General features: G+C 39.4%; 1 protein-coding gene across 1 annotated transcript; it reads right to left on the bottom strand.

Annotated features, from left to right (window-relative positions):
* Window positions 1–178,431: 178,431 nt before the first annotated feature.
* Window positions 178,432–520,172, bottom strand: LOC136872268 (phospholipid-transporting ATPase ABCA3). The gene is made up of 27 exons (XM_067146089.2): window positions 520,018–520,172; window positions 496,368–496,721; window positions 491,718–491,924; window positions 477,864–477,955; window positions 467,709–467,864; window positions 459,508–459,745; window positions 442,920–443,084; window positions 422,691–422,878; window positions 416,400–416,664; window positions 404,403–404,557; window positions 386,658–386,813; window positions 386,487–386,558; window positions 385,227–385,365; window positions 348,749–349,001; window positions 334,046–334,113; window positions 319,472–319,537; window positions 314,173–314,297; window positions 296,186–296,626; window positions 289,392–289,665; window positions 283,769–283,894; window positions 268,637–268,864; window positions 253,887–254,135; window positions 239,105–239,358; window positions 219,908–220,055; window positions 204,482–204,692; window positions 190,315–190,537; window positions 178,432–183,116 (listed from the first exon to the last, which is right to left on the bottom strand). The coding sequence occupies exons 2-27, from the start codon at window positions 496,681–496,683 to the stop codon at window positions 182,955–182,957; spliced, it is 4,977 nt and encodes a 1,658-aa protein (XP_067002190.2). The 5' UTR covers window positions 496,684–496,721; window positions 520,018–520,172; the 3' UTR covers window positions 178,432–182,954.
* Window positions 520,173–541,486: the final 21,314 nt, after the last annotated feature.

Genomic DNA, 541,486 nt, shown 5'->3' with positions numbered 1-541,486 from the left:
TGTGCTGAACCAGCTCCATTATTTGCCCTACTAGACTTGATCAGTGGACACTTATTGCGCAGATGGTCAGGCGACCCACAAGCATAACATTTACGGGGTGTGACTGGTCGGCGAGGTGGAGGCCGAGTATTACTAAACGAAGGAGGGGGTTCTTTCGCGACACGCAAAGAATCGGCGTATCTAACTCCTTCCGCTGAGACGGCCAATGCTTCAAGTTCAGAAAAAGTTTGCGGGCACGCCGCGAAACACAAATATGACCTGTAGGGTGGTGAAATCCCTTCCACAATAGCTTGTACAATTTGATCCTCAGGGAAGTGAAGAGCAAACACCCTGGTATAAAACTTAATGTCTTGTATGAAATCAGCCAAGTTTTCATCCAAGCGCTGTACCCGATAATAGTACTTCTGAATAAGGGAGGACCTAGCCCTAGCAGGGATGAAGTTAGCTAGCAAATGGGCATGGAAATCCTCAATAGATGATTGCTCGGCAATGGCTCTTACGATTTTATCAGAAAGAATACCAATAGCATACGGATAGATAATCTGCAAAATTTGACATGGAGAAAGAGAAAACACAAGAGCATGATCCTGAAATTCAACTAGAAATCTTAAAAAGGAAATTACATCACTGGTGGTATTAACGGAAAACTTAGAGATCCCTCTGAGCAACATTGCCAATGGATGAGGCAAGCTGCTAAACCCGGGTGACATAGTCGGTAAAGGTTTCAATGGCAAGGAAGTTAATTCAGAACGGATGTTACTCAACGATGCACGGCGTTCAGGCTCGTTGTCCAATGGGGCAGAGATAGTTTGAGCAGCAACGGTTATCCTATTAACGTCTCCCTTGGGAGGCGCTTCCTTACTACCTGCATTCACAATGGTGGGTTGATCAGATTTGTGAGGAACTTCCCCAGTCAACAATAAAGTGACCTTACTAGATAATTCGGAAATATTTTCCAGGAGCGTACTAGCTTCCTTCCTCTGAACGTCATTCAGTTTTAGAGACAACAGATCGTTAACCCTATTCGAAAAATGATATAGCCTGCCTTGCACACGCTTAATTTGATTAGGAGACGGATCATTTTCATCAAAAAAACTAACTACAGAAGCTAGCCCAGTAATATTCTCGACGATCGTGGAAAGAGAGTCATCAATTTCTTTCTCTCCCAAATTGGGGATGGAAATGGGCAAATCTAGGGACTCTCTAAGCTTGTTAGTGTCTACTGCAACCGTGCCTCCAGATTGTACATTTCTAATAGTCAATTCATATATCAACTCCTCCTTGCGCAAATAATTAAGATGGGGAACATCGCGAGGGCCTGGCATGATGACAAAACAATTTTGAAAAAGTCAAAAAATTCCAGCAACTGAGAAAATGGTTAGAGTTCGGATCAAAACAATGTGTAGCCGTCAAAAGGGGCTAAATTGAGACCCATTCAACCACGCTCTGCTACCACTTGTTACCGTGTTTTGGTGGTAGGTAGAGGTGAAAGAAGGTGCGGGCGTGAATGAGTCTCAAACTACGGAATCAAAGTTACTGTAAAATTTAACAAGGTTATATTTTCTTTTCAAAATTAAGTAATAACAAGAACAGGTACTTAGTAGCCGAAACACAATTTGAAAAGTACAATTACAGAGATTACAGAATTTGGGCTTCGAGCCCTGAGTTCACAATTCTTGAGCAACTAGCCCAACTTTCCGATATACAAATTTTAACAAAGGGGCAGAAGACCCCAATCAAACCCTGGAGCACTTGCTCCAAATTACACAGTAAAGCCTCCTCGAGGCATACAAAAATTGAATTCCAAAAGCGCAATCTGCTCTCAAAGTGTAAGCCACTCACAGGCCACACCAAACTTCACCTTCAAGCTGTCCTCTAAGGACATATACACAGGGGTAAAATACCCAACCTACTGAGGTCTATTAAATGAAAAAGAAGGTTAATTAAATGACCTCTAAAATAACAATTTGGGAGGAGGCAAACTTGCACTCCTAGTACCCTTTGATTAAGACCTACTTGGCACTAGGCCGTTAACACAAGGGCTAATCCCATACTAAAGAGGTGACTTAAGAAGAGAACACTTTGTTTTACGTTATCGAAGAATAGGTTGAGAAAACTAAGTTCACCTCACAACAATATGAGTGGGAGCTCGAGAGGGTTAGCACTCTCTATCCCAATATGAAGCTTTAAAAGAGAATATATAAAAGAGTAGTTATATTTAGGAAAAGGTTACATGGTAGAACGCTTAGAACCCGCCCCGAAAGTTAAACTGCTGAGCTAGCAAGGAAAGAAGTTATTAATCGGCCATTACCTTGTTGTTGACCGCTGCCGAAGAAAGAGGCGCTTCCCGCCCCCTGCTATGTACTTAACACACTGAAAGATGGAACAGAAGAGGCCCGGAGACCCAAAAATCAGCAGTTTATAACCTCTCGTGGAAGGTTCTAGGCGTTAGGGGAAAGAAAACACCCGCCCACAACGTTTTTATTGGATAGGACCCCGCAACAGATTCAAGTTGGGGGAAGATACCCCTGATTGGTCAGAAATTAATTAAAGAAATTCGGGATTGGTTACATTCATAACAAGGGGAAGAAAGGGGGAAATATTGCCAACTTAAACAATGATAGAAAAAAATTTAACAAGGAACAAACTCTTGAAATTAAATTTTCTCCAAAAAATAGTTCTTTGACTCCGCACTAGGTTGCACTATTGTAGATCTTCAGTAGTGTCCTCTAGAAGAGAAAGTTCACACTTCTTACTTCAAGCGAAACAAAAACACATCAAAAGTGACACAGTTCTAAAACTCAAAATTTTCCACATGGTGACATCTTCTGAGAAGGTAGAGAATTAATAGAGTAGATAAAGTTCAGAGTTCCTCCAGCAGAGGAGTTTCAAAAGGCGCACATTTTAAATTAGCGGCGTGGAGGTGTACCACCCGGTACAATAATAATAATAATAATAATAATAATAATAATAATAATAATAATAATAATAATAATAATAATAATAATAATAATAATAATAATCTTATTGGCTTTATGTCCCTCTAACTAATCTAACGGCGTTCGAAGACGCCAAAGTGCCGGAATTTAGACTTGCAGGATGGTGGTAGTAGTGGGCAACCTTCCTCTATGAACACTAATCAGACAGAGAAAAAATGGAAGGGATCCAACACTTCGAAAAACGAAGATATGAGCCAAGAAAGACAAGGGCTACGAAGAGCGAACCTAATACCGTCGGGGTCGGAGGAAAAGAAGAGTTGACCAAGAGAGGTCGGATAGGATAAATGAAAATTAGGAGCCTGATACAAGTAAGTGGAAGCAATGTCAGGACTCAGCTAAGGTTCCCGATATCACTAACACACGCTACTAAGTTAAGAGGCCCTGGAGCTGCTCTTAGTCGCTTCTAACGACAGGCAGGGGATACCGTGTATATTATTCTACCACTCCCATCCACAGAGAGTATAATGATTACGTGTAGGGGGCCTGTCGTTTTCCCCTGGCCTTCCTTAGATACTGTAAGTTTATGGTAAATAAATAAATAAATAAATAATGAATGAATGAATGAATGAATGAATGAATGAATGAATGAATGAATGAGCCTCTAGTACTATGTGCAGGCCTTTTGATTTGACGCCATTCTTGTTGCCCGCGTGTCAATTTCGACATTTCTATTTTACTCTACAAGATGACTGAGACACGAAGGGGAGAGATATTTTACTTGCCGACGTCGTACAACATGCCGTGCCAAACGGACCTTTTCCGCCCTTCAAAAATCCGACCACATCTGACAGGTTTGAATCCGAAATCTTCCGACAATCTACCACTGACCTGACGAGGAATCTGATGTCCTGGTGCTAGTGAGCGATGTTTTAAGTGTTAATGAATCCCAGTCTTACCAACCGTACGATCTGGATCGTACATGCACGATAATTCAATGCTGTGTACTATCGTACGGTCCAACTCGCGGATCGTACGCCTATTGTGCGATCCTATGACGTATTGTAAATTTTGTCTTGTTTTCCCTTAAAATGCGTAGATTTTTGTTCCTTCTTTTATTCGTGCAAGTTATTATAGATGACAAGTTGAAAAGAGAGAGAGAGGTTTTTCGAATAATGAGATTCCCATAGGGATCTTTCATTTCTGAGTTACTTCACGGTCTCGCGCCTGTACTATAATCAGTGTATCATAGGATTCGCCTTCAGCAGATTGACGATGACTGGAGAAATTTACTCATTATCAACGTCAATGATGATATTGAAGCCTGTTCTGATGTAGATTAATTTTGGGCTGGCTATGTTACAGGAGGTGGGAAACACGTTTGATGAATGTGAGTTTCCCGCACTTCCAGAACATGGACTCTCCGTTTTGTCACTCCCTGCCTCGAAAGCTGATTGTGAAAGAATATTCAGCAAAATTAATCTCATTAAAGTCAAAAACAGGCTAATTACTTCTACAGTGAATGGATGCTTGCTGGCTAGACAGTGTGTTCGAGTCAGTGGTACGTGTAAAGATTTCAAACTGTCCGAGAACATGCTCAGAAGGACGACTAAAACACTGCAAGCTCAAATACCGGTACTTCGGAATCTTTTGTTGTGAATGTGTCTAGACGTTCCATAGAAGAAGGTGATCATTATAACGATTTACAGCTATGATGTGTGTCACTTCATTGACTTAATATTTCATGTTGACTACTTCTTTAAAATTTACCCACCGGGCGAGTTGGCCGTGCGGTTAGGGGCGCTTGGCTGTGAGCTTGCATCCGGGAGATAGTGGGTTCGAACCCCACTGTCGGCAGCCCTGAAGATGGTTTTCCGTGGTTTCCCATTTCCACACCAGGCAAATGCTGGGGCTGTACCTTAATTAAGGCCACGGCCGCTTCCTACCTACTCCTAGCCCTTTCCTATCCCATCGTCGCCATAAGACCTATCTGCGTCGGTGCAACGTAAAGCAAATAGCAAAAAAAGAAAAAATACCCTATTCTTGAGTAATCTAAATAAAAATTATTTTCGTATCCTTGATACTGTATCTCACATATTGGCACTACCCATGGTTAAATAGATAGCGTGCTGACTTTGGTCACAGGGGTTCGGGTTCGATTCCCGGTAGGGTCGGAAAATTTAACCATGATTGGTTAATTCCCTGGCACGGGGACTGGGTGTATGTGCCGTCTTCATCATAATTTCATCCTCATCACGACGCGCAGGTCGCCTACGGGAGTCAAATCAAAAGACCTGCACCAGGCTTTTCCGGAGGCCACATGGCATTATTCTTATTATTACTATGACTTATATTTATTTTCCGTCCTAATCTGTTTAAACGAGGAGTTGCGGCAGTGGGACACCTAGCTGTGGTGTGATAGATAATTCGCGGAACGTACAGTTTTATGTGCAGCCCGAACAATAGATACTCGACTTTTCGGAAATTTCATATTATTAACCAAGAATCGAACCAGTCAGCTTCTTGAGAAGCAAGCTGCTGCGCAAGTGAGCTATAGCGTCTGTAAATAGACTTACAAGCGAATATTTTAATGCTCATTTTAAGCCGTACGATCCTCTCTGGATACGATCCTTTTGGGTTTTATTCTACAATCTTGACCATCTCAAAGATTGGTAACGCTGATGAATCCCTCCGAATATTAAGGAAGCTGTAAGCTCACGTTTGAAAATAGTAGACTAATAATAATGTCCGCCTCCGTGGTGTAGTGGTTAGTGTGATTAGCTGCCAGCCTCGGAGGCTCAGATTCGATTCCCGGCTCTGCCACGAAATTTGAAAAGTAATACAAGAGCTGAAACGGAGTCCACTTAGCCTCGGGAGGTTAACTGAGTAGAGGGGATTCGATTCCCACCTCAGCCATCCTCGAAGTGGTTTTCCATGAGTCAATGCACAGTTTCATTTAAGCACCACTACAAGCGCTAATGTGAGTCAATGCAGAGTATCATTTAAGCACCATTACGCGCGTTAACGTAAGTCAAAGCACAGTTTCATTTAAGCACCATTACGAGCGTTAACGTGAGTCAATGCAGAGTTTCATTTAAGCACCATTACGAGCGTTAACGTGAGTCAAAGCACAGTTTCATTTAAGCACCACTACGAGCGTTAACGTGAGTCAAAGCACAGTTTCATTTAAGCACCACTACGAGCGTTAACGTGAGTCAAAGCACAGTTTCATTTAAGCACCACTACGAGCGTTAACGTGAGTCAATGCACAGTTTCATTTAAACCCTTATAACTATATTCGGTGTGGAAATTTTCAAAAATAAAAAACACCTGAGGGTATTCAATCAAGGAACACATTACAGAAAGAATTATGTAAATAAGTTCATTTGGCTAGGATTTGAATAAAAAAGAAGTAAAGAAAAGCGATTTTAGCCTGTTTTCTGGAACTGCATTTAGCCCGGAAGTTATTTTCGAAATTTGCTTTTATAATTTCGATAGACCTGTCCAAGACTCGCAGTCTGAAACCTTCCCTGGCCCTTTAGCCCTTCAACTTTCTGCACTATTGAGGAAATTGCTTAATTTTACGTTTTTCGTTGTTGGGGCCCCTACTTTGTCTACTAAGAAAAGTTTTCAACATTAAAAATGGAAGGGATCCGATACTTCGAAAAATGAAGATATTGGCCAAAGAAAGACAAGGGCCACGAAGGACGTGAAAATTAAAGACTCCCTAGCCCTCGAATGCTCTAATATCATTGGGGTCGGAAAGAAGAAGAATTGAACTAAGGGAGGCCGGACAGGACAAATGAAAGTGAGGAGCCTGGCACAAGTAAGTGGAAGCAATGCCAGGACTCAGAGCTCCTTTGGCACCTTTCAGGCGCAGGTGATACTGTGAATGTATTCTACCGCCCTTACCACAGGGGGAAATGACTGTTTAGACATTCCATTAATATCACGTAATATAGTTTGAGACATAAGGACAAAGAACTCTGAACGTGCTGACAGAAAGACAATTCTATTTATAAAAAGGATACTTATACCCGTTCTTCGCCCGGGTACGTAATTCTTTATTTACAATCAGCTCGAAAACATTTTGTAGTTTTCAAGATAATACAATGACATAAGTCTTAGTGTGAGCATAGAAACACCAAGGAGAATTGAGCATCGTTACTCCTAAGTCTTGTATATATGCTCCCCTTGTGTGTAAGACTAACAGTTTACCCGTATTTTTCCTCTCCATAGAATAAGACATGCGCTAAAACATAGAAAAGCATTTCTCCCACCCAGAGTTAGGAATGAATTTCATATAAGTAACATTTTTTATAAAAAGTTGGATTCTTAGCACACTTGATAGGCTCCAAATTTTAGTAAGATTAACCATATGGACAGCACATTCACTTTTAAGGGTTCAAAGTGCATATTTTCGTCTTTCTTCATATTTGATTTCCCTGTCTAGCCTTCTTAAGAGGCTGTATGTCAAGCTAAGGTACCAGTTGTAAGTCTGCCAAATTTGAGCTTGAACGGTTAAGTTTTATTTTACGTGAACGAAAGGAAGTCAGACAAGTACCGTAGACCGTCATTCAGATTTTATAACTTTAGTAAAGTTGGGTGATAAGCTTAACAAGAACATAAGGTTTTAGTTAATCTTGCAAGAAGATTAATCATCAATACCGATATAAATTCCCTTTTATTTCCTGATAATGACATACGTATTCAAGAAACTGAGCTTAATCTTCAAACAGCTGTGTGTAAACCCTCTGGTTTTACTCAAGATAGCGACCAAGAATTCAAGACTATGACAACGGTAAATAGCCTATCTGAATGAAAATAGTTATCAGTGAGGAAGCACCTGTCCCGCTTCACGTACCTGAGTTGCGATGTCACATGTGATAAAAGTAAGGATGTCAGTATAAAAGACAACAAATTAAGATGTCTGTGCGGCACACTGAAGAGAACAGAAACTTAGATCAAATTCTATAAGCTGATGGAATTTCCCACCCTATTGTGTAGTATGAAACTTGGGTATTCAAGCCCGAAAACTACACATCACTTAGAGCTGCAAATGATGATGGTGTACCTATATTTTTATGCGGAAGCGGTCTGATCCTTCGAAAAATAAAGTTAATAATAATAATAATAATAATAATAATAATAATAATAATAATAATATGCATCCTTGAATTTTCCAGTATGTTCTAGAACATTTTGTAATAATGAGCAGTATACCATACGCTAAACTTTCTAGAGAACATTGTGTAATAATGAAAATAATTATATCAAAACACTGAACTTTCCAGTGTATCCCGGAGTACCTATATATATATATAAAATAAGAGTTTTGTCTGTACATTCTCAGAATTTGAAAATAATGGTATTTCTGTATCGGTCATGTCCATAGTAACAAGAAAATGCACTTTTTACTTTTCCGTAATTTCTGTCTGTCTGTCTGTACACGCATCACGAGAAAACGGTTGAAGATAATTTAATGAAAATCGGTATGTGAAGTCGGGGGATGAGCCTCTACAATCTAGGCTATAAATCATTTTACTCACGCTGAGTGAAATGGTAGTTTAGGGGAAGGCCTAAAATTGAATTCATAACTATTTATGTTATTAGTGGTCTAATGAAAATCGGTATGTGAAGTCGGGGGATAAGCTTCTACAATCTAGGCTATAAATCATTTTACTCACGCTGAGTGAAATGGTAGTTTAGGGGAAGGCCTAAAATTGAATTCTCAACTATTTATGTTATTAGTGGTCGTATTTTAAAGAAAATGGGTATGCAAAGTTGGGGAACAAGTTGCTACAATCTATGCTATCAATAATGGTATTCACGCTGAGAAAATGGTAGTTTAGGGAAGGCCTAAAATTTAATTCTCAAATATTGTTGTTATTAGTAGTCCTATCTTGATGAAAGTCAGGAAATAAGTCGCTATAGTCTAGGCTATAAATTATTTTATTCACGCTGAGTGAAATGGTAGTTTAGGGGAAGGCCTAAAATGTAATTCTCAAATATTTCTTATTAGAGGTGTAATCGATGAATGCTACATAACTAAGGTTATATAGAATTAAATTTCCTATTATTAATGTCTTATACATTGTTACCGTACTGGCTATGATCACAAAGATATTCATGAATTTGGATTTTTGTTACTAAGTCCATATCAGCGCCGAGTAACGAGAAAATGGGTAAAAAGTATTTAATGAAAATCGGTATGTAAAGTCGGAGAATAAGAAACTACAGTTTATGGTATAAAATATTTTACAAATCACAGAGTCGAAAGAAAACTAAATGTGCAGGCCTACACTATAGAAAGCTCATAACATTGATCAACAATAACATTACATTGACCATTGTTTGTCGTGATGTGCTTTGTGTCTTCTGTTGCCCTTCATCTCCGGTAGATAGGATTACTACTTCGTACAGAGTATTTTTTATTTGATTAACGTCGCACAGACATAGATAGGTTTTATGGCGACGATGGGAAAGGAAAGGGCTAGGAGTGACTTAGGCCTTAATTAAGGTACAGGCCCAGCATTTGACTGGCGTGAAAGTGGGGAAACCACGGAATAGCATATTCAGTGCTGCCGACAATGGGGTTCGAATCCACTATCTCTCGGATGGAAGCTCACAGCTGCGCACCGCTAACCACACGGTCAACTCGCTCAGTCGTACAGAGTGTAACAGCCTGCCTGAATATTGATGGGAAGTAGCTGGGGAGTTAGATAACTTTCTTCTTTAGCATGCCATTCCCCTGGTTTATAAATTTTCTGATACTACTGGTACGTAACACACTGGATCATCATAGCATTCAAGCTATTCAATCCCTACTCTGAGGCACTGATTGGAATGAACAGTGTGCATATTTAGCGGAATAATGGCAGATTAGTGTTCATGGCAATCTGCGGCCTGGTCATCCCAGCTCTGGAACTTTGGACCATTAGATTGGCACCGCAATCTAAACGCAGCACTGTTCGTTAAAAGTGATAAAACGTGCGGCTTTCCATTTGATCGAGTATTTTATATGATAGCGTTGCTTTTAATCGCTACATTCATACTTACGTTTTTGTAATGACCTATGTTGATTTTATGTTAGGAAAACCATAACGTCAGTCTTTCTGAGAATCCCGTAGAGAAGCACGGGTACATCAGCTAGTACTGTAATAAAGAGGAACATATTTCAACGCTGAATTATCCGGTTTATTTTAGAATATTTTGTAATAGTGAGGAAAACCAAAAAAAAAAAATAATGCTGAACTTCCCGGTATATTCTAGAATATTTAGTGATAAGCAGCGTATGCTTTCCAGTATATTATAAAATATTTTTATAAGGTAAAATATAATAAAACACTGTAATTATAATATATTCTAAAATATTTTCTAATAAGGAAGAACATGATAAAACTCTGAACTCTCCATTATGTCCTAAATATTTCGTAATAATGATGAATATACCAAAAGCTGAACTTTGATATTCTACAATATTTTATAATAAAGAGAAACATACTAAAACACTGATCTTTCCAGTATATGGTAGTGGTGATTATTTTTTAATAGGAAGTCCAACTGTGCAATATCCTCTGTTAACATTAAATAGAGAGAAAAAAATGAAAGGGGTTCTACACTTCGAAGGAAATGAAGGCATCGGTCAAAGAAAGACAAAAGCAACGAAGAGCGCGAAAATGAAATACTCCATAGGCCTCGTGACCTAATACCATCGGGGTCGGAAATGAACAAGAGTTGACCAAAAATGAAGGTATCGGCCGGAGAAAGACAAGAACTACAAAGGGCATGAAAATGAAAGACTCCCTAGGCCTCGTGACCTAATACCGTCGGGGTCGGAAACGAATAAGAGTTGACCAAGGGAGGTAGGATTGGATAGATGAAATTGAGGAGCCTGGCACAAGTGGAAGCAATTAGAGGACTCAGCGAAGGGCCCCGTGGTCGCCAACCCACGCTGCCAAGTTAAGAGCCCATGGGCCCCCTGTAGTTGCCTTTTACGGCAGGCAGGAGATACCGTGGCAGTTATTCTACCACCCCCACCCACAGGTCGAGCAAAACAGTTAAATTTCCAGTACCTTCTAGCATGTTTTGTAATAATGTGTACACGACAACACTGAACTTTCCAGTATGTTCTGGAATATTTTTAATAGTCAAGAACCTTCCTTTGCCGGGCTGAGTGGCTCAGACGGTAGAGGAGCTGGCCTTCTGGCCCCAACGTGGCAGGTTCGATCCTGGCTCAGTCCAGTGGCATTTGAAGGTGCTCAAATTGATCAGCCTCGTGTCGATAGATTTACTGGCATGTAGAAGATCTCCTGCGGGACTAAATTCCGGCACCTCGGCGTCTCCGAAAACCGTAAAAGTAGTTAGTGGGACGTAAAGCAAATAACATTATTATTATTAGAACCTACCAAATATTTTTTGTACCTTCCATACTAACCTACGGCCTATGTTGTTGTTGCTTGAGTCATCAGTCTATAAACTGGTATGATGCAGCTCTCCAGGCCACTCTATCCTGTGCTAACCTTTTCATTTCTACGTAACTATTGCATACTACATCTGCTCTAATCTGCTTGTCATATTCATACCTTGGTCTACCCCTACCGTTCTTACCGCCTACACTTTCTTCAAAAACCAACTGAACAAGTCCTGGGTGTCTTAAGGTGTGACCTAGCATTCTATCTCTTCTTCTTGTCAAATTTAGCCAAATCGATCTCTTCTCACCAATTCGATTAAGTATCTCTTCATTCGTGATTCGATCTATCCATCTCACCTTCAGCATACTTCTGTAACACCACATTTCAAAAAATTCTGTTCTCTTTCTTTCTGAGCTAGTTATCGTCCATGTTTCACTTCCATACAATGCCACGCTCCAGATGAAAGTTTTCAGAAACATCTTTCTAATTCTTATATCAATGTTTGAAGAGAGCAAATTTATTTTCTTAAGAAAGCTCTTCCTTGCTTGTGGTAGTCTGCATTTTATGTCCTTCTTACTTCTGCCATCGTTAGTTATTTTACTACCCAAGTAACAATATTCATCTACTTCCATTAAGACTTCATTTCCTAATCTAATATTTCCTGCATCACCTGCCTTCGTTCGACTGCACTCCATTACTTTTGTTTTGGACTTATTTATTTTCATCTTGTACTCCTTACCCAAGACTTTGTCCATACTGTTCAGCAGTTTCTCAAGATCTTCTGCAGTTTCAGATAAAATAACAATATCATCGGCAAATCTCAAGGTTTTGATTTCCTCTCCTTGGATTGTGATTCCCTTTCCAAATTCCTCTTTGATTTCCTTTACTGCCTGTTCTATGTAAACACTGAAAAGGAGAGGGGACAAACTGCAGCCTTGCCTCACTCCTTTCTGGATTGCTGCTTCTTTTTCAAAGCCCTCGATTCTTATCACTGCAGACTGATTTTTATACATATTGTAGATAATTCTTCGTTCTCGGTATCTGATCCCTATCATCTTCAGAATCATAAATAGCTTGGTCCAATTAACATTATCGAATGCCTTTTCTAGATCTACGAATGCCATGTACGTGGGCTTGTCCTTTTTGATTCGATCCTCTAAGATCAGACGTAAAGTCAGGATTGCTTCACGTGTTCCTACATTTCTTCTGAAGCCAAATTGATCTTCTCCCAACTCAGCTTCAACTTGTTTTTGCATTCTTCTGTAAATAATACGTGTTAAAATTTTGCAGTCATGAGATACTAAACTAATGGTGCGGTAGTTTTCACATCTGTCAGCACCGGCTTTCTTGGGAATAGGTATAACAACATTCTGCCGAAAATCGGATGGGACTTCTCCTGTCTCATACATTTTAATAAGCTTGCCATGCTGCTTTCTCCTAAGACAGTCAGTAATTCAGAGGGAATATCATCAATTCCAGGTGCCTTGTTTTTATTTAGGTCTCTCAGGGCTCTGTCAAACTCTGACCTCAAAATTGGATATCCCATTTCATCAGCATCAGCAGCCTCTTCTTGTTCCAGAACCAAATTATCTACATCTTTACCTTGATACAACTGTTGGATATGTTCTTGCCATCTTTCTGCTTTGTCTTCTTTCCCTAGAAGTGGCTTTCCATCTGAGCTCTTAATATTGATACACCTAGATTTCCTTTCTCCAAAAGATTCCTTGATTTTCCTGTATGCAGCATCTACCTTTCCCATCCATACAACCTTCGACATCCTTGCACTTCTCCTTCAGCCATTCTTTCTTGGCTACCTTGCACTTTCTATCCACTTGATTCTTTAATCGCCTGTATTCTTTTCTGCCCTCTTCATTTCTAGCATTCTTGTATTTTCGTCGCTCATCAATCAGGTTTAGTATCTCCTGAGTTATCCACTGATTCTTAGTTGATCTTTTCTTCCTTCCTAACATTTCTTCAGCAGCCCTACCTATTTCATTTTTCATGACTATCCACTCTTCCTCTATTGTGTTTCCTTCAGCCTTTTGATTTAGTCCTTGTGCAACATGTTCCTTAAAACAATCCCTCATATTTTCTTTCAACGTGTATACATCCCATCTCCTTGCATCCCTTCCTTTTTTCAATTTCTTCAACTTCAGATGGCATTTTATGACCAACAAGTTCTGGTCAGAGTCCACGTCTTCTCCTGGGAAAGGTTTGCAATCCAACACCTGGTTTCTGAATCTCTAACCAAAACCAAACCCCACGGCACTTAACGCCCTTGAAAGGGCCTTGGCCTGCCCAGTGACCGCTGCTCAGCCCGAAGGCCTGCAGATTACGAGGGATCGTGTGGTCAGCACGACGCATCCCCTGGGCCGTTATTCTGGGCTTTCGAGACCGGGGCCGCCATCTCTCCGTCAGATAGCTCCTCACTTCTAATCACGTAGGCTGAGTGGACTCGAACCAGCCTTCAGGTCGAGAGAAAAATCTCTGGCCTGCCCGGGAATGGAACCCGGGGCCTCCGGGCGAGAGACAGGCACGCTATCGCCACGCCACGGGGCCGGCTTTCTGAATCTCTGCCTAATCATAATGAAGTCTATTTGATACCTTCATGTGTCTCCAGTTCTCGTCCACGTATACAACTGTCGTTTGTAGTGTTTGAACTAAGTATTGGCAAGGGCTAAATTATGATCAGTGCAGAATTCAACCAGTCGACTTCCTCTTTCGTTCCTTTGTCCCAATCCGAATTCTCCTACTGTAATACCTTTTCTTCCTTGGCCTACCAATTCAATTCTCGTCACCATTTACATATTGTATTAAATCTTCTATCTCTTCATATATTCTTTCGATTTCTGCATCATCCGCTGAACTAGTAGGCATATAGACCTGCACTATTGTGGTGGGCATTGGTTTGGTGTCTAAATTGACAACAACAATTCTTTCACTATCCTGGTCATAGTAGCTTACCTGCGGCCCTATTTTCTTATTCATTATTAAACCAACTCCTGCATTTCCCCTGTTTGATTTTGTGTTGATAATTCTGCAGTCGCCTGACCGAAAATCATGTTCTTCCTGCCAACGTACTTCACTTATACCAACTACATCTAACTTTGGTCTATCCATCTACCTTTTCAGATTCTCTAACCTACTACAACGATTCAAACTTCTAACATTCCACGCTCCGACTCTCAGAATGTACTGACATTCAGTTCAGATTATCTTGGATGAAAATGTGCTGTGTTGCTGTCGTATAGCAAATATGACTCCGCCTAAGGGATTATTCAATGAAGGAAAATTTCGGGGTAAAAAATACCAGATTAGCGTGATTAGATGCCACCCCCGGAGGCCCGGTTTGATTCCTGGCCCTGCCACGAAATTTCAAAAGTGGTACGAGGGCTGGAACGGGGTCCACTCAGCCTTGGTAGGTCAACTGAGTAGACGGGGGATCGATTCCCACTTCAACAATCCTCGAAGTGTTTTTCCATAGTTTCCCACTTCTCCTCCAGGCAAATGCGGGTATGGTGCCTAACTTAAGGCCACGGCCGCTTCCTTGCCTCTTCCTTGTCTACCTCTTCCAATCTTCCCATCCCCAACATAAGGTCCCTGTTCAGCATAGCAGTTGCGGCCACCTGGGCGAGGTACTAGTCATCCTTCCCAGTTGTATCCCCGACCCGAAGTCTCACGCTCCAGGACACTACCCTTGAGGTGGTAGAGGTGGGATCCCTTGCTGAGTCCGAGGGAAAAGCCAACCCTGGAGGGTAGGGTTGGGCATTGGAATTAAAAATATAACTGGATGAAAACATTGATGTACTTTCGTGCTGTTATGCTCTCTGCACTTAGAATTCCTTCCCTCTCAACTTCCATTTACTTTCTCCAATATCTCGAAAAATTTCCCTCAACACTTTCTCGGGGATTGACGTTAAACATTAATTTTGACTTTAAGAAAACTTTTAAGCTCAAGAAAAATATGGGTCGTCACTTTGGAATTAAAAATATAACTGGATGAAAACATTGATGTACTTTCGTGCTGTTATGCTCTCTGCACTTCGAATTCCTTCCCTCTCAACTTCCATTTACTTTCTTCAATATCTCGAAAATTTCCCTCAACACTTTCTCAGGGATTTACGTTAGAAATTAATTTGGACTTTAAGGAAACTTTTAAGCCCAAGAAAAATATGGGTCGTCGCTTTGGAATTAAAGATATAACTGGATGAAAAAATGTTGACACTCCAGCACAGGGCGGCACACAGCCGGTATCGACAGGCAGACACAGCCAAGGCCAACTAATCTATCTAGTCCGGCCTTGACTCGGTTCAGGCACATTCCAGCTGAAGCGGAGCATGTCCTGTTGCCTCTCGAAGTTCTCTCTAGGACGCAGTTACAGTCCTGTGTCCCGTGTCCTGGCACTCTGTACCGAAACACTCCGCCTCAAGCTCCTAATGTTGCGGAACAAGTGAATGTTCCGGTCTGCCCAACCCTACTGGAGGGGCAAACAGATTAAGAAAGGAAGAAAGAAAGAGGATAAATACCCGAAATAGAAACGGAAAACCAAGATGAAAATGCTAACTGCTTTGAGCCACTCCGTAGTTTTGTCCTGGTCTACAGAGAATTCTGAAATGATAGTGTCCCTTTGCTCTTTTTTTTTTTCCTGTTCGAAATACAAAAAGGCACACAGCATACATATTCGAATATTTCCAAACACAGTTAAAGGAAAGCAAATCGCCACACCATTAAAAAACGAATTAGCGCATAAATTAAAATTCTTGTTTAGAACGAAGTTACTGCGAGAAATCACTTTGAGCCACTCATTACATTTGTTCTTGTTTGCAAAAAATTTCTGCTCGAAGTACAGAAAGGCGCACAATAATGTCACAAATTCTAAGATTTGTGAACACGATTTCAAAAATATAATCACCACACTACACAATAAAAATTAAACTCACTAGCGCATAACTTTCAGCTCAAATTATCAAGCCAACAAGCACCTCATTGCGAACACATTGTCAACATTTACGACAGCAAAACAATATAGCCTAAATAAAACTGGAAATGCTGAAATTTGCGGTATACAGCTTCCTGTCTGTGACTAGGCCAGCGCTCCAGCGGCGTTATGGTGAAACTTTCGAATTACAGCTTTATGCTGGGCTTCACAAGCGACTGTCAAGGTCGGTATAAGGGGCGCAGCAAGGGATCCAGTCGGCCGTGTATAGACTAACAGCAAAGCATTCTTTAAATTAAAACCTTCATTATTAGAGAAGTTTTCCTCGTGAACAGTCGAGATTTTATTCTGAAGACGCGGAGTAAGTTCTCTGCGACTGTTACTGCTACTGCTAAATGATTTTATTCCTCCCCTGAAGGGGAGAGGCGGGCCTCCTAGACGGTGACGCCGTCTCTCAGGCCGGAAAATTTGTATCGGAGGAGGAGATGTGCTTAGAAGGTGAGAGGGTTGGCGGCCGTGGCCTATACTAGGAACTGTCTGGCATTTGCCTTAGTGTAGGAGAATGGAAAACCACGGAAAACCATTCTCAAGACAGCCGACAGTGGCGATCAGCCCCTCTCCGTCTCTCAAGTACAGAGACGTAGAGCCTCGGCAGAGCTCGATTGGCCGGTCGGAGTGTAGGGCTGTCAGACCATGGATCAGCCGTAGCCACTTGTGGGCCGAGATCCACTCTGCATACGTCGAACTTCTCTGCGAAACGTAAAGAATTTCACTTTGTTTTTGTAACACGGAAAAGCCCAAAACTTATTATCACGTTTACAATTACGGGCCGTGAAAGCATCAATTAAAAAATTATAACGCGATTTTTTAAAACATTATATTTTCAGGTCAATATCTTGAAACAAGTCAGTATAATTACCCGTCGTTTGTTCCACACCTCTTATAATAAAATAATTAAAAATCGAGTCTAACCATCGTCGCCTTGGCCTCGGAAAACCACGGAAAACCATCTCGAGGGTTGCTGATAGTGGGTTTCGAACCTACTATCTCCCGGATACAAGCTCACAGCTGCGCGCCCCTAACCGCACGGCCAAGTCCCGGTATTTTAAATTCTAGTGCAAGGTATGAATTAAATGTAATCTGAAACTATATATATTGAAAATACAATTTAAACATGTTTGAGTCAAAATATTTATGTTATCCATACAACGAATATAGAAAAAAATAAGACTTGTATGTTTTGTTCAGCTCCCTTCCTGAGAGCAGCACTTGAAGAATTTTAAAACTCTAATTGAACAATGACTCTTGATCTCAAGATCAACATCAGAAGACAAAAGTATTCTGGTAAGTTTTGTTACGTATCTAAATGCCATCATAATAAAAGCGATTACTATTGTTCCTCGCAGTTAAGGAACGTCAGTGGGACTACTCCATCTCTCCTCAGTTTCATTTCACGACGTTATTTTGGCACATATTAATGAAAGTAGCCCTTAGGATTAATCATTTTAACAGCATTAGTCAAAGTAACATACTCCTTTAATCCCTAAATTAAGATAAATTGGCAATCAGAGTCTATATCAGAACGTCAGCTGGACTACTCCATCTCTCCACAGTCTCATTTCACGACATTATTTTGGCAAATATCAACGAAAGTAACCTTTAGAATTAATCATTTTAACAGTATTAACCTACGTAATATTCTCCATAACTCTAAATTATGATAAATCGGCAATCGAAGTCAATATATTTTCCATAAGGAAGTATGCATTTCTACCGCAAATAGTTAGGCCACCAGCGCCACGTGTCGAGCTGTGTAACTACTCCGATCACAGTGCGTGGACCCGATTGTCAAGGCCGGTAAGGAGACGCATCAAGTCGGCCGTGGTTCTATAGTAAGTGGTACTCTGGCCAGGAGATGCGGTAAACGAGTTCCACTTTAACTTGGACTACAATGATGGCTGTACAGTATACGCATTAGAGTATTAGACGAAATCAGGGAGAATACTTTCACACATTGTGCATTAACCACCGTCATACTGGCCGAACACCAGGCATGATGGTGTGGGGCGCCATTAGATATCATTTACAATCTCGGCTGCTGAGCACTGAAGATAATCTCACCAGTTACCGGTACATCGGGGAAGATGTAGAGGCAGAAGTCAAACCCTTCTTCAGTGCACTCCCAGGCATATGTTGTCAGGAACTAACTCGTCATAGTATTCCAGCAGCCTATATCAATGAACTGTGGGCTCACACACAAGCAGCTTGGCAGATAATTGCCCAGGAAGACATCCAAGGTCTCGTGATTCAATGCCAAGACCTGCAGCAGCTCTCATTGCAGCTCGTAGAAGTTTCACAAAATGCTGGTGTTTTCTTGTGTATTATGCAGTCAGAAAATTTATTCATTCATTTTATATCGTATTAGTAATATGTAGAATTAATTTAATTTCTGTTCACATGACCCCTTAATGGTGTTGTAATTTTCATACGCATGACAGTGTTTAAATTTTATCATGTTTACGCTATCCTCAATAGCTCATTTCAGGTTTAACGGTGGGGAGGTCTACTGTCACAACTCGATTCCCAAATATTCCCTCGCAACTTAATTTGTTTTAAATTTTACTGTATTCTTATGCAATTTCATTTCAGACTTTGTATTTAATTTACTGTATGGAAGTTTGCCTTCCTAACGGACAAATTTTATTTAATCTTTTGTACGGTGACAATTATTTCTTGCAGCCAATATATATTTCAACTTTTTTGTTTTGCGGCCACATTATCAAACGAAGAGTAGACAAAGGTGTCTTGAAGTTCACCTAATAATCAAGTGAGGAAGAATCACAGAGAATTTCATCCCTTTCACCTTGAACTGATCGATTATCAAGATAGCTTTCAAGATTATAGGAAAATGGCCAGGACATAATTAAATGTGACATTTAATTACTTTACTCATATCAAGAACTTCAGTAAAGCCCACCGTATCTCTTGCCTATCGTTAGAGGCGATAAAAGGGACCTATGGGCTCTTAAGCCTGGGGGGGGGGGGAGAGAGAGAGCGCGCGCGCGCGCGCGCGCGCGCGCGCATGGGTTGGCGACCACGGGGTCCTTAGCTGAGTCCTGGCATTCCTTACACTTACTTATGCCAGGCTCCTCACTTTCATTTATCCTATCCGACCTCCTTTGGTCAATCCTCGTTCTTTTCCAAGCCCGAAGGTATTAAGTTGCGAAGCCTAGGGAGTCTTTCATTTCCGGCTAAGTTCGTACATGGCCCGATATTTAGCCACATCCTCCCTGTGCTTGAGCGTTTCAAGACTTTCCTCGAGTTGGGCGTATTGTGAACAGAATTACAGGCTCAGTGATATAATTGAACGCTCACAGTGTGGTCTTGTGGCCCATATCCTCACAGAGTGCGCCGATCTCTCTGGCTTAAGACGGAACCTCGGCCTTCAGGAGACATTCGAACTCACACTAGCCGATGGTGAGATGCTCATTTCGTCATTCGCTTTATGTGTGAGAAGTGATAAATCAGGGTCAAACATTTCAAGTGTTCTGTTACTCAGGGAACTTGCATTTCCTGTTGATGAATGTGTGTCCTTTTTGGCTTAATAACATCATTTTTGTTTTATGTTTTAATTAATTTTAAAATTCCTCCGTTGAATTTTTAGTTTTCCATTTAACTTGTTCAGAGAGGATGATTACCTAGTTGTACTTCCTCTTAAAACAAAAATCGTCACCACCATCTGCTATAGGAATGTCGTTGACTGAATATTCCACATCATGTTTCTTCTTCATCTTATTTTTACCTTTCAAGTCAATTCCCGAATTGGCAAGGCTTATTCGCTGTACATTTTCCTCCTCAAACTGTAAACATTTCATCAGTTAGTTCAGATCAATCTGAAAATTATCACCGGATGAAATAGTCGCACTAGGGTCCCAGTTTTTCGGGTAGGTACGACTCAACAAACGGATATAACATGGGAACGCATTTTTCTCTTGTAATACTCAGTTATTCTAGCGATCTCTTTTTTTTTTTTTTTTTGCTAGGGGCTTTACGTCGCACCGACACAGATAGGTCTTATGGCGACGATAGGATAGGAAAGGCCTAGGAGTTGGAAGGAAGCGGCCGTGGCCTTAATTAAGGTTCAGCCCCAGCATTTGCCTGGTGTGAAAATGGGAAACCACGGAAAACCATCTTCAGGGCTGCCGATAATGGGATTCGAACCTACTATCTCCCGGATGCAAGCTCACAGCCGCGCGCCTCTACGCGCACGGCCAACTCGCCCGGTCTAGCGATCTCAGCCGGGTTTCTAATTTATCATACAACTGAGCTAACACAACCTGATCTTTACTTTGTGAAGCATTGGTGCAGAACTAATCTCAATAATTCTCGAACATATACTTGGACGAGTGAATCATCACCACCGTTCCAGTGTATGGGAGCATCACCAGGATTACTTGATTCGAGAACTGGAAAAAAAATCCAAAGAAAATCAGCTCGATTTGTTCTGGGTGATGTCCAACAGAAGAGTAGTGTTACGACAATGTTCCAAACTTTTGGACTGGGAAGACTTGGGAGATAAGAAACGAGCTGCTCGACAAAGTGGTATGTTCCGAGCTGTCAGTGGTGAGGTGGCGTGGAATAACATTAGTACATTGGTGTTTCTAAAAGTAGAAAGGATCACAAATTGGAATTCAAAAGGACAAATTCTGACATATATTCGTTTATAGGAAGGGGAGTTAGGGATTGGAATAATTTACCACGGGAAATGTTCAATAAATTTCCAAATTCTTTGCAATTATTTAAGAAAAGACTAGGTAAACAACAGATAGGGAATCTGTCACCTGAGCATCTGCCGTAAATGCAGATCAGTGATGACTGACTGAATCTCTTCGACCAAAGCGAACTCTCAGACAGTCCCCGCTGCTTTTGCATAATTTACCCTTGTCGGCGGAAAACTTTGTTTTACTTGTCTGGCACGTGGTCCCTTTGATGTAGCTTGTATGAGATACTGAAAGGTATCTTCTAAAGCTGTGCCTGGTTCTTTGTAGATTTTATAGAATTGACCCTAAAACGGCAGGCTGATATCTTCACAAAAATCGCGAAATTCCAGATTTGGTAAATTGAACGGTCGGTGGATGCAGAGCGGGTCTCGGTCCACAAGTGGCCACGGCTGGTCCGTGGTTGAACAGCTATGCACTCTGACCGGCCAACCGAGCAGACGAAGGGTGGCCACGGCTCTACCGTGGCTCTACGCCTCTGCATTCGGGAGACGGGACAGGGCTGAACCTCACACGGCTGGCCCCAACCGTCGGCTGTCCTGAGAATGGTTTTCCGTGGTTTTCCATTCTCCTGCAATAAAGCGAATGCCGGGAAGATCCTAGTATAGGGCACGGCCGCCAACCCACTCACCTTATCCGAGCATTTCCTTCACCGTCACAAACCTCCTGGCCTGAGAGGCGGAGTCAAAGTCTAAGAGTCTAAGAGGCCCGCCTCCCCCTTCAGGGGAGGAATCAAAACATTTTAGTCGTAGTAGTAATTTGAACTTTTTGGTGCGAGTTTGATTAGCTCTTAAGCTACTTACACTATCGGTGTCATTGAAAATTGTTAGTCTCTCTGAAACAGTAAACTTAACCTCCAAAATTCGTTCCTGGTAATTGCCAGCCACTTCAATGTTGTTGTCAATATCGCAGTCATCACCGTTCACTATAAAAGCAAACCGTACAGAATCAAATTCTTTAAGAGGAAAAATGTTGCTTGAACTTCTGCATTTATCGCATCCTCTCGTCAATGCAGCTCTAGTTGGGCTCATATTCTTTATCATTAGTTCAAGCTCCATATCAACCGCTAAATAATTTCACATTTATCACGCAAAGAACGCTGTTACGGCCGCCACAGTGTCAAATTTAGTGATAGGACTAACCATATGTCCATTACTCCGCTTTGTGCGATAAATCATGCGCATGTTTAATAAATGCCTAGACATAAATGGCCACCATTTAGAATAACAGGTTAACTACTGAACAGTTAGAGAATATGCTTGTATTTGAACTTAAATCTAAGGTATATCCATACAAAATTCTAGCTCACTTGGTCCAGTAGTTTAGGCGTAATTGAGCGAGACATGGAGAGACACCATCTTGTTTTAAACTATACCGCGATTGCAGACATGATAATAAGGCGAAATGCTTTACGTTTCGCCTGACACGACTCACACTCACTATCCTCTGTTATTTCTAAACACTTTCTTTCCCTTCTTCTCTCTTGTGAGTTTTTCGTTTCACGTATTTTATTTTATTACTTTTATTTCTATGTTATGGTTCATGGTGTGGGTTACTGTAGTCACGCCCTAGTTCGTGAACCATGGGCAACGGCTGAGTGGCCTAGTAAGTGGTCCTGAGAGTCGGGATACCAGTTGCTATGGAATGGGAGTGGGCATCTCAGACATATTCTGAGTTGTGGCCTTCCTTGTGCTCAGGCGGCTAGGACTATACAATTCACCGGTGGCCCATAACCCGTTAGAGGAGAGATCCTCACTTAGACTACGTGCAAGTAGGGTAGCATCCTGCTTCATGAATTTACCGAGCTCAGAACATTTTAAGCAAGCCTCGGACCTATGGGAGTAATGGAGTCCCACTCCATTTGACAGGCGAGGGACTCCTTGGAAACAACTTGGCGAACGAAATGGAATTCGATGGGGAGCTATCAATATTAATGGGGCTTATGGAAAAAAGAAAGTAGAACTGGCTGAGTCTGCAAAGAGGATGCATCTGTATGTGCTAGGAGTAAGTGATATTCGGGTAAGGGGAGATAACGAGGAAGAGATAGGAGATTATAAAGTGTAGTTGACGGGTGTTAGAAAGGGAAGGGCAGAGTCTGGGGTAGGGCTCTTTATCAGGAATACCATTGCACGCAACGTAGTTTCTGTTAGGCACGTAAATGAGCGAATGATGTAGGTAGATTTGTCAGTTGGAGGAATTAGGACTAGAATTGTCTCCGTGTATTCACCATGTGAGGGTGCAGATGAGGATGAAGTTGACAAGTTTAATAAAGCATTGAGTGACATCGTGGTCAGGGTCAACAGCAAGGATAGAATAGTGCTAATGGGCGATTTCAATGCGAGAGTTGGGAATAGAACTGAAGGATACGAAAGGGTGATTGGTAAATGTGGGGAAGATATGGAAGCTAATGAGAATGGGAAGCGTTTGCTGGACTTCTGTGCTAGTATGGGCTTAGCAGTTACGAATGCACTCTTCAAGTATAAGGCTATTCACCGCTACACATGGGAGGCTAGGGGTACCAGATCCATAATAGACTATATCTTAACAGACTTTGAATTCAGGAAATCTGTTAGGAACGTACGAGTTTTCTAGGGATTTTTCAATGATACAGACCACTATCTGATCTGTAGTGAACTAAGTATCTCTAGGCCTAGGGTAGAGAAAGTGAAATCTGTCTGCAAACGAATAAGGGTAGGAAATCTCCAGGACAAGGAAATTAGACAGAAGTACATGGATATGATTAGAAGTTTCAAACAGTAGACAGTAAGCAGGTTCAGGATATGGAAAGTAAATGGGTGGCATACAGGGATGCTGTAGTAGAAACAGCAAGGGAATGCCTAGGAACAACTGTGTGTAAAGATGGAAAAAGGCGAACATTTTGGTGGAATGATGAAGTGAGAGCAGCCTGTAAACGTAAAAAAAGGCTTATCAGAAATGGCTCCAAACAAGGTCGGAGGCAGACACGGATTTGTACGTAAATGAAAGAAACAGAGCGAAACAAATAGTTGTTACATCCAAAAAGAAGTCGTGGGAAGATTTTGGTAATAACCTGGAAAGGCTAGGTCAAGCAGCAGGGAAACCTTTCTGGACAGTAATAAAGAATCTTAGGAAGGGAGGGAAAAAGGAAATGAACAGTGTTTTGAGTAATTCAGGTGAACTCATAATAGATCCCAGGGAATCACTGGAGAGGTGGAGGGAATATTTTGAACATCTTCTCAGTGAAAAAGGAAATCATCCTGGTGGTGTTGCGAACAGCCAAGCTCATGAGGAGGAGGAAAATGATGTTGGTGAAATTACGCTTGAGGAAGTAGAAAGAATGGTAAATAAACTCCGTTGTCATAAAGCAGCAGCAATAGATGAAATTAGACCTGAAATGGTGAAGTATAGTGGGAAGGCAGGGATGAAATGGCTTCATAGAGTAGTAAAATTAGCATGGAGTGTTGGTAAGGTACCTTCAGATTGGGCGAAAGCAGTAATTGTACCTATCTATAAGCAAGTGAACAGGAAGGATTGCAACAAATATCGAGGTATCTCATTGATTAGTATACCAGGCAAAGCATTCACTGGCATCTTGGAAGGGAGGGTGCGATCAGTCGTTGAGAGGAAGTTGGATGAAAACCAGTGTGGTTTCAGACCATAGAAAGGCTGTCAGGATCAGATTTTCAGTATGCGCCAGATAACTGAAAAATGCTACGAGAGGAATGGGCAGTTGTGTTTATGTTTCGTAGATCTAGAGAAAGCATATAACAGGGTACCGAGGGAAAAGATGTTCGCTATACAGGGGGACTATGGAATTAAAGGTAGATTATTAAAATCAATCAAAGGCATTTATGTTGACAATTGCGCTTCGGTGAGAATTGATGGTAGAATGAGTTCTTGGTTCAGGGTACTTACAGGGGTTAGACAAGGCTGTAATCTTTCACCTTTGCTGTTCGTAGTTTACATGGATCATCTGCTGAAAGGTATAAAATGGCAGGGAGGGATTCAGTTAGGTGGAAATGTAGTAAGCAGTCTGGCCTATGCTGACGACTTGGTCTTAATGGCAGATTGTGCCGAAAGCCTGCAGTCTAATATCATGGAACTTGAAAATAGGTGCAATGAGTATGGTATGAAAATTAGCTTCTCGAAGACTAAATTGATGTCAGTAGGTAAGAAATTCAACAGAATTGAATGTCAGATTGGTGATACAAAGCTAGAACAGGTCGATAATTTCGAGTATTTAGGTTGTGTGTTCTCCCAGGATGATAATATAGTAAGTGAGATTGAATCAAGGTGTCGTAAAGTTAATGCAGTGAGCTCGCAGTTGCGATCAACAGTATTCTGTAAGAAGGAAGTCAGCTCCCAGACGAAACTATCTTTACATCGGTCTGTTTTCAGACCAACTTTGCTTTACGGGAGCGAAAGGTGGGTGGACTCAGGATATCTTATTCATAAGTTAGAAGTAACAGACATGAAAGTAGCAAGAATGATTGCTGGTACAAACAGGTGGGAACAATTGCAGGAGGGCACTCGGAATGAGGAGATAAAGGCTAATTTAGGAATAAACTCGATGGATGAAGTTGTACGCATAAACCGGCTTCGGTGATGGGGTCATGTGAGGAGAATGGAGGAGGATAGGTTACCTAGGAGAACAATGGACTCTGCTATGGAGGGTAAGAGAAGTAGAGGTAGACCAAGGCGACGATGGTTAGACTCAGTTTTTAACGATTTAAATATAAGAGGTATAGAACTAAATGAGGCCACAACACTAGTTGCAAATGGAGGATTGTGGCGACGTTTAGTAAATTCACAGAGGCTTGCAGTTGAACGCTGAAAGGCAAAACAGTCTATAATGATAATGTATGTATGTATGTATGTATGTATGTATGTATGTATGTATGTATGTATGTATGTATGTATGTATGTATTTCTATGTTCTCTACCAAATTCGTTCCTGATTCGTCTGTTGACCTTGCTGTTACTTCGAATCGTACACATGGTGTATCAAGAAACATCTTAGTTTGAGTTTAGATAGTGTCATCAGCTCCCACTTGGAATGCCAGCTTACAGTGAGCCATCTTGTGACGAAAACATTTGAGCAAGCAAGCAAGCAAGAACTCGTTCGAAAACACGTGCTACTAAACTGCACGCCACAGTGTGCCTCCCAAGCGGTATGTTCCGAGCTGTCAGTGGAGAGATGGCATGAGATGTCATTGGTAGACGAATAACCTTAAGTGGCGTATTTGCTAATTTTTTGCTATTTGCTTTACGTCGCACCGACACGGATATGTCTTATGGCGACGATGGGATAGGAAAGTCCTAGGAATGGGAAGGAAGCGGCCGCGGCCTTAATTAAGGCACAGCCCCAGCATTGTGGAGTATTTGAAAGTAGGATGGTGGCGGTATGGTGGTGATTGATTTTTTTTTTTTTTTTTTGCAAGTTGCTTTACGTTGCACCGACAGAGATAGGTCTTATGGTAACGTTGGGACAGGAAAGGGCTAGGAGTGGCAAGGAAGCGGCCATGGCCTTAAGTAAGGTACAGCCACAGCATTTGCTTGGTGTGAAAATGGGAAACCACGGAAAACCATTTTCAGGGCTGCCGACATTGGGGCTCGAACCCACAATCTCCCGAATACTAGATACTGGCCGCACTTCAGCTACTGCAGCTATCGAGCTCGGTGATTATTGTTTTAAGAGGAGGTACAACTGCGTAACCCTCCTTTATTAACAGTAATAAGAGGGAAAACTGGAAGAGCTCTTACACTTCGAAGAATGAAGGTTTCGGCAAAAGAAAGTGAAAGGCCACGAAGGGCGTAAAAAATTAAAGTCTCCTTAGGCCTTGGGGTTGGAAAAACCAAAAATTGACCAAGGGAGCTCGATAAGAAAGGTGAAGGCAAGGAGCCTGACACACGTAAGTGGAAGCAATACCAGACCCAGCTAGGGAACCGTGGTCGCCAGCCTCCCAAGATGAAAGCCCCTGGGCCCCCTTTTAGTTGCTTTTTTGCGACAGGGTGGGGATATCGCCCTCACCCACGAGGGACCATGGAGGACATATGAATGAGATGAGGTGAGGGGAAACAAGTAATTGACGAGACCTATGATCACCATAACACGTCCTACAAGTTGTGAGTTGCGGAGGAAAGAGATGAAAATATAGCAACAAACTCTCAAATACTAGCTAATTTCAGCACAGATCAAAGGAAACTCTCACTGAGTTCAAAGATCGAGTTTCAATACAGGCTTATGAGTAATAAATGTATCCAACTTAATTTGCATGCAGTTCTTCATAATTATTTCCCCTCATGAAGAGTCGCTGGGATAAGAAGGGATTAGGACTAGGAAGGAAGCCGTCATGGCATTAATTAACGTAGAGCCTCCAGCATTTACCTGGTATGAAAATGGAAAATCACGGAACCAATCATTTCCCGAATGCAAGCTTACAGTCACACGACTTTTACCACGCAGCCAGCTTGTTCGGTCCCTCATGAACAGTTGTAAGTTACACGACATTTTAACACTATTATTCATAAATTCACTATAATCGCCTGTAGCTATTTCTTGATGTATGCACTATCTTTTTCATCTGTATCGTACCGTAGGGCGTAGGCTAGAGCAAAGTTAAGCTTCCATCGGTCTGTCTCATTTGCGGCTGTGGTGGTGTGGGTGGTACTGGGTAATGACATTCAGAGCACTACTATTGCGCCTCAGTGTTGTGAAAGGGACTAATCATAGTCAGTAGTTCTGCAAAACATTCCCTGTTCCTGTGAAAAAAAAAGCAAAAGCAAAATACGTCAATTCTCATCATGCCTTGTACGATTCATTATGGCGCTGCCATCTGATTTTACGGTTTTCCAGTTATTGCATAATTTTTGGTAGTGTTCTTTGAGGATCTAACTATCCTCCGGCTGAAGACTTAATAGAAATTCGTTGTAATTATCACAATTTACTCATTGCCAATTTATTATATATCCTAGGATTGCATATAAGCAAATTAATAATACATAAACGTATCATAAAGTGTGCTTAATAATCATACATATACAGTATAACATTATAAAAAACCGTTAGTACAAATATCTTACTATGTTTAGCCTATATGTATCGTGAAAAATGAAAAGGGACCATCTGTCGACTTTTTTAAAATCGACTTTTTGTGATAGTTTATTCTAATAAAGCACAACATTTCTAACAATTTTGTACCAAATTTTGTTTTCCGACAAGTGGTCCCTTTCCATTTTCCGCATAGCATATATTATTTGTCGTGCTTTTCCTTTCTTAGCATTTCTGCTTTTTTCAGTGCCTCTGCAAGCTAACATTATCCCTATAATATAATAATATGATATATTGTATATAGTTTGCATTACTTAATTTTATCCGAAGCCAATTTATAGGAAATAGGCCTAGTTAATCTATTTCTGTAACAAAAGGCATGAGTTAAATACCGTATGATGGCAGTCTTATAGCCTACATACGATGATTTCAGTAGACATACATTTAAATTGGGAACTAACTAACCGGATTTCCATGCGGGATAATATTGTTACTGTTGTAACAGATCATCTCATTTAAAATATAATATGACAATATAAAATACTCCTAATCAGTTCCATCATTGGAGCGTGAAGACTGTCATGGTTAATTTTCGGAAAACCTGATAGTTAAATGATATTTTTCCGATCTTATTCCATCCTTCCACTTCAAGAAAACTGCCCTTCCGATTTAGCCCAATTCTGTCGTCTTCATGTACGTCTTCCTTTCGCCCTTTTAACGTATCGGTATTTCGTTTCATGAACACCTTGTTTACAATGTGGTATTCCTCTGACTCAGCTGGCATATTATAAATCCTGAATACATATAGCGTTATAATCTGACTCACTTTCTGAACTTGTTGATGACTCGAACCATATATCAGCATCGTTTAAATACGAAGTTTCCTGTATTTGGAATCGATTCGTATTTGTAAACCTGGGTCCATATTTCTCTTCCAAGACTGTGGGATAATATTCTTCCCCTCGTAGGTGAGCAAGCCTCGCGGCAACGTTTCCTTTCTTGGTTGATGATATGTGGAATTTCTTCAGTTGTCGCTCTGCAGAGGAGTTCCTTGATATCAGTTTGCACTCGGAAACGTAATTAGCATTACTGGCAGTTCCCTTGACGGTTGTTTGACGTTTCCTTGGCTGTTCTTTAGTTGAAATACGCTTCATTCGACCCTTACGTAAATCCTCGGGATTATTAGTGAACATGTCATGGTCCATATCAACATACTCCAAATGCTTAAATTTGGATTCAGTTTTGTCCATCATAGTAGGAAAAATTGCTGTATTATTTGATTTATGTAATCCTTTAACGAAATAACGTGCTTGATTATCTGTAGCCATGGGTGGTACACCCATGAAACAAGACTTGCAGACAGTTGTAAAATGTTTACCGGATTTAGATATGGCTTTCTTGTATCTCATACACTTATTGCAGAAAGAAAGTTCACAGTAAGGGCATATATTCTCTTGCACAAGCATACCAAATCTCGTTGGACATTCATGGCACGACATTGTATGGCAATTAATAACAAACGACCAATTATCAATTCACTGCCACAATTGCTGACGAGCTACTCAACAGAACTCCAACCAGCTGTTTATTGTGAGAAAATATTGAAGAGAACTTCTATCACACATGCAGGGAAAAGACACTCTACCATCTGGGATTGTCTATCAAATTCCAAGAAGAAGACTTGCGAGCCATTATCACGGAAGAATACGCTACTTAAATATACCAAGACCGACTTCAATCCTCAGACCATAATATTTAAAAAACATGGCGGCCGAAGTAGCCGGATTGCTGGTATTAGCTAACACGAAAATATCACGTACATATTATATAAACGGCGGTAATTTTACATGATAAATGTAACATCATAGGAAAAGTCACTTTTACACGTATTTAAACGCTTCGCCAACAAGTACGCACCGTATATAGTCAAACTAGACTCACATATATTCTACTAGAAAAGAGACCAACAAGCTGATTATTTAGAAATTTCAATTAGTCAAATAACGTTTTCTCTTAGATTTCGCTTCGCTGGATAGATGAACATACATGATAAAACTGTTAAAATGATATTTATAACATCATTTTGAATGTTTCAAAATAAATTAAGGCGCGAAACTTCTCAATGTATTCGCTCTCATGAAAACTATGAAACATAATCTGTTGCCTTAGTTTTGAAGTGTTGGACAATTTATTAAATTCAGCACCCAATGAAAGGGAAGTACACCAGAAATAATACTGTTATTGGCTTTACGTCCCACTATCTACATTTTTTACGGTTTTCGGAGACGTCGAAGTCCCGGAATTTAGTCCTGCAATAGTTCTTTTACGTGCCAATAATTCTACCGACACGAGGTAGACGTTTTTGAGCACCTTCAAATACCACCGGACTCAGCCAGGATCGAATCTGCCAACTTGGGGTCAGAAGGCCAGCGCCTTAACCGTCTGAGCCACTCAGCCCAAGTACACACGAAATGAATATATTAACCCATTGAACGGCCCTGGTAATGTAAATCTAATGTTGAAACTACAGCATAACCGCACTTCACACAATGATGGTCACATTAGTAATGAAACGTTCAGACACTAAAGATATAATAGGTTTATAGAACATGAGTGGAAAAATTCTATTTACTAAATATTGATATTTAACCACATGGACGAGCTTCAGTTCGGCGTAGTCTGCTTGATAACACATAACCACAGGGAATTGGAAGGTGTTGATAGTGTAAAACCCTACGTTACAAACCCAGCTAATCCCTCCAAGTCACTATTTCTTCTGTGTAACAGTGTACAGATTGCTCCATCTGTCACACTTATAAGTTTTGTTATACTTCAATACCCAGCCAAACATTTCCGCAGACAAAGCACAGATTATTGTAAAATATACTTGCATATAAATCACTCGACACTTTGAAGCACATAGATACTGACGGAATATCACAATATCAATTATATTCTCTCTAAATTAATATTTTTCGAGCAACACGAATAGTTTGAAATTAGAGAAATATCTTTCCTAACCTCATGCTTATTCTCAAAATGATGTATGCACACTACTGTTTTGTCATCGACTTCAAAATAATCACGATGTATATTCCTAATCCATTTCTCTCTTAATGTTTTATTCCGTAGGAAACTTAAGGATAGTTGTATGAGAGGCATTGCCATATTTAGACTAAAATCTGGTCCACCTGGTGCACTCATGTTATTTAATGGGTAAACCACGATATATAAGCACATTCTCACATTACTGCCTATAATTACAGATCCTAAGTGTCCACTGACTCATATAAATACACTTGCACACTTATATTCTACAACGAAACTAACATTTGTCTTCAACTTTCATGAAATTACACCGACTACATACGATAATAATGTTATTTGCTTTACGTCTCAATAACTACTCTTACGGTTTTCGGAGACGCCGAGGTGTCGGAATTTTGTCTCGCAGGAGTTCTTTTACGTGCCAGTAAATCTATCGACACGAGGCTGTCGTATTTGAGCACCTTCAAATACCACCGGACTGAGCCAGGATCGAACCTGCCAAGTTGGAGTCAGAAGGCCAGCGCCTCAACCGTCTGAGCCACTCAGCCCGGCCGACTACATACAATAACAACAAACCAAAACAAACCCACATTTCCAACATTTCCGGCTACTCGATTCGCCATCTTTGAACGATCGAGAGTAGCATTAAGGTCTGAGGATTGGAGTCGGTCGGTCGGTTGACATCTATATATCGTATTTGCTGACCGGAGATTCATATGTGAAATATTTTTATACTCTGTGTCTGTTTCAACCTGACTTTGATACAATAATTCTCCCTTCGTTATTTTCTCCTCTGAAATTTCATTTAGACTTACAATACGCGACAATGCTACTTTTGGTCTTTAATTATTCATATTTTGAGTTAATGAGTTGCATTTCATGACGTTCGACTTAAGATATTTTCTTTAGGTGACTCGGAATAAACATGCATAAACTTTCCCTCAACCTCTCATATCACCCACCGATGTCCGCCATGTTTTATTCTGGATTACGGTCTGATGTAATTGTAGTTGGTCTTGGGCGGGTGCGGAAGGATGTCTCATCCAAGCGATTTCAAGGTGTCTTTCACTGGTTTTGCTGTGTGAGACGACGCATTGTCATGTCATCTGGCCCATTCCGGTCGTCTTTTGATCAATATGTGATTTAAATTAATCATGTTTTGGCGATCGCGCTGAGTTTGAGTTGGGTCATCATCCAGTAACGTCTGCAATTGCTCGTCTTTGCACTTCTGTGGTCTACCAGAGCGCACTGTCTTTCACATTGAAATCACCACGTTTAAATGGTCGAAGCGAAGCGAAAACAAGTTATTTCATTCCTCTCCTCAAACGAGGAGGGGCGGGCCATCAGCTCAACTAAGGAGCTCTTAGGCCTTATAGAGGAAAGAAGTGGTGGAAAAGTTATAAGCTAGGGGGTGTGTGTCGTACACACCAGAGAGGAAAAAGAGTGAATGAATCTGGCGTAAGGGCACCATCACAACAAACCGAGACCCAGGGCGAAGCCCCCAAAGCACCCCGCGCGGGCAAACCCCCACGGACAGCAGGGGTGGAGGGGAGAACTGACTTTATTTAAGACAGATGTAGCTCGGGCGCGCATTACAGAAATTGACATATATTGACAGAGTTGTACATAAGTGTATTACATAAATATTGCTGGCAGAAATGGGGTGAATGGTGGGGGGTAGTATTGTGAGAGAAGGTAGGAAAGGGTGGGGATAATGTTGGTAATGGAAGTGGCAAGAAGGCGGAGAAGGTCTAGGGTCGGGAGGGGCGGTATGAAGAAGTTAGGTTGTGGTGCGGGTAGGGGAACCGCTTGTGGTGGTGCCGCGGGTGGCGGGGCGGGCGGTGGAGTACGAGAAGAGGTAAGAGGAGGGGAACGTTCAGAGCGGGGTGGGGAGCGAGAAGGCTCCACTCGATATGTTCGTCCGCGAAAACAGACTCCGGTGGTGAGGAGATGGGCGACGTCGGCTGCAGAAGAGAGTTGGAGACGGACCATGAAGGTTGAGCCGCTGGAGTTGAAGATACGGAGCGCTCGTCGGGCGGGGACGCCGGCGGAGTTCAGTTCAGCCAGGATGTCTCGCTCGGTGAAGGCGGGGTCCAGGCCACGGACGACACAGCTCGGCGACGAAAGTCGGTGGTGTTCTGATACGGAGGTCTTCAGTGTTGGGGGAGAGCGGCGGAGCTGCGACGGTGGCAGCGGTGAAGTGAGCAGGAGGCGGTTGTGAATAAGCAGGTAGGGAGATAACGGGTGCAGACATGATAGAAGAGGGGTGACTGGACGTAACAGTGCAGGTGGAAGTAGACGGAGCAGTATGTACAGAAGTGGTGATGGTGATGGTGGTGGTAGTAGTAGTAGTAGTAGTAGTAGTAGTAGTAGTAAACGTGGGGCTGGAGTGAGTAACGATGGGAGGTATGCTAGGAGAGATAGGAAAGTCAGGAAGGGAAATCATTTGCTGTAGTAGATGCTCCGGAGTAGGGACTGCAGCATAGTCAGCATCATACAGACGTATACCATTTTCAATGATGCCGAGTGGTGGGCCTGGAAAGCGGAAGAAGGCGACGACATCTGGAGAAGGTTGTCCTGAGAGGCCATCCTGGAGGCGAAGAACCGCTTCAACAAAGGTTCCGTTGCGGCGAATTTCATCACGGATGGAGGTTGGAGAATAAGAAGTGTCCACGCCCTTGATTAGGCACGAGTACATGGTGGAGAGGGGAGGCGACAGCCAACTATGCGTCTGCCCGTTTGATTTTCCTTGGGCCGACTGGGTAACAGTAGAGATGAGCGCCACCCAGCCGAAAAAAGCGTGGACATGCGATATTCGAAGAATGGTCGAAACCATGTCTCACATGTTCTAATCTATGGAGCGTGTTCACCATATGACTTTCCACACCCTTTTTCTTTTGATTAAATGTTATTTTTCAGGCACAAACTTTGACACGATCACCGAAAGATACAACACAGACGCTAGTGTTTGGAGGACTCAACTTGTGTGTTTTGGTAGGTTAATGTCAGGCTAAAAACTGACGTATGTGTCAAATTCATATGCTGCGTACTGTTCGCTTGCGCCATCTCTTAGTGAAACCGGAAAAGACTTATGCATACACCTGGAATTTCTCAAAATATGAAATTGATTTAGATAGCTGAAAATTTATGGTAATGTTCCATCAGTGTCTATTTGCTTCAGAGTGTCGAGTGATTTAGATGCAAGTGTACTTTACAACCATTTGTGCTTGCCTGCGGAAAAGACTTGCCAATCATACTGTAGTAATATAAAACTGTATCTCTCTGAAAGAATAACTTAATTGATAAATGTATACTGTTACACAGAAGAAACAGTGACTCGAAAGGATTAGCTGGGTTTGTAATGCATGGTTTTTACAGTACAAATATTTTCCGTTTCATGCTGTGATTATCTGCTGATTGAAGATTGTCCATGTGGGTTGAAAATATCAAAGGTTAGAGGCAATAGAATTTTTGCATTCATGTTCCACAGTGTCTGAACGTTTCATTACTAAATTTCCCATCATTGTGTGAGGTGCTGCTCTGCCATATGCAGTGGCGTTTAGTAGGATCAAGACGTGGCTACCACTAGACTTAAGTTGCCTCTTTTCGATGGTTGGTTTACTACAGCCAATAGCACCGGAGTATCCTGCTGTGTTGTCAAGGCTGTTCCACCAGCTACTGCCCTGGCCTCTGCTACTGTCAATACTCCAACACCTGATCAGTGGAGATGGTAGCCTAGGGTTTATCAAATAAAAGTCCTTAGCAAATTAAAGTCCGGATTTGTGGCTAAACGGATAGAACGTTTGGCTTTGGTTCGATGGCCTCAGTCTTTGCCATTCATTTTATCCTCATTAGGTCACCACCAAGCCTATACAGATGAAATGAAAATCCACAGCTTGTTTCCAGTCATTCGAACGGGCCAGGAATGGAACGAATGAAGCCCCCATCTAGCGGCGAGGATAGGAATTGTGCCGGCTGTCGAAGCCTGTCGCACTTCTCTGGGGCAATGATAAATGAATGAAAGATGAAACGAAATGACATTCGAGAGTGTTTATTGAATGAAAGATGACAGGAAAAACCGGAGTATCCGGAGAAAAACCTGTCACGCCTCCACTTTGTCCAGCACAAATCTCACATGGAGTGACCGGGATTTGAATCGCGGAACCCAGCGGTGAGAGGCCGGTGCGCTGCCATCTGAGCCACGGAGGCTCTTCCTATACAGATGCCATGCACCATTATTATTACCGATTAATAATAATAATAATAATAATAATAATAATAATAATAATAATAATAATAATAATAATAACTACTGATCTGCATTTAGGGTAGTCGCCCAGGTGGCAAAATTCCCTATCTGTTGTTTTCCTAGCCTTTCTTAAATGATTGCAAAGAAATTGGAAATGTATTGAACACCTCCTTTAGTAAGTTATTCCAATCCTTAATTCCCCTTCCTATAACCGATTATTATTATTATTATTATTATTTTTTTTTTTTGCTACGGGCTTTAAGTCGCACCGACACAGATAGGTCTTATGGCGACGATGGGATAGGAAAGGCCTAGGAGTTGGAAGGAAGCGGCCGTGGCCTTAATTAAGGTACAGCCCCAGCATTTGCCTGGTGTGAAAATGGGAAACCACGGAAAACCATCTTCAGGGCTGCCGATAGTGGGATTCGAACCTACTATCTCCCGGATGCAAGCTCACAGCCGCGCGCCTCTACGCGCACGGCCAACTCGCCCGGTATTATTATTATTATTATTATTATTATTATTATTATTATTATTATTATTATTATTATTATTATTATTATTATTATTATTATTATTATTATTATTATTATTAAATAAAAAATCAATTTTACAGTATTAACAGCGGTCGTACCCATCGTTCACTGGTTTATTAGCTTCCTCGGGAGATCAGTGGCGGTGTCCATCCCATGATCATTGGTTCGATTCCAACCAACAAAAGAGAACACTAAACCTGAAAGATTACAATTCATTTTAGCAGATCTACCTATAAAAATAAAACTATATTACTCCTATAACAGCAGTACTGCATTGTCTTCCAACAAGGGTGTAGAAGTAAACGGGAGTGGAATACCAGCCCTCTTTTATCTATATAATTGCCGGGCTGAGTGGTTCAGACGGTTGAGGCGCTGACCTTCTGACCTCAAATTGGCAGGTTCGATCCTGGCTCAGTCCGGTGGTATTTGAAGGTACTCAAATACGCCAGTCTCGTGTCGGTATCTTTACCGGCACGTAAAATAACTCCTGCGGGACTAAATTCCGGCATCTCGGCGTCTCCGAAAACCGTAAAAGTAGTTAGTGGGACGTAAAGCAAATAACATTATTATTAATATCTATATAATTAAATCGAAAGTATGAGGTGAGGAAGTATATTCGATGAGGAACGCAGGTTGATAGCAGTGGCGATCTGACGGAACGAAGCCTAGCACACCTATCCCCACTGTCTCCGCACCTGTAGTATACAGTATGTGGCTCTGTTATTCGCACAGGCTTCGATTTCTTATCAAGTCTCGTATATTCACGTTAACGATTCAAAAACTGAAATAAAACGTACATTACGGGTAAAAACAAGGTTTGTCAATGATAATTCGTTAGTCAAAACCATACTTATTTACATACAGGCAGGAAGATTTAATATGAATGTGCCGGCATCCACAAACGGGTGTGCCAGTTGTATTCGTGCACATGGACAGGATGATGCGCACCGTTTGTTTCCGATGCATGGAAAAGTCTCAGTGACAACACGCGACTGGTTAAGTGCATTGGTCTTCTTCGTAGTGTATCTGTGGTGGGCATGGGTAGGAGTGCAGAGGTAAGTACGAAGCTTAAGAACTCTATACTTAAACTGGCACTTAAAGGATTTACATTACGAAAGATTGGGCAGCAGGTCAATAGAACATAATATAACAATGCAATATGTGGTTGATAAATGTAAATACAAAGACACTATTAAGAACACGCCATGGGAACCCAGGAGAACGTGTTTAACTGAAAGGGAAGAACGGTTTGTTGGTCGGCTGATAAAGTCAGATTCCAAATTGAATGCACCAGTATTGAGGCAACTCACGGAGAAACGAACTGGAAAGAAGATCAGCAACTCCACCATCCGTCGGATCCTGTATCGGCGTGGGTACTATGGAAGAATCCTTCGGAAAAGGCCATACGTAAGTAGAGAAAACAGACGGCTTAGACTGACATTCGCTAAAGAGCATATACATAAGGAGAACGAATTCTGGAATTATGTTATCTGGTCTTATGAGACAAAAACACACCTTTTCGTGTCAGATGACATCCACAGAATATGGAAAAAAATGGCACGGACAGTGATGTTGAAAGTACACACCCAACTGTAAAATACGATGGTGGGTCTGTGATGCTTTTGGGCTGTATGCCAGCCAGAGGTGTGGGTAACATACATTTCATTGACGGAATAATGAACAAGGAGGGCAAAGTGAAGCAGAGTGCCGAAAAAATGGGGATACTACCTGTTTATATGTTCCAGCATAATAATGACCCAAAACACACTGCTGACATTAATAAGACATGGCTGATCTGGAACATTCCTAAGCAGCTTAGAACACCTCCCCAGTCTCCGGATTTAAATCCCATCGAACATCTTTGGGCTACGTAGGCAACGTAACCTGGGCTTACGTATGAGCCACCTATCTCCGGAGAGATAGATGGTGAGTGAGTTACCGATACCGGTGCGCTTTAGCGCTCCTCTGTCGGTCATTATTTAAGATAGTTAATTTTGCGAGTTTAATTGTAATAATGAAGAGTTAATAGTTAATTTTGCGAGGTTAATTGTAATAATGAAGAGTTAATTGATAAAGTGATGATTAATTTTGCGATGAGATGCGTATGAAAGATATTTTAGTGTATGAATAATTGCCTGGGTGCTTGTACTTTATTCTACCGGCTTGGTGACACAGGTATTGTAAATGTATCGGTAAGTGGCAGTGATGGGTGGTCACCCATCCAAGTACTGACCACGCCCAATGTTGCTGTACTGTGCACAGTGAGGCAGTTATCGATATAGTTCGCAGTGACGACCACAATTTGTAAAGATGGGTTTACAGTTTTGTGGGTGTGCAGATGTTGAGTTTGTTGGCATCGCTAATATGCAGCATTTGTGTGCGCACCGCCTCGTCTCCGGGGCCAGTGCTTCATCTTGTACTAAGAAGGTTATGTGAAGTTTTGACCAGTATGGGTGCAAAGTCCGCCTCTGTGCTGTAGTGGTTAGCGTGATTAGCTGCCACCCCCGGAGGCCCGGGTTCGATTCCCGGCTCTGCCACGAAATTTGAAAAATGGTACGAGGGCTGGAACGGGGTCCACTCAGACTCGGGAGGTCAACTGGGTAGAGGTGGGTTCGATTCCCACCTCAGCCATCCTGGAAGTGGTTTTCCGTGGTTTCCCACTTCTCCTCCAGGCGAATGCCGGGATGGTACCTAACTTAAGGCCACGGCCGCTTCCTTCCCTCTTCCTTGCCTATCCCTTCCAATCTTCCCATCCCTCCACAAGGCCCCTGTTCAGCATAGCAGGTGAGGCCGCCTGGGCGAGGTACTGGTCATACTCCCCAGTTGTATCCCCCGACCAAGAGTCTGAAGCTCCAGGACACTGCCCTTGAGGCGGTAGAGGTGGGATCCCTCGCTAAGTCCGAGGGAAAAAGGAAGTGAGAATTAGGTATCTCTTGGTGGGTAGGGGGTTGTAACTTGGTGGTGTGGGGGAGTTGTTACTTGGTTGGGGGTTTCAGGGGCCTCAGCTACTCAATCCACCGAGGGAGCCCTGTAGTGGATTTGCTTGGCTATTGAGGAGGGTAATGAGTAGGTGTAGCAGGGAGTATTGAGCTTGGTTATTTAAGGGTGGTGTGGGTGTAGGAAGTTGTGGCTGGGGGTTTGAGTTGGGATTTTTCCTGTGCAGGATGTTTTGTTGTGCTTTTGTTTTTGCTATAACTGCCTTTTTAAAATATGGGCATCCAGGGAACGAGACCGCATATCCGCCCTGGCAGTTGGCGCACCTCGCCTGGGCTCGTGATACCTTGCATTCGGTATGACGGTGGGGGCCGCCGCACCTATTACAGCGGGTAGCATTACGGCATCTTGCAGCATGATGGTTTAGTTTTAGGCAGTTATAGCAGATAATTGTAAGGGAAGGGTGCGGGGCTGGTTGAGTTCTTCTTGTAGTAGATGGTTGGGTGCTGGTGTGGGTTGAAGTTTCTTGCTTTTCAGACGAAGTCTCTTCTTGTGATGGTCGTTCTGTTTGAGTGGGGGTGGTATTGGATTGGTATGCTGCTTGAGTTGATTTGTGGATATGTGGTACGGGAGGTAGTGGTGGTGGAGTGGGTACGGTTTGCGACTGTGCATCCTGGTTATTGGGAAGGGTTTGGAGTGATATGTCAGATGTAGGGGGGGGGGGTAGTTTGCATGGAAAAGCTGGTAGTTTTAGGGGTTACTTGAATTTCCTTTGATCTTTTTGGCTTCGGTGGTAGAAAGTTTACTTGCTGCAGGAAGTCGACTACTGGAGGGGTGGCTTGGATGGCTTTGTGATTATTAGGTGAGATGGTTTGCGCGTGGGCATCATTTGTGGGAGCTGTTGGTTTGATGGGCGGAGGGGGGTGGGTGGGTTTGGGTTTGCTGGTCGGTGGTCCCTGGTTCGATGATGACTTGCTGATTGGTTATGCTATGTACAGGGTTGATAATGATAGGGGTGGGAATGTTGGTTTTTTCCAGCCGGTTGAGGATGGTTCTAACAGAGGTATTTCTGACAGGAGTAATAAGCATTAGGTTATTATGGGTCTCTTCTATGATAGCGATGTAGTCATCGAAGACGGGCAGTAATGTAGAGAGAATGGTGCGGCGGGTCATGGGAACTGGATCCGGGTCATTGAGATTGAATATTAATACTTGACATTTAGCAGAGGTTGGAAATGGAGAATTATTGCGGACGGAGAAGTAGGGTACTGTGAAGTCGATGTTGTCTTCTTGTTCTTCTTCTGGGGTTCGATCTTCTTCTGATGCATCATCATCTTACCGTATGTAGGGTTGGGGGGTGAGGGGTTGGTTACTAGGATTATAGGTTGACTGGAGTAGTTGCTGGGTTATAGCTTGGAAGTGAGCCATGGTGGCATGAAGCTGGTTGCATTGCTCGGGGAGGTCCATGGTTGGGGTTGGGTAAGATGAAGCACTGGTTGGTCAAACTCGAAAGGAGGACCGGCGTATCTTGGTTGTGCTCATTTAGTGGGTATGGTCGAGCCAGGTGTAGTTTGGTCGGATCTCACCGAGACAAGGCTCGAACCAGTACTGCACTAAGGGCCTGACAAATTGCTCGTGTGCCCGCACAAGGCAGGCTGGTTATCTTCTCTGGTTGAAGATGGCCGGGTGACTGCGTAGGCAACGTGTTCGTACGGAGGAACTTAAAAGTGTGATTCTTCAGGAATGGCAGAAAATCAGCTCGGGCATGTGCAAGAAATCAGTGTACAGTATTCTATGCGGTGACGATGTCACGCAGTTATAAAGGTTAGGGGACATTCCACTAGATACTAACATGTTCCAGGAACCCTTTAGTTTTTGTTTACTTCAAGTGTTCAATTTGCTTGTACGATTAGGAAAGATACAAGATTATGGGCGCTCTTTCCTTTATTAGAAGCTGCATGTTTTGTAAGCATGGTTGTAAACAGATATAGTAGATATAAATGTTTTCTGAAGGTTTTGTTGAATATACGGTATGTTCAGTGAATAAAATCCTTTTCAGTTTATTATTTTCTGGCAGTGCGTTGAGGTACTAACGCAAACAGTCCGTACGAATAGGTACATACTGTATAAGCGTATACAGCAGCAAGCCGTGCGAGGTGGGTCGAGGGGAGAGGGACGCTGAGCCAGGGCTGCAATATCAGTCTCGGATACCTTGCGCTCAGAAATACGTGCGACATTTTTTCTCATTACTTTCAAGTTTTGTAAATGGAACAGTGTTTCAGATGCTTACACTATAATGTGCGTTAGATTTCCATTGTCTCATTTGAGGTTTGGGCTTCACCGATAGCCTTGGGAGCCTTCAGTATACGTCACTGGTCACGTGTCAACGTAAGTTTCCTTTCATAGGAATGATGATAACCCAGTAAACGGTCCTGGTGATGCTAAGCTTTCGTATCAAGAGACACGGAGGAAGTTCAAATCTATAGTTACTCTGGAGTTATCCTCCTTCTCCGAAAAGATTGCGAAAGTACAGATCACGCCACAGAGCTTTGTCCCTGCAGTAACATCTATATCTCCAAGTAGCCACGAACAAAGAATGATAGAAATGAAGCAAAATTTAGGTCCCCAGAATATATCCGTACCTCCTCGGAAACCTGTAAGTGCGTCATTGTCGACGTCCTCCGGAAAAGAGCTCTTTCCAGGCACGTTCGCCTGGGAAGTCCTCCTCTACCAGGGAGGGGCAAGACTTCCGCAATCAGGACCTACCAGTGCCCTCAGTAAAAGGGAGAAGGGGAAGCCCAAGCACTCCTCTCAAATGTTGGGGACGAAGCCTTCTGCAGCCCGATTGGAGGTCACCGCATCCATGAAGAAACCCGGAAAACTATCTGCCGGTACTCCTCCAAAGGAAAAGCAAACTGCGGGAAAGAGCGTGAAGGCCCGACGTCTTCTTGCTCGATCCCTTTCTGGGGAACCTAGTTCTCCCAGGAAGAGGACCCACCGTTCCCGATCACATGGCTCACCATCCACGGAGTGTTCAGTTGCCAAGTCACCCTTTACTGGGGAGACAATGGAAAGTGAATCACTCGTTATCGTGGATGATGACGACGACACTGACGGCGGAAAATGGCAGATAGATGGATGATAGAATGATTGTCCTCATTCCGTCGCGCTGCTCATCCAAACAATCACTATTGCAGAGGAACTGTAATAGTTATATTTATTGCCAGCTGTGTTACGTCACTTGATATCCGTCAGTGTGGTCACTATAGTCTGTCTACAGGAATCTCGTCTGAGATCTGTACACGACAAGACTACTAGAGGATTGCACAATTACTCCAGGGACAGAGTAGCTGCGGATGACGGGGCGACTGGGGGGGCGTTAGTTCCCTAGTCCGTTCCGACATCTTCAGTGAAGAAGTGCCGCTAACTGAGCTGAACGCAGTCGCAGTCATGAACTCCAAGATCTGATCGCTCAATTATTTCCTTCTTTCCTTTTGCTGGGAGACGTGAACGCCTGTAACTCGCTCTGGGGTTATCCGTCTTCTTGCGTTAGGAGGAGGATTCTTGAGCGATTGATCCCGCAGTTTGATTTTCGTGTGCTCAACACAAAGACTGCACACTTCAGCAACCTACATGGAAAATTCTCCCACCTAGATGTCACCTTGTGCAGCCGTGCGCCAGTCCCGCTGTTACTCTGACGAGTACACGATGGCCTTGGTCAAATCTTGTTTTCCGACCACGACGGTATTAGATTTTCGAGGCCCAGGGGATCTTTCATTTTCCCACCCTTGGTGTCCCTTGTCTTTGTTTGGCCGATACCTTCATTTTTCGAAGTGTCGGACCCTTTCCCATTGTTCCTCTGATTAGTGTTAATAGAGGATGATTATCTAATTGTACTTCCTCTTAAAACAATAATCACCACCACCACCATCATGAAAACTACTGTATGCATTATATAACCTTATAAGTAAGTCCTTATAATTATTGTGCCAACTGGTAGACAACAACTTAAACCAAATACAGTAGAGACAATACGCGACACTCAGTGAGATATCGAGGGACAGCTATTAGAGCTCTTTCTAGCGGGTAGACCTGAGAACTACTGATTCTGTCATAAGAGCACGTGTATTTGTGTGTGAAGTTTTTGGTGTTTTTTATGCGTTTTTAGTGAGTTGACATAATTAAATAGCAGCGTGTGTCATTCCTTGATATCTCCTCTCAACATGAGGGGAAAGGTATGTGCTGTGTTTGGCTGCAGTAACTATGAAGTAGAGAAGAATGCACGGTCTTTCTTTCGCTTCCCTTGTGACGAGAAAATGTAAGTAATATTGTGTTTTCATATATATTCTTCCAGTGACAAAGGTCTTTTTATAGTACTTCATAATCTTCTGACCTACTTGACCCATATTTTAACTGCCTTAAAATATAATGCGCATATTTTATTGTATAGTGCAGCAGTTAACCTTCAATACCGATGTGTTGTTGTAGGTGTGATCTGTGGGTTTTGAAATGTCATAGAAGTGATTTGAATAAGGTGTACAAGAAAGAAGGGACGTTACGCTTATACACTGACTGACAGAGCAAATGCAACACCAAGAAGGAGTGGTCAGAACTGTATGCCAATTGCAGGGTAGACTGACGTCACTGAGGTATGCTCATGATGTGAAATGCGCCGCTGTGCTGCGCACGTAGCGAACGATAAATGGGACACGGCGTTGGCGAATGGCCCACTTCGTACCGTGATTTCTCAGCCGACAGTCATTGTAGAACGTGTTGTCGTGTGCCACAGGACGCGTGTATAGCTAAGAATGACAGGCCGCCGTCAACGGAGGCATTTCCAGCAGACAGACGACTTTACGAGGGGTATGGTGATCGGGCTGAGAAGGGCAGGTTGGTCGCTTCGTCAAATCGCAGCCGATACCCATAGGGATGTGTCCACGGTGCAGCGCCTGTGGCGAAGATGGTTGGCGCAGGGACATGTGGCACGTGCGAGGGGTCCAGGCGCAGCCCGAGTGACGTCAGCACGTGAGGATCGGCGCATCCGCCGCCAAGCGGTGGCAGCCCCGCACGCCACGTCAAACGTCAACCGCCATTCTTCAGCATGTGCAAGACACCCTGGCTGTTCCAATATCGACCAGAACAATTTCCCGTCGATTGGTTGAAGGAGGCCTGCACTCCCGGCGTCCGCTCAGAAGACTACCATTGACTCCACAGCATAGACGTGCACGCCTGGCATGGTGCCGGGCTAGAGCGACTTGGATGAGGGAATGGCGGAACTTCGTGTTCTCCGATGAGTCACGCTTCTGTTCTGTCAGTGATAGTCACCGCAGACGAGTGTGGCGTCGGCGTGGAGAAAGTTCAAATCCGGCAGTAACTGTGGAGCGCCCTACCGCTAGACAACGCGGCATCATGGTTTGGGGCGCTATTGCGTATGATTCCACGTCACCTCTAGTGCGTATTCAAGGCACGTTAAATGCCCACCGCTACGTGCAGCATGTGCTGCGGCCGGTGGCACTCCCGTACCTTCAGGGGCTGCCCAATGCTCTGTTTCAGCAGGATAATGCCCGCCCACACACTGCTCGCATCTCCCAACAGGCTCTACGAGGTGTACAGATGCTTCCGTGGCCAGCGTACACTCCGGATCTCTCACCAATCGAACACGTGTGGGATCTCATTGGACGCCGTTTCCCAACTCTGCCCCTAGCCTCGTACGGACGACCAAGTGTGGCAAATGGTTGACAGAGAATGGAGAACCATCCCTCAGGACACCATCCGCACTCTTATTGACTCTGTACCTCGACGTGTTTCTGCGTGCATCGCCGCTCGCGGTGGTCCTACATCCTACTGAGTCGATGCCGTGCGCATTGTGTAACCTGCATATCGGTTTGAAATAAACATCAATTATTCGTCCGTGCCGTCTCTGTTTTTCCCCAACTTTCATCCCTTTCGAACCACTCCTCCTTGGTGTTGCATTTGCTCTGTCAGTCAGTGTATAAGAATTATAAGATTTGTTCATATCATTTCCAGGCCAGCGACTTTAAAAATCCTCGACTATACAGCCAAGGGTATGTTACATTTTTAACCTAATTGTACGTAAATATTCCTCAAAGCATCACTATCGACAACATTTTCATACTTTTCTTTCTTTGTTCTCAGATTAAAGCCGGGATTTTATAGATTTTCTTTCTGTTAGTAGGCTTTATGTTAAGAGGAAAATTGTCCAGTTTTTAAATGTTAATTCATTGCATCATGTGTGAAAGGAATGTGCCGATATTTTTATTGACAAGTGTCTTAATGATGATATAGATGTTGATTCCCATAGGGAATCTGAAATATTTGCTCATTCAGGACAAATATTTCAGATTCCCTATGGGAATCAACATCTATATCATCTGATGGCCAAGCAGGCATCATTTTTTGATAATGAGACAAAGTCTCTTAGTGCATTGGCACTGCCGGTGGCTCCAGTTAGCCTACGCAGTGGCCTCCACGGTATGCACTAGCCAGCGTATTGGTAGGTGTGCTAGGTACCAACTGATGAGCCCACCCTAACACACGAGGGCGAAACGCTGGCAACCAAGAATGAGTTAGCTGGAAAATTTATAATGTCCAATAACGGACCATTTATATTGGTATTATAGTGTCTTAATGTGATGATCCAATGTTTTTTAAATGAGAAAAAAGACAAATCCAACTGTAAAAGTTCAGGCAGGAATGCTAAAGCAGAAAAAGTAATGCATAACTGAAAGATCAAGCCATTTCACAGCAGTCCATTTCACATCTTGTTTATATGTCTAATTTCAGTCTTTAAATAATAACCTTTTAAATAATTCTTCATTCATTTATCCATAATTGCTGAATAAAATCACTTTCTTTCTAGACGTAATTTATTTATGCATTTTCGTTTATGCATTTCCATTGATATTTTAATTTAGCGCGACTTTTCAGGTCAAGTCACTAGGAGCGCCACCGTCGAATTGTCTCCTATTTTAACAAGGCTAAATCCGTAAGTGTCGCGTATTGTCTCTACTGCATTTGCTTAAACGTCTTAGTATGGTGAAGTCTTGCGGAGACAAGCTGAGCGTCCGGAAAACTACACAGTTTTGGTGATTGTTAGCAGATGTCACTACTTTGGTGTGGGGTGCCACCTAGCGATTTCGAATGAACTCTCACTTTAATTAAGTACTGTAATAATTAGGGGTTTGCACTCTTCTTCAGTTCTTGAATTGGCCTTACCGTAATTTCAAATTTAAATCAACCAATCATAGCCCAGCTTGTTATTATAAATAAGACTCTCTATAATGATTGGTCTTGACTGGTATATCGACTCCTGAGGGTCTCAGCAGGCGAGCTGGGGAAACATCTAATGTAGGCGGCTAAAACTTGTGAACTTACTTGCCTATGGTGACGAGGAGATACCAGTGTTAACCTCTAGCATGTAACGGTTAGGGTTGTGCCACGGATACTTTATTTTCATGTAGGGTTTTCTAACTTAACTTAGTTTCGTAAAATATAGGTTTCTGGGTTTTCTTGCTACGAGTGTAATCACCCGACCGGCTGTCATGTTATAAGGATGTACGAATGTAGATCCTCTTTTTCCTTGTTCATTTTGTATTACTACGACTAAGCTTTTCTACATTTTTATATTTTCCTGCTTGCTTTCCGATCAAATTTCGGACCTTAGTAACAATGTGGTATGGCTTATCATCTGTGTCACGGGGCCTTCTTCCCCATTTGGTTTCATTGGGATCATGTCATGAGATTGCTTGAGCGGGTTCAGCATCCCCTTCCTTTGTGTCTGGCCTATTTTCTATTGAAGTTTACATTTCATTTACTCTAGGCCAGGGATGGTAAACCTTTTCACACTTGCGTGTCAGTTAAGGTCTTGTTTATTACCGTTTAAAATCACCAGGAAACACCTCATTTGACTTCGTTTAATTATTAGATTACATTTCATATACATCAATTCGACTGAATGTTTCATGGTTTTATTTTGCGAACATCACTGCAAATTACATTTTAAAAACAAGCAAATTTTAAGAATCAGGTATATTTTTCCTTTAACCTAATAAAATTTGTTAAAAATATGGCCATATAATTAATTGGGTATAATTCCTTATTTAAGCGTAATGCTGAATGTTGCAAGATTTTCGACCTATTTATCCTATCTATATATTTAAAAAATGATGAAAACTAAAGTCAGTCAGTCCAGCCATTCTATCCGGTCGATTACCTTCATGATTTTTTAACTGAAAGATATTCATGCACAATCCGCAATCCTCAAATTATTTGATTTTCAATTTTTTTCTCTCTTTGAAGCAATCATATATTTGGTTCTAATTGAGGTACTGAGTTCGTTTTGACCTAAGAACACTCAGTGGATCAAGCTCTTTCATTTCAGCTCTTAACTATTCAAATTGGTTGACTCTGAGAAAAGTTGAGTGCACATTCAATTTGACGTCTCATTTCTTCAACATTTTTTCTCATTGAAGCAATCATATCTTTCGTTCTAACTGAGGTACGCATTTCGTTTTGCTCTACAACACCCAGTGGATTAAGCGCTTTCTTTTGAGGTAAAAACTACTTAAATTGGTAGATTCTGAGAAAAGTTATGAGTACATTTGTCTCCGTGACGAAGATCTTTGAAGGACTTTTTAACAGTTCGGCGCGTAGTGTTGTTCCAAGGAGCGTTTAATTCAATTTCTTCGTGTGATGTATTCTCAAGTGTTTTGTTGACATAATATTACATTTTATTACCACAGCAGATCATGTTCTTTATTTCATTAACTCGAAACATTGCAAATACATCCGTGAGGATAGTAACGAACAACACCATACTTTGTACATTGCGGGCGGAGCCAGCGGGAAACTGCTAGTTACATGTTAAAAAACATTAAAATATGTTAGTATGATGCGAGGCGTGCCACAGAAGTCGTGTTTGTGAGTCACCTAATGGCACGCGCGTCACAGGTTCGCCATCCCTGTTCTAGGCCTTGTAGTATGAGTTTCTGCTCTTTCTCTTTCTGGATCCTTCTGATCCAAGTTTTGATTTTGTTTGCTTCCATGTGAGGTAAGGGCAGCGGGCGTCAATAGTGTAAACCCTTGTAAGGTTTTAAGGTTCATCTTTTACCTCGGGGAATGTATTAAGTTGTCTTGTTGTTTATACTAGACCCGTGTGGTCTTGAAAGTCGAGAGCCGGATTTCCCTGAGGAATGTAAATGAAGCTTTATCTATCATTTGGAAGCTAACTCTTCCTGGTTGAGCCACATACTAAAGATTTGTCTTACCATGTTAAAGACTAATAAGTCTTAGAAATTGGGAAGCTATTCTCCCCGGTTATTAATGAAGTTCTAAAGCTAGCATTGTAAAATTGTTACTTATCGTTGTTAAAGCCCTTCATACATTTTTATTCCTGTTATATATTATTAGTTATTGTTGTTATTGTTGATTAATTAATCGAATAAAGAAATTTAAAGAAGAAAAAATACATTTAGGATACACAGTTTTGTTTTTTTGGTCGCTCCGTAGCACCACTCAGAGCACGGCACGGCTGGGGCAATGACACTACGCCGCTAGCCGGTATAATGCGCTTTTTTTTTTCCCCTACCACTCACGGCAATTCACACTTATAGAAATCCATTTCTAGTGAAACTATTAGTCTAAAAGCTACATGGCATTACATTTGATGTTCAAAATGTTGTTCGTCAGCTGTCAAACACGCCTGACACCTCGTAAATAGGTTGGTTTGCAGATACTCGGCGAATCTCAGCCCGTGTGATGTTCGAAATAACTTGTGTAATGTTCTCTTGTGTGAGGGCTGTTCACATACACTTTTCTCCTCAGCATCCCCCACAGGTAATAATCACAGAGATTTAAATCAGGAGAGCTAGGGAGATAATTAACCACACGCTCTTCGAAAACTTCCCGTATTACCTTCATAGACCGATTAGCAGTGTGTGCCGTCGCATTATCTTGCATGAAGTAACCATTATGCCTTTCTTCTTCCGTCAGCTCTTGAAAGAATGGTCTAGGAATGAGGTCTATATATTGATTAGCATATATTGTTTTACGGAAAAATATGGGCCCTATAATTATGCGAACACTTATTGCGCATCAATCTCCTATCTCTACATCATGAAGTGGACGGACATTCAGCTGGTGGGGATTTTCTGCACACCAGTAGCGATTGTTGTGACTATTTACATAGCCACTTAAGTGTAGCCATGCTTCATCACTATAAAATAAAAGTTCTGGGCCAACATACCCATCGTGAACTGACTGAAGCAACCTTTTACAATACCAAACCCTAGCGAAACTGTCAGGTCCTCTAAAATATTGGGCAGGGATGGGTTTGTACGGTTTTGCTTTTAACAGTTTTGTAGCTTTGTGGGCAGGAGATAATGACACATTAGCTTGTACGGCGGGACGCGACAGGGATTTTTTTGGAGCTCTTTCCAAGAGAGCTCCTATCTCGTCGAGCTTTTCCTCTGTTAAAACGGTTCGTCTCCTGCGTGATTTCTTGTTAAGAATGGGCCTGGTGGTGCGGAACTTCTTTACTAATTTACGTACGGTACTCCTATGGTGAGAGAGGATGCCAGGAAATTTGCGAATGAATCGAAAGCGGCACTTTGTATGAGAAGAATGCTTCGCGTATCACAACACAGTGAATACACGCTGTTCTACTGTATACACCACTCGTTAAACACACGATTACTTTAATATTCCTACAGAAAGAACACTGTTTTAAAGCGAACACATTGAACACGCTACCGGTACGACAGATGTTAAACTAAACCATTGCTGTGAAGCAATGTTTGTCGCTAGCGTACTGCAAGGTAACTAGAATATAAGGTAGGCTACTCCGGCGGTTGAAGCTTCCATTGGCTGGAGCGCTCTGACGTCACGCGGTATGAACGATAGCGAGGAAGGAACACAGTCGCAGTACAGCAAGCCTGTGAATTCTCGTGCCTGTGAAACATCTTCTCAATATTTCATCAAATAATAGTCTGGTTTAGTCCGATTCGATAAGTAACGGCACTTCCAATAGATTTAAAAACGTGAAAATGCGTTAAATTTCGTCACATGCTGAGCAGGTAGAACATCAACTATCAAATACCTGACATATAATACGATAAGAAATAAAATATTGACATGCAACTCAAAATAATTAATTTATTTCCTGATGAAGTAAATATTTAGATTAAATGGCATAGGAAAATATGCATCATATCGACATCTTTATGGAATTATATTAAATTATTAAAACGTACGTGTCAGGAGACTTAATTACTTGATGAACCAGCCCAAAGCTTAGCCTTCTTATTGGCGTATTTTCTCAGTGCTAGCTCCTTACTCTTTGCATTAAAATGCCATATCCTAATAAATGTCGTGGTCCTTACGTAGAGACAAATTATTTTGTCATGGAATACTGGAAATTTTGACTTAATAATAGAAGTAAGAGTTTTCACTTTTTTTTTTGCATCTGGATACAGTCTTACCGTGAAACACACCAAGTGAAATTTCGAACTGGGCTATATTTTTTAACCACTCATGACTGGGATGTGTGAGGCTCCCTTTTGAAATAACCGAGATCCAGTAACAGGTCTCTTCTCGCACGACATTTTTGTCTCTTTCTTCGTATTTACTGTATATCGGATCACGGATACTGTATTATTTCACGAGCTTCGAAATATATTCAGAAATATAAGTTATTAGCACATAATAATGTTAATGTTATTGGATTTTACGTCCCACTAACTATGTTTTTGAGCACCTTCACCACCGGACTGAGACAGGATCGAACCTGCCAAGTTGGGCTAAGAAGGCCAGCGATCTACCATTTGAGTTGCTACTCAACCCGGCTATTAGCACATAACAATAATTATAGAAAATATGATTTTCATTCAGTCGTTTATATCTGACACCTTTTTACCGTACGAGCTGTAATAATGGAGATATTCAAGAGTTTATTACAAAGTGTTTCAATAACCAAGCATTGCTGACGAGGAAGTATTGTTATGCCATCACAGTAGCAAACTAACTGGCTATGATGGTTGTTGTCGTTATTGTCTTTATAATATGCGAAATAATAATAATGTTATTTGTGTTACGTCTCACTAACATTTACGGTTTTCTGAGACTCGAGGTGCCGTAATTTTGTCCCACGGGAGATCTTTTACGTGCCGACAATTTATAGCGCCACACACGTTTCCACAATATGTTGACTGCATTTTAATCAGTACAATGGTTCTACTTCAGATACTGACAACACGAACACTGTTCACGTAGTGAACCACTATAAAATTATTGTGTACCCATGATCCGATATACAGTAAATACGTAGAAAGAGATAAAAATGTCGGTCGGTCGGTCGGTCACTTGCTTTCTTGGCTTACGCTGCGTGAACCATCAACGATAGACCCCAAGTGTAAGCGTACGAAATGTAGAGCATAGAATCCTCTACAAAAAAGTCCGTGATGGCACATACCTATTTCCAACCGGCTGCCCTCTAGAAGCGATTTTATGCTACAGTCCGCGGTAAAAAATGTAACTCCTTAAAATTAAATAAATATTTCGATATTATCCTCGAGTTTCTCATCAAAATAAATTGTTTGACCTCTAGTATTTTATAAAGATTACAATAACCTTGTCAGGACATTATTTGCATGAATGGTTCAGAAGTTATGACCATTTTAGTCTGTAGTGGTAATACGTGTCAGCAGGACGGGCGATCGCTGTCTCATACCACATGACGTCACGCAGAAGGCGGACAGGGAGAGAAACAAGTGACCGCAATGCGGGAGCAATATATCTCTCGGCAAATGAGTCACCCGGCCGCGCTATCGCCTTCCGTGAATATTCGGAGTCGTCGCGATTGCGAACAGTCTTGATTGCGGACAGTCGCGATTGCGGACACATATTTGGGAGATAAGCTTTCGTGAAATAAAGTTGCGGACAGTCGCGATTGCGGACACATATTTGGGAGATAAGTTTTCGTGAAATAAAGTATCTACGTATATTGTACTTTTATTACTTTTTCTTTGCTATTTTGCTTTACGTCGCACCGACACAGATAGGTCTTGTGGCGACGATGGGACAGGAAAGACCTAGGAATGGGAAGCAAGGTACAGCCCCAGCATTTGCCTGGTGTGAAAATGAAACCACAGAAAACCATTTTCAGGCCTGCCGACAGTGGGATCCGAACCCACTATCTCCCGGATGCGAGCTCACAGCTGCGCGCCCCTAACCGCACGGCCAACTCGCCCGGTGTTTTTATTACTTGTGCAAGTGCGTAAAGGTTCATAGTTAGCGCTACCCGGGTCTGCATAACCTTTTTTTTTTTTTTTTTTTTTTAGAGCACCTCGCTTATTTTCGAGGTAGGCCTGCCGTGTAGCTCCGCACATGAAGTAAACAGCAGGGGTTCGGAAGACCCACGGACGCCATGAACCCGCACGGTTAACCGTACTCGGCCTTAAAAATAATTAAGACCTAGTCCCTTAATTAGCTGCTATTTTTTGCTTTGTCAGAATAACTGTTTGCACTTTTTAATAAGTTTGTCGTTTTTACTATTAATTATTTACATATTAATTTAGGCATATAATTATTTCTCATGTATAAGGTCGTCATAATTTTACATACATCTTGTTAATAATACACTCTTATTTACAACATACGTTTTTTTGAACGAACGTCACTTACGCTTACTCCATTCTGAGGACAAATTACATTACGTCCAAAAACTTTTTTCCAAGTTGCCATCCTCATTGTACTTCCTCGTGCTTCGAGCAATTCTTTTGTCCAGTTTACAGTACTTTCTTTTCCTTTTAGTTCCTTCCAAATTTAAATCTATCCGCATAAATGAATGATCTGAATTCTCTGCTTCCAGCTTTAGACAGGTGATGAGATCTCTTATTCTTGGGCGAGGCCTTCCAATTTTACTATTGATTTTGTAATTCCACCCTTCAGTTGTATTGTTTGTTCTGTTTCTAACGTTAAAACAGTTCCACATCTCCAGCGGGATAGACTCATTCAGCAGCCATTGCTCAACAAAATAGTCGAAGAATTCTGTTAATTTCACATCCGGCGGAGCTTGACTATGAATTAGAATCCATCCACTCTCTACATCTTCAGGCTTCAGGAAAGCAAGTGCAGCACATTTCCTTACATTTCGTCTGATTTCTTCGTTTTCCTTGTAAAGAGTCGTCATTCCTATTTCCTGAACCTTCCTCCACAGACACTGCGTGAAATGGAAATAACAACCGTGAATCTCAGATTGAGGAAATGTTCTCTTAGAGCAAAAATAGCACCAGTCTCAAAGTCTACTGTGAATTTCTCTTGTTTCCATTCTGGGACAACTTGCACAATGTTTTCGAGCATCCGAATATAAGTTCCCTTTTTCTTGTCAGGAAGAAGTGCAAACACAATAGGAGTGATGTTAGTTTCATTTTCACTACCTCCCAGGTCCACGTGTATCGTGTATAGTTGGGCGAACTGGCTGCTTACACTCTTAAATGTACCGTCAACGAAAAACAACGTTTTTTCTCGCAACATTTCCTTAGCTAAAGAACTGGCGAAAATTATCATTCTGCCATCTGTGCAGTCATCTGAAAGGAGAAAGCTCTTTCCGTCAAACATTTTCAACAATTCTTCACTGAGGATGATTTCTGACGCTAACTTCGGTTCTTTCTGGACTCCGTGATACTTATTCCTTCCATAGTACATTGAATGTTTAATATTTGCAAACTGAGGAATGTGTGTAACAAGTTCATATCCTTTATTATGCAAATTTTGAAATTCTTCAGAATAAATCTGAGGTATAGAAGAACTAGGCTCTTCTCTAGCCCGTTTCTTTGCACGAAATATTGTTTGTTTTACATCCAGTTGAGCGTCATCAGGTATGCAGTCATGATTTACAATTCTCACGACTTAATTACCTAAAATAAGTAAGCAAACAAATAATAATTAGTAATTAAATATTAATAACAATAAGAATAAAAAATATTTAATAATAAAAACAATTACTTTGGTTGCTAATAAATACAACCAAATTAAGTTAAAAACTTTTCTACACGCTTCATGACACGAGCAGAGACTTCAAGTTTGTCAATCTGGAAAAAAAAATATTTTTATTTTTTTTGCTAGTTGCTTTACGTCGCACCGACACAGACAGGTCTTAAGGCGACGATTGGACAGGAAAGGGCTAGGAGTGGGAAGGAAGCGGCCGTGGTCTTCATTAAGGTACAGCCCCCCATTTTCACACCAGGCAAATGCTGGGGCTGTACTTTAATGAAGGCCACGGCCGCTTCCTTCCCACTCCTAGCCCTTTCCTGTCCCATCGTTGCTTTAAGACCTGTCTGTGTCGGTGCGACGTAAATCAACTTGCAAAAAAATGGGAAACCACAGAAAACCATCTTCAGAGCTGCCGACAGTGGGGTTCGAACCCACTATCTCCCGGATGCAAGGTCACAGCTGCGCGCCCCTAACCGCACGGCCAACTCGCCCGGTAAAAATTACATTGGATCACAAATAGTAAATATAATGTATTTTAATATAATTTAATACAAATAAAGTTTAAATGAATCAGAGTTGAAACTCAATCGAGAGGTATATATATTAAAATTATTAAAATCTGTTAAGAGTAAGTTCTGTTACATACCTTTAGTAAATAATTTTCCTTTGCACTTCTTCGTTTTCTCCTTCGAACAAATCCATGTGGTAACACCATTTTTACTAAATCTCAACTGTCTGTAACTATAACCATGCAATAGGGCACATGGCTTACCTTTCTCGGTCTCAATGAATTCCATATTAGCACAACGATTAATGAGCAGAAACAAGCAAACGAACTAAAACCTCAACACAGTGGTAAAGCTAACACAGTGGTAGAGCTAACGTTCTGTATGACATCTAGAGCAGAACTGGATTGGTATTTTGTGTCTGCAATCGCGACTGATAATGAGGTGTCCGCAATCGACACTGTCCGCAATCAACACAGCTCCGAATGTTTCCCTGACACACGAAGCCAGCCAAAAAGAAAAAGACCCAGTACATTCGAAATTTAAAATTTTCTCTTATGGTCATTTGTGCAGGATCCTAGGCCCTGCCGCTTCTTCCCCTCTACTGCCCTCGTTGGGTACCATTTATGAAAGAGAAAATGGGGATAGGTATACAAATTACATGAGACACTAGGGCATGTATTACTGTAGAAGGTCAATAGGAATATCATACAATAATTAAAATGATACGATAATTCTACGCTTTTTGTTTTGCCTTTACAACCATTCGATCTGTTGTAGGTAAAATATCACATTTGCCTCCAGGAATTAACCCGGTACACGTTATTAGTGTGCCGATTTCGGGATCTAAAGGGTAAGTAGCCTAACTTTTATCCAGAGGCTTTGGGTTCGATTCCTGATCAGGTCAGGATCTGAGGGCTGGTTAGAGGTTCACTTAGCCTACGTAAGAACAATCGAGAATCTGTCAGCCGATGAGGTAGCGGCCCCGGTCTAGGAAGTCAAGAATAATAGCCGAAATGATTCGTCTCGCTGACTACAGGCCTTCGGACTGAGCAGCATCGCTTGGTAGGCCAAGGCTCATGAGGGCTGTAATATCATGTTCTTTTAAAAAATGTTAGTGTAGTTTGAGTGAACGCTGAAAAGTCAGCGTAGTGGCCTTTGATTCTGAGGGTACAGGGTTCGATTCCCGACCGGGTCTGCGATTTTAACTGCGTGTGATTAATTCCTGTGGCTCGCAGATTGGATATTTGTGTTCTTCTCGACACACTCCACTTCATATTCACACATCGCAGCACACCACACCACCAGCCAGCACAGAAACACGCAATAGGGAATACATCTCACAACATAGGCTTGGCGTCAGGGAAGGCACCTGGCCGTAAAACTTGGACAGATACACTGAAAATGCTGACCTGAAGACACTGGAAAAAAGCCAAGAAGAAAATAAAACTAAGTGACCCTCGAAATAATAACCTGGCTTTTATGAGGAAAATGATTACAAGTTTGCAGTGAACGAATCTATTCCCCCTGTGGGTGGGGGAAGTAGAATAACACCCACGGTATCCTCTGCCTGTCGTAAGAGGCGACTAAAAGGGGCCTCAGGGGCTCTGAACTTTGGAGCGTGTTTTGGCGATCTCGGGGCCTTCAGCTGAGTCCTGGCATTTCTTCCACTTACTTGTGCCAGGCTCCTCACTTTCATCTATCCTATCCGACCTCCCTCGGTCAACTCTTGTTCTTTTCCGACCCCGACGCTATTAGGTTTGCGAGGGCTAGGGAGTCTTTAATTTTCACGCCCTTCGTGACCCTTGTCTTCCTTTGGCCGATACCTTCATTTTTCGAAGTGTCCGACCCCTTCCATTTTTTCTCTCTGATTAGTGTTATATAGAGGATGGTTGCCTAGTTGTACTTCCTCTTAAAACAATAATCACCACCACCTGAACGAATCTATGGATATTTATTATCATCATCATCATCATCATCTGTTTACCCTCCAGGTTCGGTTTCTCCCTCGAACTTAGCGAGGGATCCCACCTCTACCGTCTCAAGGGCAGTGTCCTGGAGCTTCAGACTCTTGGTCGAGGGATACAACTGGGGAGTATGACCAGTACCTCGCCCAGGCGGCCTCACCTGCTATGCTGAACAGGGGCCTTGTGGAGGGATGGGAAGATTGGAAGGGATAGGCAAGGAAGAGAGAAGGAAGCGGCCGTGGCCTTAAGTTAGGTACCATCCCGGCATTCGCCTGGAGGAGAAGTGGGAAACCACGGAAAACCACTTCCAGGATGGCTGAGGTGGGAATCGAACCCACCTCTACTCAGTTGACCTCCCGAGGCTGAGTGGACCCCGTTCCAGCCCTCGTACCACTTTTCAAATTTCGTGGCAGAGCCGGGAATCGAACCCGGGCCTCCGGGGGTGGCAGCTAGGATATTTATTATACCGTCGTTTATTCGCAATTAAGGAACAGATACTTACCCCCATCCGGCGGTTCAGAACACGTGAGATACTGTGTGGGGACCACCAGATACTGGTTCACTCTGGCATGGCAGGGTCCTCTCATCTTCCCTATCCTACGGTACCTGTACAAGGTATAGGGAGATTTTCACTTTTCCGGCATACTCACCTCGGTATTCAAAAGGGAATTCAATTTTCAATTTTGGAAGCATAGTAGTCGGCTTTCCATCAGAACGGCCGAGGCTCAAATCCTGTTAGATTTTTTGGTAGGAATGTTCACAGGAATAAGGGACTGCTACTGGTTAATAGAACACTAGTGTTTAAATTCTCATAGATATATTTAATTTTTTAATGTTTTATATAACTATATAAACAAGCAACAATTTCATTATAATCTAAATAACTGCTTATTTTACAATTATATGACTTTTCTAGGAATAAACATGTTAAGAATCGGTAACGCCGTCATCAGGTGAATCTTCTATTATATTTTGAATATGGATTTTCAGAAAATTGAATACCAGATTGTTGAAGATGGAATAACTTTTTTCAATCATTTTTCAATTCTATATTATTATATGGTAAAAACATGAATGTACAGTAGGTACCATTTGGTACGTTACCATACGAGGTACTACTATATTTCTTAATTTGGGGTTAGTTCTTCTAAAGAGGACAGTCTTTCCCTTTGGTAAATAAATGCGATTGGTAAGGATTTAATAAGAAATATGTGGGTTAAATGCGTAGATTCTGATGGCATTACATAGATATCCGTTGGTGTGTGCGTTTCAGTGGGCTTGGCAGGCTGTTATGTAATAGCAACGGCTGACTCGGCGAGGAAAGGAACGGGAAATAACCTCACTTACGTTTGTCTATTAAAGCTCTTTAGTTATGCCTACGCCATCTATGTTAATTGATGGCGAAGCTGTTGAGGTTCAAACCAGCGTTTGGGATGAATACTCATCGTACATACATATATTTTATAATCGAACAGGTCAGTGTCTCTCTTGGTATAAATAAGGGGCACTCGGTGTGGTTGGTAAGAATTTAATAATGACAACAATTTGTGTTTATTTTTAAATTTCAAGGTATGGCGAAGGTAAACTTAAAACGTTTAGAAATTCTAATGACATTACACTTTTTAATTTTTAAAAATAAAAATAAAATGGTCATTATGTCCTAAATATGAAACAGCTTTAAATAAAAATGTTTTGATTCCGTTATACACTGAATGTTATGCGCTCTGGTTTAGGCTGAAATTTATACAGCACTTTTGATACCAAATGAAACTCATATTCATTTCAGGGAACAGCTAAATGGCACATGGTCGGCATAGTAAATACCATCGCGGCGCCGTTGATGTTAGTTTTAGCAACCGCAGTCATTAGCATTCTTGATAGATCCACAATATTGCACTCTTACAGGGAACATGTGCGAAGTGCTTGGCAGTTATTGTAAGGCGGCAATTGAACCAGTCATTGTTGAAAGGGAATTTACTACAAAACCAGTATTTTGAGACACACGCATAAAATGTATCTCAGTTGTTCATTTGCCTATCTTAGTTATTTGGATACGTAAAAGAAAAATATTTGGAAATATCTGTAACTTCAGCTAAATATATCATTTTTTTAAACGAAAACTTGCATAAAACTTTGTCCTTTCTGCTATTATGTGTTTAATGTTAAACATAATAGTTACGTTCTAACTTAGTTCTGTCGTAGCCCCCTTAGGTGGTTCCTGGAAGGGTTGAGTAAGCCAGACCGGACACCTCCAGCCGACCTGAGGGCATGCCGCGGCCACTCCTTTATTGTTCTCTTCGTCTGGTATCCGCATGCACCTTCAAGAAGGTGCAGCGAGTGTGTTATGACTCTATCCGAGCCTCGAAGATTCTAGTACACCAGTATCAGAATATTAAAATAGACTAGCCGTGAACAATCAGTCAGTAATGAGAATAGGTCGGCAACAGTGCTGGCTGTCGTCAGTGTCCCACCGGAGTCAGAGTATTGTCTGTGTACTGCCTTGGAGTACTGTATGTGTACTGCCTTGGAGTACTGTATGTGTACTGCCGTGGACTAGCTGCCTCTGTGGATCAGTGGTAGAGTGTCGGCCTCCGGATCCCAAGATAGTGGGTTCAACCCCGGCAGAGGTAGTTGGATTATTGAAGCGCGGAAAAATGTCCATTCGACACTCCATGTCGTACGATGTCGGCATGTATAAGATCTCTGGTGACACATTTGGTCTTTACCCGACAAAATTCATTAAATCTCAGCCATAGACGCCCAAGAGAGTTTCGGATTACTCGGTTTGCCATCTAGTAGGCCTAGAGTAAAACGGAACGTCGAAATTGACGAGCAGACAGCCAGATGGCGTCAAATTGAAAATTCTGCACACGGTAGCTGAGGCCATACGATTATTATTATTATTATTATTATTATTATTATTATTATTATTATTATTATTATTATTATTATTATTATTACCGTGGACTGTTGACCGACATGGAGGCTGTGTGTGGAACTGTTAATTGACAGTGTTGAGTAGTTCATTGTGTGGCGCAGCCACGTGAATTTACTGTATTGAGTATGTAAGTAGCGGACTTTCTCTGGGGTTGATCCAAGGAACGGTCGTTGTGTGTCGTGATTCCTAACAAAGTGTGTATTCGGACCTGTCCGCTTGCACCCGTTGTGTGAAGCGAATGAGCGTGCGAAGCGAAGTGAAAGGGGAGCTGTCAATCAAGCTTACGGAGGAAAGGATAGTCGTTCCAGGTAAATACTACAGCTGGCGGCCTGCTGTGAGAAGGATAATGACTTTGTTAATAGCCACTAATTAGGGAAATCTTGTCATCAATTCTTATATGCAGTTGTGTGTGTACTAAATGAGTTATCATTAAATGAGATAGTGTTTTATTCGGAACAATATAATGTATTTTTGGAAAAGTTTACTTAGTGAATAAGTGATTGTGTTGTGAAATGAAAAATACAACTGTTTTTCTTTGCAGTTGGCTTTACGTCGCACCGACACAGATAGGTGACTTATGTTGACGATGGGATAGGTAAGGACTAGGGGTTCGAACCCACTGTCTCCTGAATCCAAGCTCACAGCTGCTCGCCCCTAACCGCACGGCCAATACGCTCGGTAAAACAACTGTTCGACCTTGAACTGGATCTAATTCCTACTACGTACACAGCAGGCAATCATATTGGTATGTACAGTACATACTTCACATACGTATTATTATTATTATTATTATTATTTAAATTTTGAAATGTAATACTGTAGATAACTTAGTAAACAAGCTTCATAAGCCTAGCATGTTTCAAATGATGCTTAAAACATGCTCAATATTTTTAATTAAAGTATAGTTCTATAAAATTGGTGGATAAGCCCTTTATTTTAATATTATAGGTTTAAATGGATATTTCGTTATCCTTATCCGACTAAGGGTCCGGTCCCGAGTACGCTAGTTAACAGGGCGGCCCCTTTATTTATACCGTCTTGTAAATCAGATAAATCACCCCTTTAACCCTGACAGCAACGAGTGTAGACGGCCTATCACACACCTCACAGTTACGGGTTGTATGCTGCCGATGTCAAATGTAGGAATAAGTGACTCGACTATGTGTTGATACCTCAGAACTGAAGAGGTTGAGTGGTAATGTGAATGGTCAGACAAATGCCCACTTAAAAGACAAAACTCGTTGAGTATGGTTCATCATATGTAAAAAAAAATTAAATAATAATAATAATAATAATAATAATAATAATAATAATAATAATAATAATAATAAAGGACCGTGTGCGAATTGGCCCGAAGCACTGCATCAACATTTTCCTTCCTAGTTTAATCCGCTTATGGCCGAGAGAACCAGACTCTATCAGAAAACCAGATGACCGAGGATTCTGTGAACGTGGTAAAAAAGATCAAATTATGTCTGCGGCGCACCAGCATTAACTGCTGGTCAGTAAAACACTATTAGTTAACTGTGTATTTGACCAAGGTTTTAACTCTCTGTATTACAAATGAAAGCACCCGTAAAGACGCAAATATAATAGAGCTTTGGGCATGTAAATTCGCTTGATATAATCGCTGGTGAATGACGTTCCCAATTGCCACGTGCTCAATCTCTGTTTTCGTTTACATGCATAACATCCATTTCATGATCTTAAAGACTGTATAAAAGAAAGCAAAATAAGGACACCTAATTTTCCCAAGAACGAAGTAGATGTTCTTCTAGAATGGGTCGACTCTTACCCATCAATCACAGAGCGTAGTTCTACACTTGAAGGAAACTCTATATAGCGAGAAAACAACGATGCTAAGACCTCTGATACATCACAAATGATACGCTGCGCTGTTTGATGATGTAGTTAGTGATATCCCCAGTTACTTTGTTGAATGCACCAGTTGCATATGCCTTTAAAATCTGTTTATGGGCGGTACAGGGTCATTTCGACCAGTAGAATATTTTAACATGTCACGTAATTGGTCTTAAAAAAAACCACTGCACTGTTTCTCTAGATAGAGAGAAATCTATCTTCAAACTTTCTGTCAACATAATCTCCAAAATAATTTCCCCTTTCCACAGTTACTCCAATACGATTTCGGTCACGATTCAGATGGTCAAGATAGACATTTGTCTTCGACGCCATACAAAACATCGAAACTTGTCGCCATACATGTATGAACATACTCAACGAGTTCTGTCTCGTAAGTGGACATTCACATCACCCTTTGTGACAGTGCAATACATTTTTGGTTTATGCTGAACCCTGTATGTATGTATGTTTAGTCCTCAGCCCGGAGGCTGGTTGGATCCTCAACAGCTCCACCATCAGCTGTCATAGATGGCCTAGGCATCACTGAAGAGGCGTACTAGGGAAATGAGGAGTGAGATAGTTTCCCGTTGCTTTCCTCACCGAGCCAGAAGTTGCTACCCTAAACGACATAATTTCTCCCCATACCCTTTCCCGCGGACTTCTTTGGAGTGAGAAATACCAGAAATTTTCGAGGGCTGAAGAGAGTCAAATGCGAACTTGACCGTGGTAAACTTTTGATCAAGAATGGTGCACTCTGCCATTAAACTGTCTACATTATAAAAATGTTATTAGCTTACAGTTGCGCAGTACTGCAGCCATTAGCTTTATCTTGTTTAGTCCATTGTTTGTGTATTGGTACCTGGACATGGGCAGACCTATCATTTTGCCCATGTATCGACAGGAAGCAATACAGAAACAAACAACTAAACAAATAAAAAAGACGAAGCTAATGGCGGAAATGCTGCACAACTGTATTGGCATTTTTAGCCAAATCTACGCACCAGTGACGTAGACAGTTAGTCTGGAGTCTGTTAAACTGACAAGGGGAATAATTGTTGATGCAGTGGAGGTCGAATCAGTGCTTCGAAGCCAATTTGGAAACACTGGGAAGAAGTGGCAACAGAGAAAATCAATTACCGATTCTTAACACTTCATATTTGAACAAACACGATGTAATATTGAAAGCACAATTATACTTTTACATTTTCTGCTCTAAATAACATTACAACCAAATATAGGAACTTCTTCACCAATTATACAAAAGCTAAGGTACCACAGCTCACCACCACATTTCTTTAATGCATATAAGTCTTTTCCCATTCCAAAACCTCATTACAAACGACAGTGGCGTGTATGGTGAGCTCATATTTAAAATTCTTCTACTAAAAAGCAGTATTCAAGTAACTGATATGTACTGTTACACATAATTTAAATAAAATATGTTTCTCGCTAGTGAGTTCTGAGAAGAACTGTTTCTATTATTTCGTCGAAAATATGTCATTGCCAGGAGATCCTGTGGATAGTCTGGCTGCCTGTTTTCACTGTTGCTCAGTTAGCACCACCCAGGAGGCACGTGTAGGGCAATTAGAGGTTAAACCTACGGACGTGTTCCAGTTCATTGGCTTCCACTGCTAACTGGTATAATGCCACCTGATCTACGCCGATCTAATGCCCTTATGAAGGAATTTCACAAGATCTCAAGAAATCCTAGTCTACCCGTGAATAGTGACCTGCCACTTCTGAATCTTAACAGACTAAAATCACGCCATCCAACTCTGCGTGATGCCTCTAACATGGATGCTAAAGATTTTAAATCTCTTGATGAGTGGAAAAGTAGATGGGAAGCAGCAACGGATGTGCGCCTTCATACCTTCTTCTCAGGTCCCAGACTTCCAAGTGGATCCCACCTACCACGCAAGACCTGGACTGCCCTGAATAGAATCAGAACAGGACATGGTCGGTGCAGAGCCGCTCTCCATAAGTGGAAAAAGCTACCTAACCCAGACTGTGACTGCGGAGCTCCACACCAGACTGTTCGTCATATCGTCAGGGAATGTAGGATTCGAGCCTATCACGGTGATGAGGATGACTTCCTGCTGCTAACTCCGGATGCTGCACGCTGGATCGAAGAATTAGACATTCAATTGTGAAGCACAAGTTGCTTTGTTTCTCAGCTGTAAATATGTATATATGTATATTACTGATTATGTCTGTATAAGCCATACGCTAAATAATAATAAAATAAATAAATAAATAAAATATATATGAACGAAGCGTAAACTTAAAGCTGCAGATTGCCAAAAAAAAAAAAAAAAAAAATGAAAATGAAAATAGCAAACACATAAATCTGACCATCTTTAGATTACCAGAGTAATGGCTTAACATTTGTATACCTTTAATTTTCTTCTTTTTCGTATTATTATTATTATTATTATTATTAGATGTTATTAAACATCTTTATTTATCTAAAATAAGCTATATATGATGATATATTTTGAATTATGATGCCTATTTCGTGTTTATCTCAGATTACTTAATGGCTAATGAGAACTATGGTTTTATTTGTTACGAGAATGTTCATTAAATTTATTATTTATATATATGCCATGAGGACTAACTTGTAAGAGAGAATAGAAGAGGGATACAATCTGTAAGTCTTCACTCTTTAATTTAAAAGTGGGTGATCGAGTTTTATTTTTAAAATTTACGGAGAAATTTTTTGATTCCTCCTCCAGACTTGATAAACCCTTACAGTGTTGGTACACCACGTTAATAGTGATCGAATCAGTGATTTAAATGTGTTTAAAATGGATATAAACGGCAAGAATAAAATAAATGAATCGATGTGTCGATGTGGAAATTGCGTTAACATATTGTAACCACTTTGATTGCTGAAAAAAAAAGTCTTTTTAATCCAGATATGTGGCACATTAACGTGATGAGACTTCACTTAGCACCAGAAGGTAGTGGTGAAAGTGATTAGTGTTTAAAGTTACGTATCAGAAGAGTTAACAATCAAAAGTCGCTGTAACACTCATGAAATAATGGATATCCTCGTGTAATAGAAAGGAGTCAACAGTCGCTGCCACACTTGCATGCGAAAATGAATAGTCGCTGTCGTATTTTCACAGTAATATGGGGAAATAAATACAAAGGAATATGAAGGACAGGAGACTGTAACTGGCGATTAATGAGCAGACACAGCTGATGATCATTGGCACAACCTCATTAAAAAAAAATTAAAATGAAATTTGAGAGAATTGAGATTGGATGGTCCCAGATGGCGACAGCTTATGGCCTTCAGTATCTTATAATCTCTGTAGGATGCAAACATCGATTATGTACGTGGAAACAACATAGATATTCGCTAGGCCTACATCTTTCGGTAACTACTCCCTTGACAGCGTAAGACTATCAGTGGCTGACTTGGCTAAGAAAATACAGTTGCTCAAAGCGAAACTCGTACAGTGATATGGTAAGGTAAGGGTTATTCTGCCCGAAGGCAGGTCCGAACCTCCGGAGAGGTGTTCCTGAGCCGGAGTTTACGTGCGATAGGGTGGCCAGTTCCTTTCCGCTCCTCCATTCCCTTACCCCCCACCAACAGCGCGTGGCAACCCATCCAACTCCTGATCACGCCCAATGTTGCTTAACTTCGGAGATCTCACGGGATCTGGTGTTTCAACACGGCTACGGCCGTTGGTTTACAGTCATATAATGACATGTATAATAGTAAATAAAGAAAAACTGCATGCAGTACATCAACGAAATGAATACTGATAATACTAGAGAGTATAACCTTCATCCAATCCATACTTGGCAATTCATAATTTACAACAATGCAACAGAAAATTACATTTTGTCACAATAGAACAATTTTTGTCTCAAAATAAAACTCGTACACTTTCTAACTAAAACACAACAATTGTCTTTTTCTACAGTAGATGTTGGAAATAGAATACGAATCGAAATAATTAATACTTTGTAAGAAACCCTTTATTGTTTATAACGTCCCTCACCAGCTTTTCACAGTAAGACACAGGAATCTTGTTCCATTATTCTACAATTGCTTTCTTCAAGTCATTCTTATTTTAGTAGAGTGCTGCTGTACTCTAACTTTGAGGTGAGACCATAGATGTTCTATTAAAACCAAACCCCATGGCACTACAGCCCTCGAAGGGCCTTGGCCTACCAAGCGACCACTGCTCAGCCCGGAGACCTGCAGATTACGAGGTGTCGTGTGGTGAGCACGACGAATCCTCTCGGCCGTTATTCTTGGCTTTCGAGACCGAGATGTTCTATTATATTTTAATAATAACAATGTTATTGGCTTTACGACCCACTAATACTTTTTTTACTGTTTTCGGAAACGCCGAGGTGCCGGAATTTAGTCCTGCAGGAGTTCTTTTACGTGCCAGTAAATCTACCGACACGAGGCTAAAAGTATTTGATTACCTTCAAATACCACCGGCCTGAGCCAGAATCGAACCTGCCAAGTTTGGTTCCATTACATTAATATCCGGTGTTTAGGGTGCTCTTGTAAATAAACCAGGTACGAACTCTCATAGCCTGGTGTTTCGGATCATTGCCCTAATAAACTTTGAATGTACTACCATCCCCAGGCTTTGAGCACTGGGTTGCACATTCTTCTGTAAGATGTTTAAATATACATGTTGCTCCATAATGTCCTCTATGAACTTTAAAGTACCCCCCCCCCCCCCCCCAGCAGCCAGACCCACCGCCATGTTTCATAGATGGTCGTAGATTCTTCTTTTAAAGTTCGATATTTGGCTTACGGCACACATAAGCACTCCCTTCGGATCCAAAGAGGTTAAACTTACATTCGTCGGTGAAGAGAACTGTTTTCCAAATTCAAAATCTTTATTCTGGTGTTCCTTAGCAAATGCGACTTTCTTCGTTCTGTTGATTTCACTAATGAAAGGTTTCTTCCTAGCAACTCGGTCGTTATAATTATGTTTTCGTAACACATGTCTCACTCTTTCAGAATTACATGTATTTCCTAACCACGTATCAGCCTCTAAAGTCAACTTGGGAGCAGATTGCTTTGGATTCTTTTTCACCTCATTAAGCGTTCATCCCTTTGACTAAAGATTTTTCTGGAGCTCTCTCTTGCCATGTTAATTAACACTTTTCCTTCCTTGAAACGTTTTATGAGGTCCTGTACAGGGGAATGCGATCTATTTACGACTTTGTCTATTTCTCTTAGAGATTTACGTTGTCTATGATGGTGGATGATAAGTTGACGTTCCTTCAGAGAAGTTTGTCCATCTGACGTCCCATTGCATTTGTACCGTACCAAACGTACTGTAAGCAGATCTAGGAATGAAGCACGTCTAACTTGGGCACAAATCTGAGTAAGAATGAGGGAGTGAATAGGCTGTGTACTGTCTACAGTGACATCAGCAATGCACTGTACTGTTATGCACACAACTCACACAAACTATTTATTTTATATTTAATGTACCCTTCCACGTGATCGATATTTTCAGTACATAATCTGTACTGTCTATGGCATTAGATAATCCAGACTTCGTTTCACTTTTCATAATAGTTACCTTATTGCCATGACCAATAAAAGGTTATACTTCAGTGTACGAGTTTCACTTTGAGCCACTGTATATGATATTCACCCACCTCCACTCTCTAATGACTAGAGCTTGGACTTTGAGCGAATGCTCATTTAATTTCTTTGAGGGGCAGCGAAAATTATAACACGTTCACAATTCATGTCAAGTAAGGGTTATTGGGAATACCTTACAATGCCTAAAGGGTAGCGCCTATATTTACCATTTTTGACTAAAAACGCCAAATGCTTACTGTTTTAAACATTGCTTGTACTCAGAAGAGTTATAGTTCGTTTTTAACGTCTTCTTAAAACTGTATTTTTTTATTACTATAGTATTACCTAAATGTAATTTTACTCACACTTGCTAAGCACCAAACAAATGCCATTGTATAGAACTGTCGAATAGGACAACTTTTGCACATAATGAAAAATAAACCTGGACAATACATTATTTCAAGGTACATTTTTTCAATGAAATGTTATTAACTATTAACGTAAAAATATTACAGGTACGGTACTTGTTTGAAATATTCTTTATATTGATTAATTTCTGTAATACGGGATTGACTTGTGCTGGAAACATTTGACCCGTCTATACGGAAATGCTGATAGGTCTCTTGTTAATATTGTTACCGTGGAAACCACTAAAACTTACTTCATAAACAAACACTGGTAAAAGTGAATCGAGAAGCGATCGTCACGCCGCACATATGCCTCAACACCACGAATTTTCTCTCTCCAATCAACTTCACTCGTGAATCTTTACAATTTAACTTGTCGACTGCTCAATGGAGATTGTAACCTAGTTCGTTACGAATTGTTTGACACCACTGCGAACGTTCTACAGCTTCGCATTTTCCAGTCAGTCCTACACTGCCTCTATCGCTGCGCGATTTACTAATTCGTAGCCCAACTTACTATATTAGAGCTTTGCAATGAACGAGTCTGAGCTCATAGCGTCAGATTAAACCTCCTCACTCCTACTACACAGATTGTATGGTCAGAGAACGAGAAGAGCGAGACTCACCAATGAACGATTCTGAGCTCATAGCGTCAGATTATACCTCTTTACTGGTCAGAGAACGAGAAGAGCGAGACTCACCAATGAACGATTCTGAGCTCATAGCGTCAGATTATACCTCCTCACTCCTACTACACAGATCGTATGGTCAGAGAACGAGAAGAGCGAGACTCACCAATGAACGAGTTTGAGCTCATAGCGTCAGATTATACCTCCTCACTCCTACTACACAGATCGTACGGTCAGAGAACGAGAAGAGCGAGACTCACCAATGAACGAGTTTGAGCTCATAGCGTCAGATTATACCTCCTCACTCCTATTACACAGATTGTACGGCCAGAGAACGAGAAGAGCGAGACTCACCAATGAACGAGTTTGAGCTCATAGCGTCAGATTATACCTCCTCACTCCTACTACACAGATTGTACGGCCAGAGAACGAGAAGAGCGAGACTCACCAATGAACGAGTTTGAGCTCATAGCGTCAGATTATACCTCCTCACTCCTACTACACAGATTGTATGGTCAGAGAACGAGAAGAGCGAGACTCACCAATGAACGAGTTTGAGCTCATAGCGTCAGATTATACCTCCTCACTCCTACTACACAGATTGTACGGCCAGAGAACGAGAAGAGCGAGACTCACCAATGAACGAGTTTGAGCTCATAGCGTCAGATTATACCTCCTCACTCCTACTACACAGATCGTACGGTCAGAGAACGAGAAGAGCGAGACTCACCAATGAACGATTCTGAGCTCATAGCGTCAGATTATACCTCCTCACTCCTACTACACAGATCGTATGGTCAGAGAACGAGAAGAGCGGGACTCACCAATGAACGATTCTGAACTCATAGCGTCAGATAATACCTATTCACTCCTACTACACAGATCGTATGGTCAGAGAACGAGAAGAGCGGGACTCACCAATGAACGATTCTGGACAGACCCGAACCAAACTCGTTGTTGTTCGATCAAACTGGGCGATATTTGGACAGTGAGTTTTGTGAGTCAACTTACACTCGAAACTCGATCACAAGCTCGGAATACTACTACTACTGTGTGTTTTCATCCCTCCTCTGAAGGCGGGCCTCCTAGATAGTGAAGCCGTGTCTCAGGCCAGGAGATTTGTATCGGATAACGAGTTATGCGGAGAAGGTGAGGGGGTTGGCGGCGTGTTACTTAGTTGAGTTGATGCAAATACTGGACAAAAATGAGATTTATAATTTTTAATCCTAGACCTGTAGTGTTTAGTGTGGCATTCTTAAATTCAAACCCTCATTATTGTTGAAGTCTTCCTCGTGAACAGTGGAGATTTCCTTCTGAAGACGCAGACCAAAGTTCTCTGCGCAACGTAAAGAGTTAGTAGGTCGTCCCCTAGTGGACTTTGACTGAACTAAAACCGAAGATAACCGACCTTGCCGAGCGGGAAAGGCGACAGGGGAAGCAAAGATGGAGTGAGCTGTTTTTGTATATTTGTGTATAACGATAATTGTGGTGCAAAATTAAAGTATAGCTAAGGTGGATTCAGTGTGTTCTGTACTTCACTATGTAATTTGTGTACTTCACTACATGTTTCAACTTCTTTTCTTGACACGGCATAAACCCAAAAGCCCACATCATGTCTACAAGTACGGGCCGAGAAAGCATCAGTGTTAACATATTTTATATGTAGCTGATTTTACGTTCCTTTGCTCAGCTCAAAATATACCCACTTAAGTTTGTATTTAGATTTATAGTTATTTATTCAATATTATATATGTTCTTGTATTAAGTTAGTAAATACTGTATTTAAGATTTTTGTTTTTTCTTTCACTTTGTTCTCAAATAAATGTATATACATTCTTCTATTTCATTCAATGTAAACACTACATAAAGGGGCTCACTAGCCTCAGTGGCAAATTGTAACTGATAGATTCAAGTTCAAATCATTGTTCTTATCGGATACATTTCTTGATGTTGTAACTTAATGACCGGTAGTGTAGATGGCAACTGTGGTAGCGACTGCAAGTGAATATGAACAAACGGACGCTCTTTAATAATGTCATGTCATTGCGAGTTTAGGTATTTAAGAGAGAACGCAAGTTAAACAGCAACTTTCATAGCAAAGTAAATGGGGAAAGATGTGTCTTGACGAAAATATTCTGCCACACAAAGATTTATTTGTAATATACATTATTTTGTGTGCTGAAGTGATCTTTTATTACTTTTGAGAGTTGATTGAGCGTTGATAATGGGTTATTTGATTTGAATTTGAGGCTTTTATCCAGCTTCGTTTTCCTCAAGTCAAAATCTACGAGTTTCTTCATATTTAAAAATGTTTTAGGGTGGAGAAATACAAAATTGTTGCCCATAAGATTTATTCTCTCGAGCTTCCCAAGGCCTTCGAAAGATCTCTCTTCTATCTTGTTAATCCCATTTTCGGCTAACTGAAGATCTTTGAGTCCCCTCAGGTTCATAAACGCACCTTTTTCGATGGTATTAATATAATTCTTCGACAGATCCAGCCTGTACAAATGACTGACGTTCTTCAAGAAACCTAGTTCAGTTATCTTGTTGTTCCTAAGATGTAGGATTGTGAGTCGCGGAGTGTAAGTGAACACATTATTTAAAGTTCTTAGCTTATTGTTAGAGAGATTTATTTCTGTCAAGCGTTCAGCCCCATAAAATGCTTCACTGTCGATGAACGTTATACCATTGTTACTTAGATCGATTTTCTTCAGCTGCGATGAATGTGAAGACGCGAATACGTACTTGGGCAACTTTACAATATTATTAAAGGAAATCATTAAATGTTCTAAACTCAAGGGCATGTGAAATACTATATTAGTAATGTGATTGAACTGCAGATTGAGGTTAATTAAATTGGGATTGCGTCGGAAGATATACTTATCCAAGCTACTAATGTGGTTATGCGACAAATCTAAGTTCCGTACATAGCGTAAAGATTCAAAGGCACCATTCTGAATCTGCTTTATAGAATTATAAGATAAATCAATTTTGAATAGGAAATTTGGGGTTGAAAATGTGTTATTTCTCAGCACAGTTATTTTATTATGCGACACAGTTAGATGATGAAGACATGGAAGATTGCTGAATGTATTTAATTGTGAAATCTTATTGTAACTTAGATCTAGAGTTTTCAGTCGCGGCACGGAGCTGAAGACCTTAGGGGAAAAGTGTTTAATGTTATTGTATCTGAGAGAGATGTACTGCAACTTTTTTATTCCGCGAAGAAAAGAAGGCTCGATTATTTCAATGCGATTGTGGTCCAGATATAGTTTTTTGAGATGCGATTCTTCCGATGATGTATAATTACCGAGAGATTCTATCAGATTATGAGTCACGTCGAGCTCTTTAATCCACGGAGCGTTACGTATCACATCAATATTTGATAATATGTTCCAAGAAAGATCGAGTTTAATTAGACCTTTATTGAATTTAAAAGTATCTAAATCGAGATACTTGATGCGGTTGTGGGACATGCTCAATTCTTTGAGTTCCAGTAACGACTGAAATGCATTTTCATCCACAGAGTTAATTGAGTTATGATTCAAGTTGAGTTTCCTCAAATTTGATTGAATAATGCTAGAAAAAGTGTTGTTTAGGATTTCCTTCAGTTCATTGTTGGACAAAAGCAGGGAACGAACAAAGCCTAAGTAAAGGAAAGCAGTAAAGTTTTCGATGTTGTTATGACGTAAATCAAGAAAGTTTAGGACTGGGGTGTCTTCAAATGTTTTAGGATGAATGAAGGATATATTATTACGATTTAAATGTAATGTTTTAAGTGACATGCAGCCACTAAACGCTTGCTCTTCTATTTTTGATATACGGTTGTCAGTCAAGGAAAGAGTTATTAATTTTGTATCGTTCGACCTTAACGAACCTATGCTCGATGAATTAGGAGATATATTGCCACCCAATTCAAGTCCCCGAACGTGAGTTGCACAAGGCAGCCATTTAGTATCTTGAAAATGGTTTTCTGTCACAATTATAGTATTGAGGTTTATATTCTTTCGAAATATTCTCGAATCCAGAGAAAACAATTCATTCAATTGAAGATCCAAAAAAGTCAAATTGAGCAGTTGATCGAACGATCCAATTTCAATCATTTTTATCTTATTATTATCAAGTTCGAGCCTTAATAAATTAGGAGTGTGCTTTAAGAATCCATCATTTCTAACTAATGTTATTTCGTTGTAAGAAAGCCTAAGAGTACGTACATTGGGGTTCTTCTGAAATAACTCCTGGTCTAACTCCTCTATTGCATTGTGGCTTAGTGATACGTGTATTAATTGATCTAATCCAACAAATGCTCGTCGCTCTATCTTTTTAATATGGTTGCGAGATAGATGGAGGTTCGTCACGTTTCTGAAGTAGCTGCCCAGGAACTCGTCATCAGGAAGTACTGGCAGATCGCTGTTGCTGACATGGATGGTTCTGATGCTGGACTGAGGTAGTGAGTCCTTGAGATGCCGTAGGTCATATGCATCCGTATGTTTACACTTGAGGCGCGCTGATTGAAGTACACAGGAATCTTGCCGAGGAAGTGCTTCTATAATGCCAGGAAGTGCAAGTAGCAGTCCAAGTAACATCTGGAAAAATTGAAGTTAAATGTTAAAGGTTAAGAAACAACAGCAACAACAGATGCAAAGACAGTTACACAAAACCAAAATACAATATTACAAGAAATTATATATATATATAAAAAGAAATCTCATGGCTTCAGATTTTAGACCACAATACAAAAATACCGTTAGCAATACGAAAATACGTCGGCAGCAATGAAGATGGTTTTTCGTGGTTCCCATTTTCACACCAGGCTGTGCGTTAATTAAGGCCACGGCGATAACTTCACATTCCTAGGACTTTCCCCATTCTTTCATCGCCGAAAACCTTCGGCGTGTTAGTGAGACGTTAAAACACTAGCAAAAAAATAAATACGAAAATATTAGTAAAGAAATCCGGTAATAAGGTGGTGGTTGTTGTTTTAAGAGGAAGTACAACTGAGTCCTAGTGATACATTTACGTTACCGTACTCGTTTCGAAATTCCGTCCTAGCCGTACACATCTCAGCAGTAGCATAAAACATCACTTTCTATGGCTGTTGCCGATACCCTCATTCTTAGAGGTGGTAGTGATTATTATTTTAAGAGGAAGCACTACTAGGCAACCATCCTCTATATAACAGTAAGCAGAGATGAAAAATGGAAGGGATCCGACAACTTCGATAAATGAAGGTATCGGCCAAAGAAAGACAAGGACCACGAAGGGCGTGAAAATGAAAGACTCCCTAGGCCTCGCCACCTAATAACGTCTGGGTTGGAAAAGTAAAAGAGTCGACCAAGGAAGGTCAGATAAGTAAGGAGCACAAGTAAGTGGAAGCAATGGCAGGACTCAGCTAAGAGCTCATTGCTAACCCGCGCTCCCAAGTTAAGAGCTCCGGAGCTAAGATCATTTTTACGAAAAAAATATCAAATGGTTTTCATCTGGAAATTTTGTAAGGAATAGGATGTGGCAGATATAATTATACCGTATTTATGTTAACGACATTGGGGAGATTTTCTTGCGCCATGTTTTGAAGTGATACAGTAATTATATTTCATTCTGCCATGAGATGTCATTTGAGTTGTCATATGTCAGGAGACAGCCATGAATAACATACAGCGCAACTGTGAGCTTGCATTTGGGAGGTAGTGGGTTCGAATCCCACTGTCGGCTGCCCTAAAGCTGGTTTTTCGTGGTTTCCCATTTTCACACCAGGCCAATTCTAGGGTTGTATCTTAATTAAGGCCGCTTCCTTCCCACTCCTAGCCCTTTCCTATCCCTTCGTCGCCATAAGACCTAACAGATATATTTTTAAGTATTATATATATATATATGTTTGTCCGCCTCTGTGGTGTAGTGGTTAGTGTGATTAGCTGCCACCCCTGGAGGTCCGGGTTCGATTCCAGGCTCTGCCACGAAATTTGAAAAGTGGTATGAGGGCTGGAACGGGTTCCACTCAGCCTCGGGAGGTCAACTGAGTAGAGGTGGGTTCGATTCCCACCTCAGCCATCCTGGAAGTGGTTTTCCGTGGTTTCCCACTTCTCCTCCAGGCAAATGCCGGAATGGTACATAACTTAAGGCCCCGGCCGCTTCCTTCCCTCTTCCTTGTCTATCCCTTCCAATCTTCCCATCCCCCGCATGGCTCCTGTTCAGCATAGCATGTGAGACCGCCTGGGCGAGGTACTGGTCATCCTCCCCAGTTGTATCCCCGACCCAGAGTCTGAAGCTCCAGGACACTGCCCTTGAGGCGGTAGAGGTGGGATCCCTCGCTGAGTCCGAGGGAAAAGCCAACTCTGGAGGGTAAGCAGATTAAGAAAGAGTTTGAGTATATACTGTATATATATTTCACAAGAACATCAGCACACGTACTATGACCACAAGGATTCTGAATATTACAAAAACGCTAGTAGACGTAATATTACAAGTTGGAAAATCATAAACTACTCGTATGAACAAATAAAAATACTCTGTTTGGACTTTACGGAACACATTCATAGGGGATTATCACACAAAGTTGCCTATATTAACAATTATGAGCAGTGAATCCCAAAGGTTATTGAATGTTCTGAGTCGCATATAATTGCACGTATGAACCCTACTATGGTTAAGTGGTAAAGAATAATGCTGATTTTTAATTACCCAGTTTCAGTCAAATGACATACGTTCAATATTTATGGTAATGAATAGTCATTCAACTGAATTAACAGAGGATATTTTAGAGTGTCATTGTTGTATGCCGTCCCCCTGGTGTAGGAGTAGCGTGCCTGACTCACGCCCGGAGGCCCCGGGTTTGCTTTCCGGCCAGGTCAGGGATTTTTCTGTCGACCTGAGGGCTGGTTCTAGGTCACTCAGCCTACGTGATTAGAACTGAGGAGCTATGTGACGGTGAGATGGCGGCCCTGGTCTCGAAAGCCCAGAATAACGGCCGAGAGGATTCGTCGTACTGACCACACGACACCTCGTGATCTGCAGGCCTTCGGGCTGAACAGCGGTCGCTTGGTAGGCCAAGGCCCTTCATGGGTTGTAGTGCCATGGGGTTTGGTTTGGTAACACATCGAAGGTTTTCGGCGACTCAAGGGTGGCGAAAGGGCTAGGATTGGCCTTAATTAAGGTACCTGGCATGAAAATGGGAAAAGGACGGAAAACCATCTTCAAAGCTGCCGACAGTCGAATTCGAAGGCATCATCTCCCGAATGGAAGGTCACAGCCACGTAATACTAACCGCGCGGCGAAGTCGATTATTATTATTATTATTATTATTATTATTATTATTATTATTATTATTATTATTATTATTATTATTATTATCAGTGGCGGCGCGTGGATAAAACGTCTGGGGGTTCACTGCTGTGGAAAAGAACGTGTTCAGATTGTTATTGTTACCTGATGTTTACATAGCTGTAAAACAGTGACCGAGTGTTGATGTAAAAAAATACCGCTACGCGCGCTGATATACAGAGCAAATTTAAGGAATAGGCTCTGATAAACCATTTTACCTAGACTTATCTATTTCTAGGGGGTTCACTGAACCACTGAACATATAGAACGCGCCGCCACTGATTATTATTATTATTATTATTATTATTATTATTATTATTATTATTATTATTATTATACTTGTTTGGGCGATTGTATTTCTCCTGTGTCAAACAATTAATCAGATGCAATGCATGTATATATACCGGTATGTATCATATAGAAGTTTAAGTTGATTTCATTTTAGGATTTATTATAGTAGGGTTTGTTTTATTATTTATTTACATATTTTACGCCCACATTGGAGCACTTAAATCAAACCATCTAAGTCTTCAAAGAATTAACTGGGAATGCAGCTTTCATCATCTTCCTCCTCTCCCAAAAACTCCCGACCTAGCTACCCTTGCTTCATCAGTTATGACATATTGTTTTCGTTGCAAATTTTTTAGTTTAAGTCTTATGATATATTATGTTTGTTCTTCAGAATCCTTTTCTCTTCTCTATTTGCAATTTGTTGCATTTAATATTCAACTCTTCTAAATCATCTTGAACTTCTTTGAGCCAATTATTTTTTGTTGAACTTTTCCAACGGTAGTTAAATGGTTGTTTCAATAGCCTGGTTTCACCTACTCTTGATATATGACAGAAAAAGGCAATTTTCCCTTTTCTCATTCTGTCCATTATTGACTCACTTTGCCGGTATACCAGTACATTAGGCAACAATCTCCATGTAAATTATAAACAGGAGAGGTTTCCACCTATTCAATACATAGTTATATTTACAATGTTATTTACATTACATGGGACTAGTTTCAACCCTACACGGGGTCGTCATCAACCATATTTAAACATACACAATATATGACGAAATCCTAAAACATGGTTCTAATCAGTTATACGCGTCTTTACTGTACTTGTATGATATATTGCTCACCTATATCACTCGCAATATTTACTTTGCAACACTTTGAGCGCCATAGCACCTTGCCTATTTCAACCACACATCGTATTGTAAAGTATCTATATATATAAAATAAGAGTTTTGTCTGTACATTGCTCAGAATTTGAAAATAATGGTATTTCTGTATCGGTCATGTCCATAGTAACAAGAAAATGCACTTTTTACTTTTCTGTAATTTCTGTCTGTCTGTCTGTCTGTCTGTCTGTCTGTCTGTCTGTCTGTCTGTCTGTCTGTCTGTCTGTCTGTCTGTCTGTCTGTCTGTCTGTCTGTCTGTCTGTCTGTATGTATGTATGTATGTATGTATGTATGTATGTATGTACACGCATCACGAGAAAACGGTTGAAGAGAATTTAATGAAAATCGGTATGTGAAGTCGGGGGATGAGCCTCTACAATCTAGGCTACAAATCATTTTACTCGCGCTGAGTGAAATGGTAGTTTGGGGGAAGGCCAAAAATTTATTTCTCAACTATTTATGTTATTAGTGGTCTAATGAAATCGGTATGTGAAGTCGGGGGATGAGCCTCTACAATCTCTAGGCTATAAATCATTTTACTCGCGCTGAGTGAAATGGTAGTTTAGGGGAAGGCCTAAAATTTAATTCTCAACTATTTATGTTATTAGTGGTCTAATGAAAATCGGTATGTGAAGTCGAGGGATGAGTCGCTACAATCTAGGCTATAAATCATTTTACTCACGCTGAGTGAGATGGTAATTTAGGGGAAAGCCTAAAATTGAATTCTCAACTATTTATGTTATTAGTGGTCGTATTTTAAAGAAAATGGGTATGTAAAGTTGGGGAATACATTGCTACAATCTAGGCTATCAATAATTGTATTCACGCTGAGAAAAATGGTAGTTTAGGGGAAGGTCTAAAATTTAATTCTCAAATATTGTTGTTGTTGTTGTCCTATCTTGATGAAAATCTGTATGCAAAGTCAGGAAATAAGTTGCTATAGTGTAGGCTGTACATTATTTTATTCACGCTGAGTGAAATGGTAGTTTAGGGGAAGGCCTAAAATGTAATTCTCAAATATTTCTTATTAGAAATGTAATCAATGAATGCTACATAACTAAGGTTATATTGTATTAAATTTCCTATTATTCATGTCGTATATATTGTTACCGTACTGGCTATGATCACACAGATTTTAATGAATTTGGATTTTTGTTACAAAGTTCACATCAGCGCCGAGTAACGAGAAAATGGGTAAACAGTATTTAATGAAAATCGGTATGTAAAGTCGGAGAAAAAGAAACTACAGTTTACGGTATAAAATATTTTACAAATCACAGAGTCGAAAGAAAACTAAATGTGTTGGCCTACAATATAGAAAGCTCATAACATTGATCAACAATAACATTACATTGACCATTGTTTGTCGTGATGTGCTTTGTGTCTTCTGTTGTCCCTCATCTCCGGTAGATAGGATTACTGCTGCGTACAGAGTAATTTTTATTTGATATCCGTCGCACCGACATAGATATGTTTTATGGCGACGATGGGATAAGAAAGGGCTAGGAGTGACTTAGGCCTTAATTAAGGTACAGGCCCAACATTTGACTGGTGTGAAAGTGGGAAATCACGGAATACCATCTTCAGCGCTGCCGACAATGGGGTTCGAATCCACTATCTCTCGGATGCAAGCTCACAGCTGCGCACCGCTAACCACACGGTCAACTTGCCCAGTCGTACAGAGTGTAACAGCCTGCCTGAATACTGATGGGAAGTAGCTGGGGAGTTAGATAACTTTCTTCTTTAGCATGCCATTCCTCTGGTTTATAAATTTTCTTATACTACTGGTACGTAACACACTGGATCATCATAGCATTCGAGCTGTTCAATCCTTACTCTGAGGCACTGATTGGAATGAACAGTGTGCATATTTAGCGGAATAACGACAGATGAGTGTTCATGACAATCTGCGGCCTGGTCATCCCAGCTCTGGAACTTTGGACTGTTAGTTTGGCATCGCAATCTAACCGCAGCACTGTTCGTTAAAAGTGATAAAAGTGCGGCTTTCCATTTGATCGAGTATTTTATATGATAGCATTGCTTTTAATCGCTACATTCATAATTACGTTTTTGTAATGACCTATGTTGATTTCAGTTAGGAAAACCACAAAGTCAGCCTTTCTGAGAATCCCGTAGCGAAGCACGGGTACATCAGCTAGTATATTCATAAGGATCTCCGTGAATTATGTCATGTTAGAATATAACTAGCTTATACCAAGTTATTTTGGAGGTTTCATTTGAGGTAGTTAACCTTGGTGCAGTTCCCACCCTTTTCATCGTTTTCAAAAGGTTAGGTTAGACCCATAGCTGATGTACCAGTACACAGCCTCATGTACAGGCCTTGGGAGAGAAGATAACATTTATCATACGCTATCTAAATTCGAGGGATCCATTTTGGCGAACTCTGGTGTACAAAATATGAACATTTCAGATTATTATTATTATTATTATTATTATTATTATTATTATTATTATTACAATTACTGTATTTTATTTACTCATTTATTTATTTATTTATTTATTTATTTATTTATTTATTTATTTATTTATTTATTTATTTATTTATTTATTTATTTATTTATTTATTTATTTATTTATTTATTTATTTATTTATTTATTTATTTATTTATTTATTTATTTATTTATTTCAAGTAAATTTAAGTCAAGTAGAATCAGTTAGGCTGGTTAAGGCAGTTTGGGTTTAGGAAAGGTTATTCCACTGAAGCTCAACTTGTAGGATTCCAGCAAGATATAGCAGATATCCTGGATTCAGGAGGTCAAATGGACTGTGTCACGATTGACCTGTCTAAGGCTTTTGATAGGGTAGATCATGGGAGACTACTGGCAAAAACGAGTGCAATTGAACTTGACAAAAGAGTGACTGAATGGGTGACTATGTTTCTAGAAAATAGATCTCAGAGAATTAGAGTAGGCGAAGCTTTATCTGTCCTGTCACTGTAATAATTATGAGGGGAATTCCTCAAGGCAGTATTATTGGACCTTTATGTTTTCTTATATATATCAATGATATGTATAAAGAAGTGGAATCAGAGATAAGGCTTTTTTTTCAGATGATGTTATTCTGTACTGAGTAATAAATAAGTTACAAGATTGTGAGCAACTGCAAAATGACCTCGATAATGTTGTGAGATGGAGAGTAGGCAATGGTGTGATGATAAACGGGGTTAAAAGTCAGGTTGTGAGTTTCACAAGTAGGAAAAGTCCTCTCAGTTTTTATTACTGCATTGATGGGGTGAAACTTCCTTTCGGCGATCATTGTAAGTACCTAGGTGTTAATATAAAGAAAGATCTTCATTGGGGTAATCACATAAATACGATTGTAAATAAAGGGTACAGATATCTGCACATGGTTATGAGGGTATTTAGGGGTTGTATTGAGGATGTAAAGGAGAGGGCATATACTGTAAATCTCTGGTAAGACCACAACTAGAGTATGGTTCCAGTGTACGGGACCCTCACCAGGATTACTTGATTCAAGAACTGGAAAATATCCAAAGAAAAGCAGATCGATTGGTTCTGGGTGATTTCCGACAAAAGAGTAGCGTTACAAAAATGTTGCAAAGTTTGGGCTGGTGACGAGCTGGTCGACTAAGTGGTATGTTCCGAGCTGTCAGTGGAGAGATGGCGTGGAATAACATCAGTAGACGAATGAGTTTGAGTGGTGTCTTTAAAAGTAGGAAAGATCACAATATGAAGGTAAAGTTGTAATTCAAGAGGACAAATTAGGGCAAAATATTCGTTCATAGGAAGGGGAGTTAGGGATTGGAATAACTTACCAAGGGAGATGTTCAATAAATTTCCAATTTCTTTGCAATCATTTAGAAAATGCTAGGAAAACAACAGATAGGGAATCTGCCACCTGGGCGACTGCCCTAAATGCAGATCAGTAGCGATTGATTGATAGGCTACATGACGACTAAAGTGGTTGCAGTTACATCGTATGCTGGAATGTCAGCCTTCAGCACAGCTACTTCAAAGTTTATTTTAATATTGTTAATGAATAACAGACCTTTCTTCTTTGAATCAGAGACTTGTCGAGATAAGCGCCATCTGATGAGGTGTGGTGGCTGCTACTTCCTTCACTTCGAGATATTTGATCCCAGCAAGCAAAGAACCTCTCACAGCCCAGTTAGACTTCGTAGTCTTTTATTGAAGACTGCAGATGATCTGTAACTCAGCGTAGAATTCTGAAATATAGAAATTATTCGCATTGACACTGTACTTTACAGATATTTTTGAACGCTGAGACATGAGAGCCAAGCAACCAAGCTCGTAACTACTGTGGTATATTGCCAATAAGGACTACCACGCTCTTAGCTGGTTCATTGAGCTTTTATGCTACAATTTCATTAAGATACATATTCGTGATTTATACATTAGCCTCCTGTCATAAGGAAACGCAGTGTTTGACACTATATTAAGAGTTGTAACAGTGAAAAATATCTTAAAGACGATGTAACACTAAAGATAAAGTGAATACACTGAGAAATCTCAATACGTTATATGAAAGCTGTAAATCACTTAAGAAAGACAACATATGATACAATACATCCATCGGAAAGCAATAACAAGACAGCCTTTAACCCTACTTATCACTTTTCACCCGTGTAAATGAATGCAGATTGTGGACAGAGGTGGTTTTAGGCAGCACCTTCAATTGTACAGTCGATCAAATAAATATGCCAGTGATAGTTTTTTAATATATACTAGCAAATGTACCCGTGCTTCGCTACGGTACTCTACATTGTATACGGATTCCTCCGTAAATTGCTGTAAAGGCAGTGAGTAGGCCCGTAACTTGGCAGGGTGGGCTCGCGACCACGGACCCTTAGGTGAGTCTCCAAAGCGACTTCAATTTATTAATATATATATTATATTTCACCCCCCTACCGAGGGGTTCTAGGGGCGTCTTGCTCCCACAGTACTTTTTCCACATAGTAGGTTATATTTGTACGCCCCCACCGCAAAGGGGGCTGAAGTTGAACTTTAAAAAATCCGAAGTGTCAGTATTCATGTCAGCGACCCCGAAATCTATGGATTCGACACTATTTTCGATTATTTGTATATATCACTCCCCCCCTCGCCACAAAGGGCGTGAAAATGAAAGGCCTCCACACGTAATACCGTGCGAGTTGAAATAGAACGAAAGTTGACCAAGGGAGGTCGAAAAGGATAGATGAAAGTGAGAAGCCTAGCACAAGGAAACAGAAGCAATGTCAGGACTCAGCTAAGGCCCCGCGATCGCCAACCCATACTCCCTACTTAACAGCCCCTGAGGTTGCTTGTAGTCGCCTCTTATGACACGGCATCATGATAGCACTCGAATTCGACTGCGACTGACAGTAGTAAAGGGAACGTGCCATTATAATGAAAATACCTTCCCTATTTCCAGTCATAGTGTAGTTGGGGAAGTATCATGAAATCGCAGGTGGCCTTGGGTGTTAGCAATCAAAAACGTGATGGAGTTTTTCCGTTTTAATGCCAGGCCACCGTGTGTACTTCCAGTCGCTGTCGAGTTGGAGAGTTCCCATTACAATGGGATATCTTGTTTCCTTTTTCCAATGATAATCAGTTGGGGAGTTTTAACTATAATGGCAAGCGGACTTGTCTACCGACAGTATTAGTCCAATTGGGGAGTTCGAGTAGAAGTCAGAGTCGAGTTGGGAGTTTTAATTATAATGACAGTTCTGCTTACTTATTTTTTTGCTATTTGCTTTAGGTCGCACCGACACAGATATGTCTTATGGCGATGAAGGGATAGGAAAGGCCTAGGAAGTGAAAGGAAGCGGCCGTGGCCTTAATTAAGGTACAGCCCCGGCTTTTGCCTGGTGTGAAAATGGGAAACCACGGAAAACCATCTTCAGGGCTGCCGACAGTGAGGCTCGAACCCACTATCCCCCGATTACTGGATACTGGCCGCACCTAAGCGACTGCAGCTATCGAGCTCGGTTGCTTACTTAGTGCCGGTCACAGTCGAGGTGGAGGGTTTCCGTTATTACGGTAGATCATTTTTCCTATTCCCAGTCAGATGAGTTGGAAAGTTTCGGTTAGAAAAGAAGGCCCATTTGTCTACTGTTAGCGAAATGTATTTAGGGTTCTTCAATATAATGGCAGGCCCACTGGTGGGCAGGCGGTCACAATCGAATTTCAAGGTTCCCATTATCATTATAGGTCGTCTTTGCTATCCCCAGTCACTGTTGATTTGCGAAGTTTTCATTGAAATGGCATTTCCGCTTGCCTATGGCCAGTTAGTATCAAGTTGGCGACTTTTCATGACAATGTCAAGCCTTCTTGCCTATTACCAATCAAAAATGTGTTCGGGCGTGTGGGTTATAAAAGTAGGTCCCCTTGCTACTGCCAAACCCAGTCAATTTGGGGGTTCCCATGATAACGGCAGATCTTCTTTCCTATTTCCGGTTATCGTGTTTTGATTATATTGCCAGGCCCCCTTGCGTATTGGTAGTCACAACGAAGTTGGACAGTTTTCATTGTACTATTATTCCAGTTTGTCTACTGCGAAAAACATTGAGTTGAGGAGTTAAAATTATATTGGCAGGCCCCCTTACCTTCTGCCAGTCACAACCGACGTGGGGTATTTTCATTACAGTGGCAGATCCTCTTGCCTATTGCCAGTCACAGTCGAGGTGGAAGGTTCCCTACCGCTACAGACAGTAGATTTGAGCAGCTTTGGTTATGATGACAGCCAACGGCCGTAGCCGTGTTGAAGCACCGGATCCTGTGAGATCTCCGAAGTTAAGCAACACTGGACGTGGTCAAGATTTGGATGGGTTGCCACGCGCTGTTGGGTGGGGTTAAGGGAATGGAGGAGCGGAAAGGGACTGGCCACCCTACCGTACGTAAACTCCGGCTCAGGCACACCTCTACGGAGGTTCGGACCTGCCTTCGGGCAGAATACACCCTTTAGTTATGATGTCAGGCATACTTTCTCTTATTGCCTGTCACAATGGACTTGCGCAGGTTTCATTATAATGGCCGGCCCACTTGCCTATCGATAGCCACAGCCCTCTTTCCTATATTCAGTCATAGTGTAATTGGCGAGGTTTGGTTATAATGGTAGTCCCGCTTGCCTACTGCGAGTCACAATCGAGTTGAGGAGTTTTAATTATAGTAGCAGTTCCCCTTGCCTACTACCAGTCACATTCAAAATGGGGAGTTTTCATCATCAATGCTGGTAGAGTTTACCAGTGCTAGTCACAGTCGAGTTTGAAGTTGCTATTATAACGGCCGATCTCCTTTCCTATTTCCAGTCATAGTCGAATTGGGAAGGATTTTTATAATAGCAAGCCCCTTACCTACTGCAATTCACAATCGAGTTGAGGAGTTTTAATTATAATAGCACTCGCCCTTGCCTACCACCAGTGTCAATCAAGCTCGAGAGTTTTCATTTTAAGGGCAGACCCCCTTACCTAGGGCCAATCGCAGTCAATTCGGAGAATTCCCATTTTAACGTAGGTCTTCTTCCCTATTCCCAGTCAGTGTCGATTTGGCCAGTTTTCATTATGTTGGCATGCCCCCATTTCTACTTCCAGATAATCAACAGTGTGCTTGGAAAAATTAAGTAACACTGATGATCTTCCCATAATTAGGAGTCTATTCGTTTATGGGATCAATTTCATTTAATTTGTCACCAGTACACGTACTGAAGCGAAGGAAGAACAGAGTCATTGAAGAACCTCTTGATACACAATGTTTCGTGTTTTATTTTCTGGTGCACATATAAACAGGGACTTGCTGCTGCTGACTCGGGAACATGCGACGTACAGTTGCCCGTGGGAAAAGCAGGGTGATCTGAGGTCAAGTCCAGCAATACTCAACGTCTGGCCTTGGGATTTATTAATAGTCATCGCAAAGCAGAGGCTGACTGGAAACTGCAGACGCTTGAACTCAAACGGGTAGTTGGTTGGGATTAGTGGTATCCGCGGGATAAGAACTGACTCTCCTTCACCGCATCCAGTCATGATAGTTGCCTCTATCACATGTTTGTGGAGGGCGTTTACCTGAAGTCTTGTCCCATTGCACAAATTAGGTGGGCTGAGATTGCGCATGAGTATGATTGGTGCGCCGATCTTTAAGGTAATTTTGTGCGATGGAAGCCCCGGAGCCGTTATAGAATTCAGGAACTCAGGAGGATAGTGAACTGCGTCGTCAGAGTTGATTACTTCATTGACAGACGTATAAACTGTCTCCTCGCCGTGGAACATTGTGAGGATAGTCGAATTAATGTACGCCGCTTGTTCATTAGTTGGAGTTAAGATCGCTCTGCAGCAGAGCCATGAGATGGGTTTGCTCCTAATATTTTCTACGTCCGGGTACACCGATGAAATGAGAGCTTCAAGGTTAGAAAGCGACAAACAAAATTCATCAGAAAGAGTAATGATCCCGTTACTGTCTCCCAGTGAGCCGTTCCCAATCGACAACAATATTTCAGTGAATGTATGTATGTTTTCATCACCACCTAGATGTACCCTCATATTCTGTGTCAGAGACAGTTTTTTGATATTTGGCCAAAGTGATGATCTCCTTAATGAAGCGTTCACTTCATCTGCTCTGCTCCCTCTTGGAACAACCGGTAACGTTTGACGAAAATCACCAGAAAAGAGGATAGGGACACCTCCAAAGAAGTTATCACTGTTTCGGATGTCCCGCAGCGTTCGGTCAACTGCTTCAATCGCCTTTCTGTGAGCCATAGTGCATTCATCCCAAATCATAAGACTGCAGTCTTGCAGAACCTTGGATATGTTACTTTGTTTTGTGATGTTACATATTGGTGACTCTGTGCAGTCAAGATCTATAGGCACTTTAAACATCGAGTGAGCAGTTTTGCCACCGGGTAAAAGAGTGGCTGCGATCCCCGAAGAGGCTACTGCTACAGCAATCTTACTATCCTGTCTGATCTTAGACAACAGTAAGTTAATCAGGAATGTTTTTCCAGTTCCGCCCGGAGCGTCTAAGAAAAACATTCTACTTTCCTTATTTCTAACACAGTTTAATATTTCCCGATATACTACAGTCTGTTCATCTGTAAGTTTTGGTTCATTTAATAGAACAAAAGACCTTAACGCTTCTTTATTGTAATTTGTTTCCCTGAGATAGTCAGCATTTAACGTTTGTAAGATCTGAGGGGAAGGAAGGCCGTAAATGTTCAAAGGCTGACCGCCAATCGATAGAACGTATTCTTCGAGGTCTTGAAGACATCTGTCTTCCACATGGGCGATCATTTCATGAGCAGTACCGTCGTTACAGGGGGAAAGTTGTCGTAAGAAATCTTCTGCTAGGCTCTCCTTATATTTGTTCCACAGATCCAACGGATCAGAGAGACTGCAAAAGACTAACAATATGCCAAAAAGCCGGCGAAGTTTTTCTGGGCTTTGTGAAACTATCGCCTCCTTCAGTGTCTCTTCCCATTGAGAGTCATCCAGGAGTAATCCATGGGCTTTGCATGCACTCCGATATGTAGGGTGAAGTATGCCATTGACGGTGCGAAGGTCAGTGAAGGATGTTGGTCCCCTGACAGTGAACAGAAGCATGCGTAAATAGAAGCACTCGGAATTATTAGGATGGACTGCATACACTCGGCTAATTACGTGCTGCTTTCTAACGCCCGAAAATGCTACCACAGGTACTCCTTTCTTTCTTCTTACAAATGTACCTTGCTGTTTGTTATACGTATAGTAAGAGGGAACGTCTTCATACAACAGTGTCTTAGCAAAATCATCTGTCTGACATAAGTTAAAGAATGCCATTAAGGTGGTGTTACGTGGATTTTCTACTATGTCATGAGCCGTTTCTGCAGTAAAGACAATTCTTTGAAAATTTTGTAGATGAACATCTAAATGCATTACTGGAGGATACCTTTCATGGATAGGAAATGAAAGAATTCGCCAAACTGCTTCTGAGCTGGATATGTACCTTCCGCTCTGATACTGGCACACTTCATCATTTTTGTCTTGCAAACCTAAGACTGCCTGATCGCTTCCTTTGTTGATGTACTTACAGATGTATTTGATGGACTTAACACTGCTACAGTATTCAACATTGATGTGTGTTTTGAATACCCTAGACAAAACAGGACAGTATGGCACTATCCATCTATTATCCACTTCCATATCCTGTCCATTTATCATAAGGCGTGCAGTGAAGCCACCCATAGAAGGAATCCTGCGCTTGTAGGATGGGTACCCATCGTTCCCTGTGACAGTTTCATTGACGAATGCTCGTGGGTATCGTTTTGAGCATCGTCCACCTTTCATACATGGTGAGCCTACGTTGAAAGATCCGCATGGTCCATGGACCATGTGACATTTAACTATGTTAAAAAGCTGTGGATCTTTATCAGGATCTGGAAATTCAGCACTAATAACCTTATCAATATCGACGGGTCGTATCTTGTCCTCAAGCCATAATAATATGTGGGCGTGAGGCAAGCCACGCTTTTGCCATTCAACAGAGTACATAAAACAAAGAGTTGGCCCAAATATTTGTTCTCTGGTTAGTAAGTCCATGAGAGATTTTAATTTCATGTGAAATACACGTGTAATAATGTCGTGACGATCATTCGCTGACTGACCATTATATACGGCATTACCAATTTCTTCCCATTTTGGATTAGTTGTAGCTGTAATAAAAAGATCTGGACATGAGTATTTTCGCACATAACAGAGTGCATCTTGAGATCGCTCGTGCATATATCGGGGTCCTCCAGTGAAAGTGGACGGTAAAATGACTAACCGTCCCAAATCTGCCATGTTACCCTCGTCCTTCCTCAGGGCGTCTTTAAGGTGAATGTAGCTCTCAGCCCTTAATTCCCTTTGGTGTGTTCTGATATAGACTAACCTTTCAGTCTCTATTTTAGCATACATGTCTACCCAGAACTGATTGGACAGTTGACGGTAACAATGTAAGTAGTTTACCTCGCCTTGTCTTATCATTATACGATAAGAATAAAACTGAAGAGGAGATGTTTTCTTGAGAGGGGTCTTTAGTTCTCCGGTTCGTGGGTCTACGTGGTACAGTAGGAAGTGGTAGCCATCATCTCCACGAGGGAACATCAGGGGATATTGAAGAGCGTCGTATGATCGGTGGGTTTCAGATATTCGTCTCAGGCCCTGGTCTCTTGTCCGAAGCACGATGTCTCGCTTATCACATTCGTGTCCAACCAATATGACAGCTATCTCGTTTGTTGTCGGCTGATTATAACAGCCTCTGTGCTCACCAGCAGGAACTCGGTCGGCGTGGATCACAATCTTGTGGGTGTCACCGTCCGGCATTGTCTCTAGAGTTGTCTTCAGTTCCTTGACATATGGGTTCACATCATGTAACATGCCCTGCAAATCATTAACTAAATGGGTTTTTAAATTTGGTATTATTGCTGTTCTTTGATCTACCTGTGCTTTGTGGTCTGCAATGAAATATATTTGAAGATATTTAGAATTTTCATTGTTTGCAGGGAGAAGTGAACCTATTAAGTGGTATACTTGTCCTTGAATTTTGAATGTTGGCATAAAATTTCCTTCCACTACTTTAGTAGCTCCGAAGCTTGTCATTTGGAATGCGCTGTTGTAGGCTCGCACAAATTGAAGAAAATGGCGAGAGTCAGTATGCGTCCCATTTAACAGAGAAATAAGAAGTTCCGGTAGAGGAGTTAGATGATTTAATTTAATTTTTCCGGAAGAGCAGCACATTCCCTCTGGCTCTTGCTTCCATTTGAGAGCCCTACAGAAAGGGCACACTTTACTCAAAGACCCTATATGGGCTCTTGGATGGTAGTCGATAAGAGGGTTATAAGCAAATGCACTTCGCTGCTTTTCATGCCATGGAATCATATTAGGACACCTAGATTCAATTGACGTTGAATGTAATTCTCTAACATTGGCATGTCTCACTCTATCTTCATCTAACCGTCTGAGATATTCATCAGTGGTCTCTGATGAACGTCTTTCTGCTGCACGTAGTCTTTTCTCTTCCTGCTGGACATTTTGCATTTCGTTTAACGATGCGTAGGTACTTCGTCGTTGTGTTAACGCCTGAGAATATTCCTCCGCAGCTAGGTTTTCGCGTGTGAGGGAATGGTGCTCTCTGTCATGCTCCATTCGAGCCATCCGCTGATCCTCTGATTCTGTTTCTCTTAAACGCATCTGTCTAAATCTTTGCGATCTGAGTATTGCCTCGCGGTCTGAAGCAGTCTCAGAAGCCCTAGATGTGGACTGGCGTGCTCTCTGTGAGCGAAGCCTGGCCTCGCGCTCAGAAGCAGTCTCCGAATCACGGTCAGTGCTCTTCCTCAGTCTGTCTGCATTGAGTCTGGCTTCGCGGTCTGAAGCAGTCTCAGACGCCCTAGATGTGGATTGGCGTGTTCTCTGTGAGCTAAGCCTGGCCTCGCGCTCAGAAGCACTCTCCGAATCACGGTGAGTGCTCTTCCTCAGTCTGTCTGCACTGAGTCTGGCCTCGCGGTCTGAAGCACTCTCAGACGCCCTAGATGTGGACTGGCGTGTTCTCTGTGAGCTAAGCCTGGCCTCGCGCTCAGAAGCAGTCTCCGAATCACGGTGAGTGCTCTTCCTCAGTCTGTCTGCACTGAGTCTGGCCTCGCGGTCTGAAGCACTCTCAGACGCCCTAGATGTGGACTGGCGTGTTCTCTGTGAGCTAAGCCTGGCCTCGCGCTCAGAAGCAGTCTCCGAATCACGGTGAGTGATCTTCCTCAGTCTGTCTGCATTGAGTCTGGCCTCGCGCTCAGAAGCACTCTCCGAATCACGGTGAGTGCTCTTCCTCAGTCTGTCTGCACTGAGTCTGGCCTCGCGGTCTGAAGCAGTCTCAGACGCCCTAGATGTGGACTGGCGTGCTCTCTGTGAGCTAAGCCTGGCCTCGCGCTCAGAAGCACTCTCCGAATCACGGTGAGTGCTCTTCCTCAGTCTGTCTGCATTGAGTCTGGCCTCGCGGTCTGAAGCAGTCTCGGAAGCCCTCAATATCTTAACTTTTTTAGCTTTTGATATGGACCGTCCAATGTTAATTCGCTTCCTAGCAGGCATGGTCAAAGGAACAGTCACAAAAGTGTCGAAACCCAATCAGTAACTCTGTAATGGGCAGCAAAGTGCATGTGGTGGTGATTATTTTCTGTTGGTGACGGTGGTGTTGGTGATTATTGTTTTAACAGGACGTACAACGGGGCAACTATCCTCTATTAACACTAATCAGAAGAAAACTGAAAGAGATCCGATACTTCGAAGAATGAAGTTATCGGCAAAATAAAGGGAAGGGCCGCAATGAGCTCGAAAATATCAAAAACAGAAACCCCTCCCAGAGCAGAAACTGGGAAGGCAGGAAGTACTAAGGGGTAATAGTCAACAAAATAGAGGTAGTTGTGATTATTGTTTCGAGAGGTAGTACAAATGCGCAACAATCTTCTGTTAACACTAATCAGAACGAAATATGAAGAGATGCGATACTTCGAAGAATGAAGATATCGGAAAAGGAAGATAAAGTCCACAAAGGGGTTAAAAATCGCAATCAGCAACAGAATTGAAATGGCCGTATTGGTGATTGTTTCAAAAGGAAGGACAACTCCTCAACAATCCTGCCTTATCACTAATCAGAACGAAATTGAAAGAGATCCGATACTTCGAAGAATGAAGATATCGGCAAAAGAAAGGGAAAGGCCGCAAAATGCTTCCAAATAACAACCACAAACCCCGCCCAGAAAAGAATTTCAGATGCAGTGGTTCCCAATGAAATTAGAGTATCCGAAAATTTCTAAAGTGGAAATAAATTAACGTACCGTCGCAACACTTCTGAAACAGGAAACAATATTTCAGATATTTTTAAACGCAATAACTGACATGAACACTCACATAGATATGTTAACAATCTCAGTTAGAAAGTAACAATGTAATACAGAGAAGAACTAAGCGCCACCAGTGTGAATACCATTAAGCAGTCAAGTTCCTTTTGCTCAGAGCAATATTGATTTCGGTTACGCTTATCGACATGGATGATATAGACTGCTGAAGCTGACCGAAGTAGCTGTTGCCTGTGACTCACGGGTGGCCCAGATTGGTTGCGCAGTAGTGTCGTAGGACAGGTATCCTAATTAGGATAAAACCTTCAATACTGGTATTTTGAAGGTTTATGATGAGCCGAAATTATTATGTTATTATATTTATGTTTCGTGTCCATGGACGTATAACGTGCGGACGTACGGCACACAGATTTCCAATATGGCGTCAAGGAACAGCACCATTAGATCTCTGATGTAAAACATGTATAAATTCTATGTAGATTGTTTTAGAGAGCGATTGTTTTCTTTTTTGTATTCCGAGAGAGGCACTGAATGTTTTCTTCTATCTGACAGGATAAGTTCGTAGCGATAATAAAGTTGCTTTTACAATACGTAAAAGTGTTCTCGTGTGATATTTTTATTGCGTAAAATAGAAAATCGCATATAGAGAACGACAGTAGATGTTGGTTTTCCCCACAGGAGCACCGTGACTGTGTAGCACACAACCGCACGTGTATCTTATTTCTTTGTTTATAGCTGTCTCTCTTATAAAGGAAAGATTTCCATGTAACATCTGTACGTAATTTCTTTCCTTATATTGCTGTTGGTGTATATAGTGACCTACTGTATTTTGCGTAGCGTGTGCATCGTAGTTCGTTTCTGTGAACCGCCTGTTGCGTGGTGAAGGTGGGAGGGGGGGGGGAGGAATACATCCGGGTTATTCCCTGCCTGTCGTAACAGGTGACTGAAATCGCCCCAGGGGTCCTTAACTTGGCAGGGTGGGCTCGCGACCACGGACCCTTTTAGGTGCACTTACTTATGCCACGCTCCTCACTTTAGCTATATTATCCGAACTTCCGTGGTCTATTCTTGTTCTTTGCAGACTCCGACGGCATAAGAACATTCGAGGCCTCATTTCCACGCCCTTCGCGGATAACTTAATTTCGGAAGAGTCGGATTCCTCCATTTTTGTCACTGATTACTGTTAATATAGGATGGTTGCCCCGTTGTAGTTCCTCTTGAAACAAAAATCAGCACCATCACCACTCTCTTCTCTCATCCGACTTGTGTTGTTATGTTTGAGAGATCTCGGGAGTTGGCCCAATTTTAAGATCGTATGCCGTTCCTGAGGCCAACCGAATGTGGAGGATTGTATTGAACAATTACGCCTTTCTGCTGGGATTCAATCAATCAATCAATCAATCAATCAATCAATCAATCAATCAATCAATCGATCAATCAATCAATCAATCAATCAATCAATCAATCAATCAACATACATACGGAGTAATTAAGGAAGAAAATAATAGTTAAGAAATCTGACATTAATGGAAAATAGATTATAATAACTGAGGAGAGCCGGATGACGACAAATATGTAAATACCAAGTGAATGTATTGCTCTTACTTATGCCCCTCAATAAATTATGCTGGTGTGAGTTATGGATATAACAAAGCCGTAACAGAGGAGCAAATTAGGCGCAGGGATTCTTAGGTAAACATATAAGATGACTAATGGTGTTATTACTGAAGCTGTTCGAGAACGGTTATAGGCCTAACCTCCAACGATATTCCGCCATTATCCCGCAGAATGGCCGATTGACACCTCTCTTGTTATTCTACCGCCCCCACCCACAGGGGGACGTTGTCGGTCTGTCGGTCACTCAATGCAGAGCATGGTACCAGCAGAAAATTGTAAATTTCTCCGTCATGTGAAGAGTAAGGTAAATTATGAACATAACGAAAGTTGTTTATAATGAAGAGACGTTTCACGTACGGTAAACGAAATTTACAGAAAATCAATAGTATAAGAGAAAAAGGAGGAAAACCATTCTGGTTTTCCTATAAACCCCCCATCTATTGTAATATTTTAAAATGATATGCACATAGAAACCTTCCCCGGGATGAGCATACTCTAAATATGAAGTTTGGTTGAGATCTATTTAGCCGTTTCGACGTGATGGCTTTCGTATAAACACCCCGTGTATTGAAAGATTTTAAAATGATATGCATATCGAAACCTTCCCCGGGATAAGTATACTGTAAATATGAAGTTTGGTTGAACAGACACACAGACAGACAAACAAACAGACAAACAGACAAACAGACAAACAGACAAACAAACAAACAGACACGAAACGTAAAAACCACCGATTCGGTCTTGAGTTGACCTAAAACGGATAAATATCTGAAAAATTGGCAAAACAAAAGAAATTACAGACAGCGGACCCCCTACAATTTTATTTATATAGATAATTTCGCTGCTGTAGAATCCTGGAGCTGACGTTGCCATGGTACGGTATTCTACATTGTATTCGAATATCGAAGTAAATAGTGTACATGCAGTAAATAAGATAGTTTTAAAATTGCATGTCTCTTAGCGTTATCCGTGAAAGAGCATGGGGAGGTCCCCGTACGTTTCCAATGTAAAGTGTTTGTTACGGATTTGTGATATAACGGCAGGCTCACTTGCCTACTGGCATTCACAATCAGGTTGGGAAGTTTACATTATAATTGCAGGCCCCATTGCCTACTATGCGGACAGAATCGATTTGGGGAGTTTTCGTTAAAATGGCAGCCCCCCTTTCCTACCTCCAGACAGATTACAGTTTTTATTATAATGGCAGGCAATTACCCTACTATCACTCGAAATTGAGTTGTGCAGTTATCATTATAATGACAGGCCCCTTTTCCTACTGCCAGCCAGCGTACTGCCAGTCACACCAAGTTGGTGAGTTTCCATCAAAATAGCAGGCCACTATGCCTAATGCCAGTCACATTTTAGATGAGTACATTTCTTTATAATGGCGGGCACCCTTGCCTACTGCCAAACACAATCGGGTAGGGGAGTTTTAAACAAAACTGCATGCTCACTTACCTTCTGCAAGTCAAATCGAGAAGGGAACTATTCATTACAATTGTAGGCCTTCCTTACTAATGACAGTTACACAGGAGTTGGAGAAGGAACCCTTTCCTACTGCCAGTCAAAGTCGGTGTGGGGAGTACTGATTACAATAGCAGACCGACCCTTTCTCGATCGCTAAATCGACATCAGTGAATATATATAGATCGACATACGAAAGTATATGCGTGTTTACAATATTGAAGACCTTCATTTACAGATTAACTGCTACTAAACGTACGTCATATCGACAAAGGATTATACCATAAGACACGCCGGATTTAGTGGCCTAAATGGCTGGTCCAATGATATGTCATCTATTCTTGGGTCAGATTTAGAAACGTGGAACAGGGTAAAGGTTTTGTAAGATCATCTCACATTACATTACTTTTCGGATAATAATGTGACAGCTACATACGTAGCATTTGGCTCACATATGGCTACTGAGTGGGCCAATTTTCGTGAAGAGTTTGATGATTCTGTATTTCATATAAGTAATTGAAAGTATGAATAATGCATGTGAAAATTCCAAATTGACTTAACATCGATTAATAGAGAAAAATCAAACGTAAAAGGGATACAGATACGGCATAAAGTCATAAGACCAAGGTTGTAGATCATTCCAAATTGAACGGAGATTGTGCAATCCGTTACGTGATAGGAATTTCCGAAGGTCTGCACCATCATTAAAATTGCCTGCATATTTCGATATTCTTCGGGGATAAAAAATGAAAAATTTAATGATATAGGATTTTTCATTCGTTACAGGCTAAAACGTATAATTTTGTCAAATTTCAATTATCTTCTTATTCTTCTGGCAGATTATGCCACAATGTGGATTTTGGGCGAGGCGGGTAAAAATTAGGACTTTCAGGAAATCAAAAATTATGGAGATTGTTATTATTACCCCTTAAACGGAAAGCTGTACGAAAATTTCGCCAAAATAGTCAGTGTAGAGGTACACAGTCGTTACGATTTGATTTATATAGATAAGGAATCTGCTCCATGTAAAACACCTTTTGGGCTATGTCCGCTGGACTTAACCTGCAAAAGTGACCATTCATGATATCTCCCTTATTAATCCTCCTGACGAAAAAATGCACATGAAAAAAAAGGTTTAGAGGTGGAATTCCATCAGGTTTGGTCGATTTCCAGTCAGGTTGGTCTTGTTCTGTATATATTGTGGAAGAGTAAAATCACCATTTCGGTTCCTTATAAACCGCCAGTCCATTCCGGAACATGAAATGTTATTTACGTTTAAAACCTACCTTTGGACAGGTGGATGCTAAATATAAATTTTGTTTCGAATGTCTTCAGTAGTTTTCAAGTTGTAAGGAATACGCTTTACACGCACCCGCTCGTGAGTTAAGTCCGATGGGACTTGTACAGAAAAACGGTCCTTTAATGATATCTCCCTTATTGATCCTCGTATCGAAATGATGCACATGAGAAAAAAAGGTTTAGACATTAATTTCTACCAAGGTAGGTAGACTTCCATAAACTTTTGTTGTGTATATTTTTTGGAAGTGCAAAATCACTGTTTCGGTTTCGTATAAACCCCCAGTTAGTTCAGGGATTTAGAAACAATATTTGCCCTGAAACCTATCAAGGACAGGTGTATTCTAAATACGAATCTTGGTGGAAATGCATCCAGTAGTTTCTAGCATTCACGTACATACGGCGTAATTAAGGAAGAAAATAATACAGTTAAGAATGTTGAAACTAATAGAAAATGGATTATAACTGAGGACAGCCGGATAACGACAAATAAATAAATGCCGTGAGTTATGGATATAATAAAGCGCTAACAGAGGAGAAATTTAGGTTCAGTGATTCTTAGGTAAACAAATATGAAGATGACTAATGGTGTTATTACTTAATCTATTCGAGGGCGGTTATAACCTCCAACGATATTCCGCCAATATCCCGCAGATGAGCCGATTGATGCCTCTCTTTCCATCTACCCAAGGAACAACCACGAATTTAAAAGCATGATGAGGAAAATGGCAATACGTTACTTCCCTACTGGCATGCAGTCAGAGACGTTGCCATGGTAACCTGTAGGTTCGTTGTCGGTCTGTCGGTCACTAAATGCAGAGCATGATACCAGCAGAAAATTGTAAATTTCTCCGTCATGTGAAGAGTAAGGTAAATTATGAACATAACGAAAGTTGTTTATAATGAAGAGACGTTTCACGTACGGTAAACGAAGTTTACAGAAAATCAATAGTATAAGAGAAAATAGAGGAAAACCACTGTGGTTTTCCTATAAACACCCCGTCTATTCAAAGATTTTAAAATTATATGCATATCGGAACCTTTCCTGGGATGAGTATACTCTAAATATGAAGTTTGGCTGAGATCTATCCAGCCGTTTCGACGTGATGGTGGGAAAACCACTCTGGTTTTCCTATAAACCCCCCGTCTATTCAAGGATTTTAAAATGATATGCATATCTAAACCTTCCCCGGGATTAGTATACTCTAAATACAATGTTTGGTTGAGATCCATCCAGCCGTTTCGACGTGATGGTGGAAAAACCATTCTGATTTTCCTATAAACCCCCCATATATTCAAATATTTTAAAATGATATGCATATGGAAAACTTCCCCGCGATGAGTATCCTCTAAATATGAAGTTTGGTTGAGATCTATCCAGCCGTTTCGACGTGATGGTGGAAAAACCATTCTGGTTTTCCTATAAACCCCCTGTCTATTCAAGGATTTTAAAATGATATGCATATCAAAACCTTCTCCGGGATGAGTATACCCTAAATATGAAGTTTGGTTGAGATCTATCCAGCCGTTTCGACGTGATGGTGGAACAGACAAACAGACAGACAAACAGAAACAATTTTATTTATATAGATTTTTACACTCGTTCTTCACCCCCTTTCCATCCCCGCCCAAAGGAGTCCTGTGAGTGCCTTACACAACAGTATATTTTTTTCCCAGATATTAAGTCTTATTTGTACCTATTTTGGTTGACAGCTATGCCCAAACGTACATGCATAATCTCACTGCTCTAGAATCCTGGAGCTGACGTTGCCATGGTTACGGCAGTTCATTTCTTTATCCGATTCCTAGAGCAGGGGTAGTGTGGTGCCAATATCTCCGTAACGGTTGGTTTTAGGGCCTTAAAACATGGTTTTCGGGCCCGTAGGGCTTACCGAGTTTTGTTCTTTGCGTCAAGAGGATTAAATTGAGCTTTGTCTCGTCCTTATACGACAAATTCGATATTTTGCCTATAATAGTATAAGAGAAAATGGAGGAAAACCGTTTTTCCTATAAAACCCCCGTCTTTTCAAAGATTTTAAAATGATATGCATATCGAAACCTTCCCCGGGGTCAGTATACTCTAAATATGAAGTTTGGTTGAGATCTATCCAGCCGTTTCGACGTGATGGTGGAACAGACAAACAGACAGACAAACAGACAAACAGAAACAATTTTATTTATATAGATATAAAACAGGCGACAAAACAGCCCTGCAACCAAAGGTACTCCTTCCACCCCGTCAACATCCACGCGTACCAACCACCGTTTATTTTCCGTGTGTTAAGTGTTAAGGTATTAGACCCAGTAAAGCATTGTTGGTAAATCTAAGACACTGATTGCCAGCTTAAGTCTAAAGCTTGACATTTTTGTCATCAAACGCAAACGAAAAATAATTCATGCTGTAGAGGGTTAGTAACAAATATAACTGCCACAGACACTATTTCATGGAGTTCTAATGAGAAATGAGGCAAATATATTTCTATAGGGGTATCTGAAATGCCTTTAACGAAAGCCAGAAAAGGTATCCCTGAAGTATCTTATCTTGTACCAGTGCGAGATATCTTGCTACCCTAGATAATGCTTCAAATCTGTAGAGATGTGTTCTACGAATGAACACGAAATACTGTATCACACGTGTATACTAAACGCGCCTGTTTTGTGATAATGTAATTTGTAACTCTATCAAGGGCTTCTAAATTGTGAAAGTATTGAGAATATACTGTGGCAGCACGTGACATGACAGGTTCTCTGCATGAGGACTGTCTGGAAGCAATGAGTCAGAAGTTACGAACTACTGTAAACAGTGTGGGTAACTGTAGACTGCAGTAAGGCATACGTGCTGCACTTTGCCATGAAGTATTCTGTCTGTGAAACGAACGGTGTATGCTGTGATAGTAACGTCGTGAAAACACGCATAACTTCGCCCTGAAAGTCGGACCATGGAATCGATATGTTGGATAATTTGTTAATATATAGTCGTGCAGATAGCAGTATAAGGGCTTAGGTGCCTGTATCATGATGCATTCCCACATCATTGCCTTACAAGAAACCCATAATTTTAAGCCATTCAACGACACCTGAGAGAAATAGGATCACTGATTATTCGTGTATTCGAAAGGGATCGAGAAAGAAGTATCTGAACACTCGACGGCGACGGACGTATTTTGGCCTGTATTAATGACAAGCCAGGTACCAGCACGAGAAGAATTGCAGCAGAACTTCAGTTGTACCCCACGACTGTTTGGATAGAGTTGAACTGAAAAGGTGATGCACATATTATTTTCAGGAGGTAGAGGGGTCTCCAATAGCAACACTATCCACAAAGAGAAGTATTCGGCTAATCGCTCCTCGGCCGATGCATGAATCTTCAACTTAGTTCCTGAGTATTATTCACGGACGAAGCAGCATTTAGCCTGGGTGGGTGGAAGTAAACCCTCTCAGTGCAGTGCTGTCACGACAACATTTGGGCGGGTGTGGTGGTTAATTGTTTAATAAGCTCATATGTTCTTCCATTCCGGCTCAATGGAACGAATTACAGAGGGGTTTCTTCTACAAACTGTACCTGTTTTATTAGAAGACATTCTGTTGACCGTTAGGCGGCGTATGAGGTTCATACGATGGTGCTTCAGCACATTACAGCCATGAGGTGTGGGCGGTCTTGAATGGCACCTTCAGTAATAGTTAGATAGTGAGAGGAAGACCCATTTCCTGGCCTCCACGTTCATCCGACCTACATCTGATGGATTATTATCTCTGGGACACCTAACGTCAGTTATTTACTCCAGCCCTGTGGAGAATATAAAAGACTTTCAGTAGCGTATTATGAATGATTATGTTACGATTTACCGTGGACTTGCAGTTTTCGAGTGGTTTAGACAGTCAGTATGCGATGCCTTGCAGCATGTATTGAAGCCCATGGAGGCCATTTCCAACTCCTCCTGTAGATATTTGTCACGTTCAGCATGCCGTAGACTGTGTACAATTATATTACGAACTCAAGTCTTATCCACTACATGTGTTTGCAGATATTCGTGAGGGGAGTGTATAGGTTCCACTGTTCAAGAGTATCTAGTCTGACCAATCCTAATTTCCATACCTGAAAATCTGGACTTGAAGGTGCGCAAATCTTGAATGGCATCTTAGGCAATTGTTGGATAGGCAGAAAGGGGGGGGGGGTATTTCGTGGCCTCCGCGTTCTTCCGACCTAAATCAGATGGATTACTATCTCTGGGGACACCTAAAATTTGTGATTTACTCGAGTCTTGTGGATTAGTGTCACGATTAGTGTGTGTAATATTGTAATTGTAGGCGTTCGCACACGTAGTTACAACGAAATATGTCCCGGTAGGGGAATCTATGCAAAAGGGTTTCGTATGTCTGTTCATGTTCGTGTAGGCCTATTTGTAAATAAAGCTTACCGCCACGTACTCTGTTGCTGGTATTGTGTTTGCATTTGCTTAGTTGTCCGGTACAAATTTGTTTAATTAAAAAATCTGTACGTATGTTTGATAGAATTGGCAGGAAGCTTTGGTATTTGAGGTAGTATCAGAGTCATTTGCTGACTTGCCCATCGACTGGTGGATTTTTCGACGACACCGTGGACGCAGTATAATGCGTGAAGGTAGTGAAGCTGACAGTGGACACAACAGAGCCAAAACGAGCATCTACCGCATCCATCTGTTGTACGGATCCTCTACTCCGCTCTCACTGCCGATCATGCGCTCACTGACTTGGCGACTAAGGTCACACGCACAGTAATTCTAACCATCTCTTTTAGAAGTTTTGTGACACTTTTACAACTATATATTTCTTCGAAATGAAGAACTTCCTAGACATTCTGCTTGCGCAATCTGTCTACCACGGTAACAAGAAGAGAGAAGGTGTCAAGCGCAGCCGGCTAGAAGCACGTGACGTCAGCGGACTCAAGCCTGCCAGGCGCTGTAACACTGCAGCTCAGTGTGCCGAGCGCCCCGCTTATCTTCCTTATCGCAAATACGTTTACGTTGTAATCTAATATTTTCACACGAAAACCACTAAAATATTGCATTAAACTATTCTTTTCATTATTTTGTTTGTGTGCTATTGTAAATATTGCAGGCCTTCTTTGGAGGCCAGAATAGTGAGAACTTTCGCTAATATGTTTAAAAATTATTTTTAAATTAAATGTTCCAATATACCGGAAATTTTAGTATTTACAGTTGCCACCTACTTGAAAGAATTTAAAATAAGAACCCTACACACGTACAGGTTAAATAAATCAAAGTTGAACAATCAAGAGATAATATTAACCGATGAAGTGAAGAAAGCGTGGGGATGTTTTTGTAAGGAAATTGTACCTATTTTCAATAAGTTCCTATGGGCGGAGGGGGGTCAGGCCGAACAGTTCAGGTTGTAAATCTCTTTGAAAATCAGAGGACAGAAAATGTTCGGAGTATATACGTGTGATTTTAGAGTTAAAAACATATTTTCTTTTACAAAAATATACCCATTGTTTGTGCAGAGTTGGGTCTTTTGGAAACCTATAGGCTACTGTACGTTTGTTTGCCTTGTTGGGATGGTTTGTACAACCTGCAACTTCACAGCACGGCATTTTAACAGCACAAACACGACATATTCACTTGAGTTTACTTCACGCACGAATGATACGCACGAGTTCACGACTTTTGAAACATTCTCTAACCTCGAAAGTAATTAAATAATTACAGAAATAATGAGCAGCAATGCACCAAATTTCACTACTTAGAATGAAAACACTGACACCAAAGAGTATATACTCTGACCCTTCACTGACCCTGTCCCTTCACTGTTGTTATTTCGTTTCGGAGTTTTCCAAATTTGTACGTTCCTCATCGCCAGATGTTTCATTCCAGGCTTGTGTCTATGTCGTACTTTCATGCGTGTGTACTCCTGTTATGATTCTGATGGTTCCGTCAGCTTCCGCTTGGAACGCTAGCGCTGTACTGCGTCCGGTGAGCCATCCGATGACGAATGAACGTACCTCTTCCACTTCTGTTATAGCGTCTAAATTCAAACATCATTCCTTGAGAAGCCTTTCCCGTATGCAGTCGAAATTTTATTCTGAAGACGCAGAGGAATGTTCTCTGCGAATCGTAAAGAATCTCACCTTATTTTCTTGACACGGCATAAGCCCAAAAGCTTATATCATGTCGAGTCCACATTTAAACTGACAGTTTTCAGCGCGGTACAGCACGGGCTACAATGATGGTAGGAGACTGAAATGTCGTAGATATGCTAATTATGCAATGCGCTCGCGAATGACGCCGCAAAAATTATGAGTTCCAAGTCTTGCCACCAGGCGAAAATGTGGCGCTGTAACCAGTCAGAACGTGCAATTGTCCGTAACTCTGACGTCAGAATGTTCTTCCAGACTGGAACTGCGTTGTGTCTATTCCTTGGTTGTTGCAGGAACAACCATTGCATTCAGCTTACGTGACTGTTTGGTGTGGTTTTACAAGCTTCTTCATTCTTGGTCCGTTGAGGAAATGATCCCTCGTGGGCCTGTTAGGTGTATAGTGACATCTACACGTTATAGGGACCTCTTTGTGCAACACGTGATTCCAGCTTTCATGAAAACAACTGTGACCACGCCGTTATTTTCACGCAATATGGGGCAACACCACATATCGCACGCCAGGTGAAGGATTTACTGCGAGAAGCCTTCAGTAACGACCGCATCATCTCTAGGCATTTTCCAGATGTGTGACCTTCAAGATCCCCCAACCTAAATGCTTGTGACTACTGGTTGTCAGGATATTTGAATGATCGTGTCTGTACCGCAGGTACACCCGCCCCGTGCATTTAAAACTAGCGCCCTGTATAAGACCATCTGTAACGTAAACTTTGAAACTACTAGTACAAGAAGTTTGGACATTTTTTGACAGGTGTCTCTACTATCAAATTATGTTGTGCCCTCTGGGGTGAAGATGAACTATTAATTTTTAAAGTAATTTTGTATGTCAAGGTTTCCTAAACTGGAATGTTTAGTGTTTGTTTTTGATGTTCGAAAGTTATCAACACTTCTGTCTCTTTCCGCCAACTTAAGGCGTTGGCCAATAAGAAATTTTGTACATTTATTTATCTACCAATCAAAATTTTCTGATATTTATTAAATTAACCAATAAGAATTGGGGGTGAGTCAGGGGCTTGGCCCAGAGTTTTGTGGAATTTTCCTCTCCGCTATAAAAGCCCAGGGTTGGTGAACCAGGTTGGCTTAGTGATCGCTCCAGTCTACAGTGTGTACTGTACGTAACGGATGCAGGGGGAAAGGCTCCCTCGTCCATCTTCGGGAGGTCCACCAGCTCAAGGTAATGGCAGTTTCGGCTTAACTATGTGATAGTCTTTGAAAGCTAGCTCGAGAAGAAGGTTTCAAATGTTTAGTAATGTAACGTTTATTTTCCCAAATGTAAATTTCAAACTTCAAAAGTAAATTTCAAACTAGTCGAAAGAACTTAAATGAAACCAGGAAATAGAGAGTGAGGTACCCTCTTATATTCCCTCTCAACTTGATCTTGAGGTGACTATCATTTTGTAACCTTTAAAATCCATCTTGTAATTTCTGTAACTTAAATATTTTTCGCCATCTAGTCATTTCCGTAGTATAGGCTTAGCCTCTGTAACGTCCGGCCATAGGCTCACATAGGGTTTTTAAGCAGTTCATGTAAAGTTCAAGGAGTGCAAGTGTTCGCCTCCTCACCCTTTTGATTTTCGGCCAGAAAGTTTAAACATTTGTTTTTACCAAAGGCCAGGTACATAGAATAGGTACTTGTTACCCCTGTTACAGTTAACCTTACTCATTTCATTTTAAACCAAATTAGACTGTTGAGCAGTTAAGACAGTGAAAACTGTTTAATTTTGTTATATGTAGGATGTGCCTGGATAGGCCCGGAACTTGAAAATTTCGAGAATAATATACTAAAATGTGAATCTGTAGAGCAAAGAAGCTCTTCCACTGATGTAAAAAATTGGGAGATCTGTCTCCTTGACTATGGATTAAAAGGAGCAGCAGTGCTCAGGTAAAATATGTAATTAGGGAGCTTCAAGCTGATATTGTTAATTTGTTGTTATCTGATTACTCTTGACCTATCTAAATTGTTCCTCAAGCTTACGAGCTAAATTTTTGTACTTGATTTGTTACCTACTTAGCAAGTGTAAAATTTAAAATTTGAAAAGAAAAAATCAGAGAAACAAATATAGCTCCAATTTTAAAGTTTTAAATTAATCTTCTGACTGTTTTATATCCACCCATTCATGACTGAACCTTCTTTTACCTCTGCGTTTCATAGAATCGCCGGAACAAGCGGTAGCACAGCGTGGTTGAATGGGTCTGGATAAAGCCCCTTTTGACGGCAACTCATAGAAATCAACACCGAACTCTAAAAAATTTTTTGGTTGCTGTAATTTTCCAAATTTTGTCAGCATTTCTATCACTATGCCTGGTTCTCACAAAGTCCTGGGTACCTGCGCAAGGAGGAATTAATATATGAACTCTTAATTGGGAAGGCTCAGTCTGGTGGCACGGTTGGAGAGATATTGCCAAACTTAACGAATCTCTAGAATTTCCCATTTGTATCCCGGTATTTGGGAGAGAAGGATACTGATGAGGCTCTGTCCACTATCGCTGACAATACCACCGAGCTAGCGTCTGTTGTTAGTTTCTTTGAAGTAAGTGGTCCTTCTACTAATCAACTTAAACGCGTTCAAGCTAGATTGTTACATTTTTAAAATAGGGCTAAGGGCCTACTGTCTCTGAAATTGAAGGATGAGCATGCTAAGGATGTTAGGAATTTATTGGAACACCTTTCTGACATGTCTAATAGGGTTAGTCAATTGTTGTCAGGGGCCACTAGTGCTAAAAGTGACCAAGTTCCAACTGTAAACTTGACTGCGGAAGAGGACTCTAGTAGATCTGCTGAGAGTAGGAAGTCGGCAGTTACTCAACAAACGTCTGCCCCATCGGAACATGTGTCTGATCATTTAAAACAGCTTCCAACCTCCTTTATCAGTACTGCAGTGTTTGAACCCTTTCAACCTCCAATGCCGTTCCCTATTATTTCGCCAAGTTTTAGCAGCTTGCCCCACCCCTTAGCCATGTCGCTTAAGGGAATATCCAAATTTTCGATTAATTAAACTAATGGTGTAATTTCATTTCAAAGATTCCTAGTTGAATTTCAAGATTATATTTTGGTATTTGCTCTCTCTCACTCGCAAATTCTCCAATAATTTACCCCTATTCTGTAGGTGTCCTCTCGGACAAAATTGTGAAAGCAATACCTGATAGATCTTCTATAGAAAACTTCCACGCCCACCTCTTGGCTAACTTCATTCCGGCTAAGGCCATGTCATATTTAATACAGAAGTACTAATTGCGAGTACAGAGGTTGGACAAGAATTTGGCCGATTTCATTCAAGACATAAAGTTTATACCAGGGTATTCGCTCTCCATTTTCCCGAGATCAAATTGTGCAAACCATTGTCGAAGGAATTTCTCCATCTTACAGGTCGTACTTATGTTTTGCTTCTCGACCTCAAACCTTCTCTGAACTTCAGGCAATGGCAGTGTTAGCCGAGGGAGTGAGGTACGCTGGCACCTTACGAGTCGCCAGGGAGCCCCCTTCGTCATCTAACAGTTCTCGGCCACCACCTCGCCGAACCTTCCCCACATGCAAGTGTTATACGTGCGGATCGATAGATAACCTTCCGAATAAGTGTCCCTTGGTAAAAACCTGGTGGAACTAGGAACGGAGCAGGTCCGTCCCGACGTTGTTTTAAAATCGGGTCATTTTCCCATCTAGCCAAAAATTGTGCTTCAGCACCTTCCTGTTCAACTTCTGATGCTGCCTACACTAACTTACGCGATAGGAAGTGACTAGCGTCATCGGCTGATTCACCATGTTCAACTTCCCGAGGCTCACCCCACGTTATATTAGGCATCACATCCTTCAAGGAAGAAATATCGTCTAATTTATCATTCGAAGGCCCTAGGGAATGCCTTAGAATTGCTTCTGAGACTCCAGGTTTCGTGCCATATCTTAAAATTGAGGTAAATAATGAACCTGTCACTGCCCTATAGATTTAAGAAGCGTTAGCTCCATTATTTCCGAGGAGCGCTACTCTAAACTGAAACCCTGCTGTACATGTTCAGACTATTGTTTGTCTTCTATTAAATGCGTTTCGGCAAATTCTTCAGCTTTAGAAATTTTAGGCTTAATTTTTGCTAAAATCCGTATTTCAAAATTCACTTGGAAAATTAAGTTGTTCGTTGCTAAACAGTTGTCTTGCCCCGTAATAATGGGAGCCGATTTCACGTCACATTCTGCTCTTGTGCTCGATCTCCAGAGCAAATCCTGCACTTTCAGATGTAATAGTAACGTTAATATCCCTCCTTTGAAATGTAATTCTGCTTCATATTCATCTATTTCGCCTGCCCAGAGTGAGATTTCATTAGTTCTTAATGATCTACCTGAGGACCAAGCTGAGAGTATTCAAAGATTGCGTCAGTCTTTTCTGGATGTGTTTTCGGAAACCCTTGGTGACACTGACCTGATTGAGTTTAGGTAACGGATTCAATTCCCGTAAGATTTCCATATAGGCTACCTCCACCAAAATTAATGGCCCTTTAGGAGATCATCGATCAATTGTTAAAGGATGACATTATTCGACCTTCAAAGTCTGCGTATTGATCGCACATTTTTCTTGTAACGAAACCCCAAGGTGGTTTCAGGCCGGACATCGATTACAGAGCTTTAATACGTATGTTCGTATTACAATTCGTGCCCCTTCCTGATCTTTATTCATGTTTTTCATGGTTTCGTAAGGCTAAGTTTTTCACCATCTTAGATCTTAACCAAGCGTATAATCGGATTCCTCTGCCGGAGGAACCCAAACATCTGACGGCTTTCGCCACTGATTGGAATTTGTATGAATATAACCGCGTGCCTTTCGGGCTCCCCACGAGCGCGGCTGGCCTTGCTAGACTGCTGGATTGAGTTATCTCCAACATCAAATTTGAATATCTTTATCATTATCTCGATGATGTCGTGGTGTTTTCTGAGACCTTTGAAGAACAGTTAGATCATCTTAACCCGAAACTTACACGGTTGGGTCCCTGGGACCCACGAGTATTTTCTTATGTAACTGTTCACATTTTGCCCGCACTGTGCTTACCCTTCCTGTACTCTCCTTTCCGTTCGTCCTCTACATGATCTTGGCAGGTGCAGACGTGCCGAGGTTTTCTTTTGTCAGTAATTACAACATTTGTGTCTCTGGGACCCATGCGTGTAAGGAAAGTAACTAATTTGTGTGTGCCCTAAAACGTATATTTTTTAATAATATGTCACTAAGTAGTGATGTTGTGAGAGCTTTTTAGAAGAAAATTTAAGTGATAAATCGGACACAGAAAGTGAGTTTGAAATTAGCGAACATAATTCAACTACTAGTGAAAGTGAGGAGGAGGAAGGCTTGTCAAGCATGTCGTGCATGTGCTAAGTGTCAATTTCCACTGTGCGGGTCTTATAGAACGATCATTTGCTTGAAGTGTGCTGAATTATAAAGGCTTAAAGCTTCCTTTTGGTAATTATAATTTTCTCCTTCTTTAAAGGTTTGATCCCATAACTGTTTGCTTGAACTTTATTAGAATAGACTGATAGAGATTTTTCCCCATTGCCAATCTGTGCAAATGTGACAATTTTGAGAAAAACCTTATGTAAATATGCAAATTTTATTATTTATGACAGAACCATATAACTTAATAATTTAAAGCAAAATTTGAGTATGGTTATATGATATTAAAAATAAGTGTTTTTGGAATTGTGTATTTTTAATAGATTTGAAGAATAATATAGAAGAGGAACTGACAATTAAGTGTATATTTTCGTTGAAAATGATCAGTTATAGCACATGCAATTTCAGAAAATTTTCAAAACCTGATACAATACGTGGCAGAAAAACTTATTTACACTTGGGTCCCTGGGACCCATGGGTGTAAGCAACGTAATATTTTTTCACCATTCAAGCTACGGGTTAAGGAAGTTCTAAATCGCCTTCGTAAGGCTAGGTTGACAGTTAAGTTATTTAAGGTAGTTTTTGCTAAGCTTTCTATGTCATTCTTAGCGTATGGTGTTTCTATCGACCTTCGTAGGAAAGGTGTCAAGTTCGAACGGGGGTCATCGCAGCAAGCTGCGTTTGAAATCTTAAATTAACTCTTTGTAACGCCCCAGTATTAGCCATGCCAGATTTATCTAAGGAATGCATAGTTCAAACCGATGCCTCTTCATCTGCTGTTGCTGCTCAACTTCTTCAAGAAACTAAACTCTGAAAGCGGCCTATTGCCTATGCGTCTAGGACCTTGTCGGCTCAAGAAGCCAAGTACTCCATATATGAGTTAGAAGGACTTGCAGTCCTGTTTGCCTTGGCGAAGTTCCGCCTTTATCAGGAGCATGTTAAATTTGAGTTAGAAACTGACAATCAGGTTTTAAGTTGGGTTTTAGTTAGGCCTCGTCGCACAGGACGTATCGCCCGTTGGTCCATCCGTATTTCTGCTTTACAATTCGACGTGAGACACATTAAAGGATCAGAGAATGTGGTCGCAGATGGTTTAAGCCGCATGTTTTCTGGTGACGTTCAGTCCATTGAAGAGGAGGAAAGGTCTTCTCCTTCCATGTCCATACCTCCTTGTGTTAGTGATATTTTGACTGATGCCCCTATGTTATTTCGTGACATCGAGAAATATCAACGGGAAGACCCAGTGCTGGAAACTCTTTCTTCTGGAGAACATGTTGTCCCTTATGTACTGAGGAATGGGGTTCTATGCTGCCCTTCGAGGCACGATCAGAAAATTTGTTCCAGCTTTTCTTGTGCGCATGATCTTTAAGTACTATCATGAGACCCATTAGTGGGGAATTTAGGCATCTTTAAAACCAGAGAGAAAATCAGAGAAATGTTCATCTGGAAGAGTATGGACGGCGAAATCAGGGGAATGGTTAAAGCTTGTAAATCTTGCGTGCTTAGTAAGCCCACCTTGTCTACTAAGCTAGGGCTATTTTCATCACATCAAGCCTCTCGCCCTATGGAACGTTGGTATATAGATTATGTCGGACCCTTCCCACAATCTAAGGGGAACGGGAATAAATTCATCCTTGTATGTATAGATGGCTTCACTAGATTTTCATGTTTATTTCCGACTAAGCAGGCCATCGCTCAGTCTGCCATTTCTTCCCTTAATACTACGGTATATTGTCTTCTTTTGGTCCTTGCCAATATATAGTTGCCGTTAATGCAAAGGCTTTCACATCTAGCTTATTCCGAAAATTCTGTTTTGATTTATCCATATCCCATGTCACCACTTCTGCTTATTATCCGCAACCATCTATGGCTGAGCGTGTTAACCGTAATCTCCGATTTGCTTTAATAGCCTTTCATCATGAAGATTATTCTAGGCGGGATACTTCTCTGCATTGGTTATCTTTTGCTCTAAATTCGGCTGTTCACGAGTCACACACGTTTACTCCTGCCTCTCTCATGTTTAAGTTAGTTTCCAACACGCCGTTGTCTAACCTACGGTCCATCAATGAGATATTGCCAGAGACAATAAATCCCGATAACATTAGGGACCTGTGGAAGAAGGCTGAAAGTAACCTTAAGGCCTCTCATGAGAAAGTTAAAGGAGATATATATGATCGTGGACGGAGAACCACCAATTTAAATGTCTGAGATCAGGTCATGGTTAAGAATTTTGTACCGGCAAGCAAGCTTTCCCCCAGATTTCATGGACCGTGTATTATTTTGGATTTTTTAACACCGGTCACTCTTTTTGTGGACAATTCACCCACTTAAGGAATATTTAGAGTGCATTTGTCACAAGTAAAACCCGCATGAAGTCCCTTGTTTTGCTGTATAGGCCACTAGGTTTTGGCAGTGAGGAAGTAGCTATATTTATTTCCTTAACAGCTTAGAATCCTAAAGTTCATTATGTAAATTGAACATTGAAAAGTGGAGGCCTTCTGCCCCGCTAAAACACATCTAGAGTATTTTCTATTCATGTACCACGTGTATAAAAACCTTCTCCACTAGAGAAAGATTGCTTTTCCTATGTTGCCATTACATTTCCCCCACTTCCAAAACCGAGCCGTATTACACACACTTCTTATCTGCACCACCAATTCAAAAATAAATAAGCTCTCTCTCCATAAAAAACAGTCACTGTCGCCTAGTAAATTATTGTTTCAGTGTCCTAACTGCTATCTGCGGCCGAGTTACAACATCTGGCAAATGATGCTGCCGTGGGTAAGACCCCACCCCGCTCTGGTCCAGTCTCCTTCATAACGGCGTACTAGAGCACCATCTTCACCGGCAAGGGCTGAGGTGCGGTGCCACAACCGCCTACTTCATCATTGGGCAGTGCTTCAATATCTGGTCCATGGCGACCATCACCATGGCTACCCCTCTCAAGGTAGTGGGAGAGACGTATCTGATGGCACTTGGGGGGTCCGGGGGACCACACCTGCGTATAGGCAGTGGCGGCCGCTCTTGCCGTCAAACTTGAACTGTACCTTCCGGACTTCTACGGCTTCACGAATACTTCAAGACTTATTTACGGCTTAATTACTTACAAATGAACTTTCATCAATACATTTTCTGACTTTAAACAATATTAAACAATGTACTTACAGTTTCATCCGGTGAGGCTTCGTGCTAGTAGAGTCACGGTTTTCACAAAAATACACTGGCACTATTAATTTGTTTTTTGCTTAAAAAGCCTAATCTAAACTAATCAGCAAAATTTAACTGTTTTTTTCCGTCGTTGAAGTTTTATAGTTTCACTCGCATACTGTCCGACTCGTTGGCTGAATGATCAGCGTACTGGCCTTCGGTTTAGACGGTCCTGGGTTCGATTCCTGGCCGGGTTGGTGATTTCAACCTTCATTGGTTACTTCCAGTGGCTCGGGGCTGGGTGTTTGTGCTGTCCCCAACATCCCTGCAACTCACACACCACACAATAACACTATCCTCCATCACAATCACACGCAGTTACCTACACATTCCGGATGCCGCCCACCCTCATCGGAGGGTCTGCCTTACAAGGGATGCACCCGGCTAGAAATAGCCACACGAAATTTTTATTATTATTATTACTCGCATACTGCGTGTACGTGCATCAACGACAAACGAGGGAAAATATTTGTCAGGACGTATAACACACGTTATATTCACGAAGAATGCCACAGAACTAGCGAAACCTTCACCTATAATCCAAGAGGAACACTACAAAAATTCACTATATAGCACCATCACAGACAACCATTTGCGCTTTACTCTGTGTTCATGCTGGGAAACCTAAACATTTCCCTGCCGCTATCGGAACATATACTCTACACGTGTCATCAATGAATTGCTCGAAATAACTTTATACATGCCGAAACCCAAGACTAAAATATATTCTTCTATATTACAATTGATTTCATGTACTGGCCCTACTGTATTTTTATCAGCAACGCGATATGCAAGTGGCTATACTGTTAAGTTGTCGATATTTTTCTTGCAGCCTCTAGTGTGTGGCACTGACGACTTCGAGTTCTTCTTCTTCTTTTCCTGCCGCTTTTCCCACACTTGTGGGGTCGCGGGTGTGAACTGCGTCGCACATGTGGATTTGGCCCTGTTTTACGGCCGGATGCCCTTCCTGACGCCAACCCTCTATGGAGGGATGTAAGCACTATTGCGTGTTTCTGTGGTGGTTGGTAGTGTAGTATGTTGTGTGAATATGATGAGGAGAGTGTTGGGACGGACATATACACCCAGTCCCCGAGCCAGAAGAATTAATCAGAAGAGATTAAAATCCCCGACCCGGCCGGGAATCGAACTCGTGACCCTCTGAACCGAAGGCCAGTACGCTGACCATTCAGCCAACGAGTCGGACCAGTGAAGACTTCGAGTGTCAAGTATTAAAACTAACACCCCTTACCTAAGCTAGCTGGCCTGTCATCGTAAATTGCTGTCGGGGGAGGGGGCACAACTCCACCTCGAGGAAGCTTCAAGTGCATGCGTCACCCAAGCGACCTTAAATTTCGCTGGGGTTAGCTCTCTATCACGCCGGCAAGGAAACCCAGCTTGCTGGAGCTGAACTGCGGTAGTGCGAGCGGATTGTCGAGACAGGTGTACTTGGCTTGACTAAGATGTTCGCAATTTTTTAAATATTATAAAAGGCGTTCTAGGGAATAATTAGAAAATGTTAATACAAAGTTCTTTACCCCAGCAGCGCTGAGTAGATGGGGTTCAATGCACGCCACTTAGAATAGTCTACTAAAATGTGAATCTGTAGAGCAAAGAAGCTCTTCCACTGATTTCAAAAATTGATAGATCCGTCTCCTTGACTATTGATTGAAAGGAGCAGCAGTGCTCAGATAAAAATTGTAATTAGGGAACTTCAAGCTCATATTGTTAATTTATTGTTATCTGATTACTCTTGACCTCTCTAAATTATTCCTCAAGCTTACGAGCTAAATTGTTGCACCTGATTTGTTACCTGCTTAGCAAAGTGTAAGATTTAAAATTTGAAAAGACAAAAATGCAGAGAAAGAAACATAGCTCCAGTTTCAAAGTTTTAAATTAATCTTCTGACTGTTTTATATCCACCCATTCATGCCTGCACCTTCTTTCACGTCTGCGTTCCACAGAATCCCCGGAACAGTTTCTATTAGAGAAATGTCCGGACCCTGCCTAATCTAAAGACAAGCATACAACGACATGTCGCTCTGATTTCACCCGATATGCTGCGGACAACTGTCGACCATGCCGTGTTACGAAAGCAGCATGTTGCTAAGTTGGGAATCCATATTGAACAGTGTTTTTTTTTTTTTTTTTTTTTTTTTTGCTTTACGTCGCACCAAATACAGTAGAGACAATACACGACACTGAGCGAGATATCGAGGGACAGCCATTGGAGCTCACTCTAGCGGATAGACCTGAACGGTACTGATTCTGTCATAAGAGCACGTGTATTTTTGTGTGAAGTTTTTGGTGTTATTTATGCGTTCTCAGTGAGTTGACATAATTAAATAGTAGCGTGTGTCATTCCTTGATATCTCCTCTCAACATGAGGGGAAAGGTATGTGCTGTGTATGGCTGCAGTAATTACGAAGTAGAGAAAAATGCGCGGTCGTTCTTCAGGTTCCCTCGTGACAAGAACATGTAAGTAATATTGTGTTTGCATATATATTCTTCCAGTGACAGAGATTTTTATAGTACTTCATAATCTTCTGACCTGCTCGACCCATGTTTTAACGGGCTTAAAATATAATACGCATATTTTATTGTATAGTGCAGCAGTTAACCTTCAATACCGATGTGTTGTTGTAGGTGTGATCTGTGGGTTTTGAAATGTCACAGGAGCGATTTGGATAAAGTGAACAAGAAAGAAGGGACGTTACGCTTGTATAAGAATTCTAAGATCTGTTCAGATCATTTCCAGGCCAGCGACTTTAAAAATCCTCGACTATACAGCCAAGGGTATGTTACATTTTAACTCTAATTTTACGTAAATATTCCTCAAAGCATCACTATCGACAACATTTTCAAACTTTTCTTTCTTTTATCCCTCTTCTCAGATTAAAGCCGGGATTTTATAGATTTTCTTTCTGTTAGTAGGCTTCGTGTTAAGAGGAAAATTGTCCAGCTATTAAATGTTAATTCATTGCATCATATGTGTAAGGAATGTGCCGATATTTTCAATGACAAATGTCTTAATGTGATGATACATTGTTTTTAAATGAGGAAAAAAGACAAATCCAACCGTAAGATTTCAGGCAGGTATGCTAAAGCTAAAAAAGTAATGCATAAATGAAAGATCAAGCCATTTCACAGCAGTCCATTTCACACCTTGTTTATATGTCTAATTTCAGTCTTTGAATAATAACCTTTTAAAAAATTCTTCATTCATTTATCCAGAATTGCTTTAGCAACTTCGAAGTTAATATCTCAATACCACTGTCTCTCTAGACGTAATTTATTTATCCATTTCCGTGTATACATTTCCATTGATATTTGAATTTAGCGCGATTTGTTCAGGTCAAGTCACTAGGAGCGCCACCGTCGAATTGTCTCCCATTTTAGCAAGGCGAAATCCGTAAGTGTCGTGTATTGTCTCTACTGTATTTGGTCGCACCGACACAGATACGTGTTATGGCGACAATGGGACAGGGAAGGGCTAGGAGTGGGAAGGAAGTGGTCGTGGCCTTAATTAAGGTACAGCCCCAGCATTTGCCTGGTGTGAAAATGGGAAACCACGGAAAACCATTTTCAGGGCTGTCGACAGTGGGGTTCGAACCTACTATCTCCCTAATACTGGATACTGGCTATTGAACAGTGTTTGCAACCATAAATCCTAGGAAACGGGCCTGAATCACCCTTATCGGGTGTTTGATCTTTCCTGTCTTTTTCTGCGACCCTACCAACGCGTACAGCGCCATATTTTCGCCTGGTGGCAAAACTCGAAACTAATAATTTTTGTGCCATAATTTGCGAGTGTTTTGCTTCGTTAGGATATCTACGAAATGTCAGATTCCTTCGATCATTACAGTCCGTGCTGTGCCACGCTGAACACCGTCAGTTTAATTGTGGACAGCTGATACTTTCTCTTCGGGACGAATATCAATTATACAGAATGACTTAATAGAAGCGTGTGCCGAAGCTGCAGAAAAACTAAACAGAAAATCTTGGCAATTCAATTTTTTGCAGTGGATGAAACTACAGATATTCCTAAGAAATCTCAGAAATCTTAGCAAAATGCTGCATTCGTAACACGGCGTGGTCGACAGTTGCCCGCAGCATATCGGGCGAAATCAGAGTGGCATATCGTTGTATCCTTATCTTTAGATTAGGCAGGGTTCGGACATGTCCCTAATAGAAATGAATATTCAAATATACCAACAATCAGAAGTCACAAGGATTTAGGTCGGGGGATCTTGAAGGTCACACATCTGACATCAGAATGTTCTTCTAGTGGAACTGCGTTGTGTCAATTCCTTGGTCGTTGCAGGAACGACCATTGCATTGAGATTAATCATTTTTGTGGCATAATTCGCAAGCTACGTTGTGAAATCCATGTTTAGGTATGTTAACTAAGGAGAAATCCAAGGAAGGTTCATTCGATTCATAGGCATGAGTGATGATCATACAGCCGAGCAGGTTTAACAGATAGTGTTTCAGCATTTAGAACAATTCGATTCAAGAGATAAATTAATTGCTCAAACGTATGATGGTGCAGCCGTCGATACTCGACAGTACAATGACCTGGCACCCAAAGTTAAATCAAAGTACCCGCAAGCATTATTTACACTTTGTTACGCCCATAAATTAAAGACAGTTTTGAAGGACTCTGTGAGGAACATAAAAAACTTGTAAAGTATGTTTCCTGATCATGACAGTTTATGGATTTGCATTTTTTTTTAATTCCTCCAAACGAAATTACGCTCTTAATGAAATAGTAAAAGCACGCTTTACTTTTCTTGCGTCAACAAGATGATTATGAAACAACCGGCTTATAGAAATGATTTACGATCACAAAGAAAAATTAATCCAGTTGTTCGATGATGTCGTTCAGACCTCGGTGGGACACTAGCGACAACCAACGCCCCTGTCGCCCTCAGCCCAGCCACCGAACCCCAACACACTGAGTCTCACACTGATTTCACTATGGAGTCCAACACTGACCCCGAATCCAGCACCAACTCTGACTCCACCACGGAGCCCAACATTGACTATAGCTCTACTACGGAGTCCAGTTCTGACCCCAAATCCAGCACCATGGAGCCTAACACTAATTCTAGCTCCACCACGGAGCCCAATTGTGACTGACTGTCCGCGGCTAGCCTCCCTTTTTTTTTAATAGCACGGGTGATTTGATCATGTTGAGAGGGGTTTAGAAATAAAACATTCCCGTTGAATCTCCCAGAAAATCTCTTCCTGGAAGTACTGAAAGGGGCTAGCAAGGGGTTGGCACGTAACATTCTTATTCAGAGTGTTAATATTAAAGTGACTGTAATATTTAGTTCTTCTCATAAAGTAATTTATTTTTCATTCAATATTTCAAAAGTGAAATCGTATGTATAATGAAATGAAATGTCGTATGGCTTTTATTGCCGGGATATCCCAGGACGGGTTCGGCTCGCCAGGTGCAGGTCTTTCTATTTGACGCCCGTAGGCGATCTGCGCGTCGTGATGAGGATGAAATGATGATGAAGACAACACATACAACCAGCCCCCCTGCCATTGGAATTAACCAATTAAGGTTAAAATTCCCGACCCGGCCGGGAATCGAACCCGGAACCCTCTGAACCGAAGGCCAGTACGCTGACTGTTCAGCCAACGAGTCGGACGTATGTGTAATATTGTGTCTTGAAAACATCATATTCGTCCATTAATATAAATTATTATTTTTTATTTTGTTTTAGCCGCTTTGGGGTACGATAGATCAATCAATGGTTAATGATTCGTATTTTCCTGTCCTCCCAGTACTTTTTCATCCTTTCAGATCTTGCCTTCCTCTCTTCTTCAGAAATTCTGTATAGTCGTTTGGGCTTCACCCTGTCCTGAAATCACTTTATTTTATCTTTGGTTATTTTCTTCGCGGATACATCTACAAGCATCTCTTCTGTAATTTTAATCTCTTGCAGGTCCTTCTCAGTTTCCCCTTAAGCCAGTTCGGTTTGGTTTTCTTTTCACGGAAATAGTAGAAGATTCTTTCAGTTATACTTTTCGGATCCATTCTTAGGATGTGGCCATAGAAGTCAATTCTCCTTTTCCTTATTGTGTCGGCAATCCTTTCTGTTTTCCTATACATGCTTTCATTGCTGGTGTGTGAAAGTTCGTCATTATCGAATTTGGGGCCTAGAAATGTTCGTAGTATTTTCCTTTCCTTGATCTCCAACTTTTCCATTGGACCATATGTAGTTATAGACAGTGTTTCTACAGCATAAAGGGCTCCAGGCTTGACTACTGTATTATAGAGTCTGATCTTGGAATTCCAGGAGAGAGATTTTTTGTTATAGGTGACTTTCGTAGGCTGGAAGGCTCTTTCTATTTTGGTTCGTCGTGATTCCATTGCTTTCCTCTCAAGACCATTCGAGCTGATCCATTCGCCAAGGTTTTTGAAATCGCTACCAATCTCTATTTTTTGTTCCACCACTTTCAAATATTTTGGAGGATTCTTGATGTCGGTTATTATATTGTTCTTTCCAAAGGCGATTTTGAGACCTATCTTCTGTGCTTGCTTCAGCAGCTCTGGACTGCTCTTTGGCTTCCTCCCACGTCTCAGCTAGTAAGGCCATGTCGTCTGCGAAAGCTAAACATTTGATCTTGATACCCATGTTTACCGATCCCAATCGAATTCCACCACTGGTTGTCTTATCCCATTCTCTGACTACCTTCTCCAAGGCACACTTTAACAGTATGGGGGATAGCCCGTCACCCTGTCGGACACCAGTTTTGATCTTAAAAGGAGCCGACAATTCTCCCATGAATTTGACGTTGGAAATGTATTAGTGGGTGTTTCCCTAATGAGTTTTTTTTTTTTTTTTTTTGTCCAGACCGAATTCTTTGAGTACAGAAAGGAGATTTTCCCGGTCTAGTGAGTCATACGCCTTTGGGAAGTCAATAAAGGTGATGACGTATGTTTTTGCCAGTAGATTTCTGGTATGCTGTTAAGATTTTTAAGGTTTATTATATTATTAGTACATTAATGTACAGTGCCAAAATTTAACATGTGACCCGATAATTAATGCGAGTAAATGTATATTTCATCATCATTCAAATTACAGCCAGTCTCGGAATTGAATGATTACTTTGGTGAAACTTCCCCACAACTGTTAACACTCATCAAATTCTTTATGACGATGCCAGCTTCAAGTGCTACCGCAGAAAGAGATTTATTTCTCTACTCTGAAGCACATCAAGACCTACTGCCAGAATTCAACAGCTCAAGATCGCCGCAACGGATTGTCGTTAATATCCATAGAAAAGACTTTATATAGGGAACAAAAAGCCGCCACAATTTTCATGACGTCTGGATTTTGTGAAGGGTGCTACTCATAGAGCCGGCTATGCTGCTGGCTGGCCCAGTGAGGAAAGCAATGGCAAAATACCTCACTCCTCATCCTACCTAGTACATCTCATTTCCGTGCCGCCATTGGATTTTGCGGTTTCCCCATAACCACATAACCTCTGCTGGTGCTGTTTGAGGATGTAACCAGCCTCAGGGCTGAAGACATAACAGACTGACAGATGGCCTATTCACAAATTGTCTACATAAATCATGTTTGATGTTTTTCTACAGCTAAACGTGAACATCATTACAACACTAATGTCTAATAATTTTCAGTGGCTATGTCTGTGGATATAGGAATTAGATGTTTCTGGAGCGCGGCATTATATAGAAGTGAAACATTGACGATAACTAGCTCAGAAAGAAAGAGAAAAGAAGCTTTTGAAATGTGATGTTTCAGAAGAATGTCGAAGGTGAGTTGGATAGGTAGCATCACAAATGAAGAGATACTGAAACGAACTGGAGAGAGGAGAATGATTTGGCTAAATTTAAGAAGAAGAGAATGATAGGGCATATCTTAAGACACCCAGGACTTGCGCAGTTGGTTTTTCTTTTTTTACAAGTTGCTTTACGTCTCACCGACTCAGACAGGTCTTATGGCGACGACGGGACAGGAAAGGACTAGGAGTGGGAAGGAAGCGGCCGTGGCCTTAATTAAGGTACAGCCCCAGCATTTGCCTCATGTGAAAATGGGAAACCACGGAAAACCATCTTCAGGTGTGCCGACAGTGGGGTTCGAACCCGCTATCTCCCGAATACTGGATACTGGCCGCATTAAAGCGACTGCAGCTATCGAGCTCGGTGCAGTTGGTTTTTGAGGGAAGTGTAAGCGGTAAGAACGGTAGGGTTGGACCAAGATATAAATATGACAAGCAGATTAGAGTAGATGTAGGATGCAGTACTTACGTAGAAATGAAAAAAAGTTAGCACAGGATAGGGTGGCATGGAGCGCTGCATCAAACCAATCTACAGACTGCTGACTTAAACAACAAGCATGTCTATTTATGACGGGCCGAACCCGCGGTGTAGAGGTAGCTTACGAAGCACATGTCTCTTACCCGGAGGTCTGGAATTTGATTCCCGGCCAAGTCAGAAATTTTTACCTGATTCTAAGGGCTGGTTCGAGGTCACTCAGCCTACGGTCTAGAAAGGCAAGAAAACGGCAGATGACCTCGTAATCTGCAGGCCTTCGGGTTGAGCACCAGTCGCTTGGTACGCCAAGGCCCTTCGGGACTGTTGTGCCATGGGGTTTGGCTTGGTTGTGTCCATTCATGATAAAGTCCAACAAAATGAGATCAACTAAACAATCTATATTACGATCATGATCCTCTAAAGAAAAAATGTGCATTGCAAATGTGACACTGTTGAACATTGGTCTTAATTATCACTGACATTTACAATTATTAGACAGCAATTCATAATCTTTGTCTCCACAAATAAGTTATTTAAGCTTTAATTATTATCTTAATTTCCGATTTCGATTTCTTATGGTGGTTGTGCAAAGAGCACTTTCTCGTTCTTATTCGACGTTATGGTATAGGTCGTCATGATAACTTTCACATGGAAGTTTTTACAAAACCAAAAATCAGTATCTTTACCTAGGAAAGTAATGTCATTATTGCCAGTATCAATACCTAAGAAGCTATTTCTATTATTGCCTATGTGTTTGTTTGTTTCTTTACCTTTAAAACGGTCTTTTTTACTTGGTGGCGGTAATTATTGATTTAAGTGGAAGTACAACCAAGTAACCATCCTCTATAGGTTATCTTATAACACTAATCAGAGAGAAAAAGTGGAGGGGATCCGACACTACTAAAAATGCAGGTATCGGCCAAAGAAAGACGATGGTTACGAAGGGCGTGAAAGTGAAAAACTCCCTACGCCTCGAATGCTTAATACCGTCCGGGTAGGAAAAGAACAAGAAATGAGCAAGGGAGGTGGGATAGGATAGATGAAAGGATAGATGGCACAAGTAAGTGGAAGCAATACCAGGACTCAGCTAAGGGCTCAGCGGTTACCAGTCCATCCTCCCAAGTTAAGATCCCCTGGAGCCCCATTTACTCGCCTCTTACGACAAGCAGGGGACACCGTGAATGTTATTCCACCGTCCTCGCCCAGACAGGGTAATTTTTTCTACTTAAGCGGTTTTCCTTCAGGCCGGAAGTTACTTTAGACTTGATTTTTGTTTTACATTATTGCCTTAGACGCTTTAATACATTCTATTACCATTTCTTTCATTAGGCATTTGTCTTACTAGACTTTTAAACATAAGAGACCTCTCTGAGTACTGACCTACTGACCTAGAAACCTCAGCACAGTCCATTGTAATCTTCTGAGTGTTCCACTGGTTAAGAGCGGCTTTTCGTTCAGTGACTCCTCGTCTTGACAGAACAAATTTAGTCCAAAGACCTTGAACGATTTTTTTATAGAAGATCGTTTTACAAAGAGTTGCTTAAAGATTAAATGATGTCTTAAAAAGCGCTGTTCTTAGAATAAATGTAAGTCATCCAATCATCTTGGAACCGGAGTGGCGGCTGGGAGTGACTAAGCCGACATCTGTGCGGGAGGGAGGGAAGCCTGTAGGGACTAGCGGTTCTGGCTTTGTCTCGCAACGCAGTTTATTTTGTGTTTCGGTGAGAGCAACACCTATGCACAAAGTGAAGCTCGAATAATAATAATAATAATAATAATAATAATAATAATAATAATAATAATAATAATAATAATGTGTTGTATGTTCAGTCTTCAGCCCTAAGGCCGGTTGGATCTTCAACAGCTCAGCCATCAGCTGTCATAGATGGCCTAGGCATCACCGCAGAGGCGTACTAGGGAAATGAGTATTGAGCTAGTTTCCCGTTGCTTTCCTCACTGAGCCAGAAGTTGCTATTACATGTCAGTCTGCCAAGCCCACCGAAATGCATGCACCAACCGACCCTATGAGCAACGTTTTCACACCATTCATAACAGGGACTGGCTGCACAAGGGATGGCATTACCAGCATCGCTCATACCTCAGTCACTTTCATATTGTCAAAGCCAAGGATAAGACAGAGACAGATCAATGAAAGTAACAAAATTGCTCTAGCCCATACCAGAAGACATAGTGCACTGTAAACACTAGCTCCCGGCAGCAAATAATAATAATAATAATAATAATAATAATAATAATAATAATAATAATAATAATAATAATAATAGGCCTAATTACTTTATCCGACATCGAATATTTACTTACGATTGGTATGTCCACACAGAAACCGCTCGTACTGTTAGGTTATTTCAAGAGTAATTCTGAGCAGCGGCGGCTCGTGACCAAAATTTCAGGGGGTTCAGAACAAAATTTGTGCTCACGTCTGAAATATAGCCTACCAAAGTAGAATGCAAAATAAATCATTTCACTAAAAGTTCCTTGTACGGTTGCTTCTCTACTCATAATATGGTAGAACCCGTATAACCGAGGATACATTTTCCCGAGACTAATCTGTGAGTGTACAAGAAAAGTAAAATTACGACTGCCGGGCTGAGTCGCTCAGGCTTTGGCTGAGGCTCTGGCTTTCTGATCCCGTGATTACGAAAGCCTGTTGAGAATCAGCTACTAGAGAAATCTTCCGGCGATGTAATGCAATAGTATCTTCTGGGAGCTGTGGCCAACAGTAACTGGGAAAGTGGCGCACCCTGGTGGTCAACTGCAATACTATCTCTGGTTTGAGGGTGGTTGTAGACGGAAAGGCACATTCCTTACCGTGCTCCTCGCTTATGGACATATCTGTGCATAAACCATGACGTCATCTCCATACGCATGCGGATAGTCTTAAGGTTCGTAGCAAAATCTCCAGTGTGCTCCCTGGCATTGTCAGTCGAAATGAACAGCTGTCAGTGTAACGGAGCTTCGATATAAATCGAATGCTTTCGATCGATTGACGAAATCAGATCGTAAAAAAGGAACAATTTTGAATTGCCGGTATCCATGAATGCGTGAATATGCGTTACAACTGGGTGTTCACGTGCTCATGTGCTCCTGAGAGCCCACCGCCACTGATTCTGAGGTGTTCGAGTTCCATGTCGTGGGGCGGTTTTTGGTTTAGTTAATAAATTTCATGAAACGGGGACTATTATTAAGAAGCGAAGATGGCGACGTACAGTGCTAACAGAAAAAAAATATCTTGAAGACAGTGGGTAACACCTGAAAAATTCTCCTAAGAAATTGCTTAGCAGTCTTTCTCAGCAAACAGAATTTGCTTAAGATTCCGTAGAAAGGGCTACGAAGTTACTTTAGTAACTCACATAGGTGCGTGTTATAGTGCGTTAGAATTTATTAGGCAGTCACTCTAGCTTGCTCTGATATTGCCCAGCCGGCGGGAAACTGGAGCTTGCCAGCCGAGGCATCAACCTCGTCTCAGCTGCAGTTCAGCGTTAATAGATAATAGATGATCATGATCGTGATGGAACATATTCATCGTATGAGCCTATTAAAGTGTTAAAAACCAAAAACTGAAGTTAGTGGCTCGCATTATAGCTTTTTTGAAGTCATACTTCTTGGTTGAAGGGTCGCATAATGGCCTTTGCATTCGCGAGATAGTGGGTTCGATCTCCATTGTCGGCAGCCCTGAAGGTGGTTTTCCGTGGTTGCCCATTTTCACACCAGGCAATAGTCAATAGTATGAACATTCACTAAGACTGAAGTGTGCCAGTAGCCTCTGCAACGAACTGCATATTCAAAACTAATCATAGTTTGACTTTAAAATGACAATTATTTTTCGGATGATAATGCATTCTTTCGGAATAAAAAAATAATAATATTTGAAACAAAATACTAAATTGCACACTTAAGTATTAACTTCCCTTCTCAATTGTGTTAGCCTGCAGTTCCTCGAAATTTGAGAAAACAGTAGGTAAATAAGTGATAGGTAATCTGCCACCTGGGCCACCTGAATGAATCAATGAATGAATGAATGAATAAAATTTATATTATTATATTATATTTGCCTTTATTTGTAGTGGCGAAGTTAGGACTCATGGTCCTCTCTTACACTTAACCACACTTCATTAACATTGTACATCTGAGAGCAATATTCATAATATTATCTTAAAACTACCATTACAAACTAGAAATAAAATATGAAACAAAATAACATAAACTCTATAAATATTCTTAGTCATGTCTTAAACTATCGTTACAAATTAAAAGTTGATTGACACTAAATACCCTAAGCACAGTAAACGTACATTCATACACACATTCACTCTACCAGATTCATTCGGCCTGGCGGCACACATCGAGGAGATGCTCACGGCAAGACAACTTGTAGGAATTTAAGGATTGTATGGCTCTAATGTTGTGGGGGAGAGAATTCCATATTCTAGCTCCATTTGCAACAAAGGAACGGCTGAATGCTGCTGACCTGCTGAGAGGGATAGCAAGTGTACTGCCAGAGCGTGTGTTATGCTGGTGGAAAGAGAACAACGCCAGACTGGAACGTAAGTTAACTTCTAGACCAAGGTGGTAGCTCAGACAATGAAGGAGCACACGATCATTTATGCACCAGAACATGGACCGTGTGCATTTGATGTTATAGTAATTAGAAAAGGCTTCAGCCGGTAACTTCAGGCATGATGAAGTAGGAATCCTCGGGCCTCGAATCGAAGCTTACCGAGCGAACTGGCGGTGCGGTTAGGGCCGCACAGCTGTGAGCTTGTATTCAGGAGATAGTGGGTTCGAACCCCACTTTCGGCAGCCCTGAATGTTGTTTTCCGTGGTTTCCCATTTTAACACCAAGCAAATACTGGGGCTGTACTTTACTTACGGAAACGGCCGCTTCCCCCACCCCATTCCTAGCCCTTTCCTATCCCTTCGTTGCCATAAGACCTATCTGTGTCCATTGGATGTAAAGCAATTTGAGAAAACAAAAAGGAATCGACTCTTCCGATTCCCTAGACTTGGGAAGCTGCGCCTTTCTGAAATCTGAGGTGACATTTCTTCCCGATATTTGCCACAGTTACAGCAGGAACATACTGGATAACACTACAACAAATTCCGACGAGATAGACAAAAGGAACGGAAAATTTTAAAGAAAATCTGTTGATCATTGAAAATGGAGAAAAAGAATTTAGGCACGGTGGGAATAGAGGACGAAGGAAGTTAAAAGATGACAGACTCCTCAGAAATGATTGCCTAGTTGTAGCCTACTTCTTATTAAAACAATAATCCAGTCAAACAGAAAGTGAATATAGTTATTTGGAGATAGTAGCAGTCTTACAAAACAAATTAGCAGCCACGTTTACAGGAGCAAGAATGGAAACTAGTGAATTCAAGTAACAAAGAAAAAATGGGAGAGATAGGGACAGCAGAGGACATAATACAAGACAGCCAAAACATTGATATAAAACTTCAAGAGTTCTCAGAAGAAATAGAAGAGGGACACTGCACTTTCTGAAATCTGAGGTGACATTTCTTCCCGATATTTGCCACAGTTACAGCAGGAAAAGACTGGATAACACTACAACAAATTCCGATGAGATAGAGAAAAAAGAACGGAAAATTCTGAAGAACGGAAGAGAGGAGGAAAATAAGCACGACTCTAAAAGTACAGGGTTACTTCACGCGGTCCCATAATGGCAAAATTCGATAACATAAGAACTGCGAGGATAAAATATTAATAATCAAATGTTATATAGTGAAAAAAGCAAATTATCCTCGCCGGAGCGCACGATCTGATGAACAAATGTTCGTGACCTCTAAAGATATCAACAACAGGTAGTTACTTCAAATATACTGTAAGTTTTACAAGCACATTCGGTTGCATTTAAGCGGGCTTAAAGGTGAGATCTCGTGTCAATTAAATTAAATAACGTCTTCTTAAGAGACCTTTCTGGTACCTCAACTCCTTCTAAGACCTACAGCAGCTGAGGTGTTAAACAGACAGCTGAAGCGGGAAGTGTTACATTTCACTTCTATGTTTCGGAATCCGAAGAGAAAGTAGCACATGCTCTGTTTGTTACATGTTGGATGCCCTGCTCTTAGCTCCTTCTAGAACGAACAATAATACATGCAGTTCAAAGACCTGAGCGTTAATCGGATAGATAGATACCGTAGTTGATTAAAAATACTGAGTGTTAGTGCGATGTTAAACCAATAGTTTAAAACCTGACAAATTAAGACTATTAAACCCTTTCCTTGGCCTTTACTAGCCATCTATATAGAGTAAATGATTTTTTTCTGTCTACTTTTATCTCTATTATGTAAACGGAAGTCGCAAGTAGGTGCAATTCAATTTATTTCTTCAGTTGTTTTTTTATAACATAGACTTATGTTCCTCGGCAACGTTTAAAGGGAAAGAAAACTTGAAGACGCTTTTAGTGTTTAGATAGAACGCGTATATCACCGAGAGTATTTGACGATTGTGTTAAATATCTCAATTACCAGGGGAGTTGGCCGTGAGGTTAGGGGCGCGCAGCTGTGAGCTTGCATCCGGGAGATATTGAGTTCAACCCCGACTGTCGGCAGCCCTGAAGATGGTTTTCCATGGTTTCCCATTTTCACACCAGGCTAATGCTGGGGCTATACTTTAATTAAGTCCACGGACGTAGTTTTAATGAAATAGCGCTTCAAAGGAAGGCAAAATTTGTCCTAAATATGTGACGTCACACGCATGCTCTGTTATAAGATGGCGCTTGCTCTGTTATAAGATGGCGCTGTGTTGACTCGCGCATTCATTTCTCATATCACAGACCCATACTACACCGAGTTATTACCCACATTCCAAGTGTACGACGTGCTATTGAATAAAATGAATTAGATTCCACATAATATTCGTCTTTTATTTCTAATAAGTAAGTCTTTGAAACCCTCGAGACCCTGCGGCCGTCACAGTGGTGATAACCTGCCGCCAATTTGTTTGTTCGTTTGTTTGTTTGTTTGTTTGTTTGTTTGTGTGTTTGTTTGTTTGTTTGTTTGTTTGTTACGACATCATAAGAAACCGACCGAATTAAATTTCTCGAAACTCTGCATTTAAGTTCGAGGATATCTGGGTTGTGCACTAGGCTAAATATTATTTGATTAGTACACAGTGGTGCACCAATATTAAGGGGACCAAGAGAGGAAATGTCTAATTTCTCCCTTAATATTAGCCGCATCGAAAAACTGTACATAATAAAAGTTATGCAAAAATAATTTCCAAACTTTCTTTTATAGTTCTTTACTGTACGAGGAATAATAACGGAGATATTCGCGTTCTTTACGTTTTTCACAACTTTTCAAATATCTCTAGAAAGATAGTTCTATTTAAAGTCTCCATAACAAAAGTAGTTTTAAAATACTGTTTCTAAGCTAAGATTACGCAGTTATTCACGAGTTTAGATTTTTATTTCATAGTCCAACAAGGGGGAGTTCGCCGACAGAGGAATGTTGGTCATTCGTCTTGGTAACGAGTTAACAGACAATCGTGGTGGTTATTGTCGCGTGGTCATCAGCCCCTGGTGATGGTGATTGTTGTTATCATTATTTTTTACAATTTGCATTACGTCGCACCTACACAGATAGTTCTTACGGCGACGATGGGATAGGAATGACCTAGGGGTAGTAAGGAAGCGGCCGTGGCTTTAATTAAGATACAACCCCAGAATTTGCCCGGTGTGAAAATGGGAAACCACGGAAAACCATCTTCAGGTCTGCCGACAGTGGGATTCGAATCCACTATCTCCCGAATGCAAGCTCACAGCTGCGCGCCCCTAACCGCACGGCCAACTTGCCCGGTGATTATAGTTTTAAGAGGAAGTACAACTGGGCAACCTACATTCTCTACTTCAGCCGCTACTGATGAGGGGCTACACAAGTGGTATCTAACTACTTTAGCTTCTGCTAAACCTATGGTTTTTAAGTTATTCAATAATCCGCCAGCAGCGGTTGTACGGCACAGCTAGTAAACATATACAATTAGAGACATCAAAAGAGTAAGAATAAGCCAGTTCATACATCATTGGAAATAAGACAGAAATAAGTCAGTGTAAAATTTAAGTTCGCTGCTTAGATATTAAAAATAGTCCAAAAAATGTTCCCAGAGTAGAAAAAGCGAAATATACAAGGTCCTGCGCTGAGTTGCTCAACCGTAATTTGCTTTATGGCCTAAACCTTGAACGCCCTCCAACCGAGAGTTTCTATGATATTGCTTCTCCTGTCGACTTGAAGACGCTATTGAAGCTCCTGAAGAAGTATAAATGCCCTGCGGTGGGATGTGAGTTGTAGCGAATTATATCATAATGAGATTTAGTGCCATTGTTTTGATGAGAACATTTGTGGTGTATACGTTGTCAAGTTAAGTTACTGGAGATAATTTATTTACGTTATCTTTGAATTTGAAAGATTTTAATTTACATATTGTGAATTTTGAATGTATTTCTGAGTGGCTGCGGTGTAATTATGTTACTCTATTCTACATTTAATGGAATATTTTAAGTTATTTTCAGTAAATTTCAAATTAATTTTTATGCGATTGATTTTATCTAACACTATTCGTAAGTAAATTTCAATTGTCGCGTTTGTATTATTTGTATCTTATTTTAATTACTTCCTTTTTTACTTCTTTCCTTATTACGAAATTTGTTTTAATATCATTTCTTGTAAGATCGAGAGTACTTGACATCTTGAGGAAGAAGGGTTGGGCAGAATATGCGAAAATGTCATGCCTTGCTGTGAATGGATTAACTCGTAGTGTTGGCATGATAACGTTACTAATAAAAGTGAGGTGTAATTAATTGTGGATCTCGCAATAAGATTTGAGTTGGAGAATGAAGAGGATACAGAGGTACAGCAAGAAAAGAATAGTATTTATAGATACACAGTAAATTTCATCAAAGATAAATATCACTTGGAGTCAATCTAGGTTTATGACCACCTTCTGGGAGCTAGAGGAGCCATGCGAGGTTTTTAAAGATTTTATGAAGAGATTTGTCTTACCATCCTGTCTTAGAGAGATAAGATTGTAGTGACAGTACTGAAGAAATCCTGCCAAATTTTATCAACATTTCAATCCGAATAGTTGATTACGATTTGTTTAGCTGATATATAAACTTTCTCTTGGTGAGTGTACTAAGTCCCGTTAGGGCTAACTTTGTTGGAAGTCAGTTTTTTTCAAAATAAAATAATTTGTCATTGTGTAATTATTTGTTGTATTTTTGTTTTCATATGATTCATATTTTCAATTTTTTAATTTTTATCTATTTTTATTTTACTTATTAATAATGTTAAAATAATAATAATAATAATAATAATAATAATAATAATAATAATAATAATAATAATAATAATAATAATACCGAGCTCGATAGCTGCAGTCGCTTAAGTGCGGCCAGTATCCGAAATTCGGGAAATAGTAGATTCGAATCCCACTGTCGGCAGCCCTGAAAATGGTTTTCCGTGGTTTCCCATTTTGACACCAGGCAAATGCTGGGGCTGTACCTTAATCAAGGCCACGGCCGCTTCCTTCCCACTCCTAGCCCTTTCCTGTCCCATCGTCTCCATAAAACCTACCGTGTCGGTGCGACGTAAAGCAACTAGCAAAATAATAATAATAATAGTAATTTTATTGGCTTTACGTCCCACTAACTACTTTTACGGTTTTCGGAGACCCCGAGGTGCCGGAATTTAGTCCCGCAGGAGAACTTTTACGTGTCAGTAAATCTACCGACACGAGGCTAGCTTATTAGAGCACCTTCAAATACCACCGGATTGAGCCAGGATCGAACCTGTCAAGTTGGGGTCAGAAGGCCAGTGCCTCAACCGTCTGAGCCATTCAGCCCGGCTGCTATACCATTATAAGCAGTAATTGCCACCGGAATATTTCCGAATTGTAGTGAATTTGGTAATAGTACTAATGACAGGGAAAGAGAGGATGGAAAATTGGGAGAGAGTTCTGAAGTATTGCCGACAGGGTTCTTACACTTTAAAAAATAGATATAAAGTCTCCTTTCTAGTTTTAAAATAATAAAATGTAGCTATCTACTTACAGTGTCCAGTGTTCGTGCTCCACTACTGAGACTGTGGCTCCCAGCTGCTCCAAGAACCAGTTGTAGTGACCGACCCGGAAGGTTCCCGTTAACCGAGTGTATTGACTTTCCAGGGCAGGCGTGATACAAGCATATTTAGTTACTTATTCACTTATTCACTCGTCTCGTTTTGTCGCATTGTTGCTTACTCAACACCTCCTATTTGTTTACACACATTCTTTCTCCGCCCTCCGACACTTCCGTGTTCTCTGGCTCTACTCCGTTTATTTCTTACCACGTGTTCCAAGTACACTTTTCTCCTTCAATCTGCTCCTTATCACGTTAATAAGGAAATTGTATGCCACGAACGAGTGCGATTAATTGATATTAGATACCGCCACTGGTAGTCGTGTGGTAAATATGGTTAATTTGATTCCGGTCAAGGTTAGTTGAGTTAGACAACTTTATTGCTCGTGGAGAAATTAGGGGTCCTGGCTCTGTCTTACATTTAACCACATAAGGTTAAAAAAATCCACTTAATTTTACAGCGTTTAGGAGAGAAACAGCAAACAATAAACAGTATAAACTTACAAGGAAACGACATTAACACTACTGATAATACACTCAAGATAAACTAGAGTTACAGTTTTAAGCAATTTGTAATTGTTGTAAGTTTAATGGTAAGGTCAAAGATCTAGGGCCTGAAATAGTAAGATGTGAAATAAAGCTTCTAAATGTAAATTTCTTTTCTTTTTTTTAAAATTCGCTTTACATCACATCGATACAGATAGGTCTTAATAGGAAAGGTCTAGGAGTGGCAAAGAATCGACCGTTACCTTAATTGGTACAGCCCCAGCATTCACCTGGTGTGAAAATGGGAAACCACGGAAAACCATCTTCAAGACTGCCGACATTTCCCACAATCTCCCGAATGCAAGCTGGTAGCTACGTGACCCAAACCACGCGGCCACTTGCTCGATCTAAATGTATATAAAATCTAAATGATCTAACCTAAACTTATTTCAACTTTTTGGAACCTACGTTATAAATGACCATACCCCAAGAATACATCAACTCTTGTTCCGTTCCGACCCAGACGATATTATGTTTGCGAGGCCTATGGAGTGTTTCATTTTCACTCCCTTTGTCTAACACCTACATCCAACTGTTTCTTGGATTTCCATACATGCTTGTAAGGGACACCAAGTGACAATGAGTTGTATTCGTTCATATTTGTTGCCACCATTGCATGTTGTTATTTTGAGGCAACATACCTATTTTAATATTTTTTTTTCTCAGTTTTAGATCTCATTTTTAAGAAAACGACAACATTCCAAAGCAATTAACTAATGTATATAACCATGTATAATTTTTATATTCATTTCCATATAAATACATTAATTCATGCAATAAAGGGTTAAGTGCTCAGGACGGAGGCTGGTTTGATCCTGAACAGTTCCAGCATCAGCTGTCATAGGTGGCCTAGGTGTCACTGAAGAAGCATACTAGGGAAATGAGAAGTGAGATAGTTTCCCGTTGCTTTCTTCACCGAGTCAAAAGTTGCTATTGCATATCAGTTGTCTTTGCAGTATATCACAATAGTCGTCTCCAGGTTCTTAGGTATAAATGATAATCGGTTTTCAGACAGCACGTTGCAAAACGTTGAGAAACTTATCTCCACATCAACGGATTTGAATCGAGTGAGATCTTCCTCTTCAAAAACACTCGCATTAAAATTTCTCCTTTCAATATTTCACTTATCCTGGACATAATCTGATACCCTTCATTTTTCAAGCACTAATTTCATTTCTTCATTTCATTTCACATTCCCAATTTGCTAGAGAAAAGATGTTTAAGGGGTGATGCATGAACTAATGATGATTCGAATTGAGTAAAAATATAGTCGAAAGTAGGTGAAGTTGCTAAGAGGTGATGCATGGACTAATGATGATTCGAATTGAGAATAGATATAGTCGAAAGTAGGTGAAGTTGCTATGAGGTGATGCATGAACTAATGATGATTCGAATTGAGTAAATATATAGTCGAAAGTAGGTGAAGTTGCTAAGAGGTGATGCATGAACTAATGATGATTCGAACTGAGTAAAAATATAGTCGACAGTAGGTGAAGTTGCTAAGAGGTGATGCATGAACTAATGATGATTTGAACTGAGAAAAAATATAGTCGAAAGTAGGTGAAGTTGCTAAGAGGTGATGCATGAACTAATGATGATTCGAACTGAGTAAAAATATAGTCGAAAGTAGGTGAAGTTGCTAAGAGGTGATGCATGAACTAATGATAATTCGAACTGAGTAAAAATATAGTCGAAAGTAGGTGAAGTTGTTAAGAGATGATGCATGAACTAATGATGATTCGAACTGTGTAAAATTATAGTCGAAAGTAGGTGAAGTTGCTAAGAGGTGATGCATGAACTAATGATGATTCGAACTGAGTAAAAATATAGTCGGAAGGTGATGCTGAGAGGTGATGCATGAACTAATAACGATGCGCACTGAGTAAAAATATAGTCGAAAGTAGGTGAAGTTGCAAGGTAAGACCTAAAAGAGCTAAAAAGGATCAATAAGCCAAAAAACGCCGAAAATGAAAAAAGGACAAATAAAACCCACCATTTTCTGGTCTACAGCGACCCAGAATGAACATTTAGTATGTTGGGGATCGTCTTCGGACACTCGAGAAAAAAATACTTTTCCTTGAACTTCCCAGCCCTAATAATAACCATTTCACTCGTATTCACGCATCCCATTCCATAGTAAGTCAGGTCATTCATGACCCGCATATAAGAAAACTGGTGAACTGATTCTGAAATCAAAATATCTCGTAGGTGACCTCCGATTAGAAACTTGCTGGCGTGTCGTGAAATGTTAAGTGTTGCTTTACGGTGTCGAAGGCTAGACACTAAAGAGGAGGTACAGTGGGTTCTACATTTACATGGAAAAGAGAAATCAAATAATGACGAACATTTGTGACAATTAGTATTCTTCATAAAATGTCGTGATATATGAACTATAAATGGCTTCAAAACTATCGAAAACTCATTCGAGAGAATAGAGCGGCATGTCAGAATTCCCAAACGCCATAAATAACCAATATTGAGCGTTTCAAAGTTAAGGCGGCCGAGCGTCGTAATGCTGGAACGCCAGCTGAGCATACCTACTGTCACAGTGGAAGAATTATTTGGAACTCATGCTCTTGAAGAAGCGTAAATTTGTTTAAAATTAAGAAATAAAATGAATTCATGAATTCCAAAACTGCACTAATCCACATTTTGACGTCGTATGAGTTATGGGTATCGTTGGAATCGTCTCGTCGTAGGCTTTAACTTGGCAATCAGAACAACACAAAATGTCCGTTTTGTGCACATGCATTTCGAGTAATGATAATCAAAATATCACAAGTGCATGAACAAATGCTGTTCTGACTCTAAACCATATACTTTTACTGCGCGCGGCTGACTTCCAGAACAGCACACGTCCGTATCACCTCTCACTCACGCTAGGCGGAGCTGCCTTCGCATCAGCTGTTACATTGCTTTCCCGCGTGAATTGTGGAGTGTTAATACCGACAATATCAGTGGATTTTGTGTAGTATTTTATGAAATAGAATTGGACATTGAGTGACGAGTGTGGTTCAGATGGTATACCAGTTCCTAAACGGAAATGTAATCCCCAAAACTCGAAGAAAAACATTCAGAAAAAGAAGAGAATATCTGGCACAAAAACAGGAGAGCATTGCAGGTAAGTAAAGAGCATGGTTTCAAAGCTACAGTGGCAAAATTATAACACATAACACAGACATGTTAATATTTTCGGTATGTGTTGTAGATGTAGAAGACAATTCATGTCAGACTTGTCACTGACTGCAAAGGACAATATAATAACACAGTTCAATAACATGGAGTCTAATATTCCACAAGACAGGTATCTGGTTAGACTAGTAAGTGTACCCTACCAAGAAGAAAACGGTCTCGTCTTCATGTACCTGCAAAGCCTCATTCAGCTGTTTTTCACTACATGTAACATAATAGCCTACTCTAAGGTGAATAATTCGATATTACCTACCATTGATCGTTCATTAGCACTATTTTCGCCTTCAGCCATTTTCGAAATGTGTTTCCAAGTAAGGTAAGGGTGTATTCTGCCCGAAGGCAGGTCCGAACCTCCGCAGACGTGTACCTGAGCCGGAATTTACGTACAGTAGGGTGGCCAGTTCCTTTCCGCTCCTCTATTCCCTTACCCCCACCAACAGCACTTGGCAACCCATCCAAATCTTGACCACGCCCAATGTTGCTTAACTTCGGAGATCTAACGAGATCCGGTGTTTCAACACGGCTACGGCCGTTGGCTAATTCCATGTAGTAATATAATACTATCTCTTCTCTTTAGGTGAAAATAGGAGATTTCTGGACGATAATGTGCAAACAAGCCTTTATGTCATTACACGGGATCACTGCGTCACATTTAAGACGAATCACGTCCCTGGTGTGTGAAGGGGTACTGTCTCCTGTTGATCAACGTGGAGGACGTCGTGAAACATGGTGTAAACCTGAAAGTTGCAAAGACCAAATGAAGACACCTTCCGAGTGGCACATTATAGCAAGAAAACTAGGTACTTAGTTTCAGACCAGAATGTTAAAACAATCTGGAAGATATACCTATAGAAATATGAACCTGAGGTATATCTATATTTGGATACAAGAGAATTCAAGCCCCTATTCCGCTACTATAGAGTGACTTTTAACTATCCTTTTGGACGTCCAAGAACAGACATCTGTGCACAATGTGAACAGTTAAAACTCCAAATAAAGTGTGAAGATATTGCTGCAGTGAGGGAGGGTTTAAAAACACAGCTTGAATTACATAAGCATGCAGCTAAAAGTTTTTAAACTGAAATGAAACAATGTGAAATCTTAGTCAAAGAGGGAGGAGAGGAATTTGGCAAGTCAGAATGTGTGGTGTTTGATTACATGCAGAATATTCCCTTCCCATTCATGCCTATAACTGAAATGTTCTATGCAAGGAAGCTTTGGCTATATGTAATATGATCCCATCGTATGTCTGACAATCAAACTTTCATGTTTCCGTACACAGAACTAACAGGTAGGAAAACGCGTTGTGAAACTGTTGCGTTGATCAATCAATCAATCAATCAATCAATCAATCAATCAATCAATCAATCAATCAATCAATCAATCAATCAATCAATCAATCAATCAATCAATCAATCAATCAATACTGATCTGCATTTAGGGCAGTCGCCCAGGTGGCAGATTCCCTATCTGTTGCTTTCCTAGCCCTTTCCGAAATGATTTCAAAGAAATTGGAAATTTATTGACATCTCCCTTGGTAAGTTATTCCAATCCCTAACTCCCCTTCCTATAAATTAATATTTGCCCCAGTTTGTCCTCTTGAATTCCAACTTTATCTTCATATTGTGATCATTCCTACTTTTATAAACGCCATTCAAACCTATTCGTCTACTAATGTCATTCCACGCCATCTCTCCGCTGACAGCTCGGAACATACCACTTAGTCGAGCAGCTCTTCTTCTTTCTCTCAATTCTTCCCAACCCAAACATTGCAACATTTTTGTAACGCTACTCTTTTGTCGGAAATCACCCAGAACAAATCGAGCTGCTTTTCTTTGGATTTTTTTCCAGTTCTTGAATCAGGTAATCCTGGTGAGGGTCCCATACACTGGATGGATCATTTCATCAAACTTTGCGTTGGCCCGAGTGTGAAACGGCTGTATATTTTCACAGATACTTGTACAGCTCAAAACCGAAACGACACTGTTGTCAAATATTTACATCACTTAGTGAAATGTGTACGTTTCGACTACATAAGACACGTTTATCCAACAAAAGACCACTCCTACCTTCCCTGCGACAGAGATTTTGCTCGCATAGAGTTGAAGAAGAGGAAGCAGGACACTGCGTACACTCCTCAACAACGGCTAGACATCATGGAGAAGTGCTAGGAATATAGACATTGTTCACGTTGATCAATCCATGATTACAGAACCTCCTTTGCAAAAGTAAAAGACCCTGTGCCACTGTCTAAATATCAAGGACAGTGGAAAGTCACATCCTACAAGATTATTCAGTATCGCAGCAATGGTATGACTGTTAGCACATCAGCTAGTGAACTAGTGACACAGACATTTCAATTTAAAGAAAAGCGTGTTTGTAATTTGGCAGCTTTAACGAACAGTGAACTGAAGTTGAAACAAGCCAAAGCAAGAGACATTTCGAAGTATATACTACCCACTGACGCACAGAACCGGCCATACTTTGAGTGTCTACTACAGTATGGAAAATCTGACAATGATAATGCTGCCTCATAAAGTGACGCCTGGGATTCAGACTGAACATTTCTTAGGGTCATGTATGTACTGATATCTTTGTGAATATGTTTTCACCAACTCTTACCATGTATTTGTAGGCAATTAAACAGACGTTAATAAAAGTAATATTAAAAAGAAGTCCGGTGATTTCCAAAACAGCAAGAAACGCCGTTTATATATATATATATATATACTTTGATTCTGAAACCGTTCATAGTTTTGATGTAATATTTTGTAAGACACATACACTTTGTAATAGCTGTGCATAGAAAAAAAAACAGTAATAGCTTTAGTAGGTTTAAAGATATACAAAAAACATGTTTATCTCAAAAATTCGATGAGTGGACTTGTGCTGTTATGGAATTCAAGGCTTGATAATGTCAACGATAACATTTTAAAACCATACTGATTAGATACAGTGAAGCCCCTCACTTTGGACACCCCCTATAGCTGGACACCCCTTTTGATTGGACATACATTGAATGCACCGTTTAATTCTATATACTTTTCTTCTTCTTCTTTTTCCACCGCGTGTCTCACACCTGTGGGGTCGCGCGTGCGAACTATGTCACACACGTGTTTTACGGCCGGATGCCCTTCCTGATGCCAATCCTATATGGAGGGATGGAATCACTATTGCGTGTTTCTGTCGCGGTTGGTAGTGTAGTGTGTTGGCTGAATATGAAGAGGAAAGTGTTGGGACAAATACAAACACCCAGTCCCCTGGCCAGAAGAATTAATCAGAGGCAATTAAAATCCCCGACCCGGCCGGGAATCGAACCCGGGACCCTATGAATCGAAGGCCTCAATGCTGACTATTCAGCCAATGAGTCGGACTTTAATTACCTATATTTTTACATGTAAAAATCCTCTGTGCATTGAACACCCCTCAGCTCTGGACTGGACAGCCCTCAGCTCTGGACATTGGACATCTGGACATTGGACAGCCCATAATTGACGGTTTTGGGCAAGTTGAAAACTTTACTTTGTTTGCTGTTTTGTAATGGTCATGGGAAATGATGCCTGTCCAAGAACACTTAAAACCAATAATGTAAAGGCCGCTACACACGTTCAATTCGGCTTGTCAGTTCGGCTTGTCAGTTAGAATTGACAAATCTAACTGAAGCAGCAATCACATACACACGTTCAGTTTGGTGTGTCAATTCGATGTGGTTGTAACTCCAAAATTTGGTCGTGCTTGTGTTTCTGAAATTCCAACTTAATAATGTTTTCGGACGATGAGTTATTACTGATGTATGGTGCAGTGGCTTGCGTAATTGTGAAAAGAAGAAGGCGTCAATTCAAGCGAGATGTGTAGGTTAAAGACTGGCTTTTAAAACGAGCCCAGTACTCCCATGTTAACCTTTTAAAAGAGCTTCGTTTCACCCCAGAGATTGGCATAATTATTTGAGGATGAACGAAGAAACATATCTAGATCTGCTGTCCCGTGTTTCTCCGTTGATAAAGAAGGAGGACACTGTTATGCGAGCAGCAATAACTCCACACGAAATACTTACAGCCACTCTACGGTATCTAGCAACAGGCAGGTCACTGGAAGACCTAAAATATTCAACAATCGTTTCCCCACAGGCACTTGGTAACATTATAGAGGAAACCTGCAAAGCAATTTTAAAAGTATTGAAGAATGACTTCTGTAAGGTAAGTAATTACATTTTGTGTTGTTTAACCTACAAGTTTTGTTGAAATATGAATAACTACAGGCACCTCAAATATTGTTGAAAAATAAAAATACGCGGGACACTTGTTGCTAGACAGACGCCAATCACTGGTGCGCATGCGCAGAACAGCTGATTTGAGGAACTGAACTGCGCTTCCACACACACGCTCAATTCGGCTTGACGGCAAGCCGATGTGTCAAGCAGAATTGATCGAATTTCCATCATGCCATCAGTTCAAATTTCTGGCTTGAGCTCACATCGTTTGAACAAACTTTTCCATACACACGGAAATTCGGCTTGTCAGTTCGGCTTGTTCACATCGAATTGACAAGCCGAATTGAGCGTGTGTAGCGGCCTTTAAGACAGACAGTCTTCCTGTATGTTGGCGTCACAACAGAAAATATTGCTAGACAGGTGATATTTTCGGTGACTGGTTAAGATAAATCAATCTAAAAATGAAGAAGGCTAAGCGTAAACTACTGTTGTTCGTCGATAATGCTACAAACTCCGTGGGCCTAAATCTATCAAATGTCACTAGCAAAGTGCAAGCACTCAGGGATAATTCAAACTGTACAATTACCATACAAGAAACAGTTAACGCGGGCCCTTATAAACGTAGCAAGTGAGTGTAACAATGCAATCGAATTCACACGGAGTGTGACGGTCGTCGACGCAATTTTCTGGAACCATGGTGCTTGGATGGACGTATCTAAAGAAATATAATCGTGAAATGTTTCCAGCATGCAGAATTTATGCCACAATCAACTGAAAAGGAAGAACCAACATCTCGTTAACTGAGGAACTGAGATGTCTCCCTGAAGACCTTCACAGTGAATTGTCAGACTTTGGTGTTTTTAGTGATTTCTATAGTGTGTTGGAAGTTCACGATGATGTTCCTGGAACAATTGATGGAGTATTACAAAAAGTGATTTCCTCAGAAGAAAATCGTCTTTAGAAGAAGAAGAAACACTTGCTGTCTCCAAGGAGACACCTATTCATCAAAAAGCTATGCAGTGTATTAATAAGTTGGAACATTCTGTGTGTGTATAACCAGCCAGAAATGATTGAAATTCAGTTTGAATTACGTCGGAAAATTGAATCGGAATACGCACGTTCAAAAATCGAAAAATCAAAACAAAGTCGTGTGACTGACTTTTTTTTCACTAAACAGTAAAGTGCGAGTACAGCACAGCACAATATGAAAATAAAACATACGACACTGTAAAAAGCAAAACAAAGTCACCTCCGTACAGGCCATGAAGGCCCTTGGAGGAGTGGAAGGTAAAGGATTCCACCATTATTAACCTCAGCACGTGATGGGGTAGAGTGGTTAGCTCTACGCCCGGCCGCCTTTGCCCCCAGGAATTAACCTGGTACTCATTTTTGGTGTAGGCTAAGTGAACCTCAGGGCCTCCGGAAATGGAAATCTCGTTTCTTAAATTTTACGACATCCTGACGGGGATTCGATCCAATCTTCCCATCCCCCACTAGGTTCCTGTTTAGCATAACAGGTGAGGCCGCCTGGGCGAGGCACTGGTCCTCTTCCCCAGTTGTATCCCCTAGACCCAATGTCTCACGCTCCAGGACGAGATTCCTCGCTGAGTCCGACGGAAAAACCAACCCTGGAGGGTAAACAGATTAAGAAAGAAAGAAAGAAAGAAAGAAAGAAAGAAAGAAATTGCTCTTTTGCCGTTACGTCCAATTTGTACTGAGGGGTTGTGATAATTAACCGAATTCTTAAGAACAATAATGCAATACTTACATGTTTCTGGAAGGTGGTAAAATTTAACCCCTGCCAACCCATTGTCATAAAATCTTGTTCAAACTTACAAAGAATTTCGCGGAACTCACGAAGGACCACACACTCTCTACTGGAGAACACTACTGGAAGCAAAGAACCTCTTTTACAGTAAAGAAATCGATAAGAAGACTCTTCTCTTGGCCTTGACCATATGAGATATCAAAGTGAGTGAAGACTCTTTGCGAGGAGAATGTCAACGACCGTTCCTACTATAACTCTTCACATTAAAAGAGTTTCTTTATTCTCTCTCCGTCAACAGTTAACTTCTTTCAAAACCCTCGATACAGACGTGTTGAAATGTTTAGGGTTTTAGAAATGTCACTTTAGGTCTCTTATTACTGAATTGCTACGCCAAATCAAATAATACAGAAACCGGATTTCCCTTAACCCTGTAATGCCCTTACCAACTGTATGATGATATAAAACTTATGTTTCCAGTAAAACTACATCTTATAGCCTCAACTTACTCCATTTTATGCATTTTGTACCATTTCAATTTGTTGACTCTTTTATTTTTAATGTAACATATTTGTCACACTGGGCATTTACTAGGTACACGATAGATTTCATTCAAAATATTCTCTTCCTAAAGAGTGGCTTGATATGAATTATTTACATTTTAACAGAAAAAGGCTTTAAAATTAGAATAATCGAGCATATAAAAATAAAAAAATCATATAAAAATGAGCATAAAACAGGAGCATTTTCAATTTCAGTTCAATTTTCACGGTGGTTATAATTTTCTAGCGCTATCTACACATGGAACCTTCTGAAGCAATTCCGGTCTTTGTTCAAACAGTGAAATACACTACACTTTTCACACCAAATGTGGGAGGCCATCTTGATGCATATCTTACAGCGTCCTCTTGTGTCCTTCCTTATTGGCCAGTGCTTGTATTTGCCATTCTGGCAATTAGTAACTGGAAGAATTGTTGTAGCTGCTTTATTCCTAGATTTTGACACATCGTCTCTGCTAGATCGTCCTCGCTTTGATTTGCCTTTGCCAGCTGAAACAAGGGCACATGCAATTTCAGTTTGAATCTTTCTCAATGGCATGTGTTGCACTTGTAGACTTTTGTACTTGATCCAACTCTTGACAGCTCCAATGGATATCAAATCCAAAAGATGTACAGATACCATCTTCAACTCGTTCCAGGGAAACCTGAAAATAATATGAAATTATTATTATTATTATTATTATTATTATTATTATTATTATTATTATTATTATTATTATTATTATTATTACCCCATATTTCACTCTATATGGTATACGTGATGGTCAATAATCACCCAATTTCAACAGGACAGACAACAAACAACATCAATACATAACACACGCCCTTCATGGTAAACACCCTCAATGCCCAGTGTTACATGTTTGTAACATGAGATTCTGAAATGGCCCTACAGCTACACATATTGAGCTAGTGCATTCCCAAAGTACATTTTCTCTTTAATGAACATTACACTTTCATAATACAACTTTATATGTATGGAAAACACTAAATTATAAAAACAGTAAGAATAACAAACTTACCTTGCGTGTCATGTTCCTTCACAGCAGCGACCGGTTGAGTTCAATAAAATGGCGTGAAATTCCCGGACCACAGTTGAAGAAAATAACCACCAGAGTGTGTTCACGACTGAGTGACAAATGTGCTACACTGGGCATTAAGAATAAAAGAGATGTATTATAGCTTCTGATAGCATCTGAAAGTCGTGTGACAAATTTGTCACGCCGGGCATTATAGGGTTAACATAAATACTAAAACAAACAAACAAACAAACAAACAAACAAGCAAGCAAGCGGACATTGAACTGAACCTACTTTCGATATTTGTGTACCTAATCCGTGGGATGTAAGGATAACTTAGTGTGAGATTTCACTTCTATGTTACCCCACTGTCAGCAACCCTGAAGATGGGTTTTCTGTGGTTTCCCATTTTCACACCAGGCAAATGTGGGGCTCTACCTTAATTAAGGCCACGGCCGCTTCATTCCCACCCCTATTCCATCGTCGCTATAAGACCTGTCTGTGTCGGTGTGACGTAAGACAAATTGTATTCGATTCACTCCTATCTTACAGAATACCGTCGATCGCAACTGACAGCTCACTGCATTACCTTTGAGGGACAGTATCAACTAATAATGTTATTTTGCTGTACATCCCACTAACTACTTTTAAGGTTTTCGAAGACGCCTAGGTGCCGGAATTAAGTCCCGCAGGAGTTCTTTTACATGCCAGCAAATCTACCGACAAGAAGCATTCAATAAACTTACATCATGGGCTACACACAATGGATTGCAACTAAATGAGAAGAAAACAGTGACAATGACTTTCAGGAAAGGTGGCAAGCCAGTGATATAATATACTACAGACGAGAACCACTAACAGTTGTCTCACAGTTTATCTTGGATTAACAGTACAGACAAACGGAAACACGTTCAGCTACCACATCAAGGAAAAAGTGGCAATTGCCATATCTGCCATGAACAGCATTCAGAATATACAGAACATTTCATTGGAAACTGCGTTGAAAGTGTTTAAGCGAAAGATCTCACCGATATTAACCTACGGCCTGACACCAATCTGGGAACAACTGCAAAAGAAAGACATCAAAGAAATTGAAAAGGTAAAAGCTAGATTTCTGAAAAAAAAGCTATGGGAGTCTCCAAGTTTACCCCATCACGCTTGGTCTACCTGCTTGCCAGAGAAGCCTTCTATATTGAAGATCTAAGGCTTGAATTATCATTGCCCACGTCAGGAGCATACTAGAGCCTATTAAAGGAACTTCAGGACAAAAGGGAAGATATATGGCTAGATTTCTTCTCCACAGACGCGATGATCAACGGCTAACTATGAACTGAGGCACACCATGACTCACTTTGCAGTCCATGGTTTCCACTACAAAATCTGCAAGAGAGATACCTACCATGCTCCAAGTGAACTGTGCCAGTGTAAACTCTGTGGCGACCAATGTGATAGATACCATGTGATAAAATGCAAAAGCAGACAAATCTCGCTGACAAAATTCTCTAATAGTTAAGTGCTATATAAACTATAGAACTATGTATTGACCACTATGGCTATAACTGTATTATTGTATGGCCGTTGGCTGCATTAAATATTATTATTATTAAATCTACCGACACGAGGCTGACGTATTTGAGCACCTTCAAATACCACCGGACTGAGCCAGGTTCGAACCTGCCAAGTTGGCAGCGCCTCAACAGTCTGGGCCACTCAACCAGGCGGACAGTATCATACATTTAGCCCTTTTGAGGCTAAATCTAGCCTTTATGAAACTCCCTCTGTGTGAATCAGTGGCACTGTCAGCCTCTGGATTCCAAAATCACGGATTCAAATCTGTCAGAGGTTGTCGGATTTTTGAAGACCGGAAAAATGTCGGCATGTAAAAGATTTCTGGTGACACATTTGGTGTTTACGCGGTGAAACTAACTAAAACTCAGCCATAGGTCGCCCAAGAGCGATTCCATTCACTTTGCCATGTGGTAGTGTAAAATGGAATGTCGAAATTGTCATTTGGCGATCTCTAATTATTAATAAAACTGAAATTAATTACACAATTATTTAATTTGATAAGCAACTCAAATATTGAAAACATCCTAGGGATATGAGCTACGAATTTTAGGTAAATAAAGTATAATCAAGTATGAGAATATATTCTTTATTTATTCCTAAAAATTACAATCCTTTTCTAAATCACCGTTATCTGGTCGATTAGATGAGCAGTTTGCCTTTTTCTACCACTACGAGCACTAATGTGACTCAATGCATTGTTTCACTTAAGTACTACTACGAGCACTAATGTGAGTCCATACATTGTTTCACTTAAGTACTACTACGAGCGCTAATGTGAGTCAATACATTGTTTCACTTAAGTACTACTACGAGCGCTAATGTGAGACAATACACTGTTTCACTTAAAGTACTACTGAGCGCTAATGTTGAGTCATTACTGGAACCTTTCCCATTAACCCCCATAGCTCATGGGACCATGTGACGACACAAATTTACCCCGACCGGATCATGAACAAATGAGACCACACGCCGCAGAAATCAACAGTCAAGGGACATTTTCTGTCTATTGACAAATGCCGCCACATTTGAATTGAAATGACTAATCCGAACACATGAAATGACAAATGCCCTTACGACATAGTGAGGTCCACCGCTACCCTTCCGTTCCGAGATATGAGCACAAGCCTCTCATGGCCATGGTGCGTCTGCGACTACGAATTACAACCAACTTAAATCTAACTTACAGCCATAAAATGAACGGAAGAGATAAGGATGCGATTATCGGCAAAGATAAGTAAAAATAAAGTTTTCTAAAGGTTTAATTAACTCTCGTTGCAACATATAATTAACACTCTACAACCTTGATAATTAAATTCATTAATTTATATAAATATATATTTGACACTCAATAAGTGAGCGGGAAACCAATTCCACGCTGTCATTTAAGTAGTAAAAAAATCAGTCCACATCTTCACAAATGTCTCTACTTGGACTACTGAAATTACGGTGTCGAATTTCACTTAATGATAGAACAATCCATAATATATTAATTAAGCACTTGAGTGTTACTTCTTTTCGATTCAAGCAAACTGAAGAAGGTTGAGTTACCTTTCTAAACTTTAACTTTTTATAACTGGTTTTGTTGTTGATCGAAGCAAACTGAAGAAGGTTGAGTTACCTTTCTAAACTTTAACTTTTTATAACTGGTTTTGTTGTTGATCGACCCTACGTTTCATTTCAGCTGTTGAATACGACAAAAAATTTACCTTTCACAATATCATAATAAAACATATGACTATTTACAGTGATTATTATTAATATCAAACCAAATAAATTCACTTAATTAAAAATAAAAGTACAAAAAGTTACACAGGGACCTAGCTAATTTTAGGAGGGTGGATTTTCGAACCTGGGCACGACCAACTCTTCACACACAGGTCATACACCCACTTCTTAACCTATCATGCAATAAACTCTACAACTTTGCATTATAGAGAGAGTGCTTTTACTATCCCCACATTTAAAATACTGTTCACAGGCAATAGTGAAGATCCTACCGTCGTATTATCCTGTTTCATATAGAATAATTAATTCAGAGGAAAGTTACTACATTAATTCACCAAAATTAAAAGGCTCTCCCCCCTTTCCTATCAGCACTCCTGATCACAAATAACCCCAGTACATGCTCGTGCAATTACGTGAAATGGGCTATAATACATGGAATTATCCTTACTTGTTTCTTTCCCAAATTCGTAACCTCAAGAAGTTAAATTGAAAGGGATCCTACTGACCACTCTAAGCAAACTAATCTGAAAATTGAACATTTATAAAATTATATTACCCCTATTCTTACATTCTCTATCTATTTACAAAGGAAATATTAGCATTACAAAGTCAAAACTTGGTACTCAACAACTGTTTGGTCCTCCGTTGTTCGAGTCCCGAGGGACCCGCAGGATGCGTTTATTCCATGTCACCGCGGTGGGAGGTCACGGGTTCCAGATGTCTCTCGATGACTCTTGAAGAATGCATGGTCTTGGTGTCGTGAACACTGGAAAGATACTACTCACACCGGTTTTTACAAAGACTCCTTCACACGTCACAGTTAAAATTCCCCTTATATTGTTATGATTGCGATCTTCCGCAGAATGAAAGTTACAGATTTGTTAATCTGATCCGGTCACAGCTAGGCTACCTCAATCAGACCAAGCTAGTACAGAAATTGCGGTTTCGTCACTGCGATCGTTTAATAATCTGAACTAACATGACATTGGGTTCCTATGTTTTTAAAACCCTGTCTCGTATGTCGGTTTCTCTGAACTTAACTACAATTACGCCGTCGTTTAGCACGATAACTTAGTCCTGATCACAAATAACTCCAGTACATGCTACTTTCTCGCGCGTCTATCCTCACAATTTTTCAGATTACTCACGCACACACCACGGACTCTCTCTCAACCACGAGAGAGTAATTAAAGGACAATTTTCTCCGTCCGACATTCGGCATATCACAGCGTCACAATTTCGCGATGCGAACATACGACATTGTTCACGTAATTACGTGGCGCGTCGCGACCGATCCGTAATTCATACAGCACTATCGCTCAATTACAGTTTTCTACTGACAATTCGTATGCGAAATTACACAATTTTTGCACTCCCGTTTATATCCACATTTTCTACACAAAGACAAAAGTAAGTCCGACCAAAGAACGGCCGTGCGGTTGCCTCATAGACTCTCTGTCGACTACCTCGCCACCCTCAGAAGTACAAGCATATATGGTCTCACATGCGGTGGGGGTGAACAGAGATGCTGTCCCCACTCCAAATTTGAGATCTCAAGATCCATTAAGTCTATGGAAATCAGCGATGCGTCAGATTGTGTGGCCCGCCAATCTCTAATACTTGATGTAGCGCGGAACGCAAAACGATCTGTAGTATAATTAATTCGGCCGTATAAATCAAGGGTCCAACGGGGAATCCCTATTGGCTGCCTGCTTCGTAGCTAGCGTTATGACGCTCCGGCAGCTTACGTAATTCCTTTGAGGCGTAATTTCATAAATAATATTATATTATTTTGTTTTATAATTTTGTCAATGACCAAATATTCTTACTGTTACATCGACGTATGCTTCATGTTTAATTTAAGCGTTATTTTGCCAAAAGTACTTCCAAAATCACCTTCTCACGTTGCCTTTACTGTGAGTCAGCATTTGTTTTAGGGGCGGAGTCAGGTAAATATATTTTTCCTCCTTGTCTTCCCTCATCATGCACTCTCACTTTGGAGGTTTTATCAGCTACAATCCGTGTGAGTTTGGCGTCTTGCTGGCGAGGCTGTTGTGCAATATGATGAAACTGAGCTACCGTCCTGACAAAGAAGCTCCAAGCATATACACTCCCCACATATTAATTTCGTAATAAATATACATAGTGACGATATGGTTGAACCAAGGAACACATTAAAGAAAGAATTGTGTAAATAAGTTCATTTGACTAGTATGTGAATAAAAAGGAAACAAACAAAGAAACAGGTGATTTTAGGCTGTTTTAGTGAACTGCATTTAAGCCTGAAGGGATTTTCGAAATTTGTCTTTTTAGTTTGATAGATCTATCCAAGACTCGCAATTTTAAACCTTTCCTGGCCCTTTAACCCTCAAATTTCGACACAATTGAGGAAATTGCTTAATGTTACGTTTTTCGTAGTATGGGGCCCTTACTTTGGCTGCTGAGAAATGTTTTCAACGTTAAAATTCTTTATCAAACTCGAGACGAGGATTATTCAAATGAAATCATAAAACAAATTATGTGGGTGCCAATTTAACCATGTTACGCAATAAACTGAATTATTATTTTCAGCATGAGCTTTGCTTTATCTCTTGGAGGTGGGGGGGATACCATGGGCTAACGATATTTAAACTTATGATCGTACCTTAGTATCTGCTGAAATAACTTAAATAAGGTGAGAATATAATATGAAGGTTAATAATACCATTAAAAGAACAAATTAACTTGAATGATGAAAATTCTCATGCTGTTTCTAGTCATTCGGCCGGGCCAGGAATGGAATGAATGGAGACTCCATATAGCGGCGAGGACAAGAATTGTGCCGGCTGCCGAAGCCTGTCACACTCCGCCATCTAGCACCATGCTTGATGTCACGCACAGCCGAACGTAGCCGACTCCTTTCCGACCCGAAACGGTATCTTACTCTAGCACCCGATATATAGAGCCCAGCGCGGATGTACAAAACAATATCCGCATCCCCTCCGCATTCGCACTTCCTTCATCCGCACTCGCATTCGCATCCGCAAAATGGTTAGTCGCGGATAATTTAAATATTTACCTACAGTATATTACACCCAAGGTATTGAGACGGATAGATCTGTTAACATAATACAATAGGCCTGACACCTTGCACCAGAACCGCTACAGTCGCAGCTTTATGAGAGATATTCTCTTGCGACAACTAACGACGTATTGAACTTTGTTCCTTCCTTCCTTCCTCCCTTCCTTCCTTCCTTCCTTCCTTCCTTCCTTCCTTCCGTCCATTAATTGCGGGCAGGCGCCAGTTCGGCTTAGTCAGATTTGCGGCTTTGTGGTCTCATGGCTCTTTATATATCACTGTTCTTCCATACCAACGTCAGGGGTCGCCTAACCAAAAAAAAAAAAAAAAAAAAAAAACCCAAGAGTATACCTAAGTGAAAACCAATAAACGTCATTATATATAAATTATCAGCAAAATTATCCACACTGCCATACAGTCTGTATCCGCCAAGACACTAACTTCGCGGATATCCGTGTGTAAATGTATAGTATTAATTTTATAAATAATGATATGAGATCATCCCCAATGGTAATCATTCTTGAAAATAACTGGAAGTGTATTTTAACATTCGATTTTTTTTAGAAATGTAAATACAAATACATAATCTACATATATCATCATTATAGACCGTTTTGCATTTTAGCGTTCAGTCTGCAAGCGTCTGTGAATTTACTAAATGTCACCACAATACTCTATTTGCAACAGCTGTCGGCGCAGAAAGTATGTGCGGTCGAGTTTAAACGCTAATAACATTTGAACCAGTCCACCAATCTAAACTATAATCACACCATCGTAAAACTTGTCTTATTATGCGTTCTTTGGTGGTATTTGTATATTTTTATTATGTTACTTGTGAAAGTTATATTAGGTGGAATGCAAAAAGTACCTATTATATTGCCCTTTTCTGTAAACATCAAATTTGTAGTACCATTACATGAAAACGCGCTGTCCGATTTTCATGAAATTTAGGTGGACTACAGAATGCACTATTATAAATATATTTCTGAAGTTTAATTACTTTACACACTTTGTAAAAAGTTGTTATTGTTTTAGTAAAAAGCTGTCCGTTTGATACTGGGTGATCTTCCGAAATCGAGATTGAGTTCATCAGAAAGGTCTGAAGTTTTTTGTTTCAAATCATTGTGTACCGAAAACGTACAGTGATTTCTGTATTTTATATGGCCTCATTTAGTTCTATACCTCTTATCTTTAAATCGTTAGAAACCGAGTCTAACCATCGTCGTCTTGGTCTCCCTCTACTTCTCTTACCCTCCATAACAGAGTCCATTATTCACCTAGGTAACCTATCCTCCTCCATTCTCCTCACATTACCCTACGACCAAAGCTGGTTTATGCGTATAGCTTCATCCATCGAGTTCGTTCCTAACTTAGCCTTTTTATCTCCTCATTCCGAGTACCCTCCTGCCGTCCGCCTCCGTAGTGTAACGATTAGTTTTATTAGCTGCCGTCCTCGGGGGCCCGGGTTCGATTCCGGTTACTGCCGGAAATTTAAGAATGGCAGCAGGGCTGGTATGTGGTTAAAATGGTACATGCAGCTCACCTCCATTGGGTGTGTGCCTGGAAAGAACTGCACCACCTCAGAATGAGGACATGAGTTTACTTTACCCTCCTGCCATTGTCCCCACCTGCTTATACCAGCAATAATTCTTGCTACTTTCATGTCTGTTACTTCTAACTTACGAATAAGATATCCTGAGTCCAGCCAGCTTTAGCTCCCGTAAGCAAAGTTGGTCTGAAAACAGATCGATGTAAAGATAGTTTCGTCTGGGAGCTGACTTCCTTCTTGCAGAATACTGTTGTTCGCAACTGTGAGCTCACTGCATTACCTTTACTGCACCTTGACTCAATTCTACTTGCTATATTACCATCCTGGAAGAACACACAACCCAAATATTTGAAATTATCTACTTGTTCCAGCTTTGTATCACCAATCTGACATTCAGTTCTGTTGGATTTCTTACCTACTGACATCAATTTAGTCTTCGAAAGGCTAATTTTCATACCATACTCATTGCACCTATTTTCAAGTTGAAAGATACTAGACTTCAGGCTTTCGACACAATCTGCCATTAAGACCAAGTCATCAGCTTAGGCCAGGATGCTTAGAACATTTCCACCTAACTGAATCACTCCCTGCCACTTTATACCTTTCAGCAGAAGATCCATGTAAACTACGAGCAACAAAGGTGAATGATGACATCCTTGTCTAACCGCTGTAAGTGCCCTGAACCAAGAACTCATTCTATCATCAATTCTCACTGCAGCCCAATTGTCAACATAAAAGCCTTTGATTGATTTTAATAATCTACCCTTGATCCCATAGTCCCCCAGTATGGTGAACATCTTTACCCTCGGTTTTCTGTGATATGCTTTCTCTAAATCTACGAAACGCAAAAACTACTGTCTCTTCCTCTCGTAGCATTTTTCAATTACCTGGCGCATACTGAAAATCTGATCCTGACAGCCCCTCTGTGTTCTGAAACCACACTGGTTTTCATCGAACTTCCTCTCAACCACTGATCGCACCCTCCCTTCCAAGATGCCAGTGATTACTTTGCCTGGTATACTAATCAATGGGCTAACTTGATAATTCTTGCAATCCTTCCTGTTCCCTTGCTTATAGACAGGTGCAATTACTGCTTTTGTCCAATCTGAAGGTACCATACCAACACTCCATGCTAATCTTATTACTCTATGAAACCATTTCATCCCTGCCTTCCCACTATACTTCACCATTTCATATATCCCTGCTGCTTTATGACAATGGAGTTCATTTACCATCCTTTCCACTTCCTCACACGTAATTTCACCAACATCATTTTTCTCCTCGCCATGTACTCCGTTGTTCACGACACCACCATGAAGATTTCCTTTTACGTTGAGAAGATTTTCCCCACCACCTTGTAACTGTTCTACCCCTCATCAAAACACTTGGGAAGATGAAATTTATTATCTTGGGACACATGAATATCAAATAAACTATTTGTGGCTTGACCGCAAATTGCCACGCAAATAGAAACAATTAACATTCCATGGTTCCCCATTTCTCTATGTGATGTTTGGGCGCCAGGGTTACAGTTTTAAACAAAACTGTAAACCAAAATTTATATTTACTAGCATAGAGACTTATACTTAAATCACAGGGGTAGGATTTTAAATAATTAACCATTAAGTATCGCTTAAGAAAGAAAATTAACGCAATATAAAATACAAATGAATTTATTATACAAAAAAAATGAGATGAATCGGAAAAGTTTCCTTAAAGCGTGGAGGAATTTAGAATTTACTTTTACTGAATTTACTATTGCTTGCTTTATCTAATTGAAGCTCACCAATTGCAGCTTCCGTTGAAGTCATCTGGTTTCCGTGGTTACTCGTTCTCTTCTTCTCGATGTAGAATTTGCTCCATGGGCATCCTTCCTTCCTTCTCTGATGTAGTATGGGCTATCTGGACTAACACTCCCTAATTGCCTAGTCTTTAAATTAGACATTGGCCCTATACTTGTAATAACTGATCAGCGTTGATCGTATGAGGATAAACATCAGAGATATGAATTTTTCCATATTAGTAGAAATCTCACTCCAACTGAGCTATACTATTTATACGGTACAGACTTGTACCAAAATCCGTAGACTTGAACTAAACATAGTTCTTCGTCCAGAATATGTACTGAAAATAACACAAGCCATAAGCTTGTTTCGTCTCACGCAGATCCGATAACATTACCGCACCTAAGTACTGTATCGAAGCGACTACACATTGTACAAAAAATAACTATGTCGCGGAGCGACCACACACTGTTTCAAAAATCAAATCACGTCTTTCAAAGTAGATGTTCACAGTAGAAGTAGTAGTGATGGAGTATCCGTAAGTATCTCGCTCCGCACTTGATAATATCACCGGGCTCCCCCACTCTTGGTAACAGTTTAATCACAGATCTCGATATAATGAAACATCTGATTCGTAGATCGCATTATCATCTCCCCTTCTCTTCTTCCTTGTCGAGTCCAGCAGGCGTGGCGATGATGTACTCTGCTGGTATGCAAACCTCGCGCGCGGGTCGCTGTTTACTGCCTTCACCAAACCCATGAGTCACGCAAAATCCCCAGCTTCAATAATAACCCTCCATATACACAAATATGGGATGAAATGAAAACAACTATGTCTCAACATATTGACCGTATTTACAACATAATGAATTCCTATCCTACATAATATAATAATTTAAATAATAAAACGATGTTATCATATATACAATATGATTCCAAAAGGCCTTGATTACAAATGATTGACGTTGAATAAATATGTTATTACGAATAATTGCCGATGGCGGATAAACTTGATATCAAATGATATCGCGTAAAATGATATTATATTAAATTAGTAGGGCTGGAGAAGCCTGGACGGTTACATACGCCCTCCTGTTATTTACAGATATAACATATATGAAAATGACACACTACAACAAAACGGCTGATATATACATCATTACATCTTACGAACACTTAATAAAAACATACATAATCAAATCTTGTATCTCACTGTAGAGTGTCTGTTTCAACGATACCAGATAACATTAGTAATAATTCCTGCCGATTTTCTTGCGAAAGTTTGTCAGCAATACTCATAATATTTACAACATAACAACAGGTAAATAATACTATCTTAGCACTTCACCATCAAAGTGTTCGGCAGTTCCAGGTTATCATAATATATACACCACACACACACGTAATCACACGTGGCTTACCTCTCTTAGATGGCCGCAAGCAATTTCTTGTTTTCATTGCAAAAATATTAGTACTTAGAAATTTATTGCATTAATTTCCTTCTGCAGTTTCAAAAAAATCCCAAGTTACTCATGGCTTCTACAATGGTGTCAGGTCTAGGTTCACAACCTATACATGAATTCACGTTTTCTACCACAAGTACATTTAATGTTGTCAAAACAACATCGGGGAGACATTACACTTAATTCGCAGAAATATATCGTCTCAGAGACCGAATATTATAAGTGCCCAACATGACACGATTACCATCTTTCAATCTGTATGCACAAGGACCAACCCGACAATGAATCTGGAATGGACCCTGATACAACAAAAAGAATTTCTTCGTCACCTTCTCTTCACTGGACGAGAGCATGGGAACACGTAACAGAACAGAATCTCCTACCTGAAATTCATCTAACACCTGACGTTTCTGCTGTCTGCTACGCTTCTCAGCCGCTTTAATCAAATTCTCTCTCGCTAATCTGACATATATCTGAGAGTCCCGCTGAGGTTCCTGTGTAATACCTAGTACTTTTGTCAGCTCATTCCTTGGATTGCTGCCAAAATGAACCTCTAATGGGGTGAATTTCGTACTATCATGCTGAACCATGTTAATCCATTTCTCAATCAACGCTAAAGAACCAACCCACGCAGTGTGCTTGTCATGAACTAAAGATCGAAACATCCTACCTAATTCCTTCATCGTGCGTTCACACATATTCCCTTGTGGGTTCCTAATTAAAAAAAACATGTGTGATACCTAACTCTGTCATCACAGCCTCCCACTTCTTCGATGTAAATTGAGATCCGCTACCAGATAATAACCTACTAGGCGTACCTAATTCCTGAACATACTTGTCACTAATAATCTTACTGCAACTAAGACATGTCGCTTTACTCACGATCAATAAAAGATTGACACACTGACTAGTCGAAACTTCAATAATACCATCCTCTAACATAGCTTCAATTTGATTGTCTACTGCTTTAGCATACTTATGTGGTATCGAATATCTCGGTCCATCGAATATACTTTTATCCAGCACTGAAAATGAGTGTTCACACACATGTGTTTTGCCAGGTTTCGATTAAAATACTTCCCTGTGTTCTCTCAACACATACAACAATCGGTCCCTCTGACCTTCTTCCAAATTGCTACTATCTACCGCTTCTCTCAAAGCATCATCGTGGTTCTCCTCTAACCACACTTCACATAACTTAAAATCCTCTCTCTCTTCTTCATCTTTTGAAACCTCATTAACACACCACATGTTACAAACCTCCACTTTCGTCTGAACTTCGGCATCCCACGTGACTTTAACATCCACATTATCCCACCTTAAATATACTATCGCCTCATTGTAATTTAACCGAGCTGAGTATAAACTTAGCCAGTCAGATCCCAAGATAACATCAAATATAAGATTCGGAATAACAAGACAGATCTGAATTTTCGACTTCCCGTTAATACAAATAGGTATGGCAACTTGTTTACATATTTGCTTGGATCCTTTACCTACATCAGTGACGATATATGTGGATTTCACAGGCATTTCTTCAATCTCAATATTCTCCTTCTTTCTGTCCTCATACCACTTCGAACTTACACATGATCTTTGACTGCCTGAATCCAATAAAGCCTGATACTGCGCCCTCCATATAACGATCGTAACAACGGGGTTATCACTTTTACTACCAACTTCGACTTGATTCACTTCCACCTCCCTTAATAACTCATCTCTAACATCGAGATCATAATCCATGTGCGTCATTACACAATTTCTCGCAACATGTACTGAAGACTGATAATCTGATCTCTCATTACCGTCTACTATCAGTTTAAATTACTTTGTCTCCTTGTATCCTGATTTCGGCTTGTACCTTCCTATACATTACGTTTCCTCTGAACATTCCTATTTTGCTGGTGTGACTGATTACCTACAGGTTGTTGTCTCGGTTGAAACTGACCACGGTGATTGTGTTCTTGTCTTCTGGGTGGTGGTTGATAGTTTGTATGCTCTCGTGTACTACTACTATTTCCTAACGCATCGAAACTTGCTAGCAATCTTTCCATTCCCTGAATAGACTCTATCTGTTGCATACAGCTAGCTTCACGGATTTTGTTGGGAAAATGTCTGAGTAATAACTTCACAATATCTCTCTCCGCTGACATCCCATCTACGTTTTTACAAATCATAACCTGGGCCAGAAAATATTCGGTCATAGAAACTCCTTCATGTGGCCTAAATTTCCCAAAGACAATGCGTTCTCTTTCCCTGCTTTGTATAGCTTCACGCGAACATTTTTCCGTGAAATATTTCTGGAATTCCACCATACTGGTCATGCTGCTCTTATACACCGCAAACCATGATTTCGTTTCCCCAATACAAGCTTTATCAATTATTTTTAACGCTTCTTCCCATTCAATGATTCCTTCTTCTATTCGCCTTTCAAACCGTTTCTTAACAGTGTTTAAAAAATCTAAAGGGTTTGTCTGCCTCCCATTAAATTTAGGTAGTTCTGTTCATATATGAAATTTGTACCATGGCACTGGCTTCCTATATTACCTTGCTTTTCTCTGATTTCTTTACGTATTTGTGCCTCCGACCTATCAATACGTTCATTAATTCTTTTCACGTCATTCGCAATGTGTTCCTGTCTTTCCTTCGTGGCTTTAATTTCAACCGCATATTCCTCTGCTTTCTTAAACTTTTCATTACATATTTTAGCATTAATCTCTACCTTACCACACAGATCATCGTATTGTTGTTGTACTTCTTCTCTAACTTTACTAACTTCTCCTACTTGTTCCTGCATTTTACAATTAATTGCTGTGATCTGCTGGTCTACTTCGCTCCTATGTTCAGTTAACTTTCTTTCTACCACTTTCTCATGCTGGCTACGTCTCATCTCCTGTTCCGCTAACTGATTCTCAAAAAGTTTCTGCTGTTCTAGTGCTTCATCTAATCTATGATCTAAAGCATCCATCCTAGCATTCACTTCTCTGCTAATTTCGGTTTTCGCCTGTTCTATCTCCTTCCTATTTTCTTTAATCTCTGTCTGTGTTTTCTCTACTTCTTTGCTAATTTCGGTTTTCGTTCTCTCTACTTCCTTCCTGATTTCATTCGTTTCCTTCCTAATTTCATTAGTTTCTTTACTAATTTTTTCTATCCCTCTCGTTTGCTCTAATATCCCTTGCATCATCACAAACAGTTGTTGAATATTCTTATCACTATTCGTATTACTTTCTTTCTCGCCCTCCATCCTAGCTACATCAGATTCTATGCTATTTTCCATGCTCCCACCACTCTCTACCGATTTATCTACTTCAATGCTTTCATCAACAACATTCCTAGAATTCAGCGTCTCGCCTCCCTTTACTAAGTTTCCGCTACGTAATTTCATGTCCTTTTCACCTTGTGCAGCCACGATTCCCCAAAATCACACATACAAATTATATGGACACTCACTTAACCCCCACAAACACAGACTCTACTTTACTGCTTTCCTTCCACGAATACTGAATGGTTTTCGAGCCCCACGTTGGGCTCCAAATGTAACTGTTCTACCCCTCATCAAAACACTTGGGGAGATGAAAGTTATTATCTTGGGACACATGAATATCAAATAAACTATTTGTGGCTTGACCGCAAATTGCCACGCAAATAGAAACAATTAACATTCCATGGTTCCCCATTTCTCTATGTGATGTTTGGGCGCCAGGGTTACAGTTTTAAACAAAACTGTAAACCAAAATTTATATTTACTAGCATAGAGACTTATACTTAAATCACAGGGGTAGGATTTTAAATAATTAACCATTAAGTATCGCTTAAGAAAGAAAATTAACGCAATATAAAATACAAATGAATTTATTATACAAAAAAATGAGATGAATCGGAAAAGTTTCCTTAAAGCGTGGAGGAATTTAGAATTTATTTTTACTGAATTTACTATTGCTTGCTTTATCTAATTGAAGCTCACCAATTGCAGCTTCCGTTGAAGTCATCTGGTTTCCGTGGTTACTCGTTCTCTTCTTCTCGATGTAGAATTTGCTCCATGGGCATCCTTCCTTCCTTCTCTGATGTAGTATGGGCTATCTGGACTAACACTCCCTAATTGCCTAGTCTTTAAATTAGACATTGGCCCTATACTTGTAATAACTGATCAGCGTTGATCGTATGAAGATAAAATTCAGAGATATGAATTTTTCCATATTAGTAGAAATCTCACTCCAACTGAGCTATACTATTTATACGGTACAGACTTGTACCAAAATCCGTAGACTTGAACTAAACATAGTTCTTCGTCCAGAATATGTACTGAAAATAACACAAGCCATAAGCTTGTTTCGTCTCACGCAGATCCGATAACATTACCGCACCTAAGTACTGTATCGAAACGACTACACATTGTACAAAAAATAACTATGTCGCGGAGCGACCACACACTGTTTCAAAAATCAAATCACGTCTTTCAAAGTAGATGTTCACAGTAGAAGTAGTAGTGATGGAGTATCCGTAAGTATCTCGCTCCGCACTTGATAATATCACCGGGCTCCCCCACTCTTGGTAACAGTTTAATCACAGATCTCGATATAATGAAACATCTGATTCGTAGATCGCATTATCATCTCCCCTTCTCTTCTTCCTTGTCGAGTCCAGCAGGCGTGGCGATGATGTACTCTGCTGGTATGCAAGCCTCGCGCGCGGGTCGCTGTTTACTGCCTTCACCAAACCCATGAGTCACGCAAAATCCCCAGCTTCAAGAATAACCCTCCGTATACACAAATATGAGATGAAATGAAAACAACTATGTCTCAACATATTGACCGTATTTACGACATAATGAATTCCTATCCTACATAATATAATAATTTAAATAATAAAACGATGTTATCATATATACAATATGATTCCAAAAGGCCTTGATTACAAATGATTGACGTTGAATAAATATGTTATTACGAATAATTGCCGATGGCGGATAAACTTGATATCAAATGATATCGCGTAAAATGATATTATATTAAATTAGTAGGGTTGGAGAAGCCTGGACGGTTACAACCTCTCCAGTGTTTCCCTGGGATCTATTATGAGTTCACCTGAATTACTGAAAACACTGTTCATTTCTTTTTTTCTCCCTTCCTAGGATTCTTTATTACTGTCCAGAAAGGTTTCCCTGCTGCTTGACCTAGCCTTTCCAGGTTATTACCGAAATCTTCCCACGACTTCTCTTTGGATTCAACTGCTATTTGTTTCGCCCTGTTTCTTTCATCTACGTACATTTCCCTGTCTGCATCAGCCCTTGTTTAAAGCCATTTTTGATACGCCTTCTTTTAACGTTTATAAGCTGCTCTCACTTTATCATTCCACCAAGATGTTCGCTTTTCCCATCTTTACACACAGTTGTTCCTAGACATTCCCTTGCTGTTGCTTCAACAGCATCCCTGTATGCCACCCATTCTCTTTCTGCGTCCTGAACCTGCTTACTGTCCACTGTTCGGAACTTCTGACTAATAAATTCTCACAATAAATTTGATATTAAGTATCACTTTGCCTGAAAGATAAGGAATATACCATCAAATATGTTTATTCAGAACAGTGTTGTGTTTACTGTGTCTTTAATCAGAATCCTTATAAAATTCTCTGCAAATAAAGAATATTTATTCACTGTCACAATATATATCTATATATATAAAGTAGCTTGTCCTGACTGACTGACTGACTGACTGACTGATTCATCATCGCCGAGCCAAAACTACTGGACATAAAGAAATGAAATTTTGGGCATAGATTCATGTTAAGATGTAGGTGCTCGCTAAGAGAGGATTTTTGGATATTCCGTCGCTAAGGGGGTGAAAAGGGGGGTGAAATTTTAAAATGAGTGTGCCTATATCTCAAAACTTTAAAAGTTTACAGATGTGAAAAATTGGTATTTAGAATCTTCTTTAAAAATAAGGAAACACGTATTTTTTTGTTTTCAGACAATCCCAATAGGAGGGGTGAAAAAGGGTGAAAATGGGGAAAAATGGGTTGAATGCCTTGAATCAGGATACCGGTACCTATATCTCAGAAGCTGACGATATTACAGACCTGAAAATTGGTACTTTTGATCTCTATTAAAAATAAAGAAACACGTATTTTTTTGTTTTTGGAAAATCCAATTAATGGGAGGGTGAAAAGGGGGTGAATTTTTAAAATGAGTGAATCTATATCTCCAAACTTTTAAAGTTTGCAGATGTAAAAATTGGTGTTTAGAACCTTCATTAAAAATAAAGGAACACGTATTTTTTTTGTTTTCGGAAAATCGCAATAGGAGGAGTGAAAAGGGGCTAAAAAGTGGTTGAATGCCTTTAATGAGGCTACTTATATATCAGAAACTGAAGATATTACAGACCTGAAAATTGGTGTTTGGGATCTCCGTTAAAAATAAAGAAACACGTATTTTTTTTGTTTCTGGAAAATCCAATTTAGGGGGGGGGGGGTGAAAAGGGAGTAATATTTTAAAATGAGTGTATCTATCTCAAAATTTTTAAAGGTTATATATGTGAAAATTGGTATTTAGAATCTCCTTTAAAAATAAACAAGCACACGTGTTTTTTCGTTTTTGGAAAATCCAAATATTGGGGGGTAAAAAGGAGGGAGGGTAAATTTTTTAAAATGAGTGTGTATACATCTTAAAACTTTAAAATTTACATATGTAAAAATTGGTAGTTAGAATCACCTCTAAAAATAAAGGAAAACGTATTTTTTGTTTCCTGTAAATCCCAATAGGAGGGGTGTAAAAGGGTGAAAAATGGGTTGAATGCCTTTAATGAGGATACATATATCTCAGAAACGAAAGATATTACAGAACTGAAAATTTGTATATGGGATCTCTTTTAAAAATAAAGAAACACGTATTTTTTTAGTTTTGGAAAATCCAATTAATGGAGGTTAAACAGGAGTGACAAATTGGGTGAATTTTTGAAAGACTATATCTACAGAATATCTTGGAAAAGTAAAATGTTACAGACGTAAAAAGTGGGTGTTTGTAATCTCCTGTAAATCTAAAGAAACATAGGTGATTTGTGTTTGGAAACTCCACTTAAGGGAAACTCAAAAGGGGTGAAATTTTAAAATGAGAATGTTTACAATTTATCTCAAAAAACTTAACATGTTACAGAAGTGAAAAATGGTATTTTTTTATCTCTATTAAACATAAAGAAACGTGTATTTTTAGCTTTCGGAAATACCACTTTGGTGGAGGGGGGGGGTAAAAGTGACTGAAAAAGGTGTTGAATTCTTTTAATTAGGCTACTGATATCTCAAAAATGAAGATGTTACAGACGTGAAATTTGATATTTGCAATCTGCTTTAAAAATAAAGAAACACGTATTCTCGGAAAATCCAATGAAGGAGGGGGGGGGGGGGTGAAAGAATTGAAAAATTAATTGAATTAATTGAATGAGAATACATACATCTAATAAAAACTAAAGTTGTTACAGACGTCAAAATTCGTATTTGGATCTCCTTTAAAAACAAAGAAAAACGCGTTTTGGGCGGAAACCATCTTGGAGGGCGGGGGTGTAAAGGAGTTGAATTCCTTTCATGAGGACACATAAATCAAAAACTGAAGAAGTTAGAGTCGTGATAATTGGTATTTAGAAGATCCTTTACTATTAAAGAAACAAGTACTTTTTGCGGGAAAATTCACTTAGGGGGGGGGGGAGTAGTGTGAAATGAAGTGAAAAAAGAAAATTATTTTTATGGGGATACTTATATCTCAAAACTGAAGGTAATAGACGTGAACATTGATGTTTGAAATCTTCTTTAAACATAAGAAACAAGCCTTCTTTTAATTTATTTTTTTTTGGGGGGGGGGGGGGTGAGCCGGTAAATAAACTTAACGGCGGTGGGGTGTAGAAGGAGGTGAGACCAATTGATTTTACTGTTCTTAATGTACTTATAAGGATCCTCGGCAGCGCGCCGGTCTCTCACAGCTGGGTTCCGCGGTTCAAATCCCGTTCACTGCATGTGACATTCGTGCTGGACAAAACGGAGGTGGGACAGGTTTTTCTCCGGATACTCCGGTTTTCCTGTTATCATCCATTCCAGCAACACATAATAATAATAATAATAATAATAATAATAATAATAATAATAATAATAATAATGTTCCGGACCGTCGTCAAATGTGCGGACCGCGCTGGTAACGGCTCCTGGACGGGTAATGACTAAGAATGCAGTCCGGCCGCGGGTTCAGTGCCTTCTAGGCACCCAATATGACACCACGCCGGATCTCCTGAAGGATTTTATCCATATTAAAAATGATTATAGGAAAAGATGGCAAAGATTTACGGACCCAACTGACCGGGAGGAATACCTGAGCCTAGCCCGGGAAGTACGAAATCGATTGCTGGAAACGATGGGAGGAAACGTGCCGTAATCTAATAGAAAACGAGTCAGATCGGGAATTTTGGTGGGTTCTCGCAGAAAACGAGTCAGACCGCGAATTTCGGCGGATTATATATCTAAAACAATAAGCATTCAATTATAAATTTCAGTATAATACCGTAGCGAAGCACGGGTATCTTGCTAGTCTATATATATAAAGTAGCTTGTCCTGACTGACTGACTGACTGACTGACTGATTCATCATCGCCGAGCCAAAACTACTGGACATAAAGAAATGAAATTTTGGGCATAGATTCATGTTAAGATGTAGGTGCTCGCTAAGAGAGGATTTTTGGATATTCCGTCGCTAAGGGGGTGAAAAGGGGGGTGAAATTTTAAAATGAGTGTGCCTATATCTCAAAACTTTAAAAGTTTACAGATGTGAAAATTGGTATTTAGAATCTTCTTTAAAAATAAGGAAACACGTATTTTTTTGTTTTCAGACAATCCCAATAGGAGGGGTGAAAAAGGGTGAAAATGGGGAAAAATGGGTTGAATGCCTTGAATCAGGATACCGGTACCTATATCTCAGAAGCTGACGATATTACAGACCTGAAAATTGGTACTTTTGATCTCTATTAAAAATAAAGAAACACGTATTTTTTTGTTTTTGGAAAATCCAATTAATGGGAGGGTGAAAAGGGGGTGAATTTTTAAAATGAGTGAATCTATATCTCCAAACTTTTAAAGTTTGCAGATGTAAAAATTGGTGTTTAGAACCTTCATTAAAAATAAAGGAACACGTATTTTTTTTGTTTTCGGAAAATCGCAATAGGAGGAGTGAAAAGGGGCTAAAAAGTGGTTGAATGCCTTTAATGAGGCTACTTATATATCAGAAACTGAAGATATTACAGACCTGAAAATTGGTGTTTGGGATCTCCGTTAAAAATAAAGAAACACGTATTTTTTTTGTTTCTGGAAAATCCAATTTAGGGGGGGGGGTGAAAAGGGAGTAATATTTTAAAATGAGTGTATCTATCTCAAAATTTTTAAAGGTTATATATGTGAAAATTGGTATTTAGAATCTCCTTTAAAAATAAACAAGCACACGTGTTTTTTCGTTTTTGGAAAATCCAAATATTGGGGGGTAAAAAGGAGGGAGGGTAAATTTTTTAAAATGAGTGTGTATACATCTTAAAACTTTAAAATTTACATATGTAAAAATTGGTAGTTAGAATCACCTCTAAAAATAAAGGAAAACGTATTTTTTGTTTCCTGTAAATCCCAATAGGAGGGGTGTAAAAGGGTGAAAAATGGGTTGAATGCCTTTAATGAGGATACATATATCTCAGAAACGAAAGATATTACAGAACTGAAAATTTGTATATGGGATCTCTTTTAAAAATAAAGAAACACGTATTTTTTTAGTTTTGGAAAATCCAATTAATGGAGGTTAAACAGGAGTGACAAATTGGGTGAATTTTTGAAAGACTATATCTACAGAATATCTTGGAAAAGTAAAATGTTACAGACGTAAAAAGTGGGTGTTTGTAATCTCCTGTAAATCTAAAGAAACATAGGTGATTTGTGTTTGGAAACTCCACTTAAGGGAAACTCAAAAGGGGTGAAATTTTAAAATGAGAATGTTTACAATTTATCTCAAAAAACTTAACATGTTACAGAAGTGAAAAATGGTATTTTTTTATCTCTATTAAACATAAAGAAACGTGTATTTTTAGCTTTCGGAAATACCACTTTGGTGGAGGGGGGGGGGTAAAAGTGACTGAAAAAGGTGTTGAATTCTTTTAATTAGGCTACTGATATCTCAAAAATGAAGATGTTACAGACGTGAAATTTGATATTTGCAATCTGCTTTAAAAATAAAGAAACACGTATTCTCGGAAAATCCAATGAAGGGGGGGGGGGGTGAAAGAATTGAAAAATTAATTGAATTAATTGAATGAGAATACATACATCTAATAAAAACTAAAGTTGTTACAGACGTCAAAATTCGTATTTGGATCTCCTTTAAAAACAAAGAAAAACGCGTTTTGGGCGGAAACCATCTTGGAGGGCGGGAGTGTAAAGGAGTTGAATTCCTTTCATGAGGACACATAAATCAAAAACTGAAGAAGTTAGAGTCGTGATAATTGGTATTTAGAAGATCCTTTACTATTAAAGAAACAAGTACTTTTTGCGGGAAAATTCACTTAGGGGGGGGGGGGGGGAGTAGTGTGAAATGAAGTGAAAAAAGAAAATTATTTTTATGGGGATACTTATATCTCAAAACTGAAGGTAATAGACGTGAACATTGATGTTTGAAATCTTCTTTAAACATAAGAAACAAGCCTTCTTTTAATTTTTTTTTTTTTTTTGGGGGGGGGGGGGTGAGCCGGTAAATAAACTTAACGGCGGTGGGGTGTAGAAGGAGGTGAGACCAATTGATTTTACTGTTCTTAATGTACTTATAAGGATCCTCGGCAGCGCGCCGGTCTCTCACAGCTGGGTTCCGCGGTTCAAATCCCGTTCACTGCATGTGACATTCGTGCTGGACAAAACGGAGGTGGGACAGGTTTTTCTCCGGATACTCCGGTTTTCCTGTTATCATCCATTCCAGCAACACATAATAATAATAATAATAATAATAATAATAATAATAATAATAATAATAATAATAATAATGTTCCGGACCGTCGTCAAATGTGCGGACCGCGCTGGTAACGGCTCCTGGACGGGTAATGACTAAGAATGCAGTCCGGCCGCGGGTTCAGTGCCTTCTAGGCACCCAATATGACACCACGCCGGATCTCCTGAAGGATTTTATCCATATTAAAAATGATTATAGGAAAAGATGGCAAAGATTTACGGACCCAACTGACCGGGAGGAATACCTGAGCCTAGCCCGGGAAGTACGAAATCGATTGCTGGAAACGATGGGAGGAAACGTGCCGTAATCTAATAGAAAACGAGTCAGATCGGGAATTTTGGTGGGTTCTCGCAGAAAACGAGTCAGACCGCGAATTTCGGCGGATTATATATCTAAAACAATAAGCATTCAATTAAAAATTTCAGTATAATACCGTAGCAAAGCACGGGTATCTTGCTAGTATATATATATATATATATATATTGTACCGGGAAATGATTGTGGGGTTTGAGCATGGGAAGGGTCTCAGGTAGTGTTCGGTAAATTTTGATGCAGGTACAGAGACGGATAGTATCGCAGGGCGAATAATAGATGGTACTTTTTTTTGGGTAAAATTTATTAACAATATCCACAGATATATCACCCTGCAATCTGAATTGAAAGCTCAAATTTGTATTTAATATTTGCTAAAATGTAAAATAAAATATTTAAGTTGTGATCTTGACGTCTGTTTGCTTGAGAATATCAAAATAATTATTATTGCTCTTCCATAAATCATGAACAACCTACAGTCTTTCTAATTTAAATGTAAACACAAAATATCACTTTGCACCAGGGATCAGTTCATTATTTATGGTGCTGACCTACAATCTTTCTAATTTTTAAACCACAAAATGAACACACACTTGTCATGGAAAGTTTGGTAAATTAATAAAATATTTAATCTCTTGCTGAATGTCTTTCAGTTCGTTTGAATTGGAAAAATGAAATTAATAAAGCACTTGAAAATCCTAAAGTTCATCTAGGTAATGTGAATTCAATTAATTAATAACTTTGAAAATGAATTTATAGCAAAATGTGAACTTCTTTTAAATGACGATAAAATTATGAATTAATATCAACACGAAGCACTTGTAATAGCACTGTACTGGACTAAGTGCTTTGTAAAAAGTCTGTCAGTTGTGATTACTCACTCAGAATACGAGAAGATCTGCTTACGAGTGTTGGAGTTGGAGACTTGGTGTCTGGAACATTCCGCGGAGTGCGGGCGAAGACTCGAACTCAGCACCTCGCCCAGGCGGCCTCACCTGCTATGCTGAACAGGGGCTTTGCGAGGGGATGGGAAGATTGGAAGGAATAGACAAGGAAGAGGGAAGGAAGCGGCCGTGGCCTTAAGTTAGGTATCATCCCGGCATTTGCCGGGAGGAGAAGTGGGAAACCACGGAAAACCACTTCCAGGATGGCTGAGGTGGAAATAGAACCCACCACTATTCAGTTGACTTCCCGAGGCTGAGTGGACCCCGTTCCAGCCCTCGTACCACTTTTCGAATTTCGTGGCAGAGCCGGGAATCGAACCCGGGCCTCCGGGGGTGGCAGCTAATCATGGTAACCACTACACCACAGAGGCGGACGGCTTCCCTTTTTCACACTGGGCAAATGCTGAGGCTGTACCTTAATTAAGGCCACGGCTGCTTCCTTCACACCCTTATCCCTTTCCTATTCCATCGTCGCCATTAGACATATAAACAAAATGTGAAATGGACTGCTGTGCAGTGGATTGATCTTTCATTTATGCATTACTTTTTTTTTTTTTTTGCTTTAGCATTCCTGCCTGAACTTTTACGGTTAGATTTGTCTTTTTTCTCGTTTAAAAAACATTGCATCATCACATTAAGACACTTGTCAATAAAAATATCGGCACATTCCTTACACACATGATGCAATGAATTAACATTTAAAAGCTGGACAATTTTCCTCTTAACATGAAGCCTACTAACAGAAAGAAAATCTATAAAATCCCGGCTTTAATTTGAGAAGAGGGGATAAAAGAAACGTATGAAAATGTTGTCGATGGCGATGCTTTGGGGAATATTTACGTACAATTAGAGTAAAACTGTAACATACTCTTGGCTGTATAGTCGAGGATTTTTAAAGTCGCTGGCCTGGAAATGATCTGAACAGATCTTATAATTCTTATATAAGCGTAACGTCCTTCCTTTCTTGTACACCTTATCCAAATCACTTCTGTGACATTTCAAAACCCACAGATCACACCTACAACACATCGGTATTGAAGGTTAAGTGCTGCACTATACATTAAAATATGCGTATTATATTTTAAGCCAGTTAAGATATGGGTCGAGCCGGTCAGAAGATTATGAAGTACCGGTACTATAAAAATCTTTTTGTCACTGGAAGAATATATATATGCAAACCCAATATTACTTACATTTTCTTGTCACGAGGGTAGCGAAAGAACGACCGCGCATTCTTCTCTACTTCGTAGTTACTGCAGCCAAACACACCACATACCTTTCCGTCATGTTGAGAGGAGATATCAAGGAATGACACACGCTACTATTTAATTATGTCAACTCACTGAAAACGCATAAATAACACCAAAAACTTCACACACAAATACACGTGCTCTCATGACAGAATCAGCAGTTCTCAGGTCTACCCGCTAGAGAGCTCTAGCTGTCCCTCGATATCTCGCCGAGTGTCGCTTATTGTCTCTACTGTATTTGGTTATACAGTAGTTACAAAATGTTGATAGAACATAATGAATGTGCTTGGGCGTGTGTGGTGTGCGCATGCATGGGTGTGCTTATAAGGACACTGATACAAGTGAATTATGTTGATATCCATATTGCAGTACACTACAAACTCTGTTATTAATTATTTCAAGGTACACCTTGTCAATACAATTCAATATCTAGTATATTTACTAATAAATCAAATACATAAATATATAAAAGTACTGTACATGTTTCGAGAATTAATATTCTCTTCTTCAGCTTGCAGATTGAAATCACATGCATGTAAAAGACCGCATTTACAAGTTTATATGTCCTAACAAAAAACTGGTTTAGAACAACAGTACAATAAAAACATTAAAAGTTCAAATATGAATATCATTGAAGTTATTGTCGAATGTCCTGTAAAAAGTTCATTTTAAACCCTTGAACTCACCGTTCCATCGTGGTAGACGTTTTTCACGGGTTCGGCGGCCACCGCCACCACACGCTCTCGGGAGAGGCCTACAGCGCATTGACCTCTGGCAAGATCATTGCTATGCTGGCTAAGACTGCATGCTTAACCTCACAGACGCTCTCTTGGAGGGGCTTAACCTTACTTCGTTCGTTTTGATGTCAAATTTTAACCTTGCTCTCAATATATACTTGTGGTAGTTTGAAAGGTCATTGACAGCAGAGAGTAGAACACGTTAAAATTTGACATCAAGACGAACTGAATTTGTTTATTTAAGGAATTTGACGGTTAGAAACAACAAGCAGATCATCGCGCAACCAATAGCAAAGTAGCAACAAGGAGGGAAGGAGGACATATTGTTTGGGTTCAGACAAACATCACATCATTTCAATTTGCGGATAAATTAAAGGAATGAAGAATTGGAAGAGAGTAAGGGGAGCAAATTCTGATTCATAAGAAGTCTAGAAAATTAAAGCAGACGTTAAGAAAGAAGAGAGAAGAAATATTTTTTTAAAAAAAATGACTAACTTCATAAATGTAGTTTATTAATTTAATTTACAAAGTGGCTATTTATTATTTGTTATTTTATAATTCAGGATAGAGACTAATTTTATAGATTTTATAGAAGATGAAGAAAGAGTTACTATTTTCAGATATTAATAACGACATAAATTAACATAGAGAGAATAATTTAATTAGATTTTATCATTTATGATTGGTAAATTTCTGGTAAAATATGTGACAAATGACAATGTAAATGGGCAAAAGAAAAACTTAGAGTAATATTGTAACTAATTTAAAATTCATATATTTTAATATATAATTGAAATATGATACCAATGAACCAAAGTCCTAAGATAATTAGTATTTGGCACCGCTGAGGCTCTCAAAACATGTACATGTACGGTAATTAAATAGAATAAAGTGTATAAAGTATTGACAAGGCGGAAAATTATTTTATAGAAATTTGTATATAAGTCAATACGGACCAAAATGGTGAAAATAGTCAATTCTAATCCTCTAGCCCGTTATTCTTGGTTTTCTAGACCAGGGTCGCCATCTCACTGTCAGATAGCTCCTCAATTGTAATCACTAGAGCTTGGAAGTTTTTATCTGACTGGATATATTGAAGATTCAAATAGAGATAAATATGTTTTCGTGCATTTAGGAAGTGTAGAGACAATTTTTATTTTGCTTTTTTTTTATCGTTACGCAATTTTTTTCTGCGATTTACACATTTTAAAAAGCACATAATGAATTTCCATACATTGAAGAAAAAAAATGTTGCACAAATTAAATTACATATTGCCGTCACAAATATCTATTTAAAATATTGTTTCCTGTAAATCATTTATTTGTTTTCAGGCATTCGAAAGCCTATTTTCTCAACCCATTCATTTAACCTCTGTAAATAGCAGAACCTTCATTAGTGAAAGGAATGCACAAACATAATGAATACCAGGAAAGAGAGAGGATGAGGGAAGTATGTCTCTTCTCCTTCCTCACACCCCTTTTGCTATGACAATGCGTAATTACCTGGTATTCCCGATTTTGAAATGATAAAATAATGCAGAGGAAGGGAGGAAATCACTTCTGTGTAACAGGCCAAACATAAAAGAAGTTGTTAGTCTACTGTTGAACTTGTTAAAGACAACTTGGGTGTTCGCCCTGACTTATTTATCATGCCGAAATTTTCATCGTTGCATGGTAAATTACATGGCTATGTTCGCGAATTCGGTTCGGATACACTTTCTACTGATGGAGATATACTCATTTGCAAAATCTGTGAAAAATCTATTAATCACGAAAAAGTACTTTATAACTCAACATTTCGCAACAATGAAACATAAGTCTAGGTTAAATATTGTTGGCTCAAGATCAATTTAATATCAACAGCAGTTACAACATCCTGCAGGCAATCTCAGTTTTCCCTGGATCTATGTAAAGCTTTCTTGGACTCCGGAATTCCGTTCTGGAAACTGGAAAATCAATCCCTCAGGACGTTTCTGCAGAAGTACACTAAAGAAGAAGTTCCGTCAGAATCCACATTAAGAAAAACGTATTTGAATATCTCCTTTGAAGAGACCCTGCAGAGGATTCGAAGCAGAGTTGCAGAAAAGAAGATCTGGATCTCCACTGATGAAACTACGGATGAAATGGGACCTTTCATGGCCAACGCATCATTGGAACTATGAAAGCAAAGCAAACTGATGATGTATCATCAGTATTTCTTTTGATGACAGAAGAGATAGAGAGAGCAAATGTTTCCACAGTGTCACAGTTGTGCACAAATTCATTAATGTTACTCTGGCCGGATGGAATACGGCATGATGTCCTACTTTTTGTCACAGATGCGGCACCTTACATGAAAAACGCAGCTACAGCCTTGAAAGTTCTCTTTCCTAAAATCCTCCACCTCACATGTCTAGCCCATGGACTGCACAGAATTGCTGAAGAGAGAAAAAGTTTGTATCCTCACATGGATAAGTTAGTGTCGAATACCAAGATGATGATGATGATGCTTGGTGTTTTAACGGGCCTAACATCTAGGCCATCGGCCCCTGATGGTACGAAATGCAATTACAAAATAAAAATCCAAAATCCTCCACTGACCAGAATTAAAAGCGTGAGGACGAAAAATGAACGGATGTATATGAAGTTAAAACAATCAGTGGAGCCAACCCACAATGCCTCAGTCTCAGAAACAAACGGAAAACAATAGTAATACTGACCAAGAGACTGCTTGTATAGCTCAATACTGAATCGATGATGCTTGCAAGCTAAAGGGGTCCAAAATACAGGTCATCGGCCTCTCATTAATGGTACTTATCACTTGGAGAGTAGAACCATGGTATTTGACATGGTGCAGTACTAATCAAAAGTATCGTAGACTCGCGGTATTCCACACAGTATGGTACTACTCACAGGTAATGAAATTCACACATGTAATACAGACCTATGGTGTTTCACACATAGCGGCGCCATTTACAGGCAACGTTGAAGGTTAGGTCAAATGTTCCACCTTTACAATACTAAGATTCTTTATTAACTAAATATTTACATGATTTTTAATTATATCGGGACATGTTTCGTCTACCTTGTAGACATCATCAGCCATAAAAACTTTTGAGAAAAAGCTACAAGGACAAGGACAAAGTAACACATTAAAATAATTCGGATAACCGAATATGTCATTTAAAATGGTGAAGAATTCAGAACTGTTTTGAGCACAGCACTTAAAAATACAGTTGACATTAAAATTAAAATTGTCCACATGGGATGATACAGTATAAACTTGCGTTAAAATTCTTCCTTTTTTTTTTTTTTTTTGTGTGTGATGTGTTAATATATAATATTCTGTTATGTCGTGGAGGCTTGATAATGAATTGCACAATGTTCATTCCAATAGGATAATAACGATGTATAAGAAATCCAGCGAGCATATGTTAAAGCCGTCTTATTGGTGTAGTATTGGCATTTCCTGTTGAGAAGTTAGGTGGAAAATTTGAACGTGATGACGTAATGTGGAATGTGCAGTAGAGGGCCGTTCTCGCCTGTCTGGCAGCGACTAGTTCAGTGTGGAAGCCTGTGGTTGACTGAGCTTTTTTTTCATTGGATAAAGGGACGTGAAAAGCTCTGTGGATTAAACTATAAAATGTTGCTCTTTTTTGAGATTCCGGATGCGTTGAGTCTTGTCGAATAGTATTAATAGTTTGGGTGGGCTTCCTAAATATGGTATAAGAGAATTTGTTGGAGCTATTGTTAATAGTGACATCTAAGAAGTTTAATGAATTATTGACTTCCGCTTCGGAAGTAAACTTGATCCATGGATCAACTGCATTCAACTGTTCAAGAACGATATCACCGTTGGAGACGTTGTGATCTATTAAAGTAAATGTATCATCAACAAAGCGTGTCCAGAATACGATACCTTTAATTTTGTTAAGAATTTTGGAATTTTCCAAGTGGTCTAAATAAATTTCTGCCATTATTCCTGAAGCCGGGGAGCCCATAGGAAGACTATCCTGCTTATAAATTTTCCCATTAAAAGTGAAATAATTGTTGGAAGTTACAAATTCTAAAATATTTAAAAATTCTTCTATTTCTTGTATGCTTAATTTTGTGTGTTTTAGAAAATTATCCTTGATGATCTTTAAAGTTTTCTTGGCTGGTATATTGGAATACATGTTTTTAATGTCAAATGAGTACATTTTTTGTTGCGGCTGTAATTCTAGGTTTTTTGTCAAATTACAAAATTCTATAGAATTCTTGATGGAGTTGGGATTTTCAAATTTGTAGTATTTCTTCAAGAAATTATGAATAAATTTGGAAGTTTTGTAAGTCGGGCTGTTCCTGTAGTTAACTATGGGTCTTATGGGAATATCTATTTTGTGGACTTTAGGCAATGCTTTAGCTGTGGGGATACTGGGATTCATATTAATGAGTTTTTGAGAATCATGTTCAGTAAGAATAAAGGACGTTTGTTTCAATAATTGTTTTAAGTTTTTTTGGATATTGTTAGTAGGATCTTTTTTTATCAGTTTAAAAGAGTTATCAGAAAAGAAGGTTTCAGTTTTTTGCACGTAAGTTTCTTTGTTCATAATAACTGTGGCATTGCCTTTGTCCGCTTTCGTAACTATTAGATCATTTTCGTTAATCTTCTTTTTTAACGAGTCTATGGCTTTTTTGGGAAATAAAGGAGCTGTAGATTTGCTGACTTTAATTAAATTAGAAATTTTTTTGCGAATATTAAGTCTGATTTCTGTTTGGCTGTCAATTGGTAGTTTTTGTATGGCGTTTTCAGTTTCGGCAGTGATAGTAATGGCATCTTTCAACTTAAAAGCAGTAGGCCAATTTAATTTAGGGCCCTTCTCTAAAATTTCGATATCCGAAGCGCTAAGTTGGGCATCAGAAAGATTTATAACCGGATCATGGAACTTTACGTCTTCCGAGTCGGAATCGTTGATGTGCCTATTGTATGGAAGGAAGTTTTTATTGTGACTATTATTACGCAAAAGTGAGTTGAATTTGTTGTCTAAAGTGGCCTGTTACATTCTCTATTTTCGTAAGAGCGAATTTCTGAAAAGAATCCCATTCTAGAGGGGTTAGGGAGGACGAAGCAAACAGATGTGCTTCATATAACTTTGTGTTAAGTAAAGATTTTTTCCTGTGTAGAAACTTAATTTCATTCCTGATCCATAATGAATTAGACCTAGATTGGGTTTTTCTGTGCCAATAAGAACTGTTGTTCTTATTTTGATTGAACTTCAAAAAATTTGGAATGAGTCCATTATGTAAACATTTCTTCAAGAAAGCAATGTCCTTGCCTATTTTTGATAGCTTAATCTTAAAATTCAAGTAGGTGTTAGCTTTGTTTGCCTGGTTGGCATAATCATTACATAAAATAAACTTCATTATAAAGCCCGTATTGTCGTGAGTATACGTTGAAGGTTAGGTCAAATGTTCCACCTTTACAATACTAAGATTCTTTATTAACTAAATATTTACATGATTTTTAATTATATCGGGACATGTTTCGTCTACCTTGTAGACATCATCAGCCATAAAAACTTTTGAGAAAAAGCTACAAGGACAAGGACAAAGTAACACATTAAAATAATTCGGATTCCACACTGAACTAGTCGCTGCCAGACAGGCGAGAACGGCCCTCTACTGCACATTCCACATTACGTCATCACGTTCAAATTTTCCACCTAACTTCTCAACAGGAAATGCCAATACTACACCAATAAGACGGCTTTAACATATGCTCGCTGGATTTCTTATACATCGTTATTATCCTATTGGAATGAACATTGTGCAATTCATTATCAAGCCTCCACGACATAACAGAATATTATATATTAACACATCACACAAAAAAAAAAAAAAAAAAAAGGAAGAATTTTAACGCAAGTTTATACTGTATCATCCCATGTGGACAATTTTAATTTTAATGTCAACTGTATTTTTAAGTGCTGTGCTCAAAACAGTTCTGAATTCTTCACCATTTTAAATGACATATTCGGTTATCCGAATTATTTTAATGTGTTACTTTGTCCTTGTCCTTGTAGCTTTTTCTCAAAAGTTTTTATGGCTGATGATGTCTACAAGGTAGACAAAACATGTCCCGATATAATTAAAAATCATGTAAATATTTAGTTAATAAAGAATCTTAGTATTGTAAAGGTGGAACATTTGACCTAACCTTCAACGTATACTCACGACAATACGGGCTTTATAATGAAGTTTATTTTATGTAATTTACAGGCAACGCAAACCTCTGGTGTTCATCACGTAAGTGTACTAACCACAGGGACTCGCACTATCCCGTGGTGTTCCTCATATAGTGGGTACTAACCATAGGCAAGGCAGAACCCTGGTGTCGCTCATATTGTGCTACTAATCACAGGTACCGTAAAAGCCTGACTGGGCGGTGCTCCTGATTGCTACTAATCAAACCTATTTGGTACCTAACATAGTGGTACTATGCGCAAGTAATAGCGACCCATCGTGTTCCCCGCATGGTGGTACTAATCACAAGTAGTTTCATGGTTCTAATCCAATCATTCCTTGGTCGCCCCTTTTAGTCGCCTCTTACAACAGGCAGGGGATACCGTGGGTGTATTCTTCGTCTGCGTCCCCCACCCACAGGGGGTTGTGCGTTTGGTCCACGAGAGGTATTTTATTTCCCTCAAGTCCGCCGGCAAGCCGGTTAGGACCCCCTTATCTGCCACTTGGGACGCGCCACGTGGGAGTATCACCTCTCCCCCTGCTACGCCAGCGTAGTAGGTTCGTGGCGAATACCAAGAAAATCTTCCTAACACCACCCTCCCGAATATGGGTTTTCAAGGACGTGGCACCAGAGCTCCCTTTACTTCCACAGCTAGTTCTCACCAGATGGGAACATGAATCTCAGCAGTCATATATTACAGCAACAATTTGGACAAGATACGTGAGGTACTTCATGCCGTATCAGTCGACGAAGTTGCTTCAGTTCGCGAGGTAAAAATGTTGTTGGACCATGATGAGCTCAGCAATGATCTGGCATTTATAACAGCGCATTATATTATGATACCGGAAGCAATCTTGAAGTTGGAGAAAAGAGATGATTCGCTGGTATCATCTATGGCGATCTTCGAAGATGCAGTAAATCAACTGCTGCAAGCACCAGGAGAAAAAGGAAGCAGTGTTAGTGAAAAGTGTAAACGTGTTCCGACTGCTAATGTGGACATTGAAAAAATGAAGAACATTCGTGATGTTCTGAAAGGTGAAAATTCTGTTTTAACTGGCATGTGTCCTTCCGAAATAGCTTGTTTCAAATTTGCGCCAAGCACTTCAGTGGAAGTAGAACGTTCCTTTTCCATGATGAAAAACATTATTTCTGACAAGCGTCTATGACAGCTGATACTTTGAAAAAGCACCTTGTTGTTGCTTGTAACCAAGGAAAGTAGAGTAAGTAAGCTAATTATGTGATAAATTGATAATAAAGAAATGAATGAGTATTTAAAATACATATTTTCATTAATAATGAGCGAGATTCCTCTTTGCTTTCACTCCTAATAAATGCCTATTTTAATTACAGTACTGCCTATTTTCAGTATTTCAAGTGCCTTTGTGCCTGCCTATTTTAACAAAAAATAAATGCCTAACTTCCGGGCTCTAGTAATCATATAGGCTGGGTGGACCTCGAACCACCCTGACCTGGCTGGGAACTGAACTCGGCGCCTCTGAATGAGAGGCAGGCAAACTACCCCTAGATCGTGGGGCCAGCTTTTAACATATATACAGCTTTTCTTCTTCAATTTATAAATTCACATGTTCATCTGAAATGTTCATGTACACAGTTGTGAAGAATAATAAAAAAATTATCATTTATGGCCTTATGTATAGTTCGTTTTGAAAAAGAGGGAGTAGAATTGTTTTTTTGTAGTTTATAACAATATCATCCATTAAACAAAATTGTATTATTTGAGTTCCAATTCTTGCTGCCTGAAGCGAACTCCTACCTAACATGCCCGCTTTACATTGACCACTGGGAAGGTCGCTCACTCATGACCAGCATTCAGGAGTGAGACTCCTGCCCGTTCCTAAGGTTTCCCCAGATACTGGTGAATATATCAGTTGCTTTTGATGTTCTCTGATGGTTCAAGTTAATGTCATGTTTAGGGTTACCAGACGTCCGTATTTACCAGGACATGCCCTTATTTTTAGCGTCTGTATTTATTTTTTAATTATTTGCTGATTGTTCGCATTTTTGTCTAATAATGTTAAAATGAACTTTTTCCAATTGGAAACCCATTTTCGTAAACTTAGACTCGCTTATTCCATAACCTTTGACTTCAGCTGCAGCTTGAACTTCTCAAATTCCTGTAGTCTTTGACTAGTATATTATCGCTGGTCGAAGTCGATAGTCGAAGTTGGCGATAGCATACGGAAACGGAAGTTAAAGACAAATAATTTTTGTCCATATTGCTGCTAAGTTGTGCCACAATCCTTGTGATCTACTCTACAATATCTATTGTGATCTGTTGGTACGTTAAATGTATTATGGGGAAAAGAAAGTGTAAGTTCACTGCTGAATTGGAGAAAAGATATATATGCTTCAAAAAGGGCTGCATCAACGAAGAAGCCATGTGTCTAGTATGTAAACCAGGAACATACATTTCTGTGGCTAATCGTGGAGCTATGGATTTAGTTGAACGGACAAACAAAGCTAATGTTCAAAGTGCATCAACTTCAACTGTGTTGACATTTAAAAAAAAGGAACACATCACTAAACGAAAATGCGATTGCTGCAGAGATAGTTCTTGTTTACCACAATGCTGTTCATCATGGGAGCTATGAAACTACGGATTGTATGTCTAAGCTTCCATCTAAATTATTTCCCGATTCTGAAATAGGGAAAAATATTCACTGTGCTCGTACAAAGTCTGAGGCCATTGTCAATAATGTACTTGGACCTCACTGTGTAGAAAGTGCCATTAAACAAGTCGAAGACATATCATATATTGGTGTTTGTACGGATGGCAGCAATCATGGGAATATAAAACTGTTTCCTGTGCTCATGCAGTATTTCGACTACAGGAATGGAGGGCTGCAAGCAAAGTTAATTGACCTGCAACAAAATGGAATTTTGGAGAAGTGCATTGCTTTTGGAGGAGATAACTGTAATATGAATTTTGGTGGCCTGAAAAGAAGAAGGGATAATGTACATTCTAACCTCAAATCTCAGCTTAATGAAACCTTGATTGGAGTAAGCTGCCCAGCACATGTGTTGCATAATTGTGTTCAACATGGAGTTGATTTATTGTCAATTGACGTTGAAAGCATTGTGTTAAAAGTGTTCAACTACTTTTCTACATTCACCATACAGAATGAGCTAAAAACTTGTTGTGAATTTGTTGATGTGAATTACAAATCCCCATTGCAGCATACAAAGACTCGTCGTTTGTGACTTTTTCCAGCTGTTGAAAGGATGCTTGAACTGTATCCAGCAATTCGGTCTTATTTTCTATCTGTGGATAACCCGCCAACAATTTTGAACAAGTTTTTCACCAATAAGTTAAGTGAAATGTATTTAATATTTTGCCAGTCTTTAATGTCAGTCTTTCAAGAGAACATTCTTCATGTTGAAAAGGAGAATAATTCCATTATTGAAGTGAAACAGGCACTTGAAGAAACCGTTGGCATTTTACAAGCTCGTTTTTCAAATAATTTTGTTCCTATGAAAGTGAAAGAAATGATGAAAACTTTGAAGGAGGAAGGGTTGCAGGAAGACAGTGATTCCTTCATGAAAGAAGTCCATGATGTATATAATGGATGCCTGGAGTACCTTGGAAAATGGTTACAACCGCTTGAAGAATTCAGTACTTTTAAATGGATGACCTTAACTTCAGATTTCAACTGGACTGACCCTGAAGATATTGTTAAATATCTTAGTGCTAAAGGTGTACACACTGATGATGTTAGATTATTTGACCAATTTGTAAATCTTCAAAAGTATGTTGAAGTGCAAAAGCAGAATGAAAATTTCTTGAAGGAACCAGTCCATAACAAATGGGCTGGTTTTCTAAATAGTGTCAATATTACATGTTCTTCTGAGCTACTGAAATTGGCAGAGGTGTATTTTGCAATTCCTGCATATAATGCCAACATAGAAAGAATTTTTTATTTAATAAATGCACAGTGGACCAAAGAAAGAAATAGGTTAAGTGTTGACTCTGTGAAATGGTTGGTGTCAGTGAAATTTAACATGAAAGACTTCACTTGTAACCAGTTTTATGACTATTTAAAAGACAATAAGGAGTTGCTAAATAAAATAAGTAGCTCTGATAAGTACAATCAACATGAATAAGGTGTCAGTGACATTCCTGCTTTCGAGACTTCACTTGTGGCCAAGCAATATTAATAAGGTATGCTAAATAAATGGTTTTAACAAAAAATTTAAGCAATTTTAAAGCTGTCCTGATTTTGTCCTGCTTTTCGAACTCAAAAGTTCTGCTTTCGAGCCGTTGTCATCTGGTAACCCTAGTCATGATCCTCTATTTCCATCTAGCAAAGTGACAAATACATAAATACGATGGAGCCGAAATACTAACATATCTTGCCATAACCTCACATGCCGATAAGTGCAAGAGAATGAAACAATGGTTCATTTTCTTCTAATAAAATGAAAATATAACTTTTAAGTTTTATTTTTTTTACAGGTATGTACACATTTCATTTTTAATTTTTTTTTTTACAATTTGTTTAACGTCACGCCGACACAGATAGGTCTTTAGCAACTATGGGATAGGAAAGGCTTAATTAATTAAGGAATAGCCCCAGCATTTGCCTGGTGTGAAAATGAGAAACCAAGGAAAACCATCTTCACTGCTGCCGACAGTGGGGCTCGAACCCATTATCTCCCGGATGCAAGCTCACAGCTGCGTGCCCCCAACCGCACGACTAACTCACCCGGTCATTTCGTATTTTGACAGCCTCAAAAACTTACAAGTCATATTAACTAACTCAACATTGAAAAAGAATGGCTTCCTTCTTAAAATATGAAGAGACTTTCAGGAGTGTTCATGCTTGCAAGTAGGCTAATTTTTAGCACCAAATGCCATTTAAAGAGCACCATGGTGCTTGGAGGTTGAGAATGCCTGGGTTAAACTTTGGTATCAACATTACCAAACTTGGAAAATGCTACCTTTAGAATAACATATGTAACAATACTTATAAAGCACTTTATTGAAACCTCCATAGAGTGAACAGATCCAGTAATTACAGATGACACATTGTATACACTAAGAGAATATAAAATAATCATATATGACTTGTTTTTAAGATTGTAATGCTGACTGGAACCAGTCACAGATAAACATCACAGTAAGAAGACAGCAATATTCTGCTGCCAATTTCCAATAAACTATTATTCAAGTGTATATATTAATTTCTTTAAAATAATTCTACTTATTATATATATGTACAACCACAATATTACAATATTCTAATGTAAAGATCATCAGTTCTTCCCCTATAAATGTTGCCTGAAATAAAACCATGGCCAGCTTTCACTTGACACAGAAGTCTCTGTATATAGTTCAACAAATATAGACAATGAGAATAAAATTTGGATAACGCTCACACACCATATTATACAGAGGGAATGTAATTTTGTTGCCAATACCAACAATACAATAACAATTTAGTGAATATACTAAACTGTGACTAGGCTAAGAACATGCTAACAAGAGACACAGAGGAATGAATGAAGGGTTTGAACTCTGTTTTTATCAAATGGATTATTAAATTAAAACTGAATGGAAAATAATTACCAAAACATACAATGAACATGCAATATAATACAAAATTTGAGGAAAGAAAATCCACAGGAGAAAAATAATGGATTATACCAAGGTCCAGGAATACATGGCAGAATGTATGTCTCATCTCTGCTTGACAATACAAGACATTTTGCATTCAATTTAAGACTAACTTTTTTATGATAATGATTTGTACATATACGACAAAATTCAGCAAGCAACAAAGAATATTAATACTCTCTACATTGCATGGAACCTGCCCACAGTCTAATGAATTTAGTTAAATGCTATGCAAAAGTTACATTTATACACACATGTATTCTTGATAAGTATAATCCCATGAACACAAACAACTTTATACCCATATATTTATGAATAAAAATGTTCTGTATGCTGCATAAGAATATTGTCTAAATACTGTACAATACTTTTCATTTTTCAAGGAACAGCTATAGAAACAATACTAAAACTATTTAAGTACACTTTTATGATACCATTATGAAAATAGAAGTTTTAACAATTAGAAGAACAATGAAACCTCAGTTACATGCTTTTCATTTGGAATGGTCAAAAATAAAGTTCACAGTGTGTTTGAAAATTATAGTCAAAACCTGCAGGGGCAACTAGAGGACAATGAAACAAGAAGGCAAGTCCTAATAGTCTGAAAACCATTTCCGAGACACATAGTGATCACATTTGTGACAGAAACAACATTGTTCATGCCTTATATTCCTTGTACAAGGCTCCACATTGAATGTCAACAAAATGCAAGCAGTTTTTGATATACAAAGTAAAGCCTGGTAACTGGAACATAAAACGTGAACAATGTTGTAACAGATGGAAATGTGATCACTACTTTGTCTCTGAAACTACTGGTTTCCTGACCTATGTGTATTATGTACTTTTTACCTTGTTTCATTGTCCTGAACCCCCCTGCAGATTATACTTAACACACAAATACGCAAGTCAATAATTTTGAGTAAACTTGTTTATTAAAACTAAATTGTTCCTATTTATATACCACTCCACATAACAATGATACACTTATTATTCAAATTAGTATTGGAAAAGAAACAAGTGAATCCTTATATAAGTTCATTAGCTTTAATTTCAAATAAATTTTAGGTTGCCTCTTATATTTTGCTGCACAATCAATGCCAACCAAACAATACTAATGTATCCAATAGCCTGATGAGAGAAAACCTTTGATACTACCATCAGTTACATGCAAGTATAATGGGATACCTTTGGGTACAATACAGCAAGCAAAAAAACTTACTTTATTCTGGTTGAGACAAGTTTTAGTTACTTCAAATGAACTGAACATCTTACTTAGTCTCCTACTTTGAAAAGAAAAAACAACAAAACTATCAAATGACGAAAATTTAAATACGGGACCTGGAAGAAGCAAAATATACATGGGAAAATCACAGAAGCATGGGTGTACTTTCAGGGAATCTGGGAAAAGTGAGAGACCATTTGTTTAAGGTGCACACTGTGAGACATTATATTTAAGAAACATTTTCTTTAAAATCATCCTGGTTTTCAGATTCTTGTAACGTTTTACAGAGCACTTCACTAGCACCTGAAAGTTTGCAACCTGCCAAACAGTGCAATCCATCTCGCCTGGCTAGAGATTAAGTTTCCAACTCTGAAACTTACACTGAATCCAAGTAGGGACAGGAAAGACTGAATGGACATTTGCTGATATTGATTGAAAAGGATTTCCTGGAGGAACTAAGAAATGACCTGAAGTTCAGGATTATGGACATGGCAGCCATAAAGTTTTGTACCCGCACAAGGAGAATGGACTTCACGAACAAGTACATTAAAGTCGCCCTATGCCATGGCACAAAAATGAATAAGGAGCTACTTGGGACCCATCTAAGGAAGATGTATTTGTGAGCTGAGAGAGCTTATAAGTCATATAAGGATTCACTTCTTTTCCAATACTAATTTGAATTATAAGTGTATCATTGTTATGTGAAGTGATATATAAATAGGAGCAATTTAGTTTTAATAAACAAGTTTACTCATATGTAAAAGGAGAACCAATCTGGAAGAATCTACTGGAGTTTGACAATGGTGGATAGCTAGACAGATTTCTGACTCCAGTTAGTAATTCTATATTACCATCTATGGAATGCATAACGATGAGCAAAATGAATGAGTAGGATTTTCTGCCTACTCTTTTACCCTATTCTCCAGCCACACAGAGCTCAGTCCTGAGCTATATATGCAAGATTCTCTAACATACCAAATTAGTAATAATCTCACACATAATTTAGGAAAAAAAAAAAAAAAAAAAAAAAAAAAAAAAAAAAAAAAAAAAAAAAAAAAAAAACAAACCTCACTAAAATTAAAAAGTATGATCTGCAGAAGATTGATAAATTAGCCAAACTTACAGTTTTCCACCTATATGCCAAAACAGTTTTCTTGTTACCAATTAAGCACATTAGGGCCATAAAGAAGACATCTTAATGTACTGTATATAATCAAAATACATGCGTATGTTAAAAAATAAAACTGAAAAACAAATTCTTGGAGCAGGGCTGAGAGGGCTGACTTATTTCTAGAATGATTCTTCTATTTTCAATTTCATGTATCACTGGAATTTATCACCATATTCAAGAGTAGATTAAGTTTTTACACTAAAAGTCACCTTCCTTCGACAATGCTCTAGATGGAATAACACGCAAAACATTACTTCATTCTGGGCAATTATTTTCAAAAATGTCTTTAGGTAGAAATGAAAGAAAATTCTTGAAATTAACTCAAGAATATCAGTTATGAAGCAGGACTTCCCAACCTTTTCCATTCTGTTGCACAGTTAAAGACCATTTGGAGAGGAGGAGGCACACCAATACTGTAATTCACAATGATTAACTTCCACTGCCTTAAAGATTAAGTGTGTTGGACAGCAGAAGGAAAGGCAGTAAAAATGAAAGAGACTCAACAACTAACATCCCTATCTAACAAGAACTGACGAAGAGCAGTTGTACAAGAACGATGACAGGAGCAGTCAGATACAAATATATTCCATAAGCGTTGTATGTAATAAATGATAAGCAATGCACTGACATTATGTAAGGTTTACAAGAAACATTCCTTATAAATGGACGAGATTACTGCACAAATGAATCAGATCATCTGATGAAGGTTGTTTAGATAAATGCTGTTGGCAAGCAATCAACATCATATCTAAATGATGAGTAATAAGAAGTGTGTTCTCTTTTATTATAGAACACAACTCAAAAAATGGAAAACTTTGAAATATATTGTGGCAAGCCAGGGAGAGTTATAATGCTGAATGACATAACACTGCTCACATTATCATGTCACTTAATCGGTATGGAGCAAAGTGGTGTGCAGCATGCCTTTGCCGTCAAAGCATATCATATAAACAGCAGTGTGCAGGCTGTGGTTGAAAACTTCAGCACCATTTCAACATTGGATGGCATGGTAATTTTCACATGTCCAATTTTCCACAAGAGATTGATGACAACACCTGGTTCTAACAAGAAAAAACAACCCACACAGCACGAATATTGATGACAGCTGTATGACTATTGTTTTGGAACTGTACCATTTTCAGTAATAGTGACTACATAGCTCCCCAGATCACCTGACTTTACAATATGTGATTTCTCCTAGAGGAATCATCTTAACATCTAGGTTTACTTCACCTGCTGTGACAGAAGAATTGAAAGTTAAAGTTATGGGAGGAAATCACCAGGATTCCTGTTGAATGGAAAGTTATGCTGAGACATGCACAATATCCCTACGAGATGCAAGAATGAGCAGAGAAGGTGGTCAATAATCTGATGTTATCTTCAAAAAATAATTATTGGTCTGAAATTCAACAACTCTGAACTACTGATTGACATAAATAAATGTTTAGAAAGTTTATATTCCCTTCCATTAATCTCTATTCAAAAATATCCCTTTCTTTTGAGTCCCCCTGTACCATCTCTATAATATTTCAAATATTAATGAAAGTATTTAACTTCTCATCTATAATAAAAAAACTCCAATTTTAATGAGAATGATGCTCAGGCATAATCAAACAGAATGTACAGTGAAAATAAATTGGTGCCTAATTTATTATTTAGAAATAGTTCAATATACCACATACAGCATAAAAAGTTCTTACTTATGATTAAATTGATGATGGAGAATAATGTCCTATAAGAACTTTCCAATACTGGTTCACTTAACTTCACAGACAATTAAATGGCTTCAAAATAACCTACATAAAATTTCTTAATCAGGAAGTTTCCCAGTCAAGTTCTTTCTCCATCTTTAGATGGCAATATAAGTTTACACACAAAGTTGAATGGATGTGCTTTCTATACCAGCAACTATAACAGGATTACAAGACATAACAACAGTACTTAAAGGACAAAAATATATATGTAATGCAACATGCCATAGTACAAGAAAAGAAAAAGCACTCATTAGCTAAAATATCAGAAACTTCTTATGTCCCTGCAAGCTTGAGGCCAGGTTAAATATTAAGTAGATTCAAGACATACAATTTCTACTGTCAACCTATTATTGTGCATATCCTTTGCGTGAAATTCATTTTATCAATAAATAATAATGTACTGGGTAACTGTTAATGGCAATGCATTTAGCAGTATATAGGACATAGTTTCTTTCCATTTTAAACAGCAAAGTGATAAAAAATAAAAACTTTATGCCAAAAGGCAACACTAACATACATTTTGTTTAGTTTCTTTGGTACATCTCCTTTCATATCAATAATAAATATTGCAAAATAGTCTAACATTTTCCTTCTAAAGTTCAAAAAATATTTCCTTGGTAATCGTAAAGTGATTCTGTCAGTACACAAAAACAGCTAACACTGAATCCTTGTTCTTATTATGAAGATTAGTTTTTGATTTTCACGATTTACAAGAAAGAGTTACATACATTAATATTATCTTAAAGCTTGGCTTTACATAAAGGACATGGAATTTTAACATTAATATATTCTCTGTACTGCCCATAATATGATTCAAACATAACATTTTAAATGTCTAACACAATTTTAAATTAGCAGAACTCTCAATAAAAAGCTACCTATAAAGTGAGTGTAGGTTATATAACTAAGGCTTGATCAGACAGACTGTGGCCTGCTGTAGCAGGAAGAGCATGCACCTGCGATGGGGAATATTGCATCAATCCTGCCAGTCAGCATCTATATATGATTTTAAAAACGCAGACTGGGGTGGCCAGCTACAGACAGAGTTCTAATGACACTGTCTGTATACAATGGATATAGAAAAGCTTAGAGAAGTAGTGAAAAACATGAAAGTATGGAGAGATATCTGCAGAACTTACCAAGAAAATAAGCGCTTTGCAATTTTCATTGGAACATATTCTAATAAATGGTATACATTTTTGAAACTCTCTCTCTCAGCATGTGAAAATAAGTGAAGAACTGGTCTTAATGAGTCTGATGTTCGTGAAATAGTCCAGTGGCATTCCCTAAAATCTTCAAGTCTTTCGTTGATTTCATGAACCTAATTTTCTTCCATAATTTCTTGATTAGTGCAAATAGCTGCAGAAGATGCACTTCCACAGTGAACATGAACGTGAAATTGTTGACAGTATTCTTTGTCTTTGGCTGCCCTCTATTTGGCACCCTGAAGTCGTCGACAGCAGTAGCTTCACGTGAGACAGGCTGGCCACATTCAGTCTGACCGAGCCTTTAGCAACCAATAAACGAAGAGTGATTTGCTAAATAAAGCCCCCCTTCAATGTTCAAAGAGTTATGGGTCAATTTGAAGAAGCATTAAATTCTTATATCAAGGACAATGTAAGTAAATTAGAATTCACTATCAACTTCAATAAAATCCAGTTTAAAAAGCATGGAACCTGAGTTCAACAAATGGCAAAACGTAAAACAGGCAGATACAAGAAACCTCAATACTTCATTTTAACCTAATTTACTACAGAAGAATGAACAAAATAGCTCATATGGACAATTAAGTCTTTGGTCTTTGACCAAATAAAATAACTTGGGATATTTCAGTTTAACAGTTAAAAAAGTCTCCTAATGGAAAGGATTCAACATCACTCAGAGATCAAATCTCACCCTACAAAGATAAGATATTCTGCAGAATCTCTTTTAAGAAAAGAATAATATATTTAAAACAATACGAATTTCTTCAAATAAAACTAATCATCACTTAACTAAAACTAAACATCGCTATTAACTAATCAGAAGGTAAAATATTTATTTCTAAATTTTAAGTGCATTCTCTCTGCTTGTCAAAAGAATCTATCCAGTAAAATGGCTGAACTATACATCAAACAAACATGCAATATGAGGGATCTCCATACAAATTTAATTATTTCTCTCTAGAAAAATGGTTGTAAATTTCATAATTAATGAAGCACAGCAATCAAAGATGGCTTACTGAACTTATCTTAGTTACATAAATCCTTTATTTACTACCTTCTACTGAAATTCAAGTAAATGTTGTGGAAACTAATTAGTGTGAAGAAGAAACAGTATATTTTGAGCCCATGCAAGAATAGCTTCGAAAATCAGGCCAATTACATTAATTTAGTGTTTCACAATCCAATAAAAGTTATATCTCCATGTACTGCTTCATAATGCAAGTGAAGAATACTAATTCTTCAAATTGACCCCATTTTAATCCCCTCAGTATTTCTAATAGATGCAACAATGATGTTCTGTACAGAAGCATGAATACCTCCCTTGTACAATATTTAACTAGACCAAATTTGATCTCAGAACTATTAGTCATTCTTTCAGTCAATGATCAACAGAATTCATACTGCCTTTGAATATCATCTTAGTAATTTGCCACCATATTCAGCAAACTTTTACTGAGAATATTTAGCAAATGAGAGGAACACCTGTTCTAGAGTTGTCTCGCTGATGGTATAATCTTCAATGATATCCTTCTGTCTTTTCAGATCTTCCATAGTTGTGAAGAGTTGAGACCATGAGACATTTGGGTCCGTCACATGATAGTGGAGGAGAGACTGCACAAAAAAACATAACATTTTTATGATGATGATGATTATTTTTTTTTGCAAGCTGCTGTACGTCGCGTCAACACAGACAGGTCTTATGGCGACGATGGGACAGGGATGGGCTAGGAGTGGGAAGGAAGCGGCCGTGGCCTTAATTCAAGTACAGCCACAGCATTTGCCTGGTGTGAAAATGGGAAACCACGGAAAACCATCTTCAGGGCTGCTGGCAATGGGGTTCGAAACCACTATCTCCCAAATACTGGATACTGGCCACACTTAAAAGCGACTGCAGCTATCGAGCTCTATCCATTTTTATGATCAAACACCAGAAAAGCTTACAGCATAAACATTCTACAAAACCTCACAGTAGGGTAGACTGAGACACACTAAGAAAGAATGAGGCCTAAATCTAGTTATTTACTCCATTCTCAAAATTCCGGCATGTATAGTGAGTGATCAATAATTTCCAAACAAGGTGCCAAAAATTTGTGGAGAATGAAGGCAGACACTTTCAAAACCATCTTTTATAATTTGTTTAGTCATGAACTTCTTGAAATTGTGTTACTGTTGTACGATTTCCCTTCTCACTCCTGACCTCGACCCGCATGTGGCAAATGAGCATGAATTCGCCCATAATAAAAATACTGTGTGCTGGAGTGAAGGATATCTGATCACCCTATACTTCCAACCATTTCCCTTCATTTACTGGTGATTAATGTGGGTTTAATCCAGTTCTACAGCCGGATACCCTTCCTGAAGCCAATCCTATGTGTCTTAATTAAGGCATTAGTCTGATGTGCAAATGGAAAATTATCATGTAATAAATTCACTTGGTGAAGAAAATATTACAAGGTATGCATAAATCATTAATTTCTTTATGAAAATGAAATATCAGGTATCAAGTTTTGTTGGAACTGAGATTACAAGAGGTTAGATATATTGAATTATGTAAGACTTCTTTAATGTTCTAGGGTTCAAAAAAGTTGAGCAATGATTCTGGGATATGATACTTCTGGACATAATTTGTTTTTGATGATATCATGGTAAAAATAAATATGTAAGAATTGACATTTACTCCACAAGCACAGAGAAAATGGTTATAGAATCAACTAAAGATATCAATGGACAGTCAATTCCTACTGTCACTTCCTAGGCCCTATGGAAACAGTCTCTTTGAAGCACAAAAACCTGAACAATAGGGCTGAAGAGATTTTTACTATGTTTATTCACTCACAGTCTGAGGATGGGTCAACTTGTAGTCTAAAACCTTGGAGCTTGAAAAGAGGTGCAATGAGTATGATAAAAACTTAGCATCTCCAGTTGGTAGGGAAGAAATCCAAAAGGACTGAATGTCAGGTCAGAAAGAATTGGATCATTTCAGGTATTTATTGATGTGTATTCTCCAAGGAACTGTGGAACTGAATCAAGATGGAACAAAGCTAATGCAATGAGCTCATATTTGCAATCAATGGTATTCTGTAAGAAAGAAGTCAGCCCTCAGATAAAACTATCTTTACATCTGCCTGTTATCAGACTTTATTGCTGTATTGGAGTGAGATCTGGGAGCACTCAGGATATCTTATTCATAAGCTGAAAATAACAAACATGGAAATAGCAAAGATGACTGCTGGTACAAACAGATGAAAAAAATGGCAGGAGGGTGCATGGACTGAGAAGATAAAGGCCAATCTATATATATATAAACTAAGAGTTTTGTCTGTACATTGCTCAGAATTTGAAAAGAATGGTATTTCTGTATCGGTCATGTCCTCAGTAACAAGAAAATGCATTTTTTACTTTTCCGTAATTTCTGTCTGTCTGTCTGTCTGTCTGTATGTACACGCATCACGAGAAAACGGCTGAAGAGAATTTAATGAAAATCTGTATGTAAAGTCGGGGGATGAACCGCTACAATCTAGGCTATAAATAATTGTATTCACGCCGAGTGAAATGGTAGTTTAGGGGAAGGCCTTAAATTTAATTCTCGAATATTTATATTATTACTGGCCCTATCGACAAATACTATATAACTAAAGTTATATAGAATTAAATTTCCAATCAATTATGTCTTATAGATTTTTACCGTACCGGCTCTGATAACACAGATATTAATGAATTTGTAGTTTTGTTGCTAAGTCCATATCATCGCCGAGCCACGAGAAAATGGGTGAACAGAATTTAATGAAAACCGCTATATAGAGTCGGGGAATAAGAAACTACAGTCTAGGCTGTAAATAATTTTATTCGCCCGAGATGAAATGGTAGTTTAGGGGAAGGCGCCTAAAATTTAATTTTTAATTACCGGTACCTATGTTATTGGTGCTATCGAAAAGTACTACATAACAAAAGTTATAGACAATACAATTTCCAATCATTTATGTTTCAGTGTTTTACTGTACCGACTATGATAAGAGTGGTATTTCAGAAGGCCTACAATATCGAAAGCGCATAACACTAATCAACAATAACTTTACATTGACCATTGTTTGTTACTGATCAACAATAACTTTACATTGACCATTATTTGTTGTGATGTTCTTCGTTTCTTATGGTCCTGCTCAACTCCGATAGATGGGATTACTACTGCGTACCGAGAATAACAGCCAGACTGGACATTAGCAGGAAATAGCTGGGGAGTTGGAAAACTTTCTTCTTTAGCATGCCATTCCTCTGGTTCATGTAGCCTCCGTATCTCAGACGGCAGCGCGTCGGCCTCTCACCGCTGGTAACCGTGGTTCAAATCCCGGTCACTCCATGTGAGATTTGTGCTGGACAAAGCGGAGGCGGGACATGTTTTTCTCCGGGTACTCCGGTTTTCCCTGTCATCTTTCATTCCAGCAACACTCTCCATTCTCATTTCATAGCATCTATCAGTCATTAATAAATCACTTTGGGAGTGACGAACCCATCATACTAACAGCCTATATATATATGCTTCATTTATTACATCCCTGACCCGGTTAATGACTGGAAAACAGGTTGTAGGTTTTCATTTTCATTTTCCTCTGGTTCATACATTTTCTGATACTGCAGGTACGTAACACACTGGTTCATCATAGTATTCCAGTTATTCGATGCCTACTCTGACGCGCTGTTTTGAATGAGCTGTATGCACACACTTACGGCAGATGCTAACTTAGTAGTAGTAGTAGTAGTAGTAGTAGTAGTAGTAGTAGTAGTATGACCTGGTCTAGAATTACTATTTAAGCCTATTTCAAATTATAGCAGTAGTATGACCTGGTCTAGAATTATTATTTAAGCCTATTTCCAATTATACCACCACAATTCACTAAATAACTCAAAAGTCAACCCTGAAAAGAGCCGTTTCTTAAGAAAAGCTTCTTCCGCTTCACTTTTATTAAATTCTACATTCATTTAATTCCAAATTAGCAGTGAAGAGGGGGCTTCTCCTCTGGCTTGGAGGAAAAAATTGCCTCCAAATCAAATAGGTTTTTCCGTTCCCATTGTAGTGAACTGAGATTTTCGACTCATCGGGTACTCCTCGGAAACAGATTAGTAAAAAGGCATAGTTTTTGCCCTGGGACTCTCCACTATTCGCCTTCCCCCCCACTCCCCCCGCACCGCAGATAAAAAGACTAAGTGTGTTCACGGATCAGAACTGTCTGTGACTTGGTCATTCCAGCTCTGGAATTCTAGCATAGTACTGTTCGTTAAAAGTGAGAAAGTGTGTGGTCTTTCATTTGATGGAGTATTTCATATGAAAGTATTGCTTTTAACCGCGCCATTCCTACGGACGTCATTGCAATGACCTATGTTCATTTCAGTTGAAAATAAACACTAAGACAGTCTTTCTGAGGATGTAAAATGGCTGGTGGAGAGTGAGTGTCTGCCATTATAATGAAAACTCCCCAACCTGATTGTGACTGATGGTAGGCAAGCGGGCCTACCGTTACAATGAAAATTCCCTAACACAGTCTTCATATGCGAAAAGTCGTTTAATGACTTCCCCGTCGCGTTTCTAGGGTAACGTTAAGAGCTATGCAATTTAATACAATCTTGCTCACAACGTGTACACTACCTAGCCTAGAATTCTGTATACAGTGTAGAATTCCGTAGCGAAGCACGGGTACATCAGCTAGTTAGGAATAAACTGGATAGATGAAGCTGCATGTATAAACTGTCTTCAGTTGTGAGGTGAATGAAGGAAGATAAGTTCTAGGAGAGTAATGGACTCAACTATGGAGGGTAGGAGAAGCAAAGAGAGACCAAGGAGACGATGGTTTAGATTCAGTTTTTAATGATTTAACACATTGGAGGTGGCAATACTTGAATGTGCTACTTCTATAGATTTTCACAGAAATTTAAAAGGTTTTTGAAATTTTTTCAATGCTAGGGAAAGCAATAATTGTAATAACTTTTCCAATATTTAGAAATATCACACCTTTTTCTACATAAAGGCAAGTTGTAATTATCATAATGCAGCAATTTTAAATATAAATTTATCAAGATAATACATAGGTCGAGTCATAAGTCATAGCAACTATTTTTTTTTCTCACGAACAGGAGACAACACGGAAAATCTAAGATATGTATTTGGAAATGTATGGTATGTATTTGCATATGATGCCACTAGATGGTGTATGTAAACAACAGTGTGGGCCTAAGCATGCACCGAAGTTCAGTGTGTGAGTGAGAGCGTCAAAATGGAAGTCAACAAGCAGGAGCAACGATCGTATATTAAAATAGTAGTTCTCTGTGGCAGAAATGCATGCCAATGCCATGCAGAGCTGCGGGAAGCATTAGGTGTGCATGCCTTGCCCTATAGAACAGTGGCGAGATGGGTGGAGATGTTCAAACGGGGTAGAGTATCAACTGCCGATTTGTCTCGCCCAGGCCATCCAGTGTCCACGGACAAAGATGTACAGATAATGGTAATTGAACAGTGTTTACATGAGGATAGGTGCTGGGCTCTAGTGGAATTGCAAGAACATACATCAATACCAGCGGTATTTGCTGTCTATACCATAATAACAAAGTTTACCAATGGCCTGTGTTCTGTCACTTTCCTATGAGGATCTCCTAAAGTCAGAATTTGTCTTCAGGCACTATGCATAAGTACATGCTCTATATTTCCAAGTGCATATCTTAGATTTTGTGTGTTGTCCCTTGTTTGCAAGAAAAAAAAAAAAAAAAAGTTGCCATGACTTATGGCTGGACCCTCGTATGTTCTACAAACGAAACAAATTCTGATGCAGCAATGGATGCCAGTTAGGTTAATATTTTGAAATTTGACAAATATTGATTACACATCTATTAAAACATACTGTAATGGTTATAGCGTCCGCCATGCCAAGTCGCTACGCGCCGGGGGCGGCATCGTTTCGGCCCCACCCCCCTTACGTTCGAGTGCGCCAATCACGAGCAACACTTGGTGCTAGGCCAGCCCTCTCACCTCCGTCCACGGTCCCACAGCAGAGGACGACGGAAATTACTCGACTATTAATCTGGAGTCTTCTATCTCGTGAGGTTCCTGGATACATCTAGCATCCAGACTGTTCTGGAAGGCCCAGAGCAGGTATATAAGGAGAGGAGTAACTTAGACTGAGTTAGTGAGAGTGAGTTAGTGAGTGAGTGAGTGAGTGAGTGAGTGAGAGCGAGATTGAGTTCGCTGGAGCGCAGTCAGTGATAGCCTGGGCTGAGGTGTCAGCCTGATTGAGTATCTGCCTACTGGAGTCGAGGACTCGTTCCTGTTTCCTTGACGTCGTGCGTGTGAATATCTTGGAACCGGCTGCTGGAGAAGAACCGTGGGTGTTCTGGAGTAGCGCGAGGGGAACACTGGGTGGCGACGTGTGAAGACTGCGGAGTTCGATGGTTTGAGTGAACAGTGGATACTATCCCAAGCTGCGAGACTGAAGTGTAGGCTATGGACCGTGACAGCGCAACGAGTGTGACTGAGTGGCTGAGTGAGTGTAGTGTAAATAATCGATGACTGTGTGTGTGTCATTGTAGACGGAAAATGAGAAACTAAGAGAGAGAGCGCGAAGCGTGTAAGTGTGTAACCGTGTACTTTGTGTAAGTTGTAATCTCGGCTATCGTCTGTGTGTGTGTAAATCTGTAATTGTAGTGCTAAGTTAATAAATCTTAGAAATAGGATGCTACCAGGTTCTGTACTCATTTATTAATTTATTTACCCTGCCAACACGTTACAATACCAATATCAATTCTAACCTAATTGGTCAATTGGCACAAGTATCCTTGTTTACAACCAGTAATTTGCTTTTGGGTTGTTCGTCGCTTGACGATGGGCTTGCATAGAGTTGCTTCAGGTTGTCACCCGTACATGGAAAACAACCCAAATTTAGCGAGAGCGGTATAAAACTATATCACAGAACCCACTTCATACCCATTTGAAGTTAGCTCATTATCTAAGTTTAATTGTCCGAAGCATCAGAATCATCATGTTCACTTGGTGTGTAATTGTTATCCTCGTCCTCAGTTTCAGAACCTGAGCCTTCCATAAGAACATCCAGTATGGATTCGTCTAAATTTCGTACACTTGAATTAGACATGCAAAATATTCACAAGAATGACACAAACAGGCCTGCATCTCGAACACACTATCAGATTACATAGGAATGTGGCTGTGCTATCATTGTCTTGAAAGAAGACCTCTCGACTTATGCTCATAACTAGGACATTTTATGCTTACAGAAGCATCCAACAGTATTCTAGTGAAGTCACAGCTCAATGAAACTGAGGCTACTATTTTTAACTACAGTAAAAACATGTGTCCGTAGATTATCCAAGCTCCGTCAGCGCAATGATACACCTCGCCTGTATTTTCTACAGGTGGCGTCTCCAGTGTGTTAATGATAAAATGTGTGGAATGAATTAAATAAGACAAATAGAGGATTGTGGAGGTACTTAATTTACAGAAGCTTGCAGACTGTATGCTGAAAGGTATACTAGTCTTTAATGAATATGCATTTATCTTATTTGATCACTCCCAGTACTGAGTAAGGAAAGGGCAGGGCCATGAGAGATGGGAAAATGAATGCCTCTCAAGACCCCATAAAGCAAACACCACTGGGGTCAGATAAGAACAGGAAGTGACCAAGTAGGTAGGCCATGAAAGATGACAGGAAATTACTCTCATATAGAAAAAAGCCTTAGCACTGTGCTTGCGAAGCATGTCTTGCAGAATGCAAGCTCTTGGAAACCTCTTACTATCTGATTTGTAACTTACATGATGTTCATCTTTAAGCACACAACTGGACTGGAACAGACTGAGCATCTCTGTCTTCAGTTGCTGAATCTTCTCACTATCAGTCTTCTCTAAATCCAGCTTTAACTTTACAGTGAAACCTTGGCCGAACTTCTGCTTCAGGTGCTGAATATTTCCCAGGCACTGAAGTTTTCCTTCTACCATTATAGCTAACCTATTGCACAGGGCTTCACACTCTTCCATACTGAAACACAAAATCCACAAAAAATGTAGCACCAGAAACATAAAATGTACAAAAAGTAGCAGTATGTTGGTTAATCCACATCTAAAAGAAAACTCTTCTTAATACCAAGTAAATGGATTCTGATGTGTTATTGCCAGTGTGACATAATAGTTAAATGGATAATTGTTTAATGAGAAATTCCGTTTGGTTAACAGTACAACATTTCAAAAGCCCTTGTTCATTTCATAAAAATTTCTGACTGTCTGATATAAGGAGTAAAGCTGTATCAAGGATGTTCAAAATATGGAATTAAATACTTTTTTTTTTACAACTGATATGGGTTCGAACCCACTATCTCCCGGAATCAAGCTCAGAGCTGTGCACCTCTAACCACACGGCCAACTCGCCCAGTGGGGAGGGCTTTGAATATATTCCCACATGAGCTCGTTTGGCATTCATTTTCATCAAATAGCATCGCCAAAGAGTATATCTGCTGGATACAGTTGCTCTAAACACTTCACCAGTGTTGCCCGCTCTCCAGCTGGAATGTTCTCAATTTGAGTTGCTGTACACCAAACATCGGCCCTGTCAGCACTTATATTTATCTTATGTATGGATATACAGTAGTCACTTTGGATCTCCAACTGCTGCACCCATGGTCATTCCTTTTTTCTGATGATGTCTTGCGGGCAGCAGAAGATCGTCAACATATTCAAGAACAGCTTCAGAAGTGGAACGATACGCTCATGGAGAATGGAATAAGACCGAACAACCAAAAAACTGAGTATATGAAGTTCAGTCCACAGATGGATGGAACCATTCAGGTAAGATGGTCAAGATCACAACAAAGTGGCCCAATGTGAGTATCTAGGTTTGTTAGTTAGCGCTGAAGGGGACACATTACCAGAAACCCGTGCTCAAATCAATGTGGCTCTAATGAAGTGGCGGCAAACTACTGGAGTTATCTGTGATTGACGCATGCCTAATTACTAAACACATGGGTGACGGGCCTTGAGAAATCTCAGTTTTATTCACATCATTTTCGGTCTCTCTGTGACATCTCTGTTGAACTATTTCGGACTTGCACATTGATTAGAATAAATCGTCAATTTTCTTTCTGCCAGTTCAGTCAATGATAAGATGGAGCGCTCGCGTAATACAGTGTTATCTGACTACAATATTTTAGAAGAATATTACGCGATGATCGTTCAAATGGATATAGTGATTGTGAATTAGTGGAAACTGAATGTGTGATGGGGGAAATTATATTCAAGCTCCTACACACCATAATTTACATAGTGTGCTCATTTATTCAAGTGACTAACGACGGCAACAATGTAAACATTGATGATTTATTAGGAATTAATGCTAAAGATGGTTTTGTAAAGACAGCATACCAACTTTAAACATAAAATCTTGACTACTTTAATATTTATTTTCATTGTTATAATCATGTGCACTCTAATATGCTCAGTAGAAAAATGTCCAGTCTACAGGGTATGTGACAAGCTCAAGCATCCGGTCAGCAATGCGTTAAAGTCCAAAGTCTACAACACTATTTTTCAACCAATTTCTATGTATGGCTCTGAATGCTGGCCAGTGACGATCACGAACAAACACTGCATCTTATGGAGATGCACGTTTCACTGGTCGCTTGGACTGACCTGACTGGAAGATGTCAAGAAAACTTGGGTATAGTTCTGATCAAAGACAAAACGGGTGAAACTAGACTCTGATGGTATGGTCAAGTTCTTCACAGTGAAGAAACACCTGTGGTGAAGACAACACTTCATTTCACTGTACATGAAAATTGATCATACTACTATCAGCCCAAGAAACACCGACTTGATTGGATACAAGAAGACATGTGCTATGTGTAGTTGAACCCAGACAATACACTGAACAGAACCAAGTCGATATCTGTGTTGCAAACAGCAAACCCTGTGTCAATACAAGAAAAATATGATGACTAATTATGCCTCCTCCTCATTTACTCGTGAACTAAAAAGTTTTACAAAGGAACCATGTTTTGAGAGAGAGAGAGAGTGTATATGTTTACAACAAGATATTTCAAGGTACGGACTCTTCAACAATGATGATGAAGGTTGGAGTAATGACGAATTCCAATACTAATTTGGTTACCAGAATGAACAGCTAGCTACATAAAGCTTTACTGCTTTAAAAGTTATATTTTATATTATCATTCTTTCAGCAACATATCAATGTAAATTGCCACATATTTCTGATAAGTTTGAAGTTATTATAAACAGGAATAGTATTTATTTATTAATACAACTTCCCCCATGAGGGGGCTGCCACAAGGACAAAGTATGTCGAATACACAGTATTTTGTCTTCAAAGTTATTGGTAAGTTTGCTAGTGTGCCAGATAGAAATAACCACTACAAGGCTCAGGAATAAATTTGCAATGAATCCAATGTATCCAAGGAAATTTTATTTTTAATGTAAAAAGAGAATTTACTGAAGAGCTTAAATGCAAGACCAAAGTTGTAAGACTGCTGCAGAATTGCATGAATAGTGAGGCTTAGATTTTACCCTGAACAACTTTTAAAAGTTCACATTTATAAATAGATCAATATTTTAATATGATTTCATCAAAATGGAATCTTCAGTTTAGAGGAAGTATAAATATCAATTTACTCAGAGTAGAAACTGTAGAGCAGATACTACAATAAACCAAGTAAAAAGAACTAGTCTCAATGACCTTCAACAGGAATGATGCTGACACTAAGCTTAGTGAAAATCTTGTTTTTGGAGTCATTTACACAGTAACTTGTAGTTGGAAAGTTAGATATTAGACGACTTCTACATTTATTTTCTTAGACCTTATTTTAAATATTAACAAATCACAGTATTCTACTCATATTCTTTGTTTGGGCTATACAGTGTGGAAGAAATTATATCAAATATGGAAACAAGAAGGCATCAATTTTTTTGTTTGATCTACAGGGTGGCACACGAAATGTCATACATTGGAAATGTTTTATAAAATGTGTAAACCTGGGCTCACAACCATGTCCTTTCGTGAACATAAACCTAATTTCATGTGTGATCCGACAGTCAGCACCACATCTCGCGCATGCGTACCGGCTGCCAGTTATACAGCATGGCGGACAAAGGGAGATTGACGCGTGAACAGAAGGCGAAGATAGTGTTGTTTTATGCTGAAACAAGAGCGTAGCTTGGAACCAGGAAAGGTTTAGTGTTCATTTCTGTACTCGGTGGGCTCCTTGCTGGGAGACGGTATACAGACTGGCCAAGCAATTTGAAACAGAAGGCAACATACTGGAGAGAAAACGGCCCCGCCTCAAGTCAGTCCGCTCAACGGAGAAGAATGTTGCTGCTGTGAGAGCGGCTGTGGCTTGGAGCCCCTCCAAATCCACCAAAACTGCATGCGTTCAGCTGGGCATCTCTCGTCGGTCAATTCAGAGAATACTGGAGTCTGACCTTGATGTGTTTCCATACAAAGTGACAAATGTTCTGGACTTCCTGAATGAATATTTCAGGCCCCGTATGATGTCTCATCGATATCCTGAGCGTTTTCAGAGCGGCTCAATCTGGCCACCGCATTGCCGTGATCTCAATCCCTGCAACTTCTTCCTGTGGGGATATTTGAAGGAGACAATCTACCGCCATAAACCAGAAAATGTACAGCAATAGCAAGCGGCCATTGTGACTTTCTTCCGAGGGTTGAGCGAGGACTTGTGTCGTAGAGTGATCGCGAACGTGCAGGCTCGTCTCGAAGCTGTTGTAACACCGAGAAGGTGGACATATTGATCATGTCCTGCACACGGACTAACCATGCACATGTCAGTGAATGTTGTAACGCCATTTTGTATTCAATATGTTGTATATTGCATTTTCTATAAACAATTTCCAGTGTATGACATTTCGTGTGCCACCCTGTACGTCAAGTTTAGATCAACAAATTACCAACAACATTGTATTAGAACACCTTAATAACTTGGATCCACAAATTAAATTTAAAGTAGAAACAGAAGTGAACCATGCTTTAAACTTTCTTGAACTTACAGTAACTAGAAAACCCAGGCAAACTATTAAAATAATTAAACAGAATTCTCTTCATGCTGGGGCCCATAAAAAAAAAAGCTACTTTTTCCAGCTTAATCAACCATGCATTTAATATCCCTCTATAAAAAGATCTATTGAAAATATCTAAAGAAACGAATGCTATTTATACCATAGTAATTAATAACGGCTACAATACAAATTTCATAGATACAATAATTAATAAAATTTAAAATAAAACAAAAACTAATCTTCAAGGGTAGAACAAATAATAATCAGAATTTTTCTACACCAATTGCCAAAATTTCTACCCGTATAATCAGACTTCAATTATCTCTAAAAATAATGGATTTCTCAACTCCGGGATATACAAATTAAAATGTTCAAAATGTGAGGCAACCTATTTCCTTATTAGATACCGAAAACACATTAACGCAGATAGATAATAGATTTTCAGCCATGAATATGAAAGAAATCCATCACTTATTCACAAACATAAATCGGGATTTAATTTGCACACACCTAGAAGACATTTATATACAGCTAGATCAGAGGACCAGCCCCAAGTACAATATAAACAAAAATACAGAGAATATTAATATATTATTTGAAGAAATTTACAAATTATTACCAGAAAGATATACTAACAGGAATAATATCAACTAACTCCCCTCACACTCCTCCCAATAGTAACCACCTATACATCACCTCTCTGTCAACAGCTATTCCAATTCTGAGGCAGCCCGTTAGTATAATGAGTGCCATATGACTGTATGTATCACCTTTCCAGAGGAAGCAGCAGGGAGGGAGTACCAATTTGTATCTTAATTACACATTCACACTTTTCGTTTACCACAATATTAATTCTTTTCTTTCATTCTTTTCTCGATTGTCTATACACTGAAAGATCTGAGAAGTACTATGACTTTTTTTTTGCTATTTGTTTTACGCCGCACCGACACAGATGGGTCTTATTGCGACGATGGGATAGGAAAGGCCTAGGAAGTGGAAGGAAGCGGCCGTGGTCTTAATTAAGGTACAGCCCTGGCATTTGCCTGGTGTGAAAACGGGAAACCATGGAAAACCATCTTCAGGGCTGCCGACAGTGGGGCTCGAACCCACTATCTCCCGATTACTGGATACTGGCCGCACTTAAGTGACTGCAGCTATTGAACTACTATGACTAGAATTCTAATGGAACGTAACACCGCAACTAATGGATGACTATTTTAAGAACTTCATTTCACTTCATTTTAATTACAGTAGAAGTCCGCTATAGCAAGAACGGCATATACAGAGAACCCCGTTATAACTTCAGTTTTTTTCTGTCCCTTCAAAATTCCTATATTAAACTGTGTATTATCCTTCCGTTACAGTGAGAGCTCTATCACTAATGTGTCAGTTATTACGAGCGATTAAGCGTGCACTCTTTTTTCCCCCGTTGCAGATATTTATGCACCCAGCTATTATATTGCATGCGCTCGATCATCTTCGGTATCATTTCCTCACTATCTCCACTAGCGACCTCTCTCGTCGACATTCGAAGTAGTGATATGATATTAGATTCATTTTACTGAATCAATTCATTTGATTCCGTTCACGTCAATGAATCAATACAGTGATCCGATTCACAGCACATTAGAGTTACCATTCTCATTGGATCTCCGGTACATCAGTACTGCCTTATTAAGTTACAGAACAATAATAATAATAATAATAATAATAATAATAATAATAATAATAATAATAATAATAATAATAATAATAATAAATAATAATAATAATTAGGGTTCGGATGTTTGGGAAAAATCATATTTTCTTCTTTGTCTCTATTTTCTTGCTTGATTGGATTTTGGTGCAAATCAGGTGATTATGGTCACAACTAAGTGATCTTTATCTGTCATATAAATGCATATTTTGGCTATTTTTCGTCATAAGGTCATATTTCGAGCTATTTTCGTAGAAACGTCATATTTCGGCGGTTTAACAACAGCTGTAGATATGCAAAATCATCTTCAACTTACCGAATGCGAACGAGTATTCACAGAACATGAATCTTGTTGTACTTCAATTCCAGCTGCGAAGAAGAATGAAAACCGTATGCGAGTTTGCACTATACGCCCTGCCGCCCTACCACAATGTACTGAAAGACATCTACTTAATTTGTTCGTGGTACAAAATTTAAACTAACTCATTGAATAATACAGGGAGAATAATTTAAGTGTTCAGACTTCTTCTCGCATGCCGTGGGAGGTCCCGAGCGAGCGCCATATAGCTTCTGTCAACACAGCGAGATAACAAGTGTTCACTGCAGCGTGCAGCTGTTTAGCACTCTATTGGACTTTTAAGGTGTGTTGTGAGGTTATTATCACGATGGTTAAATACACTATAGAGCAAGAATATTTTTGGTTGAGTGTTATTTGCACAAGAAGAAGAAACCAGTTAAAAGGTGCCTTCGAAAATTCCGTAGACAATTTCCCGGTGTGACAGTACCATCAAAACATTACTTGTATCAGCTCGTTTACAAGTGGCGTAGTACTGGTTCCTTAATCAATAAGAAAAAGAAGCGAAGGGGAATAGCTCTCACATGGGAGAGGTTAGAAGATATACAGGCAAGACTCCAGGTTAGTCTTCATCAGTCGCTTTGGAGAGTAGCTCAGGAAAGTGGTATTTCACCTTCTTCAGCATGTAATGCAACAAAATTGTTACGTTTACGATCTTATCGGACTCATTCAGTGCATAACATACTGCCTACAGATTTCAATGCAAGAATACGATTTTGCAATTGGCTAATAAATAGTGTCCACGACGGTATTGTGGATCCGAACTTTCTTTTTATGAGAGACGAAGCCTGGTTTCATTTGAGTGGATATGTCAATTCACAGAACAATAGAATCTGGGATACAGACAACCCGCACATTTTACAGCCGAGACCTCTGCACTATGTGAAGGTGGGTGTGTGGTGCGCTCTCAGTGCCCGATGAATTATCTGTCCGATATTTTTTTCAGGACACAATTACTTCTGACCGTTATATTCACAACATTCTGGAACCATTTTTTGCTGAACTGACTGAAGAGGAGAAAAGGTAAGGCTATTTCCAGCAGGATAGTGCAACGGCCCATACGGTGCGTAGCTCTATGCGACGGTTACGGGAAATGTTCGATGATGATCAGATCATCAGGAAAGGCTTATGGCCCCCTCGTTCGCCTGATTTAAGCACATGTGATTTTTATCTATGGGGAAATCTTAAAGGAAAACTTTACAGGAATAATCCTCGAACTGCAGAAGAATTAAAAACTGAAATTAGGAACGTGCGTTCTATCGGTGTCCATGAACTACAAAGTATGTTTCGAAATCTCATTACAAGATGTGAAGCTTGCATTGCAGCTGAAGGAGATCACTTTCAGCATCGTCTGTAAATACTGGCGAGTTCAGTTTAATTTTCTAGTTGATTTATTTATTTATTGATTGATTTATTTATTTGTTTCTTTATTTATTACTGGTGAGTTCAGTTTAATTTCCTAGTTGATTTATTTACTTATTTGCCCAGAGCATCTATGTAGCCGGTGAGTTCAGTTTAGTTTAGTTTCTATAGGAGTAATCATGCCACTTCTTTGAGCCGACTATGCCTGCTTGTCATGGCGGGCACTGCACTCGCTGTCTCCACTTCCCAGCGCGCCTAATCCTCGGCAGTCCGCTCTGCACTTTCAAATTAATCACCCTGTATTAATGAAATCTATTTTAATATTTTAAAAAGTAGATTAATTTCTAAGTGTTCTTGTATTTCAAACCATCAATGCAGGTTGCAAATATGTTCTGACTTTCAAAATACTGTGTGATCTGATAATCTTAGCGAACTTATAGGTATGTATTCACAAATGTTTGATAAGTGAATCAAGGGTTAAACTGCTAAACATGACTATTCAGAAAATCAATATGAAAGTAAGAATAAATACAAATGTGTATCAAAGGAATTGCCGTTTCGATTTATAATTTATTTTAAAATGGCCATATTTAGAGCAATCATTTTCAGATCATATTTTGTAATTTTTGCATCATATTTCATCACATTTGAGGTCATATTTCATCACATTTGAGGTCATATTTGCTTGCTTATTTGGGCTATTTTTAGGTCTTAAACATCCGAGCCCTAATAATAATACTAATAATAACCGACGTAACTCAAATTTTGTACACTAACTTACGGTTTTCCACAGTTCTCTGAAAGTCGCAACTATATTATAAATACAGAATTAGATGTACAAATACCTGTGTTCATAATAAGTAGCCTACATATTAAACATAAATCAAATAAGTTGCTTACGTCGCACCGACACAGATAGGTCTTACGGCGACGATAGGATAGGAAAGGGCTAGGAGTGGGAAGGAAGCAACCGTGGCCTTAATTAAGGTACAGGACTATCTTTTGCCTGGTATGAAAATGGGAAACCACAGAAAACCATCTTAACGGCTGCCGATGGTAGGATTCGAACCCACCATTCCTCGAATGCAAGCTTATAACTACGCGACTAACCACACGACCAACTCGCTCGGTCATCTTTGAAAATACGTCTATCAGCAGAGGACTTTTTAAATCGTCATATTTTGTATAGGCTACCCGAGATGTACAGTAGCCCACTGGTTTTCTGATTCAACATACTTTTATTTAAGCTATTGCAACAGTCAGTTCACTTACTGTCCACGTACACTGGTGATCTCGTGATTTTATTACTGAAGTGAAATGAAATGTCGTGTGGCCTCCGGAGAGGCCTGATGCAGGTCTTTTTGATTTGACTCCCGTAGGCGACCTGCGCATTGTGATGACGATGAAATGATGATGAAGACGGCACATACACCCAGTCCCCATGCCAAGGGAATAAACCAGTGATGGTTAACATTCTCAACCCTGCCAGGAATTGAGCCTGGGACCCCTGTAACCAAAGGCCAGCACGCTAACCACTTAGCCATGGAGTCTGACATTACCGAAGTATTGTACAATGATGCAACACATGAACTGAGAAAATACTGACCGGTTCTTCCCAATTTAAAACAGACAATTTCGATTGGTCATGAGCATGACTCATAGTGATAGGGTAGGCTAGAGAGCTGAATGGAATTAATTGTCGAATGTCAACTACTTTATAAAAATACTGATTCATTAAACTAATACATAGAATTATTGACGAGGTACTTTGGAATTAAGCTATGCTTTGACTACCTTTTTAACACTGCAAATAAATCCATCTATTATTTAAACCTCCCTGCAAGAAGAGGACAGTGAATGAACGTGGGTATTGTTTTCAAATGAGCTGAGAATGACAGGCTGTTATAGCGTACGATTCTGTCAGTGTGCCATGGCTCTGTATGTCTTGTCCACAGTGGAAGTTTGGCTCCCCGCCAATGTTCAGTGTGCCAATAATGAACTGTGTGTGTGTGTGTGTTGTGTCTCAGTGATCCGCGAGTGAGCCACTCAGCATTGTCTGCTGCAAATCAGCTGAATCGTGTGCCGTGAGCTCACTGTTCTTGCGAATCGATTCACTCGGACACTTGAACGAATCAATACACTGCTTCGAATCGCATTTGGTAGCCAACACTAAATCAAAGGCGATGTCGGAGTTGATTAGTAATACCTGTCGACTGCTGATCTCTAAAAGAGAATTCAAAATGAAAGAGGATAACACGTTTTTTGTAACAAATGCATAAATAACGTGGCCAATAGTAGTTGTTAAATCGTTAAAAAAAAAAAAAAAAAAAGGCTAAAGTAAACGATCACTTTATTTTAATGCTAAATACTGGAATTAAGAAAGAATGGGATACACTTCAAGATATGGCATAGTTCATCATTGATTTCAGAGGTTGTTTTATATTTTCTCGAGTATGGTTAAATTTTGGTAAGGCTATCTACATCTAAATTTTTAGCGAGAAGGTTATCCCTTTTCCAATGGCGCTTGATATATGTTTTCATGATATATATAGTATGGTTATGTTAGGTTAGGTGACTGTCTGAATAAGAAAATTGAAGGGTCTGCCACAAAATGCGATCTTCAGTATTGTTTTCTCGCTATGTGCACTTTCGAGCGCTCAACATTCGAATGTGATGTTGGAGTCTATTAGTGATACCCGTCAACTGTTGTTCCGAAAAGAAAATCAGAAATGAAAGAGGAGAACATGTGTTTAACAAATAACATGGCCAACAGCAGTTGTTAACTCGTTAGAAATAAAGGCTAAGTAAACTATCACTTAATTTTAATACCTTACACTGAAATTAAGTAAGAATGTGATACACATCATGATATGGTAGAGCACATCATTGACTTCTGAGGTTAGATTATATTTTCATCTGGTTAAATTTCAGTAAAGCTATTCACATCTAAATCTAATATCCAATAATGGTCCAACTATATTGGTATTATAAATGTACTCATTCGGAACAAATATTTCAGGTGCCCTATAGGAACATCTTATCATCTAAATTTTTAGCAAGAAGGTTATCCCTTTTCTACTGGTGCTTGATATATGTTTTCATGATACATACAGTATGCTTATGTTGTGTTAAGTGATGCTATTAGAATAAGAAAACTGAAGAGTTTGCCACAAAATGTGATCTTCGGCATTGTTTTCTTGCTATGTGCACTTGTGAGCTCTCTTGTCGACATTCAAAGGCAATGGAAATTCTGAATTCCTATGGGGGGATAATTAGATATTTTTCACCAATAGAGCATGTCAAAAATGTCAAAAACATATCAGATGTAAGGCTTTTCAGGAGTTTGCTCTATTAACCATCGTTTCGTCTTAGGTCTGACACTAGACTCATCAGAGTGGGATGTGTCAGACCCTACCCACTGATGCTGGGGTGTATGCAGGTGAACTTATCAGCAGCCCTTATAAGAGGCACAGTCTGATAACTGCATACGGGAGATAAATCTCCACAATGGAATTATTGCCCACCTAGCAATTCCGAATGGAAAATTCTGAATTCCCATGGACATTTTTGGCATGCTCTATTGGTGAAAAATATCTAACCCCATCATGACTCTTCTTTTAGCATGTCAAACATGGCTGTAAAGCCTCCCTAAAAATGAATCAAACAGATAAAAATATAATAGTTCAAAAGCTGAAAATTATATTTTACTACAAATATATATTATAAAAACCATATTTTCTTTTAACAGGTCATTCATTCTTTTTAATTCTAAATACTGAGGTGTACACCTTAAAAAGACCACTATTATATTAATGACTATCAGCTTATATCATATTTCCTAAATTACTATTGTGATATTACTATAAGAGTCATGATCAATGTATTTTATTGTCTTTGTATAATTTGTCCTAGGCTGATGATGACATAGTTTTGTTGAAACCGGTACCAAAAATTCATGAACGTGATGATTTAACAGAAATGTAAAAATTTTCACGTAATATACAGTACTGAAAAGGTGGATCTTATCTTTATCTTTCTTTATTGTGAATCTTGATTCAATACGGAACTCAAAGAATGAAATTCTTAATGTTAAATAATTGTTAGTGAGTACCGACAATACAGGTGAGGGAATTTTCTGTTAATTATGAATTGTCTTCTTTAGCCATTCCATGGGAAAATTGCATTTCTTTTTTATCTGACAATGCATACTCAATGATAGGGGCAAATAAAGGTGTTGCCAAATTTGTGTCCCAGGTTGTTCATGTCATCTAATACACATCTGTGCACAAATAACAGCGGCCCAATTACCAGTCAATATAGAGAACTTTTTGGTTCAGTTATATTACTATTTTGATGAAAGTTCTAAAAGGCAAAACAAGTTGAAAGTATATCAGGCTGTTTGTGGCACAGAGGGTCACAAAATTTAGAAATATGTCAGTACCCGCTGGCTCTCGCTTCTTCAGTCTATTAATAGAGTTCTTCAGCAGTGGGAAGCTTTGATATTCATGTTTTGTAGTAAGCCCCACCATAAAAATGAGAGCACCAAGCAGTTTAAACCTGTAAAATCTTTCATACAAGACCCACACACAAAACTGTTTTGCTACTTTCGTCAGAGTACACTTCCTGTCTTTAACTCAGTGAATGTATTTCTGCTCCAGCCATACATCTACTTAGGAGGAAACTTACTGGTCTTTTAACTGACCTATCGGTCAGATTTGTTCAGCGATGTTCTATTCAGTCAGAATCTACCTCCCTTTTGAGTGTTGAATTCAAGAGGAGGAAATACCAGAAAGTCAATGAGGACTTTGTAATGGGAGCAAAAGCCAGGGCGTACTTGAAAGATAATGACTGTGATGAAGAGATGTATTATAATTCTGTAAGAGAATTTTATACGGCAGCCTGCAGTTACATTATCAGGAAATTTCCCCTTGATGAATTTCTTCATCACGTGAACTTGAAGATTTCCTATTCATCTCTTGAATATTTTTGTTTGAAGATTCCCAAGTTTGGTGAAGGAAAATGAACATGACAAACTTGAAGAGAAAGAGTTTAACAGTGTGATACTTTCCCTGAATATATAGTACATGGACCTAACACTGATGTGAACTGGGGCAACACTGCAGAGCTTAAAAATGAAAGTGGACAAATTAAGTATAAAACCTTAAGCAATGTTTTATTTGCAGTATTAAGTATACCTCACAGTAAATCTCTCACAGAAGGAGTTTTCAGTGTTGTTAGGAAAAATCAGACAGAATTCAGGCCTACATTAAGTACAACTACACTGGAATCGCTTATGGTTCTGAAAACGAAAATGTCATCTCAGCGGGAAGTATGTTTCAAGGAAACCTACAGTACACTGAAAAACAGCTGCTGGGTGCAAAACCAGCTACAAAGAATTTCTTATCACAGAACTAACAGGTAGTGAGCAAATTTTATTGGGTAATGTGATATACTTTAGAATAGATTGCTGTAGGAAAGGGCAAAAGGGGCGCTTTGATTTTACTTGTAAATGTTTTGAGGGGGAGGGGGCGGTGCACGAGTTAAAAATGGAATTACTGATAACCCCCTTCAAAAGTTGGCACCTCTGACACAGATTACCAATACTGGTGTTTAATGACACTACTTACAGTATTCTCATGTGCAACATAACACAAAAAACACTTTTGTTAAGTACCTGAATGTGCTTCTATTTTTGGTAATATGAGTTTTGCATTAAGGAACTGAATATGTCCCCATGATGGAGCCAAACATGTATTCCTATTGTGAAATAATGTACTTGAAAAGTATAATAAAAATTGTGTTGAACTGGGCAGACCCTCTCATTTAATAATTTGATGACCTAGGTCAGTCTTCATTAGGACAACTGACAAACGAAGTAGCTCTTGTCATCAAGATGTGCGCTCTGTGCTGCAGACCATTTTTGATCTCTTAAGCGAAGCAATTACCAGGAACCAAGCTGTGCTAACGATGTAACCTGCATCTCTATTGAAATTACAAAGATGTTTTTGTATTTCTGTTGCTTCTCTTACAATCCTAGAACCAATGTTTTTCACTCGAGTCAGTACTCTGGTATCTTTTAACATGACGTCGTGGCATGACTTACCGATTAAGTCAAATGCATCTGTCGTGTTCCTTGATGCATGTGGATACAGATCTTAATGTCTGTTCAATGTAAACTTAAATGCAAGTGCATGGAATCTTGTAGACACCGGGATGTTCTGGTTCAGGTATCCTATCTTTAGTTGGTCCAAGAAGTTGTTGTGCTTTTGTGCATGTTCCAAATATGGTCTCAATATTGTGCACAAGGCAAAGAGAACACATCTTGACGACCAATGCTATTTCATTCGTCTATGTTCCTGATAAAGAATTGAAATATTAATGCCTTTTTTCATATTTTGTATAATTTCTTCCATGGTGTAGCCCAAAAAGAATATGAGTATAATTTCAGATTGTGAAAGCTTCAATTATAAAATCACAGTATTGTTCCTAACCTGTGAGAGGTAAGCACAATGGACTGGCCAGCCTTCTGGATCCTGAGCAAAGCACTCCAAAGTTTCCTACGAGACATAGGATCTACACCACTAGTAGGTTCATCCAGGAATACTACTGGAGGATTACCAATCAGTGCCATGGCTGTGCTTAGTTTGCGCTTGTTGCCTCCACTGTATGTCCCACACTGTCTATGTTGATATTCTGTCAAGTCTGAAAATCACAACAAAAATACCACAGTTCAAGATGGAATTCCTTTCATATCTTATAAAGTAAATATCAATATTCTATAGTTCTCTGCAAATACAATTCAAGACAGTTTCTCATATATGTGCGTTTGTTTTCAAAATCAGAATAATAATATGACATTGATAATTAATACAAATGTATCTTTGATATCCTAACTACCAAATCTATATATATATATATATATATTGTACCAGGAAAGCCTAGGTCCTGGTCCATATTAATTGAAAGAAACATTACTTCAGCATAAAAAGATCCGACCGACGTACGAACATCTATGTAAAGAATGTTCCAGTATGTGCCAGACCCTACGAGTGCACTAGGCGGAGTCAAGTGACGTCACCTGTCGCTTGAAGCTCACCTCCCCTAGAGATATTTCTCGAAAGAATTTTTCTTTTACCAGCTTTTTAACACCTTAACCAATTTCAACGGGACAAACGCTGAATTATAGCGGACGTCATAAAAGTTAATCCCTGTGAATTTCGAATTAATTCATCCCATGGTTGTTGAGTTATAATAATTTAAAGTTTCAACGAAATTACGTAATCACGGTCACATGGCCGAGAGAGATGCTACCCCTCCCAGCGCTGGTATCTATATATGCCAAGGCCAGCCAGCCAGCAAGCCAGTACAAGGACGAGTAGACAGCTGTGTGAGTGAGACAGAGGAGAGACCGGCCCGCGTACAGTATGTTCGCGCAGTCACGGTGAAAGTACTTTCCGTCGTATTTCCGGAACGCGAAATTATATCGCCGACAGAATTATAAAAGACGTCGCACTATATTTAGTATATCGCGTCGCGACTACAGTCTAATCCTAAAGACATTTAAGAATGTAATACGAGTGAACTTATTGAAGTGTAAACATTAACTATTTTACGTTCACAGAATATGTCATTACGTGTAGACTTATGATTTTGAACTTTTGCAGAAACTAATGTGTAGAATCACCAGAACTTATTTCTTTTCGAGTATTGAACTGTATTCCTTTATTCATGCCACGTCAGTATACGACTTACAGTAATTTGAGTGAAAATTAAGAACTTTTCTGAGGTAATATAACATTATAGGAACAAGATAAGCAGAAAATAATTCTTAGTGACTTAATGACTGTGTTCAAAGACTGATTATCGACTTGCCTTTTCAAGTGTGAACTGTGCATTTATGAACGTTTCAATAACGACTGTAAATAGTAATTCATACAGGAAGGACTGTGATTCTTTCAATTACGCCATAAATAGTGTTCAACAGTCAATGACAGTGTCGGTGTTAACTACTCGCACTAAGTGAATTTTTCGTGTGCGAAAAATCACCCTAACGAGCTGCAATTCTACATGATCCAGTTCCAGCCGTCATCACCTCATCGGGAACGTCAACATGGTGTGTCAAGGGAACATCGCCGATCCTGATTCTCCACGGAACATTCCAGATGTCCATCCTTCGACATTTTGTAGCAACATTTCTTGCCATAAGTGAGTAGTAACAAACTGACAAAAAATTTTTTTTTCTTTCATTAATTTGTGAACAGTGGAAACTTCAGTGCCGCGTGTGAACAAATATTTCAGAGTTCTCATAATTTCTCAGAAGTGATTAATTTAATTTCAAATTTCAGTTTCATATCTCGTAGAAAGACTTTAGGCTTTTCAAGTGTGCTATATATCAAGGTTGACGAACTGAGAACTGAAAACTATTAACCAAAATTTAATTTCTCATATCAACTTACAATTATAAGTGTGTGCTTAGGTTTAGAAAGACTTTAGGTGGAAATTCAATACCTCATATTCTCACATATGAAAGACTTTGAAATCAGTAATATTTATGCCATTTTCATGAACAGAATTCAGGAAGATTACTTTCATATTCTTAATTTCAATGCCAGATTTAAGTCAATAATCATATTGCAGGGTGAAGAATTAATAAATTGTTTTGAAAAACGATTTTTTAACCATCTATTATTCGCTCTGCGAGTCTATCCTACTCTGTATCGGCTCCAAAACCAAGTTCCACTCCCTGAGGTCCTACTCATGCCCTTTGCCCACAACTTTTCCTGGTACAGAGAGGATAGTAAAATAATAGATGGCGCCGCAACTTTAGGGGCCCAATTTTGGAGCCGTGCTATAATAATAGATGACGTCGCAACTTCAAGGACTTGATTTGGAGCCGTGCTATAATAATAGATGATGCGCCAGTAATAATCGCAACATTCAGGGTTCGACTCAAGTCATAATAAATTGCATTTTGAGTACAGGATCCGACTGCAATCATTACGAACACGAAGAACTTGTTGTATTTGACTTATTCGAATATTCCAGAAACATGGATAACTTACTTGCAGCAATCGAAGCTCTCAGGCTTAGCATTAACGATCAGAATGCTAAGATTGATAGGTCTAATTCCCAATTGCAGGCTCAAATAAACACACAAATAACCGCACTACAATCACAAATAGTTGACTCTAATTCTCAACTACAGGCGCAGATGGTAGAGTCTGATTCTCAACTACAGGCTCAAAATACTCAACTTCAACAACAAATGCAGGCACAAAATACTCAACTTCAAGCGCAGTTAACTGAGTCAAATAGTAAGGTTGAAGACTTAACTTCTAAAATTGACAGGACCTTGGACACTAAGTTTGCTGAAGCGGATAAAGTCATTAATAAAAGGCTCACTGAATCTAGTGCCCTTATCGAGCAACGATTCCGTGAAGCTGGAACTCGCCTCGAAAAGAAACTTACTGATTCTAGTGCACAAGTCGAAGCCACATTGAAAAACATGCGGGATCAGTTTATTGAAAACTTAGAGTTTATCAAGGAGGAAATAAAGACAGAGGTCGTCAAGTCTTTAGACAAAGATCTTAGAAATGTTCTTCCTTCCGTTCAAGCATTTTCTACTGAACTTAAAGATTTACGGACTGAATTTCAAGAATCCCATGGTAACATCTCACAAACTCAAGTAAAGCTAGCTCAGGTACAGGAAACCTTACGAGATGCATTAAAGAGCGACGTGGGTAAATTACGAAGAGAGATAGGATTAATTAAGAGCACGCAAGGAGAACTCGACAAGCGTATTACAGGACAGCTAGACAGTACGCATACCCAGATAGCTGCTTTCTGTAAAGACATACAAGTCATTAAAACTGACTTGAGAAATGAAATAACAAATTTAGACACCTCAATTAATTCTAAAATTAAAAGTTTGTCTGAAGAAATGAATCAAATTAAACTCAAAGAACATACGACTGACGTCACAATTCCTGGTTCGTCGAGGGAAGTACACAGCACAACAACACTTATTAAAGTACCAGATGACAAACCAGTCAAATTTTCAGGACGTGACGAGTATACTGCTCGAGAATTTTTGTTAAATGTCGACGATTACCTGGAAGAGAATAGGGTAGATGACTATAGGAAACTTAGAGTAGTATCCAAACTTCTAGAAGGACGAGCCTTATCATGGTTCATAGCTTTTAAGAGCAACTTTAAAAACTATGACGACTTTAAAAAGGCACTTCTTAAACGCTTTTGGGATTCAGAAAGACAGCACCTTGTCAAGATGCAACTCTACTCTAGTAAATACAATACTTCAGTCAATACTTCCCGATATTCCGATTATTGCCTAATGCAATTAAAGAAGCTCCAGTTTTTAGATCCACCTTTGCCAGATATCGAACTTATTCAGATCCTGACACTTCAATATCCGCCTCATGTTCAAGAAATACTAGTCGCTGCCAACATTAAAACATTGGAGCATTTTGACGCTACTTTGCGTAGGTTAGATACGGCTAATACCCAATCTAGTCCGAAAACTAACAGGAATTGAGAAATAAATACGAATTCTGCGGAAATAAAACCGCCGGAGAGAGAGGAACCCAGGACACGTGAAGAAGGCAGATTAAGCCCTACCAACCCAACCAGATTCCGGAATTTCAGACGTCAGAGGAATCAGGATAGACACCCTTACCAACCTAGGAATTTATGGAGACAGCACGAAAGCACTCCTGAAGAAAATCGTGAGTCCAGACGACGAGAACTTGAAAGTAGATGGAAGGATACACGGGAATACATCAGGGAGAGAAATCGTAATCCTGATGAGCCTGGAGCTACATCCCTGGAATACCAACGTCAATTCGGACCAAGAGAACAAAGATCACCTGATCCTGAATCAACAGGCGCTATAAAAAAAAAAAAAAACGCCGATCTCGCAATAGGGAGATTAACTACAGAACACGATGAGGACGAAATTTCAAATTATTGTACTGCTGTTATCAATTACTGGCATATTGACGATTCCGCATTACTATTCGAAGACGCACAAACACTAAGGCCAATTATTACACGTTCACTACCTGTCATAACAGTACGCACAGGCAACCTACAGGTGATTACGCTCATCGATTCTGGAGCGCAAGCTTCTTTAATTTCTGATAAGCTTGTAGACTCGCTTAAAGATCAGAACAATGTTTTGTTATTGCCTGCAGCTCAGATTAAAGTAAGAGGGATAGTTCCTGATAAAATTATTAAATGTAAATCCCAGGCATTTTTAGAGTTTAAAATTAACAGTCAGACATTCGAACACATATTTTTAGTAGTATCACGTCTTAACTTCAACTTAATACTTGGATCAGATTTTATGATCAAATACAAAGGAACCATCGACTATGATGCCAACCTCGTAAGATTCAAGAATAATTCCGTAGGACTACAGCTGGTAGGACGAAGTGACCTGGAAGTTCAAGAGAAGGGAGCCCGTTTCGAAGAAGCCGGTGGTGACATTATTAAGCCCGCTGTAAGTGAGGTTGCGCCAGCCGTAGCGGAAAGTAGAAAGGGTGACCAAAGTGAGGACGATGCAGAGTCCCTATTCAATGAGAACTCCATCATAGGTCCGGACTATATAATGTCAATAGCCAGTGTGGTTGAAGACCCGGAAATTAAATTAAAATTGGAGGAGGCTAAAAATGACGTTCTACAGAAATTTGCATGTGTATTCGATGACAAGCCTGGAGAGATAGCTGGCTATGAATATCATCTTGATGTACATGACTTGTCCCCTTATCAGAAGAAACCATATCCCGTACCCGAGAAATATCGAGAAGTTCGTAACTTAATTCATAAAATGACAATATGTACCACAGGAAGAGTAAAGCCTGGAAAAGAAAATCCTGCGTATTTTCTTTTCGTCCAACCAAGGGGAAGATGTACCAGGAAAGCCTAGGTCCTGGTCCATATTAATTGAAAGAAACATTACTTCAGCATAAAAAGATCCGACCGACGTACGAACATCTATGTAAAGAATGTTCCAGTATGTGCCAGACCCTACGAGTGCACTAGGCGGAGTCAAGTGACGTCACCTGTCGCTTGAAGCTCACCTCCCCTAGAGATATTTCTCGAAAGAATTTTTCTTTTACCAGCTTTTTAACACCTTAACCAATTTCAACGGGACAAACGCTGAATTATAGCGGACGTCATAAAAGTTAATCCCTGTGAATTTCGAATTAATTCATCCCATGGTTGTTGAGTTATAATAATTTAAAGTTTCAACGAAATTACGTAATCACGGTCACATGGCCGAGAGAGATGCTACCCCTCCCAGCGCTGGTATCTATATATGCCAAGGCCAGCCAGCCAGCAAGCCAGTACAAGGACGAGTAGACAGCTGTGTGAGTGAGACAGAGGAGAGACCGGCCCGCGTACAGTATGTTCGCGCAGTCACGGTGAAAGTACTTTCCGTCGTATTTCCGGAACGCGAAATTATATCGCCGACAGAATTATAAAAGACGTCGCACTATATTTAGTATATCGCGTCGCGACTACAGTCTAATCCTAAAGACATTTAAGAATGTAATACGAGTGAACTTATTGAAGTGTAAACATTAACTATTTTACGTTCACAGAATATGTCATTACGTGTAGACTTATGATTTTGAACTTTTGCAGAAACTAATGTGTAGAATCACCAGAACTCATTTCTTTTCGAGTATTGAACTGTATTCCTTTATTCATGCCACGTCAGTATACGACTTACAGTAATTTGAGTGAAAATTAAGAACTTTTCTGAGGTAATATAACATTATAGGAACAAGATAAGCAGAAAATAATTCTTAGTGACTTAATGACTGTGTTCAAAGACTGTGATTATCGACTTGCCTTTTCAAGTGTGAACTGTGCATTTATGAACGTTTCAATAACGACTGTAAATAGTAATTCATACAGGAAGGACTGTGATTCTTTCAATTACGCCATAAATAGTGTTCAACAGTCAATGACAGTGTCGGTGTTAACTACTCGCACTAAGTGAATTTTTCGTGTGCGAAAAATCACCCTAACGAGCTGCAATTCTACATGATCCAGTTCCAGCCGTCATCACTTCATCGGGAACGTCAACATGGTGTGTCAAGGGAACATCGCCGATCCTGATTCTCCACGGAACATTCCAGATGTCCATCCTTCGACATTTTGTAGCAACATTTCTTGCCATAAGTGAGTAGTAACAAACTGACAAAAATTTTTTTTTCTTTCATTAATTTGTGAACAGTGGAAACTTCAGTGCCGCGTGTGAACAAATATTTCAGAGTTCTCATAATTTCTCAGAAGTGATTAATTTAATTTCAAATTTCAGTTTCATATCTCGTAGAAAGACTTTAGGCTTTTCAAGTGTGCTATATATCAAGGTTGACGAACTGAGAACTGAAAACTATTAACCAAAATTTAATTTCTCATATCAACTTACAATTATAAGTGTGTGCTTAGGTTTAGAAAGACTTTAGGTGGAAATTCAATACCTCATATTCTCACATATGAAAGACTTTGAAATCAGTAATATTTATGCCATTTTCATGAACAGAATTCAGGAAGATTACTTTCATATTCTTAATTTCAATGCCAGATTTAAGTCAATAATCATATTGCAGGGTGAAGAATTAATAAATTGTTTTGAAAAACGATTTTTTAACCATCTATTATTCGCTCTGCGAGTCTATCCTACTCTGTATCGGCTCCAAAACCAAGTTCCACTCCCTGAGGTCCTACTCATGCCCTTTGCCCACAACTTTTCCTGGTACAATATATATATAAAAGAACATGTCCTGACTGACTGACTCATCATCGCCGAGTCAAAACTACTGGACATAAAGAAATGAAATTTTAAGTATACATTTATATTACAATGTAGGTGCTTGCTAAGGGAGGATTTTTGGATATTCCGTTGCTAAGGGGGTGAAAAGGGGGGTGAATTTATAAAATGAGTGTATCTATATCTCAAAACTTTAAAAGTTTACAGATGTAAACATTGATATTTAGAATTTCCTTTAATAATAAAGAAACACATATTTTTTTTGTTTTTGGAAATACCACTAGGAGGGGGTGAAAAAGGGTGAAAAATGGTTTGAATGCCTTTTTTTTTTTTTTTTTTGCTAGGGGCTTTACGTCGCACCTGGTGTGAAAATGGGAAACCACGGAAAACCATTTTCAGGGCTGCCGATAGTGGGATTCGAAACTACTATCTCCCGGATGCAAGCTCACAGCCGCGCGCCTCTACGCACGCGGCCAACTCGCCCGGTTTGAATGCCTTTAATGAGGATACTTATATCTCAGAAACTGAACATATTACAGACCTAAAAATTGGTATTTGGTATCTCCTTTAAAAAATTTAAAAAACACTTTTTGTTTGTTTGTTGGAAAATCCAATTAATGGGGGTTAACCAGGAGTGACAAATGGAGTGAATTTTTAGAAAGACTATATCTACAGCATATCTCAGAAACGTAAAATGCTGCAGATGTAAAAATTGGTATTTGGAACCTCCTGTAAACGTAAAGAAACACAAAGGTGATTTGTTTTCGGAAATTCCACTTAAGGGGAATTAAAAAGGGGGTGAAATTTTTAAATGAGCATGTCTACAGTATATCTCAAAAACTTAACGTTAAGTGAAAAATGGAATTTTTATCTCTATTATTAAAAATAAAGAAACATGCATTTTTTTTATTTTCGGAAAATACACCTGGGTGGGGGATAAAAATGACTAAAAGTGAGGTTGAATTATTTTTATTAGGATACTGATATCTCAAAAACTGAAGATGTTACAGATGTGAAAATGGTATTTGGAATCTCCTTTAAAAATAAAGAAATATGTATTTTCTGTTTTCGGAAATCCACTTAAAGGGGGGGGGGGGGGGCGAATTGAAAAAGTAGTTGAATTATTTGTACGAAGATACTCATGAACGAAAGATGTTGCAGACGTGAAAATTGGTATTTGGAATCTGCTTTAAATATAAAGAAACACGTATTCCTTTGATTTAGGAAAATCCGATGAAGGGGGGTGGGGGGCGAAAGAATAGAAAAATTAACTGAATTAATTGTATGAGAATATTTACATCTAATAAAATCTAAAGTTGTTACAGACATGAAAATTGGTATTTGGAATCTCCTTTAAACATAAAGAAACACACCTTCTTTCTTAGTGGTGATGGTGGGGTAAATCAACTTAACGGCGGTGGGGTGAAAAAGGAGTTGAGACCAATTGATTTTACTGTTCATAATGTACTTGATTCTGATCATAAACTGATCATTTTTAATCTTTCCTGGGTTCGTTTTCATGAGCAATCTTTACCGTTGGAGAACTTAGTTAGATTACAGCAGATTCTCCTGGCATATAAATAAAAATTTAAACACATTTAAAATAAATGACAGGAATGATATTGACTGTGCAATTGTTCACATCTATAATGAGGTCAATAATGCACGGGTGTATATTATTCGTATTGCCAGAAATCCAGTGCACTTGCCTACGCGCAACAATGGTGCTGGTCATGTTGTCAGCAATGACAATGGCAGCAGATGTAATTTACCACCAAGTAGCGGTCTTGCATCTTTCTGCGGGATCCAGAACATCAATAATAATAATAATAATAATAATAATAATAATAATAATAATAATAATAATAATAATAATAATAATAATAATAATAATAATAATAATTTAAATTCAACTAATATCACCCACCCTAATAATAATAATAATAATAATAATAATATTATGGACCGTCGTCAAAATGTGCGGACCGCGCTGGAAATGGCTCCTGGCCAGATAATGACTACGAATGCAATCCGGCCGTGGTTCAGTACCGCCAAGGCGCCCAAGACAACACCACGCCGGATCTCCTCATTTGATCCATATTAAAAATGCTTATAGCAAAAGATGGTAAAGATTTAGGGACCCAACTGAACGGACGGAATACCAGGAGCTCGCCCGGGAAGTACGAAATCGATTGCTGGAAAGAAAGATTGAAAAATGGAGGAATTTTGCCGTAATCTCTCAGAAAACGAGTCAGATCGTGAATTTCGGCGGATTATATATACAACGTTAAGCATTCAATTATAAATTTCAATATAACTAGCAATTTCCCGCTGGCTCCACCCACAATGTACAAATTATGGTGTTGTTCGTTACTATCCTCATGGATGTATTTGCAAAGTTTCGAGTTAATGAAATAAAGAACATACTCTGCTGTGGTAATAGAATGTAACATTATGTCAACAAAACACTTGAAAATACATCACATAAAGAAATTGAATTAAATGTTCCTTGGAACAACACTACGCGCTGAATTGTTGAAAAGTCCTTGAAAGATCTTTGTCATGGAGACAAATGTACTCATAACTTTTCTCAGAATCTACCAATTTACATAGTTATTACTTCAAAAGAAAGGGCTTGATCCACTGAGTGTTCTTAGGTCAAAACAAACTCCGTACCTCAATTAGAGCCGAAGATATGATAGTTTCAAAGAGACAAAAAATTGAAAAAATCAAATAATTTGAGGAAGGCGAATGTTAAGCGATTTATAGTGCCTGATGACAAATCTGTGCATGAATATCTTTCAGTTTAAAAAAAATGAAGGAAATCGACCAGATAGAATGGCCGTACTGACTGACTTTCGTTTTCATCAATTTTTTTAATATATAGATACCGTTGACATAGATGTTGATTCCCACAGTGAATATGAAATATTTGTCCTGAATGAGTAAATTTATATTAGCAATTTAATGGTCCGTTATTGGACATTATAAATTTTCCAGCTAACTCATTCTTGGTTGTCTGCGTTTCGCCCCTATGTGCTAAGTTGGGATCATCAGTTGGTACTTAGCACACCCACCAAGACGCATGGCTAGTGCATACCATGGAGGCCACTGCATAGACTACTTGAAGCCACCAGCAGTGCCAATGCACTATGAGAAACTTTGTCTCACTTCCAAAAATTGATGCCTGCCTGGCCATCAGACGACATAAATGTTGATTCCCCCAGGGAATATGAAATATTCATATGAAATGTTGATTTTACTGTTGATAATGTACTTGATTCTGATCATAAACCCATCATTTTTAATCTTTCCTGGGTTCGTTTTCAAGAGCAATCTTTTTCTTTGGAGAACTTAGTTAGATTACAGCAGATTCTCCTGGCATATAAATAAAAATTTAAACACAATTGAAATAAATGATAGGAATGATATAGACCGTGCAATTGTTCACATCTATAATGAGGTCAATAATGCACGGAAGTATACCACTCGTATCGCCAGAAATATTTCATATTCCCTGTGGGAATCAACATCTATGTCATCTGATGGCCAGGCAGGCATCAATTTTTGAAGTGAGACAAAGTTTCTCATAGTGCATTGGCAATGCTGGTGGCTTCAAGTAGCCTATGCAGTGGCCTCCACGGTATGCACTAGCCATGCGTCTTGGTGGGTGTGCTAAGTACCAACTGATGAGCACAACTTATCACATTGGGGCGAAACGCAGGCAACCAAGAATGAGTTAGCTGGAAAATTTATAATGTCCAATAACGGACCATTAAATTGGTAGTATAATACCGTAGTGAAGCACAGGTATCTTGCTAGTACTCATATAAAGAAAGACAGGTACATAAAACAGAACACAACAAGAGGTCAGCAACAGAGGAGGGAGCAACAGAAAGAGGAGAAATACAAACCCCTTGGTGCCTAATGGACCTTGGCCTAACAAGCAACTGTTGATCGGCCTGAAGACCTGCACATTACGAAGCGACGCATGGTCAGAACAACAAATCCTCCTTGCTACTATTCTCAGCTTTCTAGACCAAGACCGTTAACTCACTGTTAGACAGCTCGTAATTGTTTCCATATAGGCTAACCATACTTCCAACCAGCCATCAGATCTAGGTAAAAATCCCTAACTTGGTCAGAAATCGAACCCTCGCACCCGGGTAAAAGGCAGGCTCACTACTCCTAGACTACAGGGCCAGCCAAAACACAGTTCCCAGTGAGTGAGTGAACAAATGAACAAACAAAAAATTGGACTGCTTTTCCCTGCCATTCATAGCCAGTTCGCCTCCATCCTTTCTCACATGTTTTAGTTCTAACTGTGCTAAATCAACTGTACTTAATCTCACCATCACTTGCAAATGATGAACTCAAATTAGAGATTTTCACATCACACACACTCTCTTCCTTATCACTTTCACTTGTAATTCACAATCTAAGACCCTTTAAAAGCAGATTCTTAATGTGATCATATTCACAAACCCAAGCGACAGCAAACAGAAAGGCATGCAAGTGAAGTAGAATATTGCTGCTAACTTTAAGACTTAAAGTACATAAGAGGGAATGGTATGGGCAATAATAATAATAATAATAATATTATACCTGAGGATAGGACAGCAACATTCCTTAGCTATTAATAGAACAAAGGCACGTGCAGGGGTAGCCAAACTACTACATGCAGAAATGAAACGGCCTGTGCTTGGCGGGCAGAACCTACCATCCAAGTTGAAGGCCACCAAAGATGCAGTGGGCCTGCACTCTCATCTCAGGAGAATGGGTAATATATAGTGATAGAGCTGAAGTACAAATAAAATAAGAAGGCTAGTCAAATGAGGGAAGATCTCTCAAAATAAAACCAAAAGTAATGAAAAGCAGCTGAGGGAAAACAAAAAGAAATTACAAATAGATGGGAATGAAAAGATAATAATGAAATGGCATATTCATAAGCTGGAAGCAACAGACATGAAAGTACAATAATGATACTACTACAAACAGGAGAGAACAATGACAGGAGAGCACTTGTAACGATGAGATGAAGTTATACTCAGCGAAGAGGCATTTAACTAAACGTTACAGAGCTAGTTGCAAATAGAGGATTTGGAGAGACCTGTAGAATCAATGCTGACAGGAATAACATTACATATAATTGGCAAGAAACATGCTGGGTAAGAGTAAAATCTTCCTCAAATCAAGAACAAAATTATTGAACTAAAATAATGCTGTTCGTCATAATATCTTTAAGTCCCCATTTATACTGATGACATGTGGCGCAATGTGTACAACTGACTGAGAATTGAATAATTATTCACACTGGCTGCACCATGTGTTGAATATGAACGAAGCTAGGCAGGCTCACACAGTGCCAGGCCCTATTCATCACACAGGATGGATTTGAATAAAAGAAAAGCAGTGGTTTTAGCTTAGCTCCAGCTAGAGATTTGTTAGATTGTGCTAGTCACTATGAAAAATAAAGGAATGAACCTTCAAAAGAAAATGGATACCGTCAACTGGGGTCTCTTTACCACCGCCACCCTCACCCCCACCATGACTATGCCAACATTTTACAGAAAATGTTTCAGTTCTTCAAAATACTTGGTTAAAGAGCAAGTCAAAGGTGCGAAATGCACTTGGATCAACCTTTTCGGCTGTAACCTTGGCACCACTGTTGTTCTGGCACACTAGACATTGTTGATAAGTCAAAACAGGTAATGCTGTTACATAACTATCAATAATGTAAATATGAATGTTGTGGAACTTTTGAGTGTGCAGCCTTACAAAACAGAAGGTAAGTTGATGCGACTATATTCTTTAGTTCAGTACATATAACAAGTATTAATTACTTATTTTTTTAAACTTTTTAAATTTGTAAATTAAAATGACAGGTGGCCAAAGTCACCTTGTGTTTCTTCGTAAATACGGCATAACTTTGCCTGCCTTGTGTGTTGACTGACATCGCTATCACTTATGAGGGAAGTACCCCGGCTTGAACGGCTAAAATCGACAGAAAGTGGGCTTAAAGTATACAGTTGTACAAATGTCAATAGCTATCAAAACCATTTATCTGTAAAAGTACGTGTTCGTACTTATGTGACGCGGAAAAGGCAAGACCCAGGTCTGTTCAAGGAGGGAAAAAGAAAACCCATTAAAATTGAAGGCTTTAAAAGAGTCTGTAAAAGCACAATTTGACAGAGCTAATGGATCAGTGGTCCACTACTGGCACATTCAAGCGTGGGCTCTGGAGGCTGCTAGAGTAATTTCTCTGGACAATTTTAAAGCTTCGTTGCATTTTGTCATGGTCTTCAAAGACGAATATAATATTTCGTCCAGACATATCACTATGTTCATGGGTCGCAAAGAGATTGAAGAAGAGCATGTTGTTATACAAACAGCAGAAACAATTGTGGCAGACGTGAACATGTTTATTCAAGATGGAAATATAATGAAGGAATGCATGTGGAATAGTGATCAGAGCCTATTTTCTTCTGAACTAACATCTTCTGCAACACTTTCAAACAGAGGGGAAAAATCAACAGCTGGTCTGGTACAGTCTGTGCATAGTTCTACGCATAGTTACACAATTGATGTGGCTGTGTCCATGAATGGCAAATTAGCAAACAAGCGTTACATTTGCCTGCAGGAAAAAGATGGAACATTTGGTCCGCAGGTAGAAAAAAAACTGACAGCAATGTGTCCACGGAACATCCAGGTTGAAGCAAGTATAACTGGAAAAATGACTAAAGCACATATGAAGAGCTTCTTTAATTTGGTCCTCGCTGAACATGTTGGTGAGAGAGGTCTATCACTTTGAGATTCCTAGTCAGAACACAAAGACTACAGTGTCATTGAAGAATGTTTTCCAAAGAAAGATATTACATTAAAGATATTGGCACCAAAGACAACCAAATACTGTCAACCTCTGGATGTATATTTTTTTTAGGCAATACAAGCTCTTTGTCAGACTTCTTGTTGATTTTGTACGTTTGCGAATTGATACTACGCAGGCCATGTTACATGATCGATACTTCATCATCCGTCTTCACTCCGTCATCTACAACCATATGCACCGAGATACAGACCTATGTTGACATACGCATGGAAAAGAGCAGGTTATGATGTGGACGTTCCTGTTGCTTCGTTTGATAGTGTGATCACTCTGGCATTCGAATAAAGGACAACACAGTATCTTCTATTGTGGGAAAGATGACTATGTCAATACGGTACTGCATGTGTTAAAAGAGTTCTTGTTGCAAGCACGTGTTCAATCTTTTGCCAGATGATACTGCACCACATGTTTGTTACTATAATGGCCCGAAGTGCCTGTTGCACGGTAGTTTCTGCTACGAAATGTGTTTCTGCAATCTTTGTACGCCGCAACTTCCAAACACTGATTGTACACTAATGCGGGGTTTTACAGATAAATGCCCTTGATAGGTAGTAGAACAGACGTATCTTTGTATGTTAAGCGTACTTCCCGTCAGTTTTAGCCGTTCAAGCTGGGGTACTTCCCTCGTTAGTACTGGTGTATTAATACCTGCCATTTGTTGTTTTACAGCATGTCATGGTGCAGAACTATAAGGTCAATTTGGTCATTGTCCCTACATAAATTATTCAACTGAAGTCGTCCAGTCTGGCATCAATGGTATAGCAGGGGCTTGTCTGTTAGAGAAGCAGCAAGGAGGAGGAGGACGATGACAATATGAGCAATATGGAAATTGTGAACATGGCAGATCTTAGAATGGTAATTCAATTTGCACAGTCTTCCTCACAAGATAATTTAAATTCCACAAGTTAATATATTCATTAATATACTCTATGGGGGAGGGACAATACATCTTGAGATAATTCATAATAATATGTTAGTCATTAACATAACTACATTACTTCATGCTTAACAACACAGAAAATAAAATGAGACCTGATTCTATGGATGAAAACATTGAAGATAGCCTGAGGTGAGTCCATTAAACATATCACATACTTATCATAGAAGCAGTGATACATTAAAAAAAAAAAAAAAAGCAGTGTACATTATTTACAGTTACTGGAAGAGCCAAAACTTAATAATTGCTCAGCTACTAGTGTTAAGTAGCATACTTTTATTTTGTACACTTACCAAGTAAATTAATCCATTTCCTTACTTCAGAAGAAAGTCTGTTTGATGGAACACCTCGCAGACGTCCAAAGAACTTCAGAAGTTCCCAACCAGTGAAGCAATCTATTAGAGGATCATACTGCGGACAATAGCCAATCTCCGCTAGATACTGTGAAAAAACAATGAGAGAGAAAAAAAAAGTTTAGAGATATTCATAACCCTTTTAGCTACAGCAGATACAATACATTTCACAGGGGGATAGGAAACTAAATAGAAAATTTTGTAAAACTTAAAAACCATTAAGTTAGGTGTACAGTGTGGAACGGATCAGAATAACTTTTAATCTTCCCTTCAAGACTAAAACACTTACGGTACTTCTGTACCACCACCACCACCATTTATGAGATGGGTTTAAAGCATTGTTGAGGAGTGCGAAAACAGGTATGTACCTTTAACCACTTAACATAAAAAACAGTATACAAATATATAAAATCCTGTGTACACTCATGCCACTTACTAATTGGTACATAATTTAAAAACCCAAATATACTCTTTTCTTGTTGTTTCTTAATATTTCTGCCAAATGTTTAAGAAATCTTTCTTTCAGGTTCTTATTTTGCCAAAAGATAAATATCTCTGACTACCATAGCAGATGTCAGTGATTCAGTCAGCCGTTTTTGCAGCCTTTTCTTGTTAACTGCTGTCTGAGTGTACTTCATGTGTTACGTAAAAAAAGAGTGACAAAGGGTTTAAGCGAGTCAGATACTTCTGAAGTAGTTTACAAGGACAATTCAGGAGAAGAAAGCGATTCCTCAATTCATCTGACTGTGCCAGATAGTGGTATGAAATTCAGTTCATACTTCCAGAACACTACCCCCTGCTCAACCACGTTTTCCTTTCAAGGCTAACCATGCTGCAAATTTCCAGCTGTGTAGCGAAGACATTAAGCACTATATTGCTCAGTTCCTTCGCGATTTTACAGATATTTTGGTGACAGAGACTACTAGATACTCAAGACAGACTAATGCACTGGAATGGAAGGACGCAGCAATTGGTGAAATATATAATCACCTGTCTAATAAATTAGAAATGTGTGTACCCCACAAAGCGATATAGCAGTCTAGAAAACATTTGGCAATATATTACATAAGAAAAAAATATTTAATTAAATCAGAATGACCTGTTTTGTTCTTGATTCTACCAAATTACTTTTAATTATTATTATTAATTGGTGAATATTATCAGCAAGGTGTGGGACATGATCAAGAAGATCAACTAAATCACTGATATTGAGAGGCTGGTCTGGTGGGAAAAAGTACACTATAGTCATGACAGGCAAAGAAACATTCTGCGCAACTGTCTCCAACTCTCTTCCTAGTGGGAACAGTTTGCTGTAGTTATCATGAGTAAAGATGTCAACACCACTAGGAGCCCAGTTGGCACAATACCTTTCTTTCAAGTGTAGTATAAAATTTCAAGACCACATCATGATTTTAGTTTGTTTCTTGAATGCAGACTATATTTCATGTGAACTGACTGTTTAACTGGCACAGCTCAGCAAGATGTCTTATTATAACGGTCGCCATTCCCCTGTAACAGGGCCAAGTGTGGATTATGGCTTCTCCGGTTTCCAACCGTAACACTGCTTCTGTCTCCAGCTGAAGATGGAGGAGAACCCTCAACGTTCATCACCCCATCATAAAATGAGGGTTTGGAGGGATAGGAGGTCCTGGAAGGTCTCCTGGATACATTTTGCTGGCAGGAGTTCATCCTACAATGGGAGCATGCTGGTTTTGGAGCAGGTGCTCCAGCTGGCACCGACACATACCCTCCAGATGGGCAGCACATTTTCTCTTTCACAGGAGGGGGTGAGGGAGTGCGCATGAATAGTTGCCTTCTTCCCCACATTCTGTTCAAGTTTACATAGGCCTGAAGTGACATTCCCAGTTCTAATAGATGATGTCTCTGATGGCTTGGAAGCGGCTTTTGCTAACCTCTTGAGGGAGGGAGACTTTGCTGTCCTAGCCTGGTGTGATAGCTTAGTTGCCTGGGTTGGGAAGTCCTCACCTTCAGGCCTTTTTCTTTGTGGGGTAGCTAGCTCGAGCAACTGCTGCCTGGGTCACAGCGATCTTCACAGGTGTTGCTGGAAGAAATGACAAACTTAACTTGATAGACTGGCTATAAGGTTGAAGTATGGAGTCCTGGCAGCTGCATTCAAGAATTAAACTTTAGCATGCTTCCTGGTATGAAAGGCCATCTTCATCTTCTGAGGAGAATTAAGACCAGGGCAGTTAGTGCACTTGCTCGGAGGTTCGCACTGTTACTCACCATGAGCTGCTTTTCTACATGTACCACACACAGACCGATTTGAATGAGACACTAGGTTTCTGAAGCTTGGCAGTTACAGCACTGCATAGGATGCTGGATGTACAGTCTCGTATCTCAACGATAGAATGTTACCTTGAACTCTGACAGCTTGGAGGAGACACTGAAAGCATCAGTGGTAATGTCTTTGCCAGTGACATTGTGTGTAATGTGCCTGACGAGTGTCACACCATGGTTTTTCATGTCTTCCATCAGCACATTGTCAATGTTCAAGATCATGCTGTGGTAGAAAATCACTCCACAAACCAGATTCAGAGATTTGTGCTCTTCCACTTTGACAGGGATTTCGCCAAAGGGGTAGAACTCCGGCAACCGATCAGCCTGAGCTGCGGTGTGCATCTTCAATGAGATGTCTTCATTGTCTCCTTCAAGTTGTCAGAGATCAAGGTAACATTGCATCGTTGTGATGCGAGACCGTACATCCAGCCTCCTATGCAGTGCTGTAACTGCCAAGCTTCAGAAACCTAGTGTCTCATTGTTTTAATCCTTTTTCAAGTTTTCAAGTTTGCTGTAGACATCTTCGATGTGTCTAATAAGAAGAATAGTTGAACCAGCTTGAAGTCACTCCTATTGGTTCTGGTAGCAACAAGGAATCTAAGGAAGTTGGATCCCATCTTCTCACGATGTGCATGTTCCCATGGGGTTGTGCCCCATATGGAATTGACTTGGGTGGCACACCACCCTGGGTAGGCTTTGATGGTTTCAAAGCCATGCCTGAAAATATCCTCCCTTATTGCCACCAAGTTCAATCATAGGCAGAATCTGCAGCTACCACGTAGCCGAGGCAACATCTGCCCAGCTTGGAAGGTAGTGCCCAGTCTGATGTTTAACGATGCCATTTAAGCACGTACCCGATAGCGTATATAAAGAGGTTTCTGCTCAGGCATTCAGCTGCATGGGGACTTGTGTTCTCAGTTGGATACTACAGAAGAGTACATGATTCTCCCACCTGACGTGCATTCTGAATATTATCTGGGCTTTTGGGCGTAGTTGCACATGAAAGAGGCCCTTTCCCAAGCAGCATGCACATTAAATTTTGAATCTGTCTACAGTATAACAAACCCTCCAGAGGGGGCCAACTGCCACATGACCTTTTAGTCACTTTTTACTACAGGCAGGGATTACCTGTGGTTGTATTCACACCTTCCCACCCACAGGGAGTCCAATTATAGATTCCAATGCCATAGTCCATTTCCTTGCCTTAGTCATCTCATAGAAAACAGGTAGGTGATACTGAACAGGTATTCTATGCCCCAACCCACAGCGGAGGTGTAATGACAGAGCTGAGGTACTTGAATCTGTCAATCACCATCAGTGGTTGACTGATTAGGACAGAATTGTGCAAAGTTGCAGAACATGTATTCTATCTTCTGATGGCAGATTCAGAGTCCATTTCCCTCCAACAACAATGCTATCCAGTGTTCTAAGGCCACATCAACCTCTACATGCATTTTGCTACCCAAATGGCAATGTTTACATACAGCAGTATGACAATGAAGTAACATTAAAACAAATTTACATAACAAAAATACAAGAAGCAATTCCATGACAACAAAATATTACAAGAAATTATATTGAAATAAGAAATTTCACAATAAAAAAGAAGATTAAAAAGGAAGCAATGTGCATAAAAACAAAACAAGAAATAAAATACCTGACAAAAATGACATACAAGTAGTGTAACAACTATATATTTAAAAAAATTATGAAAACTAAAGTCAGTCGGTCCATCCATTCTATACGGCCGATTTCCTTCATTTTTTTTCTTTTAACTGAAAGGTATTCATGCAAAGATTTGTCATCAGGTACTGTAAATCACTTAACTTCCGCCTTCCTCAAATTATTTGATTTTTTCAATTTTTTGTCTCTTTGAAGCAATCATATCTTTGGTTCTAACTGACGTACAGAGTTCGTTTTGGCCTAAGAACACTCAGTGGATCAAGCTCTTTCATTTCAGCTCGTAACTATTCAAACTGGTTGATTCTGAGGAAAGTTATGAGTGCACATTCAATTTGACATCTCATTTCTTCAACATTTTTTCTCATTGAAGCAATCATATCTTTCGTTCTAATTGATGTACGCAGTTTGTTTTGGTCTAAAAACAGTCTGTGGATCAAGCGTTTTCTTTTGAGGTAATAACTACTTAAATTGGTAGATTCTGAGAAAAGTTATGAGTACATTTGTCTCCATGACGAAGATCTTTGAAGGACTTTTTAACAGTTCGGCGTGTAGTGTTGTTCCAAAGAACGTTTAATTCAATTTCTTTGTGTGATGTATTTTCAAGTGTGTTGACATAATATTACATTCTATTACCACAGCAGATCATGTGCTTAATTTCATTAACTCAAAACTTTGCAAATACATCCGTAAGGATAGTAACGAACAACAACATACTTTGTACACTGCGGGCGGAGCCAGCGGGAAACTACTAGTAATAATTAAAATCAATTAGAAAGAAATTAACATGATATTTGCTGAAAATATCTTAAAATATTCCCTTACATATAGCATAAAAATTACAATGCATACACTTGGAAATTCACCCAAAATTTACAAAATATTCAATTATAAGTAGCATACCACAATAATAGTTACAAGATAATCACATACAGTATACTGAACATTCACACATAACTTAAATATTTCCAATGTCTTAATACTATGATTTATAGTAGATTGAGTGATATAATGACTTATTACTAGCTTAACATTATAAATAAACCACCATCACACATACATTTACACATAACTTAAATATTTCCAATGGCAGAGTAGACTGAGCTTAACATGTAAACAGGACACCATCACATAGAAAGTTACACAAGATTTTATATGATACCGGATTTTATTCTTGAAGCATCTCTTGCTTTTGTGAAAAGGCTCCACGACTGCTGTGGTCATATATTTGCATATCCTGTTTTAGATTTCTGGAAACTTCGCCTTTTGTCCGTGAAATACCTGGCAGTTATCATTCGTATGTTCAAGACGAGATTTCTTTGTCTTCCTATCATGTACCACAACTTTTGTCCACATCACACTTTCTTTCCATAGCGTGATTACCAATTTGCTCTGCCTCTTCAATAATGTGGATCTTTTCTTTAGCTGCGAATGACTTAAAATGAAAACTGAAATTAGAAGCATACCTAGAAGGACCATCACCAGTCATTTGACAGGTGTGAAACATAACTGTAGATTATGGTCTTGCAAATCATAAATATGTTTTACAATGTCAATACAATAATTTTCTATGTTATAGAGCAAAAATGAACAATTATATCATGTAATTTAATAATTCAGAGTATACAATGTACGAAAGACAAGTTTATTGTTTCCATTATCTATTCTTTCCTCTGCAACCTCAATTGTCATCAAGTTTCACACAATTAGTGTACTGAACTGTGCTGGAGCAGTCAGCTGCAAACACAATCTACTGGAACAGACCAGCTGCCGCATGTCATCATGACACTTCACACCTGCAAGTGTACTGAACACTTACTTGCTACACAACAAATTAATTCTTTAGCAGTCTCTTTGATGGGTGATTTTCCTCTTTAGGCCAGGCTGAGTGGTTCAGGCGGTTGAGGTGAGGCTCCAATATCAATTCTCCGAATGACAAACGAATATTTACCAGAGTTTTCTGTGGTCTGCCTTTTACTTTATGTGAATGATAGGTCCTGCGTATGTAACCGGGCTTCTACTTGACTATTCAACTCTCCCCAAGATAGCTTATTTTACAGGCATTGCATATATGGCACACAACCGTGCTCTTTTCCTTCTAAACCCCACCTTGTCCCACCCAACTTTCTCTGCTAAACTTGTCACGCTACTTATAGGATTTACATCATTAAGCACAAACCCTGCAGCCTTTGCTGTACCATTTTTAGTTCATCGATGAGCCCTGTTTGGTATGGGTCCCACACGGCTGCTCCATATCCCAAGACCGGCCTTGAAAGTGATAAATAACCCAGCTCCTTTGCCTGGGAACTGCCTTTCAACCCCTACATCACAAAGTATGCTTTAGTAACTACATTTACACTTCCATTTTATGAGGATTCCTAGATATTTGCACGAGTTGCTCTCTACAAAAGTAACCGATCCGAGCATTGCAAGTCTTTTCTTGCGAATTTATTTTCATTTTGTTAGAGTGTGCTCACTTACGCAGTACGTTTAGATTGTCTTGTAATAACTTATTATAGTCAGCATTTTGTATTTTTCTGTATATTGTACAATTGCCTGTAAACAACCTGCAGTCACTTTGAAAAGTTGGGGTGCTGGTATTATTTGCATCAAGGTTGGCACAGTGCACCTAACAAACAGAAATCTGGAAACTGGTATTTTCCTGTCCACTCTGTCCACGTAATATTAATTTTTATTATTATATTTTGAATGTATTTATTTACTCAATCCAGAGGTACCCCTCGACTCTGCACAGAATGTCTTAAAAATCAAACCATGGAAAACCATTTTCAGGAGGCTGCCAATAGTGGGGTTTGAAGCCACTATCAGAAAAATAAATCTTGTCTTGAACATACGAATGGTAACCACCAGGCATTTCGCAAACCAAAAGCAAAGTTTCCAGAAATCAAAACAGGATATCACACACACACAAGCTTAGGTAGAGGGACAGATATGAAGAGCTTATGCTGGAAAGTAATTAATTACTGAATATATTTCATATTAGAAATGCACACTAGTGCTAAGGAGAGTAAGGTTATTTGCTTTACGCCCCACTAACTACTTTAAGGTTTTTGGAGACGCCGAGGTGCCAGAATTTTTCCCGTAGGAGTTCTTTTACATGTCAGAATATCTACTGACATGGGGCTGACGTAATTGAGCACCTTCAAATACCACCGGACTGTGCCAGGATCGAACCTCCTAAATTGGAGTCAGAAGGCCAGCGCCTCAACAGTGAACCACTCAGCCGGCAAACAAAGGAGAATAGAAGAGAAAGTATGTGGTATTCAGTTTGCTTCCCATTAAATCACTGGGAGAGCAAGTCCTTCTATCCCAGATAGTTGCAATAACATTGTTCACAAGCCTCAGTCATTGTGGTGTTTATACCGTGTGTATGCATAATTGCTTGGAATGCTTCTTGTGGAGGAAACCTGAAGAAAGTGTTATGATGTGAGCAGTTATTTATGGGTTTAGAGATAGAGAATATGCTGACTAGCTTTGTACCTAGACACTGATCTGAAGATAAGTCAAATATTTCTTCACATCACCTAACGATTAGGAGCACTAAAGTAATTAGATAAAGGCAATTCCAGACAAGGGATCCCTTTATATGAAATCTACTATGCACAAGTCACTTATCCAAGTACCTTTTGATAAACATAATTTATTGTGGAAAATTGTTTAAATTCTGGCGATAAGATACGGCTTAAAACCAGGAACTGCCCAAACAGTTTTCCAAACTTATCCTACTATGTAAGTAAGCACTTAAAACAAGATAAGAGGCAATAGCTTAAACATAAAATAAAAAAGACATCAACCTGCCGCCATATTCAAAGATGCTAATCATAGTGACAAATCCTCAAAAGATAATGTTGAATTTAAAAACAAAGATTAAAAATTTACAAAGGAATTTAAGCAGACTTAAAACTTAACTGCATGCAAAGCTAAATAAAAACTATACGGAGTTAAAAAGAAGGTAGCACAAAATTTATCAAATGAAGTGATCACCTAAACTGCTTGAGAAACAAAAATTATTTGTAGACACAATACCCAAAAAATACAACTAGTCCCAAAAGTATGCATTATTCTAAAGAATGCATATCATTCCACGACATTAAAAAGTTGAATCACCCGCAGGTTTCAGTCACTATATTAATGAGATTCAAAAAGCTGAAGTAGTAACTCAGATCTCAAACAACCAAGGAAAGAGACAAGATTTTCTTCTGAAGACTTGGAGCGCAGTTCTCTACAAAATGTAAAAAAATTCCACTTTTTTTTCTTGACAAAGCAAAAGCCCAAAAGCTTATTACTAGGACCCAGATGTTTATGACATGCCATATTTTTTTCTTCAAATTATTTCCATGGAAAATACAAGTTAAGCATGATTTTATCTATGGTAACTAAAATTAACCACACCCGGGCGACGTAAAAAGAAGGCTTATCAGCAATGGCTCCAAATAAGGGCTAATGCAGACAGGGAATTGTAAGTAGCTGAAAGAAACAGAGCGAAACAAATAATTGTTGAATCCAAAAATAAGTCGTTGGAAGATTTTGGTAATAACCTGGAAAGGCTAGGTCAAGCAGCAGGTAAACCTTTCTGGACAGTAATAAAGAATCTTAGGAAGGGAGGGGAAAAGGAAATGAACACCATTTTGGGAAATTCAGGTGAACTCATAATAGATTCCAGGGAATCACTGGATAGGTGGAGGGAATATTTTGAAAATCTTCCCAACGTAGAAGGAAATATTCTTGGTGGTGTCGTGAACAACCAAGCTCATGGTGAAGAGGAAAATGATGTTGGTTAAATTACGCTTGAGGAAGTGGAAAAGGTGGTAAATAAATTCCATTGTCATAAAGCAGCAGGAATAGATGAAATTAGACCTGAAATGGCGAAATATAGTGGGAAGGCAGGGATAAAATGGCTTCATAAGAGTAATAAAATTAGCATGGAGTGTTGGTAAGGTACCTTCAGATTGGACAAAAGCAGTAATTGCACCTATCTATAAGCAAGGGAACAGAAAGGATTGCAACAACTATCGAGGTATCTCACTGAGTAGTATACCAGGCATCTTGGAAGGGAGGGTGCGATCAGTGGTTGAGAGGAAGTTGGATGAAAACCAATGTGGTTTCAGACCACAGGTCAGGATCAGATTTTCTGTATGCGCCAAGTGATCAAAAAATGCAATGAGAGGAATAGACAGTTATGTTTCGTAGATCTAGACAAAGCATATGACAGGGTACTGATGGAAAAGATGTTTGCCATACTGGGGGACTATGGGATTAAGGGTAGATTATTAAAATCAGTCAAAGGCATTTATGTTGACAATTGGGCTGCAGTGAGAATCGATGGTAGAATGAGTTCTTGGTTCAGGGTAATTACATGGGTTAGACAAGACTGTAATCTTTCACCTTTGCTGTTCATAGTTTACATGGATCATCTGCTGAAAGGTATACAGTGGCAGGGAGGGATTCAGTTAGGAGGAAATGCAGTAAGCAGTCTGGCCTATGCTGATGACTTGGTCTTAATGGCAGCTTGTGCCAAAAGCCTGCAGTCTAATATCTTGGAACTTGAAAATAGGTGCAATGAGTATGGTATGAAAATTAGCCTCTCGAAGACTAAATTGATGTCAGTAAGTAAGAAATTCAACAGAATTGAATGTCAGATTGGTGATAAAAAGCCAGAACAGGTAGATGGTTTCAAGTATTTAGGATATGTGGTCTCCCAGGATGGTAATATAGTAGTAAGTGAGATTGAATCAAGCTGCAGTAAAGCTAATGCAGTGAGCTCGCAGTTGCGATCAACAGTATTCTGTGAGAAGGAAGTCAGTTCCCAGGCGAGACTATCTTTACATCGGTCTGTTTCCAGACCAACTTTGCTTTATGGGAGCGAAAGCTGGGTGGAGTCAGGATATCTTATTCACAAGTTAGAAGTAACAGACAAGAAAGTAGTGAGAATGACTGCTGGTACAAACAGGTGGGAACAATGGAAGGAGGGTACTCAGCATGAGGAGATAAAGGCTAAGTTTACTGGGCAAGTTGGCCGTACGATTAGTGGCGCACGGTTGTGAGCTTACATCCAGGACATAGAGGGCTCGAATCCCACTGTTGGCAGCCCTGAAGAGGGTTTTCCGTGGTTTTCCATTTTCACACCAGGCAAATGTTGGGGTTGTACCTTAATTAAGGCCACGCAGCTTCCTTCCAACTCCTAGGCCTTTCCTATCCCATCATCACCATAAGACCTGTGTCGGTGCGACATAAAACCACTAGAAAAAAAAAGGCTAAGTTAGGAATGAACTCGATGAATCAAGCTCTACACATAAACCGGCTTCGGTGTTGGGGTCATGTGAAGCAAATGGAGGAGGATAGGTTACCTACAAGAATAATGGACTCTGTTTCGTAGGGTAAGAGAAGTAGTGTTGACAGACCGCTGGAGAAAGCTCATAATCAGCAGTTCTGCACTTTTTTGAAGAAATACACTAATCAGTACATTTGCAAGAACTACGTGACTACCTGTTACAAAGATGTTTGAAATAGAATACGATCCTGCGTAGCTAATTAAAAGATCTGTGTTTTATGGATGAAATCACCGACACTGAAGGGAGATAAGAAACAAACTTTGTTGTTGATGTTCTAAGGGGAGACCAAGCAGGAGATAAATGTCTCATTTTCTGTGAAGTACTGGACAGAAATAACCACTCAATAATTGTTGTAACCTTCAATAATGCACTGAATCTGTTGTGGCCTGAAGGAGTGGAGAGAGAAAATGTTCTACTTCTAGTCACTAATGCAGCTCCTAATATGGTGAAAGATGGCAAAGGTATGCAGCTTCTCTACCCTAAAAGGATGAAACATGCATTGCACATGCACTAAACAGAGCTGCAGAAGAAATTTGTGGAAATTATCCTGATGTGGATAAGTTAATTTCAGTAGATTTCAGTAGTGAAAAAAATCTTCATCAAAGCTCGACTATGAGTGCAGATATTCAAGGAAATGGTTTCTTCTGTACCACTGTCTCCCCAACCCATACTCGCACATTGGGGAATGTGGCTTAATGCCGCAGCCTGCTACTGTACCAATTACAATGCTATCGAAGATGATGTTAATGCAATGAACGAAAGCGAAGCTTCCTCCATTAAAACTGCCAAGACGCAGTTTTCAAGTACTACACTGACTGGAGTTTTTTTTTATATCACGTCAAATTTAAGAATAATATCAACAACAATCATACAATTAGAAGAAACTGGTCTTCAACTCTGTGATGCCCTTCAACTGGTGAAAAATGTTGAAAGTGAGTTAAAGGCTGTATGTGGTGAAGTTGCTGAATGTGTAAATGTGAAACTATGTGCTGGGATGGAATGAAGGGTACTCTACTCTCTCCAAGATTAGCAACATTCTGAGTGGCAAGCGGGCAACATTCCTTGAAGGTGAGCCTCAACTGAACTCCAATGATTTGACTTACTTCAAATATGCCCCAATAACATCCTGTGATGTTGAGCGGTCTTTTCCCCCATTACAAGACAATGACATGTGAAAATAGAAGATTGTTCCTATTTGAAAACTTAAAAATGTATGTCATTTGCTATTGTAATTCTTTCTGATCGCCCATCAAAATGTGACAATTTATTTCATTCTGAGCAGAGTCGAGAGTTACCTCTGGATTGAGTAAATAAATACATTCAAAATATAATAATAAAAATTAATATTACGTATTTATTATTACTGAATGTGCTAGATTTTTAAAGTACTGGTATATTTTCAATATAATTTTAATTTAAACAGTGGCAAGATTTTGAAGATTTAGAAAATGTGACCAAAATATTTTAAAGTCATATTTATTGCCATATATTTATACTTTTTTTAGGTCATAAGTGCTTGGATATTTATAACATTTTTAGGTCATAAACATCCGGGCCCTACTTATTACCATGTATTTAACTAAGGAAAAATTATAATGTACCCACAGTATTTACAACCAACCAACCAACCCATTTTTGATGAACTGAAACTGGAAGTAGATTTAACTCATGAACACTACAAATTAAGGCAAATATAATAATAATAATAATAATAATAATAATAATAATAATAATAATAATAATAATAATAATAATAATAATAATAATGTCCCGGGCATGACAAACTGCGTCCACAAACAGAGTGACCACCGGTATAAGTGGTCCTCCTTTACCAAATGCCAACGGCCTCTTCGGAGGGCGGATGAGCGGGTAGAGGTTCAGGGCACTCTCTTGCCCTTGGGGTGGAAAACTGCCCCTAAAGGCGGAAGAGCCACTAGATGGCCAACGGCATAAGATAATAATAAATCCAGTAGCGTCTGTTCATCTATTTGGTGCGGCAACTGGTCAGCGTCTGTACTCCGAGTTGGAGCGGCTGCCTCAGAAAACCTTCAGGAACTCACCCACCTGATTGTACTCCGATCCCTCGGGATCAACCCAATCACTTGAGAACAAGCACACCATGATTCGTGCAAGTAAGAACAACATTACTCCAGGTGGTAACCAATCCACCCACCAACTGAAAACGAAGGCGGCAACCGGCCACTCGGATTCTGGAGGAGCCGGGCTGACACGAAAGAGAGAGTCGGAGCTCTCTGGCAAACTTCCCACTAAAACGCCCTTCTACATCGGCACGCTAAACGTAAACACACTCCTACAAGTAGGAAAACTTCTCAGATTAATATCAGAATTAGATCAGCAAAAAATCCAGCTACTCGCCGTACAAGAGACCAGACTCACTGAGTCGGAGACGTCAGAGCCACATTTTCAAGAGCAAAACTACACGAACAGTAGGAAAAGCCACACCAATGTTAGGCATGGCCTTTTTCGTACACAAAAAGATCGTGAACTCCGTAGAAGAGATCATACCCATAAACAACAGACTAATGACCTTACGACTTCGCTGTGCAAATCGCCACTACACCTTTGTAAATGCCCACGCACCCACCAACGACTGCAAAGATCAGAAACAAACAGAAAACTTCTGGAACAAACTTGAAACCACACTCATCAAAATGCCTGAAAAAGACACCATCATTCTCCTCGGCAATTTCAACGGTAAAATTGGTAAAGAAAAGTGCTACAGAAAAACCGCAGGAAGATTCTCAGCACACGAAAAGACCAACAAAAATGGCAAATGCCTCATCGAGCTCTGTCAACAACACGACCTGAAAATCATGTGAACATCCCTACGGAAAAACCCCAATAAGCTCTTCACATGGGAATCACCTAACACCTGCTGCGGCAAACACCAGATCGATCATGTCGCCATCTCCTTCCCAGCACAAAAAGAAGTACACAACGTTCAAGTCCGCAGAGGAGCCAACATTGACTCGGACCATCATCTAACAAGAATCAAAGTGAAATTTACCCCAAAACGCTTCTACCAGAAATCCAAGGCAAACAAAAAATTGGACACAGCACAAATAAAAACATCAAATCTCAGGGAAACATGGGAAAAAAAATCCCAGCCAAAACTTGGAACGAATTCCACGAAAAAATCATGAAGAGTGCATCAGAGCAAATCCCACTACAGAAAAAGAGCAGACACCCGTTTTGGAACACCGAATGTGACCAAGCCATATTGAATAGAAAAAAACGCATACCAGAAGTTCATCAGCAACCGTACACCTGAAAACGAAGAAAAATTCCGCGAAGTCCGCAGACAGACCTTTAAACTCATCAGACAAACCAAGAGGAAATACCTGGAGGACCAACTGAAGTCGGCCGAACAGGACTTCCGCAACTACAACACCAGAGATTTTTACAGTGTCTTCCGCAACAGATTAAATGGGTACACGCCCAAGAACCTCTGCTTCAGAAAACAAAACGGAAAATTGGCACTCACAGATGACGAAAACACCAAGGAACGCGCGAGATACTTCGAGTCACTACTCAACTGCCCAGAACCAACGGAGAGGTTTCCACTTAAACCCCACCCGAACCCAAACCCAGACTCATCCCCACCTACACAAGAGGAAATACACCAACACATACAACGACTGAAAAACAACAAGGCATCCGGAGACGACGGCATCATAGCAGAGCTTCTTAAACATCTAGGAAAGAATTCTCTCCAAGAACTTACACAAATCATACAAGAAATTTGGACAACGGAAAAACTACCAGAAAATTGGACAAACGTCCTCCTCGTTCCACTTCACAAAAAAGGTGACCGAACAGGTGTGAACAATTACAGGGGAATTTCCCTGGTGCAAGTCACATACAAAATCCTCTCTGCAGTCCTCCTCCAAAGAACACAGGAACAACTAGCACAACTCATAGGCGAATACCAAGCGGGCTTCAGGCCCCACAGATCCTGTGCAGAACAGATACTCAACCTGAAAACCATCTTGAAACTACGACACACAAGAAAACAACCCACAATCTGCACCTTCGCGGACTTCCAGAAAGCATACGACTCCACTGACCGGCAATCTCTCTTCCAAACACTGAGTGAGTATGGACTGGACAACAAGACTCAAAAAATCATCAGACTAACTCTCACCAACACAACCTCCCAAGTAAAATTCATGGGAAATATATCTGAAAAATTTCAGATAAAAACCGGTGTCCGATAAGGAGATGGACTTTCCCCACTACTCTTTAACATAGCCCTGGACAAAATCATGAGAGAATGGGAACAAGCTCTAAAAGCTGAAGGAAATTGGCAACCATTAAGTATGACAAGAAGACACGTAAAAATCTCCTGTCTCGCTTTCGCAGATGATCTCGCAATCCTTGCAACAAACGAACAACAGGCAATCAGCCAAATCAAAACTCTCAAGAAATGCTCAGAAAAATTCGGCCTACAAATCTCCTTCTCAAAAACCAAGGTCATGTGCAACCACTGCAGCCTCCAGAATTTGAACACGAAATTTGGCACAATCGAAAAAGGAACTGAGTTCCGATATCTCGGAGAAATTATAGTACCAACAGGAAAAGAACAGAAGGTCCTCGAGGTCCGCATCCAGAAAATGAAGAGAGCCCTCGGCCGAACGCAAAACATTTACAACAAAAAATGCCTTTCAATCTTCACCAAAATTCGACATTACAACACTGTGATCAAACCTGAAATACTATACGCGAGTGAAACACTGGATCTCCACAGGAAAACAGTACTCGAAGACATCCTGAAAGAGGAACGTAAAATCATCAGAAAAATTCTCGGCCCAAAACTGACTGATGAAGGATATAGACTGCAATCTCATACAAAAACCGAGGAGCTCTCAAACCTTGCGGCCCACATAAAAAAAGACGCCTGAAATTTTACGGACACATCAAACGCCTTCCAGAAAACAGACTGATAAGAATCTTACTTGAGGCAACAGAAAACATCAAAACAAATAATAGGTGGACAACGGAAATCCGCCAAGACCTGGAAAAATCAGGAATCAAAGTGGCCGACATCGCTAACCGAACCTGCTACAGAACGAAAATCAACAAGTGGGAAGTAGAGTCAGAGAGAAACCACAAGAAGAAGACAGGAGCTAAGTGGACAGAAGAACTAAGAACCACGATGAGAATGAAGGCTGCCTGGCAAAGAAGGAAATGCACAACTTCTAAGTGAGCTTTGCATGATCAGTTTTCTGGTCTTTTTTGCATATAATAATAATAATAATAATAATAATAATAATAATAATAATAATAATAATAATAATAATAGTACCGGGTGGTACACCTCCACGACGCAAGTTCAAATCTTGCGCCAATTGAAACTGCTCTACAGGAGAAGCTCTGAACTTTACTACTGAACTAGTTCTACGGTTTATCAGAAGATGTCACTGAGTGTTTGTGATTTACTTTTGTTTTTCATGGATCAAGAAGTGTGGACATTCTCTAACAGATGTCTCTACAAAAAACTATGGTAATACACTCTGGTGTAATGGAATGAACTTTCCTGAAGAAATTTAGTATTCATAAGTTTTGTTTTCACTATATTTTGTTCTGTTATCTTTGGGTTGGCAACATTAATCCTTTCTATCCGCCTGTTTTGAATTTAGCCAATCCCAAATTTCTTTAATTTATTTCCAACCAATCATGTATGTCTTCTTTGACATAGATATGTTGCTCTAAGCTATCCAATAAAAGCGAGAGGGTGTGTCTACTCATTCCTGAAAGGTCTCGAATTTTCCACGAGGGTATAAAAACTGCTGATTTTCTTGTCTCGGTGCCACTTCAGTAACATCTAACTTAGTGTGTGGATATGTAGCAGGGGGCGGGAAGCGCCTCTTTCTTCAAGCAGCAGCTCTTCAACAAGGTAATGGCTGTTAACATCTTTATTTCTCGCTAGCTCAGCAGTTTAACTCTCGGGGAGGGTTCGAAACCTTTTAATATGTAACCTACCACTTTAAAATGTAAATTCCTTTCTGTCTATGTAAAAACTACAAATCTCTTTTACTGTAAAGCAGGGATAGAGAGTGCCTTACCCTCTCGAGCTCCCCTTCATTTTGAAATTAAGGTGACCACGTTTTCGTAACCATTTCTTCTCTTCCTCAATGTGTTAAAAGTTTTTTCATACGGGTCACCTCCCTAGCTTGGGATTAGCCCCTGTATTATCGGCCTAGCGCCACATAGGTTTTAAAACAAAACTTTAGTGTAGGAGTGCAAGTAATCCCCTCCATCCTTCTGTTTTGGGCCATTTAAATTAACCTAGTTTTGCACACTAAGGCCCAGTAGATTGGGTACAAGTTGCCCCTGTTGATTTATAAGTTTGTCTTAAGGGCAGTTGAGTGTAAGGTCTGCTTATGGCCTCCTGATAGGCTTGAACTTTGAGAGCGGGTCTGCTCTTTCCTAAATTTGATTTCTGTGTGCCTCTAGGAGGCTTAACATTGTAATTTGGAGCAAGTGCTCCTTGGCATGACGGGGTTTTCTGCCCCTTTGTTCAATTCTGTACCTTGGTAAAGTGGGGCTAATAGCTCAAGGATTGTCATTGTGGGGCTCGAAGACCAGATCTTGTAATTATCCCCTAACTCTTGTAATTTCTTTGTACCTGATTTTGGCTTGTTGTTGACTTGTTAAGTTTTCAAATTCTATGTCACCACTGTTAAGTTTTGAAAATATAACCTTTGTTGAAATTTTAATTCATTTTTCGAACTTGTAGTTAGACCCATTCCAGCCCACACCTTCTTTCACCTCTGCTGATCCACCAAAATTCCGTATCAATAATAATAATAATAATAATAATAATAATAATAATAATAATAATAATAATAATAATAATAGAACTTCTCGATGGATTTCAGAGACATTTTTTCTAGTAGTAAGTGACCATAACAGCTAGTGGGATTACAACCTACAATGTTGCCTCAACTGATAACATTACAGTAAAACCTCATTATCTCGAAGTTGTTGGAACACAAAAATCAGACTTCCAATTTACTGTCAATTCATAATTTAGATATGCAAACCCTTGCTGCATCACAGAATATCCTAAGACCCATTACTGCATACAATTAACCTTGATTCACAGTTTAAACTTTTCAAATGCCATGGAAAAAAACTATTTCCAAAATATATACGACAAGGTGTATTTACAGTATTCAAATAATGCACTTGGACATAACCTCATGCAACAGGGGAAAAAAAAGCATGATTCAAAGACGAGGAGAAATCTATGTTTGCTCTCCTCTGCAAGTACTTGATTCATTGGATTAATGTACTGCTTGCATTTTAGATGTCCTGTACTTGCACGGAAAGTACCTGATGCCCTTAAAACATTGTGGCTTATCAAACTTTCTTATGATGAGGGAAGAATGTCTCGCATTCGTGTGCATTGCAACACAGTACAATGACCCCCACCCTTGTATGATTTCCCAGCTGGCACTTCTCTCCTTTAAAACCATAAGTCCATTTGGGCTCGGCATTGAAAAAGAATTGCTGTTTCATCGGCACTGACAATATAGTTCGGTGCATACAAATTGATTATATGAGCCAGTGTTTGCAGATTCTGCTTCTCCCCACACTGCCTGCTACGCGACATTGTGGCGTTCCTTAAAACGCTGAATACAAAAGACTTCAGATTTCACTTGAACTTAGCAATTATGAAGCACACTGTAGACATACCAAAGTGAGTGAAAGTGCGGAAAGATAGCCTTGCACCTATCCTCTTTGCTCTGCACGTTCCAGAAGACTCGTTCTATCATGACAGATAAATTTTGAATTTATAAAAATACTATTTTTTAAAAATGTAAAAGCAGTTTTGAATAAAAAGTCATTTTCGGTAATGGGATCAACATTGTTCTTCGAATTACGAATTTATTTTGAATTAAACAATTTAAATAACATGCAAAACTGTGAACTAGGAACGAGAGCTTCTTTGAATTATTGAGGTTCTACTGTATTAACCTTGGTGTTCTAACACTTGATATGCAATTACACAATTACAAGAGATAGGAGAACAAGAGCATGGAAGTTGAAAGCTAAACAAGAACAGAAGGCATTTATGGACGAGCTAAAATAACTCTTCAAAAGGTAAGAGATTAAGAAATGCCCACTCAGGAAGTAAAAGATGATCTAAAATGTGGAAGAAAGTTACAGAAAACAGTGCAAGGGAATTTTTTTTTAACATTAAACTTGTAAGAGCCTCCGTGGCTCAGACGGCAGCGCGTCGGCCTCTCACCGCTGGATACCGTGGTTCAAATCGCGGTCCCTCCATGAGAGATTTGTGCTGGACAAAGCGGAGGCGGGACAGGTTTTTCTCCGGGTACTCCGGTTTTTCCTGTCATCATTCATTCCAGCAACACTCTCCATTATCATTTCATCGCATTTATCAGTCATTAATAATCACCTTGGGAGTGGCAACCCCATTGTAACAACAGCCTGTATATGGTTCATTCATTACATCCCTGACCCAGTCAAAGACTGGACAACCAGATTGTAGGTTTTCATTAAACTTGTAAAAGACAAAGATGAAGTAATACTGACAAGACCAGAAGAAATCAATAGTAGTAAAGTTCAGATGAAAATTACAAAGTGATGGTAAGAATAAGTCCAATGGATTATCTGTATTTTCTGATTATTCATTCCTCCCCTCCCCTTCAATGAGACAGATAATCAAGGTTATACTGTAAGCCCCTTTCAACAGGTGTGCAAAGGTATTGGGATATACTTGCTATAGCTAGCAAAACATTACAATGAAACTCACCTTTGACTTCCGAGATTTTAAACTGTATTCCCCAATGGCTGCATCTCCTCGAGTGGGAATAACTCCTCCAGTTAACATCTTGAAAGTAGTGGTCTTGCCAGCACCATTCACACCCAGTAAACCAAAGCATTCCCCAGAGAGCACACCAAAACTCACACCCTTCACTGCTATGACATTATAGTTATATCTCTTAACTAAGTCCTTAACCAACAGGGCATCGCTACTATCATGTCGGCGGTTTTCCATCTTGAAAACTGAAAGACGAAAGCACATATTAATTACATACATTCATCTTCATTATAGACTTATGATTTTTAGCATTCAGTCTGCAAAACCTCTGTGAATTTACTAAACACTTCAATAATCCTCTATCTGTAAATAGTTCTGTGAGTCGAAACATCACTGTCCTGGTCTCCCTCTACTTCTCTTACCTCCATGACGAGAGTCCATTATTCTTGTAGGTAACATATCCTCCTCCATTGGCCTCTCATTCCATATTTTTAAAAAAATATATAGTGCATATTTCCTGAGTTGATGCCTGCCTTCCTGATAGAGCTAAGAAGCAAAAACGAGTTTGGATACATTTGACGCCAATCCTATGTGGAAGGATGTTTACACCATTACGTGTTGCTGAGGTGATTAGTAGTGTGGCAAGTGGTGTGTATTAAAATGAACAGAAACAAGTCCAAGGCTTGCTTAAAACTATCTGAGCGTGCTCAGTGAAAATTCTGTGAAGCAGGATGCTAACCTGCTTACACAGAGTCAGTGAGGATCTCTCCTCTAGAGACTCTCAGGACCACTAACTAGGCCACTCGGCAGTTGCCCACGGTTCACAAACTATGATGCAGCTACAGTAACCCACACCATGAACCACCTATAGTTGCATATAATCCTTTATTTAATTTCTCCTTCAAGCATGGTTGTGCCATATAATGACATATTGGTAATAATTCTTTGAAAACGGACTTAACTTATTCATGCAAGTAACTGAGTAATATTCTTAAATCAATGCTTTCATTGAGAACAATGAGAAATAAGACCAGCAAGATAACACCTTCAAATTAATTTACACATGGTAGCTTATGCCCTCCAGACCTCTAGAAACAATTCATCAGAAATTCATTGGCAATGTTTTTTTCACTGAATGCCCTGGCATTCCTTAGGAAACAATTCTTAATTCTCTATCATATAAGGTCATTTGGTCTCAGAGTTCAGGAGTTTACCGAGCGAGTTGGCTGTGCAGTTAGGGGCACACAGCTATGAACCTGCATCCAGGAGATAGTGGGTTCGAACCCCACTGTTGGCAGCCCTGAAAATGGTTTTCCATGGTTTCCCATTTTTACACAACGCAATTGCTGGGGGTGTACCTTAATTAAGGCCACAGCCGCTTCCTTCCTACTCCTAGGCTTTTCCTGTTTCATCGTCGCCATAAAACCTATCTGTGTTGGTGCAACATAAAGCAAAAAAGTTCAGGAGTTACTGAATAAGAAATAAACACAGCTGCCTCATTTTTTAGTTTCTTTAGGAAAGAAATGATGATGATGATGATGATAATGTTCTACTGACTATGTTTATGGATTACAAGTAACAAGTAACTAATCTGGCAAAGTTAATGTACATATTGTACATACTGTACATACTGTACATATTGTAAACTATGTAAAAAGCATAAGACCATTGTATTTAGTATTAAGTTAAGTTTACTATTAAGTTCCGATGTTTATAGTTTTAATTCTTGACCTTAAGATTTAGTATTAGGTGAAGATGCCCATAACTAGGGCGAAACATGTCCCTAACTGGTGTTTTTAATTCATGTAGAATTTAATCACTAAAAAATATATTTGTATTGAAAAGGTGGACACAATAATTTTAATCTTGAAAGTGTTTTACTTATGTTTATGGATATTGGACATGCTGATGTGCCAGAATTTTGTCCCACAGGAGTTGATTTATATGCCTTTAATTTATCAACATGAAACTGAGGTATCTAAGTAATTTTAAATACCACCAGACAAGCCAGGTTCGAACCTGTCAAGTCTGTTTCAGAAGACCAGTGCTCTACCGTCTGAGCTACTCAGTTCGGCTTAGCTGAAAGTTTTATTTAACTAATTGATTACATAAAAAGGTTACCATAAATTTTGTGTGTTGTTTGTGATGTAGCCATCCACTAATGTAACGACAGTCAGTATGTGTGTTCGAAAACTAGAAACACTGGGCTTAATTAGCAGATCATCCAAGAATTGTAATCCCGGTTTGAGGGTTTGAAGAAGATCCAGCTAGATGGAACTATCTGATCTGAGAGGTAACAAATCCAATCAAGAAATCCTAGCCATTGTTTTCTAAGGAATGCCAAGGCATTCTGACCACATAACTGTTCAATATTTGCAGGCCATCTGGCTATGCAGCAATCATCTTAGCTGCATGTCTAACGGGTTTGATTTTTAAGACATTTACCCATTTAATGCCTGTGAGTTGTGTTCCTTTAACACTATGGACCAAGCCCATATTATGTACTTGTTCCCAGAAACTAGACAATTTTAGCAAAAAAAAAAAATTCTCTGAACCTAATTCAATGGATTTATTATTAAATGAAAAGCGCACAATGCGCAAAAACAGTTTTTGTACAGATGGTCAACTATGCTAATACCATTCTTATTATTGAAGTTGTCCTCATTTTGCAGTTTTGTGCACGGTATCTTTCACAAGGATCGTTGCACAGGTTACACATACAGTCTTCGTTCGGCTGGTGGAAGTTTTTGGTTTGGCAGAATCTGTGGTGAAATCCAAGAGTGGCGTAACGTGTAATTACGTGCCGTAGCTCGTAATTTGCTTGCTTCCACTCTTTCGTCATTATAGCGTCCGTGGAATAGAAGTCGGACCAAATAGCATTCCTTTTCTCGTTTAAAGTTTGGCGTGCATTCTCGTAGGGCTTGAACATGTGATAAACTAGGCCTAGCTGAAAGGTGCAGTCTTCTAAGTGTATATCTCACTGCATTCAAATATTCTGAATAGTGCACAAGTGTTGCAGTGCTCTCACTGTGTAAACTGAAAAAATAAAAAGTAATTTCAACCTATTTGTTACTCTATTAATGTTATAGATTACTGGTCGTATCATCAATGTAGCTTTCTTCATTATCAGAAGAGCTGCTACCATTACTTTCATCCTCTACAGCAGGGTTTCCCAAATCTTTTTATCTCTCAGGCCCCCTGAGCATATCCGAAGCAAGTCTAACGACCCCTTAGCCACAGAACATAATACTGCATTCAGTAAACAAAAAACCGAAATCTTATTATACCACGTTTGATTTTATTCGTATAATTTAGGTCTAATATTTACTTCCTTTGAAAGTTAAATTAAACTTCCTTTACTTTATAAATGCACGGAAATGATATAAAACAATGTGACACTTGGCTAATAATTACAAGTCTGGATCTCAAAACTTACTAGAAAATATTAACTTCATGTGGTTGTTTGGATGGTGTTGTTTTCCAAAGACCGAATGTTTTTACACGTGTAGTCACTCAAAGCTGAAGATCAGCCTCGATGTAAGTTCTCTTTCTGTATTTCATTTTCATTTGTGTAAGAGCAGAAAAGGCTTTAACGTAGTATTTCCTTTCTAGAAATTGTAGGATATAGGGGATGTCATAGACCCAAAAATCAATCAGAGACGTGGAGTTGTGATATATTCTGAAATTACACATGCCACTCCATCTGATTCTGCACCCAAATCATATTTCAGTTTATTTTTCACTTTCTCTCTGCCAAGATTCTTCCACTAGTTGAAGTTCAGTTTTAAAGAAGAGATTTCTGATTCACAAGATTATTGCAACCAGAGGTGGAAAATAGGCTCCGAGTGTGGACACTAGCAATTCCATGCATGCACGGTTTTGCATGCCACCTCCGACAGCGTGCGGTCGGCCAAGGATGTAATGGCACATAAGCTGTTTCCTAGGTGTGATTCCAGCTATAGAATGGATACCAGGCATGTAAGCATATTATTCACAGGTGATGGGTTTACGAAATGTGTATGACAGGCAAACTCATGACAGCACAGGGAGGGTTGATATTTTTGAAAGGAATCAAATAATTACTTTGACTTCAAAGGAACATAACAAAAGCTATAATTGTCACTGGTTTGAGTGTACAGAACATACTACTATATGAATTGAGAAATAAACATAACACAGGACACCTGAAGAGCTCCTTCTAGAAAAGCTAATGAATAATGTCCGAATAATCTTCCTTCCATGTTGCACACCCAGCATTAGTGTCGGCTACTGAATGAATGATTCGAAGCAGTGTATCGATTCATTCAAGTGTCCGAGTGAATCGATTCACAGGAACGGCGAGCTCACGGCACACGATTCAGCTTACTCCCAGCGGACTGTGCAGTGGCGCACTTACTGGACGTTGATGGGGAGCCGAGCTTCCGCTGCAGCGAGACATTGAATCATGGCACATCGAAAGAATCGTGAACGAGCGCGGCTCAGTGAGACACAAGATACACACGGCTCCTTATCGGCTCACTGGACACTGACGGGTGGCGGAGAGCCGAGCTTCCGCTGCATCGAGACATACAGTGAATCATGGCACACCGAAAGAATCATGAACGAGCGCGGCTCAGTGAGACACAAGATACACACGGCTCCTTATCGGGTGGCGGAGAGCCGAGCTTCCGCTGCATCGAGACATACAGTGAATCATGGCACACCGAAAGAATCATGAACGAGCGCGGCTCAGTGAGACACAAGATACACACGGCTCCTTATCGGCTCACTGGGCAGTGGACACTGGCGGAGAGCCGGGCTTCCTCTGAAGCAATACATACAGAGCCATGGTACACAGAAAGAATCGTACGCTAAATGGACTCCCAAGCTCAGCTCATTTGAAAATAATACCCACTTGCATTCACTGTCGTCTTCTTACAGGGAGGTCTAAATACTAGATGGATTTATTTTCAGTGTTAAAAAGGTAGTCAAAACATAATTCTAAAGTAGCTAGTAAGTAGGTAGGCTATTAGGTTATACTATTTATTAGTTTAATGAATCTTAGTATTATAAATTAGTTGACATTTGACAATTTATTAAACTCGACTCTAGCCTGCCCTATGACTATGCTAGGGGCTTTACGTCGCACCGACACAGATAGGTCTTATGGCGACGATGGGATAGGAAGGGCCTAGGAGTTGGAAGGAAGCGGCCGTGGCCTTAATTAAGGTACAGCCCCAGCATTTGCCTGGTGTGAAAATGGGAAACCACGGAAAACCATCTTCAGGGCTGCCGATAGTGGGATTCGAACCTACTATCTCCCGGATGCAAGCTCACAGCCACGCGCCTATGACTATGAGTCATGCTCATGACTACTCAAAAGTACCTGTTTTATATTGGGAAGAACGGCTCAGTATTGTCTCAGTTCGTATGTCACATCGTTGCACAAGCCTTCAATAATATGTGGACAGTAAGTGAGCCGACTGACGCAATAACTTAACCAACAGTATGTTGAATCAGAAAACCAGTGGGCTACTGTACATTTCGGGTAGACGATTTAAAAAAATCCTCTGCTGATAGAAAAGTACAGTACATATTTTCAAAAATGACTTAGCGAGTTGGACGTGCGGTTAGTATCGCGTAACTATGCGCTTGCATTCGGGGGATGGTGGGTTCGAATCCCAGCGTCGGCAGCCGTTAAGATGGTTTTCCGTAGTTTCTCCATTTTCATACCAGGAAATGCTGGGACTGTACCTTAATTAAGGCCATGGCTGCTACCTTCCTAATGCAAGACTTTTCCCATCCTGCGTCGCCGGAAACCTTCGATGTATTAGAGCGACTAGCATTTTTTTTTTCATTGAAGGTGTCAAAACTTTGTCATTAGTCCCCAACTGTATTCCTGAATAGGTAGGCCGATACACGACTTTTCGCTCAGTCTGGCAACCCTGCTTCAGGCCTGCATCCATCGAGCGTGTTCAAGTCCCACACGTGACCAGTGCCGGAGCTGCTATTGGTTTGAACTTCTACAGATTGCTATTGGTGGAAACTTCTGAAGGGATTCCCCGTGCTTCGAAATTGATACTGTTTACTCGCATTCAGTACTAAGACAGTTCATGAATGTCAGTGAGAGTGAAGTATCTTTCCGCCTGTGAGTGTCGTAAGTGTATCATGGCAAATTTAAGAAGTCCGGTGTGGGATTATTTCGTACGATCAGGGATCGATAAAGTAAAGTGCAATGTTTGTTCGTCAATACTTTCGATTAAAGGCTCGTCTACTACTAATATGAACAGACATTTGCGGCTCAAACATCCTGCTATAAATCCAAATGAAAGTCGTTTAAAGCCACTAAATGGAGCTGGAGATGATCCTGAACGACTTCCTGGAACCGAGTGTATTGTGGCTTCTACGTCTGCTGCCAGTTCAGTTGCTCCAACTCAACAAGAGCGTGTTGTGGCTTCAACCTCTACACTGAACCCAACACAGACCAAAATTACCAGGTATGCAACAAAACCTGTCAATTCACACAAACGTAAAGAAATTGATGTGCAAATATTAAAAGTAATAGTTAAAGAATACCTTCCATTCAGCTTAGTTGAGGGAAGAGAATTCAGAGAATTATTCAATATGATAATTCCAAATTATGAACTTCCTAGCAGAAAAACCCTTTCTCATTCCATGCTAAATGCCATGTATGATGAAACAGGTGATAAAATCCGGTCCACTCTCTCAGAGGAAGCCTCATGTATTTGTATAACCACAGATGGATGGACATCCGTAAAGAATGAAAACTATCTCGCCATCACAGTACATTTTATAGATGAACACTGCATTCTGCAGTCTTTCTTACTGTCGTGCAGTAAATTTTGTGGGAATCATTCTTCAGAGAACATAGCATCTGAACTCAAGAGAATCGTGACAGAATGGGGTATAAGCGAAAAAATTGCTGCATGTGTGACCGATAATGCAAGCAATATGGTCAAGGCCGTGCGTATGTGTCAGTGGGGGCATGTACCATGCTTTGCACATTCCCTTAATTTAATTGTACAATCAAGCCTTGAAACAATTGTGGAAACACGGAACAAAGTGAAAGCAATCGTTGAATTTTTTCATCGAAGCTCACAGGCTACGGATAGACTCAACGTCATGCAAAGGCAAATGGAGCAGCCCATTTTAAAACTGAAGCAAGATTGTCCCACAAGGTGGAATTCCACATTTGATATGCTTAGCAGATTTCTAAAAATAAAAGAACCCGTTCAAAGCACACTAGCCATAGTGAAACCTGATTTACTTGAGAAAACCACAGAGGAGGATTGGTATGTAATAGAAAAATCCTGTGAGATATTACAGTGCTTTGAAGAAGTCACCAAGGAGATAAGCAGTGAAAAGAATGTCACCTTATCGAAAATAGGCTTGTTAATATTTGGTTTGTTGGAACACTGCAATGCATTTCAAAAGAAGCAGTTTAAAAGTGAAAAGTTGACAGCCATGGTTACAATGCTTACCTCTGAAGTAAAATCGAAATTGCATGGTAAATACGCTAGTTTGAAACTTTTGTGGGAAGCAACATTCCTTGATCCACGATTCAAGCAGTATGGATTTCAATCACAGGGCGATATCTACAAAGAAACCAAAGATGCTATAATTTATGAAAGCTCCACAATAGAACTTCTAGGAAATACGGAGCACCAGATTCAAGTTACGAAACCACCAAGCGAGGCTTCCACTTCTAGCTGCTCAACTTCTGTCTGGAAAACATTTGATGCAATTGTCGAAACAGTACTTCAGAAGGACGACAGAAAAGCGGCAAGCACTATCGAGGTTGATAAATATTTGCAGATGCCATTACTTCCAAGACTGGAGGATCCACTTAAATGGTGGCAGGAACACAAACCTCTCTTCCCTAGACTCTTCCAGATTATGAAACGGAGATTATGCATAATGGCCACTTCTGTTCCATGTGAGCGTGTGTTCTCTAAAGAGGGACAGATCATAACGGAGAGACGCAGTCGTCTAACCAGTGAAAAAGTGTCCAAGATTATGTTTTTAAATGTCAATCTGAAATGATGCCTGAAGTTCTGAGAAATGTGAATGAACAACTACAAGTTAGTGTAGCGTATAATATTTGAGTTGTGTATATTATTATTGTGTCATTTTCGTACTGTAACTTCATAAGCATACGGTATATTGATGTACAGAACAGACAACTTTTTAATGCATTTTATTTGTTTAACTTGTTTATATTTAATATGTAGGCTACTTATTATGACCACAGGTAATTTTACATCTAATTCTGTATATATAATAGAGCTGTAACTTTCAGAGAACTGTAGAAAACCATAAGTTAGTGTTTAAAATTTGAGCTATGACAATTATTATTATTAACAACAACTGCGTGAGTTTTTTACTGTAATATTACAATATAGTACTGCACAACTACCTATTTTTTCCTGCATTCCTTTTTTTTTATCTTACTTGTTTTGTACTTACCGTGAATACAATAAAATTTGCAAGTTCCTTGAAATCATATAAGAAACGACTAGGCAAGCAATTGATAGGGAATCTCCCACCTGGGTGACGGCTCTAAATGCAGATCATTGATTATTGTGTGTACAGATGTTTTTTTTATTTAATTAAGTTGTCACTGTGGGGGAAAGGCCTTGTAACATCAACACTCGATATGAAGAGCAACCTGAACCTCAAAGCTAGACGACGCACAAGAAAGGAGTTCATAGTATGAAGACCAGATGGCAGCAGCGAGCAGTGAGCGCTCAATGCTGTTGCTGCCGTCTTACCAGTACATACCACGCAGATGCAGTAGGAGCGGTGAATCTAATGTACCGTGAATCGGATCACTGTATCGATTCAGTAACGTGAACGGAATCAAATGAATCGATTCAGTAAAATGAATCGAATGTCCCATCACTACCCAGCATATGTTATGGTAAAACACATTACGTGTACGATAGTTTACAGTACATGCCTGGTATCTGTTATGTGGCTGGAATCAATGCCAGGAAACAGTTTGCGTGCCAATACACCCTTGGTCGACCGTATGCTGTGTGATGCGGCACGCAATAGCCCAAATGCGGTTTTTATTCATATCTCAAAAAGTAACTGTCCGATTTTGAAAATACTTACACATTTGAACTCGTACGCAGTTGAACTTTTTGGCCAGCTGTTTGTATTCATGCCATTCCAGTAAAAAATATGTAGTATCAATATCTTGGTTATTAATAACTCCATGAAAATAAGTAGCACATTATTTTATAAGCCCCCAGGTATCATTTACGAATATGAAAACAGAATACCAATAAATTTAATGGTTTAGACCAAGGCCTCTAAAACGCCCAAAATCTCATGTGTGCAAATTGAGGCGGAGAGTTCCTGTGCACAGTGCATCGGTCCCACTCGGCTCAGTTCGGACCAACGCTTCGTCTCTGGGCTACTCGGTTAAGCTTGGCTCGGATTTGGAGCGCTGCGGAGCAAGTGAGAAAGAGGGAGACAGGAGGAGCGAGCGAGACAGGCGTGGGGAAAGAGAGAGAGAGACAGCGCTATTGCTTCAAATCGAGGAGTGGGGGTCTGCACTCTAGTCAACCGAGCACCAAGCTCGATAGCTGCAGTTGCTTAAGTGCGGCCAGTCTCCAGTATTCGGGAGATAGTAGGTTCGAACCCTACTGTCGGCAGCCCTGAACATGGTTTTCCATGTACCTTAATTAAGGCCACGGCCGCTTCCTTCCCACTCCTAGCCCTTTTCTCTCCCATTGTTGCCATAAGACCTATCTGTGTCGGTGCAACGTAAAGCAAGTAGCAAAAAAGTCAACCAAGCAAAGTCGTCTTTTGCACCGTGCACTGTGCATGCACCCTGAGAGGCCCTGATTTAGACGTTATTCCGTGTAACATCTAAGATGAATAACCCTGTATACCTCCAAACATACTAGTTGAGGCTTTCACAGCCAGCATTATAACCAATGTTAGTATTTTTTGGGTTTGTAGGCTGTGGTCCAGGAGCATTCAACAGTCCAGACATTTTACCGAAAAGTGCGTTTGGCATTTTCCAGATTTTCACTGTCTTTAACATGACTGGTATTCATTCTGCGGCTGGAATCACACCCCAGAAACAGCTTGCGTGCCAATACGTACTTGGCCAACCGCAGAATGAATGGATACACATAAAATGTATAGACAGGGTCATCAGAGTGTTAAAACTACATGCACATGGAGGCAATTTAAGCACTGCAGTCTGTGTTCCTTATTTAGTATCAGCAGTAATGATTCTCCTACTCTGCACAAACACGCCAGGCTGAGTGGCTCAGATAGTAAGGCATTGGCCACCGGAGCCCAAGTTGTTGGGCTTGGCACCGACAGCTTCACAGCAGTTGAAGACGCCAAAAGCAGTTCTCAGTGAAACGTTGGGATTATCAAATGCTCCTGGACCGTGGCCTACAAGCCCAAAAAATACAGACATTGGTTATACCACTAGTATCTCCCAATTCATCAATTTCACTATCAGAGTTATCTATATTCCTTACTGGATTAACTATTTTGAATATTTTTGTCTTCTCTTACCCTTTCTTCATTTTTACCACTACAATCATAGATGATATATTACCTTCTTCCGCTTCTCTTGAGTCATGAAAAAATAATGAAAATTGCTTTCAAGTGTCATCTAGTGACAGAACTAGTTACTACATAGTACCATGAATATGTAGCTATGATCAAGCCTGTAAAAACTGCAAGCAGGGGTCTTAAATTAATGCTTGAGCCCATAAAAATTACGAGCTTGCTTGATTTTGAAAGAATGGATGCCGATAGAATGTACAGGCATGGACACCAGTGTTAAAACTACAAACAACTAGATGCAAACTATGCACTGCAGTCTGTCGTCGTTACATAGGATCAGCAGTAATAATATTCCTACTCTGCACAAGCGCTGACTACCCGAGCCCAAGTGCCGGGCTAGACCCCCACTCAGTCCACTGGTTTTCAAAGCTGCTAGCCTCGTGTTGGTAGGTTTACCATCACAGAAAACAATGATTAATGGAATAAAACTAAATCCAGGCACTTGGACACTTCCGAAAACTGTGAAATTAGTCACTGGGACATAAAACTAAACAATATTATCAGTAAACATTTACCAACCAAGAGATATCTTTCACCACACTCTAGAATTTCAAGGTATATACAGAAAGACAGGAACAGTGAAAGGAGCACAATATAGGACAAACAAAATGACAGGTCGTGTGGGAAGACTGAGAAATATAAAAACAAAACAAAAAAAGGACTAGGATAATCTTCGCATCTTCATACACCGTCACCTTCATATAATTCTGTATAGAGTAATAAATAAGTCAAAAGATTGTGAGCAACTGCAAAATGACATCAATAATGTTGTAAGTTGGACTGTAGGCAATGGTATGATGATGAACGGGGTTAAAAGTCAGGTTGTGAGTTTCACAAATAGGAAAAATCCTCTCAGTTTTAATTACTGCGTTAATGGGGCGAAAGTTCCTTATGGGGATCATTGCAAGTACCTGGGTGTTAACATACGGAAAGATCTTCATTGGAGTAATCGCATAAATGGGATTGTAAATAAAGGGCACAAATCTCTGCACATGGTTTTGAGGGTATTTAGGAGTTGTAGTAACGATGTAAAGGGGAGGGCATAGAAGTATCTGGTAAGACTCCAACTAGAGTATGGTTGCAGTGTATGGGACCTTCACCAGGATTACTTGATTCAAGAACTGGAAAAAATCAAAAGAAAAGCAGCTGATTTGTTCAGGGGGATTTCCGACAAAAGAGTAGCGTTACAAAAATGTTGCAAAGTTTGGGCTGGGAAGACTTGGGAGAAAGGAGATTAGCTGCTCGACTAAGTGGTATGTACCAATTTAATGGTCCATTAAGGTGTGCTAGGTACAAAATGATGAGCCCAACCTAGCACATGGGGCCAAAACGCTGGGAACCAGGAATGAGTTAGCTGGAAAATTTACCATTTAAATTGGTATTATAAATTTACTAATTCATGACAAATATTTCAGATTCCTTATGGGAATCAACATCTATATCGTAAGTGGTATGTTCCAAGCTATCAGTGGAGATATGGCATGGAATGACATTAGTAGATGAATAAGTTTGAGTGGTGTCTTTAAAAGTATCAAAGATCACAATATGTAGATAAAGTTGGAATTCAAGAAGACAAATATTAATTTATGGGAAGGGGAGTTAGGGATTGGAATAACTTACCAAGGGAGATGTTCAATAAATTTCCAATTTCTTTGCAATCATTTAAGAAAAGGCCAGGAAAAAAACAGATAGGGAATCTGCCACCTGGGCAACTGCTCCAAATGCACATCAGTAGTGATTGATACAGTTAGTAAATTTGCCCTCTCCTCAATTCCAGTTCTTCTACAATTCATTTCTTCCCGGCCCCCAATGAGCTCATTTGTGCTTCCCAGCTCCATTAGGAGGGCGGGCTCCCACACTCACCGAGGAGCCATCTTGACAGATCTCTAGTCTTGGTATAATCATCATCATCATCATCATCATCATCATCATCAATGTCCTACTCTAGTCGTCTGGGTGTGGTTAACGAGCCTCCTCCACTCCTTTCTGTCCTTTCAACTTTTCTTGCTCCATTACTTCCACCACATCCAATCCAGCTTCTTTAATGTCCTTCCAAATCTGATCCATCCACCTTCTTCTCGGTCTTCCAACTGGTCTCTTTCCAGTTCCCTTCTTGCTACTCGTTGCTTTCCCATTCTTTTTACACGTCTGAACCATCTCAGTCTTGCTTTCTGTATCTTCTGTACTAACGGTTCTATATTTAGCTCTTATCTGATTTTAAATTTTTTAATTCTATCCTTTGTCTTTTTAACCGATGTTCTTAAAAATTCAATTTCTGATACTTGGATCTTACTATCTTGTCTCCTATTAGTTACCAGCGTTTCTAGTCCGTATGTTACAACTGGTATAAAATACAGTTTATATAATGTTAATTTCCTTCTCTTGGGTACTTTGTCATCCCATAAAAGCTTTCTGACTTGGCGATAAAATGTTGTACCTTTACTTAGTCTGTTATTAATTTCAGGGTTAATTTCATTACTTCCATTAATAATGGTACCTAGATATGTTGACTGTTCTACATTCTCTAACCGTTCTCCGTCTAAGTTCATTTGGCTTCTCTTTTTCTCTTTTCCACAGTGCATGACTTCAGTTTTCTTTATACTAATTACCGTTCCAAACTCCTTCAAACTTTCATTCCTAATGTCCAGTCTCCTTTGTAGTTTTCTCCCTTTCCAAAAATCACCACATCATCTGCAAATACCAAAGCATTCACATCATTCTTGGTATAGTACATGCAGTAAAACAACAAAGCCAAATTAACACAGGGAAAGAGAAGAGACATATGACATGATTTGCACTTGTTTGTTCCTTTCATTCATCTAACAGTTGTATATAATGTGCCTTCACCTGTTACAGATGAGGCATTCTTTTCTTATGTTTCCCGGCAAAAGGGATCATTATCTTCCTCCACATCTGTGTTTGTCCTGCTAAGCGGTAATTCTGCTATGTACCCCCACTGCCTCATGTTGGGGTATAGAATTATAATAATATAAGAAAATTTATTGAATAGGTTGGAGTCCAACAAATTTTCTTATATTATTATTGAGATTCTTTGAATACGGAAAATAAAATTATTTTCATTACTTGTAAGTATATAATTATGTTGTGTAGTGTATCGGCCTATCAATGCTACGATCGTTAACTTTGGTTTCTTTCTGACAATCTTCACAGCTGGCAAAATTGTTTTTCTACATCTGTTTTTCAAATATTCACTTTCACTTTATTACACCTGTATGAGCTTGTTTTTTAATATAAATTCATCAGAACAGCACACAAACATCTTTATAGCTTCTTTGGCGTAAGAATCATTTGTATAATACATTTGACCACAGAGTCTACAATCAACAGGCCATAACTGTTATTTTGATCAAGCCGACAGCTGACATATTGGCAGGCTGCAACCCAAAGAGTTTAAACGAAAAACTAAAACAGTACATTACCATGATATAACCGAATCAAATGTTTATGTATTTGATTTGTTTTATATTAATTAACTTTTATTATCATTAATTTAATTTTGTAACTCCCTCTACAGATCAGTGGTAGAGTATCTGCCTCCGGATCCCAAGATCGTGGGTTCAAACTCAGTACAGATAGATTAGATTTCTGAAAGGCAGAAGAAAATCCATTCAAAACTTCATGTCATATGATGTCAGCATGTAAAAAATTCTGGAGACATATCTAGTGTTTACCCAACAATTAATTAAAACCTCAGCAAAAAATCACCCAAAAAAGATCTGGTTTATTCTCCACCTGTTAAGAGTAAAATGGAATATCAAAATTGATGCATGGGCAGCCTAGATGACATATTAAAATAATGTCTGCACAAAATAGAGGCTATATGATGATTATTATTATTATTATTATATTATTATTAATTAATTAATTTCATAGTTATTTGATAAAGTCAAAATAAATATAACTCGAGCTACAGATTCTCTTGAAGTTCAATTCTTGAGCTCTCATTACATTACTACAGGTAACAGAACCAAAAGTGTTGACGAACATAACTCTAAGAGTGTATTCAGGAAATAGAACGCTACATTTATGTTCGAATGCAAGATCAGATACACAAGAGAACTAGTGGTTGGTAGGAGGTACAAGTTGAGCCACAAGGAGACATTAGCATAAAGAGAATAAAAGGTCTTTTAGGGAACTATCAAATAACATTTACCTTCTTGTATTCTTGTTTCCTCACTGTATACATCAGAATCCAAATCTCGAACAGGCTCTGCTTCCTTAGCTTTAATATTAGACAGTTTTTCCAGTAACCATTCTATTATTCCAAAATCACGCAGGAAGATAATAGCGAAGTACAATATTGATGACAATGACATGTACAGAAGCAGATGAAAGAGTTTTGCATTGCTCCCACTAGTTTCGATGTAATTATATGGTTTGTCACATTCACTATCCATACAAGCTAGAACAAAGGAAAAAAACATTCAAACACCTGACTACAAATAAAGCACAGAAAAAGTTAAGGAAAATAACATAAAACATACATAACGATCGCAGAGGGAAAGAAATATTTTGAAATTTCCTTTATGTTGCACCGACATAGATCTTATGGCGACGATGGGATAGGAGTGGGAAGCAAGCAGCCATTGCCTTAATTAAGATACAGCGATAGCTGCAGTCACTAAGTGCTGCGAACATCGAGTATTCGGGAGACAGTGGGTTCGAACCCTACTGTTGGCAGTCCTGAAGATGGTTTTCCATTTTCACACCAGGCACTGTACCTTAATTAAGGCCATGGTCTGTCTTCCCTACTCCAGCATGTCGGTAGATGACATCACCCAATCCAACTCTAGGTCATGCTGTATGTACTGAGCTTTGGAATATGATGTGTAGTTTAGAAATTACAGATGGAACAGAACTTATCTAAAAATATCTCAGTTGACTTCCTGGGATGGCACCCTTGTACTGGAGTGAAATTATAGACATACTCATGTCAAGAAACACTACAAAAATATTAGTCGGTCTTTCGAGTTGGATAAACTTTTGTTGTTGCTTTATTCTTAATTACATGTACTATACGTTTGGCTAACCAAATCTAAAAGCTAGATGAGATTTGCTGGAATTTGTATCAAAGAGTATTCAAATTTATGTATCTAGCCATGATCTCAATCAGGGACATTCAACTGGAAAGTTCAAAACAAAATTTGAAGATTTTGGCATTGTTGACTAGTGAGGGAGTAATGTTTTGTTCTGGGAAAATGCACAATTAGTGAGGCTCAGAGTTTCTGTTGTGTCAAGTAAACAGAAAATAATTTGAAGGAAATATCACCAGGATATAACATCCTAGACGTCCGACACTGACAAAATGCTAGAGAATCCATATGTAAGGATGCCAGTGAGTGGTGGGGTTAGTAGTAGTTTTTCATTACTGTAGCATTGATCACTCTTTATGACAGTATGGCTTACATGGCTGTCTAAGGTTACCAAATGTCTCTACTTCATTTGTATTTATGTGTATTTTCTGATTGTCTGTATTTACTTTTAGAAAGAAACAAAAAGTACAAATTCTCTTCAGATATGAGAAATATATGTAAATGGATGATCAGATAAAGAAGCAAAGTACAGCTGAACCTGAGTTATATGTATATCAAGGTGAACATCAAATTGTATGCATGACTAAGAATTCCTTACAAATCAGGTTTAGATATGTTTGATTTGATTTGTTTATCATCAACAGAGTCAATACTTTTCCAATTATAGATAACATAAAAAAATGTCAATTATTAAAACAATTTTCTCTGTTTTCAGGTATGATTAAGATTCAAATTAAATTGTTAATTACCGGGCGAGTTGGCCATGCGCATAGAGGAGCGCGGCTGTGAGCTTGCATCCGGGAGATAGTAGGTTCGAATCCCACTATCGGCAGCCCTGAAAATGGTTTTCCGTGGTTTCCCATTTTCACACCAGGCAAATGCTGGGGCTGTACCTTAATTAAGGCCACGGCCGCTTCCTTCCAACTCCTTGTCCTTTCCTATCCCATCGTCGCCATAAGACCTATCTGTGTCGGTGCGACGTAAAGCCCCTAGCAAAAAAAAAAAAAAAAAAGTTAATTTGTACTTAAGTTTTTTTAATATATCAGGTTTGCAACACTGTTGATTTTGCACTCCATTTTTAAAAATTCATCAAAATAAGTTTCCTTTACTAATGACTGTACAAGTAAGGTATGAACACTTCCTAAATGTCCAGCTATTTCAATTTATTTTTAAGTGGGTTACTGTCCACTTCTGTATAAATTTTACTTTCTCGTACAGCGCTTTTCTCTTTTCATTCTCCATGGGTGACTGACAGCAACGTATAAATAAATTTCTACTGATAGAACCATAGTTTTATAACTCAACAGGCAAATGTTAGCGCTCGGCATCATTTTAATGAGTCTCGTTTTCATAACTTGCTTACAGTTAAAATGGAAGAGTGTCTCATGTCCTGAACACGTGTCCTGTAATCTTTCTACTTTAGCTTTATGCTGCGCAGTCACTTCCTATGACTTTCGCCACGTCACCGCACCATCCTACTATCTGCGGCAGCTTGTTGGTGTGGCACGAGTAACGGATATTACACTCCAAGCTACAAACAATCATCACGACAGACAGTGTGAACTCTCTGAAACAGGTGCATGTTCACTATTAACTTGTTTATATGCAGTACTTATATAGTAGGCTAAATGTCCAACTAAAGCACAATATTGCACTATCACTTTGAAGCTTCAGAACAGCCCCTCATTTCTCAAGAGTAACCGATGTTTATTGTTAGGCCTTAAGTCTTGAAATAAACGCATGCACGGCAGACATGCTTACCCCTCATACCCTTTACCCTGCAACCACGCGACTTCTTGCCAGACGACCATAATATATCTGAAGCTAAATTCCTGCCACCAACAATGTCAACTCTTACTCTACTCTACTGCAACCAGCATACAAACCCTTGCAAATTATTGTGGAACCATTGAACAACTTGAGATGTTTGAAATTGTTAATAGAATATTTATCACAATAACTAGTATTCTGGTTTTGTCTTACTCTTCAAAACTCCTATATTACAACTAACAAAGAAACACAAGACTGCAACAGTGAAATGAGCAGTGTAGCTGTAAGGAGAACTGTACAATGCTGTGTTTTTTTGATGAATCATGTTTTGTTTATGCAATCATAATGGACAATGGTGAGCAGCATGATTAGGACGGTATGCACACAAGGTAGTATGGTTTGTGGTTCAATTATATATGACAGTAAATCACTCTTGTTCACATCTCTACAATCATTACAAGTATCCATCATGTTCACGGCATTCTAAGGCCTCTATTATACTAGGACACTGGTGGCGCGGAAGGTGTCCCCAACGCAGTTCACTAGACACTGATGTCAACACCAGAAATCAGGTACAGATCCATTTTAAAAGATGTTGTCAACAAGTGAGGACCTGCTTTTGCTAGTTCTGCTTATAATGTGATTTTGTTGATTTCTAAATGAAACACCATTTTTAAAAAAATTCAGAATTGGAATTCGCTGCCCTCAAGTCTCGATGCTGTCTGGAAAATTAAATATTCCTAAAATGTTCTTGTCAGCAACACCCTTGTCCTCAAAATCGGTAAGAACCACACCATAATTTCGTTCCACGCATTTAGTTTGGCATTTCTACGACTGTACTCATCTGTTGCATTGTTCCAGATTGCTTGGGTATTTTTCAACTTGGGCTATTAAGTCCTCTGGATTCACTTGCTTATCAATTAAATCGGCAAACTCTTTAATCCCCAGCACCACATATTGTCACAAGATGGCAATAATGTCCCCTCTCGTCCCTTCGACTTTTCTAGCTCCTTGATTTTAAGTTTATTAATGATATTTTTTCTTTGAACTTCAAAGAAAGTCAAAATGGACGCCACAATGCCGGCCTTCTTACTGTATTATAATATTTATAATAGATTCAAATGATGTTATGTTGGAGATAAGCGCAGAATCTAATACCTCTTATTTTTACTTGGTAAGTTTGTAACTATGCCCACTATATCTTGATTAATTTCTGTGCCTTTTTACCCCGTTTTATCGGTAGCAGTTTAGTTACCGTTCGGCCGAACATTATGTTTTGAAGGTATTGCCATATTATATCGCCCTTTGCATGGGTTTTGCCTATTTTCAACGTCTAGCCACATAATGTGTGTGTTTCATACCTTATTTGTATGTATCACTTCAATGTTGTGGCACGATAAGGTCTACTCCAATATTGCTGGTGTGATTGACATCTCCGTTTATATGTGTCTGGTATTTTGGACATCTTGTCGGGGATTTCATCGATGTCTTATGCTTGGGCCGTCTTAAAGTCTCTAAGTCTGCTTTGTAAATGCCTACATGGCATTTATCATCAAAGCTGTTTTCTTGAGACGTTGTGGTGGTTATGTACGTCATGGTGTAGTACATATCTAGTATGGTAATTAGGGCCTATCTATGGTATTACCTCAGTACTATCATATCGAGTGACTTTGCATTTTGGTGCATTTCTACATGGCACTTTGGATCTGTAAGATGCCCGATTTTGTATGTTTGTCGTGCAATTGAGTGGAATAGATCACATTTAGTTACACAATGAAAGAGAAAGATTTATTTCACCTCGAGTTTTTACTTTACTCTGGATTAAGGTTTTATTTTGCTGACTCATCTTACATCCCATTTATGTCTTACTATTGTGCGACCTAGCGGTAACCTTATCCTTTCTTTTGGGCTCTTTTAAAGATAGCCATTTTATTTTTCTGCGCAAATCCTTGAATTTTTCCTTTCATTTGACACTCGTTCTTATGTGACGTATTTTTGCCCATTTTATTTTCTTCTTAGCCCTAAGTCATTATTGAGGAGCCTTTTTCTCCAGGGTCTGTACCCTCTCTGTAGTGCATTACATATTATTCTGAAAATAAGTTATTAATATCGGAAATATATCATCTCTGAGGTAAACGGGATATTATGCAAAATAGTTTTTCTCCTGATGAAAGAACGAGTGGGGGCCCTAGCCCATCTCTGGTACTGAAGTACTGTACACAAATTGTATTATCTTATGAAGGTCACTAGGAGTTATGTTGACAATCTTCACACGCAAGTACTTCTAAGTACGCTCTAAAAGAATGTATGATCTGTATTTTTTCTTTATTGTTATGAATTTATTTATCTTCTATTTGAACCTTTTTAATAAACGTGTGTTTAAGTCTTATCTCTTTCTTTCCTTTGCTGTAGTAAGGTTGGTTTGGTTGGGTACATACGACAAAAAGAGTCCAACCTTCAAACAGTTTCTTGTTTGCTCTGATCGACGATTTACCGGACCTGAATACTTTTCCACCACATTGCCTCTCTAGTATTTAGACTCTGGTGTCTAATACTTATCGCCTTGCATTATCGCAATCTCTTCATTTACTTTTTTTCTCCGTGTTATCTCGGCTGATTAGAATAATGAAAAGGGGGGGGGGGGGAATGTCACAATACCGTTGGAGGTTCAATCGTCTCTGAATAGCACTAAGGATGGCTGTTAAAATTTCAACAGAACCCCGAGTGTAGCCCATTATTTCACACCATAAGATGTTTTATGGAATTTGTTATAGTTCTTACTGTATCTCTTTTCTACTTCCGTTTTCTGCTTTAATTTCTTACCTCTGCCTTGCCTCTTTAGGCTTAAGTAATAACACCATAAGTCACCTTCTTACCTAAGAATCTCAGCACCTAACTCTGTTTTCCCGCTTTCTTAAATCCATAACTCATATCATAATTTAGTGAGAGACATTCCATTTTTCAAATACACTCACTTGGTATTTACACATGTCCTATCCGGTTGGGCTCAGTTATTATCCTATCTTCAATTAACGCCAACTTTCTTAACTGTATTACTTTCTTCTTTAATTTCTCTGTATGTATGCAACTGCTAATCCTGAAAACTGGACTCTCTTTGAGGAATAATTCCAAGACGTTCAAGTATGTAACTTTTGGCCCCAGAAAATATTTAAAAAATGGAGGCAATTTTAATAATGGTGCAGACCTTCGTTTCGGGGGTAATTGGTGGCTAAATGGCAAGTCTTATTACAAAACAAACAGTACATTCATGACTCAATTTGGAGAGATCTACAACTTTGGCCCTATAACTTCATGTCGTATCTCGATCCCTTATATTGAGATAGAGTTATATTTCTCAATTTTATATTAATTTTGTACTTTTACATGCATATTTTAAAGTTTGACACACTTATAGGAAAGATAGAATCATCAAACACAGACACGACGTTCCATTTAAAAGCAGTGAATCTCGAATGAGGGTCTGCATTTATAATCATGTGCCACGTCCGACTCGTTGGCTGAATGGTCAGCGTACTGGCCTTCGGTTCAGAGGGTCCTGGGTTCGATTCCCGGCTGGGTCGGGGATTTTAAACTTCATTGGCTAATTCCAATGGCTTGAGGGCTGGGTGTTTGTGCTGTCCCCAACATTCCTGCAACTCACACACCACATACAACACTATCCTCCACCAGAATAACACGCAGTTACCTACACATGGCAGATGCCGCCCACACTCATAGGAGGGTCTGCCTCACAAGGGCTGCACCCGGCTAGAAATAGCCACACAAAATTATTATTATTATCATCATGTGCAACAAAATAGATCTCAAATGGAAACACGGATTCAAGGGAGATATCCTTAACGGACTGTTTTTTCACTCTCAGTGGACTTGCCCTAAAAAGTGGGGGCGTGTAAAGCATATTTCTCATAACTGCAAAACTACTGGAAATTATTATTATTATTATTATTTATCGATACGGCCACCTGTGGGCCACGTTTACACAATCTTCCTTCTGTCACGCAGACCGATACCTTTCTCTTTACACTGTCGCCAAAGATTCTTGAGTCTTTGACTTCTTCTTGCTCGCTCTTCCACCGAGATGTTCCGTGGCTTCGCATGTTGCTCTTCAGATGCATCCCTCATTCCTACAACCTTCTTCCTAATGATGTCCTTTCTTTTATATCTTCCTCCTTGATACATATTTCTGCCAAGTCATTGTGCACCTGTGTAAGCCATCCCGGTTGTTTTTTCCACTTTTCCTACAGAAGCATCCTTTTGGCCAATCTCTCAGAGTTCATTCTTTTGATATGCCCATAAAACGTCAGTCTCCTTTTCCTCATCACAGTCGTAATTCTTCTACTGTCTTGTAGAGCTCCAAATTCGATCTTAACCAAAATGTGTTTGGGTCACTCGTCGAATTTCTTTGGCCTAAGATTTTTCGAAAGAATCTTCTTTCTCTTTTTTCAAGAACTGGGTCAGGCATCCTCATCTAGGTTTCTGCTCCATAAAGGCACTCTATTCTAACCACTGTGCAGTAATGTTTTAACTTGGCCTGAATTGAGAGGGACTTGGACTTGTAGGTGTCATGACATAGTCTGAATGCCAACTCCATCCTTCTCACCCTCTCCTTTAATCCCCTTTTTTTCATCTCCATTGGGGGTGAGTATTTCTCCCAGGTATTTAAATTTTTGCACATGCTGGATATCCTCATACAGTGTACCAAGTCTGTCTGTGTCACCTCTTTTTATAGAATCCATGAATGCTGTTTTTTCGAAGGAGATTCTTAACCCTGGTTTGACTGCAACATTTTGTAGTTCTTCAACTTGTTTCTTGGCTGTTTGACGGTTGTCTGTAAAAAGAACGACGACGTCCGAGAAGGCAAGGCAGTCCAACAACATCGCATTTTTTCCACAACCTATCTTTACCCCATTCTTCATTCCATTTTCAGTCATTCTCAACCTCCAATCTCTAATAACTTTTTCTAAAATGCAATTAAAGTGTAGTAGAGAAAGGCTGTCTCCTTGCCTCAAACCCATTTTTATCTCAAACGGATTTGACAGTTCATCTATAAATTTGACTTGAGAAAAGATGTCAAATTATGGCAAGAGATTTCTCATCCACTCCAAACTTCTGCAGAACGTTCATGAGCACTCCACGACCTATGGAATCATATGCCTTTTTGAAATCAACAAAGGTTATGATTGTCCTCTTCTGATTTCTCATTGATCTTATTTTTATAAGTGATTTTAGAATATAAATCTACTCAGAACATGAACGCCCTTTCCTGAACCCGACCTGGTATTCACCTATTTGTTTATCTAGATGTGTTTCAAGCCTCCGCTGCAATGCTTTGGATAGGATTTTGTATGCTATAGGAAGAAGGGAGATACCTCTGCAGTTGTTAACATTAGTTTGGTCCCTTTCTTTGTGTAAAGGATGAATGAGTGCATTCTTCAAATCACTTGGTATTTCTTCCTTTTCCCAAATAAAAGAAAATAATTCTAATTTTTCCACTACATTTTCACCTGAAAATTTGAATACGAGGTGTGTTCAAAAAAAGACCGAACTGTGGCTAGAAAAACTTTATTATGTAGCTTACATCATTTCACAGACTGTCCCCTTCAAAATAGTCTCCTGCACTATCAACAGCGTGTTGCCAACGTTTCTTCCACTTTTGGAATGCTTCCTGGAATGCACTTTCTTTGATGGCGCGAAGTTGCCTTGTCGCATTCTCCTTGATCTCTTCAATGTCTTGGAAACGATGTCCTTTCAAGGTGGTTTTCAATTTGGGGAATAAGAAAAAGTCTGCTGGAGCCAAGTCGGGAGAATAGGGCGGATGGGGCACAACAGGAATTTGGTGTTTTGCCAGATAACTGCGGACCGAGAGAGAGGCATGTGCTGGCACATTGTCATGGTGCAACATCCAGGATTTGTTTTCCCACAGTTCAGGCCTCTTCCTGCGCACAGCATCTCTCAAATGCGTTAAAACATTCTGGTACAGTTCTTTTGTTCACTGTCTGGCCTCGGGGTACAAACTCGTGATGGACAATGTCTTTCCAATCAAAAAACACAATCAGCATCACCTTGATGTTTGAACGACTCATTCGTGCTTTTTTCGGTCGAGGAGAACCTTTCCCCACCCACTGTGATGATTGCCTTTTTGTTTCGACATCGTAACCGTACACCCACATCTCATCTCCAGTGATGATGTTCTTCAGGAAGTTGTCATCAGCATCTGCGTTAGCAAGCATTTCCTGACCGATGCTGACTCGGTTCTCTTTTTGATCGTCAGTCAGCAAACGAGGGACAATCTGAAGTTTTTCGGTTAAAATTGCATGACATGATCCTACGCTGATGCACACCTGATCAGCAACCTCTCGGACTGTCAAACGACGATTTCCACGAATCACTTCACGAACCCTCTCGACATGGCGGTCGTCTGTTGATGTGGAAGGTCGCCCAGGCCTAGGGTCTTCAGTGACAGACATTCTACCGTCTTTGAAATGTTTAAACCACTCGTAGCATTGTGTACGACTCATGCATTCCTCCCCGTATGCTAGCTTCAACATTTCAAATGTTTCCACAAACGTTTTTCCAACTTTGAAGCAGAACTTCACGCACACGCGTTGTTCCTCAAGCTGTTTCATTATAGAATTCGACGGACATGTGACACACGCAATCACTTCAGGGGCTCTAACTCAACTGATAATGCAGGCAATGGAATGCGGAAAGCAGCGGTCTGTTGTCAGAAGTTGCCGCTAGGCGCCGCCACAGTCACAACTCGCTCAATGTTGCGGTTTGCGCGCAATTTACAAAGTTCGGTCTTTTTTTGAAAACACTTCATAACTCTGCAGTAATTGTATCTTCCCAGGAGCTTTGTTGTTTTTTAGTTGCTTAATGATGTCCCTAATTTCTTCCTTATTTGGTGGTAATGAATCCTTCCACTTGAATTGAGGCTCTCCAAACAGCAATCCATCTTCAGGAGGTTCACAGTTCAGAAGATTCTGGAAATAGTTGGCCAGATACTCGCAATTCTTCTTGTCATCAATAATGAGTTTCCCTTGTTCACAAAGATTACCACGGGAGAAATTTTTGATTTTGTTTTTAAACCTTCTATAGAAATCTCTTGTGTTGTTTCTCTTGAAACGACCTTATATGTCGTGCAGCTGTTCTTTCTCGTAATTTTTTTTTAAGCAAACTTCACATTTAGTATCCACCTGTCTAAAGGTTTGTTTTTAAGGTCCAAAGAATTCCAAATTCGCAGAATGGACTGGGGGGATTTGTAGGGAACCGAAACGGCGATTTTATTCTTGCACAAAATATACAAGAACAACCTGACTGGAACTCAACCAACCTTAATACAAATTAATTTCTAAAACTTTCTCGTGTGAATTTTTTGATAGGAGGATTAATAAGGGAGATATAATTAACGGACTGTTTTTCAGTCTAAAGTCCTTGCTGACTTAGCTCAAAAGCTAATGCCTAAAAAGCATACTGAATCCAAACATTTTTTTCTCAGAATTTCAGGTGAAAAATATAGGTTCATCTTGCATTTGCAACCTTACGATAATGAACACCACTGCCAGCTAGCACGATAACCACGCTGCTTCCCTTCACCCTACACACGGACAAAACTTGTTGAACATCAACGTCCACGACTTTATTATACACTGCCAGCCGTGGCATCAGCAGCCGGTTGTACAGTGCCTCTGTGTAATGTCACTGGTTCTCGGGAAATAGTGAAGAGTGAATGGCATTCTACTAGCCTCTATTAAATACACTTCTCAAATTTGCAGAATGGCATCGAAACATTACTCTCTTGAGCTGATTGCAAGATCCATCATAATGTATTTTCAAGCCCCAGCTGCGCAGGAAATGTCGTTCGAATTGGAATAGCAAGGATGTGACCCTTAGAGTTCTTAGAAAGGCCACGGTTGTTCAGTGGCAGTGTTATAATGCATCTACTGTACCTGACGCTTAATACAAGTAACAGTTTTATAGATAGCAGAAATAGTTTTTGCGATGGATCGTTGTAGAAACACGTGGAACAGGTATAGCCGGCAGATTCACAACGAGTTCTCGTCAATATTATGGTGCCAATTTTAAGTTAATGGTTATTAAACATGTAGAAATAAAGAATAATTGTGCAGCGTTGGCATGAAGACAAAAACAGTCTACAACTGTGCAATGTACAGAAAGGTATTCATTCAGTGGCTTGCAACAAGGATGCGTTAAAGAAGTCGAACATGAAATATGAGGTATGTGCGCGACAAGCGCAAGGTTGGAATGGTCATAATACAAGATGCGATACGAATATGGGTTCGCAAATAGGAATTCCCTGAACTTTCAAAGGCAGTATCAGATACCTCTAATGAAAAAGACTAGGGAAGTAGGTAGGACTTACATGATAATTGTGTGTTTATTTTTTCTCAAATTAAATATGAAATTTGTTATAAATAAAATGATTTCACAAAGCACATTTTAGGTGCAATTTAATTTTTCTGAAGTCAACGGTGGGGGGGGGGGGGGGAGGGGTCGTCTTGCATTCAGGGTCGTCTGGGATTCTGAGAAATACGTTTCTTACAACTGGAAAACTACTGGAGATATTTTAACCATACTTCATATTTGGCATCCAACCGTCCAGAAGTAGGTTTTAAAGTCCATAATATTTCAAATTCCTGGAAATGACTGAGGATTTATACAAAACCATAACCATGATTTTGTAGTCCCACAAAATATACACAACCAAACATAATAGAAATCTACCTGCCTTAATGGAACTCAATTTGTGAACTTTTTTTCTCATGTGCATCATATTGATACAAGGATTAATAAGAGAGATATTAATGGACCGTTTTCGGTACAAGTCCCACCGGACTTAACTTAAGAGTGGGTGCATGTGCCTATTTCTTATAACTGGAAAACTACTCTAGATATTTCAACCAAACTTCATATTTAGCATATACCTGTTTAAAGGTAGGTTTTAATGTCCATACCATTTCAACTTCTGGGAACTGACTGGGGTTTATAGGGAAACAAAACAGTGATTTTACTCTTCCACAAAATACGCAAGGCCAACCTGAATGAAAATCTACCAACCTTAAAGGAAATCTATTTCTAAAACTTTTTTTTCCTCATGTGTACCTGTTTGATAGGAGGATTACTGAGGGAGATATCATTGACGAACGGTTTTACATGCTATGCGGACATAGCTCAAAAGATGTTGCACTTGGAGCAGATTCCTTATATCTAAATAAAATCATAGTAACCATGTGTCCATACAGTGAACATTTAGGCTAAATTTTTGAACAGTTGTCCGTTCGACCTGTACTATATTTATATACAGTTGTCCACTTCAGGTGTAATATTGCCCAACTGCATATTTTTTAGCTTTGGTAACTTTGCCTGTTTGCCTAAGTTCTTATAACTTGAAAATTACAGGATATATTTCTATCAAACTTCATATTTTGAATCCACATGTCCTTGGGTAGGCTTTAGAGCCAAAATTATTTGTACATCCCTGAGACGACTGAGGTTTATAGGAAGATCAGGACAGTGATTCTGAACTCCCACAAAATATGCATGACCAATATTAATGGAAATCTATCAATCAGCCTTAGTAGAAACCAATTCCTACAATGTTTTTCTCATGCGCACCTTTTCGATAGGATTAATAAGGGAGATATCATTAACAGTGTGAACGATAATGGAAAAACATCTGGAAAGGAACAAGGAAATAATCTTCGTGGGAAAAAGCTTATGATACAGTTAAGAGAGAACATGTATGGGAATGCCTACTGAAAAGGAATGCACCAAAATCATTAAGTAACAAGATAAAAATGTTGTATCATGAGAGTAAAAGCAGTGTGCAAGTGGGGAGTGGTGACAAACATTTTATATAAAAAAAAAAAAAAAAAGGTCCCAAGCAAGGAAGTGCACTGTCGCCATTATTGTTTATTATATGATGGATGTAATCATAAAACGTGTAATACAAGAGTATCAGTAGTGATGAAGTGAATGCTTTGGTATTTGCAGATGATGTGGTGATTTGGGGAAATGGAGAAAAGGAAGTACAAAGGAGACTGGACTGTAGTCATGTACTGTGCAAAAGAGATAAAGAGAAGCCAAGTGAACACAGAACGGTTAGAGAATGTAGAACCGTTTACATATCTGGGTAGTATTATTAATGGAAGTAATGAAATCAACACTGAAATTAATAACAGACTTCTAGATTAAATGATAATAGGATAATAAAACAACTAATTACTTTTGGAAAAGTAAAAAGGTTTAAAGTAGTTCAGAATGATTTAGAAGAGCTGAATATTACAATGAAGCAAATTGAAAATAGAGAAGAAAAAAGGATTCTCAAGAACAAACAAATAAGATTGTCATTAAAAACTGTAAACACAAACAATATGTCATATCTGATGAAGAAAGGGCAGCCAGGTCAGCCAGAATGAAGAGGTTTTGGGAAAGGAAGATGATGATGCAGGCTAAATCTTCAGTTAATTCTTTGTTAACATAAATGTATTTGGGTTTGATTTAAGTGCTCCAATGTGGGCGTAAACTACGTAAATAAATAAATAATAACAGACTAAGTAAAGGTACAACATATTATCAAGTCAAAGAGCTTTCATGGGATGACAAAGTACCCAAGAGAACAAAATTAACATTATATAAACAGTATTTTATACCAACTGTAACATATGGACTAGAAACGCTGGTAACTAATAGGAGACAAGATAGTAAGATCCAAGCAGTAGAAGCAAAATTTTTAAGAAAATCAGTTAAAAAGACAAGAGGAGATAGAATTCAAAATATTAAAATCAGAGAAGAGCTAAGTATAGAACCGTTAGTACAGAAGATACAGAAAGCAAGACTGAGATGGTTGGGACATGTAATAAGAATGGGAAAGGAACGGGTAGCAAGAAGGGAACTGGAAAGTGAAGTTAAGGGAAAGAGACCAGTGGAAGACCGAGAAGAAGGTGGATGGATCAGATGTGGAAGGACATTAAAGAAGCTGGATTGGATGTGGCGGAAGTGATGGAGCAGGAAAAGTGGAAGGACAGAAAGTTGTGGAGGAGGCTTGTTAACCACACCCGGGCGACTGGAGTGGGACATTGATGATGATGATGATGATGATGTCATTAACCGATTGTTTTTCAGTCTAAGTCCCAGCAGAATTAGCGAAAAAGTGGGTGCAATGTGTAATTCAGGATTGTGTTATCAGGTGCATATGACATCAAGGCATCATTTGATGTTAGCGTTTTATTCCCAATGTATATTTGTTAAATTTGGTCCATCAAGAGACTTTATATAATGTACACTTTAAGACTATGTACTTCCGTTATTTTATACCACATACGCATTTATCGTATAATAGTAAATAATGGGCATTCTTACGAAATTTTGGATTTTTAATCCAAGTCCCATGGAACACTTAGTGCACGTCACTTCAAGTTGGGTTAACGGGAATCACTAACTGTTTCTGATTGAACGGATAAGAGGGAGGTTATCATCAATGATGGGTGTCATGAGTCTTCAGCCACAGCGCCACTCCAGTGGTCAGAGAAACAATATGTAACCAAGAAGCAAGGAGAATTTCGCACAACTTCAGACCAGGAACTTCACCGAAAAATAAATGCTGTAATCGTCCTCATTCTTTCTCGACTTTGTACATCTTTATTGTAATTCAAGTTACGTTGATGTTTAATATGCTGTGTAAAATGTTTGAATACTGGCATGTAAATTTGCATAAAGTCATGAAGAAAATCTGCATTCCATTACAAATTTCTATGTGAAGAACAGGTACAAATGCTAAGTTTTAGATAATATACATAGTATACATAATGGTCCGGCCATCCATTACTCAAAAGAAAGGAAAGGGAAAAAATAGGGGAAAAGTGGTATGTCATACGATGTGATCTAACCCTGGTTGGTTCTAGGGTAAACCCAAATCACAGCCATCTAAGAGTTATGAGATATTTCTCTTTATTTTTATAGTGTACTTTAGAAGAATTGAATTATGACCCCTCTTTGTCACTTTTAAAAGTTGGTAGAAGTCTAGAGGTAAACACAATGCAATAAAACTGATACTTACAGCAACAGCGGTGAGCTTCCATTCCAAAATGATTAGCACACATTTGTCGCAATCTGGTTTCAGGAATTAGCTTACATTCATTGTTTTGATATACTATTGTTGCATATTGTGCTACAGCTTCTGAGAATGCAAACATAGGCACCAGATAATACAAATAGCCAATAGTCTCCGTGAGCCATTTATAGTTGAAGTAGGTCAGGAGAAGGATCACAATTCCAAATATTATATCTGAAACAAAATCCAATATATAACTTAATTACAAATATTTAACCGTTTACAAGATATTTTAGTCAATATTATACAGGGTAGGTCTCCACCACAGAATTATCAACACAAAATCAAACCGGAAATGCAGGAGGTGGTTTAATAATGAATAAGAAAATAGGGCAGCAGGTAAGTTACTATGACCAGCATAGTGCAAGGATTATTGTTGTCAAGATAGACACCAAGCTAATGCCCACCACAATAGTGCAGGTCTATATAGTATTATAAGTCACTCAACCAGAAACAACATACGCAAACGAAACCATCTTCAAAACAACTAACACTGCACAAATAGACAAAATACTCAAGATAGAGAGAAGAATCACTAGAATGTGCATCAACAAAACATACCAAAAAGATGGACACTGGACAGTAGCTTCTAATGAAATAGTCTACACCAGTAATGAGCACAATAAGGAAGAAACACATTTAATTTTTTGGACATCTAATCAGGACACCAGAGAACAGGATCATCAGGAGAATAATAGAAAAATTATGGAATAGTAAGTGCAACATTAAGTGGATTACAGAAATCAAGGAAGATATGAACTACAAATTACAGTGGAAGACCTAAGAACAAAACCGACAAAAATCAAGAAATTGACAGACAAGCAAACCAGACTTCAAATCAGAATCAACAAACAGACAATAGGAAGGGTGATTTCCGATGAAGAAAGAAGGATAAGATCAGAGAGAATGAAGAAGTACTGGGCTGACAGGAAACTGAAAAATTCTTTGTATAAAGTTGGCTAGAGTAGTCCAATGAAGGTCATAAAATGTAAATAATAAGTAATTATAGTATTTGCCTACTAGTTCAGCAGATGATTGAAATCAAAGGAATATATGAAGAGATAGAAGATTTAAAACAATATGTAAAAGGTGACGAGAATGTAATTGTAATGGGAAACTGGAATGCAGTGGTAGGCCAAGGAAGAGAAGGTAATGTAGAAGAGAATTCTGATTGGGACAAAGGTAAAAGAGGAAGTCAGCTGGTGGAATTCTGCACAGATCATGATTTTGTCCCTGCTAATACTTTGTTCAAACACCACAAACGACGGCTGTATTCGTGGACATGTCCTGGAGACATGGGAAGGTATCAAACAGACTTCATTATGATTAGGCAGAGATTCAGAAACCGGGTGTTGGATTGCAAGACTTTCCGAGGAGCAGATGTGGACTCTGGCGACAATTTGTTGGTCATAAAATGCCATCTGAAGATGAAAAACTGAAGAAAGGAAGGAATGCAAAGAGATGGGATCTACCTGTAGACAAGTTGAAAGAACAGAATGTGAGGGATTGTTTCAAGGAATATGTTGCACAAGAAATAAATAAAAAGGCTAAAGGAAACACAGTAGAGGAAGAATGGACAGTCGTGAGGAATGGTATCATTAAAGCTGCTGAAGAAAGGTTAGTCAGAAAGGAAAGATCAACTAAGAATCAATGGATAACTCCGAAGATATTAGACCTGACTGACCGAGCTCGAGAGTTGCAGTAACTTAAGTTCGGCCAGTATCCAGTATTCGGGAGATAGTGGGTTCGAATCCCATTGGCGGCAGCCCTGAAGATGGTTTTCCGTGGTTTCTCATTTTCACACCAGGCAAATGCTAAGGCTAAGGCTATGGCCATTTCCTTTCCACTCCTAGTCCTTTCCTGCCCCATTGTCACCATAAGATCTATCTGTGTCGGTGTGATTTAAAGCAACTTGTGAAGACCCGACTGATGAAAAAAAAAAAACGAAAGTACAAGAAAGAAAAAAAAATGAGGAAGGTAGAAGAGAATACAGGCAATTAAAGAATGAAGTAGATAGAAAGTACAGGGCAGCTGAGGAAGAATGGCTGAAAGAGAAGTGAAAGGATGTTGAAGTATGTATGGTCCTAGGAAAGGTAAATGCTGCATACAGGAAAATCAAGGAAACCTTTGGAGAAAGGAAAACTTTTATTATGACAAGATATAAATCTTAATGTAAGAACTTTACTTTGTATTGAATAGGTGGTTATCAATAAACATTCATGACAATGTTTGACTTAACGTGCAATTCAATACGGACCAACAATGAGAATTATTACATGTAATTTCTGACTTTCCCAATACTTTTCTTGGGCAGCATTTAATTGTACCAATCGTTCTCTCCCACCACCCTCCCCACCATGCTGTCCGCAGAGCAATGAATTTCCAAGTGATACTGTAGTCGGCAAGAAACGTGTAAGTCTTGCTGTAGGTGAGGGAGGTCCATAGTTCAGATAGGTACTTGTTGGTGGCGTGGAAAATGCGAGCATTGTCTGTAAATACAGTGCGAGACAATCCGTAGTCATACTGGAACAGAGTTCCAAATGAATAGCGCGAGTAGTAGCGCATATAAAGAGCATTATGTACGACTTGTTGAGCGTGCTTCCTGCTGTAGTATGCAATGGTCAAGCAAAATCAATTCCTGTAACCTCGAAAGGCTTGTGGAGTTTCAGGTGATCAGCTGGGAGTGGAGCTTCTATCTGCTGACATGGTGCATTCTTTACCATTTTGCTATGAAGACATTTGTTCAATACTTTCTTGACGATCTGGCGTGCTCGAAGTATCCAGAACTCCTAAGTTCAGACAGGACAATTTGGACACCTAAGTGATGGAGTCTGATACGCGTGTGTGTAATCAGTAGAACAAAATGGTGACGTCCATCAAACAAAATAGGGTGACAGTCCTTCAGAAATGTCAGCAAATTGTAGGCATTTAAAATTATAAAATCCTTTTATTTACAACCACCTACTCAATACAATACAATTACACTCACTGAATTATAAAATAATCATAAGGTGTTTTAAATAATGGGACATGTTTGGTTTGGCATAGCGAACATCATCAGCCGTTAATGTACAAAGACTAGGTCAGGGCCCAGAGCTTAAAATGATCAAAATTGTATCCTCATATTAAAAGAATAACAATGTCATAATAAAAAGTAATAATATAACATTAGACTTAGATTGTAACAATACGTACAGATTAACAGCAAGAATTTGTCGTGGAATACATTGAACGATGGCCGTCTGAAGTTAAAAACAATCATGGGTTGTTAAAGTAAAAAATGGATATTGTGAACATTAAAGTATACGTCAATGCATGAAGCGTGGATTAATTATTGAGCATGGAGTTCCTTCAGTTATGCAAAAACAAGAGTTGAAATCGAGTTCATTGAATAGTAAGAGTCCAAATTGAACCAGTCAAAAGGCGCATGACGACGAAACTAAGGTTGATATGACGTGATCTCCAATAGTTGCGAATTCTGTAGAAGAGATGATCTCGATGCCAGAAGGAAATACAAGTTAAACTAGTCCATATTCACGCGCTAGCAGTAAAACTAAAATCGTATGTAACATAGAACAGCAATAATGGACTCATTAGAGTAACAGCGATCTTGAATATAAGGAGAGTTCTAGCAATTCTTAGATAAATAGAGCAGATTATGGCACAAATTGGAGTTTGGAATCCTTGGGACTAGTGTGAGGTGTCCGCTAGCCAACGCTAGGCAGTAATAAAGCTACTCGCCAGTTTGCTTCACGCAGCCAACGCTAGCGGACACCTCACACTAGTCCCAAGGATTCCAAATTCCAATTTGTGCCATAATCTGCTCTATTCAACTAAGTGCTAGAACTCTCCTTACATTCAAGATCGTCGTTACTCTTTAATGAGTCCATTATTGCTGTTCTATGTTACATACGATTTTAGTTTTACTGCTAGCGCGTGAATATGGACTGGTTTAACTTGTATTTCCTTCTGGCATCGAGATCATCTCTTCTACAGAATTCGCAACTATTGGAGACCACGTCATATCAACCTTAGTTTCGTCGTTATGCGCCTTTTGACTGGTTCAATATGGACTCTTACTATTCAATGAACTCTATTTCAACTCTTGTTTTTGCATAACTGAAGGAACGCCATCCTCTATAATTAATCCACGCTTCACGCATTGACGTATATTTTAATGTCCACAATATCCATTTTTTACTTTAACAACCCACGATTGTTTTTAACTTCACAGATTGCCATCGTTCAATGTATTCCACGACAAATTCTCGCTGTTAATCTGTACATATTGTTACAATCTAAGTCTAATGTTATATTATTACTTTTATTATGACATTGTTATTCTTTTAATATGAGGATACAATTTTGATCATTTTAAGCTCTGGGCCCTGACCTAGTCTTTGTACATTAACGGCTGATGATGTTCGCTATGCCGAACGAAATATGTCCCATTATTTAAAACACCTTATGATTATTTTATAATTCAATGAGTGTAATTGTATTGTATTGTATTGTATTGAGTAGGTGGTTGTAAATAAAAGGATTTTATAATTTTAATATATTATCTTCAATACGGTTCTATTATGAGATTAATTACCAGTACATGTAAATTGTACGCATCCTCCGAGACGGATATCGTCGTCCTGAAGGAAGGGACTGAAGTGTGTGATTTTAGACTCGGCAGGCCAGTTAGCACCGTTCTTAGGTGATGGATATTCGGACGTAAAGCTTTCTTGCTGAGAAAGATGGATCCAGTGTGAGTGAGGGTTTTGCAGTTCGGTGGATGACAGCTCACCAATAGTTCAGTTCATAGCTTTAACATATATCAAAAACCGTAAAATCCAATCCATTATTCGTATCATCTTCCAATACAAGCTGTACCTCATGACATACAGGAAATGCTCCTTAGGTCAGCAGAAAGCCACAAAGGTCTGTGCCACCATAACGAGGAAGAATGTAGAGTTGTCACTGATAGGCCTCGTGACAGTAGGTCTACAGAGTTGTCTTCAATGGGACAGTGTCGGCACTGGTTTGGAGTCGACATGTTCTGGATCTGTTACTCGACTGCAAACGAAAGTTTTCCAGAAATTTGCATCTCTGTGTATCCATCCTAGGGCAACCATTGAATCACTCCAGAGCGTGGATCTCGTGATGCGTCCTGTTGCTTCACAAAAGGATTTCAACAGGCGTGAAACCCTTAAGGTGGCTATCAGTTCCAGTCTTGGGAGAGTGATTTTCTTAACTGGGGATAATCTGGTCTTGCTGCATGCAAGGCGTACTGAAGTAATACTGTCCTGCACTGTTCTGACGTAGAGAGCGGCTCCATACGCTCTTTCCGATGCATCGCAGAAGATGTGTACATGTGATGGTTCTGGCCCATAATGCCTTAGGCCTATCCATCGGGGAACACTTCTAACTGAAAAATCTGTCAGGTCACGTATCCATTGCTTCCATTGTCGTGAGGAAGAATTTCATCCCATTCTATACTTCAGCACCAGGCATCTTGAAAGAGACTGATACAGGTTAGAACAATCCGAGAGGGTCACGGAACTTTGCAGTTGTTTCCAAAGTAGTTGTTTTGTTGCAAGTTCACGTGGACGGCTGTCTGTGATGTCTCTGGCATCTAGGAGAATGCAATCCGACTGTGTTCTGCTGCACTCGTAATACTTTTGTTGTTTGCTCGACAGCGTTCCCTTCGGCTTGCCAAATCTTTTTCAGCTCTGCACAGTTTGTAGTCCACTTCCTTCGACATAAGCATTCTTATCTTGTTACCTCATAATACAATGCAACGGCTCAGTTATCGTCTGCTCCTGCAGCAAAATTGTCCACGAAGATACTCTTGTCTAGGAGTTTTATAGCTGTGGGATATATGTCCTTGAATCATGCAGCAAGCTTGCAGAGAGTAGCAGACAGTAGAAAAGGGCTACATATTAGACCAAACGATAAGATGTGTAAATCTATAGATGACAGTTACATCAGTAATATGACAATTTCCTTCTTCATCCACACGTAAGCAAAACCAAAAGAATCTCATCAGATCTATGTCTTGCTCATCCAGATACAACTGCAAAAAGGTTTGGGTACCGTCTACAATCATGGCTTGTTGGTAAGTCCTGAAACACATTAACGTGGACAGAATTTCTGGTATTATTATTTAGCGTATGGCATACAAATACGTTATTACAAATGAACAAAAATAACCAATGAACCAATCTACAAACAAATATCTAGATCTTGTATGTACTCAATACATTTTGGGGTTGCCATCAAGAAGTCTTCATATGGCCCTCCATAAGCTCTGATGCTGCATTCCTCCCTGATGTGTTTAATAGTTTGTCGCGGTGCACCACAGTCGCATAGCGGTGAGGAGAGCATTCGCCATTTAAAAAGTGAATCCCCACATCTTCCGTGTCCCGTCCTGAGTCGGTTGAGCATTGACCATACCTTGCGGGGTTGATCAAACCCTGGAACTGTCTTATCGATGCATGGCATTTTCTGGCATATAGCTGGAGCATTTTGCATCCATTCTTCCCTCCAGGAATCTGTGATGTTGAATCCGATGTGATTGATCTCGGCTGCAAGAGGTGGATGTCTCAAACGAAGTCGTTTGATTTTGAGGTCTGAGATGTCAGAGTGTACCGGTAGTCCAGGGTTTGCTAGGATCTTGTTGTATTCTCTGATCAAAGCTACTTTCCTTCGCAGGTTAGGAGGTGGTATGTTACTTAGGACAGGCAGCCAGATTGTGGGAGTAGACCTGATTGTTCCTGTAATAATGCGCATAGTACTATTAAGTTGGACATCAACTTTGTTAGTATGGGCGCTGTTCAACCATACTGGTGCGCAGTACTCCGCCGCAGAATATACCAAGCTCAACGCAGACGTCCGCAGAGTTGTGGCGGATGATCCCCACGTGGTTCCACAAAGCTTTTGTATGATGTTGTTTCTTGTTCTCAGTTTCGCAGCAGTTTTTGTGAGATGTGATTTAAACGACAGGGTCCTGTCTAGCGTGACTCCAAGATATGTTGGTTCCTTATTGTGGGTAAGTTGTGTACCATCAAAGTAGACTTCCAGAGTCCTATTGGATTGTCTGTTGTTGAGATGGAAGCAAGTCACCTCTGTTTTTGATGCATTAGGTCGAAGCCTCCATTTACGAAAATACTCTGCAAGCACAGACAAATCAGATGTTAGAGTTTCTTCCATGGGTTCGAAGTGAGTGTGCCTAGTTGCAATGACCCAATCATCAGCATATCCAAACTTTTTGCTGACAGTTTCTGGCATATCAGCAATGTAAAGGCTAAAGAGCAGTGGGGCTAGAACAGAACCTTGGGGGAGACCATTTTGGAGGAATTTCTGGCCACTGGTTTTGTTTCCCATAATAACCTGAAATCCTCTGTTTCCAATCATGTTATCAATAAGCTTCGTAATTTGTTGGCATGGAATGATCTTCATCAGCTTGTAGAGTAGGCCTTGCCGCCAGACGGTATCATAGGCTGCTGATAAATCAATGAAAGCCACAGATGTTTTCATCATCTTCTGAAAGCCTGCTTCAATATGTGATGTGAGTGCCAAAACTTGATCTGCGCAACTTCGGTTGGGACGAAAGCCAGCTTGTTCTACAGGGATCGCCGAAAGTATTGTTTGGCCAATCCTGTTAATCAGTACTCGTTCCAAGAGTTTATATATAACACTAAGTAATGCAATTGGACGGTAGCTTTGCACAAGATCTGCACGTTTTCCTGGTTTAAGGAGAGCAATTATCTTGGCACGTTTAAGCTCTTGAGGTACGTTTCCTGTTTTTAGCATTGAGGTGAAGAATTTTGCTAGCCATGTCCTCATATATTTTCCAGATTTGATGAGAAACTCGGGGAGTATGCCATCAAAGCCAGGAGCTTTACCGGGTTTTACATCCTTTATTGCAGCTGCAACCTCTTCGGGGGTGATGTCATGTGAGTACTCTGTCGTAGAGCCAGCTCTAGCTTTTAGTTTTTTTAGTTCCTGTTTAATACTGGTTGTAGTCGCGCGATGATTTATTCCTTTAGAAGTTTTAACAATGTGTGAAGCAATGTTGTTGGGTGTTACGAGACTATCTTCTCGTACGATACGATTAGCTCCTCCTAATTTTCGTAGCAGAGACCATGCTTTTCGGCTAGATACTTTGAAATCGATTTTCTGAGTAGTGTCTATCCACTTCTGTCGGCGTGCAGCATCCAGGTTATGTATTAGATCATCTGCTATTTCTCTGTCACCGCTACTTTGAAAAATGTTATAGAGTTCTTCGCATTTCTCGTCCCAGCCTGGAATATATTCTTTACGATATCCTCTGGGTATGTGCTTTTTTGCTGTACAGATAACGGCTCCAACAAACCTGTTATAGTTATCAGCAGATGGTGGGATCCAGCCTAGACATTTATCAAGGCTTTCGGAGAAGGCGTTCCAATCAGCTTTTTGTAGATTCCATCTGGGTCGTGGAATTGAGGTTATCAATGGGATATTTGTACCAATTTCTATTATGGCTGGACGGTGTAGAATTTCTGGTAGAAAGTTAGGTCCTGCCTCTAGAAGATCATTAAGGAATTGCTGGTCTCTCTCATGTAGTGAAGCATTAAAAACAATTTGCCACTTAGTCAAACCATCTTTACTTTTCTTTACGGCATGATGAGGTAAATAGAAGACCTTGTTCGTGGACTCTTCTGTAGCGAACATCTCAACGTTCTCCTTCTTGATATATTCAGCCATCTGAATGTTGTACAATTCTTGGAATTATGCAATGTTGGGAAGACTTCTTGTTAGTGAAAGGAACCATATTTCAGCATTTTTTCAGTTTGATGACAAGAGCAAGTCTGTTTTCTTGGGCAGACATACTACCCTGCGGCCATCTTCCATGCAAAACCATTCTCGAAATTTCTGTAGAATAGCTGCATTCTTCGGAGGGAGTGACCTTTCCTGCTGTTCCCTTATGCCTAGCGTTTCCAGATCCCAGAATTTCCTCATATAGTCATCGAGAAGACGTATCTCTTCAGAAGCCAGATGTTGTTCACAGTGACGTTGACTGAAAGTTCTAGATGTGTTTCCACTTAAAATCTATCTAAAATGTGAGGGAAGAAGAACTACAGAATCTGATGGGTGTATCGGCTGCTCGTCTCTTATAATCTGCCAATAATGATCTCTGCCTATCAGCAGAGATCGTGACTGTCGTCCTTAGGGTCTACTAGCTGTAATTTACATATGCGTGACAAGAGCTGAACATCCTGAGGAACGGTTGGATGTGGTGAGTGTAAGTTTTCACTCTCCAAGGCAGTTGCGTGTAATTTAGTGTTTGCCCATACTCCAGTGATTGTAAATTCAACAAGTCTGTGTGTTGACGGCATATGCCGAGATGACACAAATACAGTTATCTTCAATTCTGTGCTTCCAACGATGTTCAACTTGAGCTGATCCACCAAATATTTGATTATGAAACTGGATTATCTTCCAGCGTCCAAGATACAACTTATACGTTTATTAAGACCAGTTGGTCTTTTGATCCATATACATGCAGTCTGCAGATATGTGAAGACCGGCATATTTACATCGAGCTTCCCTACAGATTCAGAAGTTTGCTGCTCTTCGTTACAGACTGAGACATGATGAGATTGTTTGCACTCCACACAAAATACTTTGCCTTTCTTGATGCAGTTTCAGGAGCTGTGGCCTTTGCTGAGATGTAAGAAACACCGATGGGACGTCTTTATGCGCTGTGAGATATTGAATACTTTCAGGCAGTTTTGTGCCCAATGCCCAACGGGTCTCGCAAAATATACAGAATTCAAAAGATTGTTTCTTTGATGTGCTGCCTGTACCTTTTGATTAAGTGTTGATCTAAAGTTTTGCGGCTGTGTAAGCATATAAATCTGTTGACATGGTACATCTTATCTAGTGCTTTGTCAAGGTACTTTCTATCTCGTCATTCAAAAAATTCATTAGTTGTATTATGCAACTTTCAGCAATCTTCTCCCTTCTGCCATGAAGAATCCAGTGATGGACAACAGTACTGCACCTGACGTAAGTTGATTTATTAACTAACCCCATAGCACTATAGCTCTGAAGGGCCTTGGCCTACCAAGCAACCACTGCTCAGACCAAAGGCCTACAGGTTACGAGGTGTCATGGTCAGCACAACGAATCCTCTCGGCCGTTATTCTTGGCTTTCTAGTTCGGGGCCGCTATCTCACCGTCAGATAGCTTCTCAATTCTAATCACGTAGGCTGAGTGGACCTCGAACCAGCCCTCAGATTCAGGTAAAAATCCCTGACCTGGCCGAGAATCAAACCTGGGGCCTCCGGGTAAGAGATCACGGGGCCAGCAAGTTTATTTATTGCATTGCTGAATCTACTCACAGCTGTTTGTTAGGTCTTTCATTTCCTTTTCAAGTTTGTAAGCCTTTGAACAGTATTGTCCATTGTTGTGCTGTGTACGTCCTTGTGTGTCGTTTACTGTGCTGTCGTAAATTATTGGCTGGCACTGGCTAGTAAGGAAGGTGCGCTGCAATTAACTGTAGTTACCGATCAATAGCAGCACTAGTCACGGCAACGGTCTTGGATCGAGGGTAGTAGCAATAACAGTATTCAGTGATAGAGAGCAACACTAGCCACATGAACTGTTGTGGGGTAACCTCTCTCGTGCTGAAATATTTGATAAGATGGCAACCAACTTCTTATGTAAATATTCAAGACGTAATTCACGCATTCATGCTATAGAATTATCTCTCTAAGAAACAACGTGCGTATTCCTCCATTAATAGTTCTTTAGAGTATAATAATTAATAGATTTCCCGAACTTAAATAATTCAATTGTACTGATCCGAATTAGCAGTAACTAGGGTGTGTGGCCTGTATGATTAATGTACTTCGTTTGTGTTGGGGTGTGTCACACCAATTTAATTACTGCGCCAATCGGCAGCATGAATCGTAAAGTTCTGGTTCAAGCGTGGGTTTCAGCAGCAATGTGGGGAAATACGTGAAATAACTGAAGACAGATATTGTACACATGCAAATGTTTACTTGCAGCCATTACTGTTTACACAACAGACACCGTGGTACTAACTGTGTAGATCAACGGAATGTTATAGAAATAGTCGCTGGATGTCGTGATGACACCTGCCTAGGAGTCGTGATGATTTCTGACAACAGTTTTTGTACTACAACTGCATGCTGCTAATGACCAGTTTCTGGAATTTCAACTCCTTTCCTTAAGTTATGGTTCGAATATCTCGTCAATTAAATATCTTAAGAATTCAGTTTTTTAAAATCCTTGTGTACATACAATAGCGTCAACAAATTTAAACTTGTTTCTGAAATTCTTCTTGAATCTTCTCGAAACTGATACTTAACAGACTTATTGGATCTATTTCCTGCAGAAGGTATTTGAAATTATGATCTATTATACACCAAAATATATTTAATGATTATTGTATTATTTAGATATTATGTAGGTATCTGGAGAGTGGTATTAGTAATATAATCTTCAGCCCATGTACACTAAACGTCACAAGTTGATTCCAGTCTAGACATCGTCATCCGTACACACGCGTCAGAGGTAGGTACACAGCCGGTCACCGACAAAAAAGGCCTCTTTGCCTAGGTTTTCTATGCACTGTTTGCCTTGATACAACTGTTGCAGTGGCTGCTGTTAGAGGTCTGCAAACCACACAGTTTGTTTGCTCATGCTCATTTGAACCTCGTATGATCTACCGTATCTCGGTTGACTTTGTGCGGGTTGGCTAGCAGCATGTAGTCTGAGGCGAGGCACTTATGGACAGTATCAATGAAGTTATGAGGAATAAATTTAAAAGGAGCGAGGAAAGGAGAGTGGCTGACTACAAAATGCTGAACACCATGCAATTATTTTAACGACATCTGTACTGAAGCAATATAATTGCAAACTTACCATAAACAATGAGCTCAACTTGTCATGTTAGTAGACAAATAACATTAACCTGTACCGTCTTTCATATCGTCACAGACATTCACCATTATTGCGTTGTCTGTTTTGGTACAGAATGAATCCAGGAGCTTCATTTACTATATCTGGGTTAAACAAGCACCTTTTGTCACTAATTAATTACCAGCTGAACTGAAATTTCTTTACTTGCCGCAGCAGAGGCTGAAATAGACAATATTTTTTTCACTAGTAGAACAAGCTTTCTCTGTGCTGTTATTTCTTCACTATGCAAGAGGATCATTATCACAAAGGTAATCTTTTAAGAAATAAAATGTAGCAGGAAGAATATCAACAACGTTTATTCGTACACAGTCTGCACCAACATTAATTCCTTTTCAACACAAGTCTAGAACCTGTCCCTGAAACAACCGTAAAGGTTGATGATGCTCGTTGTTTAAAGGGGCCTAACATCTAGGTCATCAGCCTCTAATGGTATGACATGGGACGAAATCTAAAGTTATAAACTTCATGGCCGTTCCATATTGAGCCGAGAATCACAAAAGCAATTTAATATAATGGAATCCACCTTTTCAATACATAACTGTTGCACATAGGTTATGTTACAACATTTTAATTATAATGGTACCGGTTTTGACACGTATACAATGTCATCATCAGCCATATATAAACTAAGCAAGTGAATAGATATTGCATATAGCAACAAGACACACAGATTAGATAAAATTCATATAATGTCACATTTAAAATAGTTCGTGTAAAATGTCTAAAGATAGCTACGCATTAGCGGCGTATTAGTCTTGACCTGAGGCACTTTCTGTGATTTTTTTTTTTTTTCCTTTTTTGCTTTGATAAAATTTTTGTGAACAGGTTAAAATCTTATTCATAATACGGCACTGATGAATAGTCTGGTCACTGCTGGTGGCATGGTCTTCTTAGGGCATTAGAATGTACATGTAGGTCCTATTGTATTGTGTAGGACCGAGGTTCCTCGGTACCTTTACCCATAAACCTGCTTCAGTTGTCAACTCCTCTCCACAGTGTAAGCTTTCCGGCACGCTGCAGCAAGGTGAGTCTCCATCCTTTGATTCTCTATATCCATGCTTCATTTGACTTGCCCTCTACAGAACTCCACACTCAAATCAGCTCTGTTTTCTGTAGGTTTTATGTTCCGCTTGAACCGAGGAACCTCAGTCATTCTACACATTATGTACTCGCAGGTAATGAAATTTGCACATGTAACACAGATGATGTTTCGCACAATGTGGTGCCATTTTCAGGCAATGTAAACCTATGGTGTTCATCACATACGTGTACTAACCACAGGGACTCTTACTATCCTGCGGTATTCCTCATATAGTGGGTACTAATCATAGGCAAGCCAGAACCATGGTGTCGCTCATATAGTGGTACTAATCACAGGTACTGTAAAAGCCGACAGCGCACTCTGTTGCTACTCATCACAAAACTATTTTTTACCTAACAAAGTGGTACTATACGCAAGTAAAGGAGAATTTTACTGTATCCTTAACCTGAAATCCATAGACTAGTGTCTTTCAACAAGTCCATTAAATTATGTCTGTATTGTATAAAACTAGACCTTATAGTTGGTTGAACAAATTCTTTAATATTATTGAATACATTTTATTTTAATTAATCACCTTTTGCGATGTTCAGAAATTTTGAAAGGTGTCTAAACCTATGCCACATAAATAAAAGTGCTGATATAACTGCTATAGCCCTGATATACACTTCTTATTTTGCGGCTCTAATTCCTAGATATATTTGCGACTATTTGCGGCATTTGGCAGACACTATTAGCAATGACCCAAGGCCTGTTTTCTAATAATTAGTGAAGCATTGTGTGTTACAGGAATGAAATAGCAATTGCAAGCATTGACAAAAAAACCACTCTGAAAGGAACATTTCCCTCAGCTCTTGATTTTGTACTTTAATTTCTTTGTCAGAAGTAGTTTCTTCTTCACAGATTCTAAGAAACATGTCTAAAACAGGTCAGTCACACATCACAGTAGTCAACTTTACAGGAGCGTTTCCAATCCAAGTTCACATCGTATACTTTCTGCATTACCACCATCACCAAAGTCTGGGACTGTCGCCATCAGTTCTATACCAATTTCTTCACATTCCATTCCTTAAAAATTCTGCCTTGTACTGGCTACAGCTCCCTCTACCATTTTATTTCTTTGATAAGTAGAGACTAATGGGCTATTTAGCTTTATTTCTTTAGTTTCTCCCTTTAAATGCAGCTTTGGGTAGGCAGTTGTTTTCAACAATCCCTGAAATTCATTATCAGGAAACTGGAGGAAAGACAGCATAGAAGTACTTTTCCCACACACTGAATTACATTTACAAACAAACTGTTGAGGCATTTTGTTTAGATATTAAAATCCTCCACTGAACTACTACACTTTGTAATCATTATAAAATAATATACAAACTGCACACATGTGCAAGGTGTGTTTTCATTTCGGTTACTTTGCTAACGCTGCCGTGCGCTGGTGCAGGCACAGACAGAGGTTACCCCTGGTGACATCAGGCAGAACTACGCTCCGACATCAAACACTGGTCACTCGTCACAGAAGCACGGAGAGGAGAACAAAAAATACATACACCGTAAAATTAATTCCTGTATCATTTAAGGGTAATTAATTTTTTTTACTCGAACAGCTCCTTTAATCAGCAACAGCTCGCCGATTCATTATTGTCGACACTAAGAACAGTAATAAAGAATCTAGATTGAATCACCACAACTGTATCACTGGGAGGATGCAGTGGAAGAAAGTAAAATGCGGGAAACACAAGGAAGAGAAGATAATAGATTAATGGTTGCATTAGTCCTGGAAATCAACAATACTTTCTGTATCTGTTATACTGTCCATATAGTTTGTTGCCTTCTGCTTAATGCGTGGTTCCAGTTAATATGGGACAAACACACAATCCACATAAGAACATTTTTCTGGGGTTAATTGTAGTTAGCAGCCAAACAACAAAAAGCTTAAAAACAGGAAGAAAATTGCTACTTAAAACTAAAAAAAGAATCGTAGAAAATGTCAAGAAAAATGTTAATTTCTATCATTTCCATATACTAAGTGTATGAAATAAAATATCTATGCTACTTACTGATTAACACAATAAACATAACGAGAAATCCATAACACCCAGAAATGGTGTTCTTCATGAAGCTGATGAAGTATGAGAAGGGTATACCACTCATACCATATGCCATCAGTATTATCAGGAGCACACCTATTAAAAGAAATATTTAATAATATACTGTACAGTAGTAATATACACAAACACATATTTCATCTGAACAATTTACAAGGCACTACACTGATTATGAGAGAATCATCATCTCATTCAAAGTTCTTTTAAGACACAGTGGGTGTCAGTTGCCCTGGAAAATCTCTCTCTCTCTCTCTCTCTCTCTCTCTCTCTCTCTCGTCTAATTTTCTGCAAAGTGGACTAAAATCTAGGTTTGAACAAATTCCAGACTATTAGTGGTTTATGAAATTATAACTACATGGTGGAAAGGAAGTTACAAGGCGTTAATTATGGCTGTAAAATTTTTAATATGAATGGAATCAGAATGAAAATAGCGTGTACACATACGTCACTAAATCGGATTTTAACTTTTGAGGTTTGTAGTACAAGACTGAGTATGCACAGCAATAGCAAAGATCCAACCATCTATGTGACTGGGTGTGAGCACAGATTGCTGAATACATGAAATGTGGAATTCCATTGTTCTTGTTCAGAGATGGTGGCATACACTGAAGGGAAAGAATGCCAAAATCCATCTAGAGACAATAAAGAACTGTCACTCGAAGCTACTGACCACAGGTTCAGTTAAGAATACAGGAAAAAGTTCTGGTCTGGTGAGAACAGGGAAATGCTCAATCGCAGCCCATCTAATCAACATGTTCATGAAAGCAGACTGTCAAGGTTCACAATACGCAAGATGTTAAAGGAAGATTTGAATTTCTGCCCATGGAAACCCCATCACATGCAAAAGCTGACACCTGAATATTATAACCACAGAAAGGAGTATAGGGAGTTGATACTGTGTTTCAAAATATTCTCTGGAGTGACGATGCCATATTCTATGGCAATGTGATCTCATCCACTGACGATTACTATTACCATGAAATAAATTTAATTTTGGATCCATACTGACAATTATGTTACATAAGTTGAAAAACTAGTATTCTGGTTCCACCTAATCAATACCTATAAGTTTATTTACAATAAAACCCTGTTAATTTGACGTTTTTACAACTCTGAATTGTAAATAAACTTATAGGTATGGACTAGGTGGAACCAATATACTAGTTTTTAAACTTATGTTACTATTATCAGCTGATGCACAATCTCATGACAGCGATGGAGATGCAGAATTGTCCAAAAGTGACCATGTAGGTTTTTTAAAATGATATTTGTTCATGGCGTCGACCTCTGTAGATCTTTTGCCACTACTTGCACCATATGATATGAAGCTGCGTGTAATTGGAATTGCGAAAGTGTAAAGTGTTGAATGTGAGGAGAGGAATGTTAACGATGACACAAACAACCAGTCTCTAGGCCAGGGATATTAATCATTTACAATTAACAACCTCTGACCTGGCCGGGAATCGAACCCGGGGCCGCCAGGTGACAGGCAGACATGTTGCCCTCTACACCGCGGGGCCAGACAGACCACGTGGTGAGGAATGACTGCCTCAAATGTCATCGGCCCATATTTTCTTGTGATGCCATGAATTCTGAATACCATCTTCAGATGCTTGAGGACTTTTTACAGACGATTAGATCTTACTGTGGAAACATCGACCCCTCGTTTTCATGCAGGAGGGTACACCACTTCACTCCACAAATACTGTACACGTGTGTTTGGATGAGAAGTTTCCGAGATGTTAGCTGGGGCAATGTGCATTCACAGAAGGCCTGAACAAAGTCTGGATCTCACACCCTGTGACTTTTTCCCATAGGGCTGGGTAAAGAATGAGGTGTACCATACAAAATCTTGCACACTGAAAGCAAGGATTTGGAACGATCTCAACAATGTTCAACATAACATGGATTGGAGCCGATTACAAGATATGGGTACTCTTTATGGCGGTTACCCAAAATGAAAATTAGTGAGCACCTGTTACTTTGAATATGGATACTTGAAAATACAGGCACCCAATTACCTGCTATACATAGTATCAGTTGTACCTGATAAGTTGATTGTAAGTATTCCTGACAATGTGTTTCATTTCTTTTCTCCCTATGATTTTGCCAACTGGGAGGATTGATATGATAGTGTACTCTACAAGCACAAAGCAAAATGTAATTGCAGATCCCACAATAAGATTTGGGTTAGGAAATTTAACAGGTTACAGAGGTACACCTAGAAAAGAAGAGTATTTAAGGACCCACAGAAAATGTAGGCCTATTCACAAATATCACCTGGAGCCAATCGAGGTTTATGGTCTTTTACTGGCTGGAGGTACCATACCAAGGTTTTTATGAAGATTTTAGGGAAAGATTTGGCTTTCCATCTTGTCTTTAAGATGTGACTGTAGTTAGCAGTGCTGAAGAAATTCTGCCAAATTTTAAATCACCACCTCAATACAAATATTTGAGTAAGATTTGTTATAGCTTTTACATAACATTTCTATTAGTTACTATACCAAGTCCTACGGTGGCTACCTTCAAAACCAAGCTTTAACCCTTAGCACTCACGCAGCGGGCCACATGCCATACACCCAGCCCCCGTGCCAGCAAAATTAACCAATTAAGGTTAAAACTCCAGACCCTGCCGGGAATCGAACCCGGGACCCCTGTGACCAAAGGCCAGCACGCTAACCATTTAGCCATTTTTAATGATATTTGGGTAAAGGGAGATAACGAGAAAGAGGAAGGAGATTATATTCTTAATGGGTGCTGAAAAGGGAAGGACAGAGTGTGTGATAGAACTGTTCACCAAGAATACTATTGTATGTAACAATTTCTGTTGACATGTAAATAAGTGAATGATGTGGGCAGATTTAGCAGTTGGAGGATTTAGGACAAGAACTGTCTCAGTCTACTCCACCATGTGTCCAGCTCCATGGCTAAATGGTTAGTGTGCTGGCCTCTGGTCACAGGGTTCGATTTCCGGCAGGGTCAAGAATTTTAACCATCACTGGTTAATTCTGCTGTCGCGGGGGCTGGGTGTATGTGTCGTCTTCATCATCATTTCATCCTCATGATGTGCAAGTTGCCTTCGGGCATCAAATCAAAAAGACCTGCACATGACGAGTCAAACATGTCCTCTGGCACTCCCGGCACTAAAAGCCATACACCATGTTCTTTATAACTCAACCATGTGAGAGTGCAGATAAGGACATAGTTTACAAGTTTTATGAAGCATTGAAGGACATCATAGTTAAGGTCAATAGCAAGAATAGAATAGTGCTAATGGGCGATTTCAATGCGAGAGATGGAAATAGAACTGAAGTATATGAAAAGGTGATGGGTAAATGTGGGGAAGATATGGAAGCTAATAGGAATGGGAAGCATTTACTGGACTTCTGTACTAGTATGGGATTAACAGTCATGAATACATTCTTCAAGCATAAGGCTATTCACCACTACACACCACGAGGACACCAGATCCATAATAGACTACATCATAACAGACTCTGAATTCAGGAAATTTGTTAGGAATGTACAGGTATTCTAGAGACTTTTTGAAAATACAGATTACTATCTGATCTGTAGTGAACCAAGTATCTCTAGGCCTCGGATAGAGAAAGTGAAATCTGTCTGCAGACGAATAAGGATAGAAAATCTCCACAAAGAGGAAATTAGAAGTACATGGATATGGTTGGTGATAAGTTCCAAACAGTAGTAAGCAGGTTCAGGATATAGAACGAGAATAGGTGGCATATATGAATGCTGTAGTAGAAACAGCAAGGGAATGCCTAGGAACAACTGTGTGCGAAGATGGGAAAAGGCAAACATCTTGGTGGATTGAAGAAGTGAGAGCAGCCTGTAAACGTAAAATGAAGGCGTATCAGAAATGGCTCCAAACAAGGGGTAATACAAACGGAAAATTGTACGTAGACAAAAGAAAAAGAGCGAAACAAATAATTGAACATAAAAGGAAATCTTTCTGGTAACATCACAAACAACTGAACTCATGAGTAGAAGGAATACATAGATAAAATTAGGTCTGAAATGGTGAAATATAGAGGGAAGGCAGAGATGAAATTGCTTCATAGAATAATAAGATTAGCATGGAATGTCAGTAAGGTACTTTCTGATTGGACAAAAGAAGTAATTGTACCTATCTATAATCGAGGGAACAGGAAGGAGTGCACCATCATTATGGTTGAGAGGAAGTTGAATGAAAATCAGTGTGGTTTCATACCACAACGAGGCTCTCAGGATCAGATTTTTAGTATGCACCAGGTAACTGAAAAAGGATAGGAGAAGAATAAACAGTTATGCGGATGTTTTGTACATCTAGAGAAGGCATGACAGAGTACCGAGGGAAAAGATGTTCGCCGTTCTGAGGGACTATGGGATTATTAAAGGCCATCAAAGGCATTTATAATGGCAATTGGGCTATGGTGAAAATTGACTGCAGAATAAGTTCTTGATTGAAAGTACTTACAGGGGTGAGACAAGGCTGTAATCTTTCACCTTTGTTGTTCATAGTTTACATATGGATCATCTTCTGAAAGGTATACAGTGGCATAGGGGTGGGGAAGATTTCGTTACGTGGAAATGTAGTAAGTAGTTTGGCTTATGCCGACGATGTGGTCTTCCTGACACATTGTGCTGATAGCCTAATTTCCATTATTTAAGATATGTATTCTCCCTGGATGGTAGTATAATGAGTGAGATAGAATAAAGGTGCAGCAAAGCTAATGCAGTGAGTTTGCAGTTGTGATCAACAGTATTCTGTAACAAGGAAGTCAGCTCCCAGATGAAACATTCCTTACAGGCTGTTTGTGTGGACTCGGGAAAACTTAGAAGTAATTCAACTACTGAGCCCGCTGCCACACTGGGGAAAAATGTCTGTGAATTCAGGACTGAAAAAGTCTAAGAAGTTTGAATGTTTCTAACATCTGCAATTTATGAAATTAAATTATGTTTTTTTCTTGAGGCCTTAATATTTTTATAAAAAAGCCAAAGGTACGCCTTTATACAAGTGGAGGTATATACTTCCCTTAATGCACCGTCATTGCCTTGTCCTACATAGGAGGCTTGCAGAGGTGTATCAATGGCACACTAGCTGCTCGCGTCTCGGAAAGATGTGGCTAACTGATGAGCCCAGTAAGACACTGTGGTGAAGTGCTGGTGAATTCACAATTGAAAATTACTAAAAACCTTGAATGTTTCCAACATAAACCAAGGCAGGCTGTGTTCAAGGTATCCCCCACAAACTTTTCAACTGGCTAAGGACCTAATTGGGAACAATTTCGACCAAAAACAATGGTCACATGAGTGGGGAAACAAGCTTGTCTCTAGAACTTTGTCGAATGCCTTGCATCATGGAATGTGCCCCTGGATTTGATCTATCTCCAGGAGTATGGACAACTCTTAACTAACCATGTACGGACAAAGCACGCACGCACGCGCGCACACGCACACGCGCGCGCGCACACACACACACACACACACACACACAAAATTCTTTAAAAGTTAATTGAGTCAAAAGAGAGGCTATATTTACAGCACAAGACAATATATGTTGATTATGTATACTTACCCAATTCGCGTCCACCACTGAAGATACCCTCCGTATCAACACACACTACAGCTAGAATCATGAAGGTTGAGACAAGTAGATTCAACATTCCATCCCATGCATAATGAGTGAACCAATATGTGACAGAATTCACTCCTGTCATCAACTGAACTTGTTTGCACTCAGAAACACGTTCCTTCATTGGTAGGATCATGAAAATTCCCATCCAGAAAATATGGAGGACTGGAATAATTCTCCATAAGAATGGTATAAACATTCCTTCCAGAGCCTCGGTCTGAAAAAAGAATCAATACTTTATACTTATGGATTTCACTAAAAGAGTTCTCAAGGTAACTTCCTAACACATCATTCAAACCAGATGAATTCATAAAATAAATTATGTAACATGTGGGTCTACTTCATTGATATGCAGAAGGCAATAATACAATTTTAAAAGTTCATATGAACATGTGATGGGAGAAAAATTAACAACTTGCACTTTGCTGACTGACAATATCCTGTTTGCTAGCAGAGAGTAAGAGCTTTCAGAAATGCTAGTAAGAGTGAAAAATGAGAGTCCAGCATTTGGAATGGAGTACAATCTCAGTAAGTTACTTATGGGGACTGATTACAATTGCACCAAGGAGTGAACGCCCCCTGGTGAACGCCACCAGCCTCTCTATCGAGCAGCTGTGTACCCAAGAACCATTTCCAAATGCCCTGCAAAGGGAAATTTGCAATCCTAGCTCCCATTCGTTTGCAGTGGTGCCAGGCCGGAGCAACATGGAATTTCACAGACTACCTATGTATGGTGTTCTTCCAATATCTTCTTACTATTAACCATATTTTTCAGCATTCGCAGTATCCTCAGGTAGTTTCTACTACCTGCAATGCTCTCAATGTAATTTTGTACATCACAGGTGGACAGTATTTGTCTACTAATGGGCTACATATGACTAGCAAAACAGTAAGATGAGGAAGTTTACAACTAATAGCACCATTAAAAGCTATAAATGCTTGCATTCTTGGTTATTTCTACTGGCTCTGGGACTGACACTGGGTGTTTGTGCCATCTTCAGCATTCAATTTCATCTAGGTAGGGCCCGTTCTCATGCAGCAAACGGAAGGAACTGCAATACTTGTTATGGCTTCGAGCCATGTCAAGGAAATGTCCCCAGTGTCATTACTTTCCTGTATAATCCTCTGTCTTTGCTTAATGTCATTAAACTCTCACATGTCATGTAAACATGACTTAAAAAGCCCATCAATACAATACAAAAGATATTCTCATCACTTTTATTGATGTCAATTAAATGGGAGAGCTCCGATTTCCTCATATCCTCACTGTTTGATACATTGTTTCTTTCTTAATGGAATACTTTGTGTGTGGGGGGGGGGGGGGGAGGGCGTTGTTCTGTTGCACACAATGATACAAAATATTATCCAACACTGTAACACTGTTCTTGGGGAGGTTAGGCAACAGCTTCTAATGAATACACTTTTCAAAATTCTCGGTGTTCATCTGGCCATGATAATCTCCAGATGATTTCCCGGCCTTAAAAATGAGTAAACAACCCATCCAGGAACCCATCGTCAAATCCTGTTTGTACAATTATTAAGCAGTTCGATGAGTTGGTATTGGTCATAACACCAGATTTATTGTCATTTTGCCAGTGCTTATTAAATGTTAAAATATTATCTACCCATATTTTATAGATATTGGAACGATTATCTCTTCCGTGACATCGCATAGTTCTGAAATACCTTCAGCGCCAACTGACAATGTTTGGGCATTCAACCAACATTTCTCTGAAACTCCGACAATTCTTCCACTTAAAAGCGCCTCATGGTGTGAACAACCCACAGAAAATCGATTTTCTCCTTGATGGTACTGAAAAGCTTGGGGCAAGTAGGTACTTTCTTCTGTACTAAATAAAAGTTATGTATCAAGTCTCTTGTGACCCTATTAAAATCGCAATGTATTTTTCTTTCTTTGGGCTGTGGGTGGGGCTTCCCTGGTGTTGATAGTGATGTATCACCATCAGCTGTACTTTCCTTGCAGATCCTACTTATTGTGGTAACTGAAATTTCAGTGTAATTAAATACATGGAAATAGGCTTGCCTAAGTAAATGTTTCAGTTGGCCTACTCATGCTTCTTCATGACATTCTTGGATTTCATGTCCAATAAACCTGCCTAGCTTTGATGTGGATAGTCTTTCATTACTTCTGGAAGGTTTCCATAATACTACAACAAAATATCACTATAACAACATAAATGTTTTATGACAGAGTTATGGTAAGCCCCAATTTATAAAACACTCTTCAACGTTTACAATACAAACATAATTAACGCTACCGAACTGTTCGACTGGCCAATTGTATTATCACGGGGAGACTGGCTGCTGCCTAGTGAATATTTATAGGAAGAGCCATAGCCAAGCTGCAGCCCCATGTCCCAACTCACACCCTGCCAGTCAACTCCTGAGCTTGCATCATCAGTAGAATTTCCGAAGGGTGGGGAGAAGTCCATTATCTAGCACTATAATACTGTTCTTGGGTAGGTCAGGCAACATCATGTCATGAATACACTTTTCAAAATTCTCTGCATTCATCTGGCCATGATAATCTCTAGTGACACATTTGGTGTTTATATGACAAAATAAAATAGAATGTTGAAACCACCACACAGGCAATGTAGATAGCATCAAATAAAAAATGCCTGCATATGGTACTTGTGGTCGTGCGATCATCATCATCATCATCATCATCCACAGCAGGAAGGAAATCTGGCTAATAATTTCTTTTTCATTTTTGGCCACAACCAAATGGAAGGAGACATATCAGAGAATGGACTAAATGCTAGGATGTCCTCTCCTCAGTAAGTTATGCCTAACTGAGGCATTGCGACAAGTGAGCAACCAACATTCTGTGTATGAAAAAATAACCCCAGATGGAACGGGGATAAGGTCATCAAACTGGGTGATGGGTGCAAACTCTACTATAGTGGAGCCAATGGAAAAAGAAAAAACTGTGTAGAAAGAAATTGTCCTTGATATGGAATGGATGGAACACTTGGAATGAGTAAGCAAGGGAAAGGCCAGGATCACAAAAAGGTGGTTCTGGATAAAAAGATCCTCCATGAATATCACACGTGGCCAAGGTTCTCACATTCAGATTACCCACAAAGTCTAACTGGCAGTCATTGACTGTTCAAGCGTGATGTCAGAGAGAGATCTGCTTCCTGCAAGTCATCCGCTTTTGATAGCAGGAGAGCTTCTCAGTGGAGTTCATAGATTAGGTTATGTTTTAACGAAACAATTATTAACTCATGTGTCTCCTATATCTGCTCAAACAAATTTTGGAAATAGTGGACATCGAACAATACAATACAGCTAATAGTTTCGTCTCATAACAGCTTCAACCAGTATACTAACGTCTGTTTGCAATGGTTACATCAAATAATATTTTAGAGCAATCAACTTACTGAGAATAACATCATAACATTCGCCTTTTCTCTTAACCATTCTCCACAAGACAGAAACGTTTGCTTCCACTTGTCCTTTTTTCCACGCGTTTAAATATTTTATATGAGCACGTGTTGTCATTTTCACAAATGTGACTACTAATCACCACTTTAATTAGGATCACTTGCACATATTAAAGAAGCCAGCTTCTGCATTACTTTAGACCCTCTTCAGACTGGAAGTATGTGATAAGAACAGAAACATATCTCAGTTTATGACTACTGAGGTTCAAAGATACGAGCTTCATCGATGTTTCCGTAATACTAATTACGTGTTGCTCTTCTGTTATGGCGATTTATCTTAACACATGGTGTGAATGGACGGTTAAAGATTTTTAATGATCATATTTCAATATGTATCCACATTAGTTTTTATTATTATGTCTTTGCTTATATATATATGTGATTCATTTTATGGCTGATATTTTGTGTGTCAAAACCGGTCCCAAGTTGAATAAAAGTTATTAGTAATATCAACATGTAATTAGTACAGAATAGGTGGAACCTAACAGATATCTCATCTCTGTGACTACTGAGGTGTTGGCCCTGTAAGACCACTGTACGACAGACTTTGAATCCAGGACCCCGAACAATACACACTGTGACTTGTTCTGCCTACATCTGTTTGGAGACCTAAGTGTGTTTCAGACATCCAACCTGCAATGCAATTCAAACCTTCAATCTACATTTCAGTGTCAGTTTCACATTAAACGCTGGAACAGTATGTGTGCCTTCTTCAAAATAGCTTTCAACAGAAGAATCTTCCAGCTAGTGAAACATTACTCTGGGTTTCCATAGCATTTGTGATGAGAGATATTTGTCACTGGTTTCTGTTCATGTGTTTCCCTATTTTACTGGCATTATTTCATAGAATAACCATCTGAAGATTTTATTTCTGTTTGCTATTTGCTTTATGTCGCAACGACACAGATATATTTTACGGCGACGATGGGATAGGAAAGGCCTAGGAATGGGGAGCGGCCATGGCCTTAATTAAGGTACAGCCCCAGCATTTGCCTGGTGTGAAAATGGGAAACCACGGAAAACCATCTTCAGGGCTGCCGACAGTGGGGTTCGAACCCACTATCTCCCGATTATTGGATACTGCATTACAAATCATCACTCTCATTCTTGGTCAGTATTGAAAACAGCGATCTCACTTAGTTTACAAAAGGAGTACATTTATTGTTCAACCTATTCAATACAATCAGTACCACGTTATGTGGTTAATTAGACATAGAAAATCTGAATATTATGTGGACATGTTTCGTCCTTCTTATTGGGCATCATCAGCCATATTAATTTATCTTAAAACAAACATTGTTAAAAGGACAATGACATTTATAATTTGTAAAAATTGAACTGTGATTTCTTATGATGTTAACTTTACAAAATCGTGGTTATAAAATATGATACTGGGACATACAACACCTGCTAAAATTATTGTAAACTAATTAAAAATCATGTCTAAAAGAGATTTTGTGTCGATATTAAGTTCTAAAAATGGCACATGTCTGGTCAGACCAACGCTGCTAATACAGTAATATATATATATATATATATACACGGCATTTGATATAACCACACACTGTTCATCGATGTTCCACATCTTCTAGAAGAACTACATTCTCACGTAAAAATCAAACACAACCTTCAAATACTCGAAATAAATTCATCTCATAACAGCTTCAACCAGCATACTAACGTCTGTTTGCAACGGTTACATCAAATAATATTTTAGACCAATCAACTTACTGAGGATAACATCATAACATTTGCCTTTTCTCTTAACCATTCTTTTAATGTTGGAACGTAAAATATAAACAATATTCACCCTCAAGTTTACGTTGGCAACTGCCACAGCGAATATATGCAGACTTTTATAATGAAGAGGATCCACTTCAGTACCAGACATGTGCCGTTTTTAGAACTTTATATAGACACAAATTCTCTTTTAGAAATGATTTTAAATTAGTTTACAATAATTTTAGTAGGTGTTGTACGTCCCAATATAATATTTTATAACCACTATTTTGTAAAGTTAATATCATAAGAAATCACAGTTCAATTTTTACAAATTATAAATGTCATTGTCCTTTTAACAATGTTTGTTTTAAGATAAATTAATATGGCTGATGATGCCCAATAAGAAGGACGAAACATGTCCCCATAATATTCAGATTTTCTATGTCCAAATAAGCACATAACGTGGTACTGATTGTATTGAATAGGTTGAACAATAAATGTACTCCTTTTGTAAACTAAATAAGATTACTGGATACTGGCCGCACTTAAGCGACTGCAGCTATCGAGCTCGGTCTAAAGACTATAAAAACAGCATTCATCGAGAACAGATCTCGGAAAACAAATTTTTGAGTGAACCTTGGTTCAGTCAGTGGGTTAAAATGCACTGAATTCCTAGATTCTGAACTTCTGAAATTGGATATTTCAAGGAGGTGATAGTCACATCACAAGGATAGCTTTCAGGATCACTCACTTAACTTTTTTTCCCCCTTGCAGGTCATACTGTACTGTTAATGAGGTCACACTTTTATTTAAAATTTAGTTTTGCTGTTTTAGAAGAAGACCATATAATTTTCTGCTAGGGACTTTAAGACATTGTCAGCAGTTTCACATGACATGATATAATGCTGTAGCTGCACATTAATTCTGCAGCTTTCCTTACATTTATCCTTTCAGTGACCCTACAATTTAGATGAGTGACGTCCAATTTGTGGCATGCTATAATTTTGTGACTGTGTTCTTAACCAGACCTTTCACAGGTTCTTTCAAGATAACTTTACCAACAGAAAATTTGAAGCCGGTGTCAAGAAAACAGTTCCTAATTAGTTTTAAGAGGTGATGGGTACCTGCAAAGCAGTATATTTTTCTGACATTTGTGGGTTCAAAAGTCATGTTTTTATTTCATTGATTCCATATTCTTTTCCAGAAGTCTTGATTCACTGTGTTGATGTCTCAGACACATGCTATTACTCTGTACCCTATTTCTGAAAGACGTGAAACCAAATTGTGTAGTATGTATTTTGTCATCATTTTATTGAAATCAGTGTAAATTGTACTTGCTTCAGGTTTTTGAACATTTCTCTCATCATCACAGCTTGCAAGTGTGAACTGGGGCCTATGATTTCATCATTCAGGGGGTCATATTTGAAAGAACTTTTGATGCGCATTTTGTCAAACCCATTTACAATTTGCGTTGAAGTGCCTGGGCATAAGAAGAAAAAATAAGAACATGAACATATACACAAGATCTTAATAAGGGATACTCACCTCATCATTCTTAAATGGATAGCTTGTAACTGTAATGGAAGATTCCTTTGTAGTAGCATTCTTCAGAAGGGTATTAGATATGAGATTGACTGAAATGGGGACACTATGCACAGCAAAATCAGAATACAAAGCATTAATTGTCCTTTGGGAAATGTTGAACTGGGCTGCAGCTATATACTTTCGCTGATAATCCATCAAATTCTCTGTCCCACGATCAAGTAAGGCAGTCTCAACATCATCAACAACTTGTGGTATCCCTTGAGCTGATTTGATAATGTCTTCATACAAATGTGGCAGAGATGAATGACCATCTGTAGAGTAGAAGACTTTAGTTGGTCCATACACATCGAGAGTGAGTTTCAGAGGATCACTGGTTTCTTCGGCTGACTGTCGTATCGAGGCGTATGTGATGGCGCCCACCAGCAATACCTGCAACAGTGCCTGTAACAAACAATAGCTACTTAGAAAAGCAAAGATACATGTATATAAAAATTTGCATTTTACCAGAGTGAGGAACTTTATCTAGAAAAAAGGAAGAATCAAGGAAAAGGCTGATAAAGTACGTAGTATCTCCAGAAATTATTTACACATGCACACACAAAAAAAAATTATTGAAAAGGGCAGAATTCTCTTAGTCTGTCTTAATACACACACACACGGTCTCCCATTTATTTTGACCACCTACAATAACTCTGTACCGGAGTTCTAAATGTGAAAGTTTCGTAAAAAAAAATAGTACAACCGGAAGGAGCAAATAATACTCCTGGCGAGTTAGTCTTATAGATACAAGTACCAACATCAGTTCTTTTTCTTTTTTTTTTTTTTTTTTTGCTACTTGCTTTACGTCGCACCGACACAGATAGGTCTTATGGCGACGATGGGACAGGAAAGGGCTAGGAGTGGGAAGGAAGCGGCTGTGGCCTTAATTAAGGTACAGCCCCAGCATTTGCCTGGTGTGAAAATGGGAAACCACGGAAAACCATTTTCAGGGCTGCCGACAGTGGGGTTCGAACCTACTATCTCCCGAATACTGGATACTGCCCGCACTTAAGCGACTGCAGCTATCGAGCTCGGTACATCAGTTCTTTAAATGGCACTATGTGTTTATTGAGCCCTTGCTGGCAAGATGTAGTGTTTACAGTGCGTTTTGTCTTCTGGTATGGGCTAGAGCAATTTGTTACTTTCATTGACCTGTCTCAGTCTCATACTTGGCTTTGACAATATGAAAGTGACCGAGGTATGAGTGATGCTACTGTAGTAATACCATTCCTTATGCAGCCAGTCTTTGTTATGATTGGTGTGAAAATATCGCCCATAGGGTTGGTTGGTGCATGCATTTCAGTGGGCTTGGCAGACTGATATGCAATAGCAGCTTCTGGCTCGGTGAGGAAAGCAACGGGAAACTACCTCACTCCTCATTTCCCTAGTATGTCTCTTCAGTGACACCTAGGTTGTCTGAGCCTTTGGTGGAGCTCTGGAGGAACAGATCAGCCTTCGGGCTGAATACCCAACATGTGTTTATTGGACAAAAGTTCTATGAAGCTCGGTAAGAAGTATTAAAAAATGTACCATTCTGATAAAGAGACCGTTAAAAACTGACACAGAAATTGGGCTCAGAATGGTTCATGAAGATCCGTTATTTGATGCCTTGTGGTGTAAACAGAAGAAAACGCCATGAAACGGCTACTCAATCAGTCATCCAGAAGCTGTCAAAACAGTTGTCGTAACTGAAATATACTCCAACAAAGAGAAGATAGAAATGCTGCTCATCTATGGAGAATGTAAATTAGCAGATGAATGTGTTCATATTATATTACACTACAATGAAGTTTATTCAACTGAGTAGCAAGGGGGAAAAAGGAAAGAAAAAAAAACCCACCTCTCTTTGCTATTACCATTTGCTCACTCATCTTTAATTCTCAAGAAGGTAGGCGTAATGCTAGTCTGGCAGAGTAACTCTGCAGAGTGAGATGCCCTGACAAGACCCTGCCACCCAGAAGGATGTTTCTCTGCCTCACTGTGAAGCTTCGTGTAACGGGTAATTTTAACCAATAGCAATGCAACGCTGTAGAACTCTCATGGATGGAACAACTGAGGTTGCTGTTTTTTGCAGCTGTACCAGTTAATCCACACATCAGCACACACCAACCTGAAGTTGGAATCGGCATTCCAAAAGAGAGAGCACATTACATTCATAAGCATCATATATTCCATCCCTATTATGTGCACTTATAACAAGAACTGCAAGGGAATGATTTCTAGAACTAGGCACAGCATCAAATTAGCACCAACCTAAACTTTTTATGCATGTTATTTTTACGGACGAATTCTTGTTTTCAAACTCAGGCTAAGTAAATACGAAGAACAAGCGTAACTGGCTCGTCAATAATCCAGGGTGTTTCTGACAGGCTGACCATCAGCATTAATGGAGAAAGGTCTGATGTGGGATGGCTGGCAATAAGGTGGGAAGTATGCCACCTTCAGACAAACAATTTCTTTCTGGTATTCTTAAGGAGATACCTCTACGGAATAGAATTATAATGTGATACCAGCATGACAGATGCCCAGCGCATAATGCCATATATGCACGTCATGTTCTGGAACGAAAATACCCTGGCAGGTGGACTGGTCATGTACGAACAGTTAGGTGGCCTGCTCAATCTCCTGACTTCAACCCTGGGGCTTCTTCAGGAATACTTTAAAGATGCTGTCTATCGAAATATTCCAACAACTCCAGAGAACGTACAGGAATGTATTATATTGTACGTGAGTAATTGTGAATCTCTGCCAATGATTACCTCTTTGAATATCTAATGTGAATGTTCTACGTCTTGCAGTACCCATATGACAGTACTACAAACGGGCAGCAGAGATCCCATTTTCTGTATTTAATTTAATGCTCATGTTGACCATGATATACAGCTGACTTCCCAAGAGAACCATTTCCTCCTTCCAGTTATACAACTTTTGTATGAAACACTTGTTTGGAGCTCCAGTATGGAGTTACTGTGAGTGACTAAGATAAATGGGTCATACCGTATAACAAACTTGTATCCTTAGAGAGAGTGAGTGCTTTTTCAAGCAAGAACAAGTGGGATATCTTTTACTGTAAGCTACAAATGTACTATCCAGCACGAGGGAATATCTTGGCTTTTCACCTGCACTGACACTGCATTAAATTTATGATACTTTTAACATTATGACATACTATCTTTTTTAGTAGAAGCACCTTTAAATAATGAATAACTTTGATGTTTCAAAGGTAATTAATAGTATTTATGATATTAAAAGAAGAAATTATGTCATTTGGAATCATAAGTGTGTTCTGATGGGCTACACAAGAGTGATGTGAAACAGAACATAGAATATGAATACAGTACAGGGTCATTAAGTCACCTTATTCTTGTTCCAGATGGGAGTAAAACCTAGCCCCTATGTTAACAAGTCAGTCATTCAAAGAACACTCATTCTACAAGCAGTTATTCTGTTACTCAGCAAAGTTCTTCGCTTACGCTATGCATGAAGTTAGCAATACTTAAAGTACAATAATATATCCTTGTTCCATTTTTGTGTTTGAACTGTGGATGAAAATGGCCCTATGAGGAAGAAAACCTGTACCAATAAGCTAATGTTATTCTGCAGAGAATAAATGTGATTTGTACTGTAAAGGTGAAATTCACGTAAATGTACCTAACACGTGTTCAGGTCGACAAGGGGCTAAACAATGAAATTCATTTCTTGTAGTGATGTCAAGCAAGGTAGAAGCTAAGAACAACTGAAACAAGATGCTCAGGACAGAGAATCATGGAGGATGTCCAGTTAATACCTGTCTCGAGACAGAAGACGACAGAAGACATAGACAGGTTATTCATTATTTTTTCTGTCTTCACTAGAGTTGTGATGTAACCTGTCAATGAACTTATGAAATAATTTTTTCAAAATGTCTGGCTCCATGGCTAAATCGTTAGCGTGCTGGCCTTTGGTCACAGGGGTTCCAGGTTCGATTCTCGGCAGCCGAGAATTTTAACCATAATTGGTTAATTACCCTGGCACGGGGACTGGGTGTATGTGCCGTCATTATAATCATTTCAACCTCATCACGACATGGAGTTCGCCTACGAGCTTCAAAACAAAAGACCTGCACCAGGCCTCTCTGAAGGCCACACGCCATTATTATTTCTTCAAAATGTTTCAGAAAAGTGTCAATCAATCAATCAATCAATCAATCAATCAATCAATCAATCAATCAATCATTACTGATATGGATTTAGGGCAGCTGCCCAGGTGGCAGATTCCCTTCTGTTGTTTTCCTAGTCTTTTCTTAAAAGTTTCCAAAGAGATTGGAAGTTTATTGAACATCTCCCTTGGTAAGTTATTCCAATCCATAACTCCACGTCAAAATGAATATTTGCCCCAATTTGTCTTCTTGAATTCCAACTTTATCTTCATATTGTGATTCTTCCTACTTTTAAGACACCACTCAAACTTATTCATCAACTAATGACATTCCACGCCATCTCTTCTGATTTGTATTGAATAGGTGGACAAGAAATACTTATTATAACTGCTGTGAATAACATCATTCAATACAGAGTAACCATGAGGATAATGTCCTGTTACATACCACTTAGACAAGCAGTTTGTCTCCTTTCTCCCAAGTCTTCCCAGCCCAAACTTGGAAACATTTTTGTAACACTACTCTTTTGTTGGAAATCACCTGAAACAAATCGAGCTGCTTTTCTTTCAATTTTTTCCAGTTCTTGAATCAAGTAATCCTGGTGAGAGTTCCATACACTGGAATCATACTCTAGTTGGGGTCTTACTAGAGACTTGTACGCCCTCTTCTTTACATCCTTACTACAACCCCTAAATACCCTCATAACCATGTGCAGAGATTTGTACCCTTTATTTACAATCCCATTTATGTGATTACTCCAAAGAAGGTCTTTCTTTATATTAATACCTAGGTACTTACAGTGATCCCTGTAAGGAACTTTCACCCCATCAACGCAGTAATTAAAACTGAGAGGGCTTTCCCTATTTGTGAAAATCACAACCTGACTTTTAACCCCGTTTATCTTCATGCCCTTGCCTGTTGTCCATCTCACAAGATTATCAAGGTCATTTTGCAGATGCTCACAATCGTGTAACTTATTACTCTGTACAGAATAACATCATCCATAAAAAGCCTTCTCTGATTCCACTTCTTTACTCATCATTTATTTATATATATATAAGAAAACAAAGGTCGAATAATACTGCCTTGAGGAATTTCCCTCTATTATTAAAGGGTCAGATAAAGCTTTGCTGACTCTAATTCTCTGAGATCTATTTTCTACAAATATAGCAACCCATTCACTAACTATTTTGTCTAGTCCAATTGCACTCATTTTTTCCTGCAGTCTCTCATGATCCACCCTATCAAATGACAAGACAGGACAATCGCAGTACAGTCCATTCGACCTTCTGAATCCAAGATATCTGCTGTATCTTGCTGGAATCCTACAAGTTCCAAGCTTCAGTGGAATAACCTTTCCTAAACCCGAACTGCCTGCTATCAAACCAGTTATTCATTTTGCAAACATGTCTAATATAATCAGAAAGAATGCTTTCCCAAAGCTTACACGTAATGCAAGTCAAGCTGACTGGCCTGTAATTTTCAGCTTTATGTCTATCGCACTTTCCTTTATACACAGGGCCTACTAGAGCAACTCTCCATTAGTTTGGTATAGCTCCTTCATGTAAACAATAATCAAATAAGTAATTCAGATATGGTATTATATCCCAACCCATTGTCTTTAGTATATCCCCAGAAATCTTATCAATTCCAGCCACTTTTCTAGTTTTCAACTTCTGTATCTTATTGTAAATGTCATTATCACAGGAAAAGTTTAATACTTCTTTAGTATTAGTCACCACCTCTATCTGAACATTATCCTTGTAACCAACAATCTTTACATACTGCTGACAATACTTCTACATTTTAAAGATCCTCATATACACGCTCCCCTTGTTCGGGAATGCCCTTTTCAGAACCCATTTTTGCCTTCAAGTACCAATACATACCCTTCCATTTTCTACTAAACTTTTTATGACTGCCAATTATGCTTGCCATCATGTTATCCTTAGCTGCCTTCTTTGCTAGATTCAATTTCCTAGTAAGTTCCTTCAATTTCTCCTTATTTCCACAGCAATTTCCAACTATTTCTTTCCAATCTGCACCTCCTTCTTAGTCTCTTTATTTCTCTGTTATAATAAAGTGGGTCCGTACCATTCTTTACCACCTTTAAAGGTACAAACCTGTTTTTACATTCCTCAACAACTGTCCTGTTTCTTTCTGATTCTAGATCTAATCACCTGACTATCTATGAGAAGGAAATTTTTTTCACACTGAGAAATATTGTGATGTATGTCAGCAAAGCCCTACGACGTTCATTATTAAATATTACCTGAGCTACAAACCTAAATTTTTCAACTTAATTTTTTAAATTTTTGAAATAGGACATTATTTTGACACCATATATATTCAGGGCTCTACCAATAACTAGCAGAAAAATATTTGTACTTATCTCCCACAGCTGGAATGGGTTGATAACTTTAAGTATTTACGTTGTGTGTTCTCCTTGGTTGGTAATATAGTGAGATTGAATCAAGGTGTAGTAAATCTAATGCAGTGAGCTCGCAGTTGTGATCGACAGTGTTCTGTGAAAAGGAAGTCAGCTCCCGGATGAAACTATCCTTACATCGGTCTGTTTTCAGACCAACTTAGCTTTATGGAAGCGAAAGCTAGGTGGGCTCAGGATATCTTATTCATAAGTTAGAAGTAGCGACATGAAAGTAGCGAGAATGATTGCTGGTACAAACCGGTGGGAACAACGGCAGGAGTGTACTCTGAATGTGGAGATAAGGGCTAAGTTAGAAATGAACTTGATGGATGAAGCTGTACGCATAAACCGGCTTCAGTGGTGGAGTCATGCGAGGCGAACAGAGAAGGATAGGTTATCTAGGAGAATAATGGACTCAGTTATGGAGGGTAAGAGAAGTAGAGGGAGACCAAGACGACAATGGTTAGGCTCAGTTTCTATAGATTTAAAGATAAGAGGTATAGAACTAAATGAGGCAACAGCACTAGTTGCAAACAGAGGATTGTGGCGACTTTTAGTAAATTCACAGAGGCTTGCAGACTGAACGCTGAAGGCATAACAGTCTATAATGATAATGTATGTATGTATGTATGTATGTATGTATGTATGTAATCTCCCAAACACTCTGTATATATATTTTCCACTTTTACTGCATTAATGCAGTATATGCTGACATATATTTAGAAATATAGAAAGATTGCTGTTCATTATAGTTTGTTTCTAGAATGCAAAATCCTGGGTGCACTCCTAACAGCATTAGATATTTTGTTCTATGTTACAGCTAATTTTGTTTTTAAATCTGTCTATCTTCAAGAGCAGCCTTTCCTTTTTATTCCAATGATGTCCTTGTCCACTTTAGCATATCATATATGTCTACATTCGCCAAAAGCTTGACAAAGACAATAAGAGTGAGAGTCAACCAACGTAAGTCATGTGCTAATCATGCAGTAGGGAAGTTGCAAGTCCTGGAGCCCATAAGGAAGAGGTAAGAAAAAGCTTAGTGTTGCATGGTTAGTGACAATCTTCTCAGAGTATTCTAAAGACCTTATAATACAGGTTTCAGTTTCTCATAGGAACCACCCAAGTCTTGTTCTTTGCATCATGACGAATAAAATAAGTTTTTTAACCATTCTTCTAAGACAACTCTGGCCTTTAAACATAAACTACCTCTCACCCATCAAGCCCATCTCCACAGACCACAACCCACACTAAATCATTCACCGTTACCATAGCCCGACAATGGAATCTCCACCAGTGGATGTCTGAGACATGTCCAGGAATGCTTCTTATTATATGTGCCCATGTAGAAATTCATTTCTTGTATTAGAAATACTCGGAAAACATGAATGAATAATTAGTTGTAGCCTTAAAAATTCTCCTCCTTTGTCATTTTCCCCTCTTTCCATGGACTGCCTTCTTTTCCTTCTGAATTTTCTTTCTATTCAATTCTATATCAAAGGCAATAATTTGATATATTTTTGAAATTTTTACCTTTGTTATGTTAATTGGTAAATTTACTTCTCTTAGGTTGCCTTTGGATGTGTAATAATAGCCTATAAGTAACTGTCATACTGGATCAGGACAAAGAAATGGTGAAATGGAAGTCAATGTTCCACTGCTCAACCCAGGAGCTCCCTGGGCAAGGGTGACAGAAGGAGAAGAAGAAGAAGAAGAAGAAGAAGAAGAAGAAGAAGAAGAAGAAGAAGAAGAAGAAGAAGAAGAAGAAGAAGAAGAAGAAGAAGAAGAAGCATTCTGTTAAGTTATGATGTAACCAAGTCCAAGTCTCAGCACTATATAGAGCAGAGTCAGTGTGGCTGGGCTAGCTTGTCTGAAATGTGAGCAGCTTACACAACAAGCAAGACACAGAGTCAAACACATTCGGTACGGCATAGGAGTGATGTTAGATTGTGACTACAAAGTTCTCCTCGCACCATTCAACAAAATATTGATTGGAGGACAGTATTTGAAAAAAAAAAACAACAACACTAATCTCCAGAAAGCAGACCTTTTAATAATATTCTAACTTTATTTATACTGCGGTCTATATTAACAGACATGGTTTTATGTTTCTATATTTACACACTAGCAAGATACCCGTGCTTCGCTATGGTATTATACTGAAATTTGTAATTGAATGCTTATTGTTTTAGATATATAATCCGCAGAAATTCGCGATCTGACTCGTTTTCTGGGAGAATTCGCCAAAATTCACGATCTGACTGGTTTTCTAATAGATCACGGCAAGTTTCCTCCCATTTTTCAATCTTTCTTTCCAGCAATCGATTTCGTACTTCCCGGGCTAGGTCCAGGTATTCCACCCGGTCAGTTGGGTCCCTAAATCTTTGCCATCTTTTCCTATAAGCATTTTTAATAAGGATCAAACCCTTCAGGAGATCCGGCGTGGTGTCGTCTTGGGTGCCTTGGCGGTACTGAATCCGCGGCCGGACTGCATTCTTAGTAATTACCCGTCCAGGACCCGTTTCCAGTGCGGTCCGCACATTTGACGACGGTCCAGAACATTATTATTATTATTAGATGTTCTGGACCCCACAGCAAGATGCAAGACCGTTACTTGGCGGTAAATTACATCTGCTGCCATTGTCATTGTTGACAATGTGACCAGCACCATTGTCGCGCGTAGGCAAGTGTGCGGGATTTCTAGCGATACGAATGACATACTTCCGTGCATTATTGACCTTATTATACAGGTGAGCAATTTGACAGTCAATCGCGTTCCTATAGTTTATTTTAAATGTGTTTAAATTTTTATTTATATGCCACGAGAATCTACTGTAATCTAAGAACGTTCTCCAAAGGAAAAGATGGCTGTTGAAAACGAACCCAGGAAAGATTAAAAATGATCGGTTTATGATCAGAATAAGTACTCGAAAATCTACAGCCTGTTTCCAGTCATTCGACAAGGTCAGGAATGGAATGAATAAAGCCCCATCAAGCGGCGAAAATAGGAACTGTGCCAGCTGACGAAACACTCCTCTGGGGCAATGATCGATGAATGGCAAATGAAATGAAATATTGGACAGTGTTGCTGGAATGAATGATGACAGGGAAAACCGGAGTATCCGGAGAAAAACCTGTCCTGCCTCCATTTTGTCCAACATGAATATCACATGGAGTGACCGGGATTTGAACCACGGAACCCAGTTGCGAGAGGCCGGCACGCTGCCACCCGATCAACGGACGCTCCTTATAAGTACATTATGAACAGTAAAATCAATTGGTCTCACCTCCTTTTACACCCCACCGCCGTTAAGTTTATTTATCCCCCTCCCCCAAAAGAAAATTAAAAGAATGAGTGTTTCTTTATGTTTAAAGGCGATTCCAAACACCAATGTTGACGTCTATTACCTTCAGTTTTGAGATATAAGTATCCCCATAAAAATAATTCACTTTTGTTCACTTCCTTTCACACTCTCCCCCTCAAAGTGAATTTTCTGGCAAAAAATACTTGTTTCTTTAATAGTAAAGGATCGTCTAAATACCAATTATCATGAATAACTTCTTCAGTTTTTTATTTATGTGTCCTCATGAAAGGATTTCAACTCCTTTTCACTCCTGCCTCCCAAGATGGTTTCCCCCCCCAAAACGTGTTTTTCTTTTTTAAAGGAGATCCAAATATCAATTTTCACATCTGTAACAACTTTAGTTTTTATTAGATGTATGTATTCTCATACAATTAAGTCAATTTTTCAACACACACACACACACACACACACACACACACACACACACACACACACACTCTCTCTCTCTCTCTCTTTTTCATTGGATTTTCCGAGAATACGCGTTTCTTTGCTTTTAAAGTAGATTCCAAATATCAAATTTCACGTCTGTAACATCTTCATTTTTGAGATATCAGTAGCCTAATTAAAAGAAATCAACACCATTTTCAGTCACTTTTACCCCCCCCTCCACCCAAGTGGTATTTCCGAAAACTAAAAATACACGTTTCTTTATTTTTAATACAGATAAAAAAATACCATTTTTCACTTCTGTAACATGTTAAGTTTTTTGAGATATACTGTAGAAATTCTCATTTTAAAATTTCACCCCTTTTTATTTCCCCTTAAGTGGAGTTTCCAAAAACAAATCACCTATGTTTCTTTACATTTACAGGAAATTCCAAATACACACTTTTTACGTCTAACATTTTACGTTTCTCAGATATTCTGTAGATACAGTCTTTCGAAAAATTCACCCCAATTTGTCACACCTGTATAACCGCCATTAATTGGATTTTCCAAAAAAAAAAAGTGTTTCTTTATTTTTAAAGGAGATACCACATACACATTTTCAGTTCTGTAATATCTTCACTTTCTGAGATATATGTATCCTCATTAAAGGCATTTAACCCATTATTCACACTTTCACACCCCTCTTATTGGGATTTACAGAAAACAAAAAATTACGTTATTGAAACAGACTTTCAACCTATTAGGTCGCGTTACGTACACTCAGTACGCGTTGAAGAGATGTTAGGTACAGAACAAAAATGGCCAACCGGACACCAGTGGGATCCGAACCCACAACCTCTCGATTTCGCGTTGGTTGCTCTACCAATTGAGCTATGGTGGTCTAGGCCATCTTTGTTCTGTTGGAAATGAACAAAGCTACAGGTCTGGCACTACTGCCGTCACAATGTAGAGTGCGTTCAAGTCGCCCGTTGTGGGCCAAGTCAATGAATATTGAATTTTCACGACCGTATTGTAATCGAAACACACTTTCAACCTATTAGGTCGTGTTACGTACACTCAGTAAGTGTTGAAGAGATGTTAGGTACAGAACAAAAATGGCCAAACGGACACCAGTCGGATCCGGGAGGTTGTGGGTTCGCATCCCACTGGTGTCCGGTTGGCCATTTTTGTTCTGTACCTAACATCTCTTCAACACGTACTGAGTGTACGTAACACGACCTAATAGGTTGAAAGTCTGTTTCGATTACAATACGGTCGTGAAAATTCAATATTCAAAAAATTACATGTTCCTTTATTTTTAAAGGAGATTCTAAATACCAATTTTTACATCTGTAAACTTTTAAAGTTTTAAGATGTAGACACACTCATTTTAAAATTTCACCCCCCATTATTTGGATTTTCCAAAAACAAATAATACATTTCTTTATTTTTAAAGGAGATCCCAAACACCAATTTTCAGGTCTGTAATATCTTAAGGTTCTGAAATATAAGTGGCCCCATTAAAGGCATTCAACCCCTTTTTTACCCTTTTCCACCCTTCCTATTGGGATTTTCCGAAAACAAAAAAATATGCGTTTCTTTATTTTTAATGAAGATTCTAAATGCCAATTTTTACATCTGTACACTTTAAAAGTTTTGAGATATAGATACACTCATTTTAAAATTTCACCCCCCTTTTCACCCTCCCATTAATTGGATTTTCCAAAAACAAAAAAATATGTGTATTTTTAAAAGAGATCAAAAGTACCAATTTTCAGGTATCCTGATTAAAGGCATTCGACCCCTTTTTCACCCCTCCTATTGGGATTTTCTGAAAACGAAAGCGCGTTTCCTTATTTTTAAGGAAGATTCTAAATACCAATTTTTACATCTGTAAACTTTAAAAGTTTTGAGATATAGATACACTCATTTTAAAATTTCACCCCCCTTTTCACCCCCTTAGCGACGGAATATCCAAAAATCCTCTCTTAGCGAGCACCTACATCTTAATATGAATATATCCCCAAAATTTCATTTCTTTATATCCAGTAGTTTTGGCTCAGCGATGATGAATCAGTCAGTCAGTCAGTCAGTCAGGACAAGTTATTTTATATATATAGATTCAAGGTAAACTGACACATTACAAGGTTTTTTTGTTTTGTTTTTTTGTTATTTGCTTCACCTTGCACCAACACAGATAGGTCTTATGGCGACGATGGGATAGGAAAGGCCTAGGAGTGGGAAGGAAGCAGCCATGGCCTTAATTAAGGTACAGCCTCAGCATTTGCCTGGTGTGAAAATGGGAAACCACAGAAAACCATCTTCAGGGCTGCCGACAGTGGGGTTCGAACCCACTATCTCCCGGATAGAAGCTCACAGCTGCGCAACCCTAACCGCATGGCCAACTCGCCCAGTCATTACAAGTTTTGTGTTAGAATGCACAAATATACAGGGATGAAGCGTGCAAGCTACGATTTACATTTTTTTTTTCTTTTTTCTCTTTGGATGGGAAAGGCAGAATTTCCACTAAGAGAAGTAAAATTCCTGTTATTCATTCAGTAAAATGTAATATATTTACACACTTCAAGTTCAATGTTTGATTTTGCAGTGTTGTAATGCTATGTGACTTTCCATGTTCATTGAGTTCCTGAAAATAGTATTTAAAACTTGATAATAGCTAGCTTCTGGTGAAAACACATATGTACTATCCAAGTACAACACTGTAAATGCAATAACAAATATCTAATAATATTCCCGGTAAACATGAATGGATTTTTGAGAAGTATATCATTTAAACTCAAGACACAAGCCACAGCTTAACCACTTTACTCATTAAGAACTAGCCGTGCTTCGTACGGAATTCTCAGAAAGACTGTCTTCGTGGTTTTCCCAACTGAAGTCAACATAGGTCATTACAATGACGTCAGTAGGAATGCCACAATTAAAAGCAATGTTATCATATAAAATACTCGATCAAACGAAAAACCGCACATTTTCTCACTTTTTTTTTTAACGAACAGTACTATGCTGCCGATCTTAACAGTCCAATGTTCCAGAGTTGGAATGACCAGGCCGCAGACAACCGCAAACACTCCTCTGCCATTGTTCCGTTAAATGTGCACACTGTTCATTTCAATCAGTGCCTCAGAGCAAGGATTGAACAGCTGGAATGCTATGATGAACCAGTGTGTTACGTACCACTAGTATCAGAAAATTTATGAACCAGAGGAATGGCATGCTAAAGAAGAGAGAGATCTAACTCCCCAGCTACGTCCTGCCAATATTCAGGCAGGCTGTTATACTCAGTACACAGCAGTAATCTCAACTAGAAGAATGGCAGCAGAAGACACTAATGTTGTTGTTGATCAATTTTACGAACTTTCTATATTGAAGGCTTTCATATTTAGTTTTCTTTCAGACTCTGTAATATTAGGGCATCTTATGTAAAGTGAGTCGTCCTTTCTTTCACGACTCCCTCTTGTCTTATTATTCAAGCGATCATTCCATCATGGGTGTTTTCTAATTTTTATAATCATCCTCACAATTTCTACTGTCGATAAGGACCAATAATTAATGCATTTTCAAACCTTATGACAATCACGGCAAAATCCACCGTCAGTTAACACGATTGAACGAGATTTGCATGTAAGCAATGTTCAGTGGACTAAGCAGCAAAAGTCTGAATTCATCTAAATTCATGAATTCTCTTATCAAAGTCACCCTTTGGGTGGGGGCAGTAACATAACACCCACAGTACCTCCTGCCTGTTGTAAGAGGCGACTAAATGTGGCCGAACAGGCTCTGAACTTGGGAGGGTGGGTTGGCAAACACAGGGCCCTTAGCTGAATCCTAGCATTGCTTCCACTTATTTGTACCAGACTCCTCACTTTCATCTATCCTATCTGACCTCCCTTAGTCAACTCTTGCCCTTTTCTAACCCTGACAGTATACGTACGGAGGCCTAGGGAGTCTTTATTTTCACGCCCTTTGTGGCCCTTGTCTTAGGCCGATATCTTCATTCTTTTAAGTGTCGGACCCCTTCCAGTTTCTCTCTCTGATTAGTGTTATATAGAGGATGGATGCCTAGGTGTACTTCCTCTTAAAACAATAATCACAATCACCATCACCACCAATCTTAAAGTAGGTGTGGTAAAACTGAATAAGACATAAAAGAGGAAATTTTATTTTATATTTTTTTTATGTAGTATTTTTCGATAGGACCAATAAACACAGGTAATTAAAAATTAAATTTTAGGCATCTTCCCCTAAACTACCATTTCAACCAGGGTTAATAAAATTATTTACAGTGTAGACTGTAGTTTCTTATTCCCCAACTTTACACACCAATTTTCATTAAATTCTGTTTACCCATTTTCTCGTGACTCGGCGCCGATATGGACTTAACAAAAATCAAAATTCATTAAGCTCTCTTATCATAGCCTGTATGGTAATAATGTATAAAATATAAATGATCGGAAATTTAATACTATAAAACTCAAGTTATGTAGTATCTTAAGTTATGTAGTATTTATCAACAAGACCACTATTAACAAATATTTGAGAATTAAAATTTAGGCCTTCCCCCAAACTACCATTTCTCTCAATGTGAATACAATTATTTACAGCCTAGATTGTAGCGACTTATTCCCCAACTTTGCATACCGATTTTCATTGAATTCTCTTCAGCTGTTTTCTTGAAATTACGGAAAATTAAAAAGTGCATTTCCTTGTTACTGTGGACACGACCGATACAGAAATACCGTTTTTAAATTCTGAGTAATGTACAGACAAAACTCTTATTTGATATATAGCATATAGCATACCTTAATCCATTGGGAAGAGTACAAAAATATTTTGACATACTGGTAAACTCTTTATTGTATCTGGTTAATAGGGCCTCTACATAAACATAACTGATATAACAAATTTCTTACAAAATAAGTTACACTGAAAACTACCTGGATTGTGTCCAATGGAAATAAAAGAAAAAATAACACTATTCCAGTCCCTTACCCTAGAACTATGAAGCTTATTTTGGTAACATGAACTTCGAAGAGGGAGGGTTCTCGAACCCACTACATAAAATTGTTTTAAGGAAAGAAAATTAAAATTTTATTAAGACATCCATTTAACCCATTGAGCCCTGCATATTTGTTGGATCGATACTGCACTGAGGCTGGGTTTATTTCGAAGGGAACATAGTGATGCTTCACATGAGAAATTTCTTGCTTACAAGAGCATTAAAGATTTAAATATACATGAAAAACAGCATCCTCACCATAAACCGCAGAACAAGGAATATATTTTATTAGCATCACGAGTCTATACTGTCTGCCTGCTGAGCTGTAACATGGCCATCCCTTTGCACTTTCTCTTCGATTTCCAATCTATTTATTCATCAGGAGCATTACTCACACTATTACTAATACTACTAATTTCACTGAAAAAATTACATTCCTAATCATCATTACTTTATAAAAGGGGTTATATATCACTAACTTCCACCTGGTTACTGGCAGCCATCTTGTTTACAAGTGAATCTCAAAGTCAAACTAATATTACCAAGCACAAATGAAGAGTATATAACATCGGAGCAGAAGAGTCCCTACACGAATCACAAATGCAACTCACTCCGCCATCTCTTAAGGAAAAGTTGAATTACGTAGTAAAGTGAGACAGCGGAACAGTTCCGTGGTCCGGCATTTGGTCCACCAAGACGAAGCACAGAACGATTCGATGACTCGGGCCCAATGGGTTAGAACAGAATTTATGATCGCTAGAAAATGTTCCTAGTATGCAAGATGGTCAACTATTTTGAAATATTGAAAACTATGCCATGGGAGTAACACAGTCATATTTTGCAATATGAAATTACTCTAAATCATCTGTTTCAAGGCAAGCGATACATTTTACAAGTTTTTCTGAGTGTGCGTTACATACACGCCTATAACACCGTGCACAATATTGCTTCGGCTTGTTCAAATTGTTGTACTTTTCCTTTGTGGTTTTAGCATCTCTCAAGAAAATTTAACACCAGCCTTTCCCCGTAGAAGGCTGATCTCGATGCGGTTGTTTCAGCTTAATTTTCCCGTCTAGGATAGATTCCATTGACCGAATAATCTACTTGGAAAGCCCTTTTGGATTTGCACTTCTGTCTTATTCATTTGAGGGGTCACCATTTCCAGTCCACCTTGCAAAAGGAATAGCTTTTGCCTGTTATGCTTTGTAAGATTAAAATATATGGGTAACAACACAATAAAGGTTTCCACCTATTCAATACAAAATATATTCACAATATTTTAAAATTACATGGAAACAGTTTCAACCCATCTAGGGGTCATCATCAGCCACATCAAAGCAAAGATCACTCTTGACTAAATCCTAAGAGTGATCTTTGCTTTGATGTGGCTGATGATGACCCTTAGATGGGTTGAAACTGTTTCCATGTAATTTTAAAATATTGTGAATATATTTTGTATTGAATAGGTGGAAACCTTTATTGTGTTGTTACTCATATGTTATTCTCAGTTCAATACGGACCAACAACATGAAATTTATAACCCTTAAAATATATGGACTGAGCTCGATAGCTGCAGTCGCTTAAGTGCAGCCAGTATCCAGTATTCGGGAGATAGTAGGTTCAAACCCCACTGTCGGCAGCCCTGAAGATGGTTTTCCATGGTTTCCCATTTTCACACCAGGCAAATGCTGGGGCTGTACCTTAATCAAGGCCATGGCCGCTTCCTTCCCACTCCTAGCCCTTCCCTGTCCCATCGTCGCCGTAAGACCTATCTGTGTCGGTGCGACGTAAAGCAACTAGCAAAAAAAAAAAAATATATATATATATGAACAACAATGTAGATGCTTAAAAAACAATGGCATTATTGAAAAGTGCCAATGTTGACAAAATCACATTTACCAGAGGATATAACTTTCCCTTGATTTTTGTAAATGCGAGAAACAAAGCTATTTAAAAAAAATTACATCGGGGTTCATTGAAACCATACTAACATTTTTCATTTACTTTATCAGGTGCACAATATGACAACTGAAATGATAATACTATGGTCTTATAAACTAGTCAAGGGACAATTACTCAAAAGGAGGAGGATCTGTTACCATTTTGAAGGAAAATATCTGTGATATACAAAGTTGTGGGCTCAACGAACACCTACCCCCTCTTAGGAGTTTACCGTTGTATGCTGTGTGCCCAGGGGATGAAAAGCCCAGCTTGAGCACCTGTGGTATAGAGCCATACAAAGTAATTTGCTAGTCTTTTCCCAAAAACTCCACTCAAACTTCCACATACCATTTTCTCCTTAAATCTTTAGCAATTGCAATTCTAGCCTTCCTATATTGGCTACATATCATGTCTTCTCTTATCAGTATTTCCACATATTTAAATATTGTGACTTGTTAAATTTTCTTCTGACCTATCATAACTCCTGTCTTCCTTCCTTTTCATGAGTTTTGTTTTCCTATAAGTTACTGGTATACCATTTCATATTTCTGAAATGCTAGGAAGAACACATAGATATTGCAGGGTATCATTCTCCAAGTAAACTACCAAACTAAAAAGGGAAAATTGGAGATACAGGAGAAATGTCTAGAACAAGTCTCAATACTTTTGACATTTCAAAAATTACAGTACCTGTATAAGGGTGAATAACCATGTTCTGTAGAGGTACAAGCATCTTTTTAGAAACAAAGCTTCTATCTGCTGTACGAGCAACCCAAGTCCTGATTTCCGAACAAAGTTGAAGGTAAGTTTCAAATCTAAAACAAAGTAAAAGATAGAATTAATCACATGCAAAACGAATCTACTATTGCAAAATCGTAACACAAATATATTACAAAATTACTGTTGTGTTATAATTACACTACAATACCAACCACTACAGAAACACGCAATAGTAATTACATCCCTCCATATAGGGTTGGCGTCAGGAAAGACATCCGACCGTAAAACAGTTTGACAGTTCGCACCCGGTACCCCACAGATTTGAGAAAAGCGGTGGAAGATTCTTCTTCTTAATTTTTTTTTTTTTTTTTTTTACAATTTGCTTTATATTAAAAAATTTTACAATTAATTTATTGAGAACCACCTATTTATGTCGCATCAACACAGATAGGTCTTATGGCGACGATGGGATAGGAAATGGCTAGGAGTGGGAAGGAGCGTCCGTGGCCTTAACGTACAACCCCAGCATTTGCCCGGTGTGAAAAATGGGGAAACCACAGAAAACCAGGGCTGCCGACAGTGAGGTTCGAACCCACTATCTCCCGGATGTAAGCTCATAGCTGCGCGGCCCTTACCGCACGGCCAACTCGCCCGGTAGAAGAAGACGACTTGCGTTATAATTAGTGAATAAGTAACTCCTCATAATCCAACTACTGCTTTACTCTGAACACTATTTGAAACCTGGGCATTAAAAGATTGTAAATCATCTTTCGATCATAAATGTTGCTGAAAAGAGTATTATAAACCAAGACATCATTCCACCCCCTTACCATTTAGCAACATGGAGTAGCAACCGTGAGCCTGGTGTTGCCTTCATTTACTTGTACTAGAGTTGCATTGTGTGAGGCCTCAATGTTTTTCATAGTCTCAACTATTTTATTACTGTTCTTTAGGCATGTCTCTTTGCCAAGTCTATGTTTTGTCCAACTACTTTGTACTGTCAAATTTGACTAGTTTATATGTTGGTGTGTGTGAGAAATTCGAACTCTCTAATTTACTGAAGTATAAGATTTGAATAGTAGAATGTGGTTTTTTATGCCTCATTTTTTACTTTTTTGATGTGGTCAGTTAGGTCATGTTTAGAGTACATGTTTTGCAATGTTGTTCGTTGTTGTGCATGATGATGTTAGCGACATTAATTATGGCTTTGCTTATGTTCCTGTGCACTGGTGTTATAGTCCAGTTTCAGTGCCAATTATGAGGAACGTATCATAATGAACTACACAATATCTTTCCCCCACAAATACATCGCAACACAGCAAGTATGTAGCTGTATGCATTTATTCCACTGGCATGACAGCTTCTCCAGATCCTCCTGGAATTAGTTTTTTTGTATTCTTAGGTTTTGAGAAGTAAGGTGGAAGTGGTAGCACATGGAACCACAGCTCAACTGAACTACATGTGTGGCGCTATTGATAGCAATCCCATGTTCCAGCCAGTCAGTGTCCTCTGTCCTCCAAAATATCATGGCTAACAAGTTGCTGACTGATGGCCCTATTCAAAATTTCTTTAGGAGTGGGTTGCCTTAATGCTTCCACTGCACTGACTGGCATGTGTATGGTCTCTGGTTTATGATAATAGCACCATGGCTCTTTTGGTTCTCTTTGTGTTCAGGCCTCCTTCATCCCTACCTTCCTTCTCTTTCACACAGATCACAAAATTCCAGTATAAAAACCACGTACTGTAACAGGTTAATGTTCAAGTACAGAAAGATGTCAGAATGATCCCCACAGCAACCCTGCATGGAGTGATGTAACCACCACTGATTTTTTCCACACCTTTCAATGTATCAGAAAAATTCATAGATTAAAAACCTTTGTAAATAGTATTCCAAATACATTTTGTCATGAGCAATCTTCCTATAAAATCAACCATAAAGGAGGTAAATCAAGGCTTTTGTTTTAGGCCCCCTCTGAAGCATTACCTCCTCTTGATATACCCTGTATTTTTTACTGCGTAAACTACGGGCATGTGAAATGAAGTTTCTATGAACTACCTCCAAAGACACGCAAGGGTCATACAAGGAAAGATGACATCAGAATGAAACTGGAACTGGACTCTATAGAAGAGAAGCTAAGGACTTCTATACTAACATGGTATGGAAATGTAAAGCGAATGCCTGGCACAAAAACACCATGTGCATGTCTAGAAAGAAGAAGACTGGTGGGAAGACCTAGGAAGAGATGGCTACACCAGTTGAGAGAGGATGTGAAGAGAACAGGAGGGAACTGGGAGTCAGTGGTGAGAGGGGAGGTATTTCAGGTCTTGTTCTCAATGCGATTTTATTTTGGTGTAAATAAATATCACGAGATACGTTCACTTCCTTACATAAAACCACTTTATTGCTGCTATGTCTATTCCTTGACAACACACAAACACAATCATACACAACACAACACTATTAAGGGAAACACACTGAAGCAACTTACTATCGATTCTGTCAAGTACAGATATCAACAAGTTCTCACACTGGTTATTCACTTCACCATCACACAGTTGATTCTGTAAAGTACAGCTATCAACAGTCCACACACTGATTATCCACTCTGCCATCACAAGGCAAGACTGACTACCTCCTCACTCAAGTCGATTCTCTGCCACTGTCTCACTGACTGACTGACTGACTTCACCACGGAGTCCAACACTAACGAACTGTTCGAGGTATATACTGTCTGACAAACAGTCTAGAAATATCGACTTCTGGAAATGTTGAAACACTTTAAATGGAACACACAAGGGACAATCTATCGATCGGCCTCTCAATTGCAGTAATCAAACTCGAACGTTCAGTTACCATTTACAAACACACATGGACATGTCTACAACATTCGTAATGTTTCTACATGTGTCTGGATAATAAATCATTACTGTAAGTTTCCAGAAACCTTCATATGTATGAGAATGACAGTGAATTATACTAATTATGAGTATTACAGATTTTTCTACAGTTTTCGACTACACATATTTTGAGGTTAGACGTATTCACAATACATATTTGAGGTTATACAAATGTACAACACATATTTAAAGGGTATAGTCGTATTTAGCTTTTAATAAAAGATAATTAAAATATATTAACAATAATAATTGAAGGTTTTACAAGAGTTAGGTAATGTGTAGAATGGCATACATATGACACAGGACAGACAATGATGGCGAAGACTCGTTCAACACCACCCTAACAAGCACACCAGAGTTTTTTTTATGATGATGATGATGATCAGAAAAATTTATAGAACAAATACAGTTAGTTTGTAAACGAGATAAATAAGTTTTGTCATGAGCAATTTTCCTGTAAAACCAATGACAGTATAAGAGTTATATCGAGTTTTATGTTTTAGGCCTTCTCTGAAACACCCCTCCTGTTGATTTTTGAACAGCTAAGATCCCACTGTCTTTTCCCTCGACAGAAGGAGAGCACTCGTTCACCGGACCTGGGAAACTAGAGCTGTTTCAAGATGATAATGTTGAACTTTCCTAAAAATCCACCAAAAAAAGAGAGAGATATTTATTCTATTAAATTATATGTCCTAATCTGGGTGGACCACAAGAATCTGGAAATCAGATTAAATTAATTTCTTAACATATCAATCCTCACAAAGGAATAATTTCTCATAAATTTTAGGGAGAAAGCATGTTCATATTCTTTCCCCATAACGGCTGGAATGTTCCAATGTATATATCCCTCTGTGGATCACTGTTGTTTACCCGATAAAATTAATTAAAAACTAAGCCACAGGTAGAGACAAATTACGGTTCTATTACATGAAAATTCCATGTTCATAGCTTACTACACTACTCTAAATTTCCCTCATTTTTTCTGTTTTCATATTTAGTTAAAATAAAGCTGCAAGACAAAACTTGTAAGGACATGCTTATGGGTAAAAATCTCCCAGGCAAAATTGAAATGTATATTTAAGTTATTTCTAATGTGCTCTTCAGGCCTCCTCTCTCAGTACCTTTCCAGTGAACTCTTCGAAATGTCATGACCTTGAATCAGCTGCACGGCTTTGTTAGTTCCGCTCATAACTTTGACTGACTAAATTTAACCCATGCACGTGCTCAAAAATTCAGAATGCCACTCTTGTTTATTGTTAACTACTTAGTTTTATGGATGAACAGTGTAGTAATTATTATTAGGCAAGTGTACTTTATAATATGTGTGCATTGTTTTCGCAAGTTTACGCAAAATTTTAGTGAATTTCATCACTCTATGACTCAGAACATGTTGCTCCCAAGGAAGACAGCGTCTCGCAACTAGTGATGACTGAGAAATGGACAATGTCGAAGAAAGTGATCAGAAACGTTCCTAATATGTTTATTTCCTCTATAGGAATTAGAGGACAACTGTACCCTATTTCAAATACTCAAGTCATCTATTAAGCAAAACAATCTCCACTCAACTCTGAACCTACATTCTTTCAAAATTGCTTGTAAATCCTGTCCTTGGATCTCACAAAGGAACATTTGGCATCGAGAAGTAAAATACTGACTACACCAATAAATCTCCAAAGTCATGTCCAGTGGTTTTCTGGAATATCTGAGAAAAGGAAAAGTACAGTCCTCAGAAAGCATCATGCAGGACTATGCAAAGACCATGGAAGTAAAAAGGACAGAAAAACCACGTGTTGTGTAATGTGCGAAAAATTAGTTTGCCGGGAACATGTGAAGCCAGTGTGTGGAGAATGAGTGGAACAAGTGAATGAGCAACAGGAAGTAATGGACCAGGAATGAAGTGTAATCAAGTCTGATTTTTGAACATCCTCTACAGTTCTTACCCTCTGCTCTTCCCTCTATACCCAATGGCTGTTTATCATATGCGACTCTCTTGATACAGAACATGTGTGTCTAATATGAATGATGTAATATAAACAAACACCAGTGTATGTGTAAGCATTATGAGAACATGAGTATTTGAATATCCATTCTTATTATTACAAGTTGCACATTGCCATAATTACTATGAAACTATTACAATTGATTTACTACATACATGTATCATAATTTACACACTTTTCAATAATTACAATTTACAATAAAGGAGGATTTTTGCTTGTGGGTAATTTTCACCCATCGCACATCCTTGCATCTCAACAGAGCGCGCGCGTTCTGCTAGGTTAACTGATGCAAATACTATAATCAGTTTTTTAAAATTAAGAAATAGCACATAGAATAAAATCTAGAAAGATAACAATGAAATTGAACTTACCATCAGAGCTATTCAAGCTGAGAGATTCCTCACTGAGTGTGTTGGTATCTTCAGCTCGTCCTTCCCCTGCAAGAAGTTTTATACAGTAATTTCACTTTAGAGTTTAATGACATATTAGGATACTTTCTCCAATTTGAGGTTTCTACCTTACTTGTGTGAGGGAGAGAAGGAAACAACAACAACAAAACCAGTGTTGATACCACTGCCCCTGTTGTGCAATTCTTATTCGAATTCACCGACTACACCTGGCATTCCAAGTTAAATATGTTCTGCCTACAGAAAAGAAAAAATTACTGCTGTTTATATAAGTACTCCAAAGTACATATCCTTTAATGAAAATGTCTGTAACTTTTGATTTTTTTTTTTTCAGGAAGCATTGTACCCGATTATACAAGGGTTGGTTTTTAAGTTTTGGCAATTATTTTATTTACTGATAGATTGCATACATACATGATTCTAAGTTTCATAGGCCTTCGATACAGGCACCAGAGTTGCGTACAACATGTTTCCAGTGATGCAGAAGCCACTGGATCCATTTGGCACTGCCCGGTTTGTCAACGGTGCATGCAAAGAGAGCAGTCGGTGGCCTGTAAACTTCTTCAATTGTACGGTAGCACTTTCCAGGTAATGCCGCCTCCATATTAGGGATAAGATCAAAGTCACAGGAACTTAAATCCGTAGAGTATCGCGCGCGCGCATGTGTGTGTGTGATAGACCAATTCCCAGCCTCAGCACGATTGAACAATTTAGAACAATAGGTGGATTATCCATGAAGTGTCGCTGTTTTCTTCTCAGAGCTGCTCACAGATTGTTTTGAAAAAATGAAACAAAGTACGTCACGTTAACAGCCAGGGGTTGGTACGCATTAAGATCACACCATCGAAATCAGAGGCAAGAATCAGCATTGCCTTCACATTCATAGGGGTCACACGCGGACACAGTCTGTAGATGTTGCTCACTTACTAGTGGTTGACCAGAACGAGGCATGCCCAACACATGTTCACGTCCTTGTCGGAAAGCTGCAACCCACCTTGCTACCGTTCTGTAAGTAACGCAGCTGCATCGCACGCCTCTCGCGGTCCCTGGCGACACTGTCATGCCATGAGACCTCTAGTACATCGGATTTTTAACCAGCTTCTCTGATTATGCTTGGAAAACATGGCGACTATCTTTCGTGAGCTCTTGCTCACAACTGCTCATCTTCACCTGGTTACTGTGAATGGACATGGAAGGGGGGAAGGGCGAGGTCATGGAGCCTGAGAAACAGGATACAGGTCAGCAAACTTTGGTAAGAATGACAGAACCCGGCACCATTGCACGGCTGTGCTGGAGCATGGTTGCCAAAACTTAAAAACAACCTGTGTATTTTTACAAGGTGCAAATATCCGTTCACAAATTTATTTTACTGGATTCAAAATATTTTATAAAATCTTATGAACCAAAAACCAGCTTGTAGTTTTATGAACTGTTGATACTGTAATCACAGCCACATGACCTACAGTTTTACATGAAATCCAAACCACAGGGACAGGAGTTTTCACTTTAAAAACCCTTAAAGCATTGGCCAGGATTCAAACCTAAGCCACCATGGTAAGAAGGCAGTGACAATGCCACTTGGTTATCATGACACTGTCTTATGAACCAACTGAAATTTTATTATTCTATGTGGAAAAGATTACAAAGGTAACAGCCAACACAAATTTCATACATAAGCTAAAGGGTCAATGTACAGGGATAATGATGGTGTGTGATCAACAGTCTTTAGAGATGCTAATATTCTGGAATTATTCTCATGAATATTAATGCCAGTACATCCCTAGGCACAAATACATCAAAGCATATGAAAAGGCCAACTAGCTGTCTTAATATTTGACCCTATAACAAATAAATGCATGCGATGATGAGAATGCTGAGGTGGTCTGCTAGCATCACCTGCGAGGAACATTTAAGGTCACTCCTATCAGCTTGCTACACTATAAGAACAAGCAGTAAAAAATTGACTTCAAATATCATATGAAGAAACTAAATTTATAATTGATATCAAAACTGTACCACAGGAAATTAACATTGGTACTGCCTTTGGTTATGGCATCATACGCAACCATTAACCCGGCTCAAGGGAGAGAGGGTCACCTTCCCTGTTCTCCACTTGAGTAATTCTTGCCTGGCGCATCCACACTGTGGGGGTGGACATCCTCCACATCAGTAGGCCGATGTGAAAGGATGGCTAAGTTCAGACAGGGATCCAGCACCACGGGGTATAACGTGGAACCCATGCCCAGGGTTACGGGTGAAGACCTTAACGGCATCTTTGGCAGAGAAGGAGACGTTCAGATTGGCAGAGATGGTGGATGAACCAACCCATCCTCCCTGGGGAAAATTAGAAGAGGACACCACTGCCTTGTGGAGAAGAGGGATCTTCAAAGGCTAAGGGAGTAAACCGCAAGACAAAATCCTCACCTGTGTTAGGCCTAACAAGTCAACAGTTGAGTATGAATATACTGCTTTCAAACCTAAAACAAGCCTTGGATGGAAGAATAAATTAAATACCGGACATGACAATTCTTCTCGTACCGTCCGAATTTATGATGGCCAAAAGCCTGATGCTCATCGGAGATACCAGAAGACACAAAACCCTCCCAAGAAAGAGCGACTGAAAATTGGTACACTCAATATCCTTACTCTCACCAACAAATATGAAGAACTTGTGGACCTTATGGAGAAGCGTAAGCTCAAGGTATTGGGGTTGAGTGAGACAAAATGGAAAGGATATGGGAAGAAGCCCTTGAGAAATGGATATGTGCTGTACTGGAGTGGGAACAATGATGAATCCAAAAATGGAGTTGGCTTCCTCCTTCATAAAGATATAGACACACGGACAGATGTCAAATATGTAAGTGATAGGATGATCCAGATGAGACTAAGTGTTGGTAATGCACATCAAACTCTCATGCAAGTATATGCACCGCAGACAGAATGTACCACAGAAGAGAAACAAATATCAGAGGAGAGCACAATCATTATGGGTGATCTGAATGCCCAAGTTGGTAAAGAAAGACTAGACTGTGAAAACATAGTTGGCCCCCATGGCTATGGTAACAAACTCTGAAGGAGAGAACCTGATTGATTTCTGTGTGCGAAACAACTTAATCATCCAGAACACATGGTATCAGAAGAGGGGCAGCCATAAAATAACGAGATACAGCTGGGATGGAAAGCTCAAGACTATGACTGACTTCATCATCACTGATAGAAAAGCGGGTCAGTATGTTACAGATGTTAAAGTCATACCCAGCGAGTGCCTAGATAGCAACCATCGGCTATTAATTACTGACCTAAAAGATGTTCATGTGCCCAAAATTAAACAAAAGAAAATGCCAAAGATTAAGACATGGCTGTTGAAAGACATGGAGAAGAAAGGAAACTATGAAGCAAGGATAACAGCTAAATTAGCCAAAACTGAAAAAAGGGGAATAGAAGAAGAATGGTCCTTATTCAAAGAAACCCTTGTAAAAGAAGCCACGGAAATTTGTGGAAAAACAAGTGCCACACCAAAAGAGAAGGAAACACCTTGGTAGAATGACTGAGTGAAGACAGCAGTAAAAGATAGAAATATACTGAAAAGAAAATTAGACCTCGAAAAACAGAAAACAGATGATAGATGAAATGAATTAGAAATTGAACATCTAGCACAGGAATACTGGAGAAAGAAACTGGCTGTAAAAAGACTGATCCAGGAAGAAAAGGGAAAGTGCTGGGATGAATTTACTACAAGGTTAGAGGAAGACTGTCAAGGAAGTAGGAAACTACTATACAAAATAGTAAACAGTAAAAGAAATGAAAATATAAACAGCCTTGCATTGGCACCAGATGATGGTTGCTTAATACAAAGAGAGGAAGGGATCAGAAATGAAATGAAGAAGTACTTCAACATGCTGTTAAATGGAGATGGGGGCAACACCACCACCAATGATTGTAGTGTAGATGAAGCCAAAAGCAACAAATTTGAGGTAGAAACAGCACTAAAGAGCATGCAAAATGGGAAGTCCCCAGGCTTTGATGATCTTAACTCAGACATGATAAAGACAGCTGGAATATCAGGCTTGAATTGGCTATACAGCGTGTTATCAGTGATTTGGGAAAGTAACAAAATTCCAGAACATTGGAGTAAAGGAGTCATCATCCCGCTGTTCAAAAAGGGCAACCGACGGAAATTTGGAAATTACAGAGGCATCACGCTGTTGTCACACTCACTGAAGCTGCTGGAAAAGATCATAGAAACAAGACTTAGGAAGATAGTGGAACCTTTGCTTGAGGAAGAACAACACAGGTTCAGGAAAGGTCGAAGTACTGTGGATCTTATCTTTGCAGTAAAGATGCTGACAGAAAAGTACTGGGAATACAGAAGAAATCTTGTGATTGCATTTATGGACATTGAAACAGCATATGATAGTGTTCCTCGAAACAAGATATGGGAATGTCTGGAAGACCTAAAGGTGCCAAAGTACTTAACTGACAAAGTCAAGATGCTATACCAGAAGCTGTGTCCAGATAGGCAACGGACGATCAAAATGGTTTGAAACAAAGAGAGGTGTCCAACAAGGAAGTGCTCTGTCACCACTCCTGTTCATAATAGTAATGGACAAGGTCATCAAATCTATCATGAAAATGGACAGTGAACCAAATGCCCTGGTATTTGCTGATGATTTGCTTTTATGGGGAGAGACAGAAGCTGAAGTTCAGAAGAAACTTAATGAATGGAACAACACATTCAAAAATTTTGAACTGAAGATGAGCAAAACAAAGACAGTGGAAATGACCATCAACAGGGAAGGAACAAGCTCAAATATATTTCTGGAAGGAGCATAAATCGAATCAGCTTCCCACTTCAAGTACCTCGGAAGCACAATATCGAAAGACAACACTGTTAGGCAGGAAATACTCAGCAGGACACAGAAAGCATCAAACTTCTACAGTCAAGTCAGGAATCTCCTCTGGGACTGCAAAATACCACAGAAAGCGAAAACAATCATGTACCACACTTACTTCGTACCAATCCTCACGTACAGTTTAGAGACATGCACAATACTAAACAAAGACTTCAGTAGAATCCAAGCAACTGAAATGAGATTCATTAGAACCATGTATCAAACAACCAGAAAGAACAAGATCAGAATGAAGTGAATAGGAAAGTAGCTGGTATTGAGGTTCCTATTATCAGTGTCATAAAGAAATGCAGACTTCAGTGATATGGGCACGTAATGAGAATGAAAAGGGAAAGACCTGCCAGAAAATATTTCGATCTTAATCTCGTAGGAAGAAGACCACAGGGAAGACCAAGAAAACATTGGATAGAGACTGTAAGATCAGATGTGGAGGAGAGAGGATACAAATGGGAGGATGTACTGGATCAGAAGATGTATGAAGACAGAAGGAGATGGCGAGCGCTTGTACACCACACCTGGGAAACTGGAGTTGGGACATGATGATGATGATGATGATGATGACTGATAGAATTGTTCAAGATGCGCAGTAGTTGCTTGGTGGGCCAAGAGCTGTCAGGGCGCAGTGCCATGGGGTTTGTTTTTATACAAATACTTGTGCAGAATAAAAAGGTCTGAAAAGTTTAGGGCAGTACAAAGTCACCATCGAACTAGTCTGATTAGCGATTATGCATCAAAGAGATCTACGGATTAATACTGAGTGGTAGTATGGTAGAGGTCTTACAAATCGCCAGTTTTGATCATCAGAACCTAATTGTGCCCAGTTTTACTCTCTGTTTAATAACAGTATGTCTATTTCTTTATTTTTTACAATTGGCTTTACGTCGCAAAGACAAAGATAGGTCCTATGCCGACGATGGGGCAGGAAAGGGCTAAGTGTGGGAAGGAAGTGGCCATGGCGTGAAAATGGGAAACCACGGAAAACCATCTTCAGAGCTGCCGACAGTGGAGTTTGAACCTACTATCTTATGAATACAAGCTCACAGCTGAATGCACCTAAATGCACGGCCAACTCGCTCAGTAAACAGTACATCCTTTCAAGTACTAACAGATTTAAGATTCCTAGTGCCTACTGAAAAGTGGTTGTACAAGTTTGGGTCTCTTGCAATTCAGCAACCAAACCTACTGGGTCAGCATTTGATCCCACAATCTTGCTACAAGGAACGAGTACCTAACTGCACAACCCAGTTGGATTTACTGTTTTAATGATTAAAAAACCCACACAAGAACCCTAATGGGAGGGGCTGGAGATTTAACTTCTATTCCAGGAACACCACCACCTCCCACATTTGTGGGATCTTGTAATAGTAGCAAACATTATAAATTCATTATTACCATTATCTAACAGGAATGCAAACATTTCTGGCAATTATTCTGGAAGCTAATATACTGGAGAGAAGAATGAACAAAACTATATTTGTATGCCAAGGCTAATGCATTAATTTCCAAATGCTCTGGCCCTAATTTTGTTTTTCTGTATTCAAGGAAGCATCAGCATATATCTACCAACTATTTGATAATATTGTTTTTCAAAGATATCATGCATGTCTGGTCAATATCACTTTCTCTATTTGATAACATGTCAGCAGTGGTATAACGTTAGGGCCTGAGGCTTAAGAGGCCTACAGACTTCCACCATGAAAAGCAAATAAATGAATAAGTAACTTTGCTCGAATGCCACTCTGCATGAGTAAGGTGACATTGTGTTTGAAGAATGGGCTGAAAAAGTTTTTTACACTGCATATGCAGAGTAATTGTTGGACAGTTGCATCTGCCTGCAAATTGTTGTTAACGTGTTGAGTTTAAGACCCGCTATCTATCGTAACACAAGTGGAATTCTCTCTCACAAATATCTGTGCCAAGTTATTAATAAAGAAAGTGAGTGAAAATTGGTTCTAAAATATCAGACTTTAGACTTTTTTCTTCTGCAAAATAATCATCTTCAAATCAAACTTATAAAGAACTAGGTACAAAATGTTCTGACCCAAGAGAGATTGTGAATTCAGTCTCCACAGCATCATTCGATGTGTCATCCATGGATATCATTGAAATGCCTTTTCATCCTAGGTCCATTTTCTTTAGAATCAAATGTTAGTACAGTAGAGCTTTAAAAATGTATAGACAAAAGATAGAATCATATGTATTTACATTGTATTTCAATCCCTGCAAACATATTTAATTTTCAAAATAACTGTTAATAAATTAATTAGTTTTGTATTCTTATAGTAAGTCCTTTGTATATATTAAATGGATATAGACTGCATTAAGGTCATTTCATGACACTTGAAATGAATGTCTAACTCCCTCTGTGGCTCACTGGTAGTGTGTCAACCTCTGGAATTCAAGTTTGCAGGATCAAACCTGGCAGAAGGAGTCAGATTTTTAAAAGGCAGAGAAAAGTTCAGTTACATTTATGTGTTATTGATAAGGTTCTGTACAAATTCTTTGAAAGAGCCCAATTTTGTTTCCTGCATGAGAGCCCATATCATATGTGTTACGCCTCTGCATGTCAGTGAAGAGATGAAACAACACGAGAATGTAAGACTGATAATAATAAATTCCACAATACCTGTAAAACATTAAGCAGGACATGCGAAGCACAAATGCAAATTTAGTTGCCAACCATACAAAGTACTGACAGCTGCAAGCAGGCCTGGATAAAATGATGACCCTGTATTTAAAATGGGATAGTTGGATTGCTAGTGGATTCACAGCGGAATATGAGCAACTGCATTTTTTCACTTGATATTTTAGGCCACCCACGAGGAGAGATGGACAATGGGGACAGGTATGACAAAATTATCAGGGGTAGTCTTTCCTTGAAAGCACAGCACACATATCTTAGCACTGACTTCAACTATCACAGCTGCAAAGGTTTCTCTCCTGTCCTACCAATACTTACAGCGCCTCCCTCTTAACAAGAGAATCCTCCTTGGTTTGTGCCGACGGTCGCTTGTTGACACTGTGGAGATAAATGTGTGATGCAGTAGTGACTTAAAACTGCACAAAATTAGCTTTGAGTCTACATGTTGAAGCTTAGTGACAAACAGCATTTTTCACCACAAGCGCCAGATTAAATAACTTCTAAACATGACCTTCAGTACACTTTGAAAATATGAGTGGTGAATCAAAAGTCAACTACCTTTTTCCTACTGAAAAATATCAATATTAGAAATTAACACTTGAAAGTGGATGAAATGTACTTTGTAATATTTTCATCAAATGGGACATTCATGCAGGTACCTCTTGAATGGAAGGAACAGACATGACATTTGAAATGAATGTCTAACTCCCTCTGTGCCTCACTGGTAGTGTGTCAACCTCTGGAATTCAAGTTTGTAGGATCAAACCTGGCAGAAGGAGTCAGATTTTTAAAAGGCAGAGAAAAGTTCATTTAATATTCTATATCATACAAAGTCAGCTCATTGGCTGAATGGTCAGTGTTGAGACCTTTGGTTCAGAGGGTTCTGGGTTTGACACCCAGTCGGGTCGGGGATTTTAATCGCCTCTGATTAATTCTTCTGGCTTGGGGACTGGGTGTTTGTGTTTGTCCCAACACTTTCCTCTTCATATTCACACAACCCACTACTCTACCAACCACCACAGAAACACGCAATAGTGATTACATCCCTCCATATAGGGTTGGCGTCAGGAAGGGCATCCGGCCGTAAAACAGGGCAAATCCCACGTGTGCGACACAGTTTGCACCCGCGATCGCACGAGTGTATGAAAAGCAGTAGAAAAAGAAGATCGTACAAAGTCAGCATTTACAAGAACTCTACAGGTCATTCCATGTTAACAAAAAGGTATTGCTCCTATGACAACAAGGTTGCCATATCGAACGACTCAGCTCAACAGAATTAAGGGAAAATGGTGGCACGTAAATTTGTGAAACTCAGTATTTAAGATAAAAGGGGGAAGAAATTAAGCTGAAAATTATTTTTATTGAACTCAAGGGGACTGGGAGTTTAGATGGGGCTCATTCTGGAATTCACAGGATAACAGGAAAACGGCAGCATATGCATTGGTGAAACTCAGTACTTATGTTCAAGATAAAAGGTAAAAGAAAATAAGCTGAAAATTATATTCATGAACTCTAGGCAATTGGTGGCTGGGGCAGTAGAGTGGCTCATTCTGATGTTCACAGGATAATTGTAAAACAGTGGAACATAATTTTGTGAAACTCAGTTTTTAAGTTCAAGATAAAAGAGAGGAAGAAAATTAACTGTAAATTAAGCACAGTTTACTTCCCCCCCCTCAGCCTCATCCATAAAGTAAATACCGGTAAATCACTGTATTAATGTATAAAGAAAGAAATTGCAATGTAGGCTTATTAAACACGTAACGCTCACTCAATACAAGACAAGTACGCAGTGATATATAGATTAAAAACATATGCATCACATACAAAGATGACTTCTCTACAATAAGAATAATCTGCCAGGATTCACAGAGTAACGGATTACACGTTAAATGTACCAGAGCGACACATAAGGAAAATGAAGGAAGGCAACAAAACTATGGCTGTTCTTGCCGCTGTGTTTCCTCCCTGGAAACAAATTTATGACAGAAAAGCTTCAGTCATTATTTTAGTAACATTAGGGCAATAAAAGCTTCATACTTTTTCTTTCTTTTTTGGTTCGTTTTCGTCTACCAGTACTTTTAGCACTCAGAGACGCCAAACTGGCAAAAATTTATTCTGCTGGAATTCTTTTACATGCCAGTAAATCTACCAACATGAGGCGGAAATATCTGAGCATCTTCAAATACTACCAAACTGAGCTGGGATCGACCCCACCAACTAGAGGTCAGTACGCCAGCACTTTTACAGTCTGAGCAACTCAGCCCAGCTACAGCAATTTATTTTCTCAGACACTCAACTGATAACAATGAATATGGTATTCAAATGTCATACGACACAGGATTTATTGATTTCTAAAAAGCTACTACATTTCTTAACAACTCAACTCAGAGAAAGACTAGTTAAAATGCAGAAGAAATAATGTATAGTACAGGGCATTCATTTGTTTATGTTTCATGAATAACCTGTAAACTGGATATCCTGCACACGAATATTCAGGAGTATACTGTAGATACAAACACGCCAGAAACAGTAATCTTCTGGCACAAAAGATGAGCAGTTTACTTTCACATTATTAAAATCCAACTCTGAATAAAATGATAGGCATACATTTCAGATTTGTTTGTATCAAATAATGGCACAAGCACAGAGAAAACAAGAATTTAATGGCCAAATGGTACAATTTACTGTTTTCTTTGACAAGAAGGATGGATGATTTTTGTGCTGTTGTCTCCGCTCCATATAAAGTAAAATATGGCTCTCTATACCGAACGTTTTGACTAAAACGAGGAATAATGGAGGTTATTATTGTAAACATACTTCCCTCTTTAGTTGCACAATCCCATGAAGTGCTCAGAGTACAATGTGGTGGGAAAAAACAACAAATTACAGCCAAAACTGGTAAGGACATTTTAGTGGGGACTGAAAAAATAATGTCCTAAAGAAGGAACGTGCTAAAAAAATTAAAAACAATTACACTGTTAAATTTAAGGTTAGGTCTGAATATAAAAATAATTACGATGAAAACAATTATAATTCATAAAATAATGAAATCATTTTAAGAACACCAACATAGAAAAACATCAAGAAAAAAACGTTCTTAGAGACTCAAACTATACACGTTGTTTACCATTATGTTTAAAGTTATCATAGGAATGTCCAATATCTGGGTAATTTGCACGCATTTCGTGTGTGTATTAGCATCCGCTTGCTCAATAAACTTTAATTTTTCATCACTTGTAAACTCTCTAGCTTTCTTCTTCTTCATAACTGAATGTCCTGAAAACTAATAGTCATCAGCCGTGAGGCTGGTTGGCAGCAGCTCTCCATTCTTCATGTTTCTCTGCATTCCTTTTCACTTCGTAGTAGGTGTCACATCTCATGTCATCTAATAATTGCGTCACGTACTCTAGATTGTCGTCTATAATTGTTTCCCCTCTATGGAACCCTCTATTATTTTCTTCAATAACGCATCATGTCTAAATGTATGGCCTATTAAATGATCCTGCTGTCTTTATTTCTGTCATAAAACACCTCTTCATTCATGACTGATGCTCCCTGCAGCTGTAGGGAGACACGCTAAGGCCGTGAAATTAAGTTCTCTACCAAAGCCTCACCCAGGCCAGTCACTGCTGGCGTATCGTGCGCGCAACGTGGTCTGGAACGCTAATTTAACTTTCTTATGGTGGGAATATTACAAACTTACTAAAGAGTGACGTAAATGTGCTATCCCGGTTTCTTTAACACTTATTTAATAGGACATGGACAGGGAATTTGGAATAATGACATAATAACCAGGGAAACACACTAGAGAGGGATGTATTCACCAGTTTCAACTGGTAATTCCAGCTGATCCCTTGCTCATCCATTGAACTGATTTCCAGAAATATATACCTTCTCCGTCGCCCAATTAATGACCATGTGGAGAGATCGATCAGCAATATATTATGATTGTGTAATGCTTGGTAGCATTACATACATACATCCATCCATCTTCGTTAGAGACTGTTATGCCTTTCAGCGTTCAGTCTGAAAACCTCTGAACTAATTAAATGTCACAACAACCCTCTATTTGTAACTAGTCCTGTGGCCTAGTTTAGTTATATACCTCTTATCTTTAAATCGTTACAAACCGAGTCTAAATATTGTTGTCTTGGTCTCCCTCTACTCCTCTTACCCTCCATAACAGAGTCCATTATTCTCGTGGGTAACCTAATCTCCTCCATTCGCCACACATGACGCCACCACCAAAACCGGATTATGCCTACAGCTTCGTCCATCGAGTTTGTTCCTAAATTAGCCTTTATCTCCTTATTCTGAGTACCCTCCTGCCACTGTTCCCACCTGTTTATACCAGTAATCATTCTCGCTACTTTCATGTCTCTAACTTTCCTGAGTCAACCCCGCTTTCGCTCCCGTAAAGCAAAGTTACTCTGAAAACAGACCGACATTAAGATAGTTTTGTCCCGGAGCTGACTTCCTTCTTAAAGAATACTGTTGATCGCAACTGTGAGCTCACTGCATTAGCTTTACTGCAACTTATTCAACCATCAATTCTCACTGCAGCCCAATTGACAACTCACCTACTACATTACCATCCCAGGAGAACACAAGTCCTAAATACTTGAAATTATCTACCTGTGCCAGCTGTGTATCACCAATCCAACCTTCAATTCTCTTGAGTTCCTTACCTACTGACATCAATTTAGACTTGGAAAGGCTAATTTCCATGCCATACTCATTGCACCTATTTTCAAGTTCCAAGATATTAGACTGCAGGCTTTTGGCTCAATCTGCCATTAAGATCAAGTCATCAGCATAGGCCAGACTGCTTACTACATTTCCACCAAACTGAATCCCTCCTTGCCACTTTATATCTTTCAGCAGATGATCCATGTTAATTATGAACAACAAAGGTGAAAGATGACAGCCTAGTCTAACACCTGTAAGTACCTTGAACCGAAAACTCATTCAACCACCAATTCTCACTGCAGCCCAATTGTCAACATAAAAGCATTTGACTGATTTTCATAATCTAGCCTTAATCCCATAGTCTCTCAGTACGGCGAACACCTTTTCCTTCGGTACTCTGTCACAGGCTTTCTCTAGATCTATGAAACCCTCTCATAGCATTTTTCAATTACCTGGCGCATAATGAAAATCTGATCCCAACAGACTCTGTGGTCTGAAACCACATTGGTTTTCATCCAACTTAGTCTCAACCAATGATCGCACCCTCCTTTCCATGATGCCAATGAACACTTTACTTGGTATACTGATCAATGAGATACCTCGATAGTTGTTGCAATCCTCCTTGTTCCCTTGCTTATAGATTGGACAAGAACAGTAATTGCACCTGTCAGAAGGTACCTAACCATTACTTGATGCTAATCTCACTAGTCCATGAAGCTATTTCATCCCTGCCTTCCCACTAAACTTTACCATTTCAGGTCTAATTTAATTCAATCCTGCTGCTTTATGACACTGGAGTTTGTTTACCATCCTTTCCACTTCATCAAGCGCAATTTCACCCATATCATGTTCCTCCTCCCCATGAGTTCGGTTGTTCGTGACATCACAATGAAGATTTCCTTTTACTCTGAGAAGATTTTCAAAATATTCCTTCCACCTCTCCAGCGATTCTCTGGGATCAATTATGAGTTAACATGAATTACCCAAAATACTACTCATTTCCTTTTTCCTTCCCTTCCTAAGATTCTTTATTACTGTCCAGAATGGTTTCCCTGCTGCTTGACCTAGCCTTTCCACGTTATTACCAAAATCTTCTCACGACATCTTTATGGATCCAGCAACTATCTGTTTCGCTCTGTTTCCTTCATCTACATACAATTCCCTGTCTGCATCAGTCCTTGTTTGGAGCCATTTCTAATACACCTTTTTACATTCATAAGCTGCTCTCATTTCTTCATTTCACCAAGAGGTTAGCTTTTTCCCATCTTTACACACAGTTGTTCCTAGGCATTCCTTGCTGCTTCAACTACAGCATCACTGTATGCCGCCATTCTCTTTCTATATCCTGAACTTTCTTACCGTCCAGTGTTTGGAACTTTTTGTTAATCATATCCATGTACTTCTGTCTAATTTCCTCATTTTGGAGATTTTCTACCCTTACTCGTCTGCAGACAGATTTCACTTTCTCTATCCTAGGCCTAGAGATATTTAGTTCACTACAGATCAGTATAGTGGTCTGTATTATTGAAAAATCGCATGGAAAACACAAACATTCCTAACAGATTTCCTGAATTACAGTCAGTTACGGTATAGTCTATTATGGATCTGGAGCCCCAACCCTCCCATGTGTAGTGGTGAATAGCCTTATGCTTGAAAAAGTATTCGTAATTGCTAAACCCATACTAGTACAGAAGCCCAGCAAATGCTTCCCATTCCTATTAGCTTCCATATCTTCCACAAATTTACCAATCACCCTTTTGTATCCTTCAGTTCTATTTCCAACTCTCTAATTGAAATCGCCCATTAGCATTATCCTATCTTTGCTGATGACCCTGACTACGATGTCATTCAATGATTCATAAAACTTTTCAACTTCATCCTTATCTCTACCCTAACATGGTGAACATACCAAGACAATTCTTGTCCTAATTCCTCCAACTGCCAAACCTACCCTCAACATTCGCTCATTTATGTGCCTAACAGAAACTATGTTGCATGCAACAGTATTCATGATGAACAACCCAACACTCTGTTCTTCCCTCTTTAACACCCGTCAAGACACTTGACAATATTCTACCTCTTCCTAGTTATCTTCCCTTACCCGAATATCATTAACTCCTAGCACATCCAGATGCATCCTCTTTGCTGACTCAGCCAGTTCAACTTCCTTTCTTCTATAAGCTCCATTAATATTGATAGCTCCCGATGGAATTCCATTTCGTTCTTGGCACTGTTATTAAGGCTAAATTTGACAAAGAAATAACTTTCATATCCAAGTTAATATAACAATTCACAAACCTTTTGCAGGATTCAACTGTGGAGAATGCTCGCTGGTATTCAATTTTTCTTCTGAAAGTTCACCAACTCTGGAAGACAAATACATAATTTAAGTTAAAAAAAAAAATCTTCAGTATAACAGTACTGATAGGCAACACACTAGCTTTTTTTTTATTCCTACAGAAATGCTATCATTTATAAACCTTGAAATTTCTTGCAACAAGACAGGATATGCCATTTCTAAATGAATGATAGATGCTGACAAAGTGTATGACAGATGAAAACTGATATACTATCCATTTACCTCATGTTCTTACTGATTTCTGCAAAAAATTATAAAATAGATAAGAAGGTGCAATAGTTTGTAAATACTGTAACTGAATTATAAAAATAGAACTTAAAATAGAAATAAATGACTATTTCATTGCAGACCTGAGCTTACAAAACAGAAATTTATACAAGCAAGACAGTTGGAATGTATCGCAGGATATATGCTGCAAAGAAACAACTACAGCATAGAGCTAAGTAAAATAAGTATTATCTTGTTTCTCACAAATCCTTGATTAGAAAGCTTATCTAGCCATAAATACTGTCACAAACTATTTTTCGAATATCTGGAATATGGTTTCAGATTTTGAAGTTTCTTATGAATATGTCACACACACACACACACACACACACACACAGAACTGGAATCTCTTTGACCAGTCCTCCATCGCAAAACGGACAGTTTTACCGACAAGCAAGTATGCGCAATTGAAGAGAGCTTTAGCCACTTTAATGTCGGGGCATATGCTGCAAGTTTTAGAAAAGCTTGTGAGTGTGTTTCTATGGTCTAGAGGAGTCACCACCCTCCTCAGACATAGTTTAGTAATGAGTTTAGGGGCCCCACTAAGCTTCATTTCTGTGAAAAAGGCATAAAAACCAGTACCAGAGTGTAGGTGAAGGACTTTAGTCACACTATGTTCAAAAATGAGCTCTGAACCTTCAACCAAGATTCTGCGCCAGCTCATAAGGCAAGAATGACTTAACACTTCATCTCTGCTGCTGAGTGGCCTTCTGGTAGCTGTAATCTGAACCCCATGGAAACTGTGGTCAGTGCTGCAAGAAGAGACACCCCACAATTAAAAGTTTGAAGTGTTCCTTGATGGCAACAGTAACAGATTTCCTGACATACTGGTTGATTTTTTTCTCGCACCAAAACAGATAGGTCTTATGGCAACAATGAGACATGAGAGGACTAGGCATGGGAAGTAATCGACCCTGGCCTTAATTAAGGTACAGTCCCAGCATTTGTCTGGTGTGAAAATAGGAAACCACGGAAAACCATCTTCAGGGCTGCCGAAAGTGGGATTCGAACATACTATCTCCTGAATACTGGATACTGGCCGCACTTAAGCAACTGCAGCTATCGAGCTCGGTGACGTACTGTTCATTCTCTTGTAAAGATCTGACCAAAGAGACTAAGCCTGTGCGCGCTATAATAGTGGACATTTTGAAGACTGATAGGTGCAAATGGTATGTAATGTCCGTTTCTGTATCAGCCTGGTGGCCATGATCAATTATGGTGTCAAGTTTATATGATCTGATGATGATGCTTGTTTAAAAGGGCCTAACATCGAGGTCATCGGCCCCTTTATATGACCTAACACCATTGTTAGCCAGTTCCTGTTGGTTGGAAAAAAAATCACCATAAGAATTTTGGCGGGAAGGTAGGAGAGGTGGTACACAATTTCTAATTACTAGATTACGAGTCAAAGGCCTGGATTCAATTCCAAACCACTCCACAGTGTTCATATGGAGTGAGGGCATATGTCTGTGTTGATGGTGATTTGTATGCTGGATGGAGATGTTAGGTTTTAACAGATCCCCTGTTATATGACAGGAGCAGGTTGAATGCCATTACTGGGTTTCAAGTTCCCCTTACCTCATCATCCGACATCTGGACATGGAGGTTGCCCATGGGCGTCAAGTAAAAAGACCTACACTGGACGAGCCAAACATGTACTCAGATACTCCTGGCACTAAAAGTCATATGATAAATAATAACATACATACAATATCATTACAGACCGTTATGCCTTTCAGTGTTCAGTCTGCAAGCCTCCATGAATTTACTATACATCGCCACAGTCCTCTAATTGCAACTAGTGCTGTGGCCTTGTTTATTTCTATATATCTTATCTTTAAATCATTAGAAACTGAGTCTAACTATCGTTGTATTGGTCTCGCTCTACTCCTCTTACCCTCCATAACAGAGTCCATTATTCTCCAAGGTAACCTATCCCCCTCCATTCACCTCACACCATGGCCCCACCACCGAAGCCAGTTTATGCATACAGCTTCATCCATCGAGTTCATTACTAACTTAGCCTTTATCTCCTCATTCCGAGTACCCTCCTGCCACTGTTCCCATCTGTTTGTACCAGCAATCATTCTCGCTACTGCCATGTCTCTTACTTTTAACTTATGAATAAGATATCCTGAGTGCACCCAGCTTTCACTCCTGTAAAGCAAAGTTGGTCTGAAAACAGACTGATGTAGGATAGTTATGAAATTTTAAAAATCTTAAACCATATTCTAATTATTTGAAAAATACATTGTGACTATTTATTGCCAGACGAGGTACACGATCTTGGGAGAAGTTGTTATTCCTTTTCCATCATTAGTGCTGACTGATCTCTAGCAAACAATTCTTTCCCTCTTCTAACCTCTTAGATTATAAGAAGTAATATTGTATAGTCCTCATTTATCTTGTCATACATATTTTGAGGAATTAATACTTTTTCTTTCTTCTATGGTAACCATCAGTTATAAATAAAGACTTGGTTGACTGTTTGATCAATACATAAATGAATAAAGAAACAGTTTCCTCAGTATATCACACTTCATAGTTCAATAAACCAACACAACAAGGCTGACCAAGGTCTGTAATTACAAGGAAGGTAAGCCTACTTTATAGCACAAAATAAATAACAGCAACTGAGGAGGAGCTGAACCCTGCCTTAAAAGCTTTTGTTTTGATTTTTGTAAATTCCAAAGTTATTTTTGTATATTATAGTACACTCTTGATTATAATCTGTGGTCTACAACAATGTAAAACTTAGGAAGAACAAAAATCAAGTCCAAGCGATGAAAATTATTGCACTTGACTGTACATCAAAACAGTTGACGTACAGAGCAATGACCCTGACCATGCTGTAGTTCGGTTCAGTTTAACAAGCGTGTACAGTATAGTATTATTATAGTATTATAGTAGTATTATTGTATTATAGTATTATTATAGTATATTAGACATGTTTGTGAAATTAATAACTGGTTCGATAGAAGGCAATTCGGTTTCAGGAAAGGTTATTCCACTGAAGCTCAACTTGTAGGATTCCAGCAAGATATAGCAGATATCTTGGATTCTGGAGGTCAAATGGACTGTATCGCGATTGACCTGTCTAAAGCATTTCATAGGGTGGATCATGGCAGACTAATGGCAAAAATGAGTGCAATTGGACTAGACAAAAGAGTGACTGAATGGGTTGCTATACCTATTTCTAGAAAATAGATCTCAGAGAATTAGAGTAGGTGAAGCTTTATCTGACCCTGTAATAATTAAGAGGGGAATTCCTCAAGGCAGTATTATCGGACCTTTATGTTTTCTTATATATATAAATGATATGAGTAAAGGAGTGGAATCGGAGGTAAGGCTTTATGCGGATGATGTTATTCTCTACAGAGTGATAAATAAGTTACAAGATTGTGAGCAACTGCAACGTGACCTTGAAAATGTTGTGAGATGGACAGCAGGCAATGGTATGTTGATAAACGGGGTTAAAAGTCGGGTTGTGAGTTTCACAAATAGGAAAAGTCCTCTCAGTTTTAATTACTGCGTTGATGGGGTGAAAGTTCCTTTTGGGGATCATTGTAAGTATCTAGGTGTTAATATAAGGAAAGATCTTCATTGGGGTAATCACATAAATGGGATTGTAAATAAAGGGTACAGATCTCTGCACATGGTTACGAGGGTGTTTAGGGGTTGTAGTAAGGATGTAAAGGAGAGGGCATGTAAGTCTCTGGTAAGACCCCAACTAGAGTATGGTTCCAGTGTATGGGACCCTCACCAGGATTACCCGATTCAAGAACTGGAAAAAATCCAAAGAAAAGCAGCTCGATTTGTTCTGGGTGATTTCCGACAAAAGAGTAGCGTTACAAAAATGTTGCAATGTTTGGGTTGGGAAGAATTGAGAGAAAGAAGAAGAGCTGCTCGACTAAGTGGTATGTATGTCTCGAATATTATTACAATATTTTTTTTTAAGTCCACCTGTTCAATACAATACATACAAAAATATTGTAATAATATTCGAGACATACGTCATCTTCAATACGGAACCAAAATGACAATAGTTAGTTGTAAGTGGTATGTTCCGAGCTGTCAGCGGAGAGATGGCGTGGAATGACTAGTAGACGAATAAGTTTGAATGGCGTTTATAAAAGTAGGAAAGATCGCAATATGAAGATAAAGTTGGAATTCAAGAGGACAAACTGGGGCAAATATTCTTTTATAGGATGGGGAGTTAGGGATTGGAATAACTTACCAAGGGAGACGTTCAATAAATTTCCAATTTCTTTGAAATCATTTAGGAAAAAGCTAGGAAAGCAACAGATAGGGAATCTGCCACCTGGGCGACTGCCCTAAATGCAGATCAGGAGAGAGAGAGAGAGAGAGAGAGTGTGTGTGTTTTCCAAGTTAACTACATAAATAACACATTTAAATCTTTAACACTGTAATGCATTTAAATATTTTCAATGGCCTAGCAGGGCATTCACGAACACAATGTCTCTAGCTGCATCAAGATACACTGACGGGAAAAAAAAAAAAAAAAAAAATAGTACACCCTCTTAAGAGTTTTCCAATTCACTCAAGATTTATTGTTGAAACAGTGCATACGGAGTACATGAAATGTTTACATTTACAGATCAATAGCTCAAGCGGTATTCAGGTACCAGGTGTCGATCCATGCTGAAACATCCATAATTAGTATGGGGTGTAATGGGCGGCAATGCAGGCGCTGATTCTGGCATCCATTTGATCGTACAGATGGTAAATACTGTCTTGGGATACATTATTCGACGTATGTTCGACCTGTTCACGTAGTTCTGCAAGAGTTGTGTGTTGACGGGTTGCACGTGTCAGTTGCCGTCCCATCATATTCCACACGTGCTCGATGGGAGACAAGTCCGGAGATCATGCTGGCCAGGAAAATTGCTGCACATCTTGTACAGAACGTTGAGTTTCATGCGCAGTGTTTGCTGAGTATTATCCTGTTGGAACAATCCATCACCTTCCCGTTGCAAGAATGGCAAGAGAACGGGTCTTACAGCATTCTACACGTACGAAACGCTGGTCAGCGTTTCCTCCACAAACACCAAAGGTGAACGAGAGTTGTAGCTTATCGCACCCAAGACCATAAGGTCTGGGGTGGGCCAGTGTGTCAGACTAATGCACTCTACCAGACAGCGCTCGCCAGGTCTATGTTGCACGCGTAAACGACCATCGCTTGCGTGCAGGCAAAATCTGCTTTCATCACCGAAGACCCCGGCCCGCCCTTCCATCTTTCAAGTGATCCTCTGACGGCACCAGTCAAGCCATGCATATCGATGCTGTGGCGTGAGTGGAAGACGGGCTAGAGGTGTGGGTGCCCGTAGTCCCACTGCTACTAATCGCTTGGCAACAGTTCGCGTTGACACTCTTGGGCTCACAAACCCTCTTATCTGTGCTGTGGTAGTAGCTGTACGATCTGCTAATGCTGCCCTTGCAATACGACAATCTTAGCGGACGTCTGTGTTGCATAGACGTCCAGAACCTCGTCTACAGGTGTGAGTGTTCATGTGATCATTGCAACCAGCATTGTTGCACAACTGACGCAGCACGTCCAACTTGTTTGGTAATTCTCCGAAAGAACCACCCCACCATTCGAAAGGCCACAATTTGACCCCCTGTCAAACTCGCTCAGTTGACTGTAGGAAGCACGAGTGCATCTCCGTGGCATGGTGCCTGTTTGCTTCACATGTTTACATCACACTGAGCCTTACGACTGTAAACATTCCCTATTAAAGGGTACACGCAGATGGCGCTCTGGCAGCTATGTCACTACGCTATCTGTTGGCGGACAACATTGAAACTATTATCAGTACATCTACTATCCCCCAGGTGGCATCTGCCACCATCGGATCAAAATCAGTGTCGTCTTTCCAGGTGTACTAATTTTTTTTTCCCGGCAGTGTATATCAAAAATACCGTGAAGACGTTTAGGGTTCTGAAGGGTATTTACCAGATTCTCATGTTCTAGTTTTAATTGAATGTGCTTCCATTTCAGAAGTTCTTTTTCCCTTTCTGAAAACCAGAGGTTGGTTTTTGATTGATGCAAGGTTCTTTCACTTGCTTGGATCTCATTAATTACAGACAAAACTCCTTTGCTAACATTAACACTACACTTATTATTACAGGAGTAGTTTTTTGTTTTATTAATGATATTACCTTTTTACATGCATTATTCTCAGCGATCTGTTACTAAATGTCTCAGTAAATCACGGGCAACTTACGGTGATCCAAAATTTTCATTTTCATTTGCATTTTTTCACACGTATAGGATTTTCAATTCAGGAATTTCAATTGGCTTGACATCAATCCTCTGCTTTTGTGTGTGTGTGTGGGGGGGGGGGATGAATTCTTATCTCTTCCCCTTGTACTTATATTTCTCCATATTTGAGATATGAAGTTGACCTCGTTCACAGAGCTGATTCTGCAGTGTGTGTGTATTCCAAGTTAACTGCATAAATAATACATTTAAATATTTAACACTGTAATACATTTAAATATTGCTGAGGGTCCAGCAGGAGATTTACAGACACCGTGATGACTCTAGCAGCATTAACACACACTAACATATATCAGAAAGGACTAAAGTGATCATTAATCTCCTAACCACCACTAATACACAAATCATCTATCGTGACATAGTAGGGTTTCTGGTGAACTAATGTTCGCGTTTATCATATATGCATTTATTATATTGCTGCGACCCTTGCACCCGGGGAAACCTGACCCCTACAGAGCATATTCCCAGGTGGCTTGAAAAAGAAATGAAAAACCTGATGGAAACAATTCTTTTGTGCTCTGTATGCAATTTCCTGCTATGTGCAACCCTTCATCAAGGCTAGTTTCTGGAAAATGTAAATTACAGACTTTAAAGCAGCGCGATAGTAGTAATAAGATGAGTCGTCATAAAGCACAGAAAGTCAAACCACCACCTGCTACAACCCCATTACCAAAGAGGCTGTCATGCCAACATATCTTCACTCTGTACTTGTACACTCAGTTGATCTGAAGCATGCAACGGTAGATCCACATTTCAAATGCTTCTAATCTTCTCATGGTGGCTTTTGTCATAATCCAGGGCTCAACTCCTTAGAGCACTTGATGGAGTCTTGTAAATGCTTCCCCAGGCTTCTCAATGTGGCACTTTATTTCTTGGGAATGGTCCCAGTACTCGCTTGTTACGTGATTTTCTCGACCCTCTGTACTGGAAGTCCACTGACACACGGACCAAGATCTATGTATTTGTATCATGTATTTGGTCATCTTATGTTCAAGTTTACACCAAGGTTTGTTTTCTCCACCACTTTCAACAAAATATGCAGCAAGTTCTCCATGCTGTTGGCCATAAGGACAGTGTTATCAGCATTTCTGGTGTTATTAAAAGTCACTGCATTAACTTTGATGCAACTATCTATACATATCATGCAGAGCTTTCCTAAAGTCTGTCTAAGAGTACAAGTTGAACAGGAGTGGGGACAGAATATAGCCTAGCCTCACACCTTGTTTGATTGCAACTTAATTCACGAACATGGGCCTTCTGTTTCCAGTATATGTTTCTAATTTTGCAGCTATCTTTGTCCTCTATACCTGTTACCTTCAGTATGGTCATAATTTTCTCATGCTGAACTTTGCCGAACACATTCTAGATGTCAATGAAACACATGAATACCAGGCAACTGACCTCTTTGAATCTCTGAACAATGACCTGAATGCCAAACAGGGCTTCTCTAATTCCAAGGCCTTTACGGAATCCAAACTGCATAAAACAAATATGCTCTTCAATTTTCTTGGAGATACACTGGAGAATTATCTGTAGGAAGATTTTCAGCGTGATGCTCTCAGACTGATTATACAGTTATCTTAGCATTCTCTTGCATTAGGTCTCTTTGGCAAGCTGACAAATGTTGACTGCAACCAGTCAACAGGGAGTTCTCCAGTTTTGATGAGTCTCTGTATTTGTTTTCTCTCTTGCTTACCCAGAATTTTAAGCAATTCTGGTGGAAGTTCATCTTGCCCTGGAGCCTTTGCAGTTTTCATCCTCTTTAGGGTCTGTTCTACCTCTGCCATTGGAATCAATGGGCCCATTGCAGCTTCTTGTTCTAGGTTTTCCCTGTTGTCATTGAATACTTCTTGAAAATATTTTGCCCATCGCTGTATCTTCAGGTCTTCATTCAAGATCAGGTTGCTGTTTCTATCTGTCAGGCAGTTCAACTGACCTGTCTATCTACGCCCTATCACCTCATTAATTTTCTTGTGCAGTTGGAACATATGATAGTGCCTATCTAGGTCCTTAATTTCGGCATATTGGTTCTCGAGCCCTGTGGTTTTGGCCTTCATGATGTCTCATGTGATCCTTATATTGAGGTCTCTATATCAATTCAGATCTCATTTTGAAGAGACTCCTCACATGTCCTTCACAGTATGTGTGCCTTCCCAGATTTTAAATTGTTGTACTAGATTTTTAAACACTTGCTTCTTTTCGTAATCCCAGAGTGCTTCAACATCCAGTCTGTCTGGTACTTTTATTCTCTGTATTTTCTTCAGTTGGAGGCATATAGTGACACAAAGCAGGCTGTGGTTGGATGGGACGTCTACTCCCGGCATGGTCTTAGTGGCTTTCACGGCATTCCAGAATCTTTTCCCAATCATGAAATTATCTATTTGATTCCTAACCACTCTGTGTGTCCGTTGGAGACCTCTTAGTGTAAAGGCAATTTACAGAAAGTGTTCATGATCGCTAGATCATGCTCCACACAAAATTGGACAAGCCTGTTCCCGTTTGTACCTATTTCCTAACCCGAAACCTCCAACTACTTCGCCATCGTTTCCTTCTCCACCTTCTGCATTACAGTCCCCATTAGCAGGACCATGCTGCTGTTCCTGACTGATCTGAAAAGTTCTTTTAGGTCACTGTGTAAACGGACTCGATAAAGTCCTCGTCGCTGTCAGCAGTGGGTGTGAAGACGTGTGACACAGACAAACCGGCAAGGCACTGACTTGGGCTATAATGATGCGGTCACTGTAGGGCACTACTATCTTGACAGCCTGGTCCGTTTCTTTGGTCATGACTAGTGCAACTCCACTGCGGTGCTGTCTGCTGTGTACTCATCCACAAGGCACTTTCTTAAGCCCAGCCACCACATTTCACTGATAGAGAGCATTTCAATGTCCAGCATCTCCATCTCTTGGATGATGCTCTGCAGTTTGCCAGCTTCAAACAAACTACAAGCATTCCATGTTGCCACTGTAATGGGATTATATTTCCCTAATCTAATATGTGCAGTATGGGAGATTCTTGAAGTACGACTAGGCAACCATAAATGATGGTGTATCCCTATGGTGCCAGCTTCTTATCTGCAAGTGCAGGATTAACATCCTGGTCAGTCCAGAGATTTTAAGTCTCAACTGAGGGCTATAATGGGATTCACTCAGCCTCATGAGACCAACTAAAGAGCTCGCTGATCAGAGAGGCAGCAGACCTGGTCAAGAAAGCCAAATAATATGGCTGAGGAAGTTGTCATGGTGATCAGAGGTGGGCTCCAGGCCATCTGGTGGGGCAACAGTCATCTTGGCAGGCCAAGGCCCTGGAAGGTTGTTGTGCCACGGTTTCTATGACAATGATAATAACAATAATATACCGGTTATCAAGATCAATGAAACACCTATAACACTGAAAGACTCCGTTAAGAACCTTGGAATATTTTTTGGTATTTAAGTTGGTCAGAGGACGTAACAAAAATTTGTCAACGTGTATTCGACTCATTGCACTCACTGCACAAACTGAGGGACTTTCTTCCTGTCAAAACCAGGAAACTGCTCGTTCAAGGACTAATTCTACCAATATTTGACTATGGTGACGTAGTCTATAATAACATAAGCTATTCACTTGGTTCCAAACTTCAACGGGCGCATAATGCCTGCATTCGATTCATTCTAAATGTTCCGCTCCATTCCCACATCAGCCCATTCCTCCATCAGCTGTCCTGGTTAAGATTATGCGATAGACGCAAGCACCATGCTGTTTCTCTTCTGCACAAAATACTGCGAACAGGTAAACCAGACTACCCGAGAATAGATTTCAGCTACCTCTCTCCCTCAGGTAGAACACCCGCAAGGTCATCAACACGATCCCTGTTGTCCATCCCCAGTCACCACAGTAGGATGTATAACAACTCATTTGTACCGGGAACCATACGTTCCTGGAACTCCCTCCCGGCTGAAATTAGAGACATAAGTAACCTAAAGGTATTCAAAAGAATGTGCTGGAACTTTTATCTACAATCAGAATAATTTACTCCAAGAAGTACCCTCAAATGTTAGATTAAGTCAAATGAATAAAATGTAAATGTAAGATTAGTAACATTGACAATTTTCGAGGTATAGTTTTAATAATAGTAAATACTATAAATTCATTTTAAAATGTTAAAAACAAATTATGATACTTTACATTTTCAGTTAAATTACATTTCACGTTAATTTTAAATTATATTAAACTTATTTTTAATTTTAAGTAGTTATAATGTTCTGTTTACACAGGTGTACACTTATATGGTTTGGCATAATAGCAGGCTTCATAGCCTGAGCCCCGCCATGTACAGAAAGACATTAATAAAATAAATAAATAAATAATGTTGGTTTTATATCTTACTGACTGCTTTTACGGTTTTCAGAGATGCTGAAGTGCCAGAATCTTGTCCCAGAGGATTTCTTTTATATGCCTGTAAATCTACCGACACAATGTTGGCATATTTGAGCACCTTTACACACTACTGAACTGAGCCAAGATCGAAACCACCAACTTGAGGTCGAAAGATCAGTTGCTCGACTGAGCCACAGAGTTTATTTAAATCTAAGAATTTCATTTTTGTCCATATTGAACTGAGAATGTAAGATAGGAAACTTAAAAGGGTCCACCTTTTCAATACAAATAAATGTTATAGTTTATTTACAATATATATTTACACTTGGAACTAGTTTCGACGCTGTTTGGCGTCATCTTCAGCCAAAATGTGGGAAATAGGCTAGCATGTAGACATTTATATTACACAAGGTGTTACATTAGTGCGATTAAATGAGAGAATATGAAGACGCAAAGTACAATGTCAGTTTCAAAGTGGTCATTAAGGGTGAGCCAAAATTTGTATAAACATAAGATAACAATCACTTAAACAATAAAACATATAAACATATAAACTGTAACAAAACCATGCGGAAGTACGAGATGATTGGCATTGGAGATTCAAATTATTTCAGACACTCTTCCATTGAATGTTGCTTGCCGCGAGCGTAGTACAAAACATAGGTTATATTTCAATGAACACAATCTTCTCAAAAATGCACATAACATTATAAAATATTTGGGTTGAGATGAAATTTGGCAGTTAGGGATTGAAGTCACTTATTCAATAAGCCTCAATTCAAAAAACAGCTGTAAAGGGTGAGACAAGAATTGCACAAGCGTGAGTTTGGACTTGATAAATGCCAAAAACACATGAAACACACTCGAAAATGTAGGTTCGTGATGGATTTGGCACAAAAGGTCTGCGTGTAATCATTAAATTTACCTTAGAATCAGAGATAAACAACTCCATCAACTTTCTAGACCTAAGAATCAATAGGCACCCCTCTTCGTTCACATATAGTATCTATAGAAAGCCCACTCAAACGGCCACTACTATAAGAAATGACTCACTACATCCCCAAACACACAAAGCGGCTACATATAATAGCTTAGTAGACCGAGCATTCAAGATTCCGATGCCCAGAAAAAACTTAAATAAAGAACTGAACACCATTCGCTCTATAGCAAGATTTAATGGATATAATGAAACCTTTATTGAAAGAATAATCAATAAATTCAGACACCGCCCAAAAACCACCCTAATAAAAGACAATACTAGCACTGCCACGTTTTCTACATTTACCTTTAATAAAGAAATTTGCAACGTCATTAACGTTCTTAAAAAAACATAACGTTAAAATAGCCTTTCGTACTAACAATAGAAGCACAGAGATCCTACACAACTCTTCATCAATAAATAATAGTCCTTTTTCTAAATCAGGTGTATACAGGTTTTCTTGCCAAGACTGCAAAAGTTCTTACCTAGGGCAAACAGGACGCAGTTTTAAAATCAGATATGCAGAACATGTCAATGCCATAAAACACAACCGTTTTTCCGCGGTGGGCCTACATATAAAAGAATTTAAGCACAACTTTATTGAAATAAATCAAGATCTTGAGGTATTAGAAATTCTAAACAAAAGTTCTTTCCTAGACGTCACTGAAAACCTCTATATTCATATAGACCAATATTTCAATCCAAACCTAAACTTAAATGATATCTCAGAGAAACCAAAGATCCTATTCGACTTTTTCATTGAATTTTTCAAAAACATTAATATCCCGAAAAACAGATCTGTCTTTCACATTATGCATAATACTTTGTCACACCACACGCTTTCACCGCATCACCCGCTATATTTCCCCTCCTTCCACTCCTCCTCCCCTACCGCTCCTTCCCTCTCCCCCCCTAATCCAACAATGGCCGCTCCCCAGACCTAAACTATCCAATACGCTCTGTTCCTCTTCATCTCGTGCCATAGCTTTACTGCCTTAGATCCCGCAATAAACATCATAGAAACCTGCCCTCACCCTACACGTAACGCTGCAACAATACACCACAAATACTGGCACAGTCAACCTCTAATCTCTCAGAGGAACGTCTTCCTTAATTCCAATTTTATATTTCTTTTCGAGCTGAATATGTTTACTACACCCTCAACAAAGTGATTCTTTATCTACCATGTTCATCTCACACTCGGATTCAAATATGCATTTGTACCAGTTTGGAATGTTGAGCCCTGTCTCGTACTTACGCTGCGCTTGACCTATATGGCACCTGACGAAGAAATCCTACTTTAACTGCCAATTTCACCGTGTACCACGAAAAGTTGAATATGTTATTTGTATTTGAAAATATTATTTAATGAGTCCTAACTCGTATGAATTATAGTTTTTGCATTCACCCTTCATGGACTGTTTTGAATTGACATTACTGAATATCTACAATTCGAACCTTCCCTGCCAAGTTCACCTCGCACCATGAGTTCAGATGTCACGTGCAATTCTAAGAGGCTGTTAAATCCTAACTCACATTTGAACTACACTCGCACCGGTGCCATTCAATGAATGATCACACGCAGACCTTTTGTGCCAAATCCATCACGAACCTACATTTTCGAGTGCGTTTCATGTGTTTTTTGCATTTATCGAGTCCAAACTCACGCTTGTGCAATTCTTGTCTCACCCTTTACAGCTGTTTTTTGAATTGATGCTTATTGAATAAGTGACTTCAATCCCTAACTGCCAAATTTCATCTCATGTGCATTTTTTAGAAGATTGTGTTCACTTAAATATAACCTATGTTTTGTACTACGCTTGCGGCAAGCAACATTCAATGGAAGAGTGTCTGAAATAATTTGAATCTCCAATGCCAATCATCTCGTACTTCCACATGGTTTTGTTACAGTTTATATGTTTATATGTTTTATTGTTTAAGTGATTATGTTATCTCATGTTTATACAAATTTTGGCTCACCCTTCATGACCACTTTGAAACTGACATTGTACTTCGCGTCTTCATGTTCTCTCATTTAATCACACTAATGTAACACCTTGTGTAATATAAATTTCTACATGCTAACCTATTTCCCACATTTTGGATGAAGATGTCTCCAAACAGCGTCGAAACTAGTTCCAAGTGTAAATATATATTGTAAATAAACTATAACATTTATTTGTATTGAAAAGGTGGACCCTTTTAAGTTTCCTATCTTCCATGAGCCACAGAGCTCGGCACAACCATAAAATGAGCATAGTTTTATGGTAAGGAAAACATTTAAACGACTACTACTACCTGCCAAATGTTCTGTGCTCACGATAATCTTCTCTGCTCACATCCACATTTCCCTTCTACCTTGCGATCTATGATCTGTTGTATCGGGCTGTATTTGTTATTCAAAAGATGTGACTAAAACAGGCTGCTTTCCTGCGTTTCATGAGTGTTAAGACTTTGCTTCATTTTCCAGCACAACTGAGCATCTCTTGACTGGTGACGTGATCTACCTATCAGATTTTCAACATTCTGTGATGCATAGTTGTTAAAATGAAACAACAATTCATACAGACTCCTTGCAATTGAGTTAAACAGCATAAGAAAAGTATGAAAATTCCAAAATTTCATTCTGGAAGACCTACTCATAATATAAAAAGGTTAGAATCAATAAAATAATTTTTTTAGTTACACTTGATAATGAAAAAATTCTCTGCAATAACTGAATAGTGGATGACTTACTTCAGAAATACCTCTTCCAATGTTGTAATAGATACTCCAATGCCCTGAATCCCTAAATCTTTCTTGTTCTTCTCCAGTACCGAGAATAAAGCAGGAAACTTGTCTGTTTCTGTAGCTGGGAGATCATAGGTCACGAGTGAGGGTAAGGAACTTTTAATTGTAGCTTGAGGCACCACACTCTCTACAGCAGCTGTAAGCTTTATTCCATTAACACCACCGTTAGCCTTGGTGATTTGTAACTGGTAACCAGTACCTGAAGAAGAAATACATACTGATCACTTTACAGAAATAATATTCAAATTATACTTCATATTTTAGTTACCACCACTTTACACTGCAACGTTACAGTCATATTAAAAATTGGAAGAAAGTTATTTTCTTTACAAGTATGACAAATCAAGTCATATATAAAAAGGAACACATAACAGGAAACACACAATGGCAGTTCAGAGGGGAAAGAGAAAGAAACAGAAAGAAGAGACAAGGACAAACATGAAAACTTTTAAAGCACAAGGACTATCTCCATATTTTATCTCCTGTTTCTCTCTCTTTATCTCTTCCCTTTATCTGGTATTCCTTTTATTCACAGTTTCCACATCAAGAATGAAGCTCTCTCAAGGCGGCTCCTCAATGAGTGCTCGTGCTCATCCTCCCAATGAAGATGAGAAGTAGAAATGAGTTCAGAGTTGAAAAGTATGCAGAAAATCTGGGATTGATGATCAGAGAACCCATCTTTTTGAAGATAGCAGTGGATATGTGGATGTCCTTGTCAGTATGTATTTCTATTTATTTCTCCCTCCTCCCACACCAACAAGTCAATGTGTTGGTTCTACTTATGATATCTTTCTATGTATGACTTTATACTCAAAATTCAGTAATAATAAGCCAAAAAAAAACCTAGGAGAGAGAGGAAGAATTCTCTATAAAAATGTATATCATCCTTTAGTCCAAAACAATTCTCAGGAACATAACTGGATGAAACAACACCTTAAGTGACTTCATGACCACAGAGAACAAACAAACAAACAAACAAACAAACAAACAAACAAACAAACAAACAAAAGTACTTTGACATCATGTCTCCATTAGCTAAGTAGGAAGCATATGAGGTGATGTTGAAGACTAGGAAGAACTCTGGGAAGGATGAATAAGGTGCTAGAGAAAGAAGAGAGAGAGAAGGCAGAAGCTCAAGCTACCCTACAAAGACCTACAAGATTCATAAAACTGGTAGGTTGGCGATTGTTGGTGGAGCAACAAATTATGGTACAGTCAAACCTCGATATCTCGAACCTCCATTATTCAAATTTTCAGTATCTCGAAGTAACTTAAATTTCCCAGCCGTTTTTCCTATTCTTCACATATTCTCTTTCGGTACAGCCTCTTTGTAATTCTTTTTCCTTTTATCATACATACACAAAAAGATTATTTTGAAAGAGAATTACAAGTGTTTCGTTGAAAGAAGTCATTATATCGTGCACAAAACACAATGTTAACGTCTGCTCTGATTGGCTGGTTCTTAAACTTAATGTAAAATTAACCGCAAGAGCTTGGAGTTTGCAATCCCTTAATTTTACGGACTTGCAGTTAAGTTTATGCTGGTGCATTGTGAACGGTTCCATCAGATAACAAGGCCGCAAACTTCTAAGTTAACTGTAATTTTAAGTTTACATTACATTAAGTTTGCATTGTGAATGGGGCTTTAGGCCGCCAATGCAGGACAACCCTTGATTTTTCGCATGAGATTCTGAGAAAAAACGTCTAAGATTCAGAGAAATACGGCATCACTCCAGAGGCTTCTGTGGCAAACATTTCAGTTTTCTTCTTCAAATGGCGTCACCTAACCTAACCGTATGTGTATAATGAAAACATATTTGAAACGCATCGAGAGAAATGATAACCTCCTCGCTAAAAATTTACATGTGAATAGACTTTCCGAAATTTAACTAGACACGAGAAAACATTAACTATCCTCTGAAATAAGTGATGTGCTCTGCCATATCTTGAGGTGTATCACATTCTGACTTAATTTCAGTATATAACATTAAAATTAAGCGATCGTTTATTTCAGTCTTTACTTTTAAGAAGTTAACAACTGCTATCGACCACGTTATTTACGTATTTATTACGAAAACTTGCTATCCTACATTTTGAATTGTCTTTAGAGAACAGCAGTTGACGGGTATTAGTAATTGACTACAACATCGTCTTCGAATGTCGACAAGAGAGCTCGCAAATGTACATAGTGAGAAAACTATACCGTACCGAAGATGATAGATCGCATTATGTGGCAAATGTTTCAGTTTTCTTATTCAAACAGTGTCCCCTATCCTAACTTAATCATACTGCAGAGTGTTTTCATCATGTGTACAAGTTCCAGTAGAGAAATTATGACCTTCTCGCAATAAATTCACACGATAATAGCCTTTCGGTAATTTAACCAGACGCGAGAAAATATAAACTAACCACTGAAATCAATTATGCACTCTGCCATATCTCGAGGTATATCCCATTCTTACTTAATTGCAGTATTTAGCATTAAAATTAGGCGATCGTTTAGTCAGCCTTTATTTTTAACGAGTTAACAACATGTTATTTACGCACTTATTACAAAAACGTATTATCCTCTTTCATTTTGAATTGTCTTTACGGAACAGCAATTGATGGGTATTACTAATCGACTCGGACATCGTTGTCAATCTTATGTTAATTTTAAGGACACTTCCTCTAAAGCATTACTTTGTCAATTAATATATTTTTCATCTAAACAGTGTTATGTGGCTGAAGATGTTGATAATATATGAAACATGTACCACTTTTAACCATTAAATTGCCTTAAGCAATCATTGTATCGACTAGGTGGAAAATAAATAAATACTTAATTGTGAATCAGACATCGCCCTCGATCATCGACTAAAGAACTCGCTAGTAGAAATAACGAGAAAATGATACCGAAGGTAATCGATCGCATGCAACATAATCGCTGGGGTACATAAATATCGGTAATGGAAAAAATTGTGCGCGCTTAATCGCTCGTAATAACGGTTGCATTAGTAATAGGGCTCTTGCAGCAACCAAAGGATAATACAGTTTAATATAGCAATTTTGGAGGGACAGACAAAAATTGTTATTACTGGGTTCTAGTTATATGCCATACTCGTTATAGCGGACTTCTACTATATTCTAGTATTTGCAGAATGATTCAGATTAATACAATGATAGCTTATTGTTTTCAGAGTTTATTCATTAGGAATGAAGTAAAAATTCAGGGATACCTGACCTCTAATAGATATACAAGGGCACATCAGAAAGTAACGCACAATTCATTTATTTATCTCCCCTGGTATTGCAGCTGGAATGTTGAAATATCACGACAATATAGGTGGAAGTTTGCGCTACAGAGGGTATTTTGTTTTCATATGCAGCTCTAACAAGAGAAGCCTGAACTATGAAACACACATCATGCATGTTACTGCCATCAAAGTGTGAAGAGCAGCGAAGTATAGTTTGATATTTGTGGGCCAAAGGTCATACACCAAGTGAAATTCACAGGGACGTGGCGTGTACAGGGACGACTGCCTGGACCGTAGCAATGTTTCCAGGTGGTGTCCATTCTTCCAAGAGGGCCGTGCAAACCTTGGTGATTTGCCATGCTCTGGACGCCCGGCAACAGTTTCAACTCCGTAGAATGTCTGTGCCATTGAGGCAGCAATTTTGAACGATCGGCATGTGCACCTGCGAACCTTATCGCAGACGTTCAATGTTTCCTATGGTGCGGTGTACGACACTGTTCACGACACATTGAAATCCTGTAAAAAGTTATTGCTCGCTGGGTGCCTATGAACCTGACAAACACAAGGGCCAGTGAATGATAAGCATGGATCACTTAATGTGTTACGTCGCAGAAAGACATGACTCTCTGAGAGGAATAGTCACTGGTGATGAGTCGTGGACATACCACTACACGCCCAAAAAAAAGCAGGCCTCTCTGGAGTGGAAACATATTGGTTCCCCAGTACGAAAAAAAATAAAAATAAAGAGACTCCATTGGCTAGGAAAGTGCTTGTGACAGTGTTCTGGGACATGTTTGGTGTGTTATTGGTGGACTTCACTGAACATGGGACAACTGTGAATGCTGCAGCCTACATTAAAACTTAGGTTAAGTTGAGTCGTGCCTTTCGTGACAAACGCCGCAACATTAATGCTGATGGTGTCAAACTTCACGACAATGTCCATCCTTTTAAATCTAGGAATTTCATTTTGGTCCGTATTGAACAGAGATTGGAAGATAGGAAATGTAAAAGGGTCCACCTTTTCAATACAATAAATGTTATATACTTTTATTTAAACTTGGAACTAGTTTCGACGCTGCTTGGCGTCATCTTCAGCCAAAATGTGGGAAATAGGCTAGCATGTAGACATTTATATTACACAAGGCGTTACATTGATCTAACTTCTTCATTTAACCCAATTTTTTACACAAGGTGTTACATTAAACAATACACATCTTACGAGGAGATAAAAACAGGGACGAATATAGAAACAAATGAGTCATTGAGAAAGCAAAAGTTGTACATATTAAAAATAACCTTAACCACACATCTTGCAGTGCGAAAATATTTGCCTTGAATGATTCCTGAATACAGAACACACGTGCACACACTTCTGAAGAGCCAGCAGGCAGGAAAAGTAAGGTGAAACCTTAAGAGTTCTTCTGAGAAGAGTTCATTTTTTCTATGTTCCGACTAACTAATGAAGTCTCCCTTGAGTTCCTGATAAACATACACAACAGGAAATTTTCTTTACTCTCAACAATAGCTATAAGGACCAACGGAAAATTGTATTTTAAATACTGTGCAGAGACGTGAAAGCATGATCTTGAACATGATATAAATTTCTTCGTTTGACCACCTTTGAAAGTCTCTCTCTATATTACATAGCTTCATTAACACTACCATTCTGTAGATGCACAAAATAATCTTGTAATCTTCACAGGTCCGGTATTCAGCTCGACAAGAATATAAAATTGGTATTAAGGAATACGTTTTCTGAGAGTTGACTGTGCCAGTATTTGTGGTGTATTGTTGCAGCGTTACGTGTAGGGTGGGGGCAGGTTTCTATGATGTTTATTGCGGGACATAAGGTGGTAAAGCTATGGCGCGAGATGAAGAGGAACATAGCGTGTTGGATAGTTTAGGTCTGGGGAGTGGCCATTGTTGGATTAGGAGGGGAGAGGGAAGGAGCGGTAGGGGAGGAGGAGTGGAAGGAGGGGAAATATGGAGGGTGATGTGGTGAAAGTGTGTGGCGTGACAAAGTATTATGCATAATGTGAAAGACAGATCTGTTTTTCGGGATATTCACGTTTTTGAATAATTCAATGAGAAAGTCGAATAGGATCTTTGGTTTCTCTGAGATATCATTTAAGTTTAGGTTGGGATTGAAATATTGGTCTATATGAATATAGAGGTTTTCAGTGACGTCTAGGAAAGAACCTTTGTTTAGAATATCTAGTACCTCAAGATCTTGATTTATTTCAGTAAAGTTGTGCTTAGATTCTTTTATATGTAGGCCGACCGCGGAAAAACGGTTGTTTTATGGCATTGACATGTTCTGCATATCTGATTTTAAAGCTGCGTCCTGTTTGCCCTAGGTAAGAACTTTTGCAGTCTTGGCAAGAAAACCTATATACACCTGATTTAGAAAAAAGGACTACTTTTATTTATTGATGAAGAGTTGTGTGGGATCTCTGTGCTTCTATTGTTAGTACGAAAGGCTATTTTAACGTTGTGTTTTTTAAGAACGTTAGTGACGTTGTAAATTTCTTTATTGAAGGTAAATGTGGAAAATGTGGCAGTGCTAGTATTGTCCTTTATTGAAAGAATAATCCATAAATTCAGACACCGCCCAAAAACCACCCTAATAAAAGACAATACTAGCACTGCCACAATTTCCACATTTACCTTCAATAAAGAAATTTACAATGTCACTAACGTTCTTAAAAAAAACAACGTTAAAATAGCCTTTCGTACTAACAATAGAAGCACAGAGATCCTACACAACTCTTCATCAATAAATAAAAGTAGTCCTTTCTCTAAATCAGGTGTATATAGGTTTTCTTGCCAAGACTGCAAAAGTTCTTACCTAGGGCAAACAGGACGCAGCTTTAAAATCAGATATGCAGAACATGTCAATGCCATAAAACACAACCGTTTTTCCGCGGTCGGCCTACATATAAAAGAATCTAAGCACAACTTTACTGAAATAAATCAAGATCTTGAGGTACTAGATATTCTAAACAAAGGTTCTTTCCTAGACGTCACTGAAAACCTCTATATTCATTTAGACCAATATTTCAATCCCAACCTAAACTTAAATGATATCTCAGAGAAACCAAAGATCCTATTCGACTTTCTCATTGAATTATTCAAAAACATGAATATCCCGAAAAACAGATCTGTCTTTCACATTATGCATAATACTTTGTCACGCCACACACTTTCACCACATCACCCTCCATATTTCCCCTCCTTCCACTCCTCCTCCCCTACCTCTCCTTCCCTCTCCCCTCCTAATCCAACAATGGCCGCCCCCCTGACCTAAACTATCCAACACGCTCTGTTCCTCTTCATCTCGCGCCATAGCTTTACCACCTTATGTCCCGCAATAAACATCATAGAAACCTGCCCCTACCCTACACGTAACGCTGCAACAATACACCACAAATACTGGCACAGTCAACTCTCAGAAAACGTATTCCTTAGTACCAATTTTATATTCTTGTCGAGCTGAATACCGGACCTGTGAAGATTACAAGATTATTTTGTGCATCTACAGAATGGTAGTGTTAATGAAGCTATGTAATATAGAGAGAGACTTTCAAAGGTGGTCAAACGAAGAAATTTATATCATGTTCAAGATCATGCTTTCACGTCTCTGCACAGTATTTAAAATACAATTTTCCGTTGGTCCTTATAGCTATTGTTGAGAGTAAAGAAAATTTCCTGTTGTGTATGTTTATCAGGAACTCAAGGGAGACTTCATTAGTTAGTCGGAACATAGAAAAAATTATGAACTCTTCTCAGAAGAACTCTTAAGGTTTCACCTTACTTTTCCTGCCTGCTGGCTCTTCAGAAGTGTGTGCACGTGTGTTCTGTATTCAGGAATCATTCAAGGCAAATAGTTTCGCACTGCAAGATGTGTGGTTAAGGTTATTTTTAATATGTACAACTTTTGCTTTCTCAATGACTCATTTGTTTCTATATTCGTCCCTGTTTTTATCTCCTCGTAAGATGTGTATTGTTTAATGTAACACCTTGTGTAAAAAATTGGGTTAAATGAAGAAGTTAGATCAATGTAACGCCTTGTGTAATATAAATGTCTACATGCTAGCCTATTTCCCACATTTTGGCTGAAGATGACGCCAAACAGCGTCGAAACTAGTTCCAAGTTTAAATAAAAGTATATAACATTTATTGTATTGAAAAGGTGGACCCTTTTAAATTTCCTATCTTCCATTCTCTGTTCAATATGGACCAAAATGAAATTCCTAGATTTAAATGAAGCAGCCAACCAGGCAAAGTCGTTAGCCTATCATTACTTAGGCTTAAAAATCAAAATTGGGAAAATAGGCAAGGATATAGCATTTATCAAACAGTGCATTACACAGAATTTAACCCCTAATTTTTTGAAAAGCGTCACGAAACAACGTTTTGTCCCTCCCCATCAACAGGATGTTCAGGTTAGGACAAACTAACTTTGGTTAGAAAATGAACTAAAATTTCTCTATAAGAAAAAGTCGTTTTTAAATCATCGCTTATATGAAACTCGCTTAGAGGCAACCACCTTACTCTCAAGTGCTCAGTGGAATCTTTTTCAGGACGAAGTCCAAATCAAGTTGTTCAATATTTTGTCCAAAAAACAGATAACACTAGAGAAAAAACTTGAAGCACTTAAAAATAAGGTAAAACACAGCAACTCCCCTCCAAAACCCAACAGCAAGCCTAAACTCGCTAATGACTAGGGAGCGGATTTTTATGTGCTAAAAATGTGAAAAATATTTATTTTTTATGTGCTGAAAAACTTTAAAATGTGTGGTAAAAAATTGAAATTATTTTCCTTTAAATATCACATAACTACTCGCGCTCAAGAAGGAAATAAGTATAATGTTTTGTATTAGAATATGGTGCTACCAAACGTGCTCCTTAAGGCAAAATGGTGTCTGTGTATGGAAACGTGCTGTATGGTATATTAATTTTTGATATGCCAGAGTAGATATTATGAATGGTTATTTTTTTGAAGGTAATGTTTTGTTTAAATATGGCAAAAGCAACCAATCATCTTTGAAAAAATAGTACCAGTTCGTACTCACCCATCACACGTTGGAATATTAATTGCTAGAAGTAGTCTCAGAATTGCAGTGAACAACAAAGGTCATCTCCAAATTGTCCATCACAAATGCATGCCGATTATCTCTAAAGAACGCCTTATACTGCGAAAACGATCGCTCCACATCACAGGAAGTCAGACGAGCATAGTTAAAGAGAGGAATGTCACCAACAATAATGCCATCAATTTCGCCAACATGAGCACCCTCTAATACATTAGAAATTTGGCATATTGTTTGAAATCCTTTGTTTTTCCTGAACAAATTTTGATATTTGACATGCGAAGCTGGGAGTGAATCTAATTTATTTTCAACAGCGCACACTTCCTTCACTGTTTCGGACAACAGGTTAGTGGATTTTTCAAGTATGTCTATAGTTTTACACAAGAAGCTTAGATTGGCAGATATAAACGCCAAATCATTTTTCAAAGAGCTGTCTCTTAGTATCTCTTGAAGAATCTCAATTGACGACGCGTCGTTTTCATCTAGCACGTTCACAACGGATGCAAAACTTTCGAAATTGTCTGCGTAGTATACCACAGCGCTAAGCCAAGTACTCCACCGCGTAACAATAGGCAGAGGAGGAAGCGCAAGATCCGGGTTTTTCTCTTTAAAGAGATCGATTCTTGAGGGTGCTTTTACGAAGACTTTTTTTGCCATTAGACACTAATTTATCCACTTGAGGATACTGAGCCCGCACAGTTTCACATAACCTGTGTAGGGCATAAACAACGCTAGTTACGTGTATCATTTTCGGAAAGCTCAGACAAAGGCCTTCGGCTGCCTTTTTCATGTAAGCTGCACTGTCAGTAAGGAAAAGCAATACATGGTCGTATTTTATACATTTTGGCTAAAGTAAGTGCATGGCTTCATTGAATAACCTAGCTACAGTGACATGGTTTGCAGTAACCATTTCTTTACACGCTAGCAAAGAAGAATGTTCGCAAGCAGTTTGGTCATTCTTCAACACACCAAATACAAAATTTCCTACTTTTCTGCCACTTCAATCAGTGGTTTCGTCAATGCTCACCCAGAGTTTTTCGCTATCACATACTGCCCGAATTCTCTGTAAAGTTTCTTCGTAACATTTTGGGAGATAGTTTTTCCTTAATGTGGATTCGTCTGGAGGCTCAAAATTAATGTACTTTGTTAGGAAATTTCTCAGTCCTGGATTATTTATTTTAGCAAGAGGAATGTCGGCGCAAACAAATGCTCTGCACACATCTAAATAATACTGGGAATATTTAGATGGGCCTGCATTTGAAGTAGCTGGTTCAGCTATTAGTAATTGTCGCGAACGCACACGCGAAGCAGCTGCAGTACGCTTATTTCCAGACAAATGCTGGGTTACTTGAGAACGTTGATCTGCACGTACTGTTTTACCACACGGTTGGCAAAAGAATACTTTTCCATCTGTAGTGAAAATGCTTTTAAATTCCACTACATACTGTTGAAGACGCGATCTTGTACAAGACTTCTCTTTGGGCATTATTTTGCAGATTACGACACACGCATTTACGGTGAATCACTGTTTCAATAAAAAGAATAGCAGCGGACACTGAAGGAAATATTTCTTATAAATCCATACAAAATCACACGACCACGGGAATGATATATGGACCCGAACAGCTAACCTTACTCTTAGGAGTGATGAAATTCCACTACCTAATGGTGGGGCAATATTCTTCCGAGTCTCCCATGTCGTAACGGAATTACGTCACCTTATCTCTCCGCGATTGCCTTTCGCTGATATTCTATAAACAAAACCAGAGAGGGCTGATACATAAAGAGTTGGAATGACATCATGCAAGGAAACATCTTGTGCAGCAAATCAAATCGCTGTCTAAATGTAACGACGTAGCCAGTGACCAGCAAGTTTTAGAACTTATGGAGGGAAGTCCATAAATAGCCGAAACATTCAGATACATTATGTTAAATACACTGTTAAAAACAATACTGTAATCGTAAAATGAAAATATGAGCATTATTTTATAACACAGAAGCATTTTCAATTTTATTGATCAAGAAATATTGCCGATTTATGTGCTTATTATAGATTTTCTTAAAATATGTATTTACATTTAAAAAATGTGAAAAAATGTGTTTTTATGTGAAATAAGATTCAGTTTTTACACTTGGGGATGCACAATAGGAATAATGAACTTCGTAACTTGCGTTAAAACTTACGCAAGAAAAATATGTAATTACATAAAAATCCGCTCCCTACTAATGACACTCTGCAACAATTCCACCCACCAGTAATTAATCTTTCCACCACCAACTTAGATGAGAACGATATAAGAATTCTTTCGAAAGGTCCAAAGCACAACTGGCCCTATTTCAACTCGGCCCTTACAGCCTCCAAACTCGTAGTCGAATCAGAAGTTGCTATCACCAAAATGCCATATGAACTACAAGACGAACTCAGAATGGACGTAAAAAAACAATTAAACAAAAGTTTTTTCTCAAAAAATCGCACTGCGACCCCTATCACCAAAATCAACAAAGATTCCCTTACTGAAAGAAAACAAATTCTCAATCTTAAAAAGAAAGTCAAAGACAACCAACTCATCATTACAAAGGCCGACAAAGGCAACACAACAGTCATTATGGATAAATCAGATTACATTCAAAAAACCAAAAATTTCTTAGATAATGACTCCTTTTCGATAGTTAAGAAGGACCCAACGCAATCAATTCAAAGGCAATTGAAACAAATTCTAAAGAGCACATCTTTTCTCCTCACTGAGCAAGAAAAACAAAAGTTAATTACTATGAACCCAGGTCTACCAACAGCTAAAGCACTACCCAAAATCCACAAAACCGGTGTCCCTATTCGACCCATAATAAACTACAGACCAAGCCCCTTATATAAATTATCTCAATTTATCCAACAATTTCTTAATAAACATTATAAATTCTCATCAAATAAATCCATCAGGAACACTGTAGAATTAGTGAACAAACTAAACAGTTTCAAACTTCAACCATATCATTCAATGCACTCCTTTGATATAGTCAACATGTATCCCAGTATAAAAACCAACTCATTATTCCCGATCATCGAAAAGAACTTACTTGCTAACAATCAACTAAGTAAACTAGAAGTTCAAGACTTTATGACCATATTAAGATTACTAATTAACAATAACTATTTCACATTCGATAAGATCATTTACAAACAAGATGGTTTGGCTATGGGTTCACCAGCCTCAGGAATTTTAGCAGAGATCTACCTTGATTTCCTAGAGCACACCGCCATCGACAATAACATCAAATTTGCTAATATCCAATTCTGGGCGAGGTACGTAGATGACAAATTTATAATCCTAGATGAACGCTCCATAGACGCGCCATCCACCCTCAAAAACCTTAATAACAGTGATCATGACATTAAATTTACCTTAGAATCAGAGATAAACAACTCCATCAACTTCCCAGACCTAACAATCAATAGGCACCCCTCTACGTTCACATATAGTATCTATAGAAAGCCCACTCAAACGGCCACTACTATAAGAAATGACTCACTACATCCCCAAACACACAAAGCGGCTACATATAATAGCCTAGTAGACCGAGCATTCAAAATTCCGATGTCCAAGAAAAACTTAAATAAAGAATTGAACACCATTCGCTCTATAGCAAAATTTAATGGATATAATGAATCCTTTATTGAAAGAATAATCAATAAATTCAGACACCGCCCAAAAACCACCCTAATAAAAGACAATACTAGCACTGCCACATTTTCCACATTTACCTTCAATAAAGAAATTTACAACGTCACTAACGTTCTTAAAAAACACAACGTTAAAATAGCCTTTCGTACTAACAATAGAAGCACAGAGATCCTACACAACTCTTCATCAATAAATAAAAGTAGTCCTTTTTCTAAATCAGGTGTATATAGGTTTTCTTGCCAAGACTGCAAAAGTTCTTACCTAGGGCAAACAGGACGCAGCTTTAAAATCAGATATGCAGAACATGTCAATGCCATAAAACACAACCGTTTTTCCGCGGTCGGCCTACATATAAAACAATCTAAGCACAACTTTACTGAAATAAATCAAGATCTTGAGGTACTAGATATTCTAAACAAAGGTTCTTTCCTAGACGTCACTGAAAACCTCTATATTCATTGAGACCAATATTTCAATCCCAACCTAAACTTAAATGATATCTCAGAGAAACCAAAGATCCTATTCGACTTTCTCATTGAATTATTCAAAAACATGAATATCCCGAAAAACAGGTCTGTCTTTCACATTATGCATAATACTTTGTCATGCCACACACTTTCACCACATCACCCTCCATATTTCCCCTCCTTCCACTCCTCCTCCCCTACCGCTCCTTCCCTCTCCCCTCCTAATCCAACAATGGCCGCTCCCCAGACCTAAACTATCCAACACGCTATGTTCCTCTTCATCTCGCGCCATAGCTTTACCACCTTATGTCCCGCAATAAACATCATAGAAACCTGCCCCCACCCTACACGTAACGCTGCAACAATACACCACAAATACTGGCACAGTCAACTCTCAGAAAACGTATTCCTTAATACCAATTTTATATTCTTGTCGAGCTGAATACCGGACCTGTGAAGATTACAAGATTATTTTGTGCATCTACAGAATGGTAGTGTTAATGAAGCTATGTAATATAGAGAGAGACTTTCAAAGGTGGTCAAACGAAGAAATTTATATCATGTTCAAGATCATGCTTTCACGTCTCTGCACAGTATTTAAAATACAATTTTCCGTTGGTCCTTATAGCTATTGTTGAGAGTAAAGAAAATTTCCTGTTGTGTATGTTTATCAGGAACTCAAGGGAGACTTCATTAGTTAGTCGGAACATAGAAAAAATTATGAACTCTTCTCAGAAGAACTCGAAAGGTTTCACCTTACTTTTCCTGCCTGCTGGCTCTTCAGAAGTGTGTGCACGTGTGTTCTGTATTCAGGAATCATTCAAGGCAAATATTTTCGCACTGCAAGATGTGTGGTTAAGGTTATTTTTAATATGTACAACTTTTGCTTTCTCAACGACTCATTTGTTTCTATATTCGTCCCTGTTTTTATCTCCTCGTAAGATGTGTATTGTTTAATGTAACACCTTGTGTAAAAAATTGGGTTAAATGAAGAAGTTAGATCAATGTAACGCCTTGTGTAATATAAATGTCTACATGCTAGCCTATTTCCCACATTTTGGCTGAAGATGACGCCAAACAGCGTCGAAACTAGTTCCAAGTTTAAATAAAAGTATATAACAGTTATTGTATTGAAAAGGTGGACCCTTTTAAATTTCCTATCTTCCAATGTCCATCCTATTGTTGCTGCTCCTGTTCGTGAGAAACTCGCCAAATTTGGGTGGGAAGTGCTCCAGTATTTACCATACAGTCCGGACCTGACACCGTCGGACATTTATCTGTTTGAACCTCTGAAGAAATTCCTGGCCGGCCAACACTTTGCAACAGATGTGGAAGTGAAATCAGCAGTCCGCAAATGGCTATACTCCAACCAAATGGACTTCTACGAACAAGGCATATTGAAACTAGTAGCACGATGGGAAAAATATGTTGAGAAACTTGGTGACTGTAGAAAAGATTTGTGATTTGTTTGGTTTTGGTACATATTAAACATTTTGGAAACAAATTGTGAGTTACTTTCCAATCCGTTCTCATATTAGATACTATTATATATCTCAATACGACCTTGAGACGTTAAGGAGCAACGTGTGCCAAGACAGCCAAGAGAGTCTCATTGTCCACAAGTAATGCAAGGTGTTAGAGTACGGTGACCAGACGTCAGTTATTTCTTTAAAGTGTTCCACTATCCCAGCAAAAAAAAAATACAGAACCATTTTGTCCCGTTTTTCGTGAACCGTCCCATATACGTAGGTTAAGTCATAAGTGATGGCAACTATTTTTTTTCTCGCGAACAGGAGACAACACGGAAAATCTAAGATGTGCACTTGGAAACGTACGGTATGTACTTGCGTATGATGCCACTACATGGTGTATGTAAACAACAGTGTGGGTCTAAGCATGCCCCCAAGTTCAGTGGGTGAGAGCGTCGCAAAATGGAAGTCAACAAGCAGGAGCAACGATTGTATGTTAAAATAGCAGTTCTACGCAGCAGAAATGCACGCCAATGCCATGCAGAGCTGCGGGAACCCTTAGGTGTGCATGCCATGCCCTATAGCACAGTGGCGAGGTGGATGGAGACGTCCAAACGGGGTAGAGTACCAACTACGGATTTGCCTCGCCCAGGCTCTCCAGTGTCCATGGACAAAGAGGTACAGATTATGGTGATCAATCAGTGTTTGCATGAGGACAGGCGCTGGACTCTAGAGGAATTGCAAAGACAAGAAGCCATTACGTGGACAACGGTTTGCTAACAAAGAGGACATCGTAACAGCATTACGGAGAGAGGTGTCACACGTTAGCGATACACATGCAGCGAATGGTATTCAGCTCCTGCTCCACCGCTGGCAACACACAGTGGAAGCCTTGGGTGATTATTTCGAAGGTCTGTAACCAGTGGAGACCTGTCCTTTGTACGAAGTCTTGTGTATTTGCTGTCTATACCATGATAAAACAATGTTTACCAATGGCCTGTGTTCCGTCACTTTCCTACGAGAATCTCCTGAAGTCAGAATTTGTTTTCCGACACTATGCATAAGTACATACACTATATTTCCAAATGCATATCTTAGGTTTTCCGTGTTTTCTCCTGTTCGCGAGAAAAAACATAGTTGCCATGACTTATGACTCGACCCTCTTATTTTAAAATACCATATTTAAGCTTTATTTATCACAAAGCTCTGATGTATATTTCTCATTGTGTAAAGTGTCCGGGTCCATGACTAAATGGTTAGCGTGCTGGCCTTTGGTCACAGGGGTCCCGGGTTCCATTCCCAGCAGGGTCGGGAATTTTAACCATCATTGGTTAATTTCGCTGGCACGGGGGCTGGGTGTATGTGTCTTCTTCATTACCATTTCATCCACATCACAGCGGGCAGGTCGCCTACGGGTGTCAAATCAAAAGACCAGCAACTGGCGAGCCGAACATGTCCTCTGACACTCCCAGCACTAAAAGCCCTATGCCATTTCATTGTGTAATTACACTTAGTTTGGTTGGCACTAAATTTAACAAAACATTGAGACAGACGTATATAAAATGGCAACTTATAATTCTGCATAGTGGACACTCTTTCGACGTGAATATGTCTTATGGCTGATGGTCATCTAAAAATTTGTGTAACGCAACAACACGTGTGACGGAAGTGACATCACATTAGCCTTTAGTGTAGACCATGGTCGCCAAAGATGCTGGAACTGTGGATTTGTATAAACAGTGTGAGCTGAAATAGAAAGTGTACCTTAAGTGAAGTAGTTACCATTGGCCTTCCATTATTAGCAGGAAAACAATAAAGCAATAACAAAGAAGGATTAACAAATACACACGACAGGAAAGGAAGAACGTGGCAATTCACTTTGACCACTCGATTCATATAACAAGAACAAAAAACATAATAAATAACCAAAAAAAATTGTGACGAATCAGCGACAATAACTTTAACAACTCCAACAACAAACGCAAGTGTAAAACAATAACTGTGAAATAAACTCGGGCAAGACAAACACTGAATCACTTAACAACGTCGTGTCCTTGTGGCTTATACTGTACTTAACAATAAAGCAAACTCCTGATATCCCTTCCTTCTTCTTCTTTGCAGTTTTGTTGTGCTCTGCACTTTGCCATAACCCATATAAATTTTTTTTTTGCTTGTTGTTTAAAGGGGCCTAACATCGAGGTCATCGGCCCCTAATGGTACAAAATGAAATGACAACAAAAGTTCAAAAAATTCACTGACAAAAATTTTAAAAATGACGAAGTATAAATGGATGGATATGACAAAAAAAAACAAGAAAATAAACAAACAAACAAAAACAATGGATCTGACTAAAAAAAAAAGGGTCATAAATAATAGTATTACTGACCAAGGGACCACTTATACAGCACAGTCCTCAATCAAGGATGCTTGATGTCTAAAGGGGTCCAAAATCCAGGTCTAAGGCCCCTCAGAATGGTACATGTTGCGAGTAAAGTAGAACCATGGTACTTGTCATGTTGGGGTACTAATCAAAAGTAGCGAAGACTCACGGTGTTCCACACAAGATGGTACTACTCACAAGTATTGTACTTCGTACAGGTAACGCAAACCTATGGTGTTTCTCACAGAATGGCGCCACTCATAGCCAACGCAAACTGAGAAGTTTCCTCACCTAGGTGTACTAACCACAGGGACTCATACTATCCCGTGGAGTTCCTCACATAGGGGGTACTGATCACAGACAACGCAGACCCACGGTGGCACTAATATAGTGGTACAACTCACAGGCAACGCCCAGACCCGCGGTGTTTCTCACATGGGTACGACGCACGGGTACTGGAAACCCACAGGAGAACCCCCTCTTGCTGCTACTAATCACAAACCTATTTCGTACCTAATATAGTGGTACTACTCACAAGTACAGGCAACCCATGGTGTTCCCCACGTGATGGTATGAATCAAAAGTAGTTTCATGGTTCTAATTCAATCATTCCTTGGTCACCCCTCACGACTGGCAGGGGATACTGTGGGTGTATTTTTCATCTGTGTCCCCCACCCACAGGGGGTAAAGAGAGAGAAAAAATAAGAAGAAAGAAGGGATCCGTCACTTCAAAAAATGAAGTTTTTTTTTTTTTTTGCTATTTGTTTTACGTCGCACCGACACAGATAGGTCTTACGGCGACGATGGGACAGGAAAGGGCTAGGAGTGGGAAGGAAGCGGCCGTGGCCTTAATTAAGGTACAGCCCCAGCATTTGCCTGGTGTGAAAATGGGAAACCACGGAAAACCATTTTCAGGGCTGCCGACAGTGGGGTTCGAACCTACTATCTCCCGAATACTGGATACTGGCCGCACTTAAGCGACTGCAGCTATCGAGCTCGGTAAAAAAAAAAAAAATAATAATAAAAAAAAAATAATAATAATGAAGTAACGGACGAAGAAAGGCAAGGGCCACGAAGGGCGTGAAAATGAAAGACTCCCTAGGCCTCAAATGCTCTAATATCTCGGCGTCAGAAAAGAACAAGAGTTGACCAAGAGAGGTCGGATAGGATAGACTAAAGTAAGGAGCTTGGCACAAGTAAGTGGGAGCAATGCCCAGACTCAGCTAAGGGCCCCGTGGTTGCCAATCCACACTCCCAAGTTGACAGCCCCTTGGGCCCCTTTCAGTCGCCTCTTACGACAGGCAGGGGATACCGCGGGTGTATTCTACATGTGCGTCCCCCACCTGCAGGGGTAACCCATATACTATATGTGCGGTATTATACATGTTTTTGATTTCTATTGGGTGTTTCTTTACTTGCATTCAAAAGTCATGGGATTATGGTGGAAAGTGTGCATGCGAGATTTAGAGAGTTAATTCAACTCGTCAGATTTGAAAATAAGGTTTAGGACGTTGTGGGAAAACACCTGATATCAAAGAATGCACTGCGTTGGTTAAGCGGAAGTTCAATACTGAGAGTTCTAAGAGTTATTATAGACCATAGTTGTTTGATTTGGTCGTCATGCCATGGTTACTCAAAGCATTTTAAGGTTAGTTGAGAAGCCATTTTACCTCAATTTTTTTCATCTCGAACGGCCTGTCGTGGCGTAAATAGCAGGAAGCATAAAATGTTGCAAACGTAAGTTTGAGGATTTTTATACACCGTGAGCACAGAAAATCTCAGGGGACCAACAAAAAATGTTGTAAATGACGGGAAAACGTAAAAGCCGGGAACGGAAATGCGGGGTAATACTGTATTTTCTTTTGACTGCATAACCATTAACTTAAAATTGGCATCATAATATCGATGAGAACCTGTTGAAAATTTGCCTGCAGTACTTGATCCACATACCTTAACAGTATGACTATCCGTCACGGAAATATTCCTGCTGTCTAAAAAACTTAATTTTACTAAGCACCAGGTACAGTAGACGTGTTATAACTCTGCCACTGAGTAGCCGTGGCCTTTCTAAGAATTTGAAGGCTTGTGTTTTGATGCCATTCTGCAGATTTGAGAATTTTTTTGTAGAGGCTAATATAATGTCGTTCTCTTTTCGCTATTTCCCGAGAACCAGTGATGTTACACAGAGGCACTGTACAATCGGTTGCCGCAGCTAGCGATGTAAAATAAAGATGCGGACATTAATGGTTAAAGAGTATTGTGCGCGCACGTGGGTGGAAGGGGGCGAGGTTGAAGGAAAGCAGCATGGTTACCGTGGTAGCTACCAGTAGTGTTCATTATTGTTAGGTCGCGAATGCAAGACAAACCTTGATTTTCCACATGAGATTCTGAGAAAAAATGTTGTCTTGAATTTGGAGAAATAAGGCAATAAGGAAATAAGACTGCCTGAAGGAACAACAGAGAAGATAAAATTATGCACTTTCTTTGCCTTAATTTCCCAATCATTTCTTCTTAAAGGTTTCTAATGTTTTGATTTATGTTTCATAAAACATGATATTTATTTCAGTTTATTCTTTGTGAAACCAGGCAAAACTGCAAGAAAACTTAAGTGTTCGATGAAGATTTTGCTTGTTACCTCAGAAAGAAAAACCATGACTATTCTAATAATGAATCCCAAAGGTATGAATTAAATTTCACTAAAGCTCTGTTAATAAGTACCCACATTCAATATCAGATCCCCCTAAACACAATACAATCAAATAGCTATGTTTTCATTCTTTTGATTGCCAAAATATCTAACCTAATAAGCTACTAGTGTCTGCACATTTTTAATGAAACAACTAATGCTACTCGTATTGTAAGGACAAGTACCAAGGTGTCTTCTAATGATTTTTCTGAATTTTTAATGCTGCAGCGAGTCAAAAATTTGCACATAATTTTATGTTCAGAAAAACATATAAGAGATGAAATCATCCCTTTTACAATTATGCAAATTTGAATGAAATCGATATGAAAGTATATAATATGATGAGTACTGAAATCTATAGAGTATGACAGCTATAGTTCCAATTAGATTAATAAGGGTGAACTATCCCCAAAGGTCATAAAATTCACATAGTTTTGTCATCTGCTATGCTGTTGCAATACGACTTCAGACTTGAAGAGGACAAAGATTCTACAAAGGGTACTAGGAAAGTTTTGCAATGTGAGTGAACACTTTAGACTTTTTCAAAATAATTTCCACCACATTCAATACACTTCTCCATACGTAGAAACCAGTCACTGAACCAACTCTGCCACGTTTCTTCGGTTACATTTTCACACTCTTGATCCCATGCTGCCAGAAGCTCCTCATCGGATGCAAAACGCCACCCTTTCAGCTTCATCTCCACTTCTGGGAAGAGTGAGGGGACAAGATCAGAACTGTATGGAGGGTTATCAAGCAGTGAACCCTGATCTGGCAAGAAAATCTATTGTTACATTAGCACGATGTGCTGGAGCATTGTCGTGATGCAAGATCCAAGTGTTGAGCCGTGACCTTGGACGGAGCTGCTTGGGAGCATGGATGACCTGAGGCAGACAAGTCTCAGGCCCGGTTTCTTCAACTGTATGTTAAATTTTACTTAAAAAATGTTAACTAACAATTGTTATTAATTTAACACTTCGTTTAAAAGTGCCCTGTTTCAGGAACACATTTCCAACATTTGTTATGAAACAATTGTTAAAGACAAATTAACACATTTCCGTGAGATTTCTGAACGCGTTTGGCAGTGAGCGTCTTTTGTTTCTTTACATAAAGCGCTCCTAGCGGTGTGTTGAAATAGTATTTTGTCACACAGATACATGGTTGACATGATTATAGGTTATGGTTAGTGGAGACCGATAAGACGTAAACGTGTCAAGTAAGAGGCAACAAAAGCGTTATGATTATGAATGCGAGTTTTAATTTAAATTTAAAATTATGTGAATGTGCTTAAAACATAAAAGAATGGACTGTTATATCACAACATTCGATATAGGCTATTATATTCTTATCACCGGGAAAATGTGATAATTTATATGTTTTGAATGGTTTTCGGGCATTCTTTTATTGCAGGAAAAATAATGTAATGCCTTGTTAATGCTGCAGTAGCAGCAGGAATTCTTTGCAGGATTATACACACTTTTTCTTGCACTCGTGAACATAGTCGCCTGCAATTATATGAAAAGTGTCTCAAGCATAATACAAACACGTAGAGGCCAGACCCTGCGGTCAACCGATTTCACTGAGCTTCACAATGTACCTGTGGGGAGACACTCAACGGTAACTTGTGTATAAGGGTTTAAGTCAATACGCTTTTGTTTTCAAAAAAGATGAGGTCAGTTGTCATTACCCAGAATCCGCTTCGGACAAAGCGGAGGTGGTAGAACACTAAAAGGTGAACAAATTTTACTTGAACATGTCAGGTTCGCAACCTAATAACTTCTGAAAAAATTTATGAATCCCCGATACCAATGCAAGGCATATATACTTGGGAGTTACATTACAGCGAAACGAAGTGGTGGCCACGTGGTCACCGTACTTGTGTGCGAACCTTGTAGGTGTGAATTCGAGACTCGTCCCAGCTATAATATTTGCACAAAATAAATTAATATGTGCGCCTCTGTGGTGTAGTGGTTAGTGTTATTAGCTGCCACCCATGGAGGCCCGGGTTCAATTTCCAGCGCTGCCACGAAATTTGAAATGTGGTACGAGAGCTGAAACGGGGTCCACTCAGTCTCGGGTGGTCAACTGAGTAGAGATGGGTTCGATTCTCTCCTCAGCCATCCTGGAAGTGGTTTTCCATGGTTTCCCACATCTCCTCCTAACTTAAGGCCACGGCCTCTTCTTTCCCTCTTCTTTGTCTATCCCTTCCAATCTTCCCGTCCCCTGTTCAGCATAGCATGTGAGGCCGCCTGGGCGAGGTACTGGTCATCCTCCCCAGTTGTATCCCCAATCCAGATTCTGAAGCTCGAGGATACTGCCCTTGAGGCGGTAGAGGTGGGATCCCTCGCTGAGTCTGAGGGAAAAACCGATCTTGGAGGGTAAACAGATAAAGAAAAAGAAGACGAATAAATATTTGAGGGAACATAAAGATAAAAATTGCAGTACACTTTTTTCTACCTGAAATTACATAGGCCTAAACGTTCTCACAGTTAGTGCTGGATCTCTATCTCTGTATATATATTAATTTGAGGTAGAAAATAAAGTTCCACTGCAATTTGATTATTCATTTTATTCGCAGTTTTACTTTCACATTGTCTGAGATAATGATTTAATTTGTATAAAAAATGTATGTCTATGGAGGGACTCGATCTCACGTCGTGGCGGTTTGGAGACATCTACGTGACCACTCGGCCACTGCTCCACTTGTCTGGATTGCAACTCTTTTAGTATATACACTTTGCATTAGGATCGGGGAATTCATACATTTTTAGGAAATTATTAGGTTGCGGACCTGACAAGTGTGAGTAAAATGTGTCTGCATTTTAGTATTCTACCACCTCCAAGTGGTCCGAAGCGGATCCTGCCTCATGATATTTGTCCTCACTGTTGGAAACTCTAACCTATTTTTAATATCGTCCAGTACCTTGTTCATTATGGTTTTGGTAATTAGAAATATATCTTCTGACAACTCTAAAAAGTCTTTACTTCTTATTATGGGTCGTCCTTGCCTTTTTCGGTTTATAAATAGACTTCATACAGCAGTAATGCTTCAAACTTACGTCTTCTACATGCCTCCATTTTGAAATTTTAGCAGCTGTTAAGAGGTTTAACACAGGGCTGCTGCCAGGTTAATTTAACACAAGTATTAACAATTTGTTGGAGTTAACAATTCTTGATGAGACGACCCTTTTGTTAAATTATGTGTTAAGTCTCCTTAACAACAGAGTTAACACTTAACATTCGTTGAAGAAACCGGGCCTCACTGTACTACTTCGCAGTAACTGTCCTTTGTGTTTCTAGCACAGCCCGAGTCAGGATGCCCCGTTTAGTGAAGAATACTCCAATCAACCTTTTCTTCACCGACCTTGACTTTCACACAATCACAGGAGTACTCTCATCTTCAAACAGCCACACCTAGTTCTGGGATTTCGTTGGGACATCGTAATTATAAAGCCAAGTTTCGTCACCTGTAAGAATGCTATTGACGTTAGGCGAAGTCCCATTTTCAAACTGTTTTAGCATTTTTCTGCACCATTTCACTCGCTGTGCCCTTTGTTCCTCTGAAAGTGAATGGGGCACCGAAAGGGAACAAACCTTTCTAACATGGAGATGGTCGTGTAGAATTGAATGAATAGCTGGTGCAGGGATGTGGAGGGTCTCTTCTACCTGCCAATATGTCAACCGCCTCTCTTGCTGCAACACTTTCCTCACAGCTGCAATGTTTTCCTCCGTAACTGATTCAGATGGTCGCCCAGAACGAGGATAGTCTTCAACCCCCAAAATTTCCCCTCTGGAACTCTTCATACCAGCGGAAAATTTTTGTCTGATGTGGACAGTCTTTGTCCAGCACAGGAGCAATTTCCTCCAGGCACTGGTCACCAGTTAATCCATGAGCAAAACTGTAGCGGATAATTGCGCGATATTCACCTTTAGACCACACTGACATCTTAGCTTGCTTTCAATTCCACTGCTTGGTAACAACTGGTGTGAAGGTCGCACCTTGCTGTCTTCTAGACCGGTTTTCACCCCTCTTTTCATCCCTCACCATAACAGGGGTGTCCAGCCAACCGTTTTTGCATATTGCAAAACTTTCCTAGTGCCCTTTGTATGCTTTCTCAATTCTTTTATAAGGCATTAAAATGAGGACTCTTTTTTTTTCATTCTGAGAGATGCAGCCTTTCTTTGTTCTGTTGAAAATAATAATAATAATAATAATAATAATAATAATAATAATAATAATAATAATAATAATAATATTTTAACACATTGCAGCCTGGGTGCCCTTCACCCCATGCACAGTCCTGTTCCCAGTCACTTTCTAACTACCTCCAAACTGGAGTGCATGCATTCAAATAAACTGTCAGAATTTCACTAACCTCTGAAGGACTAGGCCTACTGCGTTTTTTCTATAGGCCTTCCTGAATAGTTGTTAAATTCATATAGGTAAGTATGTGTTGAAATTTATTTTGGTTGATAGTTTTTGGAAATATGAGGGTTTTGATTAAATCGGTTGGCCAGTAATCCTTCCGACACAATTTCTTCACATGCCCTACGCATTTTTTAAAATTTCCCTGCTAGTGACTTTTGTCCATTTTAGTGTTTTAGGGGATAGGTTATGAGAATGTGAATCCTGCTCATAGTATAAGTTTGTCTGCTCAGCTATATACAGAAAAAAAATCTTCACCAAACATGAGTCCTGATACTAGTCCTATGATCCCAGGTTCATTCTGCAGGAGCACCTTCAAAATCTTCTAGCCTAGGTGCACTGTTGTCCATAACCCAATCGCCAGAAAACACTACATTCTTTACAATATTTAGAATATTTACACCCGTAACACAATTATCAGACTCGTTTTGCGCCACGCGAAATCCACACCTTGAAGGTAAGGCTATATCCTCATCATCACTCAAAACATTTCTGTTACAAGATATTTCATCATTGAGCTTTAAATATTCAGCATCACTTGGATATTCGGAGCCTGTATCAGCATATAATTCTCGAATAATTTCATCCCTGTCTAAACACGTGCAGTCCTTTGCAGATGGCATGGCTCTTTAAACTTTGCAAACATGTTGTCAGGAAATGCAAGAAAATCTATGATATGAAGAATAATCAAAAAGAAATGCGACTATCGATTGTGTGGAACCATTTATAACAGAGTTCTATCAGCCTTGACTTCCAAATAGTTCTCGTATATCGCAAAAGATAAACTTCAGCCTGCTACTAACATGAAATAACTCAGGACCGGTCCGCAACACTCGGCCAGGCAAACATGAGCTTTCTCGGGACCGGTCCGCATTGTGTTAAATACATACGCGCTGAAAGGTAGTTCAAAATTAATTTCACACATCCTTTAATTTTCTACGAAAACCTAGAAGTCTATTGTATAAGAGATGAAGATTTGTCTCACAAAACATGGGAAGCAAAAATCAGTTTACATATAATATTTGTGGCATTGCTTTTCAAGTTTCAAGATATTAAATTGCAACCTTTTATGGATTGCCATTAAGAATGTCATGGTTCTACTACATTTTCATCCAACTGAATCCTTCCCAGTCATTTTATGCCATTCAGTAAATTTTTAATATAAAGTAAGAGATTTGTCTGTACACTGCTCAGAATTAAAAATGAATTTTCCGTCATTTCCGTCTATCTGTATGCACGTGCATCACGAGAAAATGGCTGGAGAGAATTTAATGAAAATTAGTATATAAAGTCTGGGAATAAGGCAATACAATCTAGGCTATACACAAGTTTATTTAGGTTGAGTGAAATTGTAGTTTAAAAGAAGGCCTAAAATTCGATTCATATTATTAGTGGTGTTATCTATAAATGCTACATAACTTATATAGGATTAAATTTCCAATCATTTATTCCTTATACATTTTTACCGTACCAGCTATGATAACGGAGATATTCGTGAATTTCAACTTTTGTTCCTAAGTTATAGTTCTGCAATGCAATTTTATTTGACGGAAATAAATATCACACGAGAATACGTTCACTTCCTTATATAAATTACTTTATTGTCACTGTAAGTCATGACACACAATTATACATAGTAGCAAATGACACTACAACACTTAATAGCGGAGTACCCTGAAATCGATTCTGACAAGTACAGATATCAACAACACTGACTCGCGCACTATAACATACACACTCTTGAATTCACCGCCCCACCTCAGGGCCCAACAGTCACTCGCAGTCCATCACTTGCCTTCGAGTCCGACACTGACAGCTCAATATATATACTGTTCGATCAACCATCTAGAATTATATATTTCTGGAAGGTTTCTTACAACACTCGAATGGAACACACTCGAAACATCAATCGACCGGCTAGTCGAATGAAGTACGCCAGTAATGGATCCAACTCGAACTTTCTTTTTCTGTTTACTGATACACATAGGAATTTCTCCAACATACCTAATGTCTCTGCGAACCATGTGACCTTGCCGTGGTGGGGAGGCTTGCGTGTCCCAATGATGCAGGTAGCCAAGCCGCAGGTGCAACCATATCGGATGGGTATCAGTTGAGAGACCAGACTAAAGAATGGTTCATCGAAAGGGGGGTGGCAGCCTTTCGGTAGTTACAAGGGCGGCAGTCTAGATGATTGACTGATACAGCCTTGTAATAATACTCAACATGGCTTAGCTGTGTTGATACTGCTACACGGCTGAAAGCAACGGGAAACTACAGCCGTAACTACCTCCCGAGGACATGCAGCTCTCTCTGTATGAATGATGTACCGATGATGGCTTCCGGAGGTAAACTAGCCCCCATTCGGATCTCCGGGTGGGGACTACACGAGAGGGGGCGATCATCAGGAAGATGGATACTGACATTCTGTGAGTCGGAGCGTGGAATGTTAGAAGTTTGAATCGTTGTGGTAGGTTAGAGAATCTGAAAAGGGAGATGGATAGGCTAAAGTTAGATGTAGTTGGTATAAGTGAAGTACGTTGGCAGGAAGAACAAGATTTTTGGTCAGGCGACTACCAAATTATCAACATAAAATCAAACAGGGGAAATGCAGGAGTTGGTTTAATAATGAATAAGAAAATAGGGCAGCAGGTAAGCTACTACGACCAGCATAGTGGAAGAATTATTGTCGTCAAGATAGACACCAAACCAATGCCCACCACAATAGTGCAGGTCTATATGCCTACTAGTTCAGCGGATGATGAAGAAATCAAAAGAATATATGAGGAGATAGAATATTTAATACAATATGTAGAAGGTGATGAGAATCTAATTGTGATGGGAGACTGAAATGTAGTGGTAGGCGAAGGAAGAGAAGGTAGTACAGTAGGAGAATTTGGATTGGGACAAAGGAACGGAAGAGGAAGTTGGCTGGTTGAATTCTGCACTGATCATAATTTAGTCCTTGCCAATACTTGGTTCAAACACCACAAACGACGGCTGTATACGTGGACGAGACCTGGAGACACTGGAAGGTATCAAACAGACTTCATTATGATTAGGCAGAGATTCAGAAACCAGGTGTTGGATTGCAAAACTTTCCCAGGAGCAGACGTGGACTCTGACCACAACTTGTTGGTCATGAAATGCCATCTGAAGTTGAAGAAATTGAAGAAAGGAAAAAATGCAAAAAGATGGGATCTAGACAAGCTGAAAGAAAGGAGTGTGAGGGATTGTTTCAAGGTACATGCTGCACAAGGACTAAATGAAAAGGCTGAAGGAAACACTATAGAGGAAGAGTGGAGAGTCATGAAAAATGAAGTCAGTAGGGCTGCTGAAGAAGTGTTAGGAAGGAAGAAAAGAACAACTAAGAATCAGTGGGTAACTCAGGAGATACTAGACCTGATTGATGAATGACGAAAATGCAAGAATGCTAGAAATGAAAAGGGCAGAAAAGAATACAGGCGATTAACGAATCAAGTGGATAGAAAGTGCAAGGTAGCTAAGGAAGAATGGCTGAAGGAGAAGTGCAAGGATGTCGAAGGCTGTATGGTCCTGGGAAAGGTAGATGCTGCATACAGGAAAATCAAGGAAACCTTTGGAGAAAGGAAATCTAGGTATATGAATATTAAGAGCTGGAAAGCCACTTCTAGGGAGAGAAGACAAAGCAGAAAGATGGCAGGAGCACATCCAACAGTTGTATCAAGGTAAAGATGTACATAATTTGGTTTTGGAACATGAACAGGCTGTTGATGTTGATGAAATGGGAGACCAAATTATGAGGTCAGAGTTTGACAGAGCTGTGAGTGACCTAAATAGGAACAAGGCACCTGGAATCGATGACATTCCCTCTGAATTACTGACTGCCTTAGGAGAAACCAGCATGGCAAGGTTATTCCATTTAGTGTGTAAGATGTATGAGACAGGAGAAGTCCCATCCGATTTTCGGCAGAATGTTGTTGTACCTATTCCCAAGAAAGCCGGTGCTGACAGGTGTGAAAACTATCGCACCATTAGTTTAGTATCTCATGCCTGCAAAATTTTAACACGTATTATTTACAGGAGAATGGAAAAACAAGTTGAAGCTGAATTGGGAGAAGATCAGTTTGGCTTCAGAAGAAATGTAGGAACACGTGAAGCAATCCTGACTTTACGTCTGATCTTAGAGGATCGAATCAAGAAGGACAAGCCCACGCACATGGCATTCGTAGATCTAGAAAAGGCATTCGATAATGTTAATTGGACCAAGCTATTTATGATTCTGAAGATGATAGGGATCAGATACCGAGAACGAAGAATTATCTACAATCTGTATAAAAACCAGTCTGCAGTGATAAGAATCGAGGGCTCTGAAAAAGAAGCAGCAATCCAGAAAGGAGTGAGGCAAGGCTGTAGTTTGTCCCCTCTCCTATTCAATGTTTACATAGAACAGGCAGTAAAGGAAATCAAAGAGAAATTTGGAAAGGGAATCACAATCCAAGGAGAGGAAATCAAAACCTTGAGATTTGCCGATGATATTGTTATTTTATCTGAGACTGCAGAAGATCTCGAGAAGTTGCTGAATGGTATGGATGAAGTCTTGGGTAAGGAGTACAAGATGAAACTAAATAAGTCCAAAACAAAAGTAATGGAGTACAGTCGAACAAAGGCAGGTGATGTAGGAAATATTAGATTAGGAAATGAAGTCTTAAAGGAAGTAGATGAATATTGTTACTTGGGTAGTAAAATAACTAACGATGGCAGAAGTAAGGAGGACATAAAATGCAGACTAGCACAAGCAAGGAAGAGCTTTCTTAAGAAAAGAAATTTGCTCACTTCAAACATTGATATTGGAATTAGAAAGATGTTTTTGAAGACTTTCGTGTGGAGCGTGGCATTGTATGGAAGTGAAACATGGACGATAACTAGCTCAGAAAGAAAGAGAATAGAAGCCTTTGAAATGTGGTGTTACAGAAGAATGCTGAAGGTGAGATGGAGAGATCGAATCACGAATGAAGAGATACTGAATCGGATTGGTGAGAGGAGATCGATTTGGCTAAATTTGACGAGAAGAGATAGAATGATAGGACACATCTTAAGACACCCAGGACTTGTTCAGTTGGTTTTTGAAGGAAGTGTAGGTGGTAGGAACGGTAGGGGTAGACCAAGGTATGAATATGACAAGCAGATTAGAGCAGATGTAGGATGCAATAGTTACGTAGAAATGAAAAGGTTAGCACAGGGTAGGGTGGCATGGAGTGCTGCATCAAACCAGTCTATGGACTGATGACTCAAACAACACCTAATGTCTCTCCATATATCTGGATAATAAACCTTAGAGTAAGTTTCCAGAACCCTTCAAATATATCAAATTATAAATCTAACATATGAACATTATAGTTTTCTACCATTTTTGACTATAACGATTTTGAGGTTAAACTTATACACAATACGTATTTGAGGTTATGCAAATTATACATATTTACAGGGGAACCACGTATTAGTCATAATTTACATTTGCTAAAAGATAATTTGCATTTAATAAAATATAATTAAAATCTATTTACTTGAAGGTTTTACACTAGTTACGATGTACCTACGACAAAGTCCATATATCAATACCGAGCCATTAAGAATAAATGGTAGTTATGTGGAAGGCAGTAAAATTTAATTTTTAAATACCTATGTTGTTATGTAATTTAATAGAATCTTATTCACAACATGTACAAGATTTCATCTAGATTTCCATAGCAAAGCACGGGTACACCAGCTAGTGACTTATAAAAGTGAACAGAATGGGAGAAATATTACAGCCTTGCCTAATCCCTGAAACTAAGAGTTCACTTTACCAAGAACTTGCACTCACTGCAGCCTAGCTGGTATAAATGTTTCTAATTGTTGGTAATTTACCACAGAGGGTTTCCCATTTTCATTTCCAGGCAAACGCTGGGATATTTCCTATTCACAGACCACAACAGATTCCTTCCACTTCCATATCCTCATTCACCAGTATTCATTTAATTAGCTGATAAGGGAAGTATCCATAAAGTCATATCGAAACAGACAATGAAATTTCGCAGAGAGGACCCATAAGAAAGCAAATAACAAAAATGTAGCTGCCGTTATGAGCTGTAAGGTCCTGAAACCGATGGAAATATCTAAAAGGATTGCACGTGTTAGCATATAGCTCAACGTGGAGAGTCCTGGTGGCCAGCTGAAGCGAGGACGTTACCTTGAGCTTTCTGTGCCAGGCAGTTAACACATGTTCCTTTGAGAGAGCAGTCATGAATCCGGCTAATGTTCTAGAATATGCATTAAGTTATTTCTGTGAAAAACGTTTCTCCTCTTTCCATGAAATAACTTTGGAAAAAAGGAGATGGATTGACATGTGATCGAGCTAATTGAAAATCATTCCATGGGTGCCAGCATCGTCTCTGAGTTGGGTCTGGAGAGAAACAGTGACAGTGAAAGTGATAGTGGAAGCAGCGACACCGTCTACATTACCTGAAAGAGAAGGCAGGACACCATTACCAGGTATGAGAGGTGTTACAGATCAGTGTTTGAGCCCTGAATCTGATTCCCTTCAATCCAGTGAAGAGACTCTGCAGTCACCTAACAAATCTACTAGTTCAAGCTAAGCTTCCAGTCCACAGAAAAAAGTGAAACAAACTGTAGATCTTGCATACAAGAGGAAAGCTGTAAATTTATGGATGAATAAGGGGACTAAGCAGCTTTCATTAACCACTGATCACAAAAGTTGTTGTAAGGTGACATCACTACGATAACTGTACTGGCGGAAGAATCAATTAGAAACTACATCAGTAAGTCCCACCGAACACAGGAAATTGATGCATACAAAATTATTTTCTCCCTTTCCAGATGCAAGAAGGCTGTAAGCTGATTATGTATGCGATGAAGACCTGTGACTGTGGGCCTAGGAAATTTCAAGGGATTTCAATGGAGCAAACTTATTTCAGCACATTTAATAGTTGGGTGAGTTGTTTCAAGTACAGAATAAAAAGTAGAAAACAAATCACTAAATTTGTATCCCATGCGTATCTACAAGAAGATAAAGTCACAAAGAAATTTGTGGAAGCAGCTAAAGAGCGAATTTTAGACTACACCCCATCTTCAATATACAATACAGATCAGTGGTTTCGTGGGCGAAATGAAAGCAAAAAGAATTATAGTTTGTTGGTGACAAACATACAGAAACAGTTGCTCAATCAGTTGGTGCACTCACCCATTCGTGCACAATTATGCCTACAATTAATTTGGCCAGTATTCTTTCCCCGAAATGATTCATCTTACTACAGGAGGCAACTGGAACTTTTGGTCTGAGAGTTTCCAAATACAGTAGAGTCTCGCTCATCCGACCTTCGCTTATCCGACATTCCGTGTTATCCGACACTGGTAGACTTATTTTGAACTTTTGGTGGAGACTAAATTCAGGCACACACGGTGTGGAGGCTGCGTCCATGGGACAAGCACTGGCCTGACCCCTAGCAGTAGGACAGTGTTTTTTTCTCAAGGACAGGTGCAGTGAGTCTTCAGTCATTGTTCATTGTAGTATTGGTTGGGTGCGAATGTTATAATTTTCATATCCTCTGTGAGTATAGCAAGTAAATGGAAGAAAGTGATTGTTTCCAGGGAAGACAAGTTGAGTGCATTAAAGCCACTGGACAAAGGGGAAATTCTTCAAAATGTGGCTTCAGATTGTGGTGTTGGATGTGTTACAGTGTGAGACTGGAAAAAACAGAGGGAAGAAATTGAAAAGTGGTGCTCTACCAGAGCAGAGAAAAACATTGAAAAAATGTGAGTACGAAAAAGTGAAGCACTATTTCTTTGGTTATCTCAACACCGGGAAAAGGGCCTACCATTATCTGGCCCCATTCTGCAGGATAAGGCTGTGAATTTCCAGAAGGAGTTTAATTAAGAGGACCCTAATTTTCCTGCCAGTGTTGGGTGGTTTGATCGGTGGAAAAAACTGTACGGCATTAGGCAGCTTAATATCTGTGGAGAAAAGTTTCTTTTCGTAAGACATCTGGAATGTTTTTGTTCAATACTGCATGTACTGTACAATTGAATTGATAATTCAATAAATAGAGTACCGTAAAACATGTCATTGTTTTAGTTCATTTTTCAAAGTTATTCTGTATTATCCGACATTTTCGGTGATCCGACGTACTCCAGGTCCCGTTTAGGTCGGATAATCGAGACTCTACTGTATATGTTTCTTGGCAGAAATATAACTACAGCCATAAATTCAGGAAAAAATGGGAAATAAGGAATTAAAATACAGTAAAACCTCATTAATTCGAAGTCGTTGGGACTAAAATCGGACTCCGAATTACGTGATTTTGAATTAACCGCCAATTCGAAATTCAGAAGTGCCAACCCTTGCCGCATTACAAAATGTTACATGCAATTTTTTAAAATGATTTTATTATTAAATGCTATTTGTTCGGGGCGTCGACCTAGAAAAATCTTTTGCCCCTACTTGCACCATATGTTAGGAACCTGCATGTATTTGGAAATTGCGGAAGTGTAAAGTGTTGAATGTGAGGAAAGGAACATTAAGGAAGACACAAACACCCAGTCCCTAGGCCAGGAATGTTAATCATTTACAACTTAAAAAAACCCTGACCCAGACAGAAATCAAACCCAGGGCCACCAGGTGACACGCGGACGCGTTGCCCCCTACACTGCGGGGCTGGACACTGCATGCAGTTAACCTTCATTCACAATTTAAACCTTTCACATGTGATTTTTAAAAAACTATTTCCAAAATTTATCCAGGAAGGTGCATTTACAATATTCAAATAATGCACTTGGATAACTCACTGACAAACATAACCTCAGGCAATGAAAGGAAGAAAAACCCAGCACGATTCAAAGACGAGGAGAAATTTATGGTGGCTCCCATGTGCAAGTGCTTTATTCATTGGATTACTGTACTGTATGCATTTTGGATGCCTTGTACTTTAGTAAAGCTTTTTACACTGTTGACAGGGACATACTTATATCCAAATTAAATAGTTTAAATTTCTCCGCGAGTGCACTCCAGTGGATCAGATCCTATCTCACCGGTCGCCAGCAGTGTGTACTTAACAACAACAATGAATATTCAAATTGGCGTACGGTCAACGTAGGAATACAACAAGGATCTGTACTGGGCCCCCTATTTTTCTCTTTGTATATAAATGGCATATCTTCCGGATTAAAACACTGTAAATACCACTTATACGCTGATGACCTACAGATATATATACACAGCAAACCCGAAAACCTACACTCAGAAACACGTCACCTGAATGAAGACTTGATGACCATAGATATATGGGTCAGAACTCACGGATTAAAATTAAACCCATCAAAATCCCAGGCAATAATTATTGGTTACCCTAAATTACTTTGCAAGCTCAATCGAACAGCGTTACCACAGTTGTCCATAAGTGGTACTCCCATACAGTATAGCCAAAATGTAAGAAATCTTGGCATAATATTTGACAAACATCTGTCCTGGTCTGCCCAAACTATATCTGTGTGTAGGAAAATATACGGAACGCTACGCTGTCTCAGTAAATTCAAATTCACTTTCCCTTTTAAATTAAAGAAAATTCTTGTTGAATCACTTGCATTACCTCATTTTGATTATTGCGACATAGTTTACAACAACCTAGGAGTAGACTGGGGAAGGAAATTACAGTGCGCTCAGAATGCCTGTGTAAGATTTATCTGTGGACTTCGTTACGCTGACCATGTCACACCGTCTTACACGCGGCTCGGGTGGCTTCGCCTGCAAGAACGACGCACACTTCATACTCTTTGCTTCTTGCATACTATTCTTAAAAGTTCTCAACCAGCCTATTTCCGTGATCGAATGAAGTTCCTCTCCACAGACCATAACAAAAATACCCGATCCTGCAGCACCATGTGTTTATCCCTTCCTGTACACAGAACAGCAAACACGAAATCATTCACCGTTACCGCAGCCCGACAATGGAATCTCTTACCAGTGGATGTCAGAAGCATGTCCAGCAGCTTAGCTTTTAAACATGCCCGTTTCGAAATACTAGGTAAACATGCATGAATCATCAAATTATGACCTGAAAACACCTACTCCTACCGCCTCTTCATCATCATTTCCCTCTTCCTTTCACAGATATTCTTCTTCTTCCTCTTCTACTTCTTAGTAATCCTTCTCTTCACCTCTCAACTGAAGGCGATATTTCGGTGTACTGTAGAAATGTATATATTTTCTAAACTTTTTCTTAAGTAGTTGTTATAGTACTCATTATTCATAATGATATTCTTAGTACTCATTATTCATAATTATATTCTTAGTACTCATTATTCATAATTATATTCTTAGTACTCATTCATTATTATATACTGCACTTTACGTACGATTTATATTATATAGATGATATGATCTTTTTTTTAAAGTGTGGTTACTTTTGTTAATGGTATTACTGTTACTATTGTCCATATTATCATATTATTGTCATCAGTAGTTATTATTAAGTGTTCTAGGTTAAGACTGGTTAAGTGTAAGAAAGGGAGTACATCCCTAACTTTGCCAGGATAAATAAAACATATTACTTAATTACTTACTTAGACAGAAAAGTACCCGATGCCCTTAAAACATCGTGGCTAATCAAAATTTCCTATGACTCTAAATTTGAATGATTTCCCGCCATGGCACTTCTCTCGTACTTCAGAAATGTAAATACTTGCCACGTCACAAAGTATTCTAAGCCCCATTAATGCATGCAATCACCTCGAGTCATAGTTCAAGTGCCATGGAAAAAAACTTTTTCTGAAATGTATCCAACAAGGTGCAATTACAGTGTTCAAATAATGCACTTAGATAAATCACTGACAAACATAACCTCATGCAACGAAAGAAAAGGAAATCAAACAATTCAAAGACGAGGATAAACTATGCTGGTTCTCCTGTGCAAATGCATTATTTTTTGGATTATTGTACTGTTTGTATTTTTAGATGCATTGTACTTGCACGGAAAGTACCCGGCGCCCTTAAAACATTGTGGCTTATCGAAATTTCCTATGACGAGGGGATAAAGTTTCTCGCTTCCGTGTGCATTGCAACACAACACAATGACCCCCACCCTTGTACGATTCCCTGGCTGGCACTTTCTCCTTTAAAACCATAAGACCATTTGGGCTTGGCATTAAAAGAACACAATACAGTTTCATAGGCAATGACCATATTGTTCGGTGCCTACGAATTAATTATTTGAGCCATGCTTTTTCGTCAACTGTCGGCACTGCCAGTGTTCGCGGATTCTGTCTTTCTGCACACTGCCTGCTGCGTGATATTACGGCGCTCCTTAAAAGGTTGAATACAAAAGAATTCCGATTTCATTCAACTTAGCAACAGACGCACCGAAGTAAGTGCGGAAAGCTACCCCTCCACGTTTGGGAACACGCGTTCTATCAAGACGCGGATATATTTTCAATTTAAATTACTCTGTAACATACTATTGTTTTAAAATGTAAAGGCAGTTTCGAATTAAAAGTCTGAATTTTGGTAATGGGGCTAACATTGTACTTCGAATTACAAATTATCCGTATTTCGAATTGAACAATTTAAATAACATGCAAAACCGTATCTCATGTTTCCAGGAACGAGAGCTTCTTCGAATTAGGCGGGATTTTGAATTAACCGATTTCGAATTATCGAGGTTCTACTCTATTGGTTTAAAGAATCCTTCTTCCCATTTGTGGAAGAGAAGTGTTTGCAACTGATAGATTCCTGGACTAGTTAGTGATAAAAGCTGTCTTGAAGACATTCCTCCAGGCAACAGTATAGAAGTTCCCCAGATTCCTCTCGGCACTACAAGGTACATACAGCCCTTGGATAAGTTTTCTTGTGGCAATGGAAAGGCTTTATATCACCATTTAACAGACGTTGTGCTGGCTTGTGAAGACTTTCAGATTGATGTTTATCAGAGAAACAGCATACTGAAAATGCAATTCTTCATTCATTTTCAATTTTCTTCCCCATGGTTCAATTAGTTTGCAGCCAATTACACAATGGAGAGACCTCCCTAGTTCGAAATGCCTGTGAAATATTGCCTTCAAACAAGTAAGGAAAACTGAAGAACAATGAGGCGACCTTGGTGCGTGGTAGCCTGCCAGTTCGTTCTCTCTCACGCACGCGCACACACACACACACACACACACACACACACACACACACACACACACACACACACACACACACACACACACACACACACACACACACACACACACACACACACACACACACAACTCCACTCCGCTATGCACTGCGCAAGCCATCAAGATGCAAGGGTTGTCCAATAGCTGTGTTGCCACACGGATTTTGTATCAAGATTGACACCTTCCAGTTTGAAATGGCAGCTAAATTTTCGTACAATGCTATTTTATGGTCTCCTCTGCCTCTCTGCGAAATTTCGTTGTCGATTTCAATATGATCGTATGAATATCTCTTGCAAGGTTGGCGTCAGGAAAGGCATCCAGCCGTAAGAACATGCCATATAAATTCATCTCACCTCATTCCTGACCCCGCATCAAGAAATGGGACTAATGGATAGACTAAGAAAAACAACTTACCACAGAGAAAGGAAATATATTGTCTGGCTCCTTGGCTGTACGGTCAGCATAGTGGTCCTCCATTCAGAAGGCCCCATGTTCGATTCCAAGCCGTGTCGGGGGGATTTTAATTGCGGAGTCAGGGTGTTTACGTTTTTCCTAATACACGTCTTCATTTACATACAACACATCACACTACAACCAACTGCAGTAACATGCAATAGTGAATACATCCCTCTACGTAGGGTTGGCATCAGTAAGAGCATCTAGCCATAAAACTGGGCCAAATCCATACAAAGGGCCGACTCCAAGTAGTTCAGAAAAGGCCGTAAGAGTGAGGAAATGTATTGAAAGCAGTTAACTAACAACAACACTAGAGGGAGACTTAATAAGAAAGTGAATTACCATACAGTTTCTTGAGAAACATTGAGGTCCCATAACACTGTATACGCCCGTGGTCCATTATAGCAATTCTATCACCAAGGACATCTGCTTCCTCCATTATGTGTGTAGTGATGATTATAGTCCGCTTTCCACGCATTCCCTTAAAATATAACATTGTGATTTAAAACAATAAAATGCTATAGATTAATAGTCATACTTGCACTGGAAGAGAAAGAAGAAACAAATACTATTCAAAGAACTCCACAAGCATTTAATTGGAAAAAGTATGTTGTGAATAAGAATTTGATTCAATGCTTCCCAAGCAGAAATCAAAATTGAAAATTTGTATTCACATGCAGTTGGGAATATAACAAACATAACAGACTGGGGACAGGAATGTACACCTGAAGAGGGAAAATATGGAGGATGATATGAACACACGCGTGCAAAAAATGAACAATTACTAGTCAGGATGGGTAGAAGGAGCAGGCTTGTTCTTTCTTTTGCTTAGCCAACAGTTGGACGACTATATGCACTGCTGTGGGTGCTGCTGTAACACAAACATAAAACTATTTTTCAGGTCTTGTGGCCACGTGTGCTTCACGTATGGCACTGAGCCTTTGATTTGTAAGGTCATCCTTGAACTGCTTCATCCTGGTTTTCTTCGGAGCCATTTCTAGAATCTTCCAACATGCAGATCTGTCACAGAGTAAATCAGTGTGGTACACGCTCTCTGGACATTCCCCACTAGGCCAAACCACTGCAATTTCCTATCTTGAATGAATACTTTGATCATTGGGTACAGATTCCACACCTGAGTCCGATGGTTTCATTATGAAGTCTGTTACGCAAAGATATCCACCCCCAGCACTCACGGGAGAAGGAGCAACAGAAATGAGGAAAGGCAAACAAGCTTGGAGTTTTATGTGACTTGATACTGTGATCATAGACACAGGACCTCTAGTTTTGCATGGAATCTGATCCACAGGGACCAATAGAAAGGAGAATCCAGAAGAAACTTCATGATGAGTTTTATAGAAGAATTTTTGAGAACTAAAAATGCAAAAAAGCAATAGGCTAAATCAGAATGGAATGTGCATTGATCGCTCAGGTGCTAGAAACATTAGCAAACAGAGCCGCTGTACTGTTGTTCAATTTTCAAATTAACTCAGTAGGATGGAAGTATAAAAGGCCGGTTGATATCAAGATATGTCATTTTTAAGCCAGTATTCCGAACTTCTATACAGTATACAGTATATAAAAATCAGAATCAGTACATACCAAAAGCAAATCCCAGATCTGCCTTCTAGCTTCTGGATCCAAACCTGATGTTGGCTCATCTAGAATCACAACCTGAGTACAAGAAATACATTTAGTCAGAAGTCCCTTCAAGAAGATGTTTAATATTTTAAGATAATACAAAATACAGGAAGAGAGAGAATATATATGTACCTTTGGATCTCCACATAATGCAACTCCAAGACATAATCTCCTCTTCATTCCCCCAGAAAGTTCATCAGGTCGTTTGGACTTGTGTTCTTGAAGGTTCAGCTTCCTCAATAATTCGTTACTCTCTGCAACAGCTTCTCTCATTGAACTTCCCTTCAGCTAGAGAATAATATATAAAAATGCCTTAGATTATTTACACTTACAATAAAAAAATATATTATTCATCTCTAACAAAGAAAAATAGAGAAACAACAGTATTTTTAATTTTTACCGTGCGAGTTGGCCATGCGATTACGGGCGTGCAGCTGTGAGTTTGCATTCGGGAGATAGTGGGTGTGAATCCCTGTCAGCAGTTCTGAAGATGGTATTCTGTGGTTTCCCATTTTCACACCAGGCAAATGCTGGGACTGTACCTTAATTAATGGCACAGCTGCTTCCTTCCAACTCCTAGCCGTTTCCTATTCCATTGTGGACATAAGACCTCTCTGTGTCATTGCAACGTAAAGCCAACTGCTTTTTTAAAGAAAGTTTCATCAAGGAAATACCATAAAACCTCGTCAGTGCGTTCCTCATTAACACGTTTTCCAGCTTAGCACATCGTACATTCGAAGTCCGGATTCTCATCGTATTAAATCTATATAAAAACATGTTACTTGTCACGTCACAAATTTTCACTATTACCACTTAGTACGATCACATTTTTCCTAGCCCTGAAAATTATATTTGTCATCCTTTGTGGAAGGAACGTGATTTCCAACTCTGGTAAGAGCCCTCACAGTAGTTGCGTGAAAACAGGAAAAGGCCTTGAATTCTTGAACTTCACAGGGTAAATTGCACCTTTGGGGAGCAAGCCATTAGCCTCAGAAATGCTCAGTTTTGCTTGGCAGTTAGCAGTGATACTGAAGAATAACAAAATGAGCCTGTTTGTGCTTGTATTTTGCATTCCATTCAGAAGTTAGAGATGTACTTCGTGTTTAATTGTACAGTGATGTTTAGCGAATATTTGTCGCGTGATAGCCTACATCTTAAACATAATCTTGTGAAGCTGACCAGCGTGGTGCATATTTGTCTTGTGATAGCCTAATTATGGATACGGAAAAGGTCGTGAAATTCCTTACTAATGAGAAAAAATTAAAGTCTGTCAGCAAGTCTACTGGCATCCACATCTTTAAGCGTGCAGAATAGGCGTGAATGTTGGAACTCGCACCTTCCAGTTTCGACTCGATCACTCGAATCGGTCTTGGTCGGTCAAAGTTCTGTTTGATTCAAAATGGTGGCCAAACTCATTTCGTTGTAGTCACATATGGCCGTGTATAACATTCCAATTCATTGACTAAGTGCGAGACCAGAAAAATAATGTTTAATAATCAACTGGTCCGAAATAAAAGGCTTCTACTAACATTTGTTTTAGAAAGAGTGTGATCTGCAATAATACATTGATATTTTTATGGGACCCTTTCAAATGTTTTCATATTTGTTTGGTGCTTTTAACACTTTTCAGTGCACTATTATTTTATAAGCCCCAGCGGAATAAGTTTTCATATTTGTTCTCTCATGTTTTTCACACTTTTAATAATCTCTTCATAGAGTTTTCACTGTACCTGCGGATAAATGTAAAATCCCATTATGTCGGAAAAAATCGTATCTAGTGTTTCCATATTCCTGTTGGATAGTTTTTATTCGTATATTCAGTAGTACGTGTTCTCGCTTAACACATTATTTTTCCTTGTTTCCTGCAGAAGCATCTTAACGAGGTTTTATTGTATATGCGATTTGATTTGACAGTTGTTTATTCCTTCATATACCGTAATTAACCCATTGGGCTTCCTTTCTCTTTGTGTGTTTGTCATGTGTCCCTAGTTTTCTACCACCCACATTGACCTTTTACGTTCTTTGCCCTTCCCTTTCCCTGTGTTTATCCAGTTTACTTTTATTCTACACTTCCCATATCAAAACAAGATCTGTCAAAGGAGTCCCTCAATTGGGTGAAGTCCACACTCCGGATGAATCTGGGAGGCACGAACGAGCTTATCGGGAGCTAAGAAGAAATGGATGTAGAAGAATTGATAAGGACTGCTGACATTGATGAAGAGACAGCTAACCTATTTGAAGGTGGCAGTATGAAGGTAAGGAGATTGTCCTCGTTTTTTTGTGTTTTCATGTTTGTCCTTATCTCCTTCTCTGTTCCTTCTTCCAGTGCTAACCTGTCATTGTGTTTATCCTGTTCCTTTTCATGTTCTTATCTTTCTATATATTACTTGCTTTCTTCCACGGTTAGTTACAATGAATGGACACTACTACCAGTACCTGATGGTAGAAAGTCGATAGAGCCTGTGGTGGGGATTACTGTGGTTTAACACATAACTGACCAGATGCTTGAGCTTGTCACATACCCTGTGGACAGGACATTTTTCTAAAAAAAATGTACATAAATATTAAACTAGACAAGATTTTACCTTTGAAGTTGGCATGTGTACTCACCAATGCCCCTAGTAGTGCTTGAGTGTATGGTATCTTTGGAAGCATGGCCCTTAGTGCAGTGGCACCTTTGTATTCAGAAAGAGCAATGTAGCGTGTTTCACTGCGCTTTTTGTGAGCACTGCAGACTTTGCATGGTTTTGTTGGGAACTACTTCATTCCAGAACCCACAGTACTTTCTAGAGTGTGCTTCTTCATGTCTCCATTCAGTTGTCCTGGAGGATCAAGCTCGAGTGTCCTAACTGTTGGTATTTAAGGTCGATGGTTATATTTCATCCTGTTGTTCTTCACTATTTTCAGTGGCCCAAATTCTTGATGTGTTCATGAAAAAGTTCTTGTAGCTCATTTTCTTCTGAGGTTTCTGCATGCTGTATACTCTAAATGCATTATAAAGAGTGCACAGTTGATGAGCCACAGAACTACTTCTTACTCCACTTTATGGTCTTAAAGAGGATTGGGTAATAAGAGGTATTGATCAGCTCTGTCAATTCCCTTCATGAACTTCTTGTACTCTAGGACACACTTAGGTTTCTTCGCCTGCTTTCCTCTCCCAGTCTCCATGGAATGCAGTGTGGCATGATGAAGTGTGCTTATCATTCACACCTCTTTCTTATCTTTCCATGTCTGCAATAAAACGTCATTCTTCCGAGTAAAAGTACTCTCGCCGGTCTTCAGTTTCTTTGAGGTCTCACTGAAACTTTTTGGCAGTCCCCTATTAGCTCTTATGGTACCGCAAACTCCTGTCTTCCTTTCAGCTGTTGTAACACTGTTATAATAATTGTCTTGATAGACATGGTGCCAGAGGTTGAGATAAGGATCAAGAATTGAAAAAATTGTTTCCTCCAATATTTTGCCTTCAGCAGAATAGATCTCAATGTTACATATATAGCCTGACACTGCCTCACACACTACACGTACAAGAATTCCATACTTAACCAATTTACCTGGATTATTGCTATAACTGTCAAAATGATTTCTACTCATCAGTTTACTGAAAATTGGAGCCTCGGTTAGTGAACTGTAATCCAGTAATCACGAAGTCTATCTTCCCTTACCTGTCCCATTAGAATGAGCATTGCAAGAAACAGCTTCATCTCATGTACAGTGATAGATTTCCATTTGGGAAACTTGGGTGACAGTGTATTTCTGAATGTTTTGATCATGGTAGAGGTCAGATCGGTCTACAAGCAAGGTGAAGAACTCGCTATTAAAAAAACCTGTCAAGAACTTCACTTACACTTTCATTATCTAGTGGGACATATTTCAGTCCTTGCCTGCCTTGAAACGGTTCTAAATATCTCGGTGGATCTGCCTTTATAAAACCATCTTCGGCATCCATTCCTAATACATCATCAATGTCTACATCGTTGTCATCAGAGTCACTTCAATAAATGAGCATACTATGTAAATTATGGCATGTAGGGGCTTGAATATCACTTCCACTATCACTCTCACATTCAGTTTGCACTAATTCACAATAACTATATCCATCTGAACGATCATCGGCATACAATTCTTCTAAAATATCGTCAGCTAACACTGTATTATGCAAGTGCTCCATCTTATCATTGACTGAACCGGCAGAAAGTCGACGCTTCGAAACTAAATCAAAGAATAAAAGAAGGCCATGAATAAAAGAAAAGTGGCAGATATACATCTATGATTTATTCTACTCAATGCGCAAGTCCGAAATAGTTCAATATATGGTCAAGAGATGTCACAGGTAGACCGAAAATGATGTCGTGAATAAAACAGAGATTTCTTGGGGCCCATCACCTACCGCTGGTGAGCGAACTACAAGATTTCGCAGGGCCCGTCACGTACTGTTGGTGAGCGTACTAAGAGATTTCTCGAGGCCCCATCATCCATGTGTTAAAAGCAGGCCTGTCCAACACAATGCCTGCAGGCACCACCTTTTGTATGTTTGACTGAGTTGGTCATTACTTCTTGTGTTTTGTATGTCCAAAGGGTTAAGTGATTTGTTAATTTTGGATTTCTGTGTAAAATTGATATGAAGACTTCAAAAATTAAGTTGATTTAGTAATATTTTGCTATTTGTCACTCTTTGATCTAAGATAGTGATGATATCCACGTATCTGGTCCAATAAAAAATTCCATTGATTTTATTGAGTATTCGTGCATTTTCTAATTAATCAATAAACAGTTTGGCTAATATTCTTGAGATGGGAGAATCCATGGGTAAAAATTTTTCTTTATATACTTTTTGTTGAAAGTGAAAAAATTGTTGCATAAAACAAATGTTAATACGTTTAGAAACACTTCTATTTCAAGTTTATCTGAGTTATTTTGTTGGATCACATTACTTTTGATGAGTTTAAAGGTTTCAGATGCTGGGATATTAGCGTACATCTTACCTGTTTGTTACATCACCCGAGTGCATGGTGAGATGAGGGTTTAGTTGAAGTTTTTGAATGTCATTGCAGAAATATGGCTGGCTTTTCTTTTTTAAGAATATGTAATACTTAACGAGAAACTGTTGGACGTACCGAGAAATCTCTTAAATTTGATAATCGTCAAATAGGTACATCATTTTTATGAATTTTGGGGAGGGCTCTGGTAGTAGGTAATGGATGGTAATACATTTAATTCATGATCATCAAAGAGCTATGTATAATTCCTTAAAAAAAATTTCAGGCCTTTCTGGATTTTTGTAGTAAGATCTTTATTGACCTTTATGAAATTATCATCTAAAAAGAATTGTTCAATTTTATTTATGTAGTCCCCTTTCATTAAAACTGTTGTGTTGTGTTGCCTTTTTTCAGCAGTGGTTATTACTGTTAATCTTTTGTTTAAGAGTGGCTATTTGTTTTTGAGAAATGTGTTTTTGTTTTGTTGCTCCTGTTTTTTTAAAATTAGTTTGTTTCTTTCATTTTTTTCTTATCAAATTTAATTTCATGTTTATCTGTGGGAAGTTCATGGATTGCTAATTCAGTTTCTGCTATTGTGGTTTTGATGTCAATCAAAATAGTGGCTTGGGCCAGTTGAGTGGACACTTGCTGAGTATCATTTTCTACATCAATAAAGGTTAAACCTCTTAAATTCTTGACAGCTGGGTGGAAACTGTAAATGGTCTTATTTTGAGTTGTGCAAGTTAAGGTTACGTTTGTTAGCATGGTAAACTAATTATTGAGTTTGTTGTTCAAAATGTTATGCTTCTTGGATACAATCCCCCTTTCGTCAACTGATAATACTCCTAGTTGAAAACTTAATACCCACATGTTCATAATTTTCATTACTATTTATTTACACTATTTACACCCACATTGGAGCACCAAAATCAAACCTTACACAACAAAGTCTTCAAAGAGTAAGTTCAGCTTTTAACACTTGACAACTTTTTCCTTTCCAAAAACTTCATTCTGGACGATCTTCTTCTGCAGATATAACATACTGCTTACGCTGCGATATTTTAGTGATACTCTTGTGTACTTGTTGTTTTATTTAGAATCAGTTCTCTACTCTATTTTCAATTTGATCTTTAGTAATTTTCAATTCACCTAAATCCATTTGTATTTCTTTAAACTGTGTTTTTTGTTTTACTATTCCAAAAGAAATAAAAAAAAGTTGTTTCAGGTGTCTAGTATTTGGTAAGCAGCATGTGTGTCCAAAGAATGCAATCCTCCATCTTCGCATCGTGTCAATGACAGATTCACTTTCCTTGTAAAGTACTGAATTTAGCAAAAGTCTCCAATGGCCTGGCCATCCTTTTTTTTTCTTTAGAAATTGCTTTATGTCGGAACGGCACAGACACGTCTTCTGGCGATGATGGGATAGGAGTGGGAAGGAAGCAGACATGGCCTTAATGAAGGTACAGCCCCAGCATTTGCCTAGTGTGAAAATGGGAAACCACGGAAAACTATCTTCAGGGCTACCGACAGTGGGGCTCTAACCAACTATCTCCCAGATACAAGCTCTCAGCTGCGTGCCCCTAACTGCACGGCCAACTTGCCCGGTCCACTGGCCATCAATCTGGTGTTTTTTTATTAATAACTGTCCGAAGAATTCTTCTATCAACTTTCTGCAGTTTGTTGTTGATTGGGTATTCAGTTTAAATACTGTTCACTTTCATATGTTGCTTCTCACTTAACGACAGAGTAATGTTGAAATTTAGCATTAATCGAAAAGGATCGTTTCTTGTAACTCGGCCAGGTAATTTGTTGCGCTCGTCTCCATTTCTAAGTTCTACCATCTATGGATGCTTTTGCGTTAGCATTCCAAGTTACAATCTCACCAAGATATTTAAATTTGTCCACAACTTTCATTTTCTGAGTATTATTTAACATTATATGTTATGTGTCAACTTGAAAAAATTGCATCATTACTGTTTACTCAAAAGAAATTTTCAACCCAACCTTCACTGCTAATGGTTCCAATTTCTGGAGTTGAAATATAGAGTCTTCACTACTATTTCCTAATAATGCTAGATCATCAGCAAATGCAAGAATTCAGTTGAATATTTCTTCCAATCTTAACAGTCTGTGGGCATACCTTATTCCATTCATGCATATTTTTTTCCAGCACACAATTAAACAACAGGGATAATCCATCTCCCTGTCGAAGACCAGTATGAATTTCAAATGGCTCAGAGATTTCATTTCTGAACCTAAAATTAGATTTTATATTTCTAAGAGTGACCGCAACAAGTCAACAAGTTTCTGATGTAAACCAAGTTCAGTAAGGATATGCAATAATGATTCACGATGGATACTACCATAAGCTTTTTGAAAATCAAAATTTTTGCACCTAATCCTTTGATGTTTTATAATCCATTTGAGACTGATAATTTAATCTGGACAGCTTCGCCCTGGATGTAAACCACCCTGATATTCACCAAATTCACTATCAAAGTTGTTCATGAATTCTGGAATATAAAATCTTATACGTGATAACCAGCAAAGAAATTCCTTGATAATTACTTGAATCTGACCCATCGCCTTTTTTGTGTAGTGGGTGTATAATTGCAACATTCCATTCTTCAGGCAATTTTTCAGTATTCCATATGTCAATGAGGTGTTTATGTAAATTCCGAATAGTCTTTACATTTGCATTCTTCCAAAGTTCCGCTACTAGTTGATTCTCCCCTGCTGCTTTAAAATTTTAAAGTGAATCAATAGTTGCACCCACTTCATCGTAAACTGGTGGTATGAGCTTTTCCAAAGGTGTTTTATTTCGGGGATACAGATCAAATTCAAAATATTCTTCACGATCATCACTATTAAGTAGCGTTTTGAAGTATTCAGCCCAAATTATTGCAATGTCAATCATTATGGGCCACCTTTCCGTTTGTATCCTTCATTAGAAGAGTAGGGGGAGAATAATTTGTTCGGTATTGTTTTAAATGTCCTATAATAGTCTCTTATTTTATGGCAACTGAAAGCTCCATGAATAGATTTTAATGTTTCCTTCTGATGGTTCCTTTTGACCCACCTGATTTCTTTGGCCGTTAATCGTCTAGCATTGATTCATTCTTCTCTAGAACTTTTAGTTTTTGTTGCTGGTCATTTAACCAAGCTTTATGCCAGCATAGTATTGCTATATCACACTCTTCATTCCACCATGCATGTTTATTTTATTTTTTTCATTTTTTAATGGGAGCAACTACTTCTGCTAAGGCTTTTAATTTGTTAACAGTGGTCCCCAAGTTGTCACTTCAAAGCGTTATGGATTTCTCAAAGTATACTGGATTATTAATGACTGAACTAGGATCATACATTCTTTTCCTAATGAATTTTTGCAGTTTATTTTTCCTTTTAGGAGTTAATTTGATTTTAATCTTTGAGATGTAATGATCTAAATCAACATCGACACCACAAAGAACATTTAATATAAATCTCTTTATGAAATTTACGATCCATGGCCACATGATCTTTCTAAGACTCACCTGACTTGACATTAGGACATTTCCAAGTCATTGATTTATGCGGTTTTCTTTTAAACCTTGTCATCTCCCAAATACAAAATTCAATTAACCGTTCACCATTCTTGTTTGTCAATTTATGTGCTGGCCATGGCCCCACCACTACACGAAATCTCCTCTCACATAAAATCTTTGCATTGAAATCTCCCAGTAAAATTTTAATATTAGTATCAGGTATATTCGTAACTATTAATATTGTACCGGGCGGTACACCTCTACACCGTTTATTTAAAAGTTGCGCCAGTTGAAACTCCTCTTCTGGAGGAAGGTTGAACTTTATCTATTCTATTAATTCTCTACTTTCTCAGAAGATGTCACCACGTGGAAAATTTTGAGTTTTTGAACTGTGTCACTTTTGATGTGTTTTTGTTTAGCTTGAAGTAAGAAGTGTGAACTTTCTCTTCTAGAGGACACTACTGAAGATCAACAATAGTGCAACCTAGTGCGGAGTCAAAGAACTATTTTGTTGAAGAAATTTTTATTTCAAATGTTTGTTCTTTGCTAAATTTCTTTCTGTTATTGTTTAAGTTGGCTGTATACCCCTCTCTTTCCCCTTGTTTTGCATGTAGCCAATCCCGAATTTCTTAAATTAATTTCTATCCAATCAGATGTATCTTCCCCCAACTTGAATCGATTGCGGGGTCCTATCCAATAAAAACATTGTGGGCGGGTGTTTTCATTCCCCTAACGCCTAGAAACTTCCGCGAGAGTATATAAACTGCTGATTTTAGGGTCTCCGGACCACTTCTGTTCCATCTTTCAGTGTATTAAGTACATAGCAGGAGGCGGGAAGCGCCTCTTTCTTCTTCAGCCGTTCAACACCAGGTAATGGCCTATTAATAACTTCTTTTCTTGCTAGGTTGGCAGTTTAACACTCGCGGCGGGTTCGAAGCATTTCCATCATGTAACCTTTTCCTAAAATGTAATTACTCTTTTCATCTTTTTCTTGTAAAGCTACATATTGGGATAGAGAGTGCTACCCTCTCGAGCTCCCACTCACATTTGTTTTGAGGTGAACTTATTTTCTCAAACTATTCTTCGTTTATGTAATGCAAAGTGTTCTTCTCTAAGTCACCTCTGTAGTATGGGATTAGCCCTTGCGTTAGTGGCCCAGAGCCAGATTAGGTTTTAAAAACAAAGTGTATTAGGAGTGCAAGTTCGCCTCCTCTCAAATTGTTATTTTAGAGGTCATGTAATCAACCTTCTTTTCATGTAATAGACCTCAGTAGGTTGGGTATTTTACCCCTGTGAATACGTCCTTAGAGGACAGCTTGAAGGTAGAGTTTGGTGTGGCCTTGTGATAGGCTTACAATTTTGAGAGCGGATCGCTCTTTGAAATTTGTTTCTGTATGCCTCGTGCAGGCTTTATGTGTAATGTTTGGAGCCAGTGCTCCTGGGCATGAATGGGGCTTTCTGCCCCTTGGCTAAAATTTTTTTGGAGTAAGGCGGGGCTGATGGCCCAAGAGTTATGAAGTAAGGGCACTGAGCCCGAATCCAGTAATATTGTACCTACATTTTTGCTACTCTGTACCTGTTATGATTGTTATCTCTTGTTTTTGAAAAGAAAATATAACCTAGTTAAATTTTAAATTAATTTTACATTGCACGTTAAATTCGTAGCTTGAAACCCATTCACACCCGCACCTTCTTTCACCTCTACCTACCACGGATATCTCCGTAACAAGTGGTAGCAGAGCGTGGTTGAATGGGTCTCAATTTAGCCCCTTTTGACGGCTAAACATTGCTTTAATTCGAACTCTAACAATTTTCTCAGTTGCTGGAATTTTTTGAGTTTTTTTAAAAATTGTTCTGTCATCATGTCCGGCCCTCGCGATGTTCTCCTCCTTAACTATTTGCGCAAAGAGGAGTTGATATACGAGTTAACTATCAGAAATGTTCAATCTGGAGGCACGGTTGCAATAGACACTAACAAGCTTAGAGAGTCCCTTGATTTGCCCATTTCCATCCCCAATTTGGGAGAGAAAGAAATTGATGACTCTCTTTCCACGATCACGGAGAATATTACTGGGCTAGCTTCCGTAGTTAGTTTTTTTGATGAAAATGATCCGTCTCCTAACCAAATTAAGCGTGTGCAAGGCAGATTATATCACTTTTCAAATAGAGTTAATGATCTGTTGTCTCTGAAGGTGAATGACGTTCAGAGGAAGCAAGCTAATACGCTCCTTGAAACTATCTCTGAATTGTCTAGTAAAGTCACTCAATTGTTAACTGGGGAAGTTCCTCCCAAATCTGATCAGCCCACCATAGTGAATGTAAGTAGTGAGGAAGAACCTGCTAAGGGAGAAGGCAATAGGATAACCGTTGCTGCTCAAACTATCTCTGCCCCATTGGACAACGGGCCTGAACGCCGCACATCGTTGAACAATGTACGTGCTGAATTAACTTCCTTGCCATTGAAACCTTTACCTACTATGTCGCCCGGGTTTAGCAGCTTGCCTCATCCATTGGCAATGTTGCTCAGAGGTATATACAAGTTCTCCGTTAATACCACCAGTGACGTAATTTCATTTTTAAGATTTCTAGTGGAATTTCAGGATCATGCCCTTGTGTTTTCTCTTTCCCCATGTCAAATTTTGCAAATTATCTATCCTTATGCTATTGGGGTTCTCTCAGATAAAATAGTAAGAGCCATAGCTGAACAGTCATCTATCGAAGATTTCCATGCACATCTGCTTGCAAATTTTATTCCTGCCCGCGCGAGGTCATCTCTTATTCAGAAATACTATTATCGGGTACAGCGCTTGGATGAAAACCTGGCAGACTTCATCCAAGATATTAAGTTTTATACTAGGGTGTTTGCTCTCCACTTCCCTGAGGATCAGATCGTGCAAGCTATTATCGAAGGGATTTCACCACCCTACAGGTCATATTTGTGTTTCGCGGCGTGCCCGCAAACCTTCTCTGAACTGGAAGCATTAGCCGTCTCTGCGGAAGGAGTTAGGTATGCCGATTCCTTGCGTGTGGCAAAAGAACCCCCGCCTTCTTTTAGTAATACTCGGCTTCCACCTCGCCGATCAGTCACCCCTCGTAAATGTTATGCTTGCGGGTCGCCTGACCATCTGCGCAATAAGTGTCCTCTGATCAAGTCTAGTAGGGCAAATAATGGAGCTGGTTCATCACAAGGCTGTTTTAAGTGTGGGGCCTTCTCACATATCGCCAAAAATTGCCCAAACTCAAATAGCACCCCCTCCTGCTCAACTTCTGGTGCCAATTCCACCTATGCCAATAATAAAAAGTGACTAGTGGCATCGGTTGAGTCGACTAATCCATCTTCCCGAGACTCAGCCCCTAGTAAACAGGTTGTAAATGCAGAGAACAATCAGCCTTCAAATTCATCTTTTGAATGCCCTAAAGAATGTCTTAGGATTGCGGCGGATACCCCCGCACCTGTTCCTTTTCTTAAGATTGAGTTAAATAACGAGCCTATAACAGCTCTTTTAGATTCAGGCAGTGTTTGTTCGATTATTTCGGCTGAATGGTATTCTAAATTGAAATCTGTTTGTAAACTACCTGACCATGTTTCAGCTCTTATTCAATATGTTTCGGCTAATTCATCGCCATTAGAAATTCTAGGTTCCGTACTGGTCAAAATTCGTATTTTTAAATTTACATGGAAGATCAAATTGTTTGTGGCCAAGCGTTTGTCTTGCCCCATCATATTGGGAGCGGACTTCATTTCTCACACTGGTCTTGTGCTCGATCTCCAGAGCAGGTCGTGCACATTCAAATTTGCGTCCAATTGTAGAATTCCCTTGTTAAAGTGTAATTCTGTATCATGTTCATCTATTTCGCCTACCCAGGATGAGATGTTGTTAGACCTTAGACATCTACCTGAGGAGCAGGCTGATAGTATTCGGAAACTGTGTCAGTCGTTTCCCGAGGTGTTCTCTGATACTCTTGGTGTTACTGACCTTATTGAATACAAAATTGAGGTCACGGATTCGATTCCTGTCCGTTTTCCACCGTATAGGCTATCTCCACCTAAAATGAAGGCTCTGAAAGAAATCATCGATCAGATGTTGAAGGATGGTATTATTAGGCCCTCTAAGTCAGCGTATTCTTCGCCTATTTTTCTAGTCCCGAAACCCCAAGGAGGCTTCAGGCCTGTCATTGATTACAGGGCTCTCAATCGGAAGGTGGTGTTGCAATCTGTGCCCCTTCCCGACCTTCATTCTTGCTTTTCATGGTTTCGTAAGGCCAAGTTCTTCACCATCTTGGACTTGAATCAGGCCTATAATCAAATTCCCCTTGCCGAAGAGTCTAAACATCTTACAGCGTTTGCCACGGACTGGAACTTATACGAATACAACCGCGTGCCTTTCGGGCTCCCCACGGGGGCAGCTGTGCTCACTAGGCTACTAGATAGGGTCTTTTCCGACATCAAATTTGAGTACTTATATCACTACTTGGATGATGTCGTCGTATTTTCCGAGACTTTTGAAGAACATCTAGATCATCTGCGAGAAGTTCTGAATCGCCTTCGTAAGGCTGGGTTAACTGTCAAGTTGTCCAAGGTTGCCTTTGCTAAGCCCTCTATGTCATTCCTAGGGCATATTGTGTCACCCGATGGGGTAGCTGTCGATCATTCTAGAACACAGGCCATCCGTGATTTTAAACCTCCTAAGGACATCAAAGGTATCGCTAGATTCATTGGTATGGTGAATTTCTTCAGGAAGTTTATTCCTAACTTCGCTAATAGAGCGGCGCCCTTAAACCTTCTTCGTAGGAAAGGCATCAAATTCGAGTGGGGACCTTCTCAACAAGCCGCTTTCGAAGATCTTAAATTAGCTCTCTGTAATGCCCCTGTACTTGCTATGCCTGATTTCTCGAAGAAATTCATCGTCCAAACGGATGCGTCGTCGTCAGCTGTAGCTGCAGTCCTTCTTCAAGAGACTGAACTAGGGAGGCGACCCATCGCCTATGCGTCTAGGACATTGTCGGCTCAAGAAGCCAAGTATTCCATCTATGAGCTCGAAGGTTTGGCAGTCTTATTTGCCTTAGAAAAGTTCCGTCTCTATCTGGAACACGTTAAATTCGACCTGGAGACAGATAATCAAGCCTTAAGCTGGGTCTTAGGTAGGCCGCGTCGTACTGGTCGTATAGCTCGCTGGGCTATTCGTATTTCCGCCTTCCAGTTTGATGTTAGACATATCAGAGGTACCGAAAATGTTGTTGCTGATGGACTCAGCCGTATGTTTCATAACGACGTAGAGACCCACGAACCGGTCGACAGTTCATCACCTTCTGAGTCCATACTATCTGGTGTTAATGCCATCTTAACAGATGCTCCCATGCTTTTTAGGGATATTGAGAAATACCAACGTGAAGATCCTACGCTGGCTCCGATAATGGAAACCCTTTCTTCTGGGGAACATGTCGTCCCTTATGTTCTGAGGAATGGTGTTTTATGTTGCCCTTCGAGGCATGATAAGTTGATGAAAGTTGTTGTTCCAGCGGTTCTTGTACCTATGATCTTCAAATACTATCATGAGACCCCATTGGGGGGGCATCTTGGAATCTTTAAAACTCGTGAAAAGATTCGTGAAATGTTCATATGGAAAGGTATGGACGGTGAAATTCGGGAACTTGTAAAAGCTTGTAAATCTTGTTTGATCAGTAAACCCACCATGTCCACTAAAGTAGGCCTTTTGTCTTCTCATCAAGCGTCGCGCCCCATGGAACGCCTGTATATTGATTATGTGGGACCCTTCCCCCAGTCAAAGGGTAATGCCAACAAGTTCATCTTTGTGTGTGTAGATGGTTTTACAAGATTTTCCTGGTTATTTCCGACTAAGCTGGCTACCGCTCAGTCAACCATTACTTGCTTAAATTCTATTTTCGCTTCTTTTGGTCCGTGCCAATACATTGTATCTGATAATGCTAAGGCTTTTACATCTAATTTATTTCGTAAATTCTGTTTTGACTTGTCCATCTCTCATGTAACTACTTCCGCTTATTACCCTCAACCATCTCTGGCTGAACGGGTTAACCGTAATCTCAGGTCCGCACTTATTGCCTATCATCATGAAGATCATTCTAGGTGGGACACGTCCCTGCATTGGTTAGCTTTTGCTTTGAATTCGGCGGTCCATGAATCACACAAATTTACTCCAGCTTCTTTGATGTTCAAGTTTGTTCCCAACTCGCCGCTCTCTAACCTCTGGTCCTTGAATGACATTCTACCCGAGACAATAGATCCGGATAACATTAAAGATCTTTGGAAGAAGGCTAAAGCCAATCTTAAAGTGTCTCATGAAAAGGTTAGGGAAAGGTATGATCGTGGACGGAGACCCACCACTTTGAAGGTAGGTGACCAGGTTATGGTCAAAAATTTTGTTCCCGCGGGCAAGCTTGCCCCCAGATTTCATGGGCCTTGTATCATTCTCGATTTTCTTACGCCGGTTACCTTATTGCTAAGTAATCCAGCCACCGAGAGGATATTTAGAGTTCACCTGTCCCAGGTGAAACCGGTGTAATTTCTGTGTTAACTTGCTTCATATTATTTTGAAAGGATATGAAGGTTATATTTTTTTTGAGTTTCACTTTTAAGGCATTCTGCCCCTTCTGTAATATTTTGGTTTTAGATGTAAGCCTTGTGTAAAACCTGCCCCGACCCGTTAAACTGCCATCCTGTTCTTGCCACGGCCATTACCACCCTCCCGTCTCCTGCTCCACCTTACACTGTGGCTTCATTATAGTAAATGCCATGGATATCTACACGCCGCTGGCCCCTCAACCTCTCCACAAGCCTGTACCCTCAAAGAAGATGATAGTCCAACACAATTCTGCCGCCTAGCTTTAATGTTTCAGCGCCCCCGCAGCCGCGCAGCGCCGTGCAGCGACTGGGGAGGGGGATGGGCCCCCTCCTCTCCAGCGAGGACGACATGTGAACGGCGAGCCGGAGCTCTCCTCCCGGCCAAGGCTGATGTGCGGCGCACGACCTGCTACATGCCCGCAGCCTGTATCTGTTCACCGCGGGCGCGGCGTACTTCAACACCTCTGCTCCCCTCATAGTGCGGGCGAGCGGTATCTCAGGGTACTTGAGGGGTCCGAGCGGCCTCCGTTGGACGCAAGCTGCAACGGCCGGTCTGGCCATCCGACTCAATCTACATCAACTACATGGACAGTCACCATAAGCAATAACTACACTTGGGAATTCAACAACAATATTTGGTGGACATTGCAAAATTTTTCTTCACCTTTAAGTATTAAAAGTTTATCTTCAGAAATTCAAATTCTACAAACATAAAGACTTTCATTCACCTGCAACAACAACATTTTGAAACTGAATTAAGAAATCTTGTAAATGCTTCTGCTATCTATCTTCGTATCAACATCATTACTTGGACTTTGTTTCAAACTGATTTCATGTGTCACCCCTGGAGGAACTTTTTGGGGGGGAGGTCTGTACCGGGCGGTACACCTCTACACCGTTTATTTAAAAGTTGCGCCAGTTGAAACTCCTCTTCTGGAGGAAGGTTGAACTTTATCTATTCTATTAATTCTCTACTTTCTCAGAAGATGTCACCACGTGGAAAATTTTGAGTTTTTGAACTGTGTCACTTTTGATGTGTTTTTGTTTAGCTTGAAGTAAGAAGTGTGAACTTTCTCTTCTAGAGGACACTACTGAAGATCAACAATAGTGCAACCTAGTGCGGAGTCAAAGAACTATTTTGTTGAAGAAATTTTTATTTCAAATGTTTGTTCTTTGCTAAATTTCTTTCTGTTATTGTTTAAGTTGGCTGTATACCCCTCTCTTTCCCCTTGTTTTGCATGTAGCCAATCCCGAATTTCTTAAATTAATTTCTATCCAATCAGATGTATCTTCCCCCAACTTGAATCGATTGCGGGGTCCTATCCAATAAAAACATTGTGGGCGGGTGTTTTCATTCCCCTAACGCCTAGAAACTTCCGCGAGAGTATATAAACTGCTGATTTTAGGGTCTCCGGACCACTTCTGTTCCATCTTTCAGTGTATTAAGTACATAGCAGGAGGCGGGAAGCGCCTCTTTCTTCTTCAGCCGTTCAACACCAGGTAATGGCCTATTAATAACTTCTTTTCTTGCTAGGTTGGCAGTTTAACACTCGCGGCGGGTTCGAAGCATTTCCATCATGTAACCTTTTCCTAAAATGTAATTACTCTTTTCATCTTTTTCTTGTAAAGCTACATATTGGGATAGAGAGTGCTACCCTCTCGAGCTCCCACTCACATTTGTTTTGAGGTGAACTTATTTTCTCAAACTATTCTTTGTTTATGTAATGTAAAGTGTTCTTCTCTAAGTCACCTCTGTAGTATGGGATTAGCCCTTGCGTTAGTGGCCCAGAGCCAGATTAGGTTTTAAAAACAAAGTGTATTAGGAGTGCAAGTTCGCCTCCTCTCAAATTGTTATTTTAGAGGTCATGTAATCAACCTTCTTTTCATGTAATAGACCTCAGTAGGTTGGGTATTTTACCCCTGTGAATACGTCCTTAGAGGACAGCTTGAAGGTAGAGTTTGGTGTGGCCTTGTGATAGGCTTACAATTTTGAGAGCGGATCGCTCTTTGAAATTTGTTTCTGTATGCCTCGTGCAGGCTTTATGTGTAATGTTTGGAGCCAGTGCTCCTGGGCATGAATGGGGCTTTCTGCCCCTTGGCTAAAATTTTTTTGGAGTAAGGCGGGGCTGATGGCCCAAGAGTTATGAAGTAAGGGCACTGAGCCCGAATCCAGTAATATTGTACCTACATTTTTGCTACTCTGTACCTGTTATGATTGTTATCTCTTGTTTTTGAAAAGAAAATATAACCTAGTTAAATTTTAAATTAATTTTACATTGCACGTTAAATTCGTAGCTTGAAACCCATTCACACCCGCACCTTCTTTCACCTCTACCTACCACGGATATCTCCGTAACAAATATAATTAATTTTTATCTGTTTACAGTGTTTCGAACATGCCACATTTAAGAGCAAGAATTGTAAATATCTTTGTAGATTTTAAATTTCATCCAAAGATGGCCTACAGTAATTGTAAAATATATACGTAACTGTTTAACGCAGTAACGAAGTATTGAATAGGTGTCATACCGTATTCATAAGTGTCATATTCCATAAGGAATAAAATCATTTTATGTCAAAGTCAATACGTAACAGAATTAAATTTGTAAGTTGCAATATTGGTTTTATGGCTCACTTTTAGAGTTTTTGGAATATTCGCTCAAACTTGCCATAAATGTCAATGAAGTGACAAGATAAATAAAACAAGAGTGTAGAGTGTGTGACAGCAAAACAAACTACTTACAGAACAATCATAACATTGTAATGCTTCTCTTACCATCGCAAAGAAGATGAGATGTTGTTTCACAGTAAGATCCGTAAAGAGCATGTTCTGCTGAGGACAAAGACCCAAACTCTCACGCACCTTGCTCATATTCCTACGTATATCGTACCCATCAATGTAAACTGTACCACTTGAAGGGCTGAACATACCTAGAAAAAGAAAAGAAAACAGCTTTAATTTACTTGAACTAACAAGAAGTGCCCTCATGCCTAGAAACATAACATGCACAACAAAAAGATTCAGACACACTAGGTCACAGAACTGAACAATGCGAGGTCCTATATTATTTTTAATATCATCTGAGTTAAGTTTAATATTAATATTAGCTGTGCAAAAAAAAAAGGTTCATAATAAAAAATTGGCAAAATTAATTCCCTATCTTTTATGTTTTAAAAGAGTTTTATTGAAATAGAGGAAGAAGAATATATTTGTAATAATTACATTTTCCACAAACTTCCAAACTATATGATCTGACACCACGGTTAGCCAGTTCGAGTCCCGTTAGAGGAAAAAAATGTTGCCATCAGAATGTTGGCAGGCAGGGCAGGAGAGGTGGGTGGTATACAATTTATAATCACCAGACTGCGTCCCAAAAAGCCTGGGTTCAATTCCTAAACTCTCCACAGTATTTTTAGGGAGTGAAAGCATATGACGCTGTCGAAGGTGGAAATGTTAGGTCTTGAGCATACCCCTTTGTGTTATTCGAGAGTAGATTATGTACCAACACCAGGTTTCACCCTCTCCCTACCTCATATACCACATAGATGCACAGGTCACCCACGGGTATCAAATAGAATGAATTGCACCAGGCGAGCAAAAGATGTCCTCCAACACTGCTGGCACTAAAAGCCATATGATAAATACCTAATAATAAAATCCACGAAATTCCAAGTACATTTCAGAAATATTCATTTTATCTAAAAAGTTTTCATAACACAAATTGTAGAAAACCTAATTTTCCAATCTCTGACATGCGCAAGACTTTTCCTGTGTGAGCTATAATAATGCAGGTATTCAATAATTTATATTTTTATTGCCAAATTCTTCAATGGCAAGCATAACTGATTTATAAATATTTTAATTGTACAGTGTTTGAAGTGTAAATATGTAAATTTAAAATTGTCTACATATATGCAAATATTCAGTAGAGTTTATGTAAGCATATATGTGAGGATGGAAGCACTTCCATGTATGTGGGGCTTGCCTTTTCTACATCCACCACCCCTAAATTTAAGGAAAACAAACAAACAAACAAACAAACAAACAAACAAAAATAATAATGGTTCATGTTTGTGGGTTACTGCTGTCACGTCCTAGTTCGTGAACCATGGGCAACGGCTGAGTGGCCTAGTAAGTGGTCCTGAGAGTCGGGATACCAGTTGCTATGGAATGGGAGTGGGCATCTCGGACATATTCTGAGTCGTGGCCCTCCTTGTGCTCAGGCGGCTAAGACTATACAATTCACCGGTGGTCCATAACCCGTTAGAGGAGAGATCCTCACTTGGACTATGTGCAAGTAGGGCAGCATCCTGCTTCATGAATTTACCGAGCTCAGAACACTTTAAGCAAGCCTCGGACCTATGGGAGTAATAGAGTCCCACTCCCATTTGACAGGCGAGGGACTCCTTGGAAACAACTTGGCGAACGAAATGGAATTCGATGGGGAGCTATCAATATTAATGGGGCTTATGGAAGAAAGAAGGTAGAACTGGCTGAGTCAGCAAAGAGGATGCATCTGGATGTGCTAGGAGTAAGTGATATTCGGGTAAGGGGAGATAATGAGGAAGAGATAGAAGATTATAAAGTGTACTTGACGGGTGTTAGAAAGGGAAGGGCAGAGTCTGGGGTAGGGCTCTTTATCAGGAATACCATTGCACGCAACATAGTTTCTGTTAGGCACGTAAATGAGCGAATGATGTGGGTAGATTTGTCAGTTGCAGGAATTAGGACTAGAATTGTGTCCGTGTATTCACCATGTGAGGGTGCAGATGAGGATGAAGTGGACAAGTTTTGTGAAGCATTGAGTGACATCGTGGTCAGGGTCAACAGCAAGGATAGAATAGTGCTAATGGGCGATTTCAATGCGAGAGTTGGGAATAGAACTGAAGGATACGAAAGGGTGATTGGTAAATGTAGGGAAGATATGGAAGCTAATGGGAATGGGAAGCGTTTCCTGGACTTCTGTGCTAGTATGGGTTTAGCTGTTACGAATACATTCTTCAAGCATAAGGCTATTCACCGCTACACATGGGAGGCTAGGGGTACCAGATCCATAATAGACTATATCTTAACAGACTTTGAATTCAGGAAATCTGTTAGGAATGTACGAGTTTTTCGCGGATTTTTCGATGATACAGACCACTATCTGATCTGTAGTGAACTAAGTATCTCTAGGCCTAGGGTAGAGAAAGTGAAATCTGTCTGCAAACGAATAAGGGTAGAAAATCTCCAGGACGAGGAAATTAGACAGACGTACATGGATACGATTAGTGAGAAGTTTCGAACAGTAGTCAGTAAGCAGGTTCAGGATATAGAAAGTGAATGGGTGGCATACAGGGATGCTGTAATAGAAACAGCAAGGGAATGCCTAGGAACAACTGTGTGTCAAGATGGGAAAAGGCGAACATCTTGGTGGAATGATGAAGTGAGAGCAGCTTGTAAACGTAAAAAGAAGGCTTACCAGAAATGGCTCCAAACAAGGGCTGAGCCAGACAGGGGTACGCAGATGAAAGAAACAGAGCGAAACAAATAGTTGTTGAATCCAAAAAGCAGTCATGGGAAGATTTTGGTAATAACCTGGAAAGGCTAGGTCAAGCAGCAGGAAAACCTTTCTGGACAGTAATAAAGAATCTTAGGAAGGGAGGGAAAAAGGAAATGAACAGTGTTTTGAGTAATTCAGGTGAACTCATAATAAATCCCAGGGAATCACTGGAGAGGTGGAGGGAATATTTTGAACATCTTCTCAATGTAAAAGGAAATCATCATGGTGGTGTTGCAAACAGCCAAGCTCATGGGGAGGAGGAAAATGATGTTGGTGAAATTATGCTTGAGGAAGTGGAAAGGATAGTAAATAAACTCCATTGTCATAAGGCAGCAGGAATAGATGAAATTAGACCTGAAATGGTAAAGTATAGTGGGAAGGCAGGGATGAAATGGCTTCATAGAGTAGTAAAATTAGCGTGGAGTGTTGGTAAGGTACCTTCAGATTGGACAAAAGCAGTAATTGCACCTATCTATAAGCAAGGGAACAGGAAGGATTGCAACAACTATCGAGGTATCTCATTGATTAGTATACCAGGCAAAGTATTCACTGGCATCTTGGAAGGGAGGGTGTGATCTGTCGTTGAGAGGAAGTTGGATGAAAACCAGTGTGGTTTCAGACCACAGAGAGGCTGTCAGGATCAGATTTTCAGTATGCGCCAGGTAATTGAAAAATGCTACGAGAGGAATAGGCAATTGTGTTTGTATTTCGTAGATCTAGAGAAAGCATATGACATGGTACCGAGGGAAAAGATGTTCACCATACTGGGGGACTATGGAATTAAAGGTAGATTATTAAAATCAATCAAAGGCATTTATGTTGACAATTGGGCTTCAGTGAGAATTGATGGTAGAATGAGTTCTTGGTTCAGGGTACTTACAGGGGTTAGACAAGGCTGCAATCTTTCACCTTTGCTGTTCGTAGTTTACATGGATCATCTGCTGAAAGGTATAAAATGTCAGGGAGGGATTCAGTTAGGTGGAAATGTAGTAAGCAGTTTGGCCTATGCTGACGACTTGGTCTTAATGGCAGACTGTGCCGAAAGCCTGCAGTATAATATCTTGGAACTTGAAAATAGGTGCAATGAGTATGGTATGAAAATTAGCCTCTCGAAGACTAAATTGATGTCAGTAGGTAAGAAATTCAACAGAATTGAATGTCAGATTGGTGATACAAAGCTAGAACAGGTCGATAATTTCAAGTATTTAGGTTGTATGTTCTCCCAGGATGGTAATATAGTAAGTGAGATCGAATCAAGGTGTAGTAAAGCTAATGCAGTGAGCTCGCAGTTGCGATCAGCAGTATTCTGTAAGAAGGAAGTTAGCTCCCAGACGAAACTATCTTTACATCGGTCTGTTTTCAGACCAACTTTGCTTTACAGGAGTGAAAGCTGGGTGGACTCAGGATATCTTATTCATAAGTTAGAAGTAACAGACATGAAAGTAGCAAGAATGATTGCTGGTACCAATAGGTGGGAACAATGGCAGGATGGTACTCGGAATGAGGAGATAAAGGCTAATTTAGGAATGAACTCGATGGATGAAGCTGTACGCATAAACCGGCTTCGGTGGTGGGGTCGTGAGGCGAATGCAGGAGGATAGGTTACCTAGGAGAATAATGGACTCTGTTATGGAGGGTAAGAGAAGTAGAGGGAGACCAAGACGATGATGGTTAGACTCGGTTTCTAACGATTCAAGGATAAGAGGTATAGAACTAAATGAGGCCACAACACTAGTTGCAAATCGAGGATTGTGGCGACGTTTAGTAAATTCTCAGAGGCTTGCAGACTGAACGCTGAAAGGCATAACAGTCTATAATGATAATGTATGTATAATAATAATAATAATAATAATAATAATAATAATAATAATAATAATAATAATAACAACAACAATAACAATGGCTGCAATGAGTTATGATCGTATGTAGTTTGGGTGCGCCTTCTTTACATCTATAAGAAAGAACAATACTTCATTTATGGTTTCCTGGCAGAGTTCATGACAATATAATGTGTACTGTAGGTGTGTTAATGTTATCTTGAAAGTATATGATCGTTCAATAGTGATTTTACACACAAATATTGCATCACTTTTGTGTCATAAGTGGAAGGCATTTTATTTTAGCCTAAACTTGATCCACAGATAACACCGATATTTGAGACCTGCATAGAATCTCTGTGATGTGGAAAGTTGTTGTAGAATATTTTATTTGTAAATCTTTTTAAATAATACTTACTGTATGATGTGGAGTGTTGAGGTAGAATATTTTATATTATTCCATTTAGCTACCTAACCTGTATGTGTAAAATATTTTTGTAGTATGTTTTATTTTTATTCACTTTATCCACTTTGTAACTACTAGAGTGTAAATGATTGATCTGTAATAGCTGGAACAGTCCAGAAAGGTTGTGATGCAGACTTTCAGAACAGGGTGTGTTGGCCTTTGTCAGCTGTGGATTCTAGAAGTATGTCCTTACTAAATCTGGAAAATGGAAGGTTCGCGATTTGTATATGTTCGAGAAGATTGTATAAACATCGCGACCGGATAAACAGCTGTGATTGGTGAATTTAGGTGGCGATAGGCAAACTCCTGCCTTCTGATTGGCCACTCCGTAATCGCTCCAAGGCCAGACTTCCCTTTTTAAAGTGAGCAAGGCAGGATTTCGCGGTCTGTCGTTCTCTCGTCTGTCTGAAGTTTTGACGTCGTCGGCGATTCCTCGCTCCCGGCACGGGCCACCTCAGGTAAGCACTCTTGATTTCAGTTCCACCTTAAATTATATTTAATGTTCGCTTGCATTTTCATATAGGAGTTTGCCCTAAAAATCCCCCCGACCCGCCACTCAATTACTTCAGATGCCTTAGCTTTTCAGCTGGGCTTGCGTGTTTGCATTCGAGGCATTCCCCTTTTCGTGTTTGCTAAACTTGTGATTTGTAGTTTAATTTATTTCCCTCGGGGATTGCCTCTAGTAACTCTGCGTCACTTGATGCACGCTAGATTTTCTGCTGCCCCGTATCAGAAGTGTTTTAGGTGCGGAAGTAAGTTGAACTGGCCTCTGCTCCAAGTTTAAATATTTCTGATTTCCCCCAAATTCATTTTTGTTTCTCAGATGTCTTAGAAAGCATGTTAACGCCCATTTATAGGTTGTATTTGTATCTTGTGTTTCCTCTTACTTTCAAGATTGTATTGTAGGGCTTGGATTATGCTAAGATATACAGTATTTAGTTAACCTCTTGGCACAATAGCAAATATGTTGTCAAACAACATCTAACTTGTATTTGTAAAGTGTGTATCTGGATTTTGTGGATAGATGCATTTGGTTCGAAACTCACCTTGTAAATGTTCATTTGAGAATAATATTGTGAAAACAAGACATCACCATTGATTTTTCTGTAAACCAGCAACTTTCGCATTCCTATGGGCCTTGGTAGGATCCCAGTCCCCATTCCACGGTCCTTGTTCATAGTCGTCAAGTTGTTTAACCTGATATCTGTTGATGTGTATTTGGCGCTGTTCATCAGATATTTAATGCGTGTCTACAGTTTAAGGTCCTGTGTAATCTGATTTATTTTCCCCCTTTTACCTGTGTATCGTGTAACCACTGAAGTACCGGTTACAATATTTAAACCTAAGAATTTAATTTTTGTCCGTATTGAACTGAGAATGGAAGTAGGAAAAACTTAAAGGGTCCACCTTTTCAATTGTATTGAAAAGGTGGACCCTTTAAGTTTTCCTACTTCCATTCGGTTACAATATTGATCGATTTATCGAGACTGTCATGGAAACCATGAAAAAGACAGGCACAATGTAAGTTCTTCATGGCGATGCCTATACCCAATATTGTGGGGTAATATAGTCAACGGTCTCGAAGGCGGAAGAGGAGTTCAATTTCCCAATGGCGGAGAGAATGGAAGACCTGAACGAAGCAAACCTTTCCAAGTCTGTACTCAGAGCAAGCGACAAGGAGTCAGCGTCTGTTCACCTAGTTGGTGCGGCGGCAAACAAAGCTCTGGGACTAACCACTCCAGTTCAAACCACCCAGCATGAGCTGGACCCACAAGTGTCAACAAGCATAGACATGGATCGTGAGGAGAGGAATAACTTCGATACTCCAGGTGGTAAACCAATCCACCCACCGGTACTCAAAATAGCATTGCAACCAGACTATTGAATTCTGGGGAGTCTGAGACCTCTGGCAAACTTCCCACTAAAACAAAGATGTACATAGGGACATTGAATATCAACACAGCAGGGAAATTACTAGAGTTGGAAAAGATGCTAGACAAATAGAAGAATCAGATACTAGGAATCCAACATAACGCATGACAGATGACAATATGATAGACTTTGGCAACTACAGGTTATTCAAGAGCAAAACAGAAAGGAAAGTAGGTAAAGGAACACTGCTCCTGGGAATGGTCTTGCTGTCAACAAGAACATACTCAACTCAGTAACGGAAGTCAAACCAATTAACAACAGACTGATGATGATAAGGCTCAAATGTGCTAACGAGTACTATACAACAGTCAACATACACGCACCAGTAAGTGAAGATAACAAGAGAGACAAAGGAGTCAAATTTTACTGGGACCAACTTGAGAAAACAGTGAGAAAAATCTCTACGGGAGATGTTAAAATTCTACTGGGCAACGTCAATGCACAATTAGGCAGAGAAAGAAGATTCAGAGGAACAATAAGACATTACCCCGGACGTAAGTTCATTAACAAGAATGGTCAGAGACTGGTGGAGTTGTGTTGTCAGCACAATATGATGATGATGATGCTTGTTTAGAAGGGCCTAATATCTAGGTCAATGGCCCCAAATATGAAGATAATGTTGATGCACTTCAAGAAGGAAATCAGGAAAAACTAAGACCTGGCGTTCACCCAGTAACGTCCTTAGGAGAATACCAGACTGATCATGTAGCAATAACACACAAAAACCACAGAGAAATTATGAATGTTCAAGTGAGAAAGGGGCAAACATAAGACTCTGATTACTACCTCACGAGAATCAAAATCAAAGTGACACCGAAGAGAATAAAAAAGAAGACTCCACAGATACCAAAGTTCGATATGACAAAACTACAATCATCAGGAATGAAAGAGGAATGGCGAGAGGAGATAGCAACGATCTGGGCAGAATTCAAAGAGAAGATAATTAAGAAAGCTAAAGAGAAAATTCCTCTAACCAAAACAAAGAGATACCCATGGTGGAATGACATGTGAAGAAGCAACTGAAAATAGAAAAGCAGCATACAATTGGAACAGCAACAAAACGGAAACCAAATTATCAATATACTTAAGAGACAAAGAAGCAAATGACAAGAGACATCAGAAAGGTCAAAAGAGAATATCTAAAGGATCACTTGAGAGGGGCAGAAGAGAACTTCTGCAACCACAATAAGAGAGAGTTCTACAAGACGTTCAAATGTAGAATCACAGGATATCAACCATGCTTCAGAAAAGAGAATGGAAAACTGGCATTGAACAACAAAGAAAACTGCAAAACACTAGCAAAACATTTCAAAGAACTTCTGAATCGTCCCGAACCCACAGAGAGATTCCCAAGGATACAACAGATCAACAGAATACGGGAATATCACGAGGGTTCACACATTCAAGTACCTCGGAGAGATGATAGAGGCCAATGGGATGGAGAAATCAGCTTACAAGTAGAGAAGACGAAAGAGGACCAGAGCATTCTGGAAGACTGGAAACACCAAAGTGAGACATTATAACACGGTCATCAAACCTGAAACCTTGTATGCATCTGAAACATAATCGAAAAGGTGAACATCTGAAACATAATCGAAAAGGTGAACCAGAAAACATCAAGAAACTAGAGAGAAGAATTGTCAGAAAAATTCTAGGACCCAAAAAGACACAAGGATACCGGGTGCGAGGTAGACAAGAGACTGAGCATATATCCAACATATAGTACATGACATGATGAAACGTCGACTGAAATTCTATGCTCGCGTCAAGAGAATGCCGGACAGCCGACTGACTAAACAGATCTTGGAATACACCGAAAGCATAAAGAACATGAAGTGGATCGCCAAAGTTAGAGAAGACTTGAAGGATGCTGGCATCACAGACTCTGTCATACACGACAGACGGATGTTCAGACAAAAAGGACATAAGTGGAAAGTGGGCTGGGAGGTCAAGAAATTGAGATTGGAACAACTTGGTCTGAAGAAAGAAAGAAAGCACACAGTGAGAAGATGAAAGACATCTCGCATCAAGTAGACACTTTACATCGTCCATTAGTAGCCTATATGAATAAATGAAATAATAATAATAATAATAATAATAATACACTGACTGACAGAGCAAATGTAACACCAAGGAGGAGTGGTCAGAACTTTATGCCAATTGCAGGGTAGACTGACGTCACTGAGGTATGCTCATGATGTGAAATGCACCGCTGTGCTGCGCACGTAGCGAACGATAAATGGGACACGGCGTTGGCGAATGGCCCACTTCGTACCGTGATTTCTCAGCCGACAGTCATTGTAGAACGTGTTGTCGTGTGCCACAGGACACGTGTATAGCTAAGAATGCCAGGCCGCCGTCAACGGAGGCATTTCCAGCAGACAGACTTTACGAGGGGTATGGTGATCGGGCTGAGAAGGGCAGGTTGGTCGCTTCGTCAAATCGCAGCCGATACCCATAGGGATGTGTCCACGGTGCAGCGCCTGTGGCGAAGATGGTTGGCGCAGGGACATGTGGCACGTGCGAGGGGTCCAGGCGCAGCCCGAGTGACGTCAGCACGCGAGGATCGGCGCATCCACCGCCAAGCGGTGGCAGCCCCGCACGCCACGTCAACCGCCATTCTTCAGCATGTGCAAGACACCCTGGCTGTTCCAATATCGACCAGAACAATTTCCCGTCGATTGGTTGAAGGAGGCCTGCACTCCCGGCGTCCGCTCACAAGACTACCATTGACTCCACAGCATAGACGTGCACGCCTGGCATGGTGCCGGGCTAGAGCGACTTGGATGAGGGAATGGCGGAACGTCGTGATCTCCGATGAGTCACGCTTCTGTTCTGTCAGTGATAGTCACCGCAGACGAGTGTGAAGTCGGCGTGGAGAAAGGTCAAATCCGGCAGTAACTGTGGAGCGCCCTACCGCTAGACAACGCGGCATCATGGTTTGGGGCGCTATTGCGCATGATTCCACGTCACCTCTAGTGCGTATTCAAGGCACGTTAAATGCCCACCGCTACGTGCAGCATGTGCTGCGGCCGGTGGCACTCCCGTACCTTCAGGGGCTGCCCAATGCTCTGTTTCAGCAGGATAACGCCCGCCCACACACTGCTCGCATCTCCCAACAGGCTCTACGAGGTGTACAGATGCTTCCGTGGCCAGCGTACTCTCCGGATCTCTCACCAATCGAACACGTGTGGGATCTCATTGGACGCCGTTTGCAAACTCTGCCCCAGCCTCGTACGGACGACCAACTGTGGCAAATGGTTGACAGAGAATGGAGAACCATCCCTCAGGACACCATCCACACTCTTATTGACTCTGTACCTCGACGTGTTTCTGTGTGCATCGCCGCTCGCGGTGGTCCTACATCCTACTGAGTCGATGCCGTGCGCATTGTGTAACCTGCATATCGGTTTGAAATAAACATCAATTATTCATCCGTGCCGTCTCTGTTTTTTCCCCAACTTTCATCCCTTTCGAACCACTCCTCCTTGGTGTTGCATTGTCACTGTCAGTCAATGTAATAATAATAATAATAATAATAATAATAATAATAATAATAATAATCATCATCATCATCATCATCGTGGTAACAAACTAAGTAGGGATCGCAATAGTGGTTGTGATTGTACTTATAAGCCCCTATTGATCAGGAAGATTATGAAGAGGAATATACTGAGAAGGATAACATTAAGTAACCATCACTAATACAATGAAGGGAAAAGGAATTGTAAGGGTCAGGGGTAGAAAACCTAGGCTTCGAATGCCCTAATATCGATGATGATTATTGTTGTTTAAAGGGATGTAATATCTAGGTCATCGGCCCCTAATGGTACGAAATGAGACTTAATGTACTGACAATTTCAAATTCCAAAATTCATCCACTGAATAGAATTCTGAACTTGATGATGCAGAAAGAATGGATGAATATGTATATGACCTCACAATACTGAAAGTTAAAAGTAATTCCAAAATCAACCCACTGACTAGAATTCAAAAAGACTGCAATGAACAATGATTATGAACTTAAAACAATCAGTGAATCCAACCCGCAATGCCCCACCTTCCCAGAAAGTAACTCAAAACAATGACTGACCAAGGGGCTGCTTCCAAAGCACAATCCTGAATAAATGATGCTTGTTGTCGAAAGGGGTCCAAAATCAAGGTCTATGGCCCCTGATAATGGTACTTATTGCTAGTAAAGTAGAGCCATGATATTTCTCATGTAGAGGTACTAATTACAAGTAACATAGACTCGCAGTATTCCTCGCATTGTGGTACTACTCCCAGGTAATGTACTATGCACAGGTAACCTAGATCTATGGTGTTTCTCATATAATGGTACCACTCACAGACAATGCAAACCCATAGTATTCCTCACACAGTGGTACTAATCACAGGGACTGGTACTATCCTGTGGTGCTCCTCACATATTGGGTACTAATCACAGGCAACTCAGACCAACGGTGTTGCTCATACAGTGGCAGTAATCACAGACAACGCCCAAACCCATAATGTCCATAACCAGATACTGAAACACCGCAGCGAGTATAGCCTCTTTTTATCTCCTTGGGAATAACCTAATATAACTAAGCCAGAAGAAAACAAACCAACAATAAGAAAATAATAACAATAAGAAAAACAATAACTGATGTATCAATAACATTCCAGGTGGCATTACTGCTGCAATTACAAAAACTAAATCAAAAATGGGTACACAACTGCTGACATATGAAAGACGATATGATTGGCTCAGAGGCTTAGCTGCTGGCTTTCCATCCAGATGACTGAGGTTCAAAACCCGGGTGGTGCTGGATTTTTTTTTCACCTAAAAATTCACGTCAGGAAGGGTATTTGGCCTTAAAACCCCAGCCGAAACCAAAATGAGCCTGGGTGGCTCCAGCAATCCTAAAAATATATGTGATAAGTTGAAGAAAGAAATTAAAAATCTTAACTAAACTTAGTTTCTGGATATATTTCCAATGATATTTAAAACAAATCTGGAGGTTTATACGTACCAGTAAGAATCAACATTGTAGTACTTTTCCCTGCGCCATTGTGACCCAGCAGTGCAGTAATCTGATTCTGATATATATCCAAAGTAATACCATCTACAGCAATTTTTGTGCCACTGCCAAACAAGGAACTGAACTCTTTACGGAGATTTTTAATTCTTATCCCAGGTTCCAACATTGTGCAGTGTTCATAATTCTTCATATTTGAAGTATCATGATTCTCTAGATCCTCTTCTACACTGACTTTCACACTCTTCCAGGATGATAACTGTAAGCAATAAAATTATTCAGTCAGTTTAGTCAGTTTATTTCTTTTTTCTTTCTTGTATTTAGGGGTGCAAGCCAGAGGAAAGAACAGGTCTCTAAGTCAAACGAGACAACTTGATTTCAATAGTAGCAATAAGTGGAACACCATTAGGTTTTTTGTTTTTTTTACTACTTGCTTTATATCGCACCAACACAGATATGTCTTATGGCGACGATGGGATAGGAAAGCCCTAGGAAGTGGAAGGAGGCGGCCATGACCTTAATTATGGTATAGCCCCAGCATTTGCCTGGTGTGAAAATGGGAAACCACAGAAAACCAGTGGGGCTCGAATCCACTATCTCCCGATTACTGGATACTGGCCGCAATTAAGCGACTGCAGCTATCGAGCTCAGTACACCAATATATAAGAATGTGTAATTCGCTGCTTGATAGTAGACATATCTTACCCATTCTATTTAGTGGACACCACCTGAAATAGGCCAAACATTCATCATCTGCTCAGAGTTGGCACATTGTTACAGATGCTTGTTTAAACAGGCTTAACATTTATGTCATTGGCCCGATTGTTTCAGAATTATAATGCAAGACCTCACAGCTTGGGCAACAACAACAAAAATTACCTGTGGAATATATTCCAGGTACAGCACCAAGCAATTACAGTGTGTTTATACTCTTAGGTAGGCAAGAAAGACTGAAGTACCCCGCTCTCACCTGTCTGACAATTTCTCATTTTCAATTCAAAAGTTATTCATATGCGTTTTTTCTTTTCCTGTGTGATTTACAATGGTTGTTATGGAACCCAAAATAGACACTGAGAACTTAATAACTAATGTCGGACGTACCAGTGGTCTCGTGCCTGGGAAATCATTATTTCATTTAGACTCTTTGAGAAAATATCCTTAAAATTGTACCCTTTAATTCTCTAACAAAATGTGAAAGACACAGCAGGCTTGAACAATTTTTGTATTTTCTTAAGTGTAGAAGGTAAACGAAGACTATAAGGGTCCATATTTACTACCAGACTGAGAGGAGTGTTGAAAAGGATCCGCTGGAAAGTGCGAGGAGTTTTGCACGACTCGACCTGCTGTGTCTGTGCGCAAAAGTCAGCGGAAGCAGGTGCACCCACGCATATACACGAGCGTGTTTTACACCCATGACATCTGAAAGAGACCTGAGTGACTTGTGTAACAACGTACATAAATTAGGTCTACTGTACTTACACATATGGGTTTACAGGAAATTCAGTTATGGAAAAGAAAGCTAGACAGTTTATAGATGGTGAAAAATTAAAGTTTATTGAGAAAGTGGATGCTAAACCACACTTGAAACGTTTGAAAATCGCCCAGATGTTTGACTTTCCTATGACAACTTTAAGCATAATAGTAAGCAACGTGTATAGTTCGTGTTTCTAAGAACACTTTTCTTTGATGTTTTACTATGTTTGTGTTCTTACAATGTATTATTTCTGTATTTATTTCATTAACTATAATTGTAAACACTATCTTCTTTGTTTTCATCGTAATTATTTTTATGTTCAAATCTAACCTTAAATTTAATAGTGAAATTGTTTTTCATTTTTTAGTACGTTCCCTCTTTATGACATTTTTCGATCCCCACAAAAACATCCTAACCAATTTTAGCTGCATTTAAGCATATAAATGCCAACCAGTATTGCCAGTATTTGAGTATAGGAGGAAAGTGTCTAACCAAACTTGCTACGTCAGTGAATTCTTTAATGACAGTCATACAACATAATACTTCTACAAAATTACTACAGCCTGAAGAAACCCTGCCGACAATGGTAGGTGGGAACTAGCACGAATAGGAAAAAGAAAGCAAGCTTGTAGTTTTTATATGACAGGTGAATTGTGATCTTAGTCACAAGACTTCCAGTTTTATCTACCTATTTATTATTGGAAATAAGCACAAATGTGCAAAGTATAAATGTGATTTAAATATTATTTCTATTAACATTTGATTGTGCATATTAATGTATCATTTTCGTTCACTTTGTACTCAGTTCAATGTGATAACGTTCACATTATTTCCCATGTAGCTGACATATGCAAGGATTCATGGGACTGCATCTGCAAAGATGATGGTGAAAGCAGTGCCCGAACAGTCTCATCTCGAAGTCTGCTGATGACCAGGTTCTGCCGATCATGGCTCCTGTGTTCTAAAACTCTGGCCAGATTTCCAGGCGGCGGTCCCTTGAACTTTGTAATTTTTGTTCTGCTGCTGTGGTAGATGGGGAGCATGAAGGTTGTTTTCAAATTCTCCAGCAACCAAGTCTCTCTAGCTTGTAAATATGTTAAAACAAGATCCTGTTAATCTGGATACACTCAGGGCTTTCTTTAGGAAACATGTTTTAACTTTTTCTAAGGGTCCCTTGAACTTTGTAATTTTTGTTCTGCTGCTGTGGTAGATGGGGAGCATGAAGGTTGTTTTCAAATTCTCCAGCAACCAAGTCTCTCTAGCTTGTAAATATGTTAAAACGAGATCCTGTTAATCTGGATACACTCAGGGCTTTCTTTAGGAAACATGTTTTAACTTTTTCTAAGGTACCTAGGTTTCTACTGTTGAGATCAGGCCAGATAACTTCAATTTGACAGGTTAGGATAGAAATGACCTCGGCCTCAATTTTATTGCTGTTTCCAAGCTGAGTGCTTTCATGTGCTTGATGCTACCGGGGTGAAAACCGGTCTAGAAGACAGCAAGGCGCGACCTTCACACCAGCTGTTACCAAGCAGTGGGATTGAAAGCAAGTCAAGATGTCAGTGTGGTCTAAAGGTGAATATCGCACAATTATCCGCTCCAATTTTGCTCATGGATTAACTGTTGACCAGTGTCTGGAGGAAATAACTCCTCTGCTGGGGAAAGACTGTCCACATCGGACAACAATTTTCCGCTGGTACAAAGAGTTCCAGAGGGGAAATTTTGGGGTAGAAGACGATCCTCGTTCGGGCAACCGTCTGAATCAGTGACTGAGGAAAATACTGAAGCTGTGAGGAAAATATTGCAGCAAGAGAGGCGGTTGATATATCAGCAGGCAGAAGACCCCCTCCACATCCCTGCACCAGCTATTCATTCAATTCTACACAACCATCTCCATGTTAGGAAGGTTTGTTCCCTTTGAGTGCCCCATTCACTTTCAGAGAAACAAAAGGCACATCGAGTGAAATGGTGCTGAAAAATGCTAAAACAGTTTGAAAATGGGACTTTGCATAACGTCGATAGCATCGTTACAGGTGACGAAACTTGGCTTTATTATTACGATGTCCCAACAAAATCTCAGAACAAGGTGTGGCTGTTTGAAGGTGAGGGTACTCCTGTTACTGTGCGAAAGTCAAAGTCAGTGAAGAAAAGGATGATTGCAGTATTCTTCACTAAACGGCACATCCTGATACGGGTTGTGCTAGAAACACAAAGGACAGTTACTGCGAAGTGGTACAGTGAGACTTGTCTGCCTCAGGTCATCCAGGCTCTCGAGCAGCTCAGTGCAATGTCATGGCTCAACACCTGGCTCTTGCATCACGACAATGCTCCAGCACATCGTGCTAATGTAACAATGGATTTTCTTGCCAGATCAGGGTTGACTGTGCTTGATCACCCTCCATACAGTCCTGATCTTGCCCCAAGTGACTTCGCACTCCTCCCAGAAGTGAAGATGAAGCTGAAAGGGCGGCGTTTTGCATCCGACAAGGAGCTTCTGGCAACATGAGATCAAGAGTGTGAAAATGTAACCGAAGAAAAGTGACAGAGTTGGTTCAGTGACTGGTTTTGACGTATGGAGAAGTGTACTGAGTGTGGTGGAAATTATTTTGTATAAGTCTAAAGCGTTCACTCACACTGCAAAACTTTCCTAGTGCCCTTTGTATATAGTATTTAAGAATGGCTACAATAAAAAATTTGTAAACAGGATTATAAATAAAATATAAAATAAACCTGTGACTACTTTAGTAAAAGAACAAAAAGAAGAAGAGAATAAGAAATTTGCTGTATTCATATATAATAACAGTAAAGTATATAGGATTACGAATTTATCCACGAGACGTAATTTAAGAATTGCTTTTAGGACTAACAACACTAACTCAAAATTATTTTATAACACACACATCGTTAATAATAATTAATTTCAAAATTCGGGTGTATACAAATTGAAATGTGCGAGTTGTTTAAGTACTATATTGGACAAACCGGAAGGAACTTTGTTACAAGATATCAGGAACATGCCAGGGCCAAGATATACACTAGATACTCAGCCATGAGTGATCACATGACAGACTCCAATTACATGTTTACAAACATAGACAATGACCTTAAAATCTTGAAAATTATACAAAAAGGCCATTTATTGAATATATAGGAGGAAATTTACATTTATCTGGAACAAAGAAACAATCCAAAGGGAAATATTAACGATCTTTCTGAGAAGTATAACATCTTGTATGAAGAATTAATTAAAGCGAAAGTTAGAAAGAAACATTAACGTGTCACACGCTCTGTGACACTCAGGTCATTCCTCCTAGGACACACCCTCCCACTTCCCCTCCCCATTCCCCGCTCAACATAGCAACTATCAGTACTTGCTTTAAATCAGATACATACTTACCCCAGCAGAAGTGAGGCCTTTTCCGCATATTGGGGCCAATAACAAGGAAGTAACTAACGCGGTTTAAATCGTATTACATTATTTCATCTCCATCTCTCTTTACTTGCACTTAGTTTTTTCTTTTAATTTCAGACAGAATAGTATTCAGTTCTACAAATAACTTTATTGCTTCGGCCCCGTGTTGACTTTAAATCCTGAAGCGTTCAATCTTATATAAAAATTAAGGAATGTCCATCAGACATCGTACAGATCTTTCATCAAGAAATATTTTACATCAAGAGTTCTTATTCACAACAACGATCATTTTAAGATTTTATGAATACAACTGTTAGATCCCACAAACTTTATCATCAAGAGTTTAATGAACAATTCAACCAGTTTTACTGATTATATGACTTGCAACTTTAATAAAGTTTGCCAATATTTTATTTTAAATATCGTATCATACAAGAATATTTTTAACATGTCTTTCCAATTTCATAGTGTAATTTTGATATTCTGATATATTATTGTAGTTCATTATAGCTGATGAAGTCCCTTAGGTGACAAAACATGTACTAAATGTAATAAATTATATATGTATTGAATAGGCGGACCACTTAAATATAATATTTAAGTTAATCTTAAATATTCGCTATTAGGTAATCTGTATCAAGTGTTGTAAATATTTACAATGTTTTCCAATGCTAAGGCCATTGCTTCCTTAATTCTTTCAACATTCCCTAACAGGCCTGTATATTCACTAGATATATTATTCTCCTGTTGTATTATATTGATTGGGGCAATTTTACATACTGTATTTTCTTTGAGGCTGTCTCATTGTCATTTCTTTTTTTAGTTATGTACAGTACAGAGCTTATTATTCCTTTGGTGTTTCATAGGGGTATCATCATTGAGTTAGTCAAGGGAGGCTCCTTGTCTGTTGACTCCAAAAGAATGTCTAGTATCCATCATATCTGCTGGCCAAAACCCTGGATTTGATACTGTGTTCAGGTATTTGAGGGGAATGCCAACTTTATACGTTTTACTAACTCCTCGTGTAGTGATTTCATCACATGTAATGTTTCATTCCATCATGTTGCTTATTACAAACTTTTTTTTTTTACCGTCCCATGTGTGGAATTTGGATTTAACCTTCCTAAGGAAAGCCTTCTTGTTGATTCATACCAATCAATGTTTGCAGGTTTTGTTAGCTCTGTGTTCTTCTATATCTTTCTTCTTTCCCAGCTTGGCAGTTTATTTCCTCTTCTGGATTTCTGTTCCGAGTGTTCCAGTTTTATGTGAAATCCAAACTAGAGAAGATTTCATTTCAAAAATACCATGCGTAGAAAGACAGAAAGAAAGAAAGAAAGAAAGAAAGAAAGAAAGAAAGAAAGAAAGAACATTAACAATATTATTAACTGCATTTGCTTACCAAGAATGGATAGTACCAGGGCTTTGCAATACCATATTCTCCAGGAAATACAGATTCCCAATACAAAGTGAATAAGTAAAAGATCCAGATATCAACAAACAGCATAAACCAGACATGCCACATAGCAAGATCAGTGTTAACTCCAGCAGTCCCATGTCCGCCTAAATTGCTGAATTGGAATGCTATCCCTGTGAAAATAAAATGCAGAATTATTCACTAAAGCACAAAAACCTAGTCACTGAAATACTTCTATACTTTACAACACTTCTGACAACAACAACATGGTTGTAATTTAATGAGCATCACTTTTAAGGACCCCTTGTTAAATTCTACATCAGCTCAATCCAACATAACTTAGTACAATTACAGAGACAATTTATGAGACAAAATACTTAATTTTTAAAGAAAACTAACATTCAGTCAGTCAATACTATTTACCCTTACATATCCATTATGCATTGGTACATGTTATGCCATATTTTAAAGGTTTCCTCAGTGCATTACTGGATTCTTTAAATCAACATTATTAACCCTTTAAACGCCAACGTTCGAGGTTCAGTCTAAAAACGCCAACGTCCGATTGATCGGACGCTCGGGAAAAGAATTTTTTTTTTGCTAGTTACTTTACGTCGCACCGACACAGATAGGTCTTATGGCGACGATGGGTAGGAAAGGGCTAGGAATGGGAAGGAAGCGGCCGTGGCCTTAATTAAGGTACAGCCCCAGCATTTACCTGGTGTGAAAATGGAAAACCACGGAAAACCATTTTCAGGGCTGCCGACAGTGGGGTTCGAACCTACTATCTCCCGAATACTGGATACTGGCCGCACTTAAGCGACTGCAGCTATCGAGCTCGGTAAAAGAATATTTTCAAAGTTATTTATTCGTTTTAATAATGTATAATACATATTTTGGACTAGAATTGGATTAAATACAACTATATACAACAAGTTTAGCTGAGGAACTTGCTGCCGAGTGGCTTGGTGACCAACCGGCAATTCAGCTCCCACGGGCGGGCAACAAACCCCTTACTCTTTTACCAAAAAACAAAAGAATGCAACTGTTCCGTATGCAGAAAGATTAGTACTAGTCAATTTTATTTTTATTATTTATTTATTTATTTTTTGCTATTTTCTTTACGTCGCACCGACACAGCGACGATGGGAGAGGTAAGGCCTAGGAATGGGACGGAAGCGGCCGTGGCCTTAATTAAGGTACAGCCCCAGAATTTGCCTGGTGTGAAAATGGGAAATGGAAAATGGGAAACCACGGAAAACAGTGTAAGTAAGGTGTACACCCTTTGTGCCACTCTAAGCACATTTGCTAGAACACATCATAAACATGTGTAAATACTAGTAAATATTTCCTTGTATCATATTTTTAAGACAAAAAGTGAATTTTTGGGTGTTAAGTTTGTGTGAAATAGACATTAGTAATCATTTTTTTACTTAAAACGAACCAGGAACTGCATCATTTGCGTATAATGCGAGATCATAAAATTTCACGTTAATGTAATAATAAAAATATTGTAACTATAATATTATACATAAAGCTCTTTTTTTTTATATGTGGCATAGGAAACACTAATTCTCCAAAATAATGCAGTTTTTGGCAGGAAAAATATATTTTTCTGAACGTTTCTTGATCATGAAATACTTTTTTTTCAAAGAAAGAAATTTTTTTGAATTATCACTTCATAAATAAAAAATTATAAAATAAAGGTGCATTAATTTACATCAATAAAATGCCCGAAGCATTACCTTCAAAACAAAAAAATGCCCATCAAATTTACATAAACTGAACAGAAATTATAACAAATAATTTACTGCAAGGTAAAAAGTGCTCATTAGGCCTTGGCGGTATAGGACATGGACCGCGTATGAGGCTGGCGGTCAAAGGGTTAATATTATTCAATGATCGCACAATATATATTATATATAAATCTTTAAATATTAATGACAAGTTGTTCAAACTTTAAAATGTATTCCATAAGAGAAAAACAAACCTTGATACAACATTAAACCAAAGCTGAAATGTTTTGACTGTGCTATATAAGTGTAATAGAGCATCCAGGTTTAAGAAAAGACTACACGTCTTACAGGCTTTTCTTTCTATTGGTGTTACTCACTTTAGTTCTAAGTGTATATAATAATTATAATGAATTCCTATCAAAATATATTATTTTTCTTATGAAACAAGCATTGGTTGTGCCATACAATTCTGAAGAAGACTTAAAATCATTTTGATATATTTGAGTTTAAGCTTTTAAATATATAGTTCAAAGAAATTAGAGGAACAGGTTTTGTAACGTCTGGTAAGTGAGCGTTAATTTGGTACATAGTGTTCAAATGGTTGTACAGCATACCTAGAAACCTTCTCTACTCAGGGTATGTCAAATCGAAGTTATACTACATTTGTAGGTGTAGCCATGCATTAAACTGTCAGGTAACCCCTCAGAACAAAGTGAATAGTGCTGTGTTCATGTGTTGTCGTGAGGTACACAGACTACTGGGGTCATTTGAGCACACTGTACGTAAACCATCTCATTCCACGAGACATCTTAACTACGTTCAAGTCGCAAGGGCAATCACTTTGATCCAGGAAGGATGGACTATTCGCCGTGTTCTGTGGATCTCAATCTGTCTCCGCCAGTTATTCAACGCTTGTGGAATCACTACAATGAGACAGGACAGTTCCCAAGGAGGGTTGGACAAGGTCATGGATGCACGACAACCTAACAGGATGACCGATATCTGACCATCTATGCGTTGTGGCGTTGTACAGCAACTGCCAGAGAACTGCAACAAGACCTCAGTAGGGTCACTGGAGTCATGGTGTCTGACCAGACAGTAAGGAACAGGTTAAGAGAAGTGTCCTAACGACCCAAACGTCCTGTTCGAGTGCCCCGTTTAACGCAGCAACATCGTGCAGCTTGCCTTGTTTGCCCATAACCATGTCAACTGGCAACTCCGCAAACTGATACCTCTGTTGTTCACAGACAGGTCCAGATATTCCCCGACACAGCACGATGGACAGCACGATTCCCGGCCAGGTCAGGGATTTTTACCTGGACCTGAGGGCTGGTTCGAGGTCCACTCAGCCTACGTGATTAGAACTGAGGAGCTATCTGACGGTGAGATGGCGGCCCCGGTCTAGAAAGCCAAGAATAACGGCCGAGAGGATTCGTTGTGCTGACCACACGACACCTCGTAATCTGCAGGCCTTTGGGCTGAGCAGCGGTCGCTTGGTAGGCCAAGGCCCTTCAAGGGTTGTAGTGCCATGGGGTTTGGTTTTTGGTTCTGAAAATGAACGCGTATCCATTGATGTTTTTTTGTATACTTCAACAGTAAAGAATAAAGGTTTAGTTGGTAATATATCTGGGTGTGAGGTATTATTTTGTGGAGATGTTCAAAAACATGTTCCCCTAATTTCTTTGAACTGTGTATTACATATGCGGTTCACTACATGGAACAGCCGGCCATACTTGTCACATTGTGCGCCACAGTTCAGCGTGTAGTATGGAAGTGTGTACAGCAGTCAACACATGTAATAACTCAGCTTAACTACAGCGAATTATCATTAGTGAGGTCAGCACGGCATTTTCCCATTTTGCGTGTCACATTCATTACAGTAATTGCTTATGTAAGGGAGATATTCAGCAGATTGAAGTGATCGACTTTCTGGAGTGTTTAGTTATAAATATACTGTATTTCATTGTTCATGTATTGCATTGCTTTTGGTTGTGTGTATTGTGTATATTTTGTCTGTTTAGTATTTTGTACAATCAATCAGCGAGTAATATTTTTAAGTTATGGCTGAACATGTCAGAAAGAGAAAAGAGAAGAGGTGAAGTTCTCAGGAGAAAGAAACGGCAAATGTTGCTTAACCCTTTTCTCGGAGATATCATTTAGGTTTAGGTTTGAATTGAAATATTGATCTAAATGAATATTGTCACCGGTGGTGAGTTGATAGTCGGCTGAATCATTTTTGACTTGACAAAAGAAACTAAGGAACCAACATTTTTGAAGAAGTCTACTAAAATTTTTGCTGTTGTAAAAAAAAATTATGTAAAATTTGTGAGTTTTATTTCTGATGAAGTTGTATTATAAAGTATTTTCAGGACTCACTGAAGAGACAATTATTTACTTAATCATTGACATTGATATTGGAGATCTCCAATAATATGTTTGTTTGTAACCCTTTTTTTGTGTCACCCTGTAGTGCCACGTGGAGGCTTCGATCACGAAATCACCGAGTTTCGCAATCGAAATCTCTAGAATGAATTTCCTACATTACCATATATGCTGCTGTAATTCTATTGGTGAAAATAACACTAATTTGTATTGGTGAAACTTCGGATCGAAACACTGGTAGCTTCCCTGATTGGCTGTTTGAGTATTTCCCAATTTCCGGCCTTCTGGCTCCTTAGCAAGAGCAAGGCTCTGTTCAGCGTCTTTGGTTTTTGTACGTCGTAATGATCGGACGCACCTTGTAAGGTGGTCTGCTCACCGGCTCCAGCCTTCCCAGGGTAAGCACGTTTTCTATTTTCAAGTGTTAAATTAAAATGTAAATTCATTCGTTCGGAGTTTTCCTTAGACCCTGGTTTTCACCGCTTTTGATTTTGTAATGCCGTAGTTCGTCAGCTTGGCATATCCTTTATTTTGGAGGCAATTCCTTTTATTAACCTTTTGTAAATATGTAAACCTTAAATTTTTTTTTCTTCCGAGTTGCCTCGAGTAATTCTGTATCAATTTAGTGCACACCTGTTGAGCTTTGCGTCCCTCACTGATGTGTATTAGGAGAGGACTGCTTCTCTATAGGCCCCTGCGCTAAATTTAATTTGTTGTTTCCTTCCCTTGTAACATTTTTCTACTTGCCTTATATGATGTTTGTAATTAGGTCATTGTCCCTTTAAATTTTCATTGTAAATTTCAACATCGAAATCATGCTCACTTATTTAAATGTTATTGTAATTTTGTGTAAATATTCACTTTTCTGAAGAAACGCTGATAAGAACCTCGTGGTTCGATTTGATTTTTTTAAATTAATGATGTTATTTAACCTTGTGCACTTCATACCTTGATTTAATTCTATATGTTGAATAAATTAGACAAAGGGTTAATGTTCTCACGTTTCTTTCCCTACAACGTCATGTAAGATCTCGTCCTCTGTAGGGTTTCCCGGCCTGCTTCCCATACTTCCTTTCTTTAGTTATCATATTGGTTATCCTGCGAAGCCATGTGTTGGTAAAAAGTAAAATGTTTTCCTGGTTTATCATCGGCTGATGTTCTTTAAGGTTTGTTATTTTGCATTATCAAATAATTACGTGTTTTATATGTATCTTGTATTATGTGCTCTCTTCTGTTAAAAGGGGGGTAACAAATATAGCAGTTTTCAGTGAGGTCTAGTAAAGAATCTTTGTTTAGAACTTTTAATACCTCAAGATCTTGATCTATTTCAGTAAAGTTGTGCTTAAACCAAAGATCCTGTTCGACTTTCTCATTGCATTTTCCAAAAATATTAATATTCCGAATAATAGATCTGTCTTTCACATTATGCATAATACTTTCTCACGCCACGCACTTTCACCGCATCATCCTCCTTAATTCCCCCTCCTTCCACTCCTCACACCTCCCCTACCGCTCCTCCTCCTTCCTCCTCCCCTCCTACCCCAACAATAGCTGTTCCCCTGACCTAAGCTGTCCATCGCGCTCAGTTCCTCTTTATCACGCGCCATAGCTTTACTGCCTCAGGTGAATCTCATTCAGTTACAGCCCAAGCTCTCTTTTTCTTCACTATTCCAGATTTTATAATTATCTCCTTTCCACCACAGGTCTCGCATTGTACTGTGAACATCATACAAACCTTGGCATTCAAACTTGGTCTCCACCTTACAAGTTATGTTGTAACAATAAACTACAGACAATAGTGCAGTCAACTACAAAGCTCTCAGAGGAACGTTTTACACAAATCGAAATTCGTATTTTTGTCAAAAGAAAATGTTTACTACACCCTCAACAAGTGACATTTAATGAAAAATTACTACAAATGTGAATCTTTAACTGCCAAGTTCATCTCGTACTTGAGTTTTGAAATGTTATATGCATTTTAAAAGTTTGTGTATGTTGAACCTAACTCATGTTTGTACTACACTCGTCCTATGTGACATTTAATGAAAAAGTGACTACAAATTTGAATCTTCAACTGCCAAGTTCATCTCGAACTTACGAAAAATTTGAGTGTGTTATATGTATTTAAAAGATAGTGTTTATTGAGTCCTAACTCGTGTTTGTTATTGAAGTGACATTTAATGAACAGTGTCTACAAATTTGAATCTTTAACTGCCAAGTTCATCTCAAACCTAAGTTTTAATATGTCATGTGCTATTTTGAGAGGATTGTTTCTGTTGAATCCTAACTCGTGTTTGTACTACACTCACACCAGTGACATTTAATGAATAAGTGAACACAAATCTTCAAGTGCCAAGTTCATCTCGAGCTTACACAAAGTTCAAATGTGTTACATGTATTTCAAAAGATTGCGTTTATCGAGCCCTAACTCGTGTTTGTACAATTTTTTTCACCCTTCAGAGCCTGTTTTGAATAGACACTTCGTGAAAAGTGACTACAAATTTGAATCCGTAACTGCCAAGTTCATCTCAACCTAACTTTTTAAAATGCTTTTTGCATTTTTGAGACGATTGTGTTTGTTGAATCCTAACTTATGTTTGTACTACACTCATGGTAGGTGACATTTAATGGAAGAGCGTCTGCAAAAATTTGAATCTTTAACTGCCAAGTTCATCTCGAACTTCTGCGTGGTTTTGTTGCGTTGTATGTTTTTTGGGGGATTGTATGTTTGAGTCCTAACTCAAGTTCGCACAGTTTTGATTCATCCTTCATGGACTATTTTGATGACTGACAATTTCTGAACTTGTACTTCACTATTCAGACATGCCAACTTTCAAAAGTGAAAAATCAGGAGAAATTTCGCAGCGAATCGCGATGTAGTACGACACATCACTGATGGCAGAACATGTACAAATTCATTATAATTCAATACATTAACAATTCTATTTGCCCATATATATTTTTTTCATCATTTACATGTGAATACTAAATACTGGACATACGTGAACTGTAGAAACATGTGACTTCTCATCCTGACTTAGCCCTCTTCAGAAACTCGGAACTAAATTTTTGCTCAAAGCACTTGCCTTGCTGTTGATTTCAAGGTTAAAATTTTCTCCAAAGTTTGTTCAGACAGCAAGGATCTGAACTGTGTTTTTGTCTTTGTGACTCTGCTAAAAAAAAAAAAACCTTTCACATTCTGCATTGCTGTGTGGAATTGATAAAATAGCAAGCATCACCTTAGAGAGTCTGTCATATTTAAGTACACCATCAGCTGATTTCATCTGACCTACCAATGCCCATTGAACATCAATTCTTCCTTTTGCCAGGTCTGTTTCTTCGAGCTGAAAGTTATAGAACTGGGAGTGCAGAATATCAGTTTCTTTATCCAAATGTTCCGTTTCACTAGTCAAAATGTTCGGACACTTGTTAATGAAAAATCTAAGGCTAGAAAATGATGCCTTACTTATAGCAGAAATATTTGCAACTTCTGCATTAAGTAAAACTTCATCTTTGAATGGAAATTTGTGTACCATGTAGTCACACGATGAAGAGAAACACTTTCTAACAGACTTAAAGAATATGCACTTTTCCTCAGACTTCAAGGTGTTCACTAAAACAAATGCAGAGTTCCCTATCAGCAAATCACAATCATTCTTTTGATTTGCTGGAGTATGATAATCTACATCAAGGAGAGAGGAGGATCTTTCAATAACGTCCGGTTTCATAAACCTTGCCATCACATTCTTCAATAGTTCCTCCAAAACTGACCCCTTGACTGAAGAGCTATGTTTGGATTCTCAAAGATATCCATAAAACTTGAGAGAAAAAGGCAAAAAGATTCATGTACATTTGATGAAATGAACATGAAAAGTTGTTGTTCGCGTGACAATGCATGGCTCTTAGTGTGATCAGTAGTTTCATTTTTTTTTTAGTGAAACTGATGACTGGGTTTTCCTTTTAACTGAGGAGCGAGGTGAAATGATATGACATTCCTTAACGTTTTCAGACAAACAAGACACATCTGCACTTAAACTGTGCTTAGGAATTATGTAAGTCTTCAAAGTTCCCATCTGAGAATCCTTACTCACAATTTCGCTCCTGAATAATGTAACCAAAGGGTCCCACTGACGCAAAATCCCATCAAAACACCTTCTTAGTGATAACCATCGAGTAGGCACATGCTTCAGAATTTTCCTGATCTCTATATTGTGTAAAGTCTGAAATTCTCTGAACTTTTCTTTCCTCTTTGCACTCCTTTCCAGATAATAAAATATATCAATTATACTTTCATCTACATTTACGGGCAAGCACGCCGCACCCTTCTCGGCAGCAAGATTAATAGGTGGCAAGAGCAGCCTACGATGATTATGTTACTATTTTCCCGCTTCAAACATCCTGCCACACCATTCTTTAATCCTACCATTACTGGAGCATTATCAGCACCAAGAGCTAGGCAGTTTTTTAATGGAATGCAGAATTCCCGAAAAGTTGAGAGCAAAAGATTGGCAATGTTAGCTCCAGTAGCATCCCCTTCTAAATTAGGCACAGAGAGTCGACAACTCTGAATTTCATTGAGTTCAGGCCTAAAAAATGTTAAACAATGGGATATATCTTCAAGTCGCTTTTATTGCTACCATATGTAGCAACAGAAAATGCATTCACCTGCAAACGTGATAAATTTTCGCCCTTTCTTCCATGCACATTTCTGTAATGATAGCTACTGTTTTCGTTCTAGCACACCCATATCGTTTAGCGATTTCCAAATCAGGAAACATTTTGCGAAACAAAGGTCCGGTGTGATCGGCACAATTTCCAGGCAGGTTATGTTCTATTATAAATGACATAAATAACGCCTCTGTATTCGTCATAGGATTTACATCTTGGTTTTTACATGAAAAGTTCAGTTTCTGGTTTCTTTCTACACACTGGACACTCTCCTTATGTTTTTTCGTTTGCATATGCTTGAGTATATCGCATTTCCCGCCATGTGAAACTGAAAAATCACACCTACATATAGTACAGAATGTGAACGTTGGTCCCTTTCTGGATTCACTCCAACGCGGAAACTCTTCCCTATAAGCACTTTTGAACACTGCATCATATTTCTTTTTTGACATTTTGGCCAAAACAAATATTAAGGCACAACACGAGCACTTCTACGGGTAAAACAACTATGGTGTGCTACTTCTGAAGTTAGGTTATTCCAAAGAGAATGTTACTCGCTTGACTCGCTTGCAAAGAGAATGACTGTATTATAGACCAAAGAGCAGCACATGACTGGCCACCGTGCCCCGTACTGCCATCGTGTATCATTATTAGAACTACTATCGACCAGCCATATATCGACAGAACGAGGAAATCCGCAGGAGTTTAAAATAATACAAAAATTACAGATATTGCTCTGAAAATCGGGAGATCGGACCCAGCGATCGGGAGGAACGATGAAAAATCGGGAGTCTCCCGCTCAAATCGGGAGACTTGGCACGTCTGACTATTTTATGTCTCTTTTACTCTTATTTAATCATACGGCTGTAACATTTTGTGTAATGCACGTCTGCATGTATACGCCTATGCCTATTTCTCACATTTTGGCTGAAGCGTTGAAACTAGTTCCAAGTAAATATGTTGTAACGTAAACATTGCAACATTTATTTGTATTGAAAAGGTGGACCCTTCAAGTTACCTATCTTACGTTCTCAATTCAATGCATACAAAAATGAAATTCTTAGATTTAAAAGTACAGCGAACACATGATATACCAAAGAAACAAAATAAACTCTAAACTAAAAATAAGATCAAATTGTTCTATTCATACGCCGACAAAAACAGATCCATGCAATAACAACTTCGAATAACCACAACATAAACATTGACGGTCAACAGATCTCATTTGTTGAAAATAAAAATATTTTGCAGGGCTGGTGGATATATCTGCAGAGTAAAACGCAAATTCAATGCTTTAAGTTACTGTCACGATCAACTGTTACCATTTAACAGCCATGTAAATGACCAAAATCCCTAAATAGGACAGAGCAGATGTATCGGCGCCGTGAGCTTTCTCGCCATAACCTGAGTGTGAAAGGGTTAATACATTTTCATACTCGAAAACGAAGCATCCAGCACAAAGTGTAAGCTGGGTAGTAGACAAAGTTTCAAAGGCTTTAGGAATTTTGAGATCTTCCGTCTTCAAAATCAGGAAGAAAGCCAGCAAAAAGCCACTCGAGTCCCAGCAAGAAGCGGGAAAGAAGAAAGCAAATTCACAGTATTTCCAGACTCATTAAATACGATAATTTTGTCAGAGGTGGAATACAGCACATTGTTCATGAATTCTATTTTAGAAATGAACCACCAACTCTGAACACAATGCTCACTTCCATAGACAGTAACCCCGAACTACCTGATTTTAAGAAATCTACATTGCATGTTATTCTCTGGGAAGACATCCAACGACCAGTCCACATTCAAAGTTACTGAGCTCCTCTGACCAACCCATTCTGATGTTACCGCTTCGCTACTGGCAACACAAAACTCCCCCTCTCCTATATATCCACTTTGAATTTGACGAAACTAAATCCTACACTGTTTTCCTAAGACTTCATTCACATCACCTTTTACTCTTCGGCCGGAGAAACAAATGCCTACAAGACCTGCCTAGCAACGACTTTACATAAGTGCATACTTGACCTGATTATGAACTTCAACTATATTTGTTTTCGGCGCAAGATAGTGATGTTCTGTTTACTCTCTTGACTGTGATTATTGTGTTTTGAACATTAACTGAATTGCAACAATATGATACAATGTTAATTTTTTGCCTGTGTTCAATATATTAGTTGTTTTAAGATCTTCGCTAATTGGCCGATGATGACACTTGAAATGTGTTGAAACCGGTCCCAATAAACAGGTTGTAACTACTTTTTAGTTCAACTTACTACGGAGTATTGAAAGGTGGATCCTTCCCTATAATATTGTACATCATCTTATTTCTCTATTCAATACGGAACAATCATGAAGTTTTTAACTTTAAATCTGACTCTCGTGACATCAAGGGTTTAATTCTGCAATACATAGGAGTGTCTGGATACTTTTTAACCAGATAGTGTATTTCTAGGAAACAGGCCTTAGAGAATTTGAGCAGGTGAAGCGTTATCCGATACTGTACCGATTAAGAGGACTTTCTGTAGGCATTATTATTGAAACTTAATGTTTTCATATATACAGATTGAAGTCAAACTCCAACAAACTTTCAGAGGTTGTTCAAGGATACCTTGTGAGTATATTGGTATAAGGGCCCCATGGTCTCTGGTGGCTTGTTACAGAGTAACTGCATTATGTTTGTTTGGTTTGTTGGCTCAGTTAGCTTTGTAGCTGCATTGCACTGAAAATAATAAATAATGCTCAACATTTTGAACAATACCTGTAACGGAACAGATTGAAAACACTGAGGCAAAAGTGTACAAGTTTCGCCTGAGGGTTGTTGCAATACTCTATGTTTTGTGTTGCACATTTTGTTTATTGCATAATGCAGACTTTGCATTTCTCTGTGCTTCCTGTTGTACACTTTGGTATTTGCATATTACAGGCTTTTTCACTGATATGAAGGTATTTTCACAGAAACACAGATGATAGGGGTAACAAACTCAACAAATCGTAATAACATTATTACTTTGCAATGATCCACCGAAGATCATGGGTCCCTGGTACCAACATATTCAGAAGGTATCCCTGAACAACCTCCGAAAGTTTGTCAGTGAAGTTACGCTTCAACCTGTATATACCGTATTTACTCGCGTAATAGACCCCTTTTTTTCTTCACATTTACAGCCAAAAAAGTAAGAGGGGGTCCAAAATGTGATAACCTCAAATTTTGTGCAGTGAACACATGCCTAGGCTATAAAGATCTATAAATTGGACATGTTAACATTCAACATTATTCTTTAACAAACTGTATTCTGAGTTTTACTGGCTATTTTTGTTGGAAGGCAGTATTTCTAAATTTAAAAAGAATAAATGGTGAACACATGACTTTTAGGCCTACATATAAAGTAAACAGTCAGTTTTAGTTACTCTTATATCATGTCATTCGTTTGATCTCATTAATACTTCTGATGAGGTTGACTTCAGGAAGGGTATTCGGTCGTAAAAACTCGCTACGAAGTTTCATCGCACTTCATACTCTAACCCATATACAAAACGGATAAGGGTATCGTATTATGCAATATTAATACAAAAGAACAAAATGGCAGTCATTTGTGTCTTGTCAGCTAAGCCTACCACACAGTAAACGTCATCATTGCTTTAATTTGAATTATCGTCGTCTTGTGCCACTAACTTCCCTGCTACTGGCGTGTAGTCACTCCAAATGAAGTCATCTTCACGGCAATCGCGAGTATTCGAGATCCCATCTGTTTGCAACTTAAAAAATGTTTCGTTCCCACCAACAGAGTCCAAACAGTGAGAATCTATTTGGAAATGGTTTCTGGAGATGGTCTCTGTTATTCCCAGTTGGTGTATGTGTAGCAGAAGCCAACCCTTTTGAAGAGCTGTGCTGTAGAAAATGTGCCAACCCACCAACTGATAAATAGCGTATGTTATGACTTGTACTTCAGAATGTAATACATAGTGACTGGAAGCATTCTTTGGATAACTGTGGCTATTGAAAGCCAGACCTTTATTTTCGAGTATATTTTATGCTTGCTCTCTACATTTATCACATCAGGATTTACCTAAACAACTGTAGACTTAATTGAGATAAGAGAGACCACATTGTTTAGGTTAGGTATGCTACTAAGTGCCCGGATGGTGTTGAAGTTCCACGACGGAAAGAATAAGAACAGGAAATCTTATAGGATGTGGCGATAATGCGCTTTATCATCATAATGTTTAATTTTGCATGTTTGTTGCCTTTTTTTTTTTTTTTTTGCTAGGGGCTTTACATCGCACTGACACAGATAGGTCTTATGGCGACGATGGGATAGGAAAGGCCTAGGAGTTGGAAGGAAGCAGCCGTGGCCTTAATTGAGGTACAGCCCCAGCACTTGCCTGGTGTGAAAATGGGAAACCTCGGAAAACCATTTTCAGGGCTGCCGATAGTGGGATTCGAACCTACTATCTCCCGGATGCAAGCTCACAGCCGCGCGCCTCTACACGCACGGCCAGCTCGCCCGGTATGTTGTTGCCTTTTTTTTAATTTTTATTAATGCATAGTATGTTCTGTTTGGCGTCTCCAAAAATCGTAAAAGTAGTTACAATTATTATTATTATTATTATTATTATTATTATTTAGGTATGTTGGCGAGTAAAACAAACGTTATGATTGGATTGTTTTTATCGCATTTTAAACCTACTTCTCCCCAAAGATTACGTAGGCTACATTGGCCTGAGTTACAAGATATTAAACGATTCCTTTGTTAATGATCTCACCTGCTATATTAATAGCAACAATCGTGAATATTTCTTAACTAAAGTAAACTCTTTTCCTCATCCCGAGGTGGTGCAGCCCCCAATGGAGGGGAGCTGCATGTACCATTTTTACCGCATATAAACTTTCCTGCCATTCTTAAATCTCTGGCAATAAGTTACCAGGAATCGAACTCAAGCCCCCGAGAACGGCAGCTAACTGTGCTAACCATTACAGTGGCAGACATTCTTAACTACAAAAAACAGACATATACCATCACTGATACGTGCTTTAATTGCGTTGGTCGGACACAAAACTATTCACCTATTTGTATGACCCCATCAGAGCTGCAGTAACCCTATGCTAGGAGGGCGACATTTCTTAACTACAAAATACAGATGTACCGCATGACTTTGACACGTGTTTTCATTGCACAGGTTGTACGGACAAAACTATTCACAAATTTGAGTGATGTCATCGAACTGCAGTAAGGCTTGTACCCGCTTCAAAGGGGAATCATTGTTCATCTCTGACGAATTACGTTGGGTGTCTTGTATGCGAGATTTATTCTTTTTTCGAAAAAGCCAGGGGGGGGTCTAATACAAGAGTAAATATGGTATGTATAAATGATATACAGGATTGTGAGAGATTACAAAAAGACTTCAATGAAGTTGTGAGATGAAATGATGGTAAACAAGGGATTGAAAGTCAGGTTGGTTTCACCACGAGGCAAAGTCCTCTACTATGTTGATGGAGTGATAGTAGCCCATGGAGATCACTGTAATTACCTAGCTGTTAACAAGTTCGCGACCGCTCAGATATCGGTAACCATTACCATGGTACTATAATTTTCATTTTTTTGTTTTTTTTGTTTAACGGAGTTTATTTCTGTGTCCTAACGCATTTCATTTATTATTATTATTATTATTATTTCAATAGTATTTCTATGCATAAGAGCGATGACGCACATGGTGTATCAGTAGTACAACCAATTTTATTTTCGCCTCCAGTGCCGTTTGAACAGCGTATGCAGCATGACTGGTAATGACGTGGAATGAGGGAAAGAATGTTTAGTTCAATTACAATATTCAATAACTTTTGTACAACAGATAAATAAGTTTTTGAACATTTCTCACCAAAATGCTTTGTAGTATCCTCATTATCACCGAATGAACAATTCCTGAACAACATACGTAGTAAATAGCCCCTAATAGTGCGTTGCAACAAACACAGGCAGATATGGCATTGTTTGGAGTGTCGATTAGTTCTGTCTTTTGTTGAATTGCATGAAGTATTACTCAAGGCAGAAAGCCTGACTGAACTGGACACTTCATGCAGTAGAACATACTCTGTTCCACCCCTCCTTATTACATTGCACCACTTGTGCGATCTAGGCCTATTCTACTTAGTCACACATTACTAGCAAAACATATACCTGAAGATTTTGGGAGCCAACGAGATGGTGCATTTTTTTCTTTGAGAAGGTCTTGCAATCTCTCTATTCTCTGTTGACATTGTATAAAAGTATGTTTAATTGTAATGGCTAGAGAGATAACTAATGATTAATCTGATGCCCAGATTAAGCATGTGTTTAACAACAGCTTAACAATGCATAAGAGGTCCATTTGTTTAAGGAGGTACTGGTGGAAATACGAGCTTTAATATTTGGAACATGTGTCGTCGGCACTACATACAAGTAGAGTCATGATACACATGTCGTCAGCGGCCATGAACGTGTTAATAAAAGGAAAGATCTTAATAATAATAATAATAATAATAATGATAATAATAATAATAATAATAATAAATATTTTTCTTCGAGTCCCACTAACTACTTTGCGGGCAACGCGTCCGCCTGTCACCCGGCAGCCCTGGGTAGGAGTTTTTAATTGTAAATGATTAATATCCCTGGCCTGGGTGTTTGTGTTGTCCTTAACATTCCTTGCCTCACCGGACTGAGCCAGGATCGAACCTGCCCGGTTGGGGTCAGAAGGCCAGCGCCTCAACCGTCTGAGCCACTCAGCTTGGCAGAAAGATCTTCAATAGGGTAATCACATTAACATACATACATTATCATTATAGACTGTTATGCCTTTCAGCGTTCAGTCTGCAAGCCTCTGTGAATTTACTAAATGTCGCCACAATCCTCTATTTGCAACTAGTGTTGATTGGTTCTATACATCTTATCTTTAAATCGTTAGAAACCGAGTCTAACCATCGCCATCTTGGTCTACCTCCACTTCTCTTACCCTCCATAATAGAGTCCACTTTTCTCCTAGGTAACCTATCCTCTTCCATTCGCCTCACATGACCCCACCACCGAAGCCGGTTTATGCGTACAGCTTCAAACATTGAGTTCATTCCCAAATTAGCCTTTATCTCCTCATTCCAAGTACCCTCCTGCCATTGTTCCAACTTGTTTGTACCAGCAATCATTCTTGCTACTTTCATGTCTGTTAATTCTAACTTATGAATAAGATATGCTGAGTCCACCCAGCTTTCGCTCCCGTAAAGCAAAGTTGGTCTGAAAACAGACCGATGTAAAGATAGTTTCGTCTGGGAGCTGACTTCCTTCTTACAGAATACTGTTGATCACAACTACGAGCTCACTGCACTAGCTTTACCACACATTGATTCAATCTCACTTACTATATTAACATCCTGGGAGAACACACAACCTAAATACCTGAAATTATCTACCTGTTCTAGCTTTGTATCACCAATGTGACATTCAATTCTGTTGAATTTCTTACCTACTGACATCAATTTAGTCTTTGAGAGACTAATTTTCATACCATACTCATTGCAGCTCTTCAAGTTCCAAGATATTAGACTGCAGGCTTTCGGCACAATCTGCCATTAAGACCAAGTCGTCAGAATAGGCTAGACTGCTTACTACATTTCCACCTAACTGAATCCCTCCCTGCCATTTTATATCTTTCAACAGATGATCCATGTAAACTACGAACAGCAAAGGTGAAAGATTTTTTTTTTTTTTGCTACGAGCTTTACGTCGCACCGACACAGATAGGTCTTATGGCGACGATGGGATAGGAAAGGCCTAGGAGTTGGAAGGAAGCGGCCGTGGCCTTAATTAAGGTACAGCCCCAGCATTTGCCTGGTGTGAAAATGGGAAACCACGGAAAACCATTTTCAGGGCTGCCGATAGTGGGATTCGAACCTACTATCTCCCGGATGCAAGCTCACAGCCGCGCGCCTCTACGCGCACGGCCAACTCGCCCGGTAAGGTGAAAGATTGCAGCCTTGTCTAAACCCTATAAGTACCCTGAACCAAGAACTCATTCTACCATCAATTCTCACTGAAGCCCAATTGTCAACATAAATGCCTTTGATTGATTTTAATAATCTACCTTTAATTCCATAGTCCCCCAGTATAGCGAACATCTTTTCCCTCGGTACCCTGTCACATGCTTTCTCTAGATCTAGGGGAACAAACAACTGCCTATGCCTCTCGTAGCATTTTTCAATTACCTGGGGCATACTGAAAATCTGATCCTGACAGCCTCTCTGTGGTCTGAAACCACACTGGTTTTCATCCAACTTCCTCTCAACGACTCATCGCACCCTCCCTTGCAAGATGCCAGTGAATACTTTGTCTGGTATACTAATCAATGAGATACCTCGATAGTTGTTGCAATCCTTCCTGTTCCCTTATTTATAGATAGGTGCAATTACTGCTTTTGTCCAATCTGAAGACACAAGGTTGTAAATAAAGGTTACAGATCTCTTCATATGGTTACGAGGATATTTAGGTGTTATAAGAAGTATGTAAAAGACAGGGCGTATAAGTATCGGGTAAGACCCCAATTAGAGTATGGTTCCAGTGCATGGTGTCCACACCAGAATTCCTTGATACGAGAATTGGGAAGGATCCAGCGAAAAGCAGCAGGATTTCTTCCTGGGTGATTTCCAACGAAATAATGGTGTGACAAAAATGTTGCAAACTTTGGGCTGGAAAGACTTGGGAATAAGTAGATTAGTTGCTACACTAAGCAGTATGTTGCCAGCTGTCAGTGGAGAGATGGTGTGGAATGACATTAACATTTACACAAATAATCCATGCGTATTCATGATTAAATTTTGAGGCATAAATCGGGGTGCAGGTTTTATTTGCGTCAAGTTTGGCAACAGGCTCCTGGCTCACCTAGTTTTCAATGTTGAGTGTACAGTTATGCTTTGTGTAACCGCAAATGGAAGAAAACTGTCCCCATATATATGTCATATTTAAACGGAAAATAATTCAGACTTAATTCTAAACTGCCTTTACATTTTTAAAAAATATTATTTTACAGAGTAATTTAAATTCAAAATTTCTCCGCATCATGATAGAATGAGTCTTCCAGAACGTGCAGCGGTAGCTTTCCCTACTTTCACTCACTTCGGTGCATCTATGTGTGTTTCATAGTTAAGTTCGAGTGAAATCTTAATTCTTTTCTATTCAGCATTTTAAAAAACGCCACAATATCACGTAGCAGGCAGTATGTGGAGAAGGAGAACCCAAGAAAACTGGCGGTGCCGGCAGTTGGCGAGAAAGCATGGTTCATAATTATAATCAATCTGTACGCACCGAACAATATTGTCAATGCTGATAAAACTGCATTTTTTACTTTTGTTTAAATAACTGAGCCCAAACGGACTTGTGCTACTGTATCGTGTTGCAATGCAGATGGAAGCAAAAGATTTCCTCCCTTCGTCATAGGGATTTTCAATAAGCCACGATGTTTTAAGGGTGTCTGACACTTTCCGTGCAAGTACAAGGCATCTATAACTGCAAACAGTATAGTAAACCAAAAAGTAAAGCACTTGCTAGAAGGGGAGCCAGCATAATTTGCCCTCGTCCTTGAATCGCGTTTTTTCTTCTCCCAGTCCTTAAGGTCATATTTGTCGCAGATTTTTCCAAGTGCATTATTTGAATGTAAATGCAACTTGTTGGATATGTTTCGGATTTTTTTTTTTTTTCTTCCATGGTATTTGAAAGATTTAAACTGTGAATCAAGGTCATTGCCTGCATTAATGGGTTTTAGAATACTTTGTTAAGCGGCAAGGATTAGCATTACGAGATAACTTGAGTAGTACCATGGTGGGAAATTGTATAATGAGAGTCACTGTACTGTAGTGCGATGCAAAAGAAAGCAAGAGAGACATATCCTACACACTTAATCCACTCATAAACTTGTCCCAACCTTATTTCTTCACGAAACTTGCCTTTTATTATATATAAGGTTGGTAGCTGGACGTAATGCATGAGCGAAGTCCATCAAATACAAAGAAGAAGAAGCAACTTCCTACTTCCTCCCCTCGTTATAGGAAACTTTGATAAACCACGGTGTTTTAAGAGCATCAAATACTTTCCGTGCAAGTACAAGGCATCTAAAACGCATACAGTACAGTGATCCAATGAATAAAGCACTTGCATAAGGAAGCCAGCATAGATGTCTCCTCGCCTTTGAATAATTCTTTTTCTTTCGTTGCATGAGGTTATGTTTGCCAGTGAATTATCCAAGTGCATTATTTGAGTAGATGCACCTTGTTGGATACATTTTGGAAATAGTTTTTTCATGGCACGTGAAAGTTTTATTCTATGAATCAACGTTAATTGCTTAAATTAATGGGTATTAGAATATTTTGTACGCGGCGAGGGTTGGCATTTTTTAATTACAAGTTGGCAATTAATTCCAAATCACGTAATTCAAAGTCAGATTTCTGCGTTCCAAAGACTTTGAATTAACAAGGTTTCACTGTATCGCAAAACTAATATCCAAATGCGCCAGTGTGTGTTTCAAGTGTTTACATTGCACGAAAAGCATTTACCACCAGTCGTGTTACTACTATCCGAGTAAAAAGAGACCGCGTGAGAAGTGTTTTAGACATGGAGTGTGAAAAATTTGTAATTTAGGAGAGGTTTCTAGTGATGCAAGAGACAACGAATCTTCTGATCTACAGGAAACTGATCCTACCGCAAGTTCATATTAATGAAATACCTGTCACGTAAGTAGACCTACTTGCTAATTTTCATGGCAAATTATTTCATATCAGTGATAATGTGTTTTTATCATCTCAGGCAAAAGAGATGAATTTACATGTTCATATTTGCATAAAAAAGACCACGTGGATCTTGCGGAGCGATATTAAAGGTTTGTACCTATGTTCTCTTTCGATGGAAGGAATTTTAGTTCATTTCATTTTTTTTAATAAGCCTTCCTATTTCTCAAATCTTGAGCTGTCATTTTCTCACGAGAAAAGTTTACCATATTTACCATTCTAACAGCACCAAGTTCATTTGTTACTGCCTGGCCTGACATTACAATATGTTTCTCAATGCTTCATATAGAAATAAGTCAAATAGTATTTTAACCTTCAACTATCTGGACTTGTAACGCTGTTGAATGATCGAGTTACTTCTTTTGTCTTATTTCTTTTTAAAACAGAAATTATGGATTTTGGAGTTTTGTTTTTTATGACATCTGGTATATGGGTTAAACGGGATAAAATATGAAATGACAACACATTATCAAATTGAACAAAATGATTACTTATCTCATGTTTGTGCCTACCATTAACACTTTTAGGAAATGCAGAACAATGGGATGAAAAAGGTGGGAAGATGTGAAGTATAATTTAACAGCCAAGTGAATAACAAAATCAACAGTCTGAGAATGTAACTTGCATACTTACCATTCATTTCATAATGTGTAATGATACTGATTCCATAATTCAGAGCTACATTAGGTAACATCAACACCAGCATTTTCATTAAAAGGGACCACTTTTTGGACAATAAGTATCCAAATATCAAGGATACAATCCACAGTACTAAACCAATCATCATAGCCAGTGCAGCTGAAACGAGAAAACAGATTAATAGGACAAAAATTCATAAATTCACAAAACTGAAAAGAAAAAAAAAAAGTACTTTTACAAGAATAACAGGGTGAAGGAAATAGTTATTGCTGCTGCTGCTCCACTAAACAATGCAATGTGGTTAACATCTCATACTACTATACTGGAGGTCTTAACAGAAATGCCAGGAGTGTGTCTAATGTTTGGTCTGAAGAGTAACACATCCCCCCGCATTTGATTTCTTTCTTTTCCCAGTATGATGAACTGTGTGTGATGCAGGCATGTGCATCACCAACCAGATGGTATCATTAGTTGCTGGGTCTTCACGTGTCTTTTGCAGCAGTGAGTTTTTTCATCGAGTATTTATCAGCAATCCCATTTCTCTCTCCCGAATATCTCACCAACAGCAGAGGTTGTGATTTTTGTGCAAGAGAACCGTTACAAGCTGAATTGAAATTCTTACGAGGTGTCTCACTTAAGCAATTTTCTTTTTTTTAAGTTTCTGAAGCCGTCTCTTCAGTTTTTATTCAGTTTATTTATAACTGTTAAGCTCTTCAATCTGCTGAAACCAACTTTGAGTAAAAAATTTATAAACTACCTGAAAGAGAAAACATATGGTTGCAGAATTACACCTGCAAAAGAAACAACATAATTTAAATTTCTTTCTTGTGGATATTGTTGACAAGTTCACTGCAAAATCCCCCTACTCTGGATGAAAATTTGAAACTGACAGAGAATCTGCTAAATCTTGTTCCCATGAAGTTACTAGGGAGGACATTGTGAAATGTGTCCAGGATGTCATTAGTAGGAAAATTATTGGACTCCTTACACAAAGAGACAGAAAATGGGGTTTGCTGGGCACGTGAAAATGAAAGTGGCAAAGGCAGGACTCTATTTTCACAATTCATTACACAGTTTATCAGAAAAACCTGTACACAATGCTGTTCTTTGTGTGGGAGTTAAAGTTCTTGCAAGTACTATTATTTTCATTTGCTCTAAAGATCAAATCTCTGGCATTTTTTTGCCAGCTGGGCAGTGAAAATAGTGGTATTCTGTATTTTACTGAAGTCTGGTTGCTTAGCCATGGAAAGGTATTCCAACTATTTAAAGATTCTTTTGGAAGGTACTGCTATGTTCATGACAATGTGTTTAACATACCGGTGGGAGCAGCTGTTTTTCAAAATAAGAAAATAAATCTCATCTTAGATCTCTACTTCGGGACAACTATCTTTGTATCGTCACTGCCAGATCATTATTATTACATACTATCCACTTCATTCCGTATCGATATTGCAATCAAGATAAGAATTAAGTAAAAAAAATATTTTTTTTTCCACCTGATCGATACTTTTATTATTTAACCTTAGGCTAAATTTTATGTCATTAAAAATTGCAGTTCATGTTTCAATTGCTTGGCAATCATCATCAGCTGCTTATCTTAAAGCTTAGGCAAAAAAGCATAAAACATTTCATAATTAAGATTTGTTGGTAAAGGACGCTTAATGGTGAGAGGGGGGGGGGGGGGGAAGGGGGATATAAAAATTAGATATACAAATTAAAAAGCTATTTCTAAACTAAAACTTCCTAAAAGTCCTTCTATGGCACTACACTAGTTCTTCATTAGGTTCGACTGTGTTTCACTCAATGCTCAGTTCACTTGTCTTGATTATATGTTGTCCTTCATTTTTCTCGATCATTCTTATTGTCCGCTAGAAGAATTTATGCTGACTATGCTTGAATTTGTTCAGTTTTCATTTAGACGGATAGTTTGAAGTACGACCCCTATTCAATTGTTCGTTCGTTGTGTAAATTTATTCTAAATCTTTCAAAAGAAATTATGGATTTTGGAGTTTTTTTTTTTTTATGACATCTGGTATATGGGTTAAACGGGATAAAATTTGAAATGACAACAGATTATCAAATTGAACAAATTGATTACTTATCTCTTATTACTTATCTTTCAAAAGATTGAGAATAAATTTACACAACGAACGAACAATTGAATAGAGGTCGTACTTCAAACTATCCGTCTAAATGAAAACTGAACAATTTCGACCATAGTCAGCATAAATTCTTCTAGCGGACAATAAGAATGATCTAGAAAAATGAAGGACAACATATAATCAAGACAAGTGAACCGAGCATTGAGTGAAACACAGTCGAACCTAATGAAGAACTAGTGTAGTGCCATAGAAGGACTTTTAGGAAGTTTTAGTTTAGAAATAGCTTTTTAATTTGTATATCTAATTTTAATATCCGCCTACCCCCCACCCCACCCTCCCTCACCATTAAGTGTCCTTTACCAACAAATTTTTAATTATGAAATGTTTTATGCTTTTTCGCCTAAGCTTTAAGATAAGCAGCTGATGATGATTGCCAAGCAATTGAAACATGAACTGCAATTTTTAATGACATAAAATTTAGCCTAAGGTTAAATAATAAAAGTATCGATCAGGTGGATTTTTTTACTTAATTCTTATCTTGACTGCCAGATCAATGAACCCTTATACAGACTGCCTGGTTCAGAGGAGACATAATAGATGGATTTGACTCTGCCATTTCAGCAGATCTATGCAATATGATTTATTTTACCGATGACACATACAAAGATAAGAAATACAATGGAACCTAAATACATGTTATAAAGTTCACTGTTTATGTCAGGGCCAGGCAAATGCCCAGGAAGTGGGGCATACAAGAAATTAATCTTGCCATCCAAAAATAAAACAATTTACAGAAGGTGAATGAATGATCAAGTCCTAATTACAAGTTGTGGAATACATGGTAAACCACCTTGACGTTAGTCATTGGAAGTATAATGCACAATGAATTATTTCAACATATTTCACTCCTATAAAATAAATAAATGAAATCTGCATCATTACAATAACATAATACGCATTTAATCCATTCTGAAGAGATGAAACTTTTAGTTATTTTTCTTGCAAATGTTGGCTGCATACGAGTGTAATCACGGTCAACTGGATGCAACAAACACTTTTGGAAGTTTTGGATGTATGTAATGAGTTACTTTATTATCCATTTGTGCATGACATGTTATGGGTTGCAGCTTCATTACCTGTTTCAACACAGTCTACTGATTATATAAACACACACACACAGGGTGTTGGGGTATACGTGCAGATATTTCTTGTAGCAAACGAGAAATGTGTTGGGTGTTAATCAAATATGTATCATTCGTGAGCAAAGGGATATGATGTTTTTAGAGTAGTTAATGCGTCTCTTTGATGTAAAAGGATAGCTTTGCTTTTTATATGTATATCCTGCCCATGATAACAGCTGAAGGGTGGTGGTACTGGTTCATGATATGTTACATAAAATTCTTCCCAAACCAGTCTTATTTATTTATGGGCAGCCTGTCCAGGATAAATTGTTAGCATTTTGTTTCTGTTTCAAGATCTTCAGACGCCCTTGGTCATCGATCTCGGTTAATGGAGATGCATCGAATAGCCAGTGTTAATGTGGGTTGCGTTGCTGTTAGATCCTTTAAGGGATTGGGATATTTGTAGTCATCAGCTCCATGCTCTAGTGAGTGTGGAAATGGCCTGACCATCTGTGTCGGTGCGGGGTTTGTAAGATTGTGCGGTAGTATAATTATTCGAGCATAGAGTTAGGATGGGCACCCCAGAACATGAAGTATGCTACTTTCCCCGTTTTGCATTGCATAAAGGGAGAGTGAACAAGGTAAAATCATGCTGCCATATATGTAAACAATGTTCCTTGCGTCACGGAAATAATGCATGGCATAGGATATCCGAATTAGTAGTATAGAAAGTAAATTATCAAAGCACATCGAACGCTTTGTTTCAAACGGATAATGTACATGTTATTAAACTACATAAATTAACGTACCTACAGTTTGTCCTTCCAAACAAAAAGAACATTTATAATGGTAAAGTAAAGCATTATAACTTATTGCTGCATTTGCAGTGCTTATTGACCTCTTCAGTGGCACGCCCAAGAAATTCTCGGGTGGCGCACGCCTGCCCATAACGTCACCGCCCGAGAAATTCTCGTTTAGCAGCAGTGTTCATTTCACGATTGCCCAATAATTTCTCGGGTACTCTAATCATTTGGGAAAATGTTTTCAAGTATTCTCAACAGATGGCGGGAGGATTTCCAGCTGTATTCACGTAGCGTCTGGCTTAAAATATGCCTTATCTTCTCTACTTTACATACACAACCTCTGGCCAGCTGACGAGGTAAACAGAAATGGCGAGCGCGAAACGGAAGAGAGGTTTGTCTGAAGACAAAATAAGGACCTACATCAAAGATGAATCACTAAGTAACATTAGTATTTCTGATAGTAGCTATAATGATTCTATTGATTCTTCAGATGATGACCCTAGTAATTCTAGTGAAAGTGAAGAAGATATTACATCAGATGCTAAGGTGATGGTAGATGTTGAATATACATTCGTTTGGAAAAAGTGTAAGCCTGGGGATAGTGTGCGACCTAATATTATTCCATTTACGGGAAATCCTGGTGTGAGGCTTAGCTTATTACCAGAGGTGAGTGCGATTGACTGTTTTGAACTGATTCTAACAGATGAAGTTGTAAATTTGACAGTGACCGAAAAAAATTTGTTGGCCCTCTGCTAAAAGTGCATTGAAAACCTTGTAAATAAATCTCCGCATGGCAGGGTACAGTTTTGGAAAAAAAGAAGCTCTTACAAAATTTGGCAATTTATTGCGTTAGTATTGCTGATGGGAATAATACAAAAGCCTGAAATAAAAATGCATTGCTCACAGGACAGTATAGGCCCTACTCAAAACACCAATATTTTATGAAACTATATCACAGGCCTACTCTAAAAAGTGTAAATAGAGTGTAAAGTAAGTTTTTATTAACCTTGAATAATATATGAATGTGTTCCCTTAATAATTGTTACTCATTCCTTGCTTCCTAAAAATAAGTAAATTCCTCTGAAAAAACTTCACTTTTCTGGCACAGGAGGTCTGCCAAAAACCGCCACCGAAGGGGTTAACCGTATCAAAATAAAAGTTTATGGGCTGAGTGGTTGAGACGGTTATAGCATTGGCTTGCTGGTCCTTACTTGGTAGGCTTCATCCTGGCTCAGTCTGGTGATATTTTAACCTGCTCAAATAAGTCAGTTTCGTATCAGTAGACTTACTGGAACGTTACAGAATACACACGGGACAAAATTTCTGGTGCCTCGGAGTCTCCGAGAACCATAAAAAGAAGTTAGTGGGACGTACACAAATATATTATTATTATTAAAATAAAAGTTAACCGTCATACTAAAACTTTGTAGCTCTTAATTTGTCAGTATACACGAAAAAGAAAATAGCGAACTATCAACAACTCTAAATTATTAATCATAACTCTGAACAGGACTCGAAAATTATTGAAACATGTACTTGAATATCCAAAGTTACTGTTCTGTTCCTTAATAGGAAATCCTCGAAATGTCGTCCGTTAACTCGATGACAGACTTCCATGTGGTGACACCAAAAAGCCCTCCCCCACCACCTCATCAGCTTTCGAAGTTACGACGGCATCCCAAATACTTTGTCTTAGAGTTACTTCATCGGCATTTGCACTTGATAAACCACATCTTTGAGGTGTCCCTAGAAATAAAAATCTAGTGGATTTAAATCAGAGGAACTAAATTGCCAGCTGACGGGACTATACCGAACAACGTACCTGTACTGGAATGTCGTCCAGAGGCTCTGGCAGAGAAGACTGCAGAAAATGGAGATAACTAGAGCCAGTCAGTCGTGCAGGCAGTTCCAATGGTCCAAAGAAGCTGACCTTCTGAAGTTACAGCCTTAATACTTTTAGAAAATCTGTGCTAGAAATGACCTTGGTGAATGGCATGAGGGTTGTTTTCTGCTCATGTATGGGCATTGTGAAAATTAATTATACTCTCCCTGGTAAAGGATGCCTCACCAACACACTGTGCGGAACATCTACATTACATTCGCAATGCTGCAAGAACCTGATATAGAATTCAGCTCTTGGTAGGTAATCTGCTTCATGGAAATGTTCAATTTTTTTTCTTTAATTTGCTTTACGTCGCACTGACACAGACAGGTCTTACTGCGACAATGGATAGGAAAGGACTAGGAATGGCAAAGAAACAACCATGTCCTTCATTTGCGTGGTGTGAAAGTGGGAAACCACGGAAAACCATCCTCAGGGCTGTCGAAAGTGGGGTTCGAATCCTCTATCTCCCAAATGCAAACTGATACCTATGCAACCCAAACCATGCAGCTACTTGCTCAATGAGATGCTGAATTCGGCGGTAGTGTTGTGGGTACAATAACTGTTCACGCAATGCACCATGAGCAGTCTAGTTAGATGAACCTACTTGTCTTGCCAAGCTGCTTGTGCTTATAGTCAGTCCCTCTTCGACAAGTTTTTTAAACCCTTCTTCCCACCTACGCTTTGAGGGATGAAAATCAGCTAATTCGGCACATGTAAATGTTTCTGTTATATAATCAATTGGCTACAGTGATGTTGTTAGCTCTACAACTGTCCCACGACTGTGGGACAGGCAGGAACAACTTGCCAGAAATGACGGTGGGGCAGGTAGCATGGAACCTGCATCCAGTGCCGCATTCACTTGTTCACGCACCACCACCGAGTGTAACGTCACTGACTGCTTGCATAACAGCTGCGTCAGATCATTTCCTCATCTGATGGGTATACGCAGAGTTAACAGTGTCTTGAGATTAAAACATATTACATTTAAAATAAACACAAGAATACATTTTGGAATGAATCAATGAAGCAAAGTCATTTGTAAGAAGAAGAATTGACTAATAATTAATACTCTCCCTAGAAAACACTAACGTTTATAACTATGGATTTTTTTTTTTGCTTTACGTTGCACCGACACAAATAGGTCTTATGGCGACGATGGGCCAGGGAAGGGCTAGGAGTGGGAAGGAAGCGGCCATGGCCTTAATTAAGGTACAGTCCCAGCATTTGCCTGGTGTGAAAATGGGGAAACTACGGAAAACCCTTTTCAGGGCTGCCAACAGTGGGGTTCGAACCCACTATCTTCCGAATACTAAATACTGGCCGCACTTAAGCTACTGCAGCTATTGAGCTCGGTTAGACTAGGGATCTCAACAGGTGCATAATGTCCTAAATATTGTGAAACGGATGCTCTAATGCCGGGTTGATTAGCTGGATGGTAGAACACTGGCCTTCTGATCACAACTTGGCATGTTCGATCTGGCTCAGTCAGGTGATATTTGAAGGTGCTCAAATAGGTCAACCTCACATCAGTAGATTTAGTGGCATGTAAAAGAAGTTATGTGGGACAACATTCTGGCATCTTGATGTCTCCGAAAACCGTAAAAGTAGTTAGTGGGGCATAAAACCTAATAACATTATTATTATCAACACGAAAGCTAGACCAGTTTATGAGTACAGCAAGACCTTGTCTCGCACGTGCACTGCCACCCCTCTTCCCCTGTGACTAGGGATAGAGCACACCAACATGAGTTGGCCTACGATACCAAACAGGTCCAACAACCCCTATACTCTGCTACTGTACTTGAACACGACACGACATGAGAACAGTATGACATAACTGACGTTTCTTGCTATGGCAATTCAAAACACATTAGGTCCTGAAATATTTGGCTCATTTATAGGAAAACTAATAGGATAAGGTAAAACATACATAGCGTGTGTTGTGAGATGTATTTTTCTTTACCGACTAGCAAAATATCTGCACGTATACCTCTAACACCTTGTATAAATTTAAAGTGATTACAAAACCCATGTAACAAATGATCACTTGAATGGTTTGGCTCTTTGGTCAGTTCGAGATACAGAGATCATCCTAGACAATAGAGATAACCACTCCTACCCTTAAAAAGTAATTTTTTAGTGATTTTTATTATCAATGTTCTTTCTTACTAGACAACTTATTGTAGATATATGTTAACTCTGGCATGCCTTTCTTAAAGTGTAGGTCATAACATAAAAAATTTGGCAGTCACTGCAGTATACGAGACAGTCTATACCTACAAACACTACCACCCCTCCTCTTCCCCAAAATATTTTCTGGGTACATCAGTCATCAAGGTTATAGGCAGAGGTGGATTTTTGTGTTTGTTTTCAGTGTAGAGATCTCTTCTGCCACAGATTTGCAGTATTTTTTGGCTTAACTTGTCCTTTACTGCAGCCTGGAAAGTACTGTAGTATGGCAAAATCTTGTTAGTGCATTCCTCATGAACATTTTTCTTGCTCAGTTTATTGTAAATTCAAAGTCCTGATTTCCATTGTATTAAATCCATATAAAAATACCTTGCTTATCATGCCATGAATTTTATTTTTTGTCTTGTAAAAATTCTGTACTGTATGGAATACCTTTGTTAGAGAATTGTACACATTCAATCACTCAAATGTTCAAAGTATTTCCCATTATTATCTGCACGTACTTTTAATTGGCCGCGTAATAAATGGATAACACAGCGCAGCACTTCTGATGTAATCCTACCACAGGCAGCCACTATGCTATGTTTCATGTCCTTTTGGAGTTGTACATATCATGGTACACTACCTCCTTTAACCTGCCCCACAAAGTGAGTCAAAAGGGGATAACATCAGAAGAATGGGCTGACCAGTTTACATGCTCACGATGTCCTATGAAAAGTCTTATTGAACATTCTATCGGGGGTATGCCTAGTGTTAACTGCAGAGCGTGCTGGGCAACCATCATGCCATCATCACATCCTTGTTCAAATTTCCACCAAAGTTGGCAGATCGTTTTGTAGGAATTTGATGTATTGTCCAGCTGATTGAGTGCCTTCAATGAAGTGAAGTCCGATGAGCTCATCGTCAACTACTCTGAATAATATATTGACACTCCAAGGTAGCTGTCGCTACCTGTCAAATTCAACAAGGATTGTCCACGGACCAGTAATACATGTTCCATAAATTCACTGACCTGTGATTTTATGAAATCTATTTCATCGGTAATCAGGTCAAACTGCAATGCATTCTCTGCCAATGCCCATTCGCAGGAATTCAGTCTAATATGAAAGTCATTTCCATGTAATTCCTGATGAAGCAATACAGGATTTGGGTGATATTTGTGTTGATACATGGGTACATATTACACTGCTTTGACTCAATCCGCTGTTTCCAGCACTGTTATGTGAACTAATGTGCAGGTTCACAGCAACAAAAGCTAGCACACGAACTTCATCTGCTTCTTTTGTGGTGGGTTTGCCATGGACACATACACTGTGTTACACTACCTGTATCAAACAATTACAGCAACACCTCATTAAGACATTCCTGCACGGGATGAGGAAAAAGAACGTATTAAGCGTGAAAATGTACTACTGAATACACGAATAAAAACTACTCAGCAGGTATATGATAACACTAGATACGATTTTTTCCAACATAATGGAATTTTACATCATATATCTGCAGGTACAGAGAGAAAACTCTCTGAGAAGAGAGTATTAAAAGGTGTGAAAAACACAAGAGAACAAATATGAAAGCTTATTCTGTTGGGGCTTATAATAGTGCACTGAAATATTGTAGTCATGCTGCTCTCTGGTTGTGGATCATGTTTGTTACAACACTCGAATGAACTGAGTAGTGATGGGCAGTGTGAGACGAGGTCTTGAGATTTCTCGAGAATAGCGCAGGCATTATTTCTTGCGAGAAATTTCGAGAGATCTCGAGAGCACTGTCCCTGCATTGCGCGGCGAGCAGCGTGTCGTAAGGTCGGAGCTGAATGTTGTTTGTGCCGAGTATGTGAATAGCCAACTACGGACCTTCTCCATTTCATAAATACTTGTCAACAAGTGACTAGGGCGTTCATTTCTACAAGGGTCTATTTTGACACAGTATTCTGGCATTGTATGCACTGGTAGGTACACAAATGAGTGGTTCAAGTACAGAACCTGACAGCTACTGTAGGTACACGTACCTGGATACTAGAGGCGTGCGTTATTCGAACTCGAGACGAGGCAAGATACGCCCTGCTGCATATGCAACCACCATTACGCATGAGTGGAATGTGTAGTCTAAAATGGTTGAGTTTGCTCCAATTCTTTCAATAGGTAGGTGTGCATCGTTATCAGACCCCACATTCAATAACATATGACCATTGCTTAGGTTTACCGATATTTTGGTGACGAAGGAAATAATTCCTTACAATGTTATAGAATATTCGCGTCAAAATGAGGTACTTCGATATATGACGGTGCAATGTGAAATTGTGTCTAGTTGTACGCGACAACTTGAAGACGATGTCCGAAACGCAACGTAAGTCGTGGATGTCTGTTGGTTGTTCAAAAGAAGTAAAATACGTCAGCAGAAATACTTCTGGGATGATCCGGCACTTACTAACGCATTATATCAATGAAGAGGAATCGTCACACCGAGCTCTACTACTACTACTACTACTACTGTTTTCATTCCTCCCCTGAAGGGGGAGGTGGGCCTCTTAGATGGTTAGGCCGTCTCTCAGGCCGGGAGATTTGTTACGGTGAAGGAGATGTGCGGAGAAGGTGAGCGGGGTGGGCGGCCATGGCCTATACTACGAACTGTCCCGGCATTCGCTTTAGTGCAGGAGAATGGAAAACCACGGAAAACCATTCTCAGAACACCTGACGGGTGGGGCCAGGCGATAGGTGGCAGCACTGTGCCCCAGGCCTGTCTCCCGAATGCAGAGGCGTAGAGGCGTAAAGCCGTAGCCACCTTTCCTCTGCTCGGTTGGCCGGTCAGTGTACAGAGCTTATGGGACAACAACCCACTCTGCATCTACCAACCCAGCTCGATAGCTGCAGTCGCTTAAGTGCAGCCAGTATCCAATATTCGGGAGATAGTGGGTTCGAACCCCACTGTCGGCAGCCTTGAAGATGGTTTTCCGTGGTTTCCCATTTTCACACTAGGCAAATGCTGGGGCTGTACCTTAACTAAGGCCACGGACGCTTCTTTCCTATTCCTAGGCCTTTCCTGTCCCATCGTCGCCATAAGACATATCTGTGTAATGCGACGTAAAACAAATAGCAAAAAACAAAAAGGAATCGTCACAGAATACATCCGGCCCGCTCTGCATCACAAGAAGCCAACCTGTCGAATAGCATAATTACCCAACAACAGCAACAACAAGAGTACAACAAGCAATTCCATGGAAAGGAAATATTACAAGAAGTACTACTAATTTAACATTCTAAATCCAGCATCATCATACACAAATTCAGTATGTCCAGTGCTTAACACAACCGCTTACAATACGATAGGTTGAGCTTTCTACTAGCTTAACATTACAAGTGATAATAAAGTGAAGTTAAACCATCATTACCCTACAACTATAACGACAACAACAACAACAACAAAAGAAAATATGACGAGAAGTTTAACTTTCAAAATCCAGCATCGTTATACACAAATTCACACACAAATTACGTATTCCCATTACTTAACATTATGGTTTACAATACTATAGGTTGAAATTACTACTAGTTTAACACTACAAGTGATATTAAAGTTAAAACATAACTACCCAACAACAAGAGTACAACAAGCAGTTCCATGGCGAGAAAACATTAGAAGAAACACTACTAGTTTAACACACTAAATCCAGCAGAAAATCACCAATTCAGTGTCCGTCGTTTACAGCTTTTACTTTTTACTTTACACTAGCACTAATCATCTTCTTAAACAATTTGATACCAGAAGAGTATCTATCAAATACTGCTGCAGGTAATTTATTCCAATCCCTTATGGTCCTGTTCAGGAAGGAAAACTTGCTCACGTCAGTATGCTGGTTATTATTACACTACTGTAAGTGACCATTGCCACCAGGATATTTCCCATTTGCGATGTATTTGTTAATAATAATAATAATAATAATAATAATAATAATAATAACAACAATTAGGTGCTTCGGTATATGACAGTGCAATGTGTAATTGTGTCTAGTTGCACGCGACAACTTAAAGACGATGTCCGAAATGCAACGTAAGTCGTGGATGTCGATTATTTTGAAGAGATGCCACGTAGTACAGCCCGCTGTGTTGTTTATTCAAAAGAAGTAAAATACGTCGACAGAAATACTTCTAGGATGATCTGACACTTAAAACCACATAATATAAATGAAGAGGAATAGTCACAGAACACCTCCGGCCCGGCCTGCATCACAGGAAGCTACCATGTCGACAACGATTGCGAGGCGTCCAGGTAGGTTTACATCCTAATAACAGTTATTAACATATTATAAGGGTTTTGCAGCTAAGAAGTCCACCTGAAATAACTCGTAAACAGTTTAAGATACTGGCATTCTGTCTTCACTTTCGTTAATTCTATTGAGGAGCTCATAGTTCAAAATGCAGCGCTTTCCTAGGCCTTTGACAAAATTTATCGTTACATGTAACTAATCTCATTATTAGACCCGTATTGAACTATGCTATGATATACTAACAATTTGTTGGTTATTTTGATCCACCTTTTCAATACAAATACAATTTGTATACAATTTCAATACAATTTGTATTGAAAAGGTGGATCAAAATAACCAACAAATTGTTAGTATATCAAAATTTATCGTCACACACGATTCTATATGAGAACTGCTGACGATAACTATCAAGCTTACACTCGTAACTGGAACGTCGCACAGCTTGCAACATACGAGAATCGGTCTTGAGAGCGTTGCCCATCACCTCCGCTGAAAGAATTGGAGTAAAATTGGGCATTTTAGATTACACGTACCACTCATGTATATTGGGGATTGCTTATGTAGCAAAGTATATCTTCCCCGTCCCACGTTCAAATAATGCACGCCTCTAGTATCCAGAGTAGGTGCCCATCCTATCTACAGTTATTCACAACTTTTTGTGATGTAGAGAGATCATTTTCTGTGCTCAGGAATGTTCTGTCAGATAAACGAATGAACTTGAATGAAGAATATGTGAAGAAATTAGTTGTACAATGTTTGAAAAGGAAGTGAAAATATAACAATGCTGAACTGAATTTTGATAGTGCATATTTTCCAGTTTATCGTGCATGTTCCATCATTTGATAGTGCATGAATGCATGCATATTTTGAGATTTGATAGTGCATGGAAATCCGGGCTCTAGCAATAAGTGTGCTATAGTCCATTCTTCTCCACATTCACATGAACTGGAATTTACACAGATGCCACACTTCTTCAGGCTTGACTTGCATCTCATAACACCCGAACGCAGTCTGTTGAGTGACTTCCAAGTCCCCCTGTGGGTGGGGGTGGTAGAATATCAACGGTATTACCTGCCTGTTGTAAGAGGCGACTAAAAGAGGCCCCGGGGGCTCTCAACGTGGGAGCATGAGTTGGCAACCATGGGGCCCTTAGCAGAGTCATGCCATTGCTTCCACTTGTGCCAGGCTCCTCACTTTCACCTCTCCTATCCAACCTCCCATGGTAAACTCTTGTTCTTTTCAGATTCCAACTGTATTAGAGCATTCTGGGCCTAGAGATTCTTTCATTTTCATGCCCTTCATGCTCTCGTCTTTCTCTGGCCGGTACCTTCATTTTTCAAAGTGTCGGATCCCTTCCATTTCTTCCCTTCTGGTTAGTGTTAGAGGATGACTGCCCAGTTGAACTTCCTCTTAAAACAATCACCACTGCCACCACCTCCTGACTTCCAAGTTACCCAATCTGCTGTGTGAACAGGAAAGAAATTTTCATTTAGCATCATTTAGTCATTTACATGCTGACTTCTTGCCTACCACTCTTTAATTCTTGCTTGCCGTGATGCTCCGTGATGCTCCTTAAGATCTAATGAGGCACTCATTAGATCTTAAGGAGCTGCTGCTTCATCTAACACACTGGCAAGTTAGCTGATAACCAAACAGAGGATGGACCCGAGGTGTCATTGCTGAAGTGCAAACACTGTGAATGCCATCTTGATTATACAAGAAAAGATATAATGGACAAGCACTGCTTGCCTGGAAAACATATGCATCATAAAGAAAGATCAGTGAAGCAAGCTAGTGGATCGAGAATCAGACAAGCCCTTAACCATGCAAAAAGTCCAGAAGACTTTAAAGGAGAATATACAGGACAAGTCACCTAACATTTTCCTAAACAACAAGGAAGTTTGAAAAACAACTTTCAGAACAGAACAGGACAAGAGAGATGGCCATGAAATTAGTAAATGCAGTTCATTCAAAAATACGTAGGTCGAGTTATAAGTCATGGCAACTGTTTTTTTTCTTGCGAACAGGAGACAACACGTAAAATCTAAGATACCTATGCATTTGGAAACGTACGGTACGTACTTGCGTAAGATGCCACTAGATTGTGTACGTAAACAACATTGTGGGTCTAAGTATGCCCCCAAGTTCAGTGTGTGAGTGCGAACGTTACAAAATGGACGTCAGCAAGCAGGAACAACGATCGTATATTAAAATAGCAGTTCTCTGCGGCAGCGCCTGCCCCACCGCTGGTATTTTCCTTCTCTCTCAATAATATACAAATAATTTGGATGTACGGTCCCAAATTCTGCAAACCCATGTCAAAAAAAAAAGGCACTATCATGCAAGTTAACATAATATATGCATCAAAGTCTGAAACGTTAACATAATATATGCATCAAAGTCAGAAGAAAAGTCATATAATCCAATATAAATGTCCAATTATTCGCTATTAAATCCAAATTGTCAAAATATGCATTATGCATGAATTTTCTCCCAAAAAGGCCGAAACATGCAAACATGCACGGAAAAAGTATGGTTGTTCGGAATTGATTAGTCATAAAACAAATATTTGCAAAGTTTCAAAAGTGTAAGAAGCTTATTTAGGAACATGCATTTGTATGGAAATCCGGGCTCTACTCATTGCAATGTGGTACATGCCCAGCTTGTTGTACAGTGGAAGACCTGCTCAAGTCAACACCAAATGCACTTGAAGTGGCCAGCTTTTGGTCCTGTAGTCTAATCCTGTGACCACACAGTATAGTTTTTGTGCATTTTTTAATTTATTTTTTATTTTTTTAAGTATGTGTATATATGTATTATTGTCTCTTTAATGTAATGTTTCTTGCTTCTGACATGATAAATATTGTAGCATGTTGCTAGACAGGAAAAACTGCCTTGAAGTGTTTGTGGATCCCATGTGCAAATGTGGATTAAGCGATCATTGTCAAAGGACACTTTAGTAGTAAACAACAGATGAAGAAGATTGACGGGAAGTTAATGCAGAAATACAATAAGTGATAACCTCTGAATAATATAAGTTTTGTAACAAAAACATGCACTGCAAGTTGTCCGAAATCTTTAAAAAAAAACCCACCACATCTAGAATTCTGTTTCAAGAAATTTAGGTAAAAATACCACAATTTTTAAACAACTCATAGTATATAGATATTTACTCTTTATACATTATGTATACCACTCCACAGAAAGGAATTTTCCATGGAAACTATCTGTTCACCTGCTCTGTCTTCCAAAATAAAATTATTATTTCATACATTTTCAAACTAAGGAGCATACATTTCCTGTAACAAATTGTTATGTTGTCAAAAATGCAGAGACAGATGTGCGTGTGCAGTTCATGTCCATCGCCCAATCACGCTGCAGCCCAAATGCACACAGTCTCTGCCCAGGGGAAATGCTGAATGTTTTGCCCTGGATTCTGTAACACGCACACACGTCTCAAAAGTTTTAGCACTCTTAAATGCCATTAGAGAGTGACAGGATTAGATCCCGTTCCCTTTATCACATGAGGCAAATACCTAACCTTTTGCACAGCAGAGCCAACTATTTCCTATGAAAAAATTTCATGTGAAAATTACTGCGTGTTCCCAAAAATGTGGGAAGTGATCAGGGCATGAATAGTACACCCCAAAATAACATAAAATGATCATGTGAACACATTCCCTACTGCCGATCATTTACGAGTTGTAGACATTCCAAAATTGTATTTGAATTATTGGTAATAGCCCTACCTGGAGGTCTGGCACATCCCACTTTAAGTAGCCGTAGTCATGTTCTGCGTATACAAGAAGTGTACAAAATGCGTCACAAGGTTGATGGATTTTCAGCTACTGAAGACTGCATTTTCGAGTGATGTTGCAAGTCGTGCAAGACGTTATCAGTGATAGAATATTACGTTATTTTGGCCATGGAGGAAGAACAGACATGAATGAATTTATAATGATTGGATGGTAAATTAAATAATACAAGACCGTTAACACAGAATTCCTGACTTCCTAAATTACTATAAATATCCCTTCCACACCAGCTGATAAACAAGTATAACTTGAAAACAAATGACCACAGGACATATGTTCACATGTGTTGGCTGTTGTGGGGTGCTGTATCCATGCTTCTATTACTTCCCATAGTTTTGGGAACATACAAACAAGTGATTTACAGCGATTTATACCAAAAACAGTTGTATTAATACTTACGCTTCTGAAATATTGCACTAACAGCAAACAATAAGAACACCGAAGCCAAGAAGTATAGGATGAAGAGGCACCATAATACTCCTCCACAACTGTCAAAAACTGGAGGAGCGCCTTGTTTAAAGCTGATCTTCAGAAATATCACAATCAGAGTAATGGAAACTAGAGCAGGAATAAGTGCATTCAGTAGCCAGCCAAGCCAACACATCCAGGTTTTCAATCCCATTAGCTTCATCAGCTCCTGTGCACACAAGTATTAGAGAACCATGAATTTCATCATTAAAAAAAAAACACATACACAATGAAAAATACAATAAAAACTGCCTGAAGGCAGGAAAGGAAAAAATACAGTGACGGGTAAGTGTGATCTAACCACTAATTCCAGTGGTTTCCAAAATTTTGACACTCTTGGCTTTCTTTTCCTACTTACAGCATTATGGCAGTTGTGATTGTAAAGGCGGGTCAAATATAAATGGGAATTTAAATTAGTAACAATTCTGAGGCATAGCTTTGCCAGGATGTTGGTGGGGGTGTATGGAGAAGGGGTTTGCATGTGCAAACAACTGTGGAGAGCTGGCTGCTTCAGTACACCATGAGTGAGCAAAATGCGTACACGCATCATCAAATTTCTTGTAAAATAGGGCACCAAACATATCGAAATTTTGAGATGGCTCTGCACACTTTGAAGAAGAAACACTTTTGCACATTCGAGTGTCTGAGTGGGCAAAAAATTTGTGGCGGCAAGAGAAGCTGTGGAATATGAACCTCATGAAAAGAGACCGCAGACAAGCATCACTGCAGACAACATCATTGCCATTCGTGACATTATTGGTAAAGGTCAGCAAATAAAAATTTCGCAAGTTCTTTTAACTGCTGGAATAAGTTACAGAAGTGTTCAAACCATCATCTGAGATGAACTCCATTTCAGAAAATTGTGGGGTTCCTCGTCTCCCCAACCAGGAACTAAGAACTTTACGCCAGGGAGTTTGTCAGAGACTCCTGCATCGCTACAAGGAGGAAGGAGAGGATTTCTTGCGTCGTATTGTGACTTGTGATGAAACTTGGGTGCATCATTACACCCCTGAATGAAAGCAAGCAAGCATGGAATGACGGCGAAGAGACGAAGCAAGTTCCATCTGCTGAGAAGGTGCTTGCAACCGTTTTCTGGGGCTCCATGGGTGTTTCGCTGGTGGATTTTCTTCATGAACAAAGGACAATTAATGCAGCCTATTACTGTCACCTTTTGGATGAAGCAAATGCTACATATCACAACAAGCGACGCCAGCAACCGACCTGAAATGACATTCTTCTCCATGACATAACAAGGCCGCATACTGCCGCTTTAACGCAGGAAAAACTGGAGGAAATTCACTGAACACCTCTGAAACACCCTTCGTACAATCCAGATTTATTGCTCTATGACTAACATTTGTTTGGACCACTCGAACAACACCTAGGAGGACAGTGGCTCGATGATGATGCAAGTGAAGAAGAGTTCATGCGCAACTGGCTCCGCACACGTCCCTCTTACCAACTTACCAATCCGATGGAAAAAATTTGTATCGAAGGCAGGACACTATGTAGAAAAGTTATCTCTAAGAGTATTTTTTTGGTTGATGCAATAAATTTTAAAAAATTATCTCCATTTATATTTGATCCATCCTTGTATAAATCTGACATACTCAAATTCTTGTATTTATTTTTGGGTATATTACTGCTTTGGGGTAGAGAATAAAGTTCAGTAACAATATCAATAAAGGTATAAAAGTGATTTAATGTAGGGAAGAAAACCAACCAACCACCTTTCTCGTGAAAGATGTGAAGACAATTTACTTCCCGGAACTGCACAATTGATATGTCACGAGCACAAAAGGGGAAAAAATTGCAATAATATTTTAGGGAGGAATGTATGACTTGCACATCCCCGGGCCTAAAACAATATTTGATCTACAGATGACTGTACCGTATTTTTTAAGATAAGAGGGTTAACAGGCATATTAGCTTCACAGATGGAGCAAGTGTTTTTCTCTAGTTAGCAGCTTATTCCCTGCCTAAGTTAGTAGTTAGCTGTTGCTTACTCTGCATAAATTGAAGAGAACATGTTTGTACATCAGTGTAAATTGTCAATTACTTCAGTGAACATTTTCATCATGAGCAGCTGCAAAAGGCACCAAGTAGACTGAAAACCACATCTTCAAACATGAATGAGAACCCCACTTCACCTTCCGTGAATGTACAGATGCAAAACAAAAATTTAATATGAAATCAGATTGTTGATTTCATTAAGAAGGCAAATTTAAAGCAGCATTTCAACAGTAAATATTCCAGGTATGACCAACAAATTCAACTTGGCAGCAACGTAGGAAACCAGGAAATTTAACTGTTGAGAGCTTCATTGGGTGCCAGTCAAGAACGCATGAGGTGAGTTACCAAATGAACATAAGAAAAGACAAAAACACAGGCACCTTTGAAAGTATTCTGGATTTTAGGTAGAACAAACAATTCACTAGTTAGCTCTGAAACTGTAAAGGAGTGGTCTTCCTGAAATGGTTAGATTGTATTTCCAAGTGATGAAAAAGTGATTCAAGACTTATACTGCTGTCTGCTGCTACAAATGAGCGCATGGGTAGAACTGTTATCAATGGACGTTCGTACTAAACTCAAGCGGAAAACAATCTTCAGATAGGTCTGGCTGTGTCCAAATGTGTGTATGTATATATTTTTTATTCTTAAGTGTTCAATTTTAGGAAGAATTTCTTGGCTTCAAGGCTACTGAACGCAGTCATGTGGAAGATATTTCGGGCACTATACACCATGATGTCCAAGTATAATATGAAATGGGAAAACCTGTTGTCATTGGCAACAGAGGGTGCTTGAAACATGATGGGAGATAAGAATGGCCTAGTCAGTAATGTTATATTTTACCATGGCATAATTCCTCAAACTGCACTGTGCACTGTTGTCTCAGTTGTCTGATGGTATGAGTACTCACCATTATGATTATTTATTTACACAAGAGATCACCACAGATACACAGACTTTTCAGAAACTATCTCAAGAAACTTTCTACCATGCACACAGATCGTTTGCTTCACAACAATGTTTGCTAGCTTAGCAAAAGAAAAACGCACTTTCCAGATTCTTTGAAGTGGAAAACTAAATCAAGAGTTCTCAAAAGGTGCAAATTCAAGACATTAACCAGAAACATAAATCCATAAACTTCGATAACAATGAATCAATCCAGCAGGTTGCTTTCTTGAGAAACTTTCTACTACTTAAACAATCTCACCACGATTTTACAGGGACCCTGAAAATTGATACACGAACTTCATGACGCTGGGCAGCTCTTACAAACTAAGTTAAATCTCTTTATTCAAAACGTGACAAGGGAAACCTTTCAGTTTCCCAAACTTTATTCAGTACTTAGTTCTGAAGGTTTATTGTGAAAATTGCCAGATTTTTCATACCATCTAAAGATAGAAACTGATGAACAATTAATGAAGTTCAACAAAGTGGAACACATTTTTCAGGTTGTGAAAAAACCTGCAGATGACAGAAGAAATAGCAGAGAAAGTTGATGTGTTGTTTTGGCTCTCTCTTGATACAAATTCATATCCTAACTTGTGCCATTTTTCTAAATATGTGCTAACAATGTTTGGGTGGAAACGCACGTGCGCGCGTGTGTGAAAATATTGTTACGTGCTCAAGCAACCATCAGCCTCGTCACAGCATCTTCGGTATTTCCTGAAAGGGAAGCCTGCCCAAGGACACGGAGTGTCGAGTGAGTAGCTGGAATGACGACAGCTGTTGGCTGCTGTCTGCGTATCGTCAGGTATGGGACAATACTGTTTGTGTGCTTCTGTGCGCTGAGGGCTGTCAGTCAGCGACTGGAGCAGCTATCGTGAGCGTAATTGGAACAGTGTCAATGGAAATTGTTATGAGGAGTATTATCCTGCTGGTGAGCACTACTGGGTTGAGCTGTTGCTGTATAGTTGTCAGTGTTTAGTTGTTCACCGTGTTTGACTGTGTGAATTACTGGACTGTCTCTGGAGTCAAACCAAGCTACAGTTATCGTGTGTTGTGTGGCCATTAGTCTGCGTTCAAATTAAGCTGTCTGCATGCAGTTGCTGTTTGGGGTGACTGGACCACCAGTTCGAGCAAGGTGAAGGCAAATTAATCAACACATCAAATGACAAGGACTTTTGAGGCACTAAAGGAATATTTTAGACCACACCAATAGGACCTGTTGATGTTTTAATTGTAAAATCAAACGTAAACAAAACAGAGATCCAATAGAACCTTCCTGAAATTCAGCACATTGCATGTGTACATAAAAATGATCAATGTTTGTGAACCTGTGATTTTATTATTTTGTGACAAATACAGACCAATACAATTATTATAACCTTTTACAAAAAACACACTGATCATCAAGTTATAATGCAAAGCCCAAGAACTGGGAAATTTTATAGCTTTTAAAATGTTAAGTAGTTTTAATTGATTATGTTTGTTAATAGGTCCAGATATGTTAAAAAGGTTTTAAAATTGTGAACTGATGAAAATGGTTCTCAAAACAAGTACTCTTGAAAAGAAGTAGACAATAAATTGTGACTGCACATTTAGGTTCTGACAAGGCAAATCCAATAAAAGAAACATTAATTGTAAGCAGCCACAAGTAGGCAAGTCCTTGATCGATATCCTTGAAGCCGCAGGGAGGTTCTACGAAGTTAAGTGGAATCCAGCGGTTACCCTGAAAATACCTGCTGGATTTGTGGTAACAAGGGCCACATAAGCTGGAACCACAAAGACCACCAAAGACAGGAGCTCCCATGTGACATCACAAAGACCGAGAAACAGACAAGTCAGGGAAGCTACTATTAGCCAGCCTTCGGAGGCAAAGGTTGGCTCAGGATAGTGGCCAAACTCCAACAGCCCATTACTGCATAACAAGGCTACAATCCGATGGTAGCAGCCTGATGATTGATGGAATCATCAACGGAATAGCACGGAGCATGCTGATTGACACCGGAGCGACGAGGACCATCATCAAGCCCACAGAGGTGCAGTGCTGGAGAATTCGCATGTGCAAATATATATCTCAAGGGTGGCTGACATTACTGTATATTCTAAACATAACAGCATTTATGCCTGAAATTAAGGATGATTTAAATAATACTGAACAAAGTGTGTTTCTCCCGTGAAGTAAAAGTGGTGTTTGAAAGTGATACAATCTATCAAGATATGCACAATTCACTTTCACTTTCAAAAGCCAATAAGCGCTTAACGTCTATAGCCTATCTCAAATAACCTGGGAAGTAAATACCAAAAATGCCCGGTAAATGTGGTGGTACTGTATCTCTTAGTAAAGCGTTAAAAATATTTTAAACGTGTTAAGTAATGTTATATCTGCATAAAGGTTATGTACATCACCTAAACCTGTTTATCTTCAATTTTAAAAGCTGTTTAGTTTCAATTTATAATTGATACTCTTATATTATAGTGCCTTTTGAGAGGGGCGATGTGTCAACAGCAGAACAGCCATTGCAGTATTAAGTAGTGGCTAATATAGCTAACATACAACCTATGTGCTTTCTGTTTACTTCTGTGTTACGGGTGTTATTGACGCACTAGTGACTTTGCATATTATTACAAGTTTTTTTTTCATGCTAACATTTAGTAATATATCATTTGTTTCTAAAATGCTATTTGTTCAGGGTGTCGACCTAGAAAGATCTTTTGCCCCTACTTGCACCATGTGTATTTTTGTAAATGGCGGAAGTGTAAAGTGTTGAATGTGAGGAAAAAACGTTAAAGATGACACAAACACCCAGTCCCCAGGCCAGGGATATTAATCATTTACAATTCAAAACCCCTGACCCAGCCGGGAATCGAACCTGGGGCCGCCGGGTGACAGGCGGACGCGTTGCCCCCTACAACACGGGGCCGGACTATCATTATTAACTAACTGGTAGTCAGTCTTTGTCTTGGTGTTTGGGATTTAGTTAACTGTTTTAATTTACGTTTACATAACCTTTGTTAAAGTTCAGTGTGGAGTGAAGATGGGTGAGCCCAGCCCTTCTCACGCAAAGGATAAGGGAAAAGCATAGACAAATGGAGAAAAACAGTGCGTTCTCCACTTTTTTAAGAAGTTAAGTGGCGCAAATCCTGGTATTACTCTTGAAAATACGACAAGGTTAATAGCCACTACTACCGGCATTTCTAGGTCTGGTATTTATCTACTAGAAAGGAACTTAGAATTATAGGAACAGTCATTTCACAAAAGAAAAGTCTGAATAAAACCAAGTTAGTGGACAAATATGACTTTCACTAACAATGCAATTCGGCAAAACATTCACGAGTTTTTCTTTAAAAGTGAAATACCAACAATCAACAAGGTCTTAAGAGTTTGTGAATGTTCCTACTCGTCTTGAAGCCGATGTGGTAATTGTTATGGACAATGCGTCATACCATTCAGTCAGAATTGAGAAACTTCCCAATCAATCATGAAGAAAGGGAGGTATAATTAAGTTTCTGGACGGGAGGAAATCCCTTACGAACCAAACATTGTAAAGTTAGAACTTCTTAATGTCGTCCCACAGCATATTAAGGACCTGTGTGGTGCATATCGAGTAGATTATTTCGCACTGCAATCGGGAACACAAGTTTTAAGGTTACCTCCGTGCTAACTGAGGAAGGAAGGCTATATACGTCCTATGAACCTTCACTAGTACAGAGGTTCCTTGACAAGAAAATTGAAAGTGTGTGGAGCCAAGTTAAGGGCCATGTGGCTAAGAACAACAAAATTTTCACCCTTGTAGAAGTAAGAAAACTGCTGCTGGAAGCAATTGAACTAGTGACCCCTCTACGTTGGGAAATGTGTGTAAAACATGTCATTGAGACAGAAGAAAAACAAATGTGGGATATAGATCAGTTAGTGGCATGGACAATGCCACTGAACGGATAGTGATAAATGTGAATGACTCCGACAACATGGAGGGGATTGAGTAACCCATCTTTCTTCTGCAGGTGACACAGGTGAGTTCCTTAACCTTCAGAAGTGTATTGAATATCATCTTGATTCATTCTGGTGATTGTATAAACGTTGTGTTCTTCTTGTAACATGTCAGTTACAAGATTATTTGAAATAGTTATCGATCTCACAGTTTCTTGACTGATGTTTTCATGTGACTAGTACTGCAACGTGCATATAGCCGGACTTGTTATTCTTATCTCCCAGGTAATTTGAGATAGAGTAGTAGTGTGTGCACTCATGACTCACATGAACTCATTCAAAAACCAATTTCTTCATAGAATTCTACTCCAGGTGAAAAGGCAGAGGAGATTAAATACAAGTTAGAAAAAAGTATGTTAAACAACAACTCGAATAAAGAAGGCCCAGTCAATTAGTACTTCGGTGGTATTAGGGCATCTTTGTCAGAACGTTCTGAGCTTTCGGCACCGACGTATAAATTGTCCATCAACATAGATGGATCGTTTTCAGCCCTTAAACTCATTTTTGACTGATAGAAGACAAAGTCTGTCTCCAGAAAACTTTGAATGCTTATTGTAGTTGCCTATTGTGATGCCACTTTCTGCAAAGAATGATACATATAAATAGACTAGTAAAAAATAAAAAATCACTTGATTTTAAGTACATCTTTTCCATATTTTTAGTGCATGATTGCATGCATATTAGAAGCTTTTTTTAGTGCATAAATATCTAGGCCCTACTTAAACTGAAAGATACAATGGTATGAGCAATATAATGATTAGGGAGTCCAGTCAGGTAGTCCCTAACACCAAGTTCACATTTGATCTCACCTGATACAAGGGGTATCTGCAGATGGCGCAGTCTGTCTAACTTAATGGCGAAACTGAATGACAGAGTGCCCCAAGCAAGATAGATGTGGAAGCTGTCAAAGTTATTACTAATGGGTAGGTTTAATACTGAACCATTATAGAATGAGAGTAGGAGATCTTGAAGCTGGATACATGACATATGAAGTTCATGATGGGAAATAAATCAAGGGGATTAAGGAAGGAGTGTAGTCTTTCTAAGTCATGGTGCTAACTGAGGAAGGAAGGCTATATACGTCCTATGAACCTTCACTAGTACAGAGGTTCCATGACAAGAAAAATCTCAAGTCTTCTCAAAAAGAGTTTAGGTCTTCTAAGTTACGTTATAAATCAGGAATCTTCCTTACCCTAACACCAGATGTCTTCTCTTCAACCAGTCTCTTCAAAATGGAAGGACAGAGAAAAATGAAACTTAGTGCTGCCAGAGCTGTAACAATTTTCCCAGCAAGATCCTTACTATTATCCCTGGGTAAAGCAGGAAGAGGAAATTTCTCCACCATCAACTGGAAAAGAATTAAGCATCTTTAGTAACATACTACTCATCCAAATATCTATACTAGCATTCATTAAATGAATGCCAATGGACAAATAAGGGTCACACAAGAGCCTAGATCATTCAATGTTAATAAATAGCACTGCCATTATGACAACAGGATTGCCATATTGAATGGCTCTGCTGAACAGCATTAAGGGAAAACAGCATTAATTTGTGAAACTCAGTATTTAACACCAGATAAATGATGGAAGAAACTAAGCTGCAAATTATTTTTATGAATTTTAGGGTATGAGGGTTTATGGTGGCTTATTTTGGTCTTTTGGCAACAAGAGTAAACTACTGCAAATACAAAAATGATGTACTAAACTTCAAGGCAAATTCAGAGATAAAATGGACAAGAGATCATTTTCAAGGGCTTAAGGAGTGGGGGAGACATTTAACTGCATTTAATAAATTTACCCAGGCAATGCCGTATACTACTATGCCATTGTTATGCCCCACAAAATGAACGGTAAAAATTAAATGCACTAGGGAATAAAAACAGTGGTGAAAATAAAATGCACTTAATAACAGCTAAATAACAAAACCAAGCACAGATAAAACTCATCGTGAATTTCTGTATCAGTATAGGTTATGCTGAAACATATTGCTGCACACCACAGCGTCAAAATCTTTAACAACTGCTGTACAGTACAAGAATATTAGCGCACACGCACGCTCTATGCAAAATACATCCAAAGCAAAATACAATGAGTGGTCAAGTCATGGGAAGACACTGAATGTGATGTTAATGAGTTGCTCCTCCGCGGGCCCTCAAAACGGCATTGACTCTAAAAGGTGTTGGAATAGTTCTGAAGGGATCTGGACTTGCGCATCTTGCACTGCTACCCACAACTGGTCTTGTGAAGTTGGTGCCGGGTTCATGGAGCATACACCAGCATCGACAGCATCCTATAAATGCTCGACTGGATTAAAATCGGGGGATCTGGAGAGCCAATTCATGGTCGTAACTTCACTGGAGTGCTCCTCCAACCACCTGCAGACCACCACATAAAGGTGACAAGAGCACTGTCCTGTTGAAACATGGCAATTCCATCAGGGTACTCTACAGCCAGAAAGGGACACAGATAGTCTGAAAGATGTCCACATACCGTTCACCTGTCAGTGCTCCCTGCAGCCAGACAATGGGGCCTAATTGAGACCATAAGAACGCCACCCAGACCAGAACTGAGCCACCTCCCACCTGGATACAACCTTGTGGACACACAGGATCCATAGCTTCACGGGGCATACGCCACACTCTCATGCGCCCATCAGCTCAATACAACTGGAACTGGGATTCATCGGACCATACCATATGCTGCCACTGCTCCATTGTCCATTACCGATGTTCGCGGGTCCATGCACGTTGTTGAACTCTGTGTTGAGGCATCAGCAAAGAGGCACAAGTTGGTCGTCAGCTGATGAAGCCTACGCAATGCAGTTGCCTGGTAGAAATAGGTTCCTGACTCCCAAAATTCAACTGGGCGGTGATCCAACACAGTAGCCCGTCAAGCGGCCAGTATGGTTCTGCAGAAGCATAATATCCGTTCACTAAACACCTGTGGTCTTCCCATGCAGCGGTTTATGCGGGTGGTAACATTCTCTCTGAGATATTGAAGATCCACCCTCGACACTGTTGACCTCAGAAATCCGAATTCACGTGTAATTTCTACAATGCTATGACCCATGCGCCGTGCAGTAAACATTACCGCTTGTATCCTGTTGCACTATTCCAAAAATCTATCTAAAGGCTCGCTTAATGCAATACACAATGACGATTTTGACAGCCCACAGCTCACACGTGTGGCCTTCCCTGTACTGCTATCCTGTTGATCTTGGCCTGTCAGCGAGTGAACGTGACAGATATGACACCATGCTGCCAACTAAACTGCTGATGCTCCCTTACACAGCAGCACATAAGCACTGCAGAGAACACTTCCTGGCGCCCGTTATAGTTACTGCCAATGTTAGTTAACCTGGCAAGATATAACTGTCTCCGCCATGTGCTGGTACCTAGCGGCCGAGTATGGAAGCGCTTTCGAGTACCTCCATTCGCTCGCAGAGAGCACTTTACTGTGTGTGTCGTGTATCTGTACCGAGCAGTCAAACTAGGAAGAAGCCATGTAGTTACTCTCTCAGACGGATCAAAATGACTGCCAAAAGCTTGACAGCAGTGAGCCGTTGGGTCACCGTGACAATGGATAACATCGCTATGGATCTAATGTAGTAATATTTTGCATCGGTGCAATTTACAGCGAGGGAATATCCATCTTATAATTACCTAACATGTTACTATTTGGACTGCTGTCAGTGAATGATGTAAGTTGTTTTCATCGCAAACTCACCAGGACCTTCTGTAAGTAATCACCAAAACTAATATCTAACTCTACGTTAATGAAGAGATACGGGAAATTACTATACAAGTGAAACAGTGTGAATTTACGTTATGAAATGTATTTTCATGTCTGCCAGTGCGATTTCAAAGTGCAAATAATAGTTAAGTCTGCATCATGAATTTAGGCCTAAAAATTAACATCTCATTTCCCAGACTGTTTCAAATCAAGATTTCAGCCATCAAAAAGTTAGTAAATATTAATTGACTTGTGGCATAAAAATTGTTCTTATACATAACGAAGCTGTGAACACCATTTTAAATATGCGTTTGTAAATTATATTTTTAATTTTGCTTGCAGTGAGCGCGTAGCTGGTATATCCCTTGAGTAATTGTTACCATAATGATCTACCTTATAAATGTAACTTTCCATTTTCTTGTTGAGACTTTCATCTTAACTGTAAATAATAATAATAATAATAATAATAATAATAATAATAATAATAATAATAATCGTATGGCCTCAGCTACCGTGTGCAAACATTTCAATTTGACGCCATCTGGCTGTCTGCTCGTCAATTTCGAAGTTCCGTTTTACTCTAGGCCCCCTAGATAGCAGACCAAGCAAATCGAAACTCTCTTGGGCATCTATGGCTGAGATTTAATGAATTTTGTCGGGTAAACACCAAAAGTGCCACCAGAGATCTTTTACATGCCGACATCGTACGACATGGAGTGTCGAATGGACTTTTTTCCGCCCTTCAAAAATCCGACTACCTCTGCCGGGTTTGAACCCGCTATCTTGGGATCAGGAGGCCGACACTCTACCACTGTAAATTGTAGCATTTTATGAACCCTTCAGTGACGCTTTGGCTATCTATGACAGCTTTTGGTGGAGCTGTGGAGGATCAAACCAGCCTTCGGGCTGAATACCCAACACAACAGGAAGATACTACTACTATATTATTATTATAATGGAAATATTGTTCTACTTTTACTTCAAGTAAGTTTTAATAATGTAAAAGTGGGTTATAGGCCGAATATTTAACCCTTCCCAAGCAGATGCTTTTGTGACTGAGTGGAATACTTTTTTCCTAATTTTAAAATATGTAGGATATATTTTTCATGCACTAAAGTGAATTATATCACAGCTGTATTACATTTATCTGTTGGTACTGGAAGGTTGAACAGCATCTGTTGGTTGTAAAGTTGAATTTTCTTATTCTATGTCCTTACATTTAGTGCGTTAATGGCATAAGACACTGCAATTTACATATATACACACTTTACAAATTTTCTACAAAACACACAACACCTTCACGGTTTTTTAGAAATGCCGAGAAATGTGGTACACCTCAAAGCATCTATTGGGATTCAGAAAAGGCTTCTGGATGTAGGTTTTAACAATAATAATGTTATTTGCTTTACGTCCCACTAACTACTCTTTTATGGTTTTCGGAGACACCGAGGTGCCAGAATTTAGTCCTGCAGGAGTTCTTTTACGTGCCAGTAAATCTACCGACACGAGGCTGACGTATTTGAGCACCTTCAAATACCACCGGACTGAGCCAGGATCGAACCTGCCAAGTTGGGGTCAGAAGGCCAGCGCCTAAACCGTCTGAGCCCCTCAGCCCGGCAGGATGCAGGTTTTGCAGCAATAAATTGTTTCCTTGTGAAGCCTCCTTTTTTTCTTCACAATGCAAGCTATGGAACCTTTCTCCCTTCTAGCTATAAAGTGAGGTAGTCCATTCAGGCATTCTTCTGGGGGACCAAGAGAGGGCCTTCCCCTTTTTGAGCACCCCTCTTTTTTCTTGGAGGTCACCCGTTCAAGGACCAGTGACTCAAGTCATTGCCTGAACTTTCTACGTGTAATTTGTTCAGAGTTGCAGTTTTTCTGGACCATGACACGATTACCGATTAGTATCATACTATGAGTTGACAATGCTTATCTCAAGGAGCCAGAAGAACATTTTTCTATACCAATTTATTGTCCTATGCATGTAATGGTAAGAGACTATCTAGTGATCACTACGATCTACACCACCCATGTGTTTCGTGTAGTCTACCGTCATACTGGGTTTGTCTATGGGGAACTTGTTTGGGTATTTCGAGGGGACTGATATAACATCTGTCTTTGATCCTTTGTGGCTGGCGCTCAACATGAAAACTGTCCTTTTATTTTTCCATGCCAGAGCTATACGAAAATAAATTTGTCCCCTTGTTTCATTCTGCCCAGATTTTTCTTTTGGAGCTGATGTGGCATGTCCTTATGGGATGTTATGACTGTACCTGTTAGTATATTCATGGATAGGAGTTGGTCAACTGTGGCGATATATAATACCTGTCAGTATATACGCGATAACAAGAGCAGTAACAATTTGAGTGGTTTTCAGAAGGTCTGAACTAGTTCCCTCTTTACCAGTGTAAGGTTTGAAATAGTAGGATACCCGTTACTACTGTCAGACAGAACAAACATTTTGAGCCCATTTTTGTGGGCTTCATTGGGTTGTACACTTTAAATGAAACTCTCCCCTTGAAGGATATCGTACTCTTGTCAATAGTAATCTTTTCACCAGGGGTACAATGAAGCATACACTTTTCTTTGAATTTATTAATGACAGACTCTACATATTGAATTTTTCTGAGATGATCTCGATTTTGGGGAGGGTGTGCGAAATGTATATTCCTAGATTCCAAAACAGGAGTAAAGATTAATCACAGGGAAATACGTCTGTAAAGAATGGTACCTTACGAACTCGTGCCTCAGAGAAATACCCAGTAATATCCGTGAGGAGGTAAAGCCCCATGTTTGTCACAACTCCTAAGTGTGCTTTTTCATCTGAGTTTAGAGGATGTTCCCATTCGTTTAGCCTTGACTTCAGTGTGAGGGGAGTGTTCTTTTGTTTTGTTTTTATGTCACTGTAGAGACAGGATTCTTAACAAATTATATTTATCGAGTCATCATCAAAAAATAGCTCAAAATACTTCATCGGCTCTGTATTACTATCAAAACCTAGATGGAAGAACTGGACCACGGTTTATACCTAACAAGGGAACCCTATCACTAGGCTCCAGATATCTATCAGACACATCTCTCCACTCTGAGTCACTGCCGCTGTCAGACGCCACACTGTCACTTGTGCTGTTCTTGTTCTCATATTCGTCGGTTTCACTATTTCACTATCACTGTCAGGAAAGCTAATACCATATTTACACGAATAATCCCCGCATATTTTTTTAAAAATTCAAGGCACGAAATTGGGGTCGGGTTTTATTTGCGTCAAGGTTGCCAACACGCTGCTGGCTCACCTAGTTTTCGATGCTGAGTGTACAGTTATGCTTTGTGCAAGTCCCCATTTGTCATATTTAAACAGAAAAAATTCAGACTTTTAATTCTAAACTGACTTTACATTTTTTTTAAGTAGTACCGTATTTTACAGAGTAATTTAAATTCAAAATTTCTCCATCTTCCGGAACGTGCAGGGGTAGCTTTCCACACCTTCACTCACTCCGGTGTGTCTATAGTGTGTTCCACAGTTGAAAATAGAGTGAAATCGTAATTCTTTTGTATTCAGCGTTTTAAGGAAAGCCACGCAGAATCTGCAAAACAGGTGAGGGATGGCATTTCTGAATTACAAGATGGCTGTTAATTCGAAATCACATAATTGGAAGTCCGATTTCTGTATTACAAAGGCTTCGAATTAACGAGGTTTTACTGTATCGCAAAACTAACATCAGATTTTGCCGGTGTGTCTATTTCAAGTGTTTACAATGCAAGAAAAGAATTATCCACCATCGGTCATGTTACTGTCCAGTAAAAAGAGACTACATGTGAGAAGTGTTTTAGGCCCATATTCACCAACGTCGGTAACTTTTGCTGTTATCTTAGATTTTCAAAACTCGGATATGTCATTATTTTCGATAACGCTCACTTCCGTATTCACCACAGAATTTATTATCTCGGTTTACCAAAACTAAGTTTTCGTTTCAATCTCAGTTTGAACCGCATTTTTTCATACTGATGTGCAGAAAACAAATGACTACATGTTGCCGCCACTATCGAACTGTAAACAAGTTTTTGATTCCATTCAGGGTTTGCAAATAATTTGCATAAATTACGTCCACTATTGAGCAGAAACGGAGAAAGAAGCCTAATATGTCTTACTGAACTTGGTGGCAGAAAACATTAACAAAGGGAATAAGAAAAACTAATTATAGCCTACCCATTGTACGTCACTCAAAAAATAAGTCAGTATTCCTTCATTCTTCATTAGAAGTCACCCAGTCGTGTACCGTACAAGATATTAGCTATAATCGAGAAATCATTTTAGGCCTCTCTATGTGTTGGGAATTCCAGGTTATGTTCGGAAGCTTTAGATAACCTAAAATGTGTCTGAAAATCAGAGTCGTCATAGTCCTGGAAATATGTCGCACATTCTTTTATCCATCTAGGACGTTTATTAATTGCATAATCTTGATCATATTACTCGTCGCTGTGATTTTATCTTTCAATTAGATATTTCAGCCGCCTACGGGCGTTAGACGTGGAGTGTGACGAACTTTTAAGTAATTTAGGAGAGGATTCTAGTGATGGAAGAGACAATGAATCTTCCCATCTACAGGGAATCGAGCCTATTGCAAGTTCAGATTAATGAAATACCTGTCACGTAAGTAGACCTACTTGCTCATTTTCAAGGAAAATATATTTCATAACAGTGATATTTGCGTAAAGACCACGTGGACCTCGCGGAGTGGTACGAAATATTTGTTTATGCCTAAATTACTCTTCTGATGAAAGGAATTTTAATTCATTTCATTTTTTTTCAAAATGAGCCTTCCTAAAATGAGGGTGCGGGCATTATTCGACGGCGGGTATTATTCGGGTAAATACGGTATTTGAAATATGATCATCACCCACATCCAAAGCAAATACTGTACTATTTCTGCATCAGTCCGTAGTCTTTTACGCAATAATATGTGAAAATCTTCGAACGCATACCAGAAAAACTAACACACTCTAACGGCTACGAATTATCACGTGCACGCATCTGAATCAACAGCTGGCTGCAGATATTTGTGAAGTCACAGAGGTCTCTAGCGGTGACAGGTTAACTATCAAACCTGTGTGTGCATGGTGCTGCCTTCTTCTGAGCCTAGCATTAACACTATGCGCCCAGCGGTGTGCTCCCGAGTGCCGCTGTTAGTAATGCTAACATCACGAAATTTGAAATTCAGTCACTCGAAAGCTATTAATGTTATGGAATTAGTTTTTGTTTTAACAGGTTGATTTGATGTAGTTTGACAGTCCCTTGTTCTTATGATAATGTGTTCCTTGTCCCCACCTCTTTCCTTGCGGTTTATACCCAGTACACATTCTTCCACATACTAGCAATTTGGTGAAACATCACTATGGTAAGTTTTCTGGGTATATTTTGCTTGTTTTGATGTCAAGTTGTGTGATTTGTTGTTTAAATTTACGCTCTGGTTTCTCCACTAAACTCCTGCACCGTACCCCAAACAGCTGATACACTGTATGTATGGGAGGTGGCAAACATTTCCACCAAACTGAATTCCTCCCTGCCACTGATCACAATGTCTACTCATGGCAGCAAGAATAGTGTACTTCATATTCAAGGAAGAGAAACTGTGGTGAATGTTATAGCCTTTTGCAATTCAGAGAAAGAACATAATTTGTTTAGCTTACCAATTTTGCAAGCTACAAAGCAAGCTGCAAAAGCAACTGGCAAGTTGTAAGCTTTTTAAACAAAATCAGAAAGTAGCTTAAAGTGACCCAGAAGAGTGGAAGAAATGGTGTCCTAGCATTTCCTCAATACACTTCCTGACTCGCAACAGAAAAACTAAATGTTTTAATGTTAATTTCTCAAAACAGCCATTTTTAAGGTCTTAGTATTGAACTACAGCAGAAAGAAAACAAGGTGAGAAATTTAGTAACAGGATATTTATATAAAGTATAAAAGTTCAATTTACTACAGCAGAAAGAAAACAAGGTGAGATATTTAGTAACAGGATATTTATATAAAGTATAAAAGTTCAGCAAATAATAATATTAGATGGTACATCATCTCACATGCTCTGTAAGTAGATTTAAAACAACTCATTATCCGTGTCTCACAACTGAATAGTCATGTTTTTCATGAGAGTTTAATCCTGATAAACATGACATCTGTATACCTCTACCACATTAAGAATTGTGATTTGCTGACTGTATAGTATCATGCTCCACCACATCAATGTCTTGTGTTCTGACATACATTATTGGGCATCACATACAACAACAGAGCGAAGATTTGAACTAGTGACCTAACATATTCGTGTACAGTACCCTATGATGGACAATGAACAGTTTTTGAGCTGTTTGAAAACAAAACGGAGGAGTTTTAAGGGAGATCTTCCACTGAAGTACGCAAAATTACTACTTAATTCATTTATTTATTTATTTATTTTTGGAATATCACTTAGGCTACAGCACAAAATTACACACGTAGAAAGATTTCTGTTAGGACGACTGGCTGAAATGCCCACCCCCCTCCCAGTAGACTAACCTACTAACCTGATATATGATCGAACATGTCAGCCAGAGCTGTAGATAAACCTATCTATCGACAAGACAGAACTAAAAAAGCAGAAATACAGGCAATTGCAGTCATAACAAAATTAAAAAGTGCATGCACATAATATATTTACCTTCCTCAGTTGTCCTCAATGGACTCAATTCCTTCCATACCACATAACGCATCCTATCAAATCCCATTACAGTCACTGAGTGATGAATCACTGCTGCTACTCTGGCTGCTGTCAGTGATGATAAACATTTCCATAACATCATCTATTAGGCCATTCAGCTTCCACATCTAGTCTTCTTTTGTGGTGTGTCAAATGCAATATTTCCGGTTATCTGCGATTGTTAATTTCCCTGTCTTTCTAAACAGTGTCCGCACCTTATGGACGGAAGAGGTGGATACACCACACAACTCTGCATTTAGTTTCTCTACCTCATTTACTGCTAAGCCTGAATTCTATTCTCTTAATTTATTAAGCACAGTCACAATGCACTGCCTATGATCTTCTGAACAGTTTGACATTTATGTGCTTCACAACACTTGATCATTCTACCTCTTGCTCCATTGCTTTCACACTGAATACCGACCCGCTGACTGTCAATACATAATCCAACACCTTACCTTCATGCTGTACAGCTCGGGGCTTCCCCATACTGCAAGGAGATTTCATGTATTACACTACATCTTGTGCCTTGATTTCTCCTTATTAATCTTTTATAAACAAGTACAAATGTACATATACGTATATAATAAACATATTTTAATGCAATTACGTACTCTTCCAAATTCACAAAAGTAAAAAAAGTTAATGAAACATACTATTTTCCTTACAGCTTCTATACAGTCAAGTGAGTGCAACAGCTGCACATCCAATGAACTATGTCTACGTCAACGTGCAAGATGCTCCACCTATTTGTTTATATCAGGATTAAATTCTCATGAAAAATAGCATACGAGAAATGTTGAAGAAAACAGTATAAAAATGAGAATAAACATATTACAAGAGTTTCAAAAATAGCAAGATGACAATGAAATTTCTTTTTTTACATACCGAAATTTTAACATCATCCTTTTGCATTAGTTTGATGTAACTTTTATCCAATGACCACTGGATACTTGCAAAACCCTTATAGAAGTAGCGATCTGAAATGAAGGAGAAAAAACCTGTCAATTATAATTTTTTGAAATCCACTATACAGTAAAACTTCTGTATGGAGACATTATCTTCAATAAAAATCCAGGTTAATATAATACTGACATGCCAATAATCATGGGATAAGGGTCTAGTATTCTGAAAGCTCTCCTCTAGCCTGACGAAGTGCAAAAACTCATTATGGCATGGATTTCACAAGTGGGTTAAACACCTGTGGGGCAATGTTGACTGATGACATAGGAACAACTACTCAAAGCTACCTGTTGTTTGTGGGTGCAAATAGACTTCAACCATGTTCCATAAATGATCAATGGGATCCCTATTGGGCGAACTGTCCAGATGCTCCTCGAACCAATATCAGACAACTTGAGCCTGATGACAAGTGCAGTACCCCGCTGGAGTATCCCACTGTTGTAGGGGGTGGGGGTAAGTGAAGTCCAAGTACTCAACATAGCAGTCATCGGTTAACAACCGGTTCAGATGGAACAATGGACCCAGCCCATGCTATGTGAACACACAGCACACCATTATGAACCCACCACATGCCTGCAAGGTGCCTTCTTATCAACCGAGGCCCATACCTCCATGAAGCCTCCATCACACATTCCCCACCATCATTTTCCAGCTCCAATTTTCCCAATTTGTTTTATGTCACACCTACACAGATAGGTCTTATGGTGACGATATGATGGGAAAGGCCTAGAAGTGGGAAGGAAGAAGCTGTGGGCTTAATTCAGGTACAGCCCCAGCATTTGCCTGTTGTGAAAATGGGAAACCACGGAAAACCATCTTCAGGTCTGCCAACAGTGGGGTTCGAACCCACTATCTCCTGAATACTGGATACTGGCTGCACTTAAGCGACTGCAGCTATCGAGCTCGGTACTTCTACCTGTCAAAATATAGTTTCTGTTCCTCTATCTCCTCCCACTTAACATTCCTCTTGCTGACCTCCAATTTCACTGTGTCTATCCATCAATTCCTTGGCTCCCTACTGGCCTCTCCCCTTTTACTTCTCGTTTAAAGTAATTCTTTCCTGCTCTCATTCTGTCCATTCTCATAACATGTCCAAACCACTGCAGTCTGCCATTAATAGGTATTTTGATGCTAGCGTCCTTTCTGTCTGCTTCATTCCTAATCTTCTCTTTCCTGGTCTTTTGGTTCATTGTTCTAATGAAATTCATTTCTGTTGATCGGATTTTACTATTAGCTTTGTTATGCAGGGTACATGTTTCAAGTCCATAGGTGAGAAATGGAATGAATTAGGTATGAAACATTGTCAATTTGGTTTCTGGGGCATTTTAATAATCCCAGAGTAGATATGTCACTTGAAAATGAAATTGAGAAGCTTTCAAAATTCTATTATTTCTTGGTTTATTGTGTTATCTTTTGAAATAATACTTCCAAGACATTTGAAGTTCGAAAGATTGTAACAGAGTGACCTCCAGGAAAATGTTTGAAACTGTGCCTTTTACTGAAGTTTAGTCTGCATTCTTTAAACTTGCTATTCCAAAGATTTAGTTTCTCCTGTACTTCTGCTTTATTTTCTCCCCAGATCAGAACATCTACAAATATTTGAGGGTTAGGCTCTTTGCAAGGTTCTTTAATAGATTTTATGATCCGATCCATGCCAATGATGAACAGGAGTAGTGGCAAGGCACTTCCCTGCTGGACTCCTCTTTTGGTTTCAAACCAATCTGATCTTCCATTCCCTACTTGGACACGACTAAAGCATTTTTGATAGAGCATTTTTACTTTATCAGGAAGTTTGGCACACCTATACCTTCCCAGATTATCTCCCTAGGCACACTGCTGTAGGGCTTCTCGATGTCCATAAAAACCATCACTACGTTCTTACCATATTTCCAGGGCCTCTATGTTGGCATTCTGATGGCAAATATTAGACCTGTAGTGTTTCGGATCTTCCTGAACCTGTGTTGCTCCTCCTCCAATAACAGTTCTATTCCTAATTCTTCTTTCAATTATCTTCTCCAGAAGTCTGAGTGAGAAAGAGTGATGCCCCTATTAATCTGCACATTTCTTCCCGCTTCTTTTTTTATGCAGGGGGATAATGATACCTTTCATACCAGTCCTCTGGTATCCTATTCTCTTTCCAGGTTACAGAGAGAACTCTACAACCAGTTGTATGCTTTGTGTTCCAGCTGCCTTTATCATGTCAACAGTGAGGTCATCAAATCCTGGGGACTTTTCTTATATTTTTCAGCTCAGACTCCACTTCTACCCATGTAGCTGGTGCTGTGCTCCATCACTCGCATTGAAACTGCAGTATTCAGTGGTATAGTTTCAAGGCCTTTCTCCATTTAATAAAGTAATGAAGTAGTTCATTTTTTCTCTGATACTGTGATCTGTCTTCACCAGGTTCCCATCATCTGTTTCCAGTGCAAGGATATTGCCATGCTCACTACTTCTATTCTTGACTACTTCATAAGGACATTTTCCTATTACTTTCACAGTCTTCTGTTAGTGTAGTAGTGAACTCATCCCAACACATTTCTTTTTTTCAGTCGCTTTGCAAATAGTTCCTTGTTCCGGTACATCTGTGCCAGGTATTGAATTTCATCTTCTTGGTGGACTGATTTCCATTTTTTGTTATCTAGCCTCTTCTCAGCTGCATTTCTTTCTTTCACAGCAGTTTTCATCCTCTCATTCCACCATGGTGTTTCTCCCTGCACTGCACTTGTCTTTCCACATAGTGATTCGGCTTCTGAAACCAGGTTGTTCTTGAATGACAGCCACTCTTCTTCTACTCCTCTTTCTTCATTCTTCGGTAATTTGGCTGAGATGTTTCTTTGGTATTCTTCTTTCTTCCCATCTTCTACTCGAAACTAGGTCTTTAGCTTGGTCATTTTCTTGCGTTGGACATTCCGCACATGAACGTTCCCAATGTGTGCGATCAAAATCCAGTGGTCACCATGGAGACCTTCACTTGGAATCTTAACATCAGTGATGAACTGGCTAGCACATTTATCAGTTATTATTGAGCCCTTATTGAAGTGCTCATTTAATTAATCAGTCATTTATTCGAATGTACAGAGAATATTTCATTTTTATTAAGTACTAGTAACTGGCAGGAAACATCTACGTTCAGCTGCACGTCGCAATTTCTACAGGGAGCTTGGAGCTCGGGTTTGTTTCCTCGCCAGCTAAGTTTAGAAAGTGGAATTTCGACATGACATACACAAAGCCAAACAAGGGAACAATAGAACTCGCACGGACAACATTTCAGATGCCCGGCGAAAGGCTAGAGACGCCTGTAAGAGATGTTTGAAGTAAGCGTCAGGTACGCGATGTGTTGAGCAAATGAAATGATAGAGCCACAGTCGATATGGCTAGGCATTGGTCTAGGGAAGTGATGGCCCCGATTGAGGATACAACAGCGTCGCAGAGGACGAGTTAATAAAAACGATGACCGCGTCAGTTACCTTTTATTCGGCGAGATTTTGTGCAAGTAACATCGTGAGAAGACGTTTTCTTTATGCGAGTGATCTTGTAGGGACTTGCCAATTTTGTTAATCTATTGCGTTTAATCTATTCAAGTTTTCTAATACTGGGAGAATGGCATTTAACTTTCAATTTCCTGAGGGAGAGAACAGTTTCATTTAATCATGTCGAATGCCTAGTAGCCTGCCTGTGTGAATGGTTTCCCAAGGGCATAAACTTTTCAATTTCCAGTCCAGTTTTTAAATGGGAAATATTTGACCTAGTTACAGGAGTAGATAAGATAAGCAGTTCCGTAACTGAATGGGAATTGGTTTCACGGTCAGTGGAAATTACCCCGGCTGTAGTATTCTAGTAAGCGGCAGGTTAATCTTGACCTAGTTTCCAGATCGTGAATGAGGGATGTTTTAGACGTCACCCAGAAGCAGAAGCAGCGACGGAAAAGACATCACCTTTCTACGCCATTGATGGAGACCAAAGGACTGATACAAGTCTTATCTGAAGGCATCATCATCAATATGGCTGGCTAAAACAGGTGGGGCCGGCTGTTTCCTGAAAGGCCGGCGGCGATAAGTCGACAAAATAGATGAGTACAGAGCTTTCAATGTAATTATGTGAGTATGAACATGTTTAATGTTGCAAAAGGGGATAGGTTAGTTTGATATTTAATTTCAGTAAATTTAGCCTTTGTTTGGAAGGACTACATCCTATTTAAAGTAAATGATAGGAAGCTTGTTAATGGAAATATAATTGGAACGTAAATGTGGACCGATTGCATGAGGTTGCAGCTTGCTTTCTGACATTTTATTCAGATTTATTTAGCTGAGTGGTTAGAGTCATTTCTTTTACGAGTCAGTCTTTTTATTTTAGCCTCATATCTATATTTTTAAATTTGTTTTGCTTTGATGTTTGAGACGCAGTGTACGTCTCGGAGCTTAATTGTAATTGTAAATAAGGATTCAAATTAAAATCAGGAAGAACTACATTTAAGTATTATTAATGGGAGCTCAAAGTGTACGGAAACATGCTGTCACATTTTCTGGGATTTATTGCATGATGTGTGAATGAGTGTGTGTAATTTAAAGTTAAAAATTTCATTGTTTCGTATTGAAGAATATCACAATTAAAATTGAAATAATTGATAAGGAGATTCCACCTATTCAATACCAAAGAATAAGAAATGTAGTGAATTACATTCTCATGTAATAATAATTAGAAATGGTACCGGTTTCGACCCTAGTCCAGGTCATCATTAGCCAATTAAGAAATGGAAAACAATGCATAGGATCAGTAGAAGAGGCAATATGAAAAGGAAATGAACGGAGGTAGACACTGTAAAACTTAGAAGTAGTAAAATACAAGTCATTCAAAAGAAAAACAGTGCGCAATTCTCTTAGCGGCAGCAAGGCACACTTAGCGCTAGGCCAAGTCCCACAATGATTACGAATAGCGGAGAACTGTTCAAAGCCAGTTATTTAAACACTGTGTTCGATTGTGATGCGACTTTATGCCTTACAGTGTTTAAATAACTGGCTTTGAACAGTTCTCCGCTATTCGTAATCATTGTGGGGCTTGGCCTAGCGCTATGTGTGCCTTGCTGCCGCTAAGAGAATTGCGCACTGTTTTTCTTTTGAATGACTTGTATTTTACTTCTTCTAAGTTTTACAGTGTCTACCCCCGTTCATTTCCTTTTCATATTGCCTCTTCTACTGATCCTACGCATTGTTTTCCATTTCTTAATCGGTTGATGAAGACCTGGACTAGGGTCGAAACCGGTACCATTTCCAATTATTATTAAATGAGAATGTAATTCACTACATTTCTTATTATTTGGTATTGAATAGGTGGAATCTCCTTATCAATTATTTCAATTTTAATTGAGAGTGTGTAAGACGGTGGAGTTCGGATCCATGAATTTTGATGGCGTCATCTTCACGACTATTTAGTACATCAAGATTGTCAATTAGTAATTGATTCACAAGTTCCACGAATGCAGTTTCGAATTTCGAGTTCCGAACATCAGAATAACTTTTCTGTAAAATTTATTATCAATGCGTGTTTCTCAAGTTGGAGGATTGAGATATTTCAGTAACTTTCCGATGTTCAGACATGATCGATTGTCAATGTGGCAATTTCTTAGTTTCAGTTCATCATATTTATTACAGAGTTGGCCACTTTATTATTCATGTTTAACTTTGAGCGCGAGTGTTTTGATTTGTGACCAGCATGGTCTTGTTTCTTTTCGTGCGAGCGTATGTTAGACGACGTCATTTTATATACTTTTCCAGATTCGGCAACTTTAGGATATGAGATATTATTTAGTGCGATTTTGAGTAAAAGGACGCGTTCCTCATCTGAAAGGCCTGCATTTTCTTGATTGTGTGACTTGCCTCGGGTAGACTGTTGAGCAGCATGTGTAAAGGGTTGGACCCTGTGGTTTTGATGTTTGCTGCATTATTTTGGGAGACTTGAATCTCCGCTTTGAGTCATTCCGCCGTGTGTTGGCGAGGGTGATTTGTTTGTCTACCGAGAAGAGTTTTATTTGAGCAGCCTATAGGCTCCATGCGCTGACGAGAAAAATGCACCACTGCGCTGTGAGTGGCGGACACTAAGTTAATGCGATCACCGCGTACATATCTCAGTCGTCTGACAGCGTGCTGCCACGGCCGACTAAATAATAACAGTGGAATTTCAGAGTGTTCTATGCAACAACAAGCAGCCAAAGTATTCCGAACTTTCAGAAAGTGGCCATGTATTAAATTTTAAAGAAAAACTGTTCGCAGGAAATAGCAACAGAGTGAATAACTGCAAATATGATAAGAGAAAAACTTTGGTTCACTAGATACACTACCATTTCATGATAGAGGCAACACAGTAATTTATGTATTGTTTGTGGTGATAACGAGATTAATGTTCATGTATACATTCGACAATATTGTCTTCAGAAAAATATATTTATTCTAATTCTAATACGTTATCATATTAGCGTAGGTTAATGTTGCTAGGGAAGCTTTTGTTAAATATTTCTGCTGTTATTTATACAGTTTACTCAAAACATGTCACCTCGAGTACTGATCAACCCTGTGAATGGTCTCGACCTCGCACTTTAAAAGAGGGAAAAGAAAAATAAAACAAGAGCTTACAGGACCTTTTTCTGATAAAATGGCATATGTTTGAGGATGGACCAATTGAAATTCCAGATTTTGAAACCGAATGTACACTATCAAAAATGTTGCAGGAGGAGAAAATATCGGAATATCTTAACATTGCCAATAAATGATTGTGTCTATTTATAATTTGATAACGACCACCTCTGGTAACATAACGGTTAGCGCCACTAGTCTTCTTCGTCGGGGGCCTGGGCTTGATTCCGTTACAGACAGAAATTTAAGATTGACATGAGGGTACATGCAGCTCATGTTCATTAGGGGTTGCTTGAAAAGAGTTGCACCACCTCTGGGAGAGGACAGAACTTTACGTATGTAAAATACGGAATATCTAAACTATTGATATTGTGTAATGGAGGCCTATATCTGTAATTATATTTGTCTACTGCCTTTTTTAATTCATTTTGTGAGGTTGTGACGAAACACTATAAAATGTCACATTGTTTTTTCTTGCTAGTTGTTTTACGTCGCACGGACACAGATAGGTATGACGACGATGGGACAGGAAAGGGCTAGGAGTGGGAAGGAAGTGGCCGTGCCTTAATTAAGGTACAGCCCCAGCATTTGTCTGGTGTGAAAATGGGAAACCACGGAAAACCATTTTCAGGGCTGCCGACAGTGGGGTTCGAACCTACTATCTCCCGAATACTGGATACTGGCCGCACTTAAGCGACTGCAGCTATCGAACTCTGTATGTCACATTGTGGTCTGTAGTACAATACGGTATGTTGTTATTATTATTATTATTTATTTATTTATTTATTTATTTTTCACAGTTTTGTGGTAACGATATTCAAGCAATTGTACAGATTTTAGGAAATCAAAGCACAATAAAAATTTACACTACATTTTTACGTAGAATTTGAACCCATAAATTTCCGTACAATTCCAGTCGTGGCAATGACCGTCTTCTGCATGATTTTGTAGAAGTTGGTGATGACATCCAACTTCTTCAGTCGTATTATTATTATTATTGCTATCGTTAAGACTATGTTAATAGAATACACTGTATCTGTTGTGATGTGTGTGATTTAAGAAAGATGGCATATTGTAATCTATAATCTTCATTTCCGTATTGACAATTGCACAATTAAAAATAGGAGAGGATTTCCACCAATCAATACTTATTTATTGTATATATTAAACTACAGGACCGGTTCCGACCTCATATTCAAGGTCATCTTCAGCTGAACCATACATACATATTTATATAATGAAGCTTTGATTAAGATTGTGTTGTTAAAGGAATGCCATATGATGATGTACATTTAGTCACATACAAATGGGGCACGTCTTAGCGTGAACTGGCGTATATGTCATTCTGTACAATATTGCAACTGTATGTCTAAAATGTTGAAGGTCTTAAAACTAGTGTATAAAACACGTCTTTACCTAAACTAAGTATATATATATATAAATAAACAAGATAAATACAATATATAAAAACACTTCATGCATATGAACATTCGTTCTTGCTTGTTGGGCAATACATCGACTAACTTCCGTATTTAAGTCTTATTCACAGTTGTACACTTCAGCTGCTATTCTTAGAGTTTGTAAAATTGCATGGGTAAAAAGTTTTGTCTTCCTGTGTGTATGTGAGATAAAACACTTTCAATTTTAAACTTTTTACCCATGCAATTTTACAAACTCCAAGAATAGCAGCTGAAGTGTACAACTGTGAATAAGACTTAAATACGGAAGTTAGTCGATGTATTGACCAACAAGCAAGAACGAATGTTCATATGCATGAAGTGTTTTTATATATTGTATTTATCTTGTACATATATATATATATATATATAAGTTAGTTCAGGTAAAGACGTGTTTTATACACTAGTTTTAAGACCTTCAACATTTTAGACATACAGTTGCAATATTGTACAGAATGACATATACGCCAGTTCACGCTAAGACCAATTTGTATGTGACTAAATGTACATCATCATCATATGGCATTCCTTTAACAACACAATCTTAATCAAAGCTTCATTATATAAATATGTATGTATGGTTCAGCTGAAGATGACCTTGAAAATGAGGTCTAAACCGGTCCTGTAGTTTAATATATACAATAAATAAGTATTGATTGGTGGAAATCCTCTAATATTTGTAATTGTGCAATTGTCAATACGGAAATGAAGATTATAGATTACGACATCGTAGCCAACCAGGCAAAACGGAACGCATATAGATTTCGAAACTTAAAGATCAAACTAACGAATGCGATTAAGAGCATTATTTTTCTGAAGGAATGTCTAAAAAATGACCTAATACCTAAATTCTTGAGAAAATGTAACAATAAACACAGGCACACCAAACAAACTCATAATACGCAAAAAAGAACAAACAAAATCTGGCTGAAAGAAGAAATAAAGTTTTTATACCGTAAAAAACAACATCTTAACAACGAACTATACCGAATACATTTAAAGGCATCTAACGAGTTACCACATAGCTATTGGGATGATTTTCAGCAGATCACGACAGAAAAAATAAGGAACTTAGCCACCAGAAAACAGAATACACTAAATAAGAAATTAGAAGCACTTAAACAACCATCCAAACCAAACCCAAAAACCGAAACTCCGAACACTAACTCTCCTACCTTTCCCAATGAAATCACTGAACACAAATTCCACCCACCCGTAAAAAATCTCACAAATACGACTTAACGAAATGGAAACTTATCTTGAGCAAGGGACCCAGGCACAATTGGGGTAACACATCAACTTTCCAGAACATTACAACTACTATCACCGAAATAGAAAACGCCATACAGAAAATCCCACATGAGCTACGAGACGAAGTCAGATATGATATTAAAAAAAGGCTCCCACAATATATCGACAAAATTCACAGTAACTCCCAAAAAAAAAAAATCAACCAATAAAGTACACATAAACAAACTCAAAGATAAGATAAAACAGAATAATAACGAAAGCCGATAAGGGCAATACCACAGTTATTATCGACAAAGACCAATACATATTGAAAACCAAAGAATGTTTTCAAGATAACACTTTCCTCATCAAACGTAAAGACCCGACCAATAACATACAAAGGAACCTCAAAACCTTATTAAAAAATACACACTTTCTTTTAAAAGAAGTAGAATCCTCTAAACTTATAGCAATGAATCCTCAAATACCTACTGCTAAAGCTTATCCCAAAATACACAAAGAACATATTCCAATGAGACCTATTATTAACTACAGAGCAAGCCCAACCTATAAACTTTCGCAATTTATTCAATGATTTCTCAAAAAGCACTACGTATTCTTAGCTAATAAAACAGTACGGAACTCAATAGAATTTTGTAATAGGACAAAAGGATTAAAGATTGAACCATATCACAAACTCTCATCATTTGACATAATAAACATGTACCCGAACATTCCCACAAAACGAACAATAGAAATCATTGAATCTAACCTAAAAAGTCATAGCAATCTAAGCACTTTGGAAATAGAAGAGTTCATTAAATTACTTAATTTTGCCATTAGTAACAACTACTTTAAATTCCATGATACTATCTATCAGCAACAGGGTTTACCAATGGGATCTCCCGCTTCTGGTATAATTGCCGAAATTTACATAGACTATTTAGAGCACACATTCATTAACAAAATAGACCATATATTTTTTTGGTGTAGATTTGTTGATGATATCTTTATCATCCTCGACAATAGGTCCACAAATGAAACATATTAGATAAACTCAATACAATAGATTCCCATATAAAATTTACCATGGAATCCGAAAACAATCACAAACTGAACTACCTAGACATAACGACAACTAGACATGATGACCACCTTTCTTACAGAATGTACAGAAAACCCACGCATACCTCAAATACAATTAAAATGGATTCCGTTCACCCCAACATACACAAAAGAGCAGCCTACTATAGCATGATACACAGAGCATTTAATATACCGTTAACAAAAGAAGATCTAAACAAAGAATTACAATTAATTCATGACATAGCTAAAAACAATGGATTCAAGAAAGAAATGGTTAACAAAATCATTCACAAAATAAAATCCCAACCCAAAACCAAACTAACAAAAGTAAACGAATCCAAGAAAGATTATGCACTATTCACTTTCAATAATGTACACATATACCCCATAACTAACATTTTTAAAAAACATAACCTAAGAATAGCATTCAGAACTACACACAATAGTACTAACATCATACACAACGTCAGGACAATCAACAGCAACAACAAATACAACCACTCAGGAGTATACCGTATCAAATGTAATAACTGCGAGACAAGCTATATCGGACGTACCGGTAGAAACTTCCTAACCCGATATAACGAACACATAAACGCGATGAAACACTATTATTTTTCCTCAATAGGACAACATGTCGCAGACTATAAACACAGTTTTACAAACATCGATAACGATATGCAAATCCTAAACATAAACCCCAAAGGCCCCCTGCTCAACATAACAGAAGAATTTTACATCACTCTAGATCAGTACACCAATCCAAATTACAACATAAATGAAATCACAGAAAAAACTAACATCATCTTCAATACAGTTATCCCCACCCTAAAAAACCCTTACCTTAAGTTAATCGATAAACAGAACACAACACGCAACAGAAAAACACCAAACAACACACCCAGCTCCATAGCTACCCCCACAACAACAACTCTCCCTACCCCTCCTTCCCTTCCCCTCACAGCAGCTAGTATAAGCGCAAGAAGCACACTAAGTAGTACATTACAAGCTCGCACGTCAAACACAACTCAGCTACACCAACAACAGTAAATACATATTCCATTTCACACATATAACCCTTAGACATTCCTCCAACACGATATCACTTATAACTCAATCTTATCTTCCACAGATAAACATAACATCATTGCACAGCTACAAATGGGAAAGGAGCCACTACTTTGAACCCAATGTCATCCAAATTTACGGACGCCAAAGGACAACATGAATTGGTACTAATAAAAGGGCAACACACACAGCAGAGCTGAACATATTTTAGTTGAATTTCATCCATACATTTGGCACCTTTTTAAAAATGAAAGTGATTTATCTCACATACACACAGGAAGACAAAACTTTTTACCCATGCAATTTTACAAACTCCAAGAATAGCAGCTGAAGTGTACAACTGTGAATAAGACTTAAATACGGAAGTTATCAAAAATTGAATTGTTTTTCCAGTTATGTTTCGGTCCCTTGCGCAGTATAGTAGTTTCTTTTTCATTGAATACTGTGTTAGTTAGGTTTTTGAGTGGCGGATGGAATATATGTTGGTTGCTTTCAGTAAGGAGTTAGTCGATGTATTGACCAACAAGCAAGAACGAATGTTCATATGCATGAAGTGTTTTTATATATTGTATTTATCTTGTACATATATATATATATAAGTTAGTTTAGGTAAAGACGTGTTTTATACACTAGTTTTAAGACCTTCAACATACTGGTAAGTATAGGTAGACACTTGTTAAAATTTACCTACCAATTACTTACAATTTACTTACCAAATTTTAATGTGTTAAAACTTTAAGTGTTTTATATTATGACCCATATGTTTTAATATGTCCTACATACTCATGTTCTAACTTATTGTAACTTTTTACCTTGACTACTGATATTTTAATTACATGCTACTGTATACATTTCCATCCCCCATTAGACATCCGGATGTCTAATACAATAACAACTTGTGAATTGTCTAATGGCTGGAAACAAATCATGTACTAGCTGATGGCCGTTAAAGAGCCGAAACCGGTACTAGTTTAATCTATTTAAAATAAATTGTGTATTGATTGGTGGAAAAACACTTTTCTTATCTATACTGACCCACCACTCAAACAAAATTGCCGTAGGAAACCAAGAAATCAAAATTGTAGATAAATTTAAATATCTGGGAGAAATAACATATAACCTCAATGAAAAGCCAGCATGGCATAACAGAATAAATAAACTGACCAGAGCACAATATGTCACCAAGAATACCTACAACAAAAAGGGCCTGTCAATAGCAACAAAATTAAAACATTACAAAACAGTCCCTCAACCAGAAATAACATACGCAAGTGAAACCATCTTCAAAACAACTAACACTGCACAAATAGACAAAATACTCAAGATAGAGAGAAGAATCATTAGAACGTGCATCAACAAATCATACCAAAAAGATGGACACTGGAGAGTAGCTTCTAACGAAACAGTCTACAAAGAAATACAGTAGAACCAGTAATGAGCACAATCAGGAAGAAACGGATTTCATTTTTTGGACATCTAATCAGGACACCAGAGAACAGGATCATCATGGAATAGTAAGTGCAACATTAAGTGGATTACAGAAATCAAGGAAGATATGGATGAACTACAAATTACAATGGAAGATCTAAGAAACAAAACCGACAAAATCAAGAAACTCACAGACAAACCAGACTGCAAATCAGAATCAACAAAAAGACAATAGGAAGGGTGATTTCCGATGAAGAAAGAAGGATAAGATCAAAGAATGAAGAAGTACTGGGCTGACAGGAAACTGCAAAATTCTTTGTATAAAGTTGGCTAGAGTGGTCCAATGAAGGCCATAAAATGTAAATAATATATTTATGAACAAATATACATGTGCCAGTAACTTTTAACACTTGTGCAGAGGGTAGCATAAAGAGTGCAATCCCCTTGTGCACCTTGAGCATATAAAAGTAGATTTTTTTCTTTTGCCTCACATTAGGTGCTAGATGCACTACACACACAGCAGTTTCTTTCCTTTTTGAGAGGCAATTTTTCTTTCTCTACAGCATGCCTACTGGCATCAACACCGTTCACTTCCCTCCAACAACGTAGTCAGCTGGTGCACAAGATCAATGCCTTCTAGATTTCGCTCGCTTCTTTCGGCACTGTATACTATATTAAAGTTTAAGCTGTTGATAAGAGTAGAACATTTCTTCCTGATTAATTTGATGAGTATTCTATTTTCAAAAAGTTATTTACAAAACGTCTATATACGGACGTTGGGATTTCTTGCACATACCGCCGACGTCCATATATACAGACGCTGGGAGCGAAAGGGTTAAGTTACAACAACTATGGGAAATCTCATACTTCTGAATTAGTCTCACCTGCTGTATTTGGATCAAATGCAGATGATACATACATCTCTGTTGTATCAAGATGTGGCACTCTGATTTTATATGTCAACTGTCCATGGCTACCATCAACTGAAATCTTCTCAAACACAACACCTACCAAATATGATCTGGTCTGATTTTCAACCAATGATTTGTATGTAGATTCCATTTCTGCTTCACTTTTCACACTCTGGAAACCTGGAAATAAAAAATATAGATAAACTAGCATTCAGGCATCACTTAACATAAATTGACCCATGCAATGTAACCACCAGACTGGAAACTTTGATACAATCGACAATGACAAGTGTTGTTTAAATACCAAAATAAATAGTACTTTACCCCAAATAATATGGGAAGATTTATTAAAAGAATTTAAAGGTGAAAGATACACAAAATAGTTTCAGATTTGAAGAAGAGAGCCTCAAAACTTGACAACACAAAGTTAGGTTTTCATAAATTTTCAAGCAGCTTGAAGCTATGATAAGAAATGAGTTTCACAGGACAGGTTCACTATGCTGTTCTGATGAATTGATTGGCACTGCGTCTTCATTCATAGAGGCGGCACATAAAATGAACAATGATCAGTTACCCCTCTGATGCCTAGCATACGTCTGAAAGGCCAGACCAAGAAATCAAATAACTAGCTCTGTAATTATACATGTGATATGACTGGCTCTTAGTGACAATTCAACAAATATAATTATGATTTAATGACATTGTTCCTAGGCAAAGACTTATCAAAAACTGTGGTAGTACTTTAAGAATGTATTAATTATTTAATGCATCTCTCTCTCTCTCTCTCTCTCTCTCTCTCTCTCTCTCCAATCCTGACCTCTAATCCAACTTATTGGAACTCTTCCTTGTGGCTTGGATTTGTCCATATTTTCTGGTCCACTTCTCATTACATGTCCGAAATATTTCAGTTGACAAAGCCAAAGCTGGTCTGAGATTATCCTTTTCAATTTTTAAGCTTTTAGGAGCTATTCTGTGGTGATCAGTCCACAGAATTCTCAACACCCTCCTCCAGCAAAACATTTTGGTTGAATCCATCTTATCTCCTTTCTCAATGTCCATGACTCACATCTATGCATTAGTATGGGAAATACTACACACACACACACAACCATAAAACAGAAATTAGACAATGTTAACTTACAGTGATCAGTCAAGATTGTCCAGACACTTTATGGCAAGTGTTGAGACATTGATAATCCCGTAGTCAGATCCAGGGAACACCCTCTCTGAGCACTCGTAGGCAATATAGTGGTGGATTATTTAAGTTCCCCACAGTCACAAGCAGGGAAGATTCAATAACCCACTTATAAAACAATTAGAGTATGGTTCCAATGTATGGGACCCACACCAGAATTACTTGATATGTGAACTGCAGAGGATCCAAAGATTTCCAACAACAAGAAAGTAGCATAACGAAAAAGTTGAAAACTCAAGAGCTAGGAAAACTTGAGAGTAAGGAAGCTGCTCGACTAAGCAGTATGTTACATGTTATGAGTCTCATGATAGCTGTATTGGAGTACAGAATGTAAAAAGTTTCAAACAAATTTATTAAAAACCACCATTCCAATACTTTACAATCTTTAAGTTTAAGATACAAATACTACATAAATGTTAAAATGGGACATGTTTCGCTTATGCTTTGTAAGCTAAGTGTGGCTGAAGATGCTTACAAAGCATAAGCGAAACATGTCCCATTTTAACATTTATGTAATATTTGTATCTTAAACTTAAAGATTGTAAAGTATTGGAATGGTGGTTTTTAATAAATTGTTTACATTTTATAAGCGGTATGTTCCAAGCAGTCAGGGGAGAGAGGGTGTGGAATGACATTAGTAGATTAAGTTCATTTTTTGCTAGAGGTTTTACGTCGCACCGACACAGATAGGTCTTATGGCGACGATGGGATAGGAAAGACCTAGGAGTTGGAAGGAAGCGGCCGTGGCCTTAATTAAGGTACAGCCCCAGCATTTGCCTGGTGTGAAAATGGGAAACCACGGAAAACCATCTTCAGGGCTGCCGATAGTGGGATTCGAACCTACTATCTCCCGGATGCAAGCTCACAGCCGCGCGCCTCTACGGCCAACTCGCCCGGTTCATTAAGTTCAAGTGGAGCTTTTAAAGATAGGAAAGATCATAATATGAAGATAAAATTGGAATTCAAGAGGACAGGATTGGGCCAAATATTCATTTATAAGAAGAGGAGTTACGGATTGGAATAATTTATCAAGGGAAATATTCAATACATATCCTATTTCTTTGAAGTCATTTAAGAAAAAACTAGGAAAACAACTGAAAGGGAATATGCCACCTGGGCAACAGCCCTAAATACATATCAGTGATGACTGACTGATTGAATGATGGAGTGAGTGAGATTTGTAGATCCTCATGGGCAGATAGGAGATACGGATCTGCACAAAGATAGCCTTCACTTAAACCGCAGTGGTACATGTAAGTTAGGAGGTTGGTTTAGAAAAGTTATAGGTAGGTATATTCAGAGAAATGGGCTGGCTAGGGAATGGTTGATGGGAGAACAGGGAGCTGGAAGTAAAGTAAGGATGACAAAGTTGTTGGTGGTAAGCTGTAGAAGTACTGTAGGAAATGGAGTAGAATCAAGTAATTTAATACATACATATTTACCAGATACTGCAATAGGGGTTGACTCATAGTTAAGTCGTATTATGAATGCAGAAATTTTCTCCTGGAACCGGAGTGATTATCACAGAGCACAATCTGCGCATCTGGGATTCAATGTGACTGTGAGTTGATGCATGTCATCAATGCTAATGGAGGACATTTTGAACATTTCATGTAAGAAAGAGTTTCGTGTGGTCTGATCCTGCAATTTTCCCATGATTAATGACCGATGTAGAGTTGTAGAAAAAGAGAACACTGAAATAAAGCATTTCCAGATACATGTCCATGTAACATTTTCTTCTACTGCGAAGAATGTGTCCTGAATGATTTGGCTGTACTTTATCGTTACGCCCTATACATTACAATAAAACAAAAGGTTCCGAAGATAGATTGGATCAGATTATTTTAGCGTACGATGATGAAAAAAAAAAATTTGATCCAATGCAACTTTGGCACCTTGGATCAGATGTCCAGAAACTATACAACAAAGGCAAAAAAAGAGATGGCTCTGCGAGTTGTTTGGCAACATACTGGATGTAGCCTGTGTGAACATATTTCTCGCATATATGACAACACCCAGATTTTACAACAAAATGGCAAAAGGAGAATTTATCTAAAGCAGCTGGCTAGAGAACTAATGTTGCCTCAAAGTGCAGTATGAATATTAGACTGAAGAAAATTACTAGAGATTTACTGCTAATCTACAGTGTTACTCCACCTCAAGACATAGAAAAATCCTCTGTGCCAAAGAGGAAAAGGTATTTTATGTATCCAGTCAAAGATATGTAATCATAAATTGTACGTGTAGACTGTAAGAAGAATATTTGTGGCAAGCACAATGTGCTAATATGTAAAGCACGTAGGGCAGGAATAGCAATATTGGTGGTTCAGTACTAACAGTTCTGGTCTAATGCACTCATGAAAATATTATCAATTAACAGTAAATCAATGGTTCAGCAGTTGGCTCTGGTATTGAGAGCTCTTTCTTACAATATGCGAGATATACACAATATTTTCACAACGAAGGTCAAGAGTGCTGGAGACTGGCAAGAGGTGACAATGTGGGTGTGGCCAGCGGTGAGTAAAACAACAGCCCTGGCAAATTGTTGAGGCTTGCGATAAGGGAGCACCTGAGAAGAAGATGGCTAACAGATGCCCAGAATGATTTGGAAGTGACACAGCTAGAATCTTCTGCTGGCGTATATAACGAGTGAAACCAGGCTGTGCTTTAAGAAGCCGTGTGAGAGAGCAAGGGTTCAATGCGCCAGAGGGCTGTGTGTTCAATTATGTCCACAAGTACAAACCGTGTGAGTGAACTTGTAAATAACTGTACAGTAATTAGTAGTTTAATCAATTTAGTCAACGCAAAAGAACACTATTCCTCCACAGAGTGATGTTAGTTTTAAGGACCCTGAAAAACTGACAACTGGTATCAGAAACAGAATTTAACCGGTAGCATGTTTTAGTACAAGTAATATTCTAGAATAACTGACAAGATTTAGTCTGGCTTCCAGGCCCTCTTAGAAAGTCTCTGTGCAATGGAGCAAGACTAAAATTTTAATCACCCAGGATGAAGTTAAGAGTTTAAAGTTAACCAGATTAATCTTAAAGCTAGTCAGAATGAACTTAAATCAATTTAAATTCAGTCAGGTTGAAATTTAAAATGAGACATTGTGCAGGACAAGTGAAAAGTTGGAAAACAGTTCAAGGTTCAGATTGTACAGTGCAGTGTTCGAGACTTGAGGCAAGAGATTAATGTTCAGGGCAGCCATCAACACTCAATGACAGTGATCTTCAGTCATGATATGGCAAGTGGAGGATAAGAACAAAATCAGATAAAGAGAGAAAAACTGAAAAGGTGAATACAGATGATAAATGACTAGGAACATAGGACAAACACTGAAGGACAAAAGGGATCCCAAAATATCAACTTAAGTAATGACTTCATTGCAATCCCTTCCAAAATGAATAGTATAATGCTATACTTACTACACTTCTCACAGGTTGATAAATCAGAAGCTACTTCAGCCATCAACTTTCTGGCAACACCAGTATTTGGAGTAAAGAGTATTTTCATCCCATCTATGTTAGCATCAAAAGGAAACTTATCAGATATATTTTCCGGCCTAAATATGTTTGGCTGAATTTTACCCAGTTGTACGTTTCCTAAACTAGATAGATATGAATACAACAGAAGCAATATAATAGGCACGATCAATTCCATTAGTGTTACAACATAATGATATCTGCGAATAATCCAGTTCTTCCACAAGATCAGACAAAGCTTTTGCATAAAGTTGGCCATCTTTGCTGAGGATGTTCAGTGCAACTTCTCACAGCTACCTGAAAATGAAATAAGAACATCAAAATCATGATTCTAAAGCTACATTACTTAAGTGTCCTGGAATACACTTCATGACAGAAACTTTAAAGCAAAAAATATATACTACAAGTTTATATATTTGAGCACCATTATATAAATACATACATAATTATAGATTTTTTAGTCTTTCAGTGTTTAGACTGCAAGCCTCTGTAAATACACTCACAATCCTCTCTATTTACAACTAGCTCTGTGGCATCCTTCAATTACACATTTCTTATCATTAAATCATTAAAAACTGAATCTAACCATAAGAGCCTTGGTCTCCCTCTCATACTCTTACCCTCCATGGCCAAGGCCATTATTTTGTTAGACAAAACTATCCTCCTCCATTCACCTCAAAGGACCCCACCACCAAAGCCAGTTTATACATACAGATTCATCCAATGGGTTTAATAATAATGTTATTTGCTTTACGTCCCACTAACTACTTTTACGGTTTTTGAAGACGGCCATTGGGTTTATGCCTCATTTAGCCTTCATCACTCCAAGTACCCTATAGCCATTGTTGTCACCTGTTTGTACCAGCAATCATTCTTGCTCGCTACTTCCATGTTTGCTATTTATGAATAAGGTACCATAAGTCCATCCACTTTTAACTAGGAATGGGAAAAATTGTTACTTTCCAGTATCATGTTCCTATGTATACGTTACACCATAGTATTAGGTTGGAGTATTAGGATATAAAAGTACTGTAACAATACAAGTCGCAGGACAACTTTTGGGAAGAACAGTTGCTATATCTGTAGCCTCTGCACCTTGGTAAGAATTTTAAATAGCAACACTATATCTTCATCTCGCTTTCCTCTCTCCCACTGTCCCTTTTGCCAGCTCGTCACTCACATTCTTAACTATTCCTAGAAAATGTTTGTAATGACCCATTTACATTCCGAGAACTAATACTTCGAAACCTTCATTTATAAAAGATGCCGTGACTGTTAGGTAGCTCTGTGTATTTCTGTATGTCCAAGGATCTGTAGTTTGACAATGGGACCTGACATCATTACATATGTTGATGAACGAGTGTTATATACAGACGGTGATGGCACGAGCGAAGAGGAAATAGTCCTATCAAGCAAGGTGTAAGCGGAGTGTAATCCAGCTTTTTTTTGCAATTATTTTTTTTTTGTCCCACATGCTGATCTTACGGTGACAATGGTATAGGATAGGACAGGACGGACGCAACCATGGCCTTAACTAAGGAACAGCAACACCTTTTGCTCGGTGTAAAGATGGGAAACCACCAAAACTCGCTCTTCTGGACTGCCAACAGTGGGGTTCGAACCCACCATCACCCAAATACAAGCTAAAAGCTACGTGATCCAAACTGTGTACCCAACTCGCTCTGTAAATCCAGTATATACAACTCCAAAATCTTCGTCTTCCGCCATAGAAAGAAGGTTGGCAATATGAGTAAACAACTGTGTAAGTGGCTTGTCCAGAGTCTTTTTCTGCATTTCACCCTTTTTCTTATGTACTGGTAAATATTATAATAGCTCCTGCTGCAATGCATCACAGGTTGCAGTCAATGACGAAGTTTCAGGAGGGACAGATACATGTGCCTGAACTTGCGATGGCTTTTCAAGACCTGATATTTGATTACCATGTACATTATCATAACTAGATGAACCACCAGATTTTTTTAATTATCTTTTATTACGATTATTATTATTACTGTTCCAAGGTATCTGTGGAACAGCAGAGATGAAAGAAGGTACTGGGTGGAATAGGTCTCAACTACGAAATTAAAGTTAATTTAAAATTTGACAAAGGTTATATTTTCTTTTCAAGATCAAGAAATATCAAGTATAACAGGTACTCAGTAGCATATCAACAAATTAAGAATGTACAATTGCAATTGGTTAATGGTTTTGGGCTTCGAGCCCAGACACGCAATCTTTGAGCAATGAGCCCAACTTTACCTATGTACAAAGTTCAACAAAGGGGCAGAAAACCCCAATCATGCCAAGGAGCACTTGCCCCCAATTACCCAGTTAAGCCTGCTAGAGGCACACAGAAAATACATGTTTAAGAAAGAGCAACCCGCTCTCAAAGTTCAAGCCTATTCAAAGGCCACACCAAACTCCACCTTCAAGCTGCCCTCCGGGCACACAAGAACAGGGGTAACGATACCCAACCTACTGAGGCCTATTCAGTAAAAAATACAGGTTAATTATATGGCCCAAAATTCCAACTTGACTGGAGGCGTAACTAGCACGCCTAATACACTTTTATCTATTTGGCACTAGGCCGTATACACAAGGGCTAATCCCATACTAAAGAGGTGACTTGTATAAGAAGACTTTATTACATTAAAAAAAAGAAGAAACGGTTGTTAAAACAAAGTCACCTCAAAACAATAGGAGTGGGAGTTCGAGAGGGTTTAGCACTCTCTATCCCAATTTATCGTTAAAGAGTTGAAGTTTTACCAAGTGTCTATTACATTTTAACGATAGGTTACATGCGAAAAGTTTTCGAACCTGCCCCGAGGGTTAAACTGCTGAGCTAGCGAGAAAAGAAGTTATTAAACGGCCATTTACCTTATGGATGAACTGCTGCCCGAAGAAAGAGGCGCTTCCCGCCCCCTGCTACATAATCACACTAGAAGAGATGTTACTGAAGTGGCCCCGAGACCCGAAAATCAGCAGTTTATATACCCTCGCAGAAAATTCGAGACGTTTCATGAATGATTACAACTCGCCCACAAAATTTTATTGGTCGGCTAAAGATTAATTCGAGACGTTTCATGAATGATTACAACTCGCCCACAAAATTTTATTGGTCGGCTAAAGATTACAAGTCAAAACTGAAGAAGACATCTAGGATTGGTGGAAAATTAATTACAGAAATTACTCATTGGTCGAATTCAAACTGGCGGAAAGAGAAGGGTTATACTGCCAACCCAAACAATGACTGAAAGAAATTTAACAAAGAACAAACTTATGAATACCAAATTTCTTCAAAAAAGAGTTCCTTCACTTTGCACTAGGGTGCACAATTGTAGTTCTTACGTAGTGCCATCTAGAAGAGAATGTTCACACTTCGTACTACAGAGCAAACAAATACAAATCGAAACAAGCATAGTTCAGAACTTCAAAATTTACAGTAGAGACATCTTCTGAGAAACCTTAGAATTAATATGGTTGTTAAAGTTCAAGCTTTCTCCAGTAGAGGAGTTTCAACTGGCGCAATGTTTGAATTAGCGGCGTGGAGGTGTACCGCCCGATACAATTACTATTATCGGATACCTTCTTTCAACGTGTTTCTGAGAAACCGTTTCCCTGTAATTGAGTTTTTGTCCACACAAATCGTATTGGGTCTTTTGCTCATTGTCTACAATATGGAGTGAAAGACGAGAAGCAAAGTGGGAAGACTATGCGTAACTGTTTTGAGGAACTACGCTATTGTATGTCTTACCACCAGTAAACCTAATACAAAGTACTTAGAATAACTAAAGAATATCTGTAACAGAATACTGCCTCTAAACGTTTACAAAATTATCGCTCGTGTCTGCGCAGGAGCATGCACTTAAAGCGAGCTGCTATGCTTCCTAATATCCGTTAGCCAATCAGAAACTCTCTACCCTTTCCTTGATTTCACTGACAGAGTATTAGGGTCTCTAGTGGAACACAATATTTCTGGAACAACTTACTGTGATGGAATAGAATACATTATCATGTTATGATATGATATGTAACTCGCATCTCTAGTTTTAACTCCCATATAACAAATTTGGTCTGAAAAGAGATTAATGAACAGATCCAGGAGACAAATTCTTTCTTACAGTATACCACTGATCGCAACTCAGAGCTACCTTTTTCCTAGCGTATGTCCTGTTGCATGGGGTCCATTGTCTTGTTATGTCTTCTCCATTCTACTCGATCCTGTATGTCCCCTGGACTAAGGTCTGCAACCAACATGTCTTCTGTGATGCAGTCCATCCACCGTTTCATTGGTCTTTCACGTAAACAACATCCTCCAGGTTTGAACTGAAGGGCCACTTTTATCACAGAACTGTTGTCATGATGTATGACATGACCAAACCATTGCCTGTCACACTTTCTCTACAATCGGGACCATGCCTAGACTTCGTCGCATCTCGTTGTTTGTCACATGGTCGCATCGTGTTAGGGGGAAGGTCCTTCAGAACATTTTAATCTCGACAGTGTGGATGATTTGGCCTCGTTTCTCAACATAGGGTGACATTCTGATCCATAGAGAGGAGGCATTACTGTCTTATATCCAGTAATTTTGCCCCGAGATATTCAAGCATGTGCTTGTCACAGAGAACGCTGGTAACTTACCTCCACTTGAGCCATGCTGCATTTGCTCTTGACCTGACATCGTTGGTGGCATCACTGTCAGATATTAGCAGTGGCATTTGATTCAATTTCAGTTAGCATATTACTATCCTGAGAGAACAATAAACTAAACTTAAAAACCTCAAGGAGTCCAATCCAACCATCCCTCCCTAGGTTGATAGCTTCAAAATAATGTTGACCTGCAACAGACCTAAAGGTCAAATAGCTATCTCAGTTAAGTGTTGAATTTTATGACATTGGCTACTTACCATAAAATATTATTGAGGCATGGGTCCGCCATGCCAATTCCAAGTCTGGTGTAGCGAACTGCTCTGGCCCTGCCCACCAGCTGGGCTATTGGCTGCCACCTACGAATTCACTCAGGAAGTAGTTCGTAGTGGGATGTCCCTCCAGTGTCTCTCTACAGCTGTTAGCAATGACCAGAAACGAGAACCGAGAGCCTTCCATCTCCAGAGACTTTGATGGGCTTCTAGTGACCGAAGCGAACTTGCCAGCATGAGTTCAGTTTGGTCCAGTGTGCGAGTTCAGTTGGAGTGGAGAGGACCAGCTGTGCTCTGTCGGTGAGTGATCCTGAGTGTGAACGTAGCTGTGGACAGTCTGTGGAGTGTTCTGCCTGTGGAACCGTGTTCATTCTGCCTGTGTCATTGAGTTGTTTCTTGGGCCAGCTGCTCTGAGTGAACGTTATGTTCTGGTGCAGAGTGGGAGAGATCGACTGGATATCGGCATGGAACAGAACGAAATCAACTAAGGAGTGAGCGGACAGTGTACATTATACTGATGTAGTTGGTCCGTTATTGGGCATTATAAATTTTCCAGCTAACTCATTCCAGCTTGCCAGCATTTTGCCCCAGCGTGCTAAGTTGGGCTCATCAGTTGGTAAACAGCACATCTACCAAGACGTGTGGCTAGTGCATACCATGGAGGCCACTGCGTAGGCTACTTGGAACCACCAGCAGTGCCAGTGCACTATAAGGGACTTTGTCTCATTTCCCAAAATTGATGCCTGCCTGGCCTTCAGATGATATAGATGTTGATTCCCATAGGGAACCTGAAATATTTGTCCCAAATGAGTAAATTTATAATACTGAACTGTGAGACTGTCGTGCTTGGGCTGTAAACAACTGAGGACCGGCATCGAGGCAGCGAGAGTGACTGTGGAACTGAGTGAGACTGTGTTAGTGATTGAGTGTGAATTAGTGTGACAAAACACTGAGAACACAGGCAGCACTAACTAGTGTACTGTGTCATTTAAGTTGTGGTCCTGGGGTGCCACCATACAGTTGTCTAACTAGCTATTGGTAGATAGTTAATTTTAGAGTGAAGCCAACACATAAGAGTATGATAGGTACCTGTTTCCTATACTCAAGGTAGCAGGACTGAATTCCATCCTAATTAAAGATCTCTTTAGATTAGGTTTCAGCCGACCACCCCCAACATACGCACACAAGCCACGTGGTCTGCTACTGTTGTACACTGCCTCCACTTTCGTCTGTCAATTATGTCCGAGGACGTCAGACCTGCTGCCATCATGCAGCTATGAATAGTGTCCATACATCGCTACTTTTACCTTCTACAAAATCGTTGCTGCCACAGAGGTCGGTTGTGCTCTTTGAACATGCATATACCACATCTCTAGCATTTATTCTTCAATAAAGGCCTCTCCTTTCATTCTTTTTTTTTTTTTTTTTTTTTGTAGGTATATTACATCCAGCCGGGTAATTCCCAAGGACCATCTCAAAATATTTATTTTAATTACATTTACTTTTTTTCACCATTGCCCTCACAATTAGTCAACATTCACTCACATACAGAGCTACTGGTCTCACTCCTATATATAATATATACCCATATTCAAACTTACAATGTTGCTGTTATTTCAAGACTAGTACAGCTAACTGACGGTTACCTTGTCTTGTTTTAATATGCCAATAAACAGATGACATTTAGTGATAAGCCAATTATCACTCTCTACTGCAGACATTAAGTTTTTCATGTAACTTACTGTAAATGTCTGGGGCAGGTCCAAATGATTCGTATAGCAGTCAGGTTTGGCAGGAGATTCTGAGAAGTGAATAAAATGGTATCTCAAAATATGCGCTCAAGCATATTGTTAATATGTTGAAAGTTTGGAAGATTAATATTAAAAATACAACAATCAAAAGTATGCATGAATTGCACAGTCTAGGTGCTGTACTGTAACTCAGTAAGGAGAGAGGAAAAAGACAGGAATAAAAAGATCTTGCAACATTGATAATAAACCATTTAAAAATAGTCTCTGGAGATGGTTTTTGGGTTGTTGGACCATGCTGAACTTCAACATATATATTGTGTGTTTAGAATAAGACTGTTCTCGGTAAGACGCAGCAGGTCGTTATGCTACTTAGGTTCCAGAATGGGTAAAAAACAGTAAATAAGTAAATAAATGCAATGCAAAAATTAATCTTCTACCAGTTGTATAGTATCATTTGAAGAAATTCCACATACTGTATATCAGTTGACTATATTTGTAAGTAGTACAGGAGATATTATAAGTAGAATTTTGTAAACAATATAAATTTATTAAGGATGAGCTGTGTGTTTAATAGAAAACATTGTTAGCGTAAATTGTATAATATTGTATTATAGGAAAATTTTCTTCTCTTGTTAATTTAATATTTAGTGCTTGACAATAATGAATTTTAGTGTACCATTTGCCACCGAGGTAGACACCTCATTTGCAACGGTGCTATGTCATCCGACCCTGTTGCCAAGTATAGCAGCATGCTAAATCTATGACTTATGATGACTGTACTCAGTCCACTGCCATGCCCATTCTGCTGTCTTCTATTTGCTGCTAGAAACACACACTAGCACTGCCTTGCCAAAGTGCAGTCTTATTTTGAATAAGCAATACCAAATTTTCCTCAGCCAGCATCTTCAGTATGTGTACGTCATCCAGCCTTTCAAATGAATGGTAGCTGCTAGTAGCATTGAAATTATATATTTTAGGAGAAAATTATGAAAGAGATGAGAAATATGACATCTGGAACTTTCTATTCTGATGTTTACTAAGTGATTCAGGTTAGATTTTATTCAAGTAAGTCAATTACGCTTCTTACTCAATCGGATGTCAAGTCTCAGGCTGGTCATAGATAGGTTGGTGATAGAACGGAGTGTGAGGTGCAAATGATCTTGTGTAGCCTCAACGGCAGAGCAACGTTAGCACTGCCTCATACGATGAATATTGGCGAGAACTGGATAGCAAACGTTACTGACAATATTCTTTTTCCCTACTGAAATTAAGCAAGTATTTATACATTTCAATGGCTTCTCTAGGCAGTCTGGCATGATGGTTCAAAGGTTCTTAATGTACTAGTCAGGATATCCGGCTGCAGATGAGCCTGGAACTGCTGCTTCTTCTGGTGTCTTCTCCTATCAGAAAATTGGCCACTACCAAGGTGCAAGTATTCCTACTTGGCAGTATCACCATGTGATTAAGAATAGTTTTTGTTCAAATTGGCCAACTGTGCTTCTTGCCTCATCCGGCATGAGTCTTAGGCTTGTCCTGGAGTCCAGTGGTTCTGATGTTTATTTCAGCTTGGACGCCTCCGACCTTGATCTTCAGGAGCTTTGACTTCTTAGTACTGATACATAGGCCAATCATGGTGACTTCACGGTCAAGTCCTGAGGTGACCTGTTGGAGCCAAGTACTGTCTTCAGTCAGAGATTCAACGTTGTCCACAAAGCCTAAGCCTGTCGGCCAGTCTTGATCAGTCCAAATTGATGCTTGCTCAAATGTACAATATGTCGCCCTTGACAAAATCTAAAGCAATAATGAATGGGATTGGCAAGAGGATGTTATACTTCAGTGGTGATTTCAAAGATGGATATATATGCCATGAGAGGAGTTGAGATAATTTTCTAGACAGTGATGAATTCACCCTACATCATCAATTCTGAAGATCACTCATAGCAACTCATGATCATCATCATCTTTGCCATTATTATTCCTGGGAATATATGGGATTGGTGTTTCCACTCTTGATCTTCTCTCTCCAAGCTTTCTTGTCCACGGCATCCTCCCGTCACCTCCTTTGCCCCCCAACACTCACAGATCTTCTGCACACCCTCATGCTTCCACCGTAGTTCAGATTTTTTTTTTTTAATTATTTTTTTTTTTTTTTAATCCCTTCACCTCCAGACGCATTCTTTTCCTATCCCGACCTACTCTACCACCTCAGTCTATATTCCTAGACCTTATTTCTGACAAGTCCAAACTTGACAGTTTCTCTGATGTGTTCATTCCTTATTCCGGGTTACTCCACTCACTGCATGAAAATGAAATAAATTTAAAGCTTGTATAGACAATGAATTCTTGTATTAAGTGAAACTTTGAAAGGAGTACACCTTTTCAATATCAATCAATATATTGCCATACAAGAAATACAATTACATTTTTAATAGTACATAGGTTTATGAAACTCAAGGACGAAATCTAACATCAGTGACGAGGTTCAAATACCCTGGGTTAGAGGTTGACGGGAATGGAGGACTGATTGAAGAAATACAGCATAGAATAATGTGTAATGGGATGAACTGGAGAATGATAAAGAATGGAGTCCTGTGTGACAATAGGGTGAGCTGTAAGGTGAACCAAGAAGTAGTGAGGCTAGCAATGCTTCACATGCCAAAACCTGGCCAATAACCAAGGCCCAAATAAGAAGGATGGAGGTAGCAAAGATGAGAATGTTGGGATGGATGAGTGGAGTAATCTTGTATTAAGTGAAAATTTGAAAGGAGTCCACCTTTTCAATATCAATCAATATACTGTCATAAGAAAAATACAATTACATTCTTAACCCCCTGACGCCGACCTTCGAATGTCGTATAAATCTCGTTTTGTTCACATGCGTAGTACAGACCCCTGCAGGCTTAAGTTCATTTTGTTTTGGCTTGTAAACTTTTACAGTTGTCGAGGTGGAAATGGTATATCTTTGAAGTTAAAGATCTCTGCCTTCCTTCTGTGGATGAATCAGCCCAAATTAGTGTACCTTTTTTTCCTTTCTATAGAGTTTGAAATTGTCTGACCTATTTTGCTTGCGAGCATATATAAAATTTATGCTGCATTCTAGCAGATGTATCACTACATGACGTTTCCTTATACAGACTGACAGTATAAATAACCATCTTTCCACTGATATGCATGTTGACATGATTTATTGAAGAGGATTCCTATAATTCTTTCAACGCTTTGAAACCTCTTACGACTCGTAATTACTTGGCTTGCTGTCAGTTTGAAATACGACAATGCATGGCAGAGTTTGAATGAAAGTAAAGTAGTTAAGTTTCAATAAATTAGACGATAACAGCACTAAACCAGACTGAACTGAGTGAAGCAATACTGTACCTTAAGCCAGCCAGAAAAGACAGATACACAGAAACTTGATAATATTACGAGTCATACATCATAGTAGACTGTACTACCTGCGAGTGTCTGGCCGAGGGTTGGGCGGCTATTACCAAACCTGACAACCTTTGAGAGAACCAACAGCTCCAAGCAGAAAAATTCTCTCCTAGGAGGCTAGATGAAGCCTTTATGTAGGAAATGAGACAAATTCATCAAAAAGCTGCTGCCTTGTAGTTGTGACAGGGGACTGTCAAATCATAAGATTCATTTAGCACAAATCCCAGGTTAGTGGGATGATTACTTCATGAAAAAGAGGGTGTGTACTTTGGCGTGTTTCACCATCCATTTCTTAGTCGCACGCACCATCCACTCTCATTCTTTATGTTACGTATCCACTCTCGCTTAGAGAGCTGCCGTGCTGTAGTTGGATGTTGGATATCAAGGACCAGGCCCACAGCTTGTAACTGTGGATCAGTTACAGACCAATGTGACAGGACGGACAATTCATTTTTTTTTTCTTTCACATCAGTCATTTTGTAAGGAATGGAACAAGGCTAGGACGTCCCCCAGAAGCAACGCGTGTTGACCTGGCCCAATCACCTCAAGAAGTGTGCAAGGGTTACCAGCAATACCAGAACAATGCTGGCTAAACAAACAAGCTCTAAATACAAAAATAACTTCCCTAAATATTGGATCTGACAAGAAAATCATATAAACTATCCGAGGCTTTAAAATGGTGGGAAATAGACATCTGCATGGTACAGGAAACCAGTTGGAGTGGTGCAAAATCTAGAGACATTGGTGAGGGTTATAAAATCATCTTTAACAGTACCAGTAGTCCTAAGACCACCAATGGTTGCTCACGGATGATAAAAGATTAATTTTGGAAGAAGCTGGATGAAAATGAAATGGTTTTGAAAATACCACCAGATGAAACTATCATCTCTGGGGATTTATTTTTGCTCTTTGCTTTACGTCTCACTGACACAGATAGGTTTTATGGCGACGATGGGAGAAGAAAGGCTTAGGAATGGGAAGGAAGCGGCCGTGGCCTTAATTAAGGTATAGCCCCAGCATTTGCCTGGTGTGAAAATGGGAAATCATGGAAAACCATCCTCAGGGCTGCTGACAGTGGGGTTCGAACCCACTATCTCCCAGATGCAAGCTCGCAGCTGTGCTACAGTAATCATAATGCTGGACAGAGGAATAAAGATGGAGAAAGAATTTTGAACTTTGCTGACACCCATCCATGACCTTGTCACAAATACATATTTCAAGAAGATAAATTTGCACCTTTGAACATACTATGCAGTGTTAACAGTATGACCCAGATTGATTTCATACTTGTATGCTGGCGAGATATTTGGAACACAACATCGCCCACTAGTAGCTCGATTGCATATCAAACCTCCTCCTGTAATGAAAGAGAAATGCACTGATTCGGCACAGATAAAATGGTAGCAATTTAAGGAGAAGGAAACTAGCATTATTTCGAACATCACTCTTCCACCTATTACTAATACTGAGAAAACATAGAATGCTCTGACGAAAGGCATCATCACACCTGCTCATGAACATCTAAGCATTACAAAACCTGGATGTCGCAAAATCGCCCATCAAACCTGGCTCTGGACAAAAGAGATCAAGAGCAAGGTGTAGATGAAAAAAAAAAAATCTATCACCAGTTTCTTGCTTCAAAGGCAGCAGAAACTTTGATTGCAACATACCAGAAATGAGACAAAGAAAGCCACTGTAACAGCAAAATTAATAATAATGTTATTTGTTTTACATCCCACTAACTACTCTTTTACGGTTTTCGGAGATGCCGAGGTGCCGGAATTTAGTCCCGCAGGAGTTCGTTTACGTGCCAATTTATACACTTCAATGGCTTCTCTAGGCAGTCTGGCATGATGGTTCAAAGGTTCTTAATGTACTAGTCAGGATATCCGGCTGCAGATGAGCCTGGAACTGCTGCTTCTTCTGGAGTCTTCTATCAGAAAATTGGCCACTACCAGGCTGACGTATTTGAGCACCTTCAAATACCACTGGACTGAGCCAGGATCGAACCTGCCAAATTGGGGTCAGAAGGCCAGCGCCTTAACCATCTGAGCCACTCAGCCCGGCAACAGCAAAATTAAATCACTTATGTGAAGTCTACAAAATAGGGTTGGGCAGACCGGAACATTCACTTGTTCCGCAACATTAGGAACTTTAGGCGGAGTGTTTCGGTACAGAGTGCCGAGACACGGGACACAGGATACAGGACTGTAACTGCGTCCTAGAGAGAACTTCGAGAGGCAACAGGACATGCTCCGCTTCAGCTGGAATGTGCCTGAACCGAACGTGCTGTGCCAAGGCCGCACTAGATAGATTAGTTGGCCTTGGCTGTCTGCCTGTCGATACCGGCTGTGTGCCACCCTGTGTTGGAGTGTCAACGTTTTTTCATCCAGTTATATCTTTAATTCCAAAGCGATGACCCGTATTTTTCTTGGGCTTAAAAGTTTCCTTAAAGTCCAAGTTAATTTTTAACATCATTCCCCGATAAAGTGTTGAGGGAAATTTTCAAGATATTGAAGAAAGTAAATGGAAGTTGAGAGGGAAGGAATTCGAAGTGCAGAGAGCATAAGGCGCACATTGGGACGCAGAAGAAGCAGCTAAAGCAGTGCAGCGCAGAGCAGATTTTTGTAATCCACACAAATCATTGCACCATCGCAAGTTGACAGACAGGGCAGGACAGAGCAGAGCAGGCCGGTTCTGCACCTACTTCCGCCTACCACCCGCAGTCTTCGAAATACAGTTTCCTGCGCACGTGTCACGCAGTTAGTTAAGAAATGGAGGAGAAAATTACCACAGCCATTCAGTCTCACCATGTTTTGTAGGTACTATGTGAATCATGTGGTCTGCAATGCAGTATGTACGTATATATGTATGTATGTATGTATGTATGTATGTTCGTGAGAAAATGGCTGAACAGAATTTAATGAAAATCGGTATGTAAATTTGGGGAATAAGGCATTACAGTCTAGGCTATAAATCATTTTATTCACGCTGCGTAACAAGATAGTTTAGAGAAAGGCCTAAAATGTAATCCACCGAGCAAATGGCCGTGCGGTTAGGGTCGCGCCTCTGTGAGCTTGCATTCAGGAGATAGTGGGTTCAAACCCCACTGTCGGTAGCCCTGGAGATGGTTTTCCGTGGTTTCCTATTTTCACACTAGGCAAATGCTGGGGCTGTACCTTAATTAAGGCCACGCCCGCTACCTTCCCAATCTTCCACCCTTCTTCCGACGCCGAAAACCTTCGATATGTTAGTGCGACGTTAAACAAACAGCAAACAAAAGAATGTAATCCTCATATATCTATGAAACAATCCGTCACCCCAATTCTCGCAACATATAGAATTTAAGACAAAGATCTAATGCCGATTATGGAGAGCATCATCGCCGACTCCGTCGCCATCATCCATCATCACATTTATGTGAAGAGATAAATACGGAAAATCATTTATCATGTCTTGTCAAATATAAATGCGAACGCGTTCACAACAGATTGTCAATGTTGATTGATTTTAGTATCTTGTGTCTTATAACAACTAGATGAAAATCTAGCAGTACATTTGTAAATACATATTTTTCCCTCTCCCCCACTGTGATCCTATTACTGAATTCACCATGCAAGTTGGTCGTGCGGTTAGGATCGCCTTGCTATGAGCTTGCATTCGGGAGATAGGGGGTTCGAACCCCACTGTCGGCAACCGTGAAGATAGTTTTCCGTGGTTTCCCATTTTCACACCAGGCTAATGCTGGGCGCTGTACCTTAATTAAGGCCGCGGTCGCTTCCTTCCAATTCCTAGCCCTTTCCTATTCCATCGTTGCCATAAGACCTATCTGTGTCGGTGCAACGTAAAAAATATAAAAAATAATCATGAATTAAATTCTTTTCTTAGTCCATATGAACGCCGAACATCGGTAACATAGAAATATTGTTCAGTCTTGTAAATTGGCGAAGGTGGTTGTTTTTATTGCGATTGTCTTAAGCTGAATAACCGCGTTGCCATCAGCACAAGGGAAATTGTGAAGACTAACAAAATGAGAAAAATCGCGAATGCTTGAAGAAAAAGAAAAAAGGAGCCTCTTTGTACTGGATGCCCCAGTATCACAGAGTCTAAAGGAAACATGTTATTTCTGAAAACCGACAAGACCCTGCGTGGCAATGTGCGCTCACGTCCACTTCGCAATTTCGTAAGCTTCGCGCTGTTCTGCTCTGCTCTTCCCCGCTCTGCGGCCAACTGCTTCTTAATGTGCGCCAGGCCTAACAGCACGAAAGTACAACAATGTATTCATCCAGTTATATTTTTAATTCCAAAGCGACGACCCATATTTTTCTTGGGCTTAAAAGTTTCCTTAAAGTCCAAATTAATGTTTAACGTCAATCCCCGAGAAAGTGTTATGGGAAATTTCCGAGATATTAATTACTCACTAATTACTCACAATACAGGCCAATACATTCAACTGGTGAAACTATTCTTGAATTGGTTACTTTTAAACACCTGCACTGCCACTGTAACCGTGTTATGTGTATTTTATATTGACCGGGAAAATCTTAACCTAACAGCAGCCTTTAACGTGATTATTGGGCGCGAATTTCAGTGTTCCGACTGTTCGTTCACGTTCCTTGCAGCTTTATGCTGGACCATGGCCATAACTACACACAGGCACACACAACACAGCACGTTCCGTACAGGCACACTCCCAGTTCCCCCTGGCGCGGAGCATGTAATGTTGCCTCCCGAAGTTCTCTCTACACTGCGCAGTTACAGTCCCGCGTCCCGTGCGCCCGCTGCACAGTTCAGCTAATACGCGAAGGGCAGTGCATAGTGGCGCTTCTGATGGGACAGCGAGTCAGTGTCTCCGGCTCGCTTGAGAATGTTTCGGAACAATTGACACTCGGTGTTCTGGAACAGCGGAACATAACTGTGCACCGGCACCTTGTGCCGAAACATGGACATAGTGCCCAACCCTACTACAAAAGACTCCACACATTGCATGGCGAACAAGAAATTTACCACCTTGCTAAGCAGCATCACAGACAGATAGCTGATACTGAGGGATTTTGCTATATTAATGACAAAGAGGGCAAACTTGTCACCGACCGAAAGAAAGTAGCAGAGTGCAGGAGGCAGTACTTTGATGAAATTAGTGATTTGGAATTTCCACATGCTCCTATTCCACAGTCCAGACCAACACAATAACCCATTTGCTCGATCACCAAAGCAAAAGTTGTTAATGCGATTGGCAAAATGAAGTCTGGGAAGGCAACTGGACCAGACGATATTCCTGCAGAACTTTAGAAATCAAAGCATTGGGACTCAGCTCATGCTTCTTCAGTAAGATAACTGGAGAGAGATGGATACCAGCCAAGTGGATGTGTAGTGCAGTATAACAGTCCTAATTTGGAAGCAGCACAACGGTAGTCCAGCTGAATGTTCTAATTATCGTGCAGTTCACGTTCTGTCTTACACAAAGGTTTTTCAGCGTATTAATGATCAGAGAATCAGACAAATTGTCCACCTCACCATCAACCAGTGTGGTTTTTCAAAGAATGTGGTACATTAGATGCTATCCATGCTGCTAGCTTGCTCATTAAGAAGCACCACGAGAAATCGAGACACCTACACCTTGCTTTCCCCGAACTCGAAAAGGTGGTTGATCGTGTGCCACATGACTTGATATGACATGCCCTCCATAGTCATGGTGTCTCTGAAGAGCTGATAAATTGGGTCAATCTGCTCTACCACAACCCACAGAGCCAAGCACTATCAGTGGCTGGATTATCTAGTGATTTTCCTGTTTCTGTTAGTATCCATCAGGGATCTGTACCCTCACCTCTCTTCTTCTTTACCAGCGTTATCCCCAGAAATGTTCGTCAGCTGGGTGGCAAGAATGAGTAAGTAGGCGGGGAATACTACGTAAAAAAATGAATATGATAAAATTTAAATGATTTCTCTTCAGGGATTAACAATAATATTACAGGTAAACATTAACTGCAAAACTGAACTACTTTAGTGATGTTACGAAGAAGACATAACAGGGTATTTTGAACTTCTAGTGTTCTACTGCTCGTTCATAACCACCCTGTGTCTGTGGAGTGCCAGACGGGTTTGTTACATCCCGCAAAATCGAGTCCTCGCATGTGATTCCAAGCTAATCCAGACACCGCTCGCACACGACACTACGTGATAAACTAAACATTTACACCCTGATGTAACTCGTGCAATTATGCTGACAGTAACGAAGATTTTTCATTTAAATAAAGTTTTACAGTATTTACATTTTAATTTGGAACACACAATGACTCAAATATGTATTAAAATTACATACACCGAGTAAGCCGTGATGTTAGGAATGCGCAGCTGTTAGCTTGCAATCGGCAGATAGTGAGATCGAACCCCACTGTCAGCAGACCTGAAAGATGGGTTTTCAGTGGTTTCCCATTTTCACATCAGGCAAATGCTGGAGCTGTACCGTAAATAAGTCCACAGCCACTTCCTTTCCACTCCCAGGCCTTTCCTATCCCATCGTCACCATAAGACCTATCTGTGTCAGTGCGACGTAAAGCAACTTGAAATATTATGTAGCTATCACATATCTAGGTTATGATAGCCGGGTGGTCAGTGAAAATTAGAAAGGTCCTAGGGAGAACACTGTTTACAGCCACGGATACAGTCACAGGAGATCTACAGAAATCTGTACCTATGCTGACAGTGTGCTTTTGGCCTCTGAGGATAAGACCGACCTACAAGTCCAGCCATGGACCAACCGCCTCACAGAATTTGGACTACGGCTCAATGTTAAAAAAAAAACTGAATATTTGACAACAGATCTAAATGATCTGAATAAATTCAAATTAATGGCAATGACCTTCCAAAAACAATGTCATTTAAATATCTTGGCTCGACAATGACTGCAGATGGATACCTCAATCCTGAAATATCACAATGGCTGGTGTCCTACATGAAAAGATTCCAGACAGGCTAAAGTATAAAGTTTATTGATCTGCAGTGTGTCCAGTAGCTCTGCATGGTACAGAACGATGGCCTTCCACTACGGAGATGGAAAAGCGACTAACATCTATCTAACTTAACACTTCATGATCATAACAGCAACAATGAAGTTCGCAAGCGATATGGAGTACCACCAATCACTGAAAAAAAAAAAAAAAAATTAGCAAAAACCATCTCCGCTGGTATAGGCATGTACTTCAAGCTGCTGAAACAGTTGCAAAGACTGGATTGGGATAGCTGATTGATGGGAAAAGACAATGCTGGCTTGACAACATACATGAAGATCTAAAAATTACCTTACTTCATCCTGACATGGCACACAGCTGTGTAAAGTGGCAACAGAGTCAAAAAAAGCAGACCCCGCAAGTATATGGGACAAAAACTATGGAAGAAGATTCACCATAGAACCAGACTTTTTAATTATTATTTTTTTTCTTTTTACAATTTGCCTTACATCACTCCGACACAGATAGGTCTTATGGCGACGATGGGATAGTAAAGGACTAGGAGTGGGAAGGAAGCGGCCGTGGCCTTAATTAAGGTACAGCCCGTGCATTTGCCTGGTGTGAAAATGGGAAACCATGGAAAACCATCTTCAAGGCTGCCGACAGTAGGGTTCGAACCCACTATTTCCCAGATGCAAGCTCTTAGCTATGCACCCCTAACCGCACAGCCAACTCACCTGGTCATAGAACCAGAATTCCCCATTTTGTGATGTTTCACAGGAGCAAGGTAAATCTGGAATATTTGTTTTAATGAATGGGTATTCAAAAATTATTTTTTCCTAGTTCACGAAATACTGACCAAAATTATCAAAAGCCATATGGTAAATAGAAGTCTACTCATTAGTACAATGACGTTTGTGAGGATTGCAGAGAGACGGGGTACATGTAGGCCCTCAGCAGGGCCGTCTTGTATGACCGACGGTCAGTGTTTTGCCAAGTGCAGTCAGTGTTGAGCTACCAAACAAGGTGGAAACTTGAAAGCAACTGCCAGTCAGTGTTGCCAACCTAGCGGATTTTGTGATAAATCTGGCGGAATTATAAGACTGTCGGCGCAGAAATATATCACTTAGCGGACAGCGGAATTTTTGGCGGAATTCTAGATTTATTATAGCAGAATTTAGCATTTTATCCATTTTACGTTTTTAAAAAAATTTGTACTCCAGTCTGTGTCCGAGCTATTCCGTATTTCTTGTCAGGAGCTAGCAGTCACATGAGGAAAACATGTTATTTGGATTTGATGTTATGAGATCATGGTATCATAAATCTGTAATGCGTGAAGAAAGGTTACTTATCTCTTACTTGACGAATGACGACAGATAATGAAACTGTGAGAGAATAGCATTTATATTATTATGCTATGAAGGCAGACCGTTTAATGAACTGGCCACTTCTGTGTGTGGCCCTTGAGGTAGGGGATTCACCTAGTTTGAACCCGGCAGTAAAATGCCTACAAGTTTCAGCTCGCCGGCTCGCAGGCAGGGAGTTAATCCCAGTGAAACTCAAATATCAGGTGAGTGCAGACATTTACTTTTATTACTATTATTCTTTCTTTCTTAATCTGCTTACCCTCCACAATTGGTTTTTCCCTCAGGCTCAGCAAGGCATCCCACCCCTACTGCCTCAAAGACAGTGTCCTGGAGCTTCAGACTCTGGGTCAGGGGGATACAACTGGGGAAGATGACCAGTACCTCTCCCAGGCAGCCTCACCTGCTATGTTGAACTGGGGCCTTGGTGGGGGATGGGAAGATTGGAAGGGATAAACAAGAAAGAGGGAAGGAAGCGGCCGTGGCCTTAATTTAGGTACCATCCTGGCATTTGCCAGGAGGAAAAGTGGGAAACCACGGAAAACCTCTTCCAGGATGGCTGAGGTGGGAATCGAACCCACCTATACTCAGTTGACTTCCCGAGGCTGAGTGGACCCCGTTCCAGCCCTCTTACCACTTTTCAAATTTCGTGGCAGAGCTGGGAATCGGAGCCAGGCCTCCGGGGGGGGGGGGGGGGGGGGTGGCAGCTAATCACACTAACCACTACACGACAGAGGCGGACTATTATTATTAATGCTCGTTTTTACTGCTCATTATTTGAGATTGGATTTCTTGGCGGAATTTTAGCGGATTTTAGTAGTATTTAGCGGATCTTGAAAATATAAGTTGGCAACACTGCTGCCAGTATGCTTCATTAACGTCAAAGGATGCAATATCAACATGTGAATGAGTTTGACAGGGCAGAATGATCTGTCTTCAGGAAGTGGGTTTGTCATACCGCGACATTTCTGCTCATACAGGACATGCTGTTATATCAGTGATGAGTGTGTGGAAGCAGTGAATAGAGGAGGATCATACCCAGCAACGAACAGACCACAGCACAGGATGACCGCATGGCCCTGATAGACTATAAAGCTTCATCAACAGCGTTGGATCGACGCTGGAGCACTGAAACAAGTGTGAGCCTGTCTGCATCAACAGTTCAATGCCATCTGCTGAGGATTGGACTGGTTGTACACATGCCTAGAAACCACAAAAGCCACACACTGCAACAGGCAAGTGAATGCCATCACTGGTGTACTAAGTGGCAAAATGTAGCTTTTTCAGATGAGCCCCGCTTCAACCTGTCCTAATGACGGCCGCATATGTTTGATGTTACAGTGGTGAGCGCAATCTGGCAGTGTCCATTGTTGAGCAGTACAGCGAACAAACACCAAGTGTGATGGTTTGCAGCACCATTGGGTACAACAACCAATCTCATCTTGTATGTACTAAGGGCAATCTGAACAACAACTGGTACAAGAGGGAGGTTTTAGAGCCTTCGGTAGGCCGCCTTTCTTCAGGCAACTCCACATCCCACTTTTCAGCAGGACAATAAGGAATGTGCAAGCCTTCTTCGAAGAATGACTAGTACTATGCCTTCCCTTGCCTACACTTTCACCTGACATGTCACCTGTCAAACATATCTGGGATATGGTTTGTAGACAATTTTTCACGGTCCTCCAATAACCAGTATATGATTTGTGGACTCTCATACAGCCTACATAAAGGAAGATTCCCCAGGAACATATCCAAAACATCTTTGATTCCATGACACGACATTTAGAGGCTCTGATTGCAGCACGTGGAGGCTACATTCAAGCTCAAAAGGTCATACAGATCTATAAACTTAATTTGTATATTGTCGTGAACCTAACCTGTGGTATAAAGTCCATTTCAATCACGTGTTTCCTTCTGCGTGCTGCAATTTTCATAAACATTATTGTACAATGTGAAAAGAGAAGCCTCTACACAATCTCTCTATCCATTACAAACTATTTTAACAAGCTATACTGATCGGATACATTTTGATGATGATGCTTGTTGTTTAAAGGGGCCTAACATCTAGGTCATCGGCCCTTATATGGTACGAAATGAGATGAAATGTTATGACAATTTAAAAATCCATAATCCTTCACTGACCAGAATTCAAAAACGTGAGAACGAAGAATGAATGGATGGATATGAAATTAAAACAATCAGTGGATCCGACCCGCAATGCCCCACATTCCCAGAAACTAGTGTTAAACAATATTGACCAAGGGACTGCTTCTAAAGCACAATACTGAATCGATGATCCTTGTAGTCGAAACGGGTTCAAAATCTAGGTCATCGGTCCCTCATAATGGTACTTATCACTAGGAAAATAGAACCATGCTATTTGTCATGTTGCCGTACTAATCAAAAGTAGCGTAGACTCGTGGTATTCCACACATTATGGTACTACTCACAGGTGATGAAATTCGCACATGTAACACAGACCTATGGTGTTTTTCACACTGCGGCACTATTTACAGGCAACGCAAACCTATGACGTTCCTCACATAAGTGAACTAACCACAGGGACTCGCACTATCCCGTGGTGTTCCTCACATAGTGGGTACTAAGCATAGGCAAGGCAGAACCATGGTGTCGCTCATCCCATGGTGTTGCTCATATAGGGGTACGAATGACAGGTACTGTAAAATGCATCCTGAGCCACACACTGCCGCTACTAATCATAAACCTATTTTGTACCTAACATGGTACTACGGGCAAGTAAAAGCGACCCATGGTGTTCCCTGCGTGCTGGTACTAATTACAAGTTGTCTCATGGTTCTAATTTGATCATCCCTTGGTCGGTCCTTTTAATCGCCTCTTACGACAGGCAGGGGATACCGTGGGTGTATTCTTCATCTGCGTCCCCCACCCACAGGGAGTTGTGTGTTTGGTCCGCGAGAGGTATTTTATTTCTCTTAAGTCCGCCGGCAAGCCAGTTAGGACCCCCCTATCTGCCACCTGGGACGCGCCATATGGGAGTATCACCTTTCCCCCTGCTACACCAGAGTAGTAGGTTTGTGAGGATATATTTTGCTGATCTTAAGTATTTTACAACTGTTGCTGAAAAAACTGAATTATTAATAATATAAACTTGGCCCAAAATTGGGAAGTAACTGAATAAGTGTTTTTATAGCTATGTGTAAAGTTTAGTATTATAGTGTGTGAGAGAGAGAGAGAGAGAGAGAGAGAGAGAGAGAGAGAGAGAAAGTTATGTGCAATATATGCTACCTTTTTACTTTACCTGCACTTCAACAGACATCAGACATACCAGTATCCTACAATATCTGTCACCAGGTACTCCTGTAAAGTATCTCTTCAGCAAGTGCAAAGATGCACTTTCCACCCAAGAGGTCAAGGCTTAGTAATGAAAATTTTAAGAACCAATTATTTTGGTAACTGACAAATTATTTGAAATGCTGAAAATCCCTAAAAAATAATGTGAAAAAATAATTCCGAAAAGTTCCAAGATTCAGATCAACAATTAGATGTATCACCAAGATTCCAAGATATCGTGCTTTGTCTCAAATTTGATATGTATTAAATATCTCTAGGCTAAAGAACACAATATGAAGCAATATCTTTTTCCTTGCAAACTTCGTCATCAATCCAGCCCCAATGATTTCCTTGAGACTAGCATTTGAAGGGTCAGGGGAAAAAAGCAGGAGAGTCAGTATTTGTACAACTTGAGAAAAAGCAACTTTTGTGCTTGACTTCCCTATTTCTATCCCCTAACAGCGAAACTTTGAGTGCCAATTTCTCCTGACTCACCTGCTTTTCTTCCATTTCCGACCTCTCAATAGATGCGCATGATCACTCTGAAGCGGACTGTAACAATATCTCAATTTCGATGAAAAAGTGACTTACCTGGTTTTTTCCCCCGACCCTTCATTTTATGAAGTAATTGTAATTTTACTGATCACCTCATGAAAAAGTAATTGGTAATTATAATTGAATAACATATTTCTCAGCTAAACCTACTTGTAATTTAGCAACTTTGAACATGATTAACATTTAATATTAGCAGATTTTCTTAACACACAATCTCATCCCAGCCTAACTATATAATCATTGTGGTACTGGAACTCATATTTGTCACTGGAACACAATCTAACCGACATATGTCAGGCTTTAATTTACTACACAGGCTACTGATTTTATGATGGTTAGCAGCAACACAACCTAACCTGTACTATACCCTCCCACATAGAATATCATGAAAATCACAGTATTCAGAGTAGATTGTGTTCATATGTCTTCTAGTGCACAAGTCAGCAAATTAAAAAAAATTAAATTAACAAACTGACAAAATCCTGTCAGAATACGAATATAAAAGTAGAGTACACGAACCTTTTCTTGAGCCCTGAGCTCCATAGTTTTGAATGGGAACTAGGGCTCAAGAAAAGGTTTGCGTACTATACCGTACACCCTTCCCTTCATTTTAACTTTTGCTATATACAAAAACATCTATTATTATTTGATCCCATTGCTAATGTAAACATCCTGGTTTCTCTTTCTTCACAGCAGCCTATACATGGTAGATTATGCATTCATATTTCATCCAGTGCACAGGTCGTCAAACGAAATATAATAACCTGTTTCTTTCTCTAGAATTACTTCCTCAGACTATGAATAGCAGACATTTACACCGTCCTTTGAAAATCTCAAAATATAATTAGACAATTTACACAAGAATACAGGCATTTATCTTATGATTTCCATTTATTCAGCTGCATAATCGTTTTGATGTACGGTTTCATGGTCCAAAAAAACAGACATAATAGTCATTTTGGAGTTATGTCAGAAGTAATTTATACCATGACTTAGAACACAAAAGGTGTCACTTATTAAGTGATATATTGTGTCTGCTGAGATTTTTCCGAAAATTGATTTTTCACGATGACTGAAACTCAAAATATCGTGTCTAATTTATTCACACCAGTTATTATAAATAACCTATTACAAACGTTGGTCTACAAACGGAAGCCTATAATATTACAAATCCACATAACGGTTATCGCGCTTCGAATACACTTTCATTCAAGGAAATGTAGGAACTGATTTCTATCACAGTCGACTGCAGACCACTACACTTTCAAGACTAATATTGTACGTCAAAAGAGTCATCCTATGTAACTTACCTCAATCCAACACGACAGGGCGATAAAATAACTCTCTTCTTGTTTCTCAAATTCTATCTCAACTACGCTACTACTATGGAAGCCATTCCAGGGGAATTATTCCCCTGCATTTCTTAACTTCGCAGAACGCTTACAAACATCCCATTTTAACGCATACACCATACCATACAGCTGCCATACAGTCACCAGGGGACACGCAGCAAAACACAATGAAATGCAGCAAGCAGCACGTCAGGCAAACTGTCAACGACAGGCAATAAACACGACTAAGAAAGCGCAATGCTGCAGTGGTACTAACGTTAAAACATGAAATGACACCACATTAGAATCAGAATGATCAAAACATGAGTTAGTCCAAGACCAGCTCCACTCAAATGGTAGATGGTTTTAATATTGTAATAGGAGTTGAATCATGGCTGAGAAATGATATAATGGATGCAGAAATTTTCTCACGGCACTGGAGTGTGTATCGTAGAGATAGGATAGGAATGATGGGAGGGGGAGTATTCATTCTGCTGAAAGAAGAATTTGTAAGCTACGATAAAGTTAAAGATGAGACACATGAAATTCTAGGTGTAAGGCTCATTTCCAAAGATAATAGGCAACTTGATATATTTGGAGTGAACAGATCGGGAAAGGGTAGCACTGACGCGGATTCGGAATTATTTAATAGGATAGTCAGGTATGTGGGAAACGACATGGAAATACTAATAATACTCTGTAGTATAGTCTATGTCGTTTCGAAATTGTTTTCTTAAAGGGGGTGTGATTAGCTCAGTAGCTTAGCTGCTGGCTTTCCAGCCGGGAGGCTGAGTTTCGAATCGCGGTCGATTCTTGGGTTGATATCTTCTTTTCAAGAATCGCGCTGCGTTAGCAAGAGTATCCGGTCTCAATCCCCCGGTCAAAATTGAAATTGGACTGGGTGGCTCCAGGCACCACGGAGATATTTGGAATGAGCTGAAGAAAGTGGTGTTTTTGTGTCACAAAGCCAAAGAGGAATCGTACAAATACAACTAAAACTCTACAATGTGATATAAAAATAATTAAAATTGTCATCCAAGTCCGTCTCTGTGGTGTAGTAGTTAGTGTGATTAGCTGCCACCCCCGAAGGCCCGGATTCGATTCCCGGCTCTGCCACGAAATTTGAAAAGTAGTACGAGGGCTGGAACGGGGTCCACTCAGCCTCGGGAGGTCAAATGAGTATAGGTGGGTTCGATTCCCACCTCAGCCATCCTGGAAGTGGTTTTTCGTGGTTTCCCACTTCTCCTCCAGGCAAATGTCGGGATGGTACCTAAGGCCACGACCGCTTCCTTCCCTCTTCCTTGTCTATCCCTTCCGATCTTCCTATCCTCCACGAAGGCCCCTGTTCAGCATAGCAGGTGAGGCCGCCTGGGCGAGGTATTGGTCATTCTCCCCAGTTGTATCCCCCGACCCAATGTCTCACGCTCCAGGACACTGCGGTAGAGGTGGGATCCCTCGCTGAGTCCGAGAGAAAAACCAACCCTGGAGCGTAAGCAGATTAAGAAAGAAAGGAAATTGTCATCCGAAACCACATTTGACTTAGTTACCTATTCAGAAACCTAGAGTTGAATCTAACATAACAAAATTATTATCCAGGCCTCAGGGTAAGGATTTTCTTACAACCATGTTTAGGTTTGTAGGAGATTGCGAAATCTCGCATTTCTCAAACATAATCGTCCTGATTATACACTTAAGAAAATGGAAATTGCAACACCATGAAGGCATTGGTCGTTTATGTTGATTTTCAAGATATGGAACGATGCAATGTAGGTATGTAAACGATCAAAGTTTCATACCCATTGGATTGTTGCTACAGGTCTCCCCACGTGATTGGTCGCGGAGGAATCGACTCCAGTATACGGACTCTGGTGTAGCGTAGTTGACTTGCAGTCTGTGCTGTGAAGTGTTCCCCGTCAAACATGCCTCGACGACAGAGAAGAGCACGCTATCAACAACTGTCGCCGTTTGAGAGGGCTCGGTTAATTGGGCTGTGTGAGGCTGGATTATCGCTAAGGACTGTCGTTGCACGTGTTGGCCGACAGGCATCTACGGTACAACGTGTATGGCAGCAGTTGTCAAATGAAGGTACCCACACTCGTAGACCTGGCACAGGCCCAGCGCGACAGACAACTGTGAGAGACGATCGCAGCATTATTCGGATGTCCCGGATGGAACCCCATCCAACAGCAGCGCAAATTCGAGCAGCTGTGGCAATACACGTTACACAACAAACAGTTGGTAATCGCCTGAGTGCAGCTGGCTTACAAGCCCATGTCCCTGCAGAAGGTGTTCCATTGACCCCACAACAGCGATGTGTAAGGCTGGCCTGGTGTCGAGAAAGATCGACGTGGGTCGACGAATGGCATAGGGTCGTCTTTAGTGATGAATCACGCTTCTGTCCTGCTCGCAGTGATCGCCGGAATCGTGTGCACCGACGTACCGGGGAGAGGGGCCGCCCAGATCTTATTGTCGAGAGGCACACAGGGCCAACACCAAGCATTATGGTCTGGGGAGCTATTGGCTTCAATGTGAAATCACAATTATTGCTTGTTGAGGGCACTATGACTGCTGGACAGTACGTTGATAGGGTACTCAATCCAGTGGTTGTCCTATGATGACGAACATTGCTAATGGGATGTTTCAGCAGGATAGTGCCCAGGTTCACACTGCATGCATCTCCAGAGAAGCTCTCCACAACATCACAACCTTAGAATGGCCCGCCATATCCCAGGACCTCAGTCCTATTAAGCATGTGTGGGACATGATGGGTCGACAACTGGCCAACCGTCCTCAGCCACCCACAACTCTGGAACAACTGACGCGTGCAGTGCAGCAAGCATGGGCCACAATTCCTTAGGAAGCGATCCAGGGCCTTATTGACTCCATGCCTCGACGAATTCATCAATGTATTGCAGCTCGTGGTGGGCACATCCTGTATTGATTGTTGTCCAAACTTGCGGTCAGATGGACCTGAAAGTGTAATCATCGAATCACAACCGAACACTCGTCCTGCGTGTGCAATTGCAGCAATGTAGCACCACTACTTCTGGGTGTTGCAATTTCCATTTTCTTCAGTGTATCATCACGATCCTAAGAGGGAACTTCATGCAGTTTCGTTGTAATTCAGAAATGAACTCGTTGGACGATACTATCCAGTGTACATATGATGACGGGGTTGTGAACCTACGAGACTCGAACTAGTCGGTAGCAGAAGCTGGGGAAGGTCTAGCAGACTACCGTAGATTTAGGCTATGTGTTCAATGACTACAAGGCAACATATGTGAAATCAGACGAAATCACAGCGTTAACTGGTAATTCATTAGAGGTTTATGGGGAAGATTGGTTCATTCACAGAGAACTGCAGACTAGACGTATGTATTACAATATATATATAATACGTAGTCTACTTACAATTGAGCATGTTAATTGCCAGCTTCAAATCGCGAAAGTCTCAGCTTGCATTTTGGAGTTGGTGGGTTCTAATCTTACCGTCGATAGCCCTGAAAAAGAGTTTTCCTGGTTTCCTATTTTCATACCACAAGGAAAGTGTTGAGGCAGTAACTTACTGAAATCCACGGCCGCTATATTCCCAATTCTTCTCCATCCTTGTGTCGGACGAAAATTTTCAATATACATACATACATACATACATACATACATACATACATACATACATACATACATACATACATACATACATACATACATACATACATACATACATACATACATACATACATACATACATGCATGCATGCATACATACATACATACATACATACATACATACATACATACATACATACATACATACATACATACATACATACATACATACATACATACATACATACATACTGTGACATTTTAGGTCTACTGTGATCGGCCGTGAATTTTATAAGACCGGACTGTACCCCCAGGTGTCTCGCGCCGGAGTGGCGACAGGGGAATGCAAAGGGATGATTTTTTTGTTTATCTTTTGTGTAACCTGCTGAGGAGTGAAAGACAATGTTATTACCACAAGAGAAGACGAGAAAAATTTTTAATACAGCTGAACCTTTCACCCACGACAAGTATTACATTTAAAATCTTTCGTCATATTACCACGTCAGATCCGACATCCTAATAGTCACTCTCCAACAAGTATGCATAAAAACCGTGATACCACACTTCAGGAAGGCACGAATAGTAATAATTGAAAATTAAGTTAATTATGGAATTAATTATATAATTATTTAACAAGAAATTAACGGACATCTCAATTACAACGCCGAGGAATTCAGGACGTCAATTGAATCATGAGGTGTGACGTCAGAGCTCGGAACATAGGTGGCGAGCTGGTACTAGAATATTCTCATTCATTCTCTCACGTTTGTTTTCGCTCTTGTTCTCTGCTGGCTACGTGATTGCTCGGGAAATTACTACGTAAGAAGGTCTCCTACAGGCCTGGACACAGCTGTTATTCGCTCTACAGGGGGAGCAGTGTTATTTCAGCGCAGCTTTAACAGATCATTTCAACATCTTAACAGACGTCAATAGTGTTAGGAAAGAAGGCACGTGTCATCCTTTCCTAATTGTGAAACCACGAGCTCGATGCATTTGTGTTAATATTTTTGTGAAAGTTTCAGTGTACTGCAAGTAATACGGGTTCGATACCGGCCAAGGAAATGGAGGCCTGCAGTGTGAAGTTCGTGTGCCTTGGAGACATCGCTTGGATCATGATGCAACACTAAAACCCAGAACCGATGCCAACGGCGTCCTAATGCCTTGAATCCTGCCTAGAGGAACACCATGGTCATCAAGACATCCAAGTTAAGTCGACATTTCATTTATACTGGGTATTATCTGTTCTATGTAGCTGTAATATGTAGTTAACTTTCTTCTTGAAGGGATTATTAATTAAACAGTAGTTTGAGTAGCTTTTTAGTATCTTTACCATGTTATTTTCTTGCATTATTCGACGTTGGATTTGCAGTTTCACTTACTACGTGATTTTAAGTTGCATGATGACAGGGTGTCAACATCATCGGTCATGCGGGTTTCAAATAGTTATGTCATCGGACATGTATCTGATTTAAATAACAGCCATCTACTAACCTTTAAGGAATTTTACATTTCTATTCGATTACTATGATATTGAGGATTGTGACGCGTGATATTTTCATTCTTCGAAATGTATTTCTCTTATATTTTGCCCAAAAGTGTTTGCTATATTTTACACGAGGCAACCGGCTCATCTGACATATTAACGCTGTGCTAACGATATGGATAGCTTTCTTTGAATCCAATTTCATACTTTTTAAGGAAGGATAGTGTCTTATTATTATATTTATATGCGGTTCAAGTCATTAATGTGAATTTTCCCGTGATATTTTGAACGGATGTTGCGAGTTATTTTCGCTATTTTTACCTCTCACATTGTGCCATGTGGTGAATTATGGCATAAATTATGGTGATTTTATGTGCTATTCGAAGGCGAATCTTCACGTCTCTATGGATAGAGGCACATTTAATATATTTTTGCGATGTTGCGTGCATTGATGAACGGAGACTTTGGAATAATTTATCGTCATTTGACGTATGTGCGAGTTGTTGTTTGTGAGAGAATTATAGGCGATAGCGTCTTCATTAAATATTGATCCACGAGGTAAACCACATGTCTTCCTTCAAAATTGAGTGTATGAGATAGTTATTTGTCATACTGGATGAGCGTCATCACCAATAATATTAAATCGAAGTTGTATAATACTATTCACTTCTTCAATATATGCTAAATGTTGGTAACGTCCTGAGTTCGATCCAGATTGGCGATATTTTTTTCAGTCATTATTACCTAGATTGTTTGTACCAGGTGGATTAGTTACAGGTGCGGATCATTATTTACAGGAGTCTGCCATTCCCAGGAGATGAATGGACAACGTGTGGACAGGTGTATATTTATAAATAATACTCTTAGTTGTAGTTGGTTGCAATTGTTTTTCCTTGGTGGATGATGGTAATGGGAGATCATTTCGTGCATTTTTATGTTGTTATTCCACAGGTTGTGTGATTTAATTTTATTGTGCAATATCGATTTGTGTGTAACTATCGTTGTTCCGAATTTCGGCGTTGTGTCAGGATTATGACACATGGTTAAGGATTTAATTTAAATTATTTTTTCTTTCTCTCATTTTCTTGCCTACTTTGCCACGTAATATCACGTGTATTATGTTACGCTGAGCAAATAATCATTGAAAAGTCGATTTAAATTGGAAAAGTAATTAAATTAAAAGTGAAATTAAGCGACAGAAGTAATTTGTTAAAACTTTTTTTTTTTTTGTATTTTCATTTTTTTCTTCGCTCAATCATATAACTTCAATATTTAAAATCTTGTTCCAGATTTTCCGGCATGAATTGACATGCGTGCGAGCATCATTTTCTAGAAAAATCAGATAACATTCAAAGTAATATTCGAAAAAAATGTGACTTGGACAAAACAATTTTGTCAGAATTAATAAGAATCCATTAGCATGTACCATCCCATTTGTTCTAATTTTTGGATGTACAGCAAGAGTTGATATAAAATTAAAATTTTAGCGATCATTTCACATAATCATCATTCTGAGAAGGAAGGAATTATTATTATTTTTGGAGTAAATCATCCACCATTTATTTGGATTTCGATGGTTCATTATTTACTAATATCTGCCCATCTCCTTGATCCACACCATTTTTCTTATGGAACATGTCAATCCCTTACTGAGCACCCCTGAGAGGGTCGCGTGCCTCCAAATGCTAGCCGTGGCTTAAACGGGCAGAATACATACATACATACATACATACATACATACATACATACATACATACATACATACATACATACATACATACCGGGTGAGTCCGCTGCGCCTGACGTTTCTGCTTTTATACATCCCAACGAACGTCAGTGGGGTTATGGTCGATTTTCCTTTGCCGTATGCCAAGTTACAGTCGCCTTTAAAGCACTTACTGCGTCATCACTGCAGGACTTTTGCAAAAACATGTATGCAACAGGTATTTACTCAACACATCAAACTGTCATACGGTTATGTAAAATGTACCTGCCAATTATAAGCTTTCGATTGGTTATGAAATTATCGCTAAAAGCGATGGCATACTGATAGAAAACGTGTGTGAGTTTATGACGCGGGACGTAGTTTTACACCAAGTAAGCTTTCTGATAAACTGGAAGCAACAGTCACCGTGGTGAAGTGGACTAACCTCAGACGTGTTGACGCATGTTGCGTTGGTGGGTGGGTCCGAGTCCCACGAGCGATAAATATCTTCATTCACATTTTAAACTTTGACGATCAAATAAGAGGCCATTCGTGCCACATTCGACCAATAGCATGCATGTTGAATGTGTAGTGGCTTGACACTTGGTGTAGCCTAGCAGTCCTGGTCATTCCTTCGCTATGTATTCAACACATGAGTATGTTGACATGCTCCTCATCTACGGTGAAGCAAGACAGAACGCACAGGAAGCACAGCGCCTGTACCAGGAAAGATTTCCACACAGACAACAACCAAACGCAAATACGTTTAGGAGGGTGGAGCGACATTCGTGTATAACTTCGTCACTTTCCCGAACAGGGCCTGTTAGAGAGGCGCCAGTTACGTCCGGTGAAACTACTGAGATGGTTTTGGACATTTTCCGGGTGAATCCTCACACGAGTACCCGGGCAGTAACACAACAGGCAAACATCAGCCAGCCGTCTGTTGTAAGGATATTGCATTCCAGTTTTTCCGACCGTACCATCTGCAACTACATCAAGAACTCCTCGGACGAGATTTCGAAACTCGGGTTGATTTTTGTGCGTGGATACTGACGCAAGTGACAAATGATCCAGTGTTTTTATCTCACAGTTTATTTTCGTTTGAACAACGATTTCATAGTAATGGCTCAGTGAATAGTCATAATAAGCACTACTGGATGGTGAAAATCCCCACTGGGTAAGGCAGGCAGCATTTCAGGCACGATGGTTAGTAAATATCTGATGTGGTATACTGGGTGATCACCTAATTAGACCATATTTCCTCTGGGTGAGCGAGTATCCATGCGGTATCAACACGACTGAGCTCCCCCTCACATGTCAGCAGATGTTCACAACTATCTGAATGTTACACATCCCGGTCGATGGATAGAAAGGGGAGGACTTGTCACCTGGCCTGCTATATCGCCCGATTTGACGTCACTGGACTTCTTCCTATGGGGCTATATGAAGGATGTAGTGTAAGCTCAGTAGCCGGAAAATCCTGAAAGCCTTCGAAATCTTATTACAGAAGCCTGTGAATCCATAACACCTACAATGCTACAAAGAAACCGGATGGCAGTTCAACGGCGTGCTAAACGTGCATTAATGCAGAACACTTACTGGGCTAACAGGTTGTTGCTCAGTCAAGCGGATTCAACCCCCAACCATTCTATCTTCGTCCAGCCCTGCTTATAAAACATCCACATAAGCAGCCCTAATGGCCTAGAACAATGTCGAAATAAATAAATAAATAAATAAATACATTAAATAAATAAATTAAATAAATAAATAAATAAATAGATTAAATGACCCACGACGTGAGGGCATTCACATACATTGGCTCTGTGGATGATTCTCGAAGTACAAAATGCGTATACAATTTTCAGGTTCAAGTGGGATTCGAACCCACCTGCCTTGCGCAGCTGTGTTAACAGCATCGCACTTCACCTGTGACACCACGGCGAGTCCAGCGAGTACGTTTCAGAAAGCCTATTAGATAGACTACTACTTCCACTTCATAAATGCACTCACATTTTAATCAGTATGCCATCGCTTTTAGTGTTCATTTCATATCCTACTGAAAGCTCATAATTGGCACGTACTTTTTACATAACCGTATGACAGTTTGATGCATTGTGTAAATGCCTGTCGCATACGGTACATGTTTTTTCTGTTTGTTTTACGTCGCACCAACACAGATAGGTCTTATGGCGACGATGGGATAGGAAAGGCCTGGAATGGGAAGGAAGCGGCCGTGGCCTTAATTAAGGTACAGCCCCAGTATTTGCCTGGTGTGAAAATGGGAAATCACGGAAAACCATTTTCAGAGCTGCCAACAGTGGAGTTCGAACCCACTATCTCCCGGATGCAAGCGCACAGCTGCGCGCCCCTAACCGCACGGCCAGCTCACCCGGTGGTACATGTTTTTGCAAAGGTAATGGTGCAGTGAATGATTAAAGGCGATTGTTGCTTGGTATTGTACCATTCTGTCCAGTTATTAACAAATGACATTTAACGCAGAAATAATATTGCGCATCATGACGCCAACTGGAAGGGCGTGATGCCATATAGAACGCGGAAACTCAGAAGGTGATTCCCTAGGTTATGCACAAGTGAGAAAGGATATATTGCACCCGCCCCTACCCTAAAAGGCACCGGCATAGGATCTACAGGGTCGCACATGGGTCAAAAAATTTATAAATAGATAGGCGCTGAACTAAAGTAATCCTTATAGGCATACTGGGTAGGAAATACGGGTCATGCCTTACTAAAATGAGAACACATTCGGATTAAATTTTAGCTAAGAAGACCGGTTTATTTAACCTTGATGGTGATGAGAATGACGCATTAAGATACACTGATGAACTACATTAATATTCATAATTATTGTGAATTATTATGTGGACGTCTGTCCATTATGCGTGATAGAAATGAGTGAGTATATCGCGAAGCGATGTATCGTGACATGAAGCGAATGGAAAATTTTACCGTAACACTGAGGCTATATTATATCACTAACACATAAAACTAACATGCGCGCGACAACATGTCTGAGCAATCCCTACTCTAATGAAGACCTAGATTTCCCAATGAAATGACGTAAAAGAAAAATACACACATATGAAACAACACCTGGGTTCGAACCGACCCTCGCTAGTATAGACATTGCCAGGCCGATGGACAGAACCAACGCTGACCTTATTTACAATCAAACATGACACATAGAACACATAAAAATCATACATGATATGCAGCAAATACGTGAGGCACTTCAACCTTCCTTTTGGCGCTGTAGGCTTCCAATGCCTACGTTGAGCATGGAACTGATAACCCCTTGCGAGGAAGACATGATCCTGTAATCCCTATCTATATTATACTCAAACAATTAACAATGATTCACTGGCAAACATTAGCATTATCGGCCGGGTCACTTGTTAATAAATACACCACTCTGGCGTGTTGAATAAATCACATATTTAGCCGTTCAGACAGGCCTACTTCTCTTTACTTTAGAAGCCCCTCCTTTACAGGGATGGGACACACACACACAAACAAAAAAACTCTGGTAGCAAGGTCAGACGGTTCCGTCCGCCACCCCAGGGGTCAATAGCCCTACATAACAGGCGTGACATTCCCTTTCAAAAGGAACAAAAACACTTCACATTGACGTACATCCACAAAATAATCTAAGGGCTCATAACTCGCGCAAATCACCTTGAATTCAACACATATTTTCTCAACAGTATCACGTCACTTTTACAACGCGACACCGGTATTACAATGCTAATATTTGCGTGACCATTATTATTATTATTATTATTATTATTATTATTATTATTATTATTATTATTATTATTATTATTATTATCATTACTATTACTATTATTATTATTTCCATCTTTTGACTGTCATTCTACATGACCTACCTGGTGCTTTGATCATACCAGGTCATCATGCGGGATCTACTTCGCAATTACAATATAATTATCACACGGCAATTAACACCTAATTAATAACTTCTAATTAATTGATGGTTAGCACTTGGTTACTCTATCATCACACGGCAATACAATAATCAATTCAATATCCACACGATATTTATCTCACACTCGAATTGTAATTACATCCCGATGAATTTAATAAAATAATCAATTTAAATCATTACGCTCGCTATCTAAGTATTTCAGGGGAGGCCTTTGGGTATCAGTTCTACCGGCGATTCTTGTAGTTCCGTGGCTTCACGCTATATAGTACTTACCATTTTTACCTGTCATGCACTTATCAAATTAGAATAATTACACTCTAACTGCAATTCCCTAACTCATTACTACCGGTCTTCTGACACAAATAATCAAACAAAAATCTCCCAAGATAAAATAACTGAATAAATCTCTACCACATACAAAACTAAAGTATTATATTCCCTAAAATATTTACAATCAATCACTCAGACGTGTCGCCGACTCCCTAAACTAAGAATTAACAACTACGTGCCCATTCCGGCACTTATATTCAACTACATCTTTAACCTTTTATAGCGTCAGCTTATGATAAACATTTCCCGTCCCCACTAAACATGCCAGATATTAAGATTAATACTCATCTCTATCACGATGACGACATCTTTGTCAGGTCAGGAGATCCATCCTATATTCACTGCTGCTCCATGGATACCACGGTAATCAGTTGCAGCTCCATCACCACTTCAGGATTGAAGTTCATTGTTCCTTGCTGATGAAACCACTGGAAGTACTCCTGTGCACAGACACATCACTATTTAAATTTACACTTCAATTAATCAGCGTTCAACATGAACGTTCGGGCACTACTTTGAATACTATCCCGTCACTCGCGGTTCAGTACTGAACTCCGTCTATCACAGCTACTTTAGCCTTTGTTGCTCGTTGGCACTGCCATGCTACAGTAATAATAATAATAATAATAATAATAATAATAATAATAATAATAATAATAATAATAATAATAATAATAATAATAATAATAATAATAATGTTATTACGTTCCGCACTGTAAGTTCGCGATAAAACACGGTTCATTAAATATTCACGTAGATGTCACGGAGACTAACTCTGTTCATATTTTAAGACGAATCATTTGACTCCACTTGACAATTTTAAGTTTAAGCCACTAGAACAAAGAACTAATGCGACCCTAGCGAATATAGCTCCGCCCTCATCAAGCTGAAAATCCCGAGTGGCCTGCCTTGCCTCACGCAACGCTTTTTACTAGGGGCAGTCTTCCCTCTCCTCAAATCCGTATTTGGCCCATCAACGGCACCTCAGAGGTGTGATAGTGCGATTATCAGGTGACTAGTAACCGTCTGATGTGATCGAGACATAACCGCCCAATTATCCTTCATTAGATTTCCATTAATTAATTAAAGTCTGTCCAGCTTCCCCCTCTCTACTCTGGTGAACTCCCTCTGAAGGGTGAGCGGTGACGATAACCAGATGGTCTTTGGTAACTTCCCACTCATAACTGAGGCCGTATTCTTTCTTGTATGAAAAGTTAGCGTGTAATATGACATTAGAGACTCTAAATAAATGGCTCAATCAAAGTTGTCTCTTTTAAAGTGAAGAACGACTCCAGAATTCAGATTTGAATAAATTTTATCTCGTAGAGAATTAAGTTGGCTAGTCCGAAATAAAGATGGCTCTGGTATTCCGCTTCGAAAAAATCTGTTCCCCCTCATTCTCTCAGCCGTGAGGAAGGGATGTTTCTTCTCGAGTGATGTCATGGGGAATCCCCATTCATAACCCCTCTTGACTCTGGCTAGGCGTGGCTCCTGCCCCGAGTTCCAGCTACACAAAGGACAATATTGCGCAATAGGTCGCAAACAAAGAAATCCTGTAATATAAATTCTGAAGACTAATTTATATATCGTAATGATGCGGATATTAATTAATTTCGATGTCCCCTTTCTCAGATAGCATTGCGTCTGTAATTTGGAAGGTCAGTATTACCCAAAGGTCCTTAGATCATGCCCCTGTCGGGTTCAATATGTGGAAGGGAGAAAGAGAGATAAGAATTTGTTTGGGGAAGCACCATGCCACCCTAACGACAATTTTAAGCGGGAGCAGTCAGGTTCACCACATCACGGGAATTGAGCGATATCTCCTCTATCTGAAGGTTTTCCCGGATGATAAAAGGATGGAAATTATCTCCAGAATTTTACGAAGCCAACGATGCGTTTAATGATGTTAACAAATGATTAGATTAATAACTACGTAGTAAGCCGACCACCGTGGGAAACTGTTTAGTGGCTGCATACCAAACTCAAGTTGTTTCCAGGGGCTTTCCCGGGCGTCGCGTGCCTTCTTGTCTCCTATAAGAGCTGAGAGATGTGGAAGGAGGGGATTCAGTCAACGATAAGACCGCTGTTCGTGCGTGTCGCGCGTCTGATTGTATTTACGCCAGAAACTTTTGTTTAGGACAAAGACTGTGAATAATGAGTGCAGTTGCGCTAGCTTTGTTTCAGTGGATCGGTAATCTATAAACTTTCCGGTGGTAATTCAAGTGTATCATAATATTTAGACGCTTTGCAGTGAGGTCGCGAGTGCCTAATTAATTGATGGTGAAGAATACCGAATGTACCTGAGGTAATTCAAGTGTATGATAATATTTAGACGCTTTGCAGTGAGGTCGCGAGTGCCTAATTAATTGATGGTGAAGATTGCCGTATATACCGGAGGTAATTCAAGTGTATGATAATATTTAGACGCTTTGCAGTGAGGTCGCGCGTACCTAAATTGGTAAAGAATGCCGTATCTATATACTTCATTATGAAGCGGTAAGGGGAAGTTTGTGAGGTGCAGAAAAGATGCTAATAATAAACTAAAGCAATCGGTATTGTTCCTGCTAGGCATATGAGACTGGAACAGTCGGGCATGAAATAATAACAAGTGCCTCACATGATTCAGTCGTTGATTTCTGATACTAGAGTGAAGACCGGTGCCGTGTTCGAGAGACGTGTGATACGAGAGCCTCCGACCATAACTTCAAGAAGACGGCATCTTGAACGAGCCATTCTTCCAGAAGACATCACGAACGGGCTGCACATGGAGACTGGACCCAGAGGCTCGATCCAGGACCATACCACCACCATGATGGGTTAAACTAGCGCGGTTCACCCCGGAAGGAGAGGAAGAGGTCTCCAAAATGATAGATAAGTGAACCATACTCATTAAACATGTGTTAGGGTCGGGGGTTGTTGCGCAGAAATACAGTGATTAAATTTTTAAATATTAGTAGGGGACGTGATTACAGCCTATCAGGCTATTTATTAAGATAGTTTCATATATTCAAATGTAAGGCATATATATATATATATAATATATATATATAATATATATAATATATAATATATATATATATATAATTTTTTGTAGCAAACAATTATAGAAAGTAGGTTACGTGATAGGAAGAAATGCATAGTATAACGGGAGCTTGTTTGTGTGCATTAGATTAGTATATTCCTTAGTGTCTGGCGTCGGATGTAATTTACTTGTAATTGAGGGTCACTCTGAATTGTGTCTCATTTTTCTCTATTGGCAAGGATATAGATATCTGCGTAACGTGGTGTGCATGCTGCCTGAATTGGGTTCTTTTTTATGCCTGTATTTATTTAATCGACCATGGTTGAAATTAAACCACATCGTAGGCTGTGTCATAAAAATTTGCAACTCTGTCTCACTATGACAAGCTGGGGCTTGAACCTTAGACCTGAAGGTTACCAGGAACATGTCATGTGGATTGACGGTGATGAAATTATGGGAATAATAGGGCAAAATACTTTATATGATATGAATGAGGCCCATAATGATCTGTTAGTTGAATTGGATAGATAGAATGCGAAGCGATTCTTCACTTGTTATGTGGCCATTGGTTGGTCAAGTGCAGACGAGAATAATAGCCCTTTTATGAAGTGAGTTTTGAGTGCGCGGAAATTAGGCCAGGAGACCGCTGGCTGCCGTGTTTACATGTTTTTGTAGCAAGGGGAGACTATACCGGCGAGACGAGAAGAGGTCATCGTCCCAGCCCTACAGAGCAGGGAGTCGCCGCCATTTTTAAAAAGCCATGCTTGTGAGGGATTCCTTTCTTTTTCAGGCGAAGAAGTGTTGATGACAGCGATTCTTTCTTTTTTTACTTACTTGTTAATATAGATGAGTATTATATATAGGACGTCTTGACTCTAAGGAATTAGTAGTGTTAGGCTACCTTGTAAATACAATGATTGCTTAATGGACCTGAGTTCGCATCCATATTTATACCTCTAGGCCTGGTAGGGATAGATACGGTTGCAGTGGTAGATTTTTCTCGTAGTTGTAACAGACGAACTTGCTATTTGTGTATGTACTCCCCAATATATGCGGGGACCCCTTTCAATCGCTTTATTTCTGCAAGACAGTTCTGATCTTAGCATCATGGCTTTTTGTCTTTTATTTTGTAGGTCCATTGGTGCTGTGCCATGTAGGGGACACTTTTTTTGGGTTCACTGATCTACTCCTCCGCACAGAATCATCGAGCTATTTTATGTTGTCTTTGGAAATTATAGATGTAAGCTTTTTTTGCATTTATTTTTTGCACTACGAGTGCAATCTATTGTAAAGAAAACTGGTTATGAACACAGAAACTTATGCTTTGTAAGATTATATATATGAATCATAACTGAGTTCCTCATTTCGTAATTTGTAGTAATAGAGCAAATTTCCTAACCCCCATACTCTCGTCGCATAAACCCAGTTATCGACCGCCTGCCGACTGCAGCTAGGCTGGTGCATTTATTTAGTAACAGGTAAGCAGGTAAGTTCGATTATGCATTGTTATTTATGCCCTGTAGGGTATAGTATATTGGCAGAGGAGAATATACCATAACGACACCAGTGACGTTCGGTGGGATGCCTAACAGCATAAAACGTCAGGCGCGGCTGACTCACCCGGTATACGAATTATACCGACAAACTTGCAGAGGTTGTACAGGACACGAAAGCAAAAACTTTTTCTAATGCCATTTTTCTGCGAGACTTGTTTAGTGACGTTACAACTTTAATACAATATATATCACACATTTCATTTCCCTCTGAAGTACAGTGCCACAAAAGTTCCATATTTCAGTGCACTTTTCAGAAGAGGTTCACCTCCATTGATTTGCACACAAAGCTACATCACCGAATTATGGACTGTTCAACAAAATACTGACAAACTTATAGCCATCTAGGGACAAAACTGTATCTTCCACCAAAAAAAAAAAAAAGGCATAGAAAAAGTTGTTTGTTTTCGTGTCCCACATAACGTATGTAAATTTCTATGTCTAATTTGTATACACTCTGTATACAAACATACTTCTTCGGTGGAGATTGTTACCAGTGGTGGTTCGTGACATTTTACTCTGGGAGGGCTGTGCCGCCATCTCTTCCCACTCCCCAATCGGTTCAGTTTGCACTGAACAACACCACGATACTTTTAGCTATAATAATAATAATAATAATAATAATAATAATAATAATAATAATAATAATAATAATAATAATAATAATAATAATAATAATAATAATAATAATAATAATAATTATAATTATCGATCATGCAGCGAAAATCAGATAACATCCAAAAAAACTTCAAGAAGTACCTAGGTTGTCAGATCTATCTGCCTGAGTGTTAGTTAAAACAGCCCACAGAACTTAACAGCATATATTAATTTATTAAGAATGCAGGATCAATGACATTCTTGCCAAACAAGAGTAACAAAAGAACGCATTCTTTATTTCACATCAACACAGCCAGTCAGTGTGCGTATAACGTGACGGATTGAATTTTCCAGTTTATGCACTTTCATACTTATAAACTTTCTGTTCTTATGCAATATTTAAATTCGGCCGAGAAGGCTCTAACTTCCTTAATTTTAGCCTATGTTATAAACTTAAATTCCCGCCACTACTTAAAATGCTACTTACAGAATTCAACTTCTTTGCCTTCTTAAATTAAGACCATAACATTTGCTGTAATTTTCAACTAGATAGATAAACACTAACCGCACGAATTAAAATATTAACACGAGACTTACATACCGAAGGAAGAATTTACACGACTATTTAAACTAGAATGGTGTCTTAGTTTTATCTACGTCCGCCTCTGTGGTGTAGTGGTTAGCGTGATTAGCTGCCACCCGCGGAGGTCCGGGTTCGATTCCCGGCTCTGCCACGAAATTTGAAAAGTGGTACGAGGGCTGGAACGGGGTCTACTCAGCCTCGGGAGGTCAACTGAGTAGAGGTGGGTTCGATTCCAACCTCAGCCATCCTGGAAGTGGTTTTCCGTGGTTTCCCACTTCTCCTCCAAGCAAATGCCGGGATGGTACCTAACTTAAGGCCACAGCCGCTTCCTTCCCTCTTCCTTGCCTGTCTCATCCAATCTTCCCATCCTTCCACAAGGCCCTTGTTCAGCATAGCAGGTGAGGCCGCCTGGGCTAGGTACTGGTCATTCTCCCCAGTTGTATCCCCCGACCCAAAGTCTGAAGCTCTAGGACACTACCCTTCAGGCGGTAGAGGTGGTATCCCTCGCTAAGTCCGAGGGAAAAGCCGACCCTGGAGGATAAACAGATTGAGAAGAGAAGAGAAGAGAAGAGAAGAGAAGAGAAGAGAAGAGAAGAGAAGAGAAGAAGAAGTTTTATCTACTGAATACTTGCACTACACTACAATGGCATTTATACACACAGTAACAGGATAACAGCTACTGCAATCACGACTACTATGGCACTGCACTGTATCACTGATCACAAACGACAATAACGACATTCGCGAAAACAAATAAATAGTGCACGCCCGAAATTCACTCGTCTTGCCCAAATCTCAAAGGATGAAGAGCTTTTTTTTACAACTTGCAAATGGTGCAGTCATCTTATGGTTACATTTTAAATCTTTATTTTACCTTCTCTGTAGAATCGAATTGCTTGAGCAATCCATATAATGGAATTCATTGTTTTGTAAAACGTTTTGGAATTACACAGTTAATGTGAGAAGTGGGGAAAAAGCCTAGGTACATTGTAAAGTGGTTGGCGATGTTGCTACGGGCTCTGCCAGACAGACCATACATCCGCCTGCACTCTTCCTTCACCTGACAAGCCTATATGGTGTTCCCCTGCACCTCGCGCACCCCGCACACTTGCTAAACTCTAGAAACCTATTGAGGGCTCTCCTGCCAGAGCCCGACCGCTTCAAGATTAAAGAGAAAACATCGTGTTTGCTGAACGCCTACCATGGTCTGAACGTCTTTGCCATATCTTTGAAAATAGAAAAACGAAAAGTTTACAGCCAAAATAGTAAAGATAACATTGTACTTTATAACTCAATAGCACGCCACAATAAGATCGACTTCGCTGCATTTGTACATCTCTTTATGTAATCAGTTACAGAGTGAAATTATGTTAAGTGTTTTTGAAAAGGCGGCGGGACGGCGCCCCAAAAGCCCTTCATGCACCAATCGCCACTGATTGTTACACCTGTCAGCGCTCATTCTGTAAGCCTCTGTGAATTAACCGATCACATCGAGAGTCCTTATCTTTAACTAGTACAACGGTATTTTCTACTTCTACTGTTCTTATCACTAAATTATTGAAAACGCAGTCAATCATCGTTTTCTAGATTTTCTTCTGCTACTCTTGCCTTCCATGGCCCAGTACATTATTCCCTAGGCAACCTATTCCGCTCCTTTCACCTTTCAGCTTCTGTAGCAAGGAATGCAAGGAATACATCTGATGTCGGTTCATACACACAGCTCATCCATCGATTTCATTACTAAAAGAATCTTCGCATCCTCATTTTGAAAATCCTATTTCCACGGTTCCCACCTGATTTACCAGCAATTAGGGGCTGCCTGGCCGAGGCGGTAAAGGCGTGCTCGGTTCGCCCGGAAGGACGTGGGTTCGAATACCCGTCAGGAAGTCGTAAGATTTAAGAAACGAGATTTCCACTTCCGGAGATGCATATGGCCCTGAGGTTCACTCAGCCTACACCAAAAATGAGTATCAGGCGTAGAGCCGGCCGGGCGTAGAGCTAACCACTCTACCCCATCACGTGCCGAGGTTAACAATAGTGGAAGCCTTTACCTTCCACTCCTCCAAGGGCCTTCATGGCCTGTATGGAAGTGACTTTGCTTTACCAGCAATTATTCTCGCTATTATGTCTATTTAAGAGTCTCTTACTGTTCTACCACACATCTGTGGGGTCACGGTTGCGAACCGTGCTGGATACGTGGATTTGGCTCTGTTTTAGAGCAGGATGCCAATCCTATAAGGAGGGATGTAATAATTATTGCGTGCATTGTCTGAATATGAAGAGGAAAGTGTTGAGACGAACACAAAACCCAATCCCGAGTCTGAAGAATAAATGAGACGCGATTTAAATCCCCGACTCAGCCAGGAATCGAACCCGAGATCCTATGAACCGAAGGCCTCAAATGCTGACCATCCAGCCAAGGATTCGGACGTCTATTTAGGAATCTAAGAGAAAAATGAAGACAATTTTTGTTTATTATGCAGATAAATAATGGGAGGGGCACATCTCTTGAGAGTATGTACAGAAACAGACTCATTCAGGATTAAATGCCTGTGTAGTGATTTCAAAGCAAAAACTGAAAGGGAGAAAGAATTTTATGTAATTATAAAATTATTAAACAAATAATGGATCGCACCGGGTAGGGCAACAGCATTTTTTGGTCCAGAAAAATGATATCGCAAAAGAGAATAAAAGAAAAGAAAGTAAACAGGTACTAATTAAACTTATGAATGGCAATACACATGTTGTCCGAGACTATATAACACTGTTAACATCTAGAACAAAAATAAATTTTAGAAACGACAATTTAGAGATTGGGTGTAAATAGTTATTAGGCTTAATTTTATTATTTAATGTGGTAATAGATAAACTAATTGTAATAAGGAAAATCCGGCGTGTTTAAAAAAATAGGATTACAATAAAGTATTATCTCTCCCCATTTTCAGGTGATCCGGAAATAGGCGATGGGCAAATGGGAGTATTCTATTATGTCTGTTATCTCCTGTTTATGAATAAAACAACATGAATACATCTAGGTTTTACTCTCACACAGCAAAGCTAGCCTGAAAATTGAGCGATGGAGGTAAAGCTTCGTCTATAAACCTGCTTCCTTCGAAGTGTTGATCGAAACGTGGTTGGACAGATTTAGTGACCATTTCTTTAGATAGCTGGCATGATTGTTTGGTATTTCTTTATTACAGATGCAAACTCTCTTCCACTACAGTCACACGCAGTGGCGTATCCAGCAACTGTATATGGGGACGGCTCGTCCCTAACTTTCATTCTACATGTTTGGAACATATACACTTGGATTGGTAGCATCAGAAGATTCACAAATAATGGGAGGGACTCTTGGTTCAGATTCCTTTCCCCATATTTTCTGTCGCTAACTGAGCCTTCGATGAGCATTATTACTATGGTCGTCTGACAAGAAGTCGCGAGAACGCTGGGTAAGGGTTGCACATGCGCTAATCTCAAGTCTCAAGGCCTGACAATAGACATTGGTTCCGTCCGCTGTGTTTCTTGTGAACTAAGGTGCGGCTGGGTAGTGCAATTGTGCTTTAGTTACACATTTATTGTAAGTATTGCATAATGAACAGTTTAATAATGAACACGCATCTCTTTCAGAGAGCTCGCATTGTTTATCACGACTAATGTTTGTAGCTTAGGGCCTGTACAACGACTGTCAGGTAAACAGCCAGATACGTAGGCTGCAGTTTTACAAACTAGAAGTTAAATATTTTCTCGCGTACTACCAACGAAATTTAACTAAGGTACTGTTATGCGGATGTTGCAGTAACATTTTTATTGAGTTGGCAATAAGGTTACTGAAAATGTAATGATATTTTGCGCTGTGGTATACCTGTTCGCTGGTGCTTTCGTTTGTTTAACGCTATTCCTTTTGAAATTGTATCACAAGAGTCCAATATAGAAGTTCAGGCGAAGAAAAGAATTAGGACTGAAACTTCACATACGAAGTAATGTTGAAATTAATTAAATATGTAACAAAACTCAGAAATTGTTGTAGAAAATAACTTGACTGAAAATGTTACCTGGACGCAAACAGCAGGATTCAGGTTCTGTATCGTATCCGATAATTCCTACCTCACGATATAATTATTTGTGTAATACTAATTACGAGGATGTGCATTACGGAGAAAGTAAAGTTTATATTCGTAATCAATGCTACCGTATGCGGTGGAGGATCATTAATTGGATTTAATTATTCAATTTATTGTTGTTAATTTAATGGGCAGTTAGTTTATTTTTCCAAGACAATGGTAGAATAGTAATCGTCAAACATTTATCTCACTTTAGTGTAAATACTTGGTAGTAAGTTGTTATGAAGTCAGAGAAAGATAACCTCCTTAATGTCCTCATTCGACAGACGAATCACTATGAAAAACGTCGTATACCCTTACTCCATATGAGCGGTGTGGAGAGATTTGTAATAATAACCAAGCTTTTGGCACGCACTCTAGTTATTAGAAAATGTGTACAATCACCTCTAGTACCCTGCCGACTAACATTTATAAAGTAAACAAAATAATTGAGCTATTGGGACTCGGACTGATAAAGAGCGGCATGACAACATCAAACAACGAC

This window comes from Anabrus simplex, chromosome 4 (genome assembly GCF_040414725.1).
Source record: "Anabrus simplex isolate iqAnaSimp1 chromosome 4, ASM4041472v1, whole genome shotgun sequence".
NCBI lineage: Eukaryota > Metazoa > Arthropoda > Insecta > Orthoptera > Tettigoniidae > Anabrus > Anabrus simplex.
This window is presented reverse-complemented; position numbering and strand designations above follow the sequence as displayed.

Bases quoted from the DNA above. Each gene is read 5' to 3' on its own strand.
- LOC136872268 (XM_067146089.2), bottom strand. From the start codon at position 496,683: ATGGCCAACTTTATGCAAAAGCTTTGTCTGATCTTGTGGAAGAACTGG. The intron at 319,538-334,045 runs GTTTGTGAATTG...AACTTCTTGCAG, and splicing joins ACAGTTGAATCCTGCAAAAG to GGGAAGGACGAGCTGAAGAT. The intron at 289,666-296,185 runs GTGAGTATCCCT...TTCTTTTTTCAG, and splicing joins ATCCATTTAAGAATGATGAG to ACCGAGGCTCTGGAAGGAAT.